General features: G+C 41.1%; 5 protein-coding genes across 8 annotated transcripts; 4 read left to right on the plus strand and 1 right to left on the minus strand.

The window, feature by feature from the left end:
* The first annotated feature begins 44,699 nt into the window (after positions 1-44,699).
* Positions 44,700-70,636, plus strand: Sh2d1b (SH2 domain containing 1B). The gene is made up of 4 exons (XM_027922487.2): positions 44,700-44,958; positions 67,082-67,145; positions 68,053-68,209; positions 69,658-70,636. Exons 1-4 carry the CDS (start codon positions 44,825-44,827, stop codon positions 69,693-69,695), a joined length of 393 nt encoding a protein of 130 aa, XP_027778288.2. The 5' UTR covers positions 44,700-44,824; the 3' UTR covers positions 69,696-70,636.
* A 10,706-nt stretch (positions 70,637-81,342) lies between these two features.
* On the minus strand, positions 81,343-394,127 carry LOC114080902 (carboxyl-terminal PDZ ligand of neuronal nitric oxide synthase protein). Of its 4 annotated transcripts, none has more exons than XM_071618242.1 (12): positions 393,538-394,127; positions 315,454-315,525; positions 180,547-180,639; positions 168,892-168,950; positions 143,245-143,353; positions 131,125-131,266; positions 112,474-112,640; positions 109,506-109,685; positions 102,217-102,382; positions 100,527-100,679; positions 85,752-86,079; positions 81,343-84,754 (listed from the first exon to the last, which is right to left on the minus strand). In XM_071618242.1, exons 1-12 carry the CDS (start codon positions 393,640-393,642, stop codon positions 84,265-84,267), a joined length of 2,064 nt encoding a protein of 687 aa, XP_071474343.1. In that variant the 5' UTR covers positions 393,643-394,127; the 3' UTR covers positions 81,343-84,264. The 4 variants fall into 4 exon arrangements, with proteins under 4 accessions (XP_071474343.1, XP_071474342.1, XP_071474344.1 ...); XM_071618241.1 differs by having other exon boundaries at positions 168,892-168,965; XM_027922492.2 differs by lacking the exons at positions 81,343-84,754; positions 85,752-86,079 and having other exon boundaries at positions 100,264-100,679; positions 168,892-168,965.
* Spata46 (spermatogenesis associated 46) lies at positions 90,724-93,817 on the plus strand. The gene is made up of 3 exons (XM_027922494.2): positions 90,724-90,914; positions 92,522-92,635; positions 93,291-93,817. Exons 1-3 carry the CDS (start codon positions 90,812-90,814, stop codon positions 93,815-93,817), a joined length of 744 nt encoding a protein of 247 aa, XP_027778295.1. The 5' UTR covers positions 90,724-90,811.
* Positions 225,411-225,677, plus strand: LOC114080905 (ATP synthase subunit f, mitochondrial-like). Its single transcript, XM_027922497.2, has one exon. It carries the CDS (start codon positions 225,411-225,413, stop codon positions 225,675-225,677), a length of 267 nt encoding a protein of 88 aa, XP_027778298.1.
* A 66,386-nt stretch (positions 394,128-460,513) lies between the features above and the next one.
* Olfml2b (olfactomedin like 2B) lies at positions 460,514-501,456 on the plus strand. The gene is made up of 8 exons (XM_027922500.2): positions 460,514-461,051; positions 463,779-464,042; positions 466,633-466,740; positions 480,696-480,872; positions 486,598-486,823; positions 488,847-489,374; positions 499,713-499,889; positions 500,441-501,456. Exons 1-8 carry the CDS (start codon positions 460,878-460,880, stop codon positions 501,040-501,042), a joined length of 2,256 nt encoding a protein of 751 aa, XP_027778301.1. The 5' UTR covers positions 460,514-460,877; the 3' UTR covers positions 501,043-501,456.
* The last annotated feature ends 16,380 nt before the right edge of the window (positions 501,457-517,836 follow it).

The following is a 517,836-nucleotide window of genomic DNA, read 5'->3' on the forward strand; positions in this document are numbered from 1 at the left end:
TGTGGACAGCCAGGGACATAGAATATTTCAGATACATTCCCTACATTGATAAGGGTGATCACTTGAAGCCCATTAACATAGAACAATAATTAATTTTTTCTATTTTAAGCAAATGGAATGAAAAATTAAAATTTTAGTCTAATAGAGCTGAATTTACAATTAGAAGTGTCAAACTTTATCAGATTTAAATATGAGATTTTTTCTTCTAGAATATAAGAAATCAATCAATGTGTGTTTTTGAGATTTTATTTGATTCCACACATTTTCTTATTACTGAATGAGATCATTTTCCCAGGCTTAGTTCTATCTCTTTTACCTATATCACAGCTTATCCACTGAATTATCCTACCTGTACGCATAGCCCCCCACAATGACTATCGTTTGTCAAATTCGTGTGTTGTATTTCTTGCCCCATTAGTATTCCCAGGCCACTTGACTTCTAATAGTGACATTAAGTTGAATCTTGGAGATCATCTAACCCAACTACCTCATTTTGCTGATGAAGAAACAGAAACTCAGAAAAGATTTGTCCAGTCCAGTTAGAGGTAGAACTGAGACTACGACTTATTTCTCCCACATCCTCCAATGGCTTCAGTTACCAGCTCTTTCTATGACAACAAGAAGCACAATGGTGAGCTAAATACATATATCTTTCTGTACCCATGGGGAATTGGTTCCAGGATCCTCATGTATACCAAAATCCATAGACATCCAAATCCCTTATATAAATAATATTATATAGCTTTTGCATATAATCTAAAAACACCTTTCCATATACTTTATGTTTTTCTAGATTATTAATAACACCTAGTACAATGTAAATGCAGTGTAACTAACAGTCATACTATATTTTTTAGGGAATAATGACAAAAAAGTCTGTACACATTCATACAATTTTTTTCAAAAAAATTCAAGCTATGGTTGGTTGAATCCATGGATACATAACCCATGAGTATAAAGGGTTGCTGACTATCATTAGTTTGTGTATTAAGTAATCATAAAGTAATCCACACAAATATCAGGGACTTTATTAGGATTGTTAAAAGTAGGACATCTAAAAATCATTCAAACCTAGTTTCAAATCCTAATTCTTCCATTAACTGTGTGACAAGCAAATCTCTGAAACCCCTGTTTCTTTGTTTTTAAAATGGGGATAATAGAGGTACTGACTTAGCATTTTGAAGATTAAATCTGATAATATTTATATAGTACTTTATAGCATATGAATCAGAAACTGCATTTGTCTGCATGCAACAGTGAATTGAATTAATAGAGGCTTAAATACCTAATATCCTTTAGGATGACCCCTGAGGAGAATGGATAACAAGTGTTGGTGAACAGTCAGAACCCTTGTGCCCTCTTGATTGGAATGTAAATTAGACAGCTTTTACAGAAAACATTGTGTGCCTCCTCAATAAGTTGAAAATAGAATTTACTGTATGATTCAGCAATTTCATTTCTGGTTATAAAACCAAAATATTTATTTTTTTCCACATTTTTTATTAATACATTGTAGTTGTATATATGGATGGGATTTGTTGTTACATGTTAGTACCTGCATACAATATAATGATATAATTTCACCCCAAAGAATTTAAAGCAGGATCTCAACACAATGTTATTACATCCATATTCATGGTAGCATTTTTCACAATAACCAAAAGATGGAAACAACCTAAATGCTCAATGATAGATGAATGGATAAACAAATGTGGTCTATATATATATAATAGGATATTATTCGTCTCTATATGGAAGGGAATTCTGACACATGCTACAATGTGGATATGCTTCAACCTTGAAGACATTATTCTAAGTGAAATAAGCCAGTCATACACGCAAAAAAGTAGTATACTTATGTAAGGTACCCAGAGTAAGCAAACTCATTGAGACAGGAAATAAAATGGTGGCTTGCTAGGGATTTGAGGGAAAAGGAAATGGACAGTTGTTAAATGGATGTAGAGTTTCAGTTTTGCACAATGAAAACAATAATATTATATAAAATAATAGCAAAGGCTTAATCAAATAGTCATTTTTCTTATTTAACAAGAAGTCTGGAGGGCAGTAGAAAGCAAAATGGACATCCATAATACTGTCAGTGACCCAGAAGCCTTTCTTCTGTGACCACATGAATGAGATAGACTTGTTTTTGTCCCCAATATCCATTCTACTCTTCTTCCATTGGTAATAGAATTTTACATGTATTTTTCATCACCTCTCTCAGTGAGGTAAGGTCATATGACTAAGGACTGGCTAATGGGTTATGAATGGAAACAGTGTGTACCCTTCTGGGTCTTACCCTCATCAGAACGAGGTATGTGCTTTCCTGGTCTCTTCCCTCTTTCAAAGGCCATGAAATGGCAGAAGATGGAAAAATGCCTTGGTTATAAAGATGGAAGCCATGTTGAGAATGGCAGCACCCTGAACTGCTATCTCGAGAAAGAGAGAAATAATTTTGTTATTTTTAAGACATTGTACTTTAAGTATCTTTGTCACAGTCAATTAGCCTATACCAAATGAATATATTAGCATCTGATTATACGTATTCCCACAGTTTTTTTGATGCATTATAGTTGTACATAATGATGAGATTTGTTGTTGCATATTCATATGTGCACACAATATAAAAATATAATTGGGCACTTCTCTCCTTCCTCCTCACCTTTTACTCCTTGGTCCCTTTCCTCTACTGATCCCCCTTTGATGTTTTATGAGATTCCCCCCATCTTTCTTTTCCTTTTTCCTCTCTAGCTTCTGCACATAACAGAAAACATATGACCCTTGACCTTCCGAGTTTGGCTTATTTGGTTTAACATAATAATATCTGGGTCCATCCATTTTCCTGCAAATGACATAATTTCATTTTTATTTATTACTGAATAAAATTCCTTTGTGTATGTATACCACATTTTCTTTATCCATTCATCTATTGATGGACACCTAGGTTGGTTCCATAGTTTGGCTATTATGAATTGTAGCATCTGGTTTTTATTCTCTCAGTTGCTTCATGGGCACAAGATGGCGAATTCACCTTTATTTTTATGTGACAGGAGGAAGTGACAGGAAGACACATGTCTATGAGTTAAGCAAACTTTCCAACAAATTTCTTACAGTTGTACATAAATGTCTCATTGACCAGAATTGTGCTACATGGTTGCTTCTGGCTATCAGGTATGATAGATATGTAATTTGCACAACATCACTGCCATAAACAAAATCAAGGTTATATAAGAAAGGAAGATTATTGATGATGAATATGGAGTGGCAACTCATAAACTATAATAAGTAAAAAATGGCTCTTTTACTTATTATTAAAATGTTATGTTTCTATAATTAACAAGCTCACCATTGGCGTTTGATCAAGATTAACTTTACAATGTTAATTTTAATGGTATTGTTATTTTAATTTGAACATTTATGGAGTTTGGCAAAGACTATATGAGCTTGTCAGGTCAAAGCAACTGTGAAATCACTGTATCTCTGTTTATTCATTTATTCATTCATATTTTCAATCATACCATGTGCATGTCATTATATTAGACTAAAGGAAGAGCATAATATGGGGAGAAAAGAATCTTGGTACTAGAACCAAGAGGTCAGCTGAAGAAAGAAAATGTATAGGCTTATCTTACTCATGAACATAATATCCTAACCAAGATTATGTTGAGAGAAAGAAGTTTACACAAAAAACTACTTAGCTTATGATTCCATTTATAGGAAATTTTAATCAGTCAAAACTAATCCATATATGAAAAAAAATGTAGTAAGATGAAGTTCCTGCCTGGAAGATGAAGTTTTTGTTTTGTTTTATTTTGAGGCACTCAGGATTAAACCCAGGGCCTTGGGCATGCCAGGCAAGCACTCTACAACTGAGATATACCTTCAGCCCCAAAGAAGTGGTTCTTACACTAGAGGCTGTCAGATGCCTTGGGAAAAATAAATACACAAATAAATAAATAAAAGCACAGAACTAGACTGAATATAACTACAGAATGAATAACTACAGAATAAAAACAGTTTCAAAAATAGAAACTGGATTGTAAAATTTTAAAGAAAGAAGATTCCAATGTATCCTACAAATCAGTTAATAGAGCTAACAGGATGTATGGCAGTTTGGCAGAATGTACTTTCTTATTTCAGGAATTCTCAAGTTAATAACTATGATTGCCATACGTTTATTGCTAATACTGCTCAAAGGGTACATTTTATGTTTGTGGTGAGATTGTGCAAGAACTTTTTTAAAGCTTTTTATGCAACCAAAATTTCCCACAATAAATATCAGAAATGTATCCTAATCTTGCATTCTGGAAATTCATATCCCTTTGATATGAGGACCATCTACATCTTTAAAACTGTCAGGATAGTTTATTCATTCATTATTCCACAGATATTTATGGTGTGCTCATAGGACAGACACTGTTCTACGCACTTGGGATACATAAGTGAATAAAATAAAGCTCTCTGACTTTGTTCAGTTTTATTCTACCCAGAGGAGTCAGACAATAGCAATAGACTTAATTGATTAGTAAATTATATAGTATGCATAGAGTTTATAATTGCAAAGCTAATTTTTAAAAAAAAAAAAATTAGCCAGGCACAGTGGTGCATAATTGTAATCCTAGCAACTTGGGAGGCTGAGGCAGAAAGATTGAAAGTTTGAGGCCAGCCTCAGCAATTTAGTGAGATCCTTAGCAACGTAGTGAAATTCTGTCTCAAAATAAAAATATAAAGGACTGAGGACTTAATTTTTAGTTCAGTAGTAAAATATCCTAGGGTTCAATTCCCAATATCAAAACAAATTTTCTTTTAAAGTAAAAATAGAGTAAGAGGATCCAATATCACCTGAAATTGGAGTAGAGGGAAGATACTTTTTGTTTTTTAACAAAAAAGCAGTCAGGGTTGGCCTCATTGAGAAAATGGCATTTGAACCAAGAATTAAAAGAGGTGAGAGAATTACATGAATCTGAGAAGAGAGCAGTCCAGCAAGAGAAGAGCCAGGGCCAAGACTTTGATTCAGAAGAACCTGGTGTGTTCAAGAATGTCTAGGGAGGCCAGTGTGACTGAGAACAAGGAAGAATTAATGTGGGAAAGAATACTTCAGTTTGATCTTAAAGGATGTGACTTTTAGAGCTGCGGAGGCCAGGGCGGCTCTGCTACGGTCGCAGACAAGCGCGGTGCTCGTGAGCGCGGCCCAGAGACGGAGGCGACGGCGGCAGGGTTTCATTTCTAGAAATCTGGACTGGAAACTGAAGCAGCAGTTTGTATAATCCCAAGAACTTGCTTATACCAGGAAGCTGTAAGGGCAATATGAATAACATTGAGGAGATGTAACATGGTGGCAGGCGCAGAGAGATCAAGTCTCTGACATCTTCAACTGTGCGGGCATAGGGAGCCGTAAACTGTCTAAATGCTGTTTGCTCAGGATCACTAGGCAATGCTGAGCTGACGTGGATCTGGGGTGTACAGGCTGGGCCCCTCAGAACACACACACAGAGCCCGAATCGGAGGCAATTAAGCTCCGGTTCGCCTGCTTCGTGTGACTCAGCACTAACGATCCCGCTGAAATAATTGGCCGGCCCTTAGGAACTTACAGAGGTAAAAGCCAACCGAGCCTTCATAGGCAGTGGCCACAGGACTGAAACGGGGATTGGGAGAGACAGTCAGGACCCACCCGTTGCACTGGTCACCCGGCAAAGGGAACAAACGGTCACCATTTGCATGGGATATCACCATGGCAGAGAAAAGGCGTCACGGGCGGAGGAGATAACTGCATTGAAACCAGCGCGACAGGTGTGTAATCCCCTAGTCATCTCTCTCCACACAGCAGGGAAAACTTAAGGGCCACTCCCAGCTCTCCTGTGAATGCAATAACCAGACCGAGGGAATCAGGAGTGGCGCGGGACTCGCGGCGCGGAACTCCCGGCTACCGCTCCCACCAGTGCTGACAACTGAGGTCTCTTGCACCAGCTACCGGGGGCGTGGCTACAGGAGGGCAAGCAAATTCGCTGGGGGATCTCAGCCCCAAGCTCTACAAACTTAGGGTCTGAGGGAGGCAAACAGGGAGAGTGAGCCCAGGTGTTCATGAAAACAGGGCTCCCAGGAGCAGCAGACCTGGTGTGTAGCCAGTATTGTGGCGAGCGCCACAGGTGAGCACGGCCTGGCTTGAGGAAACACAAGACAAGGCCCTAGACACTCAGGATTGGAGACCCGCCCAGTCTAGGAGAAAGAGCTGCTGCACAGTGAATGGTTCCCACCTATTGAGAGGAGAAGCTTGGCCCAGTGGGCACAGCTCCACCTACTGGAAGAGAAGTTAATAGAACTCTAGGACTGCATTTATTATTATTATTATTATTATTATTATTATTATTATTATTATCATTTTTTTTCTTTTTTTTTTCTCTTCTTTTTCTTTCATTTTCAATTTTTATTTGTTGTTGTTCTTTAACTTTTTTTTCAATGTTTCTATTTTTTTATTTCATTATTATTATTTTTTTTAATTTTAATTTTCATTTTTTATTATCACTATTATTTTTGTTAAAAATTTTTTTTCGTCTTTTCTTTCTTTCTTTATTATCTAATCTTTGTTATTCTTGTTTCTTTTGTCTTTTCATTTCTTTTCAATTTTCTTATTCCCCCTTCCTTGAATTCTACCTGCCTACTCTCATTCTCTTTAGTGACTTCTTCCCTTCCCTTCTAATATCTTTCCTCTCAAGCATCAAATAAATCTATAAGAGTAAACAGTAACTCAGCAGTCAAACAGAACAAGAAGTAACATGAGCAGCATAAAAAAGCAAGGAAGAAAAGGAGTACAAACAATGAAGGACAGCCTAAATATTCAGGAGGACCTAGAGTCAGCAGAAAAATGGTCATATAAAGAACTCAAGGAATACCTTAGACAGATGGAATGGAACCTTAAAGAAGATACGAGACAGCAAATCCAAACAGTGAAAGAACACTTTGAAAATGAATTACATAGACAGATAAAAGAAGAAGTTAAGCATCTTTATCAGGAGATTGAGATTATAAAAAAAAACCAAACAATAATTCTAGAAATGAAGGAAACGATAAACCAAATTAAAAACTCAATTGAGAGTATCACTAACAGAGTGGAGCAAGTAGAAGCCAGAACATCAGATAATGAAGACAAAATATATCATCTTGAAAAGAGCCTAGCCAACTCAGAAAGGCTGGTTAAAAACCACGAGAAAAACATCCAAGAGATATGGGATAACATAAAGAAACCAAACCTACGAGTCATCGGGATAGAAGAAGGTACAGAGATTCAAACCAAGGGAATGAGTAACCTGCTGAAAGAAATAATTACAGAAAACTTTCCAGAAATAAAAAAGGAAATGGATATACAAATTGTAGATGCATACAGGACACCGAGCACACAAAATCACAGTAGACCAACGCCAAGACACATTGTTATGAAGATATCCAATATACAGAACAAAGAGAAAATATTAAAAGCTACAAGAGAAAGGAGGCAGATTACATTCAGGGGTAAACCAATAAGGTTAACAACGGATTTTTCATCACAGACGCTGAAAGCGAGAAGATCCTGGAACAACGTATTTCAAACACTGAAAGACAATGGATGCCAACCAAGAATTCTGTATCCAGCAAAATTAAGCTTCAGGTACGATAACGAAATAAAAATCTTTCATGATAAACAAAAGCTAAAAGAATTTGCAGCCAGAAAACCAGCATTGCAAAGCATCTTGAGCAAAACACTACACGAGGAAGAAATGAAAAACAATAACCAAAACCATCAGTGGGAAGTGCCTCTATAAAGACAGAGGGCGGGGGGAAAGCTAACCATGGAGAAACAAACTAAATTAAAAAAAAAAAAAAAGAAGAAGATAAATAATCAAACATGGCTGGAAGTACAAACCATATATCAATAGTAACTCTAAACATTAATGGCTTAAACTCTCCAATAAAGCGACATAGGCTGGTAACATGGATTTAAAAAACAAATACAACAATATGCTGCCTCCAGGAGACACATCTGATTGGAAAAGACATACACAGGCTGAAGGTGAAAGGTTGGGAAAAAATATACCACGCACACGGTCCTCGTAAGCAAGCAGGGGTGGCCATCCTCATATCGAATAAAATTGACTTCAAGACTAAATTAATCAAAAGGGATAAGGAAGGACATTATATACTGTTAAAAGGAACCATTCACCAACAAGACATAACAATTATCAATATTTATGCACCAAATAATGGTGCTGCGACGTTCATAAAACAAATTCTCCTCAAGTTCAAGAATCAAATAGACCACAACACAATAATTATGGGTGACTTCAACACACCTCTCTCACAATTGGACAGATCCTCCAAACAAAAGCTGAATAAAGAAACTATAGAACTCAATATCACAATCAACAACCTAGACTTAACTGACATATATAGAATATATCAACCATCATCAAGTGGATATACTTTTTTTCTCAGCAGCACATGGATCCTCCTCAAAAATAGACCATATATTATGCCATAGGGCAACCCTCAGTAAATATACAGGGGTGGAGATAATACCATGCATTTTATCTGATCATAATGGAATGAAACTGGAAATCAATGATAAAAGAAGGAAGGAAAAATCCTACATCACATGGAAAATGAACAATATGTTACTGAATGATCAATGGGTTACAGAAGACATAAAGGAAGAAATCAAAAAATTCTTAGAGATAAATGAAAATACAGACACAACATATCAGAATCTATGGGACACAATGAAAGCAGTTTTAAGAGGGAAATTCATCGCTTGGAGGTCATTCCTCAAAAAAAGGAAAAACCAACAAATAAATGAGCTCACACTTCATCTCAAAGCCCTAGAAAAGGAAGAGCAAAACAACAGCAAATGTAGCAGAAGGCAAGAAATAATTAAAATCAGAGCGGAAATCAACGAAATTGAAACAAAAGAAACTATTGAAAAAATTAACAAAACTAAAAGTTGGTTCTTTGAAAAAATAAATAAGATCGACAGACCCTTAGCCATGCTAATGAAGAGAAGAAGAGAGAGAACTCAAATCACTAACATACGGGATGAAAAAGGCAATATCACAACAGACACTACAGAAATACAGAAGACAATTAGAAATTATTTTGAAAACCTATATTCCAATAAAATAGAAGATAGTGAAGACATCGATAAATTCCTTAAGTCATATGATTTGCCCAGACTGAGTCAGGAGGATACTCACAACTTAAACAGACCAATAACAATAGGTGAAATAGAAGAAGCAATCAAAAGACTTCCAACAAAGAAAAGCCCAGGACCGGATGGGTATACAGCGGAGTTTTACAAAACCTTTAAGGAAGAATTAATACCAATACTTTTCAAGTTATTTCAGGAAATAGAAAAAGAAGGAGCTCTGCCAAATTCATTCTATGAGGCCAACATCACCCTGATTCCGAAACCAGACAAAGACACCTCAAAGAAAGAAAACTACAGACCAATATCTCTGATGAACCTAGATGCAAAAATTCTCAATAAAATTCTGGCAAATCGGATACAAAGGCACATCAAAAAAATTGTGCACCATGATCAAGTAGGATTCATCCCTGGGATGCAAGGATGGTTCAATATACGGAAATCAATAAATGTTATTCACCACATCAATAGACTTAAAAATAAGAACCATATGATCATCTCAATAGACGCAGAAAAAGCATTCGACAAAGTACAGCATCCCTTTATGTTCAAAACATTAGAAAAACTAGGGATAACAGGAACTTACCTCGACATTGTAAAAGCTATCTATGCTAAGCCTCAGGCTAGCATCATTCTCAATGGAGAAAAATTGAAGGCATTCCCCCTAAAATCTGGAACAAGACAGGGATGCCCTCTATCACCACTTCTATTCAATATAGTTCTCGAAACACTGGCCAGAGCAATTAGACAGACGAAAGAAATTAAAGACATAAAAATAGGAAAGGAAGAACCTAAATTATCACTATTTGCAGATGACATGATTCTATACCTAGAAGACCCAAAAGGGTCTACAAAAAAACTACTAGAACTAATAAATGAATTCAGCAAAGTGGCAGGATATAAAATCAACACGCATAAATCAAAGGCATTTCTGTATATCAGCGACAAAACTTCTGAAACGGAAATGAGGAAAAACACTCCATTCACAATATCCTCAAAAAAAATAAAATACTTGGGAATCAACCTAACAAAAGAGGTGAAAGATTTATATAATGAAAACTACAAAACCCTAAAAAGAGAAGTAGAAGAAGATCTTAGAAGATGGAAAAATATACCCTGTTCATGGATAGGCAGAACTAACATCATCAAAATGGCGATATTACCAAAAGTTCTCTATAGGTTTAATGCAATGCCAATCAAAATCCCAATGGCATTTCTTGTAGAAATGGATAAAGCAATCATGAAATTCATATGGAAAAATAAAAGACCCAGAATAGCAAAAGCAATTCTAAGCAGGAAGTGCGAATCAGGCGGTATAGCGATACCAGACTTCAAACTATATTACAGAGCAATAGTAACAAAAACAGCATGGTACTGGTACCAAAACAGGAGGGTGGACCAATGGTACAGAATAGAGGACACAGAGACTAATCCACAAAGCTACAACTATCTTATATTTGATAAAGGAGCTAAAAGCATGCAATGGAGGGAGGATAGCATCTTCAACAAATGGTGCTGGGAAAACTGGAAATCCATATGCAACAAAATGAAACTGAATCCCCTCCTCTCGCCATGCACAAAAGTTAACTCAAAGTGGATCAAGGAGCTAGATATCAAATCAGAGACTCTGCATCTGATAGAAGAAAAAGTTGGCTCCGATCTACATATTGTAGGGTCGGGCTCCAAATTCCTTAATAGGACACCCATAGCACAAAAGTTGATAACAAAAATCAACAAATGGGACTTACTCAAACTGAAAAGTTTTCTCTCAGCAAGAGAAACAATAAAAGAGGTAAATAGGGAGCCTACATCCTGGGAACAAATTTTTACTCCTCACACTTCAGATAGAGCCCTAATATCCAGAGTATACAAAGAACTCAAAAAATTAAACAATAAGAAAACAAATAACCCAATCAACAAATGGGCCAAAGACCTGAACAGACACTTCTCAGAGGAGGACATACAGTCAATCAACAAGTACATGAAAAAATGCTCACCATCTCTAGCAGTCAGAGAAATGCAAATCAAAACCACCCTAAGATACCATCTCACTCCAGTAAGATTGGCAGCCATTATGAAGTCAAACAACAATAAGTGCTGGAGAGGATGTGGGGAAAAGGGTACTCTTGTACATTGCTGGTGGGACTGCAAACTGGTGCGGCCAATCTGGAAAGCAGTATGGAGATTCCTGGGAAAGCTGGGAATGGAACCACCATTTGACCCAGCTATTGCCCTTCTTGGACTTTTCCCTGAAGACCTTAAAAGAGCATACTACAGGGATACTGCTACATCGATGTTCATAGCAGCACAATTCACAATTGCTAGATTGTGGAACCAACCCAGATGCCCTTCAATAGATGAATGGATAAAAAAAAATGTGGCATTTATACACCATGGAGTATTACGCAACACTAAAAAATGACAAAATCATGGAATTTGCAGGGAAATGGATGGCACTAGAGCAGATTATGCTTAGTGAAGCTAGCCAATCCCTAAAAAACAAATACCAAATGTCTTCTTTGATATAATGAGAGCAACTAAGAACAGAGCAGGGAGGAAGAGCAGGAAGAAAAGATTAACATTAAACAGATACATGAGGTGGGATGGAAAGGGAGAGAAAAGGGAAATTGCATGGTAATGGAGGGAGACCCTCATTGTTATACAAAATTACATATAAGAGGTTGTGAGGGGAATGGGAAAATAAACAAGGAGAGATATGAATTACAGTGGATGGGGTAGAGAGAGAAGATGGGAGGGGAGGGAGGGGGAATGGTAGAGGATAGGAAAGGTAGCAGAATACAACAGTTACTAATAGGGCATTATGTAAAAATGTGGATGTGTAACCGATGTGATTCTGCAATCTGTATTTGGGGTAAAATTGGGAGTTCATAACCAACTTGAATCTAATGTATGAAATATGATATGTCAAGAGCTTTGTAATGTTTTGAACAACCAATAAAAAAAAATTAAAAAAAAAAAAGGATGTGACTTTTAGTTAATCAAAAGTTGGTCAGCAATTCCAGGAGGTGGGAAGTATCTATCTACCTGTTTATCTATCTAGGTAAACATGTCAATTTGTCTACATTGACAGATATATAAAAATATAGTCATCTGAAAGAACATGTTCTCTTAACAGCCTTTTCTGCAAGTTCAGGCAGTCAATATGGTTTGATTTTATGTGTACAAAAAAAATGACATGAAATGATCTCTGAGACAAAAATAAGCAGAGGCTAAAACTCAAAGGGCCTTGTAAGTTAGACAAAAGTTTGGATATTATCCATTTAGTGACCTCATGATTTTCTATTTAATACTAGTTTCACCCCACCTCCATTGCATAGCATTCAAGTGGTATATAAAATTCACCCCTTGGTTCAGGGTGTGGGTCGTACATAACTAAGCTGTTTTCATAAGCCCATACTCTCTTCAGAGATTGGCTCAAATCTCAGAGCTAAACCAATCCATGGATAAACAGTTTGCTAGTTAGCCTTTCATGATTGTGATCAAAATACATGACAAGAACAACTTAGAGAAGGAAAAGGTTTTTTTCTTTTTTTTACAACTTAGAGGAAGAAAAGGGTTTTTTTGTTTGTTTGTTTTTGATTATGGTTTCAGAAGTTCAGTTCATAGTTGGCTAACTCCATTGCTCTCAGCCCAAGAGGAGGCAGAACATCATCATGGCAGGGCATGACTGAAGAGCATCTCAGTTCATAGCAGTCTAGAACCAGAAAGGGTCGGGGGTGGGGAGGGAGAGGCTAGAGATAAGATATAATCCCCAAGGGCATAGCCCTAGTATCCTACTTCAGACACACCTTACCTTCCTCCAGTTAACAACCAGTAGTCCATTCAAATTATTAATCCATTAGATGAATTAATCCACTCACATGGTTACACTTCTCATAATCTAATCATTTCATCTCTAAATATTTCTGCATTGCCTAACACATAAACTTTTCAGGGTACATCTTATATCCAAACCATAGCAGATGGCACTTTCTTAACCAGGGATAGGCTCAGGAATTATATACATAACAAAACAAAGCTAATGAAATTTAAGGTGTTTTGTAGTGGATTATGAATAAGTTTCCTTACTCCTAAAAATGAACCACAAGAAGAGTTAGTTTCTCTCATCGTGCATCATACTGTCAATATGAGTGTCAAAACTGCTGTAGATTCCTTTAACCAGACTGAAGAATGAAACTAACAGTGGAGAAGACAGGCATGAAAGAATCGCAGGGAAATAAAGCCACTAGACTAAGCCAATACTGAAGTCTGCTTTCCCTCTGAACTTCCCGACACATGATCCAAGAGGCTTCCACACTGAGTTTCCTTCCTGACCAATTTGAGATAAGTTTTCTGTTGTGTGTAAAAGACAGCAACCTAACATATAAGAGTAAAGAAATAGATATCATTTTTTTTTTCAGAAAGCTCAGTCTGGTAAATTATCTTTTTAATGTGTGTTAATTCAGTTTGTTAGTATTTGTTGAAGATTTTTGCATCTATGTTCGTCAGGGATATTAGCTCATAGTTGGTTATTTCTTTTTCTTTCTTTCTGTAGTCTCTTTGTCTTCAATATCAAGGTGATGCTGTCCTTGTTTTAAAGTGAGATTAGAAGTATTTCCTCCTTTTCTATTTGTTTGGAAAAGTTCCAGAAAAATTGGTATTAGTTCTTCTTTAAGTGCTTGATTCAAAAAACCATCTGGTCCTGGATTTTTTTTTTTTTTGATGGGAAACTTTTTATTCCTGATTTTATCTCATTACTCATCATTTTTCTGTTCAGGTTTTCTATTTCTTTTTTTTTTTTTTTTAATTTTTTATTGTGTGTTGTTCAAAACATTACAAATTTCTTGACATATCATATTCCACACTTTGATTCAAGTGGGTTATGAACTCCCACCTTCACCCCATACACAGATTGCAGAATCACATCAGTTACACATCCATTGATTTACAAATTGCCATACTAGTGTCTGTTGTGCTCCACTGCCTTTCCCATCCTCCACCCTCCCCCCTCCCCACCTCTCCCCTCCCCTCCCCTCCTCTCTCTCTACCTCCTCCACTGTATAACCCTGAGGGTCTCCTTCTTGGTTGGTTGATGTAGATGCATTAAGAAATTATTCATTCCTTCCATGTTTTCCAATTTGGGGGTATATATTATTTATAATAGTCTGTTATGATCCTTTACTTTCTGTTGCATCAATTGTAATTTCTCCCTTTTCTTTTTCTTTCTTTCTTTCTTTTTTTTAAGAGAAAAGAAATTTTATTGCTTTGCTAGCTGAAGGAAAAGTGAGGAACGAGAGACCGGTAAGTGAGAAATGAAAGACGGAGACCAGGCAGAGATACACATGAGGGTTTATTAATCAGAGCTGACAAATATAGGCCATCTCTCTATACCAGAGAGAGGCAAAACAGGCTTGGGTTCCAGGACTTGTATGGGGCAGGCTCAGGAATCAGAGCAGGGTGGGTCTTAATGCTGACAGTTAGAGGTTGGGTTGGTATGATAGAGTGGTGAGCCTTTCTCATAAACGCCCTTGGGTGGGAAAGCAAAACTTTTTCCTTAAAATGGCAGCTGTCACTTAAGATGGCCATCCAGATGCTAAGCAAGAGCCTTATACTAGCAAAGGAGAAGCACGGGGTCTCCCGTCCCAGAAGATATGATTCTGACCATCCCAGGGGAGCAGGGGGCTTTTAAAGAGATGATCCAAAGTCTACATTCCATGTGTTCTGTCTGGAGTTGTTAATTTGGGAGATAGTCATTTCTGAAGTTTTCTGGAGCCATCTCCAAAGTTTGAATTACTTTGTTCCTGTGATGGGTGGGTGTTCAAGGACAGCTACCTCTGCCTAGGATGAGGAAGAAAGGTAATTCTGTTTCTCCTGAGATTAGGAAGGGGGAGAGATTAGGGAGAAGCAGTGAGAGTGGAAGAGAAATATGTCCATTTTAAAAATAAGTCACAGTGGCAGAGCAGCAGGGCTATATTCCTTTTTCACTTATATTTTATTTGGACTTCTTTCTTTTTTTCTTAATCTAGCTAAAGTCTTGGAAAATTTTGCTTATCTTCTCAAAAATCCAACTCTTAGATTTCAAACATTTTTTTCCTGCTGTTATTATAGTTTCTACTACGATTTTCTACTTTATTTCTGCTCTCATCTTTATTATTCCCTTCCTTCTGTTGATTTTGGACTAAGTTTGTTCTTGTTTTTCTGGTTTGTTGAGGTGTAATATTAGGTTGTTTATTTGTGCTTCCTCTTCTTCTTCCTCTCCTCCTTCCTCTTCTCCTTCCTCTCTTCCTCCTCCTCTTCCTCCTCCTCATCTTCCCCCTCCTTCTTCTTGATATAGGCATTTATTACTATAATCTTTCCTCTTAGAACTGATTTGTTGTGTCCCATAGGTTTTAGTGTGCCATGCTTTTGTTTTCATTTGTCTCAAGTAATTTTTAAATCTCTCTGTAATATCTCACTGACCCACACTTATCCATTGATTATTTAGGAACCTAATGTCTAATTTCCATGTTTTGGGGAATTTTCCAAAGCTTTTCCTATATTGATTTCTAGTTTTATATCTTTGTTGTCAGAAAAGACACTACATATGATCTCAATCTTCTTAAATTTGTTAAGACTTGTTTTGTGATCTCTTCTGGAGAATGTTCCATGTGCAGTTGAGGAAAATGTGTTCTGCAACCATTGGATGAAATGTTTTGTGTACATCTGTTAGGTCCATTTGATGTAGAATGAAATTTAATTCTGATGCTTCCTTATTAATTTTTTTTGTCTAAAGGACCTTCCACTGACAAAGTGAGTTGTCCATGTCCCTTAATATTATTGTATTTTATTTATATCTCCCTTCAGATTTATTAATATTTGCTTTATGTATTTAGGTGTTTCAATGTTGGGTGCATATGTTTTTATAATTGTTTTAATCTTTTGCTGAATTGACCCCTCCATCACAATACAATGACCTTCTTTGTCTCTTTCTACAGTTTTGATTTAAAGTCTATTTTGTCTGATATAAATATAGCTACTTCTGCTCTCTTTCGGTTTCCATTTGCATGGAATATTTTTTTCATCTCTTCATTTCAAGTTTATGTGTGTCCTTTAAAGATAAAATGGGTTTTTGTAGGCAATATATAATTTGTCTTTTTTAAAAAATTGATTAAGCTACTCATTTTTTTATTTGAGAATTTAATCAATGTACTTCAAGATAATTATTTATAAATAAGGACTTATGGCTGCAATTTTGTTATTTGTTTTCCAGTTGTTTTGTGGATTCTTTGTTCTTTTACTACCTTTTTGCCATCTTCCCTCGTGGCTAAGTGGTTTCTCTAGTGGTGTGTTTTAATTCCTTGTTTTTATTTTTATGTCTTTTCTATAGATTTTAGCTTTGTGGTTATTATGAATATAACAAAATGTTTTATAATTACAACAGATTACCTTTACACTAAAAGCAACTTGAATTTGACAAATAAATTCTCTATACTTTTACTACATCTCCATTTCTACATTTTGAACTTCTGAGGTTACAAATTGCATATTTTTAGATTAAATATCTCTTAACAAATTATTGTAGCTATTACTATTTTAATTGTTTTGTCTGATAACCTACTACAAATATAAATGTTTCATACACTAGAGTATTCTGAATTTGACTATATATTTATTTTACCAGTGAGTTTTATACTTTAAGATGTTTTTATTACTCATTAGCCTCCTTCTCCTTCAGATTAAAGAATTCCCATTAGCATTTCTTGTAAGACAGGTCTGGTGTGGTGAACATTCTGAGTTTTTGTTCACCTGGGCAAGTCTTTATCTTTTATTCATTCTGAATGACTGCTTTGATGAATACAGTATTCTTTGATGGCAGATTTTTTTTCTTCAGCACTGAATATGTCATCACCCTTTATTTTGGCCTGTAAGGTTTCTACTAAGAAGTCTGCTGCTAATCACATTGGAACTCTCTTATTTGCTTTTTATCTCTTGCTGCTTTGAGGATCTTCTTTTTGTCTTTGATTTTTAATAATTTGCTAATAATGTACTTTGGGGGTACTCTTATTTTGTATCAAATCTAATTAAACACTTTTGGACTTCTTATACCTGGATATTTACATCTTTCTTTGGGCTTTAAAATTTCCTGTTACCCACATAAGTGCTGGGATTATATGTGTAAGCCACTGAGCCTGATTTCTGCTATTTTTTTTAAGCAAGGCTTCTACTCTTTTGTCACTTTCTTCTTTAACTCCTATGATTTAAACATTTGTTCTTTTCATTCTGTCCCATGAATCCCATAAACTTTCTTTATTTCTTTTTATTCTTTTTCATTCTCTGACTATATTTTTAGATAAGTTGTCTTTACATTCAGTTTTTTATTCTATTTGATCAATTCGGCTATTGGTGCGCTCTATTACATTTTTTATTTTATTCATTGTATCATTTTTTTTCAGATTCAGGATTTCTATTTGATGGTGATGGTGATGATAATTTCAATCGCTCTATTAAATTTCTTGTTCCGGTCAATTATTATTTTCTTGAATTGTTTTTCTGCATTTCCCAGAATTTTATAAACTTCCTTGTAACTCATAATAAAGGGGTGGGGCTAGTAAATAATAGAAGTACTTTGTATTAGACAAAGGGGAATGAAAGGAAAGGAGGGAGAATAGGAATAGGAAAGAAAGTAGAATAAATCAGATATTAATCTCCTGTGTTCATATATGAATATTTTTTATTGTTGTTATTTTATTGATGTTTAATATTGTTATTTCTTTGTCAGGAAGTTCATACAACTTCTGTCTTTAGGGCCACCACCTTATTTTGTCCATTTGGTGATATCATATTTCTGCAATTATTTTTGATTCTTGTTGTTGTCCATTAATGTCTGCATTTGAAGAAGTATATGTATATTCCAGTCTTCAAAAACTGGTTTTGTCTAGGAAAGTCCTACGGCAGGCTGAGGTGCTACGGCATGTCAGAAGCCTGTAGCTGCTGAAGAATCTCTGCAGCTGAGGAGAACCTGGGGCCACTAAAGTCAATTTGACAGGGGTGTGGGCTGGATATCAATTCTATCATATGAACTTGAAGCCTAGGGCTGTGTGGTCCTACCTGGCACTACACTGGTCTTGAGGCTCAGTCCATGGTTAGCAGATTGAAGTATGGGGCCATGGAGGATTTTCAAATGCTGCAGATTAATGTAGTGGACCCAGTGTTGGGGGCACAAGTAAAGTCCTATGTTCCATCTTTTTCCTCCAAGTGAATGGTATCTCTCTCCTCATGTGCTGCCTTTCTTGGGGGGAGGGGTAATGTAGGTAATGTAAAACTGCCTTTCCTACCATTGTCAATGTCTTTTCTTATTATTGTACTTGAACCAGGTACTGTGGCTTCTCTCCTGGTTTCCCAAGCTCTTGTGAAGGTATTTTCATATGCAGATAGTTGTTCACATTGATATTTCTATGGAAAGAGAGAACAAGCACTGGGGAGTTGTACTCCACCATCTTGCTCTATACTTTTCATTCCTTAAAATTAAAAAAAAATTAGCATACAATTTGAGGTTCATTCATTCCATGGGAATAAAATAAAATTTGATAATATATATTTGGTAAGGATTAATTCACAATTATTTTAGTGATTTTTAGGGGGGTGGTTCTGTGGAATCCTTTTGGAGCTTCACACAAATTAGACAGGTGCTCTACCACTGAGATATATTTCAGATCATTTTTTGTTATTTATCTATTCATTTATATTTTTATTTTGAGCATGGTCTTGCTAAATTGTCAGACTGAACTTGAGATTGTGATCATCCTGCACCAGCTTCCCACGTAGCTAGAATTTCAGGCCATTTGCTGTTACACTCAGCTATTTTAATGAATGTTTGAAGATTTCTCTTCATTTTTTTAATAAACATTTACAATATTTTATAGAGGGCTTTCTTTTAAATGAGTAGCATACTGTATTACAATGATTGTTTAGCTTTATAATATTTCATTTCAGCTAGGTTGTGATTCACATTTATAAATTTTCAGGAATATTCTGTTCAACATATCTTAAAGAATAATAGAATGATGTTGTTATGAGATATTTAAGTATTTTTTCTTAAAAAAGTGAATGTAAAAATAACTGCACAACAGAATTATTATCAACAAGGATGCAGACAGCTATAAGTAATAAAATAGCTGTGAATGAGTCTGGGTTTATAACTCAGTGGTAGAGCACTTACCTAACATGCATAAAGGCCTGAACTTAATCCCCAGTACAGAAAGAAAGAAAGAGGAGAGAAAAGAAAGGAAAAGAGGGGAAAGGGGAGGGGGCTGCAAACCACTATGACTTAAATGCTAAAAAATAGTTAATTATTTCATTTTACAAGAATTCTGGAGGTGATCCCTAGCATTGAGTTCAATTGATTAATCATTTATGAAGGACCATAGATTTTTTTCTTCTTCCTTTGAGTTTCATAGATGGATTTGTTTCCCCTGTAGGCCTAGTGTCTCATATGTGCAAGTGGCAATTAGAGATCTAGCATTTAAAGGTAGTAAACAGGGGTTTCACCTGAGCATCCAGGGAATATTCTTTCAAAACCTCTTTTGTTATTATCAAAAAATAGTCTTTCCAGAAGCAGACTTCCCATTGCATCTAATTAGTCTGAATTGGGTTACATGCCTAACTTATAAAACAATCCCCAGGAAAGGACTAGGATTCCATGCTTGGGTTGCATAAATCATGACTTGGACCCTAGGATTGATCTATTGCTTACCTGAATAAAATCAAAGGATAAAGAGGCTAATAACTGTTGAGTAGGCAACTAATAATAGCATTGTAACTAAACCTTATACATAATATGGTTTCTACACAATAAAAAATTCTGCTTACTGAGAAAGGATGATTGATATTTTTATTTATGAGTGCAACCATAAGGTGACAGCATGAATATAGCTTATAATACTACCATCTACCAATTTTTATTTTTTCCTTAAATGTTTTTATTAGTGCATTATAGTTATACATAGTAGTGGAGTTCATTGTGACATATTCACAAACATAATATGCTCCACCTTATTCCTCAGTATTTCCCTACTTTTCCAGTTTTTATAAATTTTTTTAAAAAATGGGTTGCCTTTAAATTATGCACATAAAGAGATAATTAAATATTTTATATAATTTTTTATTTTTCATAATTCAAATTCTCATTGAATGAAATAACACTATATTTGACTCATGATTAAATTTTTTTTGATTATGCTAACTTTATCTTAGATTCTTGTTTATATTTGATTTTTACATAAATATGTACATAAAATCTTGCCTTTCTTCCTTATTTATTTATATCAAACACTGTATATAAGAGTAGGATTGTGGTTTGTTTCCTAAGGATTTTTTTAGTCCAAAATGTCCTAAAATAAAATTTGCATTCACCTTCTGGACTTTGGAGACATTCATTTAGAGAAAATTATTTGAACACTTCTAGAGGTAGATTTTCCCAAGAACTTATTTCTTTTTTCCCATTTTAAAAGAAATAACATCAGGAAGACATGACATTACAAAAGAATTTTTGCAAGAGGAGATTTTTTATGATTTGTTCACAAAAGTTTGAGAATAGATGCCAGAGAGTGTTGAGTGGATCTAAATATGAAAGTCAAAGAATCTGAAAAGATTGGAATGACTATGAATAAGTTGAAAATCCTGGAGGACTAAGTCAATGAGACTGTGTAGAGGAAAGGGATGGTAACAGAGTTCCTCCCTGATAGGGTGGATCAAAAGGTGTTCTAGGAAACAACAATATTTAAGTGGTTTTGTTATTAGCTTTCCATGGTTCTGACAAATAACTGAGATAAAGTAGTAAAGATTTATTTTGGTTCACAGTTTCAGAAGTTTCAGTTTGTGATCACTTGATCTGTGGCTTTGGGCCTGTGATGGCTCAGTACATCATGGCAGAACATGGCAGAGGAGATCTGCTCACCTAATGGTACCTGGGATATGGGGAGAGGGAGAGAGAAAGAAAGGGCCAACATCTCCTTCAAGGGCACACCCTCAATTATTTAACTTCCTTCCAGTAGGCCCCACCTCCTAAATATTTTTTTACTTCCCCACAGTGCCGTAGTCTGGTGAGCAAGCCTACACATTATACTTTGGGAAATGATCCAGAAGCAAACTATAAATGGATTACCAAGTTATTGGATACAGAATATGCAATGCATATGCCTCCTTTTCCATTTTTATCAAGCAAAACTTCAGTAGATTTTATATCACTCACCAATGCTTCCTTACACTTTGGTTTTATTTGGGGTAGGAGAGAGCATTCAAATTCATGTTGAGGTTTTTGTCTTCAGTATCAACAAAGGGAACTACAGAAAGAAAATATGAGGGGTTTAGGCCCATGAGAAGTTTAGTCTCTAGAAATTTTAGAAATTTTGTAGATGTTTCTCAAGGTCATAAGCTGAGGGATGGAGAAATTTCTATCTAAATTTTAAATGGTAGGGAGGCCTTCACTGCAACCTGGAGTTACACCTGGGTTAGCCAATGAGGTGCTTGAATTGTCTTTGAGGTTCAAGGGAGAAAATATTTTATGTTTTAGAAATGCTATATTTTACTTAGAAGAGAGACTCTACCTTTAACACACTTTAATTAATTAGGGATGCTATGGACTATCGCCCACATTCTTTGCTGGTATCACCCACATCCCTTGCTGGCAATGGAATCTGGACCACTCTGCATGGTTTGGGGTGGTGAAAAGACCACACAGACACTGAAGTAATTTTTTACAAAGTGAGATTTGAGGAGTGGATGGCTCTACAACCTCAAGGGTCCACTTCAAAGCTGGAAGGCAAGAGAGTGAATGCACCTGGAATCTCTTTATTTATAGGCCAAAAACAATAAAGGATTTTTGAAATAATATTCTACACTAATCAAGGCAGGGGATTAATTAGTGTAGAATATTAGGGGGATTGCCCAATCCCATTGGGTAACACTCAAGACCAGAGCTAAAGCAAATTTCTTTGTCTAGCGAAGGTGAAGGCCACTTGATTCGCCCAGTGCATGGCTTGCTATTGCCAGACCGACACCCCCTTTACTCAAGGCTGAGAGGGGATACTTAGCTCATCAGCAGGGCAGTCTCCACATATTCCCCCGTTTTGCTTTGGAAGAGTAAATGATGAGCTGTTATCTCGAGTTTCCGGATTCTTGTTCTGAGGGCACAACATCCATCACTATACAAAAGAGAATTAATAGCATAGATAACATCCCAATAATATACCATGCAGAATGTCTCAGCATGTTAATTAAAGCCATTTAATTCTTGAAGTATTTAATCAGCTAGAGTGTAGGATCCAAAAGATCAATTTTACTTTTTTGAATATCCTGGATGTGGTGGTATGATTCCAAAAGATTCAGGCTATTATCATTGTTCTGCCAAATACCCAATAGGTTTTCAGCCATTTTCCAATCCATTGGGAAGCACTGTATTTGGCTGCAGTAACACAGACATATTTATAGTCAACATGGCACTTAAGCCTTTTCTTAAACTTGAGAGCAGAAAGCTCATTACCAATATTTATGACAGTGGCTTCTAGAGCATTCAACTTAGTTTCAATCTTTTCATCAATATTTATCTGGTTATGGAGGGCTTTGGAAATATTTTGAGCCAAATTATTAACAAAAGTCTTATGTTGTATGTTTTGAGATATAGCCACCAAGGCTGTGACCATGGAAGCAATGAATGAAATCGAAGCAGCCACTCCAAAGATTATGAGACTAAGAGCTCGCTTAGGTCTGATCAACTGAATATACATCTGTTGCAAAACCTGAACGCCAGCATCAGCATACCATGGTTCTGAAATGTTGGCTGGTAAAAAGACAAAAAAAGGGCTGCTGAAGTATCCATGTTCCCTTCCCTCTATTATATCTAGTGATACAATTAGTTAAATTGAATTTTTTACAGGTTACAAGATATTTATTATTCTTTCTTTTAACTCTCACATTTCCAATAATTAAAGCATAAGGAGATTGAACCCAAGCCCCTAGGCCAGAGCAGGAACCCTCCTTACAATTCCTGCCTGTGAAATCAAGCATAGGTCCATAATGCAAAAAATCTGAGGCAGCGATTAAGCACCAAACATCCTTTTGAATGCCATCTTCACTGAAGGTCAAGATATTACCAACAAAGCCTCCAGGGATTATGGCATCCTTGAGTAATTGTCTTTTGTCAATTCTAGGGGACCAGTCTAAAATATAACCACTATTTTAGACATTTTATATTGTACTGGTAAGGTATTTGCACAATCAATTCATTTAGGAAAGGAGCCAAATTCTATTGCAGAATGATTAGGACAGTGAGGTATTGGAGGACATTCTGCGGAAATGACCTGCTTGTTATGAGAAAGTCCCATTTTTAATAACTGTTCTAACATATGGCTTTGAGTCCCAGGGGCCAGTATGACTGGCTGGTCTCGGCCCCCCGCCATATGCTGTTTTTTTCCCTTAGACAGCCAGCATGCTTATCATGGGACCAACATATGGGTAGCTGACTACTATAACCAGTATATTTAAATCCAGTCATGTGGATGGGAGTAATATGGGTATCTGTAAAACCTCCCATCATATAAGTATCAATTGTAAGTACTGGGATGGATTATTCAGTCCACACCGCTGGGTGTACTAAAGGTGGATCTGGAAAATATGTCCAATAGTTTCTCCCTGTACCCCATTTACCTGACAGCTCAACAGAGCAAGTATTTCTGCAAACATCGTAGCTGGAGACTTAGTTCTTCCTTGTCGCTGAACCATCTGTTCAGCCTGTAGCATTAGGTTCTTCAGCTATTTCCATGATAGTAGTTTCAATGTTGGGTCGCTCTGGGCCTTCTTTGTTCCCCTCCTCCCTTGTAGCGTCCTCTTCTTGCTGGGGGCCAGAACTGACATCTCTGGATTGATCTTTAGCCATTTGAACCTTGGCTCTCAGTCCTCCATGTCTAATGGCACATTCAGGTACCCAAGTAGGATGAAATACATCTTATGGGAAAACACAAGCATGACCTCTACCCCACATTATCACTGGATCTGGTCCTTTACATCGACCTGTTTGTAAATCTTTCCACCAAACTTGACCTGTTGCAGTGGAAGACATGTTTTGCTCATCTTCAGAGTTACAATTTAGAAAATATAAAACAAACAAAGCATGATTAAGTTTATTTTGGGGGGTCTTATTTTCCCTTTTCTGTTTTTTTAATTGTAGCATAATAGATAAATGAGCTTGTTCTAGATGGCTTGACCTTGAGGGTTATAAGGAATACTGTTTTATGGTCAATATGAAAAAGATGGCAAAACTGCTGAAAAGAAGAACTAGTACAAGCTGGAGCCTTATCAGTTTTAATCTGAAAAGGACATCCTAATGCTGCAAAAGCAGCCAAGCAATGAGAAATAACATGTTGAGTATTTTCGTTTACATGAGTTGTGGCAAAAATAAATCTAGAATAAGTATCAACAATAACATAAACATAACATTGCTTGCCAAATTAGGGGATGTGAGTTACATCCATTTGCCATAACTGATTTGGTCGTAAACCCTGGGGATTAACCCCAATTGGTGAAGATGGAATATGTATAACACATTGTGGGCATTGATATGCAATTCGATGAACTTGTTCCCTAGTAATACTAATTTTTTTATGTAAACTAGAAGCATTTTGATGATGCAAAGAATGTGAGGCTTATGCACAATCATATAAAGACATTTGTTGACAAATAGTAACAAGTTTATCAATTGCCGCAGTCTGGCTGGGGTACACTGGCAAGGAAATTGTCATACCTACTTGGCTAATGGCTCCCAGCAATCAATCTTATCATTACCTGATGCTAAAGGTCCTGGAAGGTTAGAATGTGCTTGTATATGGCCTATGAAACACAGATGGTGACACATTTCAAGTGTATTTTGTAAAGTATAAACAAATTAAATAATTCTTGTGGTGATGTGTACCCAATAGTCAACGTTTCAATATTTTTCGTAACTCCAACTACATATAAACTATCAGAATAGATACTGATTGGCTCATTTGCAAAATGAATTAAAGCACAAATGAGAGCTTGATGTTCTGCTCATTGTGCAGAAGCATATAATGTCTGTATTACCTCTGTATGAGCATGGCTATAAAAACCTGCTTCACCTGAACTTGACCTATCAGTACATACTGTTAGTGCTCTAACTATTGGTTAAGCATGTACAATTTTTTGGTAAAATAAATGTAGTTACTAAAGCAGATTAAATAATTTTATCATGAAGTTAGTGACTTTCTATTTGAGCAGGTAAATTAGCAAAAGCTATTTGCCAAATATTAGAAGTTTGGCAAAGCCAGTCATGCTATTGAGTAGAAAAGGGAATAACAATAATATTAGGTTCTGACCCTACCATCTGTAAAACTCATGTTCTTCCTTTAGTAACTAACTGAGCAATAAAGTCATGGAATGGAATCAACGACTTTTAAGGAGAATGAGGTATGTGGAGCCATTCAATAATTCCCAATGATTGCCATATCCCTTCTATTAGAGTATGAACACTGGGAAATTTTAGTAAATATATAGGCTCCTGTGGGTTAATTCAATTAAGCTGTGCAGTCTTAATAGCAGATTCAACCTTTTAAAAGGCAATCCTTGCTTCTGTTGTAAATTGACAAGGAGAAGTTGGAGAAGGATCCCCCTGCAAAATCTGAAACAAAGAACTCAAATTTGCAGTGGTTCACTTTAAACTTGGTCACAGCCAATTGATATCACCTAGTAACTTTTGAAAGTCATTAAGAGTATGTAAACCATCAACTCTTATTTGTAGATTTTTGTGGACAAATTATGTGTCCTTCAATTACATTACCTAAATATTGAAGAGAAGAGGTCCTTTGCACTTTTTAGGTGCTATGCATAAACCCATTGCAGTAAGTGAAGTTTCTAACTGAGCAAAAAATTTTAAAGTATATCTAGACTAGCACAAGCCAAAACAATATCATACATGTAATGGATAATATATGCATCAAGGAATTCTTTTCTTACAGGAGCAATAGCCTGAGTGACAAAGTTCTAACAAAGCATCGGGCTATTACATATAACTTGAGGCAAAACTTTCCAGCAATATCTCTTAACTGGTTCTTTGACATTTATAGCTAGGATGCTAAAAGCAAATCTCTTACAATCATCTGGATGCAAGGGTGTAGTGGAAAAACAATCTTTTAAATCTATTACCATTAAATGATAATCAAAAGGGATGGCTGTAGGAGAAGGAAGCCCAGGCTGTAATGCTCCCTTAGGATTCATAATGTGATTAATTGCTCTAAGATCTTTTTTTCTTAACCACAAAAACTGGAGTATTCCAGGGACTAAAAGTAGGCTCTATATGACCAGCTTGGAGTTGTTCTTGGACTGAAATATTGGCTATTTGAAGTTTCTCCCCTGTTAAGGGCCACTGACTAACCCAAATTGGCTCTTCTGTAAGCCAACTAATTTTTTCTACTGTTTTGTGGGCCAAAGGGGAAGTCAGTTCCCCCATTAAAAATTTTGACTGGGTGAATTAAATGAATTAAATTGTCTTCACTAAGAAGACTGAGTCATAGGCAAATACCCTTCTTGTTGACTCCCTTTAAGTCCCTTAGGAGAAATAAATCCTGGGTTAAGTATCTGAGGTGACACCATGGAATTAGGAGTTATTAATAACACACCTAGGCTACTTAAAACATCTCATCCCCATAAATTTACTGGCAAGGTATCGAGGACATAAGGTTTAAAAAATCCCGAATTGCCATCCTTATCTTCCCGTCAGAAGTGTTGGGCACTCTGAGAAGACTGAGAGATTTGGCCAAGCCTTTCTATACTGGCAGTTGCAATATGCAAAGGCCACTTTGAGAGCCAGAACCTGCTGGAAATAACTGATTTATCAGCTCCTCTATCTAGTACCCCTCTGAAATTTTTATGGTTGATTTTAAGATCCAGTAGAGGGCGCTCTTGCTCAATCAATTGAGCCCAATAGGCCTGGTCTGGGGACCCAGAAGTTGGAATTCTGCATAGATCGTCCACTAGACCTCTCTCTGCAGAGCAGCAAGGCAGAAAAATTATCATCTGTGCAATTATATCCTTAGGAGAAAGCTGAATAATGCAATTTGCTTGAACCCTAATATTATTAATCTTCCCATCAAAATTTGTATCAATAACACCCCGTAATACTTGAATTCCTTTCTGAGTTAAATTGCTTCTTCCCAATATTAAACCTATCAAATCTGGCAGTGGTGGCTTATAAGTCCCTGTAGGGATTAACTTGGGGCCCATCTTAGGAGTCAGTGCAAGGTCAGACAGTTGCCACCAAAAGGAGGCAGTTTTAAAAAGGCTGCTGAGCAAGACTTTATTGAGATTTTGCTCCTGGGTGGAACTCTCAGACCCACAGAGTGGGTCTAAGGAGAAGTGCACTGGGGCTGGACGGGACTGGAATTTTTATTGGGCTTAGGGCAGGAAGGGAGGGCTTGGGATAGGAAAAGGGATTTTTAGAGTCCCTTATTCTACTGGGGTTGATCGGGGAGCTGGCTAAAATCCAGGATTGGCTAGGAGACCCCGCTGATTAACAGGCTGTTCTCCTGGCACCTGATTGGTGGTTCTTTCCAGAGCGCGGGTTGCTTAATCACCTCAAACTGACCTAACATCCTGGCCTTTTTGATGATATAGGGTGGTGAATTTTATCTGGCTATTTCCTGCTGGCTAGGGGTGCTGGAGGGAAGGGGTGGCTCGGGTGTTGGTTCGGTGGCAAGGCGACTGTAGGGGTGTAGGAGCATCTGGTTGTAGGTCACTTTGTCAATTTCACCCACCCGTTTTCATGGGAACCTGAGGAGACAGGGAGCAATCATTAAAAGAAATCCTATTAGTAATATACAAGTGAGAATGGGAGTCAGCCATGTTTAGCCAGCCTGGCCAAGGGTAGCATTGCTACACATATGTGGGACAAGGTGGCTCAGTTGAACCCAGTAATGTTAAGGGTGACCACCCAGTTGCAGCCAGTGGGAGGACAATCACCTTGACCCATAAACTGAGAGTGGGTAGTGCCATCCTGCTGCCATGTCGCTTGGATGTAGAAGTCCACTTATGGGTTGGGATAGAAGCTTGAGAGAGAGTAATGATTGGTAAAAGAAGAAGAGGGTTGGCGAGAAATCTGGAGTTTGGTGGGCCCCAACGTGGTGGAAGTCCAGGACTGGACATTTGGAACAGGTGTTTTTTTAAGGCAGGAGACATGGTACCAGGGGGAGTGGCCCAAAAGCTGGCTGTCACATTCCTCATGGCTAAAACACTCAGGGTCACTTCAGGGGAACTGGGCCACATGAAATAACCACACAAGTACAGAGATACCTTTTTCTTTGGGGGTCTTGTGATGGCTCCTCTGACTTAAGGGTTCACTGAAAGAGAGATCGAGCGTGTGCTGACCCCTTTTATTGAAGAAAAGCCATTCAAATGAGGCAAGGAGTCAGGTTTCAGGGGGCTGAGTCTAGCTTCATGATGTCTGCTGTCAGCAGGTTGACTGACACCTAGGAAGGCCACACCCAAAAGCAGAGCAAGAGAAGGGGACACACAAAGGGCTTTTCCATGGAATATTTTATCCCAAACAGGGCAAAGGGGTAATATCACAAAGGAACAGGTGAGCGCAGCTTGATCCATGGGGCTGCAGGAAGGCATGCCTACCCATGAAGACACATTCTGCTACTTCAAGGATCAGGGCAGCATCTTAGGCCACTACAAAGGTGACCAGATCACTATGAAAGTAACTGACAGAGCCTCTACCAATCACGGGAAGGAAAATGCTAGTCATTCAGTGAAACTGCCTCCCACACTTGGCCGCTGTTGGGATAGTAAGTATGACTGTATGGGGTCCCATCCAGAGAGGTTCCAATGATTGAGGATGCAGCTCTCAAAGTAAGACTGCGTCACCCAGTTGAAGAGGGTCTGATTCAGTTTGTGGTTGTGCTGGGATTGAGGTAACTGATGGCGCAGGAAGACACCGGTCTGCGTGCTCCCTTAGGAGTTTGTGTGGAAGCATGAGATAGGGCAGGTCGGACCCAAGGGGAGGAGGAGTGACTGGAAAGCTTTGGTTGATTAAAAAAAAGGGTGCCCATAGAGTAGCTTAAAGGAGCTAAGACCTGAGGGGGCCTGAATTTGGATGAGGAGCAATGGCAAGAGATTGGGCCAGGACAGCCTGAGTTCAATAGCAAGTTTAGGGAGATGATCCTTGAGAATGCCATTAGCCCTCTCAACCTTACCCGATGACTGGGGTCTGTAGGGGATGTGCAGCCTCCAAGTGATGTTGGAGACTAGTTGAATAACCTGAGAAGTGAAGGCTGGACCATTGTCGATGGGATGGAGGTGGGAAGTCCAAACCTGGAAATGATCTGCTCAATGAGGATGGAGGAGCAGTTTCCCTGGAGGTAGGGAAGACTTGTATTTAACTGTAAGAGAGTGCTATTTCCCAAGTCACAAGCAGTTAGATCCTATATCAAGGCTTGCCCAAAGAGGTAGGGACTGTCCCTGAATGAGTTCCAAGGCTGGTTGGAGCCCCAAGCTCCCAGCCTTTGAGCCAAAAATGTCTTGGAGGGATGGTAAATTTGGACATGCACATCAGGGAGCATGAAGAAACAGCCTATAGAATGGAAGAAAAAAAAACAGTTACTTTTCCAAAAGAGATTGATATCTGGAATATATAAAGAAATAAGAAAAATCAACACCAAAAATCCAAATAACCTAGTCAATAAATGTGCATATGAACTGAACAGACATTTCTCAAAAAAAAGTACAAATGGTCAACAACTGTATGAAAAAAAATATTCAACATCTTTAGATATCAGGGAAATACAAATCAAAACTACCTTGAGGGGCTGGGATTGTAGCTCAGTGGTTGAGTACTTGCATTTGGGTTCGATCCTCAGCACCACACAAATAAATAAATAAATAGATAAATAAATAAACAAATAAAACAAAGAATATTAAAAAAAAAACCTACCTTGAAATTCCATCTCACCCCAGTCAGAGTGGCCATCAACGAGAATACAAATAGCAATTAATGCTGGAAAGGGCGCAGGGAAAAGGGGACTATTTTACACTGAAGTGGGGATATAAGTTGGGATAGCCACTACAGAAATTAGTATGGAGTCTCCTCAAAAGACTAAGAATGGAACCAACATATAATCCAGCTATACAACTCTGCAGTATTTATCCTAAAGAAGTGAAGTCACCATACTTTAGAGATTCATGCATACCCAGGTTTATCACAGGATAATTAACTATGTGGTTCCAAGTTATGGAACCAGAGTAAGTGTCTGTCATTGCATGAATGAATAAAGAAAAGAGTGTGGTTTATATGAACCACATTCTTCTAGCCATAAAGAAGAAAAATCTTATGTGTTTTGTAGGAAAATGGATGGAACAGGAGAACATCATTAAAGGGAAATAAGCCAGTCACAGAAGACAAGTATTGTGGAAGCTAGAGAGAGAAACAAAGTTGGCAGTGGGTAAAAAGGAATGGTATAAACATAGAAGAGAGACATTAAAGTAAAAAAAGGGGATCAGGAGAGGGAAGAAAGAAGGGTAAAGGGAAGTTTCAGGGAGTGAAATTGATCAAAGTGAGTTATATGTGTGTACAGTTATGCCGTAATGAAACCCACTATTCTGGATAATGCATGCACCAATTTAAAAAAGGAATAAAATGATCTGGGCCCTTTAACAAGATCAGGATACTGAGCTACAGGAATTAGAACTAGGCCTTCTTTCTGTATCACTTTGATGTTTTCCGGCTTCAATTCTTTTGGTATTATATGGGAAGAGATACTATGAGATAATAAATTTGTGTTGTTTTAAGTAGCTAAGCTTGTGGAAACTTGTTAATGCAGCAATAAGAAACTCATACACCTAACAAATCTGATTCCCTCAGGAAATAAAACAGGGTCCTCCTATAGAGAATAAGGTAAATTACATTGATTTTCCTGCCCCTGCTCATCTACATTTTCACAAGAAATAATGTGATCTTCTTTACTAGGAATTAGTCCAGATAATCCAGTAGCCAAGTCTTATTGCAGGGAAAAACTCTGGGGGTTAAACTCAGCTCCTCCCTCCAAGAAGATTCAAGCCTGTTCATCTAAACCAAACTGCATGGAGAAAAGGGGAAAAAGAAAAAAGTGTTGCATATATATCACACACACACACACACACATACACAAACATAAATATATATATATGTGTGTGTGTGTGTGTATCTCTAATGAATAATGTCCTAAGCACATCTTTTTGTAAATGTATACTTACCAAATCTCCCTTTAATATTTAATTGAAGTATCTCAGCCCCTTTCAAAGTTGATTTGTTTTTGTTTTTGCTTCACTCCTCAGGTGTTTCTTTTTTATTTTGCTTACTTAACAATGTTAGATGGTTGTACTATAGGTATTGGCCTCTTAAATATTCAGAAGTTCACATGCACATTACCTGTATGCTTTAGTACCAACCATCATTTTTTTTATCATCAGTACAGTTAGTGCATAGCTTTTACAAATTTATTTGAGGAATCATGACAGAAAAAATGAGAGATCATCTCTTTCAAGGAACTTTTAGAAAGCTGATAGTTCAATATATGGAGAGATTAAAAAGGTAGTAAAAACTCACCATTTTTGTGGGAAAATCTGCACAATTATATTAATAGATAAATAATTATATTCAAAAAAATCAATACATATAGTACCATAACTATTAAAATGTTCAATGTTGGTGTATGCATTAGGATTGTTTTTGCTTGACATTATTATTGCTGTGGGTATATACGTGACTGCATGACCAATGTAATTCTGCAACCTGTACACTCAGAAAAATGAGAAATTATATCCCATCTGATTCAAATGTATGATATGTCAAGATCATTGTACTGTCAGTGTAACTAATTAAAACAAATAAAAAATAAATTTCTAAACAAAAAAATGTAGGAAAAGAGTAATAAAAAGAAAAAAGAAAAACAACAAACAAAAAATGAGCCCCAACTAAAGTAGTTTAAACAATGAAGAAATTTATTCTCTCACCCACTGGAAGTCAGAAAAAAAATGGAAGTCTAGGTCAGTTGGAAAAGTGACTCAACCGCCCGGCTCTGCGAACGGCCCCTGCCGGCCAGGCGCAGCAAACGGCTGCAGCCCGCCCGGCTCAACAGGCGACGTGGAGGGACTCAAACCAAGCCTTTATGAAATAGCGAACCGGGAACTAAAACCAGAGATTGAGTCAGACCAGAGACAAGCCAGTCCCACCCCTCCCTTCGGACACTCTGGCAAGGAGACTGGGGCCCACCATAGCAGAGAGGTGACATCACCAGAGTTCATCCAACGAGATTCCTTCCCAGCGGAATCCACTTTAGCAGGTGTGTGACTCCCACCCCCACCAGATACAAACAACCGGGAAGCTTCAAAAATCTCTCTGTGGGCGTGACCGTAAGGGCCAAGGGGCTCCCGACCCCCAACTCCCCCTACCGCCAGTGGCGTGGGCATGACTGTAGGGGCGGAGGGAAGCAGAGAAGACTCCCCACCCCCAACTCCTCCTACCGCCAGCGGAGTGGCCGTGATTGTAGGCGCTGAGGGAAGCAGAGGGGATTCTCGATCCCCAACTCCCCTTACCACCAGTGGCGACACCCAAGGTCTTAGCTGCCAGATTCCGAGGGCGTGCCCACCAAAGGGGTCCGGAAAAATTAAACTATTGGCTCCCAGATCACAGCTCCACAGCACTGGGGCTTAGATGAATGACAGAGAGAGTGCTCAGTTGTTCGGGAAATAGGGCATGTGGCAGGGCTGAAAGTGTAACCAGATCCTTGGGGAACCACCTCCGGTGAGCAGGACCTGGCTGGCTGGCAGGAGGAAGGGGAGGAGGGGCTGGAGAAGTGAAACGGCTCTGGACCAACAGGATTGAGAGGCTCCCAGGAGCCGCCTTACAGGGATTGCTGTCGACACATAGAGGGCAGAAGCTCAGCTCGGAGGGCACAGCTCCGCCTACTGGAAGAGAAGAAAATGGATCTCTAAGACCTAATTTTATTTCTTATTTTATTTTTTCTCTCCCCTTTTCCTTCTTTCTTTCCCTTTTCAAGTTTTATTGTACATTCCATTCTCCTCTATTCTATCTATCTCCCTCTCCTTCTTTCTTTTTAAGAGCACCTTCCTTCCCCTACCCCCCAACTTTCATCCCAAGCATTCCGTCCTCCATTATGTGTAATTGTCTAAATGCAAATAGGTGAATGTTTCGAAGCTGTCTATAGGGCTCCTAAATACCTAGCTACTACCCACACCCTGATCCAATCGACTGTTAGTATCCCCCTTCAGTAGAGCAATCTTCTAAAGTAGTCAAGACATACTAACCCTTATACTTTCATACCACCTAACCTAAACATAAAGTCCTAAGAACAAACAACAAATCACTATATGCATACAGAATCCGGAAGCCTTTTATAAACTGAATGAATCAGCTTTGAAGGACAATAAAGCCCAACACCTCTAGGCATAGTCTCCCACCACAAAGGAGAGACAACAGAGATATACAAAGCCAAAACAAATTTATAGGAGAAAGCAAAAACACAGCAGTCAAACAGAGCTGGAAAGTAACGTGAACAACATGAAAAAACAAGGGAAAAAAGGATTACAAACAATGCAGGACAACTTAAATCTACAGGAGGACCTAGAGGCATCAGAAAAATGGACAGAGAAAGAACTCAAGGCATACCTAACTCAGATGGAACGGAATATTAGAGAAGACATGAGACAGCAAGTCCAAGAATTGAAAGTATATTTTGAAAACGAAATAAATGAACAAATCCAAATGGCAAAGAACGAGCTCTACCAGGAGATAGAGATTTAAAAAAAAAAAATCAAACAGTAATCCTAGAAATGCAGGAAACCATAAACCAAATTAAAAACTCAAACGAGAATATCACAAATAGACTAGATCAAGTAGAAGTCAAAACATCAGATAATGAAGACAAAGTTTATCAACTTGAAAAGAATATAGTCAACACAGAAAGGATGCTTAAAACTCACGAGCAATCTATCCAAGAGATATGGGATGTCATAAAAAAACAAAACTTGAGAGTCATTGGGATAGAAGAAGGTATAGAGGTCCAAACCAAAGGAATGGACAACCTATTAAATGAAATAATCCTAGAAAACTTCCCAGAGATGAAAGATGGAATGGATTGCCAAATCCTGGAAGCTTATAGGACCCCAAACATTCAAAACCGTAATAGACCAACTCCAAGACACATAATTATGAAGATATCCAACATACAGAACAAGGAGAGAATATTAAAATCTACAAGAGAAAGGAGGCAGATTACATTCAGGGGTAAACCAATTAGGTTAATGGCTGATTTTTTCATCACAGACTTTGAAAGGGAGAAGATCCTGGAACAACGTATTTCAAACACTGAAAAATAATGGATTCCAACCAAGAATACTGTATCCAGCAAAATTAAGCTTCAGATTTGACAATGAAATTGAAATATTTCACGATAAACAAAAGCTAAAAGAATTCGCAGCCAGAAAATCAGCACTGCAAAGCATTTTGTGCAAAATACTACAAGAAGAAGAATTGAAAAATAGCACCCAAAACTAACAGTGGGAGGTATCTCAGTAAAGGGGGAGAAAAATAACCAAAGAGGAAAAACTAGCCAAACTAAAATAAATAAATAAATAAACATGACTGGAAGTACAAACCATATTTCAATTGTAACCTTAAATGTTAATGGCTTAAATTCACAATCAAGAGACATAGGCTAGTAACCTGGATTAAAAAAACAAATCCAACAATATGCTGCCTTCAGGAGATTCATATGATACGAAAAGACATACACAGACTGAGGTGAAAGGTTGGGAAAAATCATACCACTCACATGGCCCTCGGAAGCAAGCAGGAGTGGCCATACTCATATCGAATAAAATCAACTTCAAATCTAAGTTAATCAAAAGGGATAAAGAAGGACACTATATACTGTTAAAAGGAACTATCCACCAACAAAACATAACAATTATCAATTTGTATGCACCAAACAATGGTGCGGCAACGTTCATAAAACAAACTCTCCTCAAGTTCAAGAGTCAAATAGACCACAACACAATAATTATGGGTGACTTCAACACACCGCTCTCGCCATTAGACAGATCCTCCAGACAAAAGCTGAATAAAGAAACTATAGAACTCAATAACACAATCAATAACCTAGACTTAACCGACATATATAGAATATATCAACCATCATCAAGTGGATACACGTTCTTCTCAGCAGCACATGGATCTTACTCAAAGATAGATCATATATTATGCCATAGGGCAACTCTTAGTAAATATAAAGGTGTGGAGATAATACCATGCACCATATCTGATCATAATGGAATGAAACTGGAAATCAATGATAAAAGAAGGAAGGAAAAATCCTGCATCACCTGGAAAATAAACAATATGTTACTGAATGATCAATGGGTTACAGAAGACATAAAGGAGGAAATCAAAAAATTCTTAGAGATAAACGACAATTCAGACACAACATACCGGAATCTATGGGACACAATGAAAGCAGTTTTAAGAGGGAAATTCATTTCTTGGAGTTCATTCCTCCAAAAAAGAAAAAACCAACAAATAAATGAACTCACACTATATCTCAAAACCCTAGAAAAGGAAGAGCAAAACAACAGCAAATGTAGCAGAAGACAAGAAATAATTAAAATTAGAGCGGAAATCAACGAAATTGAAACCAAAAAAAAAACATTGAAAAAGTTGATAAAACTAAAAGTTGGTTCTTTGAAAAAATGAATAAGATCAACCTTAGCCATGCTAATGAAGAGAAGAAGAGAGAAAACTCAAATTACTAACATACGGGATGAAAAAGGCAATATCACAACAGACACTACAGAAATACAGAAGATAATTAGAAAGTATTTTGAAACCATATATTCTAATAAAATAGAAGATAGTGAAGATATCGATAAATTTCTTAAGTCACATGATCTGCCCAGATTGAGTCAGGAAGACACACACAATTTAAACAGACCAATAACAAAGGAAGAAATGGAAGAAGCCATCAAAAGACTACCAGCCAAGAAAAGCCCTGGACCGGATGGGTATACAGTAGAGTTTTACAAAACCTTCAAAGAAGAATTAATACCAATACTTTTCAAGGTATTTCAAGAAATAGAAAAAGAAGGAGCTCTTCCAAATTCATTCTATGAGGCCAACATCACCCTGATCCCGAAACCAGACAAAGACACTTCAAAGAAAGAAAACTACAGACCAATATCTCTAATGAACTTAGATGCAAAAATTCTCAATAAAATCCTGGTGAATCGAATACAAAAGCATATCAAAAAAAATTGTGCACCATGATCAAGTAGGATTCATCCCTGGGATGCAAGGCTGGTTCAATATACGGAAATCAATAAATGTTATTCACCACATCAATAGACTTAAAGATAAGAACCATATGATCATCGCAATAGATGCAGAAAAAGCATTCGACAAAGTACAGCATCGCTTTATGTTCAAAACACTAGAAAAACTAGGGATAACAGGAATTTACCTCAACATTGTAAAAGCTATATATGCTAAGCCACAGGCTAGCATCATTCTAAATGGAGAAAAACTGAAGGCATTCCCTCTAAAATCTGGAACAAGACAGGGATGCCCTCTATCACCACTTCTATTCAATTTAGTTCTTGAAATACTAGCCAGAGTAATTAGACAGACAAAAGAAATTAAAGGCATAAAAATAGGAAAAGAAGAACTTAAAATATCACTATTTGTGGATGACATGATAATATATTTAACAGACCCAAAAGGGTCTACAAAGAAACTACTAGAACTAATAAATGAATTCAGCAAAGTGGCAGGATATAAAATCAACATGCATAAATCAAAGGCATTCCTGTATATCAGCAACAAAACTTCTGAAATGGAAATGAGGAAAACCACCCCATTCACAATATCCTCAAAAAAAATAAAATACTTGGGAATCAACCTAACAAAAGAGGTGAAAGATTTATACAATGAAAACTACAGAACCCTAAAGAAAGAGATAGAAGAAAATCTTAGAAGATGGAAAAATGTACCCTGTTCATGGATAGGTAGAACCAACATCATCAAAATGGTGATATTACCCAAAGTTCTCTACAGGTTCAATGCAATGCCAATTAAAATCCCAACGGCATTTCTTGTAGAAATAGATAAAGCAATCAGGAAATTCATATGGAAAACAAAAGACCCAGAATAGCAAAAGCAATTCTAAGCAGGAAGTGTGAATCGGGAGGTATAGCGATACCAGATTTCAAACTGTACTACAGAGCAATAGTAACCAAAACAGCATGGTACTGGTACCAAAACAGGCAGGTGGACCAATGGTACAGAATAGAGGACACAGAGACCAATCCACAAAATTACAACTTTCTTATATTTGATAAAGGGGCTAAAAGCATGCAATGGAGGAAGGATAGCATCTTCAACAAATGGTGCTGGGAAAACTGGAAATCCATATGCAACAAAATGAAACTGAACCCCTTTCTCTTGCCATGCACAAAAGTTAACTCAAAATGGATTATGAGCTTGATATCAAATCAGAGACTCTGAGCCTGATAGAAGAAAAAGTTGGCTCTGATCTAATATTGTGGGGTCAGGCTCCAAATTCCTTAACAGGGCGCCCATAGCCCAAGAGTTAATAACAAGAATAAACAAATGGGACTTACTTAAACTAAAAAGTTTTTTCTCAGCAAGAGAAACAATAAGAGAGGTAAATAGGAAACCTACATCCTGGGAACAAATTTTTACTCCTCACACTTCAGATAGAGCCCTAGTATCCAGAGTATACAAAGAACTCAAAAAATTAAACAATAAGATAACAAATAACCCAATCAACAAATGGGCCAAGGACCTGAACAGACACTTCTCAGAGGAGGACATACAATCAATCAACAAGTACATGAAAAAATGCTCACCATCTCTAGCAGTCAGAGAAATGCAAAGCAAAACCACCCTAAGATACCATCTCACTCCAGTAAGATTGGCAGCCATTATGAAGTCAAACAACAATAAGTGCTGGCAAGGATGTGGGGAAAAAGGTACACTTGTACATTGCTGGTGGGACTGCAAATTGGTGCGGCCAATTTGGAAAGCAGTATGGAGATTCCTGGGAAAGCTGGGAATGGAACCACCATTTGACCCAGCTATCGCCCTCCTCGGACTATTCCCTGATGACCTTAAAAGAGCATACTATAGGGATACTGCCACATCAATTATCATAGCAGCACAATTCACAATAGCTAGACTGTGGAATCAACCTAGATGCCCTTCAATAGATGAATGGATAAAAAAAAATGTGGCATTTATACACAATGGAGTATTACGCAGCACTAAAAAATGACAAAATCATGGAATTCGCAGGGAAATGGATGGCATTAGAGCAGATTATGCTAAGTGAAGCTAGCCAATCCTTAAAAAACAAATGCCAAATGTATTCTTTGATATAAGGAGAGCAACTAAGAACAGAGCAGGGAGGAAGAGCATGAGGAAAAGACTAACATTAAACAGAGACGAGTGATGGGAGGGAAAGGGAGAGAGAAGGGAAATTGTATGGAAATGGAAGGAGACCCTCATTGTTACACAAAATTACATATAAGAGTTTGTGAGGGGAAAGGGGAAAAAAAACAAACAAGGGAGAGAATTGAATAACAGCAGATGGGGTAGAGAGGGAAGATGAGAGGGGAGGGGAGGGGGGATAGTAGGGGATAGGAAAGGTAGCAGAATACAACAGTCACTAATATGGCATCATGTAAAAATGTGGATGTGTAACCAATGTGATTCTGCAACTTGTATTTGGGGTAAAAATGGGAGTTCATAACCCACTTGAATCAAATGTATGAAAGATGATATGTCATGAGCTTTGTAATGTTTTGAACAACCAATAAAAAAAAAAAGAAAAGAAAAGTGACTCAAGACCCTTGTCAAGGATCTAGATTCTTTCTCCCTCTTTACCTTGCCCTTCTCCGAAGACCATCTAGACCTCAGGGCAACATTCTTGTAATCCCAGGATGATTATTGTAGGTCCAGACATCCCATACAGACACACCACCTCCCACACAAAGGAATCCTCATATGCAAACGATAATAGCTAACTCAGGTCTAACTATGTGCCAGGTACATTGTGTAAATAGCCTCATTTAATCCTATCAACAACTTTATGTGAAATTTATTATTGTCTTTTCCATTTTCTATAAAGCACAGGCACAAAAGTTAAATAATGAAAACAGAATTTAGCTCCAGGCAGTCTGGCCAAGGCCTTGTACTTAGCCACTCTACCACATTTCCTCTCACTAGGTTCATCCCTTAGAGTAGTGAAAAGTCCAGAAATATTGGGGTCCCATCTTAGAGTATGTCAGTAAATAATGCTGTTGTGATGAGTTCTTTGAGGAGAAAGACAAAGTGCTATTTCCTAAAATAAGATCATAAAAATTAAATGGGAGATCTTATACTGTCTGTCTCTATCAAGCATCTTTTTTTAAAAAAGAGAGAGTGAGAGAGAGAGAATTTTAATATTTATTTTTTAGTTATCGGGGACACAACATCTTTGTTTGTATGTGGTGCTGAGGATCGAACCTGGGCCGCACGCATGCCAGGTGAGCACGCTACCGCTTGAGCCACATCCCCAGCCCTATCAAGCATCTTTTAACAAGCACAATATAAGCACTCACTACATTGCCATGATTAGTGATATTCTTAGACCTTCTGGTGTTGACACACAATGTCCTGTTTCTGTTTTCACTTATGTAACCATGTGACTCATATTTGGCCTCATGCTCCACTGGTCTCAGTAATAGAATTTTGTCTATAATGCTGCTTTTAATTGACATCTTTAGTAGAAAATAAAATGCCAACCAATTTATTATAAAAGGGAATCTAATTTAAATGACAAAGAATCTAAGGGCAAGAGTATACCAGACCTTAGAAATCACTGGATCCAGGAAGTGGAAACCTATGGGAAATCCAATCAGGGGTGTCTCTTGACTCTTTTTCTGTCCATGTGTCTATATCATGCCTCGTTTGTGGACTGGTTGCTTGTTGGTATAACCACCAGCATACAGTGCAAAAATATACTTGTTATAAGTCATTCCTAGATAACTTATTTCCATTTTTATATCCCCTCTCCACTTTTTTCTTTCCTTCATGTCCTCCAAATTTCTGGATAATTAACTCATCTTGGGGATCAGGGATATACCATTCATCCAGTCAAGTATGGCCAGAGGGGTAGGGTCATGTTCTGGCACCAAGTTTTTATTCCATGGATGGGAGAAAAGGGTCCCATGTGAAAAACTAAAGATGTTGCTGTGTGCTGTGAAGCTATTCTCAAGGTGACATCAAATCAGAATAACATGGGAACAGAAGGGTTTTATTGTGAAACTGTTTTCAACATGCACAAGAAATAAAGACATCCATATAATGAGCCCCAGACATAATCACTCAGGGTCAGACATAACACTTTAATATATGTCTCCAAAATTTATGGCTTAATTCACATAAATATATTGCCACTACTTCACCTGAAAAAAATTAAACATAATTCCTTGATATCATCTAATATGGAACCAATGCTTAAGTTTCCCCAATGGCAGGAATTTTCCTTTTTATATTTAATTTTTTCAAACCAGAATCCAAACAAGATACTCATAAATCTCTTTCAAATTAGAGCTGGCCTCACCCCATATCTGACTAAGTTCTTATGACTTATAAATAAACAAATTCATTGTTCTATTCAGGAATTGTATTGGCTCATCTGCTTCTTCATAATGCATTCTAATTTATTGCTTTGTTCCCATAAACTAGAAGTTAGTTATAAGGGTATGATTAGTTTCAGGATCAATTTTTTGGAAAACATCCTTCATAGTAGTGTTGTATGTTTCCTGCTGCATCAAAAAATAAGGTGCTCAATGTCTGGGTAACCTTCTATTAGGGATGCAATGGGTTCAAGCAGTAAAAGTTTTATCCATCTCTTGGAAAGGTAATTATTAAATGTTTTCCCAAAGTTTTCATCAATTGCTGCTGGGTAGGGTTACACACACATGTAGTCCCAGTGACTTGGTAGACTGAGGCAGGAGGATCACAAGTTCAATGCCAACCTCACCAACTTATCAAGGTTTTGAGCAATTTAACAAGACCCTGTCTGTAAATAAAATATTTTAAAAAGGGCTGGGGTTGTGGCTCAGTGGTTAAGCACCTCTGATTTTAATCCCCAGTACCAAAAAAAGAAAAAAGAAAAGACATGCCTTTTTACATTTTTTAAATTTTCAATAAAGCAATTACATGATTTCGTATTCAAAACTATATAATAAGTTTCACTTAGAGAAGTCTCACTTGTATGCATGTTTCCTCCCTGTCCTCATAGATAGACTTCTTATTTTTACTTGGTTTTAATTCTATTCTTCCAGTGGGTTTTGTGCAAATTTGAGAAAATATAAAGATTGATATATTTGTTGATATGTCCCATACTTTACATGCTATTATGAGCTTTACTATTCTACCTAAACTATGTATTCTAAAGATTGGTCCAAATGAGTATATAAAGATCTTCCTCACCCTATTTTAGCTCTGTATAGTAATATTGCATTATTTAGATGCATTTCAGTTTATTCACTTAATCTTCCATTCACCAGTCTTTGGGTTGCTTGTAATCTCTTCCTACAATATGCATGAATCTTTTTCTATTTTTGTCTGTGAAGTTTTTTTTTAGATTCCTAGAATGGAGATTATTCTATTAGAAGATAAATATAAGTAACTTTACTAGCTATCGCCAAGCTCTCTTCAATTGGAGTTGCAACCATTTAGTATTCCAACTAATAATGTTGTAGGGACAAAGAGGCAAGGCACTGAAGATAGCAGGAAACAGTTTTATTTGGCTGCAGCCAGGTTCAGAGGGAACAGCTTTTGCTGTAATCAATCAATCCCCTGAACCCCGAGTTCAGGTAGTTTCAGATTTTTATACCCAGCATGTAAGGGGAGGGGCTCAGAAGTTCACAGTCTGCAGAAATTCACATAAAAGCAGCTTTTTCTTTCACTATTTCAGGCAAGTTAACCCTTCCAGGACAGCACCTGAGAAGGGGAGAGCTTCTTCTCCCCTTTCTTTCTTCCCCTGCCAGCTGTTACTATGGAGCCAAATTGGTAACTTATCTTAAAAATATAGACATCTCTCTGTGAAGCTCAGCTCAAGGCCAGAGGCCTTGTTTGCACATTTCTACAAACTACTATATTGGATATGATTATGAAAAACTAGTAAGGGGGTGTCCAGCACCTAGAGTGCTGATTTCTTCCTGGCCAGTGGCCAAGTAAAATAGGGCAATATGAAAATAGGAAGTTTATCTACATTGAACTCTTTTGCATAGACTCTTTTGTTGCCAGTCCTAAAATCAGCCATGGTGAAGATTTCTGGAGAAACCCAGTTTTCTGTGGGAAAAGGGGGTGCCATTACAATAATACATGAGAAATTCTATTTACTCCCACCATGACCAATCCAATATATTTTCAAGCTTCTTATTTTTACCAGTATAAATGAGAGATGTTACTTCTGTATGGGTTTAATTTGCATTTCTCTTGTTATAAGTGAGGATGGGGAAGTAGGTTTTCAGTAAGGAAGAAAAGGCAAGAAAGCCCCTGTGATAGCGAATATCCTGAGGATACATTCAGTCATTTCCTCTTTTATGTCAAAAAACACCTTTAGATATATACTCCATGCTTCTATAAGTATGTCAAAATAGACACTACTGTCGTGTAAAACTAAAAATAATAAATAAAAAAAACTTAAAAACAGGCATATTGAAAATATTATATTTTTAAAAATCTTTTATTGATTTAATTTTTTTAAATACATGAAAGCCGTGGAATGCATTATTCTTATTACACATATAGAGTACAATTTTTCATATCTCTGTATATAAACATCTAAAATATTATACAAAACGACCTTCGTTTATGTGTATAAGGTATATATGAAACATAAATAAATTTCTTGCTAAAAGTGGGAAAAAAATATTTACCCCAACTTGGTACTAAATTTACTCTTTCATCAATGATTGTTTTCTTGGCTACTACCATAATTCCCAGTAAGCAGCGTATTATCCAAGGTCACACAAGAAAAGTTATATTTGAAAGCATATCTCTCTTCTAACAAATTAATTGATCAATGTAACTCCATTATACCAAATAATGGATCAATGGGACTTCCAAAGAACAAGGATCTGTTACAAGGAAATTCCATGCAGAAAATATCACAAGTGTGTTGTAAGCAAAGTAACAAGATGAAGAACACATCTGAGTTAAGAAGGTTAAAGGATAGTCATAAACATAGCTCTGTTTTCAGATATGTACTCAAGATGCATAGTGATTTCCAATAGATATTTTAGGGAGGCAGTGAGTAAGGAGGGGAATTCATATTTTGTTTATAAAAATTGACTTTGTGTGCTGGTAACTGAGAGAGAAAGGCAATTGAATTTGAAACACTAAATGACAGATATGCTTGCATAAGCTTATTCTACCTGAAATTGATTAAAAGCAATTGATAATACATAGATCAGTGTAGTTTTTTTTTTAAAAGGCCTTTGAAATTACTTTAGGGCTAACTTTGATTCTCAGATAACAGAAACCACACAATTACCTACCTTCTCAAGATTGTCAGCTGATCAAGGTTGGAAAAATTCTGCAGGAAAAATAAAAAAGAATGTTCACATCAAGTAGGAGTTTTAAGCAGAATAAACATTTTGTCAGATCAGATAGTCTTTTCTTGGTCTTTCTTTATGGGACACATCACTGCTAGCCTTCAGAATGGGGACTCAAAGGACCTGAGGGTCTCCAAACCCAGTTCTAGTTTCTCTCTCTCTCTCTCTCTCTCTCTCTCTCTCTCTCTCTTTCCATCTGGAAAAAGCATCCTTGCACTGTCTTGCATAACCAGATATTTCTCTCAGCTGCTTCTTTGTTCATTAATGGATAGAATTCTGTGCATGGAAAGTGCTGTTTTTTCTCGTGGTGTCCAATTGCTTTCTATTCCCTTTGATGTTTACATTTTTCATGCCATTTCACTTGTAGAAGTGCTCCTCATTCAACTGGCCATTATGTCTGAACACATCCAACTCTTTTAGCATCCAAATGCTTTTTGAATATCCATTCTGAGCTAAGCTAGCCTAATGAGCGGCAGCTTTGGCAGAAAATGGGTATCCATTAAAGGCAAAATCAGTGGTGTGTTCCTTGGAAAGAAAAACCAAGAGCCAGAGAAGGTAAAAACTGATGGTAGGTGGTGACATATAAACTGCAACACAGTTTCAGGGAGTTTGTCTTCAGTGTTGCAGCCCCTGTCATGCCATCAGATTCCACTGTACTCGAATGTGTTCTCACGTGCTTGTGTGTGAGTCACTTATAGGCTAACATGGGTTGGTCACTTTATCACCCACACTATTCTCATTTCCTGAATCTTGTGAAGCTCACTGAGCTCCATTGAGCAACCCCATCTCCTTCCCACCCAACTAGAGGAAGAGGTATTTCCACAAGCCTCCTTAAGCCAGCTGCCTCCTCTTCCCTGTTCAGAGCCATCCCGTGGCTTGGAGTTGGATTTCAGGTTAACAGGCCACTAAAACACAAGAAGGCTCTTCATGGATCTACCTTACTACCATGGCCCTCTGACCAAGCGAGACTGTGAGATCTTATTGCTCAAGGAAGGAGTGGATGGCAACTTTCTGCTAAGAGACAGCGAGTCTGTGCCAGGAGCCCTGTGCCTCTGTGTCTCGTGAGTAGCCTCATTTTCAGCACATTAGAAATCTGGCTTTGGTTGCAGTAATGGCAGCCACATAGTCAAGGAATTGTGTTTCACTGTGCTGCAGCCCCAAATAGCTAGAAGCTTCCAAGACAGGACAGAAGGGATGTGCCCATTGCTCTTTTACCTGCTCTCCTCTCCCTGGTGTGAATACCACATGAGCAGACTCTGTAGCAGCAGAATTGGCACTGGTGGGAAGGAAAAGGAAAGAAAAACATGTGAGATAGAGAGAAGGTAGAAATGTCAGAAACATCCTCTCCTTCACAGGTCTGTTTATTTGGTATGGAGAAGGGGCCCCTTATAAAATTCCAATCTGAAAGATTGTATTTCTGCTACAGCCTTTTTCAAACTTAAAAATACAAATGTTTCATATTTTGTTAGATTGTAAAGGGCTTAACCATAAATCATTTCTTTTCATTTTTCTTGTGGTATATCAAGAGAAGCAGAAGCAGTCAGCATTTTATCAGTAAAGAAACAGAAACCCAGATTTCTCAAATGACTTGTTAGTATTAAAATTTAGCTGGTATTTCCAGAGTCTATGCTAAGTGTAAGATTCTAAGCCAGAATATCAGAGGTATTTTGATGAAAGAAATTGTTTACACTCAATTTAGAAAGTCATCCTGAACAGATATCAGTGGAGATCCCCTGACTTTGTATATTTTCCCGTTTATAAAACTAAACCCTTTATTCTACCTATGAAAAATTAAAAATCAATTGTTTTCTGTTATAGTGAAATTATTCATTGACACTTGTTAGAGCATGGCGAGAAAAACTTTATTCAGATCACTTGACCACTGCAATTGGATTTGCAGCAGGAAGAGGGATGGAGCTCAATTTTGAATGCAGCATTGGGCAAGTGAAAATGTATAACAAAGGAGTAGAGTCAGTGGATGGAAAAATTGCTAAGATAAGAAGAATTACAGCCAAACTAACCTAAAAGGATTCTAGGGGAAGACAGGCCAGAGTTATCATACATCAACTGGGGTGTGCTGGCAGATGAAGAACCTGATCAGACATTAAGGCTGATCAAATATTGAAGATAAGCGTTCTTGCTAAATGGACTTAGCAGAGTTCTTTGATAGCTGACTTTTATAAGGAAATACACAGATGGGCTTAGGAGAAGGTTCAGAAGCCTGACTAAAGTCTGGCCAGGCAAAGAATCTTCATCATTCTTTGGATAAGCTTGTGTGCTTCTTAGAACTTGAGAACTGTAAAGACAAAAGTGACTATAAATACTAAGAGAATATATAAGGATATGTTCGATTCTTTAAATGGTGTTGGAGATACAGGCATGAGCCTGATAGCCCTAAGGTGTTCTCAGTTTACATTTTCAAGTGAAAAGTGATGATGAGAAAGTTTTTATATACATTTTTAGCCATTGGTAGTTTCTGCTTCGGTTTGTCCCTTAAGGGTTTGTGTGTTGGAAGGTTGGTTCCCAGTGTGGCAATGTTAAGAAGTAGTGGGACCTTTAAGAGATGAGTAAGAAATAAGACTACCCAGAGGTAATTAGTGTTGAGCAGAGGACATTTATGCTCATACTGATGCAGGCTTCTTAACCAGTGATGTAGCTCAAGATTTTACTAATAAAAATTTTCTTCAGAGTTATGATTGCACAAATTGGGAAGGGTCTCAGTGTCTCTAGGAGGGAATCTATAACATCAGCAAAATTCTATCAGGCAAGATTGGATAAATCCACATATGTTATGAAAAAAAAAACTCCAAGATTTATTGTTGTTGAAAAGACAAGGGGAAGGAGGGGGCATGGGGGTTATAAATGATGGTAGAATGTGATGGACATTATTATCCAAGTACATGTATGAAGACATTAATTGGTGTGAATATACTTTGTATACAACCAGAATTATGAAAAATTATGCTTTATATGTGAAATAAGAATTATAATGCATTCTACTGTCATATATAAATAAAAAAAATTTTTAAAAATAAAAGCCAAGCTGCAAAATATGACCCTATTTGAGTAAAAAAAAAGAGAGAGAGAGAGAGAAAGATTGTGTTAGGCATAATCTCAATGGCGTGTAAAGCTGAGGCAAGAGAATCACAAGTTCCAGTTCAGACTCAGCAAAATTTAATGAGAATTTCTCTCAAAATAGAAAGGACTGGGATGTAGCTCAGTGGTAGAGAACCCCTGGGTTCAATCCCCAGAGTAGGAAAAAAAAATGTCTGGGGAATTTAGGAGTGATTGGGAAAAGAGTGTCAGGTTCACTTTTTCATTGATAACTTATTTGCACTGTTTACCTGTTGTACGTAGGCATCTGTTTCTTTTTTCATTTTTAAACAAAAAATTGTTTTTAATAGTTTATAAAAAATGTAGTGACTCCTCACTCTCTACCCAAACATTGTATTTCTGGGGGAAATTCTACAGGAATTTCAATATAGTACTTGTTTTTGTTTGTTTGTTTGTTTGTACTGGGGATTGAACACAGAGGCACTTAACCACTAAGCTCTTTTTAGTTTTTTATTTTGAGACAGGGTCTTATTAAGTAGTTTAAGCCCTCATTAAGTTGCTGAGGCTGGCTTTGAACTTGTAATCCTCCTGCCTTAGCCTTCCAAGATGCTGGGATTATATGCATGTGCTACCATGCCTGGCGCTTTTTTTTTTTTTTAGGCAGTCCAAAATGTCTTAAATAAATAAAATAAGGATAAAGTAAAATTCCCAGAAAAGAGACTTTTTATTTAAATTTAAGGACAGAATAGATGAGCAGGAAAGTCTTCCTAGGTAGATTGGAGATAGGACTTAGAGTGGATGCAATTTGGTTACAAGGAAATGAGGTGGAATGCATTTTTAGGGAGGGGAGGTGGTAGCAATATCCAAGTCAGATATTTTTAAGCACATACAACTTATATGCAGGTTACTCAAAGGTAGTTTGAAAACCAGATTTTTGAAGAGTAGGTTGGGATGAGATCAAGGAATTTAAAAGGAATAATTCTGTAGTAAATAGGAGGCACGAATGGCTTCTGAGCAGGGAAGTGCCAAGTTTTAGGAATTTCAAACTGACATGGAGAATGGACTGAAGTGGGAGATGATAAAAACAGAGATTGTCTTGCTTTTGGACGGGAGATAGTAAAGAACTCGATATGGTGAGACAAGTGGAAATGGAAAACACAAAAAGAAGTTGCAAGAGATGTGCCAGAGATAGGACAAACCTTGACCAGTATCTCAGAGACCATGGTCTGTGCTGGGATTCTCTTTGAAAGTGGCATTTATTCTCAGCTTCTCTGCAGTGTATCAGGCCAACTTACATATTCATTTAAAGAAAACGTCACTAAGACATGCTAAAAAAAATAATAAATCAAATGGAAAGGCAAGAATAAATACTTATTGGGTGCCTGCACATGGTCAATTCTTGCCCTCCTCTCTCTACCCATGTCACTGAAAATTAGGCAAAATTTCATGCACCCTCAGGCATAAGGCTCAAGTCAAATGTCCCCATGTACATCTCATTGTGGTCCTTGTAAAAGTTTATTATCACCCAGATCAGTAAGGACTACTCAATTTGGGTTGTTCAACAATACTTTGAAATCCCCCAAACACTCAGTTAATGCCTTCAACATAGGTCAGATCCTAGTAAGGAAAATAAGAAGTAAACACAATTGTTTCTGACAATTGTGATGACTGGACTATCATTAGGACACTCTGAGAGCTGAGAGCAAAGAGTGACTTATCTATCGAGGAGTGAAGAGCAAGACATTACTAGATACAGGAGTTGGAGGAGGAATGGAACCTTCATTTATTCATTCAACAAGCAAACACTAAACACCTGTTAGGTTCCAAGTATGGTCCTCAATATTGGTAAAACAATGATACATTCTAGAGGCAATGTTTATGGTCTTATGAAGCTACATTCCAGTAAGAGGAGACAATTTGATGAAAACAAAAAGCTTTATAGCCAGGAGTTATAAAAAGTTATAGCACATTCCTGTAATCCCAGTGACCTGGGAGACTGAGACAGGAGTATTGCAAATTCAAGGCCTGTGGCATACAAACCATGTCCAATCATAATAAAATTTGTGTAAGCAAATCTAAAATTACAATATAACATAAATATTAGCCTGTTTGTCTACGTGGTTTTTCTATATAGAAAGAGCCACCACATAGGTGTTTCCTATGAAGCAAACATTATGCTAAGCATGCTACATGGATTATCTCCTTTGTCTTTTGCAAAGTTCTTTGAGATAGGTGACATTACCTCTATTTTGTGTAGAAAGAAACTAGAGCTTCTGATTTAATAACTTGCTCAAGGCCAAACTGTTAATATGTTTTTAGGTACTTTGCCTTTACCCATATCCCCTGCTCCACTGAACTATGTTCAAGGTGGTCACCTTGGAACCAAGCAGAGAACTTGAGGGCTCAGCAGTGTACCCTAATGTGTAGAATCTTGTCTTTCTGCTTGCTAGAGATGAGCAGCTCCTTCTGCTTTGCTGCATTAGAATGGCAATATGTCAACTTCCATGTTTTCAGAGACCTAAACAAGGATACTACAGTGAAGTTAAAAGCAAAGGAAAGAAGTCTCAGAGAGTATTTGCCTGGTGGCTAATAGCACTGGCCAGAAAGCTATGTGGTAAACATGGACAGGAAATGGTATCTGATCTCACAACATGATAGATTGTCTAGAAAACCCCGACACACCAAACACCATCTGTATTGTGTGACTTTGGGAGTATCAGGAAGTTGAAAGTGGTTTTGCCTTTGCAATTTGTAAAGCCAAAATGCGGTGGGTATTAGGAGATGGAGAGGATTTATCTGTGGAGTTAAGGGAAAGGAGGGACTTTCTATAAAATGCTTCATTATACATGACAGTATGCAACCTATCTTTTTCAACATATTATACTTTGTAGCTCAGATAAAGTTGATACACATCATCTATTAATGATTGCTTAGTATTTCATTGCTTGTATATACCATAATTTAAACATAATCAAACACTTATTTCTATTTTGTATGGAAAGAAACTAGAGCTTCTGATTTAATAACTTGCCCAAGGCCAAACTGTTAATATGTTTTTATGTACTTTGCCTTTATCCATTTCCCCTGAGCCAGGTAAGACTGCAGGTAAGAAAGATTGGTGCCCAAACTCCTGTCTGTCCTTGCTCAGGAGTATAATGGCACTATCTTTCTGTTGTTCTGAGGAAGGTATTAAGAAGAAACCAGAAATTATTTTACTCTCACCACCTAGAAATCACCATTTTAAAAAATTTCAACACATATCTTTCCAGGCTTCTCTTTATGATATATAAGCAAATATTTATGCACAGTTGAGCACAGTGGCACACACCTGTAATCCCAGCAGTTTGGGAGGCTGAGGAAGGAAAATCACAAGTTCAAAGCCAGACTCAACAACTTAGGCCCTAAGCCACTTAGTGAGACCTTGTCTCAAAACAAAAAAATAAAAAGGGATGAGGATTTGGCTCAGTGGTTAAGCACTTCTAGGCTCAATTTCTGGTACCAAAAACAACAACAACAACGAAAAAATTTTGCACATAAATGCTTCATTATACACGACAGTTTGCAATCTCTTTTTCAACGTATTATACTTATCATTGCAGCTCAGATTAAGTTGATACACATCATCTATTAATGATTGCTTAGTATTTTATTGCTTGTATATACCATAATGTAAACATAATCATACACTTATTTTTAACATTTATTTTGCATTTTTGCAATGGATCAAATGTAATTTGGGACAATTACAATTTTTGTACTTATATTTTAAAAATTTTGTCCATCTTTGTTCTTGGGATAAAATCCTAAACATTTAATTTTTTCCCACATACTAACAAATTAGTACAATAAAAGATTACACCAACACACACTCCAATCAAGAGCAGCAAAAGGCTAGAAGTCAAAAGTCCTAAAACATTAACCCAAAGTTAACAAATATCAATGTTAAAACAGTTAACCCAAGTTAATAAAGAATGTCACGACCTAAAAAAAGGTAGACCATATAATTGACATCATAGGGCATGTTTATTTCCATTTCCTTTAACTGATCTTTCAAAATTTGACTAAATAAAGCTCAAAACACATACCGGAACAAATTTCCCCACAACACTGGCCACAGCCTGAAACCAGCTGCTCGCCTACAAACTGTTTTAAGTGAAATAAAGGCATTGTGTTCAATTAAAAAATAAATATTAAAAAAGAAATACAATTTCTATATATTAGACTTGTATCCTGCATTAGCCTTTTTTTGTAGAGTCTGTATGATTTTATACATACCATCTACTTGCTTTATTGTACTGACTGGAACTTCCAGAACAATATGTAATAGAAATGATGAGAATAAAATTCCTTGTCATTTCCTAATCTTTGAATGAAATCATTGAGTCTTTTACTAATAAGTATGAGTTTAGTACTTTTATTCATAGTAGAGCTAAGAAGTTTTAGTGGGTTTTTTTGTTTTGTTTTAAATAAGAAATGACCACAGAAGTTTGTTAGTTTTCTTCATGAACTAAGAAGAATATTTGTTCTTAGTTTGTTGATCAGTCAATAGTGATTGATTTTCAAATATTAAAAACAACCTTGCAGCCAGGTGCAGTGGCACATATCTATAATCCTAGCAGCTTGGGAGGCTGAGGAAGGAGGATCAAAAGTTCAAAGCCAGCTTCAATAAAAGCAAGGCACTAAGCAACTCAGTGAGATCTTGTCTCTAAGTAAAATACAAAATAGGGCTGTGGGTGTGACTCCGTGGTTAAGTGCCTCTGAGTTCAATTCCTGGTGACCCCATCCCCCCCCCCCCAAAAAAAAATAACCTTACAATTTAACTTGAGCTAATTCCTATCTAATTATGATATATTGTTGTTTTTTGAATATATCGATTGAATTGATTTGTTAAAATTTTGGTAAGAATTATTACATCTATTTAATAAGAAACATAGTCTTTGTCCTTATTTTTTTATGTCTATGTGTGTTTTTTATATCAGAGAAATGCTGACCTCATGAACTAAATTGGGAGGATTTCCTTTTTAATTTTCTGGGAGACTTTGTGATTGTTGTTATTTCTTCCTTAAAAGTTTAGTAGAAGTCAACAATAAAGGCATCTGGGCCTCGAGTTTTCTTTGTGGGGAAGTTTTTAACTACACATTCAATCTCTAATAAATGTATGGCTACTCAGGCTATGTTTTTATTGGATGAGCTTTGGGAGTTTGCATTTTTAAGTAATTTTTACATTTAATTGATGACATCAAATTTATTGAAGTAGGATTTCTCATAATATCTCATTATTATTTTAATACCGGAATTGGCAGTGATTTCACATCTTTATTCATTTTTTTTCTTTTGGGCACAGACGATTGAACTCAGGGGTACTCAACCACTGAACCACATCCACAGCCCTATTTTGTACCTTATTTTGAGACAGGGTTTTACTGAGTTGCTTGCACCTCGCTGTTCTCAGGCTAGCTTCGAACTTGCTATCCTGCTGCCTCAGCCTCCCTAGCCACTGGGATTGTAGCCGTGCACCACCAACCCGGCTTCTTTCATTCTTGATATTGGTAAATTGTGTCGTCTCTATTTCCTTATTAATCTGACGACCACTTTGTCAATTGTATTTATCATCACAACAGATTTTGGATTTATTATCCTTATTGGTTTTTCTCATGTATATTTTAATAATTTCAGATTTTGTATTTATTTCCTTCTTATTGCTAATTTTCTCTTTCCATGTTCAATTGATTACTTAGAGAGGAGTTGAAATTTCTGACTGTAGTCATAGATTATCTATTTCTTCTTGTGGTTCTATCAGTTTTACTTTTGAAACATAAATATTTAGGTGCATAAACACGATTATTAATCCTCTTAATTAGTTGGCCCTTTATTTTATTGTATGGGCTCTCTTCCTTATCCTTGGTTATATTATTTGCTCTGAAATCTACTTTGATTTTGCTAGTTTTAATTTTATTAAAGTTAAAGTATAATTATTTTGGGCTGGGGATGTGGCGCAAGTGGTAACACGCTCACCTGGCATGCGCGAGGCATGACCAGGGCCCTGGGTTCGATCCTCAGCTCCACATAAAAATAAAAAAAATAAAGATGTTGTGTCCACCGAAAACTAAAAAATAAATATTAAAATATATATATATATATAATTATTTTCATCATTTAAATTTTAATCTATTTGTCTTTTTATCAGATCTCTTGAGGTCCATGTTCTTGGATCTCGGTTTTTTTATCCCAATCTGACAATATCTTCATTTAATTGGGATGCTTAATTGATGATTGACAGTATGAGGTTTAAGTTTACAATCTATTTATCCCTTCTATTCTTTGTTTCCCCTTTCCTCTTTATGACTACTTTTGGATTGATTATTTTTTTATATTTCCAAATTATCTCTTTGGGGAGTTTGCTAGCTATAATTCTTTGATTTTTTAGTTTCTTATTTATGTTTTTAAAGTTGTACATATTGAACTTATCATAACTTATATTTAAGTAATCTTATACCACTTTCCCTGTGGTAACATCCTTTCACTTTCATTCACCCAAGCCCTTGTGCTATTATTGTCATGCATCTTATTTATATATATTTATCAATCCTATAACACATTGTTATTTGGATTTGAGTAAGTAATTATCTCTTAAAGTAACTTACATATAAGAAAATTTGTTTTCTTTTACTCACATATTTGTCCTTTCTGGTGCTCTTCATTCCTTTGTATATCTTGGAGTTTCTTAACCTTGACATTATTGAAATTTTGGACTAGATAATTCTTTGTTGCAGGGAATGCCCTGGGCATCATAAAATATTTAGTAGCATCTGGATAACAGTAGCCACTTTCCCTTCCAATTTTCAACAAATAAAAATGTCCCTGGAGAACATCAAATGTTCATGAGGGAATAAAATCACTCATGGTTGAAAATCAATAAAACTTATCAGAGAAAAAGAGGATTGGGGAGGGAAATGTGCTATTTTGATTTGTAATAATAGATACATACATGCATACATATATTTAGTCTTCATCCAGTTTCCTAGCACAGATTCCTAAAATTCTTGGGATCTCTGGAGGGATAAGAGCCAACAACAGTGACTATTGACTGGCAATCCCTAGGTAGCCTATGGATGGGAGCTGGTTGCCCAAAGTACAAGGCAGGAATAGTCCCACCCCACCCCCAACCTCCTGGGAAATGAATGGGGAAAGGAGTTAAAGGTTGAATCTATCACCAAGGACAAATGATTTAGTAAATCATACTTTTGTAATGAAGCCTCCATAAAGAAGCCATAAGACTAGGTTCAGGAAGCTTCCAAATAGCTGAATTCATGGAGGTAGCAAGCCCAGATGGCACGAAAGCTCCACACCTCCAATCCCATACCTCTCCCTATCTATCTTTTTTATCCACTGTTCATCTGTATCTTTTGTAATATCTTTTATAATAAATTTATAAACCTGAGTAAAGTGTTGTTCTGAGTTCTGCCAAGCCCTTTTGCCAAACTAATCAAACCCAAAGAGGGGAGTATATAGCTGGTTGATCAGAAGTACAGGTCACAACCTGGTAGTGGAATCTGAAGCAGGGGGAAGTCTTGGGGTCTCAACCTATGGGGTCTGACACTATCTCCAGTTAGTGTCAGGACTAGATTAGAAAACACCCAGCTGATATCCACTGCAGAATTGGTTGGTATTGGGGGATCCAACTCATACATCTGCCATCAGAAATGTTATGTTGAGAGCTATGTGAAAGTAAGAAAAACACCATTGATGTTTTTCCTGTATTCATAGGAAAAGAATAAAAATAAAATATGCTAAGGTTGAAAAATATGGACACAGCTTTTTGTTTGCTCTCAACCTGAAAGGTAAAGTTTAACTCACTCACATTCTTCCTTTTTTTCCGAGTATTTTAATTTGAAAAGTAAACATATGCCCTGTATATTTTTAAAGAAGAAGAAAAAACGAGTACAAAAAAGACAGAAAAAAGTCATTCATGGACCTACTACTAAAATAAGTTTTGTTCATACTTATAATATTTTCTTGTGGTCTTTGTTGTATGTCTTTTTTATTCATCCTTGATATCAAACTCTCTATAAAATTTGGCATCTGGTCTTTTTGTTTTGCTTAACACTGTCATATCATGGCATTTTCCACTGCCATAACCATTCTTTTGAGGCTGGGAGTATAGCTTAGTAGAATAGCACTTGCAAGGCCCTGGATTTAATCGCTAGCACTGAAAAAAAAATTATTATGAATGTTATTTAATGTCTACATAAGAACTGATCTTGTAAAAGCACATGACTTATTTAACCATCTTCTAATATTTTGGATATGTAAATTATTTCTACCTTTTCATCATCATAGATGCTGATAATATTTTAGCCCTTGTGCTTACATCATAATCCATATTTCTGATAACTTACATAGAATAAATTATAGTTCAATATTTGGTCAAAGTGATGAAGACATTTTTATTCCTAATGCAAATTTCTAATTGCCTTTTTAAAAGCTTGTATAAACGTAGAATGTTGCTAGAAGTACATATGAAATAAAAGCAAAAACAAAAAACCGGAACAGATAAAAGGAGAAAAGGATGGGAGTTGCTAGTGGTTTAAAAAATCTCTGATCAGCTGAAATTTAAAAAAAACTTGAATAAACAAGGGAAAAAATATGTATCTTAGCTTTAGTTGGGGTTAGGAATGCCAATTAAAACATAATTTGATAAGAATTCATATTTTTACTAGTACTCTTTCCACTCAAAAACACTGTGTCTCCCTATTCGGTGAAACATTATGTCTCCTGGTAAGATTTCTTCATTTAGGCTTGGCACATTTCTTTTTAAGATCATTCAATGAAACTCAACATTTATTTACTGAATATGTGTTATGAGTCAGGCAATGTGCTAGAATGAACAAAGCAGGCACCCTGATTCTGGCTTTGGGAAGCTCACAGCCTAGTGTGAGTTGTAAATGAGTAAAAGGATAATTAATATTCAGGATGATTAGTAGTAGGTTTAGATAGGACTGGATGATATTTTTCACAAGTCCTTTCTATTACCCCAGTGGAGCATCCCATCCCAAGCCACTTCAGCTGAAGCACTCAGTGCTCAGAATCAAAACTCAGATGTCTTGTACCTCCAACTCTCTGGACAAAACTTGGATGGCAAAGATGGCACATGGGCTAGTCATTGTGGCATGCAGATTGGCAGGGTGTCAATATTCTCACTGACTCAGATATCATAGCTTTATGAGAACACTTGAGACGTTAAGACAGGAATATTCCAAGTAAATTCCATCTACCCACCAACTCTTCTCACTTCCCCATGTGAATCACCTCTTCCCCCCTCCACACTTCCCAACACACTCGATAAATATAAGGCATACAAACTTTTAGACTATATTCATATTAGGTCAGTTTCTTGAAGCATCTAAAATTTTTTCAAATACGCAAGAAAATAAAAACTTCACAAAAGACAATTACTAAAAAAAACGTAATTTTGCCCTCAAAATATTGAACTTCAAGACATTGATTACAAAACAAATAAATACTTAGTAGCGAGCCCTTTTATCTGTTTAATTGTCTTGTTTTTGGATAAAAACAGAACAGACGGTAAACCATCTAGAATCAAGACAATTAATTATCAAGATTACTAAAGACTTAAGTAATAAAATTTGTAACTTGCTTTCAACACAAATGTATCAACTCCTATAAAATTCAAAATGGTTACAAAAGAAAGATGAGATTATTTGAAGATGAGCAGGTCAAAGGAAAGTATTTGGGTACTTACCATTTCACAACTAAGGTAAACAGAGTTTTTCCAATAGCTGGAAAACTGCACAAAAAGAAATGCTCACCATGCAAAATGAGACCACTCGTGTACATTTCCTTCCTTTCTTCTCCCTCCCCTTACCCTGCTCTCTTTTTTCCTCTTTTCTTCCTCTCTTCATCCCTTCTGCTATCCCTCCTTTTTCTTTATCACACTATTGCACTTGAAAAAAGCTTTTTTTTTTCAATTTTTCAAGATTAATAAAAATTTATTAAGTTTTAAGGAGTTTTGTTTTAAATATTGTCTTTTAATTAATGCAGTAATTCCTATTAGAAAAGAATATATATTTATTAATTTATACGATTACTTGATTTTTTAAGTATTTGTGATCTTTTATATTTTAAAATGTATTAAATATTTCGGTCTACCAACCTTTGCTTATTAATAAATAATAAAGCACGGCATCATCAGTTTTCTTCCAATATTGTCATCTCATAGAATAGAAATTTGGACTCAAATTATACACATTTCAATTTTACTAAGTTTTGCCACATTGTTCTCAGAGACAAATGGATTAAAAAAAGTCGCATTTATACACAATGGAGTATTACTCTGCATTAAAAAATGACAAAATCATAGAATTTGCAGGGAAATGGATGGCATTAGAGCAGATTATGCTAAGTGAAGCTAGCCAATCCCTAAAAAACAAATGCCAAATGTCTTCTTTGATATAAGGAGAGTAACTAAGAACAGAGTAGGGACGAAGAGCATGAGAAGAAGATTAACATTAAACAGGGATGAGAGGTGGGAGGGAAAGGGAGAGAGAAGGGAAATTGCATGGAAATGGAAGGAGACCCTCATTGTTATACAAAATTACATACAAGAGGAAGTGAGGGGAAAGGGAAAAATAATACAAGGGGGAGAAATGTATGACAGTAGAGGGGGTAGAGAGAGAAGAGGGGAGGGGAGGGGAGGGGAGGGGGGATAGTAGAGGATAGGAAAGGCAGCAGAACACAACAGACACTAGTATGGCAATATGTAAATCAATGGATGTGTAACTGATGTGATTCTGCAATCTGTATACGGGGTAAAAATGGGAGTTCATAACCCACTTGAATCAAAGTGTGAAATATGATATATCAAGAACTATGTAATGTTTTGAACAACCAACAATAAAAAATTTAAAAAAAATAAAATAAATAAAATAAAACTTTCTATAGCTCCATGTCATAGCCAATATTTTACATTAGTAAATTTTACATTTCTGCCAATCTGGTTTAAAATAATAACTAATTGTTTTTTAATTTGCATTCCTTTGATTGGCAGTGTTTATTGGCATTCTTTTTTTTAATTATGCATTTCTATTCTCATTATATATTGTTATATATAAGAAGAAGAATTAGTTTTATATATAATGAGATATATACAATTATCTTCTCCCAATTTGTGAACTTTTTCACTTTGTTAATAGTATATTTTGATAAACAAAAATTTTAATTTTTAAAAAATAAATTCATTAGAGGGAAACAGGTAAGGTGGATACCGGGAAAGTGTGTTATATGTGTCATGAAATTGTCACAATGAATCTCACCATGATCATTAATATGCACTGATAAAATTATTCTTAAAGTGAATTAATATTTTCTATGGCTTGTGCATTTTCTGATTTAAAAATTTCTTAATTCAGTGTCATTATGTTGTTCACTTATATTTATTTATCTGAAGTTTAATGTTTTGCCTTTTCATAACTGTCTTCAATTATAGTCTAATCCAGTTTTATCTGTTTCCATATGAAAATATTGCCATTTAACAAATAGTTCATCCCTGCTCACCAACCTGCTATGATGGACTGGTCACAATTCAAGTTTTCATATGTGCATGGATGTGTTTCTGGACTACTGTATGCCACTAATATCTTTTTCTGCCCTGAAACTAGTTTCTCACTATTTTAATTATAGCTTATAAAAAAAAAAGAAAGAGAAAAAAAGAAAGACGATAAGAAAAAGATTTATCAAGATAGGACATGCCCTTGATACACTCCAGTCTTTTTCTTTTCCCAAATTGACCTGACTATTCTAAGCCTAGATGTTTGTACAGAGAAGCGACATGATCTGACTCACATTAAAAAAAAAAATCGCCCAGGCTGTTATATAAAGAATAATAATTAAAGATGTCAGACAGAGAGGAAACAATTGCTAAAACTATGTCCTTAAATAGATGAAAGAGGATACGCCTCCACTGGAAACAGGAGGGATTAGCTTTCAGAGAGATATGCAAAGTTCATCTGTAGTAAAAATGGCAGGGTATGTGAGTACAGATGTTAACAGGTATGGTGGTACAAGTCTGGGAATTCTCTACTTATTTATGGCCTTTGCTGATAAATGGATGGAAACATCATGCTAAGTGAAATAAGCTAGACTCAGAAAAGCAAGGATTGAATGTTTTCTTTCATATGCAGTAGCTAGAGAAAATTAAGGGATAAAAGAGAGGGGGAATCCCCTGAAAATAGAAGAGAGATCAGTGGAGTTGAGAAAAGGGGGGTTGAGGGGAAAGAAAGAGGGATGGGCAAAGGGAAAAACTGCAAAATGAAATGGACCAAATTGTGCTATGTACAATATGAATATGCCACAGTGAATTCTGCCTTTAACTAGAAGGAACTGATTTTTAAAATAACAAATAAACAGAGGAAGACCAGTAGAGTAGAGGAAAGAGAACAGGAAGAGGAAGTAGGGAAGGGAAAGAGGAAGTACTGGGGTGTGAAATGAATCAAATTATATTCCATGCTTGTATGATTATGTTAAAATGACCCCAATGCTATGTAGAACTATAGTGCACTAATAAAAACATCAAAAATATTAATAATAATATAACAGGAAAGAAAGAGGATGGGAAAGCATATAGTGGGGATTCATGGAGACAAGAGAAGGTATAGAATCATTTTTTAAGGGGAAAAAAATGATTCCCTGGAAGCATCAAGAGCCCAAGTGAGGGCTTCATTAATTTAAAGTAAAACTATTCTACCTGGATCCATGTTCTCACCTCATTTGCATACAACAAGTTGGAATTTAGTCAACATTCTTGTTTTGCTATTTCAGTAGAAGAGTTCGAGGTAAAATGCTCCTGGAATTATGAAGGGGTTATGCTACCAACAAACCCATGATATGTTGAAAATATCATCAAACATCATCACCATCTCAAAATTTCTAATAATTTTATTTTAAACAAGGGGCCCTATATTTCATTTTGCCCTGGCCTGCAAATTATGTAACCAGTGTTGGTTATGAAGTGAGTGGCTTAGGTAGGTAGAGAGCAAGATCATTGGAAGAGCAAAGATCAAGGATCTAAGAAATTGGGCTGTTGAACCCTCTATGTATGAATTGAAATTGCCAAGAGTTAGACAAGAATAATAATGGAGAGAGTGACATTGAGCTACAACTAGAGACCAAAAGATGAAGGTGATCCTAGTATTAGGTGAAATAATTTAGAGACATGAAACTCAAAGCTGTGGATTCAGAAAAGAAAACTGCACTGAAGAACCCTGAGAGCAAGAAGACTAGCCTCAATCCCAGGGCCCATCGTGAAGCCCATAGTGAGGCCCATAGTGAGAAGGAGGTGGGAGGAAGAAGTAGCATTTTAGGGAAATAGGGGAAGCAGTGCCCAGGGTAAGAGGGACAGCAGATTCCTTTGAGAGCAAGAAGGTGATGAGAAAGGGAGGGATGTGCTTAAAGGAGATTGAAGGTAGAGAGGATTTTGAGGATGGTGAAGCTTGAATTCCAGGGAACCCAGTGGAAGGATTTCAGGAGAGGAAGAAGGGAACAGACAAAGCCTATAGATAGTCTTGTGGAATTAGAATGCAGAAGATAAGGCAAACCTGCCAGACTGAGTGGTTCTTGAAATGACTGGCACACAAGGAAAAGGGGCATAATGAAATTAGCTTAACAAATTCAACAGGGAGAGAGTGGAGGCATGGTGAGTGGCGAGGTGACAGGGGGAGAGACTTCCATGTCACTAATGGTGGCGGGGGTGGGGGAGTGCCAGCAGGGGGTTAGTGCAGGTAGAAGACCTAGGGGAACCATGGTCTTTTTACAAATCTTTCATATAAATGCACACTGGGGAAAAAAAGTGTTTCTTTTAAAAGTTTTATGAATGGCACTTATAAAAATAAGTAGAACAGGGAGCATTAAAAATAAATTTTTGTTTATGCCATCATACCATAGTCATATATTTTAGTTTGTCCCTGATGCTGTAACAAAATACCTTAGACTGGATAACTTATAAATAATAGAAATGTATTCTTCACATTTCTGGAGGCTGAGAAGTCCAGGCTCAGGCACCAGGGAGTTTGGTGTCTGATAAGGGCTTGTTCTCTGCTTCCAAGATGGCATCTTGTCCTCTGGAGGAAACAAACACCATGTCCTCCCAGAATGGACAGAAGATACAGGCAGCTCTCTGAAGCCTTTTTTTTTAACTTTATAGATTTTTTTGTTTTAATTAGTTACACATGACAATAGAATGCATTTATGCACTTTGATATATGATACATAAATGGGGTATAATTTTTTTTAAAATTTAATTGATTTTATTTTTTTAAATACATGACAGCAGAATGTATCACAATTCTTATTAACATATAGAGCACAATTTTTCATATATTTGTATATAAAGTATGTTCACACCAATTCATGTCTTTATACATGTACTTTTTTTGCATTACAATTCTTATTACACATATACAGCACAATTTTCCATATCTCTGGTTGTATATAAAGTATGTTGACACCAATTCGTGTCTTCATACATGTGCTTTGGATAATGATGTCCATCACATTCCACTATTCTTGCTAATCCCCTGCCCCCTCCCTTCCCCTTCCACCCCCCTCCCTTCCCCTTCCACCCCAATTCCATATCTAGAATTCATCTATTTCTCCCATGTTCCCCCTCCCTACCCCACTATGAGTCAGCCTCCTTATATCAGAGAAAACATTCAGCGTTTGTTTTTTTGGGATTGGCTAACTTCACTTAGCATTATCTTCTCCAATGCCATCCATTTACCTGCAAACGCCATGATTTTATTCTATTTTATTGCTGAGTAAAATTCCATTGTGTATATATGCCACATTTTTTTAATCCATTCACCCACTGAAGGCATCTAGGTTGGCTCCACAGTTTAGCTATTGTGAATTGTGCTGCTATAAACATTGATGTGGCTGTGTCCCTGTAATATACTGTTATTAAGTCCTTTGGGTATAGTCCGAGGAGAGGGATAGCTGGGTCAAATGGTGTTTTTATTCCCAGATTTCCAAAGAATCTCCATACTGTTTTCCATATTGGCTGCACCAATTTGCAGTCCCACCAGCAATGTATGAGTGTACCTTTTCCCCACATCCTCGCCACCAACACTTATTGTTGTTTGTCTTCATAATAGCTGCCATTCTGACTGGAGTGAGATGAAATCTTAGAGTAGTTTTGGTTTGCATTTCTCTAATTGCTAGAGATGTTGAAAATTTTGAAATGTATTTGTTGATCGATTGTATTTCTTCTTCTGTGAATTGTCTGTTCAGTTCCTTAGTCCCCTTATTGATTGGGTTATTTGGGTTTGTTTGTTTTTTTTTTTTTTTTTTTGGTGTTAACTTTTTTTGAGTTCTTTGTATATCTTAGAGATTAATGCTTTATCTGAGGTGCACGTGGTAAAGATTTTCTCCCATTCTGATTTTCTCCCATTGATTGTTTCCTTTGCTGAGAAGAAGTTTTTGGTTTGAATCCATCCCATTTTCTGATTCTTGATTTTACTTCTTGCCCTGTAGGGGTCTTGTTAAGGAAGCCAGATCCTAGGCTGACATGGTGAAAATTTGGGCCCATTTTTTCTTCTAGTAGGCACAGGGTCTCTGTTCTAGTGCCTGAGCCTTTGATCCATTTTGAGTTGAGTTTTGTGCAGGGTGAGAGAGAGAGGTTTAATTTCATTTTGTTACAATGTAGCTTTCCATTTTTTCCCAGCACCATTTGTTGAATAAGCTATTTTTTTCTCCAGTGAATGTTTTTGGCACCTTTGCCTAATATGAGATAACTGTATTTGTGTGGGTTTGTTTCTGACTTCTATTCTGTACCATTGGTCTATGTGTCTGTTTTGGTGCTAATACCATACTGTTTTGTTACTACAGTTCTATAGTATTGTTTAAAGTCTGGTATTGTGATGCCTCCTGCTTCTCTCTTCTTGCTAAGGATTTCTTTGTCTATTCTGGATCTGTTATTTTTCCAAATGAATTTCATGATTGCTTTTTCTATTTCTTTGAAGAATGACATTGGGATTTTATTTTATTTTATTTTGAGAGAGAGAGAGAGAGAGAGAAAGAGAGAGAGAGAGAGATTATTTATTTATTTATTTTAGTTTTCTGCGGACACAACATCTTTGTTTGTATGTGGTGCTGAGGATTGAACCCGGGCCGCATGCATGCCAGGCAAGCGCATTACCGCTTGAGCCACATCCCCAGCCCGACATTGGGATTTTAATAGGAATTGCATTAGCTCTTTATAACACTTTTGGTAGTATGGGCATTTTGACAATATTAATTCTGCCTATCCAGGAGCATGGTAGGTCTTTCCATCTTCTAAGGTCTTATTCAATTTCCTTCTTTGGTGTTCTGTAGTTTTCATTGTAGAGGACTTTCCCCTATTTTGTTAGATTGATTCCCAAGTGTTATTTTTTTGAAGCTATTGTGAACGGGATAGTTTTCCTAATTTCTCTTTCAGTGGGTTAATTGCTGATGTATAGGAATGTGTTCGATTTATGGGTGTTGATTTTATAACCTGCTATTTTGCTGAATTCATTTATTAGTTGTAGAAATTTTATGGTGGAATTTTTTGGATCTTCTAAATATAAAATCATGTTATCAGTAAATAGTGATAGTTTGAGTTCTTCTTTGCCGCAGCCCGGCTGGCTGGGCAAAATAACCGGGGGGTGACGAGCAACTTGTGTACATTGATACAGCAGGAGTGGGAGCTGTTTATTGTAGGACAGGAGGGGTATATATACATTCCACACAGCTTATCTTAATTAACATAAACTAGATACAGCAGTCAACCAATAAGGAATCTCCACACTTAATGGCTCGCTGGCGTTGCTTCACAAACCACTCCCTCTGGCAACATGCCAGGCGCCATCCTGACTTGTTTACAGACTCTAACACTTCTTTACCTATTTGTATCCCTTTAAGTTCTTCTGTCTAATTGCTCTGGCTAGAGTTTCAAAGATGATGTTGAATAAAAATGGTAAAAGAGGGCATCCTTGCCTTGTTTCAGTTTTTAGAGGGAATGTTTTCAATTTTCCTGTTCAAAATTATGTTGGCCTTGGGTGTAGCATATATAAGTTACATGATTTTGAGGTATGTTCCTACTATCCCTAGTTTTTCTAGTGTCTTGAACATGAAGGGTTGCTGTATTTTGTCAAATGTTTTTTTCTGCATCTATTAAGATGGTCATGCATTCTTGTTTTTAGTCTATTGATATGATGAATCACATTTATTGATTTCCATATGTGGAACCAATCCTGTATCCCTGAGATGAACCCCACTTGATTGTGGTGCACTGTCTTTTTAATATGTTTTTGTATGCTATTTGTCAGAATTTTATTGAGAATTTTTGCATGTATGTTCATCAGGGATATTAGTCTGAAGCTTTCTTTCCTTGACATGTCTTTGTCTGGTTTTGGTCTTGTAGAATGAGTTTTCTATTTCATGGAATTCTTTGAGTAGTATTGGTGTTAATTCTTCTTTGAAGGTCTTGTAGAATTCGACCAACAATTCATCTGGTCTTGGGCTTTTCTTGATTGGTAGGCTTTAGGCTTTTGATGGTGTTTTCTATTTCATTTCTTGAAATTGATCTGTTTAAATTGTGTATGACCTACTGATTCAGTTTGAGTAGGTCTTATGTCTCTAGAAATATTTTGATGTCTTCAATATTTTCTATTTTATTAGAATATAAATTTTCAAAATAATTTCCAATTGTCTTCTGTATTTCAGTCATGTCCATTGTGATATTTTCTTTTTCATCACATATTTTAGTAATTTGAGTATTCTCCCTCTTTTTTCCTCTTCTCTGAAGCCTTTTTATAAGGACATTAATCTCATTCATGATAGCTGTCATCAAGAATTAATCATTTTCCAAAATGCCCCACCTCTTTATACCACCACAGTGGAGATTATGTTTCTACTGAATTAGGGGGCTGGAGGTATAGTTCAGAGGCAGAGTACATGCCTAGCATGTATGAAACCCTAGGTTCCATCCCCAGAACCACAAAAAAATAAATAAATAGAAGAAACCTACATGAATTTTGGTACACAAACATTCAGATCACACCATGTAAATCTTGTCATAAATTCATATAAATCTTGTCATAAATATATCATGTATGAATAATCATACAAAATACATACTAACCTACTAAACTCATTGCTCTGTAATCTCACAGTGTTTGGTTTTTTGTTTTTTGTTTTTGTTGTTGTTTGTTTGTTTGTTTGGTACTAGGAATTTAACTCAGGGGCACTGGACCACTGAGCCACATCCCTAGCCCTATTTTGTATTTTATTTAGAGACAGAAGGTCACTGAATTGCTTAGTGCCTCACTTTTGCTGAGGCTGGCTTTGAACTCACAATTCTCCTGTCTCAGACTCCTGAGCTTCTGGGATTACAGGTGTGTGCCACCACACCCAGAGCCTCATAGTGTTTTTTGGAAAGCTTTCCAAAATAAGCAAAAATAGGTATCACAAGTTCAATAAGTTAATTTATTATAAAGCATTAATGTAATGTAGCTTGTTACTCCTTTTAGAATTTTCTAATTTGCAAAAAAATAAGAGCATGTTTGAGCAATGTCTGTCTTGTATCTTGGCTTTTAATCAAATTAACATAGCACCTCCATGTGTTTTATTTTTTTCATAGTCCTCTAGTGAGGATTACCTTAGATAATTTAAAATAAATACATTTAAGAATTTAGTATAGGTTATATGATAACAAGGTTCTAAAACAACAAGCAAACAAAAATGTGGAATTAACCAAATGCAATTACAGACTTTGTTTTTAGATCCCAATTTAAACAATATTTCTTTGGAAAAACATTTTTGAGACCTCTTCCCAGTCTAGAATACTTTGTCACACGTGGACAGTCATATAACTTTTTGGTTTTATATCACACTTGTCATGTGATACTTACTGGCTTATTTTGGCCTCATGAGACCCACCCCCCCCAGAAAGGATCAGGATTTGAAATCAATTACCAAAACCTCCAGACAATTAGTGATGAATTATAGTGTGATACTTGTACCTTAAAGCTGGAAATAGATACCTGACTTACCAATTCAGTAAAAAAAAAATGAGTCAGGGCTGGAGTAGTGGCTCAGAGGTAGAGTGCTGGCCCTAGGTTACATGTGTGAGGCACTGAGTTTGATCCTCAGCACCACAAAAAGTAAAATAAAGACATTGTGTCCACCTATAACTAAAAACTGAATATAAAAAATGAATCATTTCATTCTTTGGCATAGGTGTATAGGTGGTGGAGGGCAGGGCATCAGGAAGTTTGAGCCTCATTCAATGTTTTTGATTCTATTTTTTTTTTTTTTTTTACATTGTAATGTTCTGTGAAATCAGAATATGTCCAATAGTTGACGGGTTCCTTTAATGTTTGTACTCTTCTCCAGGAAAGCTATTAGAAATTAATAATGTATCTTACCATTGATAATATCTTAGAATTGAAGAATTCAATATGGAATTTTATTTCTTGCTTGGAAAATTGCTAAAACGGGTCCGTTATCTAAATTATGATTAGATGATTAGCCAGTGACTCCTATTGCATTGAGAAACAAGAGCACAATACATCACTTGCTTGGACAAAATTCCCAACATTCTCTAATGCAGTCAATGAGAAATCATTGATAAATAGCATGGGCATAGCTCAATGGTATTTTATATGTTCTATCAACCTAGAGCTAGGTGAAAGAGCTAGGGTGAAGCACCAAGACCACTGGAGCTGTAAATTTTCTCTTCTTATTCTCTTTGCCAGAGTCAAGACTTCCATCCTAACAATAGAGCTCCCCATTTTAAAGCCCCTGTGTCTTTCAAATTCCTTCAGATGAGAGGGCCTAATATTGACCAGTTTCTTTCAGGATCCAAGATTGATAAAAGCATTGCATATAAAATCGGGTGAGAATACAACCAGAGAAGTCCAAAATTGTGCTCCATTTATTTGAGTACAATGAATCAAAGAACGTTCTGCTGTCTTGTATTACTGATTAGTACAAATAAATAAATATTTTTAAAAAAGAATTTAAAAAATCTAATGAGACATGTTGCCTCGATTTGTATATAAGAACATTGTGATTCATACAGTCATCTTTTCACAGGTTTAGAAATTTTGTCTATACATACCGAATCTTCAGAGAGAGACATGGGTACTACAAGATTCAGGTGAGAACACGTAAGGACTCCTGCAGATCAAGGCAAAACCTGGGAGAGAAAAACCTGAGATCATCTCTTGAACCCAAGATGTGACCAGCTGAAGGCATTCTAAGAGGAAAGCCTTGTCTTCAGGGGCCTGCTGTGGATGATGGGTTGAAGTGACTGTGTTATGGAGACCTCCTGTACACAACTTCAGTGTCAGCCTACATCACTATCATAACACTGCATGTCAGAAAACCTGATTAACACCCTTCTTTGTAGCCCAACACAGTGGCCCTATGATAACCACAGTGGTGATCAAGATAACTAAATACATAAGGGTAGAGGAAGCAAATTCTTTTTTTTTAAATTATTTCTATTGGATTGTATCAGAAAATAGTATTTGGTTTACAGCTGACAAACAGAAAACAACTATTCACAATTTTACTGAGTCAAGTTGATGTTCCTCCTTTCAATTTAAATTGCAACCTTTTGGGGGGATTCTGAATTCATCCTGTATGTAAATTGCATGTTTTGCATTTCCCATCAGAAGTCCACCTCAGTTAGTTCCCTAGCAAAGCTTGCCAGTAGGGCACAAGTCTGAAATAGGCTCTTAGAGCAGTCCCCTTTACAGTGTATCTACGAGAAGAATTGGCCCCAGACAAACTTGCCAAGGATAGGGCTGACTTGACACTGCAGTCCAAGTTGCATATTTCTTGATTGTAAATCCTCTTTACTCAGAGTAGCTCAAGTCAGAGCTGGACTCAGAAACACAGTCTTTATGAATCACAGTTGGTGTGAGCTCTTAAACATGAGCTGTTGGCCTCTTGTTTTCAGTTTGTCCACTCTCAGAAGCAACCCTGAGAACCGCTATTTCAGGAAGTTTCACAATTCACACACAATTGCAGATTATGAGTGACTTCTTGTTTTTTTGCAGACTTTGGAAGGTACTCCAAAACAGATCTTTCCAAACCTAAAGGAATTGATCTCCAAGTTTGAAAAGCCAAACCAAGGTCTGGTGGTTCACCTTTCAAAGCCAATAAAGAGAAGCAGTCCCAGCTTAAGAAGGAGAAGATTGAAAGTTAAACTGGATGGTATATAAGATAAAAGCTTTCCTGTGGGATCAGAAAGGAGCCTTCAACCTATTTCCACCAATGTCCTCTCTTGGCAGAATCAATACAAATAGATGCCCTTTCCCATGACATTACCTCTGAAAAGCTTCATCCTATTAAGTGCAATTTCAATTTTATTGAAAAATAATGTCTTCCAGCCCCTACAAGTGGTGGACTGCTGTGTTTGGGCAGCCAAAATAGCAAGAGAGGGTACTGGGCTGGCTTTGAATTCATTCTGCGACCTCATGCAATCTGCTCAAGTTTGGGAATAAATGAACACGTGGACAGATTTTCCAATAAGAAAATCACTTCAACTCTCTCATTCACACTTATTCTCTTACATTTTTTTCCAATATTTAATAAGCATCCATTTATAAAGGGATAGCTGACAAATATTTCAGATATATCCCTAAAGATATGAAACCATAGAGGTAAATTTGAGAGCAGACAATCTATCTGAGAAGTCTTAAATCTTATCACTAGCAGAGCCACTATTGCTTACCCTCACCCTTAAGATTTGCTCTCAACAGAATCTAGTACCTCTCAGTTGCAATGTAGTTTGAATTTGACTTCCAGAGACATTTAATCCTGATCTTTTCTGGTTAAATGTATGGCTACATTATCAATGGAAAGTGATGTAGTTGCCAGTGGGCAGGTGATGGTGGTGAGATCAGATATGCTATCCAGGGAGGACAGAGGATAGAGCCTTGGGTCACAAAACCCAAGAAGAGAAAGAATCACTCAAAAATATTCCCCAAGACCTGGGCAAGAATCTCCCCACCAGTTCTCCATGTTTGGTCAATACTTGCAGAGTGAGCTCCCAAATACTCATCTACAGAAAGGGAAATATCTCCCATTGACCTTATTTTCCTCCTCCCGTTGCCTTTGCCTCTTTAGAGCAAGCTTCTGATGAAGGCACTCATTTTTCCATGGTGAATGCAGATATCTAGTGCTGGAAACTTTAAAGCTTGGCTTATAAAGGAACCCCCTATTTTTCCAGAAAAGCTCTGTGGTACCCCCACCATTTGAAGATGTCACTTTGATATGGCACCAAGATTGCTGTGGTCATGAACATTGAAAGGAGATCAATAAAACAGAGAAAAGTGACCAGGAGAGGGGGAATGGGAGGAGAATGATATTGGCCAAATTATATTGTATGTTATGTGTAACTATACAACAATAATACCCCCTTCTCCCCAAAAAAGAAAAAAAAACCAAGGTGGCTTCACTAAAAAACAACAATAAAAATATGGAAAAAGTTTAAAAAATAAATAAAAAGAAAATATCCACTGATCCTAGGATCATTTATTTAAAAGTTCATTCTTAAAAAAAGAAAAGAAAAATGCTGGTCTTCTTTCCCTTGAGTGGGGTTGGTTAATATAGCTTCCGGGCATGAAGTCTCATGGATGGTCCTTTGCTTTTTCCCCCAGAGAACAATGATGACGACTATGTGAATGTCTTACCTTAAAGGTGAAGATAAGAACTCTGGACAAAGCAAATTAAAGAAGAGATGGGGCAACAACTCTCACAGTTGGTAACTGCTTCACCTGCAAAGTGTAGGTCTGGAATGACAAATTCTCGTGGCCAATTCAGAATCTCCCAGTCAGGGTAACTGAAGATATTCTGTCTATTAGCCTCAGAGAAATCACTCCTCATATCCCTGCCTTCAAGACGAACACTACAAGAAGGCTTAAAGCCCCTCTTCACTTCTTGGAAAGGGACACCTGACCCTATTCTTCCTGACTCGTTAAAGGAACTACATCACAGTTGACATCCTCTTTCTGTCAGCTTCATACAGAGGAAAGGGCACTTGGCAATGAGTTCTGAACCCTGAGTTTCAGTCCAGTGACTGTGGTTTTGCAAAAATCACAGTCTATTTCTTCATTAATAAAAAGTAGTTGGGGTTAGGGGCAGGGGTTATACATACTGGCCTAGTCTCTCTGTAGAACTTGGTTGTGTTCAGTGGAGTTAGAGAATCCAGAAGTGCTGGAAATGTGTACGATAAGGGATCAGGGTCTCATTCTCCTCACACAGCCAACATATTCTCTGTACTTGCCTTACTTAGGGATTTATGTTTTCTTTTGTATCAAAGTTAAACCTGTAATGCAATATAAACATGCTTACCGTAACCTAATTTTCACATATATAATGGAGCCATCTTAAGTTAGGAAAACCTGTGGTCAGAATGGAGCCATTTTAAAATTCCTTAACAGGTATCCGATCACAACTGTAGGCCCTTTCCGTGCTCTGTATAGTGATATATGTGGGTATTTTAAAGATATTCTCCTGGGCTGGGGATGTGGCTCAAGTGGTAGCACGCTCGCCTAGCATGCCTGAGGCACCACATAAAAATAAAAATAAAGATATTGTGTCCATCTAAAACTAAAAAATAAATATTTTTTAAAAATACTTTAAAGATATTCTCCTATGTGCGATCCCATTTCCCACCTAGGTTCTAAGTATTATCAAAGCATGCTTGGGTCTCCCTTTTATCCTCCACAGTGTGTAAAAATATTTGCTGAAAGAGTTGTGCCTTATTCGTAGACATTATTGACTAAGAAGCATATTTCTGAAGAGATGACTGAATTGATTTTAAGGCCTCTAGAATTTTTCTACTAGTTCAAAATGTTAGAACCTTGTTAGTTTGGAATGTACCAAGTTCAATGCCCATCCTTAAACCACAGTGATTTAATTTCACCCTTGACCATCCTTTCAAAGTTATTAAAAAGAGGAATTCTAGATTTTCAGATGACATGAGCAGCAGACATGTGGCTGGAGTTCCCGAATGTGAATCATTATGTAATGAGTTCCTGGGTCACAGCAATCCAAGGCTATGACCAAGTATAGAAGTGAAATGCAGCCATATTCAGAGGGAGCCAATTTCTTCTGGTTGGTTCAGTAAAAGCCACCAGAAGCAAGCCTGCTTCCTGTGATTCAGTTCTAGAACTTTGATTCATTCTTTATGGTATTAAGAAGCACGTTCCAGTTTCCAGCGACTATAGCAATCCTTGGCAAAGAAAATATATTCAATGAATAGTTCTCAAATGAATGAATAAATCAGTATATAAAATGTGGTTACTCATTCTGGATAGTAGGTATTTTCTTGAGCTTTATACATTTCAAAATCCAGTATATCAAGACAATTTTCAAGATCTTTAAATTATAACTCTCCTAGAAGCAATTTCCTTTTTGTCAAGCACCCATGCATAGAATCTTGCACAATGCTTGGTGAGTTTCCAGTACATTTCTCAAATAAGCAAGCAACATTTAATAGCCGATGTTAACATCACACTATGACTCCCTGACATTTTTTAGAAGATCCTGAACTGATCACAGGAAGAACAACTCAAAAATCTGGGTATGTGGGACTGGAAGAGGAAAGCCAAAGTATTAATATTTATTTCAAGTGTTTGAAGTGCTGCTCTGAAAGATGATCCAGACTCACTGGATACAATGACAGGCCAAAGAACTTGGACCAATGGTTGGGTGTTTATAGGAGAGCGGTTTTAGTCAAATATAAAAACATTGAACCCACGGGGTCTATCCTACAACCTTTCAGTCTGCCCAGTGTTGTGGTTCAAGTAGACAATGATATATTCCAAGGATGTTGGAGAGTTGATTCCTGTCCTGAAAAGAAATTAGACTGATGGAATGCTAAGAAATTAGACTTCTAAATCAAGGACAATTATATTCTATTCTCTTCTTTAATAACTATAGTGGAAATCTATCTATCTATTTCTTTCTTTCTGTTTTTTATTTTGGTATGGAGAGTTGAGTTTAGCACATACTTTAATTGTTAATTCACAACTGCCATTAGCCCATACGACAACTTTCTTTTGTTTTATTGCAGTTTTTTTTCCTTCATCCCTAATTCCCATTCCAAGATCTCCCCCTCTGGAACCAGCTCTATAATTTTGATATAAGACTTTGGACATGGATTACCATTGCAGACTATAAAGTATTGGCTATGGACACATACATTTAGCATTTATGTACATGGTATGGTGCTATTGCTCTAAATCTGTTATTCCTTTTTTTTTTTTTTTTAATGCAACACTGACCTGTTCCATACTATAGCTATCTAATTCAGTACTTCTAACTGAGACATGATACTCCTCAGTGTGCACTGGCCATTATAAACATGCTATAACCACTTACATGGGCCATAAGTTTTGCTGTTTAATGGAGTTGCAAATTTTTACCATAGAATCTTATATATTCTGTTAGATTAATTAATTTTCTTTCTTCCTTTTTTTTTTTTTTTTTTGGTGGTGCTGGGGGTTGAACCCAGGGCCTTGTGCATGCAAGGCAAGCACTCTACCAACTGAACTATATCCCCAGCCCCTATTCTGTTAGATTAATTTCTAATTATTGTTAGTTGTTATAAATTATATCTTATGTTTTATTACTTTTCTAATAGTCTGTGGTGGCAGCAAAATATTTACTTTCTCATTAGAGCTACTGGTTTACCTATTGATTCCATTGTGCTTTCTGTGTAAATGATTTTTGTCAACTATAAATATTACTTTGTTCTTTTTCTTTTCAATACTTATGCTTCTTACTTATTTTTCATGTTTACTTCATTGACCAAGGGCATCTAATACACATTACACGTGGTCATGATAGTAGGCATCTTTGTGTTGCTCCCAGTCCTATAGAAAAATGCTTAGAAATTATCTCCATTTAAGCATGAGGTTTGCTGTAGGTTTTCAGTAAATAGTCTTTATCAAGTTTATTTTAAAATTTTTATCTAGAATATTTTGAAATTTATTGTTATTTTTTTCTGCATCTATTAAGATAGTTCACTTCCTTTTATCTTCACTGCTTTATAGTAGTAAGCTACTAAAATTAATACAATTGTTAATATGATACCTTCCTAACATTGTTTACCTTAATCATATTGTATTATTTTTAATAAAGTCTTGGATTCAGTAAACATTTAAGGCTTTTTCATTGCAACTCATAAAACAAAAAGACTATAATTTGCTGAATTACTGGTTCACTTTTTCATATAAATGAATTAAAATCTTTCTCCTTTTTCTATTTTCTGCAATAACTTTGTAAGGTTAGAATTCTGTTTCTTGGATTTTTTTTTTTTTTTTTTTTTTTTTTTTTTTTTTTTTTTTTTGCTATTTTCTTGTAAAATTGATTGTTAGGCTCTGGTGCAGGAGAGGAAAATATTTTATTACTATTTAAATATCTTTTATATTAATTGGTTTATTCAATTATTTTGCCCATTTGGACTTTGTTGTTTTTTCCAGAAATTTGTTGATTTTGTCTACATTTTCACAATTATTAGTATATAGCTCACAATATTCTGTTGTTAATGCTTCTGATGTGACTAAAATCATATCTCCTTCCTTACTCTGTATCTTATTTCTACCTTGCTTTTATTAACCAGTTTTAATAAAAAGCCAGCTTTTGGTTTTGCTGATCTTTTTTGTTATTGCTTCTGGATTGTTGCTCTCTACTTCATTGATTTCTCATCTCATTTTTTCTCATTTCATTTTACTTATCTGAATTGTTTTCCATATTTATTGTTTTCTAATAAATATATCTAAAGCAATGAGTGTAGCTCAAAGTACAATGTTATCTGTATCCCACTAATTTTAACATGAACCTGCTGTTTCAGTGAAGCATTTTCACTCCTGTAACAGTGTCCTTTTCAACCCAAGAACTACTTAGAAGTTTTTAATTGTTTTCAAATAACTATAACTATATATGGTATTATATATATGATTCATATATTTATATATTAAATATATTTATTTACTTTCTATTTATTATTTACATATTAATTACACATATACATTAAACACACATTAATTAATTTATATATAATTTAATATTTAATTAATATATTAATACATTGTATATATGTGTGTGTGTACCTAGTATTGGTATTGGTGCTGGTATTTAGTATTGGTCCCTAGGATTGAACCCAGGGGTGCTCAACAACTGAGCCACATCCCTGGCCTTTTTTATTTTGAGAAAGGGTTTCACTAAGTTGCTGAGGCTGGCTTTGAACTTATGATTCTCTTCCCTCCACCTCTGGAGCCCCTAGGATTATAGGCATGCACCACCGCACCATGCTAAATATATCTTTTTTTAGTTTTCATTTTAGAACAGATTTCAAACTATATTCTCACCAACGACCCGTGTAGATGAGACAAACTGGCAGCACCATTAAACTAAGAAAATAGGGGAAAATCACGTGACATAGAGAGTAGTTTTCAAACCAAAGGTAGGATGGCTCTGTGACCTTAAGGTCAGTTTCCACGCTGGAAAGAAAGGTGCACCCCAGAATCTCTTTATTTTATACTAACAAAGGAGTTTCAATAGAATGTTCTTCAAATCAGGCAGCGGATAAGGTTTCAAGGGTGGGGTCTTGCTTCATGATGTCTTGTGGTCAGCAGATTGATTGACATCTTGGTAAGTCACACCCATCTCAGGTGCTGCATGGGATCTTAGGCAGAGCTTGAGGAGGAGGCTCACCTGCATCATGTGATCACTCCCTGACAGGGAGCTGGCAATGCCAGGCCTATCCCCACATATGGCTACGATTGCACAATAGCTCACACACACAGCCCATGGAAGGCTGGTGACACTATATAGCATTAAGGTTAGATACAGGTTCGACTTCAACTTCTGAATATTTCATTTATTGGAATTGGTTTTTTTTCTATTCATTTTAAAACTCAGTCTCTTCTGCCCCTAGATGGATCAAAGATTGTAGGGGATATAAAATAAATATTTATATAAATTTGCTTAATTTTCATCAGTTTGATCTATCAGAGTCAAACAGAAATAATTTTTTCATTTTAACTCACTATGTAATAGATTTAGCTTTCTAATAATCATCATCATTATATTGCTTTTTATTTATCATTCTGCCATTTTTATTTTAACTGGTTTGGGGTTATATTTTTAACTGCATATATTTTTACAATTATTTTCTCGTTTTGATCTATTTCTTTATAAAAAGGAAAAAGTATTTTTCTCTCATGATTTTTGTCTTCAATTATATTTTACATCATATTAAAATTGCTATCCTTTCTTTTCAGTTGTACTTTTCCAGTATATAATTTTCCAACCCTTCATTTTCAACCCTTTTAACTCTATCTTCTGTAGACAAAATACTTCAGTATTTAGGTTTTCTGTTTGTTTTTAACCAACATTAGATTCCTTCCATCAGTGATCTCAATGTATTTATATGCATATTATAATTTATTCTACTGGAATTTATTTCTACTATTTTAACTCCATTCTTTCTAACTGTATTTTTCCTTTCTTTTTTTTTTCTGCTATCCTTTGAGTGGATCGAATTTATCTCTGCTAATTTGAAAGTTCTACTTCAAAATAAAAGACAATTTTGGTGGTTACCCATAACTTATTAAGAACTGTATCTTTGTTTATTTTTTCTACAATATTTTAAGTCTATCAAATGCTATGATTTAGCATATTCTCATTTTCTTTCTGTCTCCACCACCAATCCCACCTAATTTTCTGTTATATATTTTAATTATGATTATCTATCCTCTTTGGATTCTTTATCATTTAAATAACAGTAAACTAAGTCAATTATCCATTCTTATATGTTTCAAAGCACATAGCATTCATAACATCCTTCTTTCTCTTCTTTTTTTTTTTTTTTTGTACCTGGGATTGAACTCAAGGGCACTTGACCACTGAGCCACATCCCCAGCCCTATTTTTGTATTTTATTTAGAGATAAGGGCTCACTGAGTTGCTTAGCACCTCACTTTTGCTGAGACTGGCTTTGAACATCCTCCTGCCTCAGCTTCCCCAGTCACTGGGATTAAAGATGGTCTGTCTTTATGACAGACTGTAATGTTTGTGAGTTTTTCCTTCTATGTTCTCTTGGAAACTCTATACACCATTCCTTTTTCAGGATTTCAATTCTCCTTTTTCAGGAGAATTGTCATTTTTTATAAAAAAAAAAAAAGTTTCTCTTATTTTATTCCTCCTTCTAAAATGTCAAGTTAAAGAAGTATTTTATCTTTTATTTATTCCTCCACATACTTATTTGTTGAATGATCATAAGGAAAATACAAGCCTTATTAAAAGGAAATTACTATTTCTCTCATCTAGGTTTTGAAAATCTTCCTTTTGTGGAAGCTACCAAAAATCGCAATTCCCAAATATAGCCACAAGAGGTCAGACAACCATCAAGAAAACAGTTGGGCTGTGTTATTTATTTATTTTTTAAAGCGCTGCTGAGTAACCATGGTATTAAATGCAACCTGAAAGATTCTTTGGCAGGTTTTCTCCAAACAGTATTTCACCTCCCAATTGAATACTTAATCTCCAGTTTCGACAACAGGATTAGTGTATATATAAGCCAGCCTTCCCCGAAATTACAAGAGAGGTATTCCTGTCACTTTAACTTCAGGCAGAAATTCTTGCAATTCAGAGTAGATTTTTACCAAAATCCTTAAGAATAAATGTTTTCAGGAGGCACTGTTTTCAACTCTGTCACTTATTGGCAGAGTGACCATGGGAAAATTGCTTAAATTCCTCCCCTCTAGAAAAGGGGCTAATGACTCTTACTGCATAGGATTATAGTGGGGATTCAATGAGAGGAAGCTAACACATGTGAACTCATACCGGGGATCGAATACAGGGTGCTCTATCATGGAGCGACATCCCTGACCCTCTTTTAAAATTTTATTTTGAGACTGTCTCACTAAGTTGTCTAGGCTGGACTTAAACTTGCAATCCTCCTGCCTCAGCCTCCCAAGTAGGGGGGATTATTGGCCTGAGCCACTGTGCTAGGCTTACAGGTTAACTTTTTTTTTTTTTTTTTTAAATATAGTCTTTGTTTTCTCTTCTGTAAAATAAGGGGGTTGGGGAATGGGTCTTTAAATTTTTATTCTACATGAATATTCAGTGTTCAATGAAATTGTATTTATCCTTGGAGAACCTCAAACTCAAAATACTGTTTCTGGGCCATGAATATTTCCTGAGATTCTTTATGAGACTGGTGTGATAGAAACAAAGAGTTGTTTGATGGTAGGGAAGGTGAGTACTCCTCAGTCTGCAAACTTGGGTCTTCTAAGGTCATTTGTTATCAGTTGTAAAGTTCCTCTACAAAATGGGGCTGAACTAGCTACTTCACAAGACATGAGGATTAATGAAATTGTGTGAATCTCTTTAAATAGTAAAATATTACCTGTATTTGGCCAGGCACCATGGTGCATGCCTGCAATCCTAGCAGCTCAGGAGCCTAATGCAGGATAATTGCAAGTTCAAGGCCAGCCTGGGCAACTTAGAGACATCCTGACCCTGAGTTCAACCCTCAGTACAATAAATAAATAAATAAATAAATCGATCACTCAGACCAGTATAAGCAGCAGCCAGAGATGGACAGGTGCCTGGCATTGAGGTTCAACACTTCTTAAATTGGACGTAAGTCCTTCTTCTGTCATCTCCATAGCAGAATTAATTAAGGCTCTTGCCGAAGATAAGTGAGTTACACAGTGGTCAGTTAATCATTTGCCATTTTGAGAATGACCTCCTTTGGCCTTTCTTGTGCAGTTGATGATCAGGTACAGAGGCTGTCTGTGGGTAGAAACCCTGAGGAAGGCAGGCTGAAGGAGGTCATGTTGGTCCACTCCAAATGCTAGTGAGTACAGTCTTACCTGTTCTACACAAATTATCAGTTCCTTGTGTTTAGTTCAGTTTAAGCACATCTTTATCAAGTTCCAGTGACTTGACAGATACTGTGCTGGGAACTGTGGAGTCAGAGAGGAAGATGGCATAGCTCCTGTCCCCCAAGATGCTCAGAGACTGTGGGAGAAACGTGAGGAGGAACCTACTTTCCATGACACATAGGAAGTGCCTTAATGGAGAAATGTATGGGATTGTAGAGGAGAGGGGCTGGAGGCATGTGGTCAGGAGGAACCTTGGAGAAAGGCATGCCTAAGCTGAAATTTGAAGGACAAATTAACACAGCCTGACAAAGTCACAGGAAAGAGAAAGGAAGGTGGAAACCTGGCTCAGGTAGATGGACTGCTTTAAACAAAGGCATTGAAACAATTCTGGGCAGTTTTGGGGTCCCGGGACACTGGAGCATAGAGGCAGATAAAGGTGGCAAAAGTAGTTTGGCTGAGCTGAGGATGATCTGGAGTGTAGAGAACTATCTGATGCCTCACCCACACTCTTCTTGGTCACAAAGCATGCCACCTCCAGAGGCACCAATTGGTGAGGGAGAGGCATGGGCAGGGTAGGTGACCTCAGCTTTACCCTCGAGCTGTGCTGAATGACCATGAAGTCACTTCCCAGGTGACTGAGACAGCCTCCCCAGAAGACCCAGCTCCTAGAAAAGCTGTGCTTTGGCCAGGTCCAGAGAGGATTTGCCAGGTTTGTTGATGATTCTTGATGCAGAGGACCCAGGACTGAAATTGAGCAAGGAAAGCTAACTGGAACAGAGTTGACCCTACCAGGAGGTATACAAGACAGGGAGTCCCAACCTGTTCTGGGCTTTCCTGATAGCAGGCAGGTACATCCATTGTGGGCTCAGGATAAAGAGGGAGCCTATTCACTTTGTGGAAGTAGAAAACCCTTCACAGGGCTGGTGGGGTTCACTTCCCGCCATCTCAAAGGGCCAGGCTTCTCCCTTCCCCTTTCTCATGGTAGTCGGGACCAATCCAAACCAATCCCCAAACTACAGGGAATTGTCACGAGTTGTTCCATAAAGTGGACTCAACATGGAATGTGCTTGAACATCAGACCACACGCAAGAGGAACACAACACTATGAAACACTATGGTGGTAAACATGAAAGGATCCTTTAAAGAAGGTAGCTGAGCAGATAGTACTAGAAACAGATGACACAGTTAAAAAAAAAACAAGAAAAAAAAAACAGGGTACAGTTTGTTAGAAGCTTGCTTTTTGTTTTCTTTCTTCTTTTTTTTAATCTATTACAAAGGAAAAACACTGGCAAAATTTCCTGCTCCATATAAATTGACAGATTCCTCAGGCAGCTCCCATGAGAGAGAATGAAGCCCGGTGTGTGTGAGTTGGTCCTTAAATATTTCTTCAAGCTTGTTTCCCCGTCTGTGTTAATAACCAAGTTTCATGGGGGTAGAATGTACCCAGGCTCCCTTGAGCCAGACTATTTATCATGGCAGCAGCTGGAGATAAGCTGGACACAAAGAGGATTTGTGTCTCAGGAGGGTCGGTCCTTGGATACAGAAAGCAGAGGAATTTTCTCATTAGTAGGAAGTTAGTGGTGGGCACTCAGGGCTTTCATCACATGCCCCCAGAGAAAATGGAAACAGGGAGAAGGGCATCCTAGAGGGGTAAAGTGCTCCATGATGCTTTCACTGGACAACTTGAAGCTTCCAGAGTGGACTTCCTTGGGAGATGAAAGACATTAAATGCCATGTGCACTTATGAAGTTTTCCAGGGGAGGTAAGAAGTTCATTTACTATTAGTTCCCACCAATGACACTGCAGTGCCCTGGACAACATTTACCTCATGGTAGACAGGGGCTTGGATAAACTGTTTGAATAAATGCATCTTTGTTTCCCAGCTTCTAGACCAGCTTAGAGCATAGCACTGACAACATTTTTTTGTTGTTGTTGGTACTAGGGCAAAAAACAAAAACCACTGAGCCACATCCCCAGTCTTATTTCATATTTTATTTAGAGACAGGGTCTCACTGAGTTGCTTAGCACCTCACTATTGCTGAGGCTGGCTTTGAACTGACTATCCTCCTGCCTTAGCCTCCTGAGCCTCTGGGATTACAGGCAGGCACCGCAGCACCCGGCATATTCACATTCATTTTTATACTTAAAATTTTCCTTTAAATATTATTTTTTTTCCTAATTATGCATATGTGACCTTAGCCAAAAATAACTTTCCATAATGGAGGGAAAGGAAGGCATACTAAAAGTACATTCCACACCTGAGTGAACATAGAAGTAAATCCCAAAAACCTCTAAGACACAAGGTATGGGAGTAGAATTGAAGAAGTCACCTAATGAATCATCATTGGAACACATGCTCAAGGAAAAACGCTGCTATTGTAAGGATTTTCAGTGCCTTTTCCGTGGATGGAATATGCTGGATTGGTATTTGTGTTACTCCTGTTTTCTCTGAACTGTATGCTGGAGCCTACTGTCAAGAAGTTGAGTTTGGAAAGCCCATTTTTTTCTCTCTTGTACCTCCTCTAAGAAACAAGGCATAGGAGTAGAATTGGATGCAGAAAGACCAGGTACAGTCTTTATGCTACAGACACTCCTGACAAGGAGCTAGGGGACCCCCCCTTTAGGCTGAACTGTAGGATTCAACTCAGAGCAATGTCATGGCAGAAATGCCCATCTTTTTGTCTTTGGAAATATCTGTGGCTTCTGGGAACAGACTAAAACCCATTTCTACTCCTGCTTCTTTTCCACTTTCTTCCTGGCCAGTTCTCCAGTGTGAAGTCTCTGGGTCCTTGGATCTGACACAGGCTGAGGTGTGGAGATGAAATGAAGGGGTTTAGACCAGCTCTTGTCCAAGCCACATTCTCTCCATAGGTCAACACCAAGGCAGTCCCAGTCCAGAGGACCCTCCAGAGCAATTTCCTGAAGTGCCTAAGATCACAGCTCTGGATATTTTGCTGACATTTACTGATGACTCTTTTTGAGAATGTACACACACACACACACACACACACACACACTTCAGCCAATTCTTGGTTGGAAGTAGGGTGTGGACCCCAGATTGAGAACCAGTGACCTAGAGAATGATCTTATGGTCATTTGCATTTCTTTCCAGCTTCCTCTCAAGGAGAGACTTACCCATATGCATCATGCAGATGCCCTGGAAGCAGTCATGTGTCTAGACATTCATAGTAGCCAGCCAGTCATGGACACAGATGATGGCATATCCTGAGAAATTGTCCCGCCCAAGGGTCTCAGGTTGGAGGTTCATCAGTAGACACCATCTTCCCCACATTTCTGTATTCCTTACTCTTTCAGTCTCATAAAACAAAGTGCCAATGTTCTCCACCTGACTAGTCGGCTTCCTGGAACCCACTACTCCCCATTAGTCAAGAGGCAAAAAACAAAGCCAGCAAACCAAACTGAATTCTTTTATTGTGCAATTTCCTTCTACCAGAAAAATCTCTAAAAATATAAATATGAACTCTCTAAAAATACTCAGAATAGATCTATAATCTTCTTCCTCTTCCAAACTAGGGCCAAACTTTTTTTCAAAGCTGATGGGCTATGAACATATGTCTTCATGTCGCCTACATACATAATATTCAGAGATGTTTCTCTTTGTGCAGGAGGGGAACACCATCCTGCCAGGTTTGGGAAGCTCATTTGTGATCAGGATGAAGTTATAAACAGAACTGGGGAGAAACTTCCTTTTGCAAATGTAGAAGATAGCCCTTCATTCCTCCCCAGTACCTTGCCCTCACAGGGTGGACTGGGCTGCCCTATGCCAAGCTCCACTGGACTCATGAGGAGCGATTTATGGTAGTGGGGCTGCCATGCTATAATCCAGGAAGGTGAGACTGGAGATGGACAGGAAACCAGAAGGGGCTTTGGCTGGAAGAGTTGGCCAGAGAAAAAACCCTCAGCAGGATTAGTAGTAAGTTGCTCCTACTGGTTCTAGATAACACCTAGCCTGGAGCAACCATGTCTAAGGTAAGGTTCAATCTTCGAGGGCCTCCTAGGTAGCAGTGTCACCCCTAGAGCAGGGGAATGGCTGAGCTGTAGGCAGCCAGAGATTGGCACAGGGTCCCATGGCACCTTACTCAGTATCAGACATAAATCTGAAGAAGCCTGGAGTCATCCTGTGATGGTCCTGGGACAACCTGGTGGGATCCCTTCGCTAATCCTGGGTCTGAGGGCCAGGACTCCAGCAGCAGCTGGAGTGGAGACAAGTACTTAAGCAAGAGGGGGCTGGAACTGTTTGTACTCCAGTTACCACATTACTTGATCCCTGGAGGGCAGCAGCCTCAGACTGCAGGCACTTGCTGAGTTTCCTGTCAGAGGGGTAAACCAAGCTTCCGGTACAGAGAGCTCAGATGAAACTGGGCTTACTCCCTGGTGGGTGTTTAGAGTCTCTGCCCCCATGTTCCCGGTTCTGTTTTGGTTGATGTTATGAACCATTTTAGGAAAACTCACAGGACACCAAATGCTAGTCCTGAGGATTTCTGACTTCCAAGGTGTTCTTAGGGTAAGACAGGGCAGGGCCTTCATGTGTGCTAACAGCCCTGCTCACTCCACCGCGTCCTTGCAGGCACTCAGCTGCACAGGACCCTCATAAGCAGGGAAGGAAAAGGACTTTGCAGGGAGTATGTTGCAAAACCTTGCTTTCTGGGGCAAAAGAAGGCAGAAGAGAAGGGTGTGAGAGGGTGGAGGCAAGGCTGTACAATTGTAGAAACAAGAATGTGCCCACATGCCGGCAATCCCACTGAAGCTTCCAGTTCTGTAGGAGTTAACGTGGATGTATTATATGGTGGTAGGAAGAGGAGCAGAGGCTTGGTGATAATCAACTGGGAAGCCAGGCCTAGGTATCCCAGAGCTCATGGGTGAGAAGCCAAACACTGAAAGGAAAAGGGAAGGGCACAGGAATGATAGGAAGAAGAAGCCTGAGGCACAGCCTGCCCTGGCTGGACCTACCATTCCCATTCTTCTCTTTAGATACCTGTTGCCTTGTTAAAAAACAAAAAAAGAGAGAGAAAGAGAGATGTTATCTTCTTGCTGCAAAGACCCCCAAGATTGAGCTCGCTGCAGGGTCTCCTGGCCCTTGGAAGACAGTACAATAGGTCCCCTGGTGGGAGACAGGAATACAAAAGTGGGTTAACCCAGGAGGATAGGAACAAGTGAAGGTTTGAGGATACTTATCTGTTCCTTAGGCGGATCCAGAAGGAGGGAGCAGAGGACCACCCCTGGCATCAGGATAGAACTAGGGAAGGGCAGGACAGAGGCCCCTCCAGGGAGGCCTGGTGCTGCAGGAGACTCAGGCAACTTCAAAAGCACAAAGCACCTTGGGTTTATTAGGAGGTGTGCCTCCACAGTTTGGATCGCATCCCAGTCTCTCACATGCTTCTCCCTGGCTCTCACACTTACTGAGACCCTGGCACTGCTTCATTCTAGGCTGTGGGGTGACCCTGAAAAATTGCTCTGATCCCCAACCACACTCTTCTCTATCTTGGCTTCACTCCCTTATCTACACCTCTGCTCTCCTCTCAGTAGGACCACCCTTACTCTCCTGGGTTCTCCTCTCAAACCAAAATCAAAACATGCTCTGCTGCTTCTTCTTCTGAGGCCTGCCTAGCCCTGTCTTCACACACATAGCAAAGGAAGCCTGGCTGTTATTTCTGTGCAGGAAGCCCCAGCATTTTCCCAGGTGCCTAAAGGATGGGAAAAACCTTGAGAACCCTGAGTGATAGGTTAAGCACCCCCTCTGGCCCCCTGGGACAGAGGAAAGATACCAGGTGCCCCGCACTCTCTTGGAACCAGGAGGAACCGTGGCTGGGCTACGGTCAGGTTGTGTGGCTTTCTAGGACAGGCCCCATCATCAAGCCAACCCCATCATTCCTCATCCAGCCTTGTTGCCCCCTGAGATAGGATCTCTGGGCCATGATGGAGGAGAGAGAGGAACCAGGGCTTGGGTGAGGAAGAGCAGGCACCATATGGGAGACAGACAAAGAAAAGTCCTGCAAGATCCATCACCCTGAGCTGGTAGCCCTATCATTCAGTAGGAAGCTGGAACAAACTTGTGGGTGAAAGAGATCTAGTACCCCTGGGCTACAATCAACACCCAGAGGAGCTTACAGAAATTAGGATCAAGGATGGCACCTGAGTCCTTTTGCCATTCTGCAGATAGACTCTTCAACTAGAATTACCTGTGGACTTTTAACCCTGCAACATCTTGTGTGGAAATCAGCTTTCTGCAGGTGCCTTGTACAAGGAAGACCAAAGGGCATGGTAGAGCTAGGGCCAGGGCCCCCTGTGCACAGTGGAAGAGAAAGCAGAGGGAAGAGGGGTGCTTGGCAGGGAAGATCACAGGCTACTCAAAGGACAGCAGGTCTGGGTGAGGGCCCTCATTGTCAAGGCTGGAGGTCCGTGCCCGAGGAGGGGGGCTACTGTCCTCCCAGGACTCGGCCAGGCTGATGGGGCTCAAGCTGAGTTTGAGGCCATTCCTCTCAACGAGGCCTGGGGAGGAGGCTCTTCTGTGCTCAGATGCCTTTAACTTAGATTCATCCTGGCTGTCCTTGTGAATTAGGTCAGGAACCGATAGGGAAACTTCACCATTGGGCAGAACCTCGTCCCTATCTTCCATGGTGGCCTCCAGCTGTGAAGCATCTGCTGGGACAGGTTGGACAGTGAGAGGGGAGTCCTGGGGCTGCCCAGGTGACAGCTCTGTCCCATACTCCAGACTACTTAGGACGGGCTGTGATGATATCAGCATGTCCTGGGTGGTCTTCAGGGCCCTAGGGGTTCGCTTCCTGGTTATGGGAGGTGGAGGATCCAGGCGAGGGAAGTCCTCAGGGACTGATCTGTAAGATTGATAACAGTAAACATGCATGCTTTACAAATGGTGAGATACCAGTCCACCCCATCCTCACATCCCTAACTCCAACTTCACCTTCAACTCAGCCACATGGGTGAGTTCATCCCTTGGGCGAATAAGTGCTTCACCCCCTGGGCTCCAATTCTGGGTTCAGGGTGCAGGTCTTAGCAATTTCAACACAACAATGAGCTTTTGGCCTGTTTTATCCTTATCCAGTGTTCAGAGCAGCACAAAAACCTACACAATAAGCCCCATAAGGGGTGCATCACTACTTCAGAAGCAGCCATGTTTAAAACAAGGCCTGGGTGGGTGTGATGGTTCACGTCTATAATGTTATCTACTTGAGAAGCTGAGGCAAGAGGATGGCAAGTTTGAGGCTAGCCTGAGTAATGCAGTGAGACCCTGTCTCAAAATAAAACATAAAAAGCGCTGGGGATGTAGCTCATTAGGAAGAGTACCTCTGGGTTCAGTACCCAGTAAGAAACATAAATAAATAATAAACAAATGAATCAATGTAAAACAAGACCCGAGAGGACCTCTTGGTTAGAAGTGGAAGAATGGGAGTGCCACGGGGGGCTTCTCCTTTCCTGTGGTTCTCAGGCATCAGAATCCATCTGGGAAGGTGCTGGGTAATACTTGGGTTCAAATCTACCTCTGCCAGGTACTAACTAACCAGCTACTCACTTGACCATTCTGAACTCAAGTCATTGGCAAAACGAAAACCTAACCTACCTCCCTGAGTTCTGTGAGGGTTAGATAGAATGATGCTGTAAAGTATGCATATTTAGTGCTTGAGGACACCATGGCTGCTCAATAAGCATTCCTATACGCGCGGAGGTAGAGGCCAGTTCCCATGAACGTGGCCCAGTCCTGCTTTTGACAATTTCATATCCCTTCCTCAGTGCTGTTCTCCCCTGACACACTGCAGTCTGTCCTTGTCCCTACCCATTCAAGTGGAATACGGGGCAGGTGGAGGGACTCACCTTTCATCCTCTAGCCAGGCCCCTGATGTCCCATCAGCCCCACCAGCCAGCTGAGCCCCCGCAGTCTTGTTGATCTCCATCACACCCACACTGCTGAGGCTTGAGGGCTCCTTTCTCCTCAGGAGGTCGTTGACTTTGGCCCCCATGGCTTTGCCTAGGTTCTTGAGGTGCTGGCTGCTCCCCACCCTCACTCCTGGCCCACCAGGCTCTGAAGAGCCAAGGGTGGCAGAGCTGGGGGCCATAGGTCTGGACAGGTGGGGGAAGGAACGGCTCGACTGGAGCTTCGGAGTGAGGGCTGTGTTCAAATTCTCAAACATGCTGTGGTCAACTATGAACAAAGAGGGGAGAAAGAAATTGATGAGTAGACGCGAGCAGGACCATACCACTGGGCTTTTACCTGTTTTATACCAGGCCCCAAACTTGTAACTCCATAAGGCTTCAGCAACATTCAAGAAATAGCCAGCAAAGATGCTCTTGGACTTTCCAGTACAGTTTTCTTGATGGGACCTAGGACCAGAAATTCCAGTTCTGTCCTACCCAAGTTAATCAGTGACTCATTAGCCATAAAAAGGCAAACATTCCTTTAAATAAATCTCTTTGACTCAAGGCTTGATCCCTCTACCTTGGGGGTCACCAGGCCCTTTGAAGTGAACAAAAAATGAGAATGAAGCAACAAAATGTGACATGTTTACGTTGCCACAAACACATGCTGAGCTCTCTGACTCAGGTGCTGGGACAGAAGCCGGTGGAGGGATGGCAAGTACGAGGCTTGGTGCTGGATGTTCCCTTCTGAAAGCCACATGTTTAGCACATTTTCTCCACGGAAAATGGGCCAGCAGTTCCTTAGGTCTTGGAAGACTAGGTCAGCTCCTGAGCAGAGAGGTCAAGTAGTGGATCAGAACCAGCTCACACCAAAGGGACAGGTACTCAGTGGCAGTAAAGCTCAAGGATCCTTACAAACCCCACCTCAATTCTCACAACGTAATGTGGGGAACATGGGAAGATATCTATTTATAAATGAGGGAGGGGTTCAGTTCATAATGAACTGCAGGGCCCAAGATTACAATGCTAGCTGATGGTTAGTCTGAAACTAGAACTTGTAACTCAGAGCTCAGGGCTCTTTCTCCTGCCTTGGAACATGGAACAGCTGCCTACATATACCTAGTAGATGGCCCTTCTCTTGGGGATCTCCCTTTGGCTTGAACAATGAACTAGAAGGACTGGGTATAGACCCACTGCATTGTGAACTTTTGTAGGGCAGAGGCCATGCAGCATCCATCTTTGTCTTCAATGCCTAGACTGGGTCTAGTACGTAGTTTGTACTCAATAAATATTTTTGAATTGAATTTCTTATATTTTATAGATGGAGAATTTGGAAGGCCAAATGGTAGCCCCAAGGTTTGTTGTTGAAAGGGCTGGACCTTCAGGCTCTAGGCCAGGCTATCCATACACTGGCACTTAGGCATCCTCTCCATACCTCAAAAAAACCACCTCAGTAGGAAAGGCAGCCAGACCCACTCTGGAGCCCTGAAATTGGACCTGAGTGGTCCATATCAACTGCCCCAGATATTTTGTCAGTCTGGGAGAACAGGTTCCATTTGCTCCAAAGGCTACTCTCCTTGTTAACACCTCCACGAAGCCTTTCCTGATAATAACTGAGGTTTGAGTGTATAGTTTTGCTTCTGTTGGATATTGGCTTAAAGCAGTTCTCTCTCTGCCTGTGTACTACTGAGTCTTGGGTCAGGGGGAACATTTCTCTTTCTTGAGGTTTCAGCAGGGCAAACTATCTGGATAAGCCATATTCTAAGGGACTTTGGGTGGCAGGGAGAAAGCCATGGGAAGAGGGGTGGAGACCTTTCCCTGAGGATGTGAGCCTCATGGTCTTCGCCTCTGTAACTGCCCTTGATGTACGTGCAAGTGAAAGCACCGTTGTGGGTAGGGGACATGCCAGGGAACTTGGATTATGGCATCCCTGGGATGGGGGGCCCAAGCTATCTGTGTACCTGCCACAGCAGCAGGAATACCCACTCACCCCACAACAAGCTGGGCCCTTGACTCCTGGTTACAGAGAATAATCACAATTCACCTATCATGCCTCAAATCCCTCTCATTTCCCTTACTCATGTTCTCTGCCAAGTAGCAAGGATTATTTGGAAACTAAACAATTTATTGTCTTCCAAACCAGAAAGTATATGGGTCACTATGGAATCATAACAAAATGCTTCAGTGGAACACACTGGGAAAAGTAAGCCCTCCACCATTTCCAGGATCAGAACTTTCTGTGGTGGTTTCCTTTTGGTTTAAAATAAATTCCAGAGAAGACACATTCATTTTTTTTTAAGTATGAAAACCTCCTGTCAGAGTGATTTGTAAACTATGAATTATGAGTAAAGTATGTATAAATTACTATTATTATTTTAAAAACATATCTCTTTATAACAAGCAAATAACTTTTTGATTAGGCACCATTTAGATACCCTTTCTTGTTCTCTACCCTTCAAAATCTAGTCTACAAAAAAAAAAAAAAAAACAAACTGAATTCCTAAGTGATTTAAAAATAACCTGTCATAGACTCTCTTTACAATTGTCTAAATCTTTCTGGTAAATATACCTGTCTTTAAAATAAAATGGTAAGTTCTTTGTGGGGCTATGGTATCTTTAGCACTTTTCATTTTCTGCAATGCCTGGCTTAGGGCCTTGTGTGATAGTAGGCATTTAATGGTAGTTTAATTGATGTTGATTTTTAAATTAATTCTTAAAAACCAAGTGCATGATGAGCTGACAGTACATGAAAACTGCTCATAAGTCTGTTTCCACTTATAAAAACCACCCAGAAACTCCTCTATAAAGTCATTGTGAGGGTTCTTGAAGTCAGACCAGGAAAAACTGTCCTTCTTTCCAAGTGAGCTTGCCTGGGGCCTCCATCTCCACAACTTAGGGATGTGCAATCAGCCTCTTTTCTGCTGATGACTCTAATGACCCCTGCACTCTGTCTCTCCTGCCTCAGGACAAGAGGTTTGGTGATCCTGAAAATAATGGTGATGGAAGGAAGAGACAACAGAATCCCAGCTGATGGCCCTCCCAATAGCAACCCCCAACATGCATATACCCAAGCCGAGGAGGGCATCTGGGGACATAAGTCATCCACAAGAAAGGGAGTATCTTACCTGTCCGAGAAAGGGGCTCGGAAAGCAGGTGGGAAACAAATGAGAGAAAGACACATTTTATGTAGTGACCAGCTACTTTGAGAGTGTCACCTGCTGTATGGGTCACCATCAACAGCACATGCAAGACAGAGGACCTGCTACTAGCAGTGTAATAAACCCTAAATGACCACATTCCCACAAATACTTTAATAACTAAGCCAAAACAGAGCCGTATTTTAAAAACTCTACCACCAGCACTGAGGTATTTAGCTTCCCAAGTTTCCCCCCCCAATATTTTGAGCACCCTTTACATTAAGTATATCTCCAGTTCCTAATTGATAGTGAGAGAAATGTGATTGTCTAAGGCAGAAAGAAATTCTAAGTCCCCTGGGTGTGAAACACATCATTCACATGATGCTATTTACATTTATTTACAATTATGTAAATTGCTAGACTTTAGCCAGAGACATTCATCCACTTCAACTCAGAGTCTAAATTAATAAAATGGAAAAGTCAAGCAGCAGTGCATTTGTACACTATCACCCGGAGGGGATTATAAGTCAAGTATACCAATTTATAAACTCATGATCTTGCTCTACACCATGATGGCCCAAGTGAAATTGCTAAGTGTCTCAAAAATGCCAAAATACTCAACTTCAATTTGTATCCCAATGTGTTCTAAAATTCCAAATCAGGCCAGGAGGAAAAAAACATTAAAGAAAACCAGGTTCTCCCACTGCCCTTCAAATGTTTCAAGATGGAAAAACCACTCCGGGCTCCATGCAGAAGTTGAAGGTACTATGTTCCTTCATAGGCCACACCACTGTGACAGGAGCTGATTTAAAGCACAGCTAAGTAGCTAGTGGACAGGTTGTGACACTATGGAATGGGGTAACTTCAGCTTATCTTCAAGGTCTCATAGTCATCTTTCATGCTTACTCCACATCCCACCAGTACACAAAGTTATTAAATGATAAATCAAAGCAGAGAGAAGAGGCAGCCCTGCCTCCTTGGAACCTATAGTCTCACCAGCAAATTGGCTTAAAACAATGAACAAAATGGTGTCCATTTGTGTTTTAGTCACATTCAGAAAAGAGCACCAACCATTGAAAATAATGTCTAATAGCTATTCTTTGGAAAAAATACATTAAAGTATTTAGGTATAAAAGGACATAATGTCCACAACTTACCTTCAAATACTCCAGAAAAAAAAAAAAATTATGTGTACACATACATATGTAGGGAGGGGAAGAAGAGGGAGGGAAAAGATAAACCAAATAGGGCCAAATGTTCCAAGAGAAAAATCTATAGAGAGGGTCTATAGATGCTCTTTATATCAATTTTGACTTTGAAAATTATATAAATTTGAAGTTATTTCAAAAAAAAATTAAATATATACCTCAAACCAAAACAAATGAACAACCCAATAAATAAAATGGAGACCCAAAAAACCAGAAACTAAAACAAAAAGATAAAAGAACAAACAAAAATATTCAGTGGCAAATAAAGGAGAAGAAAAGCAAGACAATTATTCAGAAAGAACAAAGGTTCCCAGAGCTGGGGAGTGTAGCAAAATCAACAGAGAAAAGGGACAATAGTAAAGAACAAAGGGGACAGACAGACAACATCATTATGATATCTCCACTGTATTCTTCCTTCTCTCTGGGTATTCTCAGCCAGGGCAAGGCACAGAGAAATGACAAGTCAAAAAAATATTTAGCAATTAAAAGGAAAAAGAAAAAAGAATCTCGCTTACAATAGACTGCATCCACCTTTCAGAAGTATAACCTAGCTGCTGAATGGAATCATGTGACCTTGTGATGTCAACTGTGCTCAGAATGTTTATCGTCTGGACAACCTGGCCAGCCTCTTGGGAGCAGGCGTGTGATCGTCATACCCCGCAGTGGTCAAAATATGGAAAACTTCTCACTCCTCAGCATCTCTGGACTTCGGATCTCTTCCTCTGCCTTGAGCACTTTTCCTGATATTACACCCTCACATGCCACCAGTTTACCAGGTAAACTTTAGTGTCACTAGGGCCGCAAAGATGTAGGGTTTTTAGGAAGCTTTTACTTAAGTACCCTACCAGGTCATGTTACAGGACCAAAATTTAGTGAGAAAGCCAAATTACACTGGGGAGAAAATAATTTTTCAAAATGCTACATTCCAGGTAAAAGTAATTCCTGCTGTTTAATAATTTTTTTGTCAGGAGAGAATAGGGGAAACATTTGTTGTCTAATTTTTCCCCTAGAACCTGAGTGAATTTCAAGGTGGTGAGCTGTCTACATAAAGAATAGGTATTTGTTTTAACTGATTTAAGAAGCTGGAGAAGATTGAGACTTATCTATCATCAGGTGGAGGCTAAGCAGCTGGGAACTGATAAGCCCATCATGGAATAAAGTTGGACACTGTGAGGACTTGCTATTCAAAGTGTGGGTCCCAGTCCTACATTAGCAACATCACACAGGAGCCTATTGCAAATGCAGAACTGGCCAGGCATGATGGTACATGCCTGCTATCTCAGTAACTGGGGAGGCTGAGACCAGAGGATCACAAACTTGAGGTCATCCTGAGCCATTTAATGAGACTCTGTTTCAAAAAAGAAAGAAAAAAAAATAGGGGTAGGGGAGAAAAGAAAAGAAAGGACTGGGGAGGCAGTGGTAGAGCACCCCTGGGTTCAATCTCAGTACTGCAAAGGAAGAAAGGTAGAGCTCAGACCCCCACCCCTGACTGACTGCATCAGAATCAGAATCTGCATTTTTAACAAGATCTCCAGGTGGTTCCTAAGCACATAAAAATTTGAGACAAACTTGATTAGTTCTCCTAAATATCCACTAATATACATGACATTTATAAATCTGTCACCCAAACTGAGCAAAGTTACTGCCCTAGGATTTGGGGCAGATCCACTTTTTCTCCAAGTGTTAGTAGCCATTCCAAAGCGTGCCATGAAGCAGAGGCCCATGTGACCCCATTCTGGCTGTGGGCATGAGATGTCTCAACCTAAAGAACCTGGCTTCCCATCCTCAACGGGACTATGCAACACAGCTATGTAGCCTGTGACCAGAGCTCACTCTCTGGATCCAGGGCACCCAGAGGCCTGCAATGTAGAGTGAAGTCACACATGATAAACTACAGGGGGGTCAGGTGCAGGGCAGGACGAGCCAGAGAGAGAAGTGTCATCTGAGCCACATCTTTTTAAATTTTTTTTTTCCTTGAAGTACTAGGGATTGAACCCAGGGACACTCTACTACTGAGCCACATCCCTCACCCCTTTTTAGTTTTTATTTTGAGACACGGTTTCACTAAGTTGCCAAGGCTGGCCTTAAGCTTACCATTCCCCTGCCTCAGCCTCCCAAGTTGCTGGGATTACGGGTGTACACCACTGTGTCCAGCTCTTAATGTACTCTTTCCAGAGGATCTTTCTTAGGTTTGAATAAAACTTCCCCATTTGGAATTTCCCAAGATGTCATCCAGAATAGCTATGCCTTTGGGGGTTTGAGAGATCACTGTTTGACTTCAGCTTTGAGATCCCTTGATGTACCAAAGGTATATCTTGGGGAGACTCAAGAAGGCGGCTCCCAACCTTGCTCAGCTCACCAGAGTGTTTCTTCTATAACCCAGATATTACAAAGGCAGCGGTACCCACTGAGGTTTCCAGCTCAGCTCAGGCCTTGCCATCCCAGTATCAAAGCAGTGCTCTCCGGCATGGGGTACATAATACAGTGCCTGTACCAGGTGAGGTCTTCTCCAACTCTGGGTGGGGCATGTGGGAAACTGAAGATGGACAGGGGCTGCTCCCCTAAGGGAAGGATGTCTGCAAGCTGGATCACCATGTGCTATACCTTCTATGTGTTCCTTCCTCCTTTAGTAGATACCCATAGCCTATGGAGGCCTCTTGCTTCTTCTCTCCAACTCTCAAGTTGGTGTGGATCAGTTTCTGTCTGAGTGAGTTGTTGAGGGATCAACACAGGCAGTGATTCTGGTAAAACGGTCACAAGAATAGGTGGCAAAAGAAGGGACTATAGGAGGTTAAGGTCCAGCTGTCTGTCTGCTGGGCTACCTGTCGAGGTCAGTCCTCAGAGAACAAAGTATCTCCAGGGAGAGAAGGACCTGACAGCAAGGTTTAGTTAGTGCCTGGACATCCAATAGCCATTTGTAACAGGAAAAAAAAAAAAAGCAGCAGGAAAAAAATCCCCTTATACTGCTCTTCCCACCCTGTTTCCCACCTGGTCTCAAGCTACCATCAAGGTGGAGAGTGGAAGTCACCCAAGGTCATGTCTGACGGCCTGTCATCTTGCCTTGCTGCTTCTCCTGAGGGCTTCCAGCTTCCTCAACTTGACTGTCCTCCTGCCTGCAGCCCAAGGCTCAGACTCAGCCCTTTCCTTTGCAGACTGCACCTTGGGGGACACCCAGAATGGGGAGCAGCTAAGGCGGAACTGCACCATCTACCGGCCCTGGTTCTCCCCTTACAGTTACTTTGTGTGCACGGATAAAGAGAGCCACCTGGAGGCCTTTGGCTTCCCAGAGGTGGAGAGGGATGAGGGCAGGGGAGACAACTGCCTTCCTGAGGACATGGCTGAGAGCATCTGCTCATCATCTTCCTCCCCAGAAAATACATGCCCCCGAGAGTCCACCAAGAAATCCAGGCATGGCTTGGACTCCACGGACTACATCACGTCCCAGGACATCCTAATGGTCTCCAGGTGGCAGCCGGCCCAGCAAAATGGCTACAAGTGTGCAGCCTGTTGCCGCATGTACCCTACCCTCGACTCCCTCAAGAGCCACATAAAGGGGGGCTTCAAAGAGGGCTTCAGCTGCAAGGTGTACTACCGTAAGCTCAAAACCCTCTGGGGCAAGGAGCAGAAGGCCCGGCAGGGGGACAGGCTCTCCTCAGGGAGCTGTCAGGCTTTCAAGTAGCCTGTCTAGACACCTCAGGTTCATAGGGGACAAAGCCTATTTATGTCTCTAGTGAGATGCCAATAAATCAAAGTTAGCCACAGTCTTCTGTCAAGTCTGAGGTCACTCTGTAGTCCATCCCAGTACAGTCAGTCCTCACCCCTTCTTCTAATGGTTGCCTAACAGCACAAGGCCCATTTCTCAGCCTGCCCTTCCTGCTCCTTTTAAATAAAGACAATTCCTGAAGTTTGGGTCTATCCTCCAAGACAGTGGTTCTCTAAGTGAAAGGCTCCAAGACAACAGTATTAGCATCCCCTGGGAATTTGTTAGAAACAAAATTCTCAGGCTCCACTCAGACCTACTGTGTTAGAAACTTTAGGGTGGGAGCTTAGCCACCCTTAACCAGTCTTCTAGGTGACACTAAAGCAGGTCAGACATGAGAACCTCTGTTCTAGGATCCTGGACTTCTGGTCCTAAAAGATCAGTCTGATCCTATAAGATCAGTCCTTGATCTATACTGGGGAGGAGAATTTGGGCATCCTCCCCTGTCTTCAGGGGAAGAATCCCTGCAGTTTGACAGGCTTCCTAGATGTTAGATCTTCTGAGGGGGTGGGATAAAACACTCCTGAGCTTAATTAATGCAGAAAGAGATGAAGAGGGCCAGGCCCATCCTCAAAATATTCACCACAATCATTCACTTAGAATGGGCATCTCTTGCTGAAGAATAGAGGCACCTTGACCCTGGATACATCTTTTCATTGCTATTTTGAATCATATCAAAAGGGGCGGGAAAGCTGGGAGTCACAGTACATGCCTGTAATCCCAGCAACTGGGGGAACTGAGACAGGAGGATTGCCAAGTTAGAGGCCAGCCTGGGCAATTTAGAGAGACCAGATCCTGTGTCAAAAGATAAAAATATAAAAAGGATTGGGGCTAAAGCTCAGTGGTAGAGTGTACTTTGGTTTAATTTCTAGTAAGGCAAAACAAAACAAACCAGCAACCAAAAACAGCAGGTAAAGGTGAAAATACTGTTCCCCCAATACCAATGAATGTGTCCAATGACAGTCCTGACTCTTTACTCCATTTCTGCATGACCTTACTGATAATCTGACCCAGAAAGATAGAAGAGCATCAGGGATGCAGCAAGAACATTTATTTTGCTCATTGTGTGACTCAAAGAAAAAAAAAAAGGCTAAATGCTTGCTGGTCCCCCCACATCCCCCCATGTCTTATTTTCCTCTTATTTCAGTTCCTTGATGACTCTGTGGGCTTCTAACTGTAATGGGACATTTCTGGTCAGGGATCTGGCACCAATCTTCCTTAGTCTTTATCTCCCCAACAAATGGGCCAGGGGGTGGTATGGAGAGTCCTCCCTTGTCCTTGCAGAGAATATCCAGTAACTCTTCTTGGGGCCTTACTTTATGTTTTAACAAAGCTCCTCCTGCTTATCACTGTGCTGCTAAAGTATCAACTATGTTTTTTTCATTCCCCACAGAGTGAGAGAAGCTGGGCTCAAATTCCTATTGCTTCATATGCTGTGAGACCATCCCAGGGCCCACACCTGTCACTCCTACTCTGACCTGTTCTATCCCCACCCCACCCAGTCAGAGTCTGGAGTCTACCTGTCAGGTTCAGGAGCCAGGACCTGTGGGGTCATGACCTGTCCACAGTGGGGTGGAATGGTCTCTAGGCAATCTTGACATCATTCCCAAGACACTGGCCCCTGAGGGACCAGATGAGTGACTAAGAAAATTATTTTAGTCCTCACTCTGAGCTTGTGTTTCTAACTAGAAAAGCCACTTGAGCCCTAGAAGATTTCTGTACATAAGTAGCTGTGCATGCGTGTCACCCCTTGATGGGACTCCTTAGCAAGTACAGAGAGAAGCACATTCAGGGGACCAGGAGGCCATTCAGTCTCCCATTATCTGGACCAGGAAAGGAACTGGTTCCTAATCTTCTGCCCTCTGCCAACCCCATGCTCCCTTCTCCAGGGCTTCTGCATCACAGCACCAAATAGTCAAGAAAGGAAAAGTGGTCTATGACCAGCACAGGTTCTGATCTAGGAAACTAAAAGATAAACTGTACTGTACCCTGGGTGACTGCCAGGCACTCCCTGGTGGGTGCTTTAGCTTTTGTTTATTTATTCATTCAATCACTTAGCAATATTAAGGATTGAACCCAGGGTCTTGCCCATGCCAGACAAGTGCTCTGCCACTGAGCTACATCCTTGGCTGGGTGCTTTAAAAATGCAATCTCATTTACTCTGATAATTGCTTTATGTACTATCCCATTTGACAGATGATAAAATAAAGCTTAGTTCATTTTGCTCAACCAAAAAAGAACAGAGGGCACGTGAACCTGGTTTTTCTGACCCTCCCCATTTTCTCCCTGGCCTGGACCTGCCAGAATATCAGACCTAACAAACACTCTGCCTTCAAAATGGTTAAATATTCCAGCCAAAGAGCTTAGAAATGAGAAAGGTGAAGGCTGTTATGTGAGATTCTGGGGCTCACTTCTTTTTTGTTAATATTTATTTTTAATTGTACACAATACCTTTATTTTGTTTATTTATTTTTAAGTGGTGCTGAGGATCGAACCCAGGGCCTTGCACGTGCTAGGCAAGTGCTCTACCGCTGAGCCACAACCCCAGCCTCTGGGGCTCACTTCCTTCCCCAGTTTTGTGCCTCCTTTTCATTTCTGCTGCATGCAGGAGAGCTCACTTTCCCAGGAGTCAGGACTGCTCTACAGAACTGTGTGGCAATGAAGCCATAATACTTCCAGGTAGGTATGGAGAGGAACCTGTTTTCCTCCATTCAGACTCCCACCAAGTACATACCTCAGACATTCAGTAAGTGGGTCAGTGAAATTGTATAATCTTGATCTTAGCTATATTGGGAACTATCTTATATAGAAATTCTTCATGCATTCAAAGCTCTGCTTTTGCCAGACATGGTGGCACACATTTGTAATCCCAGCTACTGGGGAGGCTGCAGCAGGAGGATCACAAGTTCAAGGCCAGCCTGGGCAACTTAAGAGACACCCTATCTCAAAATTTAAAAAGGGCTGAGGATAAGTGGTATAGCACTTGCCTAGCATACATGAGGCCTGGGCTTAACCCCTAGAACTACAAAAATGAGACTCAACTCCACTTCCACCCACACAGTATAACTCTTCATTGCAGGGGGCTCTCTCTCTCCTATGTACCACAGGATAGTCAGCAGTACCCTTGATTTCCACCCACTACATGCCAGGAACATCCTTCCCCTAGCTGTGGCTAACAAAAATGTTTCCAGACATTTGTCAAATGTCCCCTGGTGAGCAAATTATTCCCAGTTAAGACTAGTGGTGTTCTATATACACTGCAACAGAGGACACCACCGCCCCCACTCCTTCAGGAGACTGAATTTTTCCTAAACCCCATACCTTTGGGAACCATGTCACAGAGCTGATGCCGCCTGGCTTGGAAACTGTGTGGAGGAGAGAGGAACAGGAGGAGCAAGTGAAATAGAAGCAGCAAGAAAAGACAAGTTTTTAGAAATATGAAAGGTTTATTTAGCAAAAGCCACTAGACTAGTGACAACATCCAGGGAGTAAGTGCACTTACATTAACAGAATCTTTTCCCAGAGAGTTGATCCAACAGAGTTAATGACAACAGTTTTGGGAAATAGAGGGCTGAGGGAGGCAGGATAGGCAAGTAGGAGGAAGCAGTCAAGCAAAGAGTAAATAAAGGCATACAACTCCTAAACAAGATCAGTTGAGAGGAGTGAGACTAGAAAGAGGTTTTACAGATAGCATATAAGCAGGAATATAAGGAATATAGTTTTTAGTCCCCATATACAGTCCATCCTGTGCAGAGAAATTCTTTTCTAGCTCTGCAGCTCTGAGAGCCTTGTGTGCCCAAGAGTCTGCTGGCACCTGGGGTGGGCTGGGCACCAGTAATGTAGGGGACCCTGGTGTCCACATGTCCTCCATATAGGGCAGAGATGAAAAAGAGGAAGGCCGAGTTGAGTTAGCAAAGCAAGAAGCAAGGAGGGAGGAGGACAGAGAGACATCGCTGGGCGATCAGGTCTGCAACATTTCCTTTCCTGCCCAGTTGGCCCCAGGGAAGGTAAGATGGGTGGCGGCACTTCAAGGCTTCTACATCTGTCCTTCATCTCCAGTTCCAGAAACCAAGTGTGCACATATTTGAGTCACGCTAGGGAAGGTGCCAACAAATGAATGAATGCCCCAGGAAGGGCCTGAATCAGGGATAGGGAGAGATAGAGGCAAAAACCCAACAATAACAAAAAACAAAACAAAACAAAAAACAACCAAGGGTAAAAGTCTTGAATGGGTCCTAGGTCAGCATCACAGATAACTTACTCTAATTATTTAATCTCATCTCCATTTGTCCCTTCCCTTCATAAGATTTTTGAGATGGTTTTATAGACACTTTCTTCCCCACCTCATTCTATATAAGCATTTCCATCCACAGTCCACACACCTATTCCATTGGCTTCTGGCTTTATCCTCAGCTCCTGCTTCTGGCAGTGGGCTTTGAGAAAAAGACCTTCTAATACTCTTATGGTCAAAATCCTGATGGTATCAAAGTTCCAAGACTCAAGGAATCCTGGGTTAGGATTTCATAAACCAGCTAGGCTGAACCAAACTGGATTTCTGACAGTTGCTCCTTTAGTTTTATAAATCTCATGTTCCTGGTTCTTCCTTCCCTGTATAACTGGACCTACTTTCAATGGTTAATTAGAGAATATAACATATAAAACCATGACTCTCCAACTAGATTCATGTTAGGAAAATGAAAAAAAAAATCTATTGTTGATCCCTGGAGATCTCTTTTCGCTTTTCTCCCATTACTTCTTACAAGGCTGCAGTCAGTACACACACACACACACACACACACATACACACACACACACACACACAGCATCCCATCCTACTTTCACTGACACCCTCATGCACCAGGGAGGTCTATTTAAAGCTGTGTTTATTTCCTTTAATTTGGATTTTCCAATCTAGAAGAAATCCAACAGTGGCTTTTACGAAAGGGCTGAGTTTGCATTTAGATAAATTCCAAAGTAAAGCTGGGGTTGAAGAACTCCATTTGGGGCAATTATATCCTTATCAATTGGCCCCATAATAATACTTCAGTTTGATCTGTAGTTTGTGGCCCAGGATGAAGACTTCTTCCCCCCAAAATATGACTCAAGCATATCTGAGCCCTATTTTCTGGCATCTGAATATCTGTTAACAACCACTTAAGGCCTTACAGGAGCAAAAGGAGCTTTTCCTTGCATGCCTAGTCAGTCTGTTACAAGTGGAGATCCCTAGGCAAGGCCTAGATGGTAAAAGATAAGTGTTGCACATGGCACTTTTTATAAGTGTGCTCAAGGCACGCACCCACAGATAGATGGGCCAGGGTGTCATGGCTATGGTCCCTGATCCAAGTGGCAGTGATTCTCAGCTATCAGTTTACATCCATTTTGCTTGTTTACAGTAAAAACTGACCAGTATTGCCCAGTGGAGGGAAGAGGTGAGAGGTAAGGCAGGGGCTCTGGGTCTCTGAGACTTTCACAGAGGCAAAGTGGCTGCAAAAGCTTTGTCTGGCACAGCCTGAGGCAGAACACTGGGCACTCCAATCGTCTGTTTGTACAAGCTGGGCTGCAGGCAGGAGGCAGGCAGGGCAGGGCTTCCAAACTGAAGAGTAAGACCTAAGGGATCTGTGGTAGCAAACAGGCTGTCCTCCCCCTGGGCTCTCTCATATCAAGGGTCTGAATGATGTTAATGGTCCCAGGCTCCCTCTGAAGCAACATCTAACATTCAGCTAGAGAAAATGTTTGGATTCAATTTTCTCTAATAGCTTATTCACTGTGACTTATGACACATCCAAATTCCATGCTCACATTGAAAGGAACAGTCTGACTTGCAGCTCAGAGCATTCAACCTCTGTAATGTCAGCAAGGGCTTGGAGAAGGAACTCTCCCATTAAGGTCAGGGAAGGGTTAGGCAACTCTTAGCATCCTGATATCCAAAGTACCTGAGAAGGTACCAGTGGCTTCCCTTTATGGTCAGGTTCAAGGAGGTGGGGAGAATGAAAGGGCCACTGGGGCATCACACAAGGAAGCAGAGGAGCCTGATAGTGCAATGGGTAGGGGTGGGGGTCTTCCAGCAGCCAGGTGGTCCTGAAGAGGGACCCTTTCCCCAAACTATGGGCTCTGGAAAGCCCTGTTTCCACCACCCTTTAGTCACAGGTAAAGACACAAGCTGATCTGCCTCTGGGAATCCAATTTCTTCCCCCAATTACCTTCCAAAGTGAAATCCTAATCCTCCTCTGAAGCCTTACACTCTCCGGGCCCCTGGGTGTCATCCACAGCAGTGTGCCTTCACAGGGCATCTCCCTACCAGCAGCAGACAGACATGGCCCGACCACACACCACAGCTGCCACCTTGGCAGTCTCCTCGCTCCCATCTACACGGCTATCTCATCATCCAGGCTGTCGCCCAGCTCCTGCCTCTGCAGGACATTCATCAGGCGCGGCAGCTCTTCCTGGGACCACGAATCCCGTTCCTCGCTCTCGTCCGTGTTGGACTCATACTCAGAGGCGATGCCGGACTCTCGGAACTTGATGAGCTCCAGGCCACCCAGGAGCGGCTCGCCCTGCGCAGGGTGTGGGGTGTCCTCGGGCGGGAGAAAGCGGAAGCACTCCAGCTTCACCAAGCAGTCGCGCCTACCTAAGGGGCTGCCCGCGGGGTGGGCAAAGTCAGCCAAGCCTGCGCCCAATGGCGGAGAATGCAGGTCCTCTGGCTTGGGGGTCATAGGATCACAGAGCACAGGCAGGGCTCCGGAGCGGAAGGTGATCTCCAGCAAGCTGTCCTGGGAGCCCACTGTAGTGAAACAAGAGGGAGAGGGGATGCAACGTCAGGCGAGGTTCTGGTTGGGAAGCTGTCCTTCCCTACAGTCCGAGCCCTTGCATGGGTCCTTCCCTGACCAACAACGCAGCACCTGGCTGGGCTAAGCATTTGGAACCTCCTCTTCCCACTCTCAAAGCACCAGACATTTGGCTGCAGGGGTTTCCTGAGAGCAGTAAACGCAGAGCAATGAGAACCATGTGAGGATTTGGGGAAGGCTACTGAGTGCCTTGAATGGGGTTTATGGCAAGGAAAAAAGTACCGGTTCAGAGAACCATACTAAAAGCATGCAGTAACTTTTTTAGTATAACCTTGTAAATCAGCATTAGTTAGGACAGAGCAGGGTCTCAACAAACAAAAATCTGAACCATCTAGAGAGGCTTACACAATATTGAAGCACAGGGGCTCATAGCTCATACCTTTGGGCCCCTTTAAAAATAAAGACTCAAGCGTTGAGGATGTAAGTCTGTGGCACAGTACTTACCCACTATTTATAAGGTTCTGGGTATAATCCCTAGCTTCACAAAAATAAATAAATACAGACTTGTGGCCCTGCCCTAGACCTACTGATGGGGATCCTATAATATGCATTTTTTAAAAAGCTCATAGGATAGTTTGGGGGAATTACTGATATAGTTTGAAAAACATTAATTTTGTAATTAGACCTGGGAATGAATCTGGGCTCCACCCCTTGCTAGTGCTGTAACTTGAACTAGTTACTTCACCTCTAGCAGTCTCTTTTCTCTTCTATAAAATGAGTATAATAACATCTACCACACAGGGATTAAATGAGCTCACATAAAACATGCTATCACAGTTTATGGCACAAGAGGTTGATCAGTGGATATTTCTGCAGCCAACATGGACTCTGAGAATGCATATAACCCATAAGTACAACCAAGGTGAAGACACAGTGATGCACCACCTTCACTGCTTCCCAGCCCAGATTGGAGGTGCCTGGGTGGGGGTAGCACTTCAGGCTAGGTGCTGGGCAACTTCCACCACTGAGCAGCAAAGCTGTCTCTCTATTTACTCTGCTTCCTTATCTATTAAGTGGACATACTGTTAGATTTTTCTATGCAGGAGAGTTGTGAAATATATAATACATACAGAGAGAGTCAACTACTAGACAGTTTGAGGACTCTCACAGAATTCACAGAGAACATGACACCTATTAGGTGCTCAATATATTTTGATTGGAAAAGCCCTCTCAGAAAGAAATGGGATGCCTTAGGATGCCTAAGCCCCCATCAAATAGAGAGCATGTGTCAGTGACTCCTAGTCAAGGCCAAGTCAGGCTGCTGGGTTTGAAGGCACCCAAAGTTTACTCTGGCCCTGCAATTTTGTAATTCATGAATATACAGACAAAATAAGCAAAGCTGCCTATTTTCTGCTGGAATATAAAGGCAAAGTCAGAGGTCTAATAAAGCATCCCCCAAAGCTTTAGGAAAATAGCATGTGTTTTCCAGAGCTTGCATACAAGGAGGTGTGGCTGGGCAGGGCTCTGGCTTACTGGCATTCTGTCCTGACAGCTTCAGCTCCAGCTCCTGCACCTGCTTGACCAGCAGGGAGATGTGCTGGAGCATGTCCTTGTTCTGCAGCAGAAGCTGGTGCACACGAGCCTGGGCCTCCAGCCGAGCTGCAGCCTCGGCAGCCAACTGATCCTTCAGCAAGTGAACCTGCAGAAAGGAGGAGGAAGGGAAGACAGAGAGAAGACAGGACAAAGAGAAGAGAGGGACATGAATGCAAATGAGAGTTGCCAGTGGGTGGCTAGGACCAGAGATGCCCTCTACATTCAACTCAAGACAAAGCCCTTCACAATGAAGTAGGCTCCTCAGCTTGTAATTTAGGAGGAGGAGCCAAAAGCAGCTTGGTCATGGCCCCTGTGGGTCTCTCTGATTGTCTGGAGGAGGGCCATAATGCATCACTCAGGTACTACTGTGAGCCCCACAACAAGGAAAAGAGGCAGGAAAGGGCCACACCCCACCACAAACACTGCCCTCCATCCAGCCCTGCTGTGAAAACTCCTCCTGCACTCAACATAGCACTGCCATGTTGAGGGAGGTACCCTTTTCTCATCTTATCTTTTAAAAAACAAAAACTCATACATTAACCTGCTCACTAAGAAACAGTGGCACAACAACCCCCATATAATCTTTTCCTTTCCCCTCCTTGTGCACAAAAATAACAAGAGCTAGGAAGCACTAAATTAGTGAGCTGGTTGTAATAAAGCCTTCCTTCTCATGTCTGTGGATGCCAACTTCTCTGCCCAATTATCTGTTTCCTTGTTACTTCCCATATTGACACTTGGGATAGTTATTTCTTCCTGGAAGGAGTCAAATGTTTGCTGAGTGACTGATAACAAGGCCTCTTTTGACAACCCTTGAAAGGCTGAAATGGATGTTTATGGCAAGCTCCAATAATTCACAACATTCTATGATAGAGCAGCCAGCAAATGCACCCTCAGTGGGCAGTGTTACCTACTGCCTGTTCTTAGTATGTAATCTCCAAGTGGAGCTAAAACTCAGTGGGAGGATATGGGGCAATTATATCAGGCTTCTGGCTTGAAGAAACTGAGTCACAAGGCCAATAATAATGTCCACTATCTTGTGCTAAAAGGTGGATAGGGAGTCTCTGAGAGGGTTTCAGAAGGCCTCCGAGGAAAGGAAACTAGTGAGTTTGGCGACCTGGACCAAGGCAGCTATGGTGAAGAAGGTTTTCCTGGACCAAAAACATAGTGTAAACAAACAGTCAGGGTAGGTGGGGTATGGAGTGGGGACAAAGATGGAAGGGAGGCAGCTGATTTCTTATTCGGATAACAAAGATTCTAGATTCCTGGTGGGGTTCTTTTTTTTTTTGTCTTTTTTGGAACTGGGGGTCGAACCCAGGGCTTTGCGAATGCAAGGCAGACGCTTTGCCACTGAGCTACATCCCAGCCCGAGATTCTAGATTTCTGAAAAGCAACCTGCTCCAGAGACTCACATTTTGTCAGGGAGTAAAAGACCATCCTTATCTCACACTGCAACTAAGAGACCAGCCCCCAGTATCTGTCCCTTCCAAGAGCCAATACCAAGAAAATTACACTGTTTGGTATAGCGGCTGCCTCTCTCTTTGCCAAGACCTGAGGACCTGACCTTGTAGTTGGCTCTGCTTCTAGCCAAGTTGAGTCCCTAATGAGATTAGCTGCCACTTTTCATTTGTGCTCCATGAGGTTGGGCTTATCCTTCCCCAAGGAAGATAGTGCCCAAGGAATCTAAAGTAAATCTGTCCTTCACAAGGAATTGCTAAGGACAGAACTGATTTTTTTGTCAAGATGTCCGCTTTATTTGCTATTTCATATAAACTGAGGGAAGGTCTGAATAGGAAAAGAAGTGTCAATAACATTTTATCTAGATACCAAATGGTAGGAGGTTATTAAACCTTTATGTTCCTAGGTAAATGAGGCATGGAAAAGTGTCTCCTGGGAGTCTCCCAAATCCTACTGGTTATAAGGAAGAGGGCAATTGCTGTGAGAAGCCCTCAAACATGCCCCTGGAGGAAAGTCCAGCTCAACCTTCCACCTGTGAGTTCTGTTACTTATTTAAACTAAGAGTATAATTGAAAGGAATCTACTGAACAAATAGGATTGTTCATTATTCATTTTCTACTTCCTTTAGAACCAAATGGAAATGTCAGGCAGAAATACGGAACAAATTTTTCAGTGGATATAAATGAGAAAGCAGAGAATCCCATATCCCACTAACTGGCATCTCTTAGGGCTCCCTGCATACTCTATTAGGCTCAGGTCCTTGCATCCCAATCTGAACACCCCAACAGAACAGGCCATTTAAAAGTGCTGGGCCAGGAGCTGGAATGCTGGAGTCTGTCGGTTACTTCCTGGCCAACTACAGGTAACTCGCTTCTCTCTGAACTTTAGCTTCTCCATCTGTTAACTGAAAGGGCTAGCTGTGGGCTTGTACAGTTGATTCCACTTCCAGGGAGACACAGTGGCCAGTACTAGGGGCCACTTGCTATAGGTTCACAGAAAAAGAGTCCCCAGTTACCCAATGTGACTTCTGAGAATTAGGATTCAGGACAAAAGAGTGGTTTCTTCTTGCAGAAGACAGGGGGAAAGAAGTGAGAATCTTCCTTTGCAGGTATCCAAGTTCCAATGGTGGAGTGCCATCAACACTCTTTCGAAAGAAGACCCTGGAAACAAATGCTGCCATCGCAAATCCACTGGCACTAAGTGCCATGAGAACACATTCCTGAACTTGAGTGCGCCTTGTCCTAGACTAAATAAGAATTTTACATGTGCAGACAGAGTTATACCATTTCAGGTGTTTTAAACCTTGAGAATGTGAAAAGTAAATGCTGTTGTCACTGCCCCAAACTAGCACTAATGAGCCCTTCTCCTTCTACAGCCATCACAAGTGACAAAAAGCATGAGGCTCAAACCTCAGCTGTGGCAGTCTGTGCTGCAGGAGAACCCAAATCAGGTCAAGTGGGGACAAAATGGCCAGGACTTCTTTTAACTTTGAGGCAAAGTATATATGGACTTGACCTGGAAATGCTGGAATGAAGTAGCATTACTTCCGGCCTTGGTCTGGACAGTGTGCTATGGCTCACTGTGCTTTACTTCCCTATTCACAGGACAGGAGCAGAAAGCATCACCCCTCCTTCCCAAATGGGATGCTTATTTGTATTTAGCTTACTTTCCTTGCAAAGAATTAAATGCCTTTCAGAAAGGTAGACTGTATCAATTTCTGAAAAGGAACATGTTAGTGTATTCTTTCCAGAGCTGTGTCATCTTTGGCAATGATTATTCACTCATAGACTAAGTCAGTGACAAAGGCAACATGGTGATGTGGCACCAAGGCCACACTCATGCTAGTGTCCAGGTCTGCATCCTAGCCACAGCATAACATGTGTACATTCAACCTTTCACTCTCCAGCTCTGTGCTGCTTCCCCAAACTCTGACACCCACCCTCAACCCACCCAGCCACATCAGACCATGGCCCCACTCACTTTCTAGCCTACTTGCCTGGACTCCAGCTCCTCCATCAGAAGTGGGGGCAGGGCCAGGCTGAAGTTAGGGAGCAGTAGGCACATGGAAATGGCAGTGGAAAGAACCAGAGCAATTTGCTCTCACACACACTACACACACCAGCAGAGGCAGGCAGCGCTGTCTCAGCATGCATGAGGCAGGAACTTGGGCAATACATACCAGGGTGCTGGGGACTGGGAGAAGCACAGGACAGATGCTAAATCTAGGGCCTGGGGTGGGGATGGGGAGCATTCTTAGCACTATTTGTCTAACTACAGCACACACGATTGCAAAGCATAAATAATTAATTACTTGATTCCTAAACAAGCAGAACTGGCAGCAGGTAGAGGAGAAATCTTTAAATAACAATACTAAGCTGCACTAACATTCTCCCATGAGCTGGGCCAGGAATTGGCAAACTGAACAGATCTGGCCTACTTAGCTATTAACAGTTAGCCACAATGCCCAGATCAATTTTGGAGCCATGTAGACCCAGTCCACAGCCATGCAGGTTCTAGTTACATTCCAAGTTTGATCTAAGGTGTGATTATAATCACATTCACACTCTTGAACTTCGGGTCCATCTAAAAGCAGGGAGCCAGTGCAGCCAGGCAAGGCTCATGCTGGATTGGGGAGAGTGGTCAGAGGGACTTGGGTAATTCACTATTTACACACTGATGACTGACTTGGAAGTACTTAAGAGTTGACTGAACACTACCCTTTACCCCTGTACCTCTAAGGCTAGGGCAGGCCCCTTAAGACCAGCTCTGAATGAATTTAGGATAAAACCAGGAGAGGTTGAGGTCCTACACAAATCAAAACACCACAAAAGAGACCTGAGCCTAGTCCCAATGATAAGAGCAGAACCAGATTGGCTGGGAACAATGGGGCAGGGAACATAAATAACATAACAAGTGACCACAAGAGTATACCTGTCTGTAAGAAACTGGAGCCTGATCCTTAAGTTTTTATTCAGGATCAACATAGGAGAGCTCAGATGCTCACAGAGAAAAGGAACATATATTCCCACCTGAAATTCTGAGGTCACAGTTTTGATCATTGAAATTCTGGATACTGCTGGTATTTTAATGATGAAAGATAGAAACCTCACAGTTTGCTGGCAATAGAGTCTGGCAGAATGAGTAAAACCGACCTCATGCTAGAAATGAAAATCACTCCTACTTATGTGGAGAAACCAAGCACACTGTAGTTGGTTTATTTCATAGTGTTAAAGACACTAAGATGACCTACCTAGTAACTCACCTACGTATCTGACATAATTGTTTTTATCCAAGGATTTGGATATTAACAAAAAGTGCTTAGACCAAATCCTACAAAGTGAGATGAAGAAAGAGTGCAGAGAAGCCTGGAATTCAGAAGCCTGAATGCCAGTTTAGAACTGAATCTGTCGCAGGACCAGGAGTGGAAAGCCAGCTTTTGAGTGATAGAACAATATCCTTGCTGTGTTCCTAGGCAGTAAAAGCAAGATGCAGACAGAAGGAAGGTGGTCAGAGACTGACTGATGGAGATGGCAGAGAGGGGTATAAGAAATGCTCAAGCAGCTAGCATATGATCTCAATGTCCTGTCTCATTTGAAGTGTTTGGAAGTCTATCAATGTACTCAAAGTCACTGTACCAATATGAGATGTGGATGCTTTGAGGCTTTTCATCATGTCACTGCTTGAGCTGAGAGTAAAGCAGGGCACTGCCAGCTATGTCCAACAGATTCCAAATGAATGAGAGGCTAAGGCTGCCCAGCCTGCAGAAGTGGCTGGAACTGAGAGAGGCTAATGAAATGAATCCCAAACACCACACTGTTCTCTTCCTCCAGATTCACTGTCTTCTCGGAAGAGAGGCAATTAGAACAGCGCACGGCAGGGATGTCCCATTGAGACAGATGCTTGATTTTATACCAGAAAACCATTCTTCTGATTTCATCCTGGCTGAGATAGACCTATGATAAGTTATAGGTCTCATTGCTTTGCAGATGAGTGCTTCCTTTTACCCCCACAACACTCTTATTGTGCGTAGATTGTGCATTTGCAAATAATTTGTCTTTAGTACATAGCAGTGACTTCATATTCAAATGCCTTTCTAATAATATCATGAATATGCATCAAGCCTACCCTTAGATAAATAATAATTACTTGGCAATTGATATGCTGAAAGAGAAAAGAATTATAGTTGGAGAATGAATTTATATTCAATGGGAAACTTTTGGAAATGATGTGTCTCGGAATGGACCCAGTGCTGGAGCACTCTGGTTTTGTGCTCCTGTCATCCCCCATGCTAAGGAAGAGGGGATCCTCAGACTGCCACACCATCATTTACCATAGGAGATCAATTATTTTATCTGACAAAGAGGAATGATTTTTTCCCCCCAAACATAAGAAGCCACAAATGACATTCCTTCCTCTGTCACTGTTTTGGAAACACCTGTAAATCTTCCTACAACCACCACACATCCTTTGATCAGAATTTTTCATGGTAAGTATTTTTAAGGAGAATCTAGTACATTGGCAGTGGGCCTACTCTTCTGAAACCTACTGCAAAATCACCAATGAGACTGGTGCTACAGGCTCAGGTCAGTGGAGACTGTTCTTTTCAAGACCAAGTCACAGCAAATCCAATATGGCTAGACCGCCAATGCTCCCTCAAAGTTTACCATTGGAAAGGACAGCTCTGCTTGGAGAACTTGTTCCACCCAGAATTCAGGAGAAGAGTAAGCAGAAGATACAATAAGTATACCCAGAAGTAGTCTGTTCCCTTCATTTTAGACTGCAGAAAACCTAAGCAATAAGTTTGCCCAAGCTGATTTAGAATGCTGATGCATATCTCTGCCTTTCCAGATCTCTCACCATCTCTGCCAAACCCTGACCACCACATCCTCCACCTATCTTTAGCCACTCATTCTGGTCCTGACCCTGTCTGAAACTGATCTCAGGATTTAGCCTTTAAATGGAATAAACAGATGCATCTTCACCAGTTCCTAATTACCCATGGTAGAGATAAGGCTTAGACTCATAGATTCCTAGGAGAATGTGCCTTTCATGGAAAGCAAACAGCAAGAGAAATTAGCTCAAGTTTCTCCTAACAAGTAGCAGTAGCCCAACAAGCCTTTCAGTGCATAAACACTATCTCAATCCTAAGGGGTAAGATAGTTCTTCTTATTAAGGCTCAAATAATCCACCTAAATTCCTGTAAATTCAATCCCATATGATGAATTCCAAGGTCAACTCTGTATCAAATACTGCTTTGAGTAAGTAGATCACTAATGGAGGCTTGGAAACTTGCTATAAACAAGTAGATTGGGATGCCATAACAATACTCTTTGGAAGAATGTTTGGCACAGATTTATACTTGAAGCTGTTTTAAGAGTGATATCACAGAGTCATACCTGTCCTGACTTCAGAGGTATCCCTTCCTAACCTAAATACCAGGAAAACAAGGTAGGAAAGGAAGGGTGGAATTGTGCGCATCTTTTCCCTCAGTAAGTTGAAGTCATTATTCAACAACATTCAGCCAAGCCAGCCAAGCCCAACTCAGAGCGGGGGATACATGGGAAATCAGAATATGCCCTTCCATTTCAACAGCACCCCCGTCTCTCCCCTTTTCTCCTCCACCTCCCTGACTCCCTAACAAGCAATGATCCAATAGCATGAGCAATTCTTTATGGCTCCCTAGGTTTTAAACCTGCCCTGAGCCCCTTGCTAGGGAAGGCGCATCAAGCCCATGAGAGTGGAGCCTGTGAAGTAGGGAGGAGGCTGAGGAGAACCTGGGCCACAGCCACTTGCGTCTGCTGCTGCTGTTGCTGGAGGAGCTGCTGGAGGAGCTGCATCTGGTGGTGGGTGGACAGCGGCGTCCCTGTGCCCAAGCCTGGTGGCTTCGAGGAAGAAGAAGGAAGCAGCATGCGGGGCGAAGCTGTCAGTGTGGGCTCCTGAGGATGGGGTGAGACCTGAAAAGAAGACATGACACATGGACAGGAGCCACGATCCAGGGCCTCACTTTCCCTGTCCTATTGACGACATGTACACAGGCAGGGTGAAATGGCTGATTTACAGTCCAGGAGCTGGAGATGCTGTGTATTGGATGGAATGTAAATGGGGTTCTAGGGAAGAAACGGCGTCACTGCCTGAGGGTAGACCACCCAGAATTGTATCTGGACATCTCAATAACTGATCCCACTGGATGGGAGACAGGCAGGTGATAAAGTCCCATCTTTAATCTGCTACTTCAAATTATACCCTGTTGTTGAGTTATAAAACATGGCTACCTACCACATTACCAAAAAGACTAGGAAGAAGGAAGCTTCTATTCTTTCCTTACTCTGGGGTCTGAGATGTTTCTCATGAGTTAGAAACTGGAGAAAGAAGCCAGGTGAGGGGCAGCTGCCTTCAGTCCCCCACGGCCTCCTCTCACAGTGAGAACACCGAGGAAGAAAGTTTGGACTTGAAAACAAATGATCTGGAGAGATCCTCTGTCAGATTACACTAGTTTCTGGCTTCTCCTCCTGTTGGACTCTTTCCTATGACTCAAGAGTTCAACGACAGGAAGCCACATTTTGTTTCTGGCCATCCTGCAGCTGGTCCCTCTTCAGACATGAAAGAGGAAGGCACTCAGGGACAGAGGGCTATTGCCCCTTGTAGAGGACTCAACGGACACCAAAGAGATCATCAGGTACTGCCTTCCACACTATATGGAATTCTCCTTTTAATGAACTGGCCTAAAAATCTTGACTTGAGATAAGGTGAATGAAGGACAGGGAAAGAGGTATCCATGATTCATTAAGCTGGCCGGGAATCTAAGGGGCTATTGGCCAATAATTTTCCTTCTGAAGATATAGTCTAATCTAAACTATAAAATTACCATCTCGCCATCCCTGGAATAGGCATTGAGGAGTAGGGAAGGAGGTCTGGGACTTTAAATTTACTTTTTGGGTGATCTTGTATTTATGGTCAACAAATCCTAGTATTTTTTTTTTTGGACATAGACCATTACTTTACTTCCGAATGGTCTAAGTTGCCTAACTGATATATGACAAATTGAGTTTCCAATCAGAGATATAAAAGTGTAGTAATAAAAGAAATACAGGGGCTGGGGGGTGTGGCTCAGCGGTAGAGAGCTCACCTAGCACGTGCGAGGCCCTGGGTTCAATCCTCAGCACCACATAAAAATAAGTAAGTAAATATATTGTGTCCAACTACAAGTAAAAAATTTTAAAAAAAGAAAGAAAAAAAAGAAAAAGAAATACTGAGAATAATTTTTGGAAGGATGGGGTTCCTCTATGATTTCAACATAAACAAGTAAAATCTATATGCAGACTGAAAAATATTTTTTTAGTTGTAGATAGATACAATACTTTTATTTTATGTTTACTATTTTATGTGGTGCTGTGGATCAAACCCAGTGCCTCATGCAACAGCTCTGCCACTGAGCCACAATCCTGGCCCTGAAAAATATTGACTACTTATAGGCCACTGATAATGACTGTGGGTTTCCTTCTAAGGGTAATATTTTTGGAAAATATTACATATCTAATAATAAATGGTAAGTAGAAGAGCCACACTGCTGAACTTCTGCATTGTCTATTTACTTTTTCTCTTGACAATATTTAACATTGTGAAATGTATCATAGAAAGTTAAAATTAAAAGTTGAAATCAATAATTATAAAGAATATTTTGATTGCCTCTATCTTTTCTTAATAGAGGTTATTATCCTAAATGAAACTGTGTATAGTTTATACATTATATAATTATAATAAATACCTTGATGTGTACTTATGTGAAAAAAATAATAATTTTCCTTCTGGGTTTTGTTTGTAGATTTTTTTTTCTTTTTACTTTAGTTGTATTCAGTTTTAAATTTAGTCTCACATTTTTAGTTTTTTAAACTGGATCATATTAGTTGCTCCTCAAGGCCTCAGTCATCTCATCTGTAGGATGTTAGAGTAGGTAATGATGTCTACCCTGAGAGTAGTATTAAAGACACATAATTACTGAAGCAGGAAGAGGGGGTCCAAGTATACTTGGTTCCATTGGCTGAGCCACAGGGAATTATGTGTATTATATGAGTAGTCCAGGATGAGCCTTGCATGAATATTGTGCAGAAATGATTGTGCAGGGAAAAGGAGGAAATCAAAAATCAGTGGGACCAGCTTCAGAGTTGCACATCTGCAATCCCAGGGACTCAGGAGGCTGAGGCAGGAGCATCAGAAGTTCAAGGTCAACCCAGGCAATTTAGCAAGAGGCTACTTCAAAATAAAAAATGAACAAACAAACCAACGGGATCCTGTAAGGACAACACACATCAGAAAGAAAGGACTACCACAAGCCAGACATGGTGGTATATGCCTGTAATCCCTGTGGTTCCAGAGGCTGAGGCAAGAGGATCACAAGTTCAAGACCAGGCCAGCAATTCATTGAGACCTAAGCAACTTAGCAAGATCCTTTCTTTAAAAATTTTAAAAAGGCTAGGAATGTGACTCAGTGGTAAAGTGCCCCTGGTTTCAATCCCTGGAACAAAAAGAAAAAAAGGAGGAGCTCCACAGCGGCATTGTGACACACAGCAGTGTTATGTTGGCACAATGGGTTGACTCTACAAAAGTGTGGCCCCTCTGAAAGCAAGGAAACACTCCATCACTGCCACCATGCTGTGGAGCAAGGAGGCAGCAATGACTTGAGGCTAAGCAGTGACACAGGTCATCCTGGAGGCAGCAGGAATGGATGGGCCATCTCCTGCCTACCTTGGAGTCCATGTGGGAGCCTCCTTCCTTTCCTACAGCATCCAGGTCGGTCACACCTCGGCTGAATTCCAGGACATCATTCCCTGGGAGTGGGACCTCTACTGCATCGATGTCAGTCTCCTCTGCAGTGACAGTGGAGGCTCTTTCGGCTCCCGTGAGCTGGCGGCCTGCAGAAACAATAGGGAAGGGAATGGTGACATCAAGAGCAATGTCCTCTCACTTGCTTCAGCTCAAGTGCTCTTCAGCACTGTCTTTGCTGACATACAAACCCTCCATCTCATCTTCTCTAGTTTTGTCCCCACCCTTCCCGTCTTAGTTAAGGGTGTTCTCTTCCCTCATTCCCCCACTGGTGACCCTCTGCTTCCCTCCTCTCCTCTTCCCTTTGGCAGCTGCAATATCTAGTGCTCCACTGGGAGAAATAAGTCTAGCAAAGCAGAGTGTCCTCCTGGCCCCAGCAGGGAGAGCTCTGTCCTAGGAGTGTCCCCTGGCCTCTTTTCCCTTAGCCTTTCTCTCCCCTACCATACTCTCCCCTGCCCACCTTGTTTTCTGTTCTCTTCTTACTAGGAATTCCTAATAAAAATTAAAAGTGAATTTTATTAATGCGGGAGTAGAACAGATGCTAAAAGCTATCTAGGATTTTGTTTTTGTTTTAAATTTTGTGGTTCTTTCCTCGCCTTCCTTTCCCATGTTTAAAACGTTCTGTGTGACCTCCATTAAATTTGGTACGAAACCACTTGCCAGAGCTGTGGTGTCAGAAAAATAAAATGTATCGTTTCTTATAAAATTGAAAAAAATAAAAAAAAACAATGTCGTGTTTACCTAATACTTCAGCTTTCAGTTATGCCAAACCAAGGGATACCATGGGCTTTATTACATTTTCACACATCTTTCCACTCGAGTACATTAAGTAACTTTCCAACCCAATAAGATGCTTCCATTTTAATAGCTTTTCAAAGTTCAGAAACAAAGGGAAACCAGGCATAATCCTAGCAGCTTGGGAGGAGGCCAGCCTCAGCAACTTAGGTAGACCCTATCTCAAAAAACAAACAAACAAACAAATAAAAAGGGCTGGGATGTGGCTCAGTGGTAAAATCCCACTAGGTTCAATCTCCAGCATCCCCCCAAACAAACAAACAAACAAAAATGAAGGGGACATTTCCTTAAGCCTGGATATGACAGCTTTGCCAGGTTTTTATGTTTGTGTAGACTGGGTGTGGGAACTCTGGAAAAAGGCAGTACAGTCATGTCCTCTACATCCCAGAGCAGGAATGAAATCAGGCTGAAGGAAAGTACCCTGTAGGGGAGTCCAGAGACTGGCAATCTGCCCCCAGTCAGGTTTTCATGAGCTGATGGATAAGAACAAATCACTTACTCCTTGGGCCCAACTTTTTCAGTGGTGAGAGGCCCAGTCAGATGGACAGGTAGGGTTCCATAACTGAGGAGTATGGGCGGGGAGATCTAAGCTCTCTCCTAGCAGAGTATCAAACTCCAGGACTGACTCTAATTCTCTCTCTAGGAGCAGATGCAGAGTAGGTGGCCTCCAGGAAGCAGTGGAATTAGGAGATAGAGATGGCAGCTTTTTGAGTTAATTTTTCCACTTAGCACCTTTCTCACCTTCTTCTGATGACTGAAACCAGGTCTTTAATCTCTCACACACATAACACACACACACACCCACACACACACATACACACCCACACCAGACACATACACACGGCATACTGCTTAATATCAATGTATCAAAGTCCACTATTCTTATTTTTCTTCATCTCTTGTTCCTTTCTATTTCTTGGACTCTCTAAAAACACCAAATAATTTCTTGGCATTTCACAGGAACTATTTTCTTGCTCTGTATTTGGGATTAGGTTCATCACTATTGTCTTCGAATGCAATTTCTTGGAAGTTTTCAGAGACCAAGCACTAATCGGAAAAACGGAGCAGGTTGACACAAGCCGTAGATATAGAGAACTGCTACCCTAAAGCTGGTGCTGGTGCAGAACACCAGGCCTCAGTCATTTGAGTGGCTGTCTTAAAGAACAAATAGTTCTAGGAATTCTTCCTATGCCAACCCAACCAGTCATCTGGGAAAATAAGCATGGTGTTTCAAAAGTCAACAGTCTGCTTGTTTTTTCTCCAGGCTGCTACAGGAGCTGGGAAGGTGGCCCTGTTGCGGTGTTGCAAAGGTATTTAGCAGAAAGGATGGCCCTGACCATGGCCTGCTGGAGCAGCTCTTTTACTCTTTCATGAGCCAGCAGGCAGGGAGCATAGAAGCCACCTGTTTTTTACCATACAACCATCCAGAAGTGACCTTAACATTTAGGGGTTAGCAAGAGACTGGGCTTATGGTAACACGTAGCTGTTGTTTAGGTGGTGGCTGCTGCTGGATACTAAGCATCTTTTTTTCCACACTTGTCTAGGAATAATCAGGGTGAAATGGACATTGGTCTGAGCAGGGGAAATTGCCATCAGCTGTCAGGAGGAGTTAGGCTCCAGGAGCACTCCGTGCACCTGTGTTTCAGGGCACTGAGCACACAGCATTGAACATACCCACTTTTCCCTTCTAGACTCAAGACCAGGGCTGTGTCCTATTCATCTGTTGCCTAAGGATCTGACTCAGAGAAGGAGTCTCATAAATACCAACAAAAGACATAGTATTGTGACAGGGTAGCAAAACAGTAGAGCAAACTATAAGAGAAGGCTCCCTCTCCTCTCTCTATCCTTAGGGATCCTCACAATGAAGACTGAGAAGCTCCAGACACAGAAGGTTTAGAGATGACTTTGTCTGGGATCAGAAAATCTATGATCTGAGCAGGTCCTAAGAAACCAAACTGCTCAGCCATTCTGTCTGTGCTAATCAATTCCCAAACTAAAGCAAAACCAGGGGACTGCTTTCTGAAAGATTTTCTGCTGCCCAGCAGGGGCTTCAATGATCACACAGTCTTGTTGACTTAATGAAATAGGACAATAATAGATCTGTTAGAACTGGGGACAGCTATACATATTATGGGTGCCTATTAGCATACTAGATAAGAGGAGACCTAAAAGAACTAATGGTCATTAGCTCTTGACCATCTTTAGATCCTAGTAAATAAAGGAGGAAATATGGAATCTCCAACTGTCCAGCATAGAGAAACGTAGGCAAAAGAAAAGGTATAAAAACCTTTCTGGAAAATCCAGAAAACTAATGGAATGGGGGCACTACGGGTTCTTAAATGTAACATAAGGAAGTAGTACCAAGATTGGGGGTGGGCACAGGGATGCTTTGAACTGTTTAAACTATCTTAACTTGATACACTAAACAGGAACTAGAGGGCATTAGACATGCTTATTTCATTCATTTATTTAATAAGCATTTATTATTAAGTACCTTGTATATGATAGATATCTACTGCACATGGTGCATAAAGATGAGTAAGACAAATCTGTTTTTTATGCTTCTCCAGTCTGATGGAGGAAAAATACAGAAACCATAGCTGTAGGCTGAGGCTGTGTTGCCTATGGGAGAGCTATCCAAGGTGCAGGACAACAGAAAGGAGCACCTAACAGGTGGAGTTTAAAGCCTGTGCAGGGAAGAAAGCAACTCCTGCAGGAAGATACTAGTGAAGGCATAGGGGAGGGAGGGCTGTGGGTGACATTCTAGACAGAGGGCAAGGCAGGTGCAAAGACAAAGAGGCTCGGAAATCCACAGCAGGTCGGGCACCACAAATGGTTCTGCCTGGAGGAACCTGACCAAGAAGAGTCAGAATCTTATTTTGAAGCATTAAAAATGAGTAATACCATTCATTCTTTAAAATTTCACCATAGAGATAGGGTGAAAGGGAAGGATAGATGCAAAAGGAACAAGAAAAAGCAATACTTTAAGGTGAGAAACATGAGGGCTGAAGCTGTAGGGGTGACAATGAAACAGAGAAGTGGAGTCTGCAAGGTCTTCTAGGGGCGGAAATCACAAGGCTTAGCTGGACACTTGTCCATGATATGCAGTGGCAGGGAAATGTATAGGATGAGTTTTTAAATATCTGATTTAGGTGCCTGGGTGGAATCTGGCACCTATAAGAAAATTTCCGGAGGAACTGGATTGTGGGTAAGGGGATGAGTTCAATTTTACACGTGTTGAAATGGTAAGAGTGTGTATAAGAGCTGAACGGAGATCCCATCAGGCTGTCATGTACATGTTATGGGCCACATATTTGTATCCTCTTCTTCTCCCCACCAAATTTATGAATTAAAGTCCAATATAGTATTTGAAGAAGAGACCTTTAGAAGGTAATGAGTGTAGAGCCCATATAAAGAGATTAGTGAGGACACAGTGAGAATTGGCAGCACTTTGACCTTGGCTCTTTCAGCCTCTGAAACAGTGATAAATGAGAGAATACATGCAGTGCATCCTCTAAGACAGCATATGAGCTAGGTGCTAAGGTGAATGCCTATAATCCCAGTAACTCGGGAGGCTAAGGCAGGAAGATCTCCAGTTTGAGACCAGCGTAGGCAATTTAGCAAAACTCTGTCTCAAACAAAAGAAAGAAAAAGGAAGGAAGGAAAGAGAAGCTGGAGATGTAGCTCAGTGGTAGAGTACCCCTGGGTTCAATCCCCTGGACCACCAAAAAGAAAAAAATAGTGTATGAATGGAGAGTTCTGGAGAGGTCCAGTCTAGAGATAGATGTTTGCTGAAATCACAAGAAGTCAGGAAAGAAATAAGGGACCAAGTTCAGGAGCAACTCCAAAACTTAAAGGGGCACTTGCAAAGGAATCTGAAAAGCAACTTTCAGAGAAAAAAGAAAAAGTTTAGAGTTAGGGGTGCCTTAGAAGCTGCAGAAGTTTGTCTGCTCAGTTCCCAGGGTGAAACCTGGAGACTGAGAACTAACAGCAAGGGTCCATTAGGTCACTGGAGACTGAGAACTAACAGCAAGAGTGGAAAAAAATAAGGAGGCTAACAGTGAGTATAGGTAAGTTTATAAGAAGCTTGGCTATGAAGGAAAGAAAAGAAATAATGCCACAGGCTAGGAAGACATATAGGGAAAAGAAAGTTTTTCTTTGTTGTTTTTAGGACAGAGAAGGCTTGACCTTATCAATCTGCAGTGGGAAGAAAAATCGAGCCCAGAAGATTCAGATGAAGATATAGGAGTAGGATAACTGATAGCTCAAGGTTTGTGAAGAGGTGACATTGGGGTACAATGAAAAGACAGGTGAAAGCGTTAATCTTGGACAGGAGAAGGGAGCTGGGGACAAGCAGAACTGCTGAATAGCAGAGTCACCCAGGCCAAGTTTAGGAATCATCAGTGAGTAAGTAGACAAATCCATGGATGGGGTTTTCCACAGGGCTGTTTGGTGCCACAGGGTTACAATGACTAATTACTGCTGTATGAATGCAGAATTGGGGCATTGCCAAGCACTGGTATAGACAAAAACAAAACAAAGCAATACAAAAAAAAAAAAAAAAAAGGAGTTACCAGCTCGGTCCAAAAATACTTGATAAAGTCACCCTTTACCTTGAAACTGTAATAGTAATAGCTTAATCTTAACTGAAACGTACAATGCTCCACACAGTAATTTAAGGGTTTTACATATATTAACCCATTTATCATCATAACCACTGTAAGAGGTGGATATTATTATTATCCCCATTTGACAGATAAAGAAATCAAAGCACATAATTGGTAAGGACAGAGTTAGGGCTTAAAGCTGGCAGTCTGGTTGGTGTTTTTTTTAATTGATTTTATTTTTTTAAATACATGACAATGGAATGCATTACAATACTTATTATACATATAGAACACAAATTTTCATATCTCTGTGTATAAAGAATATTCACAACAATTCATGTCTTTATATATGTACTTTGGATAATGATGTCCATCACATTCCAACATCATTGCTAACCCCCTGCCCCCTCTCTTCCTCTCCCACCCCTCTGTGCTATCTAGAGTCATCTATTCCTCTCATGCTCCCTCTCCCTACCCCACTATGAATCAGCCTCTTTATATCAGAGAAAACATTCAGCATTTGTTTTTTTGGGATTGGCTAACTTCACTTAGCATTATCTTCTCCAACTCCATCCTTTTACCTGCAAATGCCATGATTTTATTCTCTTTTATTGCTGAGTAAAATTCCATTGTGTATATATGCTACATTTTTTTTTATCCATTCATCCACTGAAGGGCATCTGGGCTGGCTCCACAGTTTACCTATTGTGAATTGTGCTGCTATAAACATTGATGTGGCTGTGTCCCTGTAGTATGCTGTTTTTAAGTCCTTTGGGTATAGTCTGAGGAGAGGGCTAGCTGGATCAAATGGTGGTTCCATTCCTAGTTTTCCAAGGAATCTCCATACTGCTTTCCATATTGGCTGCACCCATTTGCAGTCCCAACAGCAATGTATGAGTGTTTCTTTTCCCCACATCCTCGCCAACACTTATTGTTGTTTGTCTTCATAATAGCTGCCATTCTGACTGGAGTGAGATGATATCTTAGAGTAGTTTTGGTTTGCATTTCTCTAATTGCTAGAGATGATGAACATTTTTTCATATATTTGTTGATTGATTGTGTATCCTCTTCTGAGAAGTGTCTGTTTGGGTCCTTGGTCCATTTATTGATTGGGTTATTTGTTTTGTTTTTATGCTTAGCTTTTTAAGTTCTTTATATACCCTAGAGATTAGTTCTCTATCTGATATGTGAGGGGTAAAAATTTGCTCCCAAGATATAGACACAGAAAGAAACCCACAGAATTACAATTATCTCATATTAGACAAAGGTGCCAAAAACATACATTGGAGAAAAGATAGCCTCTTCAACAAATGGTGCTGGGAAAATTGGAAATCCATATGAAACAAAATGAAATTAAACCCTATCTCTCACCATGCACAAAACTCAACTCAAAGTGGATCAAGGACCTAGGAATTAAACCAGAGACTCTGCGTCTAATAGAAGAAAAAGTAGGCCCTTATCTTCATCATGTGGGATTAGACCCCAACTTCCTTAATAAGACTCTATAGTGCAAGAATTAAAACCAAGAATCAATAAATGGGATGGACTCAAACTAAAAAGTTTCTTCTCAGCAAAAGAAACAATCTGTGAGGTGAACAGAGAGCCTACATCCTGGTTGGTGTCTTTAGCCATCATAGCTCTTTGCCTTCCTATCTGTCTATGTATGTATGTATGTATCTTATTTTTACAGTACTAAGAATTAAACCCAACTCTACCACTGAGCTACATCCCCAGCCTTTCAATTTTTTGAGACAAGGTCTTGCTAAGTTGACCACGCAGGCCTTGAATTTCTTATTGTCCTGCCTCAGCCTCCCTAGTCGCTGGGATTACAAACATGTACCACCAGGCCCAGCTGCCTTCCACTCTTAGTCCCCACCTACCCTGCCTTAATTTCTTCTCTACTTTTACACTCTGTAACTTAAGCTGACTTATTTTGTAACTTGTTTGCATCCCCTACACCAACTTGGAATGTGAGCTCCTCCCCAGCAGAAAGTTTATTGCCTTATTTACAATGTCCCCAGTTCCTGAGTTGAGTCTGACACACAGCGTAGACTTGATGAACATTTGTTGAATGAAGGAAGAGTTAAAAACAAAGGAGTTAGAAGATGAGGAGAAGCAAAGGCTCAGGCAGTGGTGGCCCAAGGAAAGGCAAGAGCAGATGTGGGAGAGCAGAAATGCAGGAGGCTTGCTGTTCTAAGCAAGCAGGATGGCTACATCTAGTAGATGTAATAGGTGCCTTATAAATAGTTCCATTGCTGGATACAGTGGCACACAGCTGTAATTCTAGCTACTCAAGACTGAGGGAGGAGGATTAGAAGTTGAAGACCAGCCTGAGCAATTTAGCAAGACCCTGTCTCAAAAATAAATAAGGCTAGGGATGCAGTTCAGTGGTAGAATGTTCCTGCATTCAATCCCCAGTAACATAAGCAACCAATCAACCAATAATTATCCATCCAGTGTTCATTGTATACTTGACACAAGTTTTATTTTACTTTGATTTTTTTGTTGGATATGTTAAATATTTAAGACATAATATTTTGGTATGTTTATAGGTAGTGCAATGGTGACTACAGTTGGGCAGATTTCAAATGTCTTGCTAAAAAATAATTGAATATATAGAAGTAGAGAATGAGACAGTGGTTCCAATGGATGTGGTTGAGAATGAAAACAGGGAGATTTAGATGAATTAATACAAAATATCAAATATGTAGGGTATGAACAAGTCTAGAGATATAATGTACAACATGAGGGCTCTAGTTACTAACATTATTTATGTGATTTTTGCTGAGAGTAGATTTTAAGTGCTCTTGCCACCCAACCCCCAGTTTCATTTTTAAGAAGCTTATTTTTCCAAAGGGCTCCAAGCCCTTCCCTGTGTGGGACTGTCTGTGCCAAGGGCAGAGGCATGCCTCCAGGGGAGCAGGATCTCTCCCAGGAAGCCCTTTCCAGGAATCAGAAACAACACAGGGCAAAACAAGACAAGTGGGACAGGGGCAGTGACCCCACCTGGCTCTGAGCCCCAGGAACAGCCAAGGGCAGCTGCTGCCAAAAGACACAAAAGATAAATCTTCCCCCAGGGTAGGGAACAGTGGAGAGAACAAGGAGGGAAGAAAGGCACAGAGAGGGAGAGAGAGAGGAGATGGAGATGGACACGAGAAAAGTGAATAACCTCATTGCACAGCTAAAACCCAGGAAGGAAAGCACTGACAAGACATCAAAGAAGACAGCGAAGCTTCTGTAGGACTTACACTTTCAGTTACCAAGAGTAAACAAGTTTCTTCTGTTCAATAAAGGGCCTGACATCATATCACATGGAGGCTCGACTGGAAAGATAAACACTGTATGAAATGTAAAGCTCCCAACAGAAGCCAGATCCTTGTAAAAAACTATCAACTAACAGCTCTCCTCTGGACCCTCAAGGTGCCCCATTACAAGGGAAAATCCTAGTGGAGTCAATAAATGCTTCTGGGGAAAGCATTTACAAAAAAGAAGAAACATGCTCCTAGCAGTTTATAGAAAGTAAACAGTGAGTGGGGTGGTAAACAGGAAGTGACTAGGGGGTAAGGCAGAACAAAACCTTCCTGGTTAAGAAAATACTTCCAACCCCGGATCCAAATAATAATTGCAAGTGCTAATACTCAGCATGTTCAACTTTATGAATGTAGTACTACATGGCAATCAGAAGGCACCTGATCCCATCACAGAACTTGGACTTCAGAGATCTCCTTGTCTACTCACCTCAGAGTACAGAGGAGGTTAGATATTCTAAAGTTAGCACTAGAACCCTAGCTAAATAGCTAATTCTTGTGTTGGCACACACCCATAATCCCAGCTTCTCAAGAGGCTGAGGCAAGAAGATCACAAGTTTCAAGATCATCTTCAGCAACTTAGTGAAATCCCATCTCAAGATGAAAAAATCAAAAGGCCTGAGGATGCAGCTCAGTGGTAAAGCACTGCTGGGTTCAGTCCCCCAGAACTAAAAAAAACCCAGCATACACTGTTAGGCACTGTGCTGCATTCACTCACAACACCTGATAGAGGAGAAACACAGTCCAGAGAGAATGTGAAGATTGCTGAGCATCACTCAGCTGAATTCAATTCAAACCCAATTGTTTTGCATCTCTAGATCATTGCCCCAGTGTTTTCTCATGGGACCACACAACTGCCTTACTTTGGTGACAGTTAACTAACTGTATGTGCCAACTGGGCAAGGCTACTGGGGGACCCAGATATTTGGCCAAATAGTATTCTAGAGGTTGCTGTGAGGTATTTTTTTAGATGAGATTAACACTTCAATTAGTAGACTCTGGAACAAGCAGACCACCCTCGTTGTCATAGAGGGGCTCATCTGATCAGACGAAGGGCTAAATAGAACAAAGATTGATCTCCCAAGAGGAAAAGGGAATTCTTTCAGCAGACAGCCTTCAGACTTAAACTACCTCTTCCCTGGGTCTTCAGCCTGTAGATCCTGCAAATTTCTACTATACCCAGATCACACAATCGTGTGTGATCACAGTGCCACATGCCTATAATCCCAGCTACCTGAGAGGCCAAGGCAGGAGAATCACAAATTTGAGTCTAGTCTGGGAAACTTGATGAGACTCTGTCTCAAAATAAAAAATAAAAAGGGCTGGGGATGTAGCTCAGTGTAAGGGTAGAGCACCCCTGGGTTCAATCCCCATACCATACAAACACAAAAATAATCTCTCACTCATATCTGAATATACACACATACACACACCTCCCTAACACAGGTATCATCACTCCTCAGGCCACTTCTCAGCACTGGCACCCTAGCTAAGGACAATGGACAAGCCCACATGGTTCACTTTCCCAGAAGAAGGCCAATGGGATTTAGAGCTCACCAATGCATGCTTGACCTCCTTGAACAAACTCAGTGCCTATTTGTATTCTAAATTTTGAAGAAACTACACTAGACCTAACAGATTTTCCTATAATGGACCTAGATGTCTCTACATATAAAATATTAATTATATTCTTAGGGAGAGTGGTATACAAAAGATACAAAGCAATAAAGATATGGTGTTGTTATGGTTTGGATCTAGAAAGTTCCTCTGAAAAGTTTATTTTTGAAAGCATGATCCCCAACATAGGAATGTTCAGAGGTGAAATGATCAGATTATGAGAGCTGTGACCTCATCAATGGATTAATACATCTGACAGTTTAATAATTTGAATGTACTACTGGGTGGTAACTGTCGGCAGTGAGTTGTGGCTGGAGGAAGTAGGCCACTGGGTACGTGTTCTTGCGTTGTATCTTGACCCTTGCTCATGGCACTCTCTCTGCTTCCTGGAGGGCATGAACAGAGCAGTGTTCACCCATCACTGCCTTTTACCATGATATTCTGCCTTATCTCAGGCCCAGAGCAATGGAGCTGGCCAACTATGAACTGAACTCTGAAACCATTGAGTCCAAAACAAAATTTTCATCCTCTAAATTGTTTTTGTCAGGTATCTTGGTCATAGTGACACAAAATTGACTAACATATAAATGTAATGCTCAATTTGAATTGTCAACTTGATTGGATTAAGAGGTTCTGATGATTAAGAGGCTTCTGTGTGTGTCAATGAGGGTGTGTCTAGGAATGATTGGCATGTGGGATAGTAAACTGAAGTGGAGACCCTCCCTAAGCATGGGCAGCACCATCCAATAATTGGATGAAAGAAAAGTTGGAAGAACAAGGAGCAGTAGCAGATGCAAACTCAATTCTTGAACAGGTTCTTGATTGCTGATGTGATCACCTAAGGATATTGGACTCTCATTTCTTCGCTCTTCCAAAGCGGACTCTGCCAGTGATTCTCCAGGGAGTGTTTCCAGAAGTCTTTGGACTAGGGTAGCACAATTGATTCCTCTTGTTCTGGGGCTTTAGTCTCTCAGACTGTGCAGCTACTGGTTCTTCCAGCTCTCCAGTCTGCAGATGGCCATTATGGATTATCCAGCTTCTGGTTGCATAAGACAATCTAATACATCATCTTTTTATAATCATATTTCCTGTTGATTCTAGAGAACTCTGACTAATACACACATGTATGTTAATGTGACTCAAGAAAACTATCTCCAAAAATGTAATTAAAAATAAAGGTAAACTCAGCCAGTGGATCCGTTACTTCTATGCTGATCATCTATTACAGCTAAAAGAGCAAAACGGCATTAGCCTCTACCCATCCCCACCATAACCATCACTGCCCTATCAATACTGGTCCAGTCTTCACCCTCTGTGCTTTATCACCTCAATTCCACAGAACTCCCGCATATTATGTGTCATTATTTTTCATCAAGAGGCTGTACAAAAGTCACTCCCTGTTGAAATATTTCCTCAATCTCCATGCTCATGTTAGCATAGAGTAAGCAATTAATTAGTAATTGTTGACAATGACTAATAAATATGGACACCTTAGCCCCACTCACTGATAGTGCTTGCCAGTTTATTTAACAAGTATTTATTGTGCTAGGAAGTCCCCATTTTCCCAGGGTTCACACTTCACTAAAGATAGAGGACGCTGTGTGTCTGGTACACAGGGGATTGAACGTCAATAACATCAACCTGGAGCAAAGAACACAGGAAGCCAGGATAAGAAAAAGTCTTTGAATTTTCTGGAAGGGGAAGAGAAGAGAATGGGAGAGTGGGATTGGAAGGCAGGGCTTCCAGAAGATAGGATGCTAGGACTGCAGTGTGAGTAGGTTGCCTGCTCAAGGTGCATGCAGGGATCCTTGAGAGAGAGGTTAACCAGGGCCAGAGGGCACATGACACATTCAGGGCAGGAAGAAGCTAGTGGCACACAGGGAGGAGTGGGGAAAATAGAACTGAAAAAAAGGATAGGATGAAATCCCTTATTGGAGCCTCCACTGACTCCCCAGAGTGAATCCTCCATAGCATCCCAGGAAATTACATCAACCCAGCCACCCAGCAGATGACGACAAGGGCTGGAGGTGGGAGGAAAGAGAAGCTCCCACTATAGGGAGAAATAAACCTACCCTTGGCACTGTCTATAAGAAACGCCGCACAGGCAATTCTCTTCAAAAGGCCAATCCAGAGGTTGAGGGAGTAGCTCAGTTGTAGAGCTCTTGACTAACATGCATAAGCCCTGGATTTGATCCCCAGTACTGGGGGGAAAAAAAGGCTAACCCAGACCATCCTGACCTCTCTAGCCAGCAGCTGAGCAGTGAATTCTGATTATTCTGATTAAGTATATCAGAGAAGGCTCTTTAGACAGGACTTCTGTGAAAACAAAGGTGTTTGAATGCTTAGCCTATGGACAAGCACCTGTGTCCAGCCCTTTCACTATAGAACAAAGTGGTTTCATTGGAAACAATGCATTTTACTTTCTGGTTAGAATTTCTTTGTATATGCATATACCAGCTGTTGGTGAGACTCTGGTTTGAAAGCTCTTGAGAGCTGCAGGTCTCCAACGGCAGAGGAGCAGGGCATCGCTAAAGAGGTGTTAACAGGTGGCACATGCCTGTAGTCCCAGCAGCTTGGGAGGATGAGGCAGGAGAATTGCAGATTCAAAGCCAGCCTCAGCAGCTTAGTGAGACCTTGTCTCAAAATAAAAAATAACAAGGGTGGGGATGTGGCTCACTGGTAAAGCCCCTGGGCTCAATCCCTGGTACCAAAATTTTTTTAAAAAAAATTTAATGGCCTCAATGTGTCAAGAAATACTGCTTCTCCAATTCAATGCTTTGACAGCATTCTCCAGCACAGAAGCAAACACGCTGGTCTCTGCTCTCTAAGGAAAGTGGACAGTCATGAGTCTCTTGGTGTCTCTAGATGAGTATTACAAGCAACTGTCACCATTACACCCTACTCACTGACCAGCAGAGATATGTGAAATAGTTGCCAAAACCTACCTGTAGTTCTGTTTTATCTCTAAGCCTCAGAGCACAAAAATGGAAAGTTTTAAAAGTTTACATTAATACTATGACCTGCTATAAGCGGGTCAGGGGAACATAGCAAAATGTAAAGCTCTATCTATATGGTAATTTTTGTTGTTGTTGTTAATCAAGATCACTGAGATGATTGCATTAGGAAAAAAGTACCACTGTCTAATAAAAATGATGAACCAAGAGCTAAGTAAGGTGAGTCCTTTCATCACATAGAAACTGAGCACCTGAAGAAAATGTTAGGCTTTCTGAATTTATGACTAATAAATGTCCAAAATTAAAAAAGAAAAACTATTAAAGTGTGGTGGAAAGCAAATATTGCTGCCACCCTAGCCATCTACAGTTGTCAGTTTCTTGTGTATCATGTAGGAAACAGACTATGCATAAGAGACATGAGCGTGTATATACATATACATACATTTATATATATATATATATATGGATTTATAATACAGTATAATTGGTAGCATACCATACCACAGTTCTAACCTTGGTTTTTTTCTTTCTCTTATTTTTTGAACCCCAACATTATGTATAACTATAATGCACTATTAAAAAAGAAATGCAATAAGCAGATTATGTCTTTTAAAAGTTACCCTTTGCCATTTCCAACGCTTTGGTTTTAAACTGATTCTTTTCTTAGGCAACTTTAGCCTACAATCCATCATTTCAAACGTGTATGGGTCTATATTGAGGATAAATTCTTTTTTTTTTTTTCCCTTCTGGTACTGGGGACTGAACCCAGGAACACTTTCCTACTGAGCTACACCCCCAGCCCTTTTTAATTTTATTTTGAGACATGGTGTTGTTAAGTTTCCCAAGCTGGCCTTGAACTTGCAATCGTCTTGCTTCAGCCTCCCAAATAGTGAAATTATAGGCATGCACCATTGTGCCAGGCAATTCAGCCTTTTAAATGTATCAGTTCATCTAGTATGATAGTAATTATAAGGCAGGCATTACTATGATTCCTATTTCTCAGAAATAAAAATTAAAGCACAAAGAAGTTATAGAATTTGTCCAAGATCACATAGCTCATGATGGTACAGCTGGCATGCAAATCAAGAGTCTATTGTAAACCTATCATTTCCAATATAAGATTTATTTGTTGTTTTCTAACTTTTTTTTATTATTATTTTTTTATTGGTTGTTCAAAACGTTATAAAGCTCTTGACATATCATATTTCATACATTAGATTCAAGTTGGTTATGAACTCCCAATTTTACCCCAAATACAGATTGCAGAATCACATCGGTTACACATCCACATTTTTACATAATGCCCTATTAGTAACTGTTGTATTCTGCTACCTTTCCTATCCTCTACCATCCCCCCTCCCTCCCCTCCCATCTTCTCTCTCTACCCCATCCACTGTAATTCATTTCTCTCCTTGTTTATTTTCCCATTCCCCTCACAACCTCTTATATGTAATTTTGTATAACAATGAGGGTCTCCCTCCATTACCATGCAATTTCCCTTTTCTCTCCCTTTCCATCCCACCTCATGTATCTGTTTAATGTTAATCTTTTCTTCCTGCTCTTCCTCCCTGCTCTGTTCTTAGTTGCTCTCATTATATCAAAGAAGACATTTGGTATTTGTTTTTTAGGGATTGGCTAGCTTCACTAAGCATAATCTGCTCTAGTGCCATCCATTTCCCTGCAAATTCTATGATTTTGTCATTTTTTAGTGCTGCATAATACTCCATGGTGTATAAATGCCACATTTTTTTTATCCATTCATCTATTGCAGGGCATCTGGGTTGGTTCCACAGTCTAGCAATTGTGAATTATGCTGCTATGAACATCGATGTAGCAGTATCCCTGTAGTACGCTCTTTTAAGGTCTTCAGGGAATAGTCCAAGAAGGGCAATAGCTGGGTCAAATGGTGGTTCCATTCCCAGCTTTCCCAGGAATCTCCATACTGCTTTCCAGATTGGCCGCACCAGTTTGCAGTCCCACCAGCAATGTACAAGAGTACCCTTTTCCCCACATCCTCTCCAGCACTTGTTGTTGTTTGACTTCATAATGGCTGCCAATCTTACTGGAGTGAGATGGTATCTTAGGGTGGTTTTGATTTGCATTTCTCTGACTGCTAGAGATGGTGAGCATTTTTTCATGTACTTGTTGATTGATTGTATGTCCTCCTCTGAGAAGTGTCTGTTCAGGTCTTTGGCCCATTTGTTGATTGGGTTATTTGTTTTCTTATTGTTTAATTTTTTGAGTTCTTTGTATACTCTGGATATTAGGGCTCTATCTGAAATATGATTTGCCCAGACTGAGTCAGGAGGATACTCACAACTTAAACAGACCAATAACAATAGATGAAATAGAAGAAGCAATCAAAAGACTTCCAACCAAGAAAAGCCCAGGACCGGATGGGTATACAGCGGAGTTTTACAAAACCTTTAAGGAAGAATTAATACCAATACTTTTCAAGTTATTTCAGGAAATAGAAAAAGAAGGAGCTCTGCCAAATTCATTCTATGAGGCCAACATCACCCTGATTCCGAAACCAGACAAAGACACCTCAAAGAAAGAAAACTACAGACCAATATCTCTGATGAACCTAGATGCAAAAATCCTCAATAAAATTCTGGCGAATCGGATACAAAGGCACATCAAAAAAATTGTGCACCATGATCAAGTAGGATTCATCCCTGGGATGCAAGGATGGTTCAATATACGGAAATCAATAAATGTTATTCACCACATCAACAGACTTAAAAATAAGAACCATATGATCATCTCAATAGATGCAGAAAAAGCATTTGACAAAGTACAGCATCCCTTTATGTTCAAAACATTAGAAAAACTAGGGATAACAGGAACTTACCTCGACATTGTAAAAGCTATCTATGCTAAGCCTCAGGCTAGCATCATTCTCAATGGAGAAAAATTGAAGGCATTCCCCCTAAAATCTGGAACAAGACAGGGATGCCCTCTATCACCACTTCTATTCAATATAGTTCTCGAAACACTGGCCAGAGCAATTAGACAGACGAAAGAAATTAAAGGCATAAAAATAGGAAAGGAAGAACTTAAATTATCACTATTTGCAGATGACATGATTCTATACCTAGAAGACCCAAAAGGGTCTACAAAAAAACTACTAGAACTAATAAATGAATTCAGCAAAGTGGCAGGATATAAAATCAACACGCATAAATCAAAGGCATTTCTGTATATCAGCGACAAAACTTCTGAAACGGAAATGAGGAAAAACACTCCATTCACAATATCCTCAAAAAAAATAAAATACTTGGGAATCAACCTAACAAAAGAGGTGAAAGATTTATATAATGAAAACTACAAAACCCTAAAAAGAGAAGTAGAAGAAGATCTTAGAAGATGGAAAAATATACCCTGTTCATGGATAGGCAGAACTAACATCATCAAAATGGCGATATTACCAAAAGTTCTCTATAGGTTTAATGCAATGCCAATCAAAATCCCAACGGCATTTCTTGTAGAAATGGATAAAGCAATCATGAAATTCATATGGAAAAATAAAAGACCCAGAATAGCAAAAGCAATTCTAAGTAGGAAGTGCGAATCAGGCGGTATAGCGATACCAGACTTAAAACTATATTACAGAGCAATAGTAACAAAAACAGCATGGTACTGGTACCAAAACAGGAGGGTGGACCAATGGTACAGAATAGAGGACACAGAGACTAATCCACAAAGCTACAACTATCTTATATTTGATAAAGGAGCTAAAAGCATGCAATGGAGGGAGGATAGCATCTTCAACAAATGGTGCTGGGAAAACTGGAAATCCATATGCAACAAAATGAAACTGAATCCCCTCCTCTCGCCATGCACAAAAGTTAACTCAAAGTGGATCAAGGAGCTAGATATCAAATCAGAGACTCTGCGTCTGATAGAAGAAAAAGTTGGCTCCGATCTACATATTGTAGGGTCGGGCTCCAAATTCCTTAATAGGACACCCATAGCACAAAAGTTGACAACAAAAATCAACAAATGGGACTTACTTAAACTGAAAAGTTTTCTCTCAGCAAGAGAAACAATAAAAGAGGTAAATAGGGAGCCTACATCATGGGAACAAATTTTTACTCCTCACACTTCAGATAGAGCCCTAATATCCAGAGTTTTCTAACTTTTTGAGTTGGATCCTTAATTCATTTGACTTTCAAGACATGTCATCTATTAATTTAAATGATTTAAACTTTGGATTTTCCTTTGAGCCTTGTTTTAGCTACATCCCATAAGTTTTGAATTCTATAGCTCACTATGATTCTCCTTTTACTGTTAGAAATTTGTATTATGTTAAACATTTTTAATATTTTAATATTAAATATTCATATTTTAATATAGATGAACACAAGGAGAATTAACATTTTTACAATATTGAGATTTTCCATCCAGGAACATGCCATTTTTAAAATGTAAAATAATACATTTATTTATCTGTATTTTATATGTAAAAGCTTTTATTTTAATAAATTTACTTCTATTATGATTTCTAACCATTGTTGTTAGAATATATGAAAACCATAGATATTTATGTAATTCTGGACTGTGCCTTAAATGAATTCTCTCAGTTCTAATAGTTTTCAGTTTGTTTTCTTGGATTCTCCACCTATTCTTTTTCTTGCTAATATCTATATTTGTATAAAGATATTCATATACCATATTATATAAATTAATATGTTTTCACATAACATATATGAACATATATAACATATACCAAAAAATTAAGTAACTGTGAATTTATATTCTTTCTAATTTGTTTTACAGGGGTGCTTTTTTACTGAAATTTTCTTTGGGTGGGAAATATAGTGATATGGTAGCAGAAAAAGCTCTATCTTTACAAAATATTTCCTAATATCCAACTTAAATGCTTTCTGGCTTAATAATTTAAACATTTTGGTTATAAAAAGTAATAAATGCTGGGCTCAGGGGCACACACCTGTAATCCCAGTAACTTGGGAGGCTGAGGTAGGAAGATTGCAAGTTCAAGGCCAGTTTGGGCAACTTCAGTGAGATTCTATCTTAAAATTGAAAAATAAAAAGGGCTGGGGATGTAGCTCAGAGTGCTCCTGGGCTCAATTCCCAGCAAAACACACACACACACACACACACACACACAGTAGTACATATACCTTAAAGAAAATCTGGAACCTAGAGAGAAACATGGAATTTTTTTTTTTAATTTAAGTAAATTAATAACCTGGCATTTGGGGCAGTGATCCACTGTGGTAGTCTTCCTGCCTCCTTCTGTACACCCAATGCATCCGCGGTGCCTACCTGGTTCCCCTGAGCCATTGCTGTTCCTCTCACTCTCCCCATCTTCCTGGCCGTCTGCGTTCTGCTGTGTGTGCTGTAGGCTCAGCTTGTGACAGACCTCAAAGGCTTGCCCCACCGTCCGGACGATTCGCATAGCTTGACTCTGGGGAAGAGGAAGGAAAAGGACGAGTGAAGGCTATGGGGACTTTACAAGGACACAAGAAGGGGTGCGGGTGGGTGGGAAGTGCAAGGGGCATGTGATCAAAAACCCAGGAAACCAGCAAAGGAAGGAGATGGAAAACCCTAGGGTTGTTCAGATGTATACATATTCAGAAAGAAGAGTACAAAAATACTTTCCCTTCTTGAAATACTCCAGAAAATAGAAACTGTCGCCACAGTTTTGAAACAATCAATCAACCAAAAGGACACATGCTGAGAATTATACCAATTCTAGACTTAGCCCCAACTCTTTCCTTCTAAGTATAACCATATTAATCAATATGCTTCAACATCATTAATAGGCCCATCAAACCGAGAGGAACTCAGCTGTTTCTTTCTCCAGATGTCAGATTTCCTAGGAGCTCTATAGACCTAGGGCTGTGATGCTCTGGGCTTGGAAGCCTTGGCCTAACAACAGAGTCAACTGACACTTTGCTAACTAAGGCCAAGGTGAGCTTTCCCAGGCTTACTCTAATAAGATACTGCTCACTTGGATGGCTATTTTCTCCTGTTTTATTGTTTAACTTCTTCTTTTAGGAGCCAAAGAAGAGAACTAGCCCCTGACTCCCAGTGTCCCACTGCTTAACTAGGAGAGGAGGGAGAGGACAAAGAAACCTGTTCCCAGAGTCTTCGGCAACACCTGCAGGCAGTGAGGAAGAGGCACAGGCAGGGTTCTCAGGACAGGGTCTCAAAGGTGGATCACTTACTATAATCTGATGACTAGTCACCTTTCAATCTTCTTTCAAGGAGTAAAAATGAGAGAACTATGAGATACAGAGTTTCAGAGCTCAGGCTGGGAATGCTCCACATGCTCTTACCCCAGTGGCTCTCAAATATTCCACCACAGACTTCAGATTATATCACTGTGATTGTCGCCCAATAACCCAGCCTAACATCAATCATGTTTGGGGTGATCTGACTTTAGATTAGTTGTGACTACCTGATGATACCATACAGTCCACTGATCACATTTGAAACCCCCAAGGTAACATCAGAAGTCAAAAATAACTTTTTTGTGCAGGGGTGGGGGTACTGAGGATTGAATGGAGTGCTTAACCACTGAGTCCATCCCCAGCCCTTTTTTATATTTTAGAGACAGGGTCTTGCAGAATTTCTTAGGGCCTTGCTAAGTTGCTTTGAACACACAATTCTCCTGTTTCAGCTGAGCCACTTGTAATCCCAAGCCAGTGGGATTACCACTGTGTCCGGCAAGAGGAGCCTCTTAAAAACATGAGGTAATTGGTATTGCAGTACTAACTTGCTACCCAGTGTTTTGATAAATTTATAGAACCTGTTTAAGGGTAAATAAATGATTCATTTATGCTTGTCATAATAATGAGATTTGTTCCTGTTTCTCATTGTTATCTTCATGAATTCCTCAGGCCTTGGAACACCACATATGGACTGCTGCTTGAATCCAGTCTCTGCTAAACTTGTTACCCTTGCTTGTTTCCTCAGGCCTGGGGAAACATTCCTTCCCTTTATTTCAGGCCAAAACATTCCCGTTAATATGGAAAGGCATTAGGTCAATCATTGTCCACATGTCATTTTAAGATCTCCATCTTCTTCTAGTCCTCTTTATACTCCCCAACTCAAACAACCTCCTAGCAGTGACTGCCTTACAATTTAAGCCTCTTAGCTTGCTTGGGCATGGTGTTACACAACTATAATACCAGCAATGTGGAAGGCTGAGGCAGAAGGATCCCAAATTTGAGGCCAGGCTTCAGCAACTTTGTGAGACTATCTCAAAACTTAAAAAGCTAGAGATGATGTGTCTTGTTGGTAAAGCCCATCTGGGTTCAATCCCCAATACCAAGAGATGGGGGACAAACCCTCTTACCTCAAAAATGTTTTTTGTTGTTTGTTTGTTTGTGGTGATAGGAATCAAACCCAGAGCCTTATACATGCGAGGCAAACATTCTATCACTGAGCCACATTCCTAGCCCTAGACAGATATTTTTAATTGATCACTCAGTTAAGAGACATGGGTGATGGGAAACTTAAGTGAAACAGGAGACAGGTAAGTTCCCTGAGGTCCCTCATTACCTGGTGGTGGATCAGAACCTCTGCTCTCTGTGTTCACCCTTAATTCCCTCCTGGGTCCAAAGGGTAGGCCTAGGCCCCTTCTCAAACCACAGGCTTGCAGTATCTGAGACACAACTATTCTTTCTGCACAGGAAGTTGAAAATCAGTAGGCACCAGTACTAAGCAAGGTGTCCCTGCTCTTCCAATTCCCAAACATGGGAACAGGTGTGATTTGGAGGACATGATGCCTAACAAGCTAGGCCAGGCAAACCCCAGCTTCTACATCTCCTTTGGACACCAAGCTGAGCCCTAGTTAGGAGGCTGGGCCAGGAAGCTCAACTCTCTGATGGAAAAGAAGACGCTGGTCCACCCAAAAGTGTTATTCACACACATCTAACCAGATCTTTGGTCCCTTACTCCTTTTATCAGAAGATGGTAAATCCTAATCTTTTACAGGAAAGTTTATTACTAGTATCAAGTAATGTCTCCTCTGCCACACAGAGGAATCAATAAGTAGATATATGATGGCATCTCCCACAGGGATAGGCATATAGTAAGTGTTCAAGAAATGCTTTATTCTGAATATGTAATTCACTGCAATAAAAAGCAATTAAAACACAAAATAAAAGGTAGTTGAGGAAAGCCCAGGATTATTTTACTAATTACAGAAGCATAAAGGTCCTAAGGGAATCACTTCTTCCATACATATGCTGGCATCAAAAGGGTGAGTGCCACCATCTCCCTCCTTCCCAACAGCATCTGAGGAGAACTCCTGGGTCCACTGTATCTTGGGTCTGAACTGGTATGATGGTTTCCGTGTAGGAGGGTATTGTTGGACGTGACTTCTAGGCTTGCACATTCAGTGCCAAATGGTTTCATTTCAACTTATCTTCTACTTTTCTTTGATGTGAAGATCAGCCTTCTACTTTTCTTTACTGTTGTCATTCACAGTAAAAGGACACAGTAGCGTGTTCTGTGAGATATCTCTGCACTTGAAGAGGCTACTGGGTGAATAATCAAACTACCTGCTTTACAGAATGACGAACACACATAAAAGAACCTCCCTCTTCATTTATCACTCTAGGAGTCAGAAGGGGCTGGAGGACTCCTAACTTGATCCTTAAATGGCTACATGAGTTTAAATGCCCCTTGACTTTCTAGGCTCTCCTTCCTTCACCAGTGAAAAGTCTATTTTTAGAGGTTTTACACAAAAATCTTATTATGGAAGCAATTACTTGAAGGTGGTGGGTTTGGTGATCTGCCCCTGGCAGGGGCTGGCCTTCTTACATTTGCTCTCTGCACAGCCCTGTGGGCTTCTGATGCTAGGTCTTCCGCACTTGGTGATGCTGCTTTCTGATTTTCTAGGCTAGAAAACTGACTCTGCCTTATACCCTGGAAGGCAGGAGTCACATGTGCTGGGAATTAATAGTTAATAAGCCATGTTTGGACTTAAGGGAGAACTCTGATAAAGAGAAGCTTTAAAAACAACTTTCAGATATTTCTGTGACTACTTGTTTTTTTAGGTTACCTTGTTCTCGTGGAAGCAGTTGCTTACATCTCGTGACCATATGCAGGCCTTTGGAAATCAAAGTGGAGGTTTAAAGATTGAAATTGAAGATAACCAGGGAAAAAGCTGAACCACAAGTGGATTGTTAGGAAGGCAGCCTTTGCCAGTTTCAAGATCTGGCCACTCTGGAATTTAACAGATTATTATTTTTTTTTTATTAAAGCATCATTATACTGTAGTATACTGCATGTAATTTTTGTACAAATCCAGATTAGTTTTATATAAGCCCTGGAAAGTGCTTTGCCACATGGATCAAATCTTTCTGTTCAAAAGCCATTTTCTATTAGTAGCCCCAAAGCATGAGTGGGCTTTTAGTTACCGAGATTAGTCTGGAGACGGTTGCTTTGATGTTTCCAAAGCTGGAAAGGAATATCTAACCTCAGAGTGACTCTTAGCTGCAGATGGAGAGCACTGAAGCTCATGGGAGCACCAATTACAGGCAATTTTGTAAAAATAGGGATGGAAAGGAAGCTGTCTTAGAACTTTATTCAACTAACTCTCACCATGTTTCTCACGGTGTTTCTTTAAATTATCTTCCTGTTCATGTTGACAAGATCCCCTTCTCTCCCATACCCAGGATATCCCACAACCTAGGACATAAACCAAGTCAAGATGCAATGGCTATCAATTGGATACCAAGCCTACTATGGATACCAAATGGATACATAGCCGGCATCAAAATTTGATGAATTGCTGCAATGAACACAAAAACAATACCATATTTGCAGTGAGAGTGAGTTGTCTACTCAAAAATAGTCAAAAGCTTACAGTAGTAGCTTTAAGAACATGAAAGTCAAAAGGTTGCTTCCTGTACTTCACCAGTCCATAGAAAAATTATAGTAGTTGGGCACAGTAGTGCGCATCTGTAGTCCCAGCTACTTGGGAGGCTAAGGCAGGAGGGTCACTTAAACCCAGAAGTTTGAGATCAGCCTGGGCAACACAGTAGGACCCTGCTTCAAAAAAAATCAGACAGTATTTTTTGTTCTCATTCTAAGTAACCCTGTTGGTCCTACAAACTTGGGAATCTTGTAAGTGCTATATACATGTTATAGAATAGTTATTACTAGGGCAGTAGCTCAGTGGTAGAGCACTTGCCTAGCATGCATGAGATCCCGGGCTTGAACCTCAGCATCACACACACACACACACACACACACACACACACACACACACACACAATGGTTATTACTAGTCTTTATCTTTGGCTGATGTAATAAATCATCTTGGGCATTTTTCTGAGTTTCACTATCCTGGAAAAAGCTCTCTATTTCACAACTTTTTGGAGATGATTAAAAAAGTCATCAGATAAGCAAGGAAATTAGAAAATAAAAGCACAAAATACAAGGTGTAAATGAAGATGAAGATCATGATTGCGATGACAATAGGCAAGGAAAAAGAAGAGTAGGGAGCTCACTTCTGGCAAACCTCACTTCTGAGTTCTCTACCAGCTCTCTGCTCTAGCTTACAGCCCACCCCTACCCCCTGTATTCTGGGCATTTAAGATTTGTCTGCCAAGTCCTTCTAAGTTCCAGGGAACTGACTTACATGAAGTCAGTATCAGGATTGGCTCACAAATTTATAATTTTTCTCATCTGTCACAGCAATAAAATATAGTGCCCTTCTTGTGAACTTAACCACCACGGAATCTCAACAAAAATAGAACTGAATTTCATGTTTCTTAATGTGCTTTGAATTGAACATTTAGTAAATGATTTAGCTTAGCTTTACCAAATGATTGAGATCCATATAATTTGCAATGCTGAATTTGCAATGTATGTTTGGATTTCTACATATAGTAGCATTTAATGTACTAAAGCTTTGAAATGATAGATGGGTTGGGTTTTTGTCCTCAGGTTATTTCATGGATAACAAAACATTTCTCGGTACAAGGAAAGTTTAGTTTCAAAGTAGATATGACTTTCATCCATGACAAGGAATAGCACATCATAAAATTTCCAATAAGTAGTTGAATTTTTCCTTCCTACTCTGCTAGTCCATGAATACACAGTGTCTAGAGATAAAAGGATGTTATAATCTCAGTACTGTCAGTAACCCACTGGGTGATAGTGGACAAGTCATCTCACTTTCCCAGGTACCAATTTCAACATCTATAAAGAGAGAGATTTGGCTATGATTCCCTTTTATTCCCCCCACCCCTCTGGGATTGAACACATGGGTACTCTACCACTGAGCTATATCTGCAGCCCTTTTTATCTTTTCTTTTAAGACAGGGTCTCACTAAGTTGCCCAGGCTGACCTTGAATCCTCCTGCCTCAGTCTTCTGAGTAGCTGGGATTATAGGCATATGCCACCATGTCCAGCTATGATTTCTATATTTTGACTTCCCAACCCAAGTCCACTTAAGACATAGAAAACAGTCTCTTGCCCTAAATTGAGGACCTATCTTTCATCTCTTAAATTTCACCAGGCAAATGACTAATTCTTTTGCATATGACTGTCATAATTCAAAATCTACTGCAACTCTAAAGAAGAGTCAAACTTCACAGCTGTGGCCCCCAATTTGATGGTGAGAGCATTACAGGGGGAAATGATTTCTCCTAATCCAAAGCAATTGAGCTGTGATTGCAGGCAAAATGATTTCAAGGAGCTGTCCTGAGGATAATGGAGAGATTCCTGCTGCTCCTGTTAATCACCAACACTTCACGCACTGATGCGCTAATAAGTACCGTCACTCTCAATCAGGCCAGATAGCCATATCCTCCTAGGACTGGGAGAAAATGACAGGAAGATTATGTCCACTCCACAGGAGAGGTCAAGAGACTAGGCAAGAGGCTCCTCTTGAGGCAGAAGAACCTTGTAAATGAACACTATCACTATATCTCCCAAGGAGGTAAACAAGAAATGCCAATGTCAATAAGAAGAGTCTGCACTGACTGTACCCAGTGAGAAACAGACCTGCTGTCGGTCCTCCTTCCTAGCACTAGTCCGAAGGTGCTAGGATCTCTCCATCACATTACTGGTGATACTGCCCAGTCACAGCCATATAAATTTCACTGTTTAAAGATTGTATCACTTCAAACACTTCCTGAGAAGCCTATCACCTTACTGGAGGAACTCAAGTCCAGAAAGGCTCCTGTGTCTTTAGGTTTTAGTGGCCAAATCCCTGGACTGGGAGCAGAAAGCCTGGTTCTAATCTCAGTGGCATCTTTGATTCACTGTGTGCCCATGGTTAACCCACTAGCCTAGGCCTTTTCTTTCATCAACTACAAAATGGACTCAACATTGATCACACAAGGATACTACGAGGCAAAAAGGAAAATGTGTGTCAAAGTGATGTGAGCCATTGAGAGTTAAGGAGCTCTTTGGACTCAAGTGCTGATTACAACAGAATGCAGTTATAAATCAATCTTGGGGAACAAGGCTACTCCTTAGCTATGTAACTTCCTAATGAGCCAAGGACAATGGTATATGGAGTGGTTAAGAGTGTGAGCTCAAGTCAGACTTCTGGGTTCAGTTTCGACTAAAAGTCTTTATGCAAGTTATGTACTTTAAGGCTCCCATTTATGTAATGAAAAGCATAATAGTTCCTCTCTCACTAGGCTTTTGAGATAATTCATTCATAGAGCTTAGGGCAGTCTCAGGCACATGGCAGTAAATCAAAACAGGCTAGATATTTTTAACTTAATATTAAACTATGACTTCAATAATCCATAGTAGTATAAGACTAAAAGGAACCATCTTATATTCCTGCAGCAATCTGCTATCTAGCTTCTGGAGGAAAAAAAAAAAAAAAAACAGCTCAAGGTTAAAATTCCCAAGATGGAACCACATTGGCTATACTTGTGAGTAACTGAGGATGATCCCTAGGTACAGAATAATATCTGTGCCAGGAGCAAAGGTTATAAGGGATGCCTTCTAATGTGAAAGTTGAGACACCCAACCCATATTCTCAACTCTTTCTCCATGGTGAACTACAGGATATGAATGACACCCTCATTACAGGTTTGTCATGAGAAACGTGCCATGGGTGTGCACACAGGGGACATAATGCAAGGTCAAACAGTAGGAAGCAAAACCCTGGCACAGCAACAAGTTTATACAAGGTTTTCCCATATTGTGATCAGTATAAGGACTCTGGAGGACATCCAAGTCTGCTGGCTTCCAGCAAGAGGTCTCCCTATTGACATCTAATGACCAAGAACATTCCTGCAAAACACATTTCCTTGGGACCTATAGTACTTTCCCCATCACCTCTTCAATATTCCTATGATTTGCCAATTAAAACTCCTGACCAAGCTGACTATTGCCTCCCTAAACCTGAAGAGTTTTATAAAACAGTAAATCACTGGATTTGGGGGCTAATCAAGATGGCATGTAAAACCCTAGAGATATATTGCCACCTCTTCCCAATTCTGTTCCCTTTGATTAACAATTTATTTCTCTTTTTATGGCTTAGAAACTGGCCCTTCCACCAAGTGTTCAGCAAAAGAACTCACATCAGGCTACCCAGAAGCAATCCCCTAGCTTACATGGTAGACAAACCAGCACCAGACCTGAGAACCAACTCTAAGAAGAGCTACAGTCTCAGTAGGGGAGGGTGAAAGGATTTAAAAATAAACGGAAGAGCTAGCTGGGCATGGCGACACATGTCTGTAATCCCAGTGACTTAGGAGGCTGAGGCAAGAGGATCACAAGTTCAAGGCCAGCTTCAGTAACTTATGAGACCCTGTTTCAAAATGAGAAAATAAAAAGGGCTACAGATGTAGTTAAACGGCAATGCACACCTAGGTTCAATCCCCAGTAGCCTCTCCTCACTCCAAAAGAAATAAAAAAGAAAACAGAAGAGCCAGACATCAGAATTAGCTCTGGGAGCTACAAGACATGGGAAAAAATGATGTGACAGAGAACTAGATGACTATTCTTTTCATCTAGCAACAGCAATGGAATCTGGGCTTCACTTCAAGATCAAAGATCCAAGTGGGCATTTTTCTTAGACTCGGGTTTTGGCAGAAGGACACCCCCACTGTGTCTGTATTGCTATACTAGGTTTGATGGCCAGGAAAATACAAGATATAGGCCAGGTATGGAGGCACACACCTATAATCCCAATGACCCGGGAGGCTGAGGCAGGAGAATTGCAAGTTCAAGGCCAGCCTCAGCAACTTAGCAAGACTCTGTCTCAAAACAACAACAAAAAGGACTGGTAACAATAAATGTTGGCGAGGATGTGGGGAAAAGGGTACAGTCATACACTCTTGGTGATACTGCAAATTGGTAAAACTTCTCTGGAAAGCAATATGGAGATTCCTCAGAAGACTACGAATGGAACCACCATTTGACACAGTTATCCCACTCCTTGGCATATATCCAAAGGACTTAAAATAAGCATACTATAGTTATTCAGCACATCAATTTTTAAGGAGGCATAGTTCACAATAGTTATGCTATGGAGCCAATCTAGGTGCCCTTCAACAGATGAATGGATAAAGAAAATGTGCTATATATATATATATATATATATATATATATATATATATATATACACAATGGAGTATTACTCAGCCATAAAGAAAAATGACTTTTTGACATTTGCTGGTAAATGGATGAATCTGGATACTATCATGCTAAGTAAAATAAGCAAATCCCAAAAAACCAAAGGTCGAATGTTTTCAATGGAATGTGGAAGCTAACCCACAATAAGGAGGGAAGGGAGAATAAAAGTTCAGTGGAGTAGGGGATTGAAGGGAAGGGGAATGAGAAAAGGAAAGACAGTGGAATGATCTAACTTTCCTATGTACATACACAAATATACCACAGTGAATCTCCCCATTGAGTACCTCCACGAGACATTAATTTAAAAAACCTAAAGATAAATGGTGGAAAGATCAATAGAGGGAAGGGAGCAGGGGGTGGGGAAAGGAAAGGGGATGGAGAGGTCCTGGGATCTGAATTAGACAAGATATAGTCCATGCTTTTACCATTACATCAAAACGGATTCTACTGTCATGTATAACTATAAAAATAAACAATAAAAATGAATAAAAAGGACTGGGGATGTAGCTCAGTGACAGTGCATCCCTGGGTTCAACTCCTGATGATGATGAGGAGGAGGAGAAGGAGGAGGAAGAGGATGGAGAAGAAGAAGAGGAGGAGAAAGAGAAGGAGAAAGGGGAAGTGGAAGAGGAAGAGAAAGGAGGAGGAGGAGAGAAAAAAAGAGGAAGAAGAGGCAGAGGAAGGAGAAGAAGGAGGAGGAAGAGGAGGAGAAAAGAAAATAGCCCACAAATATAATAGTCTCCTTTACCTAGGTTTTTTGCTAAAAAATTCTTTTGTTCTATATATCTCCCTGGTTATAGCCAATGCTTTTCAGTGGGAAGGTGGGCAAGTCATTTAGTCTCTCTAAGCCTTGGTTTACTCATCTCTAAAACTGGGTGAAAATTAACTATCTTACCTTTCCTATATACACATTGGAAAGATATTAAAATAAGATTAACTATCAAAGCACTTGGTAGATGATTGTTATTTGTAACTCTATTAAATTAAAAAGTTTACATGGTCCAGTCTACGTACAAAACTGAAGTCAGAAGCGTGGTCAATGACTCAAAATGAATTAAGGGAATTTCAGTCTTTAGACACTTGCCAGAGAACATTATAGATGGTCCAATCTGAGTTTCCTTTCTCTCTTCCCCAGATCCTCTACAGCTCTAAGAGGGTAAGACTGTCTCTCCCAGGCCCTCATGTCTCCCACCTCTAACCTTCTTTCCTCCCTCTTCCTACTTGTGCTTCTATCAGTTTTTTGATACGCAGTTCAACCTGGCCTCCTCACATTCTCTTTCTCTCAACTGTATTATTATCTAGAAGCGAAGTCTGGGAACTTACCCCTTTTCCCTCTCATCTCTCTAGTTTTAGCACTTTCCATCCAATTCCATGATTTGCATTTAAAAAGCCTGAGGGCTAGAGGGCAGCTCAGTGGTAAAGCACTTGCCTAGCAAGCATGAGGCTCTTGGTTCCATCTCTAGTACCACAAAAATAAATGAATGAATGATTAAAATTAAGTCTGAGAGCTGGGTGCATAAGGGTGCACATCTCCTTAGAGGAGAGGCAAGTTAGCAAGTTGTGATTCCCTTTATGGAGTTAGGATAGGAAACAGGACATATATATACAACCAAACTTAGGATGGTCAGACATAACAACTTTTTGATTTTTATAGTGGGGCAAAAGCTATATGTACTCATTAGAAGTTGTACTTCAAATTTTGAATTTTAATTTTTTCCTAAGCTAGTGATATGTAGTAGGATACTCCTGCAATGCTGGGCAGTGACAGGAGCCTTAGTGCTGGTCAGTCATGTTATCATAAGAGGAAACCACTGGTACTATAAGATCTGCTACTAAGTTAGGATGTTCAGTAGGGTGGGTATATTAAAGGCATTTTCAGCTGAGGAAGGGTTTATTGGGACATAACCCCATCATTACTCAAGGAACATTTGTATTAGTTGATCTTGACCCTGTCATGTATTATTATTATTATCCCCCACTCGACAAAGGTGAGATGACCATGAATCTATTAAAAATGCCTTAAAGCATAAGATGTTACATAGAATCAAAGGAAGTATGCAGGAAGAAGGTGAGAAGGTCTCACAGGAAGTCAGACTTAGTGGTTTGTCTCTAGAAATAGTAGATCAATAAGGGCTCTTAAAGGCCCCAGTACAGGGCTTTCCAAAATCTCTTCAGAAGAATAATAGTTCCCAGGCCATTAGCACATTATATCTAAGGAAGCGGGATTTATAGTGGGGAAGCAGCCTGCATAACATCATTCAGGTGGGGCTAAATCCTAGGTTTCCTAACCCCCATGGAGGTATCCAAGCCCCAGTTCTTTGTGTTAGGTCCTGGAGGAATGGCAGAGAAGAAGAATGCCTCTATAGAACTGAAAAGGTTGCATTTACTCAACTATCAAGGCCACCTTAACAAAATAATTACCCAGGAAAACCAATATCATACCCTAAGTCTAAACCAGATTCCAAGGGTCATGACTTGAAGCCACTGACCCACTGATCAGAAGGATCACCTTAGTCCATGGCAATACTTCTTTTCTAATGCACACTGAGGTCAGCCTCATTCCTGGTGTCAACTACCTGCTCCTGTTCCAAAATACTTATCCAATGGCCAGTCCTTCTCCAACTGTTCATATGTATCCAAGTCAAAGTTCAGATGAAACTAAAAGAGAATTTCATTACATAGGAGAACTGACAGTTCCTCCATGTCGGGCATCAAAACAGCCACCTCAAAATCTTTAACAGGGAGACTGGTCTATGTTGGGGATGTGCTGGGACCATCAGAGGAACATTATAGATAACCAATGATGGCTCCTTTACCTTCTTCTTGGACTTAAAGACGTTACACCTGAAGATATTGCTGGCACCATCTCGAGCGATATAGCTGAAGATCTTCAAGTCTTGGGAGTCATGAGAGACATAGAAGATCCTAAAAGAAGAACAACAGAAAAAATGTGCTGAAAATGGCATCCAGGGGGTTCCATTGGAAAACTTCTGACTAAGGACACTGAAGCCAACTTATCAAAGGAAGTCTTTTTCCTAGAGCATCAAAAAGCTATCATGTAGGAAGTATATTCAACGGACGCCAAAAACACAGATACTCCTATGAGTGACTTCCAGATTTGGGATTGTAGACATGGGAAACCACACTATTGTCAGTCATTTCCCAAGGCAGCAAATCTGTCCTAGTGACTTCTGTGTTTGAAGAAAAATCATTCCTTTATCAGATAACAAATCTAACCCAGGGAAATGTATACAAGTTTTCTGATAACTGGTCACAATTATCCACAAATGAGGAACCTTGGGGAACTAATAATGCTAACCATGTTGGGAAAACCAAGGTACTCCTTTTCATTACTGCAGGTCCTTGGTCATAGTGACTCCACTTCTCTGCCAGGACCATGGCTTCCACGTATTAATTCCACAATTCAAGTAGTGCTGTAAATGCTACGTGCTACCCTAGAAGCTGGGGATGTAGTGAGAATCGGACAAAGCCTTTGAACTCACTGGGCTTACATGTGGATGTCAATACACAAGTGAGATGAAGAAAACTCAGGCAGAACAGGGATGGAGCATGGTGGGGACTGCTATTTTCAAAAGAGTGGTCACACAGATAGCTAGGCAAAACCACTTCAGGAAGTAAGTACAGGAAGACTACAAGCCCTGCTGGGTGCAGAACATGTTAGAGGTGCTTGAGAAACAGATAGTGTGGTTCAGGTGGAGCAAGTATGGTCAGTAACAGGATCACAGTAGCAACCAGAGGACAGAATACAGAAGGCCTTGAAAAGAAAAGGCCTTGGGGCTAGGGTTGTAGCTCAGTGGTAGAGCTCTTGCCTAGCACATATGAGGCACTGGGTTCGAACATCAGCACTGCATAAAAATAAATAAATGAACTAAAGGTATTGTGTCCATCTATAACTAAAAATCATTAAAAAGTTAAAATTTAAATTTATAAAAAGGAGGCCTTGTATTCTCAGTGAGTTGAGAAATCATCAGAGGCTTCCGAGCAGAGCACTGACTTTGTATGCTTCCTTAGAACTAAAGGATCCCTATGACTGCTTAGGGTATAAAGAGATAGAGAGAAAAGTGGAGGTGGAAAGAAAGGGGAAAACATTATAAGTATGGCCCTGGTGGTAGGGTCTTAAGTGGATTAACTGGACCTAGAATAGGGCACCATAAGAACCACCAGACCTGACCATTGTAGGAGGAGGTGGGGAAGTGAGGTTTAGGGGATGCATCAGAGGAATCAGTTTTGGGTAATCCAGAGAGAGTATTGCTCTTGATAAATGGGACTGGGGCCAAATCATTTACACAAAACTTTTTTTTTTCTCAATAACACTAGGAACTTTCATCCAGAGGTTAATAGACCTGTTATTTAAAAAATAAAAATTTGTATTATATAGGAGAAAAAGAATGAAACTTTACCAGTCTAAAATTTGACCTATAACTTTACTACTTATTATGAGGTAACCCCTCAGAGGTTCAGTTGTGATAACTGTAAAATGGGACTGCTAATAATCTTGCAGGGTTATTAAAGAAGATGACATATTTAGTAAAGTGTCTTTTTACATCTCTTTACCAATGCACTTTCTCTATAGTCTAATAACTGAGATTTTCTTGCAGGAGCCTTACGGGGACATTCAAAAGAAGAACGGGCAAGAGAGAACAACAACACTGGGAAGAATCCCAGGTTCACCTTGGGGAGTCATTTCAATACATCTCACAATTCTACCACCTCTAAATGATCCCCAAATTGATAACATGGCTTCCAAGAGAGCTGTCTAAAGTTATCAAGACCACAGAATCCCTGAATCTTCTATTAATGCCAAACTGTCTTCCCATAAAGGGACAAGCCAACAATGGTACTACAGCTCCTCCTGCTTAAACTCTAGGCCCATTTGGCCATCCCTCTCAGACGTCCCCTCATGAATGTCTCTCAAGCTTCTCAAATTCATTAGACTCCCAACCTGATCTCACCATCATCCCCCTAATTCTGGAAGTCAACGTGGCCTTCCTCCTCCTGAGCCTCATTTTAATGAGGGGCATCATATCCACTCAAGTGAGAAATCTCAGGGACATCCTTGACTTGTTCCTCTACTCTTCCTCAATATCCATCACTGATGACTAAGTTCCTGAACCTCCCTGATGTCTCTGTTTCTCTTCAACTCCACAGGAATGCCTTAGTTCTCATTTTTTCACCAGGATATTTGCAATAGCCTCTATAGGGTGTGTCTCTACTTCTTAGCTTATCGATTGCCAATCCATCCCCTATATTGCTAGCAAAGTGATAGTTTTTCTTTTTTTGATACTGGGAATTGAACTCAGGGGCACTCAACCACTGAGCCACACCCTCAACCTTATTTTGTATTTTATTTAGAAACAGAATCTTACTGAATTGCTTGGTGCCTTGCTAAATTGCTGAGGTTGGCTTTGAACTTGCAATCCTCCTGTCTCAGCCTCCTGAGCCACTGGGATTACAGGCATGCACCACTGCTCCCAGCTATTTTTATGTTTTTCTAATTAGACATTTTTATTGGTGCATTAAAATAGTGGTATTCATTTTTACATATTTATACATGCACAGAAGAGAACAATATAATCTGGTCAATTTCACTCCCTACTACCTTCCCTTTCCTCCTCTCCTTCCTCCCCTGGTTCCCTTTCTGTACTAACCTCCCTTCTGTTTTCATGAGATCTGCCTCTACCTTTTATCCCTTTTTTCTCTCTAGCTTCCACATAGGAAAGAAAACATGACCCTTGACTTTCTGAATTTCACTTAATTTTACTTAACATAATGCTCTCAAGTTCCATCCACTTTCCTGAAACTGACAATTTTGTTCTTCTTTATGACTGAATGAAATTCTGCTGTGTATGTATACCCACATTTATCCACTCATCCACTAACAGACACCTGGGCTGATTCCATAATGTGACTATGTGAGCTGTGTTGTTATCAACATGGGTATGCATGTATCACTGTACTATAATGATTTTAATTCTTTAGGCTAAATACCAAGGAGTGGTAGAACAGGGTTTGTATGTGGTTCCATTCACAGTCTTTTAAGTAACCTCCATACTGATTTTGCACAGTGGTTGTACTAATTTACAACCCCACCAACAGTGTGTAAGTGTTCCTTTTCCCCACATCCTCTCTTACATTTCTTATTTTTTGTATTCTTGATGGCTTGGCCGTCATCTAATTGGAGTGAGATGAAGCAAAGTGGTGGTTTTAAAAACACGAATTCCATTGCATCATTGCAAAGGCTTCCTACTACCTCCAGGACAGAATCTTAAACTCCTTAGCAGGGGGTATTTGCCTTTTGCTCTGGTACACCTCTATAGTCCCAACCTATGCAGGCCTGCAGGACTAGCTTCATACTTCTTCCTGCCTTTGCAACCATTGTGAGCACCCTTGGCATCATTCTGGACTTGACTCAGGGAAGACTTTTCTTTCCTTTAGCAATCTGAACTGCTGAACCCCTGTGGCTCACCTGTGCCAAAGCATGCATCTCACACTACGATGTTTTAAACAAGAGCTCCTTGAAGGAATAAGGACCACATCGTGGCATCCCCAGGACCACCACAGTGATTGGCATATGGGAGATTCCTGATGCCTATTCAGGAAGGAGGCAAGGCATTCCTACAGTCATTAATGAGCACCTATAATGTAGTCAGCTCAGCTGTTCATTTTCCCCCACAGGAAGTCAGGTCCAGTTAGTTCAAATGCATTGCACATAAAACTCCTTTGATTTTGGGTTTTTGATTTATTATGTAACACCCTAAGGACCAAGAACTGGATTTAAATCTGATGCTGCAGAGATGAATGTGAACTGGCATGCCAACATGACACAGATGTGGAAGGCACTCAGGGACAGTGGTGAGCTAAGGTTAAAGTAACCTTAACAGACAAAGCACTTCAGAAAGTCTGATGACAACCTGTACTTGAGTACAGCCACTCCCTCTGGATTGGAGCTCTCTGGAAACTGCTCTGCTTGCTGTGTCTGAGTTCAGAAATGTAATGTGTTGTTCTGAGGAGCAAATAACCTCTAGCTAAGCAAACAGTCATTTAGTTCCTGCTTAAAAAAGTTTCCACCAACACAACCAAGTAGCAGACTTTTTCCATATGACCTCATTCATCAACAAATTAATTAATCAACAAATTAAAGGCTCAAGTCCAAACTCCCAGATCTAGAAATATATTTCAAGAACACTTGCTCTCCATGACTTGGTTTATCTTTCTATTTATTCTTTTCTTTTTCCCTCCCTTCCTTCCTTCCTTCCTTCCTTCCTTCCTTCCTTCCTTCCTTCCTTCCTTCCTTCCCTCCCTCCCTCCCTTCCTTCCTTCCTTCCTACCTTCCTTCCATACTGGGGATTGAACCCAAGGCACTTTACCTCTGCACTACACCCCCAGTTCTTTTTTTATTTTTTATTTTGAGACAGAGTCTTGCTAAATTGCCCAGGTGCCCCTCAAACTTATGATCCTCCTACCTCAATCTCCCAAATTACTGGGATCACAGGCATCGCACTCAGTGTTCACAACTCAAATTTTCTTAAGGGCTGTAAATGAGTGGGTGTTTGAAATTGGGGAAGAAATGTGAGCACTTCAGGGAAGAGGGAAGATTTACTTTCCACCTTCCCTCTTCATCTGTATGATTAAGATTAGAGTCCTTCCAATCCTGCTTCTATAAACTGTCCAAGTCAATCTTCTTAATTTTTACAAATTCAAAGGCAGGATACCGAAGCAGTTTGCATGAGTTAATAATAATTCCTAAGGTTTCACAAGGCTTTATTCCCACTTTAAATTTTCTAAGATTTCTTGCTTTTATTTTAAAATATGCAAAGAATTATAATTTTACTTACTATTAAAACTGTTGTGCTTAAAGCCATAGCAATAAAATTCTGCAGATTCTTAGGTCCATAAGCTTCCCAAAATGAGCAAAAGATAAATAATTTCTTGGAGAAATTGGATTTTGAGTTTAGTATAATATTGGAATTCAAGTTGACAAAGAGATAAAAGAGTCACCAAACCCATCATCAATACCCTCCTTCCAGACTATTAATCTACAGGTAAATTTGTTTTTTCCTCATCAGATTTAAAGAATGAATGCATTAAGAAGGATTAACTTATCACAAATGGTAACTGCTCTTATTACTTCTACATTACTGCCCTAGTGCTAACCTCTGAGGCCTTAGAGCACAAATCTAAGCCTTCTTCCAAGTGGCAATGATCTGAACATTTGGAAACAACCACCATGTTTATATTCCTTTCATTTTTTTTAAAGAGAGAGAGAGAGAGAGAATATGAGAATTTTAATATTTATTTTTTAGTTTTCGGCAGACACAACATCTTTGTTTGTATGTGGTGCTGAGGATCAAACCCAGGCCGCATGCATGCCAGGCGAGCGCGCTACCGCTTGAGCCACATCCCCAGCCCCTATTCCTTTCATTTTTAAAGACAAACACTTCCTCTTCTCTTCAATAGTTCCTCAACAAGCCCATCACATCCCTTCTCCCTCTGGCAGGTTTGTATTATGGGAAGAACTTGAGCTTTGGAGTGATAAAAATCCAGGTTCAAGGCTTAGCTGTACTAAGTCCTAGCTACTGGCCTTGGGCAAGTTACTTAGCTGACATAATCCTCTGTTTCCTCATCCAAAATAGACATATTATGATCTCTTAAAGGCCTTGTTTTGGGTATACAAACACATACATGCTGCATTTAACACAATGCCTAACACACAGCAAGTTGCCTGCTTAGTAAATACAAGTTTCATTTCCTTGTTAACCTTTTTTGTACATATACCAATTTGCCAATGAATCTCTTAAAATACAGTTTACATAACCGAATGTACTTTCATAAAGCGATCTGAAGAGCACAGAGAGTATATTTGCATAAATCTTTTCTGCCCAAGAATGCAATTTTTAGCAGGCCATCTCTAATCATGTTTTTTCTTTAGTTACAACATCTCACTTCTAGCTCACCCTGTGGTCAACTCAAATGTTTAAAGTTAGTTTGCACACCTGCTCTAAGGCATATTTCCTGGTTTCCAGGACTGGCTCCTAGCAATCACCTTTTTCTTTTCCAGACTATGTCAGACCATCTGCCCAATGATCTCTTCTAGAATTTTTTCCAGCAGCAATGACAAATTCACTAGTTTTTAATTCCTGGACCCAGATTTTACTGTTTGCTAAAAAGTGAGATGTCTTAATCTTGCAGTCTTCTAATATCCATTCCTCATGATTTTGCAAAGATGACCGATCACTATTTTACAGTCACGTTTTCTTAGGACCCAAGTAACTGAGGGCTGAACACACTGAGAGGAGTACTGGATGCCTTTATTTTTCCTCATGGTTTTTGAACATCTTCTTTTTTTTTTTAAATCACATATGTTTTGCTGTTTCTAATTTGAAGATCAGTTCTCTATTTGACAGGGGAAAAAATAAGAAAGATGGTTATAAAAATGGGACTTGAGAGTTTCTCCATATGTGCCAACTCTCTCTTTCCATTCTTTTTCTCTCATCTTCCGTCAGGGTTTCAGCTCTCTGTAATGGTTGTTCCTTTGTACTCATACCTGTTTTTAAGCCTCACCTTCTACAGTATGTACTTTTTAAAGAACAGTTTAAGGAAACCTGGGTAGCAACATGATTTTTCTTGAGAGTCCTTGGGGACTAACTGGAGTCATTTATATTGTACTGTTGTCTTAAAATTCTCATCCCTAGCCAGTGCAGTGACACGTGCCTATAATTCCAGTGGCTCAGGAAACTGAGGCAGGAGGATAACAAGTTCAATGCCAGTGTCAGCAACTTAGTGAGGCACTCAGTAACTTAGCAAGACCCCGTCTCAAAATAAAAATATGAAAAGGGCAGGAGATGTGGCTCAGCCTCTGGCCATGAGACCAGTTTTTGCACTGTCATTCTTTCTCTCTGAAGTAATGAGCTCTAAAATGATACAGCCAGTTTGATGGTGAATTTTATATGGGAACTATTCTGGACCACGAGTGTCCAGGCATCTGGCCAAATACTACTCTCAGTGTATCTGTGAGGGTGTTTCTAGATTAGATTAACACTGGACAAAGCAGATTGCATGCCCTGAAACAATTAAAGAACTGAATAGTACAAAAAAGCTGAGTAAGAGAGATCTCCTCCTATGTGAATCCTCTTCTTGGGTCTCATGCCTACCAGCCTTCAAAATGGAATTTAAACCAACAGTTCTCCTGGTTTTCAGGTCTTTCCACTAAGAAAAGAACCATACATCAGTTCCCCTGGGTCTCTAGCTTCCCAAATACAGATCTTGGGGGTTGGGGGTGTTGCTCAGTTGGAAGAGTGCTCACCTAGCACGCATGAGCCCATGGGTTTGATTCCCAGCATTGCAAAAAAAAAAAAAAAAAAAAAGCACCAAATACAGATCTTGGGACTTCTTAGCCTCTAGAATCATGTGAGCCAATTCTTTATAATATTTTTTATGTATGTAGATGTTTGTACATATACATGTGTATAATACACACACATATATACCTTCTCTTTCTCATATATTGGTTCTGTTTATCTGGAGAACCCTAATACAGCCATATTCTCCCAGATATTATTAGCATCCTTCCTAAAGCCTCATTCATGGGGAACCATCTGCTGATGTAGAACCTTTTGGCTGAAGAGAACGGGAAAGGTCTTGAGCCACCTGCACAGCTGACAATATGTCTACAGCCATATATCTCCCCATTCCAGAGCCACAGAGGAACTTCCCTACCTTCTCCTGTCAATCAAACCCTGCTGGGGCTTATCCAGTCATCCCAGTCTTACTCCAGAACTCTCTCCTGCTACAGCACAAAGCACAGAACCTGAGGCCAGAGGATTTACACCTGGCCAAGGGGCCTCTAGTAAATTCTTTCCCATCTCTCATCCTTGAAGTGAGAATAATAAAAATGTCTTACAGGGTGGTCGTAAGGTTCACATGAGATAATAGATGGGCAAATATTCTGTAATACAAGAAATTTTGTATAAATACTTTAGAACTGTGGAAGCAAATCTAGACATGTCAAATGGAAGAACAAACAGAAATAGTCACTGTTCTCCCAACATCACTGTCTCTGGAGATAGAGAAAGGTGGTTCTCCAGTTTGAATGTGGCACTGTATTAGTCTGCTTTTCACTACCATAATGACAAACCTGAGACAGACTATTTTACAAAGAAAAGAGATTTACTGAGCTCACAATTATGGAGGCAGTAAGTCCACACACCATGACAAAAGTTCCCCACTGGTTGTATTGTATCATGGCAGGAATGCATGGGGATCTCTGTGTGTCTACATGGTATCTTTTTACCATGCCTCTTAATTTACTTTTAACTATCTTTAGATAACATTTTCCTTCATGTTGATAAATTTTCTGTCATTACTGCTTTTATCTGATTATTTCTTTCCTCCCTCTGTCTTTATAGGGCTCTTTATCATTTCAACTCTTTTTCTTTTATTATAAGTTAGTTCAATTTCCATCTTTTTCACTCCTCATTATCCATTTGGAGACTGCCTTCCTCAGATTTCACTTTCCCAGGGCTGCTATTTGGCATGAAGTAAGGGTAATGACCTCAAGTAATGATGCCCACAGTCCCTCGTGGAACTGGTCTCCTTACTTCCAAAGACACTGAGGTTTGGGGATGCATCTTCCCCAGTGTATGCTTGTCATCTGCTTGTCACCATGCCTAGGTCATATGTCACAGACCTAGCTCATGATGGTATGTTCTGGAAGGAAGCCTGGGATTCCAGGGCTGGGAGAAACCTCAAGAGATAGTGAAACTCATTTATTCAACTGCAGGCATAGAAATGCAAATATAGGAGCTAATTTCTAAGGAATTACACAAATGTCTAAATTATTGTTGCAAAAATCTACTGTGTACCTAGAGTAAGGAATAAGCATTCAATTGAATTCTAAAATCTGGTGAGAGCCAGAACAAATACATATTTATCTTTTGAAAGTCTAGTTAAAGCACCCTTGTGGCCTATCTCAGTGGCTAATTGGTGTTTTTATTTCACTGTTGTTAACAAGTTCTTTCTTATGTCCCACTAAAATCTTCCCTGCTGTACTTGAATCAACCACAAACCATCACCATAGCATTTTCTAAATGTCAAGCACGTGATAATTTAATTTCTTCTTGTTCAGTATTTGACAGGCAGGCAAAATACAGGCCAGCATTCTTCATAGAATCACCATACAAAAATCTTTTCATACACTTCAAGGTTTTAACTTCTCTCAAATACTCATAATTTCTCCAAAATAACTTCACCTGCTGTTGGTTGTAAAAACAAAACAAAACAACAACAACAAATCCATTTACACAAGCTGTCAATTCTTTCCTCTCTGTTAACTGAGTTCATGTACTCAAGTGTGTCCACATTTGACGCGGGCTAGCCCATCCTTTCTATACTTCTCAGGATCCTCAGGCTTCCTGAAGGCTCTTGCTCAGAAACACAACTTTTGCCCCAGAGCCACAAGGCCAAGAGAAAAATCGACAGACCACATATAGCAGAGACACAACTTTGGTGGTATGCAGTGGGGAGAAGGGGGAGATTGCTTAGAAAATTTAGCTTTCTCTTCTTCTTTCTCTGTGAATAATTTATCCTCTGACTTTCAAGACAGTGGATATTTTCCTTCAAGCACTATGTGGAGAGTGGCATGATGCATAATCTTTCCAGGGCAAAATAAATCATAAGCAAAGGTTCACACTTTTCTTTTCCGTTCCCCTTGGGTACACTAGAGTCCTGTGATGTGGAGAAATAACAACTGGCACAAAGATACAGGTAAGGCTGTGGCTCCTCCAGTTTCTCAAAATTACTTGACCACTCTGAGCCTCAGTTTTTCTCAACTGCAAGATGGAAGAAGCATATAAGATTTCTTTTTTCTTTTCTTTCTTTCTTTTTCTTTTTTTTTTTTTTCTTTTTTTGGTGGTACTAGGGATTAAACCCAAGACCTCACACAGTGGGCTACATCCCCTTTATTTTATTTTGAGATAGACAGCCCCTGGGTTTAATCCCCTGTACTGTCCCCCAAATAAGAAAAGAACCAAGAAAGAAAAAGAAATGTGCATCTTACTCTATACCTAGTCCTCCTCTGCCTCATTTCAGTTCTCTAAGGATACAGAGTCTACCCTTGAAGAGCTGAATGTACTGATGGTGAGGTCTGAAAGTGCAGAGTGGAAACAGAGTATTATGAGATTGGGAGAAGGAGGCAGTGTCTGGCTGTGAAAGTCAGAAGAGGCACACAGGGCAGCTGCCACCTGCACTGCACCTTGGAGAAGGTGTGGTGAGAATTATGGAATGAGGAATATATCAATCAGTGTCCTGGCAGGAAGCACATCAATTGAGGATTCCAAGGCAAGTTAATAGGAGACTATCTACAAAGGTAAAGGAAAACATCAAAGGGGTAATGCAGCGCCGGGGATGGGGGACACTTGAAATCCCAAGGCCAGAGGAGGCAGCGCAGTGAGCATTTCCAGAATCCAGATGAGAGAATCATGTGCCCCCTGACAGGAGCTCTGCAAGAGGTCCAACAGGTCAGCCTCCTTGGGCAGGGAACACAGTGGGGAGGGATGGATAGAAGGTCTGGGGGCTAAAGAAAGCTATCCATCATAGAGATGGGAAGGAGGAGCACTCATAACAGATACTGTACAGGGAAAGGAGTGGATGGAGTGGTGAAGTACAGTCTGCCTGGGCACGGGGAACACAGGACATGCCAAGAGACTGGTAGAAGGTGGGACTAAAAGATCAAGGTCATTTTTGGGGAGCCCAGCTGTGCACTCAGACTTTACTTTGTGGGCTCAGAATACCACTGAAAGTCTGAGCAGACAAATGCTATAGCAAGAAGTCATGGTGGTGTGAAGGATGGACTGGAAGAGGACAGGAGCAGGAGGCTACTGCAATGTGGAAAGTTTGTGGAACAGAAAGAATCTGGACCTGGGATTTGCCAGTAAGAAAGGCTGGACTTGGATCCCTGTCGTGCTGCTTACAGCTGTGACATTGGGTGAATCTTCTCATCCTCAAGTTTTGGTCTTCTCATCCACACACATGGGAGCCTCAGTGAGAACTTGAGTTTGGCAAGTCGAGTGCTAGGCACAGGTGGGTGAAGGAACACTATGTACTCTGTTATACAGAACAGAGTCTGTGCAGCCAGACTGAGCCGCTAAGTCCAGTGAGAAATGCTGAAATCCTAACAAAGGCAGGGGTAGCAATGTGGAATATGTGGAGGTGGACCCAGGTCATTTATCTGGATCTGAGAATAAGGAAGGGGAAGGAAAAGACTCTGAGTGCCTTGGTGGATGGATTAAACATTAAATGGGTCAAGGCAGAGAGAAGGAAGAGAAGGGTGAGAGGTCAGGTAAAGAGGAGAAAAAGTGTGGTTGGTCCTAGACATTTCAACTTTGAGAGGCTAAAAGCACTCAGACTGACTCCCCTAAGAGGCAATGGGAAATAAGGGATGAGAGGCACAGATCTGGATGTCATTAGGACTTGAGGGGGCGGAGGTTGAGGACCATGGTAAGTATGAGATTCCATGTAGAGCACACAGGACAAGAAGAAAAGGACTCATTGAGAGAATTCCACTAACAGTATCTATCTATATGAAGGGCAGAACTGGAATAGCCAGCAAAAACCACTACTGAGTAGAAAAAAAATTATATCAGAGAAGGAACAAGAGAAGGCCATCATGGGAGTTGGGGGGTGGAGGGAGTCTCCACAAGGACTGAAAGGTTCATAGCATCAAGTGCTTCCCAGAGACTGAATGGAATGTGGACAGAGAGGGAGCAGGGACTTAGCAACAAAGACATCACGGTAGCCTTGGCAAGGACAGTCTCAGTAGAGCGGCTCTGGAAGCCCAGTTGTTGAAAAGCATGTGGCAGGTTTGGAACACAGCCAGCCAATGCAATTATACCAAAAACCTCAGGAGCAAAAGGGCAAGAAGGTTAGTGAGCACCTTTTCTTTTTCAAATGGAGAAATCCGAGCCAGTTTATAGGCTAAAAAAGAGAGAACAAAGCAGAAATAGTTTCAAGATCCACAGAAAATAGAAGAAAAATAATGGCCCAAGATGTAGACAGACAGCAGAAGACACAGTCCAAGTGGAAGAGTCATCTTCATTTCAAGATGGCGCTGACCATGAACCTGCCTCTAAGGTGGGAGGGAGCTTCTCCTATCCTTGGATGATCTCCTGCTCTCTTTCTCAGCACTTTGATGGCCTTTTGAAGATGCCAAGACTTTCCCTGTTAGAGAGCTGAGGCCGTGCGTGTGATGTGGAAGTAGGGATGGGGTGAAGTAAGAGGTCAACATAATGGTTAATCAGCTGCCCTGATGAAAGCTATGGCTGATACAACTGCCCAGTTTCCATTTTACCCATCCCTTACTTACTTCCCCTTTCCTGAGTGTGGGAACAACTGCAAGAAACATGACATGGATCTAAAGGGAAGCAAGTGCAATCCAAAACATTTTGCTGCTATCTCCTTAGAGAGGAGATACGTATTAATTTATCGTGGCTCTGACCTCCTGAGGGATGGGGCTTGTGTAAATAGATGGGTGCTAGATGGGTGGGAGGCCAGGCCAGGGACACCAAAGGCTCTCTTGAGACCTGGTTCATGAGCACTTGCAGTTTCTCTTCTACATTTAACTTGTCAAATTCCTCTATATCAGTTGAAGCATCTGACAGGCTTAATTGTTCCCTTAGGGCTTTGTCTTTCCCATCAGTGAACAAAGGCAGTTAGGAAGGATTTGGGTTTAGCTCTTTTACTAATAAAATTCTTTTCACATACATTCTTACATCCATACACATAAATAGATGTGTGTATGTGAGTGGAAGTATATACACGTGAGTACACAGACATGCATACACATACATCATACCTGTGCATATGCACACACCAAACAATGTTTGGGTTTGGGGATAGGCAGATCAGACCACTGGCCCACTATATGGACAGCTGCTTCAAGTCTAAAAGGAAATGTGCATGCAATACTCCAGTTCCCCCAGCAGTCAAGACCATTTTCAATGATTAATTCACATGCCAATGGAGACAATGAGCCCACGTGCAAATCCTATCCATCAGCCCCTATCTATCAAGGGTTCTTCTTGCTCAAACCCTCCAAAAATTCTTTTATTGGGGCTATTAATAAAAAGAAGGTGAACACATTTACTGAGTTTTATGGTTTCATTACTCCCATCTATCTTCTGAAAGTTATGAATTATTAGTAAAAACTGCAACAAATGAGACAAGAAATGAAGTCAGAGGCCAAGACAATACACAAAAAAAGACAAAGTCCCCTCAGGCAAAGTGCTAACTGCATAGCAATGATGGCGATGGCGGGCAGGGCTGGAATCCCTGTTCAACTGAAGGAGAGAGTGTGCACATTTTCAAAGGCAGCCCGCTGAGTGGTTAATCCCACAGCACCAAGAAGGGCTGTGCTCTCTCTCTGAGCAAAGCCAAACAAGGTCAAATACCCTCTTGTTTCTCAGTGTTCCTAATCGCAATAATACCTTTTAAATAGTAATTGATGGGTTGCTTAATATCTTCTGTTAGAACATAAATTCAAATTGTCTAATGCTAACATTTTACCATCGCCCCCCATACTTCACATATGGTTATGCTCAATGTCCAACAAATGTTTGTAGGTTGATTGGTCGTTTCATTCATCCATTCAATACTAGATAAAAATCTACAGAATGAGAATGCCTGCTCTCTGAAAATATTTGCAAAAGTTTAAAGGGAAGTGGACTAAACTGATACATTGAACACAATTATTTGTAAAACAGTGGGGTCAAGAAGCCCCAAAGATGAATAAAATGTATATTCTACTTGGTTAGTTTTCTGCCACAAGAACAAAATACCTGAGAAAAGCTGCTTAAGTAGGAAAGATTTATTTTGTCTCACATTTTCAGAGGTTTCGGTCCATACTCAGCTGATTCCAAGGCAGAAATATCACTGTGGAAGGGCATGTCGGAGGAAAGTTGCTCATCTCATGGAAAAACGAGCAAGGAAGGGGTCAGGGACTAGACATACTCTTCCTTCAATGACACCCCACTACCTAAAGTTTCCAACATCTCCAAATTACCATCAAATAAGAACCCTCAATGGATTAAACCACCAATGAGGTCAGAGCCTCATGATCCAATCACTTCCTCAAATTCTGACTTCATAATATTTCTGCCTTCAATATATGAACCTCTGGGGGACATTTCAGATCCAAACCATAGCACTATTAAATATATAAGGTAGATAATAAATAACTATAATAAAAGGAGGGACTTAAGGGTTATATAGCCACAGGGGTCAAAAGAATAATAAAAATAAAATGTCCAGGCCTGGGGTTGTAGCTCAGTGGTAGAGCACTTGCCTAGCATGTGTGAGACCCTGGGTTCGATCCTTAGCACCGCATAAAAAATAAAATAAAGTGTTCATTCTGTGGATGATAATGAAATGAGGAAAGAATTCCTGATGGGTATAGCATTTAAAATACAACTGGAAAGATTAATAAGAATTTGATAGGCAGCATTGTAAGCCAAACATAGGAGACACCTTAATTAATTGTGGTTTGATCATAATTGCTGTCAAAAACTGAGAAAAGCTGCAATTCCCCAAGAGCCAGCTTTTCAGGGTCTCTTGATTAAGACAATCCAGTTCTTCTTATCCCATCACTCCTGAATTCTATGTATAACCTTCTGAACTGCCTAGTCATCTTCAGCTCCAGTCTGAGGTCTGGCTACTAGAGAGAAAGCCTTAGCGCACAATCTGGCTATGATCTCAGGGCGGTGACAGCATCATCCTTCTCAACTATTCCAAGACACAAAAATAAGTTCACATGCTGGTATATACCTATAATCCCAGCAATTCCAGAGGCTGACTGAGGGAGGAGGATCACAAGCTTGAGGTCATCCTAGAAAACTTAGTGAAATCCTACCTCCAAATTAAAAATATAAAGGTTTGGGGATGCAGGTGCATGGTAGAATGCCTATGGGTTCAATCCTCCTACTTGGGTAGAGGGTGGGGCAGAGATGACTCCACAGAGGGCTTACCCTGTCAGGCTAGAGGACAGGGCACTACAACACTGCATCTAGACTAAGGTTTTGTGCTAAGTGTCTAAGCAGCCACTGTGAGATGTCCTGCCACAACCCTAGAGATTACTCATTAATATTAAAGGTTGTCAGACAGGGACAAGAGCTCCAAATCAAGAGTAATGTTTATTTGCCTTAGGGGTTAATGTTGGGAACACAATGGCCCTTCCCCAGCATCATTACCTGGTCTTTCCATCAGTGAGGAATCCAGACCCTATGGGGATGGGGTTTGGATGTGAGGTGTCCCCCAAAAGCTCACATGTGAGACAATGCAAGAAGGTGTAGAGGAGAAATGACTGGGGTATATCCTTAACCTAATCAGTGAATTCATCCCCTGATAGGGGAAGTAACTGAAGTGGTAGGGTGTGGCTGGAGGAGGTGAGAATTGTGGCGTGACTTTGGGCTACATATTGGTATCTTGCTAGTGGAGACTCTCTACTTCCAATCACCATGTGAGATGCTTCCCTTTTCCACACTCTTCTGCCTCACCTTGAGCCTGGAGGAATAGGGCTCCTTCTCTGGACTAAGACCCCTGAAACTGTGAGCCCTTAAATAAATGTTTCCTCCTCTAAAATTGTTGTGGTCTAAAATTGTTTGGTCATTGTAGTGAAAACCTGACTAAAACACCCTATGCCAACTTCCTCACAATTCTCATGATTCCAAGGACATCATAAAGGCTCTCCCTATGCAAATCCCTCTCCCGCAATGATCATTAATATAAGATTGCTTTGTTTTGACTTATAAGACTCCTCTAATAAGATGCAAATGTCTTCTGCACTGGTAAAGTAAAATCCATTAATCATTCAAACATTGAATTGCTAAGAAAAGGAGATTGGTTTGTTTTTTATCCCTCCTCCTACTCCAAACTCAAGTAGTAGAATGACTGCCTGATGATAAACCATCCAAGTTTTAGATGCAAATAGATGGTGTATAATGCCTATTGATTCCAAGGAGTCTCACCTTGGAGTTCATGAACATGCAGGACTATGGGGGTCCATGAAATCTCCTAAAATTAAAAAATTTGCAAGCAGGTTTGAGAGTTACTTTTTTCTAGAAAAAAAAATCCAATTTTTATCAAATTCTCAAAGAGATTTATGTCCTAAGAAATGTCAAGACACCCAGGCCAGCACCCACTTCGTATCAGGGAGGGATGTCAAGGGAAAAAAATGATTGTTTTATTTGCACATAATTTCCCTCTTAAGATGCATGAATCAATTCTCTTTCCTGCATTCAAGAATGGTAAAATGAAGCACACAGTAATGAAATTTAAAAATAGTCAGTCATTTCATAATAGAACTGGGACCAGCCTGTCTTCCCTATTCCCATGTTACTTCCTCCACAGGGTAATTCTCTCCCTGGTAGAGAGTATTTAATTATTTGAAGTTTCCTAAAGTTGGTCTAATTGGATTTTCCATCATTATTAGTGCAAAAGATGCCCTCTAAGGCCAGGCCCAGAGAGACAGATCCAGAGGTTTAATTTTTATCACTCTGACAGTTAGTTTCAGTTTTCTTCTGTGTCTATTCACTTGAGTGGGCTTTGCGCCTCTCTGGGGCTATTTTTAGGCCACCAAGAAGGTACAGGACAAGGCCAACAAGAGGATAAAATAGGCTTAATGGACTTTTAAATTGAACATTTTAGTGCAGCAAACAAGCAGATCTAGCCTGTCTTAGCTTTGACATGCAGTATTTATTGAGCACCTACTATGTACTAAGGATCCTCCAGGGACCTCTGCTTAACTGTGGGACAACTGATAACTAGGCTTCTGGAGGCCACCCAGCCTAGAGATCTCTCCCTAACTTCTCATATCACTTCTGGGCAGCACATCTGACATATAGAGTGTCCATCACTCTAGTCTTGAGTAATATTTCATGAGGAGTTGATGTTTTTATTTCCTCCAGCTTTAAAAACCTTTCATTGACAGTGCCTCTTCATACATATGCATGAGTAGGAATTACCCAATTTTCCACATGAAGAAGCTTATGAACTAAGAAGGGGAAGGAAGTATATTCATGCTTTTAAGCTTCTATTACTTCCCAGGGCTGCTGAAAATCGCATGCATTCTAGTACAAATTTTCACTCATGTCCCAAAACCATTTTCACCCTCTTCTCCCGGTAAATTTTGACAGTGTACTCTGATTCTCCAAAGGTGACTCTTTTCCTCTGTGAGATTCATAGCTTTCCTCTCAGCCCTCAGAATATTTTTGAATCACTGGAAACTTTCTTTCTGTTCTGGACCCATCCTTACTTTTTTCCTAAGCATCTCGACATTCCATCTCATAGTTGTCCCAGGTCCCTGAAGAATCCCAGCAGTGGGAAGTCGGAGGAGGAAGGAAGAAGAGATGCTCATCCTACCAGAAACAGCACAGGAAAGTGCAGATGTTCACTTATAAATCCTGGCTCAACATGTGACCTTTCACTTCAAACACATGCTCCCGCCGTGATCTGCTACCCTCACCAAAGGGCCAAACCCATGAAGCCACCTGATTGTGGACTTGAATCTCCAGAAAAATAAACCAAAGTAAACCTCTCTTTATTTCATAAATAGCCTGTGTCTGATATTTCACTATGTTGACCAATACGGAAGGGAAGTTATGAAGTAGAATCAACTCTACCTTGGGAGGTCTCTTATCTAACTCCAAAGGGACAGCAGGGATTCTAAAGAGTTTGCTTTAAAAATCCTGAGAGTGTTTTTCTTTGGCTTCATAAAAGAATCAAATGACTAATGATAGCATCTGTCATCTTTCATATCTATGTGAGTCTACCTATGTATCCCAGGTCAGCTGGGTCAGTCAGCTTTTCATTGCTGTGACCAAAATACCTGACAAGAACAACTCAGAAGGAGAAAAGTTTATTCTAGGCTCATGGTTTCACTGATTTCACTCCAAGGTGGTTAACTACATCACAGAAATAACATGGCAGAAGGTTGTGACAGAGGAAAGCTGCTCGGCTCATGGCAGTCAAGAGGGAGGGAGGGAGAACAGGCACAAATATAGTCCAAGGTCATGCCCCCAGTGACCTGCTTCCTCCAGTCATGCTGGACCTTCCTACAGTTACCACCCTGTGGCCCATTTAAACCATTAATCCATCAAATGGATTAATCCCCTGATGAGGCTCTCATAATCTAATCTTTTCACCTACATTGCTACACTACCTACACATGCGCTTTGGGGGGACATTTTTTAGATTCATTCTATGACATCAGGATTGTATATAATTACATGTCCAAAAAATAACAATGCTTCAAATTATATGTACTGTACAAACCTTCAGTCTTTATCCCCATAGTACCCTTTCTTTCTCCCTTTATAAGGGTAGTACTGTCTCCTTTTCTTAAAATAGGTATCTATTTGATCTCACCGTTAAGCCATGATTCATCACACCATGCTTCTCCTTTCTTCTACTGCCAAGGGACAGAAAGATTCTGTCCCCACCTCTCACTGAGACTGCACCTGTGGAAGTCACCAAGCATTTCATATCTGAAACTCCATCTTCTTTTTCCCTGTCTTTACCCTTCTTGGTCTGAACTATTCATTCTTCCTTAAGGATGGCTGTTGTTTTATTTCCAGGTCTCTCTCTACAAATGCTTCACAGAATTTCTTTATTGGACTTTCATAATTTCATAAGGTATTTAAGGAGTTCTTTCTCAGCTTCAGCACTTGATGGCACTTACAATATAAGCACTTGATGGCATTTAGCTTATAATATATATTTTTTTCTGTATTGGGGATTGAACCCACAGGTGGGGTGATGTACCACCGAGCTATATCTTTAACTCTTTTTATTTTTTATTTTGAGACAGGGTCTCACTAAATTGCCCAGGCAGGCCTTGAACTTGCCATCCTCTTGCCTCTGCCTCCCAAATTGCTTGGATTACAGGCATGCATCGAGGTGCCCAATTTACCATATTCCTAAAGATTATTCAGTCTTCTCTTATTTCTGTTAAAAAAAATTGTGTTTCTTTGCAGACAATGTATTTTCTCTCTCCAGATTGTTCAAAATATTTTGTTCTTACCGTTATGCAGTTTCATTACTATGAATCAAGAGTTGAAATATCAATTTCTTTTGATTTATTTTGCTCATAATGTGACGTGCTTCTGATGATATTCATCTTTCCTGAGTTTTGCCTGGGCTGGTCATTTAAGTCTACCAAACCCTCACTTACCTTAAAATGTAGTTTATCCTATATTTTGAGATATCAATTTTATATTAAAAATTAACTACAGGAATATGAGTGAATGGATTTGTCTCAGAAGGTGGACAATACTGAGCAGAATAGATAATCAGAAAGGGCAAAATCTTGGTAGTCAGTTTTCAACCATTTACTAGCTTTGTGACTATGGGAAAGTTACCTAATGTAACTGAAGTTCAATTTCTTCATCTTAAGAATGATAATGATACCACTCAGGGTTTGCTATCAGGATTAAGTGATGGAATGATCAAGTTCTATCTAACTACATTCTTTAAGGGTAAACTATGTTCTAATAACAATTATCAATTTATTGCTACTCAGCTCCAATTTGCCATTCAATATGTGTTATGAAAATGTATAGCGTTCCTTTAAGTATATCTCCTGTATAGTAAGGGTGATGTTGAATTTTCTCTGTAGAATGGAGGGATGCTATAGAAGGAAAGGTTTCCCTTGGTCCAGCTGCTACACAGATGGTCAGCAGCACAGTAATGGAACATCTCGTAGCATTCTGTCCCAGCCATGTGCCCAGAACACACAGTCCCTAGAAACCTCAGAACACATGCCCAATCTGGTAATCACTCCCAAAATAAGACACTGATGTTCCAGGTCTCCCATTCAGAGTCATCTCAACTCTCTCTGCTAGCCTGCCCTCTCCCCACCTGGTTCATCTCTCATGGCTCTCCAAATGTAGACATTACATGGTCCATGCTTCTCACCTACACTACACCCTAACTCCATTTGTGTGCCCACCCACCAGCTGTAGATCACCTGTACTTGGTCCCTAGAGGGTTGCTTTCTATTTTTCCAGCATCTGGGACCAACTCTGGTCTAAGAACCTCAGGTAAACTTCTTTGCCATATAATAACTGCAGTCACACAATGAAATCTGCAGGGCTTCTTGGGAATGGGTTCTTTTTCTAAGTTTGTCCTTCCTGGATACTTGCCTTCTCTTTACATCTTACAGGTACTCTTTTATTATAGATTAATAATTCTTTCAAGAGAAACTACTTCTGTTTAAATCACCTTGTGGTTTCTGCCTCCTGATAGGGCCCAGACTGATGTACCAACATTTCCTCCAGTGTCTAGCACAATGAACAATGATGTATATTAGCTGTCCATGAACCTCTTTCCTCCCTTCTCCAAACAGCTCTGAGTAACTGTGTGTTCTGAAATTAAGAGGTTTGGAAAACTATAATGAAAAAAGGCTTCAGGACCTTAGGTTGACTGAAAGGAAACAAAAATAAGATGTACATATTTGTAGTCCCAGAGGTAAAAACTAGAATAAATGGAAAACAATTATATAATTAAGGAAATATGATTTCACTTAATGAAGAACACTGCAATAGCAAATAATTTCAGAGAAATAGAGTATCCTGTAATGGAGGGGGAAAATGGCCCACATGAGCACCATAGTGCTATTATCCTCTTAAAATTTCATGATTTTAGAAGTTATCAGAGGCTGGGAGAAGGAGGATGTTGGGGAATTGTTTCTTAATTGGTCCAGAATTTCTGTTTGGAGTGAAGAAGTATTGAAAACAGATAATACTGATGGTTGTACTAGTTGATGAATGAAATGAACACCACTGATTTGTACATCTAAAAATTGTTAAAATGGAAAATTGTATGTTTTGTGTGTTTGTGTGTGAACACAATGAAAAATCCATGATTGCTGGGTGTAGTGGTGCATGCCTAGAAAATTAGGAGGTTGAGGCAGGAGGAACATAAGTTCAAGACCAGCATAGGCAACTTAGCAAGACCCTATCTCAAAACAAAAAATAAAAAGGGTTAGGGATGTAGCTCAGTGGTAAATAGTTCAACCCCCAGTACTCCCACCCCCCTAAAAAAAATCCACAATTCTATTATTCCAGGTGGGGAATGAGGAAGATTTAAATTTAAAATGTGACTTAATAAAACCCAAATCTTCATTAGTGACATGGAAAAAAAGCATTCCTTTGTATAGGAAGAATGGATTTACCATTGAGGAATTTGACTAAAGTGAACACTTCGGAAATCCAGTGTGTTATTAAAAAAACATAAGCAATTTTGTGTCCCTCAGAACCACTGCTAAATCAAACCAGAGATGTTCCTTAAGGGCAGAAAAATAACCATACTGAGGAAAAGTTCATTTTTAAATGTTACCATATTATCATGATGATAAATGTTCTCATTAATAAAATGGAACATATACAGTTTAAGAAAAAAGTTCCTTTTTGTCTACCCATACACATAAATATACAAGTTCATATGTATATAGACAAAAACACTACAATTTAATACCTGGAGGAAAAAAACACCTGAAGACTGAAAATATACTGGTTAAAGTTCATTTCTTTATTCACAAACATAAGTCGGTAAATTTTGATTTATTATAAAAAGACATTCACAAGACATCTGTAACCAGAGCACCTGCTGTGTGAGTCTGAGGACCAAAGAAAAATATATTTAAAATTGTCTTTGATGTATTCCTCCTTAAAAATACATATTTCTTTTTGTAAGTGGATAGATAGGGCTGGGGATGTAGCTTAGCGGTATAGGTATAGCTCTTGTGTAGCATATGCTAGGCAATACAATTTGACCATACAAGTATAACTAATTGATTTTTAACAGATGTGAAAGCATTTCAGTGGAGAAAGAACACTTTTTCAACAAATGAGGCTGGAAGTGGACCTTCACTGGTGGTGGCTGAGGTAGGGATGTGGGAGAGGGGGAAGGGCAATTTTGATCTACCCTCACATCATGTAAAAAAAAATAATCAAATTGTAGCATACACCTAAACATAAAAGCTAGAACTATCACACTTCTAGATGAAAACAGAAAATACTTGTGACCTTGAGCCAGGTAAAGACTTCTTAGATATGACAAAAGCACAATCCATTTTTTTAAAAAACTGATAAAATGGACTTAATCAAAATGTAAAACACTTGCTCTTCAAAAGACACTATTAAAAGAAAAGACAAGCAAGACTTGGAGAAAAGGTTTGTAAGTCATAAATATGACAAAGGTTATATCCAGAGTTTACAAAAGACTCAAAATTCAATAATAGGATATGGGGTTTAGCAAGGGGTAGATTGTGGAAGGATGGGAAAGAAGGATTGCAAAAGGACAAAAGGAAAATTTTGGAGGTAACAGAAATGCTCACCCTTTTGATTGAGGTGACAGTCTCACAGGTGTGCATACATCAAAGCTTAAGAAATTATTCATTTAAAGATATTTGATTTTGTATGCCAAGTATACCTCAATAAAGCTGCTAAAAAATAAAGTAAGCAACTTGTTTGGGATAGATAAAAACTGGGAAAGTCTTTTCTCTCAATCAGAGACAAGAAAAAATTCAACTTATAACCAGCATCTACAAAGAGGTCATTTATTTATATATATGGTGGCACGATGAAAAATAAAAACAAAAACCCAAGAAAGTCTTTTACAAAATTCAAAAGATAGAGATTTGTCTATTTCCATTCTTCAAGCCCAGTTCTCATGCAATCTGTTTCTCTTAAAGCCTTTTCTCATCACTCAAGTAGAAAGTAATTGTTCTCTTTTGTGAATCACTATACCACTCATGATAATTTTCAGACATTAATTCAAGGCATCTATCCACCCACCCATTGCACATTTATTAAGTATCTCATATGATCCAGTATGAGCTTAATACTAGATATGCAAAAGTGAAAAGTACATAGTTCTTCCCTTCAAAAGCCTCATAGTCTAGTGGCAAGAGTGACATTTTAAATAAGTAAGTAACAGTAATACACTGTTTTATTCAGCTCCTGCACCACTGTGACCAAAAGACCTGGCAAGAACAATTTAAAGGAGAACAAGTTTATTTTGACTCAGTTTCAGAGGTTCAGTCTATGGTCAACTGACCCCATTCCTCTGGGCCCAAGTTGAGGCAGAAAATTGTGATGGTAGGGCATGGCAAAGGTAAGCAGCTCAGGACATGGTAATCAGGAAGCAAAGCAGAGCTCCATTGACCTGGGACAAAATATAAACCCCAAAGGCACATCATCAGTGATCAACTTCCTTCAGCCACACTACCTACCTACAGTTAACACCCAGTTAATGCATCAGTGGGTTACTCCACTGATTAGGTTAAAGCTGTTCTATTCTAATCATCTCACCTTTGAACCTTCTTACATTGATTCACACATGAACTTTTGGGTGATATCTCACATCTAAACCATAACATACAATGAAGTTATTTTAAGAAACATTGAAAAGTACAATAGGAACCAGGTGCAGTGATGTAAGACTGTAATCCAAGAAATGCAGGAGGCTGAGGCAGGAGGAGCACAAATTCAAGGCCAACCTGGGGAACTTAGTGAGACCCTAAGCAACTTAGTGAGATCCTGTCTTAAAATAAATAATAAAAAGGGCTGGGGATGTAGTTCAGTGGTAGAGTGTAGTTCAGAACTGAGAGAGAGAGAGAGAAAAAAAGTACAACAGGAACATAGAGGATGTAACATATAAGATGTTGTCAGATGCAACATCTTATACCACAGCGATTTATTCAGAGTCCATTTCCCTACTGGAATAAAACTTCCTGAGAACAAGGGCCCGTGACTTAATTACCCAGCAGAGTACCTGGTGTAAGTCTTTCACACAAATATATTTTTCAAATGAATAGAAATTCTTTCACCTACTCTTCAACCAGAAGGCAAGGTCACCCATGTTGCCATCTTCACAGTTGAGTTCCAAACCTTACCTATTTTGTCAACAAAGTCATGGCAGTAATCTGAGAGGAGACAAAAGGAGAAGCTAAGTCTAGGTTTGCCAATTTCCAAAGAAATGGCCACTCTCCCCTCAAACAGGAAGAAGGATGGTAGAGTGCTTGCCTAGCATGTACAAGGCCCTAGGTTCAATCCCTAGCACCATAAAAAAATAAAAAACAGGAAGGAGGCAAGAGTTTAAGCGGGGAGTGGGGGGGGTTGGTCTGCAGAGATCCAGTGCAGAAGAATAACACACAGGTTCTGAGGTCCTTCCCTGAATCCCAGGACAGCCCTGACTTTCTGTATGTTACTGCTGTCTGGTATTCTTCTGACATGGAATACATATGAATGGTAGCCATCTAATCTCTATAGGAATTATAATAGTCACAGCCAGGCATGGTGGCACATTTCTGTAACCCCAGTGATGTGGGAGGCTGAGGCATAAGGATCACAAGTTCAAAGCCAGCCTCAGCAATATAGCTAGGCTATAAGCAACTTAGCAAGATTCTGTCTCAAAATTAAAAAAAAAAAAAGTGGTTTTTTTGTTTTTGTTTTTGTTTTTTTGATGGGCTGGCATATAGGTCAGTAGTAAAATGCTCTGCAGTTCAATCCTCAGCACCAAAAAAAAAAAAAAGAATTCATACAAATCTCATTATGAAAGCAATTTCTGGGTATGTATCCGTTCAATCTACTATAATAAAATATCACAAACCAGGTGGCTCAAAACAATAAAAATTTCTTTCTTATTGTTCTGGGGACTGGAGAGTCCAAGATTAAGGTACTGGTAGATCCAGTGTCTGCTGAAGGCCTACTTTCTGGTTCACAGATGTGTCTTCACATGGTGAAAAGGGCAAGTCGGCCATCTGGAGCTTCTTTTATGAGGGCACTAATCTTAAATATGAGGGCTCCACCTTCATGACCTAATCACCTCTGAAGTGTCTAACCGCCTGAAGCCTCACCTTGTGAGTAAAGATTTCAACACATGAATTTGGAAAATAAGATAAACACCCAGAAATTATATTTTTTATTTTCTGCTTTCCTAAGTGATCTCAAGTCCTTTATCTAGGCTCAGTTTCTGAAGGGACAGAAAGAAGAGAATACGGTGGGAAACTGAGAGCACAGGGGGATGGGATAACCCAGTAATCTCATTTTATCATAATCAACATGTAAGCAATTACAAAATTTCAGTTAGGATAAAACTAGCACAAATTTAAAGGGTCTCTGATTATAACAGAGAGATCTAGATTAAAAAACAAGAAGAAATCCTTCATAGCTCCCTTAATACAATTTAATACAATCAGAAAAACTTTCCATCCTAAAGATAAGGCAGATTTATTTCTTATACTTACATTTACAGAGACAGCAGATCTCATAAGGGAAAAGTAATAAAAGTTTATTTCAATCTGTCTAGACCCACCAGCCAAACAGATGGCTCCAGGAGATGGCAGGGAGACCCTGGGGCTCTGCATCCTCCTGAGCTTTGGACTGGGCTCTTACCTGTAGATGGGGTCCTGCATCACCAGCATCTTGCTCTCATCCCACGTCCACTCCTTTTTCTGCAATAAAAGAAGCTGTAAATGAATAAGTTAGGCTTGTCCTCAGCTATAGAACCAGGGCACACGTTGAACTACTAATGCTTATGCAAACACATGCATCTTGCTTCTGGCCTGACTTTTTCCCTCTAAGAGGCCCAGAGCTGATTGCTCCAAAAGGGCAAGGGGAAAATGTCATGTGTCTGATCAGTTTCCTTCACAAGCACTTCAGGAGAGTGTCTCTCCCTGGCAGAGAGCACAAGCAGGAGCCAAGGAGGCCTCAGGGGACCACAGACAGACTCTAAATAAAAATTTCTTAGAGAAATTGCAAGGAAAAAAAAAAAAAGACTACATATCACTCCAAGGAGGTGGGAGAAGAGGAATGAAAAGAAGAAGAGAGTAAAATAAAACATGTGGAGGAGGCAATCATATGCAAATGAAATGTAATCCACCCTCTCTCTTTAATTAAAAGGGAAAGGGGAAAGAAAAAAAAAGCCTCCAAGTGAGTTAACTAGTACATTTAATAGTCATTCAGCTGTGGTCCTAACTTACTGTGAACACATGGAGACCACCCCCCCAACTGTCTCCCCTCCCAACCAACTCCCCCCCACACCCCCACCCCACACACACACACAAGCTAACTGGGAGGCTAACTGCAAGTTCCAGGCCATCTTTGGCAACTTAGTGAGACCCTATCTCAAAATAAAAAAAATTAAAAAGATGTAGCTCAATGGTAGAGTGCTTGGTGTCCTTGGATTGAAACCCTAGTACCAACAATCATCATCATCATCAACATCATCATCATTATCATCAACATTATCATTATCACTCATCTATTGAAGACAGAGTCAAGAGAGGAGGGAGAGCAAGGAAGTATATATTGGATACTTTAGCTAGGTACCTTTGGTAAGTGAATTTCTCAGATAGAATGCATAGAGTGACTTCTCTAAACATATTAAAGTTTAGAGATTGTCCAGAAGACCAGGGGAGACTATGTCCAGGCCCTTAGAGTGACATTAGGAAAAAGCATTATCTCAGGAACTTTTCCCAAACACAACATTATACACACCTGGCATATGTCACACACATACATACATATTCACTCACACACACACACCCACACACCATTTAATCTTAATTTTCATTCAACATCAATCCATCAAATGAGGTGAATTTAGACTGGTTTACATTCACTATCAACCAATTCTGCCCAGCAGAGAGTGATGCACACCTGTAATCCCAGCTACTCAGAAGGCTGAGGCAGGAGGATCATAGGCCTGTTTCAAGGCCAGTCTTGGCAACTTAGTGAGACCCTGTCTCAAAATAAGAATAAAAAGAGCTGGGGACATGGATTAGTGGCAGAGCACTTCTGGGTTACATCCCCAGTACTCCCAATCAATCAATTTATAAACATTTTTGTGATCACCCCTCCCATGACATGTTTCCCAGACTTCTATCAGAGTCACCTTCTTTTTGTATACACTGTGTACTGGCCAGTATTCCCCTCAAAATCTGATGCTCTAAAACATCACTCACTGATTCACATACGGTCTGACTGGCATTTAACAGAGACATATTCTGATCTCTATTCCAGTCATGACACCACTCTTGACCCAGACAGATTGATTTACAGCCTCTTTAGCTCCCTCACGACCTGAATGGCACCCAAGGGAGGCTGGTTTCCAACTGATGGACTAAAATTTTTCAGAGTTAAAGTTCAGATACTGGCATATGTGCTTGTTTATTTACTTATCTAGTGTTACTGGGGATTGAACCCAGGGGTGCTCTACCACTGAGCTATATCCCAGTTCCTTTTATTTTTCATTTTGTGACAGGGTCTTGCTAAGTTTCCCAGGCTGACCTCAAACTGCCTTACCCTCCTGAAGTAGCAGCTATTTCTGGCTTAGATGCATACTTTAAACAGAACAATTATCCATCAAAGGGGTTATTTAAATGGCAAGATATGTTTAAAATATGATTGGATTTTAGGGCAGATTTATAATAATTTTTCACTTGTTTCAAGAGTATTTGCAATTATTCATGAAAGCATTTTTATGATTGCTACTTAAAATCTTTGTCAGATTATTCTAACATCTCTCTCATCTGGTGCTGGCATCTATTATCTTTTTTCTCCCCACTAAAGTTCAAGTTTTTGTCATTGATGGTATGGCAAGTGACTTCAGCTGAAACCTGAACCTTCTGAGTGTTATGACTCTAAATAAGTGTGTGTGTATGGGGGGGTACTGGAGACTGAACTTAGGGTGCGCTATCGCCGAACTATTTACCCAGCTCTTTTTCATTTTTTGATTTTGAGAGAGGGTCTTGCTAAGTTGCTGAGGCTCGTCTTGAACTTTTCAACCACTGGCCTCAGTCTCCAGAGTCACTGGGATTATAGGTGTGAGCTGCTACACTCAGCTCACACCTATAGGTATCATTTAAACTTTCTATTTAACTATCATACTAGGACACTGCTCAAACAGGGGAAAGAGGAGAATGCCACATTATCACTGCCAGGAGAGAATTAAATTCAGGTTTCCCACTTGACCTCTATTGACACCTGAGAGAAAAAAGGGTTCCTTGATACTGCTGGGTGTGGGTTGCAGTTCTAACTCCCCACCAGGCTCCCACTGCTGCTACTCTGGTTCAAAGGAGTACTTTGTTATTCACCTTCAACTATCCTGCACTGATTATATGCCTTACTGCACTATCATTCAGCTTCATTCCAATTAAGAAGTGGTGGAAGTCTAGGTTCTCCATATTGTCTCCAATGACACAGCACATGAGGAATAGGGGTGAGGTGGGGGAGTGAGACACTCATTACCAGCTGCTAGGGATGAAAATCCTGGCATCCTTCTTAGCTTTCTTTGACACTACCCAATGGGGTGGTGCCCCTTGCGATAGCCCAGCAGTGGTGGGTATCTAGGTTTCCACTCAGCCATGCAGCCTTGCAGGGAAGGGGGACAGATTTTTCTGTGTTGTTTGGCTGAAGGAGTGGCTATTGTCTAAGTTTTTCTGCCTTGCTTTGCTGCCCTTTTCACCCTCATCTGTATTTAGAAGGAGAAATAGGGGGAAATGCAGCTATGCTTTATTCCAAAGAACAAAAATCTGGGGTGGATGTGTGTGTAGATACACAGGTAAAATTTTTCTAAAAGAACTATTGCTTCCTGGGTTCCACCTCTTCAGGCTCAGGAATATAGGAGGTGAGGCCTTTCTGTAATCTGTAGTATCAACAAGCATTTCAGGTGATTCTGATATAGTATTCAGGGCCAGAATGAGGTGATTCTGATGTAGGACTGAGTATCAAAGAAAAGTTAAAGTGAAACACCCGGCCAGAGTCCTTTTCCACATACTGTGTGCTCCTGTGGAAGTCTTAGTCAGGCTTGGCACAGGGAAGGCCCCTGTCTTCAAAGACAGCCAACTGACCAAGATCCCATCAATGTTGTGCTTGGCCAGAGCCCACCCGCTGTGCTACTCAATAAAACATTCACTGTGAGTTAAACACTTAAGGGAGGCCTGCAGCAGAGGCTGCTCTGAGGGAATGAAACCTTGCTTTTTTTCATACACTTTCAGAAAAGTTTGCTCCTTGTATTCCTTGTTGCTCTGCTGTGATTTTCAAAGTTATTGGAAGAATGATCCCATGTACCAAAGAGATCATTTCATGATGCTGCCACATCCACGGCCCCTTTCTGATTATGAGCAGCCCTGAAGAGGGTTCTGAGGGTGGACAATGTGGTTTTTGCTGTGTGCAGCTGATGAGAACCACCATGCTAACATGGCCACGACCAGTGGAGCTCAGGATCAGTAGTCAGGTGCCTGAAAACACCACAGAGGGGCTGGCGCGAAACTGCCCGATCCCTGAGCTCCAGGATACAAAGACCCAGTTTTGCTCAATCAAATCCTCCACTAAACTAAGCTGAGCCCCCAAAACAGCAGATGGTTTTTGTGACCTGCTGCAGATATTTCCACTCAATCTGGCTGCAGTGCTAAGAAAGAAAAGCCATTGAGTGCCAGCCTCTTTCCTCCTAGCCTACCAGCATGCCTCCATTATCAAAAGTAGGCTGGGCAAGACTCTTCTTTGCATACCCAAAGAATGTAACTAATATGTTCATTAAGAAGAACAAATAATGAGGCAACATAATATAGATCAACTATTTTCCTTCTTTGGCATTCCTGACTAGGAGGATGGAGAGGCCAGGCTTCCAGGCACTTTGTATTAATTTAATAAGAGTGAACATTGTCGGGGTGTATAGAAGCCAGAAAATACCTTACTTTAGGGAGAAGTCCCAGTATCCATATAGAACATACTGAAGGGGGTGGGTAGGGTTAGAGGACACAAAGATCTTTTTGCCTACTTATTTTCCTTTTCTAAAAATGCCATTAAAATCTAGTCCTCTCCCTTTAAAGGCCTTATAGTAATCCTTGGGTAAGTTTATTAAATCTATAAAGAGATTAGGAAATCATCAAGATAATACAAAGGGTACAATAGGTAGAGAAGGGACTCACCTTTTTTTTTTTTTTCCTTTCCTTTTTCTGGGGGTGGGGTATCGGGGATTGAACCCAGGAGTGCTTTACCATTGAACTTTAATTTTAATCTTGAGATAGGGCCTCAAAAGGCCGGGTTGGCCTGGAATTTGCAATCCTCCCACCTCAGCCTCCTGACTTCACTGGGATTACAGGTATGCGCCACCATGTCTGGCTTACCAATGTTTTGGTTATTCAAGAACCTAAGGCAAATGTGTTGGAACTTTTTAATTCAATCCCTTCAATAACCAAATGATAATCTAAGAACATTAGAAATGAAGGACCCCCACCTCTCTTACCCATCTCTTTCAAATAATGCTCTGACGTGTGTAATCATGCTTGAGCCAGGTGTCACCCGTGGTTATCAGCTTGGTCTAGACTAGAACCAAGTTCTCCTGAATTTTAGACTAGTTCTGACTCCAGGACTCAGTAGGATTCAGTCAATTGCAGTACTCTGAATGCCTTAACTTAGAGGAAGCCTCCTCTTTTCATACCACTGTCTTAAATAACACGCTCTTCTCTCTTGGTCTAAAGTGGTCTCTCTTTATCTCCTTTATTTTACTTTGACTTTTCAATGATATATCTCTGTCCTATGGTGGAAGTCAACTTTGATTTATAACCCTGGAAAGCCAGTCATTAGCCTTCCTTCCTATTTTCTTCTGTCATTAAATTTTTTTCCTAAAAATAAATTTCCATATGAAAAGTGGGGAGGAAGTGGTTTCTGTATTGTTCTTTTTCTCTTTAAAATGCTTGCAGCTGGGCACAGTGGCACATACCTGTAATCCCAGATACACAGGAGACAGTTCAAGACCAGCCTAGGCAATTAGTGAGAATCTGTCTCAAAATGAAATAATAAGGGATGGGGATGGAGCTTGGTTGGCTGAGTACCCTGGGTTCAATCCCCAGTACTTTGTCCCCCTGCCCAAAGTTAGTGAGATACATAGCTTAACTTGGAGGACATTAACAGGAAATTGTGGTCACAAGAATGTACCCTCAAAGGTCCAGTTACAGAGAGTTTAACCAAGGGCCCCAGATGCTGCTACCTGAAGTCCATCATTGAACTTGGTTAGGCACCATGCTTTCCTGGGCAGCTCCCAGCCAAGCACTGAACATGAAGACATTCTAAGACAGCCCAGCTGTTTAAGAGACTTTCACCCAACCTTTCTTCTTCCTTCCCTGTCTCTGGCTCTTGGTAGCAGGCCTGCAGTCTGACAGCCATCCCACTCTTTCCCAGGTACTTCCTCACTTTCTCCCACAGGCATTTAATCCCATCTTTGCACTCGCTTGTTCGTGTCAGACTAACAAGGAAAGTGAGAAAGGAAAGATACAGGAAATTCATCTTTACATGTTTCATTTTTGATTTTTCAAAACTATCTTAGTTGATATGGAGGAAAAGCCTGTTGCTCTATTTAAAGAAGGAACTTCTAAATAACGCTTTCTTTTACATTATTAAAATTGACCCCCACCTGAAAGATGAACACTGAGGCTCAGGGGGAACTTATATCCCTCGAAATTCACCTGGTCCAATGGTAAATAAACTCTATCTCTTCTACCTCTAGACTCCATGTTCTCCTTGCTACTCCAAGCAAGTCTTTCACTCCCCTTTACTCTGAACAGAGGAAGGAGATAAAGGGCTGACTGCGTTTGTGTTGAAAGACCACGGAATGGAGTAAGCACATTCTTGATATAGGACCTTCTTTTTCCTTTATCTATTGAGTATGAATGTCAAGTCCTCCATGGAAATTCACAGCCATTTTGTCATCCTAAAAGCTCCTGGCAAGACATATTATGTGAGAACTGGTTTAGAGGTAGGTCTGCCTGAAACACTGCCAACAAGAGAAAACAGAGTCAGGAATAATTATCACAGTCATCCTCCCTATTTTTGGAAGCATAAAACAGATATGGCATGTTTGAAGCCCTGTCTCGGGAGCCCAAAGGTGGAAGAGGGATTCCTACTGATATTTATTTACTATCCCTACTGGAATCAGTAAGCGTGTCCCAAAGTCTGCAAATTTTGTCATTATTCATGCACATTATTCATGCATCTGACAGCAATGGCAACTTCTTTTAAAACTTTTTCTTAAATTAAAAAAACCTTGCAAAGACTATATAAACCTAGCTTGACAAAGTCTCCATGCTTCTAGGTAGAATAGGATTAGGCTGAAAATAAAGCTATCTCCTACCTTCAAGTATAACCTACAGATATAGGAAAATGCATTTCAAAACTGAAAATACTCACACAATTTTCTAACAAATCCTCACCCAATGCACATGGGTTCCTAATACATCCATTTAAAACTAGCAAGAAATAGCAGGCCACAAAAGACAACATGGTAAAAAGAAAACTGTACTGAGTTTAGGGAGCAGATTCATACTCTGGTCCTGTCAATGACTATGTCTACCTGGGTGACCTAGACACCAGGTGGGGGTGTCCCTGAACCTATCTCACTCTCTGTTGCCAGATCTAATCAATCCAGATCATTCTTTAAGTTCCTTCTCCTAAATTCTGGCTCTATAATTTTGAGTGCCCCCTTTATTTACCCAGTTAGATCTGAGTTCTATGTTACCATAGTAACCTAATACTATTGCTCGGGCATGAAAATAGTTGCCTTATGATGTGAATGTCCCTGTGGCAAAATGTAAGTTAGAAGTTAAAGACAACAAATGCAAGCACCATGTGTGCACACATGCATGTGTGCACGTGCGCGCATGTACACACACACACACACACACACACATGCACACACACACAGTAACATGGTAGTAGAAAGAACCTACTTGGAGATTTGAGCAAGACATACCTGTTTTGGATCTAGACTTCACCACTGATGGGACCTGAGATTTTGAGCAAGTTGCTCAATCTTCTTTTGCAAATGAGCATAATAATGGCATCTACTTCATGGGATATGTGATGATTTAGTGTTACAGTACATCAAACAAGACTAAAAAACAGTAGGTACTCACTATCAGTGTCAGCTCTTATTAGATTATTAGTAGCTATTCCAATTATCATCTTAGTGTGTAATTACTTCAATCAGTTTGCTCCCTCTCTCCTTCCACCTTCCCAAACAGATAAGATCTGAGAGAAGACATGTAACCTGCCCCCAAAAGCTCACAGCTTATAGGGGGAAGAGATAGATAAATCTAATGTGGGGCTGGGGTGTAGCTTCAGGGGTATAGCATGTGCTTAGCATGCATGAGGCCCTGGGGTCTATCTCTTGTACCAAAGGGAAAAAAATTCCCCCAAATGAAAAACACCTCCAATGAAATGGAGAACTGTAATAGATCTATTTTACACAGAGTGCCATGAAATATAGTAAACTTTGCTAGAAAGGGCCATATCTTGTACCCCTATGTATCTTATAAAAATATTTGTTAATGTGAATGATGGAGTATTTCTAGAATGTTGTCTTAAGGAATCCCAACAAAGTTATTGGATTATAAGAGAAAGCACATGAAACTGAGGCCCCTTTAGGTTCTTTTGGAACAATCCTTTGAATGAAGTTCAAGATTAATCTTTCTTATTCAGGATTCCACTCCCTAGCAAATGGTGGTACAGTGTAATTCTGGAATTATAATAAATAATCATTATTATATACACAGAAAAGATAATTACTTGGGCCTAGTTGGGAGTTAAAGAAAATGTTCAGATTGAGAGACATCAAAGCAAAGCTGATTATCTTGGTAACTGAGTTCACACCACAAATCTGACGTAAGATTTGAAAGGAATTTATGATTCATTATGTGCTGGCATTAGTTCAAGAAGAGAGCATTTTTAGATACTTATTAATATAACAAAAAAAGACAGTTTTTGCATCTCAGTGAGATGATTACAATATATTTGGCTATTGCCTGCACTAATATAACACACCTGAGAATCAGAGTCACCTGAATAAGTCCTACTACCACAGTCTAAATTAACAATTCCTACTGAAGCCTTCTGTATCTGGGAAAGGCTCTGATTCTTGTTTTTTCCTTTTTTTTTTTTTTTTTTTGTTTTTTAAACTGACAGACTGATGGGAGAAGAGAGAGGGAGAAGAATGTCATAATCAAAAGGAACAAACTAGACTTCATTATATCCTGTTGCTAAGTACTTATTTCTTTCTGACATAATGGCACTATCACATACAAATAATTTTCATTCATCCAGCCAGCCAAGAGCCACAAATACTGAACACACTCTCCGTGTACCTGGTAAGTGCTGAGCTCACAAAGATTGCCCCTTCTCTTAGAAAGTTCTCTAAAGGTCAAGAGTCCCCTGTAAACACACCTCCCTCCTCAGACAGGAAGCACACCACCATTGACCAGTTACAAATAGGCTAAGAAAGGAGGCCCAGTGGCTGCTTTGAGAGGCATATGACCTCACAGGGTCTCCTCCTGGCCCAGAGGATTGGAAGACAAAACCATATAGTAAACCACCCAGCCTGTAGTGTCTGCTTTCTTTGTTGCCCAGTAGTTTGTCAAAGATTTAAATACATACTGGTGATCTAAATTTATATACAAGTTTAAATTGCAGAGTATTTGAGCTGGAAAAGTGAAAGTGATTATCCAACCCAGCTCCGCATTCTTTTTACTTGAAGATCAGAAAGGCAAAATAATTCACTCAGAGGACAGAGCCAGGAAAGGGGGAGCCAGGACCAGAACCCAGGTCTTCTTGCCTCTGCTTAGGGCTCCTTCCAACATGTCATGCTGACCCAGGAAATATCAGCATGCTGTCTGCAGGAACAGAGGACCATTCAAAATCTTTGCCAACTGGTCTAGTACAGACAACTGAGTAACCACTACGGAATGGCAGTCGTACATGGCAGTGCTGTCTTATGCATGAATATAAGCAATGGTTATTGCTACATCCATAGCTACCAAGCAAGGGTTTCAATTTGTAACTTAATCATGGTGGCCATCAGTGACATTTGCCAACTGCTTCATTTCCTTGGAGAAAATTATGCACTTACACTATAGCATCTCTAGTCTGTTGCCAACCCTATAAACAGGTAGGAAGAGAGACTGAAAGTGTGTGTGAGTGTGGTGGTAGTACATGCAGACATCAGAGGACTGTTGCATGGGAACAAGATGACAAAAGGCTGATTGCTGTTAATGTGCGTTCATCTGGCACAGGCAGCTGACAATGTACACTATGATTAAAGGCCTTATCCAAATCATAGCTGTGGCCCTGAAACGGACACTGAGCGTGGGTGGAGGAAGCAAGGTAGGACAGGAAGCTCCTCTTTCCCAAGCCTGGCATCAAAAGAATTGGACTTAGGAAAGATCCAATTCTAGATGCTAGAGGTGCTAGATCACCTCTTTCCTGGGCCAGCAGCAGGGTGAACACTGAAGACTACCAATCTCAGGGTTTCAAAGTGAGTCACAAATTCCCCTATTCCCTCAGGGAGATGCTACTTCAGAAGAGCATTCCTGTACTTAATGGAAGGAAGAGCTGGCTTATCTCCCAGATGATGCTCAGCATTCTGCTGTCCTTAAGTGCTGTGTGACCTAACCTCAGTTTTCTTGCATGCAGAATGGAAGATAGCACTGCATATGATACGTGATATATAGGGAGACGGTGATGTGAGAGATAAGACCATGTCCTAAGGCAAAACCATGAAGTTACTTTATAATGGACAACATCAGAGATATATAAAGTTATCTGAAAGGAACATATAGGTACCAGGACAGCAGAACTTGAAATGTAACATAACTGAAAGTAAACAAAGATCATGTCAGACAAAAGTGTATGTGCTTTGGATGGTGGGGAGACTTTAGTACTAGCAGTCATGGAAGTACAGAAGCCAGAGTCTTGGAGGAAAATGCTAGAAAGGTCTGTTGGACAGACCCTAGGAACAGTATCCACCCATCAAGGCCACTACAAACATCCAGTGGATCCAATGGAGGTCAGCAAACATTCCTCTCACGTACTTAGCCAACTTTCCCCACTGCTGGGCCCACTGAGCAATACTCTAATAACTCGCCTTTTCACATCATTTGCCTCCATTTGAGAGGAAATGTGCTTGTCAGGATAATGAGAATATCTGGTCTAAGAGACTTTTCTATGTCTCAAAGTGAATTAAGACACTGTTGATCCAGTTTATACATCAGCCTCTTTTGAGCTCTGTCAACGTGAGTTAACATCCTACAGCCTAAAACTTCAAGCTGATGAGTCTGAGTTTCTTGGTTTGAAAGGCCGACAGCTCAGCTCCTGGCAATGAAGGGGCAGGTCAGTGAGGAAGTGACTGGCCAAGAGAAACACCTACAAGGACTGATAAAAGGATAGGTGACAATGAGTGTGAAAGCATCTTGTTACCTGGAAATTGCCTATAAATGGCAATTATGTTGGTACGTATGGGTGCTGCCTCATCAGTTTCCTTCACATGAAGGGCTGAATAAAGCCATCTGACTCGTGGCAAAAGCCAGTTTCCCTGGATCACAAGCTCAGGTTGCCTTGGCCCTTTCTTTCCTCTGAGGATCTCTTGCTCAAGTTAACATTGTTAATGTTCATATTTTTAAGCTCAGGGTCTTAATAGACATCAATTTGCTTCAGGAACTCCTGAGAGGACAATATTCTCAAGATTGTTCCATGGCTACCCACCGTGTGCACACAGGTAAAGGGGACAGTAATAATCCCCAGGGCAGCAGCAAGTGTAATGGGACACAAGGATGCATGGGGGGCGCTGCAGGAAACCTGGGGTGAGGCCGAGGGTTATACAAGCGACAGAAGAGGATAACTGCTGAGGGAGCCTCCTCTTGTCCATTCCCCACTAAACCTGACACAGGTTGAATATCCCTTATACAAAATGCTTGGGAGCAGGCAGACGTGATGGTGCATGCCTGTAATTCTAATGACTTAGAGTCTAAGGCAGGATGATCACAAGTTTGAGGACAGCCTGGGCAACCCAGCCTGACTCTGTCTCAAAATTTTAAAAATAAAAGGGCTGGGGATGTAGCTCAGTGGAAGAGTGCCCTGAGTTCAGCCAAGAAAGAAAGAGAAGACCTCATCAGATAAAGGGGTGATTATGTCCAGAGAATATTCTAAAAGGAAAAAGTATCCCACATCCACCTTCCCCAGTCTCCTCTTCACCACAGTTTCTAGTTCAGAGCCACTTACCTTTTTCTTCTTCTTCAGAATCACTTTCACTCCATCCACTGAAACCATAATGCTCACTTTCTTCTTCTTGATATTCTTGGCTTTAAACTCATACTGCAAAGGAGAAGAGAAGAAAGAAACAGAAACTGATTAGACCAGTGCATCTTCAGGACCCCAGCTAGCCCACAGAGTGCCACAGGCAGTCCTAGGGGACTAGTGCACTTCCTGGGCACAGGGAGAACCTCAGGGAATCTTTTTAGGTAGATGTCTTTTTTTTTTTTTTTTTTTAAGGTAGATGTCTGTAGGCAGGGGCTCTCAGGTAGTCCCTAGGTTAGAACAGGGACCTTAAATGGTCATCAATCCCACCACCCAGCCAACAGCTCAGACCAAAGGAATGACTCATCACAATGAGATTGACCTAATACATCCTACTGAAATGAATATACAACCTGTTTTGAAAATCTCATCAACATATCAGAACCTTCCCTCCATAACTTATTCTATTATTTAATGACTTTGTCAGGAAAGAATTCCTTGTGTCTAACCAAATGTTGCTGGAACTCCATTCTATCCCTGGTGAAGATTAAGAAGAACTGATACCAGTCTTCATATCAGGGCTTTTCACATATAAAAAAATAATTATGAATTTTTTGGGGGGTCGGAGGCAGGAACTAGGGATTGAACCCAGGGGCACTTTACCATGAGCTACATTCCCAGCCTCACTCCTTTTTTTTTAAATTTATTTTAAGACACAGTCTCACTATATTGCCTGGGTTATAAACTTGAAATCTTCCTGCCTCATCTTCCCAAGTGCTAGGATTACAAGTATGCATCATGGTGCCCAGCCCACCCCTCTATTTTAAATTCACCTTTGCAGTTCTGGACAGGCTACTCCAACTGCAGCTCTGAACTCCTGAGGAATGTAGCCCATCCACAATCCCATATCTTTCTGTTACATTTTGGCATTCATAGCCATTTCTCATACTTGCACAGCTTTTCATCACTGGTGGTCGAATTCTGACTTTTCCCACAGTGAACTTCATTCTGAGAAATTCTTCAGTTTATTAAAACCATTTTTTCCAGGTGCAGTGACATACACCAGTAATCTCAGTAATTCAGAAGGATGAGACAAGAGGATTACAAGTTCAAGGCCAACCTCAGTAATTTAGCAAGGCCCTCAGCAACTTAGTGAGACCTTGTCTCAAAGTTAAAAAATAAAAAGGGCTTGGGATGCAACTCAGTAGTAAAACACCTTAGGGTTCAATCCCAGAAGGATGGGAGGGAGAGTTCTATGTCCTGGTGTTTGGCTCTGGACAGGACTCATCCCACATAAAACAGTCCCCTTTAGGTCAATAGTGGGAGTATTGAAGGCTACAGTTGCTCAGATTAGCATGCGCTTGAGGACACCGCTCCAACTCACACTGTATGGCCTTGGATGTACCATTCTGTTCAACTCTAGTGCTGGATGAACTGAAATGCCCTCTAGGTGAAAGAACTAGAATGGCAATCTATGCATCCGCTGACCTTGGCCATGTGCCTACTGGAGAGATGAACTAGCCACTTTTCCTGACCACACCCACATTTACTTCTGCTTTTTGGGCTTTCATCAACACTAATTTCCAGCTACACCTCCTTCAGAACAAGTCACTAAATCAAGGTTGCTCCTGTAACCAGTAGAGTGCAGGGGGGTGTTCCAATGAACTCCATTGAAGTTAAGAATGTAAAAGTCTGGAAATGCCCAGGAGGAGGACAAAACCTGCCTTAGATAGATCAGTTGCCAACTATTAACAATTTTGGTCTCTTCCAGAATGTCACTTTCACATGCTCCATACACTTCCCTCTTTCCCTTGTACAGCAACAAAAATCAAAGCAGAAATGTCAACTCTCTGCCTCTGCAAGGGACTATGTCGTTCTCCCCAGCCTGGGTTTTAGTGAGCAAATTGCCTGCTAAGCCAGACCCTCAAATGCCTGGTATTTCCAGAAGAAGCTTGTAGTTGACTAGACCTTTCTTTCTTGTTTGGTCCACCTCCCTGGTGGGTTCACTGTCTCCAGGACCTTTCTATAATCAAGACCCATCACCTAAGCCTGCCAAGAGGCACCCAGCCAACTCATTGCTTGTGTATCTGGAAACTTAACTATTTCTACAGTTAATGTTTTGCCAAGTTTGGCCATGCATTTAATACCTTCATCTTAAGAATTCAAAATGAAGCTAAACATTTTGTTGGAAACTGGAAAACAGTCTCTAATTCAATCACCAAGTACATACCCCCAGATAGCTCCCTGTAAAGGGCACAGTGACTACATAGAAAAACATGACCCAATTTTTTTCCCAGAATTTCAATAACAGTGATAACGCAGGTGCTCCTTACAACAGCTGGTGGAATGTTTCAAGATGAAGAAGTTCGAGAAAGGCAGAAAGCAGATCTACAGGTCCTATCACAGCTGCCATTACTACCTGAGTGCTCTCTACAAGGACTCTTAGGTTAGTCACACTCTGCATCTATTCTATCTGCTTCCTGATGTCCCAAACCTCTTCCAGCTGCAGAATTAGAATCAAATTGCACTTTTGTTAGAAACACTGGACACAAAGGTACATCAAGTATCTGAAAAGGTTTAAATATTTATCATGAAGCCTTTTATTTCTATGGCAATTACACTTCACTTAGATGACATGATAGCATGTTATCATGCTCTTTAGGGGGGAAATGGGTTTGAAGAGAAGGGTAGCAATGCAGTAACCAGGAGAACATAGAAGAGAAGAGCTCTTAGGGACAAGTCCTCCTTTTTCCCAGACTGCTGCTCTGTCTGAGGTGGAGCACTGTCTGGGCAGGCAAGCTCGGGAGGAAGCATCTGTGTTTCTTGGGACACGAATCCAATCTGCTTAGACTTTGCCAGGAGCTGAAGAACAAACAGGACTGCTGGTGCCACCGTCTGTGGCCCATGCCAGCCCAGAGTATGTGCCAACAGGCCTGGCCCTCCACCCACTGGCCAGGCTGTTCTGATGCATTTGCTTTACTGGCCAGAGCTCTACCAGCAAGGGCAGAATAAGCCCTACAGATCTGACCTTTGAGGGAACAAAACAGTACAAGTCCGGGAAGACCAACTACAGATTGGAAAGCCTACAAGTGTTTGGGATTCATAAACAGAGCCTTGGGGTCTTGTATTGAAATAGCAGCCATGGAACTTAGTGTCCTGTGCCAATCAGTGAAGCCCAGGAAGGGGAGACTGGGTAGAGGATTCAACAAGACCCAAGATTAAACACTCAACAAGTAACATGAGCAGAAACGTTGGCTGGATGCCAGAAGAGCTGCTTCCAGACCAACAGCCTGGCTTCTGAGCATCTCCTGATTCCCACAACTCTCTCCTAACCCAACATGTCCCAGCTCATCACCGGGTATCTAAGGAGGGGCAGCAGAAAGTCTACAGCAGCAAAGTGGGTGAAACAGTTAAGATGGAGGTCTAATGAAGGGACCAGCCCAGGCCTGGGCCTCAAGCTGTATGCAAAAATAGAAGCAGAAAAATATATTTCTTAGAGAAGTAGAAGTTAAGGCTATCAGCAGATAGACACACACACACACACACACACACCACTGTGCATTTCCTCCAAAGAATCCCCAGATGTAGCTGTTACACACCTATAATCCCAGCAACTCAAGCGGCTGAGATAGGAGGATTGAAAGTTCAAGGCCATCTGGGCAACTTAGTGTGACCCTGTCTCAAAATTAAAAACAACAAGGGCTGTGAATATAGCACACTGTTGATCACCCCAGTTTCAATCCCCAGGACTGACCAAAAAAAAAAAAATATTGATAAGAAGCTGATTTTTAAACAAAAATATATTTTTTTCCCACAGGAACCTTGGTTCCTCAATCACCTGGACTACAAATAATTTGGCTAGTGAAATACTTTCTCATCTGCTTCACAGGAAGCAGGTCCTCTCATTCTTCATTATGAAATTCACTTTTCCCTCACCCCTTTCTTCAACCAAGTACATCAACCTGGGACCATCTTATAAATGGTTTGTGAGAAGTCCTTTTGTACTTTAATTAAGAGCTTAATAACAGCTGGGCACAGCAGCTCATGCCTGTAATACCAGCTACTTGTCAGGTTGAGGCAGGAGAAACACAAATTCAAGGTCAACTCAGACCATTTAGTGATACCTTGTCTCAAGATAAAATATAAATAGACTGGGGATATATTTCAGTGATAGAGTGTCCCCAGGTTCAATCCCCAGTACCCGCCCCACAAAAAAAATTAAATAGAGTTTAATACCTTACATACTAAGTTACAAAATCTGAGAACTGCCATGTTCAAGATAGCCAAAAGGTGCCCATTAATGGAAGAATGGACACACAAAATGTGATCCATACATACCACGGAATATTATTCAACCCTAAAAATAAAGGAAATCCTGACGCGTGCTACAACATGGATGAACCCTGAAGATATCATGCTAAGTGAAATAAACCAGTCATTAAAGATAAATATTTTATGATTCTGCTTCTATGAGGTACCTAGTACTATCAAATTTGTGAAGACAGACACTAGTATGATAGCTTCCAGAGACTGACGGAAGGAAGTAATCTGCAGCTAATATCTAATGGGTGTGATTTCAGTTTTGAAAAAATTCTGGAGATGGGTGGTGGTAACAGTAATACAAAATGTGAATACATACTTAATGGCACAAAACTGTCCATTTAAAAATGGGTAAGACAATAAATTTTATGTTATGTATACTTTACCACAATAAAGATACAAAACCTAAAACACTGAACAATTAACACATTTCTGCTCCCAGTAACTCCACTTTAATTTTTGCAAAAGAATATTTCTGCAGCTCCCCAACATCCAAGTTAAACACGCCATACTTTTTTCTACTACCCTTTAATTGCATTTGTTAATCCCCATGGCTAGAATGCTCTGTCCACATCATCTGCTAGGGAACTCCTGCTTATTCTAGAAGTATCAGCTCAGGGTTCTCCACAGTAAGGCCTTCAGGGTCAATGACCTTTCCCACTTCCTCCCATGGAGTTGCTCTATCCAGTTGGTTAGTACCAAGTATGTGGGCCTCAATTATCACTCACTGTGGATTGGTTGCTTACCTATTTTCCTGGAAGGCCATGCCCTCCTTGAGAGAAAAAAAAAATCTTACATATATTTATGCCCAAGAAAATAGCACTAGAACCATACAAAAGTAACAAACAAAGGTTAAATTCATGAATACAATTGATAGAGGTTACTCACAGAGCCCAAGAAAAGCTAACACTGTATACAAGGGTAACCTAATCTTTCCAGAAATTAACTGACAATTTAAGTTACTAAAACATGGATTACAAACCATGCTACAAAGACTTTAAGAAGATCTGATCTTCTTTAAATGGTCCATACCCACAGCACATTGCTGAGCACCTTAACTATGTTTGGTACATACTTCTTTAAATGAAATTATTTATAGCTGCCATTATTGATCAAGTCAATGTTTCTCAACATCTCTCTTTTTCTTTTTACCAACCCCATATAATTCTTTTATAGTACTATTCGGAGCAATGAATGGGGAAATGGTCATGCAGATGAACTTCCATTTTCTAGGCTACCAAGCCTCCTTAATCCTATGGTTTGAATCTGGGATGTCCCCAGAAAAGCTCATGTGTTGAAAGCATGATCCCCAATGCAGCAAGTTTCAGAGGTGAGGCAATGACTAATCTATTAGTGGATTAATCCATTTGTTGAATGGACTACTGGGTGATAACTATAGGCAGGAAGGTTTGTAGCAGGAGGAAGTAGGTCACAGGGGGGTGTGGTCTTGGACTACATCTGTCCCTAGCCCCTTTCCCTATTTTTCTCTGCTTCCTGACAGTCATGCACTAAGAAACTTTCCTTCACCATGAATTTTCTGTCTTAGAGACTGCTTCCATGCACTGAATCTCTGAAACAATAGGCCAAAATAAACCTTTCCTCCTCTAAGTTGTTCTTGTGAGGTACTTTAGTTGTGATGACAAAAAGCTGACTAATGCCCCGAAGATCTAGTCCCTGTTTCATAGGAACCAGAACCTGGAGGACAGGGGCCCAAGAACCATGGCAGGCCTGACCCTGATGTGCAGCTCAGTGACTTGTAGTATTCACTTATACGTAGTTTCAGGAATATTAGCAAGACCTAGACCAACACTAACACTGAACCCAAATTTCAGAATATCCATGAGGATTCTTGGAAAGTCTGGGTAGTAAAATTTATTTCCCACCTGTCAACCTCAACCTCAGTATCACTTATTTCAACAACAGACATATTACTGAAAAATTGGGCATAAGTAAAAATCCCTGTGACCTACAAAATACTTAAAAGGAACCAGGGAAGGTACTGTTCAAGGGAAAACTCATTATCCTTAGATCATATAGAAGTATAGTACTGCCCAGCTCTGGAGACTAAGGAAATGGAAAACTCTAGTTCTAATCCCATTTTGGATATCTGATTTAAACAACAACAACAAAGGCAAAATCTCAGACCCAGCCCTCAGAGACATTCATTCAGTGGATCTGGAACAGGGCCAAAGGCTGGCATTTTAATTGCAATAGGTAATATATCTCACACTTTCCAGAAACACTATGTGAGCCATAGAAGCATACTGTAAGAATTATTACATATCTTCACTTACATTAAGAATTGCCTTAAACTAAATCAATGTTCTTGATCCTATATGTACATGTGTAAGGGTAGCTATTATTTTAACGATTAAAATACAAATTCCAATGAAAGTACAACTGCTATTTGTTATCATCCATTTTCTAAATCAAGGATTGTTAAAATCACCACTATTATGCTATAAGGAAATTCTGTTGGATGGTAAATACCACATGTTCATGCATTATAACTCATACATTTAGTATGTCCAAAATACTTCATCAAAAATATTTTAGAGGGCTGGGATTATGGCTCAGTGGTAGGGTGCTTGCCTAGCTTGTGTGAGGCACTGGGTTTAGCTTTTAACACCACACAAAAATAAATAAACAAAATACAGGCATTGTGTCCATCTATAACTAAAAAAAATTAAATAAAATATTTTAGAGGTTAACGAATTATATAGTATGTATAATTATAATGTATCACTAAAAATTTTCAAAAAAAGAGTAAATGAGGAGGGGGGATAGTAGAGGATAGGAAAGGCAGCAGAATACAACAGACACTAGTATGGCAATATGTAAATCAATGGATGTGTAACTGATGTGATTCTGCAATCTGTATACGGGGTAAAAATGGGAGTTCATAACCCACTTGAATCAAAGTGTGAAATATGATATATCAAGAACTATGTAATGTTTTGAACAACCAACAATAAAAATTAAAAAAAAAGAGTAAATGATATTTAAATTTTTTCGGTTTTAGAGAAATTCTTGTGTTTGAAACATTTAGGATCACAAATGTTGACCAAGCTTTTCACTGTATAGGGAAGAAGCCAGTGCTCACGGAGAGCAAAAGATTTCCCCAGGTCTGTTAGCAGAAAACCCAAGCCTGAAATCCACCATCTCCTGATTCTCTCTGTTCTCTGATTTTTATGTTTCTTGACATCTCTCTCTCTCTCTTTTTTCTTTTTACCAATCTGGAATCTGACTCCATGAAATAAAATCATTCACTTACTCCTCCTTTCATTCAGCACATGTTTAATGAGCTTTCATGTGTATCTGACTTCCATCTTATAACAGGAAATAAGAATAGTTCATTGGAAATTAGCTTCATAAGATCAGTAACATTTCTAGGTTTCTCAGTAGAAAACCAAACCCCCACCCCTGCCGCCCCGCCAAACACACACACACACACACACACAATTTTTCCCTCACTAAGTTTACTACCTGCCCTCATTTCCTATCCTGATCCATGCCCAAGGACACATGTCAAAAACCAGGGAAGAGTACAAAATGCTAATAAGGTCAGAAAATTGGTAAAGGGGACTTCTGAATGTAAGGAGGGGTAGGAGGTGTAGCTTAGTGGAAAAGCACCTGCTTAGTATGTGCAAAGACCTGGGTTCAATCCCAGTACCAGGAAAAAAAAAAAAAAAACACACACACACACACACACACAATAAGGGGGAGAGAGAAAGAGGACTACCTAGCAGGAAACAGCCAAGTTCACTGGTGTTTGGAACATTGGGAAGGCCGGGGAGAGGCTCATCCAAACACAGATGTTCTGTGGGTGAATTTTCACAGTGTCAAGAGACCAACATGATGGGAGAGAGCAAATTAAACAGGCCCTCAAATGGAAGACAGTGGCAGCCTCAAGTGCAGGCAATTTTGGGCTGTGTACCCAAGGGAGTCCCTAAGTGGTGCTGCTCCCTGTAGAGAGGAGACGAGACAGGCTTTGGAATATAGCCATCACTTTTCTCTGACTGGGAGCATGTTGACAGGTCAGAGGGAGCTGAACAACAACCCAAATGATTAAGGGCCCTGAAAGGGTGATTTATGAAGAGAGATAAGTACCTTTACTAATAATAATCCACTGATTTCAGGTTGTCTCTCCTTTTACCATCTCTCCCAGCACTTTAAAAAGAAGGTGCTGTCATTCTTCAGTACCTGTGGGAGTTGGTGCCATGACCTGCCACAAATTACCAAAACCCACAGATGCTCATATTCTTTATATAAAATTGCAAAGTATTTGCATAGGACCTATGTAATTCATATATTTCATTTACTTTATTTTATTATTGATTGATTGCAGTACTGGGGATTAAAACCAAGGGTGCTCTACCACTGAGCTCTGGCCCTTTTTATTTTATTTCATCTATTTATCTATCTATTGGTACTGGGGATTGAACCCAGGGTACCACTGAGCTACATTCCCAACCCTTTTTATTTTTTGAGACAGCGTTTTTCTAAGTTGCTGAGGCTAACCTCAAATTTTCAATTCTCCTGCCTTAGACTTCCAAGTTGCTGGGATTACAGGTGAGTGGCACCATGTTCAGCTCTCTCATATACTTTAAATCATCTCGAGATTATTTACAACGTCTTATACAATGTAAATGCTATAAAAATGGTTGCTATACTCATTGTTCAGGGAATAAGGATGAGGAAAGCCTAGACAGGTTCAGTACAGATGCATTTTTCTTTTCAAATATTTTTGAACTGAGGAGCCTGTCTCGTCTCCTCTCTTCAGGGAGCAGTCACCACTCAGGGACTCCCTTGAGTACACAGCCCAAAATTGCCTGCACTTGAGGCTGACTTGGGGGATGCAGAACCTTCAGATAGGGAAGCTTACTGCATTAGTCTTTCTTTTCTTTAAGTACAAAAGAGGCACAGGTGGATGACAAGCTACAAATATAACAAAATAAACATACTAAACATAATCTACCCAATTATATCACTCTCTAATAATTAACCCAGACTCTCCTCTAAATAAATGGTTAGTGTGGTATATCATGCCAGTAGGAAGACAGACATTAAACTTGTCTTCCAGCATCAGGAAAGAGACCTAACACTGTTCACACAGTATGATTCATAGCTACACACACACACACACACACACAATAAAAGTTTCCCAGTATTTATTAGAGTCATAAATCAAGGAGTTAGGGTTTTTTCCCTCAGATCAAAAATGGTTATGAGACAAATGATGGATCCTTCTGCCTTTCTAAGGCTTGATTTACCTCTTTATAAAACGAATCAATTGTGTTTTATAGCCTCTCTGCACCTCTCAGTATTCACCACACACATTCTATACTTACCTTGTGAAGTTAAATGAAAAATTTTGCATTGTGAAGTATTGTGAAGCTCTCTGAGGAAGTCACATTGAACACTAATGCTATTTCATAACAAGCATTTATCCTCTCACCTGTATACCCTTGAGCAAGCCTCCTAACCTCTCTGGATAAGATTCTTCCCTTCTGTAAAGTCAGGGTATTGGGTTAGATTTTATTTGAGAAACTTCCCAGCATAATACAAACTTTCAGAGCCCATGTCAGAAGAGTTAGTTGGGCAGACACAATTGAAGAAGGAAGGGGAAGCCAGGTGCAGAGGCACATGCCTATAACACTAGCTACTCAGGAGGCATAGGCAGGAGGGTCACAAGTTCAAGGCCAGCCAGGGACACCCAGGAGATTCTGTCTCAAAATAAAAAATAAAGGGCTTATGGTATAGCTCAGTGGTAGAGCATCCCTGGATTCAATTCTAGTACCAGGGGTGAGGAGGGAAGAGGAGAAGAAAAAGGAAAAGAAGGAGGAAGAAGAGGAAAATGAAGAGTTTTGGTTTGAAGCCAGTTGTATTTCAGAAGCATGTGACAAGGATGAAAGGGAGAAAGGATGCAGATGGATATGTGGGAAAAACCTGAAATGGGAAAGAAATTACTAAGTTTTGATAGAAAATAGGAAGGAGTTACAGGCTTAAAGGTTTTTAAGAGCATTGAAAATTTACAAAAGAAAGATGGAAAACAAATCTAGGGAAAAAAACAGGGAAAATGTATGTATCAAACATTTGGTTATAAAAACAAAATACATATCAGAAAGAAATTACTGTATAGAGTGAGAAGCAGGATAAGGAAATGGGTCTCTACATCCCATGCCTGGAAAAAGCAGCAATGCTTTCAAGGATGGCAGCACAGGTGAGCAAAGAATGCATTACATGGAAAAAAGTCTACCTTGCATCAGAGAATGAGGAAACAAACTTGGAATGAAATTTATAGGAGGCCTTGTAATTATTCATATAAGACTCCTTTTTCCTGGCCTCTCCCAAGTCATTGAACCATTAAATCCCCTGCCCTACCCTTGAGCTTAGAAAGAGAGAAGATTTGGCAAATGTGTGCTTGTCTTTGAAAAGGAGGAGGAAAATAATATCAGAATTAGGAGGACTCTTAGAACTCACAGGATTTTCTGTCAAGCAGTCATTCTGCCTCTAACAGAATATGGGCACTCTGTTTCAAAGGAAGTTCCTTACAACAAAGCTGAAATCTATTTCCCAGAACTTTCAGTTGTACGATTCTGTAAAGCTGTACTTCTCAAACTCTAAAGTCTTTGTAAATTTCCAGGGGACCTTGTTAAAATTATAGATTCTGCACATCTGGAGAGAACTGATGATTCTTGATTGCCAACAAGGTCTCAGATGATGCTGACACTATTTGTCCACAGGCCATATTTTGAGTAGCAAGGCTCTAGATCTATAATACATTAGCCCAAAAGGTATTTGAATATATTAGTTATTTGAATTAAAGTTTTTTTTCCCTAAGGTTTTCTTCAGTGCTAACATTCTATGATTACTACCAATTGTCAAATAACATCAATATTCTGAGTTATAAAAAAACAGACATACAAGTATTTCAAGGCATAATAATTATCTACTGTCAGTAGGTGGCAATATTTCCTTGAGGTCTAAAGGATTGTAAAGTGAGACAATGGTTCTCAACCTGGACTTTACGTTGGAATCACCTGAGAAACATTAGAAATACAAATATTTGTGCTGGGCACCACTGCACCCACCTGTAACTCCAGTTACTCAGGAAGCTGAGGCAGAAGAATCATAAGTTCAAGACCAGCCTGGACAATTTAGAGAGATTCTGTCTCAAAATAATAAATAAATAAATAGAGAAAGTAGCTCAGTAGGGGAGCACTTGTCTAGCATGGACTGAGTGAGCCCCCAGATTCAATCCCCAGTTCTGGAAAAAAAGAAACTTAAAAGCAAGCAAACATACAACTTGCACACAGATTCTACTCTGAGAATTGTTAATAAATTGGTCTGGAGTGACCCCTGGATGCTGAGGGTTCTGGTTTTTGTTGTTGTTGTTGTTTGTTTGTTTTTGAATTCTTCAGATGATACTAATATACAGCTAGAACTGAGGTCCAATACAGGGAAGTAAGAGAACAGACCTCGGAAACCAAGAGGTAAGAGGTCATTGCTGTTCACACCACTCCTTATGCCTGCCTCTCCCTGACCCTCACCAGAGTTGAGTCCAGTGTGCCACATATAATCTCCATTCCATTTCACCTTCCCTTCACCATCTTCCCTTCCCATCGCCACTAGGTTACCCCAAGTCTGCACAAGATTTTACTGTCTCCAAATTCCTATGAAAACAAATGAACCTGGGTGAAAACAAACCAGGAAAATTTACATAGGGAAGGCATGGTATCCTTTGTTTTCCTTAGGATTAGGGTTTGTTTTGATTTAAAATTTTTTATTGATACATGATTATACTTAATAATAAGATTCACTGTGATTTATTCCTACATATGCATTATGACTCAGTTTTGACCACAGCAAAGTGCCCCACCTTAACTCATCCCCAGTACCAGCCTCAGCTCCAGTGGTGAGTAAAATTTTTCTGTAAAAGGTAAGATGGTGAATATTTTGTTTTAAGGACAAGTGGTCTCTCTTACAACTCTGTCGCTATAATATAAAAATGACCATAAGCAATAGTAGATAAATGAATGTGGCTATGTTCCAGTAAAGCTTTATTTATAAAAACAGGCAAGGGGCCAGATTTGACCCATGAGCCATGGTTTCCCAAACACTGCTTTACCTCTTCTGAGTTTCTTCTGAATATTATCTACTTCTCCATGACATCATGTGCATTGACCAAGCACAACAATTGTAACATTCACAGTCAGAAATGAAACCGCTGCATAGAGACTGAAATACATGGGAAAGGGCCATGAAAAGCAGATGAGATTTGAATATGGACCGTTCACAAATGAGAATGAAGATAGGAGATGAAAGCTCTACTGAGAACTGCAAAATCCCTGGATTTCTGACAGGGTGTCTGATCCTTAGATTCTTTTCCCATGAGACAACAATCTGTGATGTGAGGCAGGTTTTCCTCAAATATGATGGAAATCTAAAGTCAAAATTTTCAGAGAATGAGAATGAACTCCTGAAAGTGAGATGTGACCAGTCTAGGCAATTAATGTCAGTTGATATAAACCTCACATCTTATGCAAAATAGAGTTCAAGATGCTTAATAGACTTAAAGATAAAACTCTTAGAAGAAAACATTAGAGAAAATGTTCATGACTTGGGGTTATATAGAATTCTTAGGCATGAAATGGATGGCACTAGAGCAGATTATGCTTAGTGAAGCTAGCCAATCCCTAAAAAACAAATACCAAATGTCTTCATTGATATAATAAGAGCAACTAAGAACAGAGCAGGGAGGAAGAGCAGGAAGAAAAGATTAACATTAAACAGATAGATGAGGTGGGATGGAAAGGGAGAGAAAAGGGAAATTGCATGGTAATGGAGGGAGACCCTCATTGTTATACAAAATTACATATAAGAGGTTGTGAGGGGAATGGGAAAATAAACAAGGAGAGATATGAATTACAGTGGATGGGGTAGAGAGAGAAGATGGGAGGGGAGGGAGGGGGGATGGTAGAGGATAGGAAAGGTAGCAGAATACAACAGTTACTAATAGGGCATTATGTAAAAATGTGGATGTGTAACCGATGTGATTCTGCAATTTGTATTTGGGGTAAAATTGGGAGTTCATAACCAACTTGAATCTAATGTATGAAATATGATATGTCAAGAGCTTTATAATGTTTTTAACAACCAATAAAAAAAAATTTAAAAAAAAAATAATCCCCATGAACAATTAAAAAAAAAAAAAAAAAGAATTCTTAGGCATGAAACCAAAGGCATGATCCATAAAATTTAAAAAGTAATAAATTGGACTTCATTAAAATTAAAAACTTTTGCTCTGTGGGAGCCCGTTGTAACTCAATGAAAAGACAGCCTTACAGCCTTGGAGAAACATTAGCAAACTGTTTATATGACAAAAGATTTATACTCACAATATATCAAGAACTCTCAAAAATCAACAGTAAGACAACCTAAATAAAAACGGGCAAAATCCTGGAATAGATACTAGATACTAGATGCAGAAGGCAAATAAGTACATGAGAAGTCAGCAAGATTTGGTTGCTGGTTCCCTAAGGCTCTTCCCCCTAGTTTGAAATAGTGGCTTCCTATGAAAAGATGTTCAATATCACTGGCTGCTGGGGAAAGGCGATTAAAACTACAATGAAATCCTACTACACTTATTAGAATAGCTAAAAAATTTTAAAAATACTAATACCAAGCACTGGTGAGGTTACAGGGCAAGTGGACCTTTCATATATTACTGAAGGAATGCAAAAATAGCACCATCAATTTAGAAAACTGCTTGATAGTTCCTTACAAATATTTACTTACTAAATGACCCCACAATACCTCAGCTAGATATTTGTTATAGTTTGGATATGAGATGTTCCCCAAAAGCTCCTGTGTTAGCACAGAAATGATTGGATTGTGAGAGCTGCACCCTAATCAGTCCATCCTAGTTTAAATGGACTAACTTAACTGGGTGGTAACTGTGGGCTGGTGGGGCATGCCTAGAGAAGGGGGGTCACTGGGGGCATGCTCAGGAAGGGCTCATCTTCCCTACAGCCTCCCTCCCTTCTCTCTGCCTCTGCTCCTCTGCCATGCCCTTCTGTCATGATGTTCTGCCTCACCTCAGTCCCAAAGATGGAGCCAGTGGACCATGGACTGAACCTCTGAAACTGTAAGCCCCGAATAAACTTTTCCTCCCCTAAGTTGTTCTTGTTGAGTATTTTGGTCACAGCGACAAAAAGCTGACTAATGCAGTATTTACCCTAGAGAAATACAAACTGTGTTCCCACAAAAACCTGTATACAAATATGTTCTGTCACTATAGTTTTGTCCTTTGGAGAATGTCTTATATCTAGAATCATACATGTGATGATTCTAGTTATAAGACATTCTCCAAAGGACAAAGTGACAGAATAGATTGGTAGTTACTAAGGATAAGGAGTCAAGAAAGGATATGACTACAAGTGATAGCACAGGGGATGTTTTAGGGGTGACGGAAATGTTCTCTTTATCCTGATTGTGATGACAACTATGTAACTATAGAGATAAAAATTCATAGAAGTACATTTAAAAAAATAAATAATTGATTCTATGTTAATTTTTAAAATAAACTGAAAATTAAACATCTTTGGACTGGATGAAACATAAGGATAGGTGATGCTTTCTAACTTCCCCTACTTTCAGGAGGCACCCAGACCCCCAAGGTTAGTATAGACTGAAGAGCACCCTCCCCACTGTGTGCAAACTAAAGGGACAATTCTGGACTTTCTGCCTCTCAGGTCAAGGGTAGGGGCTTCTAGAGCTACCCTACCATATAAGCCAGGAGAATCTCATGATGACATAAGAATCTGAGCAAGTCTTTGCAGACACTAGGTCCCCTCCAGCCTACACACAATCTAACAGAGTCACTGAGCAAGGGGACTAATACCTTTAAGGACACCCAAGGACCATCCTGCCAAGCCACGCTTAGTTCCGTCTGGTTCCTACAGAAGGCCATTATTCCATTATATGGGGATACCGTATCATCTTAGAGAGCAATCATCAGGCCTGGACATGTCTCTGAAGACCCTGAAGCTATAACATTCCATGGGTCAAACTAACTGCCTTTATCCTAGCTTCCCGGGACAGGTGTCTCACCTAGTCTCACATCTCCTGTTGGCAGCAACACCAAACCAACTACCTTGTAAGTTTTTGTCTGTCTGTTCACTGAATCTACACCAAGCAAAGGCTCACATGCATGCAACACAGACAAAAGGACAAGCTAAATAATAAATGCGCATCCTAACAGTCAGAGAGGAAAGGCCCTCAAGGTTGCAGCTGATGAAGTCATCTAGTAAGCACGAGTTGGAGAGGAAAGGGAAAATGCATCTGATGTGTTCAGTTCTTTCTCACATCATCTCTACCAAAGGTCTCTATCTGGTTTGCTGCCTCCCTTCATCTGTTTCCTCTCCTTTCCTCCTTGAACAATTAGATGTCTGCTTCTTCCCTGACCCTCAGTGGACACAGGAAATCTATGTGGTTGGAAACATCTCTAGTGTCAGTCCATCTTTCTTCTGGAACTGAAGAATTCCCTTCCTGTTTTCCACACAGGAGAGAAGTGGGAAAGGAGTCTGTTATGGGCTGAATGTCTGAGTCCTGACAAATTTCAAGTTGAAGACTTAGCTTCAAGGAGGCAGAGACTTTGGGAGATGACTGAGTTTAGATTAGGTTGTGAAAGTGGGCCCCTAATGTGCCCTTACAAGACTGAGGAAAGATCATGTGAGGACACAGCAACAAGGTGGCCATCTGTAAGTCAGGAAGAGGCCTCTCACCTGGACCAATCATGCACCCTGATCTGAGACTTTGTGCACACAGAACTGTTATTTAAGCCACCCAACCTGTGCTTTGGGGGGGATATTTTTTTTTATTTTGGGGGGAGGGGGCAGTCCTAGGGATTGAACCCAAGGACATCCTACCCTACCCCCAGCTCTTTTTATTTTATTTTGAGACAGTCTCGCTAAGTTGCTGGGGCTGGCCTCAAACTTATGATTCTCTCTGCCATAGCTTCTGGAGTCACTGGGATTACAGGTGTGCAACACCACACCTGACTGTGGTATTTTTTTATATGAACCCAAGCTGACTGAGATAGGAATCTACAGGAAATCAAGAGGTCATCGGTGTGAGAGGAAAACTGCAAGCTGGCTGGTCATGATTGCTGATCTGAGGTGGAGTTTGAGCTTGTGCCCTGAGATCAGCACACACACAAGGCTGAACTGATCTCTTCCATTCAAAGGCCGCCTGCTCTCTCTCTCACTCTATCATAATAATATTATCAGTGCTAAAATGTTAATCCTAACTCACATATTTTAGCATTTGACACAATGACCTTTTATAAATATCAGAGCACTTTCATATCGATTATCCTACTTAACCTCAGCCAGTGCTCACCCATTTGGCCTTCATTATTTTTCTCCCCCTAAGTTATTGAGGCCACATATACCTTGCTCTTCAGCCTAAAAAAGTAATATCCTAACTGGATCCTCTGGCGAGGTAGGTATTCTAAGGATCATGCTAAGGGCTAAGGGAGGAAGAGGGCATGAAACTGCATGCCCCCCACCATCTTAATCTTTTTACTTATTTATGCATTTATTTATTTAATTATTTGTGGGGGGGGGGGGGTCTGGGGAGTGAACCCAGGGCTTTGTGCATATAAGGCAAGCACTCTACCACTTGAGCTATATCCCCAGCCCCATTTTAATCTTCTTAAGACACTATACATTAGATTCTGCTCAGAACCTTCATATGATTAAAACTAACATTCAATACATTATACCACCTGACTCAAAGCAGGTTTTCTTTTCCCACTATACTCTTCAGAGATCTGTGTTTGGTGAAAGAACCTCAGGGACCTCTAGGGCTGAGAGATCACAACCACCTGCTCCACTTCTCATGTTTAATATGTTGGGTTTTCATGCAAATTTTTGTTGACAGAAGAGTCTTCAGTTTAAAAAGAAAGTTTGAACACCACTGTTACATGAAATACTGTTACAATGGTTCAGTCGCACTGTGGGTTAGTCACTATCCTGAAAATACTTTGATTTTCTCACATCTACACTTGTTCTTATGCAATTACTTCCTTCACATTCCTCACTCAGTCCCAAATCCATCCAAAACATTTCCATAGTTTTACTTTAAATATCACTTCATAAAAATCTCCTCTGGAGTCATAAATTTTCTCTCTTATGTGGAAACTATATGCAGAAATCAGGAAAGAAAAAGGAAAAGAAAGTGAAGGGGGTGTCTCATGAAAAAGGGAGATCAGCAGAGTAGAGGAGAGGGAGGTAGGGAGGGAAAGGGGAAATGCCAGGGAATAATGTTGGCCAAATCACATTATAATATCATATGCAGTACAAACATGAAATAAGAAATCCACCACTATGGATTATTATTTAAAAAATGGGAGAAAATCTTTCCTGGTTACCAGAGCCTCCAAGATAGCAATTGGCACATCAGGGGACAGATTTATATATATATTTCTATTCTCTTCTATTCCCTACCGTTATCTAATGTTCCTTGCTTAGAACATAGTATTTTCTTACTTCTCAACCAGAATATAAGTTCTTTGAAGGTAGAGTTACTCGGGTTCAGCTTTATGTCCTTGTTAATATCTATTTATAGAATTTTCATCCAGTTATGAGGATTTGATCTGACAATATAAAACCACTGCTCTGACTGCTATGTTAGGAATATCAGCAGGCAAGGGAGGAATCAAGGAAACCATTAAGGAAGCCAACTGTCCCCAGTAGGTGGAAAAAGTGTACAAAAAAACTATAATAGCAGGCTTGTAAGCACTCTTTACACCCAGAAACAGCCCAGGCAAGAGGCATCCCTCCCATGGGCAGGCTCCTTGGCTAGCTGCCATTTAATTTTGGAGAACTGTCCTCCAGATACAGCCAATGTTTTCCTTCATTTACTTTTAATCTATTTCACTATTTTAAAGGCTATTACAAAGAACATTCACGGTATAACATCTCAGCATTGATACAGTCAATGGTAGGGTGTTTGATGCCCCTCAGACTCCCAGGCCAGCACTTTTGACAAGTGATTTCAGTGTGAAGACCACAGCTTCAGCCTGTTGTAACTATTTCTCTTTTCCTAACAGCTTAACAACTTTTAGAAAATCAGACTTCTGAGTTCTCTTACTTTTTCAAAAGAAAATTGAAAAACTAACATAGAGGTAACCCTTTGAAAATTATCTCTACTGGTCACCTTGTTTTGTAGCAATGATCACATTCTGGGCCTAAATCAAAGGATCTTCTATGACTAAGTTCCATAATAATATGGCATTTTAACAATTTATTGACATGGAATAATTATGCCAGAAAAGAAAACTATTTTTCTCCAGGCTAAAATGAACTGAGTTCCTTTTATTTATTTTTTTTCTCCAGCCGTTTTTTAATCAGGAAGATACTCAGTTGCAACTAATTACATTTAGATCACTGCTCAAAAATAAAAACCTGAATGTGTTTATCCATTCCAATTCCAAAAATATCAGCCACTAACTCTTTAAAATGTTTAAAATTACTTCTCAAGAAGGTCCCTCATTTCACATCTCTCTTTTAACTCCTCCTCTGTTCACTACAGAGAATAAAAGAAATCTAATTTAAACATGGGAATCTTATATTTGATAATGAATAATTAATATAGGCAAGGAACAGTAAGGAATATTTTACCTTCAGAAACTGACTGTAAAATGGCTGATGGTCCCCAAACTCAATGCGCTTAAAAGACAGAGCAGGCCTCTTCCTCTTGATACATTGTGGATCCTTCTAAGAGGGGAGTGGGGTGCCCAGTAAGAAATGCTATAGCACAGCCACATGTGGAAAAGGAATGGATCCTTGATTGGCCTTGGTTTGCTTCAATGTGCCTGGAGTACTTACTGGGTTCTTTCAATCTGGAAAATAATCATTAACTTAAAAATTTTTCATCTGTTGCTTCTTTGAACAATTTTGTCCTATGTTTTTTCTCTTAGGTCTCAATTTGGAACACTATCACGTATTGAACTTCCCAGGTTGATTCTGTAATTTGCTAATCTTTTCTCTCCTCATTTGTATTTCTACTTTACTTTTCAGTTGATCTTGTCATTAAAAAAATTTTTTTCCAATCATTCTACTGACTTGTTTATTTTTAGTTGGACTCTTATGTTTTTTATTTCCAAGTATTCTTCAGTTATTTCTCTATGATAGTATCCTAGTTTTATTTTTAGATGCCATATCTTTTAACTTTGTGTTTTGTTTTCCCAGGTTTCCTTTCTGGTCTGCGCTCTCTCTGTTTTCTGCAACTTCCTCCCTCCATTTACCTATTTTGGTCTCTCTTTTTTCAAAAATTTTATTGTGTGTGTGTGTGTGTGTGTGTGTGTGTACACACATTCCCCAGCCCTTTTTTTTTTTTTTAAATTTTAAGACAGGGTCTCCCTAAGTTGCTGAGGCTGGCCTCAAACTTGGGATCCTCCTGCCTCTTAAGTCACTGCGATTACAGACATATGCAACCATATGTGGCTCAATTTGATCTCACTGTATTTATTTTGTTTTATTTTAGCAGGCAGGGCACAGATTTTTTTGAAAGTGAAAGTGAAAGTAACAATCCATAAAGTAGAGAGGAGTGGGCCCAGCAAAAGAGTGGCTTAAGACCTCTCTTTAAAATATATATATATATATATATATATATATATATTTGTAGTTGTACACAATACTTTATTTTGTTTATTTATTTATTTATTTATTTTTTGTTTTGTTTTTGTTTTGTTTTTTGTTTTAAATTTTTTATTGTTGGTTGTTCAAAACATTACAAATTTCTTGACATATCATATTCCACACTTTGATTCAAGTGGGTTATGAACTCCCACCTTCACCCCATACACAGATTGCAGAATCACATCAGTTACACATCCATTGATTTACATATTGCCATACTAGTGTCTGTTGTGCTCCACTGCCTTTCCCATCCTCCACCATTCCCCCTCCCCACCTCTCCCCTCCCCTCCCCTCCTCTCTCTCTACCCCCTCCACTGTATAACCCTGAGGGTCTCCTTCCATTTCCAAGCAATTTCCCTTCTCTCTCCCTTTCCCTCCCACCTCTCATCCCTGTTAAATGTTAATCTTCTTCTCATGCTCTTCGTCCCTACTCTGTTCTTAGTTACTCTCCTTATATCAAAGAAGACATTTGGCATTTGTTTTTTAGGGATTGGCTAGCTTCACTTAGCATAATCTGCTCTAATGCCATCTATTTCCCTGCAAATTCTATGATTTTGTCTTTTTTAATGCAGAGTAATACTCCATTGTGTATAAATGCCACATTTTTTTTATCCATTTGTCTATTGAAGGGCATCTAGGTTGGTTCCACAGTCTTGCTATTGTGAATTGTGCTGCTATGAACATCGATGTAACAGTGTCCCTGTAGCATGCTCTTTTTAGGTCTTTAGGGAATAGACCGAGAAGGGGAATAGCTGGGTCAAATGGTGGCTCCATTCCCAGCTTTCCAAGAAATCTCCATACTGCTTTCCAAATTGGCTGCACCAATTTGCAGTCCCACCAGCAATGTACAAGTGTACCCTTTTCCCCACATCCCTCGCCAGCACTTGTTGTTGTTTGACTTCATAATGGCTGCCAATCTTACTGGAGTGAGATGGTATCTTAGGGTGGTTTTGATTTGCATTTCTCTGACAGCTAGAGATGGTGAGCATTTTTTCATGTACTTGTTGATTGACTGTATGTCCTCCTCTGAGAAGTGTCTGTTCAGGTCCTTGGCCCATTTGTTGATTGGGTTGTTTGTTCTCTTATTGTCTAATTTTTTGAGTTCTTTGTATACTCTGGATATTAGGGCTCTATCTGAAGTGTGAGGAGTAAAGATTTGTTCCCAGGGTGTAGGCTCCCTATTTACCTCTCTTATTGTTTCTTTTGCTGACAAAAAACTTTTTAGTTTGAGTAAGTCCCATTTGTTGATTCTAGTTATTAACTTTTGTGCTATGGGTGTCCTATTGAGGAATTTGGAGCCCGACCCCACCGAATGTAGATCGTAGCCAACTTTTTCTTCTATCAGACGGCGTGTCTCTGATTTGATATCAAGCTCCTTGATCCATTTTGAATTCACTTTTGTGCATGGCGAGAGAAAGGGATTCAGTTTCATTTTGTTGCATATGGATTTCCAGTTTTCCCAGCACCATTTGTTGAAGATGCTATCCTCCCTCCATTGCATGCTTTTAGCCCCTTTATCAAATATAAGATAGTTGTAGTTTTGTGGATTGGTTTCTGTGTCCTCTATTCTGTACCATTGGTCCACCCGCCTGTTTTGGTACCAGTACCATGCTGTTTTTGTTACTATTGCTCTGTAGTATAGTTTGAAGTCTGGTATCGCTATACTGCCTGATTCACACTTCCTGCTTAGCATTGTTTTTGCTATTCTGGGTCTTTTATTTTTCCATATGAATTTCATGATTGCTTTCTCTATTTCTACAAGAAATGCCGTTGGGATTTTGATTGGCATTGCATTAAACCTATAGAGAACTTTTGGTAATATCGCCATTTTGATGATGTTGAGAGAGAAATAGAAGAAGATCTTAGAAGATGGAAAAATATACCATGTTTATTTATTTTTATGTGGCACTGAGGATTGAAAACAGAGCCTCCGTGTGCTAGGTGAGTGCTCTACTACTGAGCCACAACCCTAGCCTCAAGGCCTCTCTTTTCATATTGGAGGATTTCCTCAAGTATTTTGTGATTTTGGGATCCCCACTCATATTCAAGGAAGGAAAAAGTTAAAAAGTGACTAGAAATGCTGGCAGGGGTTGAGGAAAATTGTCTAGAAGGTTCCAATGACTAGTGAGCTCTTTCATAAAGTAACCAGGTAGAAAACTAGCTTTCTACTTGCAAAAACCTTCAGCAAGTCCAGGCCTACCGATATTTTCTCTGGGACACTATTTTTCCAGAGAAAAATCTCACAATCAATATTTTAGAAATGGAAGGGAGCATCAGAGTCCTCCCACTTCAATGTGAACACTCTTACTTAAGGTCTTTTGATTTGGAACTTCACAATCCTGCCTTATGCAACAATTAGGACCTTCATGTCCAAGTTTTCCAGCACCATTCACCTTATTTGCCCATCAATATCCCTTCCTGTAGACTTTGGACTAAAGACGTTGCTTGTTGCTTATGCTCTGTTGAAACCATTAATACCAACTCCTACATTCAATTTTTTAGAAAGCTATTATGACTTCTGTGGGGTGTGAGAAAGTGCTGGGGAATGAATTGGATGGAGCAGGTTGTGTTCCACACTTTTGTGATTGTGTCAAGGTATAACAGGTGTTGCATTTCCACAATTTTGTGATTGTGTCAAGGTGTATCCAGGTGTTGCATTTAACTAAAAAGAATTTTAAAAATTATTACTAAAACTAGTTTTGAAAAAAGTTGTAAAAGTATATTTTGCTAAAATATTACTAAAATGTCTTATTTTATTGTTTTAAAAAAGTTTTCTCAGAAAAAATAAAATTGTTGAAGCCAGATATAGTGACACATGCTTGTAATTTGAGAGATACAGGAAGCTGAGGCAGGAGGATCATAAGTTCAAGTCCAGCCTCAGTAACTTAGCAACACCCCATCTCAAAAAATTTTAAAAGGCTGGGGATATCCCTCAGTGGAGTGTCTCTGGGTTCAAGATCCAGGACCAGGAAAAAAAAAAAAAAGTTGTGTGAAATTGCTTTATTGACTATTTTCTCTCCTATTTTCTTTGGCCTACTGATTATTTCACCGGAGCTTCAGAATGGAGAGGTGATAAATACACGTAGCCAATCAGCCAAATTCCACAACCGTTTTCTCACACATTGGTGAGGCCTTCAGGAATATGCTAACATAATTCTCTGTATCAACCTTAGTGATGCTAAAACTCTGATAGAAGCAGCCTCTTCTTATTTCAAACATTAAGAGGGAAGGGCTGGTACAGATGCAGAGAGAAGATTCTGATGGTAACAGTTCAATTAGACTGGAAGGATGAGGCAAGTGGTGGAAAAGGAGAGGAGCAGCTGGATTCAAGGGCTGATCTAGAAGTAAAAGCAACAGCACCTGGGGCTGGATTGGATATGGGCCAGGAGGAAGAGCAGGGAACCAAGAGGGCGGTTTTAAAGGTTTGTGCTATGCACACCAGTGGTGCCAGTCACTGGATCAGGATAAGGAAATAATACCAGATTTATGAAAAAAGACCAAGAGTTTGATTTTGGACACAAATTTTTTGAGGTGTCTTTGAGAAATCCAAGAAGAGATGTTACATAAGCAGTGGATATGTAAATAGAATTTGGAGTCAGAAAAGAGATCTAAGCCAGAAATACAAATTCTGGATTATCTGTGGAGATTTGCAAATATATAAGAGATTGGCAAGGAGGAGAGTAAGGAGAAAAAAAGAAATGCCAATAATGTATTTATAGACACACCTCGATATGAAACCAAAGGAAATGACAATTTTAGACCTATGTGGCTGACTATGGTTTGAATAGGTCTCCTAGAAATTTGTGTGTTGAAAACTTAATCCCCAATGAAACAGTTTTGGGAGGTGGAGCCCAGTGAAAGGTGCAGAGGTTCTCTTAGTTAATAGATTAATGCCATTATAAAAAGGGTTCTTTAGATTGAGTTTCTTATCTCTAGTCCTCTTTCCCTTCCATCCAGCAAACAAACAGCAAGAAGGGCCTTGCCAAACGAAAGCCAGCACTTTGATCTCAGACTTCCCAACCTCCAGAACCATGAGAAATAAATGCTCTATCAATCACCTCGTCTGTGATATTCTGTTATAGCAACACAAAACATTCTATTTTTTTTTTAAATTGGTGCTTTACAGATATACAGAAAGGTGAAATTCACTGAGGTATATTCATATATGTACATAGCATAATTTGGTCAACTTCAATCCACCATGTTCTTCCCTTTTTCCTACTCCTTCCTCCCCATCAATCCCCTTCTTCTACTCCACTGATCTCCCTTCTATTTTCATGGGATTCCTCCCTTCCACATTTTTATTCCTTATTTTGCTTCACCTTCCACATATGAGAGAACACACTTGGCCCTTGACTTTCTGAGTCTGGCTTATTTTACTTACCATGACATTCTCCATTTCCATCCATTTACCATCAAATGCCATAATTTCTTTCTACTTAATGGCTGATTAAAACTCCATTGTGTATATATACCACATTTTCTTTGTCTATTCATCTGTTGACTGTTACTTAGGCTTTTTTCATAATTTGGCTATTGTGAATTGTGCTCTATAAACATTGATGTGCATGTGTATCATTGTAGCATGCTAATTTCAGTTCTTTTGGATAAACACTAGAGACTGGGATAGCTGAGTCATATGGTGGTTCTACTACTAGTCTTTTGAGGAATCTCCATACTGCTTCTAAAGTGGTTACACTAAAAATAAATAAATAAAGTATTTGTACTAATTTGTTGTCCCACCAACAATGTATAAGTGTACCTTTCGCCCCACATCCTCACCAGCATTTATTATTATTTGTCTTCTTGATGATTACCAGTCTAGTTGGAGTAAGATGAAGCCTTAGTTAAATGTAGTTTTTTATACTGTTCTTATTTAGATTACTGGTAGCTTTAACCACCACCCCCCCCCACAGTAATTAATAATGTTTTGCACTTAGCTGCTATTCAATAAACATTTTAGATGTGATAACTGTTAAGTAGGAACAAAAGCATGCTAACTCAGTCTACATAATTTGCAATTAAAAGTAGCTATAAATTCTTGGTGAACCAGATACACTATTTTCACTTCATAAAAATATTAGTTAACCTAAATATGATCCTGTGTTCTTCATTCTCTCATGCTGTGAATTAACAAAACTTTCTCATTAGAATGTCATTAGATTTTCACTATGATGAAGTTTCTCTCCTCCAAACAATAATGAATACCCACAAATTTAAACTAAAAGAGAAGATGTGACATAATTCATTCTTGTGAGATTTTATGAAGAAAACTTTGAGAGCCTGCAGCATCTGAAAACAGAGAGGATCTCTTGATCAGGATCCCGCCTTTGCTGTGGTCAATGAAACAATTAAGTCTTCTGGAAAAACACAGAAATTTCATGGACCACGGGTTTGGTATTCCTCCAGTTTATATTTATCATGAGTAATGCTTCTTTTATCCACAGGTGAAATTTTAATTTGACAGACCAAATATGTATCCAAAATGCTAGATGGAAAGGAAAGAGGACCTTAGAAAATCAAACCAGGTGTCATAGTCTCTGGAAGGGACTTCATCTACTCTCTTCAAACAAAAATCAACCTAGGGCAATTTCCACTTTTTGCTTCACCTGAAATACCCTTTGCCCATCTACCACTTTCTCTATCAGGCAAGCTTCCCTTTAATCCCCTACGGCCACCCTGAAGATAGACACACACACACACACACACACACACACACACACAAGGCCCATGTGAACATGAGCTGCACTGAGTCTCTCAAAATAAGACAAAATAAGACAGCTGCCCTTCACCTGAATTCATACCACCTTTCACTCATAATTCAGTTCCAGCAACCTGAACCACTCTATTGCAATGATCTGTTTACCTCCCTTTTCCCAGCTCAATCTTGCAATTGGAATATATCCACAGCAAATCTAGATCTGGAGATGCACAACACTGACTTTCATTCAGAACACCTGACATACAATTGATACCAAAATTTTATTGAACAGATGGTATTATATTGATAACAAATTCAGTCACCTGATTTTAGGAAAGGGACAATGTATTACTTTCCTTTTGCTACTATAAAATATTACCACATTTTTAGTGGTTTAAAATAATACAAATTTGCTAGGTACAGTGAGGCAAGCCTATAGTCCCTGCATCTCAAGAGACTGAGGCAGAAGGATAGCAAGTTCAAGACCAGCCTCAGCAACTTACTAAGACCATCTCAAAAAAATTTTTTAAAAAAAATTTTTAGCCAGGCATGGTGGCACATGCCTATAATCCTAGTGGCTCAGGAGGTTGAGGCAGGAGGATCACGAGTTCAAAGCCAGCCTCATCAAAAGTGAGGTGCTAAGAAACTCAGTGAAACCCTATCTCTAAATAAAATACAAAATAGGGCTGGGGATGTGGCTCAGTGGATTGAGTGCCCCTGAGTTCAATCCCCGGTATAAATAAATAAACAAACAAACAAACAAATAAATAATTGGATGGATGGATAAGGATATACCTCAGTGGTAAAGCACTCCTAGATTCAATTACCAGTAATACTTCCCCTCCAAATTTATTCTCTTTAGGTTCTAGAGGTTAGAAGTCTCAAATAAATCTGCAGGGAATTTATCTTTTTATAAAATCTCTAAGGGAATATAAATATATATTTTTTTATTTTTCTAGCTTCTAAAGGCTGCCTTCCATCCTTGGCCTCTGGTTCCTTCCTTTATATCAGGGCAGGAGAATAGCATAGACTATTTCACTCTTTCTGACCCTAATACCTTGTCTTATAAGGACCTCTGTGATTAAATCGGATCTACCAGTATAACCCAGGACAATCTCCCCATATAAATTATCTTAATCACATCTGTTGCCATATAAGGTGACATCAGGGCATATTTGATTCAAGGAGGACATGACAGATGACAATGTATTCTAATTAAGTGATTATTAATTTTGAAAGGTATTACTCTATTTATCAGAGAGATTTATTTCTGCCAAGTATATCTGAACTTATGTAGTTAAATAAATAACAAAGCAGATACTTTGGGAATACAATAAATTTCAATGAAATAATTATTGCTTGAAACCTTGAGGAAATATTCCTTAAAGAAGATATTTCAAAACCAATATATAAACACATCAATATCAGTCTCATTACTTTGCAACCACACCTCCTTTTTTAGCTCGAATAGCATTGTAGTGAGTTTACTACAATAGGTAATCATACTTGGTTTCAAATGACCCTAAGACATTAACAAAGAAATACAAATATCTACCCTGATGATAATCAAGAGTGAGTTCCAAGATCTAGATGCTGTTTCCTTTTGTATTGTATTGTTTTCAGTACTGGGTGAACCTAGGGACACCCTACCACTGAGCTACATCCCCAGCCTTTTTAGAGAAGGGCTTGCTAAGTTTCAAGGCTGGCATTGAACTTTCAGTCCTCCTGCCTCAGCCTCCCAAACTCCTGGGATTACAGGTGTGTACCATTGTACCTGGCTAGATGCAGTTTTAAAAGAGACATGCCAAAGAGTATACATTATCAGGTGCTGCTTAATATGATTCAGGCTCTGATCCATTGGTCACAACTTGCCTCTACTATTCATCAAACATTTATATTTAGAGAAATGTAAATGCAGGCAAGTTAAATTAGACAACATGTCTAATTATATGAATGCCTTTAGATTACATGCATCAATTACAAAGCTCTCATCTGCATTAATGCTGACATTATAAAACTGATATTTGAAAATGTATATTTCTCCATTTCCTATGTTAGATGCTGGGGGCTTGATTTCATAGGTTTCAAGCCTCCACCCTACAGATCTGAGAACCCAGATGATCTGTAATGCAGGGATATATTTCACAATCATATACACATGGCTTCACAAACACACACTCATTCCACATGGGCTATCCGGAATTGCTACAGCTGTATATATTTTAAGCTTCTGACAACAAACCCCATTAGCAACTTCATAGGTAAAGCTGAGCTCTGTCACTTGGCCTTGATATACGGCACTCTTGGTGGTCACTAAAGTCCCATTCATAACCATGACATCGTTCTTCATTCTTCCCTTAGAAACAATATCACTACATTTTCAAAGGGGGAGAAGTTAGAAGGGATTCTGAGAGAAGACAAAACACAAATAAATGAAGTGGAATAAGTAAGCAGTTGCTAATGTGGTTTTTGAGAGTATCTTAGTTTCTTGGGAGAAAAAAAAAAGTATAGATTTTTTAAATTACAAATAAATAGGGAATAAAAACAACTAGAAAATCTAACAGCCAAATTCTTTCCCTAACATAATACACTTCATTTTTCATAAGCCAAATTTCAGAAACTTAACTAATCTTAAAATAAGACCTGCAACTTCAAAATACACATGGCTACGTTTTAATGCTTTTCAAAACATTTAAAATCCTTAACACTTTTTGACTGTGTATTTACATTGTGTGAATTTAAAATAATTGAAAGTACATTTAATGATTTTTAGCAGTTCAAAAAATCTCACATATAGTTAAATTCCACAAGAAAATGCAAAAACCAAATCAAAACCATATAAATATTGAATAATGGAACTATGTTTATGAAATTCCAAACATAGAAAGGCAAAGCTAAACTATTATGTAAAACTTGAACAAAACATTTTCAAAAGTAATCACAAAAATGAAAAATTCATGGAAAAGAAAATCAGACACTAGCAGCATCCTAAGACTGTCTATTCAAACATAAGAGACTGTTTGTATTGTTGGAAATAGACTGCTGTGCTTATAGAGGGAAACCAGTACTTTCTTTCAAGTGTTTATAATTAATAGTCTGATTTACAGCTCCAGAAACATCTTAGGAATGCCTTTATGAACGTGGGATAGTCTTTCAAAAGTCTGGAAATGTTGCTCAAATCAGTCACCCAAAAGCAATTTAATTCAGAAAAGATGAGAGAACAACTGGGGTGTGGTCACGGAGAGGACATGTGTATACAAACACATGGGCTCTCTGTCCCAGATAATGAGAATCACAACTAGACAACCCTATGAGAGATCTCCTTTTCTAGCCAGTATCAGCAATGGTAAACAACAGATGCTAAACCTTACCATGGTGGCCACAGACAGAGGGAAAGGGCCCTGTATTAGGCAGGGTTCTTAAGTTTACACATAAAATCAGCCATCAGAGGTCCTAATAGAACACACCAAACATTGTCCACTCACCACTGAAAACCCCCATTACATCCTTTGCCAACCCCAAAATTATCCCCATTGTTGACTTTACATCAAACCCACTAGGTTTATAAGCACTTAAATGCAGTATTTAATGATGATAAATCCTAAAGAGACCCACTTACTTATCTCAGAGGTAGACTGGTTTGTGGGCACACTACCCTGTCTGAGAACTCACATGTAAGAGGGAAGCAACATAGAGAATTAAAAATGATATGAACTGAACATCAACAGCTGTCAGAATATCACGCAGTCCCACAACATGTCAGCCGGGCACTATTGTCAGATGATTTCCACTGCACATTTCAAGGGTGTTATTATGGGGAGACGTAAATATCTGGAGCTGGGAGTTGGGCCAGGGAAGAAAAGACATGTGGAACCACAAAAGACCATTTATGTATCAACACGGGGAGTAAATAGAGGTGAGAAAGAAGAATTGTGAGACATAGTGCCAGATTACACGGAAGAAAAAGATTACAGATAAAATGAGTGGTTGGAGCTGCATTGTATGCCTCCCATCTAGTCGGGCTGTTCATATGTCAATATTCCCTTAACCACCATCACCACCTTCTACATCCCACTCATATTCCTGGTGTGGCACACAGGGGTAAGAGGACACTGCAGGGCATACAAAAAATTACTAAGGTATGGTTTCTGTTCTTATGGGGTTCACAGGCATTCCATTGTCATAAATACTGTGTGACAAAGAAGGATGACTAAAGGTTTTCCAGACAGAGAAGGAAAGAGGGGAACATAAGGGCTGGGGGAGATTGGGTAAGAACAAGTGCAGAAAGCTCTAGACAGTGTTAAGCAAATGCAAACAGTCCTGTGCTGGAGGAAATGAGGAAGGAGTGGTTTGAAACAAGGCTCAAAATCTAGCCAGGGAACAGATTCTGGCCAATTTTTTAAATATCCAAAACCAGGCAATAAATCTGAAATACTTGATTAATGGAGTTGCTTAAAGGAAGAAACGTTCTCACCAAAATTTAAAGAAGAGAAGCTTTTATGGCCAGAAGAAAAATCTAAAGAGATGGAAGCTTAATCAGATCCAGCAACCTCAGGCTATGCTCATGGTGAGCCATGGCACCAAGTTGGTCCTCTGGCCTGAAGACACCACCCATAAAATGGCAGCCACTAGCACTGCAGATGAGGTTGCCTCTGACAGTGTCTACACACATGCCTGGCTTTCTTACTCTTCACAAAGATACTTAAAGGCACTTAGATAAAATGACATATACATATGTGAACTTCGCTGGTTTCCTCCGTCTTCCGGATGTGCCAACTCCCTGGTCTTGGTCAACTTCTTTCCAGAGCTCCTTCTCTAAATATTCCTCCAACCAAAAGTTTCTGCTGCATCTGTCATAAGTATAGGCCTGCATATGGGTGGCTGTGTAATAAGCTAAATTTTTATTGTCTTAGACCCCTACCTGCCCATCTGTGCTTTTATTTTCTTTCCAGTATGATTCTTTCACCTATAACTCCTTAGCTTTCTGACCAATGCTTGTAAAAGGGCTGAACAAAAGTTAGCCTGACCTAGGAACAACTTGAAGCAAGAAGAGGATGCCCTGTAAGTGGTAGGCACTAGAAGTATTAGATGACTGAAGGGTAGAGCTCATCCAAAATAACTGATTTCTTAATGAGGGACACATTCATAGGCAGTTGTTAATGGGTGATTGGAGAGCACCAGGTCAAAAAAATCAAAGGCCCTAGCTGGGCACACCAGTGCACAGCTATAATCCCAACCACTGGTAGGCTGAGGCAGGAGAATAACAAGTTCAAGATCAGTCTGACCAACTTAGCAAGATCCTGTCACAAGATAAAAATAAAAAGGACTGTGGATGTAGTTCAATGGTAGAGCACCCCAGGGTTCAATCCCCAATACCAATAAGATAAAATAAATAAAATAAAATAAAAAATCGAAGTCCCAGGCATCCCAAGACTCAGACCAAATGTGTAAGGGACCCTAAGACTATGAGAAATTAGTTTTGCATCATCAAGCACTCATTCTCAAGAGACAGTAGACCCCATTACTCCACATAAGAAAAAGCCACACATTTATGTGTGCATGTGCACATTTAGGGGTGTGTCTATGGAAGAGGAATAATAATGTGTATGTGTCTGAGAGAGGAAGAGGGAAAGCAAACTAAGTGGGCTTCCACGCCTAGGAGGCAATGTGGACAAGGAGAGTGAGTGATGCTGGCATTCAAGGATGCTCAGTTTACACAAGCAGGTCAAAAAGGACACAGCAAGTTAAATAGTGTCTACGACCAGTGTCGTCTTTAGTCAACAACTGAAAACCCCAAGGATTCACAAAGAGAATCTTTTGTTTTTTGTTTATGTTGTGGTACTGGGGATTGAACCCAGGGTGCTATACCACTGAGCAACATCCCTGACCCTTTTTATTTTTCATTTTGAGAGAGGGTCTCCCTAAGTTGCAGAGGTTGTCCTCAAACTTGCAATCCTCCTGCCTAAGCCTCCTGAGTCACTGATAGACTGGTTTGTGGGCACACTACCCTCTCTGAGAACTCACATGTAAGAGGCAAGCAACACTGCACCCAGCTAGAAGTCAGAATGTCATAGAGACCTTTCAGAAGGGGAATAAAATCCATTAGAAGATTCAGTTTGGCTCAAAGTCAAAATAAGGAAAACAGCTACAGGAACATTTACCAACACATCAGATGACAGACGGTCAAAATCATCATTCAGATGCTCTGCCATATGCCAGATATATTCTCATGGTCTGGACTATGTGTACAGTTGATACTTTATTTCCTACCTCCACACCTTTACTGCAATTTACCCAATTCTTATTAATCGTATTTCTTTCCGTAACATCTGGGCCTGCTTGTTCCTGTAGAAAATAATCACTGAAGCTGGGTGCCCTGGAGCACTCTGGTAATCCCAGTGACTCAGGAGGCTGAGGCAGAAGGATCAAAAGTTCAATACCAGTCTCAGCCACCTAGCAAGACCTTCAACAACTTAGTGAGACCTTGCCTCAAAATAAAAAAAATAAAAAGAACTGGGAATGTAGCTCACTGGTAAAGAGCCCCTGGGTTTAATCCCCAGTACCAGAATAGAAATAAAAGAAAAACTGGCCTACTTTTGTTTTTCAACCTTTCTGTTGTGCATGCAATAAGTTCACAATATTATAGAAGTCATTCTCCAAAGGATCCACTTGACCTTGCTTGTTTCAGGCCACTGAATAAAACTCTTACCCTGGCTGGGACTCCTGTCCTGATCAGCACCTTATTACACAGCAGTGAAACATCGAGACAGGGGAAATCAGAGAATATGGATACCACAAAACAATTCATTGCCTGTCTGTAAAACAAATAATCTTCATCAGTAAATGCCCTGCATCTAAAATCTCACCCCTAAGCCAGCCATCCAGATCGCTTGGCAAGAAATAGTAGAAGAAACAGCCTCCTGGGAAAGAGTCTGAAATGCTGACTCCTGTTTGCCCAGGGACAGCTGGAAAGGCAAGTGCAGGAAAAATGCTGACCCTAGCTTCCTGAGGAAGAGCCACCTCATTCACGAATACCAAAGATGAGGTGGGGGTGGGAGTGATGGATCTATAATACAAACTCTGGGAGCCACTTCAAAATAAAATGCTGTCAAGGTCATCTCTGAGCCCTTGTACTTTAGAACAGCCCAACAGACGCTAATTAACCCTCCTGATTCCACAGCCCCAAGGGAGATGTAAACGTGTTAACATGAGCACATTCAATAGGTACTATTCCTGGAATTCTAAAAGCTTTTTAGAGGGCCTTTGGAAGAAAAGCATTTGACGGTATCATAGAATGCCTGATATCATAGAATGCCGGAACTGAAATGGACCACAAAGAATCTCTTTAGGGAGGAAACAGGAATTGTGGAAAGAATATGGACTTGGAGAAAAAATTGGATCCAAAGGCAGATCAGACATCTACCATCTGTGTGAGCCCCAGGAAGTTATTCAAACCATCTAAGCCTCAGCCTCAGCCTCTATCTGCAAAAGAGAAATACAACACACATTGCAAACTGTATTGGTAAAATGCCTGGCTCTGTTCCTGGCTCATTGTGGTCTAGAGTTACAACATAATCTGTAATATTTGATAGACTATGATATACTCTAAAGCACTGTAGTAGCTTATAACTTAGAGCAACCTATCTGCATATCCCTTTTTTGTACCCACTCACTAGTCCCATCCTCTCATGGCATGCTCACCGCTGTAAACACATCCACATACACTCTGAAAGCCTGATATTCCTTACTGAGCCCATCACCTGCTATGCCCAGAAAGGTGGTAGTGGAGCTCTCTTGCCAGCTCTACCTCTTTAGCGGTCCAAGTTTCTTATGCTGTTTTCATCTAACAGCCCCTCTGTTTGCTCTTGAGACATTCTCACCTCTGTCCAACGGATACCTCAGCTCTGCTATTTCCTGCTCCTATATGCTAATCTCCTTTCCATCAAGGCCTTTGGCTTCTGTTGGGGAAATTAGCCATGGGCACATGTGGCAGGGGCAATATTATTGTTCACCCATTCACACACACATGATGGTCCTGCCAAGCTGCTCCTGGTCACCAGAAATCTCAGCTAGATGGCATGTGTTCTACAAACTTCAGCCCCCAATACAATAACGAGAACCAGGCCTCCCAATAACTAAATGCTCACTTAATGGGGACTTAATCCATAATCATTTACCAAGAACTTACTGTGGCCAAAACCTACTATGAGATGAAAATGAGGCATGGACTAAAAAATTTAGAGACAATGACACAAACATTTCATCCTTCATTAGAAGCTCCTACTAGAATAATAAAAAGGGTACTTTATGTACATTTTATTTTATTTGTGGTACTGGGGATTTAACCCAAAGGTGTAAAAAAAAAATAAAAGATCTAGGGATGTAGCTCAATGGTAAAGTGCCCCTGGATTCAATTCCCAGTTCCAGGAGGAAAAAATGAAGTTAGTGCATTTTAGAGAAACCAGCTTATGTTAACTCTTTCCAGGTGGGTGACAGGGATTTAAGATATCCTGCTTCCTTATGAACTGTAACCAGACAGGACGATGGGGGCTCAGGACCACAACTGTCTGTTGCTCTGTTTAAATGGTTAGACCAGTGCTACCGTGGCAATGCAGAGAGAAGGCTGGTTGAGGAAAGGTGTGGTTAGAGAAGGGTGGTGTGGTTAGAGGAAACCAATAGGATTTTTTTTTTAATTTAAGGGAGACAATTGCTGTTGACATTCCTGTCTAATAGACTTATATTTAGAATATATAAACGATTATCAAAACTTGCCAGATGCAGTGGTGCCCACCTGTAACCCTGACTCGAGATGCTAAAGCAGGAGGATCACAACCTGGGCAACTTACTGAGATCCTGTCTCAAAATAAAAAATAAAAGGTCAGAAGTAGAGTACCTCTGGATTCAATCCCCAGGACCACAAAGAAAAAAAAGTTTTCAAAACTCGTAAGAAAACAATCCAATTTTTAAAAAGTAGGTAAAAGATTTGAACAGACACTTACCTAGCATGTATGAGGCACTGGGTTCGATTCTCAGCACCACATAAAATAAAGGTCCATCAACAACTTAAAAAAATATTTTTTTAAAAAAGGTATGTAGATGGCAAACAAGCTTATGAACAGATGTTCAGCATCATTAGTCATAATGAAAATGCAAATTAAAATCATAATGAGAGGCCACTATATAACTCTAAGAATGGCTAATAATTTTAAAGATTGGCCATATCAAATGTTGGTGAAGGTGCTATGGAAGTGGAATTCTCAAACATTGCTGTTGGCAACACAGAATGGAGCTGCCCCACTGGAGAAGGGTTTGCAGTGTCTTCAGATGCTAAACATACACCTGCCATATGACACAGCCATTCCACTTCTAGGTATTTGCTCAACAAAAATGAAAGCATATATCTGTGCAGAGATTTGTGAATGTTCATAGCAGTTTTAACTATAATAGGCAAAACTGGAAGCAACTGAGATGTCCATCAGCTGCTGCCTTTTTGACATTGCTTTTTGAATGAGACATTTTAAAATCCTGTCAACTAATCAGGTTTGGTAGAGAAATGGATGTTTTGGTCTAAACATCTGTTTAGACCAAAATACTGGACTGATTTTTTAGTATATCCAAAGTAAAATATTCTTTTTGGCAATGAGTTGCTGATCCTTTCCTCTAAGACTCAGGTGGATTGTTTTAATGATAGATGATGACAGATGAAAGTTTATCTTTTTCATCAAACCAAATTCTTTAAAAGAACATACTTAGCTCTAACCACTTGCTCTTTTAAAGCATTTTATTTATACTAGCATTAAAACATTGGGGGAAAGGTCACTCTCCCAAAGATGGCAGGCCAGATGCCTTTGTGGCTAGAATTCTTCCCAAAGAGACAAGAGTAGCAGCCAAAAAAAAAAATGTTTCAAAGGAAGATGGAGTAACAACCACCTGCCCATGAGAGAGCTGAGATTTCTGTGATACATATGCATCTGTTGAGATTCCCTTTAAAATCCATTTTTTTTATTTCATCATTTTGAGCTCCTGATATATGCTGAGCATGGAGATACAGGAAATAAGATTTGGCTCAGTCTTGTCTTTAAAAAATCTTATAGTCCAGTGAAGAGAAAGGCAAATGCACAGGACAATAAACAATGATTAACGCTATGGTGGAGATGGCCATCGGATGCTGTTAAAAGAGCACAAGAGTCCTTAATAAAGGATAGGGAGGTGATTGATCAGGAAGCACTTCAGAATTTCTCTTAGATATCTTACCTTGGTGCTGGGTGTTATGGCATGAATTCCTAGCATTAGTAGGAAAAAAATGGTCTTTCTATCTAAGGTATTATAGTATAGTGACGAGAATGAGCTTAATACACATTGGAATAAGATGACTGAGTTAACAGTAGTATAATGTGGTAGAAATAATACTGCTGTGAGATTCAATGAGGACACAGAGAACCTGGAATGCTTGCATGCTGCTAGTAGAAATGCAAACTAGAATAGTCACTTTGGAAAAACTTGGTAGTCTCTTAAAAAGTTAAACGTATATCTATTGTCATGGTCTGGATGTGAGGTGTCCTCCAAAAGCTCCTGTGTTAATGCAGGAATATTCAGAGGTGAAATGATTAGATTATGAGGATGATAACCTGAGTGGTACATCCTAGTTTGTATGGACTACCTGGGTGGACTGTAGGCAGGTGGGGCATGGCTGGAAAAGGTAGGTCACTGGGGGCATGTCCTGGAAGGGTGCATCTTCCCTGCAATCCCATTTCCCCCCATAAATGCACCTGCTTCTTTGTGTCATATGAGTTGAGCACACTTCTCCACCATGCCCTTCTGCCATGATGTTCTGCCTCATCTTGGGCCCGGAGCAATGGACTTGGCCAACCACAGACCAAACCTCTGGAACTGTGAACCCAAATAAACTTTCCCTCCTCTAAGTTATTCTTTTTTTTTTTTTTTTTTTTTTAGTATTTGGCGGTCACAACATCTTTGTTTGTATGTGGTGCTGAGGATCGAACCCGGGCCGCACGCATGCCAGGTGAGCATGCTACCGCTTGAGCCACATCCCCAGCCCCTCTAAGTTATTCTTGTCAGGTATTTTGGTCACGGTGATAAAAAGCTGACCAATACACCTGACATATGATCCAACTATTTCACTTTGGGGTATTTATCAAAGGGAAATGAAAGCATATTTCAACGCAAAGACTTACATGTGAATGCTCATACTAGCTTTAACTGGCCTCGAATCTGCTTCTACTAAGTTTTTAAAAAATACTTTAATTGTAGATGAACACAATCCTTTCATTTTATGTATTTTTATGTAGTGCTAAGGATTGAAACCAGTGCCTCACATGTGCTAGGTAAGCGCTCTACCACTGAACTACAATCCAGCCCCCTACTTGGCTTTTAAACTATGGACACACCATTTACTAGGTCTGTCGGCTTCCGTTTTTAAAAATTCTAATATGAAGAGCCTAGTATATGATGGGTCAGGTCCATTCTAGCTCTCCTATTTGTACTGTGTTGAGGAAAGATCTAAACAGGAAGGAGCATGGCCAGTTTATCCTCTTGGAGAAATTTGCCTCCATGAAGCAGAGAAGATGTTGTTGAGAAGAAATGCCATCCCTTATAAGGTTGAGAAAAATTGTGGGAGTCAGAGATTTTTAAATCTCTGGAAATAATTCTGTAGAAATTATATTTAAAGCTAAATCATAGAATGAATCTCACTTACCATGGAGCAAGGCCATAGTCCTGTCAGCTGCCACCCTTCAAAAACCCCTTTTTGATAGTCTGGTTTTATATTAGTGCTAGATTCTTGTTGGTTATCAACAAAGACATATACACAAGGATTATAACTCCTACCATGTCTTGAATCATCCTGGTTTTGCCCTTCCTGCTTGTAGGGCTGACCAGTGCCACCAATCTTGTGATTGAAAGGCATTTTCTCTCCTTGCCTCTTTCTTTCATGATCCTTCCTTTCTGATCCCTTAAAACAGATGATTCTGATCTGAGAGTATCCCCACAGTGCATAATAGTGTTATTTGAAATAAGAACATTATAAGGAACTTTTGCAGAATGAGAAGAATTGAACTGTGTTTTCTAGTCTCTGTCTCATCCAATAGCACCTGAATGTTCCATTATCTGACTCCTGGAGTGCCCAGGGTTGAGTGACCTTTCCTGGAATAGATGTATGGTGCTACAGTCCCTCCTGGCAGCTTTGTAAGTACTTATTTCATAAGATGAACTTCAAGGATGTGACAGATATGGAAAAGCTGTTAGACTTGGGTAGCAGTGGTATGATTTCTGCTCTTGCTTCTCTTTCTAGACTCCAGAGCTTCCCCAACTCCTATTCTCTATGTGTAGCAGGTTTGACAAAATACCTGTCGGATTCAGTTTTTGTTTCCTCCCAAGGTATCCTCTTTCTATCCCTATTATTACAGAAGAACTTTCCTGAAATTGCAGCATCTTAGTCTCTATGGAAATTATCCTCCCAGGATTACTTGGTGAAAAGGTCTAATTGTCAGACTTGATGGGTATACATGATCTGACGGCCTCGACAAAAAGGCAGTGGTGAGCACATATTCTGTCGTCTCTTCCACAATTTTAATATTACAGTAATTGGTAATAACTACATTAAAATGACACCAAAAAATTATTATGGTTCTGCCTGGAATAAAAAAAGTCAAAAGTCTTCTGTAGACACAGGTGTGGCAGTTGAAGTAACCCATTGCCATGGAGTTTGACAAATGATAGATAATTCTTTGATAAGGTTTTTTATCATAGGAAATGGACTGGCAGTAACTATCCCCATGACATAGAAGAGACAACTGAGGCTCAGGCAGAGGAAGTGGCCAACATCATGCAAATAAGTGATGAGACTAGCCTTCAAATTCTGATCTGACTCGATGCTAAGATGTTATCCATATGCTTTTCTATGTGTTTGTTATTTATGGAACTTTCCTAATTTATTCATAATATTCTTTCATTAGATTTTAAAAACTGAACACTTTAATAGCAGTGGGTATTATGAGGTTGTAGCAAAAATCAAAGTGACTTTTACTGTGCTTCTCTTTCACCTGGAAAAAGTTTTAGAAGAGATTGGGTGGATAGTTTTCTTTCAACCCTGCAGCTCAAGTATTTGGGTCTGGACCATGCTGATGAGCATCACACTTGACTGTTTGCTCTAGAGATCCTGGATGAAGGGCCCAGTAGTTGAGTGGAGGTCATTCTTATTCACTCCAACACAATTAACAAGAAACACGAGCATTCATGTCCTTAATTCATTTCTTCTGGAGATTAGACATTTTGTTATATACACACCATTAAAGTCATCAGGGATCCACCTCAATGTCTTTTTCATCTTGACTTAAATCCAACTCTTCTTGTTTCCTTCTCCATCAAACCACAACCACCACTACCCCCCTTCCTTACTGTCAAGGGGTGATGGACAATAGATGGTAGCAACAGTTTCTATGGTAACAGCATCTGAGTCATCTCCTTGGAAACCTGCATAAAGGCCTTCCATCTCCAGACCAGCTCAGTGCAACTTCGAAGGGCTTTGTTCCCTTGAATGGATCAGCATGGGGGAGCAAGCTCTCCCGGGCTTTGGCCACTGCAGTTTCCTTTGGCTCCCAATGCTCAGGGCACTTTGGATATAGAGTTGGATTCAACCAAATATGGGGGATGGTGGGGTGGAGAGTGCTTTTCTCAGCCTAGCCCAAAGTCAGAATGTATTTTCCCTGGTCCAGCACCAGATTCCCTGCAGACTTAGCCAATAGATATCTCACTATTTTAGATGTCCATATGACTCAACCAGGCTCCCACAGTGACCATCTATGGAAAGAATAAAGCAATATTGCATCTGGACACAGACGGCTGGATATTTTGGCATGGTCATGAAGAGAATCCTGAAATAGGGCACCATGGGGCAACTTGTAAGAGTTCCTTTCCTTATGGTGTCCTTCAAAGTCAGCAGTTTTGTTAGTTTACTGAAAGCAGAATGGTTTCCAACAGCTAAGAGGATTAATTCTCTTGTCATCATCCACACCAAGTAAGAATCACAAACACTCCCATTGTGCTTCATATTTTCCAGATCATTTTCACATACATGAGGTCAATTAATCATTTATTCAATTGTTCAACACATGTGGACTTAAATCCTACTATGTACCATGTAGTGGGTTGGAATTTGGGACACAATAGTGAAAGAAAAATAGATCTAGTCCCTGCCCTAATGAAGTTTATAGATATGAAGAATGAATGATAATCAGATAATTACAGGTGAGTGTAAGCGTTTGTGTTATCTTTTCATTTTTGTGAACAAAATACCTGATAAGCTGCAGGAGGAAAAGTTTATTTTGAGCTCATAATTTCAGAGATTCAGTCCATAATCAACCAACTCCAGTGCTCTGGGCCCAAGGTAGGCAGAACATAATGGCAGAAAGGCAAGGTGGAGGGAAGCTTATAAGCAGCCAGAAGTAGAAAAGAGAGAGAGACAGCACACACAAGCATGTGGTGCCAGGAACAAAATGTAAACCCCAAAGACACACCCCTCAGTGGCCTACTTCCTCTATCTACAATGTACCTGCCTATAGTTATCACCCAGGACAACAGTCCTTTCAAATTATTAATCTATCCATTGATTAGGTTACAGCTCTCATAATCTAAGCCTTTCACCTCTGTACATTCCTCCATTGTCTCACGTGAGTTTTTGGTGGACACCTAATATTTAAACCATAACAACATTCAACATGGATCTGCTCTAATAGAGCTGGTACATGGTATCAGAGTAATGACAGGAGGATTTGACCTACTGGGGACATGTTCCCTTAAGAAGTATTGGAGGAATAGTAACTAATAGGGCCTTTACGGACAAGGAAGCAAAGACTGAAGGGTGAAAAGATCTCCCCATAGTCTTACTAACACTAAATCTAAAGTGACAGTTGTGAGAAGTGAACCCAGGACTTGGGCAGTCAATCCTACTCCTGGTTACCTATGCTGTTGCTCAGAGCAAGGCCTAGAGTCTGTCTTAGGCCAGGTAGCCAAGGGGGTTCTCCCATTTCTCTTTTCATGGATGTTCTGATCAGTTTTAGGACCAGGCTTATTATGTATTAGCCCTGAAACCTTATTTTTTATTTTTATTTTTGCAATCAAGGGATTGAACCCAAGGGCACTTTACCACTATACATCCCTAGACCTTCAATTTACTTTATTTTATTTTATTTTGAAACAGGGTCTCACTGAGTTACTAAGGCTGACCTGGAATTTTCGATCCTCCTGCCTCAGCCTCTTGAGTCACTGGAATTACAGGCATGCACCAGAAAGATGCACTAACTTCAAATCTTCAAATGAGTAGTTCTCAACAGGGAGCAGTTTTGCCCTCCAATATCTGGCCATATCAAAGACATTTTTCTTTATTACAACTGGGCAAGAAAATAGTTGCTACCAGCATCTAGTGAGAAGCCAGAAATACTGCTAAACAAATGCACAAATAAGCCACCTACATAAAGAATTATCTGGAAACTCTGTTTTACGTTTATTAACAGATTTTTTAAAATATGGCAACAGAAATAAGGTGCAGTAGAAATCATACTGAATAGAGAGCCAGGAACTTTGAGTTCTCTCCCTACCTCTGTCAATCAACATGTTGTATAACCTCAGACAAAGCACTTAATCTCTTAAAATACCACATTCCTCATCTGTATAATACAAGGGGCTAACCTAAATTATCTCTAAATTCTCCTCCAGTAGCAAGAAAATGTAATCCTATGATTATTTATCCAAAACCACATAGAGCTTACAGTAGTCATGAAAATATCCCTGCATTCCATGCTTAAGGAGTTTAACAAGATGTTGACAAAGGATGTGCCAAAGGAGTAGACTATGAGAATGTCCCACAGGGAAGAGTGGAAACCAAATGCTGATCTCAGTAGTGACCTTGCCTCCAGAGAGTAAAGACAGGCTTCTGGAACCTGCCCAGCAGTCTTGGGATCCAGGTATTCCCTAAATAGACCCTGTCCCACCAATCAGACTCCCCCTCTGTCCACCATTCCACCCACACTAGCTCAACTTCAGTGATACAAATATGACATAAAGAACAAATCTGAATTTCACAGCAGAGCTGGTAAAAACACCTTCGTGGCCAATTCACCTGGCAGAGCCAGTCTCCAACTTAAAAGCAAGACCCTGCCAATGATAAAGTGTCTTTGAAAATTAGATAGAGCTGTGATAGGAGGAAAGTCGTCTCATAGCAGGACCCTGGGACTCACCTCAATCAAACAACAGATCTTGCTGCAGACCCAGGCAAAACAAGCCCTGAATCCTAATCAAGTTTCTGTCACTCATGCACCCTGGGGTGATAAGGGGATCCTTCACCAATTCTTATAATAGCTATTTTGCAGGTTAAATGAGGTTGAAAATTGCTCCTCTGGGGTCCCTGCAAGAACGGACAGCTAAATTTTGGATAGCTCATGGGTAAAGTTCTTTAATTTCAAACTGACTAAAAATTAGAAACATTAATTAAGAAAGAATACTTACTTGCCTCTCAGAAGCAATCCCAAGAGCTACTTCTAGATAGTCCTGATGAAAACACATGACTTTCTGCTTTAGTAGGTCGGTTAAGAGCGGGGGCTAAGGCCAGCTCCTAGGGAGCAAGGCTGAGGCAGGAGGACAGAAAGTTCAAGGTCAGTCAGCCTTGACAGCTTAGGGAGATCCTGTCCCAAAATAAAAAAGAAAAATGGTGGGGGATGTAGCTCAGTGTCAGAGCGCCTATGGGTTCAATCCCCAATACCACCAAAAAAAAAAAAAAAAAATAGTGAATATCTTGGTCTCTGAAAGGATATATGTTCCTATGCTGGAGCCCACTGCTCCTCACCTTCGCCTGCCTCATTCGCTTCTCCTCCCTCTCCACTAACCAGTGTGTATAAGGCAGGACCCTGAGGAGCTTGCCTTTATTTTCCAGTTACAGCCTTACCCCTCTTACCTCCTTGGGGCCTGTCTGCCACAGTAACGCTTACCTGACACTCTGAAGCAAAACCACTGTAGACTCTTGCAAACAGTTGAACTAATCAAGATGTCAGGCCCAAAGCAGAGAGTACTGTTTATTACCAGATTAAAGACTGAGAACAGTAGGCTTCCACAGTGACGATCCTTATTTAATCAGGCTCCTGCTTTGCCTGCCGTGGTGGAGGGGCTTGTATGTCGGTGTACTAGGGGGGATGCCAAACCCAAAGCAACATGCAAAATAAATTCCTCTTTATTAAAGAATGCTCATTTAACTTCCTCTTCTGTTTTTTCCTGGCCCCTCCTTCCCAAAGACTAATTAGCAATAAAAGCTGAGAGGCAGCTGGAGGTCTTATGCTCACGACTGAACTGGAAGATGTAGGTAATTTCTTTTGTCCTGATTTGAGCCCTTTCTCCACTGGGTCATCTGAGCCACTGCTCCCATCAATTCTTGGAAGTTGATGATTATAGATACTATTTCTATATAACAAATTACATCTGCAGTCTAACCACCATTTTCTTTTGCTCATGCTTTTGTGGGTAAGGAATGCAGAGAGGGTTGGCTGAGCAGTTCATGTCGAGGTTTGTCATGCAGACAGTCACAGAAGGATGTTGGCCAGGACTGCAGTCATCTGAGGGCTTCACTAGGCTGGACAGCCAAGATGGCTCACTCACACGCTGGCAGATATGCTGGCTGTCAACTGGGAGCCCAGCTGGAGGTGTCGCCAGAGTGCCCACACGTGGCCTCTCCAGCATGGCTCTATCAAACTAGTCTGCTTCTGACTTGGCAGCTAGTATCCCTCAGAGTGAGCAGTAGCTGGCCTGGCCATTTCTTGGACCCAGTCTCAGAAGTCAGATACATCTATTACACTCTGTTGTTTAAGTGAATCATGAAGGGCAGCCCAGAATTCAAGGAGAATAGTCACAGACTCCACTTCTCAATGAGACTGGGCTGTCAAATAATTTGCAGACATATTCTAAAACCCTCAACTGACCTGTTCGATTGTCTTAAAATTTCCATCCGGTTGAAATCAGGAACTGTGTTCACTACTCTCTCAATCCTAGCTGAGTGTCTGGTACATAGTGGGTGCTTAATAAATGCAGGATGAATAAAGGAATACAAGAATAAATGAATTTCTAGAGTAAGGAAACTTCTAGATCAATATTTTGAGAGGAGGCAGGAAGATCACAAATTTAAGGCAGCCTCCATAACTTAGTGAGTCTCTGCCTCAAAATAAAGTAAAAATGGCTGGGTTATGTAGCTCAGTGGTAGAGTGCCCCTGGTTCAATCCCCAGTACCATGAAAAGGTGGGGGGGGGGGGGCAATAACAGTACACCTCACAGAGTCATGAGGATAAACTGACTCAATATGTACCAAATGGCCAGAGTTGCCTAGCCCAGCACAAGTATGAAGCTAGTATAATTAGCTGTTATCATCACTGCAGCCTTCATAGACCTTTCTGCCCTCTGAACTCCACACTCTCCCCAAAAGTGCCAAGGGTCCTTGTGTTCCCATGCTTTTCCAAATGCAACTTCCTCTAGAAAGGGTCAATCTTTTAGAGCAGCCCACTCAGTGCCTGGCATATGCTAAAGACTATGTTCAGTGCTGGCGATTATGATTCTTCTTGGAACGTTCTTTCCCACCTCTCCTCAACTCCCTTGTGTGGCTAGTTCAAGTCATTCCTCAAGTCTCAGTTCAGATTTTCTTCCCAAGAAGCTTTCCCTTCCACCCTAAATCTACATAGGGTATCTTTTGAATTAGGGTCACTGCTGGTCCCTGTGGGCCTGCTGTGGGTTTCAAAAAGGTTCCCCTTCCTCCAGGTAGTACATGTCTTAAAGAAAAGAGTATGGGCCTGTACGTGTCCCTTTAGCCAAGAGCCCTTTTGCAGCCACACTGCATAGCTGTGCACCCTGCTCTGCTTCCAGTGTGCATCCATCACATTTATCATACTCCTCTGTGATCCTTCCTTTTCTTATCTATATCCTTTCAGTAGACTCTAAACTCTGCCAGGGCAGGGCCACAATGCTATAAACCAAATCTCCAGTACTTTGTATACTACCCAGAACTTAATAAATGCTCAATAAATAATCGCTGAGGCACAGCCTGGCTCAGCGGACACCAGGACTCCAAGATGGCATCAGTCATGCTAATGAAAGAGAAGAAACTCATGGATGTCAAATTAGGGGAGCTTCCAAGCTGGATACTGATGTGGGATTTCACCCCTAAGGACACTGTGGGAGCATTTCAGAGAAGTTATTACCAGTACTACAACAATTACATCAACGGGGAGAAGGGGAGCATTGCAGGAATCAACATGGTGCTGGCAGCATACATGCTTTTCAGCTACTGCCTTTCTTACAAGAACTTCAAGCACACACGGCGACACAAGTACCATTGAAGAGGTGCCAGTGTGGAGAAAATACTATGTACTCCTGATTGGGACTGTCTCCCCTATGAAGAACTGAAATCATGACCTCATCACGGAACTCTTTCACATCCTGAGTATCAATACCCAATAAAAGAGTAAAATAATAATAATAATAATAATAATTGTTGAATACATGAATGGACCATGAAGGAGGACCATATAATATTATATTCTTATATTCTTTCTTTAAGATTGCTTGTATCTTCCACAGTATTCCAGTAGAGACACAAAGGCCCTAAACAACACGTTGACCTTTTATCATTACCCACACATTTATGGATTTTGTCTTCAGTGGAGGGAACACAGATGGTGGTTTCCAGACCCTTCATTCACAGTAACAGTGTAATTTGGACTCCACTGGGAAGCATGCAGTGCTATAAGGTCCCTCATCCAGGTGGCTAATGGTACCTCTGCAATTGCAACTCAACCTAGTGAATGGCTATTCTAGGGCCCAGATGAGCTTGCCCAGGCTTGGCCAGAATGTACAAGCCTAAAATATTTCCTAGAACAATTCAGAAAGTGCTGGAGGTGAGGACTGCTCCTAGGCACTGCCCATATGGCCAGAGACAGGAACCCTGAGCCCCATGCCTCAACACACACCCACTGGCCACATGGTGCTGCAGAACTTGGGCCAATCAGGAAGTTAGTGTGATCTCTGTATTTAAGGAAATTGGCAGTAGCTCCGGCTTACTAAAAAGGAGGGACAATAAAACAATATGGCAGCCTCACCTGGGCAGTTAAGGCATGGGTTTCAATTAGTGTGTCTAGGGTGTTAAGTGGGTGGATGCGCACGGAAGATGCAAAGCTGTGTGGTGGTGGGAGCGGCACCAATCTGAACACCAGGCAGGCTGGTCGGAGCTTTGGCTCCATATTACTGGACAAATCACCTCTCTCTACATCTGTGTCCTCAGTGTTAGCTGGTAATAATAGAGAGCCCTTTCTACTTCCAAGAATTTTTTTTCTATTTGATACTGGGATTGAACCCTGGGTGTAGAACCCAGAGGGTGCTCTACCACTGAGCCACATCCCCAGCCATTTTTATTTTTTTATTTTGAGACAGGATCTCAGTAAAGTGCCCAAGCTAGCTCAAACTTACAATCCTCCTGCCTCAAATCACCCACGAACCTGGGGTTACAGATGTGCACCACCATACCTAGCTTTTTGGAATGACTTTGAGAATCAAATCAGACAAACACAAGTAAAAGCAATTTAAAAGTAAATAATGCTATTATTATTGAGTTGTATAATTCCTCTACATTATCTCCCTACTTCTGGGCTGCTTTTCCTGTTGGGATGCTCTCCTGTTGCCTTGGTCCTTCATCATGGCATCAGTTAGCCCATTTGTCTTAGGTAGTGATATGACTCCTCTGGGTACATCCCAAGTTTCTTGGGGACAATGATCTCATCATGTATTTTCTTGGGCCCTTATGACTTAACACAATTTTCAGATAGTAGTCTCAATGAAAATTGGCTTAACTGAATTTAAACATGTGGTTTACCTATGTGGTTGAGTGTGCACACACCTATATGTTCAAACTTACCATTTTCAGAGATTCAGGCCATAGGAACAATAAAGAAATTCCTTCAGGGAAAGGAACCAAAGAGTGGAATTATTATGTCAAATTTTACTTTACTCAAAATTGAGCTACAAAGTTGAATTTTAGGAATATATGATGTTAAAATCCAGTCCAGCCTGGTGCAGTGGCACACGCCTATAATTCCAATGACTCGGGAGACTGAGGCAGGAAGATAACAAATTTGAGGACAATCTGGGAAATATAGGAGACCCTTTCTCAAAAAAAAAAAAAAAAAGAGTTGGAGATATAACTAAGTGGTAAGGCACCCCTGGATTTAATCCCCAGTAACATTTTTACACACACACACAGTGTTCAATTCAATCAAATAACTGGAAAAAGAAACTTGCAATAAGATAATATGACCTGAGATTATGAGAGTTACTTTAAGCTGGGTGTGGTGGCTCACGCCTGTAATTCCAGTGATTTGGGAGGCTAAAACAGGAGAATCAAAAATTTGAGACCAGTCTGGGAAACTTAGTGAGACTTTGTCTCAAAATTAAAAATAAGTTTAAAAAATTACTGGGGATGTAGCTCAGTGGTATCAGTGGTAAAGTGCTCCTGGGTTCAACCCCCAGTACCAAAAGCGAAACGAAACAACAGTTACTTTACAAACACTTGTTTCAGATAAGCCTCATCAGCTCACCCACGAGCACCTGCCTGTATCAGCAGATGCCATCTGGGGCTCTCATCTAATTTGGCTTCAGTAATATTCTTACAATAAAAAACTTTGTAATCATAACGAGTAAAAGTTGGCCATTAGTCAAAATATCTGAATGCAAAGAATCATAGAAAATGATATGTGCATACCTTAAACATTTAAGATAAAACATATAAACATGTATGTTTACTCACAGATTGAAAGCCTTTCCTCTAGGTAGAGGTCCACAGATGAACTTCCTAAAGTCTTTCTTGCATAAATAACATATTATCTCTAGTTTCTAGTTTTGCTTTCATCCAAGTAGATTAAGACTAAAAAACATTTGGCTGAGTAATACGGATGCAAGACCCTTCTACAGTTTTCAGTTTTCCTCTAACATTTTTATTGTTATCTTCTTCTCCATGCCTGATTCACTGGTGACTTTTTTTGTAGTAACTCACTTTAAAAAACATTTTTAAATTTATTTTTATTATTTTAATTTATTCTAATTTGTTATATATGACAGGAAGAAGCATTACAATTCACATTACACATATAAAGCACAATTTTTTATATCTCTGGTTATACACAATGTAGAGTCACACCATTTGTGCCTTCATACATGTACTTTATTTTTTTTTAAAGAGAGAGAGAATTTTTTAATATTTATTTTTTTAGTTTTCAGTGGACACAACATCTTTATTTTATTTGTATGTGGTGCAAATAAAATAGGATCGAACCCAGTGCCCCGCGCATGCCAGGCAAGCACGCTACTGCTTGAGCCACATCCCCAGCCCCTTCATACATGTACTTAGGGTAATCTCATTCCACTGTCTTTCCTATCTCCATACTCCTTCCCTTTCCCTCCCTCCCCTTTGCCACATCTAGAGTTTGTCTAATCTTCCCATGTTCCCCCTCCCAACCCCATTATAAATCAGCATCATTATATCAGAGAAAACATTCAGCATTTGGTTTCTTGGGATTGGCTTACTTCACTTAGCATTATCTTCTCCAACTCCATCCTTTTTACCTGCAAATGCCATGATTTTATTTATTGCTGAGTAATATTCCATTGTGTATATATACCAAATTTTCTTTATCTACTCATCTATTGAAGGGCATCTAGGTCAGTTCCACAGTTTAGCTATTGTGAACTGTGCTGCTATAAACACTGATGTGGCTGTGTCCCTGTAGTAGGCTGTTTTTAAGTCCTTTGGATATAGACGGAGGAGAGGGATAGCTGGGTCAAATGGTGATTCCATTCCCAGTTTTCCAAGGAATCTCCATCCTGCTTTCCAGATTGGCTGCACCAATCTGCAGTCCCACTAGCAATGTATGAGTGTGCCTTTTTCCCCACATCTTCACACAACACTTATTGTTGTTTGTATTCTTCTGTTTGGAGTGAGATGAAATCTTAGGGTAGTTTTGATTTGCATTTCTCTAATTGCTAGAGATGTTGAACATGTTTTTCATATATTTGTTGATTGTATATCTGAGAAATGTCTGTTCAGTTCCTTGGATGATTGATTGATTTGGTTATTTGTCTTTTTGATGTTAAGATTTTTGAGTTCTTTATACATCTTAGAGATTAGTGCTCTATCTGATGTGTGGGGGGTAAAAATTTGCTCCCATTCTATAGGCTCTCTATTCACCTTACTGATTATTTCTTTTGCTGACAAGAAGCTTTTTAGTTTGAATCCATCCCATTTATTAATTCTTGATTTTAATTCTTGCGCTATAGGAGTCTTATTAAGGAAGTCAGGGCCTAATCCAACATGATAGAGATTTGGGCCTACTTTTTCTTCTATTAGGTGCAGGGTCTCTGGTTTAATTCCTAGGTCCCTGATCCACTTTGAGTTGAGTTTTGTGCATGGTGAGAGATAGGGGTTTAATTTCATTTTGTTGCACATGGATTTCCAGTTTTCCCAGAACCATTTGTTGAAGAGGCTATCTCTTCTCCAATGTATGTTTTTGGTGTCTTTGTCTAATATAACTGTAATGATGTGGGTTTGTCTCTGTGTCCTCCATTTTGTACCACTGGTCTACAAGCCTATTTTGGTGCCAATACCATGCTGTTTTTGTTACTATTGCTCTGTAGTATAGTTTAAGGTCTGGTATAGTGATGCCACCTGCTTCACTCTTCTTGCTCAGGATTGCTTTAGCTATTCTGGGTCTCTTATTTTTCCTGATGAATTTCATGACTGATTTTTCTATTTCTATGAGGAATATCATTGGGATTTTGATTGGAATTGCATTAAATCTGTGTAATGCTTTTGGAAGAACAGTCATTTTGACAATATCAATTCTGCCTATCCAAGAACAAGGTAGATCCTTCCATCTTCTAAGGTCTTCTTTAATTTCATTCTTTAGAATTCTGTGGTTATCATTGTAGAGGTCTTTCACCTCTTTCATTAAGTTGATTCCCAAGAATTTTTTTTTTTTTTGAGGCTATTGTAAATGGGGTAGTTTTCCTCATTTCCCTTTCAGAGGATTTGTCACTGGCATACAGAAATGCCTTTTATTTATGGGTGTTGGTTTTACATCTTGCTACTTTGCTGAATTCATTGATTAGTTCTAGAAATTTTCTTGTGGAATTTTTTGGGTCTTCTAGGTATACAATCATATTGTTGGCAAATAGTGCTAATTTCAGTTCCTCTTTTCCTATCCATATCCCTTTAATTTCTTTCATCTGTCTAATTGCTCTGGTTAGTTTTTCAAGAACTATCTTAAATAGAAGTGGTGAGAGAGGGCATCCCTGTCTTGTTCCAGTTTTTAGAGGGAATGCTTTCAATTTTTCTCCATTTAGAATGATGTTGGCCTTGGGCTTAGCATAGACAGCTTTTACAATATTGAGATATATTCCTATTATCCCTAGTTTTTCTAGTGTTTTGAACATAAAGGTGGGCTATATTTTACTGAATGATTTTTCTGCATCTATTGAGATGATCATATGATTCTTTAAGTCTACTGATGTGATGAATTACATTTATTGATTTCCATATGTTTAGCCAACCTTGCATCACTGGGATGAGCAACTCACTTTTATCAATCTTGTTCCAAATGTTTATTTAGTTTTATAAACACAGCAATTATAGGAGACTAAATGTGAAGAAAGCCTCACACATAGTAAGTGCTCAATGAAAATTAGCTACCTTTTGTACACATATTTCACTCATATATCATAATTACTCAATTACAGTAAGAAATTTAACTGATGCAAGCAGACTTAGGAACTCAGACAATTAACTCTTGGTATACACTCAATCCAAATGGAAGGAGTAGCAAGCATTCTAGGGACATGTAAGACAACAGGAACATGAACATGTAGCATTCATAATCATTAATATGTTTGAAAAGGGAATGAAGACAAATTAGAAAGTTAAATGAAGGTCACTTGAAAGAGCTTCTTCCCTGATTAAGTCCTTCAAGCCTTTTACCCTTCACTGTGAATGCCATCTACAACTGGGGACAGTGTGGAACATGGCGCAGGAACCCACACAAAGGCAAACAGTAAAGGGGTAAGTAGGGGCTGAACCCCTCTCTAAGCCATGCATCCTGGCACAGGGCTCCATCCATCCAAAGAAAAGGCACCTTTCCCTAACTCCCATATCCATCCTCCTCATTCTCCCCCAGCGTCTGTTCTTGCTCAAGCACATATTACAGAGAGCACAACTAAAGCAGAACATCAGATTAGTGCACTGTAGCATACTGTAAATGACACCTTCATTAAAAACTACAGCATAGGCCTGGGGGTGTAGCTCAATGGTAGAGCACCTGCTTAGAATGCCCAAGTTCCTGGGTTCCCTCTCCAGTCCTGGGGGCAGGGCAGCAAAGTCAAATTTAAAGTATGCTTGCATATGCAATGCAATATACTTCTTTCAGACCAGGCCCAACCATAAATATGGATATAGTAACACTGCACTGAACCTAGCAGCGCCTGGCAATGTGAAGTGTGCCTCACATTCCTCTCACTTCATCCTCAGAGGCAGGCAAAGGACTTACCTATTTCTCATGCTTTCTGAAAAGGACTCACATTTCTATTGAAAGTAACAAAAGTTTTTATTTGTAGAGTGCACTTTTTTTTTTCAACAACACATTACATTGTTATTATTTCTACTTGGAAAGAAGAGGAAATTTGAAAATGAAATACCGTGCTATAGTTTGGATCTGCAATGTTCCCCAAAGGTTCATGTTGAAGGCTTGGTCTCCAATACAGCTTTGCTCAAAGGTGGGGCTTTTGGAAAATGGGTTCATGATTGAACGGAATGGACTACTGTGAGGGGGTAAAAGCTATAAAAGGTAGTGAATAGCCCTGGAAGTGTTCATCTTATCCCCAGACCCTTCCTCTCCTTTCCTTGCTCTCTCTCTTTCTTGCCCAGATCCCAAAACAATGGAGTCAGCTGACAACAGGCTGAATTCTGAAACCTTAAGACATTGAGCTGTTTTTTTCTCAGATATTTTGTCACATTAAAAGGAAGCTGACAAAACATGCATTTATTTATTTGGACTCATAATGTTTGTTTTCCTTATCACTTTCCTAAAAACCACTTAACATATTTACTTTCTTTTTATTGATTTTTGTATATATGACAGCAGAATGCATTACAATTAATATTACACACAAAGAGCACAATTTTTTTTCAAATCGCTGGTTGTATATATTCACACCAATTCATGTCTTCATACATGTACTTTGTATATGTTCATCACATCCCACCATCATTTCTAACCCCATGCCCCCTCCCTTCCCCTCCTGCCCCTCCGCCCTGTCTGGAGTTCGTCTATTCCTCCCATGCTCCTGCTCCCTACCCCTCTATGAATCAGACTCCTTATATCAGATAAAACATTTGGCATTTTGTGGGAGGTGCACTTAACTTTTTCAAAATACACAGTCAAAACTTTCCCTGCAGCTGGCTCAGTGTGCATGCCTGTAATTCTAGCAACTCAGGAGGCTGAGGCAGGAGGACCACAAGTTTGAGGCCAGCTTGGGCAACTGACACCCTGTGTCAAAATAAAAAAAAAAATAAAAAGGGGTGGGGATATAACTCAGTGGTATAGTGCCCCTGGTTTCAATCCCTAGTACCCAAAACACTTTCCCTATAAAATCTCTCTTTAGGTGCTATCTGACAAAGTATTAGAATGGATGGTCTGTGTCCACTTGAGTTGCATATTCTTTTAGTTCTAAAGGAGTCAGTTAAATTTACTTCTTTAGATCTCACTTTTTTCAATCAACTGTCAATAGTCTGTGTTAATTTTCAATAGAAGTATCAAAGCTAATCCAAAATCATATAGGTGTTTAAATCTTATTGACGAGTATGGTTTGGACTTGGTTTGAACCCCAACAGTCCACATGTTGGAGGCTTGGTTCCCAGGGTGGTGACAGTGGAAGGCAATGCAGCCTCTAAGAGGTGAGGCCTACTGTTAAGTCCTTGGGCCCTTGGAGGGGACTCAAATAGTTCTAGAACCATCCCATGGTAGTTCTCAGAAGAGGATCATTATAAAAGTCTGAGCCTGCTCTACCCTACCTCCAGCTTCTCTAGCTTCCCGACTGCAATGTGATTGCTTACTCCTGCATGAGCTACCATCATTGCTATCTGCCATGATATAATACAGCTGACAGAGGGCCCTCACCAGAACTGATCTCATAACTGTGAGCAAAACAAACCTTACTTTATAGACTGATTCAGGTAATCCGTAGTAGTAATGGGAAAACAAACATATTACCAGCATCACATCTATCACAGAACAGACATTGAGCATAAAAAGGGATGGTTTCCTGGTGGTTTCAGTGCCCATGTAAATTCTTTGCAAAATGGGAATAGAGATAGAATGTGACTAGAGCCCAAAAGTGAATAACTGGCCAGCAAAGGGCTAGAAATCAAATCTAAATCTCCTGACCTCCAACTCCAGAAGCTTACTTCTTCCCTAGCTCCAATTTTATAATCAAATGGCTTAACAAGGGCTTGACAGGTTCAAAGTCAACATTAAAAAACATCAGATTCCACCAGCACAATCTTTGGCCTTTGTCTCTAATGAGAATTAACCCAATTAAAATTTCAACATCAGTCTAACCTGAGGGACCTTGGCTTTCAGCCTGAAGCTCTTGAAAACACTTGATTAACTCAGGAGTTCCTGCTATAAAGAGTTGAGAGTCCGCTCCAGCAGAGATGGGCCGGCCTCAGCACTAAGTAGGAACTGTGCTGGTTTAAATGGGCACCCCACCAGACACCAAGACGCATTCAATTTAACACATGGATTGTGCTTCCACGAGGGCTGGGGTTATCCAAGGCACTGATGGACACGCTGCCATCAAGGTGACACTGGCTTCACTCTCAAGCAATTAGCAATTTAGCTAGACAAGGCTCCTCCAATGCCTGAGGGGGAAGGTGGACACAGGTCAGTAAGGCAGCAAAACCTGAATGCAGAACAGACTGATAAAAGGAAGCCTCAAACCCACCAGCCTCTTCTGCAATCAGTGAAGCAGCCTGTGAGCTATGGGTTTCAATTTATAAAGACTATTCCCCTAATGAAGACAGGAAGGAGAATAGAGGAAAAGATAATTTTCCACCCCCACATACGCACATACATATACAAAAAAAAAAAAAAAAATGGGCTGGAAATTTCTTTCAAGAATGCAAAGGGTGAAAAGGGGAGATGGAGGACTAGAAGAATGACTTGCTCTGCCTCCTTTGCTAATGGTTTGGAGTTCGCTGTCATGTTACACAATGAAGGAATGTTCGGAGGTGAAGTGATTAGATTATGAGAGCTGCAACCTCATCAGTGAATTAATCCATCTGCTAGATTAATAATCTGAATGGATTACTAGGTGGTAATTGTAGGCAGGTGAGAAGTGGCTCCAGCACTGGTAGCATGCCCTTGTGGATTATACTTTCCTCTGCCACACTCTTCTGCCATGATGCTCTACCTCACAGACCCAAAGCAGACTCTAGAGTAAGCTGACTATGGACTGAGACCTGTGAAACTGTGAGCCCAAAAGAAACTTTTCCTCCTCTCAATTGTTCTCATTAGGTATTTTAGTCACAGCAGTGAAAAGCTAATAATATACTCCTCGTTGCTTAACAGGGCAACATTCAGGAAAAGCATGTAGTTTAATGACAGACAGACAGGAGTAGAAAGTCAGGTCCCCTAGTAACTCCCTGGGCACCTGTTCAAGCTAGAAGTCCTTCAGCTGTGAAAATATGAATGACATGTTATAAGAGATTAAGTCAACTAAAAACTTTTCTGGGTTTCAATAAGATAGCATTTATAATGTACCGAACATAGGTTCAGGCACTTATCAGATGGTAATATTATGGTAGTGTTTTAAATTAATAATGGAGGAAAGTGTTGGTACAAGTGCCTGGAACATGATAGGTAGTCACAATTGTTAGTTGGCATTAAAAAGCTGGAGAGCTACCTGCATGGGGATGTGGAGTTGGCCTATGATGTGAAAAGAAGCCAGGTAAAGGGAATTCAGTAATGAAGTCAAAGACTTTGATAATGGCAGATCACTAAACATCTGTGGAATGAACGAATGAGAATTTAAATAACTGGCCTATCCTTGTCATTTACAACATAACTCTAAGCTGGGACTGGAAAAGTGGCATGAAAAACAACTGTGCTCCTAACCAATTCTCAGAGAATATCTCTGTCCTATTTTTCTTCTCAAAAGGATGAGACCTGCTGAGCTCTCAGATTTCCAGTTCTCAGATTCCATACTTCTATGATTCATACAACTAATGAAACGGGTGTCACATAGATCTGACCACATATATGGATGCATATGTGTGTAAAAGGATGTGACTACAAATACACTTATGTCACGAGTGGATGAGACAGGCATGTGTTCCTTTGCAACCAGCTCTATGTGGACGCAGAGATAAAATGCCAGGAATTAATCACCATCACCTTTTTTTGTACCTACTCCTTTGCCTCTAATTACACTGGCAGGCACACAAGCCTGGTTTTATTTATTTATTTTTTAGTTTTTTAAGCCTGGTTTTAATTAAGCAGAGCACTAACTGCATCACTCTAGCCACCAAAGCTTTGATCTCCCCATGGGGCATGTTTCTGCACTGTTGACCATGCTCCAAAAGCCTGAAATACAAGCCAGCAAGAGCCTTTGACAGTTCAGCCTTGACCAACTCTCATGGCCCCTTTACAGGTATGTGCAGCAGTGCTGGCCCCCAGAGGTGCAGAGGCCAAGGAAACGTTCAGAAAGGCACAGAAAGCTCAAGTTGCAAAGCACCAATCTCAGCACCAGGGAAGGTATCTTCAGTTCATGGAAGTCCTAGGGATTAAAGTCAGAGGCATGCTACCACTAAGCCATATCCCCAGCCCTCTTTATTTTTTATTTTGAGACTGAGTCTCACTAAGTTGCCTAGGCTGGCCTCCAACTTGCAATCCTCCTGCCTCCTTAATTAACTATAGCCAAAAATGTCTCTTCCCTGAGATAGCCCACAATTTCCCTTGAATGTGTATCTGTTTTCCTCAATAAACCTGCCCATGTCTCTTAAATTTTTTTTTTTTAGAATTTTAATATTTATTTTTTAGTTTTTTGTATGTGGTGCTGAGGATCGAACCCCAGCCGCACACATGCCAGGCGAGCGCGCTACGGCTTGAGCCACATCCCCAGCCCCATGTCTCTTAAATTTAAAAAAAAATAATAATAATAAGTTCATCAAGTGTGCCTAGGGCTAAGAATTGTTAGGGGAAATGAAAATGGCTGCTGGTGGACACAGTGAGTCTTCTTGGGACGGTGAAATGGTATATTGAGTGTGGTCATGGTGGAACAACTTTGAAAATACTAAAATATATGACATAAAAATTATTTTAAAGCAAAAATTTATTGACTTGATTATGTTCGAAACACTGTTGTACATGCTATAATCTAAAAATATACTAAAAGCCACTAAATTATATACTTCAAATGGGTAAGTTTTGTGTGGTATTTAAATTATGTCTCAATAAAGATGCTACTTTAAAAGAAGTCCATCAAGTAAAAGAAAGGTGCCATACTTGCAGGGTACCGGAAAAATGGTCAGGTGCCCATGATTGTGGTGATCTCAACGTGCAGTGAGACTCAGGGTCACAGCCCCTCCAACCACAGCCATGTAAAAGCAGCCAACAAGCTGGGTATGGTAATCCCAGCAACTTGGGAGGCTGAGAAAGAGGATCATAGGTTCAAGTTCAGCCTGAGCAACATAGTCAGACCCCATCTCAAAACAATAAAAAGGACTGGAGATGTCGGTTAGCAGTTAAGCACCCCTGGGTTCAATCTCCAGTATAAAGACAAATACATACCTGCATATATAAAAGCAGTGGACATTGGGATGGGAGGATCTACTAAGCAGTACTGTTTAGCCATAAGATTGAATCCCAAAAGAGGTTTCATCCATAGCCTAGTGGTTTTCAGAATGTAATCCCTGGACCAGCAATATCTGGGAACCTTGAAAAACCAGTGCTGGGTCCCGTCCCAGACCCACTGAAACAGGATATCTGGAGCAGGGCCCAGCAATCTGCTAAAAGATTTTGATGAGCAACTTCATTCTTAAGGGCACAAACTACAGGGCAATGCTATATAAATTTGAATTTTGTATCATCCTCTGTGTGAACTTCAGCAAGGTACCAAGTTTCATGTATTAGTTTCTCACATATGCAACCCTACCTCTATATGACAGGGTTATTAAGAGGGTTACAAGAGTCAATTCATGACAAGCATGTACAACAGTGTTTAGTGCATAATAAAGTCAATAAATTTTTGCTTTAAAAGAATTTTTATGTCAGATTCAAAGTTCGGCTCAAGGACTTTCAGCCTTTCTAGGACAACAGGCAGGTAAACAGAACTAAAATACAAAAGAAAGGCCCACAGCCAGGCCAGTGGTGCATACCTGTAATCCTTACAACTTGGGAGGCTGATATAGGAGAATCACAGGTTCCAGACCAGCCTGGGCAACTTAGCAAGATCCTGTCTCAAAAAATAAAAAGGACTGGGGACATAGCTCAATGGTAGAGCACCCCTGGGTTCAATCCTCAGTACGAGAGAGAGAGAGAGAGAGAGAGAGAGAGAAGTGCACAAAATGAGCTGTCTTACAGCTATGTACAGACCTTTCCCCAACACACACACACACCACCACCACCACCAAAGAAGATCACAGCATTCCTATCTTCAGCTTCCCTAAAGAAAACAGAAAAGAACTTCTACTTTTTATGAAAGAGCAGAGAGAATAAAAAGCTCTGTATAAAAGAGGAAAATCAATTCCAATAACAGCCTTTTAATCCCCCTGATCCCTGAGAGGAAGAAAGGAAATGAACAATGCCTAGCATTCCAATCATAGCCATTACCAAGCAGCTTTGAACAGAAACTGAATAAACCATCATCTCTTACCCCATAAACCTGGAAAGATGACGTTTGCTGCTATCTTGAGGACTCCTAGCTTGACTTTTCAAGCTCATAATGACAAGAGCTTTGCACCTAGGCTCTTGGTCATGGTGGAGTTAATTCCATTTCCCCTGCATCCACTTTCCTCCCAAACTTTGACCAACGTGAGTCTCAGGGCCTGAACCTCCAACAAGCTCCATTGCCTGAAGTTACAGAGGTAACGTCTTTGCTATGAGAGAATGGACAGCATGAGAATGAACGGTGTGCTCACTGAAGACAACTGGAAAATGCATAAGCGTAGGAAGAAGAAATCAGAACAGCTCACTACCACTTCCCACAGTTAACTGCTGTTAATGTTTTGGTGTATTTCCTTTCAAACTTTTTCAATACCCGGGTTTCTGTTTGGAGTTTTGTTATTGCCACAGATTGATACTCTATTCATTCACAATTTTTTTTTTCTTTTAGCCAGTACTGAGGACAGAACCCAGGGGCAGTTTACCACTGAGTTACATATTTGTTCCTTTTTCATTTTTTATTTTGAGACAGGGTTTCCCTAAGTTGCTGAGGCTAGTCTCGAACCTGGGATCCTCCTGTTTCAGCCCCTTAAGTCTCTGAGATTACAGGTGTGACCCATGACACCCAGCCCTTTCCCATTTTTAAATTGGCTTATTTATTTTATTGTTGTTAAGTTGTAACTCTGTAAAAATATTCTGGATATTAACATTTTCTCAGAGAGTATGATTTTGCAAACATTTTCTCTCATTATGTTTGATGCATTTCACTTTACTCTTTCCTTTGATGCATGGAAAGCTTTAATTTTGATATAGTCCCATTTATGTTTTTATTTTTGTTGCTTTAATTTCAATACTAAATCTAACCCAACATATTGAAATATTATTTCACTATGTAATCAACATAAAATTATTAATGAGATATCTAAAATTTTTATACTGTGTGTATCTAAATCTGGTGCACATTTTATGACAGCAATTTTTTTTCTTTCTTTCTTTTTTTTTTTGGTACCTGGGATTGAACTCAGGGGCACTTAACCACTGAGCCGCATCCCCAGCCTTTTTAAAATTTTTTTGTTTTGAGATAGGGTCTTGTTAAGTTGCTTAGGAGCTCACTAAGTTGCTAAGGCTGGCTTTGAACTTGTGATCCTCCTATGTAAGCCTTCCGAGCCTCAGGGATTACAGGCATGAGCCACTGTGCCTGGCATGACAGCACATCTTAATTCACACTAGCACATTTGAACTACCCAATAATTGTGTATACTTAGTGGCCACTGTATTGGATAGTGCCGTGTATAGGACCCAGCTACCCAGCTCCATTATCAAAAAGCAAGGCAAAGCAGAGAATTGAAGCTGAGAGGCAATAAATTGATAACTGTCACAGAATTAGAGTAATGGAATATTACAAATAATTGAAGATGATGTTCTAAAAGTTGTAGAATTTTGGTAAAGACTGATATTATGTTAAAGAACAGCATATAGAATTGTGAATGAAGCTGGGCACACCAGATGTCTCAAAATAAAAAAAAAAATCAAAAGGACTGAGGATTAGCATTTGCTATCATGTGAGGCCCTGAGTTCCATCCCCCAAATAAAAAATAAAATAAAATATGGGGCAGAGGGGTGAGAGAGAGAGAGAGAGAGGGGAAAAAAAGGAAGAAAAAGAGAAATTTGTATACCCACAAGAATGGCAGCATTATTCACAATTGGCAAAAGGTAGAGCAACTGCCCATCCATTGACAGATGAATGTGCACATAAAATGTGTCCTAGATGTACAAAAGGATATTATTCAGCCTTTAAAGGAGGAAATCCGGACACATGCTACAACAAGGACAAACCCTGGGGACACTATGCTAAGCTAAATAAGCCAGTCACACACAAAAAATACTGTAAGATTCCACTTAAATGAGGAACCTAAAACATTCAAATTCATGGAAACAATAGAACAGTGATTGCCAGGGGCTGGGAGAAAAGAAAGGAGAGGTGTTTTCTCTGGACATAAAGTTTCAGATTTGAAAGATGAAAAAGTTCTGGAGATGGGGTACACACCAACTACAGAACTATACACTTAAAAATGGTTACGTTGGCAAATTTTATGCTGAGTCTATTCCACACAATTAGAAAATTAGGATCTCCTGGTTCTCTTGAGCTTTTGAAGGTGGCTACTCAAAATTCTGAAATTACATATGTGCTTGCATGACATTTCTAGTGGATGAGCTGCTCTAGACATTCCTCCATTGCCAGCTGACACAGTGCCAGGTCTTGTCAGCAGAGGGTGGTGAGAGGACACTGGGGGAGGAAGGGTTTCTGTTCCTGGTTCCAGTGCTCTTGTTTTGCTTCTATGGCACAGCAGGCAACTTCCTGGCAGATGGCACATGGGAGACCCAATGGCACACACCCCTCCATCCAGTTTTGCTGGCACCCTAGTGGACAGCTTCCTGCTTATGAGCCCTGTCCTGGGGCACCCCAGTGACTTTTCTGCCATCTGGGGGTGCAAGCACTGACTCTGCAAGGAGCTCTGAGTCACAATTTTGGGAGATCCTTTTTCTTTATTTGAATATTCTCCCTCAACCCTACAGATAGATGCTGCTCTGTGAGTTAGTCAGCTTTTCATTGCTGTGACAAAACACCTAAGATAATCAACTCGATAAGGGAAAAGGTTTCATCTGACTCATGGTTTCTACAGTCACTGGCTCTCTTGCTTTGGGTCTCTAGTGGCACAGTATGTCAGGGAAGGATCCGGTGGTTGAGAAGGACTGTTCACCTCCTGGTGGACAGAATCAAAAAGAGAGACCCCAGAAGGGGCCAGGGGCCCAATATCTCCTTCAAAGTTACACTCCCATGATCTAACTTCCTTCCACCGGGTCCAAACCAGTAATGGTTCCTCCACCTCCTCAAAGCACTGCAGGCTAGTGACCAAGCCATTCATACATGGGCCTTTGGGGAGCACTTCCAAATTATAGCATCTTGTATGCTTTAGAGTTCTCTTTACCCACTTAATAGTTCATTCTCATTTACTATTTAATAATTTTTTATATTAAATTTTTCTGAAAAGTATGAGTACGGTTTCTGTCCCCTGACTATACCCTATTGGATACAAATAGTAGTGAGGAAAAATAAATTGCTGAAGGAGTGTGAAAGAGACCTTGAGCAGCTGTCATGCACCCTTCATTTTCTATTGTTCTTCTGTCCTGCCCCTTGTCCTGTTTCCAATTTCCCAAAAGCAGGAATGTATTTTCCACTATACCACCACTCTTGGAGTATCATTCAGGAGCACTTCGTGAAGTCAAATTGAGGAGTCAATCAAGAAATATGTCTTCTAAGCTGGGTATGGTGGTGCATACCTGAATTCCCAATGGCTCAGGAGGCTGAGGCAAGAGGATCACAATTTCTTTTTATTTTTTTATTAATTTTTTTACTTATATATGACAGTGGAATGCATTACAATTCTTATTACACATATAGAACATATTTTTTCATCTCTCTGGTTGTATACAAAGTATATTCATACCAATTCGTGTCTTCATACATGCACTTTGTTTGGATAATAATGATCATCACATTCCACCATCATTTCTAACCCCATGCCCACTCCCTTCCCCTCCTACCCTTCTGCCCTATGTAGAATTCGTCTATCCCTCTCACACTCCCCCTCCCTACCCCACTATGAATCAGACTCCTTATATCAGAGAAAACATTCGGCATTTGGTTTTTTGGGATTGGCTAACTTCACTTAGCATTATCTTCTGTAACTCCATCCTTTTACCTGCAAATGCCATAATTTTATTCTCTTTCATTGCTGAGTAATATTCCATTGTATATATATGCTACATTTTTTTCCATTCATCTATTGAAGGGCATCTAGGTTTTTTCCACAGTTTAGCTATTGTGAATTGTGCTGCTATAAACATCGATGTGGCTGTGTTCCTGTAATATGCTGTTTTTAAGTCCTTTGGGTATATACCAAGGAGTTGGATAGCTGGGTCAAATGGTGGTTCCATTCCCAATTTTCCAAGAAATCTCCATGCTGCTTTCCATATTGGCTGCATCAATTTGCAGCCCCACCAGCAGTGTATGAGTGTACCTTTTTCCCCACATAGGAGGATCACAATTTCAAAGCCAGCCTTAGCAACTTAGTGAGGTCCTAAGCAAATCAGCCAGTCAGTTAGACCCTGTCTCAAAATAAAATATAAAAAATTGAAGGGCTGTGGATGTGGCTCAGTGGTTAAGCACTCCTGAATTGAAGAAGGAGAAGGAGAAGAAGAGGAGGAGGAAGAGGAGGAGGAGGAAGAGGAAGAAGAGGAGGAAGAGGAAGAAGAGGAATAGGAAGAAGAAGAAACATGTCTTCTATCATGTATTCCACAAACATTTACTTTAGTTCCTATTATGGAAGAGCAATGGCCTGGGTGTGGGCAGAGTGGTTTAGGGAATGAAAAGAAAGATAAAAGAGAAAAAAAGAAATGAACAGGTGAAACAGAAACTCTGGTTCCAAGTGCCTAACAATATAGCAAATAAAGAATGCTTATTATTATATCATATGCATGTACGAATATATAGCAACAAATCCTGCTATTCTGTATAATTATAATACACTAATAAAAATATGGAAAAATAAAGGATGCTTCAAGTCACAGTATCATGTAAAATTAAAATGCAAAAAATAAGTAAATAATTAATTAAAAATAAATGAGGCAGATATACCATTCTGCATCTCCTAATTCATCATAGGAAAAATATCTGAAGAAAACATAAAGAATTTCTCTCTTCCTTGGAGCCCTTCTCATGCTGGGATTCCCTCTGTCCCCTTTAAGTACCTATCCCACGTCTTATTCACATAGGGTTCTACTATCAATCAGCAATTCTAGATGGAGTGTGTGTATGCCACAGGCCTAGTTCCTATTCTCATACTTGTTTCTGCTTCCTTCCTGAGCCACAGGCAAGCTGCACATTCCTGGGGACAAGCCTGAATCAACAGACAGCAGAACTCCATCAGTCAGCCTCAGACTCTAGCTTCATCCAAATCCTACGTTAATAAAGATATTATCTGTCCCCAGGAAAATTTTAGCCTAGAATTTCCACCTGATTCCTTTGAAAAGATTCCAGTTCTCTGCCCAAATTCTCCATCTTATCATTTATTTCTTTGAACTCACTAATTGCAATTAAAGTCCATGCCTAATCACTGCAATGAATGAAGCTCCCGCGCAGTTCTATTTCTTTTGTTTGTTTCGTCTCTTGTTTTTCCATCACTTGGTTTTACCCACTTAAACATCTGGTAATGTTTGACTGACTGCCAGATGTTGCAAATGAAATATGGTAGCATTAATTTGAGCCTCTGCATGATATTATCTTTCTGCAGAAAGGACTTAGGTTTGCTTTTGGCAGGCAGGTGGGCTAGAGAAAAACAGCCTCGATCTATTTGAGCTGATTAGAAGCTGTGTCAGCCTTGTGGAGTGCTGGTCTATTTCCAGCTTGCCATTACTCCCAAGATAGAAGCCTTTGGGGGTCCAAACTAAAAGCCTTGTTTACAGGGCCCCTCCTCCTTGGCAAGCCTTGAACTCCAATTTCTGTCTCCCCAGTTCTGAGAAACTGCTGAGCACACTATGCATCTATTCAGCCTCTTTGCTGCCACTTACAAACAGGGAACTATCTGGAGGGGTAAAGTGCCACTAGTGTCAGGGTGACTTCTCTGCACTTCCCTACTCTCCAGGATCCTGGCCTTCCTGGGCTCACTGCCGCAGCATCCTCCAAACAAGCAAATTTTATTTCTGTTTACACATAACAGTATGCATATATGTGCTTTTCTAATGCTCCATGAGGAAGGATCACTAGGTATAAACTAGTTTGACAAAACCAGAAGAAAGTTTCTAATTATATTTCAGAGCTTTTCAACCTAACCTCTATGCCTTTCCCTTTCAAACTTTCCAGCCCTTTATCTCTCTGTGCTGCTGTTTTGCAGCTCAGGGTCTCTTCTGGTGTGTTACTTGAGTTTCCATCCCCAGCAACCCTATGCTTTTCATTTCAGAGATCTCCACTTAGATCTTTTTTTATACTGGCCGACTCTTGTATAATAACCTCCTATTCTTCCTTAAGAAATCCTCCTCCTCCTGTCTTTCTCTGAGATTCTAAATATACACATTTTTAGACTTTTCTGATACAAGTGATAATAGGGGTATTTATCGCTTGTTCTTGGGTCTGGATTCTCTTGTTTGAGGTTCTCTCTTCCACTAGCTCATGGTGCTGGTTTTCCTTAAATGCTCCAAAAATTTTGTATCCAAACTCATATTTGACCCTCTGCAGCAGATGATACCATGGTTGAGCCTTGACCTATAGGATACACAACCCTGAAAAATGTTCTAAAGTAGGTTTTAAGGATTTTCCCAAGTATAGACAGTAAAACACTAGATTCTGTGCCTTATACTGCACAGTTCTGGATTCTACTCTCATACAGGAGACCTACCCATCACTGAGTACAACTGTGGGAAATGAGGCTCCAGTCCACTGGCAAGGCGCATGGTCCCCACCCCAGGTCCATGCAGGAGGCTGGTACTAATCTCCTGACATATGCAAGGTGCACTAAAATCCTTTTCTAAGGCAGATTTCAAAGACTGGGCCATCAATCCTAATTCCTCTCCATTCCTGGCCCCTAAGTTTCCCTCTTGATTTTTAATTCAGTTATGATTCTTTTTTAAATTATTCTGGCATATACCTGTAATTCCAATGACTCAAGAGGCTGAGGCAGGAGCATCACAGGTTTGAAGCCAAAGTGGGCAACTTAGTGAGACCCTGTCTTAAAATAAAAAGGTCTGGGGAGGTAACTCATTGGTAGAGTGCTCCTGGGTTCGATTCCCAGTATGAGTGTGTGTGTGTGTGTGTGTGTGTGTGTGTGTGTGTGTGTGTTCACCTATGTGTTTGGAACAGAGGAAAGAAGATTTTGAATGTGCTGACTCTACTATATCCACAAAAATTCTGCCAGAAAAAAAAGTAATGGTCTATTTAAATACTACAGAGCTTGCATGCTTAAAAAGTTACAATTATTTTTTTATAAAGAGAGGATAGCTATATTAAGTAACAGGCACAGGAGTAAAAAAGACTAGAAGAACATACTCCACAAAGGTAAACAATGATAAGTCTGAATGTTGAAACTAAGGGCATTTTATTTTTGCTTCCATATTTTAAACACATCTTATACAATTACATATTTATTACTGTCCAAGATGCTTTTCTCTCTTTAGGTTTATAGCCCAAAGGGGAATGAATGGTGTTACTGCAGATAGCTTGAAGGCTCCTATATTCTTTCAGCCCCCCCACCCCCAGACATATTGGCCCTTCAGGGATTTAAAAAAAAAAAAAAAACTACTGGCTTACTGGAGAAAGAAGAGTTAAGAACAGAATGCAAGGCCTGTCATCAAAGGGCTATTAAAGAGGGGAGAATTTAAGAGCTCCCTGAGGGCAACACTAGCTTAGAAAGACACAAGTGATAATAGGGGTATTTATCACTTGTTCTCTAACTAGCAGCAGAGAGAGGAAGAAATATAGCACAAAGGAGGAAAAGTGAGCCAAATGGGCCTAGAGGTGAAAGTAATCACAGGTTAAATGTCCCTCATCCAAATGCTTACAACCAGGGGTCTTTCAGATTTTGAAGTTTTATGGATTTAGGAATATTTGCATAGACTTTACTGGCTGAACATCCCTAATCCAAAAATCTAAAATCCAAACTGCTTTGAAATCTGCAATTTTTTGAGTTCATGTCATAGTTTCAGATTTCAAAGCATCTCAGAACATTTTAGATTAGTGATACTCAATCTGCATTTTTAAAAAATGATAATTTAAAGTTAGTAATGACTTCAAGAGAACTTTTACAGAAAAGCTTCCCTGAGATGAACCCCCTACACACACACACACACACACACACACACACACACTCCCCCAAACTGAATCAGGCTACTGTGAAGTTTTCCCATTGTCCACTTCCCTATACCTTCAGCTCAAGTTACTCTGAGCTCCTATCATCCACTTTACTATACCTTCAGTGTAATTATCAAAATCTGCATGTGCTACTTAATTTAGTATTTAGCTCTCCAAGGCCTGTCACCAGAGCAGGTGCTCAGTAAACATTCATTTAGAATGTTCAATACACCTGGGCACAGAGGCACACACCTGTAATCCCAGAAATATGGGAGGTTGAGGCAGCAGGACCACAAGCTTAACTAACTTAGTGAGGCTCTAAGCAACTTAGCAAGATAAATATAAAAACAGCTGGGATGTGGCTCAGTGGCACAGCATCCCTGGGTTCAATGCACAGTTTTTTAAAAAATAAATGTTCAATACAAGCAAACATTTTTGTCTTTAGTTCCTCCATTTCCACCACAATACTCTTTATTTCTGAATAGAAAATAAGTGTAACCAATTGTTTAAATAAATTTATGAAATAAAAATAGTCTGAGCTATTAGTGTTCTGCAGCTGAAGCAGAGGTGACTACGGGGTCTGTCCTATGCTATAGAGCACAATCCAAGCACTGTGCCAGGGATGAAGGCAGCAGGAGAGAGTCTGAACACAACTCTGGCTGTTGATGAGGGACCTGCAGGCACTTTGATCCTCTTTAGAAAAGGAAGGACTACATTCATGAACTCATAATGTATAAAAAGCCCTCCCATAAACACTACCTTTATACAACTTTCCTTAAGAGAAAGGAATAGCAAGTACTCCTTTACCCAGTTCACAGTTTCTTAACTGAGGTAGGGAAAGTAAGCCAGGTCCTTAGAGGCACAGTGGCAGGCACACCTTCTCTGGTGGAGAATGTCCTGGTCTATGGAGCAGGAATGCTGAGGAGAGGGTGGGGACAGTGCAGCAAGGTACACTTTTCTCATGACTGTGTTTTGAGTGTGAGAACACTCCAGGCCTTCAGGAAAAGAGAAGGCTACCCAAAACTCATGGATGATAAATTAAGGGATAATTTCATTGACTTGGGAGACTGGGGCAGAAGGATCAAAGCTCAAGGCCAATCTGAACAACCTTAGTGAAATCCTGTCTCAAAATAAAGAATAAAAAGGGCTTGAGATATAGCTCAGTGGTAGAGAGCCCCTGGGTTCAATCCCTAGTACCAAAAAGAAAAGAAAGAAAAAAGGAAAAGAAATAAGGGGGTGATCATATTGGCAGTGCCTAATCAGAGAAGACTAAGGTTTGCACTGACATTTATCACTGCAGGCTCAGGACAAGAGAATTATGTGGGGTGTAAAGGGTAACAGGTACCCACTTCCAGGCCTCTGAGATCCAGGCATATCACTGGACAGAGAATAATTTCCAAGAGGAAAACTAACTAGATAATTTGTTTCTACTAAGATACTTCTTTTGGGAGGCTCACTTCTTCCCTCTCTAAGATTCCCCACAGCTCTGCTTTTACTGCCTGAGTTGCTCTCTGCTAAGACAGTGCCACTCTGGACTTGGAGTTTGACTGTAGAAACATCAGCCTTAGCCAAAACAATAGGTAGGATCCTAGTCAATCCCTCTGGCAACAAAGACAACACTTGTCCTCCCTAATTTCTCTAGCTCACCCTCCGGCAAAGTGACTCTGGACAAAATCCAGTCCAGGGGATGGGTCCATAGCCTCTCCTCTGTCTTTTTGATTAGGACAATTTTTAACTTTACTTAATTTTTTCATTTGTTAAAGTCGGTTTTTCTTTTTTTGTTATTGTTGTCTTTCTTTATTTTTTTTCCTAGTACTAGGGATTGAACCCAAGAGCACTCTACCATTGCACTACTTTCTATTTTTTATTTTGAGACAGGGCCTCAATAAGTTGCTATGGCTGACCTTGAACTGTAATTACAGGTCTGTGCCACTGCACTAACCCAGCCTTCTATCTGAAGGGTTATCCAACACAGAACTTGTTTTTCTTTTTTTTTTTTTAATTTATTTTTATTGATTTTTAAAAAATAAATGACAGAGGAATGCATTACAATTCATATGCAATATTGTGGTATATATGTGCAGAACTTGGTTTTCCATTTGACCTTCTTTCTGAGTCCCAGGTTCCAGTTCTAAGACCCTGTACCTATGAAGCTCAACTGCCTTGAAAATCAAATAATGTTCTAAGTTTCCACTGCTAACTTTTGCTGTCCTCTATCATAAAAGTTTATTATTCTTACCAAAGTAACAAAATAATACATGGCTGTTGCCAAAGCAATGAAGAATTTGTGAATATCAGAAGTAGAAAAAAATCTGCCAGATTTTCATTTCAACCCTGAAAAAATAAAAACAATGCCTTGAATATAGAAGCAAGAAATAAATGTGTTGAATGAGTGAATGGCCTCACCAAATCAATGCCCACCTTGCTTCCAGGATTCTTACCTGCACGCATTCTGAGGGTCCCCATCTGTATCTTAGTACTGAAAAGGTTCTGCCTTTTTTCTTCTTCTTCTTCTTTTTTTTTTCCTCCCCAAAACACTCTGAGCTCTTTAATGAAAGTGTTAGGATTGCAAAGTTTGTAAATTACAAGTTAATGACTCTTCAGTCTTTAAAACCTGTGATGGCAAAGTGCCATCTAGTACAAATTAAAACTGTCATTTACATAAACTTCCTAAGATCTGAGATTTCCCTGAGCAGAGCAGTGACTCTGTGATCCAGGGTGCCCAGTCACAAGTGAGGGGGTGCTCCTTTGATACAGAAACAAACCTTTGACAGCTATAGTGCACACACCTGCAAACCCAGCAACTCAGGAGGCTAAAACAGAGGATCACAAGTTCAAGGCCAGCCTCGGCAACTTAGCAAGACTCTCTCAAAATAAAACTTACGTAGCTCAGTGATAGAGTGCTCCTGGATACCTGCACTCAATCCCCAGTGTGTACATAAAGAAAAACCTTACATGTATTATGTTATAACATATAATACTGAAATGCTTACCTTGACTTTGTCATTTTATGTTAATTTTATTAGGGGTAGCATGTGCTCTGAATTGTAGGACATGTGCTTTGAGATTTAATAACTTCCTATATTCCATCTATAAACAAACACTATTAAAATAGGTGAAACTAACAGATAAATCAAAGAGAAAAAATATTTTATGTAAACAACCACAAATAAAATTAGGAAATTATCTCACAAATGTCTTAATCACAATTTAATTGAATCCTAATCTTGAATTCAGCTTTTTTGTGCTTTGGGGTTTTGAGGTACTGGGGATTGAACCCAGGGGTGCTCTACCACTGAGCCACAACCCCAGTTCTTTTTATTTTTTATTTTGAGACAGGGTCCTTCTAAGCTGTAAGGCTGACCTCAAAAACTTATGATCCTCCTGCCTTACAGAGTCTTTTGAATTACAGGTATACACCACCAGATTTTACTAAAGTTTTTTCTGTACCTTCTTTGACACTCCCTTCCAGACATTGCTCTACACATTCAGCTTAACTTGACCTCAGACAACTTTCTGGCTGCCTTTATTTAACCTTTGCAGCCCACAGTGTCCACGCCTGCCCATATTTTGGCATGTGAAATCTGCACCTTGGCTGCTTCCAAATAATCACAGCAAGGTTCTTAGTTTTCCTCCAGGCCTCAACTGAGTTTATCTGCTTTTCAATATAGTTGAGGGGAAGAAATTGCACCTCTAAGCTGACAGAAAAAAATTCCATGAGTAAATTCTCTCTCTTCAAAAAAGGTATTTTTAGCCAGGTGTGGTGGTGTACAATGGTAATCCCAGTGACTCAGGAGACTGAGGCAGGAGGATCCCAAGTTCAATGTCAGCCTCAGCAATTTAGCAAGACCCTAAGCAACTTAGTGAGACCCTGTCTCAAAAAATAAAAAAGGTATTTTTTTCATTTAAGTCTCACATGTAATAGAAATAATCCAAACTATCTTGGATATAATTTCAGAACCATTTTCTTAAAAACTCTATATAGCATATACTGAATATCCTAAATAAAGTGTTAAAAAGTCTTTGAACAGAAAGCTAGGTGGCACTGTGATCAATAAATGAGCTGAAGTGGCAATCGATGAGTCTATCATGGCTCTCCAATGACAAAATGTTGAAGCAGTAGTGTGATCTATGTACAAATTCTCCTAACACCACCACAGTCCATTTTCTTCCATTTTCTCAAGACCTAATCATCACTCATGACCTTAACCCTGCCCCAGGAGGAATGAAAAGAGCCACAGTAAAAAGTGAATGTTAGTTTTCTTTTTTCATTATTCTCCAGGCAGCTTCATGCCTGCTCAGAACTAGGCAAAATGTGCTCTCATTGTGATTAACATAAAACATAAAAGAAGTCCTCCAGGGAGTTAAAATATAGTGCAACCTCATAAGCAACCATTGCAAATGCAATGGGCCACCTGTGTGAGGCCATGGACCAGTTTGGCTTAATTAATTAGATAAAGTTAAAAGCACAGCTGAGGCAGATTTAGCATCAAATAATTTGCACTAAATTGGTCAAACTTAAACACAAAAAGCCTGTCTGCTTGATAAAAGATGCACCAATCTGTATCTCTGGTATGTAAATGGATGACAGATAACCTCAAAAGTGTCAATACCACTTAGTCCTCCTACTGCAGAGTATCCTGATAAAATAGGGACACCCAAGCTCTTTATTTAACATCAGTCAAGTAAAATACCTCTCAAATGTCTGCCTGCACTCAAGGAAGAAATCAATAATGCAAGTCACCATTAGACATTGTCTATTACCATGCTTAATACTTACTGCTTAAGTTGAATACTAACCATGCACATTCCAACTCAAATGTTGATGGAGGAACTAAAACTTGATAGAACTTTTGAAAAGCAATTTGACAATACCTAACAAAATTGGCACATCCTCCAGTTCTACTATTTCCCATCTAAGAATAAGGCCTATAAAAATACAAAAAGCACAAAGAAAGATGGGAGTATATTCATTGCAACATTTCTTATAAATGGCAAAAAAAAATGTGTGAAAATACAAATATTCAATGGGAAAGTAATGAAATAAATAATAACTTAATCTATATGCCAAAGCACTATGAAGTCATTTGAAATAAATGAAATATCTGTATACATTAACACTGGAGGATATATATTATTTACCATTGAGTAAAAAGAAATAAAAGCTGTAGAAATGTACATAGTATGATCCCATTTTTTTGTCTTAAAAATTAGTAGCTGACATTTATTGAATATTCATGTTCCAGTCTTGACATATATATAAGTATTGACATAGATTTTAAATTTAATAATTGCTAACAATCTCCATTTGAAAATTAGGAAAAGTAAGGCTTGAAGAAGTTTAGTAACTTGCCCTATGTCAAAAAGTCAGTGAGCTGTGGAGTCAGGCACTGAAACAAGAAACCATTGTCTTAACCTCTGTGTGTGTGTGTGTATGTGTGTGTGTGTGTGCGCATGTGTGTTTCATGTACCAAGAAGAAGAAGAAAAGGAATTGAAAGATCACCCAAACTGCTAATAATGTTAAGCTCTCCAGAAAGAGATAGTGACTTTATCTTCTTCTAAACATCTGGAGCTGGGCAGTAGTGCACACCTATAATCCCAGCAATTTGAGAGACTGAGTTAGGAGGATCACAAGTTTAAGACCCCCCTCAGCATCTTAGCAAGGATGTGACTCAAAATAAAAAGGGCCAGGAATGTAGCTTGGTAGCAAAGTGCCCCAGGAGTCAATCCTCAGTACCAAAAAAAAAAAGAAAAGAAAGAAAAAAAATGTGGCAGAACTGGCATTTATCTCCTTTTAAATAACGAAGAGAAAGTCATCATGATTGATCTTGGGTATAGAGTCTAGAAATCCATTGAAAACACAAAGGCACTATGCTCTTTGAGCATCTTCCCTGGGTAGTTCCCACACTCATTCCTCTATTGTCTTTTCACCATAATGTTGGCATCTGTTAAAATTTGCTAAAACGTAGCCCAGCATGATAACACGGGCCTATAAGATCAGATATCCAGGAGACTGAGGCTGCGGATCACAAGTTCAAGGTTAACCTGGGTAACTGAGAGAGACCCTGCCTCAAAATAAAACTGAGGGGAAATAAAAGGGCTGGGGATGTGGCTCAGTGGCAAAGCATCCCTGGATTCAAACTCCAGCACTTAAAAAAAATGGATTTTTTTTTCTAAATTATAATTGAAAAAAAGAAAAGGAGAAAAGACAGTGAGGAAGGAAGGAAGGAAGGAAGGAAGGAAGGAAGGAAGGAAGGGAGGGGAAAGACAAGGAAAAAAAGAAAGACAATCAGCAGTGAATTCCTGAATAGGTTAACACCATGCAATTAGCTTAACCACCATCCCCAAAATGTAAGAATAGTGTTTAAGGGGTTTGTTGTTTTCTGGGAATAAAGCACTGATAAGTACTCACCATATTCTAGATAATAAGACTCATTGTCTGCTAAATGTATTTAAATAGAGGATCACACCAGCTTTTGCCCCCATTGGCCCAAATATGGTAAGAATACAATATATATATATATATATAATATGTAATATATATGTATTTATAATAATAATTGTGTGTGTGTGTGTGTGTGTGTGTGTGTCTAAAGTAACAGGAAACCCTTGGGATGAGGCCCCAGGAAAAGGACAAGTTCGCCTGATGAGGGCAACAAAGGTTTAGAGCTGAGATCCAGATGGAAAGTGACAGCCAGGGCAACACAGAGGACATGGGAAGCATCAGTCTGGCAGGCCACATTGAGTCATGGGTCTAACACCCACTCTGAACAACTGTGTTCCTTGAACATTATCCTTCCACCTCCCACCCTCACACTAAAACGTTTGCTTCCTTTGGCAAAAACCTAGATCTGCATGGCACTTAGAAGTTACCTCAAATTCTAGCAAATAGAAGGAAAGGAGGAGGCTATACAGAAGGAAGAAACTTCTAATCCTACAGCATCTTTCACTCCCATCTACAAATAAATATCAAGTTATTTAACTTGATCTGACAATATTTATTCTTTCCCTGGGACACAGGCAGATAAAAGCTGCTTCCTGAAAGGTAAAGTTACAGAAAATGTTTTTCTAAGCCACCAATCTTTCCCTTAAATAGCAGTGATTTCAGTCTAAGACAAGAGACTTACTTAATCCCAATGACTCTGGAGGCTGAGGCAGGAGTATCTCAAGTTCAAGGCCAGCATAAGCAACTTAGCAAGACCCTGTCCCCTGTCTCAAAAATAAAAATTTTAGAAGAGGCTAGGGACTGTTTTTCAGTGATAGAGCACCCCTGGGTTCAATCCCCAGTTCCATACACACAAAAAGAGAAAAAAGCTCACAGAATAAAGCCTAAAACTGAGAGCCTCAGTGAGTCTCCTACAAGAGGAAGTTTCCTAGAAAACTGGAGATTTGTAGGGCTGCTCTGTCTAGAACCCAGTGCTTCCCACAAAGGCCAAAAGTCACTTTGAAGATTAACACTGTCTCCAGCAGTTATATGAAAGAATAATTATTGCTCCCCACCTGTTTCCTGGACTATGCCAGCAATAGTAATCCTGTAAAAAGAAAAAGGATTTTTTTTTTTTTTTTTTTTTTTTGGAGGAAGAAGGAGCACCAAGGAAGGAAAAGGGAGACAGGACCTAAAGGATTAGCAAAGAGTCAGAGCCCTGCCTGACAACACCGGGGTGGAGGAAGAGGCAATGTGTGGCTGGAGGCTGAGGCAGGAGGATTTGAGGCCAGCCTGGCAACTTAGTGAGACCCTATTTCAAACAAATCAAATTAAAAAGGGTTGGGGACATAGAGCATTCTGGGTTCAATCTCCCATAAGAAAAAAAAGGAAAAAGAAGAAGGACCAGACTCCTGGGACCAACACAATGAAAGACAGAAAGAAACAGGAGCTTATCCAAGCCCTAAAAAAAACATTAATTCTGACTCCCATGTCCTCAGAAGCAACAGCTACTAATAGCTAATGTTGCTAAGCACTTATGGAGTACCAGACACTGTTCAAAGCTCTCAACATACTTAATGTCACCAATCACAATGACCCAATGGGTACTCTCATCCCCATTTTACAAGAGGTAGGGTTTCAAAGGTTAAGGACCTTGCTCAAGAATGAACAGCTGGTAAATAATGAAGCCAAGATTCCAGATGTCACATAATGCCCAGCAGTTAACCACTGCATGAAGCTACCTCACATCTACCTCCCATTTCAGCGATACACACAGGAGGCCTTCACCTGGGCTGGGTGGTGGGTATCCTGAGAGTTCAAACCCTATAGCTAAAACACTGTTTCAGGTCAAGCCGTCAGCAGATGCTCTACTGATCCAAGTCTGCGGGACAGAGAGGAGAAATCAAAGTGGCTGCAGAGGCAAGAGGGAAGCTGTGGCACCCAGAGCTGCATCTGTCCTCTGGTAGAGGAAGTACCTGGAGCAACCACGGGTGGGCAGTGGAAGGAGCTGGAAGAAACAAGAGTGCCCTGAACAAACCTGACAACCTACTCCACTCCCTAAAAGGCTGGATTCCAGGAACAGCAGCAGGCTAAGGCTGGAGGCCACTCAGCAAGAGAAATTGGTCTTGGATAGATTCTACTGCTCGCCTGCAAATTTCACACATGATCACCTCCCCCAGGGACCGTGAAGCCTCTAGTCAATCCTGAAGACACTCTCATTCTATCTGCTAGCAAATGACAACTGCAGGACCTGGCCACAGCGGATGGCAGGAGTGGTAACAACAGAAATCATACCTATTATTGTTACTACAAAACTCTTATAGTGTTTGCTCAGGGCATAACCAAAGAGGCTTGGTTTCCAATAGGGAAGAAAGCTCAAAGCACTGCCATTATAGCAGTATGATTAACCTGACATTTTTTGAGGCCAGTGGTGTTGTCCCACTTTCACAGATGAGGAAACCAAGGCTCTGTAAAGACAAGTGATTCTGCAATCAACGCAGAGCAAGGTCTTAGGTCATCAGTCAAAAATTCTTTCTTCTACAGCATTATTTTTCAAATTTTTTAAAGTCCTGCAACTGCTTCAAATAGAATCTTCCATGTAAGATCAAATTTTAAGTCAACAAAAAGTAAAACTGCTCTTATGGACTCAGATGTGCCAGGGCTCCTAGCAACAGAGAAGGCCAAGTTCAAATCCCAGCTGGACCACTTACTAGCTGTGACACCTTGAGGATGTTAGTCAATCTCTCCAAGATTGTTTCTTCCTCTCCAACAGGGAGGATAATACTGCCTACCTCACAGCTGTTTGTAGGAAATAAACAGGATCAGCTGGGCATGGTAGCACATGCCTCTAACCACAGCTCCTGGAGGCTGGGACAGGAGGATTGCAAGTTCCGGGCCAGCCCAGGCAACTTAGCGAGACCCTGTCTAACAAAATAAAAGAGCTTTTTGTCTAGCATGCATAATGCCCTGAGTTCAATTCCCAGTACAGCAAAAAAAATAAATAAATAAAAGGGAGGGAGGGAGAGAGGGAGAGAGGGAGAGAGGGAGAGAGAGGGAGAGAGAGGGAGAGAGAGAGAGAGAGAGAGAGAGAGAAACAAGATAATGAAAAGTTCCCAGATGCTTAAGACCTGGCATATTGTTATTATCATCATCATCATCACTCCTACTACTATATCTATGGATGGGAAGAAAGGTGATATAGCTCAGTGAACCAGACAGGTAAAGCAGCCAATAGTTGATCTAGAAGCTGATGCTGACCAGACCACAGAGAAATGTACATAACAGGGGCAAGGAAACCATGTAGAGTGGCACACACACCTGTAATCACAGCAACTCAGGAAGCTAAGGAATTCCCCACATTGCTTTGGCCAGGGCAGGAGACCCCCAGACATTTGAGGCCAGCCTGGGCAATTTAGCAAGACCCTAACTCAAAACTTAAAAAAAAAAAAAAAAGAAAAGAAAATTTAAGGGCTGGGGATGTTGCTCAGTGGTAGAGGGTCCCAGGGTTCAAAGTGCCCCAGTACAAAGGAAAGAAAAGTGGAGGAGGAGGAAGGAGAAAAAGAAAGGGTGCCAAGCATAAAGAGAAAGGGGTACGTATGGGTTTAATTATATTCAGGGGGAAGAGCGGGGATTGTGCCCTTGTTCTGGAACCAGTGAGTCAGTCCTACATGCTCACTTTGCCTCACTGGCACCAACTACAATTGGGACATCCATACTCATTAGAACACACAGGTGGTTGATCCAGAAGCCAACGCACACATTTCAGAACCCAAAGGGGAAGTAGCCTGGTCCAGCAAAGAGCCCAAATTCAGAGTCAGTCAAGTCTGAGTCTTGCTGGGCTTTTCCTCTGAGCCTCATCTTCTTTATCTAAAGGAGACAAAACATAGCCCTATCTAGCTGAGCTACCCCACAACTGGCACCAAATATACACAAACTCTTTCCTGCCTTCCAAGTCAGTCACTTGGGGCCTCTTCCCTAAACAGCAGGGAGGTTATGACAGAGAGCCTCTGTAAATGATAACAGCCCCACAGTAATAATATTTGTACCAGCCCCAATATGCTACACATGCTAATTCATTTCACCCCACCATAACCACAAGTCTCAAGCTTATAAAGTCAGCACTCATACCCTTCCTCACCTTCTGGTTTTTGTTTTTGTTTTTTTGTTTTGTTTTGTTTTGTTTTGTTTTTTGTGTGTGTGTGGGCAGCAAATTCTGGGGTCTGAATCCAGGGCCACTCTACTACTGAACTACATTCCCAGCCCTTTTATAAAAATTTTAAGACAGGGTCTCTCTAAATTTCCCAGGCTAGCCTCAAACTTGCCTCAGCCTCCAGAGTTACTGGGATAACAGGTTATGCCACCATTTCCAGTCTCTTTCCTTATCCACTTGAAAGAGAAAACCAAAGCACAGAGAAGTTAAGAAACTTGCCCAATATCACACAGCTGGTAATAATAGCACCAAGAATTAAATCAAAGTTCCCTGGATCCCTAGTCAATATTCATAATATAACAATTATTTTTAATATAATTATTTTCTCTTGCATTTTGTGGTACTACTAGAGTTACAATGGGATTTTCATGTTATTTGCAAATATACATGCCAGTTTATGCTCCCATTTGGCAGACCAAAGTAGAGATGTTAAGCAACTTGCCTATATTACTTGCCTACAGGAGGACTGAGTGGCAGGGCTGAGACTTAAATGCAAGTCAAGTCACCAAGAGTAAATTACAGTCCAACTGTAAGATATAAAACCCACTCTATAAGATTATCTAGTTGATAAAATCAGCTTCAAAGGTGTCATTAATGTTCCCTGTCAGCAGCATCAATTCCCCACGTTGCTTCAGCCAGGGCAGAGCTAAATGTGCACTGATCCTGAGACAATCTCCAGTCCCAATCTAGGTTCTCTCCCCTCATGGCTCTTTTTAAATTTTTTTATTTTTATTTTTTGACACTGGGGATAGAACCCAGGGGTGCTCTACCTCTGAGCTTTAGCCCCGGCCCTTATTTTATTTTTGAGCCAAGGTCTTGCTAAGCTGTCCAGACTGTTCTTGAACTCATGATCCTTCTGCCCTGGCATGCACCGCCATGCCCAGCACCCCTTGTGGCATTTTTGTGTAACAGAGGGTTTTTGTTGTGGTAGGTAGGCCTAGCACACAACAGCCACAGGAGGTCACCAGCAGACAGGACAGTAGCAAGGGGACACAGGTGGCTCCGGGTAGTGAGCCACTAGTGAGAGAGCAACCTGAGAAGGCAGGAGCCGGTGAGCACCAGGCAGAAGAAAAAGGAATGTAAACAAATGTCAAGAGACTCAAGAGTGATGATGACAGGAGAGAGAGGGAATTGGAGCAGGTCACAAAAGTGCACAGGAAAGGCTCTGCCCCAGCTCTACATACCATCCCACAAACAGGTAAACAGCAAAAGCAGGACACGGAGACCAGAGAAGGGCCCGAGAACAGCAAACTGCAGTTAGATAAAGAATATGTGCATGGTACACACCTGTAATCCCAGGTGCTAGAGGCTAAGGCAGGAGGATCGTAAGTTCAAGGTCAGATTCTGCAATTTAGCAAGACCCTGTCTCAAAATAGAATGTACAGTGCTTGCCTAGCATGTGTCAGGCCCTGGGCTTGGACCCCAGTATGGGAAAAAAGAAAGAAAATAGAAAAAACAAGCAGGTTGACAGAAAAAAAAATGGGGGGCACAGGTCAATTAGCCACTTGAATAATGAACAGAAAAGGGAAACATGGAGGATCATTTTTGACTGGAAAATGAATTATCGAAGTAAAATCAAAATCTTATTCTCTAATTCGCACGGCACTTCATTCCTACAATTAGTGCAAGCATTATTATTTCCTCTCTCCTTTTCTCTCTAACTAGACTCTGAGCTTGGGGAAGGCACCTGTATATCCGCCTCTCTGTCTCTGCTGCCTAGCATAATGCCTAGCAGAATAAATATTATACTGACATTAACCAAGTTAATGAATGAATGAATGAATGAATGAACAAAGTAACAACTGAACAAATGCTCAAGGGACTGAAATAAAAGAATAGCTCTGAAATCCATGGGAAAGGAAACTCTGGTTCCATAAGGCACAGCATAGAAGACAAAGCACTCATGTGAAATTTAACTAAATTCCATTTTATACATTCTGCGATGGTTTCATGTACATAGGTCCTGTCTCCACCAAAAACCCCTAAGTCCTTGAGGTTTGTAAACATCTACATCTATAGCTCCCATTATGGTGCCTGGCACAGCACAAGATTTTAGGTCTTAAATAAATATTCATTAAATAGGCTTGAATAAGGAAGACGAGAAGAGACAAGTCAAGTTACTTCTAGCAGGCGAGGTTCTTTCAGTTTAATTTACAGGAGAAATGAGCTGGCTATTTATCAGGCTTCATTGAGATCCACATTCCTCGGGACAAAGGCGGCTTTCAGAACTACACGAGTGGCAGCCCCTTCTCCAGAGTTCTAGGCTCAGTATTTCCAAGGGAGAGCTAGGGGTCACTAGTAAAATCCGCTGGCACAGGCACATGCCAGGGAAGTTGGCAAAGCACCTGCGCGAGCTGGGACGGACTCCAGGCAGCCTGACTGAAGTCAAGAAAGCTCATAATTCATCCAGAGGAGAACTGAAAAACAATCCGATTCGTTGGATAGGACTGCAGATTGGGCATTTGAATGTCAGTCAGAATTCAACAGTGAGGCCAGGAAGTAGGGAGGGAAAGAAGGGGCTGAGAGCATCCCTCTTTTTTTTTCCAAAGGACACAACCCAGGAGAAGGTGAAAGGTCTCTGCTTCTTGCATTTGGCAACTTCAGCCATTGCAACCTGTCAGCAAATATGCCTGCACAGGATCAGTGGGAGCGTCTCCTCCCTTAATGCAAACATTCCTGAGCAGGCAGCTCCCCATATAACCACCCCGGAATTAAAGGGGCAAGACAAAGGAGCTAATTACTAGAGAAGGAAAGGAAAGGCTGAGAGACAGGAAATACAGTTGGTTATTATAGCTGGAACTGTGTATGAGGTTTCCAGGGCATTAAAGCACATATGGAATAAAGCAAGAGGTCACGGGCATGAGCTCATTTCCTTTCTTTTTTTCTTTTTTCTTTAATACTGGGCATTGAACTCGGGGATGCTCTACCACTGAGATGTATTCCTTTTCATTTTGAGGTAGGGTCTCTCTACACTGCCAAGGCTAGCCTCAAACTTGCGATCCTCCTGCCTCAGCCTCCTAAACTACTGGGATTATAGGTATGAACCACCATACTCAGTTAGTTCATTCCTTTCTAAGGAAATAGACTAGGGCTTCAAGTTACCCTTGAGTCCTTAACCCCATACTTACATTCCTGGAGGTTGGGGAGATGGGCAGCCAGCCCTGCCTTGATCCCCCAGAAATGCTCTCTACCTGCTTTGCCACACCCACTTTGCCTAGACACAGTGTCCCACCCCACCCCATATTATTCAGGAGAGTCTAAAATGATTACACCAGGCAAGAATTTGCAGCTTGTGACTTTTGAGCTCAAAGTACCCAGGTGACTGGCAGGCCTTCGAGGGACAGTCTTTAGGCTCATCCAGAAACTGGTACTGCCATATGCCACTGAACCTGATACCATCTACTGCATGCCAGGGCACTCACTCCCCAGAGAGTTCCTAAGGTAGCAGCAGCCAAAGTTCAGAGAGCAGTCAGGGAACAAGAATCATCAGGGCAGGAAGGAGAAGATGTAGGAGCGTCTCCACACCCATTTCATAAGAAATTGTCCACCACCACATATACTGCTCCTTTCCCAGGTCCCCACCCACAGTTGGGGCCCTGAAAATGTCCTGCTTTAAATAAGAGTCTAGCTTTACAGAAACCTCCAAGCTTTTAAAATTACCCTAGGTCTGGGGCTGGGCACAGTGGAGCGTGCCTATAAAACTAGCCACTTGGGAGGCCAAGGCAGGTAGATGGCAAGTTTGAGGCCAGCCTGGGCAACTCAGCAAGAAAAGAAAAAAATAAAAAGGGCTGAAGATGTAACTCAGTGGTAAAGTGCCCCAGGTTCTAAACCCAGCACTAAAAAATACAAAATAAATTACTCCAGGTCTCATCCTATTCTCCATTCCACTGGTACCATCAAACATATACCTATTACCAGATTTGCAGGGAGAAGTCACAGCTTACACATGGTTCACCCCAACCCCAGTCACTAAGAGTTTTCCAATCTTTATGTGTCATTGAGGATTTGGGGTAAGGAAAGTAGATAGTACTGATACACAGAAACTAGACTGTCCACGAGGGCAGGGCCAGCCCCCTTCGCCCACCACTATATCCCAGCATCTGGCACAGATGCTGAAAACTTACTAACAATCAACTTAAAAGTAAGTTACCTGGTCACTAAATATAAGAAATGGAATCTAGCTGGGCATGGTGGCATACAACTCTGGAGGAAGAATGAAAGTTTGAGGCCATTCTGGACAACTTAGGGAAATTATCTCAAAGGAAAAATAAAAAAGGCTGGGGATGTCACTAAGTGTTAGAACATCTCCGTGTTCATACCAAATCCCACAGCCCCACCCCACCCCCAAAAGAAGACGACGAAGCAGAATCTACAGGAGATCATCTGCTCAGGCCACTGATTACACAGCCCCTGAGTTTTATATGCCATAAAATATGTTCTCTGTCTCAGAGCAAAGGCCACATGATGAGCTGTCTCACCTTTCCCTGTCCCTTCAAGTGTAAAATGGAGCAATACAGGCAAGGGTCACTCAATAACACAAAGCACCTCCTTCTGCAACCTGCATGGAAGTTTACCAGTTATGACATCAACTAGATATGACAAGCCAGGCTCCTATTCCTGATTCAGCTGTGAAACAGGCTTCAGTCCTCTCACCAACCATCTGATTTTATGGAGTCTTTGTACTGTTTTATGTAAAATTATCTTTTGGGGGAGGGAGGCTATAAAGTGCTGAATTTAAATATAAGCTACTCCTCTGACCCGAGGCTGACACCAAAGCCAGGCATTCTTAATTTAGCAGGTCCTCCTGGTGACAGGACACCTAAAGACACAGACCCTTGTCAGTGTTATTTAACCAGGAAATGGTCAGCTAGTTGTAGACAATGGAGCCACTTAGGAAGGAAGGAAAGTGGCTCCCACAGGGTCTCAGTCAAGAAAAATGCAGGGAATAAAGAAAAGCAAGAATTCTGACAGGAAGAAGATGACCACAAAATCCACCGTCTCACTGGGTTTTTAAAGCCCTCAAAGCAAGTTATCCCCCCCCCCCCCATACCCCGTACTGGGAATCCTCCTGCCTCAGCCTCCCAAGTAACTGAGATTACAGGCATGCACCACCATGTCTGACTAAATTATTCCTTTTATAAGTGAAAAAGAATCACCAAGAACTATATGCTAAGGACTAATGTATATCCTCCCGAATTCATATATTGAAGCCCAATCACCCATTTTGATTATATTTGGAGATAGGTTTTCTGGAGATTTAATTAAAGTTAAATGAGGTCACAGGATGGCAGTGAGGGCATTCTTAATGCAATAGGACTGGTAGACTTATAAGAATAGGAGGGCCAGACACCGTGGCACATGCCTATCATCCTAGCAACTCGGGAGGCTGAGGCAGGAGGATAGCAAGTTCAAGGCCAGACTCAGCAACTTAACAAGGCCCTAAGCAACTTAGCAAGACCCTATCTCAAAACAAAAAAAAATAAAATAAACAGGGTAGGGGATGTGGCTCAGTGGTTAAGCACACCTGGGTTAAATCTCCTGGTACAAAAAAATAGTACAAGGAAAGAAGCTGGGTGCTGTGGCTCACACCTTTATTTAATCCCAGTAATTTTCAGAGACTAAAGCAGGAGGATTGCAACTTCAAGGGTCATATAGTAAGACTCTGTCTAAAAATATATATAAGGATGAGGGTGTAACACAATGGTAGAGCATCCCTGGGTTCAATCCACAGTATTAAAAAAAAAATTAAAAAGAATAGTGTGCATGAACCTAGGAAAGGCCATATGAACATGCAGCAAGAAGGCAGCCATCTGCAACCCAAGGACAGAGCCCCCACCAGATGCCAACCCTGCTATCATCTCTCTTTCCGGGCTCCATAACTATGAGAAAAAAAAATTCCTGTTGTTCAAGTCCCTCAGTCTATGGTATTTTGTTATGGCACCCAAGTTAAAACAATAAAAGCCCCAAATGGTCTCCTGGTTTTCCCTAGTCCTGTCATTCACCCTCATTTCCAAAACCAGATGGAATCCATTTTGGATTCATTCTCTCCATACAAAGACACAGTCGGACATGGTAGTAGCACAACACTGTAATTCCAGGTACTTGGGAGGCTGAGGCAGGAGAATCACAAGTTCACCAAGACTCTGTCTCAAAATATAAAAATGAAAAGGGCTGGCGATATAGCTCTGTAGTACAGCACCCCTGGGTTTAATCCCCAATACCAAAAACAACAGGAAAAAAATGCTTGGGTAGATAAGAGGAATAAAAATAGCAAGTACACAATGGGGGCTTTTGGGGTAAGACCAGGTTCACAGAGGATTGATCAGGCTTGTGGGCAGCACTGCAGACCCTGCAGCATCACAGATGCTGAGGACCAGCTAGGTCTGACACTGAGCCAGACACTGAGTCTGCAACAGTAGAGATGAAAAACTAAAGGCAGGAGGTAGAAAGAGGAGAGTCAGTGTCTTAGAACCATATGGGCATGTCACCCTCATCCTACCGTCCAATTCAAGCTGCCCTCCTCTTCAATGGTCAGGGAAGCTAGGTTATAAGTGCCTAAACACAGCACCCATAAGGAGCCACTGCTGTGGCCTCAAAGCAGGTGATTACCTAAAGGTAATTACAAGTGGCATAAATGTGTCCAGTTGATTATAGAGCGGAACAGGCACTGCATGAAACCCTATACAAACCTGCTCATGGAAAGCAGGACACCACAGAAAAAAGTGTTGGCCTTTGAGAGCTCAGTAATGTGACAATCATGAAAAAAATAATTTCCAGAGAAAGTGGATTAATTTTGGTTCTCAATCACAGCCAATTCCCATGACAGCTGACTCAGAGCCATGAGAAGATAGACAGAATGTGTCAGGGAAAACATGGCTTTTTCTTGCTGTGTAATAAGGTAGAGCAGCTAACAGGAAGCAAGGCAGGCAGAGCTTGAGGTAGGTCACTATACCTGTGACAGTGTGTGATGGTCAAGCCAGAGTCCCACAGCCTCCCCTGAGGGTTTACTTAATGCATCTTCAAGTCCACTCCCCACTCCAAAGCTGCTGGGATTTTTGTTGTTGTTTTTACAGTACTGGGGATCAAATCCAGGGATGCTCTACCACTAAGCTACATCTGCAGCCTTCTATTTTTTGAGACAGGGTCTCACTAAGTTGTTGAGTCTGGCCTCAAATTTGTGATCCTCCTGCCTCAGGCTCCCAAGTATCTGGAATTACAGGCATGCTCCAGGTTGTCTGGAGACATTTTTTATTTTCACAACTAAAGACTGATACTGATGTGCATTGGGTACAGGTCAGAGATGATGCTAAAGACCCTAGAGTACACAAGACAGCTCCCTCCTGCAAAAAAAAATTATTTGGTACAAAATGTCAATTGTAATAAAGTTTAGAAACCCTAAATTAGATGCTAGATAATTGAATTAGAATCCATTCACTTCAATATTTATTGAGTATATGGATATGCCAGGAACTTTTATAAGCATTTGGGAATTAAAGAAAAATAAGACATATCTCTTGTCTGAAAGCTGCATTAAACAATTATAAAATAACAAGGTAGGATATGATCCAAAGTTAAATGTGGTACATAAGTGCTCAGGGTTCTGAGAAAAGTGTGACAATAGTAGGCCAGTGTTAGTCAGGAAGAGGCTGGGTCCCAAACTGGAACTTGGAGGATAGGGGACATTTGGATACTTAGGCTGGGAGGACCCTGGCAGGTGAGCAGAATGAGCTTCAGGGCACTGGTAGCATCCCTGGCCTTGCTGAGGGAAATACATGCAGCACGCTCACCTCTGGTCCTCCCACATCACAGCCAGCTGGTAGAGGCCAAGGCTGATTAGAACCTATACACTTTACCTCCTGCCTCTGTTCCCCAGCCTGGATCAGGAATGAACTTAGTGAATATAAAATAATTAGATAAGGACAATAAAAATAACATAATAACTACCTCTTAATGAGGATTTCCTCCATGCCAGATACTTGCTTAACACTTTATCCACTGTATCTTGTTCAATCTTCGATGACAACCCTGTAAAATATCTGGTATTACCACTTAAAAAAAAAAAAAAAACTGACTGAATCAACACATGTGCCAAGAGTAAATAAAGGACCAGCTTGAACAGCTCTGCTTGTCACTCAGACTAACCTGTCATCCTCCTAATCCTGCTGTCCCCTGGGTTTCCAGCCTGACCCATCCTTCAGCACACTCACTCATGCAGTGTCTGTCTCGCACCTCGCTGTCCAAAGCAGAGGTGTCCAGTGGGCAGACGGTGAATTTGCAAGGACCTCTAAGGCTCTTGTAACCCTGGCACTATGTCCAGGACTTCCCAGAATTCATGCTGGCCAGAAGCCAGGACCACAAAAGGGACCAGAGCAAGGACACTGTTCTAGGACATCCTCAAGAGGTTCAGGATCCCTGGTCTATGTTAAAATACAGGCAGCTTCTTTTCACTAGTGCGTTTCACATACTCTCTAATTATGTGATAAAAATCCCACTGGCGACTGCTTTTTCTAGAGCAGCACATTATGACCATCCAAATATTTCTCAGTCTCTAAATAATAGGGTAGTTTAACAAGGCACGTATCTGCAGCAGCTGCAACAGCACAAATGGATGCTGGTTAATTCCTTCTATTTTTATAGCCTTCCTACCATTTATAGGATGTCCTCATGGCTTTATTTCATTGGGTCCAAGCAATCATGTTATGAGACAGGTCATCTTATCTTCATTTTACAGTTAAAGAAATTGAGGGTCAAAGAGATAAAATGAATTACCCATGGCTGCACAGCAAGATCTTCTGACCACATCAAATTTGTCTGGTAACAACAATGCTTCATACCAGTCTTGTATGGCCACTTTGCAATGGGTAATTTTCCACTCCCCTTTCCTTGCCCTACTTAATTTGTTAGCAATAACAAATAATGCATGCTTGTACATTAATAAAAAGATCACCACGATACAAACCTTAACAATCCCCTCCTAGTATTATAACAAGAATTAGCCAATTTCAGCTGTTGGCAAAGGTTTTCTATACAAGGCCAAAGGAACAAATATTTGGGCTTTGCAGGAAAGACTGCCTCATTCATAACTCCATCACTCTGGGACTTGTACAGACGCAACCATGAACAAATGAGCACAGTTTATGTTGCAAATAAAACTTTATAAGCACAGGAGGTGGGAGGGGGGACACATTTTTGCCTGCAGATCTAGTTCACCCAATTCTAAACAAGATGATAGGGTCACCCCCATCTTCTTACAAATCTCACTAACCCAAAGGAACCAAATCTACAAATTAGGAGACAAGAAAACAGAAAATATTGTGTCTTTTTTTTCCTTTTTTGGGGCGAAAAGTGGTGGAATTTGATCTAACATGCTCTAGTCCATTTTCCTTTCCAGAGCTCCTTGAAATAAATATTCCTTTATCCTATTCCTAACTAAGTAGCTAAATATTATTCACACACCCCTTTTCTGTGTGGCAGTTGAGGAATTGAACCCAGAGTCCATAGGGTAAGCTCTCTACGATGAGTTACACCCGGACCCCAGCCATCCTGACCTTGCTCTTTTTCTTTTTTCTTTTTTCGGTACGTGTGTGTTTGGTACTGGGTATTGAGCCCAGGGCCTTGAACATGCTAGGCAAGTGCTCTATACTAAGCTATATCCCCAGTCCTTTTCATATTTTATTTTTAATTTGAGACAAGTTCTCACTAAGTTGCCCAAGTTGGCCTTGAACTTGCAATTCTCCTACCTCAGCCGCACAAGTAGCTGGAGTAGCTGGGATTGCGGGTGTGCACCACCATGCCTGGCTCTTTCCTTGCTCTTTTGAGTTTTCCAGTTGCTGGTATAACATTTTCTAAACTGCTTTCTCCTGTTGCTTTGCCTTTCAAAATGTAAACAGAAGACTCCTAAGTCCCTGGCAAAGTGGTCTTCACTTGAACAGCATAAACAATTGCTCTACTGAGATAATCCAACTATATGAAAGCCTTCTGACTCTTGACACCACCAAAGAGTCACTAAAGGCCCCAAAGCCCTATTTGGTTCATGGAGTAAGGTCTATGGAGTGCAGAATTTTGCAGGGTGGCTAATGCACAAGCTAGCAATTACAACAGGGCTGACCTAAAAGCAAGACAGCTATGATTCTCAAACGAATAATTCTGTGCCAGTCACCCTGAAAAGTCTCCCTTAATAGAGACAGTCAAAAGTGAGGTCACTAGAATATCCCTGGAAAAGCTGTCTGTTACTGTGAATGAAAAATGCCAACAGAAGCATAAGGATGGGTGTATTAGAATGGTTATGGAGAGGTAAGGAAAACCTTTTAACTTGAATCCCACTTTTTAAATTCTCGGCTTTTTGTTTCTGTTTTTTGGCGGGAGTTGGGTTGGTTGAACCCGGAGTCACTCTAACAATGTGTTACATCTCCAGCCCTTCTTTTATTTTATTTTGAGTCAGGGTCTCACTAACTTGCTGAGGCTGGCCTTAAACTTGCAATCCTTCATCTCAGCCTCCTAAATTACTGGAATTAAAGGCATGTGCCACCACGCCCAGCTTACTTTACAAATTGCACTTTCTCTGGCCCCCATTCATTTAATAGTTGCTCTCTACTAAGGGGGGAAAATTGTGGTATGGCAGATAAGAAGAGCCAAGCTCATTATTAATGCTTTCTCCTATAATCAAGTGGCAAAAGTAAGCTCCATGCCCCATTAACTAAACATCCAGACCTTCTAAAATAAATTCAAGATTACTTCTCAAACATTCCAAAAATAAAGCTCAAACTGTTACTGTACCTGGGAGAAACAGAGTGATGTGTATTCAGGCTCAAGTATGCCTGACACACAACAACCAATAAATGTTTGTTCAATAAATATATGAATAATCACCAGGAACCAATATCTTGTCTGAGGCTCAAAGATTTTCTTTTCATGTCATTTTTTTATTAAAAGACTAAGCACTGCCAGATGCAATGGGGCACATCTAGAATCCCAGAAACTCAGAAGGCTGAAGTAGGAAGATTACAAATTTGAAGCCAGCCTCAGCAACTTAGTAAGATCTTGACTCAGAATAAGAAATAAAAAGGACTATCGATGTATTTTAGTTATAGAGCACCCCTGGGTTCATTCTTCCCAGTACAAAAAAAAAAAAGAGCTATGCATTAGTAATGTGGTTTTTATGCTAAGTGAAGTATTACAAAACAGCTTCAATGCCTTGTATTATTCAGCCTCATAAATGTTTGGTTTCACAGAGAACCTGGATATCTTATCCAATTCAACAAAAATCTGGAATGAATTTTAGCAGCTTTTTTCTTGAAGCCCCCCCAGTCATACCCTGTAAACAAATCACCATCCATTCACTTCCCTCACAGATAATTGCTGCAACACCAACCCAGTGATTCAGATTCATAAATGATTTCTAGGAATTCAGAAAGCCTGAGCTTGACATATACATTCCTCCGTCCCTCCCCCTTTTAAAAGCCATCTAAATAAATGGGAGCAGCTGCACTATCAAAAGCTGGGACTCATACTATGGGGGTAAGAGGCACTAACACAGTATGTGCCCAAGAAAGATGTACACAGAATGATGCCCAAGAGGCAGAGAACATAGGTCCCCTTCCTCCCTAACAGGGGTGGTGGTGCACACCTGAAATCCCAGCAACTCAGGAGGCTAAGGCAGGAGGACTGTATGTTCAAAGCCAGCCTCAGCAACTTAGCAAGGCCCTGTCTCAAAATTAAAAAAAAAAAAAAAAAATTAGAAAGGGTTGGGGATAGAGCTCAGTGGTAGAGCACCCCTCAGTTCAATCTCCAGTTCCAAAACAAAAAAAGAATACCTTCCTCCTGGCTCCTACTGTGAACTATGTTCAGAGTGACACCACCACTCTGAACCCACTGGCCAGCTGCAAGATTTGTGGTCCATGCCCACTCACCTCCTGCCTAGACCGAGGCAACAAAAACATGAACCATTTCACTCTTCACCATCAGCAATGGGCTATTCAGCCTCCCAATCAAAGGATGAACAAAACTTGAAGGAAGTGATACATAAACATAAACCTTTAAGATGACCTAAAGCTTTGGAGTTGGGGGTGGGGCACAGTTAAGGAGAAGTGGATGACACCTGGGTAGGTCTGAAAGCCAGTGAGAGCATGGTTTTACTGAAAAAAGAAAAAGTCTAACAGCCAGGGGTGGTAGAACACACCCGTAATCCCAGGAGGCTGAGGCAGAAGGATCACAAATTCAAGGCCAGTCTCAGCAATTTAGCAAGACCCTGTCTCAAAATAAAATAAAAGGATTGAGGATTTAGCTCAACAGTAGAGTGCCCCTGAATTCAATCCTAAGAAGCGCACGAGCACACACACGCGCGCGTGCACACACACGCACACACACACACACATAAAGTCACAAAGATAGACATTTTAGAGGATGTGACCCAGAGATCATCTGTGCCCCTGCTCCCTGCTCCCTCTCCCAGATATGCCTGGGTCATTGCAATTAAGGCACTGACCAGTGGGGGAACCTGCATGAGAATACACATCCTTTAACTCCTAGTCCAGGCTCACTCCACTACATCACTGCTGGGATAAACACTGGTCAGTGCTAGGAAAGCTTCTTGTTCCATGCAGTGAGATAAGAAGGACTCTAATGAAGGTGATAATGAAAGAAATGGAGACGGGAAACTGGCCACTTCCCTTGACTCCAATCTTTAGGTGAGGATCAAAGCAGAGAGACCCTGGTTGTAAAGTAAAGGAATATACTTCTAAAAATCTGAAGAAGTTAATCTGTGGAGTGCGCACGCAACCTATCTTAAGTATTTCTCCTGCTCATAGGCAACAGGGCAGCATTGTGTCTTGGCCTGTCACCTCAGAGTAGCACATAAGTAATGAAATGTCCAAAACCCCTCCGTTGAGTCCTTCAAGTTCTTTTTTTGGGGTCGGTAAATAGCATGCTTAGGGCATCTGCATCTCTGTGGCTGAATAATCACCTGGATGGATGAAGGAACAGATAGGTTTACAAGCATGAGGTGGAGAAATGAGCTAATAAACAACCCCTTAAGGCTCTATAACCAACCTCCTTTGTCTAATAAAGAATGTCACAGGAAAAACACAATCTTTTTCATGTCAGCGAAACCAGATATAATGGGACCAAAGAAATGAGCAGTTCTTCTGACAAAGTCAGGAGAGATGATTCAGGCTGCCTGTCCAATCCTGTAGACACCAACCCTGACTCAAGGCTCAACTACAGCCACCCACACATACCCCTAAAAAATGCCACCACAGACAACAAACCCTCACTAATGGGGAAGAGGAGAGAACTAAATCCTATGGACATTAGTTGAGACCCTGTGTCCAGGCATACCGAATTTTTAGCCCCCAATTTTTTTCCAGTTACATAAGCCAATACATTTCCTTTAGGGAGCTTGAGGATGTATCTTAGTGTTAGAGCATTTGCTTAGAATGTGAGAAGCCCTAGGTTCAATTCCCAGTACAGAAAGAAAGAAAGAAGAAACCAACACATTTCCTTTTTATTCAAACCAGGTCAGGTTAAGTTTTCTAATCCTTTAGAGCAAAAACATCTTAATTAATATGGAATATAATCGGGCATAACATCTCTGTAAAAAATGTAACAATATAGATAAAAAGTTTTCAATTGGTCCTATGCTTGGACCCAACAAATTCATTTCTAGGGACTTAAAAATAATCTGAAACACATACAGAAATTTAGTTATATTAATGTTTACTATTAAAGCACAAATAAGCACATAAACTTAATGGTTCACATTAGAGGAAATTATTAGACAAAATCCTACTTATCTTTAGCACAGAATTTTATAAAACCATTAAAATGGATGTTTATCACAAATTATTAAGTGTAAGGTTAAATATTTTGCCTATAATCTTACATTAAAAAGTAAAAATCAAAACTATACAAGTATTATGATTTCAACTTTGTGTGTGTGTGTGTGTGTGTGTGCGTGTGTGTGTTGGTTGGTTATACTGGGGATTAAACCCAGGGGCACTCTACCACTAAGCTACATACATCACAGCCCTTCTTAAGATAGGGTCTTATTAAATTGCCCAGGCTGGCCTCAAACTTGAGATCTTCCTGCCTCAGCCTCACAAGTCGCTGGAATTACAGGTATGTGCCACTATGCCCAGCTGATTTTAACTTTAAAAAGAAAAATTTAAAATACTAGAAGATATTATGTCAAACAGTAATAGTGGCTGCTTCTGTATATTACAAGTATTTCACTGGTTTTTGTATTCTTTATTCTTCAAATGCTGTACAATGAGCACATATCACTTTGATGTTCATGGAAAAAATGAACAACATACTCCCCCAAATGAAATTCACTACTTCTTTTATTAAACAATCTCTCTCCCTAAAGCCTGCATCCAAGAGTTCTATAATTCCAATGATAGGATCTTTGGAAGCATGCATGGATCCCCCAACAGCCTTTCAGGTATTAAAAATTCTATCACATCTGAGTTTTGCTCCCCCAGGTTCAAATCCTTGTCTAACCTTCCAACTCACAAACTAAGGCAGGCTCTTCAACTCTCCTCTGAACATGTTCCAATAATACATCCTTGTCCTTTTAAAACTGTGCTGTTCTTCACAACCAGTATAGGCAAAATAGTAAGATGGTCTCCAAAGAAAAATGCAGTTCTGTCTCATCACAATGCTCAGATACCTCGTGTCCAGGGAATGGGATTTTTTACCTCCCTGTTCTAGATATGCATCTATATAAAAGTCTAACCTAAAAAATACATTTCCTCTACCTCAGGATAGAAATGAATAGATCTAATCAGGGTCCTGAGACAGAGGTAGAATTCACCCATAGCAATATACATTTCCCCTCTCTTTCGAGAACCCTTGATTCTCCGCAGGTCATCCTCACATCTTCCAAGGAATTCCTCAGGGGTGATGTCCCTCTAAACCAAGTCTAGCACTTTCTAAATCCCAGGGGAAGGGTACCGGGGAGGCTGCAGCAGAAGTCCCAAGTTTAAAAGCTCTCTGGAGACAATCCTCTCTGCTCCCTGATGGCACCATGCCTCACAAAACATCCCAGCACTTGGGCAAGATTTCCTTTAACCTGCTTTCGTGGGACCAGGGAAGGTGGGCAGCCTGCAGCCTGGCATCCACAGAGAGCGCCTCTCCATGTCTCAGAACCTGCCTTCTAGGAAGTGAAGAGGGATGCTTCATGATTATTTTTCTGTCATCATAAAGGTCCTGAGGGAAATTCAGGGTTAGGTTTCAAAACCCAAGTTCCAAGGCTGGCATAGTAACCCACACTTGTAATCCCAGTGACTCAGGAGGCTGAGGCAGGAAGATTGCCAAGTTCAAGGTCAGCCTGGGCAACTTATTGAGGCCCTGCTCGAAATAAAAATTAAAAGTTCTGGGGATGGAGCTCAGTGATAAAGTACTCCTGGGTTCAATCTTGGTATCCAAAACATTTTTTTAAAAAGCCAGATCTTAGACTGATGGAAGAAGGAACCCTACAAAGGCCATAAGAGTAAATCACACCAAATATTCACATGTGATTCACATGTCACCTGTCACATGTCACACATGGCCTTTTATTCTTCTTTAGATGGCCAGTAGTTCTCTCCCTGGAAAACATCACAACTTTGGATAAAACTGACCTAGGAAAGAAATGGCAAACGCCCCGTCATTTTTTTCTTCTAAGGAATGGATGGAACAACCAAACTGAGGAAGTAAAACAGGTTCACTAAGATCTCACATAGTAAGCCACCCCCAGTGCCCAACAGCTTCCATCTCCAGGAGCTCAATTTCTGCCACTACCCACTGCCTCCTGACAAAGCAAATGGGCATCCACTGCCCTCTGGATTCCAGGACCAAAGCATTAATTTGCATCTTGCTTAATTTGCATTTGCATACAGAATTCATAGTTCTTAATTTCAAGTGGGCAAATCAAACAATTAGCCCAGACTACTACAGTTGTTCTCAAACCCAGAATTATGTGTTTTAGCCACAGAATAATAATTGTTATAACCAGTTCATTCAATTGTATCCCAGGGCAGGAGTATCTGGGGAATGGCTGTGAAGGTTGGCAGTTTTTCAGTACTCATTCTGAGGACAGAAGAATTCACATGAATTTACACAAGCACACATCCATGTGTGATCTATGCTCTGCTGTTCAGGATTGTCAAGGGAATCCCATCTCCTGGACATGTCCTATGTAAACTATAGAAACCACTCAAAGCTCATGACTTCACCTACTGCATATTTCTCAGAAGGTCTGGCAAACAAGGTGGGAAGGACAGAGACCCAGACTGCAGTCAGCTCTGCCTATTACCTGCTGTTTAGCCTCAGCAAAATTGGAATCACACTCTCTATGGAGCCTTACAAAGTTTCAAAGATTAAACAAGCCTGAGGAAGTAACCAGTGTATAGCAGCATAGCAGACAGTCCATACATGGTACTATCCCTTTTCTCATCCGTTAAAAGGCACCTTTGCAAGATTCTGCTAAGAGAGCAAAGCCCTCTATCCAGTCTCCTCCTACTTCATCCCACATAATTCTAGAAATAGAAGGAGATTTGATGGTCAAATGCAGGTTAAAACTGCATTCGTGGTGAGCCAGAGGGAACCTGGCAGGGCTTTGCCCCTTTAAGGCAAAACCCTCTGATGGCAAGTCTAGAATCATTTGGTGATAATGGCAGGAAAAGTTGTAAGGAATATCTTGGCCATATTTATTCAGTCTATATTAGTTGAGTGACTTATTGTTTGGGGGTATTATGCAGGACAAACCCTAATCCTGCCCTCCAGCTGCTTATTTACTATCTAACTGGGAAAACAAGGCCCTCAAATCTGAGACTTTGGTTAAGACATCACCCTCTCTGACCCCATCTACATAGCTTGGTGGCGCATACTTGTAATCCCAGCTACTTGGGAGGCCAAGGCAAGAGGATTACAAATTCAGGGCCAGCTTGGGCAATTTAGCAAGACCTTGTCTTAAAATTTAAAAAAAATGAAAATAGTTAGCAATATAGCTCAGTGGTAGAGTGGTTGCCTAGCAGGCATGAGGCCCTGGGTTCCCTTCTCAGCAATGAAAAAATTAATAAATAAGTATTGGGGTGCTGTCCAGAGAGTCTCAAGCAACCCTCGCACATGAACTCTGAAAGTAGGCAACTTGTCTGGTCTGACAAAAGGGTCAGCAAGAAGTAACATAGGGAAGGCACTCGATAAACACCAAATCAATAAATGAATCCATGAAATAAATGAAAGAATGAATTAAATTAGAGTTAAACAATCATTAGGATATCTGCTGCATATTGATACCAAATATCATGTGACATACTCATTTTCAAGGCCTATAAGGAGAAATCTGAGTGTCCTCAGGTCCTCCTGAGACCCACCTCAGAAGTCAGGGCTGCAAGAAAAAATCAGGATCCTGCATTATCTTCAGCTATCTTTTGGAATTGGGTTGACTTTTGCTTCAGATTTTTAAAAAATAGCCCTGAGCCTGGCATAGAGATGCACACCTATAACCCCAGCTACCCAAGAGGCTGAGGCCGGAGGATCACAGGTTTGAGGCCAGCTTGGGCAACTTAGTGAGACTCTGGGTCACACTTTAAAAAACAAATAAATAAAAAGGGCTGGGGGTGTAGTTCAATGGTAGAGCACCCCTGGGTTCAATCCCTAACAATGCAAAGAAATATGAATAGCCCTAGAAATGCCTGAATCAGACTCTCTGGCAAGTCAGTTATTATAACCTAGGTTCCTCTCAGCCTCTCTCTACCCAGGACAAGATCACAAAAGGTTAGACTGACAGCAGCCTTATAGTCATCAGAAAGCTTAAGCCTCAGCACCTCCGATTCATATGCAGATGCCTCTGATGACTAGAAAATAAGAAGGGCTATCAGGGAAGATTATAGGTCTGACAACTCACTGTGTAATTAAAATGTCATTCCCTCCCAGGCTCCCTTAGCTGCCGCCCAAAGCCCCTAAATGAGTGTCGCTCTCTCCCACACCCTTTGCTCATCCCTCCCTCACCATCCTCATAAAATGCTTTCCAGGTTTGACCTGGAGGAGGCTGGCACTGGACTCCAGCCACCTGGCCCTTGACCCTCCGCACACTGCCTGACAGCAGCTGGGGGCTGTGGCACACTCCTGGTGGGACTGATGGACCAATCTTCCTCTCCCCTGCCCCCCACCACATTCCTTTCTACTGGGGATTGAACCCAGGAGTGGTTAAGCACTGAGTTATATCCCCAGCCCTTTTATTTTTTCTTTTGAGACAGAGTCTCAGTAGATTTCCCAGGCTGGCCTGAAACTTGTGATCCTCCTACCTCAGACTCCCTAGTTGAGATTATGGGTGGGCACCACCATACCCAGCTCTGATGGACCAATCCACCCTCTTCATACTGCATGCACTGAGGAGCTCTCTCTTGCAACAGCTTGAGGAACAGGCTGTCTGTGAACCCAAGTTCACCTGGAGCACCTTGTGGTGAGGTGCAGGGCGGGGGCCAGAAGGGTGAGTGCCCTCAGCCTTCCATCCCCTGAAACCAGGTATCTCTGCTTCCTCACTCAGAAAAGTGAAATTCCAAGATATTACCCACCTCGTGGTAGAATAAAGCCCTGAGAGGGAAATTCAGCAGAACCAGGCTGCAGGCCCAGCCTCTACGTGAGTTTCCTCTCTTCTGAGCCTGCAAAGAGCTGGGTAAGAGGAACCCTAACTGGCCTTACTGCTAGTATCTGTCTCAGACACTTTCTCCACTAGTTGCCAATTGAAAAGCACTTTACTTGGTTCTTGGTGACTTATTTTTATGAACAGTTCAGGCTCAATTCAGCTGCAACTAGAAAACACAGCAGCCAGTGCATCCAGCTGCCAAGAAACTCTACTGCAGAACCCTTGCTGGTGGTACACACCTGTATTCCCAGCTACCCAGAAAGCTGAGGCAGGAAGATTGAAAATTTGAGGTCAGTCTTGGCTTGTCTCAATTTTTTTAAAAAAATAGTAGCACCCCTGGGTTCAATCCCCACCCCCAAAACAACAAGAAAAATACCCATAATCCTCTTTGGGCAGAGCACCCTCATAAATGTGCCCTCCACTGCACATGAGGATATGCAAGGAAAACAGACATGTCACATGGTTGAACATGGCCACACAAAACCAGCAAGAGCTTTCCCCTTTATTTCCTCTTGCTTATTCAAAAGCTTTTGAGGTCAGGCCCAGTGGCACATGCCTGTAATTACAGTGGCTCGGCTCGGGAGGCTGAGGCAGGAGGATCGCAAGTTCCAAGGCAGCCTTAGCAACAGCAAGGTGCTAAGCAACTCAGTGAGACCCTGTCTCTAAATAAAAAATACAAAATGGGCTGGGGATGTAGCTCAGTGGTTGAATGCCCCTGAGTTCAATCTTCTATACCAAAAAAAAAAAAAAAAAACTTATGAGACTCCTAGACCAGAGGTTCAGCCACTGCCCCCAAAAAAACAAATGGAAAAAGTAATGGTGAAAAGCAGAAAGGGAACTTTAATCAGCACTGACACAGTGGGAAAACTCAGGGGACCAGTGTTTCTAGTCCTTTCTTCAGGTACACTGACATAAGCTTCTGAACTATACAAACCAGGGGACCAGAAATATGCACAGTCAAGCAGTCTTGGTGAAACTGTGGTCTGGTTGATCATTATCTCAGAATTGGGTTCAATCTGCAGCACCAAAACAACAAGGTGGGGTCTTGTCAAAGGTGATAAGAAAGTTGCTGTTGGCTTGGGGAATCCTTTGGACTCATCATAAGATGTTTATCAATCAGACCCTGTTCCTGGAATCCAAGATGACTCAGAGCAAAGGAGACAGATGCAAAATGGATGCAGAAATACCAATTTTCTCCCACATTTGCAAATCTAAAAGTCAATGTTTTTAGCAAAAGCAGACTCTGAGACCTGTAGGTGGTCTTTGCCTGAAAAGTCTCATTGAAGAGAAACTAAGTATTTCTTGATTATATACAATTGAGCACCCAAGACAATGCCATTAGCAGTTAATTATTACTCAATGACATGGACTCTGCCCCCAAAACATGAATTTTATGCACTTTCCAGTGGACATCCATGCAATAGTGGCCTTCTTGGAGCTTCCCCACAATGAAATGGGAAAAGGAAAGGGAGAGCCACTAATAAATTCTATTCTAGTCATTCCTCAAAAATTCTCCCTTGATTATTACTGAAAAATGAAAAGCTGCTATCTGAATTAACAGGTTTGAGTATGAAGAAGAAAGAAAAGGGGCAAACCTTAGTAGAGCCTCCATTCCAACTCTTCTCTGGATTTGTTCACTCCATAAATGTTTACCAGCTATTTATCTGTGTCAGGCAGTTCCTTCCACCAAAACAGTCCCTTTGTCATCTGTAAAGTTTATGATCATTTAAATGCTTTTTATATTTGGCCTCAAAAAATATCAAATGAACCAATCTATAACTTATAGTTTAATTCAGAAATAGGTTGGTATGAAGACAACATGGATAAATAAAACCCATTAAATAAAGGATAACCCCAGTGTCACTATTAATCATTCCCATTTCCTTTATTGGCACCAAATACATTACCTTCCTCCCCAGATGACAGATTTTCATCTTATACAGCTTTATACAAGCATGAACTCTTCTTTTTTCTTTCTTTTTTGTACTAGAGATCATACCCAGGGGTGTTCTGCCCTCATTCTTTTTTATTTTTTTATTTTGAGACAAAATCTCACTAAGTTGCCCAGCCTGGCCTTGAATTTGAGATCTTCCTGCTTCAACTCTCCCAAAGTCACTGGGATTACAGGTGTACACCACCACGCCCCGCTCGCTCTATCCTCTCATTGCCACTGTACTTGCTGTCTCTCTGTGAGGCTATACTCCTAGGCTCTTGAAAGCTCTGGTAACGTCATGCCACCCATGGCATCCCAACCTCTCCAACACCTGGCACAGTGCCTGGCACAATGAACAGACTCAATAGGTACATGTATTAAATAGCTAGATGAAAACACCTCTAGTTTGCTTTCCTTTTTAAAATTTGTTCCAAATTTTAAATTTAAATTTAAACATGCTCCTCTATTCTACAATGCTCATTCTGTACTTCGTGCGGCCTAGAATTAACAGGTTTGAGTAGGAAGAAGGAGGAAAAGGAACAAACCTTAGCAGAGCCTCCATTCCAACTCTTCCCTGGATTTGTTCACATAATAAATGTTTACCACCTATTTATCTATTGTTTATTGAACTCTCTTCCTGCCTCCCCAGTTACCATTTTATTTGCCATGTCCTCTCCCTTATTTATTTATGCCTGCCCTCTTGACTTGAAATGCCTTTTTTCTTTCCTGACAGCATTCTATATGATTTTTTTCCCTTCCTGCATTCCTTCTCTGCCATGGTATATTCCACAGCCACTCCTGCCCACACCAGGCCCACTCATGATGTCCTGTTTCATGTAGAGCTCATAGGTCCTCTTGTTATTGGGTTGAATTTCTGATGGATATTTTTATCCTTCCAAGTAGACTGTCGGATTCAGGAGAGTAGGCGCATGCCATGTATTGTCCCTATTCACCATAGTCATAGATCAGAGCCAGGTTCTAAGTAAGAAATAAGCCACTGTCGCCACACATGTAATCCCAGTGATTCCAGAGACTGAGGCAGGAGGATCACAAGTTTGACCCTATCTCAAAATAAAAAATAAAAAGGGATGAGGACATAGCTCAGTGTACCCCTGGGGATTCAATCCCCAATACTGGCAAAAAAAAAAAAAAAACCTACTACTATGAGACAGTCCCTGTTCTCAGAGAACACCAGGTCTGGCATTAACTTTTTTTTTTTTTTAACTTATGTCCCCTCCACCTCTTTCTCTCTTTCTCCTCCAATTCCTGTTCTCATATTTCCCCCAGGGGTTCTTTCCTGAGTGGGACTTAGGTGTCTCCTCCAGGAGTTCTCATGCACTGGTGATAATTAGGTCAACTGTGTTGGAAAGAACGTGGGTCTCATTTGACAGTGTTTTTGTTCAAGGAATCACAGAATTAAAATGTGGAAAGGGAACCTCAGATAATGAAGACGGGCTTATGATCCCACCCCTTCATCTCCCTTGCGTACTGGGTCCTCTATCTTTTCCTCCTAATTTGTTTTTCAATGAAGAGTTCACACTTGTTGATGGGTGCAATGGGAAAGAAAGGGGGGGGGAGAGGGAGAGAGAGAAAGGAAGGAAGATAGAAAGAAGGAAAGTAAGTTATGTTAATATTAATAATTGCTAATACCATTATTCATAAAGTGACAGCTTCCCTTTACTGAACATCTGCTACATGATGGGCACTATACTCAGGGATTGAACCTATGGGTGCTCTATCACTGAATACCTCTTTTTTAGACAAGTCTTACTAAATTGCTGAGGCTGGACTTAAAGTTGTAATCCTCCTGCGGCAGCTGGGACTACAGGTATATGCCCCCAAGCCTAGCATACTTGATACTTACTATATTACCTCACTGAATCCGCACAGAACTCTCTACTTACTACCCCACCCCATTTCACTAGAGAGGAAGAAATGTATAGAAAAATCACAGAACTACTATGAGGCAGCCCCTGTGCTCAGGGAATACCATCTCTGGAATTTCCTCCTCCATTGCTGGCACAGCCACCCCAATCCAGACAGGTCTCCCAGGAGCAATGGGGTAGGGCTGACAGGCAGCCAAACAATCCTCCAAGAAACTACAGCAAACCAGCTCCTGGAGGTTCATTTTGTCAATACTAAGTATGACAACCCAACTTCAAGTGCCTTTCCTACGATTTAAAAGCAGTTCTACTTCCTCAAAGCATTACTATCCCCCTCCTACCTCCCCTTCTGCATCTCTCTATCCTGATCCCCAAGGACAGCCAAGGGCTGTTGGCGAGACAACTGTCTCAAACCTACAATCCCAGACCAGAGGTAAAGAGAACACTGGCAACCTTGCCAAGCCCCCAGAACAGTTTTTATGTGCTCCTTTTGATCATCTGTGAGATCATTTAAGAAAAAAGGACCATTTTCATTTCTGAGAGCCCCTTTGGAACAGAGTACAAACCTTGGAAGGTTACAGGGAACTTTTCCACAGGCACAGGACTTCCAACAGGGAAGCAGAAACCACAGTGCCCTTTGAGAAAACAACTCAAAACAAACAAAGGATATAGCCAGCAATGAAGATTAGTTCAACCTGGGAAGGCTCTCCTCAGGGAGAAAGAAGGGCTCCCAAATTAACCTAAATTCACAACCTATTGGTAGGGTCCAACTAGACTCCCCACTACCCAGGCTGGGCAGCAAACCTGTCTTGGCCAAGGGAACAGACTATTTTCTCTAACAAAGTAGTAAAGACTGTATTGAATTCTTGTTTTATCAGAGAAGGGAGGGAAGATATATGAGAGAAAGAGATGAAGGGAAATGGTAATTGAGAAATTGGAAAATCACATTAGAAAAACTGATGAAACCAGGTCCCGTGGTGCATGCCTATAATCCCAGTGATTCCAGAGGTTAAGGCACTTCATAAGTTCGAGGCAAGCTTGTAAAACTTAGTGAAACCTTGTCTCAAAATAAAATAAAAAGAGACTGTGGGTGAAGCTCAGTGGTAGAACACCCATGGGTTCAACCCCCAGTACTAAGGGCATGGGGTGGGGGGTGAAAAGAAAAGAAGATGGAGCCTGGCAAGGGAGTTCACAACCAGAATTTCCACAAAGAGACAGGCAGGAGGAGCACAAGTTCAAGGCCAGCCTTGGCAATTTAGTGAGATCCTATTTCAAAAGCAAAAAATAGAAATAAAAAATAAAAATTGCTGAGATGTATACTTCAGTGTCACAGTGCTCCTGGGCTCAATCCCAAGTACTGAGAAGAGGAGGAAAATTTAAAAACCAACAGGAAAAAAAAACAGATGGAAACTGGGCTCAGTGGTAGACACCTGTAATCCCAGCAACTAGAAGGACTGAGGCAAAAGGTTCCCAAGTTCAAGGCCAACATTGGCAACTTAGAAAGACCTTTTCTCAAAATAAAATACAAAACAGGGCTGGGGATGTAGTTCAGAGGTAGACTGGCCCTGGATTAAATTCCTAGTACAAAAATAAATAAATCAATAGATGGAGATGTGGAGATGAGTAGAGGGGTCTGAGATATGAAATAGGAAAATACGTCTGTGGTATTTATTTAAGACTATGTGTGGGGAGTTCTGTGAGCAGTGTGTGTACATCTGACACTTGCTGAAGTGACAGTCCTGCGTCTCTGCAGAGCCTGTGCCATGAGAGGCTCAGCAGTTGTGCCACACTCCAGTGAAGTGGCCGCTTTGCCTTGTCTCTCTCGGTAAATCCTTGCCAATAGCTCAGATGGAAAAGTAACCACTTAATTGAAAAGAAAGAGAAAAAGGTAAAGAAACATCTAGCTAGAAATGGAAAACAGAGCAGCAGAACCAAAATAATAGTTGGTAGTTGAGGTGGCGGGGGTGAGGAAGGAATGGCCCCAGGCTTTGAGAGAAGGGTCAGGAAGAAATAGGAAAGATCTGGCTTCATCTCTAAGAAACAGCCCTTTTCACTGGCTCTCTCTGAAATCAGGAGAGATTCCTTAGGAAATTGTCATGGCAAGGGTGAGAGCAACCTGACTAAATAAAGATGGAACTCACGACAATTTGTAGTCTTTTGGCTTCTACTCAGCAAGACAGACAAATATTTCATAAATGATACAGGGCGGAAAAAAGAAGCACAAATTCTACCCAGCAGCACAATTTGGGGGCAGAGAATTACCACAGATTGGACCCAGGGGCACTAAACCACTGAGCCCTAGACCAAGCCCCCCCCCCTTTTTTTTTTTTTTTTTGAGACAGGTCTTGCTAGTTGTGAGGCTGACCTTGAACTTATGATTTCTCCTGCCTCAGGCTCCAGAGTTTTTGGGATTATAGCCAGCCCCATCACTGCTGACTACAGCACAATTCATAAACACACTTCCAGCCCTCAAGCCATCCCAGCTTTCTTTCGTGTAGAATCTTTTCAACAGCTCCATACCCAACAACTATGACTGCACTGAGTTCCTCCCTTTAAGCCAGGGCACTTGGATGAGCTCCAATACAAAAAATCCCAGAATCTTATCTTCCTTCACCTCAGTTTACCTCCACTTCAGTCTGGGTGTGCCCTCAAGACAGCATGAAGCCAATGGAATATAGACAACCTGTTATTAAAATAAATTTAAAAGATAAATAAATAAATTTTAAAAGGAGATCTAGGGTTCCTATTGTTATAGAACAACCCAGGGTTCCAAATTAGTTCACTTCCAGCTACCTCAAAATCACCCCTTCATTTCCTTATAGCCCAATGGTCATCTTTTCAGTAACAATTAAGAAAAACCTACAACCCTTAGAATAATCTTATTACTTACAGAATGTTCTCAAAAAGTCAAGGTGAGGGGCTGGTGTTGTAGCTCATCGGTAGACCACTCGCCTAGCCCATGTAAAGCCCTGGGTTCCATCCTCAGCACCACATAAAAATAAATAAATAGAATGAAGATACTGTGTCCAACTACAACTAAAAAATAAATATTTTTTAAAATAATAAAGGTCAAGGTGACTTTTCTCATCACAGGAATCTCATTGGCAAAGGCTGCCAGTTCCTCCAGAGACAGTCAGGGATCAAAATAGCAGACAAAATGACATAAACTCTCAAGCCTTAATTCATAATCTGTCATTGAAAGTCTTTTCCTACTCCCTGACACTTGAAATGTGTGAACCAGGCCTTTTGTCCCCCTCCTATTCTTAATCAAATTAATCTAGAAGGGCTGGGGCTGGGGCTGTAGCTCAGTGGTAGGTAAAGCCCTTGCCTTGCATGTGTGAGGCACTGGGTTCAATCCTCAGCACCACATGAAAATAAATAAAGATATTGTGTGTCCATCTACAACTAAAAAAAAAAAACTTAAAAAAAAACAAATTAACCTAGAAAATATTACAAAAGTCTTTTCCATTAAAAAAAATATTGCTTTAAAAAGTTATCATAAAAATAGCCAGGGATGGTAGCAAAGGCCTATAATCCCAGACTCTAGAGGCTGAGACAGAAAGATCACATGTTTAAAGCTGGCCTGGGAAACTTAGTAAGACCTGTCTCAAATTTTTAAAAAATAAATAATAATCTGCATCATGTACAACCAGAATGAGAAGTTATACTCCATACATGTATAACATGTCAAAATACATTCTACCATCATGTATAACTAGTAAAACAAATAAAAACTACAAAAAGTAAATAAATAAATTAAAAAAGGGCTGGTTGGGTTCAATGCCCAGTACTGGGAAAAAAAAAAAAATCAAACATATAATAGATCTACACAGAAAGATAAAATCACCTGGGCAGTGTAGGGGGTTAGGGGGTGGGGGGATGCGGGGGACAAGTGCTCAGGCCTATGAACCTATTACTAGATTAAATTATTTAAAGACCTCCATCTATGCTTACACACATTCAAATCAGGAAAGGGATAGGCCAGTGGAAATCCAGAAAAGCTGAGACCTGTGAGTAAGCAGGTATGGCCCATGGAGGCACAGACCAAGGAAGGGCAGCTCTGACCCAGAAATGTACTGCCAGAGCCCCATGGCAGGATACTTCCTTCCTGTGGAGGTGAAGTCAGTGTCAGGCTCTGTCTTCCTCTGATTGCTCTAACAGGAGTGTCAGGTATATCCCTCTTTTTCAAATTACAAGCCCCAGTGGCCCCAGCCTGCTCCACCACAAGTCTTATGCTGTGCCCCAAATGTCATCCTTCCTATAATCCCAGTCACTTAGGAAACTGGGGCAGGAAGGTTGTAAATTTGGGTGGGAAACATAGGGAGACCCAGCTCAAAATTTAAAAAAAAAAAAAAAAAAGAGCTGGAGATGTAACTTAATGGTAGAATGCTTGCCTAGCATGCGGGAGGACCTGGGTTCAATTCCTCAGCACAATTTTTAAAAATTCTGTTCTTTGAGAACCCTTCTGAGACCTTTCCCTGATCAACAGAATCATCTTAAGAGTAACAACTTTCACAGTTTAGGCTGAAAGGACCCTGAAAATACCTGGGGGGAAAAAGTCAGGATGATGGCTTAGACCAGCAGTGAAGAAGCTTAATCAAATATCAGAATCCTCTGAAGGACTGTCACAAATCAGATTGCAGGATTGCTGGCCCCAGAACTGGGGATGTGGCTCAGTAATAGAGTACTTTCTTCCCACATGTGAGTTCCTGCGTTGATCCCCAGCAAAACACACACACACACACACACACACACACACACACATTTCTGGCTGCATGCAAACCATGAGTTTATGATTCAGCAGGTTTTGGGTGGGCCTGAGATCATACACTTCTAGTAAGTTCCCAGATGAGCCTGATCTGGGAATCACACATTGAGAATCACTGGACTAGACCATTCAAATAATCCAGGATACAGAGTTGGGAGGCCAAAGACACTTTTTGTTGTTGTTGCTGTTCCCTGTGCTGAAAATTGAACTGAGGGCCTTATGCCTTCTAAGCACTGAGCTAGCCAGGCCCAGTGGTGTACACCTGGAATTCCAGCAACACAGGAGACTGAGGTAGGAGGATTGCAAATTTAAGGCCAGCCTCAGCAACTTATTAAGACCGTGTCTCAAAACAAACAAACAAAAATTTTCAAAGGACTAGGGTTGTAGTTCAGTGATAAAGTGCCCCTAAATTCAATCCCCAGTGCAGAAAAGAAAAACAAATGAATGAAAGTTAAAAGAAAAAGAAAATGAATAAAATAAAAAAGAAAACAAGCACCAAGGTATATCCTCAGACCAAAGATACTAAGATACTATCATTGAAAACCCCAAACAAAATCCTTCAAAAAGATAACCACCCCTCCCAATCTGAGTAGTGGTGAAAGCAAAACCCATTAGTTCAGCACCAACAACATGCCAGAATCTAGGCAAGCACTTGAGCTTACATTATCTAATTCTAAATGAATAGGGTAATGCCTAGGCTAAATGAATGGTGTGACTATAATGACAATCATTATAATTATCATCATTATTAAAATTAATGGGCCAATAAATTTTGATCAGAAGGATCAAGAGTAAATGACAAACACAAAAAGGTCCAATTACAGGATAGATCTGGGCTCAACTCTCTCCTATCCTCACTCTGAAGCAGAATGTAGAGGAGAGGAATTTAGCCAGTTATCTGGAAGAAAGCAACAAGAATTTCTGGAATCCCTTATCTTCTCTGCCAGCCCAAACACAGTTTCCTTAAGCTACTCAGTAAATCAAAGAATACACATTGAGAGAGGGGTAGGAAGTGAGGATGACAGATGACATAGGACTCTTCTCCCATACCCCTCCTAGCTGATGCCTGGAGCTGGCAGTCAGTGGGCAAAACCTTATAATCTGAGATCAATGATGTGGAGAGAAAACAGAAAGAAACAGGCAGGGTAGCTGTCCTCCCCAAATCTCTGCATGAGTATGCAGTACCTTCAAGCAGGAGAAGACCCTAGGAAAAGGAGACTCAATAGAGTTGAAAAGAGATACTAACCAGGGAAGAAACAAGTTAGCCTGCTGACATAGAGGGGCAGGGCAGAAGAATACTCACAGCAGTGCAGGGATAATTCCCAACCTGGTGTTGCTGTACAGAGACTCTCAGTGGTATGGGGTACACTGAATTGCTAAAAGACAGACCTAATGCAAGCCAAAAGATCTTCTGCCTCCCCCCTCCCTGCCCCCCCACCCAGTACTTGGGGACTGAACCCAGGGCTTTATGCATTCTAGAAAAGCACTCTTTTTATTTTGAATTTTTTGAGACAAGATCTTTCTAAATTGTTAGGGCTGGTGGTAAATCTGCAATCCTGCCTCATCCTTTGGAGTAGCTGTGATTACAGGCAAGTGCCACCATATCCAGCCAAAGAGCTACTTTAAATAACACTGATATGGGGCTGGGGTTGTGGCTCAGAGGTAGAGCACTTGCCTAGCATGTGTGAGGCACTGGATTCAATACTCACCACCATATTTAAAAAAATAAATAAATAAAGGTATTGTGTCAACCTACAACTAAAAACTAAATGTTATAAATAAATAAATAAATAAATAATACTGATATGGGGCCAGTTCAACTACTGTTTGGTAGACAGTCCTAATATGGGCAACAACTGTCAAATTCTAGTCACAGAGTTCCAGTGGGACTGAGCATGGTGGCGTGTACCTGTAATCCCACATATTACATATGGGTTGGGGGTCTATCTCAGTGGTAGAGTGCTTGCCTTGCATGTCAGGGCCCTGGGTTAGATCCACAGCTCTGCAGGGGAAAAAAAGTCCTAGCAGTGGGCCCTCCTCCAGGACTCCAGAAAAGTAACACAGCAGGGATCCTTTGCTTCTAGAAACAGACACTACCTTCAAAAACCTTGACTATGCTTACCCTAGTATTTCATCTCTCTTCCACTGCCCTCCTCAGATCCAGAATTTTGCCAATTCCAAAGGTTCTCAGACATATTAAAATGTCTTTGGAGAAGCAAGAAATCCTGGACTTAAAGAGCTCAAGAGGAGTAGGTAAGGATGGCTAGTAATACTAGAGATGTTTAGCCTGGGACGATGGGAGCCAACTATCTGAAGAGTTTTCATGAGGAAGTGAGATGGCACATGTTTTATGAGGAACTAGCTGAAAAAGGGTGAGGAAGTTCAGGCAGACACTGTAAAAATTGTTTTTGTTTTGTTTTGTTTTGTTTGGGGGGGTGTGCAATACTGGGGATTGCACTCAGGGGTCCTCTACCACTGAACTATATCCCTAGCCTTTTTTATAGTTTAAGATAGGTTCTCACTAAGTTGCTGAGGCTGGCCTCCAACTTGTGATCTTCCTGCTTCAGCCTCCTGATTCTCTGGGATTAAAGCATGCTCCACCACATGCAGTGCTGGGGATCAAAACCAGAACCTTATACCTCACCCAGATAGTTCTCTAATGATTTATTATAGAAAAAAATGAGATATTTTTGTCAGAGGTACATTAATTCTTATCCTAAGCAATTTAGAAACAGTCTGTTGTGTCTGATATTATAACTGGCCTTACTCATTTGAACATAAATCCCACAAGATAACAAAACTCACTCATCTTATTCACCTCTGTTTCCTAAAACACACTGACAGATCATAATACTCAAATATGTCAGTCAAATGAATATTTATTGAAACAAAGGACACAGTCCAATTCTTTATGAGAAATCTGGCTCTGTATATAAAGACATGTTTATTTTGTATCTAAATTATGAAACTAGTTTGCTTAAGATAAAAATTAACAGAGCACTAACAAAAAAAATGGCACATTTGTTCATAATAAATCACCTAGCCAGGTATGGTGGCACACACTTGTAATTGCAGCTACTTGAGAGACTAAGGAAAAAGGATCACAAGTCCAGGTCAGCCTCAGCAAATTAGCAAGCTCCTGTCTAAAAATACAAAATAAAACAGGCTGGGAATGTAGTTCACTGGTATAGTACCCCTGGGTTCAATCCCTAGTACCAAAAACAACAACAAAAAAAGGAGTAAATCATTAGTAGAACTAAATGATCACCTTCCACATTTTCCATGTTTCATATAGATGAAGTCTGCTAGATAGGAAAGTTATTTTGTTTTTTTATAATGACAGTTTCAAATGATAATTACTGGATAGTTATTAATAGCTGAAATGTTCAACATATAAAAAAACCATTATTTGGAGGGATATTTTCTGGTTTGCTTGTTAGTTGTTTTTGTTTGTTTATTTGTTTGTTTTGCGTTTGTTTTTTGGTAGTGCTGGGGATCAAACCCAGGACCTTGTACATGATAGGCAAGCACTTAGCCACTGAGCTATATTCCCAGCCCCTAAAAGACCACTCTTTAACTTTCCATTTTAAAGTAATATGGTGTGATATAAATATCATAATATACACAATGATAAAAATCCAAACTCTATACCTCTTTGGTAAATACTAATCTTAACATCAACCAACGGATCTAATACTTGAAAATGAAAAATGGACATATTTGTCATACTCCATATCAACCAACAAAACTTACTACACTTCCAGAATGGGATATACCACCATACATGCAGCCTATTTTCAAACTACATCTGTAACTTTTTCCAAAGATTCAGCAGTCAGCCAAGTTGTTCTCCTGTGTTGATGTTTACAAAATTTAGCCATTCATTTTTATTTTTTTAATTTACTCATTCTGAATACTTAGTGCTGGAGTTACCTCTTAGGATAGAGTCCACAAACATGAGTGCTGCCCCTGAAACTCTAAAAATCCCATTTCAATAAAGCCAGTGATCCAGGTCTTATGAGGCACATTAACAACAGAATCAAGCATTATGAAAACGGCCTGTATGGAGAGTCTGTGAGCTCACTCCAACAACAGAAATATAGGAAAGAATTAACTCATTAAATAGATGTTTATGGAACAGAATGCTGAGCAGTACAGCATTCAGGCCATAGATAATTCACAAAAGGACTGCAAAGGGCTCATTTGCTTATACAAAATAGCATCTTTTATCTGATAACTCCAATATGCCATTTGACCAGAGGCTGTTTCTGTCGAGTTCCTAAATATGAGTAAAACTTGATGCCAATTTTCAAGAGTCCCCTCTTCTACTGGGCAGAAGGGAAAACAGTCAATGAGTGCTTTAATTGATTGTGACTTTGGGCCACTGATGGTTCTCTTTGCCAGGAAAGGGCCTCCTTGCAGTAAGGATGACAAGCCAGGGACAAGAAGATATCATACCACCACATTTATGGGGTGCCCCAAACTCCTCAAAATGCTTTCTGACTTCTGATCCCTCCATGGCTGCATGAGTGTACCTTAGTCACACAGAAAGGAGCCTGGCTTCTACTCAGCACATCACATGGTGCCTGAAACCTGGGAAAGTTTCGGTCAGCACAACAGACAAGCAGTCATGGCTCTGGATGTGACTGTAACCACAAGATCACTCTGATTCAGATTTCAGCTCACCAAGAAATTTGCCTAAGTACCTCACTTCCTCACCATTGGCGATCTATCTTCAACCACCTTCTATTCCACCAGCTTCACGGGTCTACAACATACATATCTATAATGGAGAGGACGGTAGAAAACCCAGCACGCTCTCACACCCGGAGGGTATGATATGAGGTGGAGAGTTGATAACATGTCTCAAAAGTCTTAAAATTTTGCATACCCTTGAATACAATTCCATTTAGAAATTTATTCTAAAGGAATAATTTTGAATGTGGTATGTCATACAACTGAAAAAATGTTCAGAGAGACCCATGAGAAACTAGAAATGAACTAAATGTTAAAGGAACACGGTTAAATAAATTATACCATGTCCATTTAATAGAATTTAACTCTATTTGGCCATTAAAAATGATGCTGTGTTTCAACCTAGGTGCCCTAAAGAAAAATGTGGTATATACATGCAATGAAATATTACTCAGCTTTAAAGAAGAATGAAATTATGCCATTTGCCAGTAAATGGATGGAGCTGGAGAATGTCATTCTAAGTGAAATAAGCCAATCCCAAGAAACCAAAGGCTGAATGTTTTCTGATATGCGGATACTAATTCACAGTAAGGGTGGGGGCGCCTAGAGAAGAATAGGAAGGGAGGGGAGAGGGCATGTTGGTAGAAAGGAAAGTAAAATGAAACAGACATTATTACCTTATGTATGTGCTTCTATAACATATACAATCAGAAAAATGAGAAATTATACTCAATTTATGTATGATTTATTAAAGTACATAAATGTATTCTACTGTTATATATAACTAATTAGAATAAATTTTTAAAAAGGAAAAAAAATCATACTGTGGGATGGGGGTGAAGCTCTATGGCAGAGAGCTTGCTGTTTGCTTAGTATATGTGAAGAGGTTCAATCCCCATCACTGGAAAAAAAAAATGCTATAAAGGATTAAAGACACAAAGTAACCTTATAAAATACTAAGTGAGTAAATAAGATTCCAAAACCTTCTGAATTAGGCACAGTGGCACACACCTGTAATCCCAGGAATTTGGGAAGTTGAGGCAGGAGGATCACAAATTCAAGGCCAGACTTAGCAATTTAGTGAGACTCTGTCTCAAAATAAAAAAATAAAAGGCTGGGGATGTGGCTCAGTGGTACAGCACCCCTGGATTCAATCCCCAGTACAGAGAAAAAAAAAAGAAAGAAAGAAAGGGGGAAAAAAAAACACTTCTACACTTCTGCAAGGTAACATCTCATTTTTGTTAAAAATATTCCATTTTTGCAAAACTTACAACCTGAAATGATGGACATTTTTTCATATATGTGTTGATTGACTGTATATCCTCTTCTGAGAAGTGTCTGTTCAGGTCCTTGGCCCATTTATTGATTGGGTTATTTGCTTTTTTGGGTGCTTAGTTTTTTGAGTTCTTTATATACCCTAGAGATTAGTGCTCTATCTGATGTGTGAGGAGTAAAAATTTGCTCCCAGGATGTAAGGTCTCTGTTCACCTCACAGATTGTTTCTTTTGCTGAGAAGAAACTTTTTAGTTTGAATCCATCCCATTTATTGATTCTTGGTTTTAATTCTTGCACTATAGGAGTCTTATTAAGGAAGTTGGGGCCTAATCCCATATGATAAAGATTAGGGCCTACTTTTTGTTCTATTAGATGGAGAGTCTCTGGTTCAATTCCTAGGTACTTGGTCCACTTTGACTTGAGTTTTGTTCATGGTGAGAGAGATTTAATTTCATTTTGTTGCATATGGATTTCCAGTTTTCCCAGCACCATTTGTTGAAGAGGCTATCTTTTCTCCAATGCATGTTTTTAGCATTTTTGTCTAATATAAGATAATTGTAATTTTGTGGGTTAGTCTCTGTGTCCTCTATTCTGTACCACTGGTCTACCAGTCTGTTTTGGTGCCAATACCATGCTGCTTTTGTTACTATTGCTCTGTAGTATAGTTTAAGATCTGGTATAGTAATGCCACCTGCTTCACTCTTCCTATTAAGGATTGCTTTAGCTATTCTGGGTCTCTTATTTTTCCAGATGAATTTCATGATTGCTTTTTTTCTGTTTCTATGAGGAATGCCATTGGATTTTGAATGGAAATGCAAATCAAAACTATTCTAAGATATCATCTCACTCCAGGCAGAGTGGCAGCTATTATGAAGACAAACAATAAGTGTTGGCAAGGATGTGGGGAAAAAGGTACACTCATACATTGCTGGTGGGACTGCAAATTGGTGCAGCCATTATGGAAAGCAGTATGGAGATTCCTTGGAAATCTGGGAATGGAACCACCATTTGACCCAGCTATCCCCTTCCTCAGTCTATACCCAAAGGACTTAAAATCAGCATAGTACAAGGACACAGCCACATCAGTGTTTATATCAGCACAATTCACAATAGCTAAACTGTGCAGCCAACCTAGATGCCCTTCAGTAGATGAATGGATAAAAAAATTGGCATATATACACAGTGGAATTTTACTCAGCAATAAAAGAGAATAAAATCATGACATGTGCAGATAAATGAATGGCATTGGAGAAGATAATGCTAAGTGAAGTTAGCCAGTCCCCCAAAAAAACAAATGCTGAATGTTTTCTCTGAAATAAAGAAGCTGATTTATAGTGGGGTAGGGAGGGGGAGCATGGAGGAATAGACGACTCAAGATAGGGCAGAGGGGTGGGAGGGAAAGGGAGAGGGCAGGGGGTTAGCAAGAATGGTGGAATGTGATAGACATCATTATCTAAAGTACATGTATGAAGACATGAACTGGTGTCAACATACTTTATATACAACCAAAGATATGAAAATTTGTGTTGTGTATAATAAGAATTGAAATGCATTCCACTGTCATTTATTTTTTTTAAAAAATCAATTAAAAAATTATAACCTGAAAAGTGTCAGTCAATCTGCTCAGGTTGCAATAATCAAAATATCATCGATTGGTGGCTTACATAACAAATTTTGTAATTTCTCAAATTCTAGGGGCTAGAGAATTCAAGATCAAAGTGGCAACAAATACAGTGTCTGATGACAGCCCACTTCCTGGATTGCAGATGGCGTCTTCTCACGGTCTCCTCATATAGCCCAGACAGCAAGTTCTAGCCTGTTCCCCTTCTTATAAGGGCACTAATCCAATCACAAAGGTCCTCCTTCATGACTTCACCTAAACCTAATTACCACCTCCTGATACTGTCCACCTTGGGTTTGTGTTTCAACACATGACTTTTGCAAGGAACATAAACATGCAATCCATAACAGGAAAATACATACCAAAATGCTTTACAGTGGCTAGTTTAGGCAAGGGGAACTACTGGGGAGGCATATTTTTTTTTTCTATTGTCTTTTTAAAAATATATGTACAACATAATAAGATTGGCCTAAGTTGCTGAGGCTGATCTTAAACTTGGGATCCTTCTACCTCTGCCTCCCAAGTCACAGGGGTTATAGGCATACATACAGCATACCCAGTTAATACACTGGCTTTGAAGATTGCAGGAAGGGACTATGAGCCCGGGAAAGCCACAACCTCTTGAAGCTTGAAAAGGCAAGGAAATAGATTCTCTAGGAATTCCAAAAAGGGATGCAACTCTGCCTACACCTTGATTTTAGGTCCATAAGACTGGGTCAGACATCAGACACACACAACTGCATAATAAGTTCATGTGCAATGGTTATTACAGTAATCCAAGACAATGTAGAGGGGTGACGATGTAGCTCAGTGGTTGAGCAATGGCCTAGCATGCACCAGGCCCTGGGTTCAATTTCCTAGTACTGCAAAAAGGTAAGGAAAAAGGAAGGAAGGAAGGAAGGAAGGAAGGAAGGATGGAAGGAAGGAAGGAAGGAAGGAAGGAAGGAAGGAAGGAAGGAAGGAAGGAAGGAAGGAAGGAAGGAAGGAAGGAATGAATTAGATAGTCTTGATTATTCAACAGTTGGAACCATTGTTCCCACAACAGCATAAAAAAAGACTTCTGCCTTGATTGAATCCAACCTTTCACTCAGTCGCAGGAACTACTGGAAAACAGGGCTGACCACTTCCTTACAAACATCCTATGGAGACCTTTCCACCTGTGCTGGACACAAAGGACTATGTTAGAATATCCCAAGATGTAGTAGAAGGAGTACCATTTTGGGAGTCAGGTAAAATTGGGTGGGTGAAAATCTCAGCTCACCAGACACAAGTAACCCACAGAGTCACAGTTTTCTCATTAGTAACAATGTAAAAATACCAACTTGACAGTATTGTGACCAAATATAAAGATTATATGCCATGTGTATGACAGCACCCTGCAGAGTGCCTGTCAGAGATTGGACACTTTATATGGCGGCAGCTATAATAATGACAATTACTAATAATCTATCTCATTCTGGGCCTCTGAGTAAGAAGCACTATGACCCTGGGTTCCAATATCCCAGGGCCTGGCTTCCTCTTATACCAAATGAAGAAAGCAGACAGCTCTTTAGCCATATCACTGCACAGCTCTGAGGATTAAAACAGCAATGGTTGGGGGGTACTGTGAAAAATACAAGCGCAACACAAGTGTAAAGCAGGACGTCTTCATTTCTATCAGGAATTCTCAAGAGTCCCCCATAAGTGCTGTCCTCCTCAGGATGCTGTGAGAAAAGATGTTGTGTGCATATTTCAATTCAGATCCTAGTGGGTAGTAGCCCACCATTCTACCTGTCAAATATGAGGAAAGTGCTGAAGAGAAATCTTACAACATCTGAGAGTCTGATGGCCCGTGAAGCCATGAGGAAATCAACTGGACATTCTAGGCTCCCTCCCCAAAAGGAGACCAAACCCATCCCCTGATCCTGGCTGTCAGGAAACAACCATTCCAGTACACTTAGTTCATTATCAATGCTACCACCTAATTCAGAAGGTCCTTGGTAACTGTTATCTGGGGACAGTAGGTGCTTAAAAGGCTCCTGATACTGGAAACAACCTGGAGCAAACAGTGAACAAGTAAGAGCTGACAGAGACTTAATCTTTTTAAATGAGGGGGAAATTATGCAAAATGAGGTTATTTAAAATGTAAAATATTATTTGAAATGTGAACCATTTAGATTATATTGAAATTGCAGTAATTCTTGGCCCACACTAAGTTAATTCACCTTGATTTGTTGTAATTTTTGCAACATAACCACACAATAATATGACATCCTTTATTTCACCTCTGACTTTGACAATAATACTACTCAGAGGAGAATCTTTGCAAAAATTCTTTAAGGACTTCCATTTGCTCAAATGGGTGTCTTAATATTCAAAGATATTCAAATCCTACTCTTTTGAAGTGGGTTTCTTGTCAGCATGTGGTTGTTTTTTCTCATCAATTATGAGCGGGTCTTATCCTGCCCAGTTCTCATTTGTCTGTAGAGAGGTGTGAACAGTTCCCCGGCATTCCTTTTATTGACTACCTATAATCCTACATCTTTTGCAATATTTGCATTTTACTCTGAAATATATTTGCATGAAATTTGCATCATATTTCCAGATCTGAAAGCATAAGACTGGCTGACAGGCCTTGAGAATGGACAAAAATAGATGTTGCTTTTAAGAGGAGAATGACCGAATGGGTACTGTTTTAGTTTTCAAATGGTGCATAATAAATGACCATAAACTTCACAGCTTAAAAGACACACGTTTATTATCTCTCAGAGTCAGGGGTCCAGGCATTGTTTACTGGGGTCCTCTGTCCAGGATCTTTTTGTGTGTGTGTGGGGGGGGGGGGGCGTGCTGAGGATTGAACTCAACCACAGAGCCACATCCCCAGCCCTATTTTGTATTTTATTTAGAGACAGGGTCTCCCTGAGTTGGTTGGCGCTTTGTCTTTGCTTAGGCTGGCTTTTTTTGTGATCCTGCTGCCTCAGCCTCCCCAGCCACTGGGATTACAGTCTTGTACCACCATGCCCAGATGCCCAGGATCTTTTAAGGTTATAATCACAGTATCCACTAGGCTCTGTTCCCTTCCAGAGCCTGGAGTCCTGTTTCAAGTTCACACAGTTGTTGGGAGAATTCAGTTCCCTGTGGCTATAGGAGGGAGGTCCCATTTCTTTGCTGGCAGTCAGCAAGGGACCATTCTTGGCTCCTAGAAGCCCCTCTAGCCCCTTTCCACATGGCCTTCTCACAACATGGGACCATACTTCTTTGATGCCTGCAGGAGCTGCTCTTACTCTGTCTACTAAAACAGTCTTAAATAATATAATATAATATAATATAATATAATCATGGAGAGGATTATATTTGGGCATGATGCACTGGGGGTCAACTTAGTGTGAATTCACCATCTGGTCTATTTTTATAAGTGATTGGCTCATGAGTGAATATGTTGTCAGTATGACTATTGTTGCTTTTCTAGCACCTCATAATTCAGAAACCCAGATCCTAAATACCTATATAACCCTGATCCTTATCTCCCAGATCCATCCTCCCCACTGCCATGGCTCCACTGCCAACATTCTAGACAGAACTAATGAAATGGAATCCAGTCTTGCTCTCCTCCTAATCTACCCTCTGCCCCTATGAGAGAGCAATCTGTAAAGCTCACTCTATTTCTCCTCTCCTAATAATTTGTAAGTAGCTCTCTACCACTAGCAGTTTGAGTCAAAGCTTTTTAGCAGGCAAATCAGTGTCTTCATCATTTATTTTTTAAGTCCTGGGAATTGAACCCAGGGGTACTCTATCACTGAGCCACATCCCCGATGCTTTTTTATTTTTATTTTATTTTATTTTTTGGTATCAAGGATTGAACCCAGGAGCTTAACCATTAAGCCACATCCCCAGCCCATTTTTATATTTTTTATTTTGAGACAGGGTCTCACTAAGTTGCTGAGGCTGACTTTGAAATTGTGATCCTCCTTCCTCAGTCTCTCAAGTAGCTGGAATTACAGGTGTCCACCACCACACTGATCAATATTTTCTTTATAACTCAGACTATAGGATGTGTCACTGGCAACAGAAAACAGATGAATACATTATGGCTCAGAGAAGGTTATTCAACTTCTCTCTGTTTTGGTTTCATTGTCTCTAAAGTAAGAATAATAGTGAAACAAAAAGAAGCAAAACTAGACATATTATTACCATATCAATACAGCAATCATACTTCTTGGTATTTTCCCAAATGAAATGGAAATTTATGTCCACACAAAAACTTGCACACATGTTTATGGCAGCTTTATTCATAATTGCCAAGCCCCAGAAGCAACAAACATGTCCTTCAGGAGGTGAATAAATAAATAAACTGTGGCACATCAAACAATGGAATATTAATCAGTGCTAAAAAGACATGAGCTATCAAGCCAGAAAAAGACATAAAGGAAACTTAAATGCACATTACTAAATGAAAAAAAAAAAAACAATATGAAAAGACTACCTGCTATATGATGCCAACTATATGACATTCTGGAAAAGGCAAAATTATAGAGACTGCAAAAAGATCAGTGGTTGCCAGGGGCTGGCAGGGGCGGGGGTGGTACAAGAGAGAAGATAACTAGGCAGAGCAGAGGATTTTAAGACAGTGAAAGTGTAGTACACTTTATTTCTTACTTATTTTTGTTTGCAGTACTCAGGATTGAACCCAGGGCCTCACACTTGCCAGGTAAGCACTCTACCACTGAGCTATATCCCTAGCCCTTCTTATTTTTTAAGACTGGGTCACACAAAGTTGGCCTCAAACACCTGATCCTCCTGTCCCAACATCCTATCACTAGGATTATAGGCATGCGCCATTGTTGAAATGAACTTTGAAGCTGGGCACAGTGGTGAATGCCTGTATTTCCAGCAACTCAGAAGGCTGAAGCATTTAGATCACAAGTTCCAGGCCAGACTCAGAAACTATGCAAGACCCTGTTTCAAAACAAAAAAACAAAAAGGAGGGTAGATGTGGCTCAGTGGTACAGCACCCCTGGATTCAATCCCCAGTATTAAAAAGGAGGAAGGAACGAAGGAACGAAAGAAAGAAAGAGAGAAAGAGGAAAGAAAAGAGAAAAATGAACGAGCTTAAAGAATACAGACCAGGCAGGCAGGAAAGAGACAGTAGAAATTCCAGAAAGAAAAAAAAAAATGTATAAAGACAGAAGAGCAAGGCAAACAGGACACTACACATTGAAAGACCGTATGCAACTCATTGGCCAGAGAACTGGGTATCTCTGGCAATGATACAAAATGACTTTGAAGAGGCACAGTGAAGCTAGACCAGGGAGCCCCCTAACCACCAGCTGAGGACTCCGTATTCATTCATGGGCAATGGGGAGCCACTGAAGGTTTTCCTGTGAAGACAAGAGAGATTTTAGTAGATCCAAAGGTATGTTGTGTGGACAGGAGGAGCCCTCCCTCCAGCTCTGCTTATGCACAGTTGTCCTCTGCAAGGACAGATGCATGCATGCCACATGCATACAGTGGTCCTGCATGTGCATTGCTCCTCTCCAGGAGCAAACACAATGGATTCTTTTCCTTCTTTTTTGTTTGTTTTACTTTTTTTCAGTACTGGAGATCTCTTGCATGCTAGATAAGCACTCCACCAATGAGCTACATCCCCAGCCTGAGGACACTAGATTCTTAAAGAAGCTGTCTGAAGGGCTGGAGTTGTGGCTCAGATGTAGAGTACTTGCCTGGCAGGTGTGAGGCAATGGGCCTGATCCTCAACACCTCACAAAAATAAATAAATAAGACAAAGGTATTGTGTCCATCTACAACTAAAAATTTTAAAAAAATAATTAAAAAAAAGAAGTTGTCTGAGTATTTGAGTATCCACCATGCAATTAAATGCAGGGTTCTGGGAATGGGTTTCTTCAGTGAAAATCATAAATCAATATGATCTCTTTCAATAAACAATCCAATTACCAGCTCCTCATGGGCCCCTCAGTAGCGTGCAGTTGTTCAGTTTAAAGGCAGTCAAATTCTTACTTAAATTAAGTGTCATCCCTGCTAAATGAAGACCAGATGTGCAAACCAGCAAAGAAATCTAATCAGGTTTGGAGTAAGGATTTCTGTAAATGAGAAACCTGTGGGGGTGAGGGGGAACCTTGGTCAGGGGATAGTAGGTTCTAAGGAGAACAATCCAACTGGGGCCCCAAATCAAGTCAGGTCACTTGGCAAGGAAAGGCTAAAAGCAGCCCCAAATTCTTTCCACAGAGGATCTTCATCTGGAAGCAGCCTCTGATATCTTGTGAGGCAGTTAGAATTCCATCACTCAAAAATCCCAGCCAAGGGAATCAGACCTTTATTTTAATCTTCAAGTTCCTGCCCAGTTCCTGAAGTGGGAGAGAATCTTTTTAAGACTCACACCAAACAGGACCAACCCAATGCAAAGCAGGTGGTTTGGGCACTCAAACCTGAATGAAGACTGCAATGCAACCCTTATTGCCTCTGCCCTGTAAGCTTCCTATTCAACAGGGAACCGAAATTTATTACACCATAGAAAGAACACAGAAATTTTGAAGCCTCTCTTTTATGTATCATCTAACTCTTTCTACCCGACCACCAATCCCCATAGTGGGGATTGAACCCAGGAGTGCTCTACCACTGAGTTACATCCCTATCCCTTTTTGTTCTTTATTTAGTGAGAGAGAGGTTCTCACTAAATTGCCCAGGCTGGCTTCAAACTTGCACTCCTCATGCCTCATCCTTCTGAGTTGCTGGGATTACAGGCTTGTGCCACCATTCTTTGCATCTAAGTTTTTCAATGGAGGAAGGGAGGGAGGGAAGAGAAATGGTAAGGAGAGGGAAAGGCAGAGAGGCGAGGGACAGAGAAAAAGTGTTCAAGAACAACCCTCCCTCCTGCCCATGAGCCTCAGTACAGTGACAACTCCTACGTCGCTTGCACATGATTTTCAGGCCTTTACTCTTCCAAGAGATCAAGCAACCGCTGCCAGAGACCCTTCTCTCCATGCAGCCTGACCCTATTCATCAGCTCTTTCTGTACCTGTACCAACTGATGTCACAAAGCTTGGCTGAGGACCCAAGACAAACAGGTTGGTTTGGAAGTCCATACCTGAGCAGTCTGGCTTAATCAGCAGCTCAGAGAAGGGTGGAAGGCCCGGGACTGGTTTCAACAGGATGGAGCAAAGACTACTGCTGGTTCCATGCAGGAAGAGGCCCAGGAAGAGAGGTGAGGCTGTGCTATGCAGTGTCTCAGAAGCAGAGAATCCCAAACAGGATGATAAAGTGGTGGTTTTTTCCTTTCCTTTTCTTTTCAGAGGATCAAATCCAAGGACACTCTACAATACAGCTTCATCTTCAGCCTTTTTTTTATTATTATTTTAATTTTGAGACAGGCTCTCCCTAAATTGCCCAAGCTGGCCTCAAACCTCAGCTTCCTCAGCTTACCTAGTAGGGGAGTAACAATCTCTATCTGCTTTAGAGAGACAACCTAGCAGGCAGGAGCCCAGGTTCTGGAGAAGAGGTGAGCTTAGGCAAGTTGTGCAAGCATTTCTTGAACAACTTGAATTCGAGATTTGCTACAAGCAAAATGCTTAGAGAAGCACTAGTGATCTAACAACTGACATTGACACAGACATGCTATATCACTAGTACTTCTGAACTAATAACCTGAATTCTGATGTGGTTCATCAGTGTCACCCAAGAAATGAAACTGTTTCTTCCCTGTACTTTCCTTGTTTTTTTCATGAAGCAACTTTTAGGCTCATATCTCTTTAAAAAAGAAAAAATCTGAGGAGTTATCAAGCTAATACACACACACACACACACACACACACACACACACAACTGACAGGAGTGGTGGTAAAACCTTGTAATCTCAGCAATTCAGGAGGCTAAGGTAAGAGGACCTCAGGTTCATGTTCAGCCTGGGCAACTTAGATTAACCCTATATAAAAATAAGAAATAAAAAATGAACTGGGGATATAGCTCAGTGGTAAGGCACCCATAGGATTAATAAGAAAGAAAGAAAGAGAGAGAGGAAGGAAGGACAGACTAATACTCTACATTTTTTATTTTAAAATGATCTCACTAAGTAGCCTACAATGGCCTCAAATTTGTGCTCCTTCTGTCTCAGTTTCCCAAGTAACTGTGATTACAGGTGTGCACCACCATGTCCAGCTCAAAATAAACCATTTAGAAAAGGGATGGGAATATAGCTCAGTGGTAGAGCACCCTGAATTTAATATCCAATACCACCAAAAGAAAAAAAATAGCAACTAGTATACATCCAGAAGTATTAAAAATGCTTTATCTTCCAGCTCCTCCCAAGCCAGGATAAAGAAAAGATCCACTTGGGTTAACAAGTGACAAAAGTAAGCAACAAGAGGATAGGATGCTGTCAACAAGGCCGAGATACCAAGCCTGGGTTGAGCTGCTCAGGAAGTGCCTCTTCTCCAGAGAGGCTGTCAGTGGTCAGGTAGAGGGCGGTCCCAGGGGTCCACATGGAAGCAGCAGCTCACAGCAAACGCAGGGGCAGGAGGGAGAAAAGTCTAGGGGCTTTGGGGAGGGATCAGCCTGCTTCAGGGCAAGAAGGGGAAATGGGCTCCCATAGGGAAATGAGTCACATGTGAACCTTGGAGCCAGGAGCAGGTGATGAAGTCACTCAGGACATATGTCTTGGGCAAGCAAGGAGCAAAACCAGGACTCTTCCAGCCCAGGGCCAGGTTTTTCCACTATGCAGGCCTGAGTCTCAGATAACTAGAGGAGAAAGGAGAAAAAGATCTTGGCATGACTGTTTTCATAGGATAAATCCAGGATTTAAATAGGCACCACCTATTTAACCAGCTCTAGGGCAATGAGAAGAAGAACAGTGGCAAAATAGAGTGCCAACTCTTCCCAGGATGGTTAGTGGCTAAGGAGACGGTGTGAATTGCTAATATCACACTAACGAGGGTGATTTCCATGGTTAGACAGCAGGGTTCAGCACACTGTAGAGAAGTGATCTGTCATTCCCACAGCAAGCCACAGTGCAGCTAATACCTCCCCAGGGAGTGGGGAGACAGTGCAGCCAGGGAGCCTGAGGAGCAGCAGCTGCCATACTATCTTGTGCACTGATTAAATGCCAAAGGGCTGGGTGCTATAGGGAATAGCAGGGACAACAGCTCTCTTCTCTACAGGTTTTCCATCCTTACGAGCGTACCCAACTCATTCCCAGAGAAACACCTCCAAGTGAGGGACTTTCCATCCAGTAAGTATCCTCACCAAGGAGGTTTGTGCTGCCAGTTCTCACTGCTGCATCCAGCTGCTACCTATCAGCACAGGTACTTGATCATTTGCAAAGCTTTCTATGAAGTATCTCATAAAACAGCCACTAGGGTAACAGGGCAGAGGGAGACCCTCACTTTATAGGTGGGAAGACTGAGATTCAGAGAAATTAATATGCCCAAAGACACAGTGTTGGAGAAGGAAAATAAAAGGACTTCCATTTCCACGTCAAGAATCATTCAGGACAGATGCAGTGGGGCACGGCTGCAAGCCCAGCAACTCAAGAGGCTGAGAGTCAGGGCATCACAAGTTCCAGGCCAGCCTCAGAAACTTAGTAAGACCTTCAGGAACTTAGCTAGACCCTGTCTCAAAATAAAAAGGGCTGGGGATATAGCCCAGTGGTACAGCATCCCTGGGTTTAAGCCCCAGTACCCCACCCCCAAAATTATTCATAAGGAGATATGCAACAAATGACAGTGTCCCGGGATAACTGAGAAAGGTTTTCCTCTAGCCATACACGTTAGGGATGTAGAGGGAAGGTGTGAACATCCACTGGGTATTTATTAGGGCCAGCCATGCATGGTGCTAAGGACCTGACACCATTATTACATTTTAATTCCAACAGGAGTGATATCTTCTCTATATTACAGAAAAAGAATAAGCAGTTCAGCAATTCGCCCCTTGGCTTTCAAGATGATTGTCACAGTCTTTGCCCTCAAGGAGACAAATGCATTGTGGCAAATGCAGAGACATAATTCTCTATAGATGGTAACATAAAAGAAGGGCAAGCTACTTTGCAGGCAGCAGGGAATGCTTCTAAAAGACATGAAAGCCTGAACTAGCTCATGAAGGACAAGAGGTTGAGCTGAATCCCAAGGAGACATACTTGAGCCACCCTGAGGAGGGGGTGCTTCCCAGACAGCAGGAGGAACAGAAATAAAGGTGGGTCCCAAGGGGGCACATACAGGCACAAGGAACTGTGCCAGACAGAACCCCATAGACCTTGCTCAGAGTTCAGAATCCAGGATTTAGTTGATGAACATCCCCAAATGGTTTTAAGCAGGACAGTGCCTTACAGAATTACCTCTAGAGGGCTATGGCAGATGTCCATGTGATAAAATAGCAGGGGCCTCCACTTGGAGGGCGGAGAGGGAGATACACATTTGAGAAATATTTTGAAGGCAAATCATGCGGGGTTTAGTGACAGAGAATAGTCTAAAGTAACCCTGAGGTTTCAAGCTTATATTCTCGGGTGGGTAAGATGTCTTCCAATGAAATAAACAGACATGAGAAAAAACATAGAGGAGAAGGTTCAAAGCAAAGACTAGGCACTGCAGAAATGATGAATTCTGTTTTTGACATATTGAATTTAAGGTGTCTTTTGGGACATCCAAATGGGGGTGTCACACAGGATATATGAGTCTCAAGCTCTAAAAAGAAGTTTATAAAATCAAGTAACGACCTTATTTACATCTCGTGCTCTGCACTGCCTGGCAGTGTTCCCAGACTGAAGAGAGGTACAATCCGGGACATGAATGCTGCTGCTTGTGATAAAGTCAGGATGCTCTCGTGGGATGCTGGACCAGGAGTCAGCAGCCTGGACTCCAACCTCTGTCTTCATACTACAACCACAACATGTTCACACTCTGGAGTAAATCCTACATTCCCCACTTACCAGCTCTGTGAGCTAAAACAAGCTATTTAACCTCTCTGGACTCAGTTTCCTATCTATAAAATGGGGTGATAATATCTATGCCACACAGAGTTGTTGTGGGGATCAACTAACATAATACCTCTAAAATGCTCTGCATGGAGCTTGCCACAGTAACACAGCACAGCGCAATCCTGATCCAACTCTGCTTGGTACCAGGAAAGACAATGACTATACAATTAGTTTGAGCAAGACATTTCACTTCTGTGAGCCTTACTATAAAACAGCCATAATATTTGCCTTTATGGATTACTAGAGACTAAAAGATAACAAGATATACAAATTCACTTAAACAATCGCCAAGTGCTACATAAGTAACAAATGGGGCCTTCTCAGCAAGGAGCAAAGAAGTTTGTCCTCTTGGAAGCTGAGTTTTCAATGTACCATGCTAAAGATGCTTCCTTCATGGCAGCACATCCTGTCCTAAGTATGTTGTTTTGGGTCCCAAGAGGAAACCAGTAAACTGCACATCAAAACCTATGTAATGTGCTAAGTACATAATATCACAGAAGAAATCCTTTTCAGCCATACAAAGGCATGAATAACCCTGAAAACATGCCTAGTTGAACAAGCAGATATAGGAGAAATATTAAAGAAGACTTCACCTTTGCAAATCTCTAGAATAGGTAAATTCATAGACACAAAAGGCACAACAGAGATTTCCAGGGCTAGGGGAGGAGGGAGGTACCATTATAGAGTTTATAGCAGGGGTGACGAAAAGGTTTGGGAATAGAGAGTGATGATGGGTACAAAGCATTGTGATGCTTTGTGACAAAATGGATAAAATAATTTATTTATGTAAAGCCAAGAAATTCATCAAAATAAGGAATAAATGTTCAGCACTACCTGTTGCAGATGCCCGGAATATGAACAAAGAATACCTAGAGGCTGATTAGTGTAGCAGCAATGAACTAGTGCTCTGCATCTCCTCCTCCTGCAATGGATAAACACTGTTGGTTTCAAAAGCCCCACCACCACCACCAAGCTCTAAGTGGGTCAGTGCAGAAAACTGTGGAGTGGGTAGGGAATATTCAAATGTTCCTATAGAAACTCAAGGACATTATTTCTTACTCTTGATCATAAAGGGTTTTAATAAAATAGGCATATGTTTGACTTTGATAACAACTCTGGGTTATTAACAGCTTTGCCCCAATTTACAAATCATTCCTCAATCACTCACCTCAGGAACAGAACTAAATTCATTATACTGAGTGATTTTTCAGTCTGGTGCAAATTCAGGGAAAAATCAACATATTTGCTCAAGTGTGTTCAGGTATTTAATAGGTTCTTAGATTCTCTTGAAGTGTAATTCCTGGGAATTAATTCCTAAAAATAATCTTCCATTCTCCTTCAGGCACCTATGTCTCCATTCACTCTAAGCTTCTGGCTATTCCTTGAACCTGCAAAGTTTATTCCCACCCCAGGGCCTTAGCACTTGCCAGGTCCTCTGTCTGGAATACTCTTCCTCAAGATTCCTATAGCTCACACCTCTTTCATTCATATCTCTAACAGACCTAAGTGTCACCATGACACAGAGGCCTTCCCCAACAGCTCATATAAAAAAATAACCCACCCCCCTAACTTGTGGCATGGTCTAGTCTCATGCCCTGCTTTACTGTTCTGCAGGAAGTCACATGAAATACCATAATATGCTTAAGTCTCTTCCTCCATCTCTTCCAACCACCAAAATAAAATAAGCTTCATGTGGACAGGGATGCTGCATCCCCAGAGCAGCAATATTAAAACAATATTAACTCAAAAACAGAATGAGGTTGGATGTGGTGGTGCACCCTGATAACCCCTGATACTCAGGAAGCTGACACAGAAGGATCACAAGTTCCAGCCTGGACAACTCAGTGAGACCCTTTCTCAAAACTGTGTGTGTGTGTGTGTGTGTGTGTGTGTGTGTGTGTGTGTGTGAGAGAGAGAGAGAGAGAGAGAGAGAGAGATAGATACTGGGGATTGAATCCAGGTGTGCTTTATCACTGAGCTATATTCCCAGTCCTTTTTATTTTTTATCTTGAGATAGGATCTCATTAAGATGCTGGGGGTCTTGCTAGTTGATGAAACTGGCCTAGAATTTGTAATCCTCCTACCACAACCTCCTGGGTCACTCAGATTACCAGCATGAACCATGGTAACCAGCTCAAAATAAAATTTTTAAAAGAGCTGGGTTGTAGTTCAGTAGTAAAGCACTTGGCTAGCAGACATGAGGCCCTGTGTTCACTTCCCAGTACCAGAAGAAAATGAAAAAAAGTCAATACACTTTTTTTAAATAAGTGGGTAAAAAATTAATTAGGGGCCAAGTGGTAAATGGCTATAATCCCAATAACTCAGGAAACTGAAGCAAGAGGATTGCACAGTCGAGGCCCAACCTGGACAACTTAGAGAGACCCTGTCTTAAATTTTTTTTAAAAAGGGCTGGGGACATTACTTAGTAGTACAGTACCCCTGGGTTCAATGCCTAGTAACACAGACACACGCGCACGCACACACGCACACACACACACACACACAAAGCAATTGCTATCAGTTTATCAGTCTTTATATTGATAAGGATGCTTTGCCCAACTATCTCTGAGAAAATACTGATTTATTTCCTTCAGATGAGAAAACAGCCATAATCATCCTATCACACAATGCTCAATCCACATCAAGTGTTTTCTAAAGTTTGGTAAAGTTGAATCCCCTTTTAAAAAAAAGTGTTTGAATGAATAAACACTGCATAGTATGCCAATACTCCAGAATATTATTCAGAAAAAAAAAGGAAATGAAGTACTGACCCATACCACAGCATGGATGAACTTGAAAACACAATGCCACGTGAAAGATATCAGACACAAAAGACCACATATTATATGAGATCCATATAGACAAGATGTAGATTAGTGGTGGCCTAGGGCTGAGGGCCTAGGGACATTGGGAGATGACAGATTAGAGGTGCAGATTTGGTTGAAGTGTAGCTCAGTGGTAGAGTGCTTGCCTAGCAGTCAATCCCCAGCAATGCAAAAGTATAAAAACAGAGGTGCAGAGTTTCATTTTGGGGTCATGAAAATGTTCTAAAATTGATTGTGGTGATTGATGCATAAACTACGAATATATACTAAAGCCCACTGAATTGTATTCATTAAATGGTTAAATTGTACAATATGTGAACTGTATCTCAATAAAGCCATTGCCGACAAAGGGCTGGCAAATCATTTAAATATGGAAAACATAAAACTAGACATAAACTACTTATACATATAGGCTTTATACAAATTTATAAGTTAAACACAAATTAAGTAACCAATAAATTCAAATAAAGTTCTAATGTCAGAGAAGACATTTTTTATAAAACAAAATATCACTACTCTCAACAGGAATAGGGCAGTAACCTTACCTAATTCTCTGCCCCACCCCCAACTACATACTAAGAATTGAACCCAGGGACTTTATCAATGAGTTACATCCACATTTTTTTTTTTTTTTTACTTTTTAAATTGAGGCAACATTATATTAAGTTGCCCAAACTGGCCTTAAATTTGCAATCCTCCTGCCTCTGCCTCCCGAGTTTTTGGAATAATAGGCCTATAACCACCACATCTGGCCTTTCCCAAATACTAAGGTGTAATGCTCAGAATTTCAAACAACAACAACAACAACAAAAAAAAACTGAAAGTAATCAGAACAAACACCATCCATAAACAACTCAAGCAGTTGCACCATGTGACTATGTATCAGCTCTGCCTACAGTACACACACCATGTGCCAAATCCACTTTTCTGCCACTTTCCTCTATTCCAAGTACTATAAGGTCTTAACCCATAACTCACGACTGTGCAAAAGCTAGGCATATGCCTCAGGCCAGGTATTCATTACATACATAGTAAGAACCTTCCTAAACTAGGTGCAATGGCACATGCCTGTAATCCCAGCACCTCAGGATGCTGAGAAAGGAGGATTGCAAATGCAAAGCCAGCCTCAGCAACTTAGTGAGGCCCTAAGCAACTCAGCAAGACCCTGACTCTAAATAAAATATTTAAAAAGACTCGGGTTGTGGCTCATGGTTAAGTGCCTCTGGGTTCAATCACTAGTAAAAAAACAAACAAACAAAAACCCTTCCTGTTCTTCCTTTCTTCCCTGAAAGGGCATAACAATTACAAAAGAACTATTTGGTGCCCACAGAAGCAGATACAAGCAAATACAATTTTGGAGGATAAAAATCAAATGACACTGCTCAGTTACAAGATGGCGCTTCCAATGGTCCAGAATAGGCTTACTTTGCTTTCCTTGTATTAGGATCAAAAGAAAACGCAATGTTTTAAAATTCTTATAGACAACTCTCAAATCTTAAAATCCGTAAATTCCAAGAGAGCCACAGAACCCATTTTGAGAAACACTAGTCTACAGACTAGTTAAAGAAAATAAGTACTTGGCCTCAAAATGAATAAATGTCTTGAATAATAGCTAACTTTTATCAGGTGCTTACGTGTCCTGGTAGCCAACTTGTATGGTTTCCTGATTCCCCTGTTCTTGCCCAATACACAGTAATTAGGAAGCAAAAGAACCATTATTTATGGTGTGGAATCCACATGCCAGGTACTTCACCCACATTTAACTGTAAAATCCATTTGCCAAAAAGATATTATCTCATTTTAATATTTTATTTGATATTTTATTGATGATTAAACGAAGATGGATGGGTTAAGAATTTTGTCCAAAGCCATTCAGCTAATAGAAGGATTGGGGTTTGAACTTAGTTCTTTTTGATTCTAATACTAGAGCGCCTTATTAAAGGGTGGTATCTTTCCAATTCCTGCTAGAAGCCTAATGCTCTAGCCCCATTGTGGAAGGTAAAATAATCGCCCCCCCCAAAGGTGTTCATGACATAATCCCCAAAACCCATGAATGTTACTTTATATGACAAAATGATTTTGTAGGTGTGATTAAATTAAGGACACTTAAGTTAAAAAACGAAGGTGGGGGAGGCTTCTCTGAATTTGGGGAGGAGGCAGTCACAAGGGTCCATATAAGTGAAAAGCACAGGCAGGAGAGTTAGGGGATAAGACAGGAAGCAAGGGTCAGAGGGATATGAAGATGAAGGGAGCCAAGAAGCAAGGGATGCGACAGACTCTAGAAGCTCAAAAACCCAAGGGGCAGCTTCTCCCTTTGCGCTTTCAGAAGGAAAGCAGCCCTGCCAACCCCTTCAGATTAGCCCCATCTCAGACTTTTGACCTCTAGAACCATAAGATAAAAGAGTTGGTGCTGTTTAAAGACACAACCTTGGAAGTAATTTATTACAGCAGCATAGTAAAGTAATGAGGCCTTGCCAACACAACGAGCAAGAAATTGGTCACAACTCTTCAGAGGTGGATTTGTCAACTCTGAACTTCAGACAGAACAATTAACACATTTTACCCCAGTATCCCATGTGCTATATTTGCCAAATGTTCTATTTATAGGATGGCTTATATATGTGAAAGATACTATATTGTCCTATTTATAGGACAATCTATTTTCATCCTCAATGATAAGAAAGGATATCTTAGCTCCAGATTATGATTTCCAACCCATTTGAATGCACCTGTGTCAATCTCATTGAAATATTCACAGGACTGAAAACTCAGACCAGTGGAGCAGAAAAGGGGAATCAGGGAAGGGAGGGGGAGAGGGAGTGGGCTACTGGGGAATGAAAGGGACCAAATTACGTTATATGCATGTGTGAATATGTAACAACAAAGTCACTGCTGAGTATAATAAAAATGCACCCAAAACTTATATAAAAAAAAAAAAGAAAAAGAAAGAAAACTTGAGATTTAATGGGTTAAAGACAGAGGAGTAAAGGGTGCTGAGTGACGACAGCCACCTTGGAGAAAGTTCTAAAAAGGGACAGAGTGACTTTGGGACAAAGCCTCCAAACTTTCTCAGCTGAATGTGTGGAGAGAGGCCGAGGCCCACTGCCAGGGGAAGGACAGAGGCAAACAGACAGAAGGCAGCTACAACTCTAGTTCTTGCGTCCACCCAGCCAGCCGTCCCTGGATTGCTCCCAGGAGCATTTCATCCAAGGTGTCCAAGAGAATGCCCAGAGTCAGGGCCAGGGATGTAGCTCAGTGGTAGAACACTTGCCCCGCATGCTGGAAGCCCTGTCAATCCCTGGTACTGCTGAAGGGTGGGGGGGAGTAAACAGAGTCTTTTCTTTTTTTTTTCCCCCATATTATTGTTTTCCTTGAAAGAAATTTCTGGAATAGTGTACAATACTGGAAGGGAGCTGCAGGAAAGGAAGGACTTGGCCAATTCCTGGTCACCAGACCATTCTGTTCAAGGCCATGGACCAATGCCACTCCTGAAAGCCACATTGGTATAATCAAGTCATGTTAAATAGGAAACTCTGGTACCCAACTGCACCATTTTGGAAGCTATTTGCAGCATAGACAAGAGCATGCCCATCCCACATCCAAAAGAGCCACACAGGAGACTAAAGCTCTGAGTGTCACCTGGCCACTAGCACAAAGCCCTCCAGTGTCACACCTGCACAGGTCTCCAAGAAGGCTGTATCACATTCTACTGCAGGGATTTGTCCCCTGCTTTTTCCATGGCCAGCAATCTGGGCATTAGCCACCAGGACAGCTGTACCCTTTAACACATTGCAAGGTAAAAGAGGAAGTACCTGCTGACAGTCTGGCTCCATCAACCAGCGCTACGCCAAGCTACAGAACTGGTCCAGTCGGACTTCAAAACAACTCAGTGACACTTCCCTTGGTTTCACTGCCTTATAGTCACATGGATATCAATAACATTAATTTACTCACTCAGTTGTAACTTGCCAGGTGTTGTGGCACATACCTATAACCCCAGCAATTTGGGAGGCTAAGTCAGGAGGATCACAAATTTTAGGCCAGCCTCAGCAACTTAGTAAGACCCTGTCTCAAAATAAAAAATATAAAGGGCTCAGGGTGTAGCTCAATGGCAGAATACCCCTGGGTTCATTCCCCAGCACCACAAAAAATAATAATCATAATTTGCTCAGTCATTCAACCAATGTCTACTGAACATAGACAGGCCATGTGCCAGACACTGGGAATATAGTTGCTCCTAGTGCCACCAAGGGAGGACTGTAGTACCTCAGCAAAAGAGAGGACACGATGACCTATTCAGGGAAACCTCCCCAAGAAAGGGGTGTTTGCACTAAAACCTGAAAAAAGATACTGGCTGGAAAGAGTATCTAGATGAGGCAGCTCAATATTTCTCTGAATATTTATCTGCATTTATGAAATGCGTTGAAACCCAAAGGAAGGTATAAGAATGATACCAATGAATATAAATAGCCCTTTATGGTTTATAAAGCATTTTTTCACCCATTATCCCAGATTCAACAATAGCACCAGAGAGACGAACAAGAAGTGTCATGCTCTCTCTTATAAATGAGAGAACTGAGATGAACAGCAGCTGGATGCCTCACCAATGTCACTCAGTAAGTCAAGGAGAAGACTCAACCCCACTCTCATTACTCCTCACTGCCAGCTCTTCTGATGACACAGCACAGCCTTCCCAAGGAAGCTGAGAAGTGAAATGACAGCAGCTGGTATTAAAACCTGGGAACAGGCCACGTGTGGTGGCACATTTCTATAATCCCAATGACTCAGAAGGCTGAGGCAGGAGGATCGCAAGATCAAAGCCAGCCTGGGCAACTTAGTGAAACCATGCCCCAAAATAAGAAATAAAAAGGTCTGAGAATGTGGGTCAATGGTAGAGCACCTCTGGGTTCAATTCACAGTACTGTTACCAACCCCAATCCAATATTTAGGAACAAAGGACATACACAGGTCAGGCACTCTGTTAGGCACCAGAGATTCAAGATGGCTATGTGGTACCAGGAAGAAACTAAGTGGATGAATTTATCAGAGCTTCTTAAAACGTACCATCCCCACCCCAAACTAGACTCTATCCCTGCTTTTTGTTTTTTTTTCCCAAATTAGACCTTTTTAACTTCTGCTTCTCTAACAATTTCCTCCTTCCAGAAGAAGCAGGTCTTCCCTGAGCTGTGACAGTCCCATCCAGGAGCTACCTGGCTGCAGCAGCTCCTGATCACCAACTTCATTCCTTAGCACCCCCACAAGGCCTTCCATGTCTCCCAAAAATTCAGTTAGATCTTCCAGTTATATACTTTCTTTCTTCTTTCTTTTTTTTTTGGGGGGGGGGATACTGATTGAAACCAGGGGTTACAGGCACAAAGACACAGCTCAGTTGCACTTTCTTTACTGCTTGCCCTTTTCCTAATAATATTCATAGCTCTTCATGTGCCTGTCTCGCATGCTGAGTACTGCTCCCAACAGGGCCCAGCGTGGAACAAGAACTCAAAGATACCTGACACATGATTGAAAACACACACACACACACACATACACACACACACATACACACACACACACATGGGTGGCAGATATGGAGGGTAAGCCAGGTCCTTTCTCCCCTCCCTGCCTATCTCTCATAAAGTAAGTTAACAAATAGGAACACATTGGACTGATAAAATGAAATAATATATGCAAACACACTTTTAACACCATGAATGTGGGAATTACAAATATATATGAATACAGTAGTCCCTCCTTATCTGTGTTTTCAATTACCCTCACCATGAACCAAAACTATTAAATGGAAAATCCTAGAAATAAATAATCCAGATGAGCATTGGCACATGGCTATAATCCCAGTGATTTGGAAGGCTGGGGCAGGAGGATTGCAAGTTCTAGGCCAGCCTCAGCAATATAGCAAGACCATTTCAAAATAATAATAAAAATGGCTGGGGATATAGCTCAGAACCCTTGGGCTTCAACCCCCAGTACCAAAAACATAAAATAAAAAAATAGATCATAGAAAGTAGAAAGGTGGTTCTCAAGGGCTGGGGAAGGGAGAGGGAATTATATTTAATAGGTATAGAGTTTCAGCTGTACAAGATGAAAAAAGTACAATAGTGTAAATATATATATAAGAATAAATATATATATAAGAAATTATTCCCAAGACAGATAATATTCATTCTTGATAAAGAAGGTAAAGAACAAATGAGAAATAAGAAGAGGGGAAAGGAGAAGAACCAGTCAATAACACAGTCTGTGTATTTAGCTCAGAGTCCACACTGGGTGCGAGGCAGAGGAAGGAGCAGAAATATATCAACCTGCAAGAGCCCTGGCTCCAGGGAGGAATATGCACACCCTCAGGCAGAAGCCCTCGCTCTCTCAGTGCTTCTACCTCTGGAAAACAGGGGTGGTCTTCACGCTGCATCACAGCACCGTGCTCCAGTCAGGATCAGAGAGATCAGCATCTACACAATATGACAAGACACACGCAGCTCACACATAACACTCTGTGATTATCACAACTGCTGATCTCGGAGGACTACCCACGGCTCTGGCCAAGCTCTGAGGCCTGTGGCTTCAGAGCCCACAAATGCACCCAGCAACCAAAGCCAGCGGTGTCCTGCCCAATGTTACCCTAGCACCCTTTGATATGAAAGGATAACGTCAGAAATGGTCCTTTACACAGAAATTCCATGCCCTAGTTCTTGACAGCTGTAATTACAGCCCAAACAGCTTTTGAAAGGGAAAGAAAAAAGACAGAGAGAGAGAGGGAAAAAAAAACTAACAGCCTGGACTTTGCAGTGAATTGCAGGGTTTGGTTAAGACATGCAATCAGAGCACTTGCTATTAATGGTGGTCAGTATAAACAAAAGACTGGACAGCGGACAGCCAGACCAAACAGCTTTCTGGCCAATTAATCTCTCCCTCTAACTTAATGAGCTGCTCATTAAGTGCTGGAAGCAGCTCTAGGGAAGGGGCCTACAAGAAGAGGCACATGGACTGCAAGAACTGGCAGGTGATAAACAAAGAGGAGACAGAGGCCACAGTCCAGTCCCAAATGTCTCCAGATCCCATGTCCAGCCTTCCCTTGCTTCCAGGTGATGTTTTCCTGTGCTTCTGTTTATTCTGAAAAGTTGTGTTTCTAGCTGGGCACAGTAGTACATGCCTGTAATCCCAGCTGATGAGACACTGAATCAGGAGGATCACAAGTTCAAGGACTGCCTGGGCAATTTAGCAAGACCCAGTCTCAGAATAAAAACAAAAAGGGCCAGGGTGTGGCTCAACAGTAAAGACCCTCTGGGTTTAACTCCCAGTACTGCAAAAATAAATAGATAGATAGATAGATAATAAAATTAAAAAGGTGGGGTAAGGGTGTAGCTCAGTGGTAGAGAACCTCTGGGTTCAATCCCCACCAACACCACTAAACAAACAAACAAAAAGTCAAAGTTGTGTTTCTGCCACTGACTCCCTTTTTGGAGAGTTGCCATGTCCTAATTCTTGGTTCTCCAGCTGGTATCATGACTCATTCAGTATCACAAAGAGCCTCAAGCAGGAGTTCAAAGGGGACATTGAGTCTTAGGTGTGAATCCCATCTATACCTGTTCACAGCAGTATGAATTATTTAACGTTCCCAAGGTTTCATGTCCTCATCTGTAAAATGAAATAATAAGCTGAGTGCAGTGGTGCACACCTGCAATCCCAGCAATTCAGGAGGCTGAGGCAGGAGGATCACAAGTTTGAGGTCAGCCTTAACAACTGAGCAAAGGCCTTAAGCAATTTAGTGAGACCCTGTCTCACAATAAAAAGTAAAAAGCACTGGGGTGTAGCTCAGTGGTAAAGTGCCCCAAGGTTAAAGCTCCAATACCAAAAATATTTAAAAAGTAATAATAATAGCCTCACCCCATGTAGTCAAATAGTAAATAATAAAACAGTGTTTTAATATTAAAACACCTAGCAAAGGGGCTGGGGATGTGGCTCAAGCGGTAGCGCGCTCGCCTGGCATGCGTGCGGCCCGGGTTCGATCCTCAGCACCACATATAAACAAAGATGTTGTGTCTGCCGATAACTAAAAAATAAATATTAAAATTCTCTCTCTCTCTCTAAAAAAAAAAAAAAAAACACCTAGCAAAGCACTTGATAATAAGTAGCTATTACTACTAGTAGCTACTATTTGTAGACATATTACTTTCATAGGAGAGTGAAATATTAGCAACATATTCCATCCTCAAACACAAATAAAAAAGGACTTGAAATATGATATATCAAGAACTATGTAATGTTTTGAATAACCAACAATAAAAAATTTAAAAAAAATAAAATAAAAAATAAAAATTATTCTAAAATTCAAAAAAAAAAAAAAAGAAGGACTTTATTTGATTGACATGCCAGCTACAGGTCAAGCCCTTCTGATCATAACAGCAACAATCCTAACAGTGGTAACACTCCCAAAATTCCCTAGACAAGGCTTTTGAGATTTAAAAATTTTTCAATTTTATTATTATTATTTTAAATTTTATTTTATACTGGGGATTAAACTCTGGGGCACTCTACCACTGAGCCACATCCCCAATCCTTTTTATTTTCATTTTGAGACAGGGTCTCACTAAGTTGCTCAGACTGGCCTCAGCCCTGTAATCCTCCTGCCTCAGCCTCCAGAGTCTCTTGGAAGACAGGTGTGTGCCACTAAGCCTGGCAAGCCTCTATGATTTTTATCTCAGAAGGCAAAGGAACAGAAGAAGTGGTCTGGAAATACTGAGAAGCAAGCCTGCGACCTAAAGGATGGAAATTAGCATGTTCCCATGAGGCCAAGTGAAGAAATGCATTCAGGCCATGTGTCTGTCCCTTCCTGGACCTCTGTGACACCTCACTATACCTTTCTGTTAACCTAGAAAATCAGGGTGACATGATCCCCCCCCCCACTTCACAGCTTGCTGTGAGCATTAAAGGAAATTCCTCATGTGGAAGTGCTTTGAAGCTACTTGCTCATAAGTCCATGAAAAACAGGATTGTTATAGTTAATATTAGTCTCAATGAATTCAACTTCAGAATTTTAAAAAATGGGAGGATTTAGTCACTAAAAAATTATTTTGTTAGGCTCACGAATTACTCAGAAAAATAGTGGTGAACAGCTTATTTTATTCCCAACATTGCTGTGATTGAAGTTTCTGTTGATCAGATGAAGAATTGACTAAAAACAAAACTAAGATAGCAAAACAAAGGTCCCACCCCCTTTATGTTTTCTATTTAGTTGAGGAGATTTTTCTAAAGGACAACAAGCAATGAGTTCAAACCAGGCTCCATCCAGAGATGACTCTGAAACCAATTTTCTTAAAAAAAAAAAAAAACTTAATCCATTTAATTAATCCCAAACCTACCTTTAAACTGCACAGGTCTAAGGTAATTTCTCCTGTTCCAGTGCAGAGCATATAGATAACTTTCCTTCATGGTGGACAGAAGACAATTTGCTTCTCATTTAATCTCTGCTCTGTGTACCAGAGGCGGAAAGCTATAAGTTGGAATTTACACCAAATTCTTCAAATAGAGTACACAAAATGGCAGAAGAGAATGCACACAGAGCAGGCACCAAGGAAATTTGATTGAAATCTCAGTTATTCTTAAAAAGTCAAGCAAATCTCATATTCTACGCCACATAAACTACCTTTTTTCAAAAAACATTTTGAATCAATTACCAGCTAATTACTTTCCCTAAAATCTTTCAGTACGAGCAACACTTGACCATCTCTCGTTGTCTGATCAATCACCACTGTGTATCACAGCGTGCAGGCCACACCAGGGAAGATGGTACCTCTCAGCCAGCACATCCATCCATTTTAACCTTAGCCTTTTATCAGGACCTAATTCAGAATCACTTCCTGGATGATATAGGAAAAGGGGTCTGGGGCCTGCAAAGTGTGTTGTCATCCAATCTGGCACTTCCAGCACCATCTGAAATGAACAGAAGCTAAGGTGCTTGAATTCTAGCTCCTTACATCACCACCACCAACCACTCACCCGTATTCGTCTCATGGCAGCCACGATCTCCACCCTGCTGTTGGGTCTCGGCACATCTAGGCTTCCTACGTACTGTGGGGAAGAAGCAAACACACAGTGAGAAGAGGAAGAGCAAGTGTCCCTAACAACAGAATGTTAGTGATGGACAGCCCTTTGGAAGTCACCCAGCTCATCTCGCCGGTTTACAGATGAGAAAATTAAAAGCCAAAGGGGTGTTTTGTTTGGGGGAACTTTTTTTTTTTCCAATACTGGGGATTGAACCCAGGGGTGCTCTACCTCTGAGCTACCTCCTCAGCCATTTTTAATTTTTACTTTTGAGACCAAGTCTCACTAAATTGCCCAGACTGGCCTCAAACTTGCAATCCTCCTGCCTCAGCCTCCTGAGTCGCTAGGATTATAGGCTTGTACCACCACACCCAACTCATTTTGAGGTTCTTTCTAACTTTATATAAAGCAACCTAATCAGACATTTCTATTTCCTTTTTTATCAGAGATGCAGCAGAGCACTGTGTTTAGCCAAGCAGGCTTTCAAATCAGAAAGACTCCTGTGTGAAGATTCTCACCACTATTCTTATGGCAAGGCATTTCACCCTTTTTGTCTCAATTTTTTTTCATCTGATAGTTCAACTGCTTTAAAAATCTCTTATACTAAAGTGCTTGACAAATATTAATGAGGGAGAGGGACATCCCTATCCCTACCACGTTTTTTCTTTTTTGATATAGGATCTTATTGCTAAATTGCTGAGCCTTGAACTTATGGTCCTCCTGCTTCTGCCTCCTGAGTTGCGGGGATTATACACATGTGCCACTACATTTGATCCTACTTATTTATTTAAAGACAGGGTTGTCCAGGATGGCTTAGAACTTGCAATCTTCCTGGCTCAGCCTCCCAAGTAGCTGGAATTTCAGCTGTGCATCACCACACCTGACTTTAATAGTTTTTATTAAAATATTTAACCTGATTATACTTTTATTTTTAAAACCAAATTACAGGGCTGGGATGTAGCTCAGTGGCAAAGCATCTGCCATGAATTCGCAAAGCCCTGAGTTAGACCCCCAGTTCAAAAAAAAAAGAACCCCACCAAAACCAAATTACATATACAAGTACTTTCTTGCCATAAACAATTCAAATAAGTAACATAAATATGCAGAGCAAATGAGTAAAGTTCCTCCTCCCAATAGTTATTGATGTACCTCACTCTTTGTATATGAAGAACATAGATTCATAGAAACAAGGGAGATTTATTCTATGTAAAAAGGTTCACATTACACTGTTCTCCAAAATGTTTTTTCTGTTCTTACTTTTAGTATAACCTGGGCATCTGTCTACACCACTGCATACAGGTCAATCTCATGCATGTAATAGTTTCCCTACTGATGAGCCCTTAAGGCAATGCTACTGTGCTTCCATGATGTCACCTTTTCTACACCTCTTTGAGCTCATCCAAGTAGCTCTTTAGGCTGAATTCCTAGAAGTGAGATTGCTGGATTAAAAGTATAGATAATCTCTAGATATCACTCCTTATAAGGATGAAACAAAAAAGAGGACAATCCAACACATAGACACATATGAAGCTGGCCTCCAACTTGCAATCCTCCTACCACATATGAAGCATATAGATTCATTGAGATTTGCTTTTCTTGTTTATATACAAATCACATAAAAATAGTATAAGAGATATCCAAGAAATTAACATCCTCAGAATAACTTTAAGTCTACCCAAGCAAAGACTGCATTAATAGGAAAGGCAAGAATAGGACCATTGCAGGGGACCATTGCAATTGTAATCCCAGTGACTAGAGAGACTGAAGCAGGAGGATAACACAAGTTCTAGGACAGCCTGAACAACTTAGTGAGACGTTATCTCAAAATAAAATAAAAAGGCTGGGAATGTAGTTCAGGGATAGAGCTGCCCTGAATTCAATCCCTAGTACTGCCAAGAAAAAAATAGGAGGGCCATGTGTGCAGGAAAGTTATTTCCTGTAATTTTGGAAAAATAAAGTTTTTTCCCCACATTTGGAGCTAAGACCTGGTGCCAGTAAGGAGAGTTTCAAAAACTAAATACTGCAAAGGGATTTCCCCTAGTATTGATCAGTGGTTTGTGCTGATACGGTAAAGAACATGATTCTGAGCAGCCAGTGAGCTGGCCGGTAAGCAGCATGCCCCCGGGGACAGCAGCACCATGGCACACAGAGAGCGACACATTTATTGATACAGGACCTTACAATTCACCAGGGTTAAGACAGCCCCTAGATCCAATGGTGTGGTCTGATTTAACTATGATTGGCATGTCTCCCCGCTGTGCTCTGCTGGGGCCACGTGGTCTGTCAATATGTCAATGACCCACACAGCCAGGAATGACGTGAGGCCCTGGTTTGTGATTGCCCAACTTCAAAGGTCCAGAGGGCAGTTTCCACACTCCTTCTCTGGAATGCCACATGGCTGATCTCTCCTGCCCTGAACTCTGTATAATCAGGAACATGGGCCTTTAGGGGCTTGTGTCCCCCTCCACCATCACATGAGGATCAGGACCTCAGGGCTGAGCAAGGTCATCTGTTATGGAGGAGCATGGGAGATAGTACCATCCTCCCACACTGATCCCTGCTAGCCCAGGAAAGAAGATACTGCCCAGTGAGATCCACCACTGAGCCTGAACACAAACACCCACAGGGGACCCATTCCCTCCCTCTGCTCCCACCCAAACCCATCTCTCCCTCCTCAGGGAGGGCGCTGCTAGACAGGGAAAGCTGAAGCAGTCAGGATACAGGGGAGACAGACTTCTGGGTTTCCTCACAAGGGGACAGAATTCTGTGTGTGAAGGACTCACACTAAAGATGCCTAACATCTTCGCTAGACAAGTGCCTCTCTCACTCCATCAGCCTCCACCCAAGCTGGTACATGAGCACACACACCACACACCTCCACACACACTTGTTGTAATGTGCTCACACATCTCCCAAGCCACCCACTCACCTCACACTGCACACCCACTAATACATCACACTCACTCTTCTTCCTTCCTTTCCAATTGTATAGATAATCACGAATCTTCCCTTCTGAGAATGTGTATGAAGCAGATAACCTACCTCCACTCAAGTGCACATTAAGATCATCCAAAGAGACTAAAAGAACATACAATCTAGGAATCATGTTTACACCTCCTAGACAAAAGCTAAAAATCCATTAATAACATGAATCAAGCCAGGTGCAGTGGTGCACAGACACCCGGAATCCCAGTGACTCAGGAAGCTGAGGCAGGAAGATCACAAGTTCAAGGCCAGCTTCAGCAACTTAGTGAGACCCTCCACAATTTAGTGAGTCTGTCTCAAGATAAAAATAAAAAGGGCTGGGAATGTGGCTCAGTGGTAAAGCAGCCCTGGGTTCAATCCCTATTACCAAAATAATAATAATAACATGAATCAAAAAGAGAATGACATGCAAGTTTAGCAAGAAAGGGTTAGAAAGCCAACTTCTCAGGGCAAAACCCAGAGGGTATGATAAGTGAGTACACCTTTCTTTATGTGTATGACATTGTAACCAAGAGTATCTAGTAACTAGCCATTACATCCACAGCTAATGTTAGTCTGTCCCCAATCCTCTATCTTTAAACCGATGGGCACTCTACCAATGACCTACATCCTTATCCTTTTTTATTTTTTTATTTTGATACAGGTCTTGCTAAATTGCTGAAGCTGGCCTCCAACTTGCAATCCTCCTACCTCAGCCTCCTAAGTAGCTAGGATTACAGGGATGCCCATCACACTCAATCCTAAGCCTCTGTCTTGAGCAAAATTTGAGTGACACTCTGAAATCAGACCCACTTGCTGGAGGGAAATCCTTAAGATCACTCAACTTTGGTGATCAATATCACCACCATTTCTGTGGTAAACTAAACCTGTGAGAGTAGCCTCCCTCTCCAGGTTGGAAAGTTGTTCCTGGGACTAAACCTCATCCTCCAGCTGAGCTAACAACCTTCAGAAATGGAGGTTTCTGTCACTGCCTCCAGGGATCAGGCAAAATCAACTCCCTGCCTTCAGCCAAAAGCTGATGCTCTATGGCAAGCTTCACTCAAACAGGGCCCTTCCTTTCTCTCCCTCTTCAGACTAAGGTGAGTTGGACCAATCATCTCCCACATCATGCTCCTCTCCTAGCTTCCTTGCCCTGATTATCAGCCCCCAGGAATTCCAGGAATCGTGATCCTCCTGCCTCAGTCTCTCTAGTCACTGGGATTACAATTGCAATGGTCCCCTGCAATGGTCCTATTCTGTGTATCAAGCCTAAAAGGTGGGTATCATCTTTGAAAGGTTGTTCCCTTAACCACCAGTTTATCAGTGACTGAGGCTGTTAATTCTCTCCCCCTTCACCTCTCTGTCTGCACTGCCACACCAGATCCCAGAAAACCTTACTCTCTCACTTCATCTGCACAATGGTCTCCTCTCAGGCTTCTCCTCTGCCTCTAAGACCCTCCCCACAAGGCTTCCAGAAGGATCTCTTTAAAATGCAGATTAGATCCTTTTACTGCCTTGCTTAAGAATCTCCCATGCTTGCTTCCATCTGCTCTGAGGATGACAATCAAAATCCTCAGCACCGCCTACACAGTGTGCATGCTCTCACATTAGTGGCCTCTCCAATTAGTTTAAAGTTCCTTGCTGGTGAGGTAGCTCAGTGGTAGATCTCTTGACTAGAATATGTGAACCCCAGATTCAATCCCCAGTCCAGGAGGTAGGGGGACAGAAAATGCTCAAAACAGACTTTATATCCTCACATTGCAGGGTTTCTATACATACTCTTATCTGTGCCTGTGCCATAACACTCCTCTTCTACCCTCTCTCTTCTCCAGTTCTTCTTAATCTCCACCTCCCCGTCCGAACTCCCAGGGAATGTGATGCCCATACTGAGGGCTTCATAACTTGCTACGATTCTCCTCTATAGCACCAACATTTGGTAAATACATGCATTCATCACTGGTTTGACACAGACCCAGGCACAAAGGAGATGCTCAAAATATGTTTGACTAATAGGAATCCTCCAAGAAATGCACTTGGGAGAATCTCTACCCTGAGAAGGGGCAAAAGGAGAGGGTTGAGCCTTGGACTCTGCCTGGTCTTGGGGCACTGGCGTCCTCAGCCTGCTTTTCCCAGTCAGACCCCCCCCATAATCCTGTTTTGATTTTATAAATGTGCCTGACTTTTATTCAGGTACTTGAACTGGATCTAAGCCAGGCATTCTTATACCTGCAATACATAGGCAATTCCTGGTTTACCAAGAGATAGTAGTAAATGAAACCTTTCTATTGGTGGGCTTTTTAATCACCTGCATTCTGTAAAACATCTGTAGCTGTGTCTGTGTTCCAGGAATCTCTGCTGTGAGAAATCAGACAGAGCCTCTATTCAGAATATCTACCACAGAGTTGAAGGTGGCGGGCAGAATAAAGGAATTTTCAAAATATCAGAGTCTACTACTACTTTTTCCCTAATACTCAGAAAGAAAAAAAAATTATAAGATGCAAATTATATGGGGAGTCAAGATGTGATATTATGTGTATCTGCTTTATTTGTGGTTTCATTTTCTAGATAAGCATGAATTAACTGCATATAAAATTAACCAAAGGGCCTCAAATATTTTTAAAAGTTTGTAGACAACCTCAGTCTCAGTACTAGGTACATATCTCATGAAGTGAGTTCATTTCTTGTTTCCTTATCGTTTTCTGGAGATGAACTTTTGAAGACAATGATAAACTGAACTGTAGGGCCTTCTGGTATGTGAATCACAACACAAAAAGCAGAAAGACAAAACAGCTTGATGCAGTCACCAATATAACACAACCACCCAGACTTCTATGACTTTCTGCCATCATATTTCTATGGGAACTCCTTTATTTACAATGCTTCTATCAGGTGTTTCCAGAGAGGAGGTAAAAATCTGGATAGCAACCAAAGATAAACACATCAAATGATCCAGCTTCTGATAAGACTAGAGTAGTTGGTATCAGATTAAACCTCTCACAAATAACAAATATAAACTATGAACAAGAATGTACAATACAAACCAGCTGTGGTAGTGCACACCTATAATCCCAGTGACTCTGAAGACTGAGTCAGGACAATCTCAAAATCAAAGCCAGCCTCAGCAACTTAGTGAGATGCTGACTCAAAATTTAAAAAGAAAATGAAAAATTGAAAAGAATTGGGGATGTGGCTCAGTGGTAGAGTAATAATTCTGAATGCCTTAGAGACCCAAAGTAGGCAGAGTTTGTCAGGTAATCAACTAGAATGAAGGGAAGTGCCCTAGGCAAAAGATAACACAGTCCCACAGGGACAGTAGCTTAGCTAGAGTTCTGGCAGAAGAGCTCAGTGTGGCAGCCTGGGGACTTGGATATCAGGGACTGGAACAATCAGAGGAGCTTGAAAGCAGATAACTCCTATACAGGAAGGATCTATACAGCGAGGAGCCCCAATATCTGTGAAAACCCCAGCCAGTTTCTTGGAGATCCTGAATTACACCTGTCCACAGAGATTTCCAAGGGGCCCAATAGAAGAGCACATCTAGAAGAACAAGGAGACTGAGTGAGGATCTCAACTGCTACCCACCTCAGGGAAGACAGGTCTAGGATTTAAGTACAGCCAAGTCAACTGCCTTTGAGAACAAGAAAATACTCTTCAGAAGGGGACAGCCGAATGTTCTGCTGTGGGTTTGTTAAAACTGACTGGCCAATGCTGGCAGGACCACAGAGAAGACAGAGCCCCATAAATGGGCATAATGTGAAGGTCCACAGGGCTGCTGCATTCCCAGCTCTCATCTCCTCTCTGAAAACTGCTTAGTTCTATAGCTTCAGCCCACGGCATCTGCCACATAAGACACAAGTGTAACCTCCTCCCCTTACTGAGGACAGGAGTTTAAAGCAGTTAGCCAAAGGCAAAGAAGCCTCCAGATCCCTTCCAAGCTCCCAGTTTCTGAACCAGGACTATCCCCCAACCTCCTGCATTCTCCTAACTATCTCCCTTAGGAATCCCAAACTGGATCTGCTTTCTTCTCTGTACTCTGCTCACCTCCTCATATTCCTCTGGTCTCCTCTACCTCCTCATATTCCTGTGGTCTCCTGGCCACATTCTCTCCCCAATACACACACAAGCATAAAGAAATCTGACAGCCTGCTTGTGTCTAGAAATTACCAGTTGTGATATGTCCATCTCAGTGAGTCCCTTAACCTATCGGGTCATGAGACCTTCCATATCCTTAGAATCACAGGCATAGAGGACTTCAAATGCAAAATAGGAATCATGTTGAAAGTTATTTACAGAAGAAGGGTTAAAGAACAATCTGTGAAAAGTATTTAGCACAGCTGGGTATCCTGACAGGACTAATGAGCATTCACTACTATGATCCCATCCACAGCCACTCTTTTTGACCTGACTCTGTTGTTTTCTTCCTAGCACTTAACATGCTCTGCCAGAGTGAGGTCTGACTGTCTTCCCCTATAGAGTGGGAGCCCCTAAAGAGTTGCCCTCTTATTCAGTATTCCTCACTATTAGAACAGGGCCTGGGAGAGGAGGACTCGAGTATCTGCTAAATCAGTGAAGAGGAACCACAGCCCATAGGAGTTAAGTGCCCTGCCCAAGGACACGTCAGTTCACGGCAGAACCTGGACTGAGAGACCTACTTGGACTCTAGGCCAGTGCTCTTGCTCCAAAGGGAAAGTTGTTCCCTTCCGTAGAAATGCTCTGTACACAGCCAAGGGTCCTGCTAAGCAGGATTATGAATGTGACCTGGGTGAAAGTTCTCGCCTCATTTAGCATGAAACAAAGCAGCATTAACCGCAGTGGCAGGAGCAGCCCCAGATTCCAGGGCACATACTCAGCAAATGACCTTCTACTGAATGCTGGGGGGAGGGGAGGAGAAAGAGAAAAGTTGCCTTGGGATGTCCCACCCCCACTTCTGAGGCCTGATTTGTGCTCTCCAGGTGCTAAGGTTCAAGGAAATAGGGTAGGGACAGGAAACACCCTTATGGTCATTTGACAGCGTCTTTATCCAATGTAATCCAGACAGAAGCCCCAGTATGGATTCCTTGCCCCACTCTCCCTTGCTCACACATACACACACCCAGAAAAGCTTCCAAAATGCTTGAAATGCAGCTGCACACCACATCTTTATTTATTTGTAGCCTAAGAAAGAGGAATGAGGCACTTATATTTCTTCCTCTCTCCCAGCCCCTCTGAAAAAGGAAGTACTATTTGAAGGCCATCTGATGCGACTGTGTCACTACTGATCAGCAGCTCAGCAGGGCCGATGAATGTGCCAGAGATCACGCAGAATCCTTCCTGCTCCTCAACATTAAGGGGCTGGATGCAAAACAATTTTGGCGACTTGTCTTTATGCTAATGTCATGCGATTTTCTAAAAGGGACAGAGGGTCGGATGGAACCATCCAAGGTGCCCATGGGGAGACTGTCTTTTGGTTCTTTTGGTCTCCATTAGCAAAGGCTTAGATGGGTTGGTCTGATTATTATTCTTTATTATGGGGATCTGAGGGATACAGTGAAGGGGGAGGGAACAGTAAGACAGAGAAACTGTTCTGGCCTTTCAACTCTCAGCTGCTGACAGAAAGCTTGGGCTCCATGATAAAAATCTCTGGCTGGTGTCACAGAGGCAGGTGTGGAGCGAAGCCAGGACGGCATCCTGGACAGGCAGCACTTTTTGCTGGCCCACCTGGGACGCTTCCTCAGCAAGCAAGTTATTCATCCTATGGGGAAAAAAGGAAAGGGAGAAAGTCCAAGGCGTGCTGAAGAGGAACACTCACAAAAGCTGAAGAACAATGAAATCACCTGTAAAACGGCTAGGTAAACCAGGACCGGAGACGTGAACAAAGAACACTATGAAATCAATAGGGTGGTCAGACGAATGGCATGGCTTAAGTGACCTAAAATGTCATGTCATCTAACCTTTCATTGAGACTGAGGCTCAGAAAGAATGGAGACATAACTTGAGAGTGGCAGAATCAGAACCAGGGTGAGTCTCTCTCCCCTACACTGTCAAAGTCATACCCAACAGGAAACAAGCAGTCAGGATGAACACGGGCCAAGCCCATGAAGGCCAGGTTCACTGCACTGAACTCAACTTGAGCTGCATGAGGATGCCTGTGCACAGATGCCCAAATAGTAGCAAATTCAAAAACAAACCAATGAAAAGATGCAGGGTCCTGAAATTTGCAGGAGAAGACAAGCAATCCTACTTTGGTTCATTCAAAAGTCTTTGGAAAAGAAATCAATTGTGTTCATTAATGAAAATGGAGCGATGACAGTGAAAGAGGGAAAAATAACCCCACTATTGGAGAGGAAAAAGGAACTACAGCAAGCCTCCAGTGGAGGGGGATCTCTTATTCTTCACACAAAGAATAAAGGAGTTGCCGAGTACAGAGGTTCACACCTGTAATCTCAGCAACTCAGGAGGCTGAGGCAGGAGGATCACAAGTTCCAGGACAGCCTGGGCAACTTAGTGAGGCCGTGTCTGAAATAATTTTAGGAAAAGTTGGGGATGTAACTCAGTAGTAGAGCACCCCTGGGTTCAATCCCCAGTACCACCCCAAATAAAAGTCTTCCTAAAATAAATAAACACTGCCCTGACAATTGGGACTCCATAAGCCAGAATTTAATGTATTTGCTCAGGATTCAGAAAAATCATTATATATTACATCCTTTAATATATGAACTAAAATCAGTGATAATTCAGAATTAAAATTAAGGATATAATTCTATTTATTAAAGAATAAAATACTTAGGAAGAAGTTTAACAGAAGACTTTTCACTGAAAAATTATAAAACATAATTGAAAAAAGTTCAAGAAGATATAAATCAGTAGAAAGACATCCCATGTTCATAAACTAGGAAATTTAAACTGTAAAATGCAATACTTTCCACACAGATCTACAGATTCGTCATAATCCCCATTAAAATCTCTCCTGCCTTTCTTGCAGAAATTGGCAAGCCAATTCAAAATTTTATGTGAAAAAGATAAGGGACCTAGAACAGCAAAAACAATCTTGAAAAATAACAAGGGTGGACAATTCAGACTTCCTAACTTCCAAAACTTACTGCATAATTTAATCAAAACAGTGTGGTACTTGAACAAAGCTAGACATATAGATTAATAGAATAAAATTGAGAGTCTAGAAATAAGCCCTTACATTTATTATCAATTGATTTTTGACAAGAGTACCAAGACTATTCATCAGGGAAAGAATGGCCTTTCCAACATTGGTACTTGGGACAACTGAATAGCTACATGTAAAAGAATGAAACTGGACTTCTACCTCATACCCATATACCAAAACTAACTCAAAATGTATCATACACCTAAATATAAAACTCTTAGAAGAAAACACAGTACTTTAGCTTAAGAAATGGTTTCCTACATATGATACTAAAAGCACAAATGACAGAAGAAGAAAACAGACAAATTAAACTTCACCAAAATTAAAAACACTTGTGCTTCAAAGGAGTTCTTTAAGAAAGTAGAAAGACCTTGGGCACCATGGCACATGCCTGCAATCCTTGGGAAGCTGAGGCAGGAGGACTGCAAATTCAAGGCCCACCTAAGCAACTTAGTAAGACCCTGTCTCAAAAAACAGGGGCTGGGGGTGTAACTCAATGATACAGCAGCATCCCTCAGTTCCAACTCCAGTAAAACAAAAAAAAAAGAAGAAGAAGAAGAAGAAGAAAAAGGACGAGGAGGAGGAGGAGGAGGACCTGCATCTAGCATATAACTCTTACAATGTAACAATAAAATTATAAGCAACTCAAAAAATGTGGGCAAAGGTTGAATAGACACTTCTCGAAACAGATACACAAATGGCAAGATTTGTGCAAGGTACACAAATGAAAAGATGCTTAACAGCACTGGTCTCTGGTAAATGCAAATCAAAAACATAATGAAATATCATTTCACATCCACTAGGATCCACTAGGATGATTTTTTAATGTACTTTTTAATTATAGGTGGACACAGTACCTCTATTTTATTTTTGTGGTGCTGAGAATCAAACCCAGTGTCTCATACATGCCAGGCAAGTACTCTACCACTAAGCCATAGCCACAGCCCCACTAGGATGATTTTTAAAGATAAAAAATCACAAGTGTTGATAAGAATGTGAAGAAATTGGAATCCTCATACATTGCTGTAGAAAATAGTACAGCTACTTTGGAAAACAGTTTAGCAAATCCTCAAAAGGTTAAAAACACAGAATTGACATATGAACCAGCAATTCTACTCCTAAGTAAATACCCAGGAGAAATAAAGACATACAGCTACACAAAAACTTGCAAACAAATGTTCATAGCATCATTATTCATAATGGCTAAAATCCAAATGTCCATCAATGGACAAATTAGTAAAGAAAATGTTGCAATCAATATAGTACAATGTTATTTGGCAAAAAAAAATAAAAAAAGTCAGGAACAAAGTACTGATTGATACATGCTACAACATGGTCTAAGTCTTTTCTGCTGCTATGACAGAATGATTGATTGAAACTAGGAAATTTATAAAGAAAAGAGGTTTGTTTTGGCTCAAAGTTCTGGAGGCATGGAAGTCTAAGAGCATACTAGCAGCAAGTGTCTACACTGCTTTAACTCATGACAGAAAACAGATGGACAATTGAACATGTGCAAAAGAGGCAAAACGTGAGGAGCAGCCTCTCTTTTAAGAACCAGCTCTCAAGGTGATTAATCTAATCCCACAAGAACTGTATTAATCCCTCTTAATAGCACTATCACCTCTCAATATCATTGCATGGAATTAAGGTTTCAACCTTTGAATATTTGCCAGACATATTCAAGCCATAGCAAATATAGATAAACCTCCACACCATGCTAAGTGAACGAAGCTAGTCACAAAAGATCTTCTATTAGATGATCCCTTTATTGGAAATGTCCAGAATAGGCAAATCCATAAAACAGAAAGTAGATTACTAGTTGCCAGGAGTTTGGGGGAGTAAGTACTAATAATACAGGTTTTCTTTGGAGGATGATGAAAATGTCCTAAAATTATACAGTCAATGTCACACAATTATGTCATATAATTATAGTCACACAGTTATGTGACTGTACTAAAAACCACCGGACGAGATCACTTAAAAGGGTAAATGTGCTGGGTGTTGTGGCACACACCTGTAATCCCAGCAACTCCAGAGGCTGAGGCAGGACAGCATTCGCAATTTAGCAAGATTCTGTCTCAAAATAAAAAATAAAAAATGGCTGGTGGTGTAGCTCAGTGACCCTGGATTCAATCCCCAATGCCAAAAGGGGGAGGAGGGCAAATTAAATGTTCACATAAGAATGTCCCCTCTTTCAGTTTGCTGCAGACTATAATATACAACTATAACCAAATTAGGTTTTGCATGAGACTCTGAAGGGCTCTCTTTCAAAGCAAGGCTACAAGTCTCCATTCATTTTGGCTGCTCAAGTATCTCTTATCTGCCTTTCTGCATTGCTGACTGTCACTTGGGTGTTTTGAGTTTGCCAGGTACATAGTTCCTGGCAGGGAAAAAAAATGAACTATAATTATACTGAATTTTAGCTCTTCTAGAAGATATTTTTTTCCTCTTCCTAAGAACATGATTTCTTCCATATTATAAGACTATTGCAATTCCATTTCATAATCCTACTTCCAATGCAGCAAAATAGGACAGAAGCTCACAAATGAGACTATTTCTGCACCATGCTGAAGCTTCCAGAACAAACAGTCCAACCACCATGCCTTTTCTGGAATTTCATAGGTAACGAGTTTCACTGAGTGACCCTAAAATACAAATAGCACCAATCTTCTAGGCAGGAGCACATTTTTAAAGACACACCAAGAAAAAGATTTTAAAAATATACTACACATCTTACAACTTAAAAATCCCAAGTATTCAAAGAATGTGACTAAAAGGGAGGGAAAAGAGTCATGTCATGATAAGATTTTAAAAAGGAAGTAGAATTTCAGGGTTGGAAGGAACCTTAAACCGTTGTCTATCGCCCTTCCCTTTCCACTTGCATAACTGAAATGTTAATCTCTTTATAAATCCATACCAAGGCATTAACTAACCTAGGCTTTAGTACTGCCACTGAAGAAGAGATCACTGTCTCAGACAACAGGACTGTCAGAAAGTTCTCCCTTTGTCTCCATAAAGTTTCAGTCTAGCCAGGAACACACCTGTAATCCCAGTGACTTGGAAGCTTGAAGCAGGAGGTTTGCTAGTTCAAGCTGCCTCTGTCACTTAGCAAGATCCTGACTCAAAATAAAATTTTTAAATTTTATGTGTAGCTCAGCAGTAGAGCACCCCTGGGCTCAATCCCCTATAACAAAAAAAAAAAAAAAAATTCAGTCTACTCTCTCCTCAAATACTTAAAGCTATTTCTCATCACCCTGGCACCATGAGCCTTCTCTTTTACAAGTAATATCTCCTCTCATCTTTAACACTCAAAGGATATTATGGACAAGGTTTCACTATTCTCCTCCAAAACATGTCTCCAGGGTAACCAGCTCTGCCAAGCAGGGCTGTGGTAAAGTGAAGAGAAACAAAGTAAATGAGCAGAAGAAAGAAAGTAGAGGGAGGAACTATAGAGATATCTGCCCAAGAAGGCCCACTGCCAAGAGACAGCCCAAGAGGCTGAGCTTCCACCTGGATGCCAACCAAACCCTGAAAGGCAACCCTTTTAAGGACTCAGGGGCAGACAGGAGTCAGTCCACTCTGGCTCAGCCACTCTGCTAAGTGATCTATTTGTTTGTCGGTTTGTCTGATTCTAAATGCTGGGGATGGAACCCAGGGCATTGTGCATATTAGGCAAGTACTCTCTGCCACTTTTTAAAATTTTACTCTTGAGACAGGATCTACCTAAATTGCCCAGGCTGGCTTTGAACTTACCATCCTCCTGCCTCTGCCTCCTGAGTTGGCTGGAGTTAGAAATATGACCGCCATGCCTTCCTGGCTTTTCTAGGTTTGGGGGATCTTTGGTTGGTTGGTTAGTTTGAAGGCTAAAGTTAATAGGCATCTCTGTCTTCAAATATCAACTATACTGACCTGATACTCAGTGCAGGAAACTCTAATGACCAATAATTAGCCTCTGAGGATATTTGGTTTCTGTGATACGCAGTTAAGGGACAAATATATCATCTGGCTGAGTTTTTAAAGTCTTTGTTTTTGTTTGCAGTACTGGGATTGAGTCCAGGGTTACTCTACCACTGAGTTACATCCCTGGCCCTTTTAATTTTGACACAGGGTCTCTCTAAATTGCTGAAGAAGGCCTCAAACTTAGAATCCTCCTGCTTCAATCTCCTTACGGGCTGGAATTACAGGTGTGTGCCACCATGCCTGGCTTGCCATGGTTTTTAAACTGTATGGGATAGGTACAACAGACACTGGTTCCTTTTTCTCAAAGTTGAGTACTGACACACTTCTTATCTCTGCAGAGGCAGAGAAGTGGTTAACAAGACCAGCTAGGGCCAAGTTTGTTTTGGTGGTCTGCCTCTTGCTTTAGTCCCACCCCTCACCTTTCCAGGTACCCTGGATTCAACCATCCCCACCATGTAGTGCTAATCCTCTACACAATTTCCTTTTCCCTTCCTTATCCCCACTAATTGTTCCCTGTCCTGTGTTTAAATCCACAGCCTCCCTCCATTCCACAGAGAAGCTAATTTGACAGACTACTTCACTCTAGGACAACACAGAGAGCTAATATCTGAGGCCTTTTGTTCCTTAACTGCGTGTCACAGAAACCAAATATCCTCAGAGGCTATTCATTGGTCATCAGAGTCTCCTGCACTGAGTAGCAGATCAGTCTAATGGATATTTGAAGACAGAGATGCCTATTAACTTCAGCCTGCAAATTACAGCATGGAAGCATCTATCTATTCTGGCTAAGTGATGCCCCTGCACACAGAATTATAGGGACTAGAATTAAAGACTCTTTCGAGGGAGGTTGTGACGTGTAGCAGGAGAACCTGGGTTTGGGAATCTGGTCTGGACTGAAATCTGAGGCTCAGTTTCTTCTACAACCTGGGAAGAATTTAAGAATATTCTTTAAAGAGTCACTGTAAACATTAAATGAGATAACGTATATAAAAGTGCTTGGTATTTACATCTATCAACTCCCTGTCTGGGTTAGTTCTCCCTCCTGTGTACTTGGTTCTGCTTCTCAGAGTTGAGTTGGTATCTGCTTGATTCTCACATTAACTGTGTCTCTCCTAACCAATTACTCCAAGGTGTCACTCTTGTCACCACTATATTATAAGCACCTGGTACAAAGCCTAGCCCACCACATAAATGAAAGGACAAACAGTAGCTTTCCCTGTTTTTAAGCCAGAACCTCTAAGATGCTATCTGGTTCTTTTTCTTGCCTTCAGGCAGTTCCACACCTCCCACACAGTAGACTCCATCTTATTACCCAACTTCCCAGGTGACCCACCCAACAGTCCTCATAGCCAAGGAATTAATCATTCTCATTAACATCACCAACATCACAGAGCAGCAAATACTTTTTCTCAGATAAGGCTAAGTAGGTTAGAGGAGGTAGAAAGTGGGAAAGATCATCATGGCAACAATTCTTATCACTAAAAGTGGAAAGGAAGAGGGTAAGACAAGCTAAGAGGATAATCAAGAAAGTCCAGTCAAAGACAAAAGAGCACACCAGGGTGTCCAGTGGAAGGAAGCAGAGATGAGGGGCACACATGCACTGTGATTATAGATTTCCCCTGGAGCAGTGGTACATGCCTGTGATCCCAGCTACTCTGGAGGCTGAGGCAAGAGGATTGCAACTTCAAGGGCAGCCTCAGCAATTTAGCAAGACCATGTCTCAAAAAAAAAAAAAAAAAATTAAAGGAGGAGTTAGAGATGTAGCTTAGAGCATCCCTGGGTTTAATCACCAGTATGGCAAAAAAGAAAAAAATGAATTTCCCCAGAAGGAAAGAAAGAGTCAAGAGACATTAGCACTGAAAGGTTGGTAGTACCAACATCTCTCTGTCCCTCTCTTGGTTTGCAAGGCACAACACTAATGTCTAGTGATCAAGTGTTTTGCTCAAGGTCACTCAGCTCATAAGAGTCAAAGTGAGATTGTAACTCAGGTGTCCTGGCTTCAAAGCCAAGGCTCTAAAAATAAGAGTATGACAGAATCAAATGAAAAAGCCCTGCGGTTCCAATTCCAGCTCTTCCACTTTTTAGCTGCTCTATGAACGTGAGCCAGCTGGTCAACATCCTGTACCCCAGCTTCTTGTCCATGAAATGCAACTCTGCAGGGATGCCATAGGAATTAAATGAGATCAGATCGGAAAAGCATGCAGTATCACATTTGAAATCCATCTTTCTTTATTAAAAAAATTACAGAGCACTTTCTATTTGCCAAAGACAAGGAATCAAGAAGAGACTATTAAAAAAAAATTGTGTGTGTGTGTGTGTGTGTAAATAATAAGGAATGCCCTGCTTTGTCCTAGCAAAGAACTAGATTTGGAAATGAATGTCTAGAGGAGCCAGGTAGGGGAAAAGGAATTAGTCCCAGACAGGACAGAAGAGGTTGCAGGCAAAGGTCTTTTCTAGGACACTAAGAAATGCTTTAGAAAATAAAAGAAAGACTGTGCCAAATCTAGCTTAAAGACTAAGCCTCAAACCACACTGCCTGACTCCCATTCTGAGAGATGTCAACAAACCACAGCAAGGGGCCAGGCATGGTGGCACACCCCTATGATCCAAGTTACTCACTACTTGGGAGGCTAAGGTAGGAGGACTAAAAGTTCGGGGCCAGCCTGAGCAACTTAGTGAGACCCTGTCTCAAAATTAAAAATGAAAAGGGTTAGGGATATGGCTCAGTGGTAAAGCATCCCTGGGTTCAATCCCAAGTAGTGGGGGCAGGAGTTGGGGTCAGGAGTATCTTCAGGTACAGTTAGGTTGACTAACCATCTTAGCTTTCCTGACACCATCCTAACTTTAGCACCCAAAAGCCCTATGTGCCAGTACTAGGCAACCCAGGTTCTGGTTCATTGATCCAGGTCCTCTCCTCTCTAGCCTGAATAATTTCACTAGCAAGATGGTAAAACACCCCTGACCTAACAGGAGTTCCCATAGGTGCTGCTGGCAGCCTTGCCGGCTAAGTATACACCCTCCCTTAGGCCCAGGTCTTCTCAAAGCCTCTACACTGGAAAAGGAAGGAAGAAACAAGTATAGAGAGAGTAGGATCAGCCCCTTGGGATGACCTGGGCAGGCAGGATCCCAGGTGCTTGGGTTTGAGTGTTTATTTCCCTGAAATCATGTGCTGGGAATTTATGGGCGTTAACAAAATCATATGTCAATGGGAGTTGGAGTTGGGTTCTCAGGGTGCTGATTGGGTTTCGAGGGCTCTGCCCACATGAATGGATTAATGGATTATCATGAGAGTGGCTTTGTTTAAAGAATGAGCTCTCTCTGATTTGTTTGCTGTGTCTCATCATGTGATGGCTATGTCATGTTATCACCCAACAAGAAGGCTCTTACTAGATGTTGAAGAGACGCTGGCACCATGAGTTAAATAAACCACCATTCCTTTATAAATTACCCAACCTTAGGTATTTTGTTATAACAACAAACACAAGGCCTCAGACCCCATTTTACCAGGGACAGGAGGATGCCCTCTGGAAACTGGCACTCAACCATGCCAGCTCTTCCCTCTTTACCCTCTGCCCAGGATGGCAGTGGGGTGGGAGGCAAATGAACAAAGCAAAATGCTACTCAAAATGTAACACAATATTTATTAATAACTACAAAGTAATACCAATGTAACTATTTTTGCACAAATTCCAAGAAGTGTAAATCCCTCACCCATTTCCACAAAGCCTTATCCTCTTGGGCCACTGTGTACACATCTATAAAACTAAACCAAAGGAAAACCACATACCCCATCATCACCACCTCCCCATAGCACAAATAAAGGACAGATGAACTGCAATCTTCTGAGACCTCAAGCAAAAACCACCCAGCTAAGTTCCTCCTGAAAAACTGACCCACAGAAGCTATAAGTAGATTATGGTTGTTTTAAACTGCTAAATTTTGAGGCAATTGGCCACTAATATATAGTGTGTCTGTCTGTGTCCCAGCCCCCTTTTGGTGCTGGAAATTTAACCTATTACCTTGCACATACTAGGCAGGTAGGTACTCTATCACTGAGCTATCTTTCTTGCTTTCAGTTAAGGAGGATGTTGTCTATGGATTCATAAATGGTGTAGGAAGGTGATAAATATAAGCAACCATAAGAGAAATGCACCAGTCTATGTATGTGATAACACAGTAACACTCAATCACATGTGCACGTATAAACACATGTGTACATGAAGGCACAAGAAAGACCTTCCACAGTAGGAAGGAGGCATGAGTTTTTCATTTGTGGGACAGAAGAATGAGGATCAGGCATTTGAATCTAGGGAAGAATGGGCTTAGAAATCAAAAAAGGGGGCGGGGGCAGGAAAAGGCCCTCTTACACAGACGTTTGAAAAAGGGAAACACAGCTCTAAAGCTTACTTCTAAATGCCTCTGAGTTCCTGGACCACCTCAGCTTTAAAACAAAATGACAACAATAAAAACAACAACACAAAAAAATGGTTAGAAAAAACACACTGTGCCAATCCTATAGCACTCCTAGAAACCATGGTGATGGGTGCCATTAACTCAGATCAATAGATAGAAAAGCTTCCAGAATCACACACCAACCCATATCCAGTTAAACTGCAAGCAAATGGCAAATCGATAATGTTGCAGAGGTGCAGAGGACAGACAAACAGCTCTGGGGGTGGCAGGAATGGCCCAGAATTTGAATGTTTTATCAATGTGACTAAGGGCTGAAATTGATCACAAGGAGATAAATGGATCAAAAATGTCGGGAAGTGAGTGACCTTGCTGCAAGAGGCTATGTGCAAGTATGAATCATGCTTTGCCTACTAATTTACTCAAGTGGCTGTGTCTATCAATGACAAAGCCAAAGAAGCAAAGGAAAACAGATTCCAAATCTCAGCTCCCATTTTCATCACTAACACCAAGGTCCACTTCAGTTCTGAAGGTAGAATGGAAATTCAAGAACGAGTACCAGATTGACCAGAATCTCAGAAACTTCATGAGCAAATCCAACGTGCTTTACATATGAGTCATTAATTCCTCAGCAACAGACCCAGAGCTACTGTACTCCACCGAACCCTGGGTGGCCTGATGTCATCCACCTCTGCCTAAAATACCATGGCATGCTTGAAAGGGCAGTACTCATCCTGGAAAGGCCAAGAGGTACTTCTCCTGTCTGCTCAAAGGAAGCTCCCTAAATGCTACGGCCAGCTGAGAAGCAATTGAAAAGAAAAAGACACAGACACACACACACACACACACACCTTGCCAGACATGGTGGTGCTCATCTTAGGAGGCTAAGGCAGGAGAATCATGTCTTTGGGACCAGACCCTGTCTCAAAATTTAAAAAAAGTCTGCGTGTGTAGCTCAGTGGTAGAGGGCCCCAGTGAACGCATGTATGGTCACTGGGCTCAATCCCCAGATCTTTGAAGCCACTATCAATTTCTCACAAATCTATCTTACTATGATTCCCCGCCCCAACTTTTCTCCTTGAACTTTGGCCAATACATTGATATCAAGTTTACCAATCTCTGTAACTAGAAGAAAAGAAAAAGAACACATCAGGAAAGCAGTGGGGAAAATGAGAGAGCCCAGAGGATCAGACTTAGGGTCAGAATGTGAAGTTCTGATTTTACATTCTCATTTCCAAAAACTGCTGCCCGCTCTCTGCTTTTCCATGGAATTTGGCAATCTACAAGGTTGAAGCCCCATAAGGAAAAGGGTGACATATTACATTTCTTTAGTATCCAGTATAGGACTGGATATACAGTGAGTATTCAAGGAATTAGAAGAGGTTAGATAAGGGTAAAGGGGTAGGGAGAATCAAGAGCCCAGGTTTATGCAAAAATAAACCTATTTTGTTTATTTGGTCAAATCCATGTCATAAATTGGGGAAAATATATATTAAGTGGAGGATCCCCATCTCATTGACCGCTTTCCTACCTCTTGTCTTCATTTCACCTCTTCAAATTCTACCTACCTTCAAGATCCAGCTCAATTTTCACTTTCTTCTCTATAAATACTCTCTAACCACTCTAGCCCATAGCAAGCAGTATCTTCTACCAAAGAAAGAGAAAAAGCATTTATTGATACCATTTTTATAGTACTAACCTGGATTTGTTTTCATGTTGTCACCTGTTCTTGTAATATAGCTTATATAGATTCCTAAAATCTTAGGATCTTAGATTAGACTATATAACTACATCATACCCCCATAGCAATTAACAACAGTTGTAGCCAGGCACAGTGGCAAATGTCTGTAATCCTAGCAACTTGGGAGGCAGAAAGATCACAAGTTGGAGGCAAGCCTCAACAATGTAGTGAGACCTTGTCTCAAAATAAAAAATAAAAAGGGTTCTGAATGTAGTTCAGTGGGAGAATGGCCCTGGGTTCAACTTCCAGTATCTCACATACACACACACACACACACACACAAAATTGTATATATCAATTTGAAATACTTTTTAAAAAGTATTTAAAATTGCCATTTCAAAAAAGATTCCATTCATATAATTTCCTAAACATATTTAAGTGACATGAACAAATCAAATGAAATGTGGTATACTACATGCAGGAAGTTTATTTAGGGTGAGGTCTTTGGTGTTCTCAAAAGTAGGTCTTCCTGTTTGCCACTGTTGGTCTTGAAATCAGTTATCCTCCCTGAGTTTCCAGAGATCAGAAGTGTCCAAGACATTTTTATGCTTTAAGGCAGATCCCCAGATGGTGACAGTAATTGAATTACAAAGTAAACTTGGGTCTGCCACCTCTCTGCATAGACCTGGCCACCCCCTTGGGAGATGCAGAAGGCTTCCACTTCTCAGGGTCCAAAGAAAATGCCAGTTCTGAAGATGAAACAGGTGTCCCCCCATTGAGATAATATCCACAAATCCAGGACATTTGTACCAACTGTTCCTGTCCTCCAGTACTGGAAGCCTTCCAGAATGAGAAATAAATTCATCTTCCCACGATTCCAAGAGCTGTCCTTTCCCCTTGCAGTAGATAAAAGTCAAAAATCTTTACAAATTCTCAATATACACACACTGCCCTTGAGAAACTGGCAACCTGTCATGACCCAGTCCTTAGTTCAGCCAGCAATCATTACCACTGAGGACATAGAACAAAGACACATCATCTGCCCTCTAATTACTAACAGTACACAGGAAAGACAGATGTGCAATTCTACAGTGACAATGTACTATGGTCATTGCTGTAATGAGGTGATACCTACAAAGTCCAGCACAAGCACAGAAGGACAAACACCTAATTCATTCCAGTGCAGGTTGGAAGTGTTCACAGTAAAGATGATTTTTGAACTTGGAGAATGAGTAGTTGCTGTTGGATGGAAACAGAGGAAAGTGACCCTTCTAGGCAGGAACACAGTATGCACCAAGACAAGAGTAATCCAGCAAAGCCTGTTGGTGTGTCCAGATGCTACAAGGGTTCTAACTGGTGAGATGAAGGTGAACAGGTGAGGTCAGGCCAGGAGGGTCTTGTATCACTCTCTAAACGACAGGCAGCCATTTAAGGATCCTGAGCAACAAACTTTGGTCATATGTATATAACTGCTTCACAGCTGATGGATCAGAGGAGGCAAGATAAGAGGCCAGTAAGAGATAAGGAGGACCCAAGCCAGAGCAAAAGAATCAGGGACAGGACCAGGGGGAGCTGGGAAGCCACAGGTCAGTCTGGAAAACAGACTGGATGTGGTTATTAGGAAGAGAGATGAATCCAGGGTGAGTTTCAGGATTCCTTTAGCCTTCCACGAATGTCCCTCCACTTTTTCCTCCCTTTCCTTTCCTCCCCCACTTAAGCCTCTACAGTTTTGCTTTGAGGTAAGTGATCCATTAAACCTGGGCTTGTTATGACTCAGTCCTCAGATTTGTGTAATTTAGCATAAATGCTGTCTTGATGACTGTCACCTGTGTTTTATCCTACTTAATTGAATTCCTAAAGTGTCCTTTTGAACTAAAATTCATTTTCTCTCCTTTTTAGAAAAGATAATTTTGTGAAAATTGAGTCTCTTCCTTCCCTCCTCCCAACTTAGCTCATCTCACATCAAGTTCACAGGATGGGAACTGGATTTAATTCTATGTTCTCCTTCATGCCAAACATGTTCTTGGCACTCAGTGAATGCCGATTACTTCTACCGACCACAAAAATAATAACAACAATCTATAAATACCTTGGCTTCCTGCAGTTGAGAGGAATTAACCACACTGCAATTAAGGAAAAGCTGGAGAAAACATTTAGTTAGAAACTTCTCAATGCAGACAACAAGATTAAGACAATAAATACCAGTTCCAACATATTTCTTGGGTGGTGTTTTATAAAATAGTCCAATAAAATGCTAAAGACCACCCAATGCCACAACAGAATGCTAACAACCTATGACTCACCCAAAAGCAAAAATTGAACAGATTAATCTATCACATAAAAGATAGAAGAGTAATAAGCATCAACATTTTATGCAACTGACAAATTATAAAAAGGAGAGATGGTTCTAAGACCTAGTTCATATAAAATATCACACTTTTTAGAACAATAAAACAGCAAGATAGTATGACTCTATATACAGACTTTAATAGAAAATGGTCTCTGGGTTTGGATACCATAGGAAACAAGAGGGATGTAAAACATATTGGAATTGGTTCTTGTCAAGAATAGATAAACTGGGCGCTGTGGCACATGCCTATAATCCAGCAATTCAGGAGGCTGAGGCAGAGGATCACAAGTTCAAGGCCAGCCACAGCAAATTAGGGAGACCCTGTCTCAAAATTAACTTTTTAAAAAGGGTTTGGTATATAATTCAGTGGTAGCAACCCCTGGGTTTGATCCTCAGTACTAGGGGGCGAGGTGCACAATAGATAAGTAGATAAGAGGTAACTGAGGACTAAATATGACAAAATGCTTAGTGAGACTAAAAAGACTTCTGGGGCAAGTTAGGAAGGTGTATCATTATAGGGAATCTATAAGACAAAGCCTTGCCTTTGCTATTACAGTTTAGTTCCAAATGGCAAAGAACAAACACACAAATTAAGTTGACTAATACAATAAGCACATACCTGAAAAATATTTTAGGTAAATGTCTGCTGCAGAATGAACTCAGAAGGACCTGAAGCCACGGACCCAAACAGCTCTGCCAACATGTAATATTGCAATATTCTATTGATTACTATCACACTGGGCCTTGTTAATACAGAAGTTCCAATTAGATGCAAAATCAAAAGAGATCACAAAGGAAAAGACAAAAAAGTGTATAGCTCAGACAGAAGAGTTGGAGAAAACCAAGAAACCAAAGCACATTAGGGAAAATGAGGAATCTCCACAAGAGAGCTCTGGTTCTAGAAACACATCTTTTCCTGTCATGGCGCTCAGAGCACTGCTAACCAAGATAAACCAAAGGCATCCAGAGGCCAGGTGAGGACACTATTAGCCTCATGGAACTGAAGGAATCAATATGGACACAGGTAGGCTGGGAAGCTCTGCTCTAGATTCCCATTAAGTCATCAGTAGAATATTTTCTACCAATGACAGTTTCAGAACAAGTTTACCACCACTTTTGCTTTAATGAACTGAGATTAAGTTGAACAGTTATTAAGTGCTATCATTAAATAATAATTGTCCCATTCGTGTGATCTCACCTCATCCGGTAATTGTATCTAAAGGCAATTCTTCTGAGTTCCACCACACCTGGAGCTCAGGGAAGAACCTATGTTTTTTCTCTTAACATCTTTCTACCAAGATCATTTCCCTTGGTGTCATAGAGGTGGAAATAAAATATATTACCTACTAGCATCCTTTTGCATCTACCCACCCTAATCTCCCCAGATATAAATCTCCCATCATAAGCCTCCCTTGGATTCTCTTACCTAGGAAGGCATAAATGACTTATTCTTTCTTCAATATGCTTCACCTTCCCAAAAAGTCTGAGGATACCATCACTTTTGAATAGAAGGAATATTGCATTTGTTGTAGTACACCTAGTATTTGGCAGAAGTAGGTGCCCCATGACCTTCACCCTCTAGGAAGTATACTTTGAAACTTCTATAATCCCCCTCCAGGATCAGCATGTTTCAGTCTGCCTTCCCACACAGAACTGGGGATCATGTGTCTGAGATCTATATGCCATTACCACCTAATTAGAAATATTGACAATCACTTAGGGAACTCTTTCTTGTGCAGTTTATAGTTTCAAAGTATATTTGTGCAGGGGCTTGGGTTGTTGCTCAGTGGTAGAGAGCTTGCCTAGCATATGTGGGGCACTGGGTTCAATTCCCAGAACCATATAAAAATAAATGAATTTTCTAAAAGTATATTGGGCTTGGGATATAGCCCAGTTAGTAGAGTTCTTGCCTGGCATGCATAAGGCCCTGGGTTCAATCCCCAGCACCACAAAAAAAAAATAAAAAAATAAACAACAACAAAAAAAGCAAAAGTATATTCATGCATTATCTCATTTGATCCTGGTGACAATTCCACAATACAAGTGAACAACACTGCCACCCCTGTTTCACAGGTGAGAAGTTTAAGGATTAGAGAAATGTAGATGTCCGCCCAGTTTCAAGTGGTCCAAAAACTAAAACGTTCTTCCTCTTCTTTTTACTTTAATCTCATAAAAAAAAAAATGCCACCAGATACCACTGGTGCCCACAGAATGATCCAAGAAATCCATATAAGGGTTGGTTCTGCTGAGCATAGACTGTAGATAAATCAAATCACCTTTGAATACTTTCCAATCTCCTAAGGAAGTGTCCCTGCAAGGACACTGCACTTTGGATCACTCTGTTTACCAACTGAAATAAGAAGTCTCTTTCCAGGGGAGATCACAGACCTGTTTCTGACCCACCTATCTCAACAGTAAGTAGAAGACCCTACTATCTCTTCCATGCTCCCTTCATGTCTGCTGTGCACTGTCACTTGCTGCAGAATCAGGTGCATTTTAATGAAATTATTTGCTTATGTATTTGCTTCCTACTGCATTAAGAGCCCCCAAGACGAAAGAGATGCCTTGAATCCCTACATCTAGCACCTAGCATAGAACACCAGCAGGCACTCAAACATTCAAATACAAAATACACACAAGTCCTGAAAGCACACACTTTCCACTCATTCACTAACCCTCACCCAAGAAGTTTGAAGAAGACACTCCTCCAGTTGCAGAAAATGGTAAGGAAAAAAAGGAAAGCATTTTTGCTTTACTCACAACTGTTGTATCCAAATGTTTCCCTAAGTTAGTCAGTCAGTCTGTCTGTCTGTGTATGTGTTGTTCTCTCTCTCTCTCTCTCTCAGTACAGGGGTCTGAACTCGGGGGTGCTTTACCACTGAGCTACATCCCCAGACCTTTTTATTTGGTATGTTGAGACAGGGTCTCACTAAGTTGCCCAGACTGACTTTCAACTTGCAATCTTCCTGCCTCAGCTTCCCAAATTGCTGGGATTACAGGTATGCACCATCACGCCCAGCTAAACTTTCTCTTATTAAAATATGGAGGGGAATTAAATTTTAGATGACAAATTTGGACTCCCAGGACCTATTTGATCCCAATTCAGAAAATATTAATCTGTTAGGTCTAGAGTGAAGCCTGAGAATTAGTAATTTTTTTGTTAATCCCTTAGGTGATTCTGATGATTAGCAATTCCTTTACCCAAAAAATGTATGGCATATACTGGGCATGGTTTTCATTCTAATACAACCAATGTGGCACCTGTCTTGATGAAGCTGACCCCAGAGTCAGATTTGGAGATACTAGACTAGTTGATCTCTCAAGGGTCTCATTCTGCTCTATAAAAAGGGAGCTTCTGGAAAAGCTCTTCCCTGCCTTGCTCAATGTTTTACTATAATATAAACCACAGCAGAGACAGCCTACCATATTTGTCTGCTCCTCTCAGTCTTTGGAGGTGGCAAAGACAGAGCTTTCAGCAAGGTGACAGAGATTTCAGCAAATGTCAGAATAGTGACATAGATACTGCCTGAGAAATGGCACAGAGTGGCTGAACACTGGATACCTACAGTACCAAAGCTGATAAGCAGCTCTTGAAGAGTAAGCAACAAGAACCTTCTAGATGTAAGCCAGGTGCAGTGGTGTATGCCAGAAATCCCAGGTACTTGGAAGGCTGAGGCAAGAGGATCACAAGTTCAAGGTCAATCTGGGCAATTTAGAAAGATCATGTCTCAAAAATAAAATAAAAAGGGCTCAAAGGATGTATCTCAGTTAGCAGAGTACTTGTCTATCAGGGGTCAAATTCCCAGAACACCCCCCTCAACAAACACACACAAATATAATAGGTGCAAAGTACCACAAGCAATTCTATAAGAGAAATAAAAACTCACTCCCCTTGCCATTTGTTATTAAGCACTGTGGTGTCTAAAGTAAGAAAAACCTGAATTAAAATCACCATTCTGCCACTTATAGGCTTAAAGTTTCTTAACCTTCTCAATGCCTTTATTTTCTCATCTGCAAAATGGAAGAAATGCCACCTTCCTCATAGGACAATTGCTATTATAACCATTATCAGAAATAGCTGTAAAACCCCCAGAACAGGAGCTCAATTGATGGTAGCAGTTGTTATTTTTACAATGCAGCATTAAATCTGGTACTTAAGAGAGATACAACGTCTGTATAGCATATCCCCTATGAAAAGTTTATATTTTACAACTCAGCTACAAGTATATGTTAATCCCAAGCAATTTATTAACCATATTCATTACCGTGTGAGTTAGGTCCCTGTCCTCAAGGGACATACAATTTGGATAGGACAATATGCATAAATAAAATCACAGACACTGTAAACATGATACTGTGTTCAGCTGTACATAAGACCTCTATACACTGCTTAGGTCACAAGGAGGGAGGCAGAGTCCTTGTGGGGTTGGAACAAGATTCAGTAGTGCTCTGATGGCTGGGAAAGATTTGGATTCACTCTTTTTTTCAGCATATGGTAAGTGCCTGCCATGCACCCAACACCAGGATCACCAAGAAACAGAGCTGTTTAATAAAATAGAATCACCAACCTCAAAGGAGCTCACAGACTCAAGAAGAACTGCATCAATATATTAAGGGCTCTAAAAGGATGGCACCATTTAGAGCAGAGATCAGGGATGATTTCAGAAGATGCAGTGTTCGATCTGAGCCAATTAGGATATTAAGGGAGGGAAAACATGACAAGCAAAGATGTGGGAAACCATACTGTGTACTCTAGCAGTGACAACAGCAATGGTCTGAGCAGAATAGGAAATATACCAAAGTCTAGTGAGTCATATAGGATTTTTCTTTTTAATGAAGTTGGGTGGCAAAGAGACCAGCCTTATTTAATTAAAGGAAGGTGATCTATAGAAAATGGGTACACAATAACACAAAGCATATGTGACCATGGGTTAAATGAGTAGAGGGAGAATTCTGAGAAAGAGAGATTATAGAGAGTTAGAATGGGCAGATCAAGGCTATAACGGCAGTCTTAGAGGAGACACGAACACACATAAAATGCAGACAATACAAGAGAAACAAGTTTCACTGGGGACTCAAAGCACCTTGACATGAGATGACAAGAACATTCACAAAAATCAGTATACTAACCGGGCACTGTGGTGCACACCTGTAATCCCAGTAGCTTGGGAGGCTGAGGCAAGAGAATCGCTAGTTCAAAGCCAGCCTTAGCAAAAGCAAGGCACTAAGCAACTCAGTGAGAATCTGTCTCTAAATAAAATACAAAATAGGGCTGGGGATGTGGCTCAGTGGTCAAATGCCCATGAGTTCAATCCCTGGCTAACCACCCCCCACCCTGCCCCCCAAAAAAATCAGTATAATTAGTATATGAAAATGTATTCCTTCAAATCCTTGTGAATCTGTGTGTGCAGAGAAAAGGGGAAATTAATCCAGGGTTATCACAGCCAAATGAGAATCTCCTAAGACTATTTAAAAAAAAAAAAAAAAAACAATGGATTCATCAGGACCCACCCTTGAGTGACTCAACAGCCATCAAACTAATCAGCTGACAGTGAAGTCCAAGGTCGGCCTCACAGGCCAGCAATTGATTGCTGGCAGCTCAGAAAATTCTAAAATAATAAGGAAATAGGAGTCATTTGTGGGAAAAAAATCCCCATTTATATAATTCACATGCTGTTATATGCGAACAAATTCCCTTGAAAATAATACACATATAAATATCTATATTGTGACTAAGAAGAGGAAGAGTAAAAAAGATAATGGAAAAGTAGAAAAATCTATTTCATTTAAATAAGGAAGATTAAGAAAGAAACATAAGTTTTGAAATACAAATATTTTGGAGGTTTTTTATTAGAAGTGTTGAATAATGATGGAGAAAATTATTAATATTTAATATAATGTTGAATATTTCATTCTGCCATGATGAACTTTTTGTAAATATGTACAAAGAATGAATACTTAGTGATCAGAATTAAGCCACAGGAGAACAGAGATTGCTGAGTGAATTGAAATAACAATTCAAAAGAATGAATATGTCCCCAGGGACAGATAATGCAGCATAATGGAAAGTATAAAAAAATCCAAGTGCATATGGAAATGTAGTGTATAATAAAGGCAGTATTTCCAATAAGTGGAAGGGAAATTAACATAATAAATAGTGTTTGGAAAACTGAACTGCCATTTAGAAAATTATAAAATTAAATTTGTACCTCACATTATATGTTAGGATAAATATCAGATACATGAAAAATCTGAAGCAAAGTTTTTAAAACAAATAAAATCATCTATGCACTAATAGAAAACATGGACAATTTCCTTTACGTCCTACATGTAAGAAACATCTTGCTGTGCTTCAAAATCTAGACATAAAAGATTGATAAAGTACCATAATTTCTAGCATTTATATATAAAACAAAATTGTATATGTGGGTAAAGAGATATAACACATATGAGGCAAGTTTATTGAAAACTGATGAGTCAGCCTCCTTTTATCAGAGAAAACATTCGGCATTTGTTTTTTGGGGATTGGCTAACTTCACTTAGCATTATCTTCTTCAGCGCCATCCATTTACCTGCATATGCCATGATTTTATTCTCTTTTAATGCTGAGTAAAATTCCATTGGATATATATGCCACACAGTGGAATATGATGGACATCATTATCCAAAGAACATGTATGAAGACTTGAATTGACTGTCAATATACTTTATATACAAACAGAGATATGAAAAATTGTAGTATACATGTGTAATAAGAATTGTAATGCAAAAAAGTACATGTATAAAGGCATGAATTGACGTGAACATACTCTATATACAAAGATATGAAAAATGGTATTCTATGTGTGTAATAAGAGTTGTAGTGCACTGCGCTGTCATGTATTTAAAAGAATAAAATCAATAAAACTAAAAAAAAAGAAAGAAAGAAAACTGGTAAGCCAAGATGGTGACTATTATAGTCAGATGTTCACTGCACTATGCTTTTAATTTTTAAAAATTTTTCATACATAAATAGTGTACATGGAAAAAAAATAGTGTACATGGTTGGGGTAGGTAATACCATGAATTTTTCCTATTTTGTAACTATTCTATATGTTTGAAATGAATTCAAAATATTTTTAAAAATATGCAGAATAGTGAATATAATATGTTCTCTATGTAGAGCTTTAGGAAGAAAATGAAAATACATTTATAAAATGTAAACAATGAAAAGCTCAAGGGCAAGAGAGGACACAAAGTAGACAGTATATCGCTGAATATACCATGTCAATAGCTTTCAATTTGAAGCCATTTATTTTTCCATGGTTTTATTGGTGTATTATACTTGTGCATAATGGTGGGGTTTGTTGTTACATATTCATACAGGCACACAATATAACATTATAATTTAGCCAATATCATTCCCATTCTTTTTTCCACCCCTCCTCTGTCCCCCTGGTCCCCTTCTCTACTGCTCTCCCTTCAATTTTCATGAAATCTTACCTCTACCTTTCTTTTCCTTTTTCCTCTCTAGCTACTATGTATTGTAGAAAACATATGATCCTTCACTTTCTGAGTCTGGCTTACTTCGTGTTCTCAAGTTCCATCCATTTTCCTGTAAGTTACATAATTTCATTCTTCTTTATGGATAAATAAAACTCTAGCGTGTATATATACCACATTTCCTTTGTCCATTCATCCATTGATGGACACCTGGGTTGGTGGAACCATATATTTTAGATATTCAAAAAATAAAGTTTAAAAACTCACTAAAAATTGAAGCAAGGCACAATGGGATAGGCTTATAATCTTGAATTCAAGGCCTGCCTGGGCAATACAGTGAGCCCCCAAGACCCTGTTTCAAAAAATAAATAATAAAGCTCTTCGCCTTTTTCCAGCCATTTTGGATGTGCGCTTGATTGTTCCTCACCACGTCTTCTCACAAGACTTTCAGGATCAAGCGATTCCTGGCCAAGAAACAAAAGCATAATCATCCCATTCCCTAGAGGATTTGAATGAAAAATGGTAATAAAATCAGGTACAATTCAGGAGACACTGAAGGAGAACCAAGGTGGATCTATAAGGAATTACATGAACTGGCACACATATTTATGCTGTATCAAGGATGTAATCACCTTGTCTCCTTAAGCTGAAAATGTCACCACTATCTGGACAATTGAGAATATTTAACTGGGAATGTGAGCTCTCTTTAGTTACAAAGGTGCTGTAGTACTGATTTTGGCTAGTTCAGTAATAAATACGTAAAACATTTGAAAAAAGAAAATAACAAAAATCACTAAAAAAAAATGGAAACAAGCGAAAACAAATGAGCCTACAAGTATCTCAAATTGATGACATGAGAATACATAGAAAATCAATACTTCAGTGTCTTTAGAACCCAGCATTTTGACAGTAAATACTTTATGGAATACTTTGTGGAATACATTCTATGGACAAAGATAACATGGAGGTTTCATGGAATGAAATTGGTATGCCCAGAAGCAGATTGTAAAGGCAGTTTCTCTTCAAAACATTTTTTATTATACCACCTGATAATCATCTTATGACACCATGGCAGCAGCAGCATTAAAATGGGTGTTTATCAAGAGAACTATCTTGACGAATTTATTTCTAGTCTAAAACAGAGTTTTATCTTATGTTTGTCATAAATCTACATATTCTTCTCATCCACATCACTATAATTGCAAAGTAGAGCTCACTTTGACATTGATGGCAGGCTGATAGTATGCTACCACCCTTCTATGGACATTACATATGAACACATAAAACCTGTCCCTCAACCAGACCCTGTATACAAAAATGAAGAAAAACATGGTCAAGTGCTGAAAACCAGATTAGAAGAAAAGGGTGAACACATTGAACAAGGATCCATGATAGAAAAACTTGGCAAAATGCTCCTGTACTACTAAATATCATTGGTAATCCTCACACACACTATCAAAAACATTGTAAGAAACTGAATCTTCTGAAAGACATGATACTGAGGTCCTGGGGAGTATCAAAGTGAAATGTTACCTTGTGTCTCATTTGCCATTTAAGAAAATGCAATCTGGTATATTCACCAATATATAGTAAAATAATAACAATAAAGTGTCTTTTCATATGCTAAAAAGATAATGGCGATAAGTTAAAATTTATTAGGTTTCTTTGGAAGCAATAATGATGATATTTTGCTATTATATATACTATAAGATAAGACAAATAACTAATTATACTATTGATAAGAACAAAGATTTTCAATAAAGGAAAAATACATGCAAATAAAATTTTAAAAGTTTTCCAGGCTTGGTGGTACATGCATATAATCCCATTAAATTGGGAGGCTAAGGCAGGAGGATGCCAAGTTCAAAGACAGCCTGGGAAAATTAGAAAAACCCTATCTCAAAATAAAAAATAAAAAGGCCTGGGGCTGTAGCTCAGTGGTACGAGTATCTCTGGGTTCAATCCCCAGTACTGTAAAAATAAAATTTTAAACATAACATTTTAATAAAGAACAATTGTAAAGTTATAGAAACATGTTGATTACATCAATATCTGTGTGTTCATAATAATTCTTAAAAAAAAAAAAAGGTAAGGCAAATCCACAATGTTGGACATCCTAACAGACAATTGAGCCAGTTTGTTCAGAGTATTAGGAGCACACCTATAGATAAGAATCCTGCGTCAGGACCACCCAGTGCTACACATGGACTGCATTTGAATCTTGATTCCAACAAACCAAGTAACAGAAGGCAATATGAAGACAGCTAGGGAAATTTAACTAATGACTGGGCATAAAATTTTCTGTTAATTTTCTTAGGTGTACACTAAAATATCTACATTTTTATGGAGATGAATATTCAAGCAAACAATGGTGAAACAACATGATCTCATGATCTACATTAATTTCAACAAAAGAAGAGTATAAATAGATAAAGTAAATATGGCAAAATCTTAAAAAACACTGGATTTTGTTTATAAGTATATGGGAGCTTATTATTCTCTCTGCTTATATATACTTCATAGTTTTTCACAATAAAAAGTTCTTAAAATATATCACCCAAACACCTGCTACTCTGCATTGTACAATATGACCCTGAAAATAATTATTTATTGATAACCTTTTGTGGAATAAAAATATAAATGATATTTTTTACTCTGTCATATGTGCACCAGATAGTGTACTGCACTTTTTTTTCTTCTTTCTAGTACTAGAGATTGAACCAGAGCCTCTCACATGTTAGGCAATGTCTAAGTACTGAGCTATAACCCCAGCACTATATTGCTGCACTTTTTGGCTTTGGGAATTTCTCTTCTTCCCCTTCTTCCCTCTCATTCCCCCTCCTCCCCTGCTCCTTATCCCCCTTCCCCTCCCCCTTGTTCTTCCTCTTCCTGTTTCTCTTCCCCTTCTCCTCCTCCTTCTTCTTAAAATACCAGGAAATGAACCCAGAGGTGTTTGACTACTAAGCCACATTCCCCAGCCCTATTTATTTATTTATTTTGAGATAGGCTATCACCAAGATGCTTAAGACCTCACTGAGGCTGCCTCTGAACATAGGATCCTTCTGCCTCTGAGCCTCTGAGATTATAAACATGAACCACTGTGCCTAGCTTACCTGGGCCTATGGGACACACATACCACAGTACCTGGCTAACATTGATGACATTTGAAAGTTCTATTTCTGGACACTTACATCATTAGAAGATAAATTTACCTCAACAACAGATTACACAGGTCTTATTTTGCATCAGTGATGGGGGTGCATCCCAGGGATTGAACACAACACCTCATACATGCCAGGCAAGTATTCTACCACTACAACCACATTTGGTGCACCATTTTCACATCATTAATTACTATATGGGGAGAATATTAGTGAATGGTCTTATAACATTCAATAGAAGCTTCTCTACTAAATATACCTTGAAGCTAATTCTTTTGTAAATTGAGGGGTCATTTTATAATTACATTAACCACTTAATTTATCTGTTGATAAATTCCAGCTTTTAAATACTAGATTGATGTGCTTGCTTCAAAGGACCTTAACTATGTAGAAATAGGTTATTCTGCCGTAAGTGCAAATATTCAATTATTGCTTTATATCCCCCAGGAAGGGATGTTATCTAAATAATTATACCACATATCTAAAGAGGTGAGGTTCTACTTTCTAAAACAATCCTGATAATTACAAAAATAAGAGTCCTCTAAGAAAAAGCAATAAAAAGTAATTATTGATAATCTCATTATTTTTATTTCTATTGATTACAATAGTTCACATTTATTGAACAGTTAATGTGTCAGACATGGAACTAAGCAACTCATATAGTCTTCTCAGTTAAATTCAGCTACTGAGACTTTAGGAGATGATCTGCCCAAAGTCATAAAACTCATAAAGGGTAAGGCCAGCATTTTTCACTTTGCTCCTCTAAAAAATGGAGGATACACTGCTCACCACCAATTGTGAGATTTGGGCCACATCAGTTGGCCTCATTTTCTCACCTGCAAAATGAGGAGGTTGGAGTAAATTAGCTTTCAAACTCTGTGAACTGGTCAGTCTACCCCTCTCAAAAGCAGTGCTTCAGATGAAAAAAGTCCTAACATGCTGAGTTATTAAGAAGAAAGGTATCTTCCATACACACACAAACACACACACACCCCCCAAAATGAAACTCTGCTTCTGCAGATATATATGTAAACACAAATAACAATGTATAGTGCTCTTTTTAGAGCTTGTATCCAAGCCCAGTGACTCAGGAGGTTGAGGCAGGAGGACCACAAGTTTGAGGCCAACCTCGACAACTTAGGGAGACCCCCCCAAAAAAGAAGTTGTATCCAAAAGAGAGGACTTCAGGATGAAGAGGCAGAAAGGCATCAACACTTTGCAAGTATCTGGGTAGCAACAGATTGCTGAGGAAGCTGTTGAGAGTTGGGAGATAAAGGAATGATTCTAGAAAGAATTATATATGGATAATATGGAGAAGGACATGCCCAAAGGTGTAAGGGGAATCTGAAGGCATTCTCTTTCCCTTTTCTATACCAGATTTCCAGCGCTTTTCTCATTTTCCTATTTGTCAACAAGTGTGATGACTGCACAAATTTCCATCTTTTGAATATATCATCACATCCTTCCACTTTTCATTATCATAAATAAAACAGTGATGAATAGAAAGACACAAATATTTTACCTTACTTAGGCTATTTTTTAGGCTAGACCCCAAAATGAAAGAACTATTTGGTTAAAGGATGAAACATGGAAGTATCTTGATTTGTACACATATACACACATGTATGCGTCCTATACATATGTACATACATAAAATCAAATCCCTTTAAGAGGCTGTTCCAATTTGTACTGCCATCAGGAGTACTAGGACATCCTATTATTCCCAGGAACAGTTCACATTTGTCACTTTGGCCATATACTGACGGCCACCATCGCTGCTGCCTCCTCCACACACCCATTTCCTATACCACAAGCCAAGGATTCCCGATATGTTCCACTCTTCAAACTTTCAGAGGATGATTCCAGGCAATTCCCAGCGCCTCTTCACTCCTCTTATCTTTGCCTATCCTTTAATATCTTACAAAGACAAGACAGAGACTCAGCCCTGGTAGTTAAGTGCTCTAGGATTCAAGAGAAAGCTAAAGCTATGTAAAGAATTATGGAAATGATCATGTAATTTGTAATTAAGAAAGAAATGGCCACACAAGGAGATTCTTACTCTTTTTTAAAACTGAATAAACATTTTCCATGTGGGCAATTTTTAAGTTAAAAAAAAAAAAAAAAATTGGCAATACAAGACCTTGGCTTACATTTTGCCATTTGTTATGTTTTTGGTTTGTGATGTTTGGGGTCTTTTGTAGAATGTGGAGTAAACCCAAAAGAGATTTCAGCTTTATCAAAACAGAAGCTGAAGGCAGAGACACCTGTATACAGTTCTCAGGGAACAAAGCCTGCATAGTTACGTCTGTAGTAAATCCTTTCCCATTAATCAGGTTAGATACTGGCTGTGTGAGACACAGAGGGCCCAGACCACATTTGCAAGCTAGAAAGGCAAAGACCTCTCTGGAATGCTTGCACACACTCGCTCCCGACTTCTATCTCACTGCGCTACCTTATGGACTATTAGAACAGTTCCCATCCATGGTCCCTGAGTAGCCCCTATTCAAGTTGACAGTAAAGCATTTCAGTTTTTAGATCCTCTTTAAAAGCAAAATATCCTACTGGGACCCAGAAACTAGTTATCTCTACTTCCCCAAATGCAGCAGATGATGGAAAATTATAGTGTTCTAGAAATCCCCAAGAACTTTCTCATAGGGTCCCTGGGTCTCTGAAATGATATACTAAGTTCTCTGCTTAGAAGCAGTTTTCTGTAAAGAAAGGCTTTTATTAGATCTTCACAGAGTCCATGAGTCAAAAGAATTCAGCATCCTCCTGGAGGGACGTCTGACTCACCCCTACCTCTAACCTTAATCTCTTGCACAGCCCTGGCCACATACTAGGTATTCATCAAATATGGAGCAAGTATAAAATATAAATTGACTAGTATCTATTCAAAAATGATGGAATATATAAGGGATCTTCCAATACGATTAATCATGAAGAAAAACTGGGGACAGAGTGTGTGGATTTTTTTTTTCTTTTTTCATTAAGAGCTGATGGAGGGCTGGGGATGTGGCTCAAGCGGTAACGCACTCGCCTGGCATGCGCGGAGTGCTGGGTTCGTTCCTTAGCACCACATAAAATAAAGATGTTGTGTCCACCGAAAACTAAAAAATAAGTATTTAAAAATTATCTCTCTCTCTCTCTTTAAAAAAATTATTTAAAAAAAAGAGTTGGAAATACCAACAGACAAAGCACTTGTTAAGCAATTCACATTGACTGAACATTTCACAGTCTTTTTATCAGGATCTTCCCATAACAACATTGTAAAGGAAGACAATGAGATGTTCCGAATGCCTAGAAGATATAATAAGTGTTCACTAACTGATGTACAGCAAGAAACTGGAGACAAAGGATGGATAGGTGGACTTTTTCATCATCGGATGGCTAGCAGCCAGGAAAGCTCTCCAGTGGAAGGCCCTTATGTCATAACACACATATGCACATGCTTGTGTACACACACACACACACACACACACACACTTTTCCTCCACAGATCCTCCAAAAATCTTTCCCAAAAGAGCTCCCACCAGGACACAGTCCCAATAACTGCTTCCAGTTGGACTCTTCTGAAAAGACAGTTAACACTCTAGCTATAGCCTGACAGGGTACAAAGCACCAGTGCCCCTTTTTATTTCAAGGAGCACGATGACACATTCATTCACCAGTGGGCTCAACAGCATGACTGAATGGCAAAGAGAAGGGCAGCCAGCAATCCCAGTGAGATGTAGCAGGGATCCCTGGGAACCCTTGGGGTCTGATTGACAGAGCCCATAATTTGTCCTCTGCCTTCCCTATGTCCTTCTCCCTTCCTCTCAAACAAAGAGCATGAGAGCTAGACTACCTGAATTCATGCCTCTTGTCTAGAGAAAGAAAAACTAATAGCAAGAATAATAATATCTGGCAAGAATTCACCATTGGGTTGGGGGGGGGGTGCTTACAAAGAAGCCAGCATTAAACTGTCAGACACAAGCTGCAATCCATTAAGTAGCAGCAAGTAAATCCACACACAAATCTAGCTGCTACTACTCGACATTAATCTGATAAAGATGAAACCGATGTATGGAATCCTGCACTATCTGGAGAGACAGTCAATGCAAACAGAACAAAATGCATAAAATGAGCTCCTGTCCCCAGGAATCTGAAGCCAGCATTTTCTGATTATTAGATTATGCTCCAGAAAATGGATTAATATTGTCCACAGGGGCACTTTTAACTCCATTCTTACTCCCTGGTGCAATGGTATATATTCTGTCTGCAAGAAGCTTCATGAGAGTTCAAGTAACTTAAGAAATGAAATGGGTTTAACTTTGATTCAGACAATGGAAAAAAGCCTTCTCCTGTTCCAAAGTTGGTGATATATATGCTTACTCTCCCAAACAGATCACAGATTTATGCGGAAACAGCAAACAAAATTTAAGGGAAAGATCTCAAAGAAAATGGTACCAATTAGAAAGGAAACTACTGTGGGGGATGGGCAAATGAAGCTCTCTTTCTATCATACACAGTAATCTCTAAGACAATCTCTGACCCTGACTCTGCACCAAAGTCAGTGAATCAGAAACTGCCCATCCTCTGCATTCCAGATTGTTCTTTCCCTGAATGGCTTCTCCAGGGCATAAAAAATACATTAAAGAAAGAAAGAAACATGGCATCCACAGTAGTCCCTAACTAGGTAATATATTATGAACCTATCATATTAAGCTACCAGATCATCCAAGATCTTTCTGAGCTGTAAGTTGGGAATAAATACAATGGACCTGAACAAACAAGGCACAAAGGAAGCATTGAATGAAACAATTATCTCTGGGTGTAATGGGTCCCAAGAAAGACAAAAGAAGAAATCCAAGGAGGAAAAGGGTCACCCTCTGAGGGCAGAAGCACACAAGAGTCTCCATCCCATGGGTGGAATTAGCTGTCTGTGCAAATTTACTGGAAGCAATCTGTTCTGGAAGCAGTGGACAGATAGGATTAAGAGCTCTCCCACAGGGAATCCAGAAGTAGTCAACCATCCGGGAACGATGGCTCACGCCTGTAATCCCTGAGGCAGGAGGATCTTGAGTTCAAAGCCAGCCTCAGTAAAAGCAAGGGGCTAAGCAACTTGGTGAGACACTGTTTCTAAGAAAAATACAAAGTAGGGCTGGGGTCGAGTGTCTTGAGTTCAATCCCAGGTATTCCTCCACCCCCCAAAAAGAAGCAGTCAACCTAAAACATAAGGAATTACCAAGGAAGATGGTGGCCTGCACACAAATGTCTCCCACCTTCTGGAGAAGATGACATGGATGTGACAGCTGAGCCCATACTTTAGAAGCCAGAGGCTCAACCTCCAGAAGGCTAAATTCAGACTTAAAGGAAACATTACTTTAAAGAATGGTACAGGAGGTAAAGGAGAATGATATACCCAAGGATCCTCTACCACTAAGCTAATCAAAACCCACACTTGATTCAGTGGGTCTGGGATGGAGTCCGAGAATCTGCATTTGTAGACAGGGCATGTGGCTCAGTGGCAGAATATGCCTAGCATGCATGAGAAATTGGGTTCCATCCCTAGCAACACATGTACACCAAAAAAAAAAAAAAAAGGTGAGAAAGAGAGAGAATCTGCATTTCTAATAAGTTCCCCAGTGATACTTGCTACTATTCTGCAAGCCACACTCTGAGAAGCACTAGCCATTCAAAACTACATTTCTAGACAGTTTATCCTTCTGGGACCCCTTCACAAAAACTTACAATGGCTCCCACCACAGGTGGCCCAGACTCAAATATCTGAGATTCTTATTCTGTTTTATTAATAGAGCAACTGAGGCTCAGAAAGGTGAATTAATTAACCCATCAGCACACAGCTAGAAAGTAGCACCCAAATTTAGAGGCACAGTATACTACCTAATTTTCCTCAACACATTTAACACTAACTGAATGAAATTACCTTAATTATTTGCTCATCTTATTTGTATAATTGTTTATCATCAGTCTCCTTCCTCTTCCTCTACCCCACTTCCAATACCCATACTAGTTTATAGAGCTCCAAAAGTACAGGGATCATTTGTTTCCTATTCCAAAAGGAGATATAACAACAATTTTGGCCATTCTGAGAAAGAAAATATGGTACCAATACACAATGAAATACGACTCAGCCAAAAAAAATTAAAAGTAAAATCCCATCTCAGTAATGCAAAAAAAAAAAAAAAGGAACTATTTTTAAAAGCCTGTGATATCATGTTACTTCCAACAACATGATGGAACTAGAGATCATTATGTTAAGTGAAATAAACCAGGCTCAGAAAGACAAGTACAACATGATCTCACTTATATGCAGAACCTAAAAATTTTTTATTATTTCATAGAAGGTGAGACTAGAATGGTGGTTACCAGAGACAAGGGAGAGTAGCGAGGTAGGGAGGGATGGAGAAATCAATGAGCACCAGGGTACCACCGCATAATATGGTGACTATAGATAACAATAATGTACTGTACAGTTCAGAAAGCTAGAAGAAAGAATTTTTTTAAAGTTTTCACCATAAAGAAATGATAAATGTTTAACTTGATTTAAACATTACATAATATATACATGTATCAAACATTGCAAGGTACCCCATTTAGGATATGTGACTTTTATGTTTTAATGTATCAACTAAAAAATAAAAATAAGATACTTCTGCTCTGATAAACAACAACAAAAAAAGAACTTGAGCATTCTAGGAGCTAGGGTTAAGTCATGAGTGTTATTAGTCACAGTTTACTGAGAAGCCACTTAGAGCACTATCACCAACTGGCCAGACTGGTGATATGACCTAGGTTCAAAGGAGCTGGCTGTTATCAATAACTAAGAACACAGTGAAGAAACCATTCAGCACACAAACGTAAGTTTCTAAGGCAGGACGGCTAGGTGACCCAAGGGTCAGCTCCAGTGCTGGAAGGAACAAGAGAGCAAGCGTTCCCCGAACTCCTGTTTTTATTTAGGGGAAAGACATTCAAGAATGTTCCACCCAAATAAAGCAAGAGATTGGGTTTTGAAGGGTGGAGTCTTGCTTGTTGATGTCTTGTGGTCAGCAGATTGACTGACATCTTGGAAAGCCACACCCATCTCAGGTGCTGTGTGGAATTGCAGGCAGAGAGAGAGGAAAGGCACACAAACGTCACCCAGCCCAATCAGCAATAACGTCAGGCTAGTCCCCTCATGTGCTCAAATGCACACAGCTCACACACACAGCCCAGAGCACTGCAGCAGACTCAGGCTAACAGGGCACAAAAGCAACAGAATGTAACCATCCCACAGGTGGGTGCAGTGGTGCACACCTCTAATCCCAGCTACCTGGGAGGCTGAAGAAGGAGGATCAACTGGTCTTAAATTTTTTTAAAAAATTAAAAGATTAGGGGTGTAACTTAGTGGTAAAACACCTTTGGGTTCAATCCCTAGTAGCATTAAAAGAAAAAAAAAGAAGAAGAAAAAAACATCCCACCCCAACAAAAACTTCCAACCGAGTCAGGGGTAGAAGTCATGGACACAAAAAGATGACTTAAACATATTTAGGACACAGAAGTACAGTGAATAGGGTGAAGTCAAGACAGAACATGATGCTTTGAGTGGGAGGGTCAAGGAGAGATCAGTGAGATGACTTTAGATCTTGTAAATATGTCCTAGCAGGGAGTTAGGAAACTGAGGCAGATGATGAACCTGATTCCCAAAATTAATTTTCATACTGGATAGATTATGAAATGTAATTTTAAAAATAAATATGGCCTATTTTTTAACTTTATTTTGTTTATTTATTTTTTTATGTGGTGCTGAGAATGGAACTCAGTGCCTCTCAGGTACAAGGCAAGCGCTCTACCTCTGAGCCACAACCCCAGCCCTGAAATGTGATATTTTTAAGTCAACTTCTGAAGATACAATTCCCTGTTATTTGATCAGATGCTTATCTTGGTGTTATTAAGAAGGTATTTTTGTAGATGTGATTAAAATCCCTAATCAGTTGACTTTAAATAAGGGAGCTTATCCAAGGTAATCAGGATGGCTGATTCAGGCAATCAGAAGACCTCAAAAGCAGAGCTGAGAATCCCCTGAAAAAGAAATTCTACTTATGGACAGCAGCTTCAGGTACTGTCCATGAGTTCAAATCCAACCTTTGGGACTTGTCTAATAGCTCCCACAATCATATAAGCCAGCTCCTTGCAATAATCTCTTCATAGATGTCTCCTATGGTCTGTTTCTCTGATTGAACCCTAACCAATATACAAGCTAAGCAGGATGCTCATGTCCTGCTACAGAATGGCATGACCTCTACCATCACCAGGGATTTATGATGAAATGTACCACAGTTCTTTCAAGATGAATTAAGAGTTTACATGCAAACGCTGTGCCACCTTAAATGAAAACTACAAATAAGTAAACTAGGCATGGTGGCACATACCTCTAGGCCTTGGGAGAGTCAAGGGGATTACAAGTTGGAGGCCAACCTGCACAATTTAGCAAAACCTTCGGTAGCTTAGTGAGACCCTGTCTCAAAACAAAAGATACTAGGGGATGTAGCTCAGTGGCAAAGCACCCCTGAGTTCAATTCCCAGTAGCCAAAAACCAAAAAATAAAAACTTTTTTAAAAATCGTAAAAAAAATTTAGAATAGTCTCACCTACAAAGGGTGCACAAGAGCAACTAAAGGCAGCTGTTCTACTGTTGCTGTCCTCCCTCCTAGAAGGTGAAAGGAGGACAGACATGAGGAGGTATCCTCCTTGGCAGCCTAGGGCCCACACCACACCATGTCCCACTGTGGGGCAGGCAGGACTCCACTGAGCAACCAGACCTATTTCTGCAGGCTTGATGCATGAATGTCCTGCCAACCAAGTCACACCTGGACTGCTGCCAGTCCTGCTCCTACAGAAGAAACTGTCCTCATTACAGGAACCAAGATCACCCACCACAGGCCTACTGCCAGTCTTAAGTTCTGCCTGCCCAGGACCATCAAAATGGGCGGTGTAGGCACAGCCTCACCCTCATCTCTGATCCTGTCAACTTGCCTCTTCTTGGTCTCTACTCCCACCATCTTCTACCTGCTACACCCATTTAGAGGTACAGCCCTGAACTACTGACAAAGCCCAGATACTGAGATCAACACAATGCAGGAGCCACAGAATCTTCTGGAGGATACTTTATCTCTCTGAATACCCTCATCTTTTTATTAGAGATTATACCGAAACTCATCCCATAGAGTTATATACGTAAAAGGTATACTGTTATGTCCTTGACGTGCTTATAATGTTAACACACAATGATGCCAATATACTTCGATACATATATACATACATACATACATACAATTAAGAGATTTTTTTTTCCCAGAACTGGGGATTGAACCCAGGGGTGCTTACCACTGAGCTACAGCCCTAGCCTTTTGTTTTGTTGTTGCTGTTTTAGTTGTAGATGGACACAATACCCTTATTTGTTTATTTATGTTTATGTGAACCCAGTGCTTCACATGTGCTAGGTAAACACTCTAACACTGAGCTACAATCCCAGCCCTTATTTTTTATTTTGAGACAGACTCTCACTAAGTTGTTCCAGTTGGACTTGAACTTGCAATTCTCCTGCCTCAGCCTCCCAAGAAGCTGGGATTATGGGTGTGTACCACTGTACCCAGTTTATCTGAAGGAATTCTTAGAGAAAGTGATTTAACCTATGTTGTAAAAGTGAGAGGAAAAAAAACACAAACACACACATACATCCCTTTTCCAGAATTGACAACCTTATCACACCACTGATAAAATTGTTCAATAGTGTATAGGGCATCCATCTTCTAAATGTTCATCCATGTCAGAATGTCTGAGATTGCAGATCTAAGAAATCAGAGCCTGTCTAAGAGTCCAAATGTGTTCCTGATGGCAAAAAGCATAGACAAAGAACACTCCTGAGTGATGGGAGATTGGGACAAGCCATCCAGAACCTCTAATCTAATGCCTTCAACTTGATTAGAGATAAACCAGGTAGAGCCCAAACAGACTGAAAGAAGTGGCCAGGGATTCTCAATCAAAAACCCAGTGTGGGCTGGGGATATAGTTCAGTTGGTAGAGTGCTTGCCTCGCATGCACAAGGCCCTGGGTTCAATCCCCTGCACCACAAAAAAAATAAAATAAAATAAAAACCCAGTGTCCCCAGACCTTTTTATTTTATTTTACTCTATTTAATTTAATTAATTTATTTATTTTGAGACAGGGTCTTGCTAACTTGCCCACGCTGACCTTGAACTAGAGATTCTCCTGCTTTGGCCTCCAGAGTCACTGGGATTATAGATATGCACCACCATGCCTGGCTCAAACCTTCCTTTCCAAGTTTTTGCTGGCTTCCATAGTCATATGCAGTACCTTTATAGGCCATACTAAGTAAACCTTTTAAAGAACAGCAAGTTTTCAGAGAATACAACTACTTTCCAACGATCAGAGAGGCAGGCAGGCTGATGATAAGGAGGCAGCTCTAAGAAGTGTGATTACAGACAGATGGTGCCAGTTAGCTAGAAAATCCAGAGCTACATTAAATAAGGTTCCACTAAAAATAATAGGGTTCCCAGGGTAACTCAGTGACCTTATGCTGCAGGACAATGAAAAGAGTCACAGCATGAGAGAGCACCAGCCTGAACTGCAAGGCAGATGGGAACCTAGCTTGGATTTGGATCCGATCCTTCATTTCTTGTAAATTGTCAATAACCACCATTATCCATGGACTGCTGCCTTGGCAATGAGGCTCTGAGGACCACAGGAAGGAAGACCCACAGAGATCAGCTTGTGCAATTCCTGCCCCAACTTCTGTCAGGCTTGACTCATCATTCCTAACAAGGGGCAGCGCAGCTTGTCCACAACCACGAAGCTACACGAACAGCATCCAAAGATCCCCATTCCATTGTTGGCCAGGAACATCCTCCTTATATTTGGCAGCCATTGACCTCTCTGCACATCATCAATCAGGAAAACCTTTGACTGCAGTAACTTTTTTGGCAACCAAGTCACATTGTTGACATTGCTGCCACTTGCTGTCATTAAGACACTAAAAATTATTTCCACACATGCCAGTGAGACAGGTCTCCACTACTTATACCCATCCTAGTGATTTTTTTTTAGTTGTAGTTGGACACAATACTTTTAGTCCATTCATTTATTTTTAAGTGGTGCTGAGGATCGAACCCAGGGCCCCTCACATGCTAGACGAGCGCTCTGCTGCTGAGCCACAATCTCAGCCACATTCTACTGATTTTGAGACTAGAGTCACCAGTCTTAAAGAAACAGATCATTTGTTTGTTTGTTTTTACCATCACAAGCTCTTTTCCAAAGTGAAAGGTGGCACTCCATGCCTCAGTCATGCCTGTACCACCGGGGACTGGGACAGAGAATGCAGGAAGCTCACTGTACATCTATCCTCACTACAGGTGGGCAGCCCCTGCCTCTCCAATGGCTTCCATGTCCTCTCCTACAGTCTTCCTGTTGTCCCACTACAGGACCTTTAATTTCTACTTGTTCCTTCTGTCTAGCATACTAGAGTCCTGCCTAACCTCAAAGAAGCCTCCAACTGTTCAGAAAGAGCACCCCTGTCACACATCCCAGACACTGTGTCACATTACCCAGTATTATTTCCTTCAAACCACTCATCATTGCCTAAAAATATCTTGTTTTCTGTCTGCCTCACTGTAAATTTTTTAAGGACAAGGAAGTTTGTCTCATTGACAACTGTATGCCCAGTGCCTAAGACCACATTCCTATCATGAAGTAATAGATGTTTGATACATATCTGTTAATTGAATGAACGTCAGTTGAGTTCATGCCTGTAACTCTGACCCTGGCATCAGACACTCCTGGATTCAAATCCTGGCTCTGCTGTTTATTAGTGCTGTGACCCTGGGAAAATATTTCATCTTACCCAAGGTCATACAGTTAATGCAATTTTAATATGCATACCACAGGATTTTTATGAGAGTTAATTTTTATTTTTTTGTGGTACTAGGGATTGAACCCAGGGGCACTCTACCACTAAAGCTACATCCTTAATCTTTTTTATTTTTCATTTTGAGACAGGCTTTCAGTTGCCAAGGCTGACCTCAAATTTGTAATCCTCCTGCTTCAGCCTCCTGAATCACTGGGATTACAGGTATGTGTCACATTAGGTAGAAAGTTTTAATATTGATAATTTCACGCATTAAATACTTTAGAACTTAGAAAGTGTTTCACGAAAATGTACCATCTCATTCATTCCTCTTCACCACACCTGCTATTATCAGTGATTGAGTGGCTTGTTATCTGAGAAACTAATCGGGGTCTTCTGACTCCACACTTCTATCTCTACTTTGCAACACTGCCTCCTTCTTCTGGCAGAAGTTGAAAATAGTAAAATGAAATCCTTAGGTGATGGCAGCAGTACCTCATTTTATGGCCCAGGTTGTCACCATGTTCAGCAGCATCATTGTCAAATGAGTAACAATTACTACTAATGTCAACTTAGAACTCACTGTGAATCTGGCATGTTTGGAAAGTTGAGTCCTGTCCATTATTTTAAAATAGTAAAATCTTCTGGGCCTAGTGATGCACATTTGTAATCCTGATATATCCTCACAAATTGGACAATGTTTTTGGTCAGGACACATCAGGAAGTTCATAAAGTCTGATTATCTCCTCTCTTGTGATGTTAGTTAGCATCCATTGTTGATTATTGCCTAGATCCATGGATTTAGTTACGGATTACAAAATGATAATGATTTTATCATTTCCCCTTTCATCTCTTAGCCAAAATACTTCTATAAAAAGAAACTTCCCTTCATCAGCTCTTTAGTCATCCCAAAGGCACTGTTTGTAAAATGCTTATTTCTTTCACTTTATCTACCAATTTTCAAAATAATGAGTTAATTTCCTTGCATCCTACAAAAGTGAATTTTTTTCTTGAATATCATTCTAAACTCGTGTATTTAAACCTGTGTAGCCAAGCATAGGCTCATGCCTATAATCCTAGTGACTCGGGAGGGTTAGGTAGGAGGATTGCAAGTTCCAGGTCAGCCTGAGCATCTTAGTAAGACCCTGTCTCAAAATGAAAAATAAAAAGGACTGGGGGTGTAACTCAGTGATAGAGTACTTGTCTAGCATGTGCAAGGCCCTGGGTTCAATTCCTAGTATTGGAAAATAAATAAATAAATAAATATTGTGTGATATATTTTAATCCACAGCTATATTATCCTTAATGATGTCCAAACTGTCTCCATTTGACCAGCCGAAGCCTCTCCAGGTTTTCTCCTGAGTCCTTCAGCAATAGGATCCTGGAAATCCTTAATGGCTTCCCTGTTTGCTGGTGTGACAAGAAGCTGCAGGAACATCCTGTGTTATCTCTTGTCCTACCCCTGAAAGCAATCACTTCCCCAAAGAACCCTGATTTCTCTTCTGGGGGGAATTATCCTCAATCACAAACCAGCCCAAGGAACACTCATTATTACTGGCTCTGGAATTGTTTCTGGGCCTTGGCAGTGGATAGAGCTAGAATACTTTTTAAAAATAATAAAATGTTTCATGAGTTCCTATTGTACCTCCAGTCAAATTCAGGGCTGCCAGCAATTTAAGGACTCATTGTCAGTATTTCCTTCCTCGAATCAATATAATTAGTTGTTTACTCTATCCCACAATACACGGGAATCTCAGAAAAACAAAACCAACACCAACACCGACAATGATAATTGAAACACAGTTTAGAATGTTCTCTGCACTTTCAGTGTCCTTATGCTATGTCCACTGGGAATGCACAATCAAATCACTGTGTTTTGAAGCCAGTTAGCTGAGTTCTTTTCTCTTCCTCTCTGTGGGTCATGCCAACGAGCTCAATACAGCTATATTTAGATTTCTCAGGGATGTTTATATTTTCAAATTATGTCAAAATTTTGGATGTTTCCACACCTAAACCAACAAAACAAGGTATATTCAGAGAAGGCTTTCTTATTCCTTTTCACTCCAGCATAAAATCTCTTTAATCCTAAAGAAAAACTTTATTACTATTTAGGGGGGTTTATTCTTTTTTTTCAAAAACAAGCAAAATGTAGGCATATACATACATTTCTTCTTTCTTAGATTCATTATATCCTGCCTTTTCACTTACGATCTCCCTAGAGATCACACTACTCAGGCATATTCCCTCTTTTCCTTCCCCCTTTCTACTTCCTTCCTCACTTTTCTGGTGGTACTGGGGATTGAACCCAGGATGTCACACATTAGGTCCATCATCAGCCCTTCTTTTTATTTTGACGCAGTTTCTTGCTAAATTGCCCAGGCAGCCTCAAGCTTTCGATCCTCCTGTCTCAACCTCTCAGGTAGCAGGGATTACAGGCATTGTGCGTCCGTTCTCCCAGGCATGTTCAGTCTTTTGTTACAGAAACAATGGGACAATGAATAGCAAAATACATACTTTTAAAAATATTTTTGCCAGTGAATCTTTGGAATGGATTCTAACATGTGGGACTGTGAGATCAAAGCATTAATTGTATATGTAATAGCACTAGGTGTTACCCATTCCCCCTCACAGATATGCAGTATGCTATTCTGCATTCACCCCAGAGCAATTTGCCAACAGAGTAGGTGGTAAAACTTTTGGAATATTGCCAATCTGGTAAGTGAGAAACGCTATCTTTGTATATAATCTGCATTACTGAATTGAGCATCTTCTCATATGATTATGAGCCACCTGTGATAATAATTCATTTTCTAGTTTTAAGTTCAAGAGCCTATTGTTGAACAGTCTAAGAAAGAGACAACACAGACCTGTGAAAGAGAGAAAGAAGATGGGAAGTATTCCTGGTGGCCGAGTGGGGAGAAGAGTAGCAGGGATTACAGGCAAAGAATACTTACCCCGAATAGTAAGGAAAATATAATCTTTTAAGACACCAGTGTAGCAACCAAAATTATAAGGCACCTACAAATCAATCCAACAAAATGTGCATATAATTTAACTAAGAAAGTATACAATTTCAGCTGGGCACATCTGAAATCCCAGCGACTCAGGAGGCTGAGGCAGGAAGACTGCAAATTGGAGGACAACCTCAGCAATTTAGTGAGATCTTGAAGTTCAGAAGTTGAGCACGCCTGGGTTCAATCATCAGTACTTAACACACACACACACACACACGCGCGCACACACACACACACACACAATGACATGGAAAGAGGATTCTGTTTTGCTGATGACACCGGAGCTATTTTGGCAGAAGCAGATGCCCTCCTAGAAAAGATGATACAGAGGAAAGGACCATTAATGTTCCATTTACAATTAAATCTCTACTGCATAGTCTAGGCTTAGAAGACACTTGACTAATGAAATTATAAGCACATTAACTAATGGTCTCTTTAAATGCTAGCAGTAGAAAATTGAACAGAAGATAACCCAAACACCTCGTAACAATTTATTACCAGCAAGGATTAAACAGGATGAATACAAAGATAGGAGACCGCAAAAGAAAAAAAAGCAATGCTAGCCAAGAAACCGTCCATATTGAATCCAAAGACTATTCCAATAAACCCCCACGAATTTCTTTGAAGAGTGCTATGCAGTTTACTTGTATCATTTAATATTCACAGTAATCCTGGGATGAACAGATTTACTCAATTCCATCAATAAAGAAACTGAAGCTGAGGCTGAGGGTGTAGCTCATGGTAGAGCCCTTGCCTAGCAATGTATGAGACCCAGGGTTCCATCCAAAGAGGGAGTGGAGCAGGGAGAAGGAAGGAAGGAAGGGAATTGAAGTTGAAAAAGATTAAATGACTCACCCAAAATCTTATGATAAAGGTCAAGGCTGGCTCTAAAACAGATCTTCAGACACTAAACTTCACCCTCTTTCTCTGTGGCATAAGTAACTCCATTCACAGGATAAGGGAACCCCATTTATATGTGTGTTAATAATCTAAAATAGTCTCTACAAAACTTGAAGACAGAAGACAATTTACCATTCTAAATTAGCCATCAATGACTGCATTCTTGCCCCCTCCTTCAACTCTCTCTTCTGATACCATATAGTATCCATACGACCACATCTTTGTCAGCGTGGGTTTTTAAAGGTAAAATACTATAGACTTAGTGTCTTAAGCAACAAAATTTATTTCTCACAGTTCTGTCTAAGATGTCAGCAATTCCATTCCCAGTGAAGGTTCTCTTCTCGGCTTGTTGACAGACACCTTGGCTCTATCCTCAGAGATCCTCTTTCTCTTTTTTTATAAGGACACTAATCCCATTCATGAAGGCCCCACCCTCATGACCTAATTATTGTCCCACCTCCTAATGCCAATACTGAGGATTATGGCTTCAACATACGAATCTTCCAGGACATAAACATTCAGTCCATAACATCCGGTCTGTAAGTCCCTGATCAATTCTCCACTAAGAATTTGAAGAAGACATAATAACCCAGCTCTGGAATTATTAGCAATTCCATGCATTGGACTCTAGGGGAGGGGAATGTAAATGAGATTCACATTCATGACACAAAATCCCTCCAGAACCCCTGCAGTGGAGCACAAATGGAGTTAAAGAGAGTTGCTCCACACATGACCCCACAGACCACCTCCAGCAACTGGACCATCCATGTTCCTGGTCCAGATGGCACATGGCTTCCTGAACTAGCCATTGTGATCTTGGACAAATCACCAAACTTATTTAAGCCTGAGCTTCAGTTAATGTAAAGTCAAAAAGAAAAAAGATGACCTTTAATACCAAGAATCTGCCATGTGTTCACATCCTGGCCAGGTTCAGGACAGGCCTGGGACATGCCTGCAGACTCAGCTCAGACACTCAGCAGATGTTTATTAAACCATCCATCCATCAACCAGACTGTGTTTATGGTTAACCCTAACAAGCACGATTAGGGGCTGGTTATCTAATTCTCTTTCATGGATTTTGTGGGCTCCAGGGGAAGAATAAATCAAGCAAGAGTTTACCAAGTCTGACTCTGCACACACCATCAACATTTAAATGAGACCAGTCTGCAAAACAAGTCAATATCACACTCCCCACCAAGCCATCTGCTGCCCTGGTGGGAGATTAGAACCAATGGAATGATATATATGGGGAAGAAGGATGAGAGAACCATCCCTGTTTACAATGCCATACAGACAACTCCATCAGATAAATACATTTTTCCAGTTTTTTGTTTGTTTGTTTTATTTTGTTTTGTCTTTTTAACCAGGAATTGAACGCAGGGGTTCTTAAACACTGACCAACATCCCCAGCTCTTTTTATTTTTATTCTGAGATAGAGTCTCACTAACTTGCTTAGGGCCTAGCTAAATTGCTAAGGCTGGCCCCGACCTTGCAATCCTCCTGCCTCAGCCCCCAGAGCTTCTAGGATTACAGGCATGTACTAAGGCACCTGGAAGGATCCATCTTCTTGACTGCAATCATCAGAAACAGAGGTCCTGTTGGACAGAAGGTTATGCTGCACTTCCCATTTGTGTAGACTAATTTTTTGGACTGTGGCTTATTTTTTTTAAGAATGTCAATGGGCTAGGTGTGGTGGAGAACAACTGTAATCCCAGGGACTCGGAATGTGCTGAGGCAGGAGGATCACAAGTTTGGGGCCAACCACAGCAACTAAACAAGACTCTGTCTCAAAAATAAATAAATAAATAGGGCCTCGAATGTAGATGAGTGGTAAATTGACTCTGGGTTCAATCTCCAGTACCAAAAAAAGAAGAAAAAATGCTTATGGTATCTTTTCACCAATCTGATAGTGTGAGGGAGAGACAAAATGACTAACTTGTAACTACCTAACACCCTCTCCACCAAAATTATTGTCTGCACATGAAAAAGTACTCTATTCTCATGTATATTGCAGGGCTGATTCTGAAAAGTCCACAGGATATGCCAACATTGCATGAGGCCACATCTACATCACATGACCTTTGCAGGCAACACTGTCTGCAACACCCAGCAACTACCTGGCTTATCACAATACTAAGTAAATACTTACTGATTATATGAATGAAATTCTCATTCACAATCATCATCTTATTTTAACACATCCCATTTACCCTCTGTTCAAAAGGGGGACATATTTTTATCAAAACCAGCTGTGAAAGGCAGCATGTAACATACCAGGGGCTCTGGAGTCCCTGTTCCACTAGCTTAGGGATAATATTAAATTTAGCAACTAGGAGGTGGCACAAGCCTGTAATCCAGCAGCTAAGGAGGCTGAGCCTGAGGCAGGAAGATTGCAAGTTCAAAGCCAGTCTCAGCAATTTAGCAAAGCCCTAAGCCACTTAGCAACACCCTGTCTCAAAAAAAAAAAAGGAGGAAAGAAAAAGTGCTGGGGATGTGGCTCAGTGGCTAAGTGCCCCTAGGTTCGATTCCTAGTACCAAAAACAAAATAAAATTTCGCAGCTAGAATTAAGTCCAATCTGTAAGTGGAAATAGTAAAAATTCTCTCAAATGAAGGAACTAAAGATCAAACATAGTTATCAAAATATTTGAGAAATCACAAAAGAAAATAGACTGGAAGAGAGTAAGGAAAGCAAAAGTTGAGAAAGCAGCAGCTGAACACTTGTCTCTCCAAAGGGCCATTTTTCTCTGAAATGCACTTCTCCTACAGTTTTTCTTCATATCACTATCACAGAGCTGAAGCCGAATAAAGGCTTATGCTGGGAAGTGTAAGAGAAGAGAGATTAGTACTCAAATCCTCCTTACCATTTCATCCAGAAAGGCTTCCCATATGGCATCATCTTCTTAGGATTTATGGCATATGATTTAGTACTCAGTGATGCATGGCTGATGACTTTGTTCACCTTTTCATGTATTAATCCCACTCCTCCAAACAGATTCACTCAATGTGTGGGTGTGTTTTTATTTATTTATGCATATTGTGTTAGCTTTTCTTTGTTATGAACAAAATATCCAACAAGAACAATTTAGAGGAGGAACAGTTTATTTTAGGCTCATAGTTTCACAGGTTCAGACCACAGTCCACCTGGTCCAAGGTGAGGCAGAACATCATGGCTGAAGGGTGTGGCAAAAGAACACTGCTTACCTCAGGGAGAGGCAAGGGAAGGAGCCACAGGGAAGATAAACCCTTCTAGGGCAGGCTCTGGTGACTTAGCTTCTCAGCTATACCCCACCTGCCTACAGTTACCACCCAGTTAGTCTATTCAAACCAAAACAATCTAGTTAGGTTACAGCTCTCATAATCTAATCATTTCACTTCCTGCATTAGCATAAGAGCTTTTGGGAGACACCTCATATACAAACACACACACACACATTGTGTGTGTGTGTGTGTGTGTGTGTGTGTGGTACTGGGGATTGAACCCAGGACCCCACACAAGCTCACTCAATGCATATATACTGAGCAAAAATCATGTAGCAGGCATTGAGTACACAAATATGAATTAATATACCTCTGGCCAAAGAAACAAGAAGACCATTAGGAGAGATTAGACGCTGAGATGCGAAAATGTCAATTCATTAAGTCATGTGTATGAATTATTATTCAATGAGAAATACTTCCCTTTCTTGGAAATGTTGATCAGTCTTCACCAGACTAATCACTTGGTGAAGTGAAAGTTCAGTGGAACTGACAAAGCCAGACTCTTGATTCTGCCATAGGAGAGCTGCAACACTACTCATAAAATCCTCCCTTCTGCCCCTTAATTATTCCACACAAACACCATATTACACGTGCCTCTATTTTAAGAAAACCCACTAGCTGAAACTGAACTTCTTAAAACAAAAGAGTAGATACCCTTTAATTTACTCGGCAAAAGCCTTCTTTACTTTTTAATGTTCTGTTTACTCATGACTCAACAGGGAGGCTGGGAGTTGAGAGACTGGAATGGGGCATGGAAGAGTTCTGGGCCACAGGCAGTCCCCATCCTTATTACACCAACAGACTGGATGTTCCTTTCATTTCTATGGATTTCAATTCCCTCTTCTGTAAAAGGAACAGAGTTGACTCAACCTAAATCTTAAAGGTGATTTCTGAGATTCCCTCCAACTCCAATTCTCTGTGTCTTTCTAGTTGATTCTTCCCACGTAAGTTGCAGGCCAGCCCTTTTCCCCAGAGAAGTCACTTCCCAATTGCTTCATGCCCACTTACTGGTTGACAAATCAATTAGAGCAAACAGCCAGAACCCAGCAAGACTGCACTGGGCTCCATGTGTTCCTGGGCTGTGGAAAGTGCCCTCTGCCTTTGAGGTGGGGGAGGAGGGAACTTGTGATCTTCCTTCCCCTTAGTGTTCATCAACATGTAGCTCAAATGTAAGTCCATGAAAGCAAAATTTATCCATTACTTGTCTCTTATGTTCTCAAATATTTACACCTTTTGCTGCTTCAAGGGAAAAGAAATTTTTAAAAAATTTAAGTCAACAATTTGCATATTGTGGGGAAAATAAACACTATGCCAACTGTGGGAAAACAGTGGCAATGGTGGCAGTGTATTTTCTGTAGTCCCTACAAATAATAATAAACGAAGCAACCAAATAGCAAAATTAAAAAGTCATAGACAATAACAAAATTTGGTGACAAAGTATTCCCACATGTCCCAAATTACAAAAAGATGAGGACAAATCACCAGCATGATGTTGGTGTCAATGTGGGATAAAAGAAAAGAAAGGAGGCTGAGGATATAGCTCAGTGGCAGAACACTTGGGTAGCATGCACTGAGTTCTGGGTTCAATCCCCATTGCCACAAAAATAAATAAATAAATAAACAACAAACAAATAATGGGGCACATGACAGGCTTAAAAGAGGAAGACCCCAAAGGAGCTAGATGGGAGAACTAAGCTGCAACTGAAATTGTAAGTCCTGAGGGGCTACAGTGCTAGCCCACAGAAGCTCTAGAATTGACTCACCAGGACAGGACCCCTTGCTGAGAGACAGCAGGAAACAGAATCAAAATTGAGCCAGTCAGGCAACAAAGACCAAAAAAAGAGAGAGAGAAGGTTCAGGAAAAAATGGGAGAAAGAAACAGGGTCGCACTGGAAAGGGGCTCTGTGAAGTTAGAAAAGCTACCAAACCAATACTCCTTTTTAAACTTCAGAAAAACTAAATTTACATCGTAAAAATGAAGAAATAAGCCAGGCACAGAGGTACAGGTCTGTATGCCCAGTAACTCAGGAGGCTGAGGCAGGAAAATCACAAATTAGAGGCCAGCCTGAACAATTTAGGGAGCCCCTGTCTCAAAATAAACTTAAACAGGCTGGGGCTATAACTCAGTGATAGAGCACTTGCCTAGCATGTGCAAAGCTCGGGTTCAATCCTCAGTTACTGCAAAAGAAAAAAAGAAAATAACAGTAATAAACTAACAAGTAACAAATTCATAGGCATTTCTATAAGAAAAAGAGAGAATAAGGGGCAAGATAACACCCTAATTATATAACAATGAAAGTATACCAAAAAAGATACATTTTAAAAGCACATAAAATAGAGCATACTTTGAAATAAGTATTTTACATATGCAAAGCACAAAAGAAAAACATAAATTAGAATCTGAAAATCTCAGAAATGAAGTGACAGAACTCAAGAAAAAACTAGAAGTAAGAAAAGGAAGTTATTTTAAATATGAAAATTAAGGGCTGGGAGCAAAGCTCAGTGGTGGAGAACTTGTAAGGTTCTAGGTTTGATCCCCAGCGCTGCAAAAAAATAAAAAGGAAATGAAGATTTAACCAGAAGGAATATAAGAAAAAAACAAACCTAATGCCTGAAACTAAGGTAATCTTTTAAAATAAAAAAGAAATCTAGAAAATGAAGAAAGGGATTTGAAAGTGATAGATTTGAAGACAGGCAAAGAAGAGCCAACATAAGGACAAGAGGGATTCCTGAAGAACAAAACTGAAGGAACCAACTTTTTAAGATAATAATCTGTAAAAGCTCTGTCTGAAAAGAAAACTATTTGAAGCCGGCAATGGTGATGCTTGCCAATAATCCCAGCAATTCAGAGGTTGAAGCAGAAAGATCACAAGGTCAAAGCCAGCTCAAAAGAGCTGGGGATATAGCTCAGTGGTAAAGCAATCCCTGGTACAAAAAAAAAAAAAGATTTGAACACTTATCTTAAAAGAGTATATTGTATATCTCCAAATACAGACTCAAAAAACATCAAGATATACTCCAGTAGAATATGGGTACTGGAATTTTTGAAAGTACATGGATTATAAGAAAAATTAGATCATGAAATTTACAGCAAGCTTTATGCCAGAAGAAGAGGGAGCAACATTAACGAAAATGTTAACCAAGAATTTTATATCCAACAGACTTGAACTTTCACATACGAAAAGCAGAGATAAAACCAACACACAGACACAAATAATTTTTTTGAGAGGCATGAATACTGTGCCTATGAGCCCTTCCTATAGATAGTAGGGAAGAACTCTGGATGGGTAAAATGACTACAGACATGAATCTAAGTTCTGGTTGTAATTATTAAATATACAAGTGTTAAAGAGAAAAACCTAAGTGAGGGTTAAAAGGGAGATATATCAATGTGCCATCGCCACATGATTACAAACACACACGCAAACACACACACACACACACACACACACACACACACACACATAGAGGCAACCACTGGCAAGTATCCCATCAAAATTTTGTCAAAGGGAAGAGTTTTGACCTACAGACTTTGAATATTCTGATTCCAATGGGGAAACCATCACCATTGCATGGGTGGACCTTCAAGCCCCTCCGGCCTTCTGCCATTAAACATTCCCAAACAACCCTCTTTTCCTTTTTCTTTTTCAGTACTAGGGACTAAACCCAGGAGCACAATACCACTGAACTACATCCCCAGGCCTTTTAAAATTCCATTCTAAGACAGTGTCTTACTAAGTTGCCCAGCCTGGCCTTGAACTTGTAATCCTCCTGCCTCAGCCTTCTGAGTTGCTGAAATTACAGGTATGCACCACCATGCCCAGCCCACAGGCAACCTTCTAATAATGATCTGTCCCCTCCCAACCATTATCCTCTTACCTGCAGGGAGACAAGTGATGGTTTTACATCCACAAGTATATCCAGTAACTCATTCAATTACATACCTCATTGTAAGTCCATAAAAAGGCTCTTTGGTCTGAAAAGTCAGATATGACAACCTGAATAACCTGGGTCTGTCCTTCACTGTCCCTACTCAGTGTGTACACCATTATCTAGCTGCACACTGCAATCACCCAGAAACTTTTGAAATTACAATGTTGGTGAGACCTCAGGCCGGATATATGAAATAAGAATCCCTAAGCGGCAGTGGGTATCCATATTTTTTAAAGTGCTCCAGATGACCCTCTGGTGCAGCTAGGTTACAAATACTATTATACAAGATTTGGTTTCTGAAACAACAAGATTAAGGTCAAGCCCTTGAACAGTAGGCAACAAACACCACCCAAGACCCTTGCTCCTGGGGCTGTCAAGTACACATACGCCTCTTCTTCCTTTTATTTCTCAAAATCCAAGATCATAGCTCAGTCTTTTTTCTCCTTTGCTTTTCTACAAAATTCGACCCTACAGAGTTTTGCTGCTTTTCAATGCTCTTTTTTGGCTGCAATAGGACAAAATCAATGACTAAGGACTAAAAGATTTTTTTTTTTCATGGAGCAGCAAAAGGTATAAATACTTAAGAACAAAACAAGTAATGGATAAATTTTGCTTCCATGGACTTACATTTGAGCCACATGTTGATGAACACGAAGGGGAAGGAAGATCACAAGTTCCCTCCTCCCATACCTCAAAGGCAGAGGGCACTTTCCACAGCCCAGGAACACATGGAGCTCAGGGCAGTCTTGCTGGGTTCTGGCTGTTTGCTCTAATTGATCTGTCAACCAGTATGTGGGCATGAAGTAAATGGGAGGTGACCTCTCTGGGCAAGGGAGCTGGCCTGCAGGGAAGAATCAAAATTGGAGTTGGGAGGGACCTTAGAGAACATCTCCAAGATTGAGCCTCTGAGCTGGACACTGTGGTGCACATCTGTAATCCAGCAAGTCGGAAGGCTGAGGCAGGAATCACAAGTTTGAGGACAGCTTCAGCAATGTAGCAAGACCCTGTCTCAAAATAAAGTAAAAAAGGCGGGGGGTGTTGTCCAGTGGTAAGTGCTCACCTAACATGTGCAAGGCCCTGGGTTTAATCCCCAGGCCTGGGGGGAAAAAAATTAGTTTCTGAGTCAGCTTCATCCTTTTTCAGAAGAAGGGATTGAAGTACAGAGATAAAAGGGACTTGCTCAAGGCTGCTGGTGCAACAAAGGGTAAGATGGGGACTGCAGCCAGTCTAGAACTCTTCCATGTCCCATTCCAGTCCCTCAGCCCAGCCCACCCCAGCTCACCTCACCTCCCAGATGATAAAGACCAACTAAATCATTATAAAATGAAAAGAGAGTAAATTGAAATAGGGGCTGGGGGTGTGGCTACATCCCTCTCACACAGCATATCCAGCCCATCAAGACTTCTCCCTTAGAGAAAGTGAGTCAGCAGCCACAAGTGTGTGCTTCAGACATATTTTTAATAAAAAATAACTTTAAGTTACTGCTGGAAAGAGGAAATAATCACTAAAGGGCATCACTTCATAAGAGACTTGACATACACAGGGGTTTAAGTAGAGCCACACTCTAACAGTCAGCAAACACTTGCTGAATTCCAGCCATGCCTACATGTCTTTGCTGGGCAGCTACTATGCATCAACACTAGAGAAAATACAAAAGTTCAACCACATTTTTTTCAGTACAGAGGATTAAACTCAGGCCCTTGAACATGCTAGGTAAGTGCTCTACCACTGAGCTACATCTTCAGCCCTCCAACCACCTTTCATGGGCCTATCATACAGAAGTAACTCTAAGACTATAAACCTAATGCTGCATTCCCAACTCAAGAAAGAATGTATACTAGTTGGGAGAAGGGGAGAAACTAGAATTTGATGAGCTAAGCCTCAAAGTATGGAGGTAGTGTACCCATCATCCAAGGCCTACAAATTCAAAGCCAGATTCAGAACACAAACTTGTTTACCTTCAGTAAAATAAAATGAGACCCACATCACTAAAATCTTTATCATCTTGCCAAGGGAATGCCTGGGAGGGAAGAGTCATTAAACATATTCTCTCCAAAAACCTCTTTTGTAAAATGTAACCAACGTGCTTTGGATTATAATTGAGCCAGACAGAGGAAACAGAATTATTACACTACATAAAAACCAGGCTGAGACAGCTCAGAAGTCTGAGGCAGGAGGATCGTGAGTTCAAAACCAGTCTCAACAAAAGCAAAGTGCTAAGAAACTCATGAGACCCTGTCTCTAATGTGGCTCAGTGGTTGAGTGCCCCTGAATTCAACCCCACTACCCCTCCCCCACCAAAAAAACATGCTGGGCATCCCAGTGCAGGAAAGGCCCCCAGGTAATGTGATGAGAAGTGAAGATATGTACATTCAATGATACCAACTTCATTCATTCTTTTGCTCATTTAACATCAACAGCACACCTATAATATGTCAGGCAGTGTACTATGCACTAGAAATTCAAAAGTGCATTAGATATGGTGCTTGTTTCAGGATCTTGCAGGCCACAAGGAACCACTCAGGGTGAGGTAGGGTGTAGAAGCCAATAACTGTCATTTTGCAGGGAAGTAATAAAAAGTCTAGGGATGTCAGATTTAGTAGCACACACCTGTAATCCCAGCTACTTGGGTGGCTGAAGCAGGAGGATCACAAGTTCAAAACCAACCTGGGCAACTCAACACCCTGTCTCAAAATTTTAAAAGTTTAAAACAGGGCTGATGATGTAGTTCAGTGGTAGAGCACTTGCACAGCATGTGCAAGATCCTCTGGAAAGAAAGAAAAGAAAAGAAAGCTAGCCAGCCTGCCCAGGAACACAAAAGAAGTTGCTATCTAATATCCTAAACAATCTTATTAGCCTCAGAAACCTATTATGGATTTGCCACCAGTGACTTATAGAATCCCTGCCTAAAGTTTTCATATTTCAGTAATTTCCACTTACAATAAGAGAGTGGGACAGAACAAGGGACTTCCCAATCCTAGCTAGTTAAGACTATGATCCATCTAAAGTCTATTCTTTTTATAGGCTTTACTGGTATCTCTCAGCCCTTTTATCCTAGAGGGGTTCATAGAAACGTATTCCATCTCATCATTTCAGCTACACAGACCTTAACTGTCAAATCTCAACAGTCTAATAATATGCTTGCTTAACTATCAAGACTGCTCTCAAAGCTGGACATAGTGGCCCACAACTATAATCCCAGCAACTCAGGAGACTGAGGTAAGAGGAAGATTATAAATTCAAGGTCAGCCTCAGCAACTTAGTGAGACCCTGTCTCAAAAAGGGGGTGGAGGGCTGGGGATGTAGCTCAATGGTAGAGCACCCCGGTTTTAATTTCCAGAACCACCAAAAAGAAAAATATTCTCAAAAGAACCCAGTACATAACATGATGAGCCACTTAGGACAAGATACAGAGATGAAATAAGTTAAACTGCCTTTCAGGGCTCATACCATTCAGATATTAGAGTGTCCTGCAAATGAAAGGTACTTAAAGCTTTGTCACATGAGTTATAACAACTCACTTAGATGCAAGTTCCTTGCAGATAAAGACTAAGTCCATATCTTTTCTGGTCATGTGGCATGGGTAGTATGATTCTTCTTCCCAAACACGTCCTGGTCATAAGAACACAATATACGCTGCTGTAGCCAAGCTTTTCTTTGCCGTGTCTCTCACATCCATCCTTCATTTCCAAACCCTCCATTGTCATTCTGGTTCAGATCCTCACACTGGGATTTTAACGTAGGCCTCAGTGCTATTTTCTTTCCCCCTCCCCCAACCCCAGGTGGTACAAGGGATTGGCTTGAACCCAGGGGCACTTTACCACTGAGTTACATCCCCAACCCTTCTTATTTATTCATTTATTTTTATTTTGAGGTAAGTTTTCACTCTGTTGCTGAGGCTGGCTTCAAACCTGTGATCCTCCTGCCTCAGCCACCCAAGTCACTGGAATTACAGGCATGCACCATGGCACCCAGTTCTCTCAGTGCTCTTCTCTAATTCTGCATCAGCTCTTACCCATTTCCTCTAATACATTACTATGAATATATATCATCTCCTATGAGCACACACTTTTGTTCCCCACTATTGACAAGATTAAGTCACATCTCTCAAGCTTGATATTTAAAATCTCCTAGGATAAGGTCTTCCCACTTCTTCATTATTTCTCCTTGATTATTCTAGTCAGCTTTGCATTGCTACGACCAAATACCTGACACGAACAACTTAAGAGGAGAGAAAGGCTTTTTTGATTCCAGGTTTCAAAGATTTAGTCCATGGTAGGCCAACTCCACTGACCCGGGCCCTGGGTGAGGCAGACCATCATGGCGGAAGGAAGATGAACTTTTCCAGGGCCTACCCTCAGTGACCCACCTTCTCCAGCCAGGACCCACCTTCTCCAGCCAGGCCCCACCTGCTTAGAGCTACACCCAGTCAGTCCACTCAAACTAGGAATGGACTGATTAGTTTACAGCTCATTTCACCTCCCAACATTATTTAATTAACACAGGAACTTTGGAGGGACACCTCATATCCAAACCACAGTATTTATGTATGGTTTTCCTATTATATGTTTTCCCCTTTACAAATAAGGAAAGCCCTATATATAAACCTCCTCTCATACTACCCATGCCACATGACCAGTCTTCTTCTCCTTTGGCTTTCTTACAAAACTATCCATTCCCTTCTTTACTTACAAATATGGTCTTCCCAATTCTTTCTCCCTCTTGGAAACTCCAGAGGGAAGAAGACCCTAATTCTAGCCACTGCTATCCTAAACTCCAAGAGTCTGAGTCTATTATTGCCCCTCCAATCCTCTTGCCACAGGGTTGCTGCAGGTATTTTTAAACCTCAAGAATCATCATTTAAAGCCCTATCAGTGGGCATGAGGCCCTGGATTCAATTCCCAATACCACAGAAACACCAAAAAAACAAACAAACCCTTCATGACCCCTTCCAAAGCCACAGACTAAACCACTAACAACGGCTGCTTCAAAAATCTGCCCTGGGTCTGGGGCAGCATTTAGGAGTATTCTGTGGATAAGCTCTATCCTAGCACAACTGTGCATATAAACACACAAAAATACACACACAAAAAAATCACGTGTCTGTCTTTCCATGTGCCAATATCTTCCCAGATAGCTGAGTCCCTTCAAGTCACCCTTTTATCTCATTACTCTGTAGCCTTCAATATCAATCATTGTGCCCTAGACACAGTAGAAGCACAATAAATGCTTCTTATGGGATGGAATCCATTTCTGCACTTGCATTTAGGAACCCATATTGAGAAGTCCAAAAGGGACAAAGAGAGGGAAAAAAATATTTTAAAAAAAGCAAGAGGAAAGTGAACATAAGTGAAAAAAAAGGCTCTATGAGGGAGTAAGCTCTGACTCACGAAGACCATCACCTGGGGAGGACCCAGGTCCTCTTGGTCTTCCCACCAACACTTTCTGCCTGCCCCAGTGTTGTCACCCTGATTCTCAAATGTCCCTGCTTGATCTGATTTGATTTATTAGACTCCCCCAGGGAACTCTGTGTGGGGAACGCCCACTTCCATGAATACGGAATAAACATATATTTGCCTTTTCCTACTGCTAAACACAACCCCAAACCCCAGACATTTTAGATATATGACAAGTATAAGGGCAGCTGAAAGACAGAAGAAGGAAGCCCAGCTGGGGACCTCCGCACCCGAGGGACAACATGTGGAAGTGAGTCCCTGGGCTTTCTTTTGGCCTCATCATCCTAGACTGGCTGGCAGAGAAGCCAGAGTCCCAGAAAGCCAACAGACACAGACCAAAACAAGTCCGAAAAAGGCCTTTCCCTGTAGCAAAGGGGCAGCCCTGCCCGGCAGGAAACCTTTAGACAACAGCTCTACTGTAGTCAGCCAAGAACCATAAAAAAACCTGTGGCCTCAGCTCCGCTGACCATGTAGGGAAACTAGGCTTCTGCCCTCAGCAGGCCACGGTGAGATGCTCCAACCTCACCTCCTTCTTGGTGGCTTGAGAGAAGGCCAACCAGGAAGCCAGGATATCCACACCATGTGGCAATAAAGAGGCCTCCACACCTCCTTGCTGGGGTGCCAGAGGAGGCCTAGTGCAGAGTCCAGAACTTTCACCACCACCCAGTGGTAACAAAGCCACAGTGTCAGTAGCAGCCATGCAGGGAACAGAAACGAGACACCCCTGCCCCCTACAACCAGGGGGTTGGTATTAGCTGAAACCTAGAGGACAACCTAGATTTCTACCCCAACCTGAAATCAATTAGGCAGGAACCCCCTCTTCTCCCCCACCAGTGCCTTGGCAAAGGAACCTTGCTAGAAGGGAGGGTTGAAATAAAATTTGGTCTCAGACAGGTGCAGTAGAGCACACCTGTAATCTCAGTAGCTCCAGAGGCTGAGGCAGAAGGATCTCAAGTTCAAGGCCAGCCTGGGCAACTTAGCAAGACCATGTTTCAAAATTAAAAAAAAAAAAAAAAATCTGGGGGTTTAATTCAGTGGGTAGAATGCTCCTGGGTTCAATCCCAACTACCAAAAAAAAAAAAAAAAAAAATCAGTCTCATACCATAATACCCAAAATGCCTGGGATTCAATATAAATAAATAAATAAATAATAAAATTCATCATCCCAAGAACCAGCAAAATCTCAACACTAATGAGAAAAGACAACCAACAGAGATGTCAATTCAATGTCAAAATGGCAAATATATTAGAATTACTTGAAAAAAGACTTTAAAACAGTCCTCATAAAAATACTTCATGAGTTATTATGAATATTCTTGAAACAAATGAGAAAACATAAAGTCTCAGCAAAGAAATAGGAGCTATAAAGGTCACAATGCCCAGGCTACAGCCTACATTAACTGAACCAAAATCACTACGAGTACTCAGCTATATTAGTCAGCTTTGTGTCACTGTGGCAAAATACCTGAGATCATAAATTTAAAAGGAAGAAAGGTTCACTGGGTTCATGCTTTCAGAGATTTCAGTCCCTGGTCACTTGGTTCTGTTGCTGTTGGTCTGTGGCACCTCAGCACATCATAACAGGAACAGGTTGCAGGGGAGGCCTGTTCACCTCATGGTAGCCAGGAAGCAAACACAGACGGAAGGGGTATCTAGGTCCAGATACCCTTAAAGGCACAGCCCCAGTGAACTAACTTCATTCCACTAGGCCCCACCTCCTAAATGGTCCCCCACCTCCTAACAGTGCTACAGGCTGGGGACCAATCCTTCATCATGCGGGTCTTTGGGGAAAACAGTCAAGACCCAAATATAGCATCAGCCATCAGTGGTGTTTTGTTTTGTTTTGTTTGGGGGGGGGGGTGTTTGTTTTGATGCTAGGAATTAAACCCAGGGGTGCTTAACCACTAAGTTATACCCCCAGCCCTTTTTAGTTTTTATATTGAGACAGGGTGGTTAGGGCTTCACTAAGTTGCTTCTGATCCTCCTATCTCAGCCTCTCCAGTTGCTGAAATTACAGGCATGTGCCACCATGCCCAGCTTGCTTTGTTTTGTTTTTTAAACTTCCCAAAGATTTCAATGAGTATCTGAGAACCAGGGCTATAAGGTCATGGGTCTCAAACCCATGTGTCTATCAGTAGCATCTGAAAAACTCAAAAAAGACTCAGTGATCCAGGCCCTATGTTACTTCAACAAACCTGGGCTTATAGGCTTTATTTTTTATTGGTTTCCAGGTGATTCTGATTTATGCCAAAAATTGAAAACAACTACTTATTTAATCAAAGGCATCTGCAGGTGATTCTCTTCATTTGTACAAACAGTAAAAACTTTTAACCAGAAGGAAAGAGTTACATTTAAGTGAACTTGAAGGAGGAGGCAGTTCCCCCTAAACTTTGGATATGGGTGCTGAGAATGTGTGTTTGACCTGGGCTGCCAAAATAAGAAAAAGAAAACTATACACATCAAAGAGCCAGTTTGAAAACGTAGTTGTAGTATAGGTTTGCCTGGCTATGGGAAATAGCATAGGAGCGAGATAATGTTATCTGTCACTTGATCTGTGGGAGACATTAATCTTCCTCTCTGAAAAAAAAAGAAAGAAAAAAATACTTCCCCATGAGTGCCTTCCATTCAAACAGGAAAAGGAAAAGTTTATAGGCAAGATAGCATGGTGGGCTATCTCCACAGTTCCAAAAGGCAGTATTTCCTGGGATGAAAGTTTTTCAGCATTTATACTCTCCTGGAAGGCCCCTGAGGCTTCTAAATGCAGAGAAATAGACCTCAGAAATGGAGCTGGGAAAGTTAAGGAAGAGGATGTGGAAGTTGAGGGGGACTGAATGCCACCATTAGACAGGAAGTGCGCAGGAAGGAGCCCAGCAAAGCATAACACTCCCCAGGAAGGAAGGGCTTCCAAAACTGCTCACTCTCTAGCTGTCCCATTACTCAACAATATCCATTCCTATACCTAGATATCACCAATATTTCCACTGGAAGTGTCTTTTCAGGTGACCCATTGCCACTTAGCAGAGCAGGCCAGTCTCTGGGTCACAAACCTCAGTGGGAAGAGCTAAAAACCGCTACCATTAACAGACCATTCACCCTTCAATCCAAACTTGGAAGATATGCCTCAGGATCCTCATTTGCAAAACTAAAATACTAACACACACCCTCATGGGGCCAATGGAGATTAGCTAACAGATGTAAAATACTAAAAACAAGGCACAGAGTGGACTGTTAAATGTTAGCTCTTGGTATTTTGATACATACACAGCACAGGAGTGGAGAGTGGACACCCTGAGCTAGTCTGCCTGGGTTGACTCTGGGACATAGCCGTTAATAGATATGGGCGCTGAGCAAGCTATCCTGCCTTGGCTTCCCCACCTGTAAAACTCAGACAATGAAGTACCTTAACTTAAATGGTTATTGGCAGAATTCAATTAATCCTTTCATGGAAAGGGCTTGCCACAGTGCCTGGAACATATTAAGTACTTTTTAAATGGCATGATTATTTTGTGGTTTTGTTTGTTAATTGGTTTGTGTTTTGGTTTGTTTGTGTTTATTTGATTTTGGTACCAGGAATTGAATCCAGGGGTGCTTAAACACTGACTCACATCCCCAGCCCTTTTAATATTTTACTTTGAGACAAGTCTCACTAAGTTGCTTAGGGCCTCGCTAAGTTGCTGAGGCTGCCTTTGAACTCACGATCCTCCTGCCTCAGCTTCCCAAGCCCCTGGGGTACAGGCGTGCACCAATGCGCCTGGCAAAATGGCATGATTATGATGTTAGTTTTCTAGGATGTGGCCAGGGCAGGTACACGGGGAGTCTTTCAGCCATTCAGGGGCTCATAGCCTGGATAGAAAGACAAGAAATGCATACATAGAACCATCATGGAAGAACAGCACACAACAGGCCACACATAATTCCATAAGCATGTGAACAGCTTTTCTGTCTGAGCTGTCCTCCTGTCTCCCCCAAACACACACATACACACAAACACACAAGGTACAGAGTGCAGAATATTCTAATACAATGGGTAGCGAGTATCTCCTTCTTGACCACCACCTCACCCCTAAGGGCCCCTTGGTAGGGAATCGCAGTCTCATCCAACATTTAAGGCTGTTAATTTCCGAAGCACACTGGTGCACATCTGTAATCCCAGCTACTCAGGAGGCTGAGACAAAAGGATTGCAAGTTCAAGGCCAGCCTGAATAGCTTAGCAAGACCCTATCTCAAAAAAAAAAATTTTTGTTTTAAAGGGCCAGGGGTATACTTCCGTGTTAGAGCATTTGCTTATCCTGGGTGAAGTGCTGGGTTCAATCCCTAGTACTGCAAAATAAATAAGTGGAAGTTAGCTATTGTCCTTAGCTCTCATGGACAGATGTTACAAATATAAGACACACAAGTCTCACTGCAAAAAACCAAATGCAGTGGGGGCAGGTAGAGGATTCTAAAATGTCCCAGCACTCTATGAACACTGAACTTGCTGGAAGTGACTTTTAAAATAACTTGAAAGCCAGCTGCACCAATACTTAAACATAAACATGATGCTGAACATAAAAATTGAAAAGGGAAATGTAAGCATCACAAGGTATTAATTAATCCCATGATGCAAGATTCCTTCTGCTTAGCTTACTTACCCTGCTTAAAGAAATATTTATCCAAGAAATTCAGACAAGACATGTGAAGACAGACGACACACTGTACTTAAGATTCTGTGATTTTTAATCCTAACAAGGATTAAAAGGCTGGAACAAATGTAATTGGGGCATGCACCAGAACATAGTTAACCCCTTTTTACTCCATTCCAAAGAGGCTGACAACTATTTTAAGATCACAAAATATTCATGCTGTCTGATTTGCAACTTTAGGAATCAGAGTAATGCTGTAGCTAGATTCTTTAAGCAAGCATGTATAATGAAGAAAATGTACTACCAAACCTCTGACATATAAAAGAACACTGTGTAGGACTATTCTGTAGATTAAAACCATACCCAGATGAAACAAAGTACAATTAAATACAACAATAAAAATAGCAGCCCACTCTGTGCCAGGCACTGTGCTACATCATTTAAGGGATAACTCACTGAATCCTCTCATTAACCCTAGGAAGTATTTTAAAGTTTGTAACCTATTTTTTAAATGAGATTGCTATAGGAGAAATTTAAAGTAATTCAAACAAGGTTACATAACATGTAAGGGATAGAGCCAGGATGTGAACCCAATTATGGTAGCCCCTGAATTTATGCTATCCTATGCTGCCAACCAAATTCATGTCATAAAAATTATAAAACAGTACGGCGCCGTGGCTCATGCCTGTAATCAGGCAACATGGGAAGCTAAGGCCAGCCTGGTCAACTTAGCCAGGCCCTGTGTCAAAACTAAAATATTAAAAAGGGCTGGGGATATAGCTCAGTGATAAAGCACTTACTAGCATAAATGAGGCCCTGAGTTCAATCCCCTGTACCATGTTTTTTAAAAAGGGACGGCCAGGCATGGTGGCAGATGCCTGTAATCCCAACGGCTCAGGAGGCTGAGCAGTAAGTCACAAGTTCAAAATCAGCAATTTAGTGAGGTCCCAAGCAAACTTAGCTAGACCCTGTCTCAAAATGAAAAATAAAAAGGGAGGCTGGGATTGTGGCTCCGTGGTAGGGCTCTTCCCTGACATGTGTGAGGCACTGGGGTTGATTCTCAGCACTACAAATAAATAAATGAATAAAATAAAGGTTCATCAACAACTAAAAAACATAAAAATAAAATTAAAAGGGCTAGGGATGTGGTCCAGTGATTAAATGCCTCTGGGTTCAATCCCTATCACCAAAAAGAAAAGGGGGGATGGGAGGACAGTGAGGGGGATGGGGGCTGAGAATATAGCTTAGAGGTAAAGTGCCCTGAGCTTTAAAAAAAAACATCAATTCATTAATGAGAATGCAACAGGTTGAAAAGAGGTATTTTATATAAGTGACAATTAGTAAATGACAATTACCTACTCTTGAAATTGGGCATATGCTCTAAACTCAGATTCTAATTCCACTGGACATTCATCACTGGAATTTAATTTAGGAAAAAAATGCTTACTCGGCACTTCTATGGGAAGGAAGTCGCACTCTGTGAGGTGGGGGTGGAGAGAGATCAGAAAGACACATGGCAGCTGAGTGCATTGGGTCACCAGAGACTAAGAATTGCAGGATAAAAACAAGAAAAATGGTCAGGAGAAGACTGGAGCCAACTGAGGCATCCTCCACTATGGGTGACTCAGGAAGGCCCTGGCCATCCTTACAGGCAACATTTTAGAAATTATATTCACTAATTTAAAAATAAATTTCCTGGCATGGGGGCAGAGCTCCATGGCAGACATTTGCTCAGCGTGCACAAGGCCCTGGGTTCAATTCTGAGCTCTAGGGAAAAAAGCAAGCACAATGCATTTTCTATATGCAAGGCACTCCACTTAGCACCACAGAAGACATAGGGGGTGGAGAGACAAGGACCCCGATGGTGACCACATAGGGATGGAAACTGGACAGAGCCAAGCAGCTCTAATACAAGTAGAGTTTGGTTAGTCTCTCCGATTTAGAGGAGGGAACAGTAATATTCACTTCCTGAGTGACATGAACTGGGTGGGAAAATCTCACAGAGGGTTAAGGAATGGTGAGCATTCTGGAAGGGTTAAATCACTGTTCAACAACAGAAAGCCTTCAGTTTCATGCTAAGAATTTTGAAACTAATCCAGCAGGCTTAGAAACTTTTCCAGTTTTGAGTGGAAAGATGACAACTCATTTTGAGGAACATTATTAGAGCAAAAGTTTCTATGATGGAAGGGATAAGAGGAAAACTGGAGGCCTTCAGAAGGTGACGAGAGTCTCGTTGAAGAGTTAACTGAACCGGATCTGAGCAATCCTCCAAAGTGTCAGGCCTGCAAAGCCAACAAGATGGTGGGGTGGTTAGAAGAAGGATGAAGTCAGAAGAAAGATTTGATTTCCAGCTTGTTGCGTGATGGGATCAGCAACAGGTCAGGGTAGCCAGCTAACAGACACCACAAGAGGTGAGGATGGGTGTGACCCAAAGGAGAAGGAGGTCCAAAGGGGGAGAAAGAGAAGCAGACAGAGCAGCAGAGCCTCGCCACCCACTAGCAAGTGCGGAGAGCTGAATCACAGGACAGGATGCTCAGGAAGGAAAGACAAAAAGAATGAGGACAGAGAAGGTGAGAACAGAACCATTTCCACCTGGTACTCAGGACAGAGGTCAGCAGGGGACAGCCAAGGGAATAAATCAAGACCCTGCAGAAGGTAGACCATGGTCTCAAGAGGCTCCACTGTGAAAGGAAGAGAGCCAATACTTTCAACAAAGAAGGAGGCAGAGAAAAGAGACTTTTCAGAGAGGGAAGGCCACAGCATATTCTTGGGCAAAAAGCAGTGAATCAGTAGGAGGCAGATATAAACCTGCCAAGGTGGGAGGGGGTGTGGACTAAGCCAATTAACAGAACAAAGACAGACTAGCCTGGCAAGGAGGACAAATGAAGGAAGAGTCCCCAACCTGATGGCGAAGGCCTGTACTCCCAGCCACTGAGAAGGCTGAGCCCGGAGGATGCCAAGGTCTAGGCTGAGTGAGAACCCATCTCAAAATTAAAAAATACAAGGGACTGCAGGTGTAGCTAAGTGGGAGAGCACCCCTGGGTTCAATACCCAGTAATGCAAAAAGTAAAAGAATTTGTCAAAATTATAAAACTCTGTAATCTTTTTAAAAATATTTTTTGTAGTACCCAGGGATTGAACTCAGGACCTTGCACATGCTAAGCAAGTGCTCTACCACTGTGCTCCATTCCCAGCCATTTTTGGTTTTTCTTTCATTCTTTCTTTCTTGAGTTGATTTGTGATCCTCCTGCATCAGCCTCTGGAGTAGCCAGGATTACAGGCTACTTGGAAGTAGCAAGAATACACCTTTGTATTTCAAAGAACAATATCAAGAAAGTGAAAAGACTATTCAGAGAATGGGTGAAAAATATTTGTAAATCCATATAAGCCAGAACATATAAAGAACTATCAGAACTCAACAATTAAAGGAGCCTGGACTAGTGGTGCATGCCTGTAATCCAAGCAGCTCAAGAGGCTGAGACAAGAGGATCACAAGTTCAAAGCCAGCCTCAGCAACTTGGCAGGGCCTTAAGGAAACTAGTGAGACCCTGCCTGAAAATAAAATATAAAAAGGGCTGGGGATGTGACCCCTGGGTTCAATTCCTTGTACTAATAATAATAATAATAATAATAATAATAATAATAATAATAGACAATCCAATTTTTAAATGTCCAGGGGATCTCAATAGACATTTCTCCAAAGAAAAGACTCAAATGGTCACCAAAACATAATAATAATAATAATAATAATAATAATAATAATAATAGACAATCCAATTTTTAAATGTCCAGGGGATCTCAATAGACATTTCTCCAAAGAAAAGACTCAAATGGTCACCAAAACATGAAAAGATGTTTTATGTCATTATTCAACATAAAAATGCAAATCAGAAAAACAATGAGATACCACTTCATACCCATGAGTCCAGCTAGAATAAAAACCTCAGATAATAAGTGTTGGTGAGGATGTGGAGAAATCATGCAGCTAATGAAAAACTAAAATGATGCAGCCACGCTGGAAAAGAAGTTAGCAGTTTCACAAATAGTTAAACATAGTTACCATTGGTTATCACCCAGCAATTTCACTCCTTACCCACCCAGGAGAAATGAAAACATATATCTGCACAAACAGGAATATTGTACAGGAATATTTATAGCATTGTTGATAACAGTCCAAAAAATGGAAGCAATCGAAATATCACAAACTGATGACCAAAATGTTTTATATCTGTACAATGGAATATTATACAGCCATAAAAAGGTACAAAGTACTGACATATATAACCTTACATAAACATTACGCTAAGTGAAAGAAGTCAGATACAAAAGACCACATACTATATGATTACATTTATATGAAATGTCCAAAATAGGCAAATCTAGAAACAGAAATTAAATTAGTGGTTGCTTAGGGCCAGAGTAAAGAGGAATACAAAGGAGTGGTAGCTAAAGTGTACGGGGGAGGAGGTTGTTTTGTTTGTTTGTTGGAGTACAGAGGATTCAGGGATGCTCTACCATTGAGCTACATCTCCAGCCCTTTTTACCTTTTGCCCAGGTTGGCCTAGAACTTGAGATCCTCCTATTTCAGCCACCCGAGTCCCTGGGATTATAGGTGTGCACCTCTGCACCCAGCCAGGATTTCTTCTTGAAATGATGAAACTGTTCTAAAATTGACAGGGGAGTGGTGATCACACATGTCTGTGAATAAACTAAAAGCCAATGAATTATACATTTTAAATGGGTAAATTATATGATATCTGAATCCAACTCAATAAGGCTATTAGAAAGAAGAAAGGGCAAGAGCAAGGAAGCTCTTTTTCCAAAACAGGTAGGAAGAAGCAAAGTAGTAGGGCTCTAGTTTGCAATGTAGGGCAGGAAAACAGAAAGGAAGTAAAAGGTCCAGACAGGGTCACAGGCTGCTCAGGCCAGCAGGATAAGAACAGTATAAAGATCATGGAGGAGTTACAGACTGCCCGCAGGCAATAAAACTCAAGAGGAGGCAGGTAATTATAGACAAAGAAAGCACTGGAGTTCTTCAAGTTCTTGGAAGTAGCAGCATTATGAGTGAGCAGTAATACACACTGAGTCAAGTCCGATTAGGTTCCTGGATATAGATGACTGGCAGAAGGCATCATTACATGTGGCTGCATGATTCTGACCACTAAAAAGGATCGGGATATTGTAGGCAAACGAGCCATGACTGAATGCCATAAAATCATGAAATGTATTGACTAAGGGAGAAATAGATCTGTTCATCAAATCCCAATAAATCAGCTATAGAGGAATACGCTGAGACACCTGAGAGCAATGTAAGGATAAATAAAAATAAGTGTCCCCAAAAGCCCACATTAAAGGGGCTGGGAGAGTAGCTCAGTGGTGGAGCAATTGTCCACCAAGCATGAGGCCCTGGCTGTGATTCCCCTGAAGCTCCACAGTAAAAAATGCTGGACTGAGTAACGTACACACCCGTAATCCCAACAAGTGGGGAGGCTGAAGCAGGAGGATTGCAAGTTCAAGGCCAGCCTCAGCAACTTAAGGATTTAACAAGACTCTGTCTCAAAATAAAAAAGGACTGGAGATGAGACTGAGTGGTTACGTGCTTCTGGGTTCAGTCCCAAGTACCAAAATAATAATACAGGTGCCTATTCCTCAATAAAAATGACTTATTGTCATTTTTATTGAGGAATAGGGATGTCTCTGAGTGGTAGAGCACTTCAAAGCAAGCAGGAGACCCTGGGGTCCAATCCCCAGTACCACTAAACATTTAAAAATAAACAGAACTGCTATGAGCAGAAGATAAAAACGTGTTTTCAAAGTATCTGGACAAATAAGAAAGTGAAATGAACCTCCACTTTTTTAAAATTTTTTTTAGTTGTAGATAGACACAATACTTTTATTTTATTTGGGTTATTATTGTTATTGTTATTATTATTTACATTATTATTACATTTCATATAAATGTAATCATATAGTATGTGGTAGTATCCCTGGAGCCAGGGATCTACCACTGAGCCACAACCCGGCCCCATTAATCTCCACTTTTAATGATGCCATCAAGTCATTCATTTGAACTGCTGCTAATCTAGATAGAACCCTTAATCTGGGTGAAGGGAAGGGATGAAGCATAAATACCCAGGGGATAGTAGAATGGCTCTGAGAACTCTTTACCATGCCCTGAAGCTCAGGTGACTCTGGGACATCCCATTTATGGTACATGAACACATACAGCATCTTTAACTGTAAGCCCTCATGCCAGTGTGTCAAGAGGTATCCATCCATGGGCAGCCTGCCATGTGGGTTATTGGAAACTCTAAATGCACACCATGGAGACCATCAACCAATGAAGTCATTTAGCAAGGAGGGAAATATGGCCAGAGAATTCAGTTCTGATCAGACCAAGTACTCACAAACCTCAAAATCACTCCGTTTCATGACAATATATTTATTGCTTTCAGACTCTTTCAAATAAGTAACTTCTTCTACCTTTTTACTGCCAACTATGTTTGTATCTATCTTTGGGACCTGAGTAAGGGGAGAGAGAGAGAGAGAAACCTGAGACAAAGTACTTAAAATACATTCTATATCATTAGAGAAGATACAGGCAGAGAGGAAAGAACATAAAGTTTTGTGGTAGAGTGATCCAAAAATGGCTTCAGCAATAGCTCATCCCGGGTACAATTTTGCAATGTGACCTTGACATTCCCTCATCAAGAAGGGGATTGTCCCTCTTTCCCTTATAGCCTGCTTTGATCAATAGAATGTATCAAAAGTGCTCCCCTATAACTCAAAAGACCAGACCCTAAGAACTTCCTCCTTCCTGCTTGGCTCAGGAGAGCCAATGGCCAAACAAACCACCAAGAGGCCATGAGGAAACCCAAGTGAGCCAGTGGAGACAGACAGGCAGAGGACCACTAAGTCACTCACCATATAAGCAAAGCCTTCTAGAACTTTCCAGCCTAGACACAGGTAAATGCAGCTAAGGGAAAGATCACTACATGCAACAGCCCAACCTGTTTCTGACGCACAAATCATGAGCAAACTAAAGAGCTGTCAATTTAAGCTACTGAGTCTTGACCCAGTTTGTTTTACAGCAATAGATACCTGAAACGAAATTGAAGTCCCAAAACAAGGGGAGAATCCTGGCAATGTTATTATGTAGCTATGTGATCTTAGGTCAATGATTTCCCCTCTGGACCTCAATTTCCTCATCTGTAAAATGAGGAGGTTGTACCAGATGAGCTAAGGTGCTTCCCAGTTCTGACAGTCTGAACCATTCATGTGGATATCAGCGAACAGTCCAGGCAACGCGAGTGCTAGGAATTCAGAGAGAGAAACTGCTTCAGTATCCAAGTCACTACTTCAGGAGCGGAAAGAGAGCTATGGACCTGGAATGTGAGGCTCAAAAGAGGCAGCAACTACAACAATGCAGGCACATAACACTCAATAAAAAAATCGTCATTATCTGATGAATCAAATCAGTTCCTTGATTCTGGACAAGTTAATCTCTCTAATCCCCAATTTTTTTCATCTGAAAAAGAAAGGAGATAAAACTAATGTTCCTGCTTCTATAAGTGAAAACATCTTTGTATATGAAAGCTTCATAAAAATCAAAATCATCTAGAAATGCAAAATATAACTATATTATTAATAGTTTTATTATTCTTTACATCATTGTCTTTAGAAGCCTCTTTTTCACCAAGCAAACAGAGACAGCCAGTTTTAAATGTTTAGCGGTACTGGGGATTGAACCCCAGGGTCTCCTGCTTGCTGTGCAAGTGCTCTACCATTCAGGGACATCCCTATTCCTCCATAAAAACTGGCTGTATCAAAAGATGAAGAGGGGCCTGGGGCTGTAGCTCAGTGGCACAGCACTTGCCTAGCATGTGTGAGGCACTGGGTTCGATCCTCAGCAAAAATAAATAAATAAAATAAAGACATTCTGTCCATTTACAACTATAAAAAAATTTAAAAAAAAAAAGATCAAGAGGCAGGTTCTAAGGGGCCACAAAATTTCAGCCATGTGAGATCTGACCACCCCCCAGCATTGGTCAGTGAGCCAGGTATCCATACTGAACACAGAGCCCTGGTATCCCTTACAAGAAGCTCTTAGCCCAAGGGGAAATCTGGAAACAGCCCAGCATCTTAAAAGTGTGAATAATTGCCAGGTGTGGTGGTACACATCTATAATTCCAGTAATCCAGGAGGCTGAGGCAGGAGGATCATAGGTTCAAAGCCAACCTCAGCAACTTAGTGAGGCCCTAAGCAACTTAGCAAGACCCTGTCTCAAAATAAAAAGGACTAGGAGTGTAGCTCAGTGAAAAAGTGGTTCAATCCCCAGTACCAAAAAAAAATGCAAATAATTATGAATAATTTCCTATATCAGAATCCTAGAGATCAGCAACCTGAGGATACTGCTCCAGAGAGCTATGAATCAAACCACTGCCTGGCATAGAGTGAATACTCCATAAAAATCATTGAATAAGCAAGCACTGGATTTAGGAGTCTGAAGTCAAATCTCTAAGTTTAAACACTAGCTTTGGTGCACACAGCTGTGAGCAATGAGGCAGGCAACAATCTCCCCGTTTATAACAGACATGGAGATTCATCTCGTAGAAAAGTGAATGAGAATTAAATGAAGTATTGCAGGTGAAAAACACGTAGGATTCTGCTTAATTAGTACATATATGTTTTTTTTTTTTATAAGTGCACAGAACCTCTGCATAGAACCCAACCCTTTCAGCCTCACCTGGGTGCAGTGGTGCACATCTGTAATTCCAGCAACCCAGGAGGCTGAGATGGGAGGATCACAAATTCGAAGCAACTTAGCCTCTGTCTCAAAATTAAAAAGGAAAAGGGCTGGGGACACAGCTTAGTGGTAAAGTGCCCCTGGGTCCAATCACAGTACAAAAAAAAATTGTTTTTAATCAAAAAAAGAACCTTTCAGTCTCTGCAGACCCAGAAAATGAGAGGCATACATCCAAACAATCACTCCATCCAATGTTGATTCTGAAAAATTGCCAGCCCTTGAAAGAGGAAGTCTTGGGCTCATTTTCCAAGGGTACCTGACAAGGCGATGATACATTTGTATTTTACAGCCTGTGTTTTCCCACAGCAAGGGAAGAGCGTGGTGTGGATTCAACTCTGAAATCCCAGTGATTGGGAAGTTTCATGGACACTGCTCTGTAGGAGATGTGAAAACCAGCCAGAAGAAGTACTTACCAGGTGCATGTGGGACAGAAAAGCTTCTGCTTCCACCTCTACTTGGGTCTTGACTGACACAATGAATGTGCCAGTGTCCAACATCAATTACAAAGAGCTGGGAGTTAAGACCCGAAGTCCTCACGATCAGCCTTTGCCCAAGGAAGCTCCACCACTGCCTGTACTGTGTGCCCTTGTCCTTTCTTCTCTCTCTTGCCCCTCTCGAAGCAGAATCACTGGTCCCCATGCCTCTGCATTAGGAACTCAGCTAAGATCAACTATGGCTGTGCCTCCTCTTAATGACCACCACCGTCTGTCAATGCAGGGAAGTTACTATAGGAACTACATCACACAGCCCCCAGACATTTGCTTAGAAAAGAAACTGTATGTTTGGTGCTGGGAAAGGAAGAAAAAGATCCAGCAAGTTGGAGGCAAGCTCCAAGTTCAGTATTTCTCAAAGTCTGGTTGCAATCACATGAAATCACCTGGAATGCTTGTTAAAGGTTCACATTCCTTAGCTCCCCCTAGATGTATCAAATTAAAATTGGGACATGGCAAGAACTGGACCTTTTAATACCCTATGCACACCAAGTTTTAACACCTATTTGAGACCAAATACAGAGGACAGTAAGAAAAGAATAAAAAGACTTAAAGATGCTTTAAGTGTGACCTCCATTCTTTTGCTAATTCTTACAAAAGAGAGCACTGGTGAATCAAACAAGATAAACGCCAACTTCCCAACTGATGTACTTCTGGATATCTAAAAAAATTAAATCATCACTATGATGAAAACTTTAACATCAAAAACCTGTTCACCAGCTGGGCTTGGTGGCGCATGCCTGTAATCCCAGTGGCTCAAAAGGCTGAGGCAGGAGGATCACGAGTTCAAAAGCCAAAAACAACTTGGTGAGGCCCAAAGTAACTCAGCTAGACCTTGTCTCTAAATAAAATGTTTTTTAAAAAGTAAGGGGGTAGGGGCTGGGGATGTGACTCAGTAATTAAGTGCCCCTGGGTTTAATCACCAGTACCAAAAGAAAAAGAGAAAAAGAAAGTTTGAGGTGATTCTGGACAACTTGGTGAGATCCTGTCTCAAAATAAAAAATAAAAGAGCTGGTAATGTGGCTCAGAGGTGAAAAGATTTCCTAGCATGTATGAAGCTCTGGGTTCAATCCCCAGTAAAACAAAATTAAAATGCTCACCAAACCAGCAAGCCACAACAAAAACTAACCCAAATATCCCATCTTAGGATCAGCCAGATCTACTCAAGAGATGAGAGAAGTGAGATAAGCTGCTGCTTGCAGCCCCATTCGGGTCCTAGCCATACCCAGTAATTCACCTCTGCATTCCATGGCAGGGTTTGGTGACTAAGTAGTGGGAATGTCTCCTCTAAGCTCTAGCCAATATGGTTTGGGGGGAATTTTTAAGAGGAGAAAAAAATGAAAACTAAGATTCCCCAATTCATCTCCTTAACAAATGAAAAAAAATCTTAAGATAATTGACTACATTAAACACATATCAGATGCTTAAAAAAATGCTTTGTGATTGAAATGATCCTTGCATGAGATGCTATCCTCCTGTATGCACAGTCATGAAAGAGGAAAAGGGGAACAGAGTAAAACTGTCTCCACATAAAAAGTACTGTTTTCAAAACCTTCAATACCCAACCTACCTAGAGGGGCAATACTTTATTTCATTTAGTGACCAGCACATTCTAGACGCTGAAAGTCCCTGAGCCTTTAAGTCACCAGAGAAGTCAAGTGGTATGAAGCAGGTGGAGAGATTCCTTTTTCAACAGAAAAGCACTCTTTCTCAGCGATGAGCAGTGGAATCCTCCACTGCAATTTCACAAATCAGAACTCGCACTGAGGGAGGTACATCGCCCTTATATACACCTGATGGTCCATTATTGGCTTTGGCCCCACCCCTCCCCAAAAATGGACCTAGGACTTTCCCCCCAGATGCTGAAAATTCCCATCATCCCAGCTAAATTCCTCGGCAGTAGATGCTAAAACTTAACATTACATACAAGGGTAGCAAACAGCTTTCACCCACTCACTCCGGAGGCCACCCTCAATTCAATGACTGGTCATGATTTAGAAACTGACATAACACCTGGACCCGCCTACCCGGAATCATCATAAACAAACAAACAAACTGTATTCTCTTCCTCAATCAGGAAGCAAGCATTCCCCTTTTAAAAGACATTCCTGAAAGCACCTCCCAAGGGAGCCCAGCAGGTAAATAACACCAGGGCTTCCTTAAACCGATTCTAAAGAACCAGGTGTCCACGCTGCGCTCATTCACCTGCCTCTCCTCCAAAGGACGGTTCTGCGAAGTAACTCAATCCAATCCTAGGCAGGCAAGGATGGGGGAGACTGCAGGTGGAAGGGGTGGGGGGGTGAAGCAATGCAGCTCAAACTTTGCAGTTGCTCTTTAGCAGTTCTGGGAGGGAGCCCGTGGAATTTTATATTGAAAAGCGGGAGTCACCTTCCCTAACAGAAAGGTCCGCAAATTGGCCTAACCCACTTGCTCTGAGTTTAGGATGGTTGTGCATCCCATCCACTCAGACATAACCCCTCCCGGGCACTACCCTCCCCATAACCCCCTCACCTTGGCCTCAAAGCAGATGCCGTGCTGGAAGGCGTCCTCATTGTGCAAGGGGATCCTCAGGTCGTGCCCATCGTCCACAAGGTTGTACTTGGTTTTGCTGGGCATGGTGACCCACGATGGACACGCTCCTCCAGAGGCGACGCTGGCTGCAACAGCAGCAGGAAGGGGCTGTCTAGACCCCGAGGAGGAGAGACTGGGACCGAGTGAAGAGGCGCTGGCGGGGACAGCGGGACGCGGGGTGGGCAGCGCCCTGGCCGCGCGGCTGCTGGGCGGCAGTGGGAACCAGGACCCGGAGCTGTGCCTAGGGCCAAGCGGCAGCGGGCGGCGCGGATGCGGGCGACGCGAGCGGCGCTGTGGCCGCGCTATTCCTGCTGGCGAGGAGGGCGGCGGGGGAGGCGGTGGCGGGAGCGGGCGGTGCGGCGCCCCGGCCCGGAAAAGGGAGCGGTGGGCCCGCGGCCCAAAGCGGGAATGGGCGCGACGCCGGCCCCAGATCAGTGGCGCGGACAGCCCGGGACGAGGAAGAAAAGGCGGTGGCGGCGGCGGCGGCGGTGGCGGCGGCGGAGCGGGGTGCCTGTCACGGAGACGCCGGATCAGCCGCCAGCGAGCGGCTCCTCCTGCGGGGCGGGCCCGGGCCGACTCCTCCCGCCGGGCGCCGAGGCCCCGCCCGCCGCCGGGTCCGCCCCCGCGCGCCCCGCGCCGCCTACGGAGCAGGTGAAAGTCCCCGGAGCGCGGCGCCGGGTCCTGCCAGTTTAGCCTGGCCCCAGGATCCCGGGAACTTCGCCCGGCCCCAGGCCGCCTGGAAGCCAGCTCAGCCCTGTTTTCGCGTTTTACCGGCAATTTCTGAGCCGGGCGTAGTTATCAGCCACGTAGCCTAAGGTTTGTTTTTGTTTGTTTTTGTTTTTGCTTTGTTTTTAGAGAGTGTAGAGGTGGTGGTGTTTTGTTTGACCAGGAAGGCCCATGTCTTGTCCCATCTATCCCAATCTGGGTCCCACTCATACTCAGTTCTGCTCCTAGTCGAGGAATGGGGGTAAGGGGGAGCAGTTGTCTTAGGCACTTTTTGTCCCTCGGGGCAGCGATATGTCACTTGTGTTTGGAGTTTGGGTAGGGTGCCTTTGGGGGGAATTTAAATATTTAAAAGTCGTCACCATCCTTGAGGAAATGGGGTAGGCGGAAAAGGAGTACAAAGGACCAAAGGATCCAGAATGTTTTTATGTCCTTAAACAACCTTCTATAACTAGGTTGGACCAAATGAGCTTCCAGGTTATCTCTGATTGGCATATTATTGTTCCTTTCTTGAACAATGCTCGAGTTGTTAGATTTGCCTATTGTAAAGAAGGGACTATTCATTTTTCTCCTTTACACCAAAAGTTTTCCAGAAAACTTGCCTAGTTATTTCCATCTCAGAAAAGATTGGATAATGGAAGAATTATAAGATGAATGTCCAGTTTCCTAACTGTAAATTATGCAAATGATGGACCCATAGGAGGCATTAATGACCAAATATTAAGTATCTGACAAAAGAGCATAGGTAGATACATATCACAGGTACAATATATGTGGCTTAATATTACTCCATAATATCCAGAAATAACCAATCAAACCAGTGCCCAAGCCAGCCAAAGCTGAATTAGTTAGACGAAATGGTCAACTCTTTCATGGAATTAATTGCCATAAACTTGCTTTCCCCCACCAGCCCTACTGGCTACTAGGGGTTGAACCCAAGTTCTTGTACATGCTAGGCAAATAATGAGCTATATCCCTAACCCTTTTTATTTTATTCTGAGACAGTGTCTCACTTAATAGCCCAAACTGGCCTCAAATTTATGATCCTCCATGCCAGGCCCCATGGCACACACCTCTAATCCCAACCACTCAGGAGACTGAAACAGGACTAAGCAATTTAGGGAGATTCTGTTTCAAAATAAAAATATAAAAACAACCGAGGATGTGGCTCAGTGGTTAAGCACCCCTGGGTCCCCAGTACCAAAAAAAAAAAAAGTATGCATATTAAATTGTATAAATCTCTGCATGCCTGTAATCCCAGTGACTCTAGAGGCTGAGACAGGAGGATCTTAAATTCACATCCAGGTTGGGACCAGGATGGGAAACTTGGTGAGACCCTGTCTCAAAATAAAAAAATAAAAAGAACTTGGAATATAACCAGTGGTAGAGTGTCCCTGGGTTCAATCCTCAGTATCACAATTAAAAAAAAAAAAAAAAAAAACTGTGATCCTCCTACTTCAGCTTCCCAAATTGCTGGGATTACAGGAGTGTGTCACTGCCCTGTGCAACTGTTGACCTGCTTTTAATGCCTGTGGGCACATCCATTGAAGGCCACTCATAGACCAGACATCACTGATCACTTTTTGTCTAGGCCAGCCTGGGAAATCACCAGGAAGTATCCTGATGAAACTTCCTGAACCATTTCATGATAAATTTACATAAGAGAATGCATTATTACGGTAATTATATTTCTCATCTTGCCCCATAAAGCTAAAGTACAACTGCCCTTTCCTGCCTATTGCTATTCCCTATCTGCTGAAATCAGTGGTCAAGTGGTAGTAACTGCTGGAATAGTTCCCTAAACAAAAGCAAACTAATCCCTGGGACAAATTAATCATATGCATTGTGCTGTAGATTTTATTATATTCGTAAATATTAGTAAGAACCAAAAATAATTTATAGTGAGGAGGTGCACCACTAACCTTTTTATAAATACAGGACAGAAAAGTCTAATCAGCCATGTTTGACTCTTTGAATGTCACTGTGGTTTTAATATGCAGAAATGCACTCTATAAAACCTGGCACAGTAATTCAACAACTTAAAGGCAAAGCCTTAAGTAACAATTTCATTTACATCTCATATTCTCTCCCAAATTAAAATGTCCTCTGACTCCAAGTGGCATTTTTTTTCTAGATTAACTTGTTTTGTTTTGTTTGCATTTCTGGGGATGAAATCCAAGCACACTCTACCACTGAACTACATGCCCAGCCTTTTTATGTTTTTTTATTTTGAGACAGGCTGTCACCAAGTTGTTGAAGCTGGTCCTGAACTTGTCAACCTCCTACCTCAGTCTCCTGAGTAGCTAGGATTACATGTATGCTGACCTGCCCAGCTTTAACACATTTTCTTGTTTATAGACAAGAAACAAACAAAAATGTAGAAGTCCCAGAGCTATTTCAGGGTTTGGCACAGAAACTACCACATAATAGACATCTAATAAATTATTTATAGAACTAAATAATAATAATGGCTAATTCTCATTAGCTTTCTCTGTATCAGGCATTGTTCTTAGCATCCTATAGGTATTATCTCATTTAATATTCACAACAACCATAAAGTAACTTCCGTTTTACAAAGAAACTAAAGCACAGAGGAATTTGCATAGCTTGCCCAAGGTCACCCTTACAAAGGAAAGGAGTCAGGATTTGAATCCAAGTCAACTGGATGGCCGTGGCAAGCTTCATATTGAAAATGAAGTCAAATTCAAGGTCTATTTTATTTAGGTGTGTTTTGTAAGCTAAGCTATATTTATTATATTTCAGTTAGATGAAATGTTCCAAAAAGGGGAAGCCTTTTCTCTGCTTTGATTTCAACTAATATAATGTCAGGGCACACAGGTATGTGTGTATCTTCCAGAAACAATGGACATCCAAAGTAATTTCCTTTTCCTTTTTTTTCCTAGCTCTGATTTCAGTCTTGCCTTTCATCATTAAATATAGCTGAACTTCACCCTCAGAATTTCCATATTCATAAAAAATGAATTGAGTATTCTTATAGTGAATGACAGGTACCTATAACACTTTCTGTATCTATTTGTAGTATAGACATTGCATAATAAAAACTTTAATTTGAAGTGCATTTAATTAAAATATAAGTTGTTGCCAGGCATGGTGGCATATGCCTGTAATCCCAGTTACTGGGGAGGCTGAGGCAGAAGGATCACAAATTGGAGGCCGGCCTGGGCAATTTAGTAAGACCCTGTCTCAAAATAAAATAAAAAGGGCTGAGGGTATAGCTCAAGGGTAGAGCACTTGCCTAGCATATGTAAGGCCCTGAGTTCAATGCCCAGTACCATAAAAAAAATGTGTGTGTATGTGTGTGTGTGTATATATATATACATACATATATGTGTATAAAATATACATATATAAATAGATCTCAATCACATAATACTATAATACTTCCTATGTTAACTTTGTTTACATTTTAATTGTAGATCTGGGGATGTAGATCTGTGGTAGAGTAGCTGCCTAGCATGTTCAATGCCCTAGGTTCAGAGATCTTTTAGCCTACCTCCTTTATTATAAAGAAAAAGAGCCAGAAACACAGAGAGATTAATTTGTCTAGTTAAAACTATGGACTAGAGCTCCTACCTCAGTAATCTTTTCATCACTCAATGATAGATTATAAATGAGTTGAGCATTGACAGCAAACTTTACTTTTAGTACATATTTGGCACTGAGAAAATTAATTTGCTTTTGCTCATTAATTCCTACTTTGCCATACAAAGCACTGCATATGCATTGTCTCACTTTTCCATATGAGATAGTTACTATCCATATCTCCATTTTACATGAGAAAACAGGATGAGAGAGAGAAGGAATTTTTTAGGTTATAAAGCAATAAGTCTAGGAATCCTTGCCTGAATACAGCTTGCACAGATTGAAAATTATGTCAGCTTGCTCAGATATGCAGAGAACTCACAAAATCTTTGTATCAATAAAATATTAAACATGAACAACACATTATAATTTCCTACTATTGGATAACATTTAGCTTTCAAAAAGCTCAAATTAGCAGTGCACTGTGACACATGCCTATAATCCCAGGGGCTCATGGGACTGAGGCAGGAGGATCACAAATTCAAAGCCAGCTCAGAAATGTAGCAAGGCCCTAAGCAATTTGGACCTTGTCTCAAAATAAAAAGGGCTAGGGATGTAGCTCAGTGGTGCTACTCACTATGTTGCCCAGGCTGGCCTTGAATTCCTAGACTCAAGCAATAAGCAATCCTCCTGCCTCAGCCTCCTGAGTAGCTGGACTATAGTAATCACACCCAGCAGCCAAAACCTCTGATACAAAATATTGGTTTCTTGACTTTCAAGTCCAGAGATATGTGGACAAAGTGCTACAGGAGGAAGTAGCTCTAGCCAGGCACTGCTTCCCACTCAACTTGCTTTCACTCCTCTAATAATATCTCCATTGGTAAGCTGTTGAGGAATCTTAGAACCCAAAGTCATTCTCTTCTGGAAATAGATTTAAAAGAATATTTGGGGTGTTGGGGTTTTTCGTTGTTATTTGTTTTTTCTGGTATTGGGAATTGAAACCAGGGTCATTTTACCACTGAGCTATATCCCCAGCCCTTTTCTTTTTTTTTGAGACAAGATTTGAATTTAGGATCCTCCTGTCTCAGCCTCTAGAATCACTGGGATTATAGGCATGCAGAGATTTATAAAATTTAATATGCATACTTTTTTTTTTGGTACTGGGAACACCCAGGGGTGCTTAACCACTGAGCCACATCCTTGGTTGTTTTTATATTTTTATTTTGAAACAGAATCTCGCTAAATTGCTTAGGGCTTCCATAAATTGATGAGGCTGGCTTTGAATTTGCAATTCTCCTGCTTCAGCCTCCCAAGCTGGGATTACAGACATGTGCTGCCAACTGGCTTTATATATATACTTTTATAGAAAGAGAGACTTACTTGTCTCAATGGGAAATATGCTTTGCTCTTGGGTTAGTGGGTGGAGTCAACTTCAATTAAGGAGAAAAATATGCAGGCTAGCTTTATAGCATATGACACCTTTTAGAATAATCTTTATTATGGGGAAAACATCACAAATTATTGCTTTATTGCTTCATAGTAAGAGATTATAATAAATCAAACCTGGATTAGAAAGCATTAGTGATAGTGCTATTTTTTTTCTTGTTAAAGAGAAATCACTTAATATTCTTTTCCCATGCTTTATAGTGGGTTAATTATGTCCAACTCTATGCCCAAACATGGTCAGGTAAAAAATGGTACCATGGTAGCTGGACATGGTGGCCCAGGCTCATATTCCCACCATGGTGGGAATATGAGGATCTATTCTATTCTATTTATTTTATTCTATCTATTTTAGATCCTCTGAAGCCAGAGGATCTAAAATTCCAGGTCAGCCTCTGCAACTCAGTGAGACCCTGTCTCCACATAAAAATTTAAAAAACAGGGCTGGGGATATAGCTCAGAAGTAGACTGCCCCTGGGTTATATCCCTAGTATCACACACACACACACCAAAAAAAGCCATTATCAGAGGGTCTTCCAGCTACCTAACAACTTTTTTTTTTTTCTCTTGGAATAGTGGTGAGGATTTAAGAAAAAGGACAGAGAATTCTGAGTTGAATCTGGGTCCATTGGCACCCACCTATAATCCCAGCAACTCTGGATGCTGATGCAGGAATATCTCAAGTTCAAGGCCAGCCTCAACAATTTAGCAAAGGCCCTAAGCAACTTAGTGAGACCCTGCCTCAAAATAAAAAATTTAAAAGGCTGGAGATGTATTTCAGTGGCAGAGCATCATTGGGTTCAATCCCCAGTTCTGCTAAATAAATAAATTAGAATTCTGAATTGAAGAAAAAAGTTAGGATTCTGGCAGGGTTTGAATTTCCTTTTTCATGTAAGTTTGTCTAGTAATCTCTCCTGGATGGTGTAATCATTTCTTGCTTTTTCTAACTCAAAAGATTGTTCTTCAAGGTAAAGTTTATAATATGTTTCTTGGCCTTGCTTAATATTTCAGAGAAGAAATATTTATTGATTGAACTGCTTTTGGTTGAAGACAATAAAAGCACATCTAAAAAGTATTTCTGTTTTAATGGTTTCTCAAGGGTAGCAGGAGACATGAGAGGTTTACACCTTTAATGAGACAGGCACTTTGACATGGAGAAGGTAACACATGTGATCTAAACATAAAAATGAGAGGCACTCATTCCTAAGTAGCATGGAGGGAAGGAAAGGAGAAAATCTTTGGGTTGGCATGGTGAGTAAAGGTTTCATGAAGTTCAGACCTGACTTGCAGTTGAAAAAGGAAAGGATTTTGATAGAAAATTCCACAGAGGAGGGCAGACATGGAGACAGGGTCTTTAGAGACAGTAATCTGCAAAATCTCCTTAGGGGACAGTGAGAAGATAAGCTCAGGGGCAGAAGCATTTGGTGATAAAGCTGGCAACAAAGCCTGGAGACAGCCAGGGAGGCATTCAACACCTGGCTGAGATGACTGTGCTCCATGGGAAGTTTTTGAACTGGACTGTTCTCTGACCTTTTTATTTAAGCTATAATTGAAAAATGCTGGGCTGGGGATGTAGCCTAGAAATAGAGCACTTGCCTAATATGAATGAGACCCTGGGTACCATCTCCAGTGCCATAATAAAATAAAATTTAAAAGTCTGGCATTAAAGTGGATGCTTGGATTTTCCATATTAGAAGGTTATATAGTGAGTTTACCAGATAGTCCTTGTACTGATGTCCTGTCCAACAATAAAGGATGTTGAAAACAAAACTACAAAGTACCTCTACGTTGCTCATTTCCAGATGCTTTTTAATACTTGCTTCTAATCCATTTTAGCTTTGGCCCTTTTCACTGGGTGACAATTTTAAGGTGTGTTTTGGGGAAGGGTGCCAAGGATCAAACTCAGGACCTTGCACATGCTAGGCCAGAACTCTACCACTGAGCCACATCCCTAGCTCATGAGTATTATTTATTTCGTTCTTTGGTGTGTTTTAGTGCTTCATAATAGGAAAACACACACAATAACAACAAAAACTTGATGGATAATTTCCTTTAGTTTACTCTACTGAAAATTGATTTTAAGGACTTCTCTCTTTCCCATCCAAACTTAGATCTCTGTTCATAAATCTGGGACTATTTTCATCAGTTATCTATTTAAAACACAAAGAAAGCCTAGCTGTTAAATTTAGAAAGTTGGTGCTTATCTGCTCAACTAAATCTATCCTGTGTCATTGTAATTGATCTTGGTTCCTCTTTATAAAACTCACATTCTTAAGATAAGATGACACAAGGATTGTAAAAATACTATGGAAACCATTGAAAATGCAACATAAATACTGCATACAACGTTTTATTTTCAGATCTCTCTTTGGAGGTAAAAAGCTTTTAGGCAGTTTGTCATTGCTTTAAAAAAGAAAGAAAACGGGACTGGGGTTGTGGCTCAGAGGTAGAGTGCTCACCTAGCACAGATGAGGCCCTGGGTTCAATCCTCAGTACCACATCAAAATAAATAAATTAAAGATTAAAAAAAAAAGAAGGAAAGAAAAGTAAGCCAAGCATGGTAGCACACACCTGTAACCCTAGCACTTTGGGAGGCTGAGGCAGGAGTGTCATAAATTCAAGCCCAGCCTCAGCAATTTATTGAGGATTTAAGCAATTTAGTGAGACCCGGTCTCAAAATAAAAAATAATTAAAGCGGGGGTGGGGAGGGAGAGGAGTGGTTCTGGGGACATTGACATTGCTCAGTGATAAAGTGCCCCTGGGTTCAATTTCTCAATTTCCAGTATTTAAAAAAAAGGCCAGGATTTACGTCAGTGGTATAGGGGAGATATACATATAAATTAAAAGGGTTCCTCCAGATTCTCCACTTGTGTGCTTTAAAAAAAAAAAAAAAACAAGGTAGAGGCCAAGAGCTGAGACCCACATCTGTAATCCCAGCTAATAGGCTAAGGTAGAAGGATCACAAGTTCAAGGCCAGCTTGGGCAATTTAGTGAGACCTTGTCTCAAAATAAAAGCTCAGTGACAGAGAACTCGCCTAGCATACTTGAAGCCCTGGGTCTTTATAAAATAATAATAATGATGATAAAGCAAGAAAGAAAAATACCCATGCTCACAGTGCACCCATGTGTGTTTGGGCATGAATTCTCCCTGCCAAGTTCAGAGTTCTGAACTTTGGGCTTTGTGTTCTGAGAGCTCAGCTCAGTTCCCCCAGACTTTGACTAGAATAACAGGTTCTTCTCAAGATATTCTAATGTTGTCTTTTGAACTGCACACAAAGGGACCGGCACAATATGTTTTTAAAAAGTTACAGACATTTCAGGATAACTAGCAAATGAAGTGTTCAAGCCTTATCCAGATCCAGCTTTAGCAGTTTTCCATCATTAGCAACTGCCTCATTCCCTTAAAAGGTCTTGTAATCTCTTTTATAAATCCCTTGACATCACCAGCTGGCCCCTCTCCACACCACTCGGAGCATTTTTCTTGCAATAGTGCTAGAGGGGCCTCAGAATTTTCCACCTCCCTGAGCAGCCGTGTTGTGCCATTCACTGGCTGGAGGCAGCCTCTGTAATTTGAGCTCCAAGTATATGATAACACTTTAACTGCAGCCAACTTTAATTCGGAACAAATGTTCCTCATGTTCGTACCTTTTTGGAAAAGCACCCTAGTCTAACAACTAGAATAGCAAGGAGTTCAAGGTGAGGATGGAGGTGGGGCAGGATCTCTAGAATGCAAATTTAATTGTCCATACTAGTGTTCTGGGTTACTGTGATGCAGTCTCCTGGGGGACCTGTGTCTATTTGTGAGATGGACACAAAACGCTCCATCACACACAATATTGTGCATCCACCATATACAGTATTCTAGGAAAAATCACTACCAAGTCTAATGGTGGAATGGAATAGTCCAATTGGTCAAATATTCTGGTTAGTGGAACTTTACCATGGATATAGGGTTTGCTGGAGGGGATAAGAATTAGATTATCATAAACCAGGTGCTGACTTGCATCCCTGTAATCCCAGCTGCTTGGAAGGCTGAGGCAGGAGAATCACAAGTTGGAGAACAGACTAGGCAACTTAGAGAAACCCTGTCTCAAAATAAAAAATAGAAAGGGCAGAAGTAGCTAAGTGGGAGAGTACCCCTGAGTCCAATCCCCAGTATTGCAAAGAATAAAAAATAAAGTTAAATAGTAGTTTCCAAGGACTGAGAGGAAGAAGGAATGGGGAGTTATAGTTTCCTGGGTACAGAGTTTCTGCTTTGGGATGACGAAAAGGTTCTGGACATGTATAGTAGTAATGGTCATGCAACATAGCAAATGTACTTATGTCATTTAATTATATACTTGAAAATGGTTATGATAAATTTTGTTATAAATATTTTATCATAATAGAAAAAATTCACAGTTCTAAGCTAGGCACAACAGCTCATGCTTATAATCACAGTGACTTGGGAGGCCTAGGCAGGAGAATTACAAGTTGGAGGACAGCCTGGGTAATTAATTCATTAAGACCCTCAGCAACTTAGGAAGACCCTCTTTGCAATTTAAAAAATAAATAAATGAATGAATTAAAGGACTGTGGCTAAAGCTTAGTGGTAAAGCACCTGTGGGTTCAAAAAATTCTTAATTTAATTTTAAAAATAAAAGTTTTAAAACAATAAGATCTGTGGGGCATGGTGGTACATGCCTGTAATCCCAGTGATGCAGGAGGCTAAGGCAGGAGGATCCCAAGTTTGAGGCTAGCCTTAACTTAGCCTGTTCAAAGTAAAAAATATAAAGGACTGAGGATTTAGTTCAGTGGTAAAACATCCCTAGGTTCAATCCCCAAGAAAACAAAACAAACAAACAAAAATTGAGATCATACATGATGCATAAATGCTTAGTCCAGTTTCTGGCACCTTGTATGCTCTCTCTTGATATTTTTAGAGCTAGGGATGTAGCTCTGTGGCAAAGCACTTGCTTAGTAGGTATAAGACCCTGTGTTCCATCCCTAGTACAAAAAAAAAATTAGTTCTAGCAAAACCTCAGGGATGCCCCAAAACACCACCAAGTTGGAATAATGATAACTCTGGCCTCTGATACACACCCAGTACCTCTGCCTTTCATAATAATACCTTATTTTCTTACCAAGCCTCATAGCTTACAAAGCCCTTTTGTTCATATCATCTCATCTAATACTTTTCAGACCCTTCTGAGAGAGGTGTGAGCTTAATTCCCATTGTGTCAACAAGGAAACTGAGGCTCAGAGAAGTTATGGGGTTTCCCCAAGATCTCACAGGCATAAAGTCTGGAAGGCAAGCCCTGAATGCCTACCCCACCCACTCTGGACATTCCTGCTCTCTAGTCCTTGACTCCTGCAATATGTTTCCTTGTAAACCATTGAGGGAGGGGCTTTCTGCAAAGAGGCATGTATACAAAGCCAAGACCAAAGGTAATTTGCCTTCATTATGGCTCCTTGGGAGAGTGTGGTGAGCTGTATAATTGGGACAGCAATATCCTCTCAGAAGGGCTCCCAGGGATCCCATTGCCTAGATGTCCCTCTGAGCAATCTTCTGCCCCAGACTTCTACCATGAAGTTTACTGATCCGTGTCCCATGTGGCATCCCAACAAGACAAAGAGCCAAATTTGATGTTTCCTCAACATACGGAAACAGTGGTTTGTTCAGCATTCAGCTTTTGTTGTTGTTTTTGTTTTTACAGTACTGGGGATCGAACCCAGGGCCTCCTGCATGCTAGGCAAGCACTCTACCACTGAGTTACATCCTCCCACCTTTCTCCAGCATTCAAAACATCTCCTGCTGCCTCTACCTGTCCCCTGGCATTTACAACATACAAGACCACCTTTACTCCCATTCCCTACATTCCTTTAGAGTTCTTTGTGACATCCTGGTTTCTGAATCCATTTGGGATGGTGAACTAGACCCACTGCTGTGCTACCAGGTTCTCTCTACTCAGGAATTAGAGACTTCCCCTTCTTCTACATGCGGTGTCTACACCAGAATTCCCTTTACTGTCTTAACAGCCAAGACCTCCACTCTGTACTTATTTGCTCTTTCCTTTGTTGACTTATTTAAGAATAGTGCTACATACCTGCAATTTCTCTTCCCACCTCAAGGAGTTGGCATTAGCTAAAATATATACATGCTCAGGTGTGGAAATGAATTAACAAGGAAAGCTCACCTGTGCCTCACTATTGAAACAATAGCCCACACACTTTTTTTTTCCAATATTGGGGATTGAACCCAAGGGTACTCTACAACTGAGCCACATCCTTTTCATTTTTATTTGAGATAGGGTCTCACTAAGTTGCCCAGGCTGGCCTTAAAGTCCCCCTGCCTCAGCTTCCCAAGTCTCTGAGATTACAGACATGAGCCAACATACCTGTCTTTATTTTTATTTTTAAAATTTTATATATTTATTTATTTATTGAGATATTGGGGGTTAAGTCAGGGGCACTCTATCACGCTACATCTCCAGCCTTTTTTATTTTGAGATTGAGTCTCACTAAATTGCTAAGGCTGGCCTCAAACTTGTGACCTCCTGCCTTATCCTCCCAACTCCCTGAAATTCCAGGCCTGTGCCACCATGCCTGGCTTCCTGCATCATTTTAAATAGGAAGAAGCTGAAGCTGAGAGAAGTTAAGTCACTTGAAAGGCAACGCAGCTAGCTGATAGCAGAACCGAAGCTACAACTCAGGCTTTTGGGACCTGTCATCACCTCACTAACTACTGGCTACTATTTACAAGCCATGCAGAAACTCTGCAGAGTTATGCCCGTGGCAGGGCTTCCTGTGCTGGCCCAACACTCTGTTCTTCCATCCCGCAGCTGACTGTGATCTGGTTTCCCTTTCAGCATGTTCTTTGGATGGCAAAGCAGTCTCTGGTGCCCTCCAGGGGCAGAATTGAATAGTGACAAAGTCTTACAAGTTAAGCTCCAGAAGCAGCCTGCAAAATGAAGCTTCCTCTGACCCACTGTCCCAGCACAATCTTACAGAATGCTTTGCACCCACCTTTTTACTTTAAAGATCCTGGAACATATTTAAGTGTATCAAAACATATTTGGAACACACACGGCTTCTAATGCTCTCAAAAATGTAAACCAGACCAGACCCTGGAACACTGTGAGAACCAGGGAGCCCACAAGGCCAGACCAAGTGCCTCTTCCCCAAAGGGCCTCTCCAGAACCTGAACTAAGTGTGTAAGCATGAGGGGAGAGTGGGGGTGACCCTCACCTGGATAACAAGGACTGCTGTCCTCTCTCTTGGCCATTTAAAAGCCACTATGCTGTCTTCTCATCATAGAATGGAGAAGATTAGTACTGGGAACACAAGGCCCTGGGTGAACAGTGGGGACTGATAATCTAATGGGGGAAACAGGTAAGAACATTTTCCTGATGGTGATCAGAAATCATGGCTTCCCTAGAACAGAGAAGGCAAGTGGGAAGACGCTGCAAGGCTATGGATAGGAAGGGAAAACGGGAATCAGCAAGGGGGATCTGAATGGGAAAACCACTGGGGAGGAGTCAAGAAGCCCTGGAACTTCCCAGAGCAGCAGTGACAGGAGGTGAGGTCCAAGCAGTGGGATTTGTGGGCTGCCTGCACCTTGGGCAGGAAAGACATCCAGAAACTGTGGCCCTCTTTCTACTAACAACTGACATATTGTATCTGCGAACAAAATTAATTGTTCAGTTGTACATTACTGTCACCCTGTTTGGACATTGGTATTTTGTTTTATATCTGACACTCAAACCATACAATCTGACAAACACTGATCAAGTGCTTCTCTTTAGCAGGCACTATGCTGTCACAAGAGACTTAAGGGAGCCTGTCTCACTTGTCTTTAAATCCCCTGTACTGCAGCATAGTGAAACTTGATTACTATTAGACTAAAGTATGGTATTTGGGGGTAGGACATATAAGAGATCCTGATTCCATTTGTGAAGTATGGAATTCTAGGCGCTTGGGTTCCTAGTTCTATGTGGTGTTCTTATATACGTGACCCATGGAGACAGGCCTCTCTTTACACTCTTTGGTCTTTTTTCAGTCTTATCCTCACTCTAAGGAAGATAGTTGTATTAGTCAGAATAATTAATTCTAGCTGCTATAACAAATAATCCCATGTCCCAGTAATTTAACACAATAAAAGTTTCTCACACAAATTTGCAGGGGATGCTCCTAGTAAAGAAGCTAAAGAGATGACAACTCAGGATCCAAATCCTTCTTATGTTTTGGCTTCACGCTTCCCAAGTCCTCCTTGTCATCTCCACTGGATCCTCTGAATTCATCCAGATGACAGAGATGGAAAGCCATGTATCTGGAACTTACCCACCTCAGCCCAGAGATGACACACCTCACCTCTGCTTAAGATTTTTTGACAAGGACTAGTCACATGATCCTTCCCACGTGTCTCAGAACCTGAGACTGGGGTTCCCTAGCTGGGTAACAGCTTGCCAGCAGTGATTCTTCATCTCAGAGGGAAGCACAAGCTTTTGACGTAGTAATCTATGCCAAAATAGTATTTTAGGATAATTAGATACTAAAGTTCTGCTATGATAAAGAAATCAAAAGATTGTTAGGTAAATACTATATTCTGCAAAATGAGGAAAACAATCTTTTCCTAGTATGGGAAACAACTGGATATTCTTTGTAAAGAAATTACAAGAATTGTCAGTGCACCTGGGTGCAGTGGCACACACTTGTAATCCCAGCAACTTAGGAGGCTGAGGCAGGAGAATGAGAAGTTTGAGGCCAGCCTCAGCATCTTAGTGATATAGTAGGGATACAGTTCAGTGATAGAGTGGCCCTGGGTTCAACCCCCAATACTACAAAGGAAAATAAAGAAAGAAAGGAAGGAAGGAAAGAAGGAAGAAAGAGCCCCAAGGAGTCTCTATACCCCTCCCAGGATCTCTACAGAACTGCTCCCCAGGGTCACCATCAAGTTGGAGCTATAATAGATGTTACACATAAGGAGAGAGAAGGGTGGACCCAATTGCCCTTCAAGATGGACTGCAAACTAAAAGGAAGTCTTGCTTGATGGGAAAGGCAAAGAACCCTTTTGTGTTGTCCCCTGGGAAGAAGACTGTCTCTTTTCTTTTGTGGTACTGGGGATTGAGCCTAGGGGCACTCTACCACTGAGCTACGCCCCAGCACTTTTTGTTTTTAATTTTGAGATGGGGTCTCACTAAGTCACCCAGTTCAAAACTTGTGGTCCTCCTGCCTCAGTCTCCCAAGTAGATGGAATTATAGTCATGCACCACTGCATTCAGCAAAATTAAAATTTAGAGATATCTCTGGATTCAAGACTCCAAACAGTCTGTTTTGGGTAAAATGAATAATACTTCACTATTGCACCAAATCATAGTTATAAATATTTCCCAAGCCTGAAATCCTGCCCTAACAGCCCTTTACTGTGGAGTTTGGAATAAGAATAAAAGGGAAGGCTCAGTTTGGAGGATTTGAGATAAGCTTTAGGAAATGAACCAACCAAGCATGTGAGAAGTTGGGACCCCCTAGAGGTAAGGGGGATCCTCCAGCATGTTTCCTTTTCCTGGAGCTACCAAAATCAAAGAGGGTGAGGGGTCGAGAGAAGAACAAGACAGATTTCCCCCCTTGTGATGAGAATTGAACCCAGGGTTTCGTGCATGCCAGGTAAGTACTCTACCACTAAACTATATCCCCAGCCCCCAGAACAGATATCAGTGTCACAGTGTCATCTCTCCTGATGCAAAATGTTGAACACTGACCAGTATATATATATTCTGTGAATAAGTACAAGACTGATCCAGGAACCTAGATGGAGGATTAGCCTATAAGAAGGGACAAGTAGTCTAGCCACAAAGGAATTGGTAAACACTACATTATCAGCAAAGAATGCAGTATAAAGTGACTCATGTGATTTAACGGTGTTCAAACTAAGACTAAAAAGGACATAGTTCTCACTAAGCATGATGGTGCACACCAATAATCCCAGTGACTTAAAAGGCTGAGGCAAGATTGCAAGTTTGAGGCCAGCCTGGGCAATTTGGCACGATTCTACCTATAAATCAATCAATAAATAGGACTAGGAATGAACTCAGTGGTAAAGTGCTCCTAGGTTCAATCCCTAGTACTATAAAAAAAGAAAGAGAAAATAAAAATCATGCATCACCACAGGGCTCTCTATTTTTTTTAAAGAATTTTTAATATTTATTTTTTAGTTTTCAGTGGACACAACATCTTTGTATGTGGTGCTGAGGATCGAACCTGGGCCGCACGCATGCCAGGCAAGCACGCTACCGCTTGAGCCACATCCCCAGCCCCAGGGCTCTCTCTCTCTTTATAGTCATCCCATCCCCAGTCCCATCTCTAAATCCTTGAAGCCACTATTCTATTTGTTTTCTTTGTAATTTTGACATTTCAATAATATTCCATAGGGTTGTATTGTGGCTCACTGGTAGACCATTTTCCTAGCATGTAGAAGGCCCTGAGTTTGGTCCCCAACACTGAAACACACACACACACACACACACACGTGTATGAAATCAAATTATTTAATATGTGACTTTTTAGGGTACTGGGGATTGAATCCAGAGGCACTTTGCCACCAAGTTACACCCCCAGCCATTTTTTAAACTTTGAGAGAGGGTCTCACCAAATTTCTCAGGCTGTCTTTAAACTTATGATCCTCCTGTCTCAGCCTCACACGTAGCTGGGATTACAGACATGCACCACTTCACCTGGCTTAATGATACTTTGAGAATGAATGTTCTGTTCAACAACTTTGATATCATCCAAGTTGTTACATATAGCTCTTTTCCTTTATTGCTATATAGTACTCCATTGTGTGGATGTACCACAGGTTGTTGAGCCATTGAAGAACATATTAAAGAACATTGTATTTGTTTCCAGTTTTTGCTATTTACACTTAAAACTGCTCTGAACAACAAGATGACACATTTCCTGTCTTCTGAGCCAATGATTCAAGCAGTGCACATAAGAATCATCCTAGGAGTGAGGAAGAAAACATATTTAAGATGCTAATTTCCAGGGTCCCAACTGGAAAAGTAGTCTGAGACAAGATGAGACCTGCATTTTTTTTAAGTAAGATCAAACAAAATTTAAAAAAAAAAATCATGACCAGGTAATTCTGTTTTATTTTGTTTTGTTTTTCTACTGGAGATTTGACCCAGGGGCAATTTACCACTGAGCTACATTCCCAGCCCTTGTTATTTTTTTATTTAATTGTGAGACAGGGTTTCACTAAGTTACTTAGAGTCTTGCTAAGTTGCGGAGGCTGGCTTCAGACTTGCAATTCTCCTGCCTCAGCCTCCAAGTTGCTGAGATTATAAGTGTGGGCCACCACATCTGGCCCATGACCGGGTAATTCTAAAGTATGTGCTGGGAATATAGTTGAAAACAATTGTGGGTTAAGAATCTACAATCTTGTGGGTTTGATAGAAATAAAATAATTTCTAGTACCATCCAAGAAAAATTAAAATTTCTTTTTTTTTCCTAAAAGGAAAATATTCTTGTTACTTCTCACACTCTTACCATGGAGCTTTCAAAAATTGAATATGTATATTTCAATTTTGGCAATGCAAATATTGTGTTTTAAAGAAGTGAGCTTTTATATTTTTTCAGACTGACTTTGTGTCTTGTGAATGCTGAATGTTGAGTTGTTAATTTAGGCACAGATAAATGGAGTCATTGCAGGGGAATGTCTCTAACATGGCAGGAAAATTATGGCTCCTTTTTGGTGGAGGAAGGACAACCACTAATCCTATAAAATACAAAGTGTTATACCAAATTGTTCTGTGCAACTACAGGAAATGTATGAATTCTGAATATTTTTATTCCAAGGCAGTGATGATTCTAATTAAATTGGTCATTTTTTACTGCTGTTTTCAATTTGAAATATTTATTTGTGAAGATTAGCATGTGCCGCAGTCCGGCTACAGCAGAATAATCAGGGGGGTGACGAAGAACTTGTGTAGGTTGATACAGCAGGAGTAGGAGCCGTTTATTGCAGGACAGGAGCAGTATTTATACTTTCCACACAGCTTATCTAATTAGCATAAACTAGATACATCAGTCAACCAATAAGGAATCTCCACACTTAATGGCTTACTTTTGTTACTTCTCAAACCACTCCCTCTGGCATTTTGCCAGGCACCATCCAGACTTGTTTACGAACTCTAACATTCCCCTGGCAAAATGCCAGGTGTTATTTTGACTTGTTTACAGACTCTAACAAGCATGAAATACTCCAAATACTAGTCTACACATGTATGAGAAAATTCTACATATAATAGAATAAAATAACAAAAGATTCTCTGAGTTGATAGTTTTAGCAAACTATTTCAGTCATTCTCTGATGTGTGTCAGCCTGAGGGAGGAAAAAAATCTGTAGAACTTGAAGACATAAGACCTGTGTTTAGTTCCAGTTTTGCCACTTGGACAGCAGCTGTATAATCTTAGACATGTGGTTTAAATTTTCTTGGCTTCAATTTCCTCACCTGTAAAATGGTTAAGGTTGCCGTGAATTGGGAGGCAGAGCCAGAGGATCGAAAGTTCAAGACCACCCACAGCAACTTACGACCTTAGAGAGACCCTAAGCAACTTCCTGAGGCCCTGTCTCAAAATATAAAAGGTTGGTGATGTAGTCTGGTGATAAAGTGCCCTTGGGTTCAATTCCCAGTACCAAAAAAAAAAAAAAAAAGATAAAGGTTGTTGCCTGGTGCATCTCTCTCTCTCTCTCTCTCTCTCTCCCTCCCCCCCTCCCTCCCTCCCTCCCTCCCCTCTACCTCCCTCCTTCTCTTTTTCTCTTTCTTTCTGTATTTATTGTTAAATTTTTATTGGTATATGATAATTATACATAATAGTATACATAATAGTGGGATTTATTATGCCATATTTTTATATACACATAACATAATTTAATCAATGTCACCCCTCAACCACAGTCTTTTTCAGTATTGATATTCTGTGCCTTCCTACAATCTTGAAAAAAAATTTTTTTTCAGTACTAGGAATTGAACCCACAGGTGTTCTACCACTGAGCCACATTACCAACTCTTTTTATCTTTTATTTGAAGACAGAGTCTGGCTAATGGCCTTGAACTTGCAACCCTCTTCTCTCAGCCTCCCAAGTAGCTGGGATTACAGGCATGCGTCACAGTGCCCAGCAAACCTTCATATTAGTCATAACCCATAGAAAAAAAAAATGAGCTGATTTTCACATTGCAAATTATCCCTCAATTTGGAATGAATGAATTAGAACATGTAAATGTTCAAAGATAAAAAAAACTAAACCTAAAATTAAAATGCCCTTATCTAAAATGCTTAAAATAATGAATAAATTAGCTCCCAAAAATTCAGAAAGAAAAAATATTCTCTGATATAATTCTTAAAGAAGACAATATCAATTACCAAACCAATGATGCTATTCCATAAGAATAACGTATATTTAAGGCATAATTAATGTGCTCTTTGATACAGATAAATAGAGGTATCAAATACACAATTGTCACAAATTGTCTTTGGAGACAAAAACTTATGCTTTAAGAACTAAAATGCAGCATCTCTTTATTGCGTAATGGGATGTGCCATCCTGATTGAGTATTACTATCATCAGTAAAGGGACTTCCTCTTATCTTTCAAAGTAATTTATACAGAACCTCTTGCAAACTCTTCTTGAAAGTTTACATGGGTTCATTCTCTCTCTCTCTCTCTCTCTCTCTCTCTCTCTCTCTCTCTCTCTCCCTCTCCCTCTCCCTCTCCCTTCTTCCCTCCCTCCCTCACCCTTTTTTTCCCCTCTCTCTACCTCGCTCTCACTCTCTCTCCTTCTCTCTCTCTCTCCCCCTCTCCTCCGTGCTGGGATTTAACCCAAGGTCTCACAGATGTGAGAGCATGAACTCTGCCATTGAGGGCTATACCATCAGCCCTCAATTTTTAAACTATTATTAATACAAATAATTTTGGTTCAGTGCTTTGCACTTGCAAAGGATAGCACACAGTCTGAGCTTAATAATTGTTTGCTAAATAAATTATTTAAATAAAATAAAAGGTACCTAACAAACTGGATCATTGATAGGGTTGAAAGAACACTGGCACTGGGGTCCTTTTTTTAGATCTTTATGATGACATATAGTAGTTTGGTTCATCCTGACAAACTCAGAGGCACCCAGGTCTTGACTGCCTCTTGCTAGCTACACGATTGTGGGCAATTTACGTGATGTCTTTAAGCCTCAATATCCTTATCTGTAAATGGGGCTAATTCTACCTAAACATAAGACTTTATGGGAGAATTGAAATAGCGCGCGCGCGTGCACACACACACACACACACACAGGGAAATCTATGAAAAACTTCAGCTTACCTTATTTATATGGTGAAAATCTGAGTGCTTTTCTCCCTAAGATTGGGAACAGGTCCACTCTCACTTCCTTTCCACACAGGAATGCAATGAGACCGGAAAAAGAGAGATTAGAAAGAGATTGCCTTCATTTGCAGACAATGCGATCACTTACATTAAAAGTCCTGGAGAAATAAATGAGTTTATTGTGATTGACAATTTTAATAAGTTTTGGGCCCCAAGCTGATATTACACTGGGTTTTTATAGGAAATTTGATATCATTTCTTAACTATTACAATAAATGGGCACCACAAGCCACAGGATACAAGGTAAATACACATGCAGAAAGCACAAGAAGAAACAATGCAATGGGTAACCTCAGAAATCCAAAGAATATTTCCCTATGTACATATATATGAATGCACCATAGTAAACCCACCATCCTGCACATCATAAGAATAGGGTCTTAATTAGAATAGGATATGTCTCATGCTTGTATCAAAATGAAATTATATCAAAATGAATTCTACTGTCATGTATAACTAAAAAGAACAAAAAAATAAATAAAAAGAAATAAAGAAAAGAAATCCAAAGAATAGTCAGACAACTTAGATAACAAGACAAATCTGAGGCCACACAATAATGGCAGGTATCCCATACATCATAAGAATTGTGTTCTCTTAGATTTACATATGGGATGGGTGTGTGTGTGTGTGTGTGTGTGTGTGTGTGTGTGTGTTTCTGTGCTAGGGATTCAACCCAGAGGTACTTTACCATTAAGCTACTTCCCCAGCTCTTTTTATTTTTTATTTTGAGACAAGGTCACACTAAGTTGCTAAAGCTGACCTTCAGTTGTTGTGGAAATCACATTCAGTAAGAGAACAAGCACCACTGGGGGTTGGAGAATTCAGGTTTATTTACACTGGTGGGCCCAGATGAACTAGTGCTCTAAAGTTTTGGGCCCCAAGCTGATATTACACAGGGCTTTTGTAGGAAATTTGACATTATTTTTTAACCATTACAACATTGGTGGGTCTGAATTCTTTTTTTTTTTTTTTTTTGAATTTTTCAAAAAGTATTTATTTTTTATTTTTCGGTAGCAAACCCATGTGATCAAGGGCCATGAGTGGGAATTCTTGCCATAAGCAGTTTATTGAAGCTGAACAAAGGCAAAGAAACGTCTGCAAGTGATACGGGGAAGTGGCCTTTTTCACAGGCAGGAGTTTCTAAAGATAACTGCAAACTTACACTCCTAAGAGCTGTTATTCAAACCTACCATAGAAATGTTACAATTTGAACAAGTATATAAACAAGAAAAGTAAGACCAAAGCTATAAAATAATATTTCCCTCTTCAGAACTTGTGATCCTCATTCTCCCAAGTTGCTGGGGTCACAGGCATGTGCCATCACACCTGTCTCTAACACATGGTATATTTTCATAAAACTCCCTTGAAGAGAAAATAAATACATATTTTTGATAAATAAATATACTTGTGAAATAAGCTAGTTTGCATAGTCAATCTCAGTCATGTCCATGATTTTGCAGAGTTCCTTCTGGGAGTCCTGAGTTCTTGGAAATTGAATAGAAAAGAGATGGCCTTTCTTGGATGATGTCAGGAAAACTTCTTTTGCTCAATCTACTGATTCAAATGCTAATCTCTTCTAGAAACCTTTACAGACAATCCCAAAAATAATGCTTTGCCAGCTATTTGGGCATTCCTTAACCTAGTCAAGTTGATTCATAAAATTAAACACCACATTATAAATTTAATCATATTAGCAATTATTGTATTGGTTTCCTAGAACTGATGTAACAGATGAACACAAAGCAGGTGGTTCAAAAGAGAAGTTTATTTTCTCACAGTTCAAGTGGCCAGAAGTACAAAACAAAGGTGTCAAGCTGCAGTGATTTCTTTTGGGCACCCTGAGGGAAAATCTGTCTCATGCCTGTCTCCTAGCTTCTGGTGACCATCAGCAGTTATTGGTGTTCCTCAGCTTGTTGATGTACCACCCGAATCTCTTTGTTTTCTCTTGTCTTCTCTCCATGTCTCTCTGTGTGTCATCTCCTTTTCTTATAAGGACACCAACTATGTATTTAAGGTCAATTGTAATTCAGTTTGATCTCCTATTAATTACTTAACACCAGCAAATACCCAAACAAAGTTGTTCATTGCTCATAATTGCAAATCTAACCATTTGTTTTAGTTTAGGATTTGTATTTCATCAAAGTTACATTCCTTAGTTTAAAAGAAGGTGGGGGGGGGCTTTTTTTTTCTTTTAATGAAAGCCACTGAACTAAGTATGGAACAAATATTGCTTTTGGTCATCATCTGAGGAAATAAGGTCAAGAATTTCTTGGCCTACTTCTAATAATGTGATTGACAATTTTAATAGATTTGTTAAATATTCATGTAATACTTGGGTGGAAAGGACTTCCCTGTATACATATTAGCAAGTAAATTTTACTTATCACTGTAATAGACATTATGAGTCTTCTTCTTCTTCTTCTTCTTTTTTTTTTTTGTAGTCAAGGAAAAGTTTTTTGGGGGGGTTCACAGTTCCAGAGGTCTCAATCCATAGAGAGCAGGCTCCATTCCTCAAGGCTCAATGTGAAGTACAACATCATGGTGGAAGAGTGTGGCAGAGGGAAGCAGCTCAAATGATGAATGGCAAGCAGAGAGACAGAGATTCCACTTACCAGATACAAAATATATACCCCAAAGACACATCACCATGCCTGCCTCCTCCAGCCACACCCTACTTGCCTTTAGTTACTGCTCAGTTAATCCTGTCAGGGGAATAATTCATTGATTGGGTTCAGGCTCTCATAACACAATCATTTCTCCTCTAAATCTTCTTGCATCGACCCATATATGAGCTTTAGGGGGACGCTTCATATCCAAACCATAATATTCTGTCCTTGGCCCCCTAAAGCTCATGACCATCTCCAATGCAAAATACATTTTGTTCATTTCCCAGAGTTCCCATTGTCTCAACAGTTCCAAGATCACTCAAAAGTTCAAGTCCATAGTCTCCTCTGAGACTCAGGGCAACCTCACATTGTAAGCTCTTGTCAAAAATCAAAAGCAGGGCTGGGGTTGTGGCTCTGAAGTAGAGTGCTTGCCTAGCATGCATGAGGCACTGGGTTCAATCCTCAGAATCACATAAAAATAAAGATACTGTGTCCACCTATAATATATATATATATATATATATATATATATATATATATATATATATATAAATTAAAAATGTCAAAAGCAATTTACAAGTATCCAATACAGAAAGGCACAGAGTAAAAATTTCCATTCTGAAAACTAGGAGCATAGAAAGAAGGGATGGAACCAAAACAAGACTAAAATCCAGCTGGGCAAACAAGTCCGGCATCTGGGGCACATGGCATGGTGATGTTCTGGTCAAAGGGCTTGTGTAATGGAGTATTACTCTGCATTAAAAAATGACAAAATCATAGAATTTGCAGGGAAATGGATGGCATTAGAGCAGATTATGCTAAGTGAAGCTAGCCAATCCCTAAAAAACAAATGCCAAATGTCTTCTTTGATATAAGGAGAGTAACTAAGATCAGAGTAGGGACGAAGAGCAGGAGAAGAAGATTAACATTTAACAGGGATGAGGGGGGGAGGGAAAGGGAGAGAGAAGGGAAATTGCATGGAAATGGAAGGAGACCCTCAGGGTTATACAGTGGAGGGGGTAGAGAGAGAGGAGGGGAGGGGAGGGGAGAGGTGGGGAGGGGGGATGGTGGAGGATGGGAAAGGCAGCAGAGCACAACAGACACTAGTATGGCAATATGTAAATCAATGGATGTGTAACTGATGTGATTCTGCAATCTGTGTATGGGGTGTAGGTGGGAGTTCATAACCCACTTGAATCAAAGTGTGGAATATGATATGTCAAGAAATTTGTAATGTTTTGAACAACCAACAATAAAAAATTAAAAAAAGGGCTTGTGTAGCTCTGCCCCATGACCTTGTTGGTTGCAGCCCAAGAGGCTTTTCTGTGGCTTGCCTGTACAATTTCTGTAGCCTTCCTCAGGGGACATTTCATGGTACTGACATTTCTTAAATTTTGGGGGTCTCCACTGCAGCTTTGGCTTCCTCCTCACATCTCCATGCATCGCCCTCTCAGGGGTCACCCACAGAGACTTGAGCCTGCTGCATTTTGCCTGGTCTCCCAGCCCTTCCTTTGAAATCTTGATGGAAGCCTCCATGACCCCCTAACTCCAGCATCCTGCATTACTTCTGCACCTGCTCTGCCAGGGCCATGAGGTCTAAGGGGTCCCTGACCCAGTGGGTGTGATAGGGGCTCATCAAAGCCAGGCCGCTGGGGGTTGGGATGAGCTCCACCAGGGATCCTGCAGCCGCCTGCTGCACTCCTGGACTTTCAGGGCCTTTCTTTTCCGGCCCAGATGGCACAGCGTTCTCCATGATGGCTGCTCTCCCTCCCTGGGCAGAAGAGCATGCGCACAACGGCTTGTGGGCCAGCAATGAGTCTTATTATTGATCTTGAAAATAACTGGGAACTTATGAAAGAAAATCTTCAATATGTTAGTGAAAAGAATAAAGGCATTCAGAGTATGAGAAGTCATATAACTGATCCATCCTTTACATCAATAATTTTTATATAACAGAAGGTTCAGCTATTGGAATTTGGAACAATCCATATACTTATCTGACCATATCCTGTTTTATATGTCCTAAGATGAGTTTTTAAGGCACTATCTACTTTAGCTCTGCCCTGTGCAAAAATCTGAGAAACCAAAGTTTTGATGTATAATTAATTAGATTTTCTAACATACATTTAACTAGACTCCTGCTAAAATTAAAGTGTTTGTCTGTTTGTCACCTAATATGATTAGATATATCATCAGTGGTATGCAAACTAGCTTGGGAAATACTGGTATAATGGGAACCAAAATACATTCCAAGTATGGTTTGCTGCCTAGTATATATGTAACTTTGGAAAATTGTTTAACATTTCTGAGCTTTTTTTTTTTTTCACTTTACAAGAAAGATATGTGATAATAAAAAAAAAAGTACTTGTAATTATCTGGAGCAACAACCATAACCAAATACTGTCAGATATTTCAAGCTTTATCTCTGCATTTACATCTGCATATGAACCAAGTGGAATCCAACATGGTCTCAGTCCTTTTCTTAGTAGTTCAAATAGAGAAAAATGGGACCTGCAGTAGCACAGGCATACTGAACTCAAAATAATCTGTACTTTAGCATCAATATTATATTCAGAAGCTTCATTTCTTTAAAAATATCAATAAGGAGCCAGGCCTGCAATCTCAGCTACTGGAGAAGCTGAGGCAGGAGGATTGAAAGTATGCTTCCAACCTGGGAAATTTACCAAGACCCTACCTCAAAAATAAAATAAAAAGGACCAGCGATGTAGCTCAGTGGTAAAGCACTTGCCAATACTAAAAAAATATACAAAAAAATGTATGTGTGTGTTTGTGTGTGTGTGTGTGTGTGTGTGTGTGTAATGAATCCAGGCTGAAGTAAAGCTAAATGATATTTCAGCATGAATTATTAATGCAAAAGAAAAATGTTATCCTTAAACAATTAAAATAATTCAATATGATTATAATAATAGCCATGGGTCAATTGTCATTTTATCATTAGGACATGCCAGACTTTACTACCAATATGTTAAAAAGCAAGTTCTATCACTTGGGATATCACTAGGTAGCAACACAATCATAAGCTAGAGTGTAAATGTGAGTCCTAAAATCTCACAATAGAATTCCTTCCATATATTCTAGAATACCTTATATCTGACTTAAGAATATTTTCAAGTTAAAGACTTTTTATCTAACTTAGAATGTTTTCAAATTAAAACACTTTTTTCAAATTCAATTTTCAAATTAAATACCTTATATCTGATGTAGAATATTTCCAAGATGAAAAATTCTGATGGGAAGATTTAAATGTGGCTGAATTTTTCCTTAACATCACATCAATATTATTACACTGTCAGAGTTACACTCATCTTACTCTTTCACATATACATGTATCATGTATAGGATGATCATTTGTAGGATGTTTTGGTAAGACATTTATACACTAACATGATTGATACATTCACCAGCATTATAGATAAGGTGTAGGCTCAGTATGTAACCAAGAAAAAGAAAATTAATATAGAAAATCACAGCTAGAGATCAGTTCTGCTAGATAATATTAAAATTGAAAGATACATAATTATAGTCCTAGATTGGGAAGCATGACCCATTCACACAGTTGTGATTAATAAAAATCTGGGCTCATTCACCTAGACTTTGTGCAGACTCACTTCATTGATTAGAATACTTTTAGCAGCAGGAAACAGAAAATCCTCACTTGTTTTGTCTTTAACAGGAAGAATTGTGTTTTTTCCTGTAATAAGATGTCCAGAAGTTCCATGTGTGGTGCACCAGGTTCAACACTTCTCTGTGGTTCTGCTGCTAGCAAGAAACCTGCAAGGGTTCTAAGCATGACCCTCAAACATGATTTTCTGACATAGAAAAGGAATGGTTCCTCCTAGTGTATACTTCTTGGAGTAAGAAAACCTTACCCCAGAGAAATCTCAGTAGCATCTACCATATTTCATTAGTGAGGACAGCATTATTACATGCTCACACCTACACAAATGATAGGCAAGGAAATAGGAGCACGGCAAGTGGTTTAAATAGATCACTCTGAGCAGTGGATGGGGTTACTATCTGATGAACCACTTGGGCAACAGATGAATCACTGTAAGCAAGAAAAAAGAAAATCATATTTCCCAAAATTCATAATTGCAGAAACTCAGAACGTGATTTTATTCTAAAATAGGGTCTTTGTAGATATAATTAGTTAAAATGAGGTCATACTGGATTTGAATGGGGCCTAATCCACTGACTAGTATACTTGTCAGAAGAGAAAACAGACATAGAATGCCACGAGAGGGAGGCAGAGATTGGAGTGATGCCTCCATAAACCAGGGAATGCCAAAGATCACTGGCAAACACCAGAAGCTAGAAAGGAGGATTCTTTCCTAGAGCTTTGAATTTGCTTGGCTCTGCTAACACTTTGACTGCAGGTTTCTAGCTTTTAGAACTGTAAAAGGATAAATTTCTGCTGTCTGAGCCACCCAGTTGTGATAACTTGCAGGGCAGCTCTAGGAAACTAAGATATTAGTTTTATCTGTTGGTCTTGCTTTTTAGGGGATTACTTTAGGGTTCATAACATTTTAAATTCATCATAGTCTACTTTCTTTTTTTAAATAAATGACAATGGAATGCATTACAATTCTTATTACACATATACAGTACATTTTTTCATATCTCTGGTTGTATATAAAGTATGTTGACACCAATTCCTGTCTTCATACATGTTCTTTGGATAATGATGTCTATCAGATTTCACCATCCTTGCTAACCCCCTGTCCTCTCCCTTACCCTCCCACCCCTCTGGACTACCTAGAGTTCATCTATTCCTCTCATGCTCCCCCTCCCTACCCCACTATGAATCAGCCTCCTTATATCAGAGAAAACATTCAGCATTTGTTTCTTTGGGATTGGCTAACTTCACTTAGCATTATCTTTTCCAACTCCATCCATTTACCTGCAAATGCCATGATTTTATTCTCTTTTATTGCTGAGTAAAATTCCATTGTGTATATATGCCACATTTTTTTTATCCATTCATCTTCTGAAGGGCATCTAGTTTGGCTCCACAGTTTAGCTATTGTGAATGTGTTGCTAAACTAAAAAGTTTCTTCTCAGCAAAATAAACAATCTGTGAGGTGAACAGAGAGCCTACAACCTGGAAGCAAATTTTTATCCCTCACACATCAGATAGAGCACTAGTCTCTAGGGTATATAAAGAACTCAAAAATCTAAGCACTAAAAAAACAAATAACCCAATCAATAAATGGGCCAGGGACCTGAATAGACAATTCTCAAAAGAGGATATACAATTAATCAACAAACATGAAAAAATGCTCATCATCTCTAGCAATCAGAGAAATGCAAATCAAAACTACTCGAAGATATCATCTCACTCCAGTCAGAATGGCAGCTATTATGAAGACAAACAACAATAAGTGTCAGAGAGGATGTGGGGAAAATGGTACAGTCATACATTGTTGGTGGGACTGCAAATATGGAAAGCAGTATGGAGATTACTTGGAAATCTGGGAATGAAACCACCATTTGACCCAGCTATCCCTCTCCTCAGTCCATACCCAAAGACTTAAAATCAGCATACTACAGGAATACAGCCACATCATAGTCTACTTTCAAAATATGCAACTTCAGAAATAATCTAAAAAATTTGTAACATTATACTTAAAATCCCCACTCCAGTTCTTTGTATTATTGTAATTTCTACTGATATGCATGTATGTGTGTGTGTATGTGCACATATAAATATGTGTTTTTTCATTAGTATACTGAAATACCTGAGTCTGGGCACCCATAAAGGGAAGAGGTTTATGTAGCTCACAGTTTTGGAGACTGACAGTCCAAACAGCATAGTGTCAGCTCTGGTGAGGACTCCACTAGGCTGTATCACTTCATGGTGGATAGCACTATATTGGCAGGAATGCATGCAAGAGGGAATGATCACGCAGTAAGACAGGAAGGCACAGATTTGGGTGGCGCCCAGCCTCCTTTTTTCTTTTTATTAAATAAAATCTCATGACAACTCAGGTGTCCCACAGAAACTATTTTCATAATTCCAAGGGCAGTCCCCAGTGACCTAAACGCCTCCACTGGGCCCCACTTCTTAAAAGTCTCACCACCTCTTATATTGCCACACTGAAACCAAGCATTCAACTCATGAACTCTCAGGGAACAAACCATATCCAAACTATAATACATCATAAACACTGGCATACGTTGTATTTTTTCAAGTTTTTGCCATAAACAATTCTATTTAGAGAGATTTTTAAATGAAGGGGAAAGTGTCATATATTTCCAAATGTTTACCACGTCTTGGTCTCTTAATTCCTTTTTGTCTATCTTTACTTTCCATCTGTCTTTATTTTTCTTCAGTCTGAAGAACTTCCTTTAACATTTATTTTAGAGCAGGTCTGCTGATGACAAATTTTTCTCAGCTTCTGCTTATCTAAAAATGTCTTGATTTTGCCTTATCTCTGAAAGATAGTTTTGCCAATATAGAATCATACATTGATAGGCTTCTTTTTTTTTTTTCTTTCAGCACTTTAAAATAGTTATGCCATTATCTCCTGGCTTGCATCGTTTCTGATAAGAAGTTAAGAATTCTTATCTTTGAATGACTGTATATAAAATCTTTTTTGTTGTTTTTGCTTTTAAGATTTTCTCTTTGTTACCGATTATCATCAATTTAATTATTTTACTCGTGTGTGTGTGTGTGTGTGTGTGTGTGCATACACACGTGCGTGGGTGTTCATTCCAGTAGGAGCTCATTTAGGTCCTTATATGATTGGATTTATAATTTTCATTGAAATGGAAAATTTTCAGTTATTATAGTTGAGGTATTTTCTTCCCCCAGCCTTGACTCCAATTTAGCCTCTTGATGTCCCATAAGTCATTGTATGTGGCACAGTATATTAGATTTTTCCATGTTTTTTCTCTGTCTGATGCTCATTTTAAATAGTTTCTATTGTTGTCTTCAAATTGACTGATTTTTGTCTATCATTTCTAATTGCTAAAACCACTCAATACATTGTTCACTTCAGATACTGTTTATTTGTTTATTTATTTATTTACTGCAGTACTGGGGATTAAACTACAGAGTGCTCTACCTCTGAGCTACATCCCCAGTTCTTTTTATTTTGTATTTTGAAACAAGTCTCACTAAGTTGCCCCGGCTGGCCTTGAACTTGCAATCCTCCTGCCTCTTGAGTTGCAGGGATTACATGTGTGTACAACTGCACCTGGCTTCAGTCACTGTATTTTTAAGTGCTAGAAATTCATTTTATTTATTTTTTTGTTTGTTTCTTTTCTTTTCTCATATTCATATTTCCATTTGTCAGAGGACAAAATTTGGTTTGTTTGGTTTTTTTTAATTTTTAAAAATTTTGTTACTGGTGAGTGAACTCAGGGTGTCAAACAAGATAGACAAGAGCTCTTCCACTGAGTTACATCCCAGCCCTTTTTAAAAAAAAAAAATTAGTTACACATGACAGTACAATGACCTTGACATATCATACATTTGAATCAGATGGGATATAATTTCTCATTATTCTGAGTGTACAGGTTGCAGAATCACATTGGTCATGCAGTCACGTATATACACACAGCAATAATAGTGTCTATTTCATTCTACAGTCCTTCCTTTCCCCCATCCCCTCCCCTCCCCTCCCATCACTTCTTTCTATCCAATCTAAGGTGATGCAGTTCTTTTTTTTTTTCCCTCACATCTTCATACATGTATTCTGTATAACGATGAGGCTCTTCTTCCATCTTCCATGCAATTCCCCTTCTCCCTTCCTTTCCCTCCCACCTCTCTTCCCTATTTAGTGGTAATCTTCTTCTCATGCTCTTCCTCCCTACCCCATTTTGAGTCATCCCCCTTACATCAGAGAAGACATTCGTCAGCCCTTTTTTAAATGTTATTTTGAGACAGGGTCACTAAGTTGCCCAGGTTGGTGTCAAACTCAAGGTCCTCCTGCCTCAGCCTCCTGAGTCACTGGGATTACAGATGTGAGCCACTGTACCAACCTAATTTAAACACCTCCATTGGCTTTATTTTCAATTTCATTCTTTAAAATAGAATTAGAAGCTGGGGTTGTGGCTCAGCGATAGAGTGCTCGCCTGGCACATGCAAGGCCCTGGGTTTGATCCTCAGCACCACATATAAATAAATAAAATAAAGGTACTGTGTCCAACTACAGCTAAACAATAAATATTTTTAAAAAATAGAATTAGTATTTTGACAAGGGAAATAACTTGGATTTACAGATAGAAAAGAGCTGAAGAAAGCAAAAACAAAAATGCAGACTGAAGACCTGCAGTGTAGTTCAGTGGTAGCCTGAGGCCCTGTGTTCAACCCTGGCACCTAAATAAATAATATTTTTTGTCTTTTTAGATATACATGACAGTAGAGTGTATTTTTGACATATTATACATAAATTAGTTTATTTTTAAAAAGCAGATTGGCCGGGTTTGATGATGACACATGCCTGTAATCACCGTGACTCTGAAGGCTAAGGCAGGAGGTTTGCAAATTTGAACACAGCCTGAGAGATTTAATGAGATACTGTCTCAAAATAAAAGAGGAAAATGGTTGGGGCATAGCTCAGCAGATTACTTATTTCTAAGTTATTTTTCCTAGTAAGGTAGGGACAGAGAGACAGAACAATACCAAAATAATTAATTAGTTATAACATCAGATTAAGTTTGTTATATAAGAAGGCAGAAGGAACTTCATCATAATATAAATTAAAACTGGCCTATTTAGGAAATTTAACTATAAACCTCTAATCCTGGTTTCTAGAAAGGTTTAGATAAACAACTTAGTTTAGCAGGAAGGACTGCATTTTTACTTTTAGCCTAGTCTCCTGGGGCCTAGTGTAGGAGTTTAGAAGAAAACAATGACCTCTTTAAAACATTAGATACATTGAACCTTTTAAAGATTTACTTTATTTGTATGTTTGTTTAATGTGACAATAGTTTTCAATTAAATCTTGACTGGTCAGTTTCTCTATTGACAGATTTTTTTTTCTTTTGATGATCAGCTGCATTTCTTGATTTTTCATATGTTTAATTTTTTTATTAGATGTTTGACAGCTTTCATGGAGTTTTAGTTTACATATGTACAGCTTAGTGTTCAGTTAAGGATTTGGGAGAAAAGCTTATGGGCTGGGATGTAGCTCAGTGGTAACAGCACTTGCTTAGCATGTGCAGGGTCCTGGGTTCAATTTCCCAGTACTGAAGTGTTGTAGGGACAAATGAGGCAAGGCACCGAAGATAGCAGGAAACAGTTTTATTTGGCTGCAGCTGTAATCAATCAATCCCCTGAACCCCAAGTTCAGGGAGTTTCAGAGTTTTATACCAGCATATAAGGGGAGGGGGGGCTCAGAAGTTCACAGTCTGCAGAAGTTCACATAAAGCAGCTTTTTCTTTCACTGTTTTGGGAAAGTTAACCCTTCAAGGACAACACCTGAGAAGGGGAGAGCCTCTTCTCCCCTTTCTTTCCTCCCCCTGCCAGCTGTTACCGTGGAGCCCAATTGTAACATATCTTAAAAATGTAGACATCTCTGTGAAGCCCAGCTCAAGGCCAGAGGCCTTGTTTGCACATTTCTTCAAAGTACTATACTGGATACGTTTGTGAAAAACTAGTAAGGAGGTGTCCAGCACCTGGAGTGCTGTTATCTTCCTGGCCAGTGGCCAAGTAAACAGGGTGACATGAAAATAGAAGTTTATCTACATTGGACTCTTTCTCAGAGACTCTTTTGCTGACAGTCCTAAAATCAGCCATGGTGAAGAGGGCTTTTCTGTGGAGAAAGGGGCTGCCACTTCAGAAGAAAAAACAAAAAGGAAACCTTATGTGCCTCCCTTCTTTCTATCATGCTTCCTTGCTACCTTGTACGTTCAAGCTCCCTTGGCCTTCCTGAATTCTGATGTCTCTCTCCCCAATTCAGCGAGACTGCTATGATCTTGGATTTTCCCACCCCTGCATCACATTCCTACAACGTCCTCCTGGAGATCCTTGTAGGTCTCACCTTGTTTATTTCCTGTCTTTGGGGGATCATAGTTCGGCTTTCCCTTCTTGTGCAGTCTCTGAAATAATTGTTTCATATACTTTGTCCAGTTTTCTCATGAAAGTGTTACCAAAATCTCAGTCCTTGTTCCTGCTGCCAATTCTCTTTAAACTCTCCCTATTCTCCCCTGATTGGGAGAATCACAGCCTCCGGGATGGGAGTCCTCTGTGCTTCTCCTTTGCTAACAAAGCAATAAAACTTCTTTTCCTTTTTCTCAAAACCATGTCCTCATTATTGGCTTGGCACTGGGGATAAGGACTAAGCTTTCCATAAAGGAGGATCTCAAGTTTGATACCAGCCTGGGCAATTTAGGGAGACTCATCTCAAAATAAAACAAACAGGACTGTGGTGTGACTCAGTGGTAGAGCATCACTGGGTTCAACCCCTGTTACCATTGGGGGTTGGGGGCATAATCTGAAAGAGGAACCATTTATATCTGATTACTCTCTCTGATAACAGACCCTTGACTGATATACCCATATGGGGTTCATTGGATCCAGAATTATCCATAACAATATCTGGATAACAATATTCTATACCTCAGGGAATTAAGAAACAATGTAAGGGTTAATTGATAGTAACTGAACTCATTATCAACAAATAAGAATAAGCTACAATTTGTTACAAGTTAAACATAAAATGACAAGTGGGTTTTTTGGTTTTGCTTTTGCAGTGCTGCAGATGGAATTTACCACCTTGTCATGTGGTAGCAAGTGCTCTACCACTGAGCTGTGCATTGGGTCAGTAGAATTTTAAAAATATTGACTTCAAATTCTTCCTTATGAAGAAATGGGGAAAATATTTAGCCAAGTATGCCTAAAAGCCCAAGTTTATTCTAGAACAATTAAGAATTCCTTTTTTTTTGCATTTTCTGGGCTTGGCATATTTTCTGAATGTCCCATGACATTTTTTTTCTCAAGTCATTATTGCTTCATAAACCTGTACTGGGAGAAAGTTATCTATTTACCAGTTACTTTTTAATTTTTTTTTTGTACCAGAGATTGAACCCAGCATCACTAAGCCATGTCCTCAGCGCCCCCCCCCCTTAATTATCATTTTTATTTAGAGACAGGGTCTTGCTAAGTTGCTTAAGGCCTTGCTAAATTGCTGAGACTGGGTTTGAGCTTGTGATTCTCCTGCCTCAGCCTCTTGAGCTGCTGGGATTGCAGAAGTTTGCCACCATGCCCTGCTTACCAGTGCCTTTCTTATCCAATGCACGACTATTTTTTTTTTTATCACCCTGAACTGAAATTGCTTGGAAAATCAGGGTCTGTAATGGTTAAAGTGTTTTTCCTTCTCTACCTGAGAATCTAATCCAGAGCTTTGCACATATTGGCAAGTGCTTCACAACTGAGCTACATGCCCAGTCCTGTGTGGTTAATTTTAAGTGTCAACTTGACTGTGTTAAGGAATACCAACATAGCTATTAAGCATGACTTGTGAGTGTGTTTGTAAGGGTGTTTCCCAAAGATGCTAGCATTTGAATCAGTGAATGAGTAAGGAAGACCTTCTCTCATGCAATGTGACACTATCTAATCATCCAAGGGTAGGGATAGAGCAAAAGGCAGAAGAAATGAGAATTTTCTCACACATTTAGAGCTGGCATACATTATTAGAACCCCAGGTTCTCAAACCTTTGGCCTCAGACCGAAAGTTACACCATCATGCCAGGTGTGGTATTGCACATCTGTAATCCCAATGGCCCAAGAGTCTGAGGCAGGTGGATCTCAAGTTCAATGCTAGCTTGAGAAACTTAGTGAGACCCTGTCTCAAAATTAAAAGGGCTGGGGATGTAGCTCAACAGTAGAGTGCCCCTGAGTTCAATCCCCAATTTAAAAAAAAAAGTGATACCATCAATCCCTTGGTTCTCAAGTTTTTGGACTTCCCCTGTTCTATAAATTGTAGATGATATATTTTGGGACTTCTTAGCCACTATAATCATATAAGCAAATTCCCCCCAATGAATCCCCTCTCATCTATCTATTCATCTATCTATCTATCTATCTATCTATCTATCTATCTATCTATCTGTTTTGCTAGAAAACCCTGAAAAATACAGATTTTGGTACCAGGAATTGTTCTAAAGATTAGAATTATAAGCAAAATATCAATGACATTCTTCATAGAACTAGAAAAAATAGTCATAAAATTCATTTGGAAAAATACAAGACTCAGAATATCCAAAGCAATTTTGAACCAAAAAAAAGCATCATAATACCTGACTTCAAATTGTACTACAGAGCTAGAGTAACAAAAACTGCATGGTACTGGCATAAAAACAGACAAATAGACCAATGGTACAGAATAGAAGACACAGAAACAAACCCACACATCTACAGTCATCTGACCCTTGACAAAGATGCCAAAAACACACATTGGAGAAAAGACAGCCTCTTTAATAAATGGTGCTTGGGAAGACTGATTATCCATATGTAAAAGAATGAAATTAGACCCTTATCTCTCACCCTGCACAAAAAATCAACTCAAAATGGATCAAAGCCCTCAGAATTAGACCAGAAGCAATGCAACTCCTAGAAGAAAAAGTAGGGTCAACCCTCCAGCTTTTAGGCACAGACATTGACTTTTTCAGTAGGACCCCTAAGCTCAGGAAATAATGCCAAAAGTTAATGGAACAGGGCTGGGGCTGTAGTTCAGTGGTAGAGTGCTTACCTTGCATGTGTGAGGCACTGGGTTTGATCCTCAGCACCACATAAAAAATAAATTAATAAACAAAGATATTTTTTAAAAGTTAATGGAACAGCAACAAATTAAAAAGCTTCTGCTCAGCAAAGGAAATAATTAGGAATGTGAAGAGAGAACCTACAGAATAAGAGAAAATCTTTGCTAGCTATTCGGCTGACAGAGATTAATATCTGGAATATATAAAGAACTCAAAAAACTTTACACCAAAAAATTGAATAGCACAATTAATAAATGGGCAAATGAAATAAACGGACACTTCTCAAAAGACGAAATACAAAATGGCCAACAAATACATGAAAAAATGTTCAACATTATTAGCAATTAGGGAATGCAAATCAAAACTACACTGAGATTTGTCATCTCACACCGGTCAGAATGGCAGTTATCAAGAACGCAAATAATAATAAATGCTGGAAAGGATGTGCAGTAAAAGGAATATTTTCATTCTGTTGGTGGGACTGTAAATTCATACAACTGCTAGGGATATCAATATGAAGGCATTTCAAAAAACTAGGCATGGAACCATCCTATGACCCAGCTATTCCACTTCTCAGTAATTACCCTGAAGAATTAAAGTCATCTTATCACAGTGATACATGCATACCCATGTTTATAACAGCACATTATAACCAAACTAGGGAACCAGCCTAGGTGTCCATCAACAAACGAATGAATAAAGAAAATGTGGTATACAAAGGAATTTTATTCAGCCACAAAGAAAAATGAAATTATGTCATTTGCAGGAAAATGGATGGAGCTAGATACTATCACATTAAATAAGTCAAACTCAGAAGGTTAAAGGTCATATGTTTCCTCTCTTATACAGAAGCTAGCAAGGAAAAACAAAAACAGAGATGGAGATGGATTTCCTAAATATCAAAGGTAGATCATTAGAGGAAAGGGACCAAGGGGTAGGAGATAAGGAGGAAGGGGAAAATGCTGGGGAGTGATATAGGCCAAATTATATTCTGTGCATATACAAATATGTAGCAACAAATCCCATCAATATGAACAATTATAATGCACCAATAAAATGAAAAAAAAAATAGAATTATAAAAATGAGAGGGGGTTGTTTTGTATTTGTTGTTGTTGTTGTTTGGTACCAGGGATTGAAGTCAGGGGCACTCAATCACTGAGCCACACCCTCAGCCCTATTTTTTTCTTTTTTTTATTTAGCAACAGGGTCTCAATGAGTTGCCTAGCACCTCACTTGTGCTGAGGCTGGCATTGAACTTGCGATTCTCTTGTCTCAGCCTCCGGAGCTGCTGGGATTACAAACATGAATCACCACACCGAGCAAAAATGAGTTTCTTAAATTGGTGTTAAGTTTTCTGGAACTGGTTCCCTAATCTGATTAGATTTAAAATTTCTAGAACTTTATTTCCAATAATACAGAGAGCAATGATAGTCCGTTGCGTGAACTACTTATAGAGATCCACAAAATATCTGCATTGAATCCTATCTTAAGTCAGTTTTTCTGGTGGGGTACAGGGGCTTGAACTCAGGAGCACTCGACCACTGAGCCATATCCTCAGCCCTACGCTAAACCTTAAGTCAGCTTTGTGTCCCTATAACATAATACCATAGATTGGGCAACTTACAAACAGTAAAACATTTTTTGTCTCATAGTTCTGCTGTCTGGGAAGTCCCAGATAAAGGGTTGAACTTGGTGAGGGCCTTTTTTTGCTGCATTATCACATGGTGGAAGATGAAAGAGCAAGAGAGGGCAAAATATTTCTTTGTAATAAATCCTCTCTTACAGTAACCAACTCGTTCCCAGTAATGACATTACTCCATTCATGAAGGCAGAGCACTTATGACCTAATAATCTGTTATAGTTCCCACCTCTCAACATTGCTGCATTAGGGATTAAGTTCCCAATACATGATCTTTGGAAGACACATTCAAACCCTAGCAGATACTCCTAATTGACCACTTATAAAAGTCAAGGAGCAAGCTGCATGCAGTAGTACACACCTGTAATCCCAGCAGTCTGGGAGGCTGAGGCAGGAAGATTTTGAGTTCAAAGCCAACCTCATCAACTTAGTGAGGTCCTAAGCAACTGAGCGAGACCCTATCTCTAAATAAAATATTTTTTAAAAGGGCTGGGGTGTTGCTCAGTGGTTAAGCCCCTCTGGGTTCAATCCCCAGTATCAAAAAAAAAAAAAAAAAAAAAAGAGTCAAAGAGTTTAGAGACTACATGTGATACTTTTGAACATTTGTGAGAGACTAAGGAATATAAGGATGTGGGTTGGTTGCTTCTAATGGTATTGAACAAAGTGATGAAAGAAAAAGATGAGCCCAAGGATTTGTATTCCTGGGCTCAGGCAATACATTTATGAACTAAAAATTTCTAGATAAGCCCTGAGGAATAATCTTATGTCCCATAGCCACAGGGTTGAAACTGTTGAAAATCAAGCACAAGACTTCATCATGTGATTGCATGAATTAGAATGAAAGTTGAACTCTCAGCCTTTCAGTGTATCTACTGTTAAAGTGAAGGAATGGATTGGGAAAGAATTGAATCTTGTAATTTGAGATAAGAATCAAATAATTAAATGAGAGAAAACACTGATAGAGCAGAAAACTAGGACTGAGGGCTGAGGCAGAAGGATCTCAAATTCATCAAGAGCCTGTCTCTTTTGTTTTTAAATTTTTAAAAATTGTTTGTGGTGCTGGGGTGTTGTGGGGGGCTTGGACCCAGGCAGCAAGGTTTGAGGCTCCTGCCGTTATAAGAAGATGCAAGGCACAGTCGGGAGAGTAGACAGGTTTTATTTGGAGGCAGCAGCATTGCCCAACCAGCCCCCAGCTTCAGCCCTGCACCCCCAGCCATTTTCATAGGCCCTGTTTATTGCAGACCAAACAAAGAAGGCACATTGCCAAGAGGTTGCATAAGTGAATACATGCTCACAAACAAATGTTTATGACCTTGAGTATAAAACACTGAATCAGGGTGTTTATGACCTTGACTACATATTAAAACACAGCTGGCTGGAGCCTAATTACAGTCATCTTGGGCCTGCCCAACATGGCTTATGTATGCCAGGCAAGCACTCTACTACTGAGCCACATCCTCAGCTGCCCTCTGTACTGCCCACCACCCCCCTTATCTCAAAATAAAAAATAAAATGGACAGGGATGTAGCTCAGTGGTAGATAGCCCCTGAATTCAATCCCCAGTTTTTTTAAAACCAATAAATACATAAATAAATAAATAAATAAAACAAAGCAGAAATCTGGGAAATGTGTGGGAATGGATATTTTGAATGGATATTCTGAACACTAGCAGAAGGAACAAAGTTAATCAGACCAAAGTTATTGAGATGGGCCCGCTGAGCAGAGAGATTCTGCATTTAATGCTGCATCTCAGGAAGTTAGAAAGGTCTCCCACAGGGCTGGACATGGTGGTGCATGCCTGTAACCCCAGCAACTCAGGAGGTTGAGGCAGATGATCACTAGTTTAAGGCCAATATCTGCAATTTTGCAAGACACTGTCTCAAAATAAAAAATACAATGGGCTGGGGATATAGTTCAGTGGTAAAGCATCCTTGAGTTCAATCCCCAAAACTTGGGGAGAAAAGAGAAAAGAAAGAAAGAAAATCCTCCCACAGTTTGGTTGATTGAAGCGTTATCAGAAGATGATCATGAAGAACAAACTGGAGATTCCTGATCTCCCCTGGCTTAATGTAGAGGAAGGGATTCAAAACCTCAGGGCTACTGGAATAGGAGAGAGGATTTGTCACTTAAGACCAACTCACTCACCTACCCTGGGAGGGTCCAGAAGACATACCTTTCATCAACACTTTGAGGAATCGAATTGTGAGGGGAACCCAGCTTTCTTGTGATGATCTTCTGTGTAGGCTGGACCTTATTGGGAACTATGATCACTGGATTGGAAAACTTAAAGGCAAAAGAGTAATTGGACTGTGGGGTGGCATGGTATTAAGCCATTCAAGGCAAGGTGGGCATTGTTATCATAATGGACAGCAGAGGCAAAGCAATAAACAGAATAGTCTGTCAGACCACGGCATTGGCTAGTTGACCTTGGTATTTTTAGAGGTGAAATAGATATAAAGCCTACTAAACAAATGGTGTGGGGATGGATATTTTGAATGGAGGCAGCAGCATTGCCCAACCAGCCCCCAGCTTCAGCCCTCCATCCCTAGCCATTTTCATAAGCCCTGTTTTTATGAAGGCGGAACAAAGAAGGCACATTGCCAAGAGATTGCAACAAACAAACAAACCTTCTGTGGTACTGGAAATTGAACCCAGGAACCTTTTTATTTATTATTTTCAGACAGGGTCTCACAAAGTTTCCCAGGGTGGCCTTGAACCTGCAGTCTTCCTGCCTCAGCCTTCCTAGTAACTGAGATTAGAGGCATGCACCACTTCACCCAACGAGCCTACTAAATTCTTACTTGATTTGTATGAACAGAAAGTTTTCAGCTACTTGAGCTGAAATTTAATTCTCACTTGGGAAAAAAATTTAATTTAAATCATAGAAACAGTAAGTCATGGTCCCTTGACTAATTTCCAGACTTGAATCAGTTTACAGATACAGAACACTTTGAATGAAAGGAATGCCAGGTCCCCTTAAGGAAGGACCCAAGTACACTACCAAAAAAAATCTATTCTGTTAATCTTTCTTCCAGTCTTCCCCAAAGGAACTTATGGGTTACCAGGTATAACAGTGTTAGGTGAAAGGAAATAATTAGACCTTTCAAGTACTACTGGACACTGGCTTTGGGCTGACATTGAATCCAGAAAACCCCAATCATCCAGTCAGTATAGAGGCCTATGGAAGTCAGGTGATCGATGGAGTATTAGCTAAGGTTCAATTTACAGTGGATCCAGTAGGCCCCTAAAACCATCCTATGGTTATTCCTCCAGTTCTGAAGTGTTTAATTGGAATAGATACACTTAGCAGCTGGCAGAACTTTCATATTTGTTCCCTAACCTGTGGAATGAGAGACATTATATAGGAAAAGCTATATGGAAGCCATTAGAGCTGCCTCTATCTAGCAAAATAGTAAATAAAAAGCAATGTCACATCCTTGGAGAAATTACAGAGCCACTCTCAAGAACTTGAGGGGCTGGGGATATAGTTCAGTTAACATGCACAAGGCCCTGGGTTCAATCCCCAGCACCACCAAAAAAAAAAAAAATTGAAAAATTCAGGGGTGGTAATTCCCAGCATATCCTCATTCAACTCTCCTATTGGCCTATGTGGAAGACAGATCTTGGAGAATAACAATGGATTATCATAAGCTTAACTAAGTGCTGAATCTAACTGTAGCTGGTATATCAGATGTGATTTCATTGCTTAAGCAAATTAACACATTTCCTGGCACCTGGTAACCAGCTATTGATCTAGCAAATGGCTTTTCCTCCATATCTGTCCACAAGGCTCACCAGAAGCATTTGTTTGTAGCTGTCACGACCAGTAATACACCGTCAATGTCCTATCTCAGGATATAACTCTCTAGCCCTGTGTCCTAATTGAAATCTTAAGGGATCTTAATTGCCTTTCCTTTCCACAATGTATCATAATGGTTTATGACATTATGCTGATTGAACCTGGTAAGCATCAAGTAGCAAATTCTCTTGTATTACTGGAAAAACATTTGTGTGGCAGAGTGTTAGAAATACATCAGATTAAAATTCAGGTACCTCTACCTCAGTGAAATATCTAGGAGGTTCAGCAGTGTGGGGCATATTGAGATACCACTTTTAAGGTGAAGGATAAGTCCTTGCATCTGTTTCTCCTACAACAAAGAATGAGGCACAATGTCTAGTGGGCTTATTTGGATTTTGGAGTAGCACACTCCTCATCTGAGTGTGTTATTCTGGCCCTTTATTGAGTAACTTGAAAAACTGCCAATTCTGAGTTGGGTCCAGAATAGAAATCTTTGTGATCTGGGTGTCCTGATTGCAAAAGTGTCCTAGGACCCTTGGACTCCAAAAGTTGCGCCCCAGGTTTTCAGGCCTTTGACCTAGGACAGAGCTGTAATACCAGCTCCCCTTGTTCTCCAGCTTAGAGATGTGATAGCATGGGACTTCTCAGTTTCCATAATGTGTGAGCCAATTCCATAATCAATCTCCTCTCATATTTCTCTAAGTCATGTGCAACTAATATTTTAATCAATGAAAAACAAAATATACAATGGTGGTACCATAAAATTATAATAGACCTAAAAAATTCCTATCTCAGGGCTGAGATGTAGCTCAGTGGTAGAGTCTTGCATAGCATGTACAAGGCCCTGGGTTTGATTCTCAACATTGAAAAAAAAAAAAAGTCCCATTGCTTAGTGACATCTTAAGTCATTGTAATGTCATTGTGCAATGCATTACTGACAAGTTCATAACGATGTTGATATAAATAAACGTCCTACTGTCAGACATATAAAAGCATAGCACATATAACATATACAGCACATACTTGAGAATTATAATAAATGAAGTACAAGTTTATATATGTTCTGCACTCCTCTCACTGTTCTGGAGATTGAACCCAGGAGTGCTTTATCACTGAGCCACATCTGCAGCCCTTTTTATTTTTTTGACAGGATTTCACTAAGTTGCCCAGGCTGGCTTTGAATTTGAAATCCTCCTGCCTCACCCATGTAGCCATGACTGAAGGTGTGCATCATCATGCCAGGACATACTACACTTATTGTTTTAGAGTGTACCCGCTCACCTATAAAAAAAATTACTATGAAACAGTTTGCCATGTTACACGAGCAGCAACCTCAGATATCTCATGTTTGCTGTCTTGATTTTATCAAGAGGCTGCAACCAGTGATTAGGTTTGTGCCCGTACATCTGATAAAGTTTGCACAATGATGAAATTGTCTAACATATTTCTCAGAATGTATCTCTTTGTTAAGTAATGCATGACTATATGTCTTGGTGATTTTGTTTCTCTGAAGAAGCCTACTATGGGGTTTTTAACAACTAAAATAATAATGAGATTTCTCTTTCTTCCAACATGTTCCATAAAATACCTTCCAGTGGTTACTTGTCATCAGGAAATGGCTTGCTTTTTTGTGTGTGTGATGTGGCGTATTAGTTTCCTGTGGCTACAATAACAAAAGTTACGTACCTGGTAACTTCCTTCCTTCCTTCCTTCCTTCCTTCCTTCCTTCCTTCCTTCCTTCCTTCCTTCCTTCCTTCCTTCCTTCCTTCCTTCCTTCCTTCCTTCCTTCCTTCCTTCCTTCCTTCCTTCCTTCCTTCCTTCCTTCCTTCCTTCCTTCCTTCCTTCCTTCCTTCCTTCCTTCCTTCCTTCCTTCCTTCCTTCCTTCCTTCCTTCCTTCCTTCCTTCCTTCCTTCCTTCTTTTTCTTTGTACTAGGGATTAAACCCAGGGTTGCTTAACCACTGAGCCCCTATCATAGCCCTTATTTTTATGTTTTATTTTGAGACAGGTCTTGCTAAGTTCTTAGGGCCTCACTAAGTTGCTGAAGTTGGTCTCAAACTTGCAATCTTTCTGCTTCAGCCTCCTGAGATGCTGGGATTACAGGTGTGCACGTCTGCACCCAGCTACCTGGTAACTTTAAACAATGAAAATTTCTTCTCCCCTAATTTTGGAGGCAAAAAGTCCAAAATCAGTTTCACAGAACCAAAATGAATTTTGACAGTGCTGCCTGCATTCTGTGGTCCAGGGAAAGATCTGTTCCTTACCTCTCCTTTGCTTTTGATGGATGGTGACATTGCTTGTCTTGGGGTCATGATACTCTAATTTTTTTCCTTCTTTCTTCTTTTTTTTCTGCCTCTCTCTCTCCTTCCCTCTCCCCCCCGCCCTCTCCTCTCTCTCCTTCTTTCTTTCTTTAACCAGGGATTGAACCCAGGGGCACTAAAACACTGAGTCATATCCCCAGTCCTTTCTATATTTTTATTTTGAAAAAACGGTCTCACTAAGTTACTGAGGCTGGCTTTGAACTGTAATCCTCCTGACTCAGCCTCCTGAGCCGCTGGGATTATAGGCATGCGCTGTCTCACTTGGTTTACTCTAATTATTACTAGCATCTTCAAATCTTTCTCTCTGCCTTTTTTTTTTTTTTTTTTTTTTTTTTGCGTGGGGTTGGGGGGAAGAGGAGTTGAACCCAAGGGAGCTTTACTACTTCGCTACATCCTAATCCTTTTAAATTTTTATTTTGAGATAGGGTCTCACTAACTTGCTGAGGCTGCCCTCAATTTGCAATTCTCCTGCCTCAACCTCCTGAGTTGCTGGGATTTCAGGCCTGTGCCACCATGCCTGGCTAAATTTCTAGATTCCTTCTTCACATTGCTTTCTTCTTTGTATCAAATATTTCTCTCTTTCTTATAAAGACATTTGTGATAGAATTGAAGGTCCACCTGGATAATCCAGGAAAAATCTCAAGATCTTGAATCATGGCTGCAAAGACTCTTTTTCCAAATAAGATAACATTTATGGGTTCCAGGGGTTAGTATTTAGACATGAGGGGGGCATTTTTCAGCCTACCACATATCTATGCACATTCCCTCAATTACTGCTGAATTTTGTACAACAAGTTTTCTGGGCATATTGTAGCATTTTGAGGATAACAACTAAAGTCCATAAAAAATGGACTAAGTAGGAAAATGGATTTTTTAGGGCCCCCTGTATCAGTATTAAATTAAATACTTGTTCTCTCTAGAAAGTAAGGCTTTTTTTCTTTTTGTCTGCTTGAGGCTCACACTAGTCAAGGTTTCCCTATTTCTGCAAGTACAGTGACATATATCAGAGAGTACACAGATGACACTACTTTCTCTACTAATTATGTAAGCTTCATTTATTGTAGAACTGTGCTGTGTAGCCTCTTAGCCTCAAGAGAACCCATATTGGCAAGGCAATACCCAGAGCCACAAGTAGTGACCTAAGAGCTTAAGAACACAGAAAAGATATATAAAGAAAAAAAAAGAGAAGATTCTGAGGCACAGACAGGCAGTAAGAGATGAAAGAGGGAATAAATAGAAAGAAATAGCTCTATCTGGAAGGGAAATGTCAACCAATAAATATCAAGCACTTAATAAACAATTATAATACAATGTAATGTACTAGACTCTGGTGAGGGAAAGAAAACAGGTAGAACCTTGTCTTTCCATAGTGAGCCTTCAAAGTAGAAAGAGAGAAATGTACAAGTCTAACTAAAATATAGGGTTTATTAATGTAAGGACCAAACAAAAGAGTCCAAATGATGTGGGATTTGCAGGTACAATGGCACATGCCTGTAATCCCAGTGACTCAGGAGGCTGAGGCAGGAGGATAGCAAGTTCAAAGTCAGCCTGGGCAATTTATCAAGGCCCTCAGCAACTTAGGGAGACTGTTTAAAAATAAGAAGGGCTAGGGATGTAGCTCAGTGGTAGATCACCCTTGGGTTCAATCCCCAGTGCTGAAAAATGGAAGAAAAAAATATGTGGGACTTAAAGAAAAATCTACACCTAGCAAAAGGGATCAGAGAAGTTTCCATGAAGGATACAAAGTATGTGTGATACTAAAATTAGTACATGAGAGACAAAAGAGGTCACACAGCTTTGGGGCAGAGTATTTTACAAATCCATGGTCTATAACCTCAGCTGAGCAAAGCTTCAATATGAGGCAGATTTTCTCTAGGTCCTTACAAGTCTTTCCTTCCCACATGGCAACTATTTTAGACCCTCTGCACCTTCCCTACTCCCATTCTTCCCCTAATTCTTATTGAGAACTCTTAGGTTGTCCAAAGAATATGTGAGCCTAACTGCATAGCTCTCATCCACCCTGCCTCTCTCCAGCTCACAGAAGAGGTGGAAAGGATGGATAACTACCCCACCTTGTGCTTGGAATCATGCCTCATTCGACCTCTTGCTGGACTTTGCTCTGCTTGGTATTTCCTTTCTCTTACGTGAAGTGGTTAAGAGAGCAGTCTTGACGTGGACAGTTGGGCTCAGATCTCCACTCTGCTTCCTCCTAGCTGTGACATGAATATTTCCCCTTTCTGGAGTTTGTTTTAATTTACCTAAGTGGCCAGGTGCAATGTTGCATACCTGTAATCCCAGGGGTTTGGGAGGCTGAGGCAGGAGAATTGTAAGTTCAAAGCCAGCCTCAGCAATTTAATGAGGTCCTAAGAAACTTAGTGAGACCCTGTGTCAAAATTAAAAATAAACTGGGGATGTGACTCAGTGGTTAAGCGCCCCAGGTTCATACTTGGTACAAAAAAAAATTACCTATGTGTAAAATGGGAACAAAAGGACTAACTTTGTAGGGTCCAGGGGATTACATGAGCTATTCCTTGTAAAAAAAAAAAAAATCTAATCTCTGACCTTGAGAAGTCGTTCAATGAGTGCCTGTATGTATCTTTAACCTCCCCATCAGTGGGCTCTGTAATTTCTGTCTCAGATCATGCTGAAGTCACTTCTGTCTTTAGAAATAAATTTTCACCTCCTTTACCATGCTAGACAAGCTCTCACCATGCTAGACAAGCACCCTACCACTGAGTTATACCCCAAGGCCTTGTAAAATTTCATTCTGAGACACTGTCTTACTAAATTGCCTAGGCTGGCCTCGAACTTGTCATCCTCCTGCTTCAGCCTCCTAAGTAGCTGGGATTACAGGCATGTGCCACCATGCCTAGCACCATTTGCTCTTTATCCCATATCTCTTCATAACCCAAACTCCTGAAAGAATGATCCATACAGGTAGAAGCTGCTGAGTTTCAAGAAACCGTGGAGCATGACTGAAGAATACAGACAGGGATAGAAGAAAGTGACTGAAGGTGGCCTGGGGCAAATCATGGGCAAGCTGGGGTGTTGAACTTTGTCCTGAAAGTCATGGGGAGCTGTGGACCCCTGGTAGAGAAGTGATCCATTGGAATGCAGTTTATTAATCAGATAGCAGTGTGCAGATGAGAACAGACTTGGTCCATTTTTTCTTGCTATACCTGAATACCACAGACCAGGGAATGTACAAAGAATAAAGGTTTATTCAGCTCACAGTTCTGGAGAATGGGAGGTCCAAGATCAAGCGGCAACATATGGTAAAGAACTTCTTGCTGTAGGGACTCTCTCCAGAACCCCATGAGGACACATGGTGTCGCATGGCGAGAGGGGCATCTTTTATAACAAACCACTAATGGATTAATCCACTCAGGAGGGCAGAACCCTCTTTAATGTCCCACCTGCTCCCACTTCTAATACCTCACAAGGGAGATTAAATTTCAACACAAGTTCTGGTGGGGACATTCAAACTACAGCAAAACTTAAAAGTTTTTATACCAGGAAAGATGAGCTCATGAGTCCAAAAGAGGCAGCAGCAAGTAGAGACAAGATACATGAAACTGATGCAAATCGTACTGATAGACCTTGGCAAAGAAGAGCAGCGAGAGTAAGTTATTCATGATGTGTGTCAGGTTTCCTACCTGGTGGTTGTTTGCACCCAAACAGAGGCGTGATGGGGAAGAGGAGAAGCTGGTTTGGGGATGGAGATGATAAACTCAAATTGGAACTTGTTGAGTTTAAAAAATGGCACCAGACACCAGGTGTCACTATACTCCCACTATGAAAATCGCAAAGCAGTCACAGCTACCAAAGGATCGCACTAAGCTGTGTCCACTGCCATCTCTTGTCTGGATCCTGTCTTGACTTCCCTTCTGCAGGGCTGGCACAGAAGCTCGACAAGCACTGTAGACTTGAGGTGGCTTAGCTATTCCACATTGTCTGTGGCTCACTAGGAGCTCTGAGCTCTGTGCTCTCAAGTTCCATGGTTGAAAAACCAGTCCTCGGGGCTTTTAAAGATTTTTGATTTGGGGGAAGCTAAACTCATGGTACTGAGGATTTAACCTAGAGGTACTTTACCACTCTGCAGTATCCCAGCCCTCTTTATTTTTTTTATTTTGAGACAGGGTCTTGCTAAATTGCCCAGACTGGCCTTGAACTTGCGATCCTCCTGCCTCAGCCTCCCAAATCTCTGGGATTACAGTAATGCACCACCACAACCAGCTTGATTCTGACCAGACCAGTAAATTCTGGCAGCAGACCCTGGGGCAGCCCTCCTGCTCTGCTCTGCTCTCCCACCTGCCTTCAAGCTGTAGGTGGCACAAGTTGGCTATGTAGTCACTATGTTATAATTTAAGGAAACACAGGATGCACAGGTGTGGGGGAATGTGTCATGAAAACCACAAAATGCCTACTTTTCTCATATCTCAAATATTCAACATGTCCTATAGGGACTGTTGGCCTTACAGAAATGTACAAAACAAGTGATTTTTGTGGAAAGCTGCATTCAAGCCAGCTGTATTCCAGCTCATACAACAGAAGGACCAATAAATCAAATTACTTGGTTTTACCCAAGAATTCAAAATCTTAGGGTTGAAGGGGACCACCCTGGAAAGCACTGGGTATAACCAATTTTCTTGGCAAATAGACAAAATTGAGGCCTCTGTCTTCCCAAAGAGGCCAGTAGCTTCCCAAGTACACACAGCTGTAGTGGCAGTGGTGCGGCCAGGTGCCAGTTCTCCTAGACTGGGACAGCTCACTACCCACTGCTTCTGCAGTAGGTTATTTTTTGCATAATTTTGCCCCTTGCATGTAGTGGTTAAAGAATCTTAAGTCCAGAATTTTAGAGAGAAGGTATGTGGGTAAGGAGCTAAATTCAGGGTATCTCTTCTCTTCTCTTCTCTTCTCTTCTCTTCTCTTCTCTCCTCCTCCTCCTCCTCCTCCTCCTCCTCCTCCTCCTCCTCCTCCTCCTCCTCCTCCTCCTCTCCCCCCCCTCCTCCTCCTCCTCCTCCTCCTCTTCTTCTTCTTCTTCTTCTTCTTCTTCTTCTTCTTCTCTCTCTCTCTCTCTCTCTCTCTCTCTCTCTCTCTCTCTCTCTCTCAGAGTGTTCTACTGAGCTACACCCCAGCCCTTTTATTTTTTATTTTGAGACAGAATCTCACTAAGTTGCTGAGGATGGCCTTGAACTTGTGATCCTCCTGCCTCAACCTCCCAAGTCTCTGGGATTACAGGTGTGTGCTCCTATGCCAGGCTAAAGTCAGGTTTTAAAAGTCTAAATGTTCCAGAGTAGGATGTGATAAACAGCATAAACTTAGGATAAGATAGACCTGGAATCAAAGTTAGCTTGACAGATGGGTAAGTTAGAAAGATACAAAAAAAACACCAAAAATTCAAAACGTGAGGATGAACAGAATGAACATACAGTTTTTTATTATTTATCTCTTTCTGTGTTTCTTATTTTTATGATCATCTTATGTTGCAATCATTTCAAAATAGCTTGTTATCATTTAGGCATAATCAAAAAGGCATTTTTCTTGTAAACCTCATGACAACCCCAAAACAAAAATAATAGACAAAACAAAAATAATAAGCAACGAATTAAAACACACTACTAGAGCCACATGTGCTGGCACATGCCTATAATCCCAGCAACTCAGGAGGCTGGGGCAGAAGGATGATAAGTTCAAGGCCAGCCTCAAAAACTTAGTGAGGCCTTGTCTCAAAAATTTAAAACGGCTGAGGATGTAGCCCAGTGGCAGAGCACCCTGGGCTCAATCACCAGTACTGGGCGGGGGTGGGGGCAGGGACTAAGTACCATGTGCTAAAATTCTTACTGTTTAGCAGATCCATACACACCTCATGGGTGCAGCTTGGTTTAGAAAGAGAAGTAGTCTGTGGAATCACAGTGTCTGTATCACTCAGTCTTGCCCCACTATGTCAAATGTCTTAGAAAATCAACTTATAGAAGAAATGTTTATTTTATTTAATTATTAAAAACTTTACAGTTTTGGAGAGGGAACTGGGACCGAACACAGAGCAGGCCCAGCGGCCTGCTGAGGGGCAGAGCCGCCCCCCACCCCCCTCGCCTGCCAGGTAGGGGAAGGGTGACCACAGACAGAAAAGGCCCAGTGGCCCGCGGCGGGACAGAGCTTCCAATCACTCCTGCAAGGTAGGCGGGCCTGCGACCCACCGGCAGAAGAGGAGCAGCCGCCTGCTGAGAGGCTGAGCCGCCCCCTCCCCCTGCGCCGGCATAGTAGAGGGAACTGGGACCAAACACAGAGCAGGCCCAGCGGCCTGCTGAGGGGCAGAGCCGCCCCCCACCCCCCTCGCCTGCCAGGTAGGGGAAGGGTGACCACCGACAGAAAAGGCCCAGTGGCCCAGGGCGGGACAGAGCTTCCAATCACTCCTGCAAGGTAGGCGGGCCTGCGACCCACCGGCAGAAGAGGAGCAGTCGCCTGCTGAGAGGCTGAGCCGCCCCCTCCCCCTGCGCCGGCATAGTAGACGGAACTGGGACCAAACACAGAGCAGGCCCAGCGGCCTGCTGAGGGACAGAGCCGCCCCCCACCCCCCTCGCCTGCCAGGTAGGGGAAGGGTGACCACCGACAGAAAAGGCCCAGTGGCCCGCGGCGGGACAGAGCTTCCAATCACTCCTGCAAGGTAGGCGGGCCTGCGACCCACCGGCAGAAGAGGAGCAGCCGCCTGCTGAGAGGCTGAGCCGCCCCCTCCCCCTGCGCCGGCATAGTAGAGGGAACTGGGACCAAACACAGAGCAGGCCCAGCGGCCTGCTGAGGGGCAGAGCCGCCCCCCACCCCCCTCGCCTGCCAGGTAGGGGAAGGGTGACCACAGACAGAAAAGGCCCAGTGGCCCGCGGCGGGACAGAGCTTCCAATCACTCCTGCAAGGTAGGCGGGCCTGCGACCCACCGGCAGAAGAGGAGCAGCCGCCTGCTGAGAGGCTGAGCCGCCCCCTCCCCCTGCGCCGGCATAGTAGAGGGAACTGGGACCAAACACAGAGCAGGCCCAGCGGCCTGCTGAGGGGCAGAGCCGCCCCCCACCCCCCTCGCCTGCCAGGTAGGGGAAGGGTGACCACCGACAGAAAAGGCCCAGTGGCCCAGGGCGGGACAGAGCTTCTAATCACTCCTGCAAGGTAGGCGGGCCTGCGACCCACCGGCAGAAGAGGAGCAGTCGCCTGCTGAGAGGCTGAGCCGCCCCCTCCCCCTGCGCCGGCATAGTAGAGGGAACTGGGACCAAACACAGAGCAGGCCCAGCGGCCTGCTGAGGGGCAGAGCCGCCCCCCACCCCCCTCGCCTGCCAAGTAGGGGAAGGGTGACCACCGACAGAAAAGGCCCAGTGGCCCAGGGCGGGACAGAGCTTCCAATCACTCCTGCAAGGTAGGCGGGCCTGCGACCCACCGGCAGAAGAGGAGCAGTCGCCTGCTGAGAGGCTGAGCCGCCCCCTCCCCCTGCGCCGGCATAGTAGACGGAACTGGGACCAAACACAGAGCAGGCCCAGCGGCCTGCTGAGGGGCAGAGCCGCCCCCCACCCCCCTCGCCTGCCAGGTAGGGGAAGGGTGACCACCGACAGAAAAGGCCCAGTGGCCCGCGGCGGGACAGAGCTTCCAATCACTCCTGCAAGGTAGGCGGGCCTGCGACCCACCGGCAGAAGAGGAGCAGCCGCCTGCTGAGAGGCTGAGCCGCCCCCTCCCCCTGCGCCGGCATAGTAGAGGGAACTGGGACCAAACACAGAGCAGGCCCAGCGGCCTGCTGAGGGGCAGAGCCGCCCCCCACCCCCCTCGCCTGCCAGGTAGGGGAAGGGTGACCACCGACAGAAAAGGCCCAGTGGCCCAGGGCGGGACAGAGCTTCCAATCACTCCTGCAAGGTAGGCGGGCCTGCGACCCACCGGCAGAAGAGGAGCAGCGGCCTGCTGAGAGGCAGAGCCGCCCCCTCCCCCCCGCGCCTGCAAGGTAGTCGGAACTGAGACCACCATCAGAACAGGTCAGACCTGCAACCGAGAGACAGAACAGGCCCAGTGGCCTGAGGAAGGGTAGAGCCGCCCCCCCCCACGCCTGCAAAGTAGGCGGACCTGCGACCCACTGGCAGTACAGCCCCAGAGGCCTGCAGAGGGGCAGTGCCGCTGCCTGCGCCTGCAAAGTAGGCAGAACTGCGACCACCGACAGAACAAGCCTAGCGGCCCGCAGAGGGACAGAGCCGCCACCCGCGCCTGCAAGGACGGCGGACCTGCTACCGACTGGCAGAGCAGGCCCAGCGGCCTGCCGGCGTGGTAGGCACATTGCCCCAATTGGCGGAGGGGCAGAGCCGCCGCCCGCGCCTGCGAGGGAGACTTTGCAACTATACAAGACCAATATAAATATATAGGGGGAAAATTCAATAGCACAACAGTTTCACCAAGAAGAAAGGAACGCGAACAGTATGAAGAGACAAGGAAAGAAAGGACCACAAGCATTGCAGGTCAACTCAACTTTAGAAGAGGTAATAGCTGCAGCTGATGGAATGTCAGATAAAGAATTCAGGATATACATGCTTCAGATGATCTGGAGTCTCAAGGAAGACATCAGACAGCAAAATCAGACAATGAAAGATCACTTCAACAATGAATTACATAAACAAATCCAAGAAGCAAAAGATCAACTATACAGGGAAATAGAGGTTATAAAAAACAAACAAACAGAAATCCTAGAAATGCAGGAAGCAATAAGCCAACTTAAAAACTCAATTGAGAATACTACCAGCAGAGTAGAACACTTAGAAGACAGAACATCAGACAATGAAGATAAAGTATTTCAACTTGAAAAGAACATAGACAGCTCAGCAAGACTGTTAAGAAACCATGAGCAGAACATCCAAGAAATATGGGATAACATCAAGAGACCAAATTTAAGAGTCATTGGGATACAGGAAGGAACAGAGTTTCAAACCAAAGGAATGAGCAATCTATTCAATGAAATAATTCGAGAAAACTTCCCAGACTTGAAGAATGAGACAGAACCCCAAATCCTAGAAGCCTACAGGACGCCGAATGTGCAAAATCATAAGAGACCCACACCTAGACACATTATAATGAAGATGCCCAACATACAGAATAAGGAGAGAATTTTAAAAGCTACAAGAGAAAGGAAGCAGATCACATTTAGGGGTAAGCCAATCAGGATAACAGCTGATCTTTCAACACAGACTCTGAAAGCTAGAAGATCCTGGAATAACATATTTCAAACACTGAAAGAAAATGGGTTCCAACCAAGAATTGTGTTTCCAGCGAAATTAAGCTTCAGGATGGAAGATGAAATTAAAACCTTCCACGATAAACAAAAGTTAAAAGAATTTGCAGCTAGAAAACCATCTCTTCAAAACATCCTTGGCAAAACATTACAGGAAGAGGAAATGGAAAATAACAATGAAAACCAACAGTGGGAGGTAGGACACTAAAGGGGGGAAAATAATCAAAGTGGAAAACAAACCATGTTTAGTAACATAAATAAACAAATATGGCTGGAAGAACAACCCATATCTCAATAATAACCCTAAATGTTAATGGCTTAAACTCACCAATCAAGAGACACAGGCTAGTAGAATGGATCACAAAACAAGACCCAACAATATGCTGCCTACAGGAGACGCATTTGATAGGAAAAGACATACATAGGCTGAAGGTGAAAGGTTGGGAAAAATCATATCACTCATATGGACTTCGGAAACAAGCAGGAGTATCCATACTCATATCAAATAAAATAGATTTTAAGCCAAAGTTAATCAAAAGGGATAAAGAGGGACACTACATACTGCTCAAGGGAACCATACACCAACAAGACATAACAATCATAAATATATATGCCCCAAACAATGGTGCAGCTATGTTCATCAAACAAACTCTTCTCAAGTTCAAGAGTCTAATAGACCACCATACAATAATCATGGGAGACTTCAACACACCTCTCTCACCACTGGACAGATCTTCCAAACAAAAGTTGAATAAGGAAACTATAGAACTCAATAACACAATTAATAACCTAGACTTAATTGACATATATAGAATATACCACCCAACATCAAACAGTTACACTTTTTTCTCAGCAGCACATGGATCCTTCTCAAAAATAGATCATATATTATGTCACAGGGAAACTCTTAGACAATACAAAGGAGTAGAGATAATACCATGCATCCTATCTGATCATAATGGAATGGAACTGAAAATCAACGATAAAAGAAGGAAGGAAAAAGAATATATCACTTGGAGAATGAACAATAGGTTACTGAATGATCAATGGGTTATAGAAGACATCAAGGAGGAAATTAAAAAATTCTTAGAGATTAATGAAAACACAGACACAACATATCGGAATCTATGGGACACATTGAAAGCAGTTCTAAGAGGAAAATTCATTGCTTGGAGTTCATTCCTTAAAAAAAGAAAAAACCAACAAATAAATGATCTCATACTTCATCTCAAAATCCTAGAAAAAGAAGAGCAAAACAACAGCAAAAGAAGTAGAAGGCAAGAAATAATTAAAATCAGAGCTGAAATCAATGAAATCGAAACAAAAGAAACAATTGAAAAAATTGACAAAACTAAAAGTTGGTTCTTTGAAAAAATAAACAAAATCGACAGACCCTTAGCCATGCTAGCGAAGAGAAGAAGAGAGAGAACTCAAATCACTAACATACGGGATGAAAGAGGCAATATCACAACAGACACTTCAGAAATACAGAAGATAATCAAAAATTATTTTGAATCCTTATACTCCAATAAATTAGAAGATAGTGAAGGCATCGATAAATTTCTTAAGTCATATGATCTGCCCAGATTGAGTCAGGAGGATATAGACAACCTAAACAGACCAATATCAATTGAGGAAATAGAAGAAACCATCAAAAGACTACCAACTAAGAAAAGCCCAGGACCGGATGGGTATACAGCAGAGTTTTACAAAACCTTTAAAGAGGAACTAATACCAATACTTTTCAAGCTACTTCGGGAAATAGAAAAAGAGGGAGAACTTCCAAATTCATTCTACGAGGCCAACATCACCCTGATACCTAAACCAGACAAAGACACTTCAAAGAAAGAAAACTACAGACCAATATCTCTAATGAACCTAGATGCAAAAATCCTCAATAAAATTCTGGCCACTCGGATACAAAGGCACATCAAAAAAATTGTGCACCATGATCAAGTAGGATTCATCCCTGGGATGCAAGGCTGGTTCAATATAAGGAAATCAATAAATGTTATTCACCACATCAATAGACTTAAAAATAAGAACCATATGATCATCTCGATAGATGCGGAAAAAGCATTCGACAAAGTACAGCATCCCTTTATGTTCAAAACTCTAGAAAAACTAGGGATAACAGGAACATACCTCAATATTGTAAAAGCAATCTATGCTAAGCCTCAGGCTAGCATCATTCTGAATGGAGAAAAATTGAAGGCATTCCCTCTAAAATCTGGAACAAGACAGGGATGCCCTCTCTCACCACTTCTGTTCAACATAGTTCTCGAAACACTGGCCAGAGCAATTAGACAGACGAAAGAAATTAAAGGCATCAAAATAGGAAAAGAAGAACTTAAATTATCACTATTTGCAGATGACATGATTCTATACCTAGCAGACCCAAAAGGGTCTACAAAGAAACTATTAGAGCTAATAAATGAATTCAGCAAAGTGGCAGGATATAAAATCAACACGCATAAATCAAAGGCATTCCTGTATATCAGCGACAAATCCTCTGAAATGGAAATGAGGACAACCACTCCATTCACAATATCTTCAAAAAAAATAAAATACTTGGGAATCAACCTAACAAAAGAGGTGAAAGACTTATACAATGAAAACTACAGAACCCTAAAGAGAGAAATAGAAGAAGATCTTAGAAGATGGAAAAATATACCCTGTTCATGGATAGGCAGAACTAACATCATCAAAATGGCGATATTACCAAAAGTTCTCTATAGGTTTAATGCAATGCCAATCAAAATCCCAACGGCATTTCTTGTAGAAATAGAGAAAGCAATCATGAAATTCATATGGAAAAATAAAAGACCCAGAATAGCAAAAACAATGCTAAGCAGGAAGTGTGAATCAGGCGGTATAGCGATACCAGACTTCAAACTATATTACAGAGCAATAGTAACAAAAACAGCATGGTACTGGTACCAAAACAGGCGGGTGGACCAATGGTACAGAATAGAGGACACAGAAACCAATCCACAAAACTACAACTATCTTATATTTGATAAAGGGTCTAAAAGCATGCAATGGAGGAAGGATAGCATCTTCAACAAATGGTGCTGGGAAAACTGGAAATCCATATGCAACAAAATGAAACTGAATCCCTTTCTCTCGCCATGCACAAAAGTTAATTCAAAATGGATCAAGGAGCTTGATATCAAATCAGAGACGCGCCGTCTGATAGAAGAAAAAGTTGGCTACGATCTACAGTCGGTGGGGTCGGGCTCCAAATTCCTCAATAGGACACCCATAGCACAAAAGTTAATAACTAGAATCAACAAATGGGACTTACTCAAACTAAAAAGTTTTTTCTCAGCAAAAGATACAATAAGAGAGGTAAATAGAGAGCCTACATCCTGGGAACAAATCTTTACTCCTCACACTTCAGATAGAGCCCTAATATCCAGAGTATACAAAGAGCTCAAAAAATTAGACAATAAGAGAACAAACAACCCAATCAACAAATGGGCCAAGGACCTGAACAGACACTTCTCAGAGGAGGACATACAATCAATCAACAAGTACATGAAAAAATGCTCACCATCTCTAGCAGTCAGAGAAATGCAAATCAAAACCACCCTAAGATACCATCTCACTCCAGTTAGATTGGCAGCCATTATGAAGTCAAACAACAACAAGTGCTGGCGAGGATGTGGGGAAAAGGGTACACTTGTACATTGCTGGTGGGACTGCAAATTGGTGCAGCCAATTTGGAAAGCAGTATGGAGATTTCTTGGAAAGCTGGGAATGGAGCCACCATTTGACCCAGCTATTCCCCTTCTCGGTCTATTCCCTAAAGACCTAAAAAGAGCATGCTACAGGGACACTGCTACATCGATGTTCATAGCAGCACAATTCACAATAGCTAGACTGTGGAACCAACCTAGATGCCCTTCAATGGATGAATGGATAAAAAAAATGTGGCATTTATACACAATGGAGTATTACTCTGCATTAAAAAATGACAAAATCATAGAATTTACAGGGAAATGGATGGCATTAGAGCAGATTATGCTAAGTGAAGCTAGCCAATCCCTAAAAAACAAATGCCAAATGTCTTCTTTGATATAAGGAGAGTAACTAAGAACAGAGTAGGGTCGAAGAGCATGAGAAGAAGATTAACATTAAACAGGGATGAGAGGTGGGAGGGAAAGGGAGAGAGAAGGGAAAATGCATGGAAATGGAAGGAGACCCTCAGAATTATACAAAAGTACATACAAGAGGAAGTGAGGGGAAGGGGAAAAATAATACAAGGGGGACAAACGAATGTCAGTAAAGGGGGCAGAGAGAGAAGAGGGGAGGGGAGGGGAGGGGAGGGGAGGGGAGGGGGGATAGTAGAGGATAGGAAAGACAGCAGAATACAACAGACACTAGTATGGCAATATGTAAATCAATGGATGTGTAACTGATGTGATTCTGCAATCTGTATATGGGGTAAAAATGGGAGCTCATAACCCACTTGAATCAAATTGTGAAATATGATATATCAAGAACTATGTAATGTTTTGAACAGCCAACAATAAAAAATTAAAAAAAAAAATGGGGGAAAAAAATCAAAAAAAAAAAAAAAAAACTTTACAGTTTTGAAGATTCCAGTCCATGATTATGGGGACCCATTGGTTTTAGGTCTCTGGTTGCAGGGAGCACAGCACATCACGGCAGGAGCATACAGTGGAGCAAAACCATTTACCTCATGGCCAGAACTCAAAAGAAGGGAAGAGGAAAGAACAGGTTTTTATTATCCCTTTCAAGGGCATGCTCCTAATGACCTGAAGACCTCCCACTAGGCCTCAGCTCTTAAAGGTTCCACCACCTCCCCATGGTGCCTGGACATGGGTCACAAGGTTCAACATATAGGCCTTTGAGGAACATTCTACATCCAAACTATAACAGCATACCTGAGCAGAACTTAAATCAGGAATCTGGTGTTGGGTGCACCTGCCTGAATAGTGAGTCTCTGAGGGTCTTTGAGCACACAGATTTGCAGAATGTCAACAGCAAAATACATCAATAAGCTGGGTGCGGTGGCACACGCCTGTAATCCTAGTGGCTCGGGAGGCTGAGGCAGGAGGATCGAGAATTCAAAGCCAGCCTCAGCAAAAGATAGGCACTAAGCAACTCAGTGAGATCCTGTGTCTAAATAAAATACAACATAGGGCTGGGGATGTGGCTCAGTGGTCGGGTGCCCCTGAGTTCAATCCCTGGTACCAAAGTGGGGAAAATACATCAATAAAAGCCTTAGGTTACTGTAAGATTTTTAGAGGGGCACTTGGTAGCAAAATTAAACTCTTTCAAACATTATAAGGGATAAATTACACACAGCAAGATGCAAAAGTCTTAAGCCTGCTAATTTCTAGCTAGATGTACATCGTGTAAACACCACCCATATCACAATATATAATGTTCCTAAACCCAGAAAATTTTCTTCTGTTCCTTCCCAGTCAATACCAATATTTCCAAAGAGACAACTATTCCAATTTCTAGCACCATACATTAGTTTTATATGTTCTTGTTTTTTACATATTACAGCTTCATAGAGTATATGGTGATTTGTCTATTTTTTTAGCTCAGTGCATTACTTTCTACTTTTATTTCTGTTATTGCATGTATACACAGTTAATTAGTACCTTTTTTACTGTGTATTCTGTTACTTGAATATATCATTTTTTTAAAAATCTGTTCTCCAATTCATATATATTCTTGTTGCTTCCAGTTGGAGTTGTTACGAAAAAAGCATATATATATATATATATATATATATATATATATATATATATATATATATATATTTGTTGTTTTTGTTGGGGTACTGAGGATTGACCCCAGGTATGCTCTACCACTGAGCTACATCTTCAGCCCTTTTTATTTTAATTTAATTAAATTAATTAATTAATTTATTTATTGAGACAGGGTCTTGCTAAGTTGCTGAGGATTTCACTAGGTTGCCCAAGCTGACCTCCAACTTACAATCCTCCTGCCTTAGCTTTCTGAGTTGCTAGGATTACACGCATGCACCACCATCTGCCTGTGGTTATAAACATTCTTGTTTGTTTGTTTTATCAATTTTGCCTACGACTTTCCAGTTGTTTAGTCTTGTCCTTTGTCAAGTGCAGCTCTCCTCCTCAGTCTCCTCATCTGCAGTCTGAGGTTAACAGTACCTGCACTACAGGATGATTGTGAAATGAAACAGAATACTCAGAAGGGACCATATGAGGTCTGCAAAGCTTCATTAACCCCAGGGGACACAATTCACCTTGAAGGGTCCCCTCTGAAGGTACAACAAGGCAGTGTGGTTCTAGGCATATAACTCTAAGAAGTGAGAGTGTGACACTAAAAACTCTTATGAAAGAATGGAGAATTCAAACAGCACACAGCTGTTTAGAAACACACCTACCACTTTCAGAAAATAGACTTACAAATATTTTTTTCCTTGCAAGAAGTGAGGAGGGAAGAGAGAATAAAGGGAACCCTGGCAAAATCAATAAGGAGAAGGAAGGTTAGGAATGAAGGGGCTTCCAAAATTAATTGGAACAAGCTTAAGGTGAGGTTATAAGATTTTTTAAAAAATATTTATTTTTTAGTTATATGTGGACACAATAGCCTTATTTTATTTTTATGTGGTGCTGAGGATCAAAACCAGTTCCTCACGCATGCTAGGCAAGCGTTCTACCTCTGAGCCACAACCCCATCCCAAGGTTATATGTTTTTTTGTTTGGTTTTGTTCCATTTTGGGGTGTGTGTTTGTGTGTGTGTGTGTGTGTGTGCCTGTGCACACACATGTACATGATGGCGATTGAACCCAGGGGTGCTCTACCACTGAGCTACATCCCCAGACCTTTTTTTTATTTTTTTAAATTTTGAGACAGGGTCTCTCTAAGTTGCCCAGACCTGCCACAAACTTGTGATCCTCCTGAGTCAGCCACCCAAGTTGCTGGGATTATAGGCATGTGTCATCATGCCTGGATCCAGGTTAAGTTTTCAAAAGGAAGAAAAACATTTTTTAGAGGAAGAGGAAGAAGAAATGTCAACAGGAGTTGGAACTTGACTCAGTGACATCTGACTTGATTATGTTGCTGCTGTTTAGGTAACTCTCTCCTGGGATGGGATCTTTGGCTCTGAGAGCTCAGAGCTGGGTTTCCTCTTGTCTCGCGTGAGATGTCCCTTAGGTTTTCAGTGTCAGGCCAGGGATACCTATGCCAGCCCCACTCTGCTTACCATCTTGCTTCAGGTGGTGCTATCTGCTCTCCCACAGAAGTCCTCCCCAGGCCCCAGGACTGCAGGCAGCACTTCCGTACACAGTGGCAGCTGGTGAATGTGACTGGCCACTCTGCCAACAAAAGCAGGAGCTGGCCCCACAGCCCAGTCTCTGAGATCATTTCAGGAATAACCCAAACTTTACAAAGTTGTGTAATAGTTAGTTCCTAGAACAAAGTAAACCAGAATATGGGAAAAAACTCATCTACCTAAATCACAATCACCTTCACCTATCTAAATCACAATTGCCAGACGGGCTGTACACAGTGGTGCACACCTGTAATCCCAGCAACTCAGGAGGCTGGGGCAGGAGGATCACAAGTTCAAGGCCAGCCTGGACAATTTAGGGAGACGCTGTTTCAAAATAAAAAATACAAAGGGCTGGGAATGTAGCTCAGTGGAAAAGTGCCCCTGGGTTCAATTCCTTGCACGAAACAACAGCAACCACAACAAAACTTACCACTGAAGGCAGGACCTGCTGACCCCATCACAGGGATATGAGGTGTGAAAAGGCAGGAGAGGCACCTGAAGGGCCCAGAAAAGCACACCACACAAAGAGCTCAGGGTGTGTTGGGGCTACCCTGAGCATGGAGGTCTCCCAGAACTAGAGAGAGGGAAAGAAAGAGGTCCTGGTGTGTAGAGAGCCACAGGCTGTATGTGGTGCTCTCAACCTGTCCCAGGACGGGGATCAGTGGTTGCCAGATGTGCCTTACATGGTTCTCATGGGCTCTATTCGCATAAACTGTGATATGAATGGCATTCCCTGGAGTGTTGCCATGTAGAAGCATTGCATGATTCTCTGCAAAGGTAAATTGCCTCTATCTTTCCCTCCTTTGGTCACCAGAAGTCACAGAAGCAAGGAAGCTTCCTTTTGAATCAGAGGTGAGACCCATCCAGTGAGGGACTCTGGCTCAGGCAAACCCATTGCCAAGTGTTCTACAAAAGAGAGAATTATGGCCTTTACTTTGTCTTTCCCTGTGCGGCCTATTCATTGCCCCAGAGTGATTTGGCTAATTTGCCTAGAGCACTCATGGCTCCTCATTGCCTGGAAGACATAGTCCCAGCTCTCTGGCATGGGGCCCTGCTTGCCAGCTTCATTTCCCACCGCTCCTTGCTTTGTATTTTACACTCCAGCCTCTGCCCACATCACATTGCTCATGTATCGCCACCCTAGCTCCTGCCTTCCACTTGACCTGGAAGGTCCTTCTCTCCTTGCTCCACACCTGCTTCCCCTGGTCCTACCTGCTTGTTCTCCTACCATCAGCATCACTGTCCTTGACTGTTCCCCACTGTAAGGCTCTGCTTAGGTATCCTTCCCCTTGGAAGGTTCCCTGGGACACCCTGACACTGCCCTGCTGGGTTGGCTAGCCATGACTGGAGCATCCTGTTAGTGCTTCCAAGCTGTCTGGCATTTGTCTCTTTCTGTATCTCTCTCAGGAGGCTGTGAGATCCCAAAAAACAAATGCCAAATGTTTTCTCTAATATAAGGAGGCTGACTCATAGTGGGGTAGGGAGGGGGGAGCATGGGAGGAAATAGATGAATTCTAGATAAGGCAGAGGGGTGGAAGGGGAAGGGAGGGGGCTGGGGGGGTTAGCAATGATGGTGGAATGTGATGGACATCATTATCTACACATATGAAGACCCGAATCGATGTCATCATACTTTATATACAACCAGAGATATGAAAAATTGTGTTGTATGTGTGTAATAAGAATTGTAAACGGTCATTTGTTTTTTTGGGATAAATAAAAAAAGAAGAAAAAGAAAAATGAAGAAATAAAAAAAGAGATTCTTAAATTAATTATTATCTCGAATTAATGTCACATGCGTTCATGTCTCGTTAGTGTCTCAGTACCTGACACACAGATATTATGCTTTTATACCTGCTGAATAAGTGGATGAATGCTGAATGGGTGAACAAGCCATGCATGATTCCAAATGTGTCTAAGGCCCATCTCAGTGCAAATGGTATTTTCAAGTTCTAGTTACTTATACATTACCTAGGTAAGAATAAGAATATAAATAGCCACTGAGACAGGAAGATTGAAAGTTTAAGGCCAGCCTGAGCAACTCAGGGAGACCTTACCTCAAAATAAATAAAAAGGGATGGGGATTTGGCTCAAGTAGTAGAGCACCCTTGAGTTGAATCCTCAGTCTCTCTCTCCCTCTCTCTCTCTCTTTCTCTATCTCTCTCTTTCTCTCTCTCTCTTTCTCTATCTCTCTCTTTCTTTCTTGAATACATATCTGGACACATTGAAGTCATTTCAGGGAGAGGCAGGAACAATGACTTTTTGTGGAATCCATAGAAACTGTGAGCAGATAGAAATGCTCAGAATCCAGAAACCTAAACAACATGTCTTTACTGAACCTATGTGATTGATAGCTACATGTTGATTTTACTTTAATTGCCTTGAAATCTAAATTTAATTATGTAAAGTGTGATTTACTAGGAAGAAATCTCCAGCCAGGCATGGTGACCCATGCTTGTAATCCCAGCAACTCAGGGCGCTGAGACAGGAGGATCACAAGTTCAGAGCCAGCCTCAGCAAGTCAGCAAAACCCTGTCTCAAAACAAACAAATAAAAAGGACTGGGGGTATGGTATGGCTCAGTGGTTAAGTGTCCCTGAGTTCAATCCCTGCTACCCAAATAAAAAAGTTTCCATAGTTGGTTGGCATAGTAAATAGCATAGTAAAGAAATTAAATTAAAATTTAAAAAAAAAATCCTGAGAAAATCCAGAGAAAAAAAAATTTTTTTTCTTTACTAAAATATCTTGGGGGGAAATGCTCTTTGTACCCCTTCCCAGGGTCACACATTTCTAATCTTTATGACATAAGCTCCCGAAGGCAGAGGTCTTGTCGTCTTCATTCCTTTATGCTCAGCAGGTCCCAGAGTGACTGCTCATAATATATGATCAGCAACTGAGTTAAACCAAACTAAAGGAGAGAAAGAGGGTAGAAGATCAAAGGGAAAATAAGAAGCTGGAAAAGCAGCAAAGCAGAGTGAACAGGGAAGAAAGAGCTCATTTTGGGCTGTGCTTTCCATCATCCCTTTCCAGCATTTTATGGCAGTTCCCTGGCACAGCTCCCACTCTCCAGCCGTCCAGGGAAGGGAGATGGCAGAATGATGTTGCTCATGGGACTTTGCTCTGCTCTTTGATTCTACGGCTAAGGGGCAGGTGCATTTTCTAAATTACACACTGAGGTGGCAGGTCATTTCTAGCTCCCCCAGCCCCACCTGGCGAATGAAGACTTGATTGGCGACAGACAGACATTTCAGAGCAAAGCCCGGAGACTCCTGGGTCAACTGGAAAACAGCTGCTCACATCAGAAGTGGACTTGGCTGGGGAGGGATGGTGGATGTGCAGGCTGAGGGATCCCCAGCATTCAGCAACCTGCCGGCTGAACAAAGCTGGTGAGGGTCCTGGGTCCTAAAGTGGCACCTCGTGGCTTTCTGAGACCCTGTTCTCTGAGCATTCCTCTCTAAACCCACTTCCTCATTCAAAAAGAAAATGATACCACCAACTCTGGGGTTCTGGCCGACAAGTGATGCATGGCACGTGGTAAGCATTAAATGCAGAATAGTTATCACACATGTCATTGTCTTGGTGCCTCAGGGACTCCATCTGTTAACAAAGAGAGCCATACTTATTTCACACTAATATGCTGAGGATCAAGTGAACTAGAACCTGTGGGCTCTCAGCAAAGGATGCAGGGAACTTACAGTGTGTCAACCTGGGTGTTCTAAAGCCAAACCAAGCTCAACTCAGGATCTTCCAGCCAGGTCACCAGACTGGCAGGTGGGAGAAATGCCGTGGACAGTATATCTTGATTTCAAAAAGTAGGTGACACATCTCTAGATACGCTTGTATACAGAGTGAATACATGTGGTCTCAGCACCAGCACCTCTGCCTGGTCACACACAGAAAAGGTTAACATCAGTAAAGGGAAGGACTGGGGATGTGGCTCAGTGGTAGAGAGCACGAGGTCTTCAGCACATATGAGGTTCTGTATTTTATTTTCTCCACCATCACCAACAACAACAGAAAAGAAAAAGAGAGAGAGAGAGAGAGAGAGAGAGAGAGAGAGAGAGAGAGAGATTTTCCCTTTCCCTATGATGAATGTAAAGTTCTAGAATCTGGGCCTATTTGGGTGCTGGAGATTGAACCCAGGTTTTTTAACCACTGAGCAACGTCCCCAACACTTTCTTTAAATTAGACAGGGTCTCTCTAAATTGCTTAGAGCCTCACTAAGTTGCTGAGGCCGGTTTTGAACTTGGAATCCTCCTGCCTCAGGCTTTCGAGTCTGCTGGGGATTATAGGCATGTGCCACCACAACCAACTAGCTTTTTTTTTTCTTAATTAATGATTTGAATTAAGACAGAAACTATGCTTATTGAATTTGGAAATTACCCCAAACTGGGATAAAAGCAAAAATATCAAGATTGCAACAGGATTAAAAAATAAGCCAAAACCACCATACTATTCAGTGGGTAAAAATGTATAAGCCTGTATTTGGGTTAAACAGAGAACATAGCTGGAAAAAACAGGATAGAGGAAACCAGCTTAACATTCATATGTTATTTTTAAAAAAGTACATTTAAAAAATAAATCAATATGAATCACTGGTGCAACGTGGTTGCCAAAAAAGCTAAGGCAATCTTGGGTTGCATTAATAAAAGAACAGTGCACAGAAAGAAATAAGAAATGATTTCAATATGCTGTAACATCTATTCTAACTGGAGTCTTTCTAGTGAGAAAATGATCAGAATAATGGAGAATCTGAGAGGCCACATGGTCTGAAAAATGGGTGAATAAAATGGAGATAGAAGACGAAGAAAGTGAACATACTTAGCTTAAGAAACAGATTTGGAAGGTACTGGTTTTCTATCTTTAAGCGAAAGAAAAGTCCGGTTATATATTTTAGACTAGTTTTTATAGAGACCATAGGACTGAACATTAAAAGGAGACTTTACAAGTGAGCTTTTAAAGAAAATATAAATTTGACTTCAATAGGAGAAGGGAGGGACTCATGGTCATGCTATGGTTGCAACAGCTCCAGACATCATGACCATAAGCAAAGACTATTAGTGAGAGAAGGACCATATGGTATCAGAAAGCTCTACTCTCCTATTTATTTCTTTTATCAGGAAACAATGTATTATTTCCAGAAACTCCCTGAACACCTATTTTATTTTATTGGCCAGAACTAATAAGGCTACCCCTATCTTAAAATGACTGGGAAATTGAATGATAATAAGGTAGTTGAGATAATCTTAAATCAATTATGATTAGGTCAAAATTAAGAATAATGGGATGGAGCCAGGAGCCAGGCGTGGTAGCAGATGCCTGTAATTCCAGTGGCTCAGAAGACTAAGCAGGAGGATCACAAGTTCAAAGTCAGCCTCAGCAATTTAGCGAGGCCCTAAGAAACTTAGCAAGACCCTGTCTCAAAATAGAAAATCAAAAAAGGGCTGGGCATATGGTTCAGTGTTTAAGCACCCCTGCTTTCAATCCCTGGTAAAAAGAAAAGGAGGAGGAGGAGGAGGAGGAGGAGGAGGAGGAGGAGGAGGAGGAGGAGGAGAGAAAGAAAAATGGAATGGAAAATGGAAAGAGTTTGGGTCCTTGATGATATCATTGAGATACTCAACAGCCAATTTTCAGTCTTCTTAGAGAGAGAAAATAAATGTGTATTTAATTAAGCCATTGTGAGGAGTCTCTTGTACTTGCAGTTAAATGCACCCTAACAGCCACAAAGACACTATTTATGAGGGTAATTGGGAATACATTCAACATATTTGTAGTTCCCATTCATTCAATCATTTATTTAGTGTCCACTAGGTCACAGAGATGGGTGAAACTGAGGATGTAATGGTGAGCAAAACAGACAAACTTCCTGTCCTAGTGGAGTTTATAGTCTATGCAGGGAAGACAGGCATCACTGAAATAACCCACTATGTATACAAATACCTACCTCCCGTGAATCTGTAAAGAAGAGGTACATGGCACTATGGAGCATGCAACAGAGGAAGTCAGATGGAGTCAGGGAAGTCTTTCCTGAGAAGGGAGCACCAGTCTGAGAACTGAATGTGTATATTCAGACTACTGTCTCTATCCAGAATGGTCTCTGTCTCTTGCCTACATCTTGTTGACTTATCTACCACCATGTTGAAATCTCCCATTCCAGTTGTCTTCAGTATCACTCTTTCAAGAAATCCTTTCTGACCTTTCAACTGAAGTGACCTATTCCTTTTAAGCCCCACTGGATACATTCAAATGTGCCTCACAATTCCAGGACTGTTTCAAGTACTTCCTCATCCCCATCCCCACTCCTTCTGTAAGAAATGCTCTCATGCTCCCAGCAAATGTCTAGCGACCTAGCTTGTTGCTTTGGACTTAGCCAACATTCAAATTATATTATGATTATTACTGTGGTACTGGGGATTGAATCTAGTGGTGCTCTACCACTGAGCTATACCCCCAGCCCTTTTAGAGATCATCTGGTGACAGAAACCCCCGATACTTCCAACCGAGGCGAGGGTAAAAGGTGTTGTCTTTCGCGATCATCCGAATTTCGGAGACTTCCAGTCACTCTCCTTATTTTTAACACTGAAGAAGCACTCCAGCAGGGAGTTCAACAGTCATCCTCTGGGTGGAGGTAGTACTAGGTTCTAAAACCGTGGCAAGCAATCAAACTACCAATGGCGCTAAGTTCAAAGCTACCAGAGATCACGCCCAGAGTCAAGTCCAGAGAAAAGAAACACCCAGAAGAGCAAACGCGCCTTCTTTCCGGCCCCAGGTTCCGAATAAAGGCAGAGAGCCGAGGCTTCGCACCGGCGCTCGGTGCCTGCCTCCCACCCCTTAGGAAGAGTCGCTCTTCTCCGAGCGGAGAAAATGGGTACAAGGAATCCCCAAACTTCAGAGGCCCTGCTCGGGGTCCTCTCCGTTCATCGTTTGCAGTCTGATGCAGAAAAGAGAGCTTGCAGCCTCGGCCCTCGCCTCTGAGCCGCAGCCGCGCTGCAGGCGGGGGCGGGGTCGGCGGGCGCCCCTCCGCCGGAGCCCTGTGCGCTTCCCGGTCCTCCTCCTCCGCGCCGTCACTGGCTGCATCTCCGCGGCCCCGGCACAATAGAGGCTCCGCCCTCTCCCCGCGCCCTCCCTTCGCTGCTCCCTCGCCTCCCGCGCCGCCGCCGCCGCCGCTATCCTCCCGGCGCCCAGTTCCCGTGCGCCCCAAGGATCCCTGCAGTCCGCGTCTACCTGGACGCCCGCCTTCCACCTGAGCGCGCTTGGCTAGCCTGTGCCGGCCTCCACCTTCGGGTCACCTCCTCTTCCCTGTTCACGCCTCTTTAGACTTAGCTGGAGTCTGGAAGGCAGGAGATGCCCAGAGTCTCCGGGGCGCACCCTCCAGCCCCGCTTAGCTGCATCCATCTTTAGAAGGTGCGCGGGGCAGCCACTCTCGGGCTCCTGCTAAAACATTCTGTAGCCTCAGTCTTTGCTGAGATCCCTGACCCAAGCCGTTCTCCGTAGGGGCGAAGGTCGCTGTGGTCTTGTCCCTCATGGCCAAGGCTCTGCTGCTAGTTCTTTGCTTCTCTCTGATTGCTGCACGGGTCTGGGGTTCCAGCACTGTCCCCACAGGGACCAGCGAGCCTCCAGATGAGCAGACGGTGGCTCCCACAGAGGATGAAACTCTGCAAAATGAGGCGGACAACCAAGAGAACGTTTTATCTCAGGTAGGATGTCCCGCACACCTTGTCCTGGGTGGTGGCAAGGGCCAAAGGATGGTTCTGAATGAAGCGTTTGGAGGGAGAAGTTTTTCTTTCCATTATCAACAGGAAGGACATTTGGTTTTCGTTTATCAGAATATTGTCTTAAAGGAAAATCAGGGGTCCTGTTCCCAAAATCATGAGGTCTTTCAAAGTTACCAAATCCGGATAAAGGAGAGGAGAGGAAAGGGAGGACTTCACAGGACTCTCTGAGAAGGAAGAAAAGTTTTTTGTGTGTGTTTTGGTTTTTGGGTTGTGAAGAATACTTCTTGTCTATGTAGCTGTTTGTCAGATTTGGAATGCGTAAGCAGGAGGAGTCAGATGGCATAATTCATGAGAGATATTTTATGGCATAGGGTGAACCACCCAGGCAGAGACATGGGGTGTAGACAGAACTACAACATGTGTAATTCATGCGAGGTACCCCCAGAATAGAGGAATTGACAAGACCCAGGGTATTGCAAGGATACAGTGGAAATTTATATCCACACAGTCTGGCCTGCCTCTCAGTGGGGGCTGAGCCACAGATTATAGTGATGAGCTTTGAAATATGTCCATTTGTGAACCCGAATCAATCCCCCCAAAACATCCTGATACCCATTCTACAGATAAGGACCAGAAAGCTAAAGAGTGCTGGGGATGGTAAGATTCAAATCATCTGGCAATTTTCAGCCCAGAGCTCATGACTGTAAGAGACACTTCTCTCTGGTGTTGTATACTCTCCAGAGCTGGCGTGATGGTATGCAGTGGGTGACACTATGATCCTCAGGACCAGAGATATCAGGGGAAGGATCCCTAGAGCAAGCCTGTATCTCCATTAAGCCCTTAGACTGGGTCTTGTCTCCTTCCTGTAGAGGGAGCGATCAGCTCTGCTTTGAGATTTCTCAAACACTATTCTCCTCATTCTTCTTTCATAATTATGCTAATATATGCTTTGTGCCCACTCATAACCTCATACTGACCCATAAATCGAAAAGACACAAAAATCCTTCACATCGGGACTCTGGAATATCATAAACAAAAGCTTTCCTGAAACCCGAGCCTCTAGAAAGGAAGGAACCCACCCAGGGTTCTCAGAGCAGGGTTGCGTAGGAATCCAGGATAAGTTTCAGAAAATAGACAGCCATGATTTACTGTCAGCCCAGAAAAAACAGCTGCTTAAGTCACCCCGAACTACACCTCCTTCTTCCACTGACCCATTCTGTATTTGACAACAACACTAAAGCAAATATTAGTCTTAGAAGAAACCCAACCTTGGCAGGGGAAACTCCCCCTACACAGCATCCCAAAGAACATTTCTACTCAAACAAGTTTCATGCCTGCCTGCTGGGATCCTAAGTCAAATGAATTGAACACTCTGGCTGTCTAGGAAGGGAGTCCTGGCTTTAAGTATTTAGGGCATGCTGGAACGCAACTTGGGGTGGGGGAACCTTTTTCCCCACTAAGTGCCCAGGGTGAGGGCTCTGGAAAGTCTGTGCTCTTGCAAGTGTTTTCTTGTTTGGGGGAAGTTGGTAGGAGCAAGAACACAGAAGGAAGTGTTTAGCATTGTAGAAAGCAGCAGATGTAGCCAGTTTCCTGGTTTTGGCCCTGGGTTTGGGTTCAGAAACTGCTCTAGGAGCCAAATGAACCCTTACACTGAATAAACCTTACTGACTTCTGGACCTGTCTCTCTCTTCCCAACTCCCTTTCTCTGACTATATTCTCTTTTTCTTTTCTTGGTACTGGGGATTGAACCCAGAGGTGCTCTACCATCAAGCTACACCCCTACCTTTAGTTTTTACTTTTTTGAGACAGGGTCTTGCTAAATTGCCAAGATTGGCCTCAGCCATCTGAGTATCTGGGATTACAGGTATGTGCCACCATCTGGCTCCCTTTCTCCAATTCTAACCCATCTTCCCAGGCTCAGATCAAATATCATTTCCTCCAGGAAATCTTCCCTGGTACCCAACTGGAGCCTCTGTTGACTTCCAACTGTACTTTATCCCCGCTCTTCAGGGCACTTATCTCTGTCTAATCTGTGACTATTTTTTATTTGCCTCTTGCACTGTAGGCTCCTTGAAAGCAGGCTGTCTGCACGTCCCCCAGTCCCTAGGAGGTACTCAATAAGTGTCAAATGATGAATCAAGAAAGACGCCCCAGTAGTTCTCAAACCTGAACACCAACTTTCCAATCACCTCTTCTTCAACTCTTTCTTCCTTTCCTTTTCACATCCAAACCTGGATTCTAGCTGAAGGCAAGACTATTGGAAGAAGGATGGAGCTCATTTTTTTTTTCTTTTAAATGATTAAAGGCAAAGGCCCCCTGAAAATCCACAGCCTTCCAAGATAAACGAAGACAGCTGAACTCCGAGTGCCTTCCCGGAAATGTCCAAGTCAGCAAATTGCTTTGTGATGACCTATTCATTCCATGGTTCAGTGTTGTTTGAGGTGTCTGGCTGGTGTAGGACATTTTTTAGGTGTATTTTATATGCATATGTACTTATTGCTTTGACTTGTGAATTTTTTACATAAAACTAATTGTACTATATATATGGATCTATAACTTGAGTCACTTAACAATAATTCCTGGAGATGTTTTCCATGTCGATATATATCGTTTTCTTCTAGAGTAGTACATTTGACTAAGTTAATCGACAGACTCTTTGAGGAACCATATATTTGTATAACCCCAACTCATTTGCTCTTGTGTGTCTAGTTGCTGGGGGACTATGACAAGGTGAAAGCCGTGTCCGAGGGCTCAGACTGTCAGTGCAAGTGTGTGGTGAGACCGCTGGGCCGAGATGCCTGCCAGAGGATCAATGAGGGAGCATCCAGGAGGGAAGACTTTTACACTGTGGAAACCATCACTTCAGGCTCATCCTGCAAGTGTGCCTGTGTTGCACCCCCATCTGCCCTCAACCCCTGCGAGGGAGACTTCAGGCTCCAGAAGCTACGGGAAGCAGACAGCCGAGACTTGAAGGTAGGAGCTGGTGGGGGGCAGTGCCACAGATGAGAAGCTCTCCTGGGGACCCATGAGCCTGCAGGGCCATGGCTGGGGATTGTAAGGCCTTTGAAGGAGGCCAGGCCTAGTCCCTGGAGTCTTGTGTGTGGAGATAAGGCTGTTGTTTTGACAAAATGGTCAATTTCAGCTCTGGAGTCTGAGTGAGATGTGAGAGCAAAGAACACTTGCCCCTCCTCATAGAGACGGGGAGGCCAGGCCTGGGATCTGCTGCCAGGCCCAGCTGGCCAAAAGAACTCAGTGTTCTCCAGGAAAATTGCTGTCACAATTTCCTGTCAGCCCAGGGTGGATGTTGAAGAGGTATAAGACAGAGAAGTGAGCCTCTCAGTCCTTGGCACCATTGTTGAAGTGACCCGGGGATAAGAGGCCTGGGGCCTCTCATCAAAACTGATGCTGTGGTCATACTTTATAGGGTGGGGAAGCTCAGGCCCTACCTGGGCATCTTTACTGGCTGACTTCATGTGATAACCCAGCTTTGCTCATGATGTAGGGTAGTAGAATAAGCTTGGTTTTGGAGTCAGACAAACCTGGGTTTAAATCAGCACCGCATGAACTTGCTGAAGTTACTTAATTTGTCTGACCTTGGTTTCCTTGAATAAAATGTGGGAATAATATCTACTGTAAGAATTGATGAGATGACAACTATTGAGTACAGAGCACAATGCCTGACATTCAGTGAGGCATGTCTGTGTAAATGAATGAATTAATGCTCATGTAATGCACTCCTGCTGGTACCTGATACTCAGGAACTAGTAGTCACTGGTATCTCTTAAAGCAGTTGTGTTTATCAAGACAAGGAATGCCCCAGGATTTGGCCATATTACCCAGAGCTGCAGTTCTGCCATGAAACGACTTTCTGAACCATGTGTCACACTCACTTAGTTCTAGAATAGGACTCTGGGGGAACTTCTGGAACTATATCAGGCAAAATTTCTATTAGGAATCAAAAAATCATCCCACTGCATACTAATCAGCTATGGCCCTTATCCAAGATACAGCTGTCTTCCTCTGCTGCAAAAGAAAGAAAACTTCTAGCCAGGTACAGTGACATACTCCTATAATCCCGGCAGCTTTGGAGGCTGAGGCAGGGATGATCACAAGTTCAAAGCCAGCCTTAGCAACTTAGCAAGGCCCTAAGCAACTTAGTGAGACCCTGTCTTGAAATAAAATATAAAAAGGGCTGGGATGTGGCTCAGTGGTTAAGTACCCCTGGGTTTAATCGCCAGCACCCACCCCCGCCAAAAAAGAAAAATAAAAGGGAGTGAGGGAAAGAGAAAGAAAGAGAACTTCAAAAAATGAGTATTTCTATGGAATGTCTTTATCTGGATCAAGCTAGGAAGTGAGTGGGGAACAGAGAGATTGCAATGGGTCACCCAGCAAACTCTTCCAGGGTCTGGTTCTTGGTAGGGAGGCTCCATTTAAGCATATCTCATCTGCCCCCATTGCCTGTATCCTCACCCACTGAATGCTATCTGAGCCTCAGCCACCTTCCTCCCAGTGGCACTATACTGGCAGGGGAGTCACATTGAAAAAAAAAAAACTGAGAAGGTTTGGTGCCCTATGGCAAGGAACTTCCTCAGACATGGGTTATTGGGCCTCTCTCTTATTATTTTTTTTTGGGGGGGTGATCCTAGGGATTGAACCCTCGAAGTGCTTTACTACTAGACTGCATTCCCAGCCATTTTTATTTCATTTTGAGAAAGGTTCTTGCTCAGTTGCCCAGGCTGGCCTTGAACTTGCCATCTTCCAGCTTCAGCCTCCTGAGTTGTTGAGATTATAGGCATGTGCCACCATGCCCACCACCACTGGGTCTCTTTTATCCCAGGATCAGTTAAGCTGTCCCTACTCCCTGCCCAGGGCCTGTACATGCTAGGCAAATCTTCTAACACTAAGCCATTTTCTCAGCCTAGCTGAATTTTTTGAGATGGGTTCCTGTTATGTTCTCTGTATGTTCTGGAACTACTGGGCTCAATTGAGTCTCTTGAGTTGTTTTTCTGGTTTCTGAATAGATGCAACTGTGTTTGGACTATGCCTGTCAGTTTGGCTTTTTGTGCTAAGAAATCATCTATTGATATCTTCCAGGGCCTTTAGTAGACAATGAAGTTGAGGGAGGGTTTCATAACCATATCCTGAAGGTACTTATGTTACAATCACTTTGTTGAGCATTTATAGATTACCTATAATACCTAGCCAGATACTCTGCTAGATATCTTGAGGAAATAGAGATGAAGAAGCTTTGAAGGAGTTACAGTCTAATAGGAGAAATGCAGGTGATTGATGGATTCATAAGAGTTCTAAACAATTTGTGAAGATGTTGAGACCTTGGATTTACTTGTTCTTGTAGGATTCTTCCAATTTTTTTTACCCAAATATTTCAGAAGGCAGAATATATCATTTGGCTTGCCCCCACAAATGTGCTTCTGAGGGCTACCTTCAATTCCTGGCTAGTGGCTTCCCTGTTGAGCCTACAACATGGAAATCTGAAGGAAACTTCTCCCACTGTGGTCTCTCTATCCCAACCCTGGACTAACTCCTGGCTCTTGTTTCATAGCTCTCCACCATCATAGATATGCTGGAAGGTGCTTTCTATGGCCTGGATCTCCTGAAGCTGCATTCGGTCACCACCAAATTGGTGGGGCGAGTGGATAAACTAGAGGAGGTAAGGAATATTCTGATTTCCCTTCTTCTCCCTTCCCTTCCATTCCATTCCCTTCCCCTCTCTTCTCTCTTCTTTTTGCAGTCCTGGGAATTGAACCAGAGTATTTCACATGCTAGGCAAGTGCTTTTCCACTGAGCTACATCTTCAACATTTTTTATATTTTATTTTGAGTCAGGGTCTCACTGTCGCCCAGGCTGGCCCCTAAGTTGCAGTCCTCCTGCTCCAGCCTTCTGAGTAGCTGGGATTACAGGTGTGTGCACCACTGTGCCTGGCCTCTCACAATATTTTTTTCAGAAAGCATGTGTCCTAACTAAACTTTACCCATTCTCTTCTTTGGAAGGAAAAAAATATATTTCTTTCCAAAAATTGTACAAATTGTTGGTGAATGAGTGAAATAAACATGTAAAGACTTTATTCTTTTTATCTATAAGAACTATATAAATGATCTGTTTTTATTTTTAGTTTGACTTCCAGGGAACTCAGAGATAAGTGATACGTAAAATCACAATAAACATCTTACTTCACTTTTAAGGTAGAGTTGTCGCCTCCTGGGAACATGGTTATTGATTTGTTCTTTTTTTTTAACTGTTCTAATGCACATATCTGTGTGTGTGTGTGTGTGTGTGTGTGTGTGTGTGGTGTATGTGTGAGAATGTGTATCTCACCCACTTGAGAGAAAGAAAACATAAAAATGATCATTTTATTTTATTATTATAATTATTAACACATATTGATTGTACAAATAGTGGGTTCCACTGTGACATTTAAATATATGCGTATGTCCCCCCTTGATCATGTCCATCTTCCCTTCTGTCCTCTCTTGCCGACCCCTCTCTCCTCTGATCACTATTCCCTTCTCTGAAAGCCCTCTTCCACTTTCAGGTGGTCTTTTTCAATTTTTTTTCTTTGTTTCCACATACTGAGAGAAAACATATGAGATTTGTCTTTCTGTTTCTGGTTTATTTCACTCAACACGATGCCTTTCATTTCCATCTGTTTTTCTGCAAATGACATGATTTTATTCTTACGGATGAATAATACTCAGTTGTATGTATATGTATCCTGTTTTCTTTATCCATTCATCTGTGGATGGGCCCCTGGGCTGATTTCATATCTTATATATGGTAAAGAGTGCTATACAGCAAATGTGTGTGCATCTTTTGAATGATGACTTTGTTTTCTTTGTTTTATATACATCCAGGAGTCACATGGCTGGATCATAGGGTAGTTCTATTTTCAGTTTTTTGAGGAACCTTCATGCTGATTCCCACAGTGGCTGTACTTATTTACATTCCTACCAACAATGTATAAGGATTCTCTTTTCTCCATATCATCACCAGCATTGAATAGCTTTTCGTTGTTGTTTTGGTAATAGCCAATTTACGTTTCCCTGATAGCTAAAGATATTAAGAATTTTTTTCATATATTTTTTGGCTATTTGTACTTCTTTTGAGAAGTGTGTTCAGATCATTTGGCCATCATTTGATTGGATTACCTATTTCTTGGTTGTTACGATTTTTTAAATTCTTTGTATATTCTGGACATTAATCCTCTGTCAAATGAATAGCAGGCAAAGATTTTCTCTCATTCTGTAAGTGGTGTTTTTCACTCTTGATTGTTTTCTTTGCTGTGCAGAAGCTTTTTAATTTGATATAATCTTATTTGTCAGTTCTTGCTTTTGTTTACTGAGCTATGGGAGTCCTACTCAGGAAATTGTTGACTGTTCCAGTATCTAGGGGTGTTTCCCTGTTTTCTTGTGGTAGTTTCAACATTTCAGGTCTGATTTTTGTGCAGGGTAGAGGGGTCTACTTTCAGTCTTGTACACATGGATGTCCAGTTTTCCCAGAACCATTTGTGAAAAGACTGCCTTCTCTAATGTGTTTTTGTGTTCTTGTCGAGAATCTGTCAGCTGCAAATGAATAGGTTCATTTCTGGGTCTTCTATTCTGTTCAATTGGTCAGTATCTCTGTTTTTATGCTGATACATGCTGTTTTATTACTATGGCTCTATAGTGTATTTGGATGCTTCTAGCATTGTTTTTTTTTTTGCTCAGGATTGCTTTGGGTATTCACAGTCTTGTATACTTCCATATGAACTTTAGGATTATTGTTTCTAGTTCTGTGAAGAACGTTATTGGCATTTTGATGAGGATTGTACTGAGTCTGCAGAGAGTTTGGACATTTTAACAATATGAATTCTCCTACTCTAAGAACATGGGAGGTCTTTCCAGCTTCTAGTGTCTTCTTCAATTTCTTTGGTGTTTTGTAATTTTCGTAGCAGTCTTTCATCTCCTCAGTTAAGTTTATTCCTAGATTTATTTTTTTGAAGCTATTTGGAATGGAACTGTTTTCTTGATCTCTTTTCCAACAATTTTATTATTGGTATACAGAAAATATATTGATTTTTATATGTATGTTGATTTTGTACTTTGATGTATTTGCTTATCAATTCCAAGAGTTTTTTTTTTTTTTTTTTTTATGGAGTCTTTAGCCTTTTTAATGTACGGAATTATATCATCCATAGGGATATTTTGGCTTTCTCCTTTCCTATTTGTATCCCTTTCATTTTTTTCTCTTTCCTAATTGTTCTAGCTAAAAATTCAAGTACAATTTTGAATAAGAGTGCTCAGAATGCACACCTTTGTCTTGTTCCTGTTTTGGAGGAAATGCTTTCATGTTTTCCCCATTCAGTATGATGTTGGAGATGGGTGTGTCATGTATAGTCTTTTTAGGTTTTGGTATGATCCTTCTATATTAAATTTATTCAGGATTTTAATCATTAAAGGGTGTTAACTTTTATCTAATGATTTTTCTGCATCTACTGAGATGATAATGTGACATAAAAGTAATTTATAATCAATAATGTTCCTTTATTGGACATTCAGGCTGTTCATGACCAGGATGAATACCAGTCCATAATACCAGTAATATAATGTTCACAGTCAAAGTCACCACATCACTTTGGGTTTAGAGGAATATACAATTGGTGCCATAGTTTTCATTTAACGGTATGTGATATAAGAGTTATAAATAGTTATGGACCTAATAATAATGGAGACATTGTTTTGTTGTTGTAATGCTTTATTTATAAATAAGAAAGTTTAGTCACCAGAAAAGTAATATTCATCATTCAACCCTACTGGTAAGAGGCTTTTGGACATTTTTTTATTGACTGGAATCTAGTTATTGGACTGATATTTGAAATAGTTACCAAAGAGCTGCTGCTTCAAGTAGAAATCTATTCTTTGATTTTCAGAATGTTACTTATAAGTGGTAAATTTAATAAAAGAATAACTGTAAACATATCAGTATTTCTCATGGGGAAAAAATGGACTTTTGAGGGTTTTGAGGTAACTGGTAGATATGGGATCTACTAAAGAATCTCTAGTTTGTGGCCGAAAAAGTGCCTGACTGTGAGTCAAGACAGAGAAAGCTACTCTTTGCCTGCTATTTATTCCCAAGCAACCATATCTTAGGTTCTCCATCTGTAAAGTGGGAATGATACCCTACCTACTCCGTATGATTCCTGAGGGAATAAAATGCACACTAATTATTATGAAAATATTTTGAAATGATTAAACGTGGCACTTGAGTTATGACCAAGGAGAGATCGGGACACACATTCCTACATTCCTTTGCCAAGAGAGCTAAGACAGAGGTGAAAAACATTGAAGTTAAAAGGATCATTCCAGCATGTTCCTTCTGTTCCTAAAAATAGTCTCAAAAATTGAACCCCAGCTCCTTCTCTACCCACCCTTAGGCTTGGCCCCTCCAGCTCTGAATGTTGCCATTTTGCTCTTGGTGGGGTGGCAGGTCCACTGTCACTTCAGTTATAAACTCTTAAGAAAAAGGGTGAGGGCACTGGAGTCAGAGCTTTGTAGACAGGTTGATGTGGCCAAGAAGATCATATCAGCCTCCTGAAATATCTGTCCATTCTCCCCAAAAGGGGCTACCTAAGAGACCTAGGGCACGAGACATCTTGAATCTCTCCTTCCCCAAGCATTACATTGAGAGCTGGAATGATGAGACTGGAAATAGTCAACACCATCCTGCTCCCAGGGGACTTCATGCAAAACTTCTGTCTGATCCTTCCAGAATGGTTCAAAAGGAATTGAACCAGGGTCCGATATTGGACAGTATCTATGTTTCCTGAGCCTCCCCTGAGATATGCCCCTTTAAGAAAAGGATTGTATTTCTATGGGATCAAGGGGCATTGGCAACATCTGCTTTTACCTGACCGTGGTAAACATGTGGTTTTAGTCTGTCTAGAGAACACAGATTGGGAAAGTTAGCTGTAGGGGAAGAGCAGAGTGCTTGGGAGGCCAAGGTCAGGCACCCAGCCTCTGAGGGGGGCCAGTGGGCTGGGTTCTGTTCAAGGGCTACAGTTCATCCCCAACCTTATCTAGCAGCAGAGCCTCCTCCCTGCTGGCCAAGGGTAGGAATGTGGATGAATTTGGTGCAGTGCCAGCTCAAATGTGTGGTATCCTGTCTATAGGAGCACAGTAACTAGAGCTTGGCCAAAATGAACTTTTTTTTTTTTTTTTTGATACTGGGGATAGAACCCAGGGGTGCTTAATCACTGAGCCACATCCCCAGTACTTTTTATATTTTATTTTGAGACAGGGTCTTGCTAAATAGCCTCACTAAATTGCTAAGGCTGGCTTTGAACTCAAGATCATCCTGCCTCAGCTTCCCGAGCCACTGGGATGATAGGCATGCAGCACCACACCCAATGACTTTATTTATATATTTATTTAGTTGTAGGTGGACACAATACCTTCATTTCATTCATTTATATGTGGTGCTGAGGACTGAACCCGGGTCTCACACATGCTACGTGAGCGCTCTACTGCTGAGTCACAACCCTAGCCCCTAAACGAACATTTTTATATGGATGGGAATATCTCTTCTTTCAAAACTGTGGTATTTAGTAGCAAACACTGGACTTTTATAATAATGATCCCTTATATTTGTATAACATTTTACAGTTTCAGACATTCCATACACACTTAGACCACTTGTTCCTGTGAGCTGGGCAGGATGTGAGACCTAAGGAAATTAGATGAATCCCCCGAGATCACAGTGCAAAGACATATAGGGTTGGAGCTCAGGCCTTTTGGCTCATAGTCCAGGGCTCTTTCTAATCAACTGCGTCAGTTTCTTCGAATCATTCTTGTCTGCCCTGTAAGCATCAGTTTTTCCTAACCAGAACTTGAAAATAACAGTTCTTCCAAGGGAATTTCTAGGCAGGACTGTGGCTGCATCTCATAAGCCTCATTAAACAGAATTAAAGTTGAGTTAGGGAAGGTCCCACCCAATGGGAGTTTTCCCAAAACCACAGTCCAAGGAGACAGGGTGCTGTGGTATGACAGGAGGGTCTTTGGTTGGGCCCAGCAGCCATGGAATGGAATACTGTATCTTGGATTAAGGTTGTCTCCTGGCTCGTGCCGGCTGTCTGGAGTATACAGTAATTGAAAAGGCAGAATGTTGGGTAAATGGATAAAACATTCCCTCTCCAGCCTGGCTCTGCAGAAGGAATGGAAGTGAAATTCTGCTCTGGGTCCTTGGATATTCTTAAATCCCAAAGGGAGTTCTTTGAAGGTCAGACAGGACAACAGGGGTCAGATTGGAAGGGCTTTTTGCCCAGAGTCAGATCAGCGCTTGGCAGTACAAGTGGGCACATGTGTGTACATCCACCTTGGGTACATTGGAGGATGTAGGAATGGAAACTTCATTTGCAGATGAAAGGGGAAGGAAGGAGAGAGAAATGGAGTCTGAACTGTTCAGAGCCTCACACTCGGTAAAATCAGCACTGGGAGCTCTGCCTAGTGGGATGATTTAGTTTAAACTTTTGTTTTAAATTGTGAAAATAACAGCACAGATAAGTGCACAATGAGTATACAGCTTGATAGTCTATTATATTATAAAGCAAATACCCTGTAATCATTATCCAGCTTCAGAAATAGATCAATATTAACAACCCCCAAGCCCTCCCTACAACATGTCTTCTACTCACACCCCCTTCCTGAGGGGAACCTCTCTATTTAGAGCCTTGTATTTTAATTATCTTTCTTGCTTTTTAAAAATAGTATCCTCAAATAAGAATACATCCCCCAAATCTCCCAAAATAATTCATCCTCCAATATAACATTTTTGCCTGCCTACCTGCCTTCCTTCCTTCCTTCCTTCTTTCTTTTCTTTCTTTACCAGAGATCAAACCCAGGGGTGCTTTCACACTGAACTATATCACCAACCCTTTCTTATTTTTGAGATAAAGTCTCACTAAGTTTCTGTGGCTGGCCTAGAACTTGCAATCCTCCTGCCTCAGCCCCTCAAGTTGCTACAATTATAGACCTGTACCAGCATATCCAGCAGTCTAATTCTGCCTGTTTTCTTTCTTTTAAAAGGGAATTTATTATTTTTATTTTTAAATTTAAAAAAAAATTAATTATCAATGAAGGTTTATTTTTATTTATTTATACATGGTGCTGAGAATTGAATCCAGTGCCTTACACATGCGAGGCAAGCACTCTACCACTGAGCTACAACCCCAGCTCTATTTTAAAATTTTTTATTGGTGCATTATATTTAATAGTGGGATTCATTGCACATAACATAATTTGGTCAACTTCATTCCTACTCTTTCCTGCTCCTCCTCCTTCCCAGGAACCATTTTGCCTGTTTTGGTATTTTAAATGTACAGAATTCTACAGAATTGTGTGTGTGTTAGTGATGTGCATGTATGTGTGTGTGTGTGTTAATGATGTGTGTGTATGAGTATGTGTGTGTGTGTGTGTGTGCATGTATTGGGCTTCTCTCATTCAATTTTATGTTTTTGATATTTACCTATATTGTTTTTGTGTCTTGCTCATCCATTTTTATTGCTATGTATTATTCTATTGTAAGACTGTGCCACAACATATTTACCTATCTCCTAATGATAGATATGTGGATTGTTTCCAAGTTCAGAATTCATAATGGCCTATGAACAGCCCTGTGAACATCTGAAAAGGGAAAGAGGATGTAGGAAGTGGGGGGGGGGTACAGTGTTAGATTGGGGGTACAGTAGTTGGGTACAGAGCATAGGATCTAGGGAAGATGGGAAATAGAAGTCTACAAGGAAAACCTGTAGCTTCCAAAGACATAAACCCTGTTCATTGCACATAGACCCAAGTTTGGCATTGATTCAACTGGAGAAAAGACTTTCATCTGAACTCCCAGAGATTTATAGGCTGCCCAGACCTAAAAATGGATTTGGGAGGCAGCAGGACTAGAAGCATGGGATAGTATCATGTACTGCTTCCATGAGCAGATTTATTTTCAAAGTGGTAGAAAAAGACAGGGACAGATTATAATCTCTAGCATTAAAGTACTAACTGAATTAAAGTATTCCCATAAAAGTTGAAAATCTTTGTGGTAAACCCTCCTTTCCACTCTAGCTGCAGTCAGTATACCTGTAAACATTTATAAATTCTTGGTATGCTCATGACTGTGTGCATATATACCTTCATATATGTGTGTGACATATCTCACTCTTTTAAAATAGGTGAATCCCTATAAGCTTCCATAGTGTGGTTTTTGTAATGGAAGCTCTGCCCCGTGTGGTGTGTGTGATTCTTCTCTTCCTTTCTCACCTCCCCACTGGAGTTTGTGGACTCCATCCATGGGCACAGATAGGCACCAGGGAACTTTGTGTGTCAGTTGAAGGCTTCACTCCTCATAATGTTGCCCCCGCAGAAGATTTGAAATCTGTTATGGGTTTACCAGACCCAGAACTGGCCCGCATCTCAGAATGTGGGAGCTTCTCTCCCAAACCTAAAAGTTTGGTGGCTTTTGTGTTTCCAGCCTACAGTGCAAGATCAAAGGAGGATTCCTGCCCCTTGGGGATGTATCTTTTTACCATTAGTAGAAAAATGTAATTTTCATCTGTGCATGCCTGGCAGAGACTTAGGGGAGCTGTGTCTTTCCAAGTCTCCTCTTTCTTTCCCAGCCTCCTTGTGCTCCCCTCAAGACACCCCAACTGTCTCCTGATTGAATCTACTTCTGCAGAAGGTTCACAGTCAGCCATTTTACTTTTTCCTCAAGTGCAGACTTGGAGAGGAGGGTCACTCATCCTGTCCTCCTGAAGTGAAAGAAGGCAGAGGGCTGGAGATGATGTCTCTAAGATACATTTTGATGTTAAGTTTATTTAATTCAATTTACATCTTAATATGAGTTCAAGCTAATATATTACCTCTCTTGGGGTTGTATATCCTTAAAATCTAATTTGCCATCATGTATTGTGAGCTTTTTTCTTCTTGGCTTATGGTGTAAGAGTCAGCCCTCCATCTGCTGGCTCAGGAATAGCTGATAGCTGCCAGGATGTGAGGAGTGTGTGGCTATTGCAGGGGATGAGGTTCCCCCTAATGCAGAAATCCATCATCAGAGGCCTGGGACTTCTGCTCTGCACTTGTTGGCTCTCCTTCCAAGCTTGGGGTCTTTTGAGGGCAGCCAGGGTCTAAGTCCTCTTTGTGTCTCCAGTCCTAGCCTAGCACCTGCCGTGGAATGGAAGCTGAGCAGCTGTTTGGATGGATGGGGGATTAAGGCAGCAGCTGGTGTCTCCCTTACCTCAGGCCTGCCTGCCTGTCTCCACCAGCTGTGCTTGAGGGATTGGACCCCTGCTGCCTTTCCACCATCAGGAGTCGACTGTTTCCAGCTGCTCTCCCCCTCTATTTCTCTTACAGGGGCTTGGGGACAGCTGTCAGCTGGTCCTTGTTGGGTCCTGGAGGGCTCAGAGGGGGAAGGGCAGGGTGAGCTAATGAAAACCGAGAGCCCTTGCACTATGGGCCTCGTCACCCTCATGCTTGCTTACTTCACTCCCACAGGAACCCGGTCCCCTCGGTCCTTAAGATTATCATCTGCACCAGAGCTCTGCACATCCAGCCATCTACCAGTGGGCCTGACACCCACAGGTCTCCCAGGCAGCCTCCTTGGATACAGTGGTACATGCCTACTGTGTGATTTGGGGGACAAAGTTTGTCCCACCTGCAGTCTAGCCCAGTCTCCTCCAACAGGTGTCTTGTGCCTCTCTCCCACATACCAGCCTTGGGTCCTCTCTTCCTCCCTGGCCTAGTCATACTGACCTTAGCTCTTCCTCCTTTCACACCTATGTATGTCCACTGTCCTCTTTGATGCCAGGCACTCATCCATTCTCAATACTAAGATTGTCAATGTAGATACCGTCATCACTTCTTTTTTATTTTCTTTTCCATTTTTTCCTTCTTTTCTTCCTCCTCCTCCTCCTCTTCCTCCTCTTTGTCTTCCTCTTGTCATCCCCCTCTTCCTCTTTTCCCTCACTATACCCCCAGTCCTTTTTTAAAAATTTTGAGATAAAGTCTCACTAAGTTGCCCAGGTTGGCCTCAAACTTGCAATCTTCCTACCTTAACCTCCCAAGTTGCTGGGATTACAGGCATCCATCATAGTCCCTGGCTTATTCTTTCTTTTCCCAAGGGTCCTAGAGAGATTTCATCACTTCTATCCTATGGTTACATTACCAGGCTATGACTATGGAGCGGATTTCACACCTAATCTCCAAAGCCAGCATTTTCCCCCCTCTGTCCTCCCATTCACAGGGAATGGCCAGAGCCCTACAGCATGCTCATCTTTCCCCCTAGCTTAAGCCATTGCATGCACACACTTGTCTAAGAGCTGGCCAAGTCGAGTCCATAGCCAGGGCACAGCCTTTCCCATGCCCGTTCCACCAATCTGCACATCTGGTTGTGTTAGTCCACCCACAGCTCACTCAAGCTGTGGTTTTCTGTTTATTTGTTTTTGGTGTGCTGGGGATTGAACCCAGGGCCTTGTGCATGCTAAGCAAGCACTCTACCAACTGAGCTATATTCTCAGCCCCTTAGCAAGCTGTGTTGACCAGCTCTTCTCACCAGTGATAGCCAGCTGTACCTCAAACTCCGCCTATGTTCTGATCCACCCTCGCCAAGGGACCCTTCCCAGTTTACTTGCTTCCTATTCTCTGCTCTGTGTGTCTGACTGAGACCTGTCCCCATCTCTCCATGTGGCCTTGCTCTCAGAAGACAATCTCCTGTTTCCAACTGCACAGTCCTTCAGCATGCCCCTCCTGCAGGGTGCCATTTGTTCTGTGAACCCTCTCCGTTCAAGCTTTTCAGAACACCTCTCTAGATGAAGGAGTCATAACAGAGTTCCCAGATCTTAATTGTATCCATCCTTCTGTCCTAGTCCTCTAGCTGCCTCTCCCCCACACCTTCCCTCTTCACAGCGCCAGCGTCCTTGGGAGGGACCATGTGGCACACTGGCTCCTGCCAGATCGGCACCCTTCCCACCTCCTCTGCCACCTTGCTAGCCCTGCCCATAAGCCAAGTTGCCTACACCATAAATGTCACAGTTGCAGCTGTCCCGAGGGGAAGAGCCTGAGGCATGAGGTCATGGGGTTCAATTGTCTGCCAGGGTAGGATCTAGAGCACTCTGCATTAGGAGCATCCCCTGTCCTGCCTGAAAGTACCCACAAAAGGCCCTTGGTGTGAGGGAAGCAGAGCCCTAGGGAGGAGCAGGGAACAAGGCAAGGTCAGCAGCTCCGGATTGGGGTGGGGGTGTCCAAGGAAGGGCAGCTGCTGCTGCTGCCCTAGGGACACCAGCTGGCTTAGCCCAGCAGGCCAATGGGGTGATGCCACTTCTAGCCCAGTGTTTATTCAGGCGACTGGCGGGCTTTGCTGTTCCCACAGGGGAATAAACTATACTGCTCCTCTGGGTTCTCAGAGCCAGGCTGGCCTCAAACCCTCCTCTGTGGAAATCTAGAATAATGGCTTCTACTGAAATCAGAAGAGATTGGAGATTATAAATCAGTGAGCAGGGGGTCCTCTGGGGACTAGGAGGCAGGAGGCAGGAGCTACATTCGTGGGGCTGCCCCTTGCCTCACTTAGGGCCAGTTTCAAGGTGTTTGGGAGTCAGGTGAGAACTTATTTCAAATAAAAAAGATACTTAGGCCAAGCCATTCTGTTCACACAGAGTTAACAGAACGTTTCGTTTCATGGAGTCCTGTGTCCACCACAGGGAACCAGAACATAGGGTGACAGGTGTGGACTACATTAGTCCCATCCTCGGAGCAACATTATCAAGGTGGCTAAGGGGTCAGTACCTGCGTCTGTCAGATTGCCCTGACTTAGGGCAACACTTTTCACTAGTTAGGATCTTCTTGTTTGTTTATTGCTTCCTGCCCCCTCTCGGAGGGTGATCTTCACCAGGGCACCATGTTCATTGGTCTTGCTCACACTTGATCCCTCAGCACTGGACACATTAATGAAATAACAACACACTGGACCTAGTGGGCTCTGTTATCTTAGGACAGAGAGCTACAGCAGGGACATCCACAGTGCTGCTCTTGACAGGTGCTTATGGATTATGGAAATACTTGAACCCCATTAAGATACCAGAATCTCAGCCTGAGGAAGACCTGCCCTTCTCACAGCCTCTCACACATTTCTGCCCCCTTTTGCAGCAGCCATACTTAAGGTGGCACTTTTCATGCTTGTTTTGTTTTTTGGTGAGATACTGGGGTTGGACTCCAGGGGCTCTTTACCACGATTCAAGTACATTCCCAACCTGCTCTACTTTTATTTTGAGTTGTTGAAGCTGGCCTCAAACCTGTGATTCTCCTGACTCTTCCTCCAGAGTTGCTGGTATGGCCTGCACCCATACCAGTTTGAAAATCTGCATTTCTATAAATTCCTGTATGATGCTCATGCTGTTGGTCTCTACCTACCAGGACCAGGGCCAGGAGGCTTGGTGCTGATTCAGCTCAGCAGCTTTTAGGGGGCAGGGGAATACTGAGGATTCCATTCAGGGCCTCACACATAGTAGGCAAGTGCACTACCACTGAGCTATACCTTGAGCCCTTTAAAAAATTTTATTTTGAAACCCTCTCACTAAATAGCCCAGGCTGGCCTTGAACTTGCAATCCTCCTCCCTCAGCCTCCCAAATAGCTGGGATTACAGAAGTGTACCACCATACCTAGCAAGCTCTGCCACTTTTTAAAATGACTTTCAGCTGTTAAGGTAGCTTAGTAATACAGCACTTGCCTAGTATGTGCAAGGCCCTGAGTTCAATCCCCAGTACTGAAAAAAAAAAAAAAAAAAGAAAGAAAGAAAGAAAAATTATAAAATGACTTTCAGCAAATCACAGCCTTATTCAGGGCCTCAGGATTCTTCCTATGAAAGGTTAGGCTTGAGTTCTGGGGTCTGTTCCAGTTGTGACAGTCTATGAAAAATAACCACTTAACAAGTTCCATGCACATCTGCGTGTATTAACTCACTCAATCCTTATAACAATGCATAGGGAAAGTGCTAGTACGATACTATCTCCATAGATAGGAGACTGAAGCAGAGGGAGTTTGAGTAATTTGCCTTAGATCCCAGATCTAGGAATAGAAGTAATGAGGGATGAACCAGTTTCCTCCAGATCTCATGCTGTTAACCATTGCACTTGACTGCCCTTGACAGCCTCCGTGAAGAATAACTGCACACCCAGTAAGACCACTCACTCTGGGAATTCTCAAAACAAGACCTCTTTCTCATGTACTTTTGCTCTTACAGTTAATTCTGTGCAATTTACGGAGGCTGGTCTGGCTTAAGCCCCATAGAACACAGTGAGTCCTTCCAGGGCTTAAAATCTGGCATGCACTGAGATGTCCTGAGAATGGCATGGCCAACGTTTCTGGAGTCTGGTTAGTTTAACAAGCATCTACTGGGCTTCTCTGGGCAGCCCCCGTAAGAGCCATTGGAGCCACAGTGTCTGGGTGTCACGGTCTGCCTGGATATATACACGTTGCCCTGGCTCTGAGCCACCAAGGCTTCCCTCTGGGACATTAGTAACATCTTACCAGGCTGCAGATCTGTGGCTGGCCATGTCTGAACTTTACACTTCCCATGTCTATCTGTTAAGGATCATGAAAAGCAAACACATCCTGTATTTTGCATAGTTGCTTTCTCTACCAACCTCATAAACAGGGCCCAGAGAGCACCACATCAAACATTTTAGATGCTCATGGAAACCTTAGTATAGGGGCCAAGATTGGAAGGTGTTAGAGCTCAAGGTAGTCAAACTTCTCTAAAAATAATTCCAGGAGACAGGAGTTGACAGTTTTCCTATGATTCAGATCCTATTCAGTGTTTAACTTTGGCCGGATGCTGCCTCTGCTGCCCCCAGCCCACTCTTGCTTTGCTCTGAACTCACTAAACCTCACTCATAGAATATAGGTAGTCTGTAATCCAGGGAAAGAACCCCATGAGCATTTAGGTCCTTTTTCTCTGCCATACTGCACTTTAGACACTTGGAAGACACTCGCCAGAGTTGGTTGACTGAAATGTAGCTTTGGCCCTTTATGGTATGAACCAGGTCTGAAAGGGGCTGATATGCCAAGGAGGGGTGGTTTAAGGAAACTTCCTATTGGTGAATAGAAAGGTTTGAAGCTAGCCTATCAATTGTCTATGTAAATGATACTAAAGCTAGAAAATAGTTTGTGCTCATTAGAATAGCAAACTGAGTAGATTTTTTTGGCCCCTCTTCTAAAATTGCTTGGAAAATCTTTAATTGAGCAACTGATTCACATGTGCAGATGAATAGAGGTTTGTTGTAGTGTTCTTCATCAGTGGGTAAGGCAGACTCTACAAATGACAGGAAAGGAGCCAGGTCTCCTAGGAGTGGCAATGCTATTATTAGAAAAACAATGATGGTTTGGGCCATATTTCCAACAGTTGGACATCCTGTGCCCTGCATGGGGCTGGGCACACTCTTGGGCTGCAGTCACTTATTGGCCAATTCCTCAGGAGTGTTCTCAGGAGTCTCCATGTCTATTGTGTTATCTAGGCTCCGTGGCTGCTGGCTGCCTCCTGCGTGTCTTAAAACACTGTAACAGATCCTCTTTTTGAATCTTCTCTCTTCCCAGGAAGTTTCTAAAAACCTCACCAAGGAAAACGAGCAAATCAAAGAGGACATGGAAGAAATTCGAACTGAGATGAATAAGCGAGGCAAAGAGAACTGCTCTGATAACATCTTAGACAGCATGCCAGACATCCGCTCAGCTCTGCAGAGGGATGCAGCGGCAGCCTACGCCCACCCAGAGGTACAGCCCCTGCCCCTAAGGTCCTCTTCTTACAGCAGTGGGGGTATGATGCTGGTATCTCTCATTTGCCTAGAGCTTTTCGGGGTTCAGTCCTTTAGCAGTCATGGTCTCATTTCATCTGTCCTTAGTTCTGTAAGTGTACTGGGCAGGGGATGATCCCATTTACTTAACCCTGAAGCCCAGAGAAGTTCAGTGAGTAAGTGTCAAAGCCAAGACTCAGATCAGGATCCCTCCAGTCCCAGCTCCATTCTTTTCATTATACCCATCATGCATTTGTGATCATTGACAGATAAGGAGGACATACGTGTTGCCTAGCATGGGACCATACAGGCTCATTCCGCTGTCCTGGCATCATTAATAACATCTTCTTTTCTTCTCAGAAATGTCTCTGCTTGGAAATGATAAATTACATGGTTCCCCCATTTACGAAGGATTTAGTTATTTACTACATACTTTCACCACTAACTGTGTGGTCTTCACCGCAGCTCTGGAAAGTAGGCCAGGCAGAGGTCAATACCCCACTATCTCGCAGAGGACACAGATCCAGCAATGTTCCTTATCTCCCTGGCTCAGTTGGAAAGCAATGGCAGAGCCTCAAACCTCTATTTCTTCCCATCCAGTTCTGTCGCTAGTATGAAGCTACACATTTGGGAAATAGAACACTGTCTAAGAAAATTTGAGTGATGCCAAAAGACCTGCTTGCTTAAAAGTGCCTCTGCATTTAATGCCTGTTTCTTTTGGCTCCAGTTACCACCAAGTTATGTTTATGTGCTAATGATTAAATGCAATGTACTGAGTTATCTACTAAATTGATTGCCAAGGAACAGGCATTAATTTGGAAAATAACCTGAAAGTGTGGAAGAGGAAACAAGTAAATTTTGGTGGTAGGACTGGAAGAGTCCTGTTAGTAAGACATGCTGTTAGCAAAGCTGGTCTGGACAAAGTTTTATAAAAGGGTCTCAGGGACAGAAACACTTCAGGGAAGCCTTGCTTACTGACTTAAACTGGTTACCAAGAGTCAGTGGTGGATGCACACTGGTGCCTTGGGGATAGGTGTGTCCATGAGGAAATCGCTCTGTGGAAAGTAGGTATGGGTATGGGTTGAGCAGGGTCTGGGTCAGTTAGATTCCCTGAGCCAGTTCCTCTGTGTGTTGTGACGTGAACAAGGTTGGGAAGTGTGTTAGCTTTCTGTTAATGCAACAAAAAACCTGAGATAATTGACTGAAAAAGAGAAAAGATTTAATGTGGCTCACAATTTCAGAGGTTTTAGTCCATGATTGGTTAATCTCATTGCTTTGGGTAGGGAGTATGTGGTACAATCTCCTCATAGTGGCTAGGAAGCAAAAGAGAAGAAGACAAAGAGGCTTGGGGTCCCAACATCTCCTCCAAGGGCATGCCTTCAATGATCTACCTTCTTCCCACATCTCAAAAACACCATGGGCTGGGCCAACCCTTTAACACATGGTCTTTTGGGGGACACTTAAGATTTGAACTATAGTAGGAAGCATTGTTTTTGCGGGACTTTATGAATAGAGAGGAAGGAAGGCTGGGTATGTGGGCTCAGAACTTTAGGGTAAAGAAATTCATCACAGGGCTTCAAGCAGGCCACAGCAAAGGGTTTAGGGAATCTTGGTCACATGTATACTGGAGGCAGGACAGCAGGCAGATTAGGTCTTTGAGGCAATAAGCCCTGAAAAAGAATGGTGCCTGCACCTCCCCGATATATAACCAAAGTAAAAACAATCCCAAACCATAGAATAATTATAAGGCAGGGCAATAAGTCTTGCTTTGCCCATGATGACTACTTTGGTGATTTTTTGGAAATATCATATTCCTTCAGAAATTATTTTTATTCTCATTTTGGGGTGTCCCCAACATGCTGACCACTAAGCATGTGTTTAGTCTGCTCGGTGGGTCACCCCTGAGTGGGCCTGAGCTTGTAATGGAAGAGCCACGGAAGAGCCAGGGGACTTTTGACAAGAAGGGGAATGGAAGGCACCTGCTTATCACATGTGGAGCCAGAACCTTATCCCAGTTCATCTGGCCTCCCCAGCCACCAGCTGCCCAGGGGAGCCAGCATTCCTGACCATCTCTAGCTTCCAGTTTCCCAGTCGGCTAGGCTGGAGAATTTATCTGTTGTCTTGATGACACAGTATGTGGTATGCTCAAGAAACCCAGCTCAGATTTCCTGAGGGCAAACAACAAACCAAATCAAACACACTAAACTCTTTTTCTCCTTGCTCAGCAAAGTCCTTCCCCTCCCCAAATTCCCATTCAGCACACTGCTGAAGTTAGCACAATCCACCCAAACCAGACGGGCGGGGTGGTCAGGGGAAGTGGTGAAGAAGACCCAAAGGTAGGATCTTCCTCTCCCTTTGCAAACCTGTCTCTTTAGTGAACCCCATGCTGAAAAGGGGGTCGATGGACATGGTTGTTTATTTTCAGGGTTCTTGCAGATGACGTCAGGGGTTTCTTGGAATGGTGAGTGGTCAATTTATAGGAGGCCTCTCTTCAACCTAGCCCCTGCCTAGAGGGTTGGCAGGGGGCTGGGGGACTGGAGTGGAGAGGGCAGGGTGGGAATGGGAACATCAATGCCAGGAGTTGAAGTCATACAACAGCCTCTTGGATTAACAGAGAGGAAATCAAAGCTTGGTTGGAGCAGCTGCCGCCCAGTGCAGCCTGTCGCCAGTGAATCCAAGGAAATTATATGTTCCCTGGCAAAGGCTGTCCATGGTCTTGCTCCATCTCCTTGGCTGGAACAAAAAAACTGCAGTTCCCACCCTTGCCTGGGAGCCTGGAACTAAAGACAGTTGCTAGCGTTTGCCACGAAGAAATGACAACCTACTTTTGCAATGCAGAGGGAAACCGGGGCTCGGCAATTAGATACCTCTCTGGGTCTGAGTCAGGGGATGTGGCTGGGGGCCTCTTGATAGCCTCCCAGACAGCTCTTTCCACTGGGAAATGAGGGGTCTCCCAAGTCTGCTGGGCAGTAGCCAGACCATGGCCCTGAGGTCACGGGGATGTAAGGGAGTTTTTGGATGGCAAACAAATGGTCCTGTGGTCACAGCTGTGGGTAGTGTGGCTCAGAAAAAGAAAGAGTGCAGACCCCAAAGCTATGGGCCTATTTGTTGGTCATGTGATTTGATAAGCACCACTTCCTCAGCCCTTTAATTAAATGATTTTCAACTAAACTGCTAAATGACTCTGAGCCTCTGTTTCCTCATCTGTAAAATGTGGATAGCAATAACTACTTTGCCCCATGATGCTGTAAGGGTTAGAAATAATATAAAGGGTCATAGCCGTAATAGGTGCTTACTAAAATATCATTATCAACGACCAGGTATCCACCACACCTCTGGATAAGGTCACTTCATCATCAAGAACAGGGACTTAAGGGAGGGACAGGTAGCTGGAGTCGGGGCTGCCGAGGGCATGGTCAGCATGGGGGCCTCCTTCTTCTGGGAAGCTCTTTGGCCCCAGCCAGGGAAGGCTGGCAGAAAGGTGTCTCTTGCATTCCAGGAGTCTGTCGCCACTGCATGCCAGGAGAGAGAGACACAGGCATGTTTGAGAACTGCCATATCTCTTGCACCATCTGAGTAAACTCTTGTCACAGGAAAACAAGAACAGACTTGGAGGTGTGGTTGGGAATAAGGACTCTGGGTTTCTCCAGGCAAAAATTTAAAGGTCAAAACAGACTGGTTTTCTTCCTCCTGTGCAAAGTGAAGAAATTGGCTGTGGTGGTGGGTCCCTGCAGTTAATGTGAAGTGGCTGAGGCCCTATTCTGCCTCCAGGCATTTGCCATCTGGGACATAGGTTTTATTTCTTCATGGGCTCTGTGGTCAAGGAGGATTTCACCATGGCCCAGAATTACAGGGTCTAGAGGAGTTCACCTGCCTCCTCCTGGTAAAAAGGGGGAGGTTTTGATGGCTCATGTGACAGCAGGAAGCTACCTCTTCTTTATTACCTGTTGGAGTCCTTGTGACAAAAGATCTGGACCACATTCCTCTCAGGTTTCCACACTCTCCTGAAGGAGCCATGCCTCTCAGAAGCTGGACTACCTGAAGTGAGGCCCTGACTTTGAGCCCAGCTAGATCACAAGCCTTGTGCCCATTGTCCTTTGCTTTTTAAAGTTAGGGGACTATACTCCTGGGAAGGGAATATGACTGAACAGCCTAGTGCAGGACTGAGACCCTGCCCTACTGTGGACACAAGAGGTCAGTTCTTGCCAAGTGCAGCGGCTCACACCTGTAATCCCAGTGACTCAGGAGGCTGAGGCAAGAGATCACAAGTTTGAGGTCAGCACGGGCAACTAAACGAGACCCTGTCTCAAAATAAAATTTTTAAAAAGGCTGGGTGTGTGGATCAGAGACAGAAGCACTTGTCTAGAATGTGCAAGGCTCTAGGTTCTATCCCTAGTACCACACACACACACACACACACACACACACACACACACAAGAAAAGAAAAAAAAAAGAAAAGAAAAAAGAAAGAAAGAAAGAAAACAAATAAAAACAATAGAAAAGTTTGTTGTCATTTCACAAAGAAGAGCTCTGGAGTCAGTCCACAGCTGGTATGGTTAGCTGCAAGACATAGTGATTTCCATCCTCCAGAACACCCTTGTGATCACAAGGGGATGGCTGTTCAGTTCCAGCCATCTTGTTCACATGTTAATCCAGGAAAATGAGGAAGAAAGCAAAAGATGCCTCCCTACTTAGTTAGCACTCCCTTTTAGCAACTCTTCCTAAAGCTCCTCCAACCAGCTTCTTCTGCCTATACCCCACTAGTGAGAATGTCCATGTCCATAATATTGGGTGTCTGTTAGGATTCGGGTAATCAATTAGAAATCTCTGCCACAAGGAGGAAAGTGGGGTCAGAGAGGAAAGATTAATTCTGAATGAGAAGGTCTGGGCTATTTCCTGGGAGGCCTGGGATTTTAGATGTCTTTAGAAGTGGGTAGATTTTAGTAAGTGGCTATATGTGGAGGGACATGGAGAGGGGTTGGTAATAACTTTCCAGATAGGAAGTAAAAAATAGTCTGAGCAAAGACCCAGCTGCTCAGGAGAGCTTAGGAGTTAGTCAACTGACTAACCTGGAGTGTGGGTATTGGTGGAGTAGGCAAGAGAAGAAGTCAAGGACTTTGGACTTTGTTCTGTATGCAGTAGGAAGTGTTCGGGGCTGGGGAGTGACAAAGTTGTCGGGTACCCATTCTGATAGCTATAAAACCACTCAGGCTTCATCCGGAGACAATGTGCCTGATGGTCTTCAGGCTTCCTGTCCCATCTGGGTACCCTCCCCTCGCATTTGTCTCTCTGGAAGCAACTTAGGGCTAAGTTACCCAACATCCCTAGGCCAGAGCTGAGAGTAGAACTGGGTTCTCTGGGCAGAGTAGCACTGAGGTCAGAGACATCAATTCCACAGCCATGCTGCTGCATGGGTTCAAATCCTGCTTCTACTACTTACTTGTTGTGGGATCTTGGGCAATTTTAATGACTTCTCTGTGCCTCTGTTTCCTAATCTGTAGATGAGCATGATAAAAATGGGCCCTACCTCTCAGGGCTAATGAGAGGATTTAATTATTTAACATTTCTAAACACACATATAGTACTTAAAACAGGACACGGCTCTTGGGGAGTGTTACTGTTATCTCTCTGGCTTTGCCCCCACCTAACCACTCTCTCTCTGACCAGTGACCTGACCTTCCCTTGTGTCCCCTCTGAGGAGCAGTATGAAGAGAGGTTTCTGCAGGAAGAAACTGTGTCCCAGCAGATCAACTCCATTGAGCTCCTGCAGACTCGTCCCCTGGCCCCACCTGAGGTGGTGAAGCGGCAGCGACCCCTTCACAGGCAGGTCCATCTGAGGGGCCGGCCGGCCTCCAAGCCCACCGTCATCCGGGGCATCACCTATTATAAAGCCAAAGTCTCTGAGGAAGAGAATGACATCGAAGAGCAGCGTGAGTTGGGGCCAGCAGGGAGGGAGCTGCCATTTGGACCATGTGAGATGGAGCCACACACACCTCCCACAGTCTGGATGACTGCTGTGGCCTCGTGCTACAGGGTTCAAGTTACCCAGAATTGTGGTGCAATTCTTTATAACTTACTGAGTAGTCTTGGGCAAGTTACTTAACTTCTCTGAGCATGTCAGAATGTGGCTGAGCTGGAAGGGACTTCAGTGCCCTCTAGCTTAGTCCTCCCTGTGCGCAGATGAGAGAAACAAAGTTTGGGGGAAAGACTCGTCAGAACCACATGGTAGGCTTCCACCACCTGTTTCTCCCTCCAGGGCCTTTGAGCTTGCTATCTGAGCCTCCAGAACCTCCCCCTTTGGATCTCATCCTTATTATTTATTTATATTTTAACAGAAAATAGCTTATCCCTCTCCTCATCATTTTAATCTTGTTTCCGTAACACTTCCTCTTCCTGTGTTCTTCCTTGTCTCCTGCCTCCTCCTGTCCTTCTCTTGTCTCCTTTCTATTCCTTGTCCCGGAGTCCCCCAAAGGCCTCCATTCTTTTCCTCTCCCCAAGCGAGCTCCTTCCACTACCTGGTCTATGCTGCGGCCTCCTGGGTATGCTCCCTCCTTTGGTCTTATCCTCCATCCAGTTTATTCTCAGTAGCTGGCAATCATTTGGCTCATTCTGAACTGTGTTTTGGTCTTTTTATTCTTGTTGGTGTCGTTATTGATTTGGGGGAGTTCTTTAACGTATTCTGGATATAGATCCTTTGTCATCGTATGTATTGCAAATATTCCCCACTTGGCTTGCGTTTTCAGTTCCTCTTTCCTTTTCTTTCTTTTTTCCCAGTGATGGGGAGCAAACCCTGGGCCGAAAGCCTGCAGGCCAGGCAAGTAATTGACCACTGACCTGTGCCCTCAGCCCTGCTTTTTCAGTTCCTTAAATGGTGCTTCTGAAGAGTCCATGAAGTCTGATTTACTAATTATCTTTTTTGCAGTCTTTGTAGCCTCTCTAAGAAATCTTTGCCCTCCCATGTTTTGTTTCTGCTTAAAACCCTTCAGCCTGTTCTGTTTCACTTACAATAAAAATTAAAGTCCAGGCCGGATGTGGCAGCATGTACCTGTAATCCCAGCTGCTCAAGAGACTAAGGCAGGAGGATTGCAAGTTGGAGGCCAGCCTGGGAAACTTAACAAGACCCTGTCTCAAAAGAAAAAAGAAAAAGGACTGGTGATGTCATCAGTGGTAGAAGCCCCCTGAGTTCAATCCCCAGCACCAAAAACACACAAACAGACTGGAGTCCGTGCACAACCCCAAGCCCCATGTGACCTGGCTCCTGATTCCCTGTGACCTTGCTGTCCTGTTAGTGTCCCCTCCACCCCTCTGCCTCATTCTCTGTCTACCTTGCTGCTCCTGCACTTCCGCAGGCATGTCTACCCTCAGGGTCTTTGCACTACTGTTATTTCCCCCTGGAATGCTTGGCCGGGCCATCTCCTCTTTCTCCAGAACTCTGCTCATCCCTTCGTCTCAGTGAGCCCCATCTGACCACTGTATTCATAACTGCAGATTCATTCCCAGTGTACTTGAGCCACCTTACCCTACTCCCCCTCACAGCACCTTTAAACTGCAATCGATCCATTTATTTATTGTCTCCACTACTAGACAGCAGAAGCTCATGAGGTCAAGGGTCTTTATCTTGCTCAGTGTTGTTGGATGTGCCCTTTAAACACTTGTTGAATGAATGGACTGGATAAATAATGTCCTGCTGGTTATCAGGGTTCATAGCCTCCACCAGGGACCCCTGAGTTCTGGGTGGAGTTTAGCTGCAGTCTGTTCAGAAATACTCTCCAGGAAATACAGTGTCCTTTTGTCAGTGTCCCTTATCACCTTCGTCTAAAATCCCAGCTAGGGTCCATCTCCAACCAAGCCACCATGTTGAGAAAAGGAGTCCCTAAACTGGTGGGTTTCACTTGCTTTTGGCCGGTTGTTTCTTACCCCAGGGACCAAATTGACCTTATATCTGTTCCATAGAAGATGAACTTTTCAGTGGTGACAGTGGCGTGGATTTGCTGATTGAAGATCAACTCCTGAGACACGATGACCTACTGGCCAGTGCCACCCGGAGACCGGCAGCTACCGGTCATGCCGCTGTTGTAACCACTGACCTGAGCACCCAGACGGCACCCCTGTCCTCAGCACTGCCACAGGCCTCGACCTTAGCACCTGGCCTCACGGAGCCCACTCTCCGGGCCTCCTCTGAACCACTCTCAACCACTCTCCAGGCCACCTCAGTGTTTCCAGACCACATGGGGGAGCTACCTCCTACTCAGGTGCCACCCACCACTGTGGCCCACACAGCCACCCAGCAGCCTCCAGTCTTGGCTTCTCTGGCAATGGCTCCGGGAGACGTGTTTGTGGAAGGGATGCACACAGTCCCAGTGCTTCCCACTACAGTCAGGACAAACTTCCTGGAGAAAGATGTAACTGCTGGGCAGGGCGCAACCCTAGCCAGCCCCACCCTGAGCCCTGAAGAAGAAGATGACATTCGGAACGTCATAGGTGAGTTCCTCCTATCTGGCCTTGGTCTCCAGGATAGCTCAGGTAAAAGACTGAGCATGGAAATAGGTTGAAAGAAGAGTAAGAAGCCAGATGGTCAAAGATCTTCATAAAGAAAGGCAAGTGGGGGGGCTGGGGTTGTGGCTCAGTGGTAGAGCGCTTGCCTAGCATGTGTGAGGCACTGGGTTCGATTCTCAGCACCACATAAAGAAATAAATAAAGGGTCACCAACAACGAATAAAATAAAAAAAAAAAAGAAAGGCAAGTGGGGTATTAGGGATGTAGTTCAATGGTAAAGAACCCCTGTGTCAACCCTTGTGCCCCAAACAATCAAACAAACAAAAAACAGATCACCAGATTTGCAAAAACAAATCCAAAAGGGAAGTGGAATTATGTCTTTGGCCAATAGTTAATTTTAACATCCAGGGTTTATGAATTTAAAATGTGCCAGTGACAAGTTCAGAATCTCCTTTCCAAAATATATGTATAAATGAATACAGCCAATATCTCGTCTTTATTAGTCAGTTTTATAGACATTTATCAAATAGACTTTGTGGTGAGTATTAAGGTACGTGCAATTAGTGAATAAAGTTTTCTACAGTAATTTTACTTTATTTTATTTATTTGGGACTAAAGATGAACCCAGGGGTTCTTTACCTCTGAGCTACATCCCTAGTCCTTTTCATTTTTTATTTTGAGACAGGGTCTCGCTAAATTATCCCGAGTCACTGGGATTACAGTGCACCACCACACCTGGCATCTATAGTAATTTTATCAGGCCTCATTATGAAATAGCAAAGGATTCTTACTGAGGCCAGATCCCAGAATCATAGCAGAGTGGGAGCAAGAGAATAATCGGTACGATGGGCCCTAGTGCAAAATCCCACGAACCCTATCCCTTGTGAACATGGAAACATTGTGGTATCATGTGACAAATGCTATAACAGAGAAACAGGAGAAATGAAAAAATGAAATAGGAGACACTTATTGGTCTGGCTTCTAGGAAGACCAGGGAATGTTTCTAAAGGAGGCATTATTTGAACTGGGCTTTGAAGGATGAGTAGAAGCTTTTGATGCAAAAAAGGGAAGTCTTCTGATAATTAGGTCTAAAGGAGCTAGGTGTGTTCCAGAAGCATGGAAGTTCCATGGCTACAAGACGACTATGAAAACAACGAAACAGGAGAGTGAGGTAGGAGAAGGAAAATGGAGTAGTTACACATATGTCCTCCAAAAAGACCTAAACCAAATATTTATTAAATCACCACTGAGAATCACTAAAAACTGCTAACGGATAATATTGTTGTCAAAATACTTGTGGAGCAGGGTGCAGTGGAGTACATCTATAATTCCAGGGACTTAGGAGGTTGAGGCAGGAAGATTGCAAGGTCAAGGCTAGCCTGGGCAATTTAACAAATCCTGTCTCAGAATAAGAATAAATAAGACCTGGGGATGTAGCTCTTGTGGCAGAGTGCTTGCCTAGCATGAGTAAGGACAGGGATTCACCCTGGGTTCAATTCTCAGTATCTATCTCTCTCTCTCTCTCTCTCTCTCTCTCTCTCTCTCTCTCTCTCTCTCACACACACACACACCCCAAACTTGTTGAAAATACACAGTTTGCCTTATACATCTGTTTTCCTTCTCCCCAGTTTCCATTTACTTAGAAGCCTTGTTCCCAACCTGTCTTCAGAATAAGATGTGAAGATGTCAGCTTCTTGTAGACCCAACGTAGTGGAAGGAGCACCCACCGGGAGACACACCCCTGGGATGGCCTGGTCCCTGCCATTGTGTAACCCTGTTTAAATCCCTGCCTTTTGTTCAGAACCATCACTTACATCATTATCCTGGTGTTCTGCTGAAGTTTACCATACCCTGATATAGAAGGGATTCTTATATTGGGTAAAAATCCCAAAGTACTGGCAGAAACAAGGACACAGCCATTAAGAATAGACCCCAGGGCAAACCCTCATAAATGCTGGCCTGGAGAACATTGAGCAAGAAAGCAGTTCTGGGCCGTAGAGGCTGGAGTGGGAGCAGGAGAGAGTGTTTTTTGTTGTTGTTGTTGCTTTTTGTTTTAATTTTCCTTCAATGGTAGGAGCAGCTAACGAGAGCAGAAGGCTGATTCTCCACTGCATGGATAAGTTTTGTAGCTCTGGGTGCTTAATTTCTGCAGAATGCCTTGGGGTCTGAACAGAGGCTCCTACTTCTACACAGGCTCTAGGCAGCCTGGATTTCAAGCTTCTGGAACCACAGTCCTTTAGTCTAGCATACCACCCCTACTTTGCCATGGAGTGAGCTCTGCTGGGCACCCATACCTCTACTCTTGAGCTTTCTATCAACCTTGGATAGGAGGGCAGTTCCTGCTGGTATTTAGAAATCTGCTCTCATGGCCCCTCCACACGTAGACTGGACACTCATGGTATGGACAGGCTACAGGTGGGACTCACACACCTGTCTATTCTCAAGCCATGGGTTTGAGCCTGGGAGCCTCTTTCTTTGGAGATGCACTAGCCAGGAGGGACATTCCCCATTATCTCAATAACCAACCTCCATCCTGGCTCCCAATTCCCACCCTTACCCTGTCTGTTTCTTCTAGGTTTTGTCACTAGTGGGCTTTTCCAGTGTAACTTCTGACTTGCACCTTTCTGGGGTTCTTAAGACTCTGCCCCCTCCTGATGGGGATGCTGATGCCCCAAAAGAAAAACCTTTATCTTAGCAGCTATTTACTTGGGAGCTGGGGACTAGGGATACATATTTTCTTTTAACTAGAAAAACTGTCAGGCGGAGAGGATTTTAGGCTCATTAGCCAGCAGTGTTTCCCAGAATAGCTGGGGTTTTTGCCTCTGTGTTTACTCAGAAAAAAACTTGGATGTGACCCAGGCGTAGTGACACATGCCTATAATTCCAGTGACTCTAGAGGCTGAAGCAGGAGGATCACAAGTTTGAGGCTGGCTTGGGAAACAGTGATATGCTGTCTCAAAATTAAAAAATAAGAAGGTCTGGGTATGTAACTCAGTGGTAGGGCACCTCTGGGTTCAGTCCCTAGTATCACTATATCATTTGGCTGAAACAGACACAGGCCACTGACTTCCTGCTGGGGGAAAGCTGTTTGATGGCAATTTTGATTTTTGAGCTGCTTAAGATGTGGTTTTAAACAGGGCTGCTTTTAAAAGGCACATCTTATCCCAGGGTTTCCAAACCTGATTTTGTGATGTTGTAAAATGCGTACCATTATCCTCAGAAGAGTTGTAAGATTTTAGAAGAATGTCAAGCATAAGGAAATAAGAAATTTTTCTTGGCTGAGCAAATAAGCCTTTGGTGGTAGCATTGCTCAAGAACAGGGAGAAGAAAGATGCTGTCAGAGACAGGAGCCAGAGCTGTAGGAAGGAGTGATGACCATGGAGGTGGTGCCCTGCTCACAGCCTGGCTTGGAGTGGATTGCTTCAGCTGCTGCAGAGGAATAGAACAGTTGAGCCATGTGGCCATGACTTTGCACGTCCTAGGCCTCATCAAGGATGATTCCTGATGTGCCTTTTAGAAGGAACTGGTTTGGAGAGGGAGCAGGGAGTGGGAAGGAGCAGACAAAGAGGACAGTCATCTTAGGACAATACAGGCAAGAGCCTGTCTCATATTTGCATCTAGGAAAAATCATGATCTGTAAAGAATGTCTCCCCCACAAAGCACATAGCCTTAACAATTCCCAAGCCTTGGCCGGCCACTCTGGCTGCAGTGTGAGATGGCCAGGCCTGCTGGCCTTGGGTCAGGGAAGCTGCTCCGTGGCAGCTGGAGAGGGGATGCTGATGTGGACTAGGAAAGTGCTTTCCAGAGACTCCAACTGTGGAGTCTGCCCAGACATTTTCCCTAATCAGTTTCTTTAAGTCCTTGACAGGCAGGTCCCTTCTGAATCCACAGGAACCCTGAAGGCTCCCCTAGTCTCACCCCTCAAACTTCTGGAAGCTTCAATCATCTTAGAACACGGGGGCTACTAACCCTGGAAGTAAGACGAGAGCCAGGCATGGTGGCACATGCCTGTACTTCCAGCAACTTGGTAGGCAAAGTCAAGAGGATTACAAGTTCAAATTCAGCCTCAGCAACCTAGTGAGACTGTGTCTCAAAATAAAAAATAAAAAGGCTGGGAATGTAGCTCAGTGGTGGAGCACACCTGAGTTCAATTCCCAATACCTCAAAAAAAAAAAAAAAAAAAAAAACCAGAAAGTGGAGCTATTCTTTATAAACGAATATGGATCAAAGTCTAAGCCTCTGGACAAGGATAAGGAGTCTACTCGTAATGTCTTCTGCCCATGCCATGCCAGGCTAGAAAGATCCAGAGGGAGTGAGACATGATCCCTTCCATAGAGGAGCTAACTGCATGGGAAAGGCCACAGATGGCTAAAGGGGCAAAAATCAAGTGGCCAATGCATGTGGTTCCCTCTCCAAGGGTAGCCATGAACTTACCCAGCTCACAGGACAGAGAGGAACCTGAGGCAGAGGTAACCGTGGGAGTCATGGGTGGGCAGGGCAAAGTGAAGGCAGCCAGGTATATGCTCACAGACTGGGATGACAGGGAGAGGGGTGAGATTGCTGGGTAGGGAACCAGGGCCAGAGGATGAGGGGCATAAGAAGTTAGGATTTCATTCTAAAAGTGGTAGGGAGGGGTCTGAGCATGGAAACAATGTGCAGATTTGATCAGTTGTTATAATGAGCACTGGCGATTGTGTGTCAGGATATCAAGAAACATTCTGCCCCAGAGGCTGCACCCAGACTTGAGTATGGACCAACAGAGAAATATGATTTTAGCTGAACTTAGTAGTGCACACCTGTAATCCAAGCGACTGAGGATGCTGAGACAGGAGGATCTCAAGTTTGAGGCCAGCTTCAGCAACTTAATAAGACCCTGTCTCAAAAAATAAAAAGGGCTGGGGATGTAGCTTATGGTTAGAGTGCCCTGGGCTCAAACCCACCTCCCTGCCCCATTGCTGATACATGCAAGTAGGAATGGGCAAGAGATTTACTTTAAGCTGGTAATCTGAGGACCAAATTTACCCCATAATGTATTTTTACCATCTTAAATTTGAATGCCTTTGGGACAGCTGTTCTTCCAATTCTCCTTTGTCTATTGCTGCAAGTTGGTCTCACGCTCTAATTGGCTCAGTTCTGCCTGGACCCTGGAGGGGTTTGAGATCTCTGAATAGAGGCAGATGGAGGAAGTAAGAATGGCAATGCCAGAGGGGCTGATATGCTAGGGTAGGGACCTTGGACTTCACAGGTTGGTTGGAGATGGTGAATTATTAAAGGTTTAAGCAGATGTCCACGAGAACAGCAGCTCAGGGATTATGGGTAGAATATGTCAGAAGAAGGCAGAGATGAGCTAGAGATCAACTAGTATAAATGGAGTGAGCCAGGCCAAAGTCAATGAGGCCCCAATTAAGTCCCAGAGGTGGAGGGGAAAGGCCGAGAAGTGAAGAGGAGAGAGAAAGGATGCCACTCATTGACCATTAGGAATGTGGGTGGAGAAGAAGGGGACATCAGAATGACCTGTACTTCTGGCTTGGCTAGTGTGTAGCATACCGGGCCTTTCTAGGACAGGACACACAGGCAGAGCAAGCTATGAACTGAAGCAAGTTGATTCCCACTGTACTGCATTAAGTTTGAAGAACCAGGAGGACACCTGGGGAAAACAGAGTAGGCCATTGGATGTCTGATGCTCAGAAACAAGACCTGGCCTGAGAGTCATCAATAAGAACTGAGCTTAGCCAATGAGGGCACAGGGCTGAGAGGAGAGGAGGCTGGCAGTGGAACTTGGAGATTGAAGGAATAACATCTGGAAGGTGGGCAGAGCCAGCCCAAGAGCTGGAGATGGGATGGTCAGGGAAATGGGTGGCCCCAGGAGAGAGTGGGGTATGGAAGACTAATGGGGTGTGGGGAGATAACTCTTGGGCTGGGTAGGGGGACTGGAGGCAGCCTCTGACCCGAAGAGAGGCTTGACAAGAACCAGAGGATTAGAGAGCTTCCCTGAGGGACAGTGCCAGGTGTATAGGGCAATAGTCTAATTGAGCTGAGGAGTGCACAGGTATCATGAGTGACAAGGGGGATACCCGGCAGAGAGGCTGGCCAGGGGGGCTCACATCTGGGGGCAGGGAGGGGAGGAATGGGTCTTGTTTGTTGATGTATTTTTTTTTTTAGGATACTGAGATTCAAGTGGGGTTTTATGCTGAAGGGAGGGTTTCTTCATCTCAGACCTTGGTAACATTTGAAGTAGGGCCAGCTGCTTCACAGGACTATTGATGGGTAAGCGAATTAATACACAGAAAGTTTGTGGTCAACGTTATCCATCACCATCACCATCATCTTTGGCAGCTCTGCTTTGGGGAAACCTAAGATGAGTCACAAGACAGCACCATCCTTTCTCTGAAATTCCTTTGAACTGCTTCCCATGTTTCTGACATTAACCTTGAAAAGGCGTCAACATACAGTTGTCTTCTTTCCAAGGCTGACAATCTCTTGCCAAGAGTAGGAGCTTCTGCACTGCCCCAGCCTCTCACAGAATGGTGACGTGTCTGACCTCCTCCCTGGATTCTGTCTTCAAATCCTCTGAAGCTGCACCAGTGCTGTCATTCCTGCCTGGGCTCGGCCACCCCAAGTGCTGGCTGGTGTTTGCTATAGTTCAAAGCATGTGGAAGTGTGTTCTATGCTCCCAGGTATTAGAACTATGAGGCTGTAACCTCTTCCTTCAGAAATCAGGTTGCCTCCCTGGACCCCAGAAGTTGACTCCATTTGTATTAGTTTCCTGTGCCTCTGAATTATAACAAGTTTAGTGGCTGAAAAACAACAGAAATTTATTCTCTAACAGATCTAGAGGCCAAAAATCCAAAATTAGTTTTATAGAGCTAAAATCCTGGTGTCAAAGGGCTGTTTCCTTCCAGAGGCTCCAGGGGAGAATTCGTTCCTTGTCCTTTCCAGTTTCTGATGGCTGCCAGCCATCCTTGGCTTGTGGCCACAAAACTCCAATCTTTGCTTCCAGTTATCACATTGCCCTCTCCCTTTTGGTTGTCAAATCTCCCGGTGACTCTGTTAGAAGGATCCTGTGATTGCGTTTACATATCCAAGCTAATCTTTTCAAGATTCATAACTTAGTCATAGCTACAAAGTTCCTTTTGCCATCTAAGGTCATCTAAGGCCACATTCACAGGTTCCAGGGATTACAGCCAAGATATCTTTGGGGGACATCACTCAGCCTGCCATACCTTTATCAGGACAGATTCTCCAAGCACTCTGGTAAAATAGGCAGAGCACATATTATACTTGTTTTACTGCTGAAAAGGTTAAATCTCTGTTATGGAGACAACACCAACTTTGGAATTAGTGGCAGAGCTAAGACAGAAGCCAGGCCATTGACTCCAAGCCTGGGCACATCTATAACTCCACATGAGCCCATGAGAGTCTTGGTGCTAGCCAGGTGCAATGGTGCACACCTGTAATCTCAGGAATCAGAAGGATCACAAGTATGGGGCCAGCCTGGGCAACTTAGGGAGACCCTGAACCCGCTCAAAATAAAAAATAAAAAGGGCTGGAGATATAACTCAGTAAAACATTCCTGAGTTCAATTCCAAGTACTCTCTCCCCCCACCCTCCCCCCCAAAAAAGAGGGAGAGCCTTATTGTGAGACAGGATCTTGAAAGGATTTGAGGGGATGCCCAGAGTGGTTCAGGACATTAAAAAACAAAACAAAACAAACAACAACAACAACAACAAAAAAAAAAAAAAAAACAGGCTTTCGGAGCCCATTAACATTTTCTTTGTCTGGTCAGAGAGGTAGCATGGCTGTGGCCACCCCAACAGAAATACTTCACCTCACATAGCTGTTTGTGGGGCTTTGGGACATGGCTGGCAGGCACCTCTGAGTCAGGGAATCGATGTTTTACTGGACTCTGCCAGGAAGGGGCACATGAAAGTGCCCTTCCTGGCAACGGCATGCAAGGGCTTACCTCAGTGCAGGGAGCACAGCTTCTCCACGGGCAGCCAGGGCCTCACTTAGTGCCAGAGAATGAGATATTTTTCCATCAGGCGCCACAGGCAGGGCTCAGCCAGAGACTTCTGTTTTATTGTCTTGAACAGATGAGCTCAGTTGTGGGGGGATGAGGCATTGGCGGGTAGGTTCTGTTGTTTGTCATGTGGAGACTGAATCTCTCCTCTGTCAGAGTAGGACTCAATAAACCCCACACTAAGCTGCTACACCCTGCCAAGTGCACCCAACTGTGGGGCCTGCCTGGAAAACAATGTTCATCTCATTTCTACCCCTGGCTGCCCTTGACCCAGTGCCAAGGGCACAGCTGCCTGCCCCCATCCTGCCAGCTGGATGTCTTGGGCTCCTAGCTCACATCACTTTTGGATGAACAGATTGGAGCAATTTGGAAATGGGGTGGCTTGGACTCTAGAGAACCCTGAATTCAAACTATAGGCCTGTGGTACTTTTATTCCAGGTGAGTGTCAAGAACCAATTATTTGCTGGGTGCAGTGCCACACACCCATAATCTCAGTGACTCCAGAGGCTGAGGCAGGAGGATTGTGAGTTAGAGTCCAGGCTGAACAACTTAGTGAGGACCTGTCTCAAAATAAAAAATAGAAAGGTCTAGGGATGTGGTTTAGTGGTAGAGCATTTGTCTAGCAAGTAGAAAGCTCTGGATTTAATCCCCAGCATTGCCAAATAAATAAATTAGCAAAAGAACCAATCACTCTCCTCACTGTTGTTCTTCTGGTCTTCCAGTCTTGATGGCCCCAAAGTCTTGCTGGTCCCCACTGTTAGAAGGGGCTGAGGAAGCTTTGAGCATTCATCTGCTTCTCCTGCTGCCCTCTTGCTATCTCCTCCATTGCTCGCTTGTGTGGGTATGGAAAGATCAATATGCCCTTAATCTCATATGTGATTTCAGTCTCATTCAAGGATATGTTAAATGCTAGTATTACATATTAAGCATTGTAGGCTTTCAACTTGGTCTAGAACCCAGTATAGTTTTAGTGACTTTTTAAAGTCTATCCTGGATACCAAGCCACTCTAAAAAGTCATTAAGAAGGATATTGCTGAGTTCCTGTTTCATTAAGGCAGACTTGAACTCTGTGTGTGTGTGTGTGTGTGTGTGTGTGTGTCACACGCACACATGTGTATGCGTGTGAGATCCTGGGGATTGAACCCAGGGCCTCATGCATGCTAGGCAAGCACTCTTTCACTAAGCTCCATCCCCACCCCTCAAACTTGAACTTTACAGGAGGTTCCTACATCCACAGTAAGCACTTTGTGAGGGGACTTGGTGCCCTTCCCCTCCAATTCCCAAGCAAGGGGCCCTGGCATCCTGCTGCCAGAGTGACAGACATGGATTGGGGATAATGCTCTAGGATCTGGTGGGTGAGCCTCAGGAATGTGAATACCCACGTGTGGGGACTGGTCCCAGGCAGCTTGGCAACTTAAAGAGCTGATGTTCCTTGTTCCAGTGTTCCTGGTTACACCCAGCAGAGTCCTCTCCTCTTCTCACATTTCTCATGTGATGCAGTAACAGTGTTACTGTGTTAACATGTGATGCTGTTACTGTGTCACTGTGGTGCACTCACTCAAGTATCAGCCCATCCACTGGTGTCTGTGAAGTGACAGGTGCTGTGTGTTCTGGGTACCAAGAATACAATAAGGAAAGACCACAGCCCCTGCTCCCTTGGTGCTTACACTCGGGTTGGGGTGGGTGTTGTGGGAGGAGAGAGATGCACAGGCATTGTGGAGATCAAGATGGCACATCCTGTCAGGCAGGTACCTTCATGCTGGACATGGTGGTACACTGTTGAAATCCCAGTGACTCAGGAGGCTGAGGCAGGAGGATCACAATTTCAAGGCCAGCCTGGGCAACTTGCAAGATCCTCTATCAAAATAAAAAATAAAAATGGCTGGAGATGTAGCTCAGTAGTAGAGCACCCTGTTTAATCCCCTGAACCACAGAGAAAGACACATTCGTGGCTCTGTGGGAGCAGCATGGAATAGAAGGATAGAAAGGCTTTTCAGAGGAGGGTGTAGAGCCAGAAAATGACTTTGGATATTAGGTCCTTGAGGAATAGGATCAAAAATTGAGAGAATAATAGGAGCAAAATATGGTGGCATGATAGTAGCCCAGGATGGGGAGAGTGGATGGTTTTGTAGGAGAGTGTAGGACAGATAAGGGGCATCACAGCAGATGTCTAGGGTTAGGTCATACAGGGCTGTTAAAGGCTGCCAAGGAATTTAGATCTGAGTGGAAGAGCCAACAAAGACTTTTGGGGTGGGTCATTATTAGATGGTCCCAACACTTCCATCCACCTCTTATCCACCAGGAAGGTGCAAAGACACCCTGTCCACAATCACGGGGCCGACCACTCAGAACACATATGGGCGGAATGAAGGAGCTTGGATGAAGGATCCCCTGGCCAAGGACGAGCGGATTTACGTCACCAACTATTACTATGGCAATACCCTGGTAGAGTTCCGGAACCTGGAAAACTTCAAACAAGGTATATGTGATGGGTCCAACTCAGGTACCTCTTCCTTGCTTCACAGTCCTCTGTTTTAATCACAGCCAGACCTCTTTGAATGAGAATGGTGACATCTTCTGATGGCAGAAGGGCCTGTCTTGGGAGGTGGTCTCCCACACTGCCTCACAAGCTTTACTGTCTCTCTTCTCTCAGCTCAGCTGCTCCTTTCTAGCTTCTGGGACACAGGATGACCTTGAGTCTAGTCCAGAAAACAGTAGCAAAATAGTTTCCCTTTCCTATTGTCCTTGAGAGTTTACAAATCACATTGAAATATGTTAAGCACCCTGATTCTTGATATAATCCAGTAAGACAAGTGGAATTTGCTCTTTTCACATGACAGATGAGGATTATCATCAGATGAGATAATGTACAGGATATTTAAGCAGCTTTCTGTACAACACTAGAAAGGGGCAGACCCAAGACTCAAACCCAGGTCTAAAGATCCCTAGTTGATAACTTGTCCCATCACAGAGGTTGCCCTGTCCCTCTGCAATACTGCCCTGAAGCCTCCACCTTCTTGCTACCCACAGGTCGCTGGAGCAATTCCTACAAGCTCCCATACAGCTGGATCGGCACCGGCCATGTGGTGTACAATGGCTCCTTCTACTACAACCGGGCCTTCACCCGCAACATCATCAAGTACGATCTGAAACAGCGCTATGTAGCTGCCTGGGCCATGCTCCATGATGTGGCCTATGAGGAGGCCACCCCCTGGCGGTGGCAGGGCCACTCAGACGTGGACTTTGCTGTGGACGAGAATGGCCTGTGGCTCATCTACCCAGCCCTGGATGATGAGGGCTTCAGCCAGGAGGTCATTGTTCTGAGCAAGCTCAATGCTGTGGACCTGAGCACACAGAAGGAGACCACGTGGCGCACAGGGCTGCGGAGGAATTTCTATGGCAACTGCTTTGTCATCTGTGGGGTGCTGTACGCCGTGGACAGCTATAACCAGCGGAATGCCAACATCTCCTATGCTTTCGACACCCACACCAACACACAGATCGTCCCCAGGCTGCTGTTTGAGAATGAGTATTCCTACACTACCCAGATAGACTACAACCCCAAGGATCGCCTCCTCTACGCCTGGGACAATGGCCATCAGGTTACCTACCATGTCATCTTTGCCTACTGACACCCTTGTCCCTGCAAAAAGAAGCACAGAGGGGCCACTTGCACCTTGTGTGTGTGTGTGTGTGTGTGTGTGTGTGTGTGTGAGCACGTGGACGGGTGTTGTTTAAAAATATATATTATTTTGTATAATATTACAAATGTAAAATGACAGTTTGGGTCTATTTTTTTTATATGGATTGTAGATCGATCCATACGTGTATGTGCTGGTCTCATCTTCCACAGTTTATATTTTTGTGCAAATCAACTTCTCCTTTTGACCAGTAACCACCTTCCTTCCTGCCCTCCACCCCTCCAGCTCCCAGATCCCAACAGTGGAAAGGTCTCTTAGTCTGGCTCTTGTGGACAGACTACCAGGAGTAGGAATGAAGGAGGCAAGAAAGAAGTGCTCAGTGGCGGGAAAAAAAGTTTTATGTATTGGAGAAGTTTTAAAAACACAGAAAAATGCTTTTTTTTTTTTAATAAAGAAGAATTTTAAAATCCTCCCCGGTGTGTTTTTGTTTAGCAGGAATGTGTCTTGACAGGTGTTGGATCCCTCTCCCAGGAGGAGGTGCTACTTGGTGTAATCCACAAATGTTCTCTTGCTGAATGGACTGTGTCCAAGTTCAGGTCCAAGGGACTCCTTCTCCCCTCTGGATGGGGGTTTTTCTCATGGGGGATTTGGAACAAAGTGACCTGTGTTCTCTTCAATTTTGCAACACTGATTCCTTCATTTCTCTTCTGCAGTCACACCAGATTTTTTGCTCTTACTGTACTGCTTTTTTTTTTCCTGGTCATTTTATCCAAGATGTGGGAACCTCTTTGTTTTTTAGTCATTTTTCACGTTGTCTGGCACTGTCAAAAATGTAAAGCTGGGTGTTCTCACCATACCTTAAGAAGCTTTTAATCAGTCAGTCTCTCTTTGTCTCCATAATCCTGTCCTCTGCCTCATTTAAAAAATTCCATTAGCCAGGGTTTTCCTTTCCACCTTTCCATCCAGGAAAATGACCCATTTCTGAAACAAGTCCTCTGAGCAGAAGAGAAGAACCACAAGCCCCTCCCAGTGCAAGGCTAAGCTCTGTATAGCCCTGGGGGTGGGATTTTTTTCCTCTCCGGTACACCCAGCAGGAGACAGAACACCTGAAGATGCTTTGACCAGCATGGCCTGAGGTGTGTGTGGGAGGAGGACAGAGCTTGGGCATGAGGCTTGAAGACAAGCGCATCTCTGTGCTCACTGCCTCTGCCTAACTTTGGGGAGCAGCTGCTACCTATCCTTCACAGACCTCAGACTTTCTCCCTCCACCTGCCCACCAATGCTTGTGCTGCTCAAGTTTCCCCAAAGGGTAGATGGCTTCCCATTCCACCCCCCCCCCCATTTTCAAATAATAAATATGCAAATGAATATACTTTGTCTTGGGGCTGTTTGGGTCAAATTTGACTGAGCAAATGCAAACAGTGGTCTGGTTTGGTGGTAAAAGAAGGGTTAGAGGGAGGGAAATGGTAGGTTCAGGGTTCAGAAAGCATTTGATGGATACTGGGGTAGTGGAGCATCTCACGTCCAGAAGTCTTACCCTCCTGAAGCCCTGGCCTTTCTGTTGGGACCTGGGTTGGAAACTATAGCAGAGACCCAAGCCCCAGTCTGGCAGTGCTGCTCAGGGGAGTGAATGAGGCTCCCTGGGGAGTTGCTGGGTGGCAGGGGGTGGGAATTACATTGAAATGGAGATATTATCTACACCTACTTACTTACTATATATCTAAGATGATATATTTATAATTGCCAAACTCCCAGACTGGACTATCCACCCCTCCCAATGGACCTCATTGCCTGGTTGCCCAGAGGCCAGCCCAGCATATTCTGCTCTTTACCACCTATGTCTAACCTCCAGCTTAGGTGATCCTGGGCTGGATCCAGACTGAGAAGCCTCAAGTGGGAAGGAGTAGTGTAGGGACCAGGCAGGCATAGCCCCTGAGCCAAAGGGAGCAGTCTGCGGACTACCATGGCCAGGATCTGCTGGCCCAGGTCAGAGGCCTTAATAGTCACCCCTTTAGTGAATGTCATCAGGCTCCCACCTGTCACCTGTCACTCTCTTATTGTGGAGCCTCTGAATCTCCTTTAACCCTCTTTGTAGGGGTCCTCATTTCCCGACCCCTAGTTAGGGAGTCATATCAAGGAACTCCTGCAACTTGGAGATCAAATGACTATACTTTGTCTTGAGGTTGTTTGGGTCAAATAGACCCAAACTGGGGGAAGCCACTCCAGTTTGACTGGGTGAATTAATTGTCTTCAGACCAAACCACCTGCTTCAGATAGGTGAGGAAACTTCCAGTGCCAACCACAGGCTATAGGGAGAAAGATGAGGGAGTATTATGGTTTGGATATGAGGTGTCCCCCCAAAATCTCCTGTGTTAATGCAGGAGATAAAATGATTGGATTGTAGGAGTGATGACCTAATGGATGAACTGGTCCATTTGATGGATTGATGATTTGAATGGACTAACTTGATGGGTCATAGAGGTCATAGCCCCACTCTTTCTTCTTCCCACCACTATGAGCTGAGCAGTTTTTCTATCATCTCTCCTCTGCTATGATGTTCTGCCTCACTTTGAGCCCAAAGCAAAGGATTTGGCTGACCCTGGTCGCAACCTCTGAAACTGTGCCCCCCCCAAAATACTTTTCCTCTTCCAAGCTGTGACCAGGGCCTGAAGCTGGGTGGTCAGAAAGTTTTCCCTGAACAAATCCAGGGCTTCTCCAAGCAGCTTTCTCACCTTAAACTAAACTTGGAAAACATCAAGACTCAGAGAATGAGTTTCAGAAGACTGAAGCATTCCACGCTGGGCCAGGTTGTATTCCGTGGGCTGCTGTGTGTGTCAGACCTGAGGCACGGCCTCTCCTTCCACAACTCTGTCCTCACCTCTAAAATGAGGAGGTATTTCCCAACTCTCAGACCTTCTAGCTAAGCCTTTTTCAACTTTGTAACCCTCTATGTAACTAGGGCATTTTAGTTGCCCAACACGGATGGAAAAGTATGCTAGTAAAGTACCCCAACAGTATAATTTCAAAAGTGGAAAAAACATTATGAACCATTAAGTCTTTCCTCCTTCTTCTCCTCCTCCTCCTTCCCCTCTTCCTCCTCCTCCTCCTGCTTCTCTTCTGAACCTTATACACACTGAGTCTCTATCCCTGAGCCTCCACCTTTTTAAAAAAAATTTGAGGGTGTCATTTAGTTGCCTAGGTTGGCCTTGAACATGCCATCCTCCTGCCTCAGCCTCCTGCATAACTGGGATTACAGGTGTGTGTCACTGCACCCTGTAGTCCATTCAGTTTTATATTTATTTATTCATTCAACAAATATTCATGAAATCCCTATTGTGATTACTGAGCGAAAAGACAGACTCTTTGCCCTCATGAGCTTTTGCGCGTGCGCACGAGTGGGGTGGGGAATACATTATGCGTGACGTGACAGGTAGCAGTGACATAAAGCAGGGAAAGGACCCAGGGACTCAGAGAAAGATGGGAAGGGAGTGTGCTATTAATGTAGGTCAAAGAAAACCTGTGTGACAGAGGACTTTTGGGCAGAAACAGAGCACAATGATTGAGGGACTGGTGAGAGGAAGAGCATGACAGCATGTGGAACAGCAAAAAGAAGGAACCCCAAACCTGCAGAATCCCAGAAATCCTGCAGGCAAATGGTGAGGCTGGTGGATGCACCTGCAACCAACCAGGACAGGGACAGTGAGAAGGTCTACTCTGCTGCCCCTTAAAATGTCAACACACCTGAACCTTGTTGGGCAATTGCAATGGGCCTTCTTCCACTGTGAAGAGAGAGATAAAAAAGGATGTTTGCTACAGCGATGTTTCCAAAAAAAAAGGTCTCCTGGGCCTTAGCTCCCCCACTTGGCATTCGTGCAAACTTAGATAAATCCCTTAACTTCTCTGAGTCTGGTTGTCATTCATAAATGAGCCTCACTCTGCCTACAAGGAGGGTCAATTCATGAAAGATTTGAGTGAGGGGCATAAGTAAAAATAAATGAAAAGCAATGGCCATTATTATTGCCTAAAGCTGAATTGCATATTTTTTTTAGTATTAGGATTGAACCCAGGGGTGCCCAGGGGTGCTCTGCCACTGAAATATATTCCTTGCTAAGTTGCTAAGGCTGGCTATGAACTTGTAATCCTCCTGCCTCAGCCTCCCCAGCAGCAGGAATTTTATGGTCATGCACCACTGTACCTAGCCAAATTGCTTAATTTCCCCAAACAGCTCCTCCTCTGGACTTCCTTAATGGTCTCCCGGTCCCCTGAGATTCAAGATAACAAGCCCTCTTTTTATTCCCCTCTCCCTGGGTCTCCATAACAGCATTGTGGGAGTTGGTAGTGCCCTTGTGGACAATTTCCAGCTCTCCTCTGTTCTGGCTGTGTGATCTTGGACAAGACCTTGAACTTCTCTGAGGCTCATTTTCTTTCTCTTTAAAATGTGAGTAATGGTAATGCTGAGATGATTAGATTATTATTTTTTTAGATCTTTTTGTTAGGATTTTAGATTTTCATTCAATTTCATTTAATGTAGATGTTTTTGGTACATTTATTCACCTGTTCATTCTTTCTATTGTATAAACTGGGAAAAAAATAAAGTAAGCAATGTGGGGGGCCACCCCTGAGCTACTTGAATAGCCTCTACTCCTCCTTGGAGCCAAGGAGCTTTTGGTCTGGCATTGCAGGTCCTTCTGTGGCATATCACACAAAGCACGTGACTCCAGCTAGAGAGGCTGCTCTGTAGCTACAGATTTGGGCATTACCCATTGGGCTTGGATAGCTCCCCGCCTACCTTATTTGGCAAAAGAACATTCCATTGAAATCCTTTGAAGCCCCCTTTGTATAAATAAAGCAAATGTGGGCTCCTCTCTCTCTCCTTCCAGTGTGGAAGCAGGTCATAGAGCCATCGGACCCCCCTCTTTCTAACCGTATTTCTCAGCCAGCACACCTCCCGCAGAGGGAAACTCAAAAATTATAGTCCGGGCAGGACGCGGGCCAGAGAGCAATGGATCTTAGATGGCTTTTAGGGGACATAATGAAACAACATCTGAAGAACAAGACAAAAATAGGCACTCCACCACTGATTTTATTTTGTGTGATTTTTCAATCACACGAAAAAGTAGAGAGTATAACGAAACCCCTTATTCTTACCACCAAGAAGTAATAATCATCAATATTTTGTTATATTTGCTTCATATCCTTTTGAAAAATTTTGCTGATATGTTTTAAGTTCAGTAGGCATCTTACTCAAACACTTCAGTAAACTTCTCTTAAAAGAAAGACATATTCCTATAGAACCTCAAATATAATTTGTTTAACAATGATTCCTTAAAAATCAATAACTCTCAACCCATTAAATTTCTCCAGTGGTCTCAAAAATGTCTTGTAAAGTGTGTCTTTGAACTAGGATGAATGAATATCTACACATTGTATTTATGGTTTTGTAGCTTGACTCTTTTCTCTCACTCTGATAATTTTTTTTTATATTGGAGTAATTTTAGATGAACAGAAAAGTTGCCAAGCTACTAGAGTGTTCCCGCGTACTCTGTACCCAGTTCCTCCACTATTACATCTTAAATAATAACTGTATTTGTCAAAACTAAGACACCAGAATTGGTAAATTACTCTCAGTTAAGTCTCTTTAGTCTAGATTGGCTCCCCCTCACCCTTTTTAAATGACACAGTTCCATTCTTCTTTATGAATGACTGAAATTCCATTGTGTATATATAATCACACTTTCTTTATCCATTCATACATTGATGGACACTTAGGCTGGTTCCATACTTTGGCTATTGTGAATTGTGCTGCTCTGGCATGGTCCTGGTGGCACAGCTCTCCTGAGAGATAATGTTTAAAATATTCTCTTGAAGTTATGTGTGGTGGTGCATTCCCGTAATCCCAACAACTAAGAAGGCTGAAGCAGGAGGATTGCAAATTCAAGGCCAGCCTCAGCAACTTAGTGGACCCTGTCAGAATAAAAAATAAAAAGAGCTGAGGATGTATGGCTCAGTGATAGAGTGATTGCCTAGCATTTGTGAGGCTCTGAGTTCTACCCTCAGCACCTCCAAAATAAGGTCCACTTAAAGCTCTCTTTCCTTAGCATTGCATGAAGGACAGGCATGCCCTACCCCAGGGGGAGGGTGGAAACTGGGTAGCTCTCTCCTAAGGAATCCTCTTCAAACATCTTTTTTAACTCTCAAATACTTTTATGCTCTTAGTATGGGTGAAGAGTTTAAAAGTCTCTGATTAGTTTTTGGACACCTCTTTGGTGAATATTGCATGTGGTGTGGGCCATCTTTTGGAATGTGAGATCCTGGGTGTCCTTGGCACATGAAACTCCTACTGTTACATCCTAATACTTTGATATTTCCTCATCCCCTCACCAGATACCTTCCCGTTACCATCTCCTGCTCTTCTTGACACCTCAGACTATCAGGTCCAGCCCAAGTGAAGTCCTGTCCAGTGTCCAAGCCAGAGCAAGAGTAGCCCTTAACATGTACACAGTACCAAACACATTTGCCTCTTCTTGCATTTATTTGTGACCAGATCTCCTCTTCTCAGTGAGACTAGTCCTTCTCCCTCTGGGACTCCTCACAGCTCTGAGCAGAGTCTAGTCTACATTGCCTATTCATTATGGACCTGCTGAATGAATGAGGGATTTATTTGGGTCACATAAATTCAAGGTCAAATAAGTGACTCCACAAACTGTAATTTGACATAGGTCTTCCTACTAAATGTATCCAGGGAGTCATTCTCTTGCATTTTCTTCAAGGTTCTCCTGCCAATAGTCTTATTGTCAATGCTCAACAGACCTGGGGAATGTAATGTGGCCATGTTGAAACTTGGGGGAGTTGAGACTTGAGTAGAGCAGACTCTTGGACTTACTAAGGAAGAGGATTCCTGCAAGGGACAACAATCTACTCAGTGGTCATCCATGAGCCCAGCATATGTCCTCCTTGCCAAGGCCTCAGTGAGGGTGATGGGCTGCTTCCCCCACTCAGAAGCAAAAGACACAGAGTTATACCCAGTTGCTTGACCAACTAACCAATTAATAGGAAATATGGCCACTTGGGGTTTCCACTGAGCACAGATGGGCAATATTCAATCTCTAAAGCCTTGATCCTAGGGTAGGTTGGTGAGCGACCTTAACTTTCCTGACCATGGAATTTCCTATGACTTGCCACACACACTTCATCTGGCACATCCTCCCCACCTCTTTCCTTAACTGCTTGATGTTCTCAACATATCCTGCACTCTCATGAAATCACAAATCAGCACCAATAAAAGGTCTTGAATTGTGACTTTCTAAGAAGTCAATGCAGAATAAATATTTACTTTTTGAGAGTATTCTCACATTCTACATAAATCTGTTAGCATATCCTTAAGAGACCTTGATTGTAAGCCACAGAAATAGACCTGTGCTAGCTTAAGTGAAAACAAATTTATTGGAAAGATACTGGGAAATTCATAGACTCAAAGACAAATCTAGACAATTTGGCCATGGGAGGACAGAACCAGGCCAGTTCTGGGTAAGAGAACATTGTAATTTGGCCTTTGATGATACTTTGTTGTGAAAATCTCTGTTTTAGAGACCTATAGTCTTCCAGGTGTCTCCACTGAAGACGTAAATTTCCAGGAGAGGGTCTGATTGGTGAGTTCAGGTGCAAAGCCTACCTCATCATCTGTGATTGACAGTCCCTCTCTTACCATGCCAATTAGGGGGAGCCAGTTCCACCATGAAGGGCTGCTGAGCAAAAACAAAACCAAATCAAACCAGATGTCCATAACAAAGGTTTTCTTTAATAGCAACCTCCACTAATATAGTTGAAATATTGATTCAATTTTCCAAAGTTCAGTTTGTACACAACTCTTTAAGCAAATTTTTCTTTTCACATTAGCTGCTGGAAAGCTTAAGCCTTATAGCAAGCCCGGAGGACTTTTATGGTTTTCACATTGGCTTTGCCTTTCTGTTGGTTCTGTTTTGTTTTTGATGTTCACTTTTCTTTTCCTGTGGTTTGCCATCTTGGTGTGTACTGTGATTTTTTTTTTTTTTTTAAAGAAAGGCAGGATATAAATGAGCAGATTATCTGCGACTCTTCAAGAATGTGTTATGCTGTAAAGCAAGGTTTGTCTGTACTGAAAATTTTCCCACTGGAAATGCTGGGAGTCTGGAAGCCAACGGTTACAAAGATGTTGTGAGTCATTAGATACAAGCAAGTTGTGTCAAGTTTTACTGCAGAGTACTCCTATGTTTAGGGACATGCAATCTGACCTGTGGCAATATAGGCCAGATTAATATGAGAGAGGCAGAGCAAGAGGGAGAGGGAGAGGGAAAGAGGGAGATTGAGAACGAACACAACAAAAGTTGGATAAAGCAGAAGCAGCTTGGGGCAGAGCCCTGCTCTAGGGTTATTGTCCAAGTGATCTCAGCTGAGCTCTCTCTGGAGGAGGCTGGCTGGCTCAAAGGCACCAAGGAAAAAAATTTGGCAGTACCCAGGGGAATTGGAGTGCAGCCAATAGCAGCAGGTGCCAAGAATGGCCAAAGAACTGTGGTGAAATTCCCAGAGTCCCATAGCAACTTCAGCTATGGTTTGGAGAGAAAGATGGGAGGTCTCAAAAGAACCCCAGTTCTACCCTCCAGCCTGGGTGATAAGCTGGCATTTCCCACCAGGAGAGGCCTGGAGGGTGGGATGTGTTCTCATCAAAGATATTTTGGTTGCAGATATCAGAAACCCTCTCAGTCTGGCTCAAATAGAAGACAGCTGGTTGGTAGGATACAATAGGCAGCCTGATCGTTATCTGGTGACGTATTCTTATCCTCTCAGAGATAAGAACAGAGAATTCAGAAACTGTGTCTGTCTTCTCCATCCCTCAGGGCCCTCTGAGAGCCTCCTACTTCTGCTCACTCCTCTCACATGTGGCCCAACATGGTGGCTGTACAAGGAGCTCAGCCAGCTCTCTGAGCTTGAGTACCCATGGTTCTATCCCTATGTCTCCTATTCAGACTCCCTTATTGGCCTCATTTATCTTCGTGTTTAGCATGTGGATTGACCACATCCATCCCTCATCCAGCCAGCCATGCCTAGTTGAGTCAGTCATATGACCCTTAGTCCCCTAGGATCATAGGAGGGCTCCAAAAATATCAACTCCGTTGTGGCATGTCAGTGCTGACTTTTCCTCGAGTTGAAGGCCTCAAGAGATGGATCCAGATGGACTTCTGACAGGAATGTTGCTAAGGGATTCCTGTACCTTGGCCACTGGGCTCAATGACTCTGAGGACAGGAGGTGTTATGGCCACTGGAGAAGCACAGTGCTCTGTGACTTTCAAAAGAATAGATTTACTTTTGCAGGTTGACACCTCTGTGGTTTCTTCTAGAAAGATAACGCCTCAGAGCATGTCTGTCTTGAGACAGCACTATCCAAGCTCAAGGAACTACTTGAACCCTTTGTAATGATCTAAGACCACTTTCAGCATCTAAGTGGTCCTCTGAGATGCAGAACACTACCTACCAGCCAGGTGTACTCTTTCGTAGGCAAAACAGGCCTTGACCCCAAAAGACTGCATGGTCCTTGTGTGCCTTCCCTGCCTTTGCCCAGCTGTCCCTCCCAGTTGCCACCTGATTGAATTCCCCCCTTCCTTTAAGACCTCAAACAAAGCCCACCTCCTACATGAAGACCCCACCCTCCATCTTCCTCTCTCCCCATCCTTTGTGCTTCTGTGTCTTAGCACATGCATGCCTGGCCCCCTCAGAGCTTGTGTTAGTGAGTTTTTCATTTCTGTGAGCCAAAAACCTGACAAGACAAACTTAGAGAAGGAAAAGGTTTTTTTCGGGGCTCAACGTCTCAGAGGTAGGGTCCCTGGCTAGCCAATTCCCTTGCTCTGAGCCTGAGGTGAGGCAGAACAACGGGGCGGGGGGAAGACATGGCAGAGGAAAGCTACTCAGTTCATGGCAACCAGGAGGCAGAGAGGGAGGGAAGGAGAGAGAGAGGAGGAGGAGGAGAAGAGGAAGAAGGAGGGAGGAAGAGAAGAGGAGGAAGAGGAAGAGAAGCCAGGGACAAGATATCTTATTCGAGGGTCACTCCCAGTGACTTAACTCCTCCAGCTACATCCTACCTGCCTATAGTTCTCACCCAGTAGTCCATTCAAATTATTAATCTATCAAATGGATTAATCCTTCAGTTAGGTTATAGCTCTTACCATCTAATCATTTCACCTCTGAACATTCCTGCATTGCCTAACACATGAGCTTTTCAGGGGACATTAAAGATCCATAACAGAGCAGCTCCTGCTTGTGGGTGTCTTCCTCCCTAGGCTGGTTGTCCCTGGAGAACACCTCTGATTCCGTATCAGTGTCCACCCAGGAGAGTTGGTGGGTTGATGTGTTGACTTACAGGCTGCCACCAAAGATCCTTTGTTCACACAGAAGGACTATTGATCCTCCCCAAAGCCCCTGGAAGCTGCCAGGCTCCAGTGGTCCCTAAGTTGCTGTGCCCTTCTAGCCTGGTGTGCTAGCAATGGCATTTTGTTCCTCCCCTTTAGACCTTAGCCCTGCACTGACGTCTTCACCCCACAATAGCCACTTCTGTTACAGAGGGGTCATTTCCCTCCATGATGCGTTTTCAGAATAGAAAGGACCTTTGCTGGGATTCTCTTGTAGTTACAGAATTTCTGTAGGACAAACTGTCCTACCCTTTATAGCTCTGCTGGTGACAGGCCCTTGATCCTGAGGTGCCCCCCCCACTGCCCCTCATCTTTTTTCTTCTCTTCTGAAATATAAGGGCTAGAGACTGGCTCTGGCTCCCAGGCTTTGCTGCCTTGACTCTGAGGAAGCCAATCCACTTTTGGTTCCTCTGTGATCCCAGGCCAGTGGTCAGGACAGATGGGAGGCAGAGCAGAGATCAGGGAGGCCTGCCAGAAGTAGAACAAGAGGTCTGGACTGCTCTTCCACAGCAAACTGCTGACTGGAAACTGCAGGGCTCCAAGTATTGTTATTGTGTGAATTTGAACCTGGCCGGTAGGCCAGGCCAGAGCCAGGGTGCAGCCTAAGAAAAGGTACTGAGCGGCCTGTTGTGCCCGGGGGTGAGCAACCCTGGGTGGTAGAGACTTCCAGCATCTTGAAGTACTTGATGTTAACATGAGTTTCCCATAACCCCACAAGGTTCCTTGAGCCCAACCAGCATCTCTCTGGACACTCCCAAGAAACAGCTCCCATGGCAGAGAGTACTGAGCCCAGAATGGGATGAGGTGGGAGCAAATCATGCCGGCCCTCTCCCAAGGTATGCTGAGAATCCTGTGACATGGTTTGTCACAGCAGGTAGGCTACAAGCACACGTCATGAGGAGTCTCCCAATTTTGCACAAAGAAGGTATAAAATCTGTCCTCCAGGAATTGAAGAGCTTGTATAATTTTTTCTTGGTTTTGTCTTTAAGTTTCCTTTCTTTCTTTCTTTTTTTTTTCTTTCTATGACTCAGTATTTGGATGGCTGTCCCTGAAAGAAGTCATTAGAATGAGATCTAAGAATCAGTGGCTGGTGCCAGGTTAGGAAAGGGGAACTGCCTCCCCCTTACCCCAATAAACACAGTTGGGAACCAGGGGCCTGCGCAGAGCTCACCTGTCTATCCCCCAGGCACTGCCCGTTGGCCACCACTGAGTGCCAGCTCCATCTCCCAGGGTGACTCCTGAGGAGGAGGGGTTGCCCTTCCAAGTTCAGGTCTGGCACTCCTTCCTCAGGAGCAGGAGGAGAAAGGGAAGGGAGTAAAGGCATTGTTGAGTCTGGTCCTTTCCCTGGAGAGCTGTTGTGGCCAGAATCTGCATGTTCAGCCTCATCCTGGGAAAACCTCCAGCTAGCCCCGGAGCCTGAAGCTGGGTGGATCTGGGTCACCCACCACATTGGGGTGTTTTTATTTTCTTAGCAGTTGATTCCTTCTCTCCCTCCTGGCTTATCTCTTTTTGTGTTGCTTCAGGGTTCTTTGGGGTCAGCGGTTGTCCTCTTTCACCCATTCTTCATGCCAACCCAAACCTTCTCCTTTCTGCTCATCTTTTCATAGCTTCATGCTTTTTCCACAATTTGCCAAAGGCCTGGGAGCAGAGTCTCCCCCTTTGTTCTCTCTGGCCTGGGGCCTCCCCTCCTCCTCTCCTTTTTCCCTTTTCTTCTTGCCCTTTCCTCCTTTCCTGCTCCCTCTCCTTCCAAGAATATGCCATTTCACAGAAAGTTCCATTTTCACAGCTATGGTTATTTTCATGTTTCCCCAGTTCTGACATCTCAGAGGAATGTCTGACGTCATTCCCACAAATGGATCCAATGGCCACCAGCCCCCACTTCTACCTCTCTTCTCTCCTTTTTTTTTTTTTTTAACCAGCTATTTGCTTAGTCTTAACTGTCTGATTATTTAAACACAACTTTTCTTGTCCCTGGAACCCTGCTCCACCCTCAACCTCTAGGATTGTGTTGCTCCATAAACATCAGAGCTAGTCCTCAAAAAGACATAGTTCATTGGTTCCCGAACCTTTCTGCACATTAGAGTCAGCTGGGAAAATTTTAACACATGTCAGCTCGGGGCACACCCTATGCCAATTAAGTCAGAACATCTGGGGGTGGGAGCCAGGAACCAGCAGTTTTTAATGATCCCCAGGTGATTCCAATGTATAAGAAATGTTGGGAATCACCAGCATAGAGCTGTATTGAAGGCAGTTTTTAGCCAGATGAATAAAGAGTTTATAGCCAGATGAATAAAGCCTGTGGAGCCTGGACCATGGCCCTTGTCTTTCAAGGCTGTGAAGGAAAGAGAAGAGGGCCCAGAAGCCCTGCCAGGAGTACAGGGTCCTCCCAGCCCTGCAGAGAAGCTCTGCTGCAGGGAGGGCTGATAGCTGGCCCAGGAGACCTCCTCCTTCCACAGCAGAGGGTGCTGATTAAAAGCAGGTCCTCCCAGGAGACCAGTGCTCAGTAGCATCTTGGATCTGTGGAGCAGCGAGTGCTGTGTGCTTCTTGGATGACAATCCTGAGACGTGGTGGCTTGCTGACTTGGCTGAGCACACACATCTGCCCGGCAATGACTCTGCCCCTCAGCTGGGAGTGTAGCCATCCAGGTCAGCAGAGGCAAGTTGATGCAACAAGTGGTGGGAGGCTGAAGGTAGTCACAAAAAGAATTTTTTTGGGGGGTGGACATTAAACTCAGGGTGCTCTACCCAACACTTTATATGTATATATTATAATTTTGAGACAGAGTCTCCCTAAATTGTCAAGGCTAGCCTTGAATTTGTGATCCTCCTGCCTCAGCCTCTCCAGTGGCTGGGATTATAGTCATGCACCACCATACCCAGCCAAAAAAAGAAACCTCTTTACTGACATTTTCCTAAATCCCCAGTATGACAGCCCTAGGAAGGTTCACCTGTGATGGGAGTCTAAATATTCCCATGCTCCAGTCTCTCTGACAGGTATCTACCTGGGTACTTCTCAAAATTCTATGAGAGTCCTGTGGGGGGAGTGTTGAAACAGATTTTACAGGACCCAGCCTCAGAATCTGACTCAATAGATCTGTGTTAGAGCCAGGGAAGGATTCTAGAACTTCCCTTTTCTATCAAGTTCTGAGGTGCTGCCACAGTCTGAGGGCTATACTTGCAGACCCACTGGTCTCCATCCTCTTTCTGGACCCACTTTTAATTTGCCATAGACTGAAGCCAGAGGGGAGAGGGAGTTACTGATGCCTCACCTATTGAGGGAAGTCAGGGCTATTCTTTTTTTAAAAATACTTATTCTTAAAGATATTGTGTCCACCTAAAGTTTATTTTACATTTATGTGGTGCTGAGGATCGAACCCAGTGCCTCGTGTATGCTAGGCGAGCATTCTACCACTGAGCCACAACTCCAGCCCTCAGGGCTATTCTTGTCTCTCTTGCAGTCTTGACTCAGTGGGGAAAGCCGAGGATTCTACATTTCTAGCACCATATGAATATTTGAATACGTTGACGTGAAAACACATGTGATATATGCCAGTCTATTGCACAATGTATATTTGTGACCTTCTAAATGCTCAACAATTCAACTCAAAATACTGATCTAGTGTAACAGGCCTAAAGCACCATGTCCCAAGCACATTGCCCACAAAGCGACTGGGCTCATATAGTCAATGAGACCCTGCTAGGGTTCCTGCCCTTCTGGAAATTATTGTCCTTTAGGGATGACAAATATTTAACAAGTAACTGCAGAGGTAATAAGGAAAGGAGAGGAAAAGAAATCAATGGGAGGAAAAACATCTGTGTGAGTATGGTTTTCTTCCTTGTATTGTTATTGCCCTGCTTATAACTGCACCAGGTTATAACTCTTGAAGAGATGAATTAGCCCCACCTGTACTGCACGTAGCAATGTGCTTCTGGCAGTGTGCACCTGGGTGGTAACCCAAAGAGCCATTTACAACATGTGCTAAATGTTTCAGCATCTTTTCTGCTCAGGCTGTTTAATTAAGATGAATTTCCAGTCCCGCCCCTACAGCTGGCGATTTGATGGATACAGTCTTGCTGGTTCTGTGGGGGTCCCTGTAATTCTGTCTTCCTAGAAGCTGCCAGGCGACAGGGGGCAATGTATTGCTCTGATGTGAACAAGTCACATAGCAGAGAAGGATTCCAGAAACTGCAGGAAACCAGAGGCAATTTGGTGAAGTGCACCATTTTATGTCCTGGGACCGGAAGCCAAGTGAGTGAGTGAGCTCTGTGGCCATGATAAAGACACTGGCTAATGAACCTCTAGTCCCAAAGCTCCCCTGAGAGTAGCTTGTGTCTAACTGAGCTTTATTGTGTCAGGCTTAACCAGAAATCTTATCCTCTTCTGGAATTTATCTTTACTCTTCTGTGGAGACAGAGGGTGACCACATAGACCCAGGGAAAAGACATTATTCAAATGTCTTGGAGGACAAGAGCATTGTTTAGTTTATCTGTAGTTTCCCACAGCTCAGTGGTAGATGTCTGGCTTTAGTACAACACTTAAAGAGTCTGTGTGCTGTGAGCAAGCTATGCCATCAAGACAGAACAAACATGTTTGCCATCTTTCCAGTGACAGAATTTATTGAATAGCAGTAAATTCACAGGTTACACTTTCCTCGGTGGTAATTCTCCAAATACTTACCTGATAGTCATAAACCAAGGAAATACAAAAATCTTTTATTCCAATCTTAATTTCTAATATCTGTAACACTCACGTCACACGTTATAATTCACATAATGATATACCTGCAGGGCAGATGGTGATGGTTTACCTGTATAAGCAAGGTGTGGAGTCATTCTACCTTGGCACTTGTTCTCAAAATGGAGTCACTTAAATATACATATATAACAGAAGGGCTAAGAAAGGGTTAATATTGCCATAAGGTTACAGGATGCTGAACCAAGAGCTCAGGCAGAGAGAGGCATAAGCACAGAGTCAAAGAGTCATGGTAGGTGGTCAGATAAGGATTTTTTTTTTTTTTTTGTACTGGGGATCCAACCCAGGGGCACTTAACCACTGAACCATATCCTTGGCCTTTTAAAAATGTTTTATTTAGAGATAGGGTCTCGCTGAATTGCTTAGGGCCTTGCTAAATTGCTGAAGCTGCTTTGAACTTGCGATCCTCCTGCCTCAGCCTCTCAAGCTATTGGGATTACAGATGTGTGCCACCAAGCCCAGCCTGATAAGGATTTTAACTAACCAGTTCCACAGAGTGGTCAAAGCAGAGGGTTTGGTCAGAAGATAGTTTCAGATTCAGAGTGTCAGCGCCAGGTGTTAGCACGGAGTTTCAGTTTGAGATGTCAGCTTGGAGTGGGCTGAGCACTATCATCACTGGTAGGAAAAACCATACTGTTGAAGCCTTACAGGAACAGGATATTGGAGGAATATCCTGGACAAGGCTCATGATGAGAATGACTAGGTGATGTGGTCAGAGTGGAATTGTGTCCAGTCTTGGGGGGGCTCCTCCTTTGAGGGGGTTGCATCTGGTGTGGTTGATAAGTTCTCATGTCTGATGTTCCTGGTAGGATTTGGAAGATGCACATGTCCAGGTACTCCTTGATTTATTTTGATAAGTTGGCATGTACAAGTTATCAATTTGTGCCTTATGGTTGTGTAGGGCAGATGGTGATGGTTTACCTGTATAAGTAAGGTGTGCAGTCATTCTACCTTATTCTCAAAATGAACTCACGTAGGTTTAGGCACAACTTGAAAACTGCTGTTCTACACATCATGGAGTAACTCAGGAAGGCACAGCCTGCTCTTCACATAGAGTAAAGGTTTAAATTTCAGGGTCAATTCTTGTAACCCATAATCTGTTAAGAAATGCATCCCAAGAGTCCAGGATCCACTTGGTTGGATATGAGAAGTCCCCCCAAAAGCTATGTGTTAGACCATGCAAGAATGCTCACAGGTGAACTGATTAGACTATCTGAGCTGTTAACCTAATTTGTGCATTAATCCATAAAGAATTGATAATTTGAATGGACTACTGGGTAGTAACTGTAGGGAGGTAGGGTGTGGCTAAAGTAAGTAGGTCACTGGGGAGCGTGCCTTTGGGGATTATATTTTGTCGTTGGCTCCTTTTTTTTTTTTTTTCGTTGGCTCCTTAATTACTGTCCTTGCTTCTGGGCTGCCATGACCTGAGTAGCCATGCCCTCCACCATGAAGTTCTGCCTCACCTCAGGCTCAGAACAATGGAGTTGGCCAACCACGGACTGAACCTCTGAAACCATGAGTTGAAATAAAAATTTTCCTCTTCTGTGTTGTTCTTTTTATGTGTTTTGATCACAGTAACAAAATGTTGACTAA

The sequence above is a fragment of the Marmota flaviventris genome, chromosome 10 (assembly GCF_047511675.1).
Source record: "Marmota flaviventris isolate mMarFla1 chromosome 10, mMarFla1.hap1, whole genome shotgun sequence".
In the NCBI taxonomy this organism is placed as follows: Eukaryota; Metazoa; Chordata; class Mammalia; order Rodentia; family Sciuridae; genus Marmota; species Marmota flaviventris.

Excerpts from the sequence above, each read along its gene's own strand:
- Sh2d1b (XM_027922487.2), top strand. The coding sequence starts at position 44,825 with ATGGATCTACCTTACTACCATGGCCCTCTGACCAAGCGAGACTGTGAG. Across the intron at positions 44,959-67,081 it reads GCCCTGTGCCTCTGTGTCTC|GTTTAGAAATTTTGTCTATA; the intron begins GTGAGTAGCCTC and ends ATCTTTTCACAG. Across the intron at positions 67,146-68,052 it reads ATGGGTACTACAAGATTCAG|ACTTTGGAAGGTACTCCAAA; the intron begins GTGAGAACACGT and ends GTTTTTTTGCAG.
- Spata46 (XM_027922494.2), top strand. The coding sequence starts at position 90,812 with ATGGAAAACTTCTCACTCCTCAGCATCTCTGGACTTCGGATCTCTTCC. Across the intron at positions 90,915-92,521 it reads ACATGCCACCAGTTTACCAG|ATATTACAAAGGCAGCGGTA; the intron begins GTAAACTTTAGT and ends TCTATAACCCAG. Across the intron at positions 92,636-93,290 it reads TAATACAGTGCCTGTACCAG|ACTGCACCTTGGGGGACACC; the intron begins GTGAGGTCTTCT and ends TTTCCTTTGCAG.
- LOC114080905 (XM_027922497.2), top strand. The coding sequence starts at position 225,411 with ATGGCATCAGTCATGCTAATGAAAGAGAAGAAACTCATGGATGTCAAA.
- LOC114080902 (XM_071618241.1), bottom strand. The coding sequence starts at position 393,642 with ATGCCCAGCAAAACCAAGTACAACCTTGTGGACGATGGGCACGACCTG. Across the intron at positions 100,680-102,216 it reads GCTGTCAGGACAGAATGCCA|TGGGCTCCCAGGACAGCTTG; the intron begins GTAAGCCAGAGC and ends GTTTCACTACAG. Across the intron at positions 84,755-85,751 it reads GCCTGGCTAGAGGATGAAAG|ATCAGTCCCTGAGGACTTCC; the intron begins GTGAGTCCCTCC and ends TCAATCTTACAG.
- Olfml2b (XM_027922500.2), top strand. The coding sequence starts at position 460,878 with ATGGCCAAGGCTCTGCTGCTAGTTCTTTGCTTCTCTCTGATTGCTGCA. Across the intron at positions 464,043-466,632 it reads CAGACAGCCGAGACTTGAAG|CTCTCCACCATCATAGATAT; the intron begins GTAGGAGCTGGT and ends CTTGTTTCATAG. Across the intron at positions 466,741-480,695 it reads GAGTGGATAAACTAGAGGAG|GAAGTTTCTAAAAACCTCAC; the intron begins GTAAGGAATATT and ends CTCTCTTCCCAG.